The sequence below is a fragment of the Panthera pardus genome, unplaced genomic scaffold (assembly GCF_024362965.1).
Source record: "Panthera pardus isolate Hobbes unplaced genomic scaffold, ASM2436296v1 HiC_scaffold_13, whole genome shotgun sequence".
NCBI lineage: Eukaryota > Metazoa > Chordata > Mammalia > Carnivora > Felidae > Panthera > Panthera pardus.
The window spans coordinates 164,628,702-165,089,630 of NW_026526688.1; the positions used below are offsets into that span (position 1 = coordinate 164,628,702).

Below are 460,929 nucleotides of genomic sequence, written 5' to 3' on the forward strand. Positions count from 1 at the left end.
TAACACAGATCTCTGGAATTGATATAAAATTTCTATCTCTGCCTATAATAATATGGCTTGACATGACATCTTGTTAATTTGACATTTCAAATACTTATATGGACCTTGATCAGTGTATGTCTATGGTAGAGTTTATTCTGTTCTACCAAAAAGGATATTCATTGAACTATGCATGGTATTTGCAGTCTTATGTTGCCATTTTACATGTTATTTGTTCAATATCACCCAGCAAGTGTTTCTTCACTACAGAGGAAGTGGCTGGTTCTGGAGTGGGTGGGTTGTAATTAGAATGTAATATGGTTTCTGACTGAGACAAGTACTCTTTTTACTCTCTCTTTTTCCATATTTTTAATACTCCTTCTCCTTCACACACATTTTATTCTTTGTGCTCCTTGTTGCCTGTTATAAAAACCTCTAAGGCATTGCAAAGAGACTTGATTTAGTAAGATAAGATGGCTCAGGGCCGGGGCGCCTGGGAGGCTCAGTCGGTTAAGCATCCGACTTCAGCTCAGGTCATGATCTCACGGTTTGTGAGTTTGAGCCCCGCATCGGGCTCTGTGCTGACAGCTCAGAGCCTGGAGCCTGCTTTGGACTCTGTGTCTCCCTCTCTCTGTTCCCCCACCACTCGCACTCTGTCTCTCTCTCGCTCTCTCAAAAATAAAGATAAAAAAAAATAAAAAAAGATGGCTCAGGGTCTGGTTCCCAAGGAGAAGCAGCTCCAGTCACAGCATCCAGGAGGGTGGGTACATCGAGTCTGATCTGGGCTAGAGACACCCATTCTGATTTGATGACCTCGGACCCAAAGCTCTGTAAGTCTTTCTGATGCTTCTATTGGGCAGGTGGCAGATTCTTGGTACAAAGACTTGAGTCAGGAGGGCTAAGCCAATTCCTTTTCCATGACTCTTCCAGGTGGAGGCTCTGACAGGTAGTGGCGAAGTTCCACTTTAGACACCTGGAGTGCAATGCAGAGGTTCACAACTGGATTCTGGCTTCATAAAGAAATCTTTTAAAAAGACAGGAAATATGTGGCTTTGGGAGACTCATGGTAAGGATGCTGACCTGGGTACAGATAGATGTCAAAGCAGGCACTCACCTTTTGCTAATGCAAGAAACCACCCTTATTCTAGATTGATTCCAGACTCCACTTGCCTGTCTTAACATATTAAGACTAGGACAGGGTCTAGATAAGGACAAGGGAGAAGTGGTTGAAATTTGAAGTTGTTTAGCAACTAATCTGAGAGCAGATGAGAGAGAATTCTAGAACTCATAGATGGCAGGTCAAGGAGGGAGCAGAAGCCCAATCAGCTAGTCTTGCCAGTGTGTCTGATGAGTGTTTACTCTGCACTTCCTGCCCAACTCTAGTATAATGTAATGTTTCCATAGGAATAGATTACTTCAGAGTTTTGCATATATCTTTAAAAAACCCCAACTTTTCCAACTTGAAATATGATATGGTTAAACTTCTTACCATTAGGTGGCAATGTTGGTCTACAATCACAACCTCCAAAGCCTGAAACTACATTTTTCTTCACAGAAATTATAGGTAGTAAAATCAGAGCTCTTTGGCAATAATGGGCATTTTTTTTCCTAACATGAATATTTCCAGAAGATTTTAGCATAGCAAACTATATGCCAGTCTAAAATTAAAGCATGATCAAGTAAAATTTAATATGCAAATTTAATGGAGACAGCAACAAGATAAATTGAAGCATTTTAGTATTTCTTAATTTCGGAAAGCTCACCAATGCAATAATGACAATTACATTACAAGAAGCTTTTTACCAATCTGTGAGCTATGTATTAGAGGTAAGCACACACAAAAAAGGAGCAAGCAGCATTTATATTGAAATTCACTTTATATTTTTATTAAAAAATATCCATTGCTTTAAAAAGTTTGGAAACTGTTGATATGTTTTAACAGTGTTGGAAGTATGCCTGGCTAAAACACTGTCAATGTGGTTAATATTCTACCTTATGACTACAGAAATTGTATTATTGGATGCCTTTGTTTATAGACCGTTCAGAATATAAAATACCAAAAAACAGGCCTATAGACTCAAAAGAAAAGGTTGCTATTCCCTGGACTAGTTTATCTCTAGGTGAAGGAAGAAAGCAGGAAATTCATGGAAAGGAAATTGGAGCACATAGAAAATGCAAAAAGATTCCAGAGATGGTCTAATTCACCCCTCCTCGTTTTACAAGTACAGAAATGATGATGAGGCAACACTACAGTTGGTGAGGATGTAGAGTGTTAGGAACTTGGAGTAGCAGTGGGAATTTTTGCCGTATGTTGGAGAGCCATGTGCTAATATCTGCTAAAGCCAGGGTCAGGCTGATCTAAAAGCCAGCAATTTCATTGTTAGGTATAGTCACTACAGAAAATTGGCCACATATGCACCATAAGACATGTCAAAGAATGCTTATAATAGTTAAAGTTTGGAAACAACCTAAATGTCCATCAAAAGGAAGCCAGATACATGAATTGGAATATAGCCCCATAATGGAATACCATACAACATGCTTGAATAGTAACAGATACCATCATTTAACCTAGTGTTTAGTTTGTGCTGGCACTGTTCAAGTACTTTCTAGATTTCAGTGCATTTAATCTTCGTGATAGCTTGTAAGTTAGGTTCCACTATGTGTTCTGTTTAAAAGATGAGGAAAGGGAGGCACAGAGAGTGTAAGTAATTTGCCCAAGGCCCACAGGAAGGAAGTGGTATAACTGCTCTTTGAACCCGGACAGTGAGGGTTCAGGGCTCCTGCTCTTCACCCTTGCATTCATGAGCCGACTTTCATGTGCACAAAATATCACCTATACAAAATTTACAAACACACAACACAATACTCAGTAGTGTGTATGGATCTGCACCTCTGATGTCACAGTTTAATAACAGGCATGGGAATATTCGATAGCAGAAATCGGAACACCATTCACACTTGTGGGGCTGGAGAGAATGAGACGGGGGTGGGGGGAGAGTGAAAAATTCAGAGGACTTCAACAGTCCATGATGTTTTATATTTTTAAAAACAATCTGAAAGACATAAGTTCAAATGTTAAGATCTGATGAACCTAGGTACAAATACATGTATTCTGTCTATGATTTTTGGTATATGTGAGCTATTTCAAATGGAAGAGAAAAGAGGAGTAGAAGAGGTGAGTATGAATTCACACAGCTAGTTTAGTGACAAAGCCTGGACTTTTGACCCTTGGTTCCGTGTTTACTTCACTGTGAGGTTGCCCTTGAGTGCTCTCTACACGGACCAAGTTGAGTGCTTTATGGGGTTCTACTTGGTGATAACATGTCTGTTACCTGTATGTTTCCACTTTAAGCTAGTCAGACTGCATATTGAGTAAATTCGAGACAATACCTTCTAGAATTACATTTCATGTCTGGCTCTTGGTTTCCTGATGAGTTAGAGGTGAAAGAATGCATTTTTCACCAATGCATTCCTTTGGGGTTCTGAAAATAGCAGTTTACCACAAAATTACTCATCGGCCTGACAATGTTGGCCCTTAAAAAGAGTTGATATTGGATTTCTTGTCAGATTGCCAATTTCTCTTTTTAGTTAGATTCATTTTTGCTTTATCTGGGTTGAGCTTTAGCCAGTTGGATGTGGTCCAAAAAGCTACTTGAGTTAGTTCTTTAGAGATCGTGGAGCCTGTTTCCTGGGTTTGTCACAAAGATTGATGATGCCCAGGAGCACAGTACCGTTATGGCACCAAAATCCATGATGTTCCATGCTTTCCTTCAGTGGTCTCATTGCTTTCTCTCTGCAGAAAGGGGGACCAATGAGCCAGCCACTCAGGGCACAAGGGATGAACATTTGCCTACCATTATCAGGAGTCTCTAGAACACAGATGTAATTTTTTTCCATTCATTTTTGAATGTAATAAGTCACTGTCCCTAGTTCCTTCATTTGACAAAAATACTGATAATCAATAGATTTAAATTACAGATATTCCCATTGTTCCATTTAGATATAATTTCAAAATGCCCAAAGAGCACAAAATATATAAAATTACTATGGAAGCATACCACAATAACGTAATATGAAATTTACTTCAATTATATTTCTTTTATTTTTATATCTAAAATAATTGGGCATTCGAAACTTTTCGATTAAAGAGAGGCAAGACTCTTTGGTGACAGAAAACTGAGAGTTGTTTTTTACTGAACTGCAATAATGGCTATTTCCTCCCTTTTGAGAAACTCTTTTTTCACATTTTGGTACTAAATCTCTTAACATAGACCTCTTGGTTTAACACCGGTGACCTAGTTTCATTTCTATCTCTTACCTGGAGAGGGAGACTGCCCTTCTGGCCTCCATGCCAAACCAGAAAGACTTTGCTTCTTTGCAGCTCAGAAAGGATGGTCAAAAATAAATCACAAAGGATCTAAAAATACATAATATAGCTTAACCATATTTCAAACACTTATCTGCAATCAAATATAGTATGCCAAAGGTATTGACCATGTGGATTGAGAGTTTGCTCTCTCAGTCCGGTTAAGATCACGCTCTTCAAATTAAATGGTCCTTGAGAACAGGAAGCCATAACTAAATCACCTAGTTGAGCTGTAAATAGGTTTGTGGACAAAGGAAATAAGTAAATATCACTTATTTGAACTTTCAAAAATTTATCATAAGGATGCTTACTATTGTTTCAATTATATATGACATTTAGAGTAAGATCATACAAGTGGTAAGGTTAAATAGATTCTTGGCTTACTGATACTGATGGGACCAGTTACACCTCACATGTTTAATTAAATATGATCTTAAAATCAATGGATGAGCTTCAGTATAGATAAGTTCCACTGGAGTACCCCAAGTAAAATAATTCAAATTACAATTTTTAAGTAATTGGCTTTAAGCAATCAAATACAGTAAAGAATACAGTAAAGGCCTAGATAAGGAGTTTTGTAGCCTGTAATGTTCCAGGGAGTACTTACAAAAAAAAAAATCACGAAAAGTTTGGGTTTCGTTAGGAAGTTTTAAGAAGAAATTTTCCTGCCTTTGTAGAAAATCATGAGCACCCAAACTTAGGAAATCGTGTGCTCTTCTGTTTAATGAACCCTGAATATATTTTATTAGAGCTGGGTGGGGTCTGGAGAATGAGTGGAAAGGTGACACATGGGTTAATGGTGGTGCGCGAGAGAACACAGGACTCCAGTGCAGAAAGACAAAGGCTGGGAGAAAGAAATGCACTTAAACAGCAACAGCAACAGTAAAGATACCTAGATGATTATTAAGAGAATGGAAAGACTTAACATTGACTAATTCATCTATAAAGTTCCTTCAGAAGCTGATTATTCCCATACTTGTCTCTGAGGACTAAGAGAAAAGGAATATCTAGTCTTACTGTGGAAAGAGGCCTCAAAGCTCATCATCTACTCCTAAAGCCAAATGTAAGAAAAACAGAGAGATCCAGCAGCTTCGGATTTTGCTTCACTGATTGGACTTTTCCTGAGTGCTGCACTTGTAAGACACATAACAACATGGTACCAAAGGAAGGCTATTCTCATTGGGGAACAAATGATTCTTAGAAGTGTAATTTAAGCAGAATGTTGAGGCAAAGAAAAAATATTTCTGAGCTGAGAAAGGTCAGGTGCGATAATGAGGGCAACTGTTTCCAGGGCAGTCTGTTCAAACTTCCTTGATTATGACCCATAATAAATAACCCATATAACATGCATTTTGATTGCGATCTAGAAACCACATAGCTGTAACAAACCTTTCAGAAAAGAATACTTCCCCTTCTAACGTGCAATGTACTCAAGGACTTTCTCTTTTATCTATTCTATTTTAGTTCTTTTGAAAAAATGCTTGTTGCAAATTACTCAATTGATATCGTGATTAATTAATGGACCACCACTGGCAATTTGGAAAACAATAAGCTCTCTTTCAGAGAATCAGTAGGATTGCTTGGAAGAGGAACGAACTCACTTTAAACTGGGCAGAGATGAGGAAAATCACGTAATGGGGAAGGGGAGGGAAAAATGTGTAACGGTGGAGGTTCTGGAAGTCTCTTCATACAAAACATTAAGAGTATAACTCCTCACAGTACTGTCACTAGGAATGAAAAATAGCTTATTTGGAGTGGTTGCCTGTTATTTCTTGAGAGCAAACTGTGATAACGAATTACCTTGTTGCCAGATGGTTCCATCGTTTTTAAAGAGTGATATATGAATGTCAACCTCATTTGCAGGAGTTTCTTCTAGTTTTTAGAAGATTTTCTTTCAGCACATTCAGAGAAACAGTGAGTATTTTTCTAGATCACCTATAGGTGGCAAGAATGTTTGTAATGTTTTGTAAGGTGCCTTGAATCTCCTCAGAACTAGGGTTTCTCAGATTTTACTTTTCTCTTCAAGAGAAGGCAGTAATTGTGGAAATGAAGGCTCCTACTAACTTTAGAAGCATTAGGCACTGTTTGGCACACTGTCACGCCATATTAGGAACTAACATGTTTCTAGTATCATGTTGTTGTTTTTTTTAATGTTTTATTTATTTTAGAGAGAGACAGACAGACAGATGAGAGCAGGGGAGGGACAGAGACACAGAATCTGAAACGGGCTCCAGGCTCCGAGCTGTCAGCACAGAGCCCGACGCGGGGCTCGAACTCACGAGTGGTGAGATCGTGACCTGAGTCGAAGTCGGACGCTTCACCGACTGCGCCACTGAGGTGCCCCTTTAGTATCATAGTCTTGATGCCAACCCTGGAAAAATAAACACAACAGAATATTCCAATAACAAGCCTGGAAAGGATCTTCAGATGTCAAGTTAACTATTGCTGAGTTCATCTGAGTAATATCTAACAGAATAATATCTAAGCACTTTCAAAAGCCTCAAGGAATTAAAAATTTATCACCTCTTTTAAGCTGATGATTGTATTCTCTGACAGCCATCTCATTTCTGTTGGAATGTTTTCCAAATTCTTGTAATGACTTTTGATTAAAGGTCTGTAGAAAATTTATTGAAATCGAATTATCAGCTTTCCCTCACAAAACCGGGTTATTTGTGTATTGTGGGTTCAGATGCAAGCAGAGTATAGTAATGGCTTAGAAGAATTCAGGAACTGTTGTTTAAACATGATTGATCTATATTTACTTCTCATGCTGAAGTCCAGAGAGAAGCAGGACAGGCCTGCCATGACATTTCTCAGAGAAGTTCTCCGGGATACTAGCTCCTATCTGGATGTTTCAACAGATCTGCCTTTCATCCCGTAGGTCTCCTCTCCCAAGATCGCCTCATGGTCTGAGATGGCTAATTCAGCTTCTGCCATTCTATTTACACATTAGGCATCTGGAATGAGAAAGGGGGAGGGCATTTCTTTCCTTTAGGACACTTTCATTTCCACTCACATCTCACTGGCAAAAACTTAGTTGTGCGGTTACACCTAAAAGCAAGAGAGGCCGACACAGCATAGTCTTTATATTAATATATAATATTACATACATGATATATTCCGTATAAAATATATATAAAATAATAATATAACATATCATATACAATACATAATAATATAAATATAAATAACATATAATAGTGTGTAATATACGTTATATATAATATTAAAGTCGAGCAGAAATATCTGTCTTCTTCTTTTAGCAATGGAACCCCTGAATTTATATATATCTCATATTTGGAATATCTGCCCAAATAAATCTGTTGTTTCTTGAGACCATTATGTACTCATGAGTTATCCTGCTCCCAGCCTATCTTTTTTTTTTTTTTTTTTTTTTTTTAAGGTGATATCTGAATGTCAACCCTACTTCCAGGGCTTTCTCTTCTAGTTTTAGAGAATTTCCTTTCAACATATTCAGAGAAATAGTGAATCTTTTACTAGATCACAGATGAACGGCATGAACATTTTACAAAGTGTGTTGCGTTTACTCAGAAGTAGGATTTCTGCTAGACTTTAACTCTGAGCTGGGAGAAGGAAAAAAAAAGCTGTTGGTTCCTTGAGTGCTCCCCAAGGCTATAGTAGGCCCTCGAAGGAAACAACCAAGTTGAACATGGGGAAGGCTGGATCCTAGACCTGGAGTCCCTAGCCTCTAAAAGAGTCTCACGCCCCAAGTAGTGCACTGAGACCGCACACGTTAGGGTCTTGCCACCACAGCATCGGGCATGGGAGCAAGCCTGAAGAATGTCTGAGACAAGTCTCTTACAATGGACAAGCACCCCAAGTTCCTGTCTGAGAAACTGTATCTTCTACTTGTGCACAGGTTTCTAGACCCTCTCTTGTACTCAAGGACTTTGTTGTTACAATCATCTCCCCCTTGTCTTGCCCCCCCCCATCATGTTTTACCATCCCCTCACCCCCTGTGGATTGTCCCCTTCAATGTGCAATGGCTCAAATCTTAAAAGAACATCTACCTGCTGCTTGGCCCTGTATCTGCTTCCAGCCAACACCGCATTCTGCTCTCCTTGACTGTAAAACTTCTGTAGAATTTGTCTTTGCCAACGGAGAGAGTTCCTCTCTCTCTGTTCTTCCTTGAACCTGACACGATGAAGTTTTGCTGCTATCACTCCACTGAAATCTCTTGTCAAGGTGACCAATATCAATGACCCCTGCTTTGCCAAATCTCGTGGTCAGTCCTGAGTCCAAAACTCACCAGATCTCTCAGTGGTGTTAGATAGAGATGATCACTTCCTTTCTGGAAATGCTTTTCTTCACTTGCCTTTCGAGATACTTGGCTTTCAGTCACTTCTCTGACTGGATTTCCATCTCCCTTGGTTCCCCTCCTCATTGAATCTTTAAAGGCCAAAGTGTCCCGTGGCCACCATAATCACTCCCTAAGTGAGCTCATATATCCCATAGCATTTTACAACATCTATGTGCTGAAAGCTCCCAAATTTGTATCTGCAGCCTCTCCTCCTCCTCTGAACTCCAGACTTGTATATTGAACTGGGCACATGGTATTTTCTTTGGTAAATGTACTTTAATAAGAAATATAAATTTTGGTCTTTGTTTCTGGTTCCTGGCCCAAGCTCCTAAAACCGTTGTAGTTCCCTAAGTGATAAGAGCTATAGGAATATCTTTTTTAAGATTTGGTTTTTGTCACTGACTCCTGAAGCCAGCTCCAGAGTGAAAAAATTTTAAAAAGCATTTTTTTTTGTTTTTCATAACATGCCTCTTTCAACCACATCTGAGTTTCTGTTGATGAAGTAACTTTTGGAAAGCCCCTAAGGATGGGGGCTGGTTGCCAGGGGAATAAACCATGGGATTAGATAATTGGAACTTTCAGCCCTACCCCCCGACCTTGGGAAGGGGAGAGGGACTGCAGGTTGAGTCAATCACTAACACCCAATGATCTAATCCATTAGGCTTATGTAATGAGGCTCCAATAAAAAATCCTTAACCCAAGGGGTTTGGAGGGCTTCTGGCTTGCTAAACACATTGAGGTACTGGGAGGGTAGTGCCCTCAGAGTTATGGAAGCTCCTTACCCCTTCCCACATTCCTTGTCCTATGAATATCTTCCATGTGCCTGGTCCTGAGTTGTATCATTTATGATAAATCAGTAAGAAAAAGTAAACTCTGTCTCTGAGCCATTCTAGAAAATTATAGAACACGAGGAGGGGACATGATTTATAACTAGTTGGCTAGTAGCACATGTGACAACAAGAGACTTGTGACTGGGCATATGAAATGTGTGTGAGGGCAGTTTCGGGGGACTGAGCCCTTAACCTATGGGGTCTGTACTCTCCAGGCAGTTAGTGTCAGAACTGAGTTAAGTGTCAGAACTGAGTGAAATGTCAGAACTGAGTTAAATGTCAATTCTGCAAATTGAATTGTTTTGTTTGGAAGAAGCTATACATCTAGTGCCAGAAGCATTGTTGTGCAAGCTGGTGATCTTGTTTGTTTGTTTGTTTGTTTGTTTGTTTATAGTGAGAATTTGATGTGTCCTAGGCAGAACTCATGACTTTTTTCTCAAGCCTGTTTCTTTCCCTGTCCTCCCTATGTCAGAAAATGACACTATCATTGACCCAGTTCCTCTGGTGAAAAACTTTGAGTCTTATTTTCTTGACTCTTAATCTCATACCTGTTATTTAAGCCATCAGTGAATGTTGTGAGCTCAACCTTCAAGATATACCCCGAGTGTGAGGGTAATCTGTCACATCCATTGCTCATCTAAACTACCGTCTTTCACCTAGATTCCTACAGTAGTCTGTTACCCAGTATCTAATTCCACTTTTACTCTTCTTACGTCAACAGTCCATTTCCACGGAGTTGCCACTGTGATCTTTCAGAAGCAAAATCAGATAAAAAAAAAAACAAAAAAAAACCTAAGCCTTCCTTTTATGATATTGTTTCCCCTTTCTTGAACCTCATAGTGATTACTTAGTGCCATCATTGAGAACGAATTTTTCTACTTCTGTTTTCAAGATGCTCTCCAACTTTCTTTATGACCTTTGCCTTGGGATTCAACGGAATTTTCTCTTGTCTGGTTCAAACACGTGCCATGTTTATTTTCTCTTCTAAACCTTGGCTTACCACTCAGATTGCATCTTTCCATTCTATCCAAATCTAACCCTGCCCCTGGCGTCTTCATGAGTCTCTTCATCCTAATCCTGGTACTTTACCTATCGTGAATCTCTCTCATCTCTGAGTACGTTACATCCAGTGCCTGATAGTATTAGATATCTGCTAGACTCAATTATTGATTGATGGGTGGATTGTTAAGCTGAATATTTGAAAACAGTTTACATTAAATATGAATAAACTTTTGTTTGATTTTGTTTCTCTTGTGGTTTTCCTAGACAAAGTAAAATGATAAAGTCAAAAAAAATTTTAGTTTCATTTTCATAAAATTTACATTATACAGTGCTATTTTTATTATTCAATTCTGAATATTACTAACTAAAGGAAAAAATGAATAAGTCCCCTAAAGTTATATTTTGAATGTGAATAATATTTTAATGTGACTATGGAAACAACCTGATTGTTAATATTCTAGTTTTCCTCTGCCCTATGTATGGCAGAAAATCTTTTTTACTTATTTTGGCTGGTATATTTTGCACTTTATGTCGTATCCTTAATTTCCTTAAAAACATTTTTTTTTTAATTTAAGAGAGAGTGAGCAGGGGGCCCTGGGCCAGTTTCCATGTTGAGTCTGTTTTGAAGGTGAACTGCAGGCCAGGCAGAGACTGCAAGGTTGCTGACCCAACGTGCGGTAGCAGGAAACACCGGAAAAGTTCTTTCCCACGGTGTCTCTCCAGCGCCCTCTGCTGAGAAAACTTAAGGTGGTGCTCTCAGACGAGGTGCTTAAAAGAGTGCTGTCCATTAGTATAGAGCATACATTGAAGGGTGAATTGGAGTTGAGAGGCAATAAACTGATAACTGGCATAGTGTTTACGTAAATATATATGTATCTGCCAAGGATAAATGTATTTGGGGGGTTCTGTATGGGTACTCTGGCAAAAAGAATCCACATCAGGATAATGTATCAGTAATGGACAAATAAATATAATTAAATCACATTTTTCAAGGGGCTGGACAATAGACGTATTCAGGTATCTTATTTTTTCTATATTTTATAATTCTTTTCAGAATTGAGGGGTATCACACATATCATAAGTTGCACAGATCATAAATGTATATATTTTTTGTTTTTATATGTATACACACACATGAAACTACCACCCAGATCAAGATAGAAGTTTTCCACCACTTAGGTGGCTACCTCACTCCTCTTCTCAGTTAAAATCCTTCTACCCCCATCAGAGGTAATCACTAATTTGGCTTCTATTTCTAGTTCAGAAACTTTATGAAATTGGAACCACATGTAAGTACTCTCCTGTGTCTGGCTTCTTTTGCTTAATATGATATCTTTGAGATCACCCATCATGTTTTATATTCATATATATATGTGTGTGTGTGTGTGTGTGTGTGTGTATTCATATATATTCATGTTATATTCATATATATATGTGTGTGTATATATTCATATATATTCATGTTATATTCATATATGTGTGTGTATGTGTATATATGTACACACACACACACATATATATGTATATACACATACACACACACACATTTGTGTGTGTGTCCATTATATGACTACACCACATTTATTTTTCTATTCTGGACATTAGGGTTGTTTCTAGCTTTTGGTTGCTATGAATAAAGCTGCTCTAAATGTGAGTTTTCTGGACATATGCACTCATATCTTTTAGGGGTATATACAGAAGTGGAATTGCTTGGTTATGGTGTTATAGTACTAAGTCATATTTTAGTAGATATTGCCAAACATTTTTTGAAAGGGTTTCAACCAATTTCAACTTCCACCAGTAAGTATGAGAGTTCCAGTTACTCCACATTGTTGCCAACACTTTGTATTGTCAGCCTCTTTTTAGCTATTCTTCTGGGTACTATTTCCAATAATTAAAATTAATTGGACCTGCACAATTATAGTTATCGATATTTATAATTTTAATTATATTTTATATTTTTAATTGTGTTTAATTATATCTAATTATATTTATTATATAATAATTAAAAAATTTTTAACGTTTATTCATTTTTGAGAGACAGAGAGAGACAGAGTATGAGCAGGGAAGGGGCAGAGAGAGAGGGAGACACAGAATCTGAAGCAGGCTCCAGGCTCTGAGCTGTCAGCAGAGAGCCCCACGTGGGGCTCGAACTCACAAACTGTGAGATCATGACCTGAGCCGAAGTCGGACGCTCAACTGACTGAGCCACCCAAGCGCCCCTATTATATAATAATTTAATATGTACTATATAATAACATAATATGATAATAAATTAATAATTTAATACATAGGATATATACTAAATAATATAATTTTAATTATATTTATAATTTTTAATTATATTTCCCATAAACACACAAAAAAAATCTTGTTTCTCCCAAATATTATCTGAAATTCCAAAGTAAAAATAACAGCAATGGTCACTTTGTAAACAGGTTCTCAACTGACATATGCTTCCACATGGTATACAATTCTTCACTGCAAAACTTTACTATCATTCTGTAATAGTTTCCTAACACAGGTAACACGTATGATTCTGATTCCAAAATAATTATGATTATAAATTTTTATTTTGTCATATGGCAGGGGAATAATTCTCATAATGTGAGGATTTTTTCACTTGATTAGGCCCTCTAAAAGTAACTGGAATTTCTATGTAAACATTAAATACATTTATACAGTAATCATATGGCATGGTGTTTAAGAATATAGGTCAGGAATCACGCTACTCTGTTGCGATTTTGATTCTGCTAGGATTTTGAATAAGAAAATTTTGTGTTTGTTTCCTAATTTAAAAAATGGTATCCATGATAACAATACCTAGTTCTATCAGCAAAGGCAGATTACTTAACCTCTCTGTGCCTCAGTGTTTTCAGCTGTAAACTGGGAATAAATAGGGTTATTGTGAAGAATTAATTAATACATATATATTAAGACACTTTGAATAGTGTCTGGCACTTAACAAATGCCATTTAAACATTAGGTATTTATTATTAATGTAGAGAATTGAGGTTGAAGAGTTGTATAAAGACAGTAGTTCCAAACAGCAATCAACATATTCCTCAATCCCAGTCAGACCCCCAATTTTTTGATGTTTATCTTTTTTTAATGTTTATTTATTTTGAGAGTGGGGAGAGGGGCAGAGAAAGAGGGAAAGAGAATCCCAAGCAGGCTCCCTGTTCAGCGCTCAGCGCAGTATATCTTACTGGAAAAGTCAGCAAAGTCAGGTCATGGCTTTCAATTACTTTCCTTAATAAAATCTACTTTAGGGAGCTGTCATGAAGGTAAAAAATCAGCCTCCTTCAGGACCTTACTGTAAACTATAGACTATAAAAAACTATGAGACTTATCCTTTACATCGCTATAGCAATTCAGAAGGGCGCTTGTCTGTATTCCATCCACTTTCTCTCAATACTCCCAGCTTTCCTTCCCTCTTCCTCTACGCCCAAGTGTTTTCTTTGTTTATTTCCGTCAGTGAGAATTCTGCCACCTGAAAGCCTGGAGTCAAGGCTAAGGCTGGAGAATAGCCAATTACAGTCACTCTGACAGAACCCTGATACCCAACTGGGTTTAAGGTACCGTTGGGGAAGCCTTAGTATCCTCTGGAGTTGAGAACACTTAGGGCCCGCCCACCTCCCAATCTTCCGCCCTCTCTGGGCGACGATCCCACCCAAACCCCAGAGCACGCCGGGAATTGTAGTTTCCGAAGGCTCGGTGCAAGTCAGCGCACGCGCTTTGAGCAACTCTCCCTCCCAGAAACGCTCCCGGATAAGGAAGTGGCCAGTGATGCCACGCGTTCTGCGGGCAGTCGATCTGGGCTTCTGGGAGTTGTAGTCGCCCGGGGCGGGCGCCGTCGGTAAGGAGACGTAGCTTTCCTTTGGGTCCGCTACTACAGTTGGTCTCCCGCGGGAGCCGAGGGGTCAGTCTGTTTTTTTATCCGCACTACGCTCCCTCTGAGGCCGAGGAGGCGCTTCCCTTCTCCCGGGCTCTCCCTCTGCGGTACTGGATGCTCCTTGCCCTGAGGTCCATTTCTGTCTAGTCCTCTCTCTCCCTGGTCCATCTCCTAAACCTGGGCTTAGCGGGGACTGGCCCTCCTAGTGACAGGGCCGCGACCTTCTCACACCAGGTCCTCGCCCCGCGGGGACTCTACTCATTCTGCTCCTCGCACTGGCTTCCCCCACTGCCCCTTTCCCCGCCTCGGCACCCGCTGCGCTCAGTCTCCTTCCACTTATTTTTTTTTCCCCCTTCCTCTGCAGGGATGGAAGCTTCCTGGCGCCAGGTGGCCGGTGGCCGAGGCCGAGCCCGAGGACGGGCCACTGCGGCCCCCTCTTCGGGAAATGGACTCCATCTTCGCGGCGCCGGAGGGGGGCGAGAGAAGGGGTCAGTGGGCGCTGTGGGTCCTGGCCCCAGCCCCAGAGGAGCCGCGACCCCTGCGGCTGCAGGTAGTTCGGTCGGGCGCAGCCCCGCGGGATCTGAGGCACTGCAGACCTCCGTAGCCTGTGGTGAGAAAGACTCCGTCCTCGGTTTCACCTGGATGCCTATTAAGGCACTTACTGCCCAGAACTGCCTCCCTGCCCTTGCTCTCGTTCACTGATTTTCTTCTCCTTCGAGTTTATTATTGCCCCTACATCTCAAACTCTGCAAGGAAGCTACTCATTTCGGCATTCTAGGCAGATTCCCAGCATACCTTTAATTTTAATTGACATTAATCAGCGTCTCCTCTTTGTCCGGTGTTCTTTTCTTTATTCGTTTTTGCCTACTGAATCCCTAGACCAAAATTTGCAAACTGTGGTCCGGGGTTCTGATTTAGCCTATAGTTTGGTTTGGTTAACACAGTCCTTTAAATCTGAATTGGTTGCCAGCAGGTTTTTTTGTTTTTCTTTTTAAAAATCTCATAAAAATCTGGTTAATAAGTTTTCTTGTAAAATAGGGTCGTGTGGCTTCATTACCTTTGTTCATGGTAACAGTCAACTTGCAGAAATTCCGTTTAGGCACTCCATTTCACGTGGTCTCTCCTACCTTGGGGGCAGTTGTCATTTTCCACCTTTGCAAGATTGCCTTAGTTTAGTAACTTAAATGGTCTATGCCCCGTAAGCACTTGAGCTTGAGGTGTTTTCCTCAACTTTGGTTGCTATTCACAAATTTCATGTCCTTTTCCGGATGTCTGATGTGGCCGCACCTGGAATGTCAGTATCCTTCATCCAAGGCTGTTTGAGTGGAGCCTGAGAACACACAGGCAACTGAATTGTCCATGCTAATGGAGGATTGCATGAAGCTAAAGAAATAATCCCCCAAATCATTTCACTTTTATGTTTGGAATTTGTTTTTCAGAATATATTTTTTGAGGGGAGGAGCAAGTTAAGCTTGAGTGCTTTTTTTCCTAAGCTACTTTTTTAAAAAATTAAAAAAAATATTTTTGAGAGAGAGAGAGAGAGCGCGCATGCACGCCCGTGCGAGCAGGGGACGGGCAGAGAGAGAGGGAGACACAGAATCCCAAGCAGGCTCCAGGTTCTGAGCTGTCTGCACAGACCCTGACGCCTGGCTCGAACTTGTGAACGGTGAGATCATGACCTGAGCTGAAGTCAGTTGCTTAACTGACTGAGCCACCCAGGTGCCCCTTTCCTGAGCTACTTTTAAAGTTATTCTCATAGCTTGCAGTTACTGAGTTTATTTTAATTCCAGTATAGTTAATAGTTAACATACAATGTTATGTTAGTTTCAGGTGTACAATATAGTGATTCAGTTCCATACAGCACCCGGTGCTCATCACAAGTGCCTTCCTTAATCCCTGTTATCTCTTTCACCCATTTCCCCTATCCCCTCCCCTCTGGTAGTCCTTAGGAGTTTATGATAGTGGTGGTGGTGAAATGTGTAAGTTGGAGACCAAGAACAGTTTTGGTAATGTTTCTTGGACTTTGTGGAGAGTAGAAAAGCAAGCATTCTTCACCTGTATATATGAGATTTGACTCTAAGAAATAATATATATAGGAAGTTTCTTTTGTCACCTTTCCTTGAGAGGATCTTATGTGGATACCTTGATCGGGTTATGGACGTTTTTATTATATCTTCTAATTCAGCCTTAAAAAATGTATCCTTGGGGTGCCTGGGTGGCTCAGTCGGTTAAGCGACTGACTCTTGGTTTCAGCTCAGGTCATGATCTTGTGGTTTCATGAGTTCGAGCCCCGCACTGGGCTCCGAACAGGCAGCCTGCTTGGGATTCTCTCTCTCCCTCCCGCTCTCTGCCCCTTCCCTATGTGTGCTATCTCTGTCTCTCTCAAAATAAACAAATAAACTTATTAAAAAAATAAATAAAAAAAGGATCCTTAAGTGGTCTTTTCCCACAATTAATGACATTTATCATCTCTCTTATTGCACATCAAGTTTTGGGTCATATAGCTCATAGCCATTACTTTTTTCCTAATACACAAAGATTCTTATAAAGGCACTGTATACATTTCTTTCAGTTTTATTTGAAATACTGAAATAATCCCCACCTAAACTGGCTTTAAAATGTAAATTTTGATTTCACGAGGGAACAAAAGATAAAACACCATTAAGTACACATATACAACCCAGATTAAGAAAGTTTATCCTGGTAGGGGCTCATCAGTTTCAAGCATAAAGTTTAACTTTAAATTAATGATTTATAATTTTAAATAAGTAAAATTAAAATCCTCTCAATATGGGCATTAATAAGTTCATATCAAGTCAGTATGTTTGGGACTTATTTCCTAAAACTGTGGTTGTTGTCCATAAGACTTTTTTTTTTATTTTTATTTTTTTATTTATTTTTTAAATTTTTTTTAACGTTTATTTATTTTTGAGACAGGGAGAGACAGCATGAACGGGGGAGGTTCAGAGAGAGAGGGAGACACAGAATCCGAGCCCGACGCGGGGCTCGAACTCACGCACCGCGAGATCATGACCTGAGCCGAAGTCGGATGCCCAACCGACTGAGCCACCCAGGGGCCCCCATAAGACTTTATTAATAGTTACTTAGTGCTTAAAGAAATTCCCCCTGGTCCTTGCCCTTAAGTAGTTGGGAATACACTATGAAGTAATCTAATTCTTTTTGTGTTATTATTTAACCAAGTAACAAAATGAGAAGTATAGTCAGTGATAGAATAGTGGAAGAACTGATCAATTTATTTAACATTTCTTTTTGGAATGAAGCTGTTGTAAGAACCACATTTTCTGTATTGGCAACATCCGGGTGGATTAATGTTAAATATATATATTTTGTGACCACATTTTAATAAAGGGAAAATGTCCTTGAGCTTTCTAAGAACAGATGATAAAATAACAGGTATGCAGTGAATATTGTTTGTGCAAAATCTTCGGTGGCTAGGTAAGGCTGGGCTGTAGTGTGGAAGAGGATTGTTTGAGAAAGCATCCATTTTAACTGATTCTGATGTGTTCCCAGTTGGCATGATTCCCACCTCTTAAAAATTACTGTGTATGATTTGTTTTTAAACATCCCATTTTTAATTTTTTAATGTCCTTATTTTGGGATTGATTACAGGTTTTTGATGCTTTTATCATATCTTTATAATTTTTTAATTGATTTGTTAGTCACTCTGTTTCTAGAACAATTTGCTGCATTTAGGATATTTAACAAAAGTGAAAGTTTTCATTTTAGTAGTCTCTTTTTTTTAATATTTTATTTTTTATTTGAGAGAGAGAGTACACGAGCGTGAATTGGAGGGAGAGGGGCAGAGGGAGAGAGAATCTTAAGCAGGGTCCATGCTCAGCGAGGAGCCTGATGCAGGGCTAGATCCCATGACTCTGGGATCATGACCTAAGCCGAAATCAAGAGTGGCTTGCTCAACTGACTCAGCCACCCAAATGCCCCAATGGTGGTATTCTCTTTAGTTATATGACAAGAAACTTGAAAATACTTTTTTTGTGCATAAAGCAAAACAGAATGCTCCAAGGGTGACTTTTAAATCTGTGCTTTTAGAGATTGTTTTGAAGAAATGAAACTAATTTTTTTTCTTTTAAACAGAGCTAATGTCTCAAAGGAAATTTGAGGAAATCAAGAAGGCCAATCAAGCTGCAGCCAAAAAACTTGTTGAAGAACACTTTAGCTCTTCCTCTGAAGAAGAAGGAGATGAAGATTTTGAAGGAAAACAGGGAAAAATAGTTGCTAATACATTTACAACTTACACTACTCAGACAGGTGCTGTATCGTCCTTTAAATTTTGTTTTTTTATAGTTTTTATTTAAATTCCAGTTAACATACAGTGTAATACTAGTTTTATGTGTATAATTTAGTGACTCAGCACTTATACATAAAACCCAGGACTCATCACAGCACGTGCACTCCCGTCACCTATTTAGCCTGTCCCCGCCATCCATCTCCTAGTGACCGTCAACTTGTTCTCTGTAGTTAAGAGTCTGTTTCTTGGTTTGCCTCTCACTTTTATTCCCCTATGATCATTTGTTTTGTTTAGAAAATTCCACATATGAGTGAAATCATACAGTATTTGTCTTCCTCTGACTGACTTACTTCGCTTAGCATAATACTCTCTGGCTCTATTCATGTCATTGCAAATGGCAAGGTTTCATTCATTTTTATGGCCCAGTAATATCCCGTTGTATATATAAACCACAACTTCTTTATCCATTCATCAGTCATGGACATTTGGGCTCTTTCAGTAATTAGGCTATTGTAGATGGTGCTGCTGCAAATACTGGGGTGGATCCATGTATGTCTTCGAGTTAGTATTTTTGTGTTTTTTGGGAAAATGCCTAGTAGTGCAGTTGTTGGATCGTAGGGTAGTTCTATTTTTAACTTTTTGTGGAACCTCCATACTATTTTCCAGAGTGGCTGCACCAGTTTGTATCCCCACCAACAGTGTAAGAGGGGTTCCCTTTCTCCACATCCTCGCCAACACCTGTTTCTTGTGTTGTTGATTTTAGCCATTCTGACAGGCGTGAGGTAATATCTCATTGTAGTTTTGATTTGTGTTTCTCTGATGGTAAGTGATGCTGAACATCTTTTTATGTGTCTGTTGGCCATCTGAATGTCTTTGGAGAAATGTCTGTTCATGTCTTCTGCCTGTTTTTTATTTATTTATTTTTATTTATTTATTTTTAATGTTTATTTTTGAGAATGAGAGAGAGCACAAGCGGGGGAGGGGCAGAGAGAAGGAAACACAGAATCTCAAGCGGGCTCCAGGCTCTGCGCTGTCAGTACAGAGTTCAACGTGGGACTCGAGCTCATGGACTGCGAGATCATGACCTGAGCTGAAGTCGGACACTCAACCGACTGAGCTACCCAGGCGCCCCGTCTTCTGCCTGTTTTTTAATTGGATTTTTTTTTTTCTGGGTGTTGAGTTTTATAAGATCTTTTTATTTTAGATACTAGGCCTTTATCAGATATGTCATTTGCAGATATCTTCTCCTATTCTCTACATTGCCTTTTAGTTTTTTCGATTGTTTCCTTTGCTGTGCTGAAGCTTTTTATTTTGATGAAGTCCCAATGGTTCATTTTTTGCTTTTGTTTCCCTGGCCTCTGGAGACATACCTAGTAGGAAGTTACTATGGCTGATGTTAAAGAAGTTACTGCCTGCTTTATCCTCTAGGATTTTTATGGTTTCCTGTCTCACATTTAGGTCTTTAATCCATTTTGAATTCATTTTTGTGTATAGTGTGAGAAAGTGGTCCAGTTTCATTCTTTTGGGTGTTGCTGTCCAATTTTCCCAACACTATTTGGTGAAGAGACTGTCTTTTTCCCATTGGATATTCTTTCCTGCTTTGTTGAAGATTAATTGACCATATAGTTGTGGGTTCATTTCTGGATTTTCTATTCTGTTCTGTTGATCTATGTGTCTATTTTTGTGCCAGGACCATACTGTTTTGATCACTACAGCTTTGTAATATAACTTGAAGTCCAGAATTGTGATGCCTCCATCTTTGCTTTGCTTTTTCAAGGTTGCTTCAGCTATTGGGGTTCTTCTGTGGTTCCATACAAATTTTAGGATTGTTTGTGAAAACAGAAATGTCTGCAAAAAATGCTGGTGGTATTTTGATAGGGATTGCTTTAAATGCACAGATTGCTTTGGGTAATATAGGCATTTTAACAATTTTTGTTCTTCCAATCCATGAGCATGGAATGTCTTTCCACTCTTTGTGTCATCTTCAACTTCTTTCCTCGACATTTTATAGTTGTCAGAGTACAGATCTTTCACCTCTTTGGTTAGGTTTATTCCTAGTTATATTATGGTTTTTGGTGCAATTGTAAATGAGATTGATTCCTTGATTTCTTTTTGATGCTTCATTATTGGTTATAAAAATGCAACAGATTTCTGTATGTTGGTTTTGTATCCTGTTACTTTAATGAATTCATGTATCAGTTCTAGCAGTTTTTTGGTGGAGTCTTTCAGGTTTTTATATATAGTATCATTTTATATGTGAAGAGTGAAAGTTTTACTTCTTCCTTGCCAGTTTGGATGCCTTTTATTTCTTTTTGTTGTCTGGTTGCTGTGGCTAGGACTTCCATTACTATGTTAAATAACATGGTGATGGTGAGATTGTTTCGTTCCTGACCATAGAGGAAAAGCTGTCAGTTTTTCCCCATGGAGGATGATCTTAGCTGTGAGTTTTTCATATATGGCCTTTATGCTGAGGTATATTCCCTCTAAACCTACTTTGTTGAGGATTTTTATCGTATTTTGTGTTGTGTGTTGTATTTTGTCAGATGCTTTTTCTGCATCTATTGAAAGGATCATATGGTTCATATCCTTTCTTTTATTAATGTGGTGTATCATATAGATTGATATGCAATATGGAACCACCTTTGCAGCCTAGGAATACATTCTTCTTGGTCATGGTGAATGATTCTAATGTAATGCTGGGTTTGGTTTGCTAGTATTTTATTGAGAGTTTTTGCATCCATATTTATCAGGGATAACTGGCCTGTAGTTTTTTTTTTTTAGTGGAGTCTTTATCTGGTTTTGGTATCAGAGTAATGCTGATCTCAGAGTATGAATTTGGAAGTTTTCCTTCCTTTTCTATTTTTGAAATAGTTTGAGAAGAATAGGTATTAACTCTTCATTAGATACTGGTAAAATTTGCCTGTGAAGCCATCTGGCCCTGGACTTTTGTTTGTTGGGAGATTTTTTATTACCGTTGAATTTCTTTGCTGGTTATCTGTCTGTTCAAGTTTTCTATTCCTGTTTCAGTTTTGGTAGTTTATATGTTTCTAGGAATTTATCCATTTCTTCCAGATTGTCCAATTTGTCGGCATATAGTTTTTCATAATATTCTGCTGTAATTTTTGCATTTCTGTGGTTTTGGCTGAGATCTCTCCTCCTCATTTATGATTTTATTTATTTGGGTCCTTTCTCTTTTTGATATGTCTGGCTTGAGGTTTATCAATTTTATTTATTTATTTTTTTCAAGGAACCAGCTCCTTCTTTCATTGATCTGTTATATTACTTTTTTAGTTTTTATCACTTATTTCTGCTCCAGCCTCTCTTATTTCCTGTCTTTTGCTGGCTTTTGGCTTTGTTTGTTCTTTTTCTAGCTCCTTTAGATGTAAAGTTAGGTTGTTTATTTGAGATTTTCCTTATGGTGGGCTTGTATTGCTATATACTTCCCTCTTAGCACTACTTTTGCTTCTTCCCAAAGGTTTTGGACCAATGTGTTTTCATTTTCCTTTGTTTCCACATATATTCTTTATTTCTTCTTTAATTTCCTGGTTGACTCATTCATTCTTTAGTAGGATGTTCTTTAACCTCCATATATCTGTGGTCTTTCCAGATTTTTTTTCTTGTGGTTGATTTCAAGTTTCTTATCGTTGTGGTCAGAAAATATGCATGGCATGATCTCAGCCTTTTTGTGCTTGTTGAGGCTTGATTTGTGACCTAGCATATGATCTGTTCTGGAGAATGTCCGAAGTGCACTTGAAAAGAATGTGTATTCTGCTGCTTTAGGGTAGAATGTTCTGAATATATCTGTTAAGTCCATTTGGTCTGTGTGTCATTCAAAGCCTTTGTTTTATTGTTGATTTTCTGTTAGATGATCTGTTCATTGATGTATGTGGGATGTTAAAGTCCCCTAATATTACTGTATTATTATCAATGGGTTCCTTTATATTTGCTACCATTTTATATATTTGGGTGCTTCCACATGTTGGGTGCATAAATATTTACAATTGGTAGATCTTCTTGTTGAATTGTCTTTTTTATTATGAAACAGTGCCATTTTCATGTCTTGTTATAGTCTTTGGTTTAAAGTGTAGTTTTTCCAATGTAAGTATTGCTATTGTGACTTTCTTTTGATTTCTATTTGCATGATAGATGTTTCTCCACCCCTTGCTTTCAATCTGCAGGTGTCTTTAGGTCTAAAATGAGTCTCTTGTAGGCAGCATATAGATGGGTCTTGTTTTTTTAATCCATTTTGATACTCTGTATCTTTTGATTGGCACATTTAGTCCATTTATATTCAGAGTAATTATTGATATGTATTTAGTCCCATTTTATTATTTGTTTTGTCATTGTTTCTGGAGATTTTCTCTGATCCTTTCTTGTCTTTGTCACTTTTGGTCTTTCCTTTTCACTCAAAGAGTCCTCTTTAATATTTCTTGCAGGGCTGGTTTTATGGTCAAGAACTCCTTTAGTTTTTGTTTGGGAAACTCTTTATCTTTTCCTTCTATTCTGATAGCCTTGCTGGATAGAGTATTCATGGCTGCAGATTTTTGCCATTCAGCACTTTGAGTATATCATGTGACTCCCTTCTGGCTTGCCAAGTTTCAGTTGAGAAATCTGCAGCTAGCCATATAGGTCTTCCCTTGTAAGTTAAGGACTTCTTTTCCTGCTTTTAAGATTTTTTCTTTATCACTGTATTTTGCAAATTTGGCCTGCTTTTGATGATTTTGATGGGAGTTCTTTCTGCCTCCGGGATCTGGATGGGTGTTTTTTTCTCCAGATTAGGAAAGGTTTCAGCTATGATTTCCTCAAATAAATTTTCTGCCCCCTGTTCTCTCTCTTCTTCGTCTGGGACTCCTTTAATATTAATGTTACTACATCTGATGGAGTCACTGAGTTCCCTTAGTCTTATCTCGTGATCCATAATTCTTCTTTTTCTCTTTGTTCAGCTTCATTATTTCCATTATATTGTCTTCTATGTCATTTATTCATTGCTCTGCTTCTTCCAGCCTTGTGTTCATTGTATTAAGCCTGTTACCAATCTCAGTTATTATATTTTTAATTTCTGACTGATTCTCTTTTTAACTCTTTCATCCCTGCAGTAAGGGTCTCCCTGATGTCTCCCATTCTTTTCTCAAGCCCAGTGATTATCCTTACGATTGTTGCTTTAAATTCTCCATCAGGCATGTTACACATATCTGTTTTGCTTAGATCTCTGGCTGTGACTTTACCTTGTTCTTTCATTTGGGATGAATTCCAACATCTTGGCATTCTAAGTCTCTGCCTTCTTCTTTGTGTTAGAAAAGGCTGTGTATTTCCTGCTTCTGAGAGTAATGGCTTTATGAAGAAGAGGTCATGTAAGTGTCCAGGGCCTGGTACCTCAGGGAGTGTCTCTGGTGTGTGCCGCCTGCACCCTGCTATTGTGTTTTGGTTGCTCTATTCTTCAGGCCAGTCATCTACAGAGGCTGTCCTTGCCTGCAGTGGACAGTGTTTGGATCTTAGCCAGAATGTGACAAGTTTTAACTAGGTGTGCTCTGGTCTGCTTGTTAAGTGAGATCTGATACTACTTGCACTAGACTGATGCTCTGAGAACTCTGGTTAGGAGATGTGGTATGGGCGGGGTTTCTTCTGGTCTTCTGGGGAAGGAGCCTGCTGTGCTAGGACTGAAGCAAGCTTGCCTGCAGTCCTGCCAGAGCACAAGGGTGTGGGACTTTGTATAAGCAGGTTAGGCAGTCAGTGTTGGTGCTGCGCTGCTTTACCACAGGTGGCTCTGTGTTTATAGTAGGGGGTGGGGGAGGGAAATGGCACGAGCTGGCTCCTTTGTCCCTAGGGAGACACCTCTGAACACTGCCTCTCAGGAATATACTCCAGGAGGAGTGAATAATCTCCTCCTTGTGTGCCCCAGGTGTTTTTCAGATCACTGTTTCCATGCTGCCTGACCCCAAGCCGTTTGCCTGCCTTCTCTCCGAGAACAGTGCAGTGCTGTCAGGGCTCTGTGCCAGCCAAGCCCTATGACCTTTAAAACTCTAGTGTTTAATCCCTACTGGTTACAAGAACTCATGAAGATCAGCCCTTCTCGTTTTCCCAGCCAGTAGTTTTGGGGACAGTTCTAGTGCATTCTGCTATGTGCTCCTCTCTCTTGACTCTCTCTTGACTTTCTCTGGGACCAGGGCTCCATCCCCTCCTTAGTACTTGTGATCCGTTTCTCCCCTAAACCATGTCTCCGCACTGCCTGTTCTTTAGTGTGGCTTCTTCTTTCCCTTTAATTATGGAATTTGTTTTGTCAGTCTCAGGTTGATTTCTGAGGTATTTAGAAGATTTGATAGTTTCTAGTCACGTTTGAGGGAAGAGACGAGCCTAGGGTACTCTGTCGCTGTCTTAGTTCACCCTAAATTGACTTTTTTGGCATCAATGAAAATATATTTCTGATGTTTATACGTTAAAAAAATGTTTTTAATTTTTATTTTAGAGAGAGAGAGACACACAGAGTATGAGTTCGGGAGGGGCAGGCAGAGGGAGAGACGCAGAATCCAAAGCAGGCTCTAGGCTATGAGCTGTCAGCACAGAGCCCCATGCAGGGCTCGAATTCAGGCGCTGTGAGATCATGACCTGAGCCGAAGTCAGAGGCTCAACACTGAGCCATCCAAGCACTCTATATTTCTGACTTTCAAAAAACTAGTCTATATGGAATAGTTGTTGCATTTTAAATTTTTTTTTTTTTTAACGTTTTCTTTATTTTTGAGACAGGGAGAGACAGAGCAATGAACAGGGGAGGGTCAGAGAGAGGGAGACACAGAATCTGAAACAGGCTCCAGACTCAGCTGTCAGCACAGAGCCCGACGCGGGGCTCGAACCCACAGACTGAGCGATCATGACCTGAGCCGAAGTCGGCCGCTCAACCGACTGAGCCACCCAGGCACCCCAGTTGTTGCATTTTAAGAATGAGCATTTTGTATCATTTTGTGCATTTTATTATTTGAGTTACATGTTCTAGAACACTAATCTTTCCATAGAGCAAATAGAATGGCAGTGTCCCTTATAGGCTTAGAAGTTCTCCTGTATGTGTAATTGGCAGTTCATTAGATTCTGGAGGGGGATGTCAAAGTTCTCTGAAATGCATGGGATCAAGTTGTCCCCAGTTATGATTTGGTTGGGCTGGAGTACTTTATTCCCTTAAATCTGTTCTTCATTTTTCTGTTTTTCATTGTGTTGAATGTGTTTCGAAGTCAATTTCATTTCTTCACTTTATTCCTTTATATCTTAAAAAATTGATTTTATACTTTTTTTAGAGCTAAGTCTTCTTATATTTGATGTGTACAGTCACATTAAATGTTGTATGTATCTGGTTTACCCTCTTTAAAAAAAAAAAATGTTTGTTTAGTTTGAGAGGGACCACAAATGGAGGAGGGACAGAGAGAGAGAGAGAGAGATTGAGAATCCCCAGCAGACTCTGTGCTGTCAGTGCCGAGCCCGTCTTAGGGCTCAGTCCCATGAATTGTGAGATGACCTGAGCCAAAATCAAGATTTGGAAGCTTAAGTTCAAGTCCTGCATCGGGCTCTCTGCTGTCAGCACAGAGCCCGTTTCGATCCTCTGTTTCCCTCTCTCTCTGCCCTTCCCCTGCTCACGTGCTCTCTCGCTCTCTCTGTCTCTCAAAAATAAATAAAAACATTTTTAAAAAAAGAAAAAAAGAGTCAGAAGTTTAACCAACTGAGCTGCCCAGGCACCCCCTGGGTTACTCTTAATACCACATTTGTTTATGAGAGAAGAGGGCCTGTGTGTGCTGTGTGTGCTGCTGTGAAGGATTTGGTACTAAGCATAAAAACAGATTCTTTTAAATTTAAGTGTTTTAACATTTTATACTTAAAGACATTATTGGAAAGATGCTTGCATGTGTTATCAACATTAGTTAGTCGCCTGAATGTTCTGATGGCATCATGAGGGCACATATTGTCAGGTAGATTTTACCCTATCTGCTAAAGAATTGAGATCAGGAAGCTTCTTTAAAGTCTGGCTCAGCCACTGTAGGTTGATAAAGTGTGACCTTTATCAACTGGCTCAGCCAGGTTAGTTGATGAAGAGGTAATTTGAGTTTAGTAAGTTTCTTTCTTCTGGAGGACATTATAGGAAGCAACCTTAAGAAGTTTCCTGCCTTAAGAAGACCTTACTTAAAATAGTCTAGATAGAGAGAAGTTTTATTTTAAATAGAAAATTCAGTACTTTAACTCAGTATTTCTTTGTAGTGTTGAAAAAACATTTTTTATGTATAAGTTACTAATTTTTGGTCTGGCTTTCGTCTTAAAGTGTTAAGGCAATTTTTCTTACATTGTTTTTTTGTCAAATCCATAAATATTTTGATTCTTGTTCCTTTGTGTTCTCTACCTATATCAAAGGAGGGAAATCTTACTATTTGATTTAAGAACAATAAATGTTAGAGTAATGAGGTGTTTCCCATCTCACTTTAGTGAATTAAATGGCAGAACTTTGCCAAAGAAGTTCATTCTTTTTATCTGAGTCCCACTTTTGTATTTTCATGATGCTTCTCTCAAATTTCAGAGTTGCATGGTCACCTTCCCGATGGATGTATCTATCTTGTTGACCCATGGACATACTGAACATCTGTTGAAAGATAACTTATTTCTTCTCTTGTTTTGTTTACTTCAGCACCAGAATTTTTTCACCCAAGCCAGAAATCTGGGCACAGTGATGGCATAGACATAACATGAGTGTGTTTCATCCAGTACCATTCCTCCCCTCTGCCCATGTTAGACATCTAATCAAACACAGCACCCTTTCCTTTGAATGTTGACATGAATGTTGGCGTTTAAAAGCAGCACGATCTAATTGTCACCAAGCCCTGCTGAGTTTTACTTCCTATATTTCTCAACTCCACCCTTTTTCTCCCCACGTGCCGTAATTGCCTAATTCAGTCCCCTACAGCTGTTTAATATGGATTAAATCTGTATAACTCTATGAGATAGATTCTATTGCTATCATTACTGTTTTAAAGATGAGAAAACAGACAGAAACAGGTAAGTTGTTGAAAGTCATTTTTTGCCTTATCTGCTTCAACTGCCTCTTAACTGGTACTTGAGGCTTCTGGTCTTGGCCTCCTTAAACTCCTCTTTCTTCTGTTGCCAGAGTGATCTTTTTAAAATGCATGACTTCAAATGCCAGGCTATCCATTATGACATCTTGGACAGTATACCTAATCCCACAGCCAAACTTCAATACACTTTTCAAAGAAATCTTAAATAAATTTTATAAATATAAGGTTGGACTTTATTTTGTTAAAACCTGTTCCATCATGTTCTCAAATTCTGTTTTATATGTGAGCTGTGAAATTTAAAATGTTTTACAGTTGGGGCGCCTGGGTGGCTCAGTCGGTTGAGCGTCTGACTTCAGCTCAGGTCATGATCTCGCGGTTTGTGGGTTCAAGCCCCGCATCGGGCTCTGCGCTGACAGCTCAGAGCCTGAAGTCTGCTTTGGATTCTGTGTCTCCCTCTCTCTGCCCTTCTCCACTTGTGGGCGCGTGCTTGCTTACTCTCTCAAAAATAAACAAACATTAAAAAAAATAATAAAATGTTTTACAGTTGACCCTTGAACAACATGGGCTTGAGCTGTGGGTCCACTTATTTGTGTTGTTTTTAAAAATAAATTTATGTACAGTATTATAAATGCATTTTCTCTTATGATTTTGTTAATAACATTTCCTATTTTCTAACTTGAGAATACAGCATGTAATACATACACAACATATGAAATATGTGTTAATTGATTATGTTATCAGTAAGGCTTCTGGTCAGCAGTTGGCTACTAGCAGTTAAGTTCTAGGGAGTCACAAGCTATATACCCAGATTTTTGACTGCATGGTTGTTCAGGGGTCAGCTGTCCATTTGTTAAAGCCAACTATGTTGAAAAGCAAAGGAAGCTCACAGAATATGATCATTAAAGTCTGCCTTTAAGGATACTCTTTAAACTTCAATGTTTATTTAAAATAAAGCAATTGTCTTTAATAATTTTATAATATAGTTATGGGAGTGAATTTATGTATATTTTGTTTAATATTCTAAATTATATTTGTTTATAGAGCAAGTTAGCAAGGTAGAGCAAGTTTTTGTAAAGTGCTGTGTTTACTTGGGTGATTTCAGAAAGTAAAGAATTAGCCACATGTCCTTTTTATTTGACTTTTCTCTTTGGTGACTTAAGTTTTGGTTTGAACCATTGTATTGCCGTGATAGTTTATGCTATTTGTCTGCTTTTCTTCGAGATTCAGTCAACCTCTATTGAGGAATCTATTGTACCAAGGGCATGTAGTTTTATTTCTCTTACACTAAAGGGACTCAGATTATTAAAGATCGTATGCTTTGAGGTAGTTTTTCAGCCTGTTACTTCTTGGATCTCTTGTAGTAACCTTTTGAGGCAGCATAGCATAGTGGTCAAGTAAGGCTCACTTTTAGTCAGACTGAAGTTACTTAATTGTTCTCACATCAGTTTTCTCATCTGTAAAATGAAGATAAAAATAGCTCATTTAATCCCACTAAAATACAAATAGTATAGTGCCTATCAAATAAATGCTCAATAATTGCTTACAGAAAATACAGTTTGGTAGTATTTTCTAAGAAGTTCATGTTCCCCTTTTAAGTAAAGTTGTGAACATAATTTAATGAAATGAGGTTATCATAGTGTAACGACCTTTGGATCACTTCATTTAACACGTTTTATTAAGAATATATTGTGTGTCAGCACACACACTTATATTTAGGCTAAATGGCTCTGCTGAGCTTTGGCTTTCCAGCTTCTTTCACTTTGCTTTTAGGTATGCTTTTCCTTAGTTACTTGACATCTTGGAGCTCTTGCCTATGGCTCTGCCCCCACCAAATTTGCTAAGGACGGTAATAGCAGTAAAAGCAAGTATGTTCTGAGAGGGCGGATGTACTGTTTTTAAATCAAGTACGTAAGATTTAATGCATGCACTTTGTGACCTTTTGGCAGCTCATTGGTTGCTTTTTTTTTTTTTTTTTAACTTCTCACTTTTCAACTGTATTTCAAGCAATTGATATGGCTTCAGTCCTCAGTGTGATGCTATTAGTGAGTTTGTGTTATTTTCAGATGTTGCTTAACATGAAGTTTTCAATTTTTAAATTTCAAGATGGAGATATGCGTGAATTAGAGAGAACCAAACAGTACGTACATGAAGCTTTCCAAGCAGGGGCCATGACTTGCTTAATTTGTATTGCTTCAGTGAAGAGAAACCAAGCAGTAAGTTTTTCTCTTTACCTATATTAATGTATCTTCCCAAAATATCTTATTTTGCATTTATAGTTATTTCTTATTTTATTTTATTTATTATTATTCTTTTGCTTATTTTTGTTAAAAAACGCTTCATTTGTGATTTTTGTTTATGAATTGATTTTCATTTTGTGAATCTGAATTTGAAAAAATTACCTCTAAATGAGCATCCCGTATTTTTAGCACTCTTAATAAGTGAAGCAAGTATCTTCAGTTTTAATGTACATCTCCGTTTGATAAAGCATAGCATCTGTACTTTAGAGATTCCCACGAGTACTAAAATGTTAAAATGCACTATGTTTCACTACTTTCAGCAGGGTTAAAAAAAAAAGGTAGATATGGTCCCTGCCTTCAAGGAAGTAGAGCCTGGAGTGAGCTTCTCTTGTGTTGAAGACACTGTAGAAAATGGCTAGGGTCATTGGGGAGAGATGGATTCAGATAAAACTCATGGACATAGAGGTGTTGCTATGGTCTAATGGTGAAGTTATCCGTAAATAAATAAGGGCATAAATTAAAAGGGCATTAAAGAAGCAGTTAAGAGGAAGTAATGACTGAATATGGTAGACTCTGTTTAAATTCAGATTAATCTGCTGTTACAGCAGCATTGCCTAGACACAGAAAATCAGGCCAGATCAATTGAGTTGGTTGTGTAGAGTGAATCAGAAATTTAACATGCATTGGATAGGATAGATATAGATGGCATGTGCCTTTGGTGTCACATCTGGTGACTTACTCTGATCTTAAGTGTGGTGGGTGAATAGTTTTTCCGCATGTGGTTATAGTCCTACCTTAAACACTTGCTGTGTATGTAGATTTATTTTTTTTAACCTTAGTCCTTTCTTCTTGGGAACTGACTCAGGTAGTACACAGGCATTGTGCACAAGCACAGGGGAGTTAATGCCCCTAGGGGCAACATTCTTCCACATGGAATTAATTGGTGGATGAATGTCCCAACATCCTCTCTGCTAGGGGTTGGGGCCTGGGAATTGAGATGTGTTTTACATGGTTCTCCACAGGGTCCCTAACAGGAATGAACTTTGGCCCTTAGTGCTAATCAGCTCAACAATTTACTATTTATTAGCATTTCCTCTTCCCCACCTTGTCCCCTCATTGCTGCATACCAGTTCTTTATTCAGGCACTGCTTTAGGGCTAACTCAAACTAAGAAATTGCCTTATTTTTTTAATTCTATTGCAGTTTATGCATTATGCTACTTGTCTGATTGTATTGAATAATTGCCAAATGTTAAAATGAAAGCAGAATTGATTTTTGTCACTGAAATGTTGGCAGGTTTTAAAAATTAAACTACTTTACTATTATTCTTCAAGTTTTAGTATGTGTATGTGTGTGTGTGTATATATATATATATACACACACACACATACACTTAAGTTTTTTGCTCACTTAATTTTTGGAATTTAACATTAAATGCTAGGTTACGAGATTTTACATAACAAAGGGGCTATGGAGAATATATGTACATATTATATTTCAGGATTCCTTGGTGGCATTATTTGTGATTGGAAATACCTAAATGTCTAAAAAGAAATTGGTTAAATAAATGGCAATATATAAATCTACATGATACACTGTATAGCTGTAAATATCATGTATGAACATATTTAATAACAGTAAATGCTTATACATATCAATACAGCATAACCTTATTTTTTGAAAAGTTTGTAATGTATACCAAAAGCATTGGAGATCATTCAGAATGTTAGTAGTAGTTATTTCTAGCTAAATGAATCAGGGTAATGAATCGGGGTAAAAACACTTTTTATTCAAAGTGTTTTATGCTTAAATAAATAGTTATGAAGAACATTTCTTCTATTAGAATGGAAGGAAAAATTTTTTTCCTTTATACTTCGGTAGCCCTTCAAAATAATTTAATGGGATGCTCATTTTAAAGTATTGTGGAATTATCAAAGAAAATCATGGCATGCGTGTTAATTTCTGATACCTTTTTCTTAGGTTTGGAGCTGTTCAGGATGTTTCTGTATATTTCACATGCCCTGTATCCAGAAGTGGGCTAAAGATAGCCAGTTTCTAGTATCTTCTCCTTTGACAGATGACGATTTTGGAAAAAGAGATTATCCTTGGCCATGGTAACTTTTTGCTAATTTAGTTGGAACAGTAAGTTGTAAAATAAATGAAAATTGTAGCTCAAAAGTTGCTTTATTGGCAGTTTCAGGATCCATGTTGGGTTTTCAATTAGTCATTTGGTTTGTGAAGTTAAGGAACTTTGGTAATGGCTCTTTCTTTCTTTCTTTCTTTCTTTCTTTCTTTCTTTTTTTTTTAATTTGTGTAACTACTTGTTCCTTTCAAAAACTAATAAAGCGTTCAGACTTTTTCTTCTGCAAAACGACTCCTTAATTATCCTTTTTAAAGAACTTTCATTTCTTTAAAATTCTATAGGACTAGAATCCTTCATAATTCTGGTACTTCTTTTCTGGAGTTACTGTTAGTATACATTAATTAGTATCACATTGTAGAAGACTGTCATCTAATGTATTTTGATCATAGCCTTCCCGGGTTTATCTCTGCAGGTGTATGTTATCCAGCCTTACCAGTTTCTCCACATTTATTTATTTATTAGTATGCTTATTGTTGATGAGTATTTGCGAACTTCTGTTACATTTCCAGAAAGAATTGGGGTGTGGAGAATTTATATCTCTGCTAAATAAAGATAATAAAAAATTAATCCATACTGGCAGCTCAGAGGGTAGATTTACTGTCAGGGTAATGAAGCATAAACTTTAGGGATTCTGTGTTCATATAAATATTCACTTTTGTAACTTATATTTGTAATTTTATGTTCTTTTTCTTAACAGAGGCGCCCAAATTGTGTAAGATTCAGACCTCAGAAAATCTGGATCCATATTGGACCTCCCCTTTTTACTACAAATACTGATACATTTGTAAAATTGTGGTAGTGTAGTTTTTAAAAAACATTTAGACACGCTAGTTACTTTAAAAATAATTCTCAGCATTCTGTGAGGGTTTATATTACCATGTTAATAATGGGGATATTGAAGTTGATAAAGCAAATTGGTATGTTCAGCCTTCTCTTACTCTTAAATGGTGTAGCCAGCATTTGAAACCTAGGATTTCTGATTTCTAAATTCAGTGCTTTCTCTATTCTACTGAGGTCTCTCTTGTAGTACTACTTTTAGAGATATTATTTGTTTTCTCTTCAATCAATATTAGCTTCTCTGAAACATTTTAAAATTTCAGTCTATATTTGTTTTGCTACTCCATCTTATTTGTGGGAGAATTTTAGTGTTCAATAGGTACAGAATTGAACTAGATACTCTGGCTTAGTTTTAGAGATCTAAACTTTGTGTATACTTTTTATCACTCTTGCTCTTCTCACTCCTTTTTTAAGAGGTCATTTTGCCACAGTGCTGGGAAGTAACCAGTTAAGAGATGAATGAACTGCTACTCTTCACTTAAATCTAAAAGGAACAAAAAATTGAATCAACCGTGTAGTAGTAATCTTTGCATTCTGTACTTTACCTTTCTTAAGAAGGAAAATCAATGACTAGTCTGGATTTTGTTTAATCCTCATCAAGATGGAGCTAGAACTTGATAAAAATATTAATGGTTTTAAATTGGTTGTTTTTGTGGAATTCAAACATTTAAAATATATGTTTCTACTAAGATATTGCTTGTTTATAAATAAGATATGGCCTAATTACATTTGGCCATATCATTATTGCATGCCATTATTTTAAATAACACATACATTTGCACATAATGTCCTTATCTCTCCCAGTCTCTTGGAGCAATTCAGCCTCACTGTTGGGCAGGCAGTATTAGGGTTTTGTGAGTTGCGTTTTAGTCATCCATATCTAGCCTTATTTAAAGTACACATCCCCCTCCACACTAGCTTAGAGGAATGTAGCCATTTGTCCTTTAGTAAAGGAAAATTATAACTCTTCCAGCAAAATTCTAGAGGAGCGTCTAAATGAATGTTTAGATGAGACATGGTATTTTGTTTTTGATTTTTGATTACAAGAACAAATATCTGTTATTATTCTGAATATTTTTGTGAAAAAATATTATTTTGGAAACAGAACATGTTCTCAGGGCAACGAGAATATATATGATACAAGAGAAAGTGATGACGTGACTTTTTCCAGTATAGTGTACTAACTGTACTCATTTGTCTGCAGGATAGTAAGGGTTAGAGCATCTTTTTAGCATGAAGTGATCTATGATCTACAAGTGAATTTGATAGAGCTTAAGGTTAACAGTGCTTTTTAAAAATCTTACTAGCTAAGAATCTGCTTTGACAGAGGATATGAGACAATATTTGAACTTTCTTTGAGGCACATTTGGAATATATCTATTTTGTATTAGATGTAGAAACATTCATTCTTTAAAGGATATTCCCCTTTAATTGTGGATTTTAGGCAAGTTTCTTGCTGCTGCATTGCCTGCCTATAATCTGGTTTCTCTCTTCTGTTCACAGTTGCCAGTATATTTTACTTATTTGCACATCACCCAACCAAACTTTTAAAACATTGAGCTTTATAAAAATTGGAGTGAATACCTCAGGAATAAAGTTCATCTGCTTAGTAGAAAGCTAATGTGCCTTCTTTTTGTAGCTTCATTCTAACTATGTTTCATATAGCACCAACTAGTCACATGTGGTTATTTAAATTTTGAAAAATTATGAAAATTTCTGTTTCTTCCTTAGTTGTATGTATCAGCCACATTTTAAGTGTTCATTGGTCATATGTGGCTAATGTCTACTGTCCTGGACATGGCAGGTAGTAGAACAGTTCCATCATGTCAAGAAATCATATTGGACAGAGCTGTCCTAGATTGTTGAAAACGGCTTTTGTAAAATCTTATTTCATACTAACATAAAGATGGAGTGGGTGGTACATTAACATAAAATTGAGTATATTGTACTCAGTATACTTATATTCCTTTCCCTCGTGTCACTTTTAAAAAATGAAATTCATTTCGTAATTTTATTATTATTATTTTTTTGTAGTCCAAAGTGTAGATTTGAATACAAGCGATCTGACACACCTAGTAGGTACTACTGCTACTGTGGAAAAGTAGAAGATCCACCTTTGGATCCATGGCTTGTGCCTCATTCATGTGGCCAAGTATGTGAGAGAGAATTTAAACCTCCTTGTGGCCATAAGTGTTTGCTCCTCTGTCATCCAGGTGAGCTATATATCACATTTCTGATTATTCGTGGGTGGTTATTTCTTATGTTGAGGCCAAAAAAAAAATTGTGAAGGTTTAATTCCGAGCTTACGTGTACGTAAGAAGGGATCAGAAGGGAGTGGTTTTTAAGGTATCACTAAAGACAGCTTTACAAATTACTGGTAGGTGTAGGAATTGAAAGTTTTAAATTTTGACTTACGATTTTGATTTTCCTTTCATTGGATTCTAGGTCCCTGCCCTCCTTGTCCAAAGATGGTCACAACTACTTGTTACTGTAAGAAAGCAAAACCGATCCCTCGTAGGTGCAGTGCCAGAGAATGGTCCTGTCAGCTTCCGTGTGGGCGCAAGTTGCTTTGTGGACAACATAAATGTGAAAGTTCTTGTCATGCAGGTAAAAGGTCATACCTCTAAGGTGTTTTGACTTTTTAGGTAAAAATCAAAGCAGCGTTGGGGCATCTGGGTGGCTCAGTTGATTAATGTGTCCGACTTCGGCTCAGGTCATGAGCTCGCGGTCTGTGAGTCGAGCCCTGCATCAGGCGCCGTGCTGACAGCTCAGAGCCCGGAGTCTGCTTCAGATTCTGTGTCTCCCTCTCTCTCTGCCCCTCCCCTGCTTGTGCTCTCTGTCTCTCTCTCTCTTTCAAAAATAAATAAACATTAAAAAATTTTTTTAAATCAAAGCAGTGTTTATTGTTTTTATAACGTTTCTATGCTAATTTATCATTGTGACTTTAGGAAATTGTCCTCCCTGTCCACGAGTCAGTAGACAAAAGTGTGTCTGTGGGAAACAAGCTGCTGAAAGAAGCTGCGCCAGTCCACTGTGGCACTGTGATCAAGTAAGTGCATGTGCATTTGGAGGGCTGGGAAGGAAAGACTGCAGAGAGCATAAGCAGTTAGAGGTGCTAATTAGGTTTAGTTGGATAAAAGGAGAAGAATGGTGACTCACATGAACTACTTTCATGTTTCAGGAAACTGTTTTCCAATTTAATACAATTTTAATTACTGGGAGAAATTTTCTTTTTCAAGTTAATAGCTATTTGTTGAATTTTGGATTTAGTACATATGTGCTCTGCTTCTTGCTGTCTCTCCCACCTTCCTTGTCTTTCCCTTCTCTTGAACTGACACCACTCTCTTCTTAACTTCATCCAGTTGAGGAAGTAGGATTGATTTTGTAGATTGTCCAAGAATTGACATGGTTTTCGTACCATTTGGAATTCTTTGGTAGATGGCCATGTGAAGCTATATGTACTTTTTTCCTTTTATTTTTAGAATATACCCTTTGGTACATAGGAAACGTGTGTGTATGTATGTGTGTGTGTATATGTATGTATGTGTATATGTTTACATGTATATGACACGTGTAAGATACAAAGCATAATAGGAAGTTATGTTGTGCACAAAGGCTTTGTAACTTTTAAGTCCTTCACTATTGCTTGTTGCATTTTATTTTAGGTGTGCGGAAAAACACTGCCATGTGGTCATCATACATGTGAGCAAGTTTGCCATATTGGTGCTTGTGGAGAATGTCCTCGATCTGGGAAAAGGTTCTGTCCATGTCAGAAGTCAAGTAAGGCTTTTTTTTAAACCTTTAACGGAATATGATTATCATGTTCATTAGAGTACTTTCCTAATTAAATTAGACTTCTCTGGGAGTTCATAATGTAGTTTTGGTAATAATACAAATATGATACTAGATTTCTTTACGTTTGGTGAAAGGACAATATAACTTGGTGGGTTAAGAACTCAGACTTTGGAGTCAGGCATGTCCTGGCTCAAAACCCACGTTCATGAAATAATAGTTTTCTAAAGTTAAATGGGGACAGTAATAGTACCTTCCTTATAAAATAAAGAGAATGAAATGATAAAATGCACATTCGATGTAGTGCCTGGCAATAAAGAAACCTCATGATCAGAGACTTGTCATTATTATGTATTAGGTTACAGGTGAATTTGACTTTTGGCTGCTTTGAGATAAGACACAGAAGGTTGTAGTTTGAGTCTTTGACTCTGTACCAGCTGTACCAGCACACGTGTTTATAAGATTATTGGCAATATTTGTCTTACTATGTTTATGTTAAAGATTAGTTTCATAATGTTTTCAAGTCTACATCTTTCCTTTTTTTTCTAATCCTGTGAGGTTAAGAGCAAATTTTCCTTTTATAATTCTATAGATTGTCTAATTCTTCATAGAGGTGTACATGGTCTTACTCTTTTATTGAGATAAGTATTTCTGAAATAGTTAGCTCATAAACACGTGCTTTTTGAGGATGGTAACTTGTCATGTGTCACATTCTTTTTAAAAAACAAACTTTTTTACTAGGGATTATTTTTATTAAATGTAACTGTTGCTGGGCACCTGTGTGGCTCAGTTCGTTAAGCCTCCAGCTTTGGCTCAGGTCATGATCTCACGGTCTGTGGGTTCAAGCCCCATTGTCGGGCTCTGTGCTGACAGCTCGGAGCCTGGGGCCTGCTTCAGAGTCTGTGTCTCCCTCTCTCTCTTCCCCTCCTCTGCTCACTCTTTCTGTCTCTCTTTCTCTCTCAAAAAAGAAATAAAAATTTTTTAACTGTTTCTAAAAATTATGTACATACAAAAATTCATAGTCTGAAAGGGTTGCCATTCTTTAGGAAGTCAAAAGAATATGGCATGTTATTAGTGCTTTATAGTAATGTATCTTATTAACTTTGACTTTTTGTCTGCTCTTAGAGTTTTCTTTGCCTTGTACAGAAGATGTGCCAACTTGTGGAGACAGTTGTGACAAAGTACTTGAATGTGGAATCCATAGATGTTCACAGCGTTGTCACCGAGGTCCTTGTGAAACATGTAGACAAGTTAGTCATCTCCTGTAGTAATTAATTTTAAGAACCGCCTAGCATAATATGTCAAGTGAGATTATTCTGTAATTGTTTTCCATTATTTATATAAATATCTATGTCATGATCTGTATGAGTTTAGTGACCTAATATTTATGGTGGAGAAGCAAGAGAGTATGCCAACAATCAAATCTAAAAATTACCTTTTGTTTGATTGTGTTTGGTAAAAGTTTGTATGTTATTTTCATAATCCAGCTCGGGGTTGGTTGTTTTCAGAAGACACTCAAGGCACTGATAAAGTTGACCTAGTGATAATGAAAGAAACACATGCCTAGAAGTGAGATGTTAAAGTTATATGTGTCATTTTGGTTTTGACCATATTACTAGATAATCTAATTTCTTTTATTATACTGAGACAAGATGTGCAGATGGTATGGTGTAACTAGATGTGATTTTAATGTGTGGTATTGTTTTACTATTTAATATCCAATTTTTACTATAATGAAATTCTATGAAGTCTTTGTTGGAGCAAAGTAAGATACAAACAATATTTTAAGGAAATTTAGCTTTATTTTTGGTAAAGCCTTTGTATGAAATTTTTATAAAACTTTTCTTCATTTTTTACTGATTATAGAGATTGCAATGTGGAAAAAAAGTCAACAAAAGTTGGTTTTAATAGCGTTTATTCGATATTTCCAGGAAGTGGAAAAGCAGTGTCGCTGTGGAAAGCATACAAAACGAATGCCATGTCATAAACCTTATCTGTGTGAAACTAAGTGTGTTAAGATGCGGGACTGTCAGAAGCATCAGTGTAGGAGAAAGGTATGTGTAGGAAGCTTGGGAAACTGTTTGAAAAACCATCTTGAATTTGTCCTTTTTGTGCCTGTGATAAGTGTTATCATGATTTGTTCTTCAGATGTTCAAGCATATCCTTTGCTTTCCATATGAAATACTAATAAATGTTCTAGATTAATTTTTTTTATTTGAGAGAGAGCAGGGGGGAGAGAGGCAGAGGGGGAGAGAGAAAGAATCTTAAGCTCACTCCACGCTCAGTGTGGAGCCTGACTGCAGGGCTTGATCCCACAACCCTGGGATTATGACCTGAGCCAAAATCAGGAGTTGGATGCTCAGCCAACTGAGCCACTCAGGCGGCTCTGTCTTAGATTAATCTTAATTGTTTATATCAGTGGGAAATCTTATCAAGTTGTTTAAATGATGGGTCTTTTTGGTCCTGGACATAAGCCTTTCAACTTGGTTCCTGGGCTGTTTCTGTTCCCTGGATTTTAAATCATCATAGCAGTGTTAGCGTGATAGTTCATTTGGTGGTAGAGGCTTAACTTTTAGTGTTCAAATCTTATTTATAAACACTTGGTTCTATGTAAGGTTGACCGGAGTATTTTATTGAGTCTGTAGATTTGTGGTTTTTTTTGAGTCCTGTTTATCATTGTGAATTATCCCTTACCCTTCTGGTAAGGTTTTCTTGTGCCTAAATCCATTTAGATATAGTGATACCAACTTTGTTTTGTTTAACGTTAACATGGGTATCTTTTCCCATTCTTTTACTTTGAACTTATTCATATCTTATCTTTAAAGTAGATTTCCTGGGGTGCCTGGGTGGCTCAGTCATTTAAGCAACCAACTCTTGATTTCACCTCAGGTCAGGATCTCAGGGTCATGAGATCAAGCCCTGAATAGGGCTCTGCGCTGTGTGTGGAGCCTGCTTAAGATTCTCTCACTCCCCCTCTTTTTCTCCCCCCTCCCCTGCTCACATGCACATGTACTCTCTCTCTCTCAAAATAAAGTGGATTTCTTATAGATCACATATAGATTTTATTTTATAATATCTTCCACTTTAAACATTGACAGTCTTTGTCATTTAATTTGGCTGTAAATCATTGACATTTAATATGATCTTTGGGGCACGTGGGTAGGTCAATTGGTTAAGTGTCTGACTCTTGATTTCAGCTCACGTCATGATCTCACGGTTCATGAGATTGAGCCCCACCCCCGAGCTGACAGCGCAGAGCCTGCTTGGGATTCTCTCCCTCTCTTTCTGTCCCTCTGTCACTCGTGCTCACACTCTGTCTCTTCCTCGCTCTCAAAAACAAACTTCAAAAAAAGGTTTTTTAAGTTTATTTATTTTTGCTGACAGCAGCAAGCCCAATGTGGGTCTCGAACTCATGAACTGCAAGATCATGACCTGAGGTGAAGTCGGATGCTCATCGGACTGAGCCACCCAGATGTCCCTCCCCCTGCCCAAAATACACTTTTAATGTGATCTTTAGTATGGTAGTATTTAAATCTGTCATTTGCTATTTATTTTCTATTTGTCCATCTGTTGTTTTTTCTTTTCCCATCTTTTTGTTTTCTGTTTAATTGAGTATTGTTTTTCCATGATTACATTTTAACTCTTTTATTGGATTTTCACACATTTTATATACGTGTATTTTATAAACTCCAAATACATTAATTTTACTTTTGCTTTAAATAGATATCTTTTAAAGGGTTTGAAAAAATAAGAAAAGTAGTCTTTTATATTTATCATCAAACTCACTACTTCTGGTGCTTTTCATCCTTTTACATAGATTGGGGTTTCTGTTTTCATTTTTTTTCTGTCAGCGGACTTCTAACGGTTTTTATAATGTTGGTCATGATGTCTTTCAACTTTTATAAACTACCTTTAGCCTTTGTGAAACATAGTTCTGTGGTAAAATTCTAGTTTGATAACTTTTCTCCCATACTTTAAAGATGTTGCTCCATTATCATTTAGCTTGCATTTTTTTTCCCCCGACAAGGAGTGTGCTGTGATTGTTATCTTTCTTCCTCTGCATGTAATGCCTCTTCTTTCCTTTGGGTATTTTTAGATATTTTTCTCTATACTGTTGGTTTTCAGCAGTTTATTTGTGGTGTTCCTTTGTATGGCTTTCTTTGTGTTTCTTTAGCTTAGTTTTTGTTGAGCTTCTTTGGATCTGTTTATAGTTTTTATCAAATTGTGAAATTTTCAGTCTTTGTTTCTTCAAATATTTTTCCCACGTGCACTGCCTTCTGAGACTCCAAAGACATGTATGTTATGCAGCTTGAAGTCCTACAGCTCACTGATGCTCCATTTTTTAGTCCTTGTAATTTATGTGTTTTAGTTTATGTAACTTTGTCTTCAAGTTCACTTATTTTCTTCTACATTGTCTAATTTGATGTTTATATCTGCCTGTGTTTTTTCATCTCAGATATAGTATTTTTTCATCTCTGAGAGTTGGAGTTGGGTCTTTTTTATATCTCCCATGTCTTTCCTTACCAGGCTCATGCTTTCCTCTATCTTCTTGAATATATGGATGGGCTATACTTACAATGCCCATTTTAATGTCTTTGCCTTCTAATTCTGTCATCTATCATGTTTGGGCCTATTTCTATTGATTGACTTTTCTTCTTTCGGATTATATTTTTCTGATTGGTAATTTTTGATTAGTTTTCAGACATTGTGAACTTTACATTTTTGGATGCTGGGGGTTTGTTTTGTATGTCTTTAAATATTTTTAAGCTTTATTCTGTTTTGAAGTCAAGTTATTTAGAAATCATTTGGTTCTTTTGAGGTTTCATTTTATTAGGTGTTTTGAGGCTGCCCTTTTAGTTAGGACTAATTTGGTGTCGCTACTGAGGCAATAATTCTTGTAAGTACTCTAGGTGATGCCTGTGTGTTAGGAAGTTCTTCCATTCTGGCCATAGGGAGCACAACCTATTTCTAGTCTTGAATAATCTCTGGAAACAGTTGTACCTTCTTCCACTGGTTCTTTCTCAGATTTTGAATAGTTTCTGCTTCACACGTGTAAAGACCAGTACTTGGCCAAAGACTTGAGAGGTCCTTTTGTAAGTTCTCCAGAGCTTTCTCTGTACTGCTACCACTTCTCCACAAATTCAAGCCACACTGACTTCTCTGAACTATGAATTTTGTCTTCTCAGCTTGGTGAGACCACCAGACTCTGCTTGTGATCTTCTTCCTTGTCCTATAGCCTCCAGGTCTGAGCAAGTGCTATCATAGGACTCACATTGTTTGTTTCTCTTCTTTTAGGGTTGCTGTCTTATGCTGCCTAATTGTCTAATGTCCAAAATCTGTTGTTTCATATGTTTTGTATGATATTCTAGTTGTTTAAGATAGAGTAAATCTGATTGTTATTCCTCCATGGTCAAAAACACAAATGTCAAAAGTCTTATTAAGTCATGGACCACATAACTTTCTTTCTCCCACTGTTAACTGGCAGGATGATAGGCACATAGTTTTACTTGGTAAATATTTGTCTAATTGAATGAACTATTTTGACTTTTAATTGTTTTTCAGTACTGTGTGTTCTGAGTTATTTTTATATACTGAAACTTGTTCTTAAGTAGGTTACAACCCTAAGTTTCTTTAAGACAGTTGTAGTATTTTTTTCCTCCAAAGTTTGGATATATGAGAGGCCAAGGAAGGAGTTAGCATGGCAAGATGGGCTTTAAGTAGTTAGTTGCTTTGTGTTCATGAATGAAAATTGGGAGAAGTTTGCACGAATGGATTGGAAAACAGGTGACAAAACAAAGTTAGAAACAATTAGCCTTTCTCTTTTTCTCTCCTTTAGTCTTTGATTCCATGGTTTGAAAATAACTGCTGGGGTGCCTGGGTGGCTCAGTTGGTTAAGCGTCCAACTCAGGTCATGGTCTTGTGGTTCGTCAGTTTGAGCCCCACATCAGGCTCTGTGCTGCCGGTGAGCAGCCTGCTTGGGATTCTCTCTCTCCCTCTCTGCCCTTCCCCTACTCTCTCTCTCTCTCTCTAAAGATAAATAAATAAACTTTAAGAAAATAACTGCCAAACTAATCTATACATTGAACTATACATTGATTTATTTTCATTAAATTTAAAAAATAGACTAATTGCCTAAATTGACTATAGGAGTTGACCAGATCCGTTCCTTTGGTTAATGCTGGCAATCTCTGCATAGATAAGTAGAAATGAAATTATCTAATGGGACTGTTGTTAGTCACAGAATAATTAACTGAAGGGCAAGAAACCTTAGCTTAATTTCATTAAGTTAGGTCATTGTCTATTTACATTTATAAGTTCTTAATACAGTCTGTCTACTTAGAAGAATGTGGATACTCTTGAATACTTTTATTCTTATGGTGAAAAGTTCTTTGGCTTTTCATAAGTTCTGAGAATAATGACACTCATATTATGTGTGGTTTTCAAGTGACCTGTTCTCTGTATATTGCTTTCCCTTCAGTGTTGTCCTGGAAACTGTCCACCTTGTGATCAAAACTGTGGACGGACTTTAGGATGTAGGAACCATAAATGTCCATCTATCTGCCATAGAGGTAAAATTTAATAATAGCTGTAATTTTTTGTTTGTATTTATACAGTGCTTTATAGTTGATAGAGTTTTATATTCATTATCTTACTCTGAACAACCTTGAGAACGTAGGGCAGTCACCAGTGTCCCTATTTTATGGACAAGGAGATTGAAGCCAAAGATACTTCAGTGACTTACTCAGGGAAATACCTAGTAAAGAAGTATGGCTAAGATTTGAACACAGGCTTTCTACATATAAAAGTTCTTTCCATAATACCATGTTGTTTCCTTACTTCTTCCCAGCATCTCCCCCACAGTTTTTAAATTAGTTATTATGTTCTTAGGTTTTTCAGCATTCTTTTGAATATTAGACATTTATATGGAATAGACATCTAGTAAGGGATTGGATGTATCCTAAGCCAGTGTTCTCAGCCTTTTTGGTCCCAAGATCCTTTTACATTCTTTTTGTACCCAAAGACCTTTTGTTAATGTTAGTTTCATCTATTGATATTTATTGTATTTGAAGTTAAAATACAATGTAATAATATTTATTATTTTATTTAAAAATAGCAGTAATAAACCCATCACATCTTAATACAGTAACTTTTTTTGGTGAAAAATGACGTTTTCTGAGACAAATGTAGTGAGAAGAATGGTATTTTACATTTCTGTAAATGTCTTTACTGTTCAGCTTGATAGAAGATAGGCTACATTCACATGTGTGCTTCTGCATTCAGTCTGTTGTTATACTGCTTGACCCATAGCACCTGGAAGACTACTCTAAGCACACGAGACCTTGCAGACCTCCTGAACAGGTCTTAGGGTTGCTAAAGTTATTAGACAATGAAAACTGCCTGGGTGGCTCAGTCAGTTAAGCATCTGACTCTTGGTTTCAGTTCTGGTCAGGATCTCACGGTTTTGTGAGTTCGAGCCCCAAGTCGGGCTCTGTGCTGTCAGGGCAGAGCTTGCTTGGGATTCTCTCTCCCTTTCTCTGCCCCTCCCCCACTCATGCTGTCTTTGTCTCTCTCAAACAAATAAACTTAAAAAAGAAAAACTGAGTTAACTTTACCCATTTGGAGTAGGATGATATAAAAAAGGAACACTGATTGTATAGGGTAGTAAGAAGGGATGGACTTTAGGGTAAGAGGTCCTGGTTCAAGTCTGGACTTTGCCACTTAGTAATGTTATGACCTGGGACAAACTATACTGTGGGATAAGGTGGATGCTTGATGCCTTCCTTAATCTCTTAGTCCTCAAAAACCTCAAAAAAATATGTTGTGCTGCTGTTATTTTGTACAGTAAGGAAATAGGCAAAAAGACTATTGGCCCAAGGTCATAGAACTAGTTGCAGGCAGGTCAGATGGGAACTCAAACTTTAATGATCTTTACATTATATCCCATTGCCTCCCTGTTAGGAAAAGTGGCAGATTCTATTAATCCCATAGATACTTTCCTATGAGTGTTCTCTCATGGGACTACTCATAGTGTTAGTGTCTTCAAATTGTGAAGTTTAGTTTTTCAGTTTTCCCCATTACTGAAAGAATTTTATTTTTGTATAGTCATATGATATCATTGATTCATTAGATTTCATTAACTTTAATAAAAATTTTTTTAATGTTTATTATTTTGAGAGAGAGACAGAGGATGAGCAGGGGAGGGGCAGAGAGAGAGGGAGACACAGAATACAAAGCGGGTTCCAGGTTCTGAGCTGTTAGGTTAGAGCTTGACATGGGGCTCAAACTCATGGACTGCAAGATCATGACTTGAGCTGAATGAAGTTGGATGCTTAACCAACTGAGCCACTCAGGTGCCCCGGATTTCATTAACTTTTCTAATGTTACTCATTAATTAAAAAAGTGTTTTTGAGTGTCTACTAAGTACCAGGCACTGGGAATATATAATTGAACGATATTGACAAAGTGCCTCCTGCTCTTATGGAACGTATTTTTTTTTTTTTTTTACTTCCCCTCAGTTAGAATATAAAGAAAGAAAGAAAGAAAGAAAGAAAGAAAGAAAGAAAGAAAGAAAGAAAGAAAGAATATCAGGTAGTGACAAGTATAGAAAGAAAATATAGTGTGATCGGGGAGGACTCTAGAAAGGTGACATTTGAGAGGAATCCTAAAAGAAGTAAGGGATATAAGCCATGTGCAAAAGAGGGTGGAATAGTGTTTTGGGCAAGAAAGCAGTAATTGCAAAGGCCTTGAGACAGGAGCCTTTGAAGGAATTGCAAAGAGGACTGTAGTAAGTGCTCAAGGGACAAAGGGTAGGAGATGAGGTCAAAGAGATGGTGGGATGAAGGGTGCTGGAGAAAGAATATGTATAGGACCTTGTTGACCATTACTAAAATGCTGGCCTTTACTACAATTAGAAAACCTATCTAGTTATATTACCATTAAAGAAATTGGATCAGTAGTTTAGAATTGCCAAGAAAATACGGCTTAGTTGATTTTTACACATTAACAAAATTTAAGATATATATATTCAGTCTCTTTATAAACTGTTCGAGAGTATATGTAAAAAAGGAAGATGTCCCATTATATCATCTGACAAGGAAACTAAGAGAAAATTATCAGCCAATCTAACTCATAAACTCTGTAACTCGTAAATATTTGTAAAATATTAAAGTTTCAGCTAGTCAAATCCAGCTATCCAGTATTACAGTATTAGCTGTCTAAAACCTTAATCTTTCATAACCAAGTTGGGTTTATTCCAATAATGTATATGATTGGTTAAACTTTAGAAAATCTAATAATGTGATTTACCACATTAGTAGTTTAAAGGAAAAATGAAACTAAGTAAATGTCTAAAAAACAGTTGATGAAATTCAATATCCATATTTGATGGAAACTTAACTGGAAATAGAAGGGAACATCCTTAGCTTGATACAGAGTATCTGTAAAAAAAAAAAAAAAAAGGTAGAGCAAGCATCGTGTTTAGTAGAGGAGTGTTGAAAACATATCCCACTCTTGTTTATTTTGACGCAAACCCCATAAATCCTTCAGTATTCATTTCTAAAATGTGGATTCTTAACCTGAAAATAGTTAATATATGTAACATCAGCAAATATCAGCTGTTTAGATATATTGTCTCATAAATGTCTTCATTTTTTACTTTAGTTTGTAAGAATCAACAACCTGATAAGATTGACATATTGCAATTGGTTGATGTCTCTAAAGTCTATGAATCTATACTTTCCCTCCTCCATCTTTTTTTTTTTTTTTTTTTTTTTTTTTTTTTTTTAACCCCTTGTCACTTATTTAAGAAACTAGGTTGCTTTATTTAGTCACAAAGTCTACATATTACAGATTGCATCTCTGTGGTATTATTTGACATTTTCTTCTGTATTTCCTATAAATTATTACATTATTAGTGGGATGTAGAGGTTTGATCAGATCCAGGTTCTTCTTCTTCTTCTTCTTCTTTTTTTTTTTTTTGGCAGAGCATTTATTTTTATTTAAAAAAGAAGCTTATTAGACCCTAACAAAAATTACTTTAATGGAAAGTATGTGGAAGCTACTATTTTGTAACTTTCACCATCCACAGTTACAGAAGACATATAGAACCATTATTCCATACCCTTTTTCATCATTCTAGATACCTTCATAATCAAGGTTATACTGTAACTCTTAGGAAGAGGATGCTAACTGGATGTTTGCACTGTGAACATAGGAAAATTTGACTTCTTTAAGTTCAAGGTTATCTGTGTTTATGGTTCCAGAACATTCTGCATGAGTACCCATTTTGGCCGTTGACCCACTGGTCACTGTAGTTACCTTCTGTATGCTGCTTTTTCATTTTAAAAATCTCTCTGAAGCTATTTTAATTTGTCATGTTGTACAGGTATCTGTAACAAATTCTGTTGATCAGTAGGAAGACCGTTCACAGAAATTATTGCTTATTTTTCTCAAGATTTAATTTTCATAAAAGGAAAAGTGATGCTGTAGGTTAACGTGGCAAAAAAGGTGTTATGTTTGATAAGTTTTCTCTTTGAATTGCTGAAAGTGATTGAAAATTATCATTGTTAGGGAGAAAATGATATAATATGCTGAATGAGAAGAGTTAAAGGTCATTATTAACTTTTAGAACATTTGACATCTAGTCATTCTTTTGGAAAGATTAAAATTGATCATGTGGATCAGGATAACTTGGCTTGTGTTACCATCAGGGAAATACTTCATGGATTACACTTATCAAAACACTGAAATATAAATTTGGTAATTTGTATAATCCATATATATTTATATTTTTCCCTATTGTACTTTTTACTCTCATTTCCTTATTCTGTGTTCATTATTTCAACCAGAATTCTTAACTTCTGTTCCTTTTAAGAGCTGTTTTAAGAGGCTTTATCCAGGATGCTTGTCATCATTTATCTGTTATCAGGTTAACTGCTATTCAGTATTTTGCTTGGTCTTGACACAAAGGTGGCAGTCTCTTATGATCCTCACTCCTTAGTTGAAGACTTTTATTCCCTTCTTGCTATTTCAGTTCTAGTGAGGAGCCTTAGTTACTGAGAACACTCCAGTGGGAAGAAGATGATGTTGGAACCGTGGGGAGAATGTTATAGCCTGTTTAAAAGAGTTTCTTTGATTTTGTTTTTATGTATCCTCACCAACATACAACAAAAGAAGGTAGAAAGCTGAAACCCAAATAACCGTTCTTTTTGAAATGTTTAGAAAAGAAGTATTTGGAATTAGAAGGGTTATAAGGGTGTAACCTAAAATAAGGGTTGAGAATGAGTCCTTCACAAAGCACGAGTAATAGAAAATTGACTATTCTTGTTAATAACCTGAAGAGAGATGTTATTCTTATTGGGGAATTTATCTAAAAATAATATACTTGAATAAATTTAAGTAAGTTTATCTAAATTTATCTCTTGCTGGGGAATTTATCTAAAAATAATACACTTGAATAAGCAGTATGTGTGAAAATAAGCCAGAAAGAGTATTGGCAACGTTAGATTTTCCAAGACTTAGATCCATTTTGCTTGTGCAGCGGCAATTAAATTAGTAGAGTGTTAAATTTGTTATTTAGAGTAGAACCTTTAGGAATTTTTAAAGAAAATCCTAAAACTTTTTAATGGAATTACCAGTGTAGCTATAAAAAGTATACAAATCTTAAGTGTATAGCTTGATGAACCTTTACAAACTGATCATAACCAGGTAACCAGAACTCAAGATGATTACACAGAACATTACCAATATTTCCAAAACCCTCCTTGTATCCTTTGTAACCATCATCCTGATTGCAAACAGTATAGATTAGTTTTTTGTGTTTGTTTTGTGTAAATGGAATCATATACTACATACTCTGTGTCTGACTCTTTTGCTCAATGTTATGTGTGTGAGGTTCATTCATGTAGTTCCTTTATTCTCATTGTAGAACATCCAGTTGTGTGAATGCTAACCTCATTGATTCTACTGTTGAGGGGCATTTGAGTAGTCATAGTCCTTTTTAAGTTTCAGACTTTTTTTTCAGGTAGTTGTTATCCCTGCCCAGAAACGGTAGATGTGAAGTGCAATTGTGGTAGTACAAAGGTGACAGTGCCCTGTGGCCGGGAACGTACCACAAGACCACCCAAGTGCAAAGAGCAGTGCAGGTTAGTATGAAGTTCTGCACAAACTTACATCTGGTATCTTACGGATTTAAATTCATACTGACTTTTAGTATTGTTAGTATCTTTAATTTTACTTTAATGTTCTAAAATACTGATATTCACAATATTCTTGTTCTGTATGGAGTCAGAAGATAAATAGATAATTGCACTTTAGATGTAATTGTTTAATGATCAAAAGTAATTTAAAAAATTGTACTTTATGATTTAGTCGACCACCAACTTGCCATCATACAAGTCAAGAAAAACATCGCTGTCACTTTGGCTCTTGTCCTCCATGTCATCAACCTTGCCAAAAAGTTTTGGAGAAATGTGGTCACTTGTGTCCTGCTCCATGTCATGATCAAGCATTAATAAAGCAAACTGGCAGGGTAAGGGAATATATTATTAAGAGGTAGTGCATTGCTGTGGGTCATATTTTCTTAATTTTACTTAGTCATTCAACAAGCAATGATTAAGTACCTACTGGGTGTTAAGCACTGTGATAGGAGTTGGGGTACAAGGTAAATAAGACTTGATCTTTTGTCTTAAGCTCACAGTATAGAAAAAGCGAGAAACCAGTAAACAAATGTTTGCTAATACTGTGTGATAGTCATGTTGTAATCATGATACACAAGAGTTTGGCAGTCTTCCTTCATATATTGTGGTTCAGGGTTAAAGATATCTTTTGGTTTCCTCAAAGATTCATTCACTTACTCAGTGAGTATTTGTTAAGTCCGTACTGTGTGATAAGCATTCTTCGAGGTGCTGGGGAGACAACAGTGAACAAAATAATGGAGATTACATTCTACTGGTGGAAGTTGGATTTTACAGTTCTGTTTGTCATTCTTCTTTTGGCTAACGAGAAGTGAAGGAGGCTACATTGCCTTTGTTCTGCCATTTAAAAACTGGGGTCTGCCTCAATTTTTATTGTCAAATGTGTGTAGAGGGGAACAATCTGATAATGACAATCTGATGGAATAAAATATTTCACTAAGCACAATTTGTTGATGACTTGGAAAAATTTCAATCTGCTTGAGCAGAGGATATGTGGAACTATTCGAGTCTTACAATGGCCCTATGATTTAATTCCTCTGCCTTAAAATTGTTAATGTATTTTACTTGTAGCACCAGCCTACAGGCCCTTGGGAACAGCCTTCTGAACCAGCATTTATTCAGACTGCATTACCTTGTCCTCCATGTCAAGTTCCTATTCCTACGTAAGTATTTTACAGTTTTAAAATGTTTATTTATTTATTTTTGAGAGAGAGAGAGAGAGAGAGAACATGGAGGGGAGAGGCAGAGAGAGAGAGGGAGACACAGAATCCAAAGCAGGCTTCAGGCTCTGAGCTGTTAGCATAGCATCTGACGCAGGGCTTGAACCCACGAACCATGAGATCATGACATGAGATCAAGACATGAGTCAGACACTTAACTGACTGAGCCACCCAGGCACTCCGATATTTTAGAATTTTAACTTAAAAAAAAAAAAAAATCTTTCTGGGGCACCTGGGTGGCTCAATTGGTCAAGCGTCCGACTTCGGCTCAGGTTATGATCTCATGGTCCGTGAGTTCGAACCCTGTGTTGGGCTCTGCACTGACAGCTCAGAGCTTGGAGCCTGCTTCGGATTCTATGTCTCCCTCTCTCTCTGCTCTTCTTCTGCTCATAGTCTCTCAAAAATAAACAAACATAAAGAAAAAATTTTTTTAAATAAAAAAATCTTTTGACACTTTAATTTGAAGTGTGTCTTAGGCCACCTACTCCCCTTTTTCTTTGTTGAGTTTATCATTCTTTCAGGCCTAGTCCATAAACCAGTCTCTCTTTTTCAGCCTTATTCCTTTCTAAATATATTTTACATACTGCTTGAAAACCTCTCCTATGTGTATATTTTTTCAGCCTTTCCCCCAGCTGGAGTTTAATATCCTTATTAGTTTCCATAGCAACTCTTCTTATCATTACAATAATTCATCCAAGAGATCATCCTCTGTTAGTTTTTCTGACTGATTCCCATGCTAGTCTTTGAGTTCCTTTAGGATGGAGGAAAGCCAGGTTTTAGGTAAGGTGTAATTGAAGGAAACATTGAAAATGAAAGTAGGTAGTTTTCTGGAGGGACCAGAAAATGACCTGGACTGAGTTGTAAGGAGCCAAACCTAAGGTAATAATAGAATCTTGGAATGGTTCATACTTTCAGTAGAGGTTATGGAATATAGAAGAAGAGGGAAGCATAGAATTCTGGGAAGCAACATAAAATCACCATTAAGGTTCCAAATTGAATATTGGTACGTCTTATATATCAACCTTTTCCAGAGGGCCTTCTTGTTTATTTTTAAAAGCTCTCACTCTCATTTTGTCCCTCCACATCTTTCTTTTCTGTTTAAGTAGCATGTATATTTTTGTATATTGGTTATGGAGTCAGGTTCGGAGGCAAAGTGTTGCTGGGAGCTATATCTACAGAGTGATTTTAGTCTGGATATTAGTGAAAGATTCATAAACACTAAAATTGTATAATTGTAATCAGTTATCTTTGAATTCCTTAGTTTATCTTACAGGAGGATTATTTAACAGATATGTCTATCTTCATTCATTCAATTAATTTGCTTGAAATCTTAGGTTGGATTAAATATTTTATGACAATAGAAAAACTGCCTGGAATTACTAAGTCATGTTTACTAGAGGTTTAAAAAATTAATTTAAAAGTCTTTCCTTTGCACTTGAATGTGCTGCTGGAAGTTTTTTTGGATATGTATATTAAAATTGTGTTTTAGAGTAAGAACTTTTGAGCCCAGTGTTGTGCTTCCCGCTAACTACTACTATGAATAAGTCATATCCCTTCTCTGTAAAATAAGGAAATTTAAGATATCTACAAAAATGTCAGTGTCAAAGAGAAAATTTTTGGAGGTCCTTCTCAAAATCTATTCATTGTGTCTAATAACAATTTTTTTCTAAAGTCTATTTTTTCTGATATTAGTATAGCTACTTATACCCTCCTTTGGTTACAGTTTACATGGAGGGATAGACAGATTCTTAGAAACACAAAAGCAACTGAAGCTGACTCAGAAGTAGAAAATCTGAATAAAACTATACCTAGTAAAGAGATTAAAGTAGTAACCAAAAGCTTACCATAAGGAGAAGCTGAGGATGGGTGACTTTACTGGTAAATTCTACCAAACATTTAAAGAATTAACACCAATATTTCATTGTGGGGAGACATTTCCTGATTCATTCAATGAAGCTGGTATTTCCCTGATACTAAAAGCAGAGAAGGACCTCATAAGAAAACTATAGACCAATATCCCTTTTGTATAATAGATAACAAAAATTCTCAACAAAATAGTAACAAACTGAATCCAGCAACATGTAAAAAGGATTATGCATATGACCAAGTGGATGTATCCCAGAAATATGAGGTTGATTCAACATATGAAAATCAAAATATCAAAGTAATATTTTATCACTAGAATAAAGGACAATTGATAGATTCAGAAGAACATTTGACAAAATTGTACACACTTTCTTGATAAAAAAAACTCAACAAACTTGGAATAAACAACCTCCCTCAACCTGATAAAGGGCATGTATGAAAAGCCCTTAATCATACTTAGTAGTGAAAGACTGAAAGCTTTCCTGTTAAGAACAGGAACAAGACTAGGATGTCTGCTCTTGCTCCTATTTATGTTTACATTGTATTAGAGGTGCTAGCCAGACCTATTAGACTAGAAAAAGAAATAAAAGATGTATTCATACTATTTGTATTGTTAGATGATGTGATCTTGTATATGAAAAATCCTAAGGAATCTTTACATAAGTTATTAGAGATATTGAATGAGTTTAGTAACGCTATATAAGCAACACTGATATACAAAAGTCGATTCTATACACTAGCAATGAACCATCTGAAATGAAATTAAGAAAACATTTCTACCTCCAATAGCCCTAAAAAAGCAACTTGGGCGGTTCAGTCGGTTGAATGTCCGACTCTTGATTTCAGTTCAGGTCATGATCCCAGGGTCGTGGGATTGAGCCTCACATCAGACTTCATGCTGAGTATGGAGCCTGTTTAAGATTATCTGCCTCTCTCCCTCTGCCCCTCTCCCCATTCTCTATCTAAAAAATTAAAAAATTAGAAAACCAACTTGTTTATTCAACAAATTTAATGAAAGAAATCTAAGGTTTTATGCACTGAAAATGCAAAACATTGTTGAAAGAAATTAAAGAAGACCAAAGGCTCTAGTACTGGCATACATACATATAGATCAAGGGAATAGAATTGAGAGTCTAGAAATAAATTCATACACTTAATGGCCAGTTTTTGACAAGGGTACTAAGATAATTATTTAGTAAGTGGCAAGATATCCCACTTTTATGGATGGGAAGACAATATTGTTAAAGACATTACTACCCAAAGTAATCTACAAATTTAACATACTCCTTGTCAAAATCACAGCTGGCTTTTTTCCAAAATTCATATGGAAATGTAAGGACACAGAATAGCCAGAACAGTCTTGAAAGTGAAGAACAGATTTAGAGAACTCATACTTCCTTATTTTAAATTACAAAACTTTAGGGGCACCTGGGTGGCTCAGTCGGTTGGGCATCCGACTTCGGCTCAGGTCATGATCTCGCGGTCCGTGAGTTCGAGCCCCGCGTCGGGCTATGTGCTGACAGCTCAGAGCCTGCAGCCTGTTTCAGATTCTGTGTCTCCCTCTCTCTATGACCTTCCCCCATTCATGCTCTGTCTCTCTCTGTCTCAAAAATGAATAAACGTTAAAAAAAATTAAAAAAAAATAAATTACAAAACTTTAACAATCAAGAATCAATCTGTGGTATTGTAGCGACGGACATATTGATCAATGGAATAGAATTGAGAGTCCAGAAAGAAACCCATATGTTTATGGTCAGTTGATTTTTCACAAGAATGTCAAAAAAATATAGTGGGTGCTGAGAGAACTAGATATTCACACGGAAAAAAAATGAAATTGGACCTCTGCTGCACAACATATGTAAATCTTAAAATGGGTCAAAGATCTAAAAGAGAGGTTTTAAACTCTTAGAAGAAAACAGGTGTAACTCCTTGTGTCCTTGGGTTAGGCAGTGGCTTGTTACATATTGCTGCCACCTAAAGCATAAGCAACAAAAGAAAAAATAAAGTGAGGACATTATTAAGAAATTGTGCTTCAAGGACACAATAAAAAAAATGAAAAACGTCACCCACAGAATGGGGAAGATGTTCGTAGATCATATATTCTATAAGAGTATTATCCAGAATATATAAAGATTTCTTTTTTTTTTTTTTTCAAGTTTATTTACTTATTCTGAGAAAGAGAGCACAAGCAGGGGAGGGGGCAGAGAGAAAGAATCCCAAGCAGGCTCTGTGCAGAGCCTTCAAGCAGGGCTTGAACTCACGAACCATGAGATCATGACCTGAGCTGAAACCAAGAGTCAGATGCTTAAGCAACTGAGCCACCCAGGTGTCCCAGAATATGTAAAGAATTCTTAAACTGAGAAGCAAAAAGGCAATCTGTTTTTAAAAATCGGCAAAATCTTCGAATAGACATTTCTCTAGAGAAGATCTACACATGGCCAGTAAACGTGAAAAGATGCTCAAGTAATTATTAGGGAAATTCAAGTCAAAACCACATTAAGATGTCAATTTATACCCACTAGAATGACTAAAATAAAGAAGACATAAGTGTTGGTGAAGCTATGGAATAGTTGGAATCATCTTACATTGCTGATGGGAACGTAAAGTGGTGCCACTACTTTGCAAAGCAGTTTGGTAGTTTCTCAGGAAACTAAACTTGGCGTTACCAATTTTAGGTATATACCTAAGAGAACTGAAAATATGTGTTCATAAAAAACTTGTACATGAGTGTTACAATAATAACATTATTATTAATAGCCAAAAAGTGGAAACAACTCAAACATCTGTCAACTGATGAGTGGATAAAATGTGGTATAACTATGCAGTGGAATATCATTCAGCTATAAAAATGCATGAATTAACTGATACGTGCTGTAACATGGACGAACCTTGAAAACAGTATGCTAAGTGGAAGAGGCCAGACATAAAAGGCCACATAATGTTTGATTCCATTGATGTGAAATGTCCAGAATAGGCATATGCATAGCACCAGGAAGTAGATTAGTGGTTGCCAGGGGCTGTGGAGTGATTTCTAAGAGTTACAGGGTTTCTCTGTTGGTAGTGAAAATATGCTTGATACTGGTGATGGTTACACAACCTCGTGAATATACTAAAAACCATTGAATTGTGCTTTAAAAATTTTTTTTTAATGTTTATTTTTGAGAGAGAGAGAGAGAGAGAGCATGAGCGGGGGAAGGGCAGAGAGAGAGACGGAGATGCAGAATATGAAGCAGGCCCCAGGCTCTGAGCTGTAAACACAGAGCCAGATGCGGGACTCGATTCCACGAGCTGTGAGATCATGACCTGAGCCCAAGTCAGAGGCTTAACCGACTGAGCCACCCAGGAGCCCCTTAATTGTACTTTTTTAAAAGTATAAATCTTATCTCAGTTTTAAAGAGGAGACAAACATGTAAAGGTCTTTGTAATTCTGATATAATGATCTTTCAGTGGCAGGTGTAATAAAATTAGTATAAAGTATATATATGTTAAAAATATTACTTGTCACATGAACGCCGAGGTAGTATAATTTTTTCTTAGAGTAGAATGTTCATGTCTTCTTGTCCCTTGCCTACCATTTTTAAACATAACCTGACTTTTAATAATTTGGCTGTGTGGTAAAAGAATTCTGAACATAAAATAACGTGCTGTATCATTATGGTGCCTTTGGCTTCAAGTTATAAAGAACCTACATAAAAAAGTGACATAATAACAACAGTTTTGCCTTGTGCAGTTAGACTGGAGGTAGAGCAGCTCTGTGGTTGGTTAAGCTGATTAATGTAGTTCTGCATCATCAGGGGTCCAGATTCTGTCTTTCTGTTTTATCCTCAGTGTGGCATCTTTGCTCTCAGGCTACTTGGCTTTCTGTTAAACTTCCCATCCAGACAGGAAGCTTTCCAAAGAGAGAAACAAACTGTTTATGTCTTCTACCATCATCTTCTATTTTTAAAGAGTGAGAAGCCTTTTCCAGAAGCCCCATAGCAAAACTCCTTTCACATTTCATTGGCCAGAGTAGGATCACAAGACAGTTTAGAAACTGTCCCTGGAAAGGGAAATGAAATGTTTATTTTTTAGTTTTTTTTAAATAGACTTTATCTTTTTTTAGATGATTTTCAGGTTTACAGAAAAATTACACAGAAAGTAAAGAATTCCCATATGGCCCTGCGACAACAGTTTCTCTTGTTAACATTTAGTGTGGCATATATATATTTTTTTTACATTTGAGGAACTGATATTGAATAATGATAATATTATAAACTAAAGTTCATAGTTTATACTAGGGTTTATATTTTGTGTTGGATGGTTTTATGAGTTTTGATAAATGCCTGATCTCGTGTATCTGCTAATTACAATATCATATACTATAGCCACTGCCCTAAAAACATCGTGTACTATTCTTGTTTATTCCTCACCTTCTTCCTCAAGTCCCTGGTGACCACTGATCTTTTTAATGTCTCTATCATTTTGCCTATCAGAATGTTATATAGTTGGAATCAGATGGCTTACAGTCTTCTCTATGCATTTAAGTTTTCTCTATGTCTTTTTATGTCTTGGTAGTTCATTTCTTTTTATTGCTGAATAATATTCCATTGTATGAATGTACCACAGTTTGTTTATCCATTCACCTATTGAAGGACATTTTGATTGCTTCCAAATTTTGGCAGTTACGAAGAAAGCTGCTTCAACATTCACGTGTAGGTTTTGCTGGATCATATGGTAAGGCTAGCTTAGCTTTGTAAGACACTGCCGAACTCTCTGACAAAGTGACTGTACCAATTTTGCATTCTTATCAGCAACAAGAGTTCCTGGTGCCCTGTATTCTTGCCGGCATCTGCTTGTCAGTGTTTTGGGTTTTAGTCATTCTAACAGGTATGCAGTGGCATCTCATTTTAATTGGCATTTTTGTAATGACATGATGTTCAGCATCTTTTCATAGTTTTGTTTGCCACCTGTATGTTTTCTTTGGAGGGTGAGGTGTCTGTTCTCTGTTCACATCTTGACCATTTTTCTTAATTGGATTGTTTGCTTTATTATTATTAAGTTTTAAGAATTTGTCTTACACTTTGGAGACAAACCCTTTGCCAGATACGTTTTTTCTCAAAGTCTGTGGCTTTTCTTTTAAGTGTTTTTCACAGGGCAGATGTTTTAGTTTAATAAAGTATAGCTTAACTATTTTTCTTTCGGAGATCACGCCTTTGGTGTCGTACCTAAAAAGTCATCCCCACACACAAGGTCACTTAGATTTTCTCCTATGTTGATAATTTCACATTTCACATTTAGGTCTGTGATCCTTTTTGAGTTGTCTGTTGTGAAAGGTATAATGCCTGTTTGGATTTTTTTTTCCCCATGTAGATGTCTTTATTCCAGTACCAACCATTTGTTGAAAAGACTATCCCTTCTCTATTCAGTTGCATTTTTCCTTCATCAGAAATCAACTGAGTATATATTTGTGTAGGTCTGTTTCTGGGCTCAGTATTCTGTTCCATTGATCTATTTGTCTGTTTACTGTTACCAGTACCATCCTGTCTTGATCACAGTAGCTTTATAGGATGTCTTTAAGTTGGGTAGTGTTAGTACTGTGTTGTTCTTCAATACTGTGTTGCCTATCCTGGGGTTTTTTGTTTTTCTATATAGACCTTAAAATCAGTTTGTTGGTGTCCACTATTAATAACTTGCTGGGATTTTGATGGGAATTACATTGAATCTAGATCAAGTTGGGAAAGAATCAACATTTTAACAATATTGTGCCCTTCTATCAATGAACATGAAATATCTTTATATTGTCTTTGATTTCTTTCATTAGTGTTTTGTAGTTTTGCTCATATAGATCACGTATATATTTTGTTAGATTTGTATCTATTTCATTTTTTGGTGCTAATGTAAATGGTGGTGTGTTTTTAGTTTCAAATTCAAATTGTTTATTTCTGGTATATGGGGGAGCAGTTGGCTTTTGTATGTTAATTTTGTATCCTGCAATCTTTTTATAATCACTTATTCCATATGTGCTTTTTTTATGTAGTAAAACTAGTGGCGTTAGCACCTTTGCTTTAGGTAATCTTTTTGAAGAATTTATAATGTTTTCATTTTATTTTTTTTCTTGCAGAGAATGTCTTGGGAAGCATGAGGTGAGTTATAGGTACAAGTTTTAAGTAAAGCTTATAATCTATGCTACTGTATAGGGATTGTTAGAAATGACAAAGTCAAAGTATTGTTTTTTGTGTTTTTTTTTAGTGCTCTAAAAAGTACAAGAGTTTATTTGCTGATTTTTAAAATATACAGTGCTTTTGAGAATTAGCCTATGTCTATGTGGTCACTATAGCATCATTATATTGAATTTCCCTTTTAGGAATAGAATGTTTTGCTTCTTGGCATTCGTTTTTTGGATTTTTTGATAGTTACTTTGATTTTGATAATAATTATTATTAATGAAAATGTGTTAGACCTTTATGAAACTTGTTCTTAAATGATAACAGAGTCATTTCAGACATATGGGACAGAAGGTTTTGTGTGTGTGTTGCTAATATTTTCTTTTCTTTTCTTTTCCTTTTTGTTAAGGTGAGTCCACTACCATGCCATACTGTAGGACCCTACTCTTGTAAGAGAGTCTGTGGACGAACCTTAGATTGTCAGAATCATACATGTATGAAAGAATGCCACAAAGTAACTGAAATTGATGCCTTCATTGGCAAAAACAAGGTAATATCCTTAGGTTGAATATATATGTGCTTATAGTATGCTTGAAACATTCTTTTGGATAATTATGCCATAAATATTTTTCCATTTTGTTATAACTATTTTCCTTTTTCTTGCCCTCATCTCTTCTCCTTCCTTGCCTTTCTTAATACAAGCAGCTTTAACAGCTTGGTGTACATTTCTCTGTATCTTTGTGCCAACTCATGATATGCCTTTTAATGTACTCTTCACATACTGTACCTGTGTTAATACATAGGCTTTCGTTTTATGATAAAAGTACAGAAATTATGTATCTATTTAGATAGTAGATAGAAATATTACTTCCACTTCTGTCCGTTTATATCTCTGAGTTTAATTCTGGAACATTTTTTCTTAGCTGTTTTTTAAACCTAACATGTATGATAGACAATGTCCACAATTTTAATAAATTTCTAATCTTTTGTTGGGAATAAAGTAAATAGCATCACAGATGTAGGGTATGTGTGTGTGAAATTCACTAAAAGCATTTTATAAATCATATAAGTCAACCATTGAAAGTTCTCTAAAAATTAACATTTTACAAGGAAAAATATAGCCAATAAAATTTTAAATGATACTAAATTTTTTGTATATAATATATAAATAACATAAAACATATATATATATATATAAGTATATATATTTAGAGTGGGAGAGTATGAGCCAGGGAGAAGGACAGAGGGAGAGAGAGAGAATCTTAAGCAGGCTCCATGCTCAGCATGAAGCCTGGTGCAGGCCTTCATCCCACGACCCTGGGATCATGATCTAAGCTAAAATCAAGAGTCGGACTCTCCACTGATTGAGCCACTCAGACGCCCCTTATTAAATTTTATTTTTAAACGTTTAAATTCATCAACAAATAAAACTAACAAAACCCAGCAAAATCATTTACAATAGCAATAAAATATACCAGATTCCTGTTGAAACACAATACAGATAGTCAGTCTCCTGCTCTGAATTTCCTAGGCCATTTGCAAGGTTCTGGCCAATAAAACATAGGCAGAAATGTTATTCAACTTCAGGAATAGTTAGAGAAATCTTAATTTATCATTAACCATTCTTTCTCTGTTTCCATGATGGAGGAGGTTGTATGTCTCTTGTGATACAGTTAAAAGCTAGCAAACTCCCCATCATCTTGTATCCCAGAATCATTGATTTCCCGGAGTCCCCTGCCAGCCTACATTTGACATGATGTGTGAATAAAAAATAAACTTTGTTATATAAAAAATTATATATTTTTTAAATATTTAATGTTTTTTCAAAGACTTCCATTCTATAGGGAATCATAATATTATTAGCAAGTGTGTGTAATGAGAAGTAAGCCAAAGATTTTAAGATTCATTTTATTAAATAACATTAAATTTTCAAATGTTTAAATTATTAATATGAATTGTATGCTATTGAAAAATTCACTTGCATTGTTACTTTTTTTTTTTTTTGTCTTTGATTCAGTGGTTGTAAAGCCTGATAATATAAATGTCCATAGTATCATTCTTGCTCATGTGCAGACATATATGTAAATATATTGCCTATAATTTCTTCATTGATCTGTGCTTTCATCCTTAATAAAAATGTTCTCATGATAAAATGAAAGAGAGAGTGGAATTATAAAATCATACTAACATAAATATAATAATTCAAAATCACTTTAGTCAGAGTACAGCTGCTATATCTTCTCTAGATTTCCAGAACATCAAATGAGTTGGAAAAACTCATTTTAAGAGCTGATAAGAGGGGCGCCTGGGTGGCTCAGTCGGTTAAGTGGCCGACTTCGGCTCAGGTCATGATCTCGCGGTCTGTGAGTTCGAGCCCCGCATCGGGCTCTGTGCTGACAGCTCAGAGCCTGGACCCTGTTTCGGATTCTGTGTCTCCCTCTCTCTGACCCTCCCCCGTTCATGCTCTGTCTCTCTCTGTCTCAAAAATAAATAAACGTTAAAAAAAAAATTAAAAAAAAAAAAAAAGAGCTGATAAGACACCAATTGGGGAATTATCTTGGATTATCCCAGCATTGCTCCATGGGCAATGGCTGTGGTAAAGTTTGGGTTATAACTTACATGCAATTCATCTCAATTTAGCTACAAGTCCACCTTTGTCTCCCACTCAAGGAAGGCTACTACAGTGCAAGTGAATGAAAATTACATTATTTAGGGGATAACTTTGCAATCATTCTAATTTATATATTAAACATGAAATATATCATGAACTCTTTAAAATTCCTTACTGTAACATCTCAGTTGAGACCCACTGGAGATGATCTCCTTGTATGTCTGTCTTGACCCAAATGGCTCAGGAATTGTTAATTCAGCTTCTACCTTGAGTTGTAGCACAGAGCTTACAACATACAAAAAATATTAAATTAATAAATATTAAATATCGGGTATTTAAAAAGCGTTTATTGACTGGAATCAAAAGTCTTTTGTTTCTTATCTCTGTAGATCTCTCAGTCCAGTCAAAGCTGTTCTTATACGCTATGGCTCTGATTGCTACAATTAGCAACAGATATATCTCTATTGTCTAATTCACTGGCTGCAGTGAGTGGAACTGTGGTTAATTGGGGAAAGGTGTGAGATTGATGGCAATTGAAGTGAGTGTATTTCCCAAGCAAACCTGGGCACAAATAATTTTTAGAGTGACTGAAAGAAGAAATAATAAGTATTTCCGTTTCTTCTACTTGAAGAGAACATACTCTCTAAGAATACTTTCCATAGTGATTTTGATGTATTAACATAAAAAATAAAACCTCAAAAATACAAAAAAAAAAAGAAAAGAAAAGAAGAAGTGGAAGAAATAATGAGGATAATCTTTGGGGAAAATCTGTACCAAAAATAAATGAAAAAGAAAAAATATATCGGTACATAATCACACATAGACACATACATTTCGTGTATGCTTATGTATATGGTAGACCCTTGCCACGCAGCATTGGCATCACCTGTAATCTTGTTGGAAACCCAGAATCTCAGATCGTACCTCAGCATTTAACGATTGCCAAGTGATTGATCATGCACAAAAGTGTTTGAAAATCACTGCTACAAGCAAGTGTGTATGATGTGTCATGTTTCATTGATTTAAAAAAAAGAATTTTGTTATAATCATCAGACTTTGTAAGAGATTGGAACTTAATTATTTCAGCCATTAAAAACAAAGGATAATTCTGTAATGTGATAGAGGTTCTAATTTTTGCTACGATGATAATCATAGTATATAAATGTGGAACACCTTAAATTTATGAAATGTCAAATATAATAAAACAGGAAAGAAAAATTTTACTTATCAAGATTCATTTTCCAATTTGTAATAATAACGCACATGTTTATTCTGCCTTCTCATCATCTCCTTGCTTATAATTGGGATTGCTATCCTTCTGGGATTTCTAGACATCAGATGAATCAGGAAAAACTCATTTAAAAAAGATGGTATGACTAATTGGGGAATTATTGTAGATTATCCCAATATTGCTCCCTTGGTTAAAATTCCTGTCTCCCTTTAAAAAAAAATTTTTTTTTAATGTTTATTTTTGAGACAGAGACAGAGTGTGAGCAGGAGAGGGGCAGAGAGAGAGGGAGACACAGAATCGGAAGCAGGCTCCAGGCTCTGAGCTGTCAATACAGAGCCTGACGCGGTGCATGAACCTGTGAACCATGAGATCATGACCTGAGCCAAACTCGGATGCTTAACCGACTGAACCACCCAGGCTTCCAGTGTCTCCCCTTTTTAAAATAAGAACTGTGTGGGGCGCCTGGGTGGCTCAGTCGGTTAAGCGTCCGACTTCAGCTCAGGTCACGATCTCGCAGTCTGTGAGTTCGAGCCCCGCGTCGGGCTCTGGGCTGATGGCTCAGAGCCTGGAGCCTGCTTCCGATTCTGTGTCTCCCTCTCTCTCTGCCCCTCCCCCGTTCATGCTGTGTCTCTCTCTGTCTCAAAAATAAATAAACGTTAAAAAAAAAATTAAAATAAGAACTGTGTAAGATATTTGACAGCCAGTCTTGCTGTATTTCTGAATTAAGGTAGATTCTTCTGGAAGATAGAACCTGATATTTGAAGTGATCCAGGAAGATAGCTTAGCAAGTATAGATTCAGTGATTTTTTTTTTTTTTTCCATAACTGGAACAAAGGAGCCCCATACCATCAGTATAATTCTTCTTTTGCAGATAGGGAAACTGAAGGTTTTCAAGTGACTTGTTCATGATAATATAACCAAGAGAGTAGTAATAAGAAGGTAGTATCCCTGATACTACCTGATATTAACTTCCAGCCCAGTATGATCTTCTATTTATTTAAATGAAAGATTATTACAGATGTACCACATAGCCAGGAAGAAACAAATGAGATAGACTATGTGTGTCATCTTTGGTTATGTTTGCACATTTTGAGATTCACTGCTTCTCTTTTTCCAGTCTTTCCCATTTCAGAAAGTTGTTTTATCAGTTTTACACCATTCTGCAGATCAAAGACAGGAACATTGCTTAATTTCTTTCTTATCTTCCTTTCCTTGTCTCACAACAAATCTTGTTAGGTTTATTATCTTCAAAGTAGATCCCTGAATCTATTTCTTATAACCTCTGACACTAACCTTCTCATTCAAGCCACCATCACCTCTTCCCTAGATTTCTGCAGTATTTTCCTAGCCAGGCTGTCCACTCCCTCGTTTGTCTTACTGCATTAGCCAAATTCATCTTTTAAAAATGTAAGAAAACAAAATAAGTCATGTGTCATCTCCCTTTTCAAAACCCATCAGTAGCTTTCAGTTACTCCCAGGATAAAATGCAGATGGCCTTATGATAGCCCAATAAGGCTTTATACTGATCTAACTTCTGATGACATTTCCTACCTTTTCATTCATTGCTCACTTGTTCCCTTCTACTTTTGTTCTTGCTATTCTTTGAATATTCCACATTTGTTCTTCTGTCAGAGCTTTTGCACTTAGTTTTTTTTCCCCTCTGGAACTCTATATTCTTGTGGCTTTCTCCCTTATTTAACTTAATTCCTGTTCAAATATGAACAGGAATTTCTTCATGTTGCTCCTATTACCCTCTCTTATCCTGCTTTATCTTTTTTCAGAATATTTATGAAGACATTCTGTTATGTTCTTTATCTCCCCCATTTAAATTTAAGTTTCTTAGGTCAGGGATCTCTCCCATTTTGCATATTCCCAGTGTGTGAATGATTCCTGGCACATAACGCTGAATAAGTGTGAATAAATTAATATACTTTTTAAATTAAAAAATAGAAATTATTTATAGAAGAATGTTTCATAATTGAGACACTTTTTCTTTTCTTTTTCTTTTTTTTTAATTTACATCCAAGTTAGTTAGCATATAGTGCAACAATGATTTAAGGGGTAGATTCCTTAATGCCCCTTACCCACTTAGCCCCTCCCCCCTCCCACGAGATACTTTTTCTTTTTAATCGTGTATGTTAAAAGTAGCTTGGGTTTTTATTGACATAATAACTCGTTTGTAATCATAGCTTTACTTAGGAATGATAAAAAAAAAACATTTTTAAACTTTAAGACACTATCCATGTCTATAGCTCTCTTATTTCGCGTATGACATATGAAAATACTGTCTTGTAATAACAATTTTTAACCTTTTGTAGATATAGTTAAATTATTAAATACTAGAGGAGAGAGGTGCCTTCTTGAGTTACATTCAAGTACATTTATTTTTTTCATTTTTTTTTTTCAAGTTTATTTATTTTGAGAGAGAGGGAGATCTCACGTGTGTGTATGTGTGAATTGGGGAGGGGCAGAGAGAGAGGGAGAGAGAGAACACCAAGCACGCTTCATGCCCTCAGCACAGAGCCTGATGGATGGCTTTTCTCAGAACTGTAAGATCATTACCTGAGGAGAAACCAAGAATTCTACCCTTAAGCTTAAGCAACTGAGCCACCCAGATGCTCTGAAGTACATTTACTTGTAAATGTAATGTAATCTTGGTTCACTGAAGTGCATTAAAACATAAACTTCTGGTCATTCTTTTTCCCCTCTATGCATGTTTCTCTTTGGCTAGATGAGATCAGTATCTTCAGAACACTGAATGCTTTGGGAATTGTTATTTATGTATTAACAGGGTGTTGATTTCTTTAGTTTGATGGTGATCGTGCTTGTTGGGCGGAAATGAATTGATAATGTTTTACTCTTTATTTTTTTTCTGCTACGAACCATTCTTTAGGAAGTAATTTAAATTTTTAGTAGGAATACCTCATGTAATCCAGTACAATTTCAGATGACGCAGTTTGATTTAATGAAGTTTGTAGACATAACAGTCTTTGTGAATAGTGGTGATATTGATAATTTTGCTATTCTTCATTTTTAATATATATTTTTTCACTTTGAATAATTTTAAAGAGTGAAAGCATGCACCATTTTATTAACTATATTCTCAAGAGCTGCAAAAGTGCTTTTTTTTTTTAATGGGATATGTGAATTTTGTAGTTTTAATATATAGAAATGTTCAACTTCTGTACTTAGATGATTTATTTCCTTACTACCCATCAGGCTGGCCCAGAATGCCTTCACTGTGAAGAAGGGTGCTCTAAATCACGGCCTCTGGGTTGTCCCCATCCATGTGTTTTGCCATGTCACCCTGGAGAATGTCCTCCTTGTGTTCAGATGCTTAGAATAAAATGTCACTGCAAGATCACAAGCCTTTATGTGGAATGTAGGTAAGTGGACTGAAGAAGTATTTACTATAATTATTTTAACCAGTATTTCTTTGTAATTCAGAACCCTATACAGTATTCTTTAGGAAACATTATTCACTGTTGCCCATAGACACTAGAAGCCTAGACTTTCCAGTAGAGACCTGAAGAAAGACATGTAGAATCCCTCACCTTCTAGATACTTAGTCCTGGTTTCAAGGGCAATTCTGCTTTTTCCATTTGGGAATTCTGTGTAAGGGAAAAAGTTTCATCAATCATTGCTTAAAAAAAAATAGAAATATTCCTATAGCGGATTGTCAAGCAACTGTGTCAAACTAGAATTTTGTTGGATCAAAACTTGATGTGCACATAGTTACTAAGGCATAATTTTTAAATTCTATGGGGCGCCTGGGTGGCTCAGTCAGTTGAGCGTCCGACTTCAGCCCAGGTCATGATCTCGCGGTCCGTGGGTTCGAGCCCCGCATCGGGCTCTGTGCTGACAGCTCGGAGCCCGGAGTCTGTTTCAGATTCTGTGTCTCCCTTTCTCTCTGACCCTCCCCTGTTCATGCTTTGTCTCTCTCTGTCTCAAAAATAAATAAACATTAAAAAAAAAAAATCTAAATTCTAGACTTTTGTTTATTACAAGTGTAGCTGTTATGGCATATGCCATACTAGGCTATGACTTCTATATTTCCTTTACTTAAAAAAATGCACACTTAATAATATGTATATTTTTGCTTATCAATTATGTGGAGGGGAAAAAATTACCATTTTTTCCCTATTTAATCACAATCTAACATAATTTATCTAACTTGTTCAGCTCCGTTTCACCCAAGTTTGTAAAGTGGGCTGTGTGTAAGTGTATTTGACTCAAGTTAAAGTTGGGGATATGACTTTGTTTCTCATTTTTTTAACATAAATACTTTTTGAAAAATGCCTGTTAATAGTATCTTAAATTTTCTTTTGTCATTTATACTATAGACTACTGTTTTTTTAAATTGGAAAAGTTAAATTTTATTCTTTTTATATATTAAAATTATTTTGTTGAACTTTTAAGAATGAACTATTCTAATTTTTAGCTTTAGAGTTTTGTTTGAAGAGGGCAATTTTGCTTTAGTAATTAGTGATACTAAAGAAAGGAGATTTTCTTTGGTCTTATAGGGTGTAAATTTCCTTTTCTTGCTTCTTTTTCCCTTTGTTATGAAGTCTCCAAAGTGTGACTTTGCCTTTTTACCTTCTTGTCCAGAGTGGTTGCCTTTCCAAGATTGACTCCTTGATTCTTGTGTACTTTTTAAAGTTTCTTCCTTTTAGTTAGTGTTCGTATCTACCAGTACTTTTTCACATTTAGGGTGGACTTTCTCTTTCTGGTGTGATGTTAGCTCAGTTGCCCTCTTCTCTTTTCTGCTCAGTTTTTCCAGAACCCTACTAGTTCTCTGAAATGATTTGCTGTGGGAGCTTGAGAAATAGCTTCGCTATGAATTGGTATTTATTTTTCTACTTGCCTGTAATTTGAAATTTGTAGAAATTTGTATCTTCTGGTTATATGCAGGTCATGGGATTTGAGTGATTTTATTATTAATGAGCTGAATGATTTTGTGGGGAGGATATGTAGATAGATATATTTGGATTGAGTTGGCTTCCATTACTACAGTTATCTGGATCCTTTTCCCTTTCCTTGAATGTATATTTAAAGTGTATGATTTTCAGCAGAATATACATTCTTTTCAAGTGTACATGGAACATTCTCCAGAATAGATCACACAGTAGTTCGCAAAAGAGGCCTCAACAAATGCCAAAAGATTAAAGCCTCACCATGTACCTTTTCTGACTACAACACTATGAAACTAGAAGTCCAACTACAAGACAAAAATTGGAAGGACCACAAATATATGGAGGTTAAACAACATGCTACTAAACATTGAACAGCTCAACCAGGAAATCAGAGAAGAAATAAAAAATTACATGGAAATAAATGAAAATGAAAACACAGTGGTCCAAAACCTTTGGGATGCAGCAAAAGCGGTCATAAAAAGTATATAGCAACATAGGCCTACCTTAGGAAGCAAGAAAAATATCAAACAACCTAATCTTATACTAAAGGAGCTAGAAAATGAATATCAAACAAAACCCAAAGCCAGCAGAAGGAAGGAAGTAATAAACATCAGAGCAGAAATAAATGTTATAGAAGCTAGAAAAATAGAACAGATCAGTGAAACCAGGAACTGATCCTTTGAAAAAAAAAATTAATAAAATGTGATAAACCTCAAGCCAGACTTATCAAAAAGAAAAGACAAAGGACTCCAATAAATAAAATCACAAATGAGAAGATAAATAGCAACCAACACCACAGGAATACAAAAAATTATAAGAGAAAGTTATGAAAAATTGTATGCCAACAAATTTTTTAAAGTTTATTTATTTTGAAGTGGTGGGTGGGGGGGGGGGGAAGGGACAGAGAGAGATGGAGAGAGAACTCCAAGCAGGCTCCACACTGTCAGTGTGAAGCCCAGTGCAGGGCTCAAACTCATAAACTGTGAGATCATGACCTGAGCTAAAACCAAGAGCCAGATGCTTAACCAACTGAGCCATCCAGGTGTCCCTGTATGCCAACAAATTTGACAACCTAGAAGAAATGGGTAAATTCCTAGAAACATGTAAATGACCAAAACTGAAACAGGAAGAAATAAAAAACTTGAACACACTGGTAACCAGCAAAGAAATTGAATCAGTAGTCCAACTCCCAACAAACAAAAGTCCATGACCAGATTCTACCAAACATTTAGAGAAGAGTTAATAACTGTTCTCAAATAATTCAAAAAAATAGAAAAGGAAGGAAAACTTCCAAATTCATTCTATGGGGCCAGCATTACCCAAGCTACCACTAAAAAAGAACTACAGACCAATATCCCTGATGAACATAGATGCAGAAATTCTCAATAAAATACTAGCAAATGAAATCCAACAATGTATTAAAAAAGTTATTCACCACCATCAAGTGGGATTTATTCCTGAGTTGCAGGTGTGTTTCAGTATTCACAAATCAATCAACGTGATACACCACATTAATAAAAGAAAGGATATGAACCATATGATCCTTTCAATAGATAAAATAGAAATAGAATGCTTTTTCAATAGAAAAAGCATTTTACAAAGTATAATATCTGTTTATGATAAAAACCCCAACAAAGCAGATTTAGAGGGAACACACCTCAAAATGACAAAGGCTATATATAACAACCCCATAGCTAATATCATCCTCAAGGGGGAAAAACAGAGCTTTTCCTTTATGGTCAGGAACAAGACAGGGATGTCCACTCTCACCACTGTTATTTAACATAGTAATGGAAGTCCTAGCCACACAATCAGACAAGAAAAAGAAATAAGAGTCATTCAAACCGGCAAGGAAGAATTAAAACTTTCACTATGACATGATAACTATATATAGAAAACCTGAAAGAGTCCACCAAAAAAAAAACTGCTAGAACTGATACACAAATTCAGTAAAGTTATAGGATACAAAATCAATGTACAGAAATCTGTTGCATTTCCTTACACCAATTGGAATTTAAATAAAAACTTAAAATCACAATGAGATACAACTACATACCTGTTAGAATTCAAAAGATAAAAGATTGACAGGTGTTGAAAAATTAGTTTATTACTAATTATAAATTTTTTTAATGTTTGTTTATTTTTGAGAGAGAGAGAGAGAGAGACAGTGCGAGTGGGGGAGGGATGGAGAGAGGGAGACACAGAATCCGAAGCAGCCTCCAGGCTCTGAGCTGTCAACACGGAGCCCTATGCAGGGTTTGAACCCAAGAGATGTGAGATCATGACCTGAGCCAAAGTCGGCCGCTTAACCAACTGAGCCACCCAGGCACCTCCCTCTTTTTTTTTTTAATGTTTATTTATTTTTGAGAGAGAGAGAGATAGTTCAAGTGGGGGAGGGACACAGAGAGGGAGACACAGAATCTGAAGCAGCTTTAAAAAAAATTTTTTTTTAATGTGTATTTATTTTTGAGAGAGAGATGAAAAATTAGTTTATTACTAATTATAAAATGACAGGAATTGGGGCGCCTGGGTGGCTCAGTCGGTTAAGTGGCCGACTTTGGCTCAGGTCATGATCTTGCGGTCCGTGAGTTCGAGCCCCGCGTCGGGCTCTGTGCTCACAGCTCAGAGCCTGGAGCCTGTTTCAGATTCTGTGTCTCCCTCTCTCTGACCCTCCCCCGTTCATGCTCTGTCTCTCTGTCTCAAAAATAAATAAACGTTAAAAAAAAAAAATTAAAAAAAAAAAATTAAAAAAAATAAATAAAATGACAGGAACAAAATGATATTAATTCTTAAGTTCAGATGTGAGCACCATACTTACAAGGATGAAAACGTACAACTTCTGGGAGAGCCAGAAATTATTAAGTGAATTTTTGCTAAGAAAATTGCATATGTTACCTTAGAGTACATTTATACTAATTTGATAACACATATTTAAGATAATAGTTTTGACATTAGGCTAAATTTATGATATATTTTTGCAATTATGTATACTAAAAGGAAATAGGAAAAGCAGGAAAAGAAAGAAAGAATAAAAAGGAGAAGAAAGGTAATGGAAAGAGAAAATAAGATTCATATGGTAGGGATTTTAAGAGTGTCACTAGTTAACTGACTCATGCGATGTCTGTTGTGGTTGTATTCAACTAGATTAGAAAGTAGTTTTATTCCCTGGTGCTTATGACTTTTCCTGAATTACCCACCAAGTCAAATATAAAAGCACACAGACTGCTCTAAAATGATTGAATCTAAAATGAATCAATTTCTAATATTAATAAATAGCTTACCGAAACAACTTAAAAAGATTTCCTAAAACAAGCTCACTAAATTCTTCAATTTGAAGTAGGTTTTTTTTTTTTCCTCTTTAAGAAAAAGCAAGCAAAGGGGGGTGGAAAGAGAGAGAAAGGGAGGCAAATCAAGAAACAGACTCAACTATAGAGAACAAACTGATGGTTGTTAGAGGGGACGTGGATGGGGGAATGGGTTAAATAGGTGATGGGGGTTAAGAGGTGCACTTGTTGTGATGAGAGCTCTGGGTATTGTATGGAAGTATTGAATTACTGTATTGTACACTTGAAACTAAATTACAATTTATGTTAACTAATTGGAATTTAAATACAAACTTTAAAAAAAAGAAATCTGGGTGAGCATTTTCTCAGGATCAATTTTAAAGTAATATATTGAGCCATCAGTTTTTAACTGTTCATAGAAGTGTTAGGAAAATGATAATTATATGATAATATAATGATTGATCTATCAACAGGGAAAGATAATAGCAGGAACTATTAAAGAGATCATGTTTTATATGTGTTTTATACTCCCTTTTTGCATTGATTGACTTTTTGGCATTTGATTTATTGGTAATAGATAAAGCGCTGGAAGGTTTCAGTTATCAGACCAGGTAAGTAATTTGAGATAATTATTACAGATGGTACACAAAATAGTTTTCAAGAAAAAAATGAACTAGGGTAATTTTGTGGATATGTTTGAAATGATGAATTACTTTTAGAGAAATTATGTTATAAAATGGACTTTGGTTTGAATGGCATCAAAATTTCCTCTTTTATTTTTAGAAAAATAACCACTGCTGATATAGATGAAAAGAATCTCCTTAGTTGTTGCAAAAATCAGTGTCCTAAAGAGGTAAGCTTTAATAGAAACTTTTAAGTTGTATTTCTATGGCCTTGTTTCTCTTGGATTTTCTCTTTTCTCGTTTGGTCTTATTTCAGGTCTTTTCTGAACCTGCTAGACATGTGGGTCCAGAAGAGAAGATGTGATTGAGGTCTGTAAAAATGTAATACATACTAACTGTGGATGCACATCTCTTTATGAAATTTTGGGGGTATTAGGACTAAGACTGACCCTTCGAAGATTTTTTTCTAAGAGCAGTTTTGAAGAGAGCTTATATACTTTATATGATAGAGTATTGACCTAATGCTTTGCCCCTCCTTAAAATATTAAATACGTGAAGAACTGTGTGAGTCATAGGCTGTGAGACAGTAAATCCATAGTAGGTTATTTAAGAAGCAGATTTGTGTGTGTGTGTGTGTGTGTGTGTGTGTGTGTGTGTGCGCGCGCGCGCGTGTGCACGCGCGTATGTATGAACTTTAAAGTTCATTATTATTTTGAATTAATTAATACAAAGTACTTATGTTAAAGTCTTATTTTTAAATATTCTGATTCTTGTATGTGCATTGTATCCAAACTGAAAGTATTAAAAATAGTTCAGAAAAATTATTCAGAGTGTAAAGGTTAAAAGTCACCAGTGATTTTTCTTGGTGATAATTTGAGAAACCAAAGTGGTCCGTCTATAGTTGGTTAACTTAAAAGTCAGAGTATTCCCTTTTTTGTTGTTGGAGGTAGGGCAGTAATAGTTACTTGATTTGGTTGGACATTTATAAAGGAATCCCTTTGACTTACAGATATACTTATTGTACCACTTTTATTTTAATTCTGTCTTTATGTATTTATGTTTCTCATCCTCTTTATAGTCAGGGAGAGATGACAACAAAGCCTTAATGACAAGTATAGAAGTCATTCTCTTTAATTAAATAAAAAGAAATTAACGCATGATATGCCTTTTTGTTAGCAATATTTCCTTTTAACTAAAACTGGATGCTTTTTATGGATTTCTGTTTAAGAACTATTGGAAGTTGAACCTGTGTATTTTAAAAGTTATGTGAGATTATAAACAGACATTTCAAGCAATAAATGATTATTTTAATAACCTGTCTTTGTCATACAAGCAAAACTAAGGGGGACATTGGGATATTTCAAATTTAATTTTCTGAATTCTTCAAATCCTGAGTTTTTCCTTTTTAAAATAAATTTTCTTCTGTCCAGATTCAGATTCCGGGTAATAAGTGGTTGAGAATGTTTTATTTTTAATCTGACTCAGTAACTTGGTATGAGATTGTAGTTAGAAATAACAAAATTAAATTTAGGGATTGCTGATTTGCAGTTTAACATTTCCTTGGCTGTGATTCATTTGTGATACTGTTATGACATTTGGTGGGACTAGATGGATGGTCACTGTTTAAAAATTTGTTTTCCATGCTCATGATTATTTGGATTCTAGATCATTCTGGAGCCCCGAGTATTTCCAGAGTCTCCTTGGGCTCCCTTGAAAAATATAGCCTTAGTTTGGGAACAATCCAGGTGGCTGTTATAGTTTGAAACAGTCTAGGAGCAGACAGATGTCTAATAGAACTTACTCTAGTTTATGGCCTCTCAACATTGGTGAGGCTACAGCAATACTTCTCAAACAGTCAGTTTAAGAGCTTCTTGAAATGGATTAATGGGCCCTGCCCCAGAGTTTCTGGTTTTGGGGGCCCAAGAATTTGCATTTCTAATAAGCTTATATATAATAGTGATATTGTTGGTCTGGCACCACAGTTTTGAGACTCACTAAGCCATAGAATCAAGTCATACTTGGGATCAACCAAGAACTGTGTCACTTTGCATCTGCAGCAGATATCCTGTACTCAGAGTTAAGGTATAGGATGATGGTAAATTCTGATGTGCTGATAGATTCCTGTTCACTTTCTCTTCCCCTCCCCATACTATGGATTTCTTGAGGGCAGGGACTATGTCATATTTGTCCTTGCATCCAGTCCTTTGTTCCCTGTTTGTATGTATTAGGCAGTTGGTAAATGTTTGTTGAATGTGAATTAAACCGAACCGTGGGAGTGATATAAGCATATCCTTCTAGATATACACACTCTATGTCTTCTGGACTGGTTTGAATTTAACTAAAAGAAAATATAAAGATACCATGAAGAACTAACTACACCTTTAAACTGCCCCACATACACAATTCTGCTTTTAAAAAATATTTCTGAATTTAGTTTTATCATCCCCATACAAGCTTTTTTACTTTTTGCTTGGGAAAATTATTTAATGTCTCTGTAACTCAAATTGTTCATGTATACAATGGGAGAAATAATACTCACTTCTGAGCGCTGAGTATTAATGAGTTAATAACATGTAAATGTCTTAGTATATGGTAAGTGCCTTATATGTGCTTGCTGTAGTGATGATGATATATGTGGGTATTTATCCACAAACATTGTTTTGCAAGCTTTCCTTAATTATTTTTAAAGAGCTTTTTTAATTGTTGTGATTAAAATGGAACATTTTGAAGTAGACAGTATTGGTTATTGATGAGGTGTTGGATATGACATATGCAAATGTTAGCAGAATGATGTTAGGGGCTGAGTAGAAGAAAACCATTCCACATTGAGTAGAGTAGGCTATCTCTGCTTTAAATGAATGTGAAGGTTAGATGTTTTAGAAAAACCTCAGTATTTTGGTGTGAAGTCTGTAATGAAGATACAGTCTTTATATATTATGCATTTTAATCAGCTTCCTTTGAAACTGCTTTTCAGCTCTTTTAGAATATAAGCTGGCTTTTAAGATAACACATACTTGTACATCTGATTTTTTTAAACAATGAAATTATTACCTAGTCAGAAATACGTAATACATATGGACAGTTTAACAAATGGTTAAAAAGTCAAGACCGTATAGCTCCACCCAGGTTAAAAATTACAGTGTGACTGCATCTCAGAAGTCTACCAAAGTCCCTGTCTGACTGTGGTTTCCTCTTTCTAGCCTATATGTTATCTCCATCTCCCTTTTATAGTAATTTACTTGCTTTTGTTTATAGTTTTCATCTGGAAACAATATTGCTTGCCTAATTTTATATTAAAAGTTCAAAAGTATGAACTTATGTGACCTACTTACTGTGCTTTATGTTATGTTTGTCACGTTTATTACATGTTGCCACAGTCTTTATTCCATTATATGAGTATACTATAGTTCACTGTGTTTTCTTTACTGTGGGTAGATATTTGAGTTGCTAAAAATACTGTTATGAACATTCTTGTTTGTACATTCTAATATATGTGCATATAAGTTTCTGTATGTGCCATTGCTTATTCATAGGGGATGTATAATTTCAACTTAAAGTCATATTGATTTCCAAAATAGTTGTACAATTTACTATCAGTAAATTTTCCTGTTTACTACCAGTATTTTAAAGTTCCAGTATTTTAACTTCCAGTTACCACCACACTTGGTATTGTCATAATTTTTAAGTTTTGCCAATTCTATGGCATCTGGTGATTTTAAATTACATTTTCCTGATTACTAGTGGTTTTTAATACTTTTTCAGGATTAATGACATTACTTTTGTCTGTGGGGCATATGTTGGATACCAGCACAGCAGACTTCTGGATGAGTTTCAGTTCTCCTTGCAAGCTACAGAAATCAGTTTGGTTAACTTATCACACACAAAAAAAGACATATTTGGAGGATATTGGAGGCCAGTTCATAGATTTTGAAGGAAATGCTGTTACAGCAAACTTTGGGAAGGGCAGGACCTGGGCAGCCCCAGGGCCTTGCCAGCAGGGGCTTGAGGGCTCTGTAGTGAGATGACTATTCAAACCACCATCTCTTTCTTTTTAGTTTTCAGTTATCAGGAGAGAAAATCTGATTGGTCCCCTTAGGTACGGGGGCTCCCTTGGCACAGACAGCAACAGACAGCGAACTGGAGTGGGTGGTACAGTCATGGCCATAGCTCCTGGGAGAACTGTGGTAAACCAGGCAGCCATCCCAATTTATGTCTTCTGTTTCTTCTACCAGCAGAGAAGGTGAAAGGCCGGGAGATTCATGGAAGAATTGTGAGATGGGGGTAACATGATCAATACAGTATTTAGAGAAAAGAGGTAGATTTTAAAGGTAGAAGACCCAGCCAGAGAAAAGAGACTTTTAAGATGGTAGTGAAATTGTGGAGAGTGACCGTGGGGTCTTTTAGGACTAAGGCAGAAAGATAGGACATCCAGAAAGATATGACATCCGGTTTTTAGCTTTTCATCAAACCCCAACATGTTGAAAATATAGAATACTATAGTCACAATTCTGAGTAACTTCAGAAAGTCTATATTGATTCTGAAAAGCTTCCCTATTCACTTTCCCCATTAGAGTTATTGATTTAAAGTTGAAGTAGAGTGGTTAGTTACTTTTAGAGAGGATGACCGATGTCATTACCTCGATGAAGGAAAGAGCAAGAGGCTACAGAGACCTGTTTTGAGAAGAAGAGAGGATGGGTGGTAAGTTAATGCCAAATGTTTGTCTTCTTCATGAAGTCAGGCAAGAGGCACTGGCAGGAATGGAAGTGAGGAAGAAGTTGAGGAGGACAAAGACTTTAAACCACCCTGTGAGGCAGATATTTGATAGTTCAAAAGTATGAACTTTTGAGCTTATTAAGCAGTGTTCAAGGCCTGTAGTTAGGTAGAGAGAAAAACAAAACCGAAGTGGTCCAGGAATGCTAGTGTGGAACTCATTCCAGCAGTGCAGCCCTATGGTGGGACTGATGAAAATGTAGTCTGAGTGATCCATATTTAGTTTTGGTGCGAACGTCTCAGCTAAAAATGAAAAAACAAGAAATTTAGTTGCACACCAGAGAGAGACTAAAGGCAATGGAAAAGACTTCTGAATGTTTTAAAGTCAGTAGAGTTAATAGTTTGAAGAATCAATCTGGTGAAATATAAAGATCAGAAGTTGGAGAATTCAATGTTTATTAAGGTGTCTTTGTTAATGAATATAAGAGACACAAAGAAATAGAAGACCATTGCCCTCATTATAATACCTTTTATTATAATAGCTAAATATATCGAGAACATTTAATCCTCACGACAGCCTTACAAAGTTCTGTTTCCCTTCCCAGTTTTATACGTGAGGCACAGAAAAGTCAGGAGGTTTGCCCAAGATTTCACAGTTGGTCAACAGGGAAGCTGAAATTCAGTTCCAGGCAGCTTGACTTTGGAATTCAACCACTAACCAATGGTGTCTTTTATTCACAGTCTGGTTGGAGAGACAGGAATCTATGAAGTGTCTACATTTTTTAAAATTTTTAATGTTTTTATTCATTTTTGAGAGAGACCGAGCACAAGCGGGGGAGGGGCAGATAGAGAGGGAGACACAGACTCTGAAGCAGGCTCTAGGCTCTGAGCTGTCAGCACAGAGCCCATCGTGGGACTTGAACCCACAAACCATGAGATCATGACCTGAGCTGAAGTCAGGCGCTCAACAGACTGAGCTACCCAGGCGCCCATAATTTTTTTTAAGACCACACAGTGTCACAATAGTTTAAAAGTAGATTTCTTACATAATTACTATTATTTGTTCAAATATAGGCAAATTTCTATCATGTTACTATGGTGATCTAAGCCATTTATTGAAGTCTGGATAAGATTTGAATACAAAGAAGATCACAGTGTTTCATCTGAAAGCTTGACTGTGATAAGAAGATAGTAAATAACTAAAGACAAGGAGCCACGTAGGCATCATGGCAATTCCTTAGTTGGTTTGGCTACCTATATAATATGTTTTAATACATAGCGGCAAAGAGAAATGATTTAGAGTAAAAGGCTAAGCACTTGTATTCACAACACAGTGCCTTAAGGACAAGAAAGTTTTCTTTCTTTCTTATATAACCATATAGGGAAGGTAGATGTGTTATCACTGTGCTCCATGTACTCATCCAGGAACCCAAATAAGTCAGGCAGCTCTGCTTCATCTTGACACATGGTTTCCATTCGTGCTCTAAATGTCATCAGTTACAGCACATTGGGAAGGGAAGAACATGGGTGTATGCTCTTGAAAAGCTTGAAGGCACAAAAGCACTTTTGCTTACATTTCATTGGCCAGAACATAGTCACGTGGCTATAACTAGCCGCAACCCTGATGTAAGATACACTCTTGGAGTGGAACTGGGGAGAATATTTAACATTTATGTGTAAAGTAATTTATATCCAAAAGAAAAAGTTGGAAAATTAGATCATTATCCAGGATTGATTGACCGACCCTACTGTGATAGACTCTCTTAAAATAGCTGTTGGAGGAAGGGGAGTTTGTAGAGTATGACTAGAATATAAATATGCAATTGCTTTATTTTCGTTTTATTTTAGCTTCCTTGTGGTCACAGATGCAAAGAAATGTGTCATCCTGGTGAATGTCCCTTTAATTGCAACCAGAAGGTAAAACTTAGATGCCCTTGTAAAAGAATAAAAAAGGTAAGTATTTTAAGTTGTTGAATATACTTTTCTGTGTAAAAAAAATTTTTTTTGTCTCTGTTTTGGTAGTTTTTGGCTTTACTTTTTGCCTTTTAATTTTAAGGTCTTACCTTTTAGAATCTTTATTGTTAGCCTATTTCTGTAGGTACTTATTTTAAAAATCAGCTTTGTTTGGCAATTTAGTTTTCTGTAATTTACTCATAAAAGAACTTTGTTTTATGTTGGAACTAAGTTCAGTGCCCTTTTTTTGGGTAGAATCAATATGCTCTAGATTTGAGGGGTGCCTGGGTGGCTCAGTCGGTTAAGCGTCCGACTTCAGCTCAGGTCATGATCTCGCAGTTTGTGAGTTCAAGCCCTGCGTTGGGCTCTGTGCTGACAGCTCAGAGCCTGGAGCCTGTTTCAGATTCTGCGTCTCCCTCTCTCTGACCCTCCCGTGTTCATGCTCTGTGTCTGTCTCTGTCTCTCTCTCTCTCAAAAATAAAGATTAAAAAAAAATTAATATGCTCTAGATTTGAGATCTTTGTACAAGGAACATGGAATGAGTAATAGAGTGAGTTTCATGGTTTAAGAAATGGTCTGGAATTTAACCTTTGTTGCTCTTATTTATGAAATCGTTTTTGCCATCAGTATCATGTTGTGAAAACACAGCCTTAAAAAGACTTCACATGCACAGCCTTATGACAAACTGGGAGAGAATTCATTTTAAGATAAAATAGTGGTAATGGAGGAGTAAAAGGGCAAAACTTTTTTTTTTTTTTTTTTTTTTTTTGTAATGTTTGTTTATTTTTGAGAGAGAGCGAGAGACACAGAGTCTGAGCGGGGAGGGGCAGAGAGAGAGGGAGACACAGAATCCAAAGCGGGCTCCAGGCTCTGAGCTATCAGCACAGAGCCCAATGTGGGGCTCAGATTCACAGACCACGAGATCATAATCTGAGCTGAAGTCGGACGCTTAACCCACTGAGCCACCCAGGAGCCCCTGAAAGGGCAAAACTAAGAACTGAAAAGCTCAGTGGAAGCAAACTATACACCATTCAGCTAAACTAAGCTTACACAGAAGAGTCTCACTTTTCTCCAGTGTCAGCAGCTGGGTGGTCTTGTTTTCAGCCTCCTTTTCCTTGACTTGCCTGTTCACGCTGTTGACCTCTGATTTTTGCTCTCTCGGTTACAGTTGTAACTCCTTTTTTCCTTCATATTCTTATGGTCATCCCCTAAGGTTAGTCTTTTTCTTTTCTTTAAATTCATTCAACAAATATTTATTGAGAATCTTCTGCTTTTATTGAGGATATTTGCTTTTTACTTTTTTTCACAGTTCCTACCATCACTTCCTGGGATAGGTAGCTTCTGAATTTAAATTTAGAAGCCTGACCTCTTCTGAAGTTGAATCCCTAAGTTTTAGATATTTAAATTGGACTGCTTTATGTGAAAATCAATGCTTAGTCAAGTCACTTTTCATCTGCGATGTCTCTCTCATGTCCTGTTACTGTCCAAATACAGTTCGCCACCCACTAGAAGAACTTTGGCAACAGCTCATTCTTGGACTCTGATAACAGCTTCATAGCAGATTTCCCTGCCTCCAAGTCTAGTACTTCCTTAATCTAAGTTCTTCAGTGGTTCTTCATCACTATGGGAAAAGAATATACATTTAGAAGAAACATCTATGTACATACTGACTTGGCATTCAAGTGAATCTGTGATGGTGAATGTTTGCCTGCTTATCTCCAGTCTCATCCTCTAGCAGCCATCTCTGTGAATCTGTTACTTAGGTGTCCTAACATACATGCTACCTTACGCTTTAATCTGTGGCGATGTATACATTCTTCCTTTTGTGTAAAATGCAAAGTTTTTCCCCTTTACCATTCCGTCCACTAGAATCCTGCTTCTAGTATTCAGTGCACGCATTTCCTTGTTTGGGAAGCTCTTCCTTGTCCTGATTCCCTTAGGAAGACTTAGATGCTGTTTTCCCTTGGTTTCCTTTATCCTGGGTTCATGACTAAGAGCTTGATGATCCTAGGGACGTCTGCAACCTTGTTTTCTCATCCATAAAAGAGAATTTATACTTAGATTTATTGAAAAGAATAAAAGAGGTAATGCTTATGTAGCATTTAGTACAGTGATTGCTATGTTTAATAGATAGCTGCTGTTATTATTAGTTAACCACTTGTCATATTATTCCATTCTTTTCCTTATTGTGTCCCTGTCCCTCATACAGTGCTTGGCATGTAATAGGTACTCTGTAAGTACCTTTTTTGTTCTTTTAAATTTTATTTATTTTGAGAGAGAGAGAGAGAGAGGGAGAGAGAACATGAGAGAGCACACACAGGGGAGGGGCAGAGAGAGGGAAAGAGAGAATCCCAAGCAGGCTCTGTGCTGCCAGTGCAGAGCCAGACATGGGGCTTGAACTCACAAAACTGTGAGCTCATGACCTGAGCCAAAACCAAGAGTCGGACACTTAACCAAGTGAGCCACCCAAGCGCCTCACCAAAATTTTAAAACTTTTTTAAAAAAGATTAAGTGGTTGAGAGGGAAATTTGTAGCTCTCCAGAAAATTCTCTAGAGCTGAATGAGTTGGTAGCCATTGGCCACATATGGCTGTTTATTTATTTGAATATTTTTAGCTTTATTGATGCACAGTTGACAAAAATTATACGTATTTAAAGTGCACACATGATGATTGTCCATACATATACACTGGAAATGATTACAGCAATCAAGCTAATTAACATTTACCTCACAGTTACTGTTTCTTTGTGGCGAGAATATTTACATAGCATATTTAAAATATATAATACAGTATTAGTAACTATAGCCAGCATGTGGTGTATTAGGTTCCTTAGAACTTATTCATCTTATCACTGAAAATTTGTAGCCAGTGACCAATTTCTTCATATTCTACCTAGTCCGTAGTTCCTAGAAATTTCCATTCTCTTCTCAGCTTTTCTAAGTTCTTCTCAGCTTTAATTTTTTAGATTCCACATATAAGTAAGATCATACAATATTTGTCTGTATCTGACTTATTTTACTTAGCATGATTGTCTCCATGTTCATCCATGTTCTCTAAATAACAGGATTTCCTTCTTTTTTATGGCTGAATAATACTGCATTATAGGTAGGTAGGCAGATCACATTTTTTTTCATTCACTTATCCATTGATGGACACATGCCTTGTTACCATATCTTGGCTATTGTGAATAATGATGCAGTGAATATTGGAGCACAGATATCTCTTAGATACTATTTTCATTCCCTGTATAGCCAGAAGTAAGACTGCTAAAACCTATACTACATCTCTTTTAAGTTTTTAAAGAAGCTTCCACACTGTTTTGCATACTGGCTATACCAATTTACATTCCTGCCAACACAGCGCAAGGTTTCTTTCTTTTTTTTTTTCTGTAGTCTTGCCATGACTTGTTATTTATTGGCATATCTATAGTTATTCTAACAGTTGTGAGTTGATTATATCATTGTGGTTTACATTTGCATTTTCCTGGTGATTAATGATATTGAGCCCATTTGTGTATACCTGTTGGCACATATGGGTATTTAAAATTTGAATTTTTTTTTTTTTTTTTTTTTTAATTTTTTTTTTCAACGTTTTTTATTTATTTTTGGGACAGAGAGAGACAGAGCATGAACGGGGGAGGGGCAGTGAGAGAGGGAGACAAAGAATCGGAAACAGGCTCCAGGCTCCGAGCCATCAGCCCAGAGCCCGACGCGGGGCTCGAACTCACGGACCGCGAGATCGTGACCTGGCTGAAGTCGGACGCTCAACCGACTGCGCCACCCAGGCGCCCCTAAAATTTGAATTTTAACGAATTAACATTAAATAATAGTAAACCTTCAGTTCTTCAGTTTCACTAGACACATTTTGAGTTTCAGTAGCCATATGTAGTTAGTGTTACTCTGTTGGGTAGTGCAGATTTAGAACGTTTTCATGATCTCAGAAAGCTGTGTTGGATGGCACTACTCTAGAACATTTTATCCCCTGGAAACCTTAGAAATATAACAAGCAATAAAAATAAAGAATAAAAATGAAATTAAAGCTAAGTTCATAGTGGCTCTAGTAAGTAATTATTAAATGGATACTTTGAATTTTATGTTATTTACTTTTTTTCAATTATGAGGCAATAAAAGAATGATCCCTCTTTGAATTAAGACATTTAATACTTGTAACCATATCATCATTAAATATTCATGAAGTGACTGTTAATATGCATAACCTTAAGCTGTTAGAGAAATTTTGCTTTTTTGTGGCATACAGTTAGGACTTTGAGGGAAAAAGCTTTTAAAGTCAAATTTTTAAAAATATTATTTGTAGGAACTACAGTGTAACAAAGTACGTGAAAATCAGATTTCAATAGAATGCGACACAACATGCAAGGAAATGAAACGGAAAGCATCTGAGGTAATGTTGCATTAAATGTCAATTCTAATTTGCTAATTGATAGCCTTTTCATATTTTGTGGATTACTTTATGTGCTTATTACAAACAAATCTCATCTCTTTTTGCTTTTGTAATAAAAGCCTAGTTTTGTAGGCCTATTTTCAATCCCCAGGTGTATTCTTTAGTGTGTACTAGATTTTTCCATACCAGTTAGTGTATAATGCTCTGGAATGGGACATAGTTTTTCATTTTAATGTTAGTCTAAGCCTCTTGAAAGCTAGGTTAAAATAATACAAAATAAGGTTTTGGAATTCTTTGCTGTTTGGGTTACCTCTAGTGTCATCATTTGCCTCCATTAATGCATTCAATGAGTAAACTCTTGATTTTGTTTGATACTAAGGATTCCCTTCCAGATAGAACATTTGCAGAAAATGGTCAATTTCAACTCTAGAAAAAGAGTGGTATTGAATAATTTATTATAGACTTAGTATGATAACTCAAGAGAAAAAAATCAGCTTTAAAAATATTTCGTTTTGCAGTTTTGTGACTCTTTGAATTGTGTTCTAATATCTATTACAATTGTTAAACTGAAATGTTTATATACCGGGTAACACTATCCGTCCCCTCCCCTTCCAGTCGGTTAGACAGAACCTTGGTAACACTTCTCAGTATAACCTTTACATGTCATTAAGTAACTTCCAATATAAAGTTCCTAGAAGTCATTCTGGGTTAGTGGATCCTGGGTGGGAAGATGTTAAAATTCTGAATAAAATTTGATGGTTGTGATGGTAATGTACTTTTAAATGTCTATAAAACAGATAAAAGAAGCAGAAGCCAAAGCTGCTCTTGAAGAGGAAAAACGAAGACAACAGGTAACTAAACAAAATACCTAGATTTATGTCTCTTTGTATCGTTGTTAGTTTTTATAGAAACACAAGGTATATTCCACATACAAACTAGGGGCTGGTCTACTGTTTTCTGGACTGAAAATAATACATTTCCTACAAAACAGAAATTAGCCATTCCCTCACTTCAGTCCAGCTATCCTGAACCTCTCAAGAAGCATGAAATCTTGTATATTCCCAGATATTTTGTATATTCCCAAATTTACTTCCTTGCCAGGCTCATCCATTCTCTAGTGATAAGAATTTTAACTCCTCTTTAGGTTGGTGGGTGTTGGTGGGGTGTGGCAGCATCCATTTTTTTTTATTAAAAATTTTTTTATGGGCACCTGGATGGCTCAGTGAGTTAACTGTCCAAATTTGGCTCAGGTCATAATCTCACAGTTCATGAGCCCCATGTCAGGCTCTGTGCTGACAGCTTGGAGCTGGAGCCTGCTCCGGATTTTGTGTCTTTCTCTCTCTGCCCCTCCCCTGCTCACACTCTGTCTCCCTTCTCTCTCTCAAAAATAAAAATTTTTTTAAATGTTTTTTTTTTTTCCTTGAGAGAGCGAGAACGAGAGAGAACATGCTTGAGCCAGGTAGAAGCAATGAGAGAAGGGGACAAAGAATCCTAAGCAGGCTCTGCGCTGACAGCAGCAAGCCCGATGCAGGGCTTGAACTCATGAACTGCGGGGCTCTAACCCACAAATCATGAGATCATAACCTGAGCCAAAGTCAGACACTTAAATGACTGAGCCACCCAGGCCCCTGGCAGCATCCATTTTAAAGTACCTCTTGGAGCACTTGTCTTCACTTACCTAAAATTATTTGAGTTCTATTTTACTGGGTTGTAAATTGTCTGTAAAAGTCAGTGTTGTTTACTAACCAATGCACTTATTTTAATAATACATTCCCTTATTTCTCCTTTATTTTCATAAATGCAGGATTATTATCTGCTCTTTGTTCTATAGCAGATGACAACTACATTTCTGTACATTTGCTCAAATACTATCTTGATTGTATACTCCAAAGAGTGGCTTAAGTTTCTAATAGTGACATGATTGTTTATCAGTTTGCATTTTGAGATGCTCCATACTTAGCAAAAAGGGTATATTATATGCAAACTGCTGCCTTTTGAATGAGGAAATTGAAATTTATATGACTTGAGGGGAGGGCATTGGAAACAATTCAGGTAGCAAATAAATGTGGGCTAAAATGACCTCTGATGTTAAATGGTTCTATAAAGTTGGTTTGCCTAATATTCCGAAATAAGTTATCAAAGCTCTTACAGTAAAACGTGGATTGACTAGAATCCTGGGAGGTTAATTTATTAGGAATAGTTGAGGGTGAATCTTCTTTCCCTTTTTATAAACCATTGTGGACGGAAATTTTTAATATATTCACTATTTACTGACCTTTTCAACAGAGTGTATAGAACATTATTTAAATTCTGCATGATGAATGTGGGTCATCATTAAAGCATCAATTATTTTACTGTATCAGTTCCCAAGTTTGGCTCCTTTTCATGTATATTGATCTTGTTCTCTATTTCAACCACCACGAAAAATATTCTGACATTTTGATTCCTTGAAGAATGCTGCTTTGTGTTAAATTAAGTCCAGGAGTAGCTCATCTTCACATGTGGTTTACGGGTGAAGTAATGGATGTGTTAACTGAAGTTTGTACAGTTGACTCTCGAACAACACAGGTTTAAGCTGCAGGGGTCCACTTAAATGAGGCTTCTTTTTGATAGCTACAGCACAGTACTGTAAATGTATTTTCTCTTACTTATGATTTTCTTAGTAACATTTTCTTTTCTCTAGCTTATTTTATTGTAAGAATACAGTATATAATACAACATACAAAATATGTGTTCATCAACTGTTCGGTAAGGGTTCCAGTCAACAGAAGGCTGTTTATTAGCAGTTAAGTTTTGGGGGAGTCAAAAGTTGCATGTGGATTTTTGACTGTGGGGTCAGCACCCCTGACTTCTGCATTGTTTAAGGGTTAACTTGTATTTCCTTTAGATAAATAAACAATTACAGAATCTTGCAGGACGATTACATACATATTTTAGTTAATGACTATCGTGGTTTAGTTACAATGCACTGTAGTGTATCATGTTACGTTATCATGTATAAAGTTAAGTTCTTAACAGTAGAATAAAAATCCGCATTTCATGAGTATCATCCAGTTACCCATTTTTTAGAACCAGTTTTTATATTCTACTTTCTAAAATAGTCATTTTGACTTAAAGCATGAAGCATTTTTCCCCTGAAGAGTTTCTACTCTGTTTTTAAATGTATTTGATAAAGAGAAGACTCAATTTCTGGCAGTTTTTTTTCTCTACTCACTTGAATTTCCTTCATAAAGCCATTAATGTTTATTACTAGCATTGTAAAAAGCTAGAATTACAGGTATTTTTATTCTCACTGGGCATCTCATCGCTTGCCAGAAATTGTTGTCAAAACCCAGTAGGTTAATGGTGTTGAAGTATAAAACTAATGTCTATATTTAGGGCACCCTTTTTTAATCAGATATTTCTGTATTTTGTGTCAAAGTCAGGCCCATGGTCTGAAATAATCTGTGACTCCCCGTTTCCCTTTCTGCTTACCTAAACTCTGAATGTGTTGAATGCAATCTGTAGTGGAGAGAGTTTTTTTTGAAAAATCAAATCAATATATTTATTATATACCATTACTATTAAAACATTTCACTAATTGATTTTCATCCAAGTGGAGAATTTCAAATCAGCGTACGTATCGAATCTAATAAAAATGATACTGTTTTGTTTTTGACTTAGGCTGAACTGGAGGCTTTTGAAAACAGGCTGAAAGGTCGTCGGAAGAAGAGCAGGAAAAGAGATGAAGTGGCAGTGGAGCTGACGCTATGGCAGAAATACAAATATTTTCTCCTTCCCGCATGTGCGCTGGTGGTTTTAGTGTTTGCCTGGTACATAGCCCGTGACGTGGCCTAGAAGTTGTGATCTGTTCACATACCTCAGACTGGATTTAGAGAAGTCAAGTCTGGAACGTTAGGAAGTGTATACTGTAGAACATATATATTCACATTCGTCTCTGTGTTCTCTTCCGGCTGTTGTTAGAAGGACGGAATGCTAAGCTTTCTCCTGATGAGCATACCAGAAGTGGTAGGGTAACATTGTTCACTAGTAAAAGCATGACCGAAATTGTGAAATCTTTCATAAGTCATAGCCAGTGGCAGGGTAGCACATCAGTTGTTCAGTGCGCTTCCTTGTGTTAACACAGTTGTTTCATTGACTATTTCAAACCAACTTTCTTTTCTTTTCTCTCTCTTTTCTTTTTCCTTCCTTTCTTTCTTTCTTTCTTTCTTTCTTTCTTTCTTTCCAAAGTTAAGATGAAACTGAGCCATATGTGCAGTAAAAGGAATATTTCACAATGTTTTGGTTACTTATTAAAAGGTACTTTTCTTGATCATGTAACTTTGTACTTTAAAAAAAAAAACTATTCTCTAAAAGACCTCTTAAATTGTAACATGAAGCTATAATTAGATGTAATTAGATTCCAGAAATTGGCTTATTAGTGAGGAATTTTTATCAGTTATTGAAATAAGTTTTTATGTGGTGGCTTTCTCAGAGGAAAATATAATTGTTTTTAAAAAATGTCAGGCTAGATTTCTCACATGTGGCTATTTCTTGTGTAAGAAGCACTTAACTGAAGTTTGGCATGTTTTGTAAAACTTGTACGTGTCTTTTCAAAGTAACAATAAAAGAAAAACTGATATTTATGAGCAATAAATGCTTGAGCACAGGGCTTATGAGCTTTCTATACTTACTCTCATTTCTTTTTATCATGATCCTGTAAGTAGATTTCAGCTGGAAATCATCAGTTCTTATGAAAAAAACACTCTGATAGAGAACTATCAGTAAGCCAAATCTGTTTGAATTGTCATTTTAAATGGTTTTGCTATTTAATTTTTGTATGATTAATGTTTTCATTAAACTTTTTCATACCAAATTTGTAACCTAGAATATTTACTATTATCTAGAAGATTCAGGAGCCAGTAATTTTAGGTTAGGTATTAGTATCAATGTATAAAAGCCCTAATACTTGATGCAAAACATAGTTAATTGGTAGATACTGAAAAATGCAGAAGTATGTTTTAAACAGAAATACAAAGAAGGATTTTTACACTTTGCTGACCTGAATTCAAAAATTTTTAATGTTACATGCATTCGTCTAGTATTAGCTAGTGTCTAAAATGAAAGGGCAGTCATTCTTTTCATTATGGTATTTGTGTTTTGATTTTAGACTTTTTTTTCTTTTTTACCTTTCTACATGTTAGAGTAACTGGGTTAGTGTTTCAGGAGCTCTAAGTTAGAGCTGCTACACTTATGTCATTTCCTGACTCTAAAAGGTGAATATTAAAGACTGTGAGCACCTAGGTGTCTACCTGAGGAGCTATTTTTCATGTATCTCAGAATCTTGGCCTAATAAATGAGCCTAAAGCCTATTTCCTATCTGTTTGTTGGGCTTCTGTTCTTGCTAGTTTTCTTTCGCATTTGTGGGGAAGAATTTAGTGAGCTGAGGAATGAGACTGATTAGAATAATAATAATTAAGCTGTTTATTATTTTGTAATTGCTTGGCTAGTAGTTCAGAGCTTTGTTAATTTGCCCAAAGTCACACAATTATTTATTTATTCAATCAACAGATGTGTTTCCTGTGTTACAGGTACTTGGTAGGTACTGGAGATTAGAGTGATCCTTCCTCTTAGGGAGTGACTAAGGAGTGGAAGGGGACAGGAAGGAAATAGATACACAATAAAATGGACATCCTTTCATGTGTGATAGGTGGTATTAAAAAATGAAAAGTCATGAAAATGGGGGTAAGTGGGGACTAGCTGTTCTATTCTGGGAAAGTCCCTCTGAGATGGGGACAACTGAGCTGTGCCCTGAATGACCTTCACTTGAAGACATGAGGGAAAAATCCATGAGGGAGGAAAAGTAGCAAGTACTAAGTCTCTGAGCCCCATAGACCATGGTGAGGAATTGGGGTTTAGTCCATTCGCAAAGGGCAGTGTTGGAAGGCTTTAAGCAGGGAATAGTTACTGTTAAGATGACTGGCTGGCTGCTGGCTGCTGGCTGCTGGTGGAGAAAAGACTAGAAGGGAGCAAGGGAGGGGGATGGGCTGGGAGGCAGCCTAGGCTGGAGGTGCTGGTGATGCCTCGCCCCAGTTCCCCATTGCCCTTGAAAGAGTGGCGAGCACGAGGAAGTTGCCAAAACCGCTGCATGATGAGTGGAAGGGGAATGAATGAGATAGGATAGTTCTTTAAGGTCAACGTGAAGTTCAGTTTGGCCTAACTACTGGTTTGGAGGGAAATAAAGCAGTACATATGGGCCTTTTTTTGCTTCAGTCTGAACCAGAGAAGGAATGGAAGAGTTATCAAATAGCCACTAGAAAGGACACAGATAAAATTGTGAATGTCATGGCCTTACTTTCCTATTCACTCTGTGTCATTGTAAAAGTTTAGTAGCTTACTATTTGAAATTTGTGGAAATTTTAGTTTTTCGGCTTAAACTTTTAGGGAGTCTTCAGAACCTAGTGTTTGTATTTCAATTACTTTAGTCAAGTCCAAATTAAATTCAAATTTGAAATAAATTGGTATAATCTTTGCTGAAATTGCCAGAGGAACTTGGTTGAAGCAAAACATTGAAAACATTTGCTTTTTGCAAAGAAGTCTGATGCTTGAACTTCATGGCTATTAATGTTAAAGATTTTATTTATTTACTTATTAATTAAGTGTTTATTTTTGAGAGAGAGAGTGAGTGGGAGAGGGACAGAGAGAGAGGAGAAGCAGGCTCCATACTGCCAGTGCAGAGCCCGATGCCGGGCTCAAACTCACGTCAAGATCATGACCTGACCTGAGACAAAACCAAGATAGGGGACGTTTAACCAACACCCAGGTGCCCCTACTTACTTATTTTTTAAATGTTTATTTATTTACTTTGAGAAAGAATGAAAGCCCATGAGCAGGAAAGGGGCAGAGAGAGACAGACAGACAGACAGACAGAATCCCAAGCGCTGTCAGCACAGAGCCCAATATGGGGCCCGACCCAGAGTCGATCTCACGAACTGAGCTGACATCAAGAGACGGAGGCCTAACTGACTGAACCCCCCAGGTGCCACGATTTTTGTTAAAAATTTTAAGCGCAGGTAAGTATCTGTGGTAGTGTTTCAAGATGACCTAAAGCTTTTTTGGCTCTTCATGTTATTTCAAATGACCCAGGTGACTCCTCCAGGTGTTACCTTTGCCCATCCTTGGGTGTTAGTGAGGCAGATGTTTAAGCTCTGGAGTCAGAATTGATGTAGGGCAGCTATGTCTCCTCTCTGGTCTTTGGAAGTTGTCCTCTGTATTGAGTGGCAGTGATTAGACCACCCTAATCCTTGGGGCTTAGAGTCTACTTATAAGTCGGTGAGCTTCGTAGAGGGAAGAAGCACCCCCTAGAAGAGATGCAAATTTGGGAGGGGGAGCTTCGAACGCCTCCGCGGACAAGAGAGACCAGGCATCCACCTGGAAAACCATTTTCAGGTATTGCAGAATCTTGGTCTGTTGGGGTAAGCTTAGGGCTCTTATTTGCTGCGCTTCTCTCATTTCTAAGCTTCGATTTCAGTTAATGTGGGACATGTATTTATGTAGAACTGTGAAGAGTTACCCACATACAGCCTGCAATTCCACAGTCCAGATTCATTTGAGTTAAAACACTTTCAGAGAGACATTCCCTTTTCACCATCATCTGGCCATCCTCTACCTTACAATATTTTTTCCTCCTAGCACCAAACAGTACCTGTCATTGTATCATGGATTTGTTTGTTGTCTCACCTGCTTCACTAGAACATAAGCTCCATGAGGGCAGGAGTGCAGTTTTGTTTGCCGCTGTAACCTCAGAGGGCACGCCTCGCCACAGAGTAGATGCTGGCATTAGTTTTCTGGGCCTGCCATAGCAAATGGCCACAAACGGAGTAGCTTGAAATGACAGAAATTTATTCTCTCACAGTTCAGGAGTCCAGAAGTCCAAAATCAAAGTGACAGTGGGATTGATTGGCTGGTTCTGGAGACCGAAAACTATTCCATGCCCCTCTCTCAGCTTCTGGTTGTGGGCGTCAGTCCTTGGCTTGTGGACTTAATCACTCCAGTCTCATCTGCGTCTTCGCATGACCTTCTTCTCTGGGTCTGTGTCCTTTTCTGTCTCCTCTGTATATTTAAGGTCCACTCAGCCGGTATAATCTCATTTTAATTAATTACATCTCAAAGGACCCTATTTCCAAATGTGGAAGGTGACATTCTCAGGCTCCAAATGGACATTGGTTTTGGGAGGGATGCTATTCACACCGCAACACTTATTATTTAACTTCTGTAAGCCTCAATTTCCTTTTGTAAAATAGTGACAATAAGCATTAGCTATTATTGTATGTCTGCAACTATTTTAAAGCAGTTTACGTTTTAAAAATTGCCATGACAGCCTATGCATTCTCCTTTTACAGCAAAGGAAAGTAGGTTTGTTTCAAGGATCAAAAACAAAATAAATATGTCACTTTGTGAAGTACTTGGTCACATAGTGCTTAGAAAATCTTAGCCACTCACCTGGGTGGCTCAGTCGGTTAAGTGTCCAACTTCAGCTCAGGTCATGATCTCACAGCTCATGGGTTCGAGCCCTGCATTGGGCTCTGTGCTCACAGCTCAGAGCCTGGAGCCTGCTTTGGGTTCTGTGTCTCCCTCTGTCTCTGTTCTTCTCCGGCTCACGCTCTCTCTCAAAAATAAGTAAACATTAAAAAAAAAAAAAAACTTTAAAAAAAATCTAAGCTATAATAATATAGGTAAGTGTGACTTAATCTCATAACTTCAAGACCTCTGTTACAAATGGATTCACAAATCAGAGGGGGAAAAATCTGTCGTGAACTGAGGCACCTCAGCTTTTGCTCATGTGGTCACTGTCAATGAGGTGGGCACTATCCCTCTGAAGACCAGGCAGAATGCTGGCCAAAGGTAGGGGCGTTTGGACAAATTGCAGGAAGGGGCCCTGTTGGTGAGGAAACAGCACTAGGTGGGCAAGGGCGCTAAAAATAAAAATTCCTTTGGAAATTTTTCTGGACCATTTCTTATTCCTTTTCCCCGAATGACTGCTCTGATACAGTAGAGGAGGGGACTGATACACTAGTAATAATATGTACAACAAAGCAGGTCTACCCATGCTACTCTTAACATATGCACAATATTTCAGTGTGCTAATAAGGGTATGTTGACTTTGTCTTTTTAATTAAACTCTCCCCTGCAACAGGTAAATTTCCAGTCCACCTATTTCTTGCTCTTTAACATTGTAAAAAAATCTTTGCATCTTTAGATCTCAGCTAAAACTGCCACGTTCTAAACCCCCTAAAGCCAGCCTCACATTATTTTCAAGTATTTTTACATAGCATATCTTTGTGTGTGTTTAATGCATCTCTTCTACTAGACTGACAGTTCTCTGAGGGCAGGAGCCCTTATTTTGTTCACCTGGTGGCTAGCAAATCCTAAATGAGTATTAGTTGAATGAATAGCTAAACAGATAGGTCGTGGGGGTAGCGTATCTGTCTTAGCCACTGCTTGCCTATTACCATCCTCGGAGGCTGGCTGCAGCTTTAAAATATCTTTTTCTTGTTCTCAAATTGCCTTCATTTGTAGTACTAAGCACTAAGGAGGTCTGTCATATATGTGACCAAAGTTTCATCTGTAAAATTATCCTTTGCAGAGATACATTCAGTATGTTTAAGAAGTTGATTTTTCCCATCAACCTCTTTAAGGTTTGTCTTATTTCTTTTAAATGATCTAACTAGTTGAACATACACTGGAAGTGCTAGACAATAAAAATTTCGAAAGGCTAGAAATGTTTCTCTTGTAAAATTAAAGCATTTTAAGAGACTAGCCGGCGCTTGTTATTTTAAGTTGAAAAGCAAATGTGGCAAATTTGTAAAAACGAATAACTCAGGTCATTGAAGATTACTGTGGGCCCTCTGCATATTCGAAGTACTTCAGATGTTATGAGGCTTCTCACATTTTTGTGATTTCTTACATTATAAACCCTTCGTACAAAGTATATAAAAATAGATGTTTCCTGTCATGCCACCAGTACCTCAAGTATTCACTCTGGTACCATTGGTAACCAGAACTGGTTGGATTTTGGTTTTTTTTTTTTTTCTGGAAAGAAGTTTAAGGAATTCTTATCTGACACCAGCAATGCAAGCAGTGTTAGTTCTCAGAACACAGCTGGTGTGGAAGAGAGAGGGACACCCGTCCACACCAGCTATCTCCAATCCACTGATTTATCTACTTTGCTTTCACGGTTCCTGCAGCACCTCCACCAGAGGGCAGAAAGTGGAAGAGAAAGGAGGGGACACAAATCCATACCAGCCTTCGGAATGCCTGTAGAACCCTTGAGGACTGAATCCAACCCTCCTTTTGCAAACGGAGTTAACTGTGGCTCGGGAAGGCCACGTGATTTGCTCAAGGTAGAGGCGGCTGAAGAATCCCCTAGGCTCTTCGTTTTCAGACTGGTGTCCCTGCAGTAATAACTTCTGATGAGGCAGTATTTCAATAAGAACACAGTCCTGAAGTTACAAGGCTTCCGGGGCATCCCAGCTCAGCACTTGTCTAGCCGTGTAACCTCAGACCGGCCACTTCAGCTCCCGAAATCTTCCTCATCTCTAAAATAAACAGTAAGAGTACCTACTTCATAAAGGGGTTGATAGACCCAAAAGAGAGAATCCGTGTACAGTGCTTAGCACAAAGCTTGCCTCAGATACTAAGAGCTTAATTTTTTGAATGATGATAAACTTGTCAGATACTGGATTTCAAATCTGATGTTTGGAACACTGATGAAATCAGCGTTTCAACTATTTTACTATATATTTTTTTACTGTTTCATTTCATTTCAGAAACAAAATACAGATTTCCCCCCAGTTGTACAAAGGTAGACAGTTTCCCTCAGCAATATTATTCAAGGAACAGGTGCCTGGTGCATACTTTGTTGACTATGCACGGCCTCCACCAGAAAAATGGAGATGGGTGTATTCCATGACCTCATGAATCATTTTTGAAATTTCCATTAAGATCTTGACCGAAGTCGGATAAAAACTCATTTTTCAGAAAAAAATGCAATGTAGTCTCCCTGCCCCCCACACCCCGGACAGATGACAACTGTCTTGGCCTTCAAATGAGAAAGGAATCTTTACCCTTGTAAATACCGGCAGCGCCCCCCTTGTTGTCTGCAGGAGAGCGGATGATAGCGAATTACAGAAAAGCAGGGTTGCCGGACCCGGACCCCTCGGGGGCAGCCTGTGGATCCCACCCTAGGAAATTGCCACCTGGGCTTATTAGGGAAGCAGCCTGAGGTTCCCCCACATGCCTGCAAAGCTCAGCAAAGTCTCAGGCAGTTTTGCAAAAGCAGTTTCTTCACCAAATATGTAACAGAAGGCAAGTTTCTATTTGTCAAATGCAAATAATGCTCGCCTTCAAAACGTCAAATCTTTTTTTGAGAAAACAAAGTTGGCCTTTTATTGCCAGTGCTCGCAGTTATTTCGATTTTTACTTGGCTAAGCTCTGGCTAAAAGAAAATGGTGTAGGATGTGATAAGGAGATTTTGGGGCGCCGAGAAGTAACTCTTGCTCCCAACTGTTCTGTCTCCCAGGGCCCAAAATTTCAGGTCTTCTTTTCTTGCCGTCCTCGCGGGGTGTAAGTCCGGGGGGTGGGGAGCCAGCAGTCTGCTTGGCTTCCCCCTCTGCCCCTGAAGAGTAACTTCTTTGAACGCAAAAGAGGTGGGGTTGCGGAGGATCTGTCCTTAAGGGCTCGTATGGGTGGGACCCAGAGACGGCAGTGAAGGGAGGGAGTGGTCCGCGGGTGGGATCTGTGGAGCAGACAAAATGTGGGGCCCCTGTCCCCTGAAGTTCAACTTGTCTCTTCCTGAGTGAGGAGCAAGTCGTCCGTAGTACGCTCCCCCCCACCCCCAAAGGGGCACGACGGGGAAAGAAAAGCGACCAGGTTAAGAGTGGGCAGAGGAAAAAGCGAGTCATGTGCTCCAGGAAACAGTCCCCAGCCCTGGCTCGGGAAGAGCGCTACCGCCCAGCCGGAGCCCCGGAGCAGGTAAGATCCACGAATTGCGCTTGCCCGCAAACAGGTCGGATGACCTCTCAGTGCAGATGAATTCGGGGTCGACCCCTCCTTTCCCTGCGTCCTCCTCCCCTCGGTGCCACCTTCCTCCCCCGCCGTCGGTGAGCTCCGGCTTGCCCGGCGGCGTTGAGCTCCCAGCAACCAGTCCTCGGGGCGCACGCTCCTCCACGGGTCGCTCAGCGTCCGCGACCCTCGCAAAGTCATGAGCAGACTTTCCTTCAACGTCCGAGTCGGGTCGGTCCGGAGACCCCGCTCTCCTCGGCAGGGGCGTCGGCACGTCTCCCGCAGAGTCCCTCCTCGGCCGGGCGCCCTGCACGCGGCAAGTGGACTGGGCGGCGCGCGGCCGCCGGGGGAGGCGGCAGCAGGAGCCGTCCGCACGAGCCCCTCGGGGATCCCCGGCTTCCCCTCAGCGCCAGCGCCGCGGACGCCCGGGACGCGGCGGAAGCCCGGGACGCCCCGGCCCCGGGAGCACTGCGCAGCAGCCCGGCCGGCCCCAGACGTAAGCCTGCTTTCCGACTGCGCGCCCCTCGGTCTCCGTCCTTCGCAGAGCCGGGGCTCGCGCTCGCTCCCCCCGCGGACAGCCGGCCCATTCTGAGCGTTGCCCCGCTCGCAGCGTGCCGCGACCTCCCGCGTCCCCTGCGCGCCGACTGTCTCTGGCGCAAGTCCGCCTGGACACACCCGGCGCCGGCCTCCGGGGGGCGCAGGCTCGGAGCTGCTCTGGGTTTGGCGGGCTCCGATCCTGTCTTGGGAAGGGACCGCGCTGCCCCTACTTCGGGAGACGGAAGGGAGGGAAGGGCGTCACAGACGGCTCGCAGTGGCCTGAGCCCCCAGGAACAGGGTCTGATTTGCGACCGCCCTTCTTTTTCGGGGTCAGGAGGGTCTCAGAATCCGCTCACTGCCACGCGGTGCCGGCTGCACGGAGTCGGGGACCAGTGACCGCTCTGTGCGAGCGGGGACCGAGGGCTAGGCGGGCGGGAGGAGGGTGGTGTCGTGTCGGATCCTGTGGGGACTCTGCCCCAGCTCCCGTGGCGGGCGCCCCACCCCCGGTGCCACCAGCTTGGGGCTGGTGGATAGGGGTGTAGGCGTTTTTAGCACTGCTGGTCAATCCCAGACCGAGCCCCTGGCGCTCGGAGCTGCGAGCCCGACAGGAATGCAGCCGGGCTGGGCATTCACCGGGAAGCTGTCCTCGCAGTTCAGAAAGTGGAGCTTTCCTCCCGTGGGGAACCTCTGAGAACAATGCGCGGCAAAGACCAATTCTTGGCTAAGCCTCCGACGGCTTCTGGGTACACATTTGTAGTTTTTAGGTTTTTGTCTTTGTAGAGTGGTTTGCTGGTGGAAACAGAACTCTGCGAAGGAATGCCCGACTGCTACCAGAAAGGGAGCCAAGTTCAGGATGTACTGACGAAGGCGGGATCATTATCCAAGAACACACACTTTAGCTGGCGGTGTTGAAACTAAAGATGCTGCAAAACGTTAATTTTTTGGCATAACCCGGAGAACATGAGGAGAATTGCACCCATGCATCCCGTTTGCCCCATCACTGTCTTAGGCATTCCACTTTGCCTGGCCAAGCGGAAAATGGGGCTGCTTGGCTAAAGGAATACTGACCAGTACAGAACACTCGATCCGCAGGAAGCGCTCAAGCAACCTCCAGACTTAACCTGTTCCACAAAATCTACCCGGACATGCAAAGTGCACACACATACATGCTTTTGTGTTTGAGACTGTTCATTGAGGGTAGGGATGGAAAAAAAATTCCAAGAGTGAAAGGCGCTGTTAGCTGGGGTGCCTCGGAGAGTAGCGTATGGGTTTTGGTGTCTAAGCTAAGTTCAAGTCTCTGGCTTTACCCCTTGAAAGCTACAAAGCCCTGGGCAAGTCAGATACTCCTGTTGAACCTTGGTGTTCGACCTGGATCCAGCAAATGGAGATGATACTGTTGGCGATTTATAAGAACGCTGTGAGGATTAAGGAAATAAACATGTCCCGGAAAGACTATCCATGATAGTTGTACATTCTATGAAGTCTCCCTAACCTGTTTTTACTTACAGAGCTGGTCCCATCTCAGATCCAATGAGTCTGCCAGGCTTTTCTGCACAGCCAGGCTTCTGTGATTCTAAAGCCGTGCTCTCCAATAGAGTAGCTGCTGGTCACACATTGTTATTTAATTAGTGTCATTATTTAAATTCATCAAAATTAAATCAAATGAAAAATTCCATTCTTCAGTCTCACCAGACATTTTTCAAGTGTTCACTAATCCCACGTGACTAGTGGCTACCGTATTATGTTGATAGAACATCTTCAATGTGGAATGTTCTCTTGAGCTTTCTTTTACTTGAGTGATAATTTAATGAGGCTCTTGGATGATACAGTTTTTCTGTTCAGTTGCCTCCTTTTGCTTCTTTTCTTCCCAAAGAGTGGTTTTGTATAGCTAAATCACTTCTGTTTTGTTGAGGTCTTTGACACGGGGCACTTGTTGAATGGTAAATGGCTAGACTCCTTTATAAATCAACCAACAAGTGTGAATTAGCCACAAAGTCCTTGGGCATCCCCTCTCAGCCTTGATGGTTTTTGCTAATGTATTCTTTTTCCTTCACAATGAGCCTTATGGCTGATGGTTTTCCTAGTTTTAGAGCAGAAACTCTGACATAATAGAGCAACGCTCTTCTCTCTCCCTTATGCCCTCCCATGTTGTACCATTTTTTTTACACGAATGACAGTTCTAGAATACTAGGTTCAATGTTTGCATCGAAATTTACTGGGAGTGTTCGATTTATTTAGATTTGAAACTAATACCTCCGCCTTATTCTGTAGGACCCCTTCCTGAACTCACTACCCTTTGACAGACCATATTTTACTTCTTTATTCTGATTATTTTCTGTGTCCTCCTACACTGAGAAGCTCCTACGCTGAGAAGGCAGAGATTTTTCTGTGTTTGCATTCATTGCTAGAAGAGCGCCTGGTACATAGTGGGTACTTATTAATTATTTGTGAATGAACGACTGTACAGAGGTGTATTTGGAACTAGCTAGGACAGATAGATGCTGAGTTGGTTTCCAAGGGCTCTGTAACAAATAACCACAAACTGGGTGGCTTAACACAATAGAAATGTATTCGCTCACTGTTCCAAAATCAAGATGTCAGCAGGGCCATGTCCCTTGAAGGTTCTAGGGAAGAATCCTTCCTCCCCTCATCCTAGCTTCTGGTGGCTGTTGGCAATCCTTGGCTCATAGCTGTATCACCCCAGGCTCTGCCTCCACAGTCCTTCTTCCCTGTGTCTCCATGTTCTTTCCTCTTTTTTTTTTTTTTTAATTTACATACAAATTAGTTAGCATATAGTGCAACAATGATTTCAGGAGTAGATTCCTTAATGCCCCTTACCCATTTAGCCCATCCCCCCTCCCACAACCCCTCTAGTAACCCTCTGTTTGTTCTCCATATTTAAGAGTCTCTTATGTTTTGGCCCCCTCCCTGTTTTTATATTATTTTTGTTTCCCTTCCCTTATGTTCATCTGTTTTGTCTCTTAAAGTCCTCATATGAGAGAAGTCATATGCTTTTTGTCTTTCTCTGACTAATGTTGCTTAGCATAATACCCTCCAGTTCCATCCACGTAGTCGCAAATGGCAAGATTTCATTCTTTTTGATTGCCGAGTAATACTCCATTGTGTGTATATATGTGTAGGTAGATAGATAGATAGATAGATAGATAGATACCACATCTTCTTTATCCATTCATCCATCAATGGACATTTGCGCTCTTTCCATACTTTGGCTATTGTCGATAGTGCTGCTATAAACATGGGGGTGCATGTGCCCCTTCGAAACAGCACACCTGTATCCCTTGGATAAATGCCTAGTAGTGCAATTGCTGGGTCATAGGGTAGTTCTATTTTTAGTTTTTTGAGGAACCTCCATACGGTTTTCCAGAGTGGCTGCACCAGCTTGCATTCCCACCAACAATGCAAAAGAGATCCTCTTTATCTGCATCCTTGCCAACATCTGTTTTTGCCTGAGTTGTTAATGTGAGCCATTCTGACAGGTGTAAGGTGGTATCTCATTGTGGTTTTGATTTGCATTTCCCTGATGATGAGTGATGTTGACCACTTTTTCATGTGTCGGTTGGCCATCTGGATGTCTTCTCTGGAGAAGTGTCTATTCATGTCTTTTGTCCATTTCTTCACTGGATTATTTGGTTTTTGGGTGTTGAGTTTGATAAGTTCTTTATAGATTTTGGACACTAACCCTTCATCTAATATGTCATTTGCAAATATCTTCTCCAATTCTTTCAGTTGCCTTTTAGTTTTGCTGATTGTTTCCTTTGTTGTGCAGAAGATTTTTATTATGATGAAGTCCTAATAGTTCATTTTTGCTTTTGTTTCCCTTGCCTCCGGAGACGTGTTGAGTAAGAAGTTGCTGCAGCCAAGATCAAAGAGGTTTGTGCCTGCTGTATCCTCGAGGATTTTGATGGCTTCCTGTCTTACTTTGAGGTCTTTCATCCATTTTGAGTTTGTTATTGTGTATGGTGTAAGAAAGTGGTCTGGGTTCATTCTTCTGCATGTCGCTGTCCAGTTTTCCCGGCACCACTTGCTGAAGAGACTGTCTTTATTCCATTGGATATTCTTTCCTGCTTTGTCAAAGATTAGTTGGCCATATGTTGTGGGTCAATTTCTGGGTTCTTTATTCTGTTCCATTGATCTGAGAGTCTGTTCTTGTGCCATCTTTTCTCTTATTATAAAAATACTGGTTATATTTGATTAAGGGCTAACCCTAATCCAGTATGACCTCACCCTAACTAATTGCAAAGATGGACCTTGTTTCTTTCTTTCTTTTTCTTTCTTTCTTTCTTTCTTTCTTTCTTTCTTTCTTTCTTTCTTTCTTTTCTCATATTCTTTTTAATTATTTAAATCCAAATTAGCTAACCTATGGTGTAAAGACCCTATTTCTAAGTAAGGTCACATTCTGAGTTTCCAGTGGACGTGAGTTTTGGGGGACACTATTCTAGCCAGCACAGAAGCATAGATAGACAGTCTTTTCCCTGCCTGGCTTCCCAACTCCTTAGAGGTTGATTTTGTTTCTGGACTTTGCTGGATCTGCTTTGTTCCAAACACAGTCCACAGCGTTTGTTATTCTTACAAAGAATCACCACACGGGTTGGGAGGTTATGTGTGCTGTCCACAGCCTCTTCCTGAGCCTGTCACTCTTCCCAGCCCTGTCCCTAGCCTCTATTATCTCTTGGCTCAGGTGGAGCCACTGTGGTCCGAGAGCACCAGCTTGTCTGCCCGCCTCATCCTTGAGCCTTTCTGCAGGGGTGTTTGCTCAGCTCTGAGCTCTGCTAAATTATGTTTTCCTCTCAGCCTGCTGGCAGTTGCCTCCATTAGCTCACCTTACAGCAGCTGTTTGAATATTCTCCTGCAGTACGTTTCTACACATCCAAGCCATCAGAGCTGGTGGTGACAGGCGACGTTTCAGTGCTCAATGGGCTGGCTGGGGATCCAGGGTGGTCCTGTAGGTGATCCGTCTTGCCATTCAATATCGGTGTTGAAACTCTGTCAGCAGCTCGGGAGGACATCTGTGGAGAAAGGCCAGGCAGCCAAAGGTCTGGCTTAAGAGTGGGCAGAAAATATTGGGGTGGGTGGTGAAGAACGTTTTGGTGCCACTAGCTGTGCTTAGCCTGGCACCGCTGGGAGCCTTTTGGCTGAAGGGCACCTTTTATTTCCAGCAGTTGGGAGACTTTTAAAGAAAGGTCTTTGTGCAGCTATGAAAGTGCATCTCCCAAGCCACGAAGGTCATTCTGCCAAAGTGTCACAGTAGCACCAGGAAATCTTGAGTGGGGGGTCCCTGACCCCCACGGGTGGTGAAAAATCTCTGTGAACAGTTCCACATGAATTTTTCTGGCTATAATACCCTGAGAGGTTAAGAGTCTTGTGCTAGACCCAAATTGCTTCAGCTTATGAGAATCCAGCCACACAGCCTGGACAGAAGGCTGTCCAGTAGATCCATCCATTTGCTCGACAAACACTTGTATGCCAGGCACAGTACTAGGCATTGGGATACACCAGTGAACAGAACACAAAGACTCATGTGCCTCGGGAGCTTTAGTTTTCACCTAAGCAATGGCCACTTTATCAAGAGTGCAGGGAAGAGAGCTAGCTGTTTAAGTAGTATGGATCGCATTGCTGGTCATTCTACCTGGTGCCCCGGAATGAGAACCCGAGATACGAGAAGGGGGTCTACTGTTAGCGTCAGGACACTGGTGCCTTTCTATGTGTTCATGTTGCAGGTCTACATGTGATTCTGTGCCTTCTTGTCCTCTGACCTCAAGCCAGTTCATTAATCTGGTGCTAAACTGACGAGCTTGTTCCATCTCTGGAAAAACTGACCACGTGGAATTTGTTTACGGAAGTTATATTGGTCTCCAGTGTGGCACTTCTCCTAAGGACTTTCAAGGATTATTTTGACTGCACACGATTTTCACCTTTGTGTGCCCATTTCAGAGCCTCATCCTGAAAGCAGGATGCTCCCTGAGTTTACTTCATGTATTTCTCTGTGATCATTCAGAACGATTTTGGTCCAAGTTGAACAAAAACAGGAAATTGCAAATGGGCGTTCTAGTCTTCATCTGATACTAAGTTGCTCTGAGACTTTACAGAAGTCACTTAATCTGATCCTGGTGTCCTCATGTGTAAAATGAGGTAGTTGGACTAGACGCTCTCCAAGCTTTCTCGGTCTAAAAGCTCAAGTGTTAATGTGGCAGAGAAAACGAGCAGCACATTGTACCATTTTTTTTTTTTTCTTTCCTTCCTCTCTTTCCAACCTTTGAGAAGTGCTGTCTGGGGAAGAAGCATCCTAGCAGACCTTAACGTCTGCTTCCCTCTTTGTGGCTCTTTTTGCTGATTCTTCTTATGGTGACCATCTGCCAAAGTGCAGAATTGCCTGTTCAACCCCAAGGAAGACTGATCAGGGGAAATCTGATCACCAGAGTTCCAATCTGTCTGGGATATCTTTTCTGGCCAGAAGTCAGAGCTGAGCATTTCACCAATGCATGTGGCTTGCGGGTGGTGGAAAGTGGGGCGAGACAGTCATGGGTGTTGGGGTCTTCCAGCAGATGACCCGGGATCCAGTTGGGAGCCAGGTATGCCTCTGGGTGTAGCTGAGGAGCAGTTTGACACAGGAGAAAAATCATCTTCCTTAAATAGCTAGGTAGGACATGCACCCTTCTGTATTCAGTTAAGAAATAATAATAATAATAATAATAAAGTGTTCAGAGTAGCAAAAAGGAATAAATTTTTTTATTTTGGAAAAAGGAAGAATTGTTGGATCTCTGAAAGTTAGGAAGCTTGCTTGTAAAATAACTCAGGAAGTAGAGTGAACCTGATTAAACTGTTCAACCCCAGCCCGGAAATAGGCTCAGGGCAGCCCTGGGTGCTCATGCTTGTAGACCTGGGTCAGACTCTTGCTCGTCACTTAGGAGCTGGTTGTGCCTCCAGCAAGTACATTTTCCTTAGGCTCAGTTTCTTTCTCTGAAAAATGGGAACAAGGTCCCTCTTACAGGATTATGATGGAGGATTCAGTGAAATAATGCTTTGTGGAGGTGCTTTGTAAGAACACAAGTTGCTAGAGATATATATATATTTCAGTTACTGTTTTTTAGTTACTGTTGTGCATGTCCCTAGATGATATCCGTCTTGATTTGAAATCTCAATTCAGTGTTCAGTTGCTCTTCCTAGAGAAGGTTGAAAGAAGAAATGTTGCTCTCTACATCTGGGCTCCCTTCTAAGTATGAGTGTGACAAAAATAAAGCAATTGCAATTTACCACTACCTTGCTTCCTTTGTGGTCTATAGCAGCACTATCCCTTAGAAATACAATGTCGGCCACATGTGTAATTTAAAACCGTCTAGTAGCTACATTTGAAAAAGCAAAAAGAAACAGATTAATTTTAATAGTGTATTTTATTTAACTCACTGTATCTGGAATTTTATAATTTTAACATGGAATCAATATAAAAATTATTAATGAAATCTATTCCTTTTTTTTTTTTTTTTGAGCGGGGCAGGGGAAGAGAGAGAGAGAGAATCTTAAGCATGCTCCAAGTTCTGTCCAGAGCCTGATGCCAGGCTTGATCCCACACCTCTGGGATCATGACCGGAGCCAACACCGAGAGTCAGATGCTCAACCGACTGGGCCAACCAGGCGCCCCTATATTACTTTTTGTTTATAACAAGCCTTCAAATTTCAATACTCTTACAGCACATCCCAATTCAGATGGGTCACATTTCAAATGCTCAATAACCACATGTGGCTAGGGGCTAGTGTTTGGATAGTATAGAACCATATGGAGTATGATAGGTTGAATAGTGCCCCCCCCATCCACGTCTTAATCCCTGGGATCTGTGAATACCACCTTATATGGCAACAGGGACTTTGCAGATGTGATTCGTTAAGATTCTGAGATGGGGAGATTATCCTGGATTATTTGGGAGGACCTGCTGTAATCAACAAGTTCTTGGACAGGAGGGTCCATCAGAAGAGGAAGCAATGAGATGGTGGATGTGGAGATTGGAGACAGGTGCTTTAAAGATGCAGGAAGGCCTACCAGCCATGCCCTCCAGACAGGGAGCCGCTAAAAGCTGAAAAAGGCAAGGAAACAGATTCTCCCCCGAGAGCCTTCCATAGGAAGTGGCTCTGATAACACCTTGACTTTGGTCCAGTGAAACTGATTGCAGACATCTGACCTCCAGATTCATAGGGAAATAAGTTTGTGTTGTAAGCCACTGTGGTAGTTTGTTACAGCAGCCATAGGAAACGAATTCCTTACTAGTAGTCTAACGGTAACATCCTTTCTAAGACCGCTTTGAGAACAGCTACATCACCTTACACAATTAGAATGCTTGGCTTCGTCGCGGCCCAGTCTAGGGTACCTATGCACAGTCATTCATTCTTAGGGTTGGCATGCGTCATGGCCATTCTCCCCGAGCAGTGGGGTCTGTTTCTGACTCTGACTCGGTTGCAGCCCTTGATGGCAAAACTCAGTTGATGTCTTGTCATTGTCCTTGAGAATGAACAGCGGAGAGAGGTTTTTCACATTAGGGTATACAGTACACAGGAGGAAAAAAGGTGTTCAAAAAAAGTTACTAGCTCTCTCTACCATTCGCTCAATGTTTTCCTACATCTAAAAATGTACAAAGAATTAATGTCTCTTAGTTTGCAAAAATGTACTGCCATGTGGATTTGGTATGGGTAAAGGTTTACTCTTTATTTTTTTATTTTTATTTTTTTAACGTTTATTTATTTTTGAGACAGAGAGAGAGCATGAATGGGGGAGGGTCAGAGAGAGGGAGACACAGAATCTGAAACAGGCTCCAGGCTCCGAGCTGTCAGCACAGAGCCTGATGCGGGGCTCAAACTCATGGACTGAGAGATGATGACCTGAGCGGAAGGTGGCGCTTAACCGACCCTGGCACCCAGGCGCCCCTAAAGGTTTACTCTTATGATCTTTTATCTCTGAATGTTAATGAATGTGATTGGACCACTGCTTCTCAACAGCATGGGAATCACCCAGAGGGCCTGATATAACCTAGGTCGCTGGGTCCCACTGCCACAATTTCCAATGTAGTAGGTCTGGGGTGGGGCCCCGGGATTTGCATTGCTAACAAGCTCCAGGTGATGCAGATATGGCAGGTGGGCTGCAGAGGTGAGTAGGTGGGCACTGGGAGAGCCCCTGGGAATACTCTGCCTGCAGGAGGACTTCCCAGGCCTGGCTTCCGTGGGGAGGGTGCAGCACTATTGCTGGGAAGGCCCCCAGGCCGGCCTGCCCAACCCCCACCAGAGTAGACACGGAATCTTCTTCCAACAATAAGCTCCGTGGTGGCTGTTGCTAAGGAACCTCAGAGTCGGAATCCCTCCTCTTGCGTGGCTCTTTTGTGTCTCCTTCCCTGAGGTCAAAAGTAGATGACAATCCTGACTTCCCCAAGTCTCAGCTAAAAATACCTCCTTTGCCACACAGGCCTGAGCTGACTTCTCAGATTTCCCAGCTGGAGTGAATCGCCCAGCCCTGGGGCTGCCCCAGTGGAAAGGCTATAAGCAGAAAATACCAGGTTAAAAATAGCCCTGCGGAGGCCCCACAAAGCTCTCACACCCAGCTGCTCTCTCCAGGTGACCAGTTCAGGGCAAGGGGGCAGGTAGAAGAAGTAAGCCAAGAATGACTGAAGCCCAGTGTCATTGTGTAGAAGAGTTAGGGCAAATTTTAGAGACTAGCTCCCTCTCTTCTGATGTGTGTGTGTGTGTGTGTGTGTGTGTGTGTGTGTGTGTGTTAATGTAAATTCTAGACTTGGTAACTATGGTCCTCAACCTGGCTTGTGGTGATTTTTATTCTGCCTTCTTCTGCATAAGAATAAAGCTGAGGGGCACCTGGGTGGCTCAGTTGGTTAAGAGCCACCTTCCACTCAGGTCATGATCTCACGGTTCATGAGTTTGAGCCCCACATCAGGCTCTGTGCTGACAGCTCAGAGCCTGGAGCCTGCTTCAAATTCTGTGTCTCCCTCTCTCTCTGCCCCTCCCCCCGCTGACACTTTGTCTCTCTCAAAATAAATAATCATTAAAAAAAAAAAAAAGAATAAAGATGAGCTTCCCACTCTGAAATTAAAATAGAGGTGAGCCTTTCCGAAGGTGTCCTTGGTGAGAAAGTCAAGTGGACCCTTGGAAGGACCTGTGAGAGCTGATTTATGTGCCAAGGTCAGCAGACTGCATCATCCTGTGACCACCTCAGCTTGCCTGCTCGACTCCCTCCTGATTGCACTGACCCTTTCGTCTGGATTGTTTTGACTTTACCTCTATCAGCTCAATATCAGTAAGAGAAAGAAAAATGCTCCCTAGATAAGGGATAAATATTCCTAACTAATAATATTCTCCAATCATTTGGAGGCAGGCAACTCTCTCCCTTTCTTCCCTGAAGAGAGTTTTCCCAACAGTTGAAAAATATCTTCGTTCCAGAAAAATTATTTATTCCCCCTAATGGAAGTAAGCAAAACTCATGGGATAACTACTGTAATTTTTATTAGAACAAATTTGTAATTAAAACAAAATTTCTTTAAATTGCTTATTGCTTTTTTAATTTTTAAAAGCAGGCTTTTCTTTTTAAAAAGTTTGTTGTTTCTCCACTCACATTTCTCAAAGACAAAGGAAAAATGTAATAAATTACCCAATTTGGCCTTTCCCCCCTTCATGGAGTGCTGAATGTTCTGCCCTGTGGCCGGGAAATTGGTCAGGTCGGGTAGGAAGCAGTGAACACAGAGGTTCGGTGGTGGTCTGGCTGCTGGAGCATAAAACGGACACACACAATGCATACACTCACAACCTCCTGACTGACAGGTAGGGGAGAAGGTTGGAGGATCTAGATCTTGTCCTTTTATTCCTCTTTTGTGTATGTTTCAGTGAGAAGCCAGTGAACAGAGGAAGAACCTGATTGCCCCCTGTAGATTTCAGACCTTTGTTTGGACCTCCCTTTTCTTGCCCCTTAGTGATCAAGTCCTGAATCTGTTTTATGGGTAGAGAAAAGCAAGCTCTCTGGTCCCAGGAGGGGCAGTGCAGTGCCCAAGACCTAGCTGTGGAGGGGTGCCCTGTGGGGTGTAGGGGAAAGGAGGGCATGTGTGGGGTTGGTGTGGGTTGAGGGTCAGAGCTCGAGTAGGATGAAGGTCCAAGCGTGGGGCAGCCGAGGCAGGGCATCAGAGCTTGCACAATGTGAGCATGGCATCCATACGACATGGGGCCGGGACACTCCTTGTAGACTGCAGGACTGATCAAATAATTACACATATTAAGAATAAGCCACATTCTTGCTATTGGAAAAAGGAGTTAAAGACAGAGAGAGGCAGAAAGCTAAATCTAGAACCCTGTGATATGGGATTGGAATTGGAGATACTTGTGTAAATGTATGTTTCAACATATAAAGTTAGATAAATATAGAAGTAATGTGTGTGGACATGTGGATACACGAGTGCACATGCCATATAAATACATTTTCCCCTCTAGCTCTGTCTGCTGAAAGAGACTGGGCACAGCAACAACCTAAGAGCAATGAGCACACCCTGTGAGTTCTAAGGGACAGCCAGAGCTAGGTTTAAAATACCATTTGTTACCAAAAGGAACCAAGGTTCTTGGAGAAATGATTGATTCCAAGGATGAAGCAAGAAAAGAGACTAAAACATCTTGTTCCAGAAAGCAAGGAAGGGCTCAAAGAATGATGGGTGCATGTTAGAAAGACACTGAAACCAGACTGACTTGGCTCCCACTGACCAAATGGGGGGCAATTTAGCATGAAATAAAAAATGGTGGTAACAGATTATAAACCATTCAATAAAATAGGAAACCAAGAGTTCATGCACATGTCAATAAAAGAATAAACTGAAAATTTGAAGGGATGAGATAGTTTCATAATTTCAATACCTCACCACAAAAAGCTTCTTGATTACACAAATGAGATGGGGAGGAGGGGGGTAATATTCTAGCAGGGAGGCGTGGCAGACACCATGTGATTGATGTAATTGTACCAGTAGAGAAATACATTGATAGGATTCCCATGAGAAGAATATAGTATCACTTTTGTGATATTTCTTTTTTTTTTTTAAGTTTATTTTTATTTATTTTGAGAGAGAGAGAAAGGGAGGGAGCAGGAGAGGAGCAGAGCGAGAGGGAGAGAGAGAATCCCAAGCAGGCTCCATGCTGTCAGCACAGAGCCTGACACAGGCTCCATCCTGCAAACTGTGAGATCTTGACCTGAGCGGAAATCAAGAGTCTGATGCTTAACCGACTGAGCCACCCAGGCACCCCACTTGTGATATTTCTGCTACAGATATCTAAATTTAATCCTAAACCACAGCTAAACATCCCACAGAATAACTGGTCTGTAATTCCCCAAAGCGTCAAAGTCATGGAAGTCAAAGGAAGACTGAAGGAGACCGAAGAAACATGAAAAAACTGGGGCACCTGGGTGGTTCAGTCAGATTTTCTCTCTGTTTGTCCCTCTCCTGATTGTTCTCTCTCAAAACAAAACAAAACAAAACAAAAGCTAAGTGTAATATCTGATTCTAAATTAGACTTTTTGGGTGTAAGGGGTATTATTGAGACTATTGGCAAAACTTGAGCGAATTCTGAGAATTAGATGGTAGCTATGTTCTAGTTTTGATGGTTGTACTGTGGTTATGTAGGAGAATGTCCTTGTTTGTAAGAAATACCCACTAACATGTTCCAGAGTGATAGGGCATCTGGTTAGCAACCTATGAAATGGTTCAGAAAAATCGTTGTTTTGTACTTCTACCTTTTCTATAAATAGGTGGTTGTTTTGAATTTTTAAAAAAGGAGAAAGAGGTAAATGAGTTTCATTTGATAATTTTAAGAGATTTTAAAACTTTTTATGTTTGTCTCTACACTAAGTTTATTTATAATCATGGCAACCTATTTATTTATTTTTTTTTTGGAAAGCAGTAAACAAAAAGTATACTGTTAATACGCAATTTAATCTTATATTTCCAAAAGGAGAATTTCTTCTAACTTCTTCATATGAAAACAGGATTATTTATAATCACTTAGTTCACAATCATATTTTTAATTTTTTTTGTAGAAGATAAGAGTCAATGCACTAAGTTTATGCAATTATTAAACATTGAAAGATATCTTTTTTGTATGAGTTTAGTCTCTTAATTTGGATTCAGGGGTTTGGCTTCTCATAAGCAAATTAGATACATACTATGCATTTTAAAACATTTATCATTTATACGTTTGGTTTTGTCTCAAGGTGTAGAAAACTTTGGCACTGGCAAAAAAAAAAAAAACTCACGAGAGTTAACAGATGTTATTCTTTGCAAAATACTATATTATCATTTTTAAAAATTTCCCTTTCACCTATTTGCCCATCCACCCCCATCCACCTCCCTTCTGGTAACCACCAGTTTGTCCTCTGTATTTAAGTCCGTTTGTTTGTTCATTTGTTTTGTTTTTTAGATTCCACATATAAGTGAAATCATATGGCATTGGTCTTGTCTGTCTGACTTATTTCACTTAGCATAATTGCCTCTAGATCCATCCATGTTGTCACAAATAACAAGATCTTTATTCTTTTTTATGGCTGAGTTTTCCACTGTACATATGCACCACATCTTTTTTATCCACTCATCTGTTGACAGACACTTGAGTTGCTTCCATATTTTGGCTATTATAAATAATGCTGCAATAAACATAGAGGTTCATTTTTCTTTTCAAATTAGTGTTTTCATTTTCTTTAGGAAATTGCCCAAAAGTGGAATTACTGGATAATATGGTATTTCTATTTTTAATTTTTGAGGAATCTCCATACTGCTTTCTACTGGGGTTGCATGAATTTATATTCCCACCAAGAGTGCACAAAGATTCCTTTTTCTCCACATCCTCACCAACACTTGTTATTTCTTGTCATTTTATACTAGCCATTCTCACAGGTATAAGATGATATCTTATTGCAGTTTTGATTTGCATTTCCCTAATGATTAGTGATGTCAATCATCTTTTCATGTGTCTGTTGGATATCTGTATGTCTTCTTTGGAAAAATGTGTATTCAGGTCCTCTGCCCATGCTTTAATTGAATTATTGCGGGGGGGGGGGGGTGGCATTCAGTTGTATAACTTCTTTATATATTTTGGATATTAGTCCCTTATTGGATATATCATTTACAAATATCTTCTCTCTTCTGTAGGCTGTCTCTTTGGTTTGTTGATAGTTTCCTTTGCTATGCAAAACATTTTTATTTTGGTGTAGTCCCAACAGTTTAATTTTGCTTTTGCTTTTGAGACATATTTTTAAAAATGTTGTTAAAGCTGATGTCAAAGAGATTATTGCCTATGTTTTCTTTTAGGAGTTTTATGGTTTAAGGTCTCACATTTAGGTCTTTCATTCATTTTTAGTTCACTTTTATGTATGGTATAAGAAGGTGGTTTAAGAATGTGGTTTTCATTCTTTTGCATGTAGCTATCTGATTTTCCCAACACCATTTATTGAGAAGACTTTTTCTTAATGTATATTCTTGCCTGTTTTGTCATAGATTAATTGATGATATCAATGTGGGCTTATTTCTGGGCTCTCCAATTTGTTCCATTGATCTATGTGTCTGTTTTTGTGCCAGAACCATACTGTTTTGATTACTATAGGTTTGTAGTATATCTTGAAATCTGGGATTTCAAGATACCTCCAGCCTAGTTCTTCTTTCTCAAGATTGCTGTGGCTATTCCAGGTCTTTTGTGGTCCCCTACAAATTTTAGGATTATTTTAGCTCTGTGAAAATGCACTTGGTTTTTTGATAGGGATTGCACTGAATCTGTAGATTGCTTTGGGTAGTACGGACATGTTAGCAATACTAATTCTTCCAATCCATGAGAATGGTATATCTTTACATTTGTTTGTGTCATCTTTAATTTATTTCATCAATGTGTTACTGTTTTCAGAATATATGTCTTTTACTTACTTGGCTAAATTTATTCCTAGGTATTTTATTTATTTATTTTTGGTATAATCATAAACTGATTTTTATTTATTTATTTATTTATTAAAAAAATTTTTTAACGTTTATTTATTTTTGAGAAGAGAGAGACAGAGCATGAGCGGGGCAGGAGAGAGAAAGAGGGAGACATAGAATCTGAACAGGCTCCAGACTCTGAGCTGTCAACATAGAGCCCGACACGGGGCTTGAACTCATGGAACCTGAGATCATGACCTGAGCTGAAGTCAGACGCTTAACCGACTAAGCCACCCAGGTGCCCCTAAACTGATTTTTTAAATGTTCTATTCCTTGGGAATACTAACTGTAAAGATATAAAAACAGTATTTAAAAATATGATGGATGGGGGGATGCCTGGGTGGCTCAGTCGGTTAAGCATCTAACTTCAGCTCAGGTCATGATCTCGCGGTTGGTGAGTTTGAGCCCTGCATCGGGCTCTGTGCTGATAGCTCAGAGCTGGAGCCTGCTTCAGATTCTGTGTCCCCCTCTCTCTCTGCCCCTCCCCTGCTCATGCCTTGTCTCTCTCTGTCTCAAAAATGAATAAAAACATTTTAAAAAAATTAAAAAAAAAAAATGACGGATGGCCTGATGAGGCTTATAGTCTGAAAAGTCTTCTTTTAATCATCAGCCTCTTATAATTTTAGGAAATGTTATACAATTCTTAATACTTTGGACTCTGATCATAAATATTAAACAGCACAGTTTATGTTGTAAATATGATTAACATAGGGGCTATTCGGTGGCTCAGTCAGTTGGGCATCAAACTTCAGCTCAGGTCATGATCTCATAGTTCATGGGTTCAAGCCCTGTGTTGGGCTCTGGACTGACAGCTTAGAGCCTTGAGCCTCTTCAGATTCTGTGTCTCCCTCTCTCTCTGCCCCTCCCTGCTTGTGCTCTGTCTCTCTCTGTCTCTCAGAGATAAATAAACATCAAAAAAAAATTTTTAAATAAATGTGATTAACATATTAAAAACATTTTAAACCCTCATTGGAAAGAAATTGGGAAGCTAAATTATTTAATTATGGATGAAATAATTCTAGTAATTCAGTTTTGAGTGCTAATAAGCAAGTATTCATTAGAAGTCCTTGTCACTGAAGTATTTTCAATATTAGACTGTTCCCTGTTGTAGTTAAAACAACATGTTAAGTTTTAATGAAAAAGTGGTAATTAGTTTTGTATGTTCCTTTTTCACATTACCACATATTATTTACCCAGTAGTTACTCTGTATAGCACTTAATGCAATTATAATTAAATGAATATTTGAATAACTATATACTCTCTTTCTCCTCTGACAGATTGTGTGTTTCATGAATATCGTTTTCAGTAGCCACTTGACATAGATGTACAATCTTGAAAGCATGGTTTCCAAATTGTTCTTGCAGTGAACTGTCTACTGGCAGCTTTAAGAAGCCAGTTTTCAGTAATTTCTCCAATTCTTTCCTCCTTGGGGGCAATCAATTTATTTGCTCTTTGAGATTTTGCCTTGCCCCTCCTTCTCTGTTTGACTTCTTTGGGTTCCAGCCATGTATTATTGTCTATAACTGCCCAAACTATCTTCCCTCTTCTAATATCCTCCCTAAGAGTAGTAAACCTGGGTGAAACTTTGCCATTCTCTATCCAGACCTTCAGAGTCATGTTTTCTTCTTCCTATCTGCTCAGCCTGTTGGCTCAAGGCTCAGCCTTTCTCTTAAGGAAATCTCTTTCTTCCTCTAGCTTCATTAGTTTGTTGTTAGGGAAACTAACTGAAGTGTGTTTTTTAAACCATTCCACATCTCCTTTGACTCTCTGAGTTAAGTTGATTTTGTCAAGACAGATTGTTCAATGCACAGGCCTTTTAAAATGTCTTTTTAGGATTGCATTTACAAAAATTGTATTGAGTTGTGCTCCTAGCTCACCTCGGGAAGATGAAATACAAAATGATAAAGCTGTCTATTCCTCTTTCTTTTGAAACAAAATCTGCCACCTTTCCCTGACAGAATCCATGAATTAGTCTCTAAAATCTAAAGCCAGGGCTAGAGGTTATTTAATTAACAAATCCAGAGTGAATTAGGACCATGTGGGGGAGGATGGCTAAAACTTGTGAACAAGCCCCATGCATTTGGGTACCTCCACTTGTTGGTTTATTTCCATGGATCTGACTATAATTTAAAACAACATCATGATAAATGGAATCTGGGGAAGCCTTCCTTCAATATCTGTTCTAAGACTGACACAAACAGTCAAAACTAGAAGTTCACATCTACTCCTGGAAAGCCAAAGGATCTCAGTTGCTTTGTAGTTTCTCAGAAGAACATTTGGTTCTGTTCACCTCTAGGACTACAAAGGCTTGGTCCTACCTCTTCCTCATTTGAAACACTGGACCAAGCTACACCTGGGTAGCCTGGGGGCAGAGCCTGCAAAGATGGTCCAAAGTCTAAAATCCTTCATGGCCCATACTTGGTATGGATCCACCAGAGATTAAAACCTCATGCTCTGTCTACCCAAGAAATAATCACTCCATGTATATTTTCCCCCCAGTACTACTCACTCTTACTCAGTATTCCTAGTTTAATGTAGTAGATGTTAGGTTTCGAAGGACCTAATAAATTATGCCTCTCTTCTTTAATTAATTAATGTTGACATTAAGAGTCTGTGTGTGTGTGTGTGTGTGTGTGTGTGTGTGTGTGTGTGTGTTTTATATGCCAAGTATGGTGATGGTCCCAATGAAATGATAAAATGTTTGATCTTGAAAAGTGTACTATCTCTCTGTGGACAAAAAGGTATAAACGCTCATCATTTACCTGAAGGCATTAGCTCTCAGTGCTAGTTAATGCCTATAGAATGTGGGAGAAATTTGCTAATCTAGGACTTTGCCTTGCATCCAGAGCATAGAGCTTACCGTGCAATATGTGTTCAATAGATGCCGGCTGAACAGCCCAAATGTTTCTTAACCAGAAAACATAGTACCCTGGGGGACACTTAGAAATAATGGAGGATGTGCTGTTGGTCACAATGCCTGGGCAGGGTGAGGAGAATTACTGCTGGCATTTATTAGGTGGTGGCCAGGGATGCCAAATGTCCTGAAATATGTGTGAGAGTCCCATCAGTGAAAAATTGCCCTGCAAAAATATCAATTATGTTGATTTCCCTTGGCTTCCCTCCTCCCTCAACCAACACACACATGCTCCTAGCCCCATCAAAATGAAGGCTGGAGAAATACTGTTGTTTAATCTTGGGGCAAAAGTGAAAACTTACATATTTTTAAAAACATAGCAGTGTGGACTGACTGTGCCCTCGTTCACTTCGCCTTTATGGTTGACTTACTGTCCTTTCTGCATAGTTTTACTGCCGGATCATGGACTATTGAAGTTACTCATTAAGGTGTGCATCTCCTGGGAGGTAGACTGTCAACTCCCGGAGGGCAGGGGCTATGTCTTTCTCACCTTTGTATCCTTAGAGCTCAGCTGCACAGAGAATAGGTGCTAAATAAGCATGAGTGGAACAAGCCAAATTAATATTTTAGCATGTAGCATAGACATGTTTTGTAATGGAACACAAGACAGGACTTCTGAATTTTCCAACTAGAATATTCATGAAATATAGCAAAACAAATGATGACTGTTAAGTTTGGAATACACCCCTTTGCTACAGGTATTCAGAAAGAAATTGCTGCTTCATCTAACACATAAAATCCTAACTTGTACTTTTTTTTTTTTTTTTTTTGCTGCAAGATCCCTTTCAGGTAGGTTCAGTAGGTTAACTGTTTTCGACATCTGTTTATGTTTTACTTTGCATTGAAATGCCTGAAATGGATTGTTGTAGAGCATAAAATCCATTTTGTCTTGTATGCATTCCCTGATTATTTTCAGCTGTAGGGAGTCAATATTTTAGTTCTGTACTCACTTTCCCAATCTGTTTGAATTTTTTAAAGTCACAACATTTCCATTGTTATAGGATCAGCGAGTCAATTAGGTCTCAAATTTGCACGAAGTCAACAACTTCCTTAGTGCTCCATGAAAAATAGGTTTGGCTTCATTTGACAATATGTTAGGCTCCTCTGGATTTTGCTGTAGCATCCTTAGAAATATAGTAACTTATAGTCAGGATGTGAAATTTAAAACATTTTAATGAATGGATGTCAAATATTTAATTTCCTGAGGGACAGATAACCCAACCCTCTTCCCCCTTTCCTGCTCCCCCCCTCCCCAGCCTCCATTGTTTCCAAAGAAACATACTGAAAAGGCTTTAAGACTCTGTAATACATGCAGAAAGACTTCTGATATTGTATCTACTTTAAAAGGAATCTTTTATTACTTTACGATTTGTGGCTGTCATAAAATGGTAACATCAACATGTTTGAGATTGGGGGCAAAGTCATCTCACAACAAGGACGCAGGGCCCCATTTATCTATCTTGTCTAGATGGGGAGTTGCCTGCTGTTTTGTTCTGAGATCATCTTCTGTAACTGTAACAGAAATTTGACCCTCCCACCTTGCTCTGAAGAAAATGAGGTTTACCTTAAAAGATTTGCCTGTTGCCCCTGAAGACATTGCCTCACTTGAATAAAGATTATTATAACTTTCCCCCAGAGACTGAATTGAACAAACTCAACACAATGTGTTGGAGAGAAATCAAGGCTCTTAGAGCTTTTTGAACTTGAAAGAGACATTGTTATTCTTCTTTTCTTTTGCTTTACCAATTTCATTTTATTTTTGGAATATTTGTGGTTGGCACCAGACATTTATTTTTCAACCCTTACTTACACATATGGAAATATGGTTAGGACACGGTGATGGCTTTATAAGGTCACCTAGATTGTCAGTGGTGGAGACAATATTGTACAAGTTGTCTCTGAAACATTCCAATCTTCCCTCTCATATTTCAGACTTCGGCTAAACAATGCTACCCTCAAAACAGAAACAATGAAGTGATATGCTGCCTGGGTACTGGATTATTATTATTAGTCTCTTCGGCAGGAAAAATATTTGTCGGTATTTAGTGTCTGTATTGAGCATCCCTTCTGGGATGTGGGGATATGGAACTTGGGTTGGGGGTACTATCTGGTGCTGCTGTTAAGTTAATTTTCAAAGGAGAAAATGTGAGCCTGGTTGCCTTGCAGAACCATGTGTTCTGGTGTGAACTGAGTAATTTCATTTTGAGAGAGCTCATGAGTTCTTTGAACTTTTTATGCTTCAATTAAATACCAGAAAATGGGATGAAAAGACTTACTGAAAACCAGATGCTTGTTTTTCATGCCTCTTGGAATATTAAAAACAAACATCACAACAAAAGACATTTGGGTTTGACATAATTCACTGATGGATGATTTTGGAGGCATTTTGCTTAGTGGTAGAGTGGGAGCTAATATTTGAAGAATTAACAGATGTCTGGTCTGAGTGTATCTAAATCACTAATCTCTTATTCAATAAATCTACTTTTAATTCATATAGGGAACGCTTCCACAGCTCATTGAGACCAGAGCGGAGAAAGCATCTAGCGCTGGCAGGTTTTCTTTTCAAATATGGGGTAACAGTTGGCTTGTTTTTTGTCAGTGGATAGACAGTGGAAGGAGATTGGAGAAGCTCTTTCTTGGGTACTGAAAGCACGTTTCAAATCACATTTTGGAATGATGGTCGTACAGGACCATGTTCCATGCTGAATATCGAGCAGCAAGTGGAGTCTTGGGTGTCTGCATGTTTTCGGGACTGTAATTACATTAACACGTGATGGCATAATATTCCCACAGAGTTTAAGGGAGCTTCTACGTCCTGTTCAGGCCACAGCAGGCAGAGTGACCTTGTCCTTCTTGCAGGCTGCTCCCTGCATCACGGAAGCAGCAGAGTACAGAATATATTGACAGTTTATCAGCTTTCTGCCCAGCAGACTAAGGTGCTAGGTTGGTCTCGAGCCAACACATAGTTTGGCGGTGGGATGAAATTGTTCTTGTGAATTGTTTCTAACATTGTAAGCAAATCTTGTTTGGTAGGACAGATGGGTATTGAATTCTGCCATAGTTTTGCATAAAATCCCATCCACCAAAATGTGTGCTGTCATTTGGCTTAGGAATGTTTTTGATATTTGACTTGCTCGTATCATAAACCGCAAAGCGATACATAGAATTTTACTAGATCTATGAGTTAGGATAACTTGTGGGTAGTAGGTAGTAATATTTGTACATGGCTAAAATTAACAGGCTATTGACTAACCAGCCCATCTTAACTAAGTCTACATAATTTCATAATTGTATTTAAGAATATAATCATTTTGGGGCACCTGGGTGGCTCAGTTGGTTAAGCACTCGACTTTGGCTCAGGTTGTGATCTCATGGTTTGTGGGTTCGAGCCCCATGTCCAGCTCTGTGCTGACAGTTCAGAGCCTGAAGCCTGCTTCCGATTCTGTGTCTCTGTCTCTGTCCTTCCCCTGCTCATGCTCTGTCTCTCTCTCAAAAATAAAAAATACACTTTAAAAAATATATAGTCATTTTGATTTTTAAGAAAATCTATAGTATAGTATCATGTTATAAAGGTAGAATTAACCTCCACATTTCAAAATACTCTGTTAATCTGGAACAGTTTATATACTACCTCAAGTTTGTCTAATCTTTGGTTGTAATTTAAGCAAATCCTATTTGAAATAAAAATAATCAACATATCTCTACATATGATATTGTACCTTAAGAAGTAGCAAGCTGATACTAGTCTTTTATAAACAGTGTCTTTGGGTGTGCATACCACTTTTGGAGCTATTGTAGGCCAAGGATAGCATATGTTTGGCAAAACCTTGGAATGGTCAGGAAATAGGGTTTTTGTTGTTGTTAATTAGGTTTTTCACGTATTACATATGAACCTGAACCTCCTTTCTATTCTGACTTTTTACTGTTGAAATGATGTTACTTACACTGTGCTAGGCAGAACAATATCCCTATCTTTGGAAACTGATCATTAGGGCCAATGCCCTGCATTCTCAGGGCAAAATATTCTACACTATAGAAACTGTAGAAGATTCCATATTTTCCAGAATTTCAAGTCATTCTCTGGCAATATTTTATAAATTAATTCTTGACAGTTTACTTATTTTCTTATGATTTTTTCATCTCTCACATCTAAAAGATAGAGAATAGAAAACTTATGCACTTAAAGATTCCAGGTAATTAAGGTTTTATTAGATAATTAGATCAAGGTTATAAAGGTAATTTTGAAATGTGGGCTCTAGAAAGAAATTGAAAAATACCACAGACAGGCCACTTCTAAAATGTATCTCTTAATGGCTGGCTGTGGTAACCTCCATTATGCCATACCTGACCTGGGAGGAGGGGCAGAAACATGGAGACTCAGGAAAAGCTCTATTTCCTACCTCCAAAGGATGAGCTGTTCTCAGGAATGGGTGGTTTTGAGTCTTTTAGGATGAGGGCCATGAGATCTGGTCCTTCATAGGACATCTGGATCCAGCTCTGCATGACTCAGGGTAAAAGCTTAGTCTATCTTCGCAGGGACAGAGCTGGAGTGTGGACAGTGTGTTCTAAAAAGTTCCGAAAACCATAGAATTCGATCAAATTAAAAAATCATGAGATCTCTGGTCTTTCTACTGAGCTTTAGAAAAAGGAACTGAATGACTGAATATTGCTTTGGATTCTGCCTTTTTGTCAGTTGCTTTGAATTATTTTTATAAGTTATTCACAAAGAGCCTCACACTCATCTATAAATGGGTATGGTAATAGCAACCACCTAGTAGAGTTTTTTGAGGATTAAGAGCATTTTTATATGCAAAACACTGAGAGCAGTGCCGGGCTCACAGGAAATGCCCAATTGATTTTTTGCTGTATTGTTATTATTTCTGTTATTATTATGATGGTAGTAATTATTCCAACATGGAACAGCATTTTACTCCTTGTGTTTCCAGGACTCTTCTGACAGTGGAAGGGCAGATTTAGATGAATTTATTGATTCATCATTTTAATACTTTTATGAAGTGCCTACTACAGTCAAGGCCCTTTTCACGTATAGGGCTACACTGGCGAGCAAAAGCCAACATGGTCCCTGACTTTATGGTGCCTACAGTGTGGCAGGAATAACCAACAGAATCTAATGAGCACACACACATATGTAAATTGCAACTGGGATAAAGAGCAGAAAGATGAGAACTAATCATGGTCATGAGTGGATGTAGGAAGGGTGAGTCTTGAGGGACACAGGCTCGTTGGGAGATGGAGGGAGGCCGTTCTAGGCAGAGAGTTCTTCTGAGCATCCGGAAGAGCCAGGTGGCAGAAGGTAGAGAGGGAGGCCATGAGAGGTGTCCAAAGAGGCTAGCATTGGCGGTGCAGACCCAGAAGGGTCCCTAGATCCTGCTACTGCAAAGTGTGGTTCTCAGACCACTAGCATCAGCGTTACCTGGGAGCTGGGGAGGAATGCACAGTCTCAGGCTCCACCCCAGACCTGCTGGCTCAGACTCCTCCCACATGTTTCACATGTACATCGAAGTCTGACAAACACTGTCTCCTATGCCACGTGAAAGAAGTTTGCCTTTGTTTCTGGAGGGTTTTAAGCAGGGCTACAATGTGAGGTTGGAAGGGGACAGGTGAGGATAGGGGGAAACCAGGTAGGAGATTGCTGAAGTTGGGAGAGAATGTGGGGTTTCCAATGGGATTGCGAGATGACCTAGTCCACTAATTGCCTGCATTTTAACCAACCTCACGTTTTATTGCTTGCTCCCTATTAACTCCTGATGAAACATTTTGGCTACTACACTGTATTTAGAAATTTTAAAAAAAAGTGTATATTTATTTTTGGGAGAGTGTAAGTGGGGGAGAGGTGGAGAGAGGGGGACAGGGGATCTGAAGTGGGCTCTGTACTGATAGGATGACAGCAGCGAGCCTGATGTGGGGCTCAAACTCATGAACCTTGAGATCATGACCCGAGCTGAAGTTGGACGCTCAACTGTCTGAGCCATCCACGTGCCCCTCTAGAGATTTTTTAGAAGTTTATTTATTTATTTTGAGAGAGAGAGAGAGAGAGAGTGCAAACAGGGGAGTGCAGAGAGAGAGGAAGAGGGAATCCCAAGCAGGCTTCTCACTGTCAGCACACAGCCCTACTTGGGGCTTGATCTCAGGAATTATGAGATCATGACCTGAGCCAAAATCAAGAGTTGGACGCGTAACTGACTGAACTACCTAGGTGCCCTAGAAATTTTTAATTGAAAATTGATAAGCTGTATTTTACTATGTTGTAAATTTTTTCTTCTGAATTTATCCTTGTTGAAGACATATAAAAGGCACCTAGCTCCTGAGTAGCAGGAGATAATCTACTGTGGCCACACCGAGTTTCTGTTATTCTGGTCAAAGGTAAACACACTTGACACTTCTATTATTTATCAAAAAGTCTCTTATGATTTTTATCTCCCTCCCATACACAGTAAGTAAATTAAAAACCCCAAATATTTCTTGGGACATGTTTTGAACTTTAATTGTGAGTCATCTATTCAACTGAGAAAACGTATATTTAATTGATCCTACTATGTACTATGTACTCTTACCTAGTACTGAGATTGTAGATTGATAATTTTAGTTTGTACATACATGACCATGATCCAAAGTAGAAAATGATAAGTACATAGGTCAGTTAAAATTGCTTCAACTGCAAGTGATGGAATATTCAGACTGACAGTGATTTATCAAGAATTTATTCTTTTCTCATGTGAATGTAGTCTGGAAAATAAGCAGTTCAGGACTGATAGATTAGCTTCACAAATCTATCAGGGATTCAATTTCCTTCTTTCTTGCTACTCGGCTGCCTTCTGCATATAGTTTTTACTTCAGAGTCTAAAATGGTTGCTTGAGCTCCAGCTATTACATCCATATTCCCACCAGCAGGAGAGAGGAAAGACAATACCCCTATCTTTGAGGACCCTTCCTGTAAGTCACATTTACTACTTCTAGTTTCATTTCATGAGCAAGAACTCAGCCACATGGCCTTCCATAGCTGCAAGCAAGGCTGGGAAATGTTCTCTATTCTTAGTGGCCATTAAATATGGACCCAAACAAAATTTAGGATTCTGTTTCTAAGATTAAAGGAAAGAATAGATGCTAGCTAGCAGTCAATTAGTCTCTGCCACCTACCAGAAATTCAGATAAGGCAGAGGGAGATGATTTATAGCTAGGGTATCAAGGGAAACTTTCTGAATGAGGTTAAATATGAATTACTTCTCCGAGGATTCGGACTTAGGCAGGTAAATGTTGGAGAAATAGTGTGGAACCATGATTTCCAAACTGTGGGCTGAGGTCCCCCAAACACTGCAGTGACTCACAGAGGCTCTGCTAGTTATTTTCAGTTTTTGAAGGGAATCCAGTGACACTCAACATTTGTTGGTTATCAAAAGAAATACTAGCTTGAGATAGTTTACAGTTTCAACATTGTACTATATTCCTCTTGATATCATCCTGTCTTCATAAGGCTGGGTTCTTGATGGTTACTGTGTAAAAAGTTGTACCACGGAAAAAATCACACACGATGAATGGTGGTGATTTCCAATCTGATTCCAAGGTTTGAGGTGTGTGTAAGTATTTGTCATTACTTAAGAATCACATGAAAATTTTGCTTATTTCAATTTATGTGTTGTATTTTTTCAAATGGCTACTAAGTGCTTAGGATGCAAAAACTTAAAAAATGAGACTTAAAAAAATGGAATTGTTAGGCATTGCTTTTGGTTTAGGCCACTGAAAAAATATTACCTGGACGCCGATAATTCCCTGAGCCAAGAATGTCTGGGAATCTCTGATTTAGCGGGTTAATAGTGTTACAAAATCACTTCTTTTCATGTCCTTAACAAAGATAGTATTTAAAAAATTTTGCCTAGAAAAAACCCCACTAAAATTTACTCCTTGAATCACAAAAGTTTCTAACTGACTTCAAAGCTCCTAATAGGAAATGTGAGTATGGAATTGTACCAATACTCCTAGTAAAAGCCAATTTTATTAATTTTAGTATATTTTCCCTAAATATTTTCCCGGGAAATATTTTTACTTTTCTTTACCAAACACATTTTCTACTCCATGATTTTGGAATAGACTTTGTAAGGCGTATATAATTTAAAAAAAGAAGTAGTAATTTCCATTAATGATGCACAGAGCAATTTCTGTTTAGGTGATTTAATTCATTTATTTATTCAGTTGGTATTGGTCCACTCCTGATTGTGTTCAGGTTCTACTGTAGATGCTGGTACACTGATGAGAAAAGGGAATGATTTTCATATAAAGAGAGAGTCACAACTGAGTTAGTACTATTTATGCTATGATTACAGAAGCAGGTATCTCCTTGTTCTAAAGCAGCTTCTGCCATTTGCAGCTGTGGAAGTATTCCCAAGACTGTACTATGTGCTAATGAAGTCAGATGCTCCAGGAAGGCAGAACAAGATAAAGGCTAATGTACCTGAAATGTCAACTATGGTCTCTTTGACCTTTGAAATCTTTTTTTAAGTTTATGTATTTATTTTGAGAGAGAGAGAGAACACGAGTGAGAGATCATGTGTGAGCAGGAGAGGGGCAGAGAGAGAAGGAGAGAGAGAATCCCAAGCAGGTTCCATGATGCCAGCATAGAGCCTGACGTGGGCTTGAACTCAAGAACCATGAGATCATGACCTGAGCCAAAATCAAGAGTCGGATGCTTAACTGGGCCACCCAGATGTCCCTGACCTTTGAAATCTTAACAAAATGGACTTGAAATCCCACACACACCTGTGGAAGTCCAAAGCCCTCTCCAAATCTCTACCAACACACTGGGTACATGCTTCTCATGATCGTATCTTGGTTCTAGGCTCTGAATTTTCTGAATTAGTTAAGTTTGGGAATCGTTTTTCATGTTGCCTTTTCTCGTATCCAGTGATATACATCCTCTTCATCATTCTGGCTAGAATGTAGAGAACAAATTAGGGAGAGAAATAATGGATATAGGTAAACATGATGGTAAATTTTTTCTAGAATATAAGATCTATGAAGCTGGAGATTTTTGCCTGCATAATGATATATCCCAAGTGCCCAAACATCACCTGACACACAACAGGTGCTCAATTACTTTTTCCTGAGATAGGAAACTCTAGAAAAATACCAGATAGGAGGATAAAGATTATTTGTTTTGTTTCAGACATGTTAAGTTTGAGGTATTTTTGTAACATCCATTGAGAAGATGTCAAATGGCCAGTTGGATGCAAAAGTCTGGAGCTCAGGGGAAAGATTTATGCTCAGTATTTAAAGATGTAAGTCACATGTACAGGGTTGGCAATTGATGCTATTTGTGTAGGTGACATTGCCTGGAGAGTGTGAATGTGAGAAAAGAGCCTACAGAAAGAGAGGGAATGACCATAGAGGCAGGAGAAAGAGAAGTCAAGGGAAGAAAGTGCTTGAAGCAGATGGGAGTGGCTGAGAATTTGATCATTCAAATGATATTGAGATGTCATTACAATGATGAATGAAAAATGTCATTTGGATATGGCAATATGGACATTGTTGGTGACCATACCAAAAAGTCTTTTGGTGTGGTGACAGAAGTGGGTCCCAAATTGTAGTGGCCACAAGAGTGAACAGTAAGTGAAGACATTTGGACAATAAATATTAACAACCCTTAGGGTGTTTGGGATGCAAAAGAAGGAGAGAAATAGGACAGTGGCTGTTGTAATTAGGCTTGAGGACAGTTAAAAAAAATAACTGGAGAAATCTAAACATGATAAAAAGCTGATGGCAGTGAGAGAGGGGTGGGGAATGAGGGAGAGAAGGAGAGAGAGAGAGAAAGAATTTGGATTTGGATGTATGATTTAATGGAGAATTAAGATGTAAGATTCCTGAGCAGGGAAAAGGAGATGGAGTGTGGGAGGATTAGCCTTTAAAAAAAATTTTTTTTAAAGTTTATTTATTTTGAGAGAGAGAGAGAGAGAGCACGTGGGGTAGGGACAGAGAGAGAGAGAGCAAGAGAGACTTCCAAGCAGGCTCTGTGCTGACACAGTGCAGAGCCTGAAAGGGGGTTTGAACTCATGAATTGTGAGATCATGACCTGAGCCAAAATCAAGAGTCAGATGTTTAACTGATTGAACCGCCCAGGCACCCCAGGATTAGTCTTAAATACGAGGGGCCTTAAATAGCTTCTCTGTTTGAATAGGAAGGAAGGGTCTATAAATGATCAGGCGTGTAGGTTTAGATTTAAGTAAGTGAGGCAATTCTCATTTGACAGTTTTTGTTCTCTGTGTAAGACGGGAATTGAGATGGGTCATTTTTTAGGGTGAGGGCAGAATGGGAGAAGGTAGTTTGAGGAGAATGGAGGAGGCTTTAAGTCAGCAATTGAGTAGTCCTGTTGAGTGACTTTTTACAGCTACACTCAACTGTCCAGGTGTAGATACAGAGAGATAAGATTGTTGGATTCATCTGGTATTGACTTTTACATGATGGGTGAGAAGAAAATTTAGAGGGGTGAGCAGGTTCAGGGCACTAGCAAGAGTATTGTTGCATTAATGGCACAAAGATTTTAAAGAAGGTATGTAGGGAAATGAAAAAAGGAGAGAGCTGATAGACTGGAACAAGATAGAGGAATCCATGGACAGCCGGTCTCCAAAGAGTCAGAGGATGGCTGTCATGGAAATGGTTGAGTCAGCAAGTTCAGAGGTGAGCATGAGGGAGTTAAAAATATGAAAGGAGAGGGATTAGAAGGTCTCCCACATGGAATCAAGTTGACTCAAGAAAATATCCTAGTTAGATAGATTGTATCCGTACATGTGGTATAAACCAACATGGCAGCTTTTAAAAGAAATGTAGCTCTTAAGATATAAGAAATGAGTTTTTACCAGCAGGATTAACAAAACACAAGAAGGACATATTTGAAGTATGTGCAGGTCAATCAGATGCAGTCTTGCCCGCCTGTCCCATGGAATGCTGTGCTTGTGCTTGTCTTACAGTTTCAAGCCCGTGGAGGTAGTTTCTGGAAGAGGGTGCCCTCTGGAGAGAGGGTTGTGGTCCACTGAAACAAAGCTCAGGAATTTCCCCAGCAGGTTATCTCATCTGGTGTTATTAACTCAACAAGAGAGTCTAAGAGTTATGCTATGCCCAGGGGAAACTCCTCTGGCCTCTGAGTAATGCAGCACTTATAGCTATAGTCCTAAGTGGTCATGAGTACAGGAGGACAGTTATGAAATTGACAATAGTGCTGGCTTTCTTCTAAGTATTTCTTTCTCTTCTCCCCTTGATAAGAGCAAACAATTTCCTAGACACGGGAGAACATATTTGCACAAATCGTGAATATGGTTTCTGGAGGTCAAGTACTTGTTGACTTGTTGACTTGACTCCTATATCCATAGGAGATATCAGAATGAGCTTCTAGCACTTTCTCCGCTGACTCTTCATGGATCAATACTAAATAGGATGTGCTTGGCTACAAGATTCCAGACAGTGCTGAGGCCATTGTGAATTTGCTACCTAAGAAGATGATCTCTGTAACCTCCCATGGCCATCTTAACAAAGAAACCTTTTGTACTGTTATAGAAGCCAAAGAAAGTTCATAACTTCTTTACCTCTCTGATTGTATCTTACCACTCTTTAAAACTATAGTAGGACTTTTCAGGGGTACTTTTCTCAGAATTATGTTTGCCTCAAGTGCTGGTTCTCTGTAATGCTTTACCTGATCCTGCAGCAAGAAATTGTATTCTTATCTTTTGAATTCTTACGGCACTTCAGCTGTAAGTGTCATGGTGCTTAACATTTGCTACCTTGACATGTAGATATATTGTTTATGGACTTATCTCTCCTATAAGACTGTGAGCTTTTGAGGGACAGTTAGTCTGAAATCATAGTTACATCCATCACCATGCTGATGATAATCTTAGGTTTTCAATAACTACTTGCTGAGTAAATGAAGCTAGTCAGTAGATTCTCCTACTGTCTCTGTTGGGCTGTAGTCCCACACTTGCTTATTTCCATGCCTGAAAGGACACCACCCGTCCAACGCTGGTGTTGTAGTTATTGTGCTATTGCAGATCTTATATTAAATTGTGTCAGTGTGTTGGTTTGCAAACTTAGGAGCTTCCTGGGTAAAATTTGAAACTGGCTTTTACACACAAAGTGCAAGGAGATACTGAAGAAAAAGACAGACCACTTCAGATTGGTAGATGGTAGGTTTAAGAAGCAAGGTAACTTACTATGAGGCTTGTCTTAGGCAGACAAGATGAGTGAATTTCCACACCTGCCTGCCTGAATCATAAAAGTTTATATAGAGGCCTTAACTAGGTTTAGTCATGTGTATTGTCCAGATGGTCTCAACAACACATTGCTCTCTCAAGGCTGCATTCTTGAAAATGGCTCTGGCTGTGGGAACAGTGGTACATTTCAAGGACGGGGGAGGGGGTGAGGAGCCTCTGATTGCCTGGGTCCCGCTCACGGGTCGATGGGTGGTCACATTCTTTTTATGGTCTCCTCTAACACAGTGCCATGTCTTCGTGCAGATCAAATTGTAAATTAACTCAGATCTCACTTTGGCTGGTGGATTAAGCCAGGTGCAGAGGGAATGGGTCAGTAAAGACATTAACCTAGCAGATCAAGCCATTCTCAAGCTAACATCATAGGTTCTTTCAAATAATATGTCTCATGGGGTATGCTTAAAATTACAGAGGGTGCCATTACATCATAGTACATGTAGTGAACACTGCCTGCAATATGTGTTAGCGAATAAGAATTGATTCTGATTTAGGGGGAATAAAGCAGAAATGGAATATCACATATGCCTTGCAATCCAGAAGAACGTATCCAAGTTGCCTTTTTATCCATGAGAAATTATCAAGTACTTGTTATATGCTGTAAACGATCAAGTACAGGACCATTCTATTAGGACAACTTCTTGATTAGGATAAAGGTCTATCTCAAAGGCCATTCATTTTTCAAAATTAGACATTCGTTATAAGGGAAGAACCAACAAAACCTGATAATGCGTGGCATGGGGGGATGATGGAGAAGTGAGGAGTCTTAGGGTACTGGAGTAGTGGAATGTCTGTTAGCAAAAATATGGAAATCAAGAGAAGAACTAGTTTGAAGGTAGAGACAGAGAAAGAGATTAATTTGGTTTTGGACTTGTTGAGAAGAGATGCCGCTGAGCACCGGGCATTGGAAATACATGATACAACTTGGAAGGAAGTTGGAGACTCGAGAAAGGTTCAGGAGTCATTCATGCAGAGGTTATCATTCAAGCTCTGAAACTGTCACAGAAGAAAATGCTAGGAGAGTCAAAAGTCTAAGAGGAAGCCGTGAGAAACACCTTCACATGGAACTGGAAGAGTTGCTCATAGTGAGGGACTCAAATCACTTTTAATTTCATCTCAGACTTCTGTTGAAAATGTCAGTGCCCTAAACTAGCCATTTGCAAGAAATGAACTTCCAGACATCATTTCTGGCAAGAGACCGAACTAAAAATTAAGGTATTTAATTTTAGTTTAAGTTAGCAAAATTTCAAGTACTTTAAGATAAGAACGTTGTCGGAACCATCTCATAATGCTTTCACAAATAGATAGACTGCAGGGGCAACCTGGACAGTGGAAGGTATCCTCAGGGGTTGTCTGTGTTTAACTGGTCAACAGGACAGGCTCTCTTTTTCATTGTTCAGCTTGTCACTAAATACATGGTCAGTAATATTTAATCTTGTTGAATTATAAATGGCTGAAAATTAATTTTATCCAGATTCATGCAGATTGGGCTTAGGACTGAGGGGACAAACAACAATGAAATCTGGATAATGTCCTGTCTACACCTACTCACCAATATTTTATCACTGTACTAGGTAGTGTTTGCTTGTAGCTCTGGGCCAAGATAAGTCCTTGCCATGGAAACTCAGAGCCCTTTGAAATAATACCAAATTGGCAAATATGTTAAAAAATTCAAGATGGGATATCGTTAAAAGTTCATGTACTCCTGAAAAACACTTCAGAAACAGATGATTTTATCTGCCTTGAATGTGGTTGTATAGTTATTTGTTCACTTAATAGTGTGATTTAATGCCTAAGTCCATTTTCATGCCCTAAAGTACACGCACTAGAATCTCTCAGGAATGCTGCTTCTCTGAATGGACAGCTGTACTCTATAATTTCATACCGTGTATTGCGTTGCTTTGTAATATTAAAACCATGTTTCATATTCCTCTTTTACGTTAGGTCTTGGGAGCTGTTGACAATAACATGGGTGATGGCTGCTCTCAGAAGCTGGCAACTGCGAATATTCTCCGCTTCCTGTTGCTGGTCTTGATTCCGTGTATCTGTGCCCTCATTGTCCTGCTCGTGATCCTGCTCTCCTTTGTTGGTGAGTGATGCCACTATTAAAGAAAAATGAAGTCAAAATGAAAATGAGCATAACCGTCATTTCTACTTAGTACTTATTTAACCCGAAGTGTCAACTTGATGAAAGGTTTACCTGTTGACTATCTAATGCAAATCTGAAGTTTCTGCCAGTGTAATCACTCTGCTAGTGATTATTATCAATATAAATTAATGAAGTAATTAATTAAAAGCACTTAAGGTGTGATTACCAGGTACCAGGGACTTTGAAAGTCCCTGAGAACTTAGGGATGGTTAACTTTAAGTCCTTCTTTCTCATGGGGAACTCATGGGGGAGAGGAAGAGATGATTACTACACAAGGCAACACAAGTTGATGATGGAGGCTTACCCTAGGTACTTTGGGGGAAATCGAAGAAGGGTTCATGAGGCATTAACATTTTAACTTTTGGAGAGTTCATAGCAATTCAGGTAAGAAGGCCATAGTACAAGTACAGGGTTTGGCAGAGAAAATAGCAAGTGTAAAAGTATAACCTTGTGCTAGATGGAGGTAGACTTAGGAGATTGGGTAGAATTTTGGCAGTGGGAGTAAATGCAGTTAGATTGATAGATAAAAGTCCAAATGACACAGGCCCTTGCATGTTGTCCTAAGGGAATTGGGCTTAAGATCCTAGGTAATTGGTTTTCAAATTCTATTCCATGAAACCAAGGTTCTGAGGAAGAATTCCAAGGATTACACAAATGTTTTCTTTTTTCTTTCTTTTTAAAAAAATTGTTTTAAGTTTATTATTTATTTTTGTGTGTGAGAGAGAGAGAGCACACACAAGCAGGGGAGGGGCAGAGAGGAGAGACAGAATCCCATGCAGGCTCCATGCGGTTAGCACAGAACCCAGTGTGGGCCCAAACTCACAAACCTTGAGATCATAACCTGAGCCAAGCTCAAGAGGAATATGCTTAACCAATTATGTCACCCAGGTGCCCCCTTTTTTTTTTTTTTTTAATTTTAGAGAGAGAGGGGGGAGAGCTGGAAAGAGGGGCAAAGGGAGAAAGAGAGAATTTTTAAAACATGTTTATTTATTTTTGAGGCAGGGGGAAGGGCCAGAGAGAGGGAGAGAGGCAGAGAAGGGGACAGAGGATCTGAAGCAGGCTCAAAGCCCAATTTGGGGCTCGAACTCATGAACCATGAGATCATGACCTGAGCTGAAGTCGAATGCTTAACCCCTGAGCCACCCAGATGCCCCAGGAGAGAGAGAGAGAGAGAGAGAGAGAGAGAGAGAGAAAGAAAGAGAAAGAGAATCTTAAGTTGTCTTCACACTGAGTGTGGAGCTTGACATGGGGCTCAATCCCACTAGCCTGGGATCATGACCTGAGCTGAAATCAAGAGTCAGAACCTCAACCAACTGAGCCACCCAGCCTCCCTGCAAATGTTTGTTTTGGCTTTCAATTTATAAAAGAAATCTTAAACACATACTCAAACTAGATATTACACACCAATTTTTAACCGAGTGGAGACCAACAACCAAGTAATTTGTGCTGACAGATTAATTCATTTGTATTTGGATCTTGCTATCTCTGTAAATGAATCAAATGCTAAACTTAAAAGGTGAACTGTTAGTGGGGAGAAACCCCAAAATACTGCTTTTGGTAGTTACCTATTGCTATGAATCAGGAGTTTTTTGATCATGTGCATTCAAATGAAATAGAGAAATAAATAGCAAGATGATTTTGATCAAATTGCTTACCAACAATTTTGAATTTTTGTATTTCATCAAAACTACCTATTATTTTCTAATTGGTTTTTAATAAGTTATACACTTATAACTTATACAGTAAATTAATCCTAATAAAATACAGCTTCTATTTGTAGATATTAGGAACTTATATAGTATTAATTTGAAAATAGTATTTATTTTCTAGAAAAATGCTTGAGAACTGCTGCTATGAGTGGTAGTTTACCATTAGAGGATCTTTCCAAGCAGGGATAAATCTGATCATATTTGCATCTGCAAAAGACAGTAGGTCTAGATAAACCACAGAGGATTGGAGGCAGAAAGTCAGGAGGCCTTTTTGAGGCTCTGGCTATGGTCTAAGTAAGAAAATGATAAGGGCTTGAATTAAGGCATTTGGTGCATTAAAATCAGAAATCAGGACTGATTGGATTTTGCTGTGAAGGAAAAGAGGGATCAATGCTGACCTCTGAATTTTTGGCTTAGGCAACCAGGGTGATTTTGGTACCATTTGTTCAAGGAGGAAATAAAAGTGGAAGAGTGTGATGTAGGTAGATGGAAGGCAGGTTGGAAGTTTAGTTTGGACATGTTAACTTAGAGATACTTGTGGGAAAACAAAATATATTGGCATCATAGTTTAAGTGCATTTATCTTGATCAAATTCAACAGTGTAGGCAAGACTAAGAAATGAATGTAGGTATAGGGGCGCCTGGGTGGCTCAGTCGGCTAGGCGCCTGACTTCCGCTCAGGTCATGATCTCACAGTTTGTGAGTTCAAGCCCCGCGTCGGGCTCTGTGCTGACAGCTCAGAGCCTGGAGCCTGCTTCAGATTCTGTGTCTCCCTCTCTCTCTAACCCCTCCCCTGCTCATGCTGTGTCTTTCTCTCTCTGTTTCTCTCTGTCTCTCTCAAAAATAAATAAACATTAAAAAAAATTAAAAAAAAAAAGAAATGAATGTAGGTATAGAAGAACATGTTGCTTTCCTAAGGAAATTTCAAAGGAAATTGTGACTACACATGATTTTTGGCTTTCGTGTTCACTTTAGAACTTAGGGTGCCTGAGTGTCTCAGTTGGTTGAGTGCTGACTCTTAATTTCAGTTCAACTCATGATCCCATGGTCATGAGATCAAGCCCCAAGTTGGGCTCTGTGCTAGGCTTGGAGGCTGCTTGGGATTCTCTCTCTCCCTCTCTCTCAGCACCGTGCCCCACCCCCCCAATAAATAAATAAACATTAAAAAAAAAAAGAACTTAACTCTCACCCCACTGTTACTGGTTTGAAGCTAGAAGGATCCAGAAGGGAAGCCGAGTCTGACCAGTTATGAAGGTATGAATCTCACTGACAGTTGAAGGAATAGAAATAGATGAACCATAAACAGGAAGTGTACTGATCAAAAGCTGAGGGCAAAAGCCCTGGAGTATTTAAGGGGAAGATAAAGAAAAAGAAGGAATCAAGAGATACAGGAAGAATGGTCAGAGAAGAAGGAAAAGAACCCGAAGTGCTAGGTTTCATACCCAAGAGAGGAGAGACACTGCAGAGGTTACAAAGTGGCAAGTAAGAAGAGGAAACAGGAAGTGGCTCAGCCCAGGAAGACTTCAGATTATCTACTGGAGTTTTAGTCGCCCTGCCCCCACATGGTACCAACTGTGGTCTGCTCTCAGGCCAGAGACAGGACAAAACTCTGAAACTCTTCTCTGCCACTCTTTTCTTCCAAGACTCAACTCCCCTCCAGAATTGGCCAGCTTCTGTTTCCTTTCCTGGGCCTTCGGGTCCTTTTTTGGTGTGTTTTGTCCAGATTTATAGTTGTTATCTTTGCGAGGGTCTGTCTGATAGGAGCTCCCTCAGTCAGACCACTGTCATTTTTAAAGGTCTAATTCCTTTAAGAGGTTCAGAGGCTCACACACACTGAAGAGTATTTCCTTTCATTCTCAGGGTAGAATGCTAAATGTAAGTTTTAAACACATTTTTAAGTACCTCAGGGGTTGATGGGGGGGTGGAAGGGGGGGGGGAGGGTGGGTGATGGGCATTGAGGAGGGCACCTTTTGGGATGAGCACTGGGTGTTGTATGGAAACCAATTTGACAATAAACTTCATATATTGAAAAAAAAAAAAAAGTACCTCAGGGCTTAGAGGCCTCTGCACGGAGGTGAGATGCTATTAAAGCAGTGCTTTAATCGGGTTAAATTTGTTTGTTTGCTTCTTTATTTATTAGATTCTAATTTTTGTACAGCTTTATTGAAATATAATTCACATACCTATTTAAAGTATATATTGAACAATTTTTAGTGTATTCACAGATAAGTGTCACTCTCCCTACAATCAATTGTGGAACATTTTTATCACTTTAAGAAGACACTCTATACTTTTTACTGTGAGTCCCCTATATTTCCATCCTCCTCTTGCAGCCACTAATCTATGTTCTGTCTGTAGATGTCCCTAGTCTGGACATTTTGTATGAGCATATGTGGTTTTTGTAACTGGCATTTTTTACTTGGCATAATATTTTCAAGATTCATCCATGTTGTATTATGTATCAGTACCCCACTCTTTCTTATGGCCAAATAATGTTCTATTGTATTGATTTACCACATTTTTAAAATCCATTTGCCAGTTGATGGACATTTTAGTTGTTTCCATCTTTTGGTTATTACGAATAATGTTTCTCTGAATATTCACGTACAAGTTTTTGTGCAAACCTATGTTTCCATTACTCTTGGGTTATACCTAAGAGTACAATTTTTTTTATCACTATATATGGGATTAGGAAATATACCATTTATAACCACTTTTGAGTACCATTTTGGCTTATATTTAAGTAACCTTTAGAAAGTGAGAGTTTCCTGGACAGTTTCTTCAAAAGCATTCTTTTCATAGATTCTGCCCCAGATGATTTGATATGGCTATGTTAGGTAGTATCTGCTCAAATAAACATTTTCTATTTTATAACTGACATGTTTGTTTTTGTAATAAAACTGTTTTATATTTTTGTTTTTAAAAATAACCTCATTAAATTATTCTGCTTACTTTAAAAAATGTTCTGTTTGGTTTGAGTTTTTAACTACATGCTCTTTCAAAGTTTTTTATTTATTTGTGGGTCTATAAGTGTTGCTGTGGGATGCTGGGATGCCAATTTTGTATAAGTAACACGAGTTGTAGCTTCAAAAGACAACAATAATAGTGAGAGGATTATGAATTAGGAAAAGATAATAAAAGCAATAAAAGCCTTATGCTAATACAGATGTACTCTGTGTAGTAGCGTTTTGTCCCTTTGGGCTTCTCTCATGCAAAAAGTCAAGTTGGTAAAGAGATTCTGGAAGATAAGGGAGTTGGACTTTCTAAATAATTATTTCAGGAGCAGGATATAGAGGAGAGCAGTAGCAAATTGTTTCCCTCCTCAACCCCCAAACCTGAAGCTGGAGCTACAAAGGTTTAGTTTAGTTTAGTATTTCTTTTTTTCTTTCTTTCTTCTTTTTTTTTTTTTTTTGAAAGTTTATTTTGAGAGAGACAGAGAAAGAGTATGAGTTGGGAAGGGGAAGAAAGATGGAGAGAGGAAGAATCCCAGTTGGGCTGTGTGTGATCAGTGCACAGAGCCTAAAGCAGGGCTTGAACTCATGAAACTGTGAGATCATGAGCTGAAATCAAGAGTTGGATGCTTAACTGACTAAGCCACTCAGGTGCCCCAGTTTAGTATTTCTAAAATTATTGGATAGTCTGAGCTGTCTATATGGTTCCAAAAATTTGGACTCTAAAATAAAGATTTAGGTTTTTAAAAAGTGAAAGTCCAGGATCAGATGGATTTCAAGGTGGATTTTACCAAACATTTAAAGAAGAACTGGGGCACTTTGGTGGCTCAGTCAGTTAAGCTTCCGACTTTGGCTCAGGTCATGATCTCACAGTCCGTGAGTTTGAGCCCCGCGTTGGCCTCTGTGCTGACAGCTCAGAGCCTGGAGCCTGTTTCTGTGTCTCCCTCTCTCTTTGCCCCTTCCCTGCTCACACTTTCTCTCTCTCTCTCTCTCTAATAATAAATAAACATTAAAAAATAATAAAATAAAGAAGAGTTAATATGTATTCTCCTCAAACTATTCCAAACAACAGAAGAGGAAGGAGAGCTTACAAAGACATTCTATGAGGCCAGCATTTCTCTGATACCAAAACCAGACAAAGACACCACACAAAAAAAGAAAAAGATAAGCCAGTATCCCTGATGAGCACAGATGCAAAAACTCTTAACAGAATAGCAAACTATTCAATAATACATTAAAAGGATCATTCACCAGTTTGCAAGGATGGTTCAATATTTGCAAATCAATCAATATGATCAACCACATCAACAAAATGAAGAATAAAAATCATGTGATCATCTTAATAGATGCAAAAAACCATTTGACAAAATTCAACATCTGTTCATGATAAACACTCCCAACAAAGTGGGTTTAGAGGGAACATACCTCGACATAATAAATGCCACATGTAAAAAAGTCACAGCTAACATCATACTCAATGGTGAAAAACTGAGAGCCTTTCCTATAAGATTAGGAACTCTCACTACCTTTATTCAGCATTGTACTGGAAGTCCTATTCGTGGTAATCAGAAAAGAAAAGAAATAAAAGGAACCCGTATTGGTAAGGAAGAAGTTAAGCTGTCACTATTTGCTGATGGCATGATACTATACATAGAAAATCTTAAATCCTCCACCAAAAAGCTATTAGAGGAAATAAGTAACTGGTAAATCTGCAGGATACAAAATTAACCCCCAGAAATCAATAGTATTTCTATACACTAATGAAGTAGCATCAATAGGAGAAATTAACAAAACAATCCATTTAGAATTGCACCGAAAAGAATACAATACCTAGGAATAAACTTAACCAAGGCAGTGGAAGACCTTTACTCTGAAAACTGGAAAACACTGATGAAAGAATTGAAGATGACACAAACAAATGGAAAGATATTCCATACTCATGAATGGGAAGAATTAGTATTGTTAAAATGTCCATATTATCCAAAGCAATCTACAGATTCAATGCAATTACTATGAGAATACTAAGAGCATTTCACCTAGAACTAGAAGAAATAATACTAAAATTTGTATAGAACCCATAAGACCCCAAGTAGCCATAGCCAACTTGAGAAATCAGAACAAAGCTGGAGGTACCACAATCCCAGATTTCAAGATATACAACAAAGCTATAGTAATAAAAACAGTATAGTGCTAGCACAAAAATTTACACATAGATCAATGAAACAGAATGGAGTTCAGAAATAAACCCATACTTATATAGTCAATTTATCTATGACAAAGAAGTCCAGAATATAAAATGGGAAAAAGTCTCTTCGACAACTGGTGCTGGGAAAATGACAGCTGCATGCAAAAGCGTGAAAGTGGACCACTTACTTACAGGATATGCAAAAATAAACTCGAAATGGATTAAAGATCTAAATGTGGCACTGATACCATAAAATTCCTAGAAGAAAACATAGGTAGTGATTTCTTGGAGATCAGCCATAGAAATATTTTCCTTGTGTGTCTCCTGAAGCAAGGGAAACACAAAATTAAACTGTTGGGACTACACCAAAATAAAAAGCTTCTGCACAGTGAAGGAAACCATTAACAAAACAAAAAGATAACTTACTGAATGGGAGAGGCTATACACAACTGATATACCTGATAAGGGGTTAATATCCAATATACATAAAGAATTTATACAACTTAACACCAAAACCCCACAGAAATCCAATTAAAAAATGGGCAGAATGGGAAAGCAAGCTGGGACAGCCACTCTGGAAAACCGTATGGAGGTTCCTCAAAAAAATTAAAAATGGAACTACCCTATGACACAGCAATTGCACTACTAGGCATTTATCCAAGGGATACAGGTGTGCTGTTTCGAAGGGACACACGCACCCCCATGTTTATAGCAGTACTATCAACAATAGCCAAAGTATGGAAAGGACCCCAATGTCCATCGATGGATGAATGGGTAAAGAAGATGTGGCATATATATTCAATGGAGTATTGCTCGGCAATCAAAAAGAATGAAATCTTGCCATTTGCAACTACGTGAATGGAACTGGAGGGTATTATGCTAAGTGAAATTAGTCAGTCAGAGAAAGACAAATATCATATGGCTTCACTCATATGAGGACTTTAAAAGACAAAACAGATGAACATTGGGGAAGGGAAGCAAAAATAATATAAAAACAGGGAGGGGGACAAAACATAAAAGACTCTTAAATATGGAGAACAAACAGAGGGTTACTGGAGGGGTTGTGGGAGGGGGGATGGGCTAAATGGGTAAGGGGCATTAAGGAATCTACTCCTGAAATCATTGTTGCACTATATACTAACTAATTTGGATGTAAATTAAAAAAAATAAAATAAAACAAGTTTAAAAAAAAAACTGTAAGCAAAAACAAAACAAAACAAACAAAAAAAAGGGCAGAGGACCTGAATTATATTTTTCCAAAGAAGACATACAGACACATGAAAAGATGCTCAACATCACCAATCATCAAGGAAATGCAAATTATAACACAATGATACATCACTTTACAGCTGTCAGAATGGCTAAAATCAAGAACACAAGAAACAGTAAGTGTTGGTGAAGATGTGGAGAAAAAGGAACCTTCATACACTGTTGGTAGGAATGCAAACTGGTGCAGCCCCTGTGGAAAGCAATGTGGATGTTCCTCAAAAAATGAAAAAAAAATAGAATTACCATATCATCCAGCAGTTTCACTATGGGTATTTACTCAAAGAAAATGAAAACACTAATTTAAAAAGGTGTACGTACCCCCATGTTTATTGCAGCATCATTTGCAATAGTCCAGATATGGAAGCAACCCAATTGTCCACCAATAGACAATTGGATATGATGGTGTGATATATATACACAGCAGGATATTATGCAGCCGTAAAAAAGGATGAGATCTTGCCATTTGTGATGGCATGGATAGACCTAGAGTCTGTTATGCTAAGTGAGATAAGTCAGACTAGGAAAGATAAATACCATATGATTTTACTTGTAAGTGGAATCTAAAAACACACAAAAAAGTGAATAAACAAACAAGCAAACTAAAAGTGGAATGAGACTCTAAATACAGAGGACAGACTGATGGTTGCCAGAGGGGAAGTGGGTGGGAGGATGGGCAAAATGGGTGAATGGGATTGGGAGGCTTCCTGTTACCGAGTAAGTCACAGGAATAAAAGGCACAGCATAGGGAATATAGTCAATGATATTGTAGTAGCATTTTATGGTGATAGATGGTAGCTACATTGGGGTGAGCACAGCATAACAGAGAGAAGTTGCACTATGTTGCACAGCTGAAACTAATGTGACACTGTATGTCAATTACACTAAACATTTTTTTTTTAAAGATTTAGGTTTTTGAAAGACATTGAAGGGAAAATTGAAGAGTTGGAAAGTTACAATATTCTCCCTAGATTTTTATTTCTTTAGTTATAACCTAATAATGAAGGGCCATGTGACATAGAAATGTAATTTATAATGTCACTGGGAAGCTGGGGTTTAATGTCTTCCTCTTCCATTTACTAGATGTGTGAGTTTTGGTCAGATGCTTTAACTTCTCTGTAAGTGGAGGAATATAATTTTTATTCATTTCGCAGCATTGTTACGAAAGTCAAATGAAAAAATTTGTGAAAGTGTTTTTATAAATGACAAAATTCATTATTAAAGGAAAGAATTAGTTTTTACTATAGTCAAAAATTGACTAAAAATGGGGTTATCTGTTTTAAACTCTATCCATAAGACCTAGAATCTTTGTGCAATGATCCAGTGTCATAGTAATCCCATAATCCATAACCCCATAACCCTATTACCCAGCCATTGCTACAGTGTATTTCAGTTGCCAGTATAGTTGCTGAGAAGGAATAAAATTGACTCACTGTTGGATTTGCAATGTGATGGCAGGTTTCACATGACTTTTATGCTTAGACCGAGTGTTAATTTCAGAGGCTTTCCATTTCTTATCAGAACTAAACTGGGGGCAGGTTATATTTCCATCACATCCTTAGAAGAGTCGGTTTATGCCCTGGAGTACTTTATTAGAGATTGAGCTGATATCTGCTTGAAATTATATGTAAATGTATAAATAATATCTAAACATATATATGCAATATTTATTTTGCTATGTTGGGAAACATTTGAAAGAGAATTGTGGCTATATTTGATACTGAATTATTCAGTCCTTTAACAAACATTTATTGAGTGCAAGGCAATCTTCCTTGAATAAACTTGGCATTGAATAAACTTGGCATTGAATAAACTTACCCTCCTGGACCCCACAGTTCAACGAGAGAGGAAGGCATTAAAAAATGATCACGCACTTAATGCCAACAGAGGTAACCGATGTGGGAAGAAACAGTTGCTAGGAGAGTTTATGACAGGGGCCCAAAGCTAGTTTGAGTTGAGAGCAGACTTTTCTGATGGAGTGGCACTTTAATCTTGAACTCCACAATGGGGACAATAAGGGTGTTGGAGTAAGGGAGTGACATGTTTGATCTGGTAGAGCTTTTCAAAGGTGCCTTTGGCAGGTATAGGGAGAGAAGGTTGAAGTGGGTAGAGTATGTGTCAGGGAGAAAAAATGAGGGGGGGTATTGCAACATTCCTACAAGTGTGGTGCTTTGGGTTTTGGTTTGCGCTGAGCTTTGCAAACCATTGTTCATCCTAATTTAATTGCATCAAAGTTATGGTCCAAAAAAATCTCATTAGGATGCTCCCTATCTTCTTTCCCAGGCTGTTGAAGCCTTGGTTTCAAAGGCTGTTCCAACATCCACATCAAAAATACATTTTGTTTGTTTTAGGCATAAGCTTATTATGAGTGGTATGAGGTAACATTCCTAATTTTCCTAATACTATGAAAGGACTATGTGGTTTGTTTGTTTGTTTGTTTTTTGTCATGCGATGAAGAAGAAAGAAAAATGATAGTGGTGAAGATTGTCGCAAGTATGGTAAATAGGCCATTTTTCTTGAACTCAAGAGAAATATTCCTTACAAAAATGCTAGATCAGCTAAAGATCATTGATTAAACTTAGAGTTTTTCTCTTAGCAAATATCTTTACAGCTTGTGGCTTTTACGAGAATTTGGAATTATAAGAATTTTAACTTCCTAATTTATAATGTTGTATTTTGACTATCACTTTAACCTGGAAAAACCTCCCAGATCCTTATTTCCTTACACCAAAAAATTTAAGATCCTCTATGATCCTTTATGACCTGACTCCGCATTTTACTTAGTTGAGCCCCCAAATGCATTTAATAACCCTGGTCTTCTGGTACAGATTCAGGGACATAAAGCTTCCAAACTTGAGAATAGTTTTCTTTAACCGCTCAGGTCTGAGGTTATATGTAACATCTAAAGCTTTTTGAAATGGGAGTCTAAAGCCTTACACTCGAAGTGTGGTCCATGGGCTGGCAACATCAACATCACTTGAGAGTTTGTGTGAAATGCAGATTCCACGCTCACCTCCTGCCTTTGCCTTCCAGCAAGATCCCCAGGTGATTTCTGTGCTTGATCCAGTCCTCAACCCACTGCAATCTGATCTTCCCCTCTTTCTCTTCTTGTCCTACTACTAAATATTCTTACTGAGGCACTGAGTGCATTGTATGGTGGCCTCACTGAGGCGGTGACTTTTTTTCCAATGCACAGCATTTGAAACTGATGTGTGTTTGAACAAGACTCTGAAATGAAGAACGCGTGCTTTCTCTCTGTGTTTGTTTACACCAGCTCACAAAGAGCATGTTCATTGTTAGTTGGTGCCAGCAACACTGTCTTTCATTCAAGTAGGGTCACGTGGCCAGATATACTCTTGCCCAGTTTTGACTCTCTTCCCAAAATGCTCTTCTGTTTGGCCTGCATATTATCATTTCTGATTTTTCTTCTATTTCTGACTATTCTTTCTCTGTCTCCTGGAGCTTATCTTTCTTTAGCCATTAAATGGTTGGGGTTTCTGTCCTAGGCTCTCTCTCTTCTCACTTTACACCCATGACTCTCTTGGAAGTGTCATCCACGCCCATCCATGAGTTGCTTCATCATTCACACATGCAACAAATATTCTTTAAGGCCTACACTGGTGCCAAGCATTCTCCTGGGCACTTGAGATACAGACATGCATAGAACACCTTCCTACCTTCAAGAAGGCAGACAAGAAAACAGACAATTGCTCTTGAGTATATGTGTGATACAGTGTGTGCACTGGGACCACAAAGATCAGATTTGTGGGGGTCTGACAAGGCATTCTGGAGGAAATGCTTAGATTGCTCTAGATTTTATACTCAGTGAATTATAACAATAACAATAACGAAAGCCAGCTCCTACAAATTCTATTTTTCATTCTCTGTATTAGTCAGGATAGGCTATGCAATACTGTGTAACAAAAATAACCCTAAAATAATAGTGGCTTAAAAACAGCAAAGGTCAATTTCTCACTCATGCTGCATGTCCTTTGCGAATGACATGGGGGCTATGCTCATTCAGGGACTAAACTGATCACCCAGCCATCATCTTGCACCTGTGTAGTTATTGTGCCAACGAGAAAGAAAAAGAGCACTGGAGATTCTTTTCTTTTCCTCAAAGGGGTATGATATGGTATTATTAACTATAATTGCCATGCTGTACATTAGATCCTTAGAGCTTATTCAACTTATAACTGGAAGCTTGTGCCCTTTGAGCACAACATCAGAAATGTCCAGAGACAGAGAATGAGGCCAGAGAATGTGACCCAAGCATATGTCTTAGTGAATGCGAGAGACTTGAAAATATTTGATGAACAGCCTTAATGACTGTCACCCTTATCTCAGTGGAAGGTCCCTTCATAGACACAGTAATTCAAACCAGAAACCTTGAAGTGACCTCTGACTCTTTCCCTGATGAGCCCATAATTTTTGCCTCTTCCAAATGTTACCTGAGTCCTCACTGCTTTTGTCTTGGATCAGACCTTCCTCTTTTCTCACTTGGACTTGACCCCTTTCCATCACCATGCTGCTGCCACAGTGATCATTCTAATGTGCCACCCTTTTTAAGATCCTTCAAAAGTTCTTCATCACAAGAACAACTCCAAGCCTTTAACAGGAACTCCTCTTCATAGTCTGGCTTCTTCTCTCTCCTTAGCCTTTCCTCTTGCCAGGCCCCCATGTGCTAGCCATGTTTAGTTACTTGCCGCTAGGTTTTCAGTATCTTTCTCCCTTTGCTCCAACTAGAAAGTTCTCCATTCCCTATTACTATAGGGAATCCTTCTTCTTCCCCACAGATGCTTTGCTCAAACCTCGACAATCCTTAATTATCCTTTAAGATTTATATTGAGTATGATCTCTTCCTAGGAAACCTTTCCTGGCTTTCTCAAATGGAATGACAGCTACCTCTCTGCTTTCTGTCATCAGATTGTCTTATGCTTACCATTCTCAAAGCACTTGTATCATGGTTTGTATTTTTAGACTACATGCCTATTTCAACTATAGATTTCAACTAATCTATAAACGTCTTGATGATAAGGAGCTTTTACAAAATGTCGTGTTTTCAGCAGAGAGTAAATACAGCATTCCTGGCACATAGAAAATGCCCAGTGAATGTATTACCGCATGGCTAGAGATGTAAAGATGAGGAATTACTTTTAAACTCCCATCATAGGAAGATAATTTTTTTACATGTGTATGATGGTTGATTTTTTAAAACCTGCAGACTTTGTCCAAAGTGAGAAGTGTATATGGGTGTATATGTGTGTGTGTGTGTCATGTCCTGACTCCATTCTTGGGTGCATTAAATAACTCTTGAAAGCTTCAGTTTCCTCCTCCCTGAAACTCTGTAAATGAGAGTTAATTATAGCATCTGTTTCAAAAGATTGTTGGAAGACTAACTCAGTAGATGCTTATAGTGAAGATCCTTAGCAAGGTGCTTGTGCTGGTTTCCTATTGCCGCTGTAACAAATTGATTACTCGGTACAATGCAAATACCTTACCGTGGAGTTGTAGAGGGCAGAAGTCGAAATAGGTCTCAATGAGCTAAATTAAGGTGTTGGCAGTGCTGTATTCCTTCTGGAGACTCTAGGGGACGGTCTGTTTCCTGTCTTTCCCAGCTTTTGGAGGCTTCATGTGTTCCTTGGCTTGTGGCCTCTTTCCATCTTTAAAATGAGCAATGGTCCATTAAGACCTTCTCACACTGCATGGCTCTGATACACAAAACCTCTCACCTCCCTCTTCTGCTTGTAAAAACCCTGTGACCATCTTGGGCTCACATGAATAATCCAGGGTAATTTCCCCCTCTCAAATTCCTTAACTAATTCACATTGGCAACATCTCTTTTGCCATTTAAGGTATGTAGGGTAGCATATTCACAGGTTCTGGGACTTAGGAGGTGGATGTCTCTGGAGGAACGTTAATTTTGCCTACCACAGTGCTCGATACGTTCATTATAAGTGACCAGTGAAGTTCAGATATTATCATTGGAATTATAGACTTTTCCTTAAACATTTTTTTTTATTTTTAATGTTTTATTTATTTTTGAGAGACAGAGGCGGGGGGCGGGGGGGGGGCGCGGGAAGGGGCAGAGAGAGAGAGGGTGACACAGAATCCGAAGCAGGCTCCAGGCTCCGAGCTGTCAGCACAGAGCCTGACGTGGGGCTCGAACCCACGAACCATGAGATCATGACCTGAGCCGAAGTAGGATGCTTAACCAACTGAGCCACCCAGGTGCCCCTCCTTAAACATTGTTAATTAAACAGAGCTGTGTTCCAGGGCTGATACACTTTTGAGCCAAACAACCTTGATTGGTGGGGCCTTATATTATTAACTGGGCGTGAAAGAGCCACACTTCTTTTACTCCAAAAGTAGGTTAGGTGATTCACTTTTGAAATTTTCCTTAGCCATTTTGTTATGTGGGATGCACTTAGAGTAAATGGAAATTGATAGTTATTTAAAAGTACCTAAATAGCCCTAAGGAAGACAGTTTTACTTTCGTTACTATCATTATGTACTAATGACTAACAGTTACTGAGAACTTACTATGTGCCAGGAACTGTTCCACATGTTTATATATATATTGACTAATTTGATCTTAACAGCCAGTCCCATGAGGGGAGGGACTTTTATTTTCCTTAGTTAATGGCAGTTGAGACTTTGCCCAGTTTCGGGGCTAGTGAGCACCAGAGATGGGATTTAAACCCACGTGGTCAGGCTATAGAACCTGTACTTTTAACCACAGCACTGTAAAAATAAGAGTGTAGAAAATTCTGGGGCGAAACTGGAAGAGTGAACTCTCGATTGTGGGCTAATCACTCTCAGCATTTTTATAGCTCACCGTGGTGTAGCTTGAGGGTATTTAGTCTTATCGAATTCTAATGTTTGTACGTTTTAAAAAATGACCAACTGTGAGGTGAGAGTTGGTCGGTTTCCAGAGCTGCTTGAAAAGAAATTGTCCTAGTGAGTTCAGGCTTTTAAAGACAGGTCCTTAGGTTTATTCTCTCTCCTTCTTTGTCGGTTGGTCCATCTGCCTGTCTCTTAAAAATGTACTTTAGGGACGTTAACTACAGCAACTACCATGTATCATATATTACCTGTCTCTTTCTATCTATTCTGCCAGCTTGTTTTCATATGTAGAATTTAAGAGCAAGGAAGCTGAATTTTTTAGAAAGTTATTATCTCAGTGTTTCCAGTCAGTGTTTCAGAAGATGACCCCCTTCTTCTTCCTCTTCTTCTTCTTCTTCTGGTAATTCATTTAGCTAATTTTTTTAATATAATTTATCGTCAAACTGGCTAACATGCAGTATGTAAAGTATGCTTTTGGTTTTGGGGGTAGATTCCTGTGGTTCATCGCTTACATACAACACCCAGCGCTCATCCCAACAAGTGTCCTCCTCAATGCCCCTCACCCATTTTCCCCTCTCCCCGTCCCACCATCAACCCTCAGTTTGTTCTCTGTATTTAAGCGTCTCTTCCGGTTTGCCTCCCTAAGCAGATGTCATTAACACTTTCACCACTGTGGTTTGATGAAAAAGATAAAGGAAAGATTATTAATATGGTTAATTATTACAAGCAAAATGTTGAGAACAACTGTTGAAATATTTCATATGGAAAGCAACTCCTTTTGAATTGGATTACTCAGGGATGTAACTGTGAGGAGTTTGCATTTGCTAAATGTGTGTTGACAGAGCTGGATGCTGACTCAGAGGGTTAGCCTGCTAAGTAAGTCAACTTTATGGACTTTAAAAGTTCATCATGGTGCTGGCTTCGGCAGCACATATACTAAAATTTCATCATGGCCACATTAATGGAATTAACATGTTATTGTGAAAAGTCTATTTATGCCAAAATAAGGAATGGTGAGAGCAACTAATAAATGGATGAAAATAAAATTATATCTAATTGATTGGTAAATTTTCCTGTATGAATGAAATCTGTATTACATAGTCATCAAGTCTATCAAATACATTTATTTTGATCTCAATCATTTTGAAAATAAAAAACAATTACATGAAGTCTTTCATTTTGCTTACTGCATTTAGTACTTACTCATAATCATACAGACAGTTTGGAGAGTATGTTACCTGCACCACATGGTCACGATTGAGTTTTTATGCTCCAACGTTTTATTTAGAATCCTTTGGCAGATGAAACTGTTGACCTTAGTTAGCTAGAAAACAGCTGCTTTTCTATTTTGATTTGTAGTTAATGTTTTCCAAGTGTCAAGCACATGTAGGGAAATTTTTTCCATAGACTGATATTAAACATTTTATTTATATTTCTTTTATTTTTAATGGTCCGTGGACTGTTTGGAAAAGTGAGAGCCAATTAGAGCATTCGCTGTAAATTCTTTTAGAAAAAAAATCTCCCTTGGGTATTTCTATAATGAATCAATATCACATTTGTTTATTTTAGTGACATACTCAATTGCAGTGCTATATTCTGGAAACAACCTGTTGTCTATTTTTACTAAGTTAAAAATACATGATCTCTTTCAAGGTTTTCAGGAGTTTCGGCCTAAAGCCAAAGTGAGGTGATTTCCAGTAATCTTAGGTTTGACTATTTTGTCGATGAATGAATACCCTGAGAAAGTGACCAGTTGATAATCTTAGTTTTAATGCCTGTATCTTATAGTCATATTTATGGTTCTGGTCAAAGATGAAGGTAATTTAGTTCCTTCTCTTAGTTTTTCTAGAATTAGAGTTTACTTTTTGGCGGGTTTTCCGAGCTAGGCTTGGTAAATATATGAGCCCTATTATTTTTATTTATTTGTTATGCACAGGTCACTGAAACTTAGTGGAAAATGTGGAGAAATAAAGGCCTGAACCTAAGCAGGCACTGTTGTCCTTTGGCGGCAGATATAGAGATATGAAGAGCTTGTGTCCTGGGTACTAAGTAGCATAAAATGGTGGATGAAATTGAGAAACTGAGAAAGCCAGAAGGAAACACCAAGATTCACCACATTTCATTTATTTGTTGTGAGTCTCAGGTGAAATGGAATTGCCCTGAATTCTTTGGGCACCGGGAACCCTAGATGGGAGGCTCAGTTTCTATGCCTGAAGCTTTTGAGAAAGCAGTGGTTTCTTCACAGGATTAGGTTATTTGTGGTAGAAAAGAAACTCTCTTGGTTGTTCCAATGAAGTGGGCAGTTTCGTGAGCCATCATCTTCCTCTTTGGGTTAGCCAGGATAGAATGAGACTTGGGAAAGTAGTTCAAGAATTTTCTCAATATGTTTTTAAAAATAAACACTTCTAATTATGTATCAGAATTTTTTTTTTTTTTTTTGTCTTTCAGGAACATTAAAAAAAGCCTATTTTAAATCAAATGGGACTGAACCTTTGGTCACCGATGGTGAAGTCCCAGTGTCTGATATTGTTCTTACAAATACGATTTGTAACAAGAGCACTGTGCCGTCTGCCACGCATCCCAACCAGCACGTTCCAGCCTGGACCACGGATGCTTCTCTCCCAGGGAACCAGAATCACAGGAACACAAGTAAGTCTGAAGGTACTGAATACCCATGCCCTTTAATATTTGTAGAACCTACAGGTGGATTTTAAGCGTGGCAACCAAGTGTGACCACGAACTGGCCACAGAGGTCACGTAGCACTCACTTACCCAGCAACCCTAACTGAGGGTTCTGTTCCTAAACATGAAATGCCATCAGCTCGGCCATCCAGATAGGGAGGGATAAGGGTGGAAAAGGAAAACGTATGAATGTCATTCAACATTTCTGAGGCACACTGCTTGCCCCGATAGAATGGTAGTGATTTTTATGGTGGTTCATCTCTGAAAGTTTGTGCTTCTGTTTTGAAGTTTTGAAGTTACTTGTTTTGAGATAGATAAATGAATATGTAGGTGAAGTTACTTATTTTGTTATTGGTGCCTTGTGGGAAGGATCTCGGTTCTATAATAGAATGTCAATGATTGAATGGGAACTATCCCCCCCCCCCCATTTACTTTTGAGGTGCTCACGCGTTCTTCTTTCCTTACTTCCCTCTTCTCCCCCCTTTATTGGCTGTGCAATTTATTTTATGTGATGACTGACAATCACACCTTAAGGAAAATGGTGTGTATGAAACCCTGCTTGAGGACCAATGCCAGGTATTCCAGAACAAGAGCTGGGAGAGAGAGAGGACAGAAAGTGTGGAGATGCGACCAGGTAGATAGTGGCAGACGGTATGCTGTGGAACATGATTTTATTCCTCAATATCCCTCAAATTTTTAGTAAGGGCACTAAGCTTCCAGATTGCTGGTGGGATTAGAGTTGGGGGCAAGCGCCTGAGAGCCTCAGCTCTGATCCAGTCAGCTCTGGCAAACATAATCAGAGCGCAGTCACTGTAAGAACTTTCTCTGTAGTTGTCTTCATTCTTATTTTCTGCTTCCCCAAACAAGGTCATGTGATCGAAAATTATACAAAACTCATCCATCTGGGGTCATTTCCTTGTTTGTTCCTCCCTCTTTCATGAAAACCCACAAAGGGAATCACATCCTAGGTCTAGGACAGAGTATTGATTTTCATCCTGAGCCAGGAAGGGAAGGAGGAAGCTAAATTTTAGTGATCATGGTATATATTCGACAGTGTCTGAAGAAAAGCAGGGTTATTCTATTGCTCTAGACCTAAAGAGACAGACTGTTTGGATTCCATTGTTTCACACAGCACCTACATATTAACTGTTTCTGATGCTTGGTGTTTACCAGTGATTAATACGGATTTGTGTTTATTACCTGACGGTAATAACTGCAAACCCAAAGTATGACAAGTAAAATTTGCTTTCCTCATGAGTTTTACTTTGAAGTTTTTAATGTTTTCGTCATGTTTTAAGCCCTTCATTTTTCTTAAGGACAGTGTTTTTCATCAGAAGTGCAGAGGTAATTTAAGCAAAAGCTCAGTCCCATTAATGTGTTTGCAATTATAGCGGTTGTTATTTTCTTTTGCTAAGTGGATTTTTCTCTCTTTTGAAAGTTTTGTCATTTGTTAAGATTCAAGTAGAAGTGGCAAACACATACTGTGAAGAGTAAAGAAACATATGGTATTTGTTACTCAGTTTGGAAGCTTGATGGAGGTCTGTTCGACTCGTTTTCTCTTCCTATGACTGGAACATTGCGTGAGACGAGGAATGTAATTTGACATGTAAAGGAAATCCAGGTGAAATTAGCACGGTTAAATGGAGAAAGGTCAACACCTTTGAATATATGTCATTCCGTGTTGTTCATGTACTTGACAGCATTGAGCTTTACTGCTAACCACATAGACCTTCAATACACTATCTTAACTAAAATTGTTCATTGCAAGGGATTCGATAGTTTTTCATACATTTCAGTAATATTGCTAGCCTGTGATTGTAGAGCTTTTGGTCATTTTTAGGGCATAGTTAAATTCTTTTCTCCTTATATATAATTAACTGATGACGTATGCAGGACAGGCGACACATACCATTTCAAGTTATGGAACTGAGGCTTAGCTGACATATCCCAAATTGCTTGTCTAGTACGTGATAGGCATGAAATTGGAATTCAGATCCTGGGACTTGTAGACCAGTGCTCTTTCAAGTTTTGCATGCTTCTTCATTTAGTTTTATTGCTTTCATTGCAGGAGCAGAGCAAATTTTAAGCTCCAGGAGAGTCGTCTGTTTTGTTTGCTGCTGTATAGCCAGTGCACAAGAAAATATTTATTGAATGAATAAGTAAACAAACTGCAGACATTTCCAATTTTTAATATCTGCTTTATCACTTCTCATTAATAATGTCTGATCACACTTCTGCACTTAGTAGTTACTTAACCAGTTTTATTTAAAGCATCATGTAGTGCCTTGTATCACTACTAACACCTAGGAGAGAATTTGCTTTTGTCTCTCTGAAAAAATTGCTCTCTAATTAAAATGTCATTTTAAATTCCTGGCATATGTAAAAGCTATTTAAGTCCACTTCAGTCCAAAAATACAGTGGCCAGACATTCTGTTCCATCCAAATATCCTGGGTAGGAAACCGAGGACTAACCTTCTGGCAAAAGGTACCAGGAAGTAGCCTCTCCTTAACACATTTGCCCCTGGGCATCCTTAATATCAAGCCAAAGCATAGAATACCTTAGTTTGTAAAGTCTTAATCACAATCCTCCCTGTATTACACTGTGTGACAGAGCTTTGTAAATGTATAAAGTAGGTTTTATGTGACATCTGTTACTGCTGGACTTCCATGAGCTGCATTTTGAAACCCAGCTGTGATACGGAAAGGGAAAAGGTTGATAGCTCGCCTGTTATATTTTAGCAAGGCATTTTTCTAGGTTGCCTTTTGTATTTTCACCTTTTCTCCTTGTATATGTATTGAAGCATAAACTGAATTTTAAGGAAAGAAAAAAAAAAACTCTTTGACCAACCAAAAGCATTTGGGTTAAAAATAATATGGTGGCCAATGGAATAACCTGGAAACTGATCAGGAATTGAAGTGACAAAGAGTGGGGTAATGTGCAAAAAGCTTAAGATGTTCCTTTTTCTCATCACGTTGTTTGATAACCAGATCCGTAATCTCTGCATCAGATGAGAATGCATCATATCTATCATTCACTTTAATCAAAAGAACACTTTTTGAGTTATTATCCACCTACTATAAAATTCACCCTCTAATACGTAAAATACAAGATTTTAAGAATGTATTCACAGAGTTGTGCAACCACCACAACTATCTAATTTTAGAACATTTTCCTCCATGCAAAAAAGTGTTGGGGGCACCTGGGTGGCTCACTTGGTTTTGGCCATCTGACTTCGGCTCAGATCTCACAGTCTGTGAGTTCGAGCCCTGCCCCAGGCTCTGTGCTGACAGTTCAGAGCCTGGAGCCTGCTTCAGACTGTGTCTCTCTTTCTGCCCCTCCCCCACTCATGTGCATGTGCGCGCGCTCTCTCTCAAAAATGGATGAACATTAAAAAAAAAAAAAAGAAAAAAGAAATGTTGTATCCATTATTCCTCATTTCCCTATTCTCCCATCCTGTGTCCAAAACTCCTACACTTTCCGTCTTTATGGATTTGCCTATTCTGAACACTTAATATAAACAGCATTATATAATAATTATGTGGCTTTGGGACTGGCTCCTCATAGCTTTCTTGAATATGTGCACAATCTGGCCGCCTAGGTCCCAGAGAATATATCAGAGCCATTCTAAGGCCCCTTTGGCTATCTTATTCTCCAGTTTTTCCTTTTTAGGTGTTTTGGGTCAGCCTCTTATTTCCAAGGACATCTTTGCCTTAGGTAGCTGTGAAGTTTAGCAATCCCCACACATTGTTTTTGACAAGTGCCCTGGGGATAGGGCTGTTTCCATATAGACAGTTCTGAGTCAGAAACAACAACAAAAAGTTCTGAGTCAGGTCAAGTAAGGAGAAGCTCTGAGAATGGATTCTTTCCAGGGATCTTCCAGACAGGTTGAATAATGACAGTTTTCTGGGGACTGCTTTTTGGATAGCTTCAAACCCATTCTTTCTTCTCCATTGCCTCCCCCCTCAGTTTCAGGTTTTTGCAATAAATGCAAAGCCATTGGTTTTCAAGGTTACCGCAGAACTGAGGAGATGGTGATGGAAATAGGGCAAGATGAAATGCTACAAAGCTCAGAGTTCTCACTATGGTTCAGTCATTTTTCTTGAATAAATGTTCCTCTAATTGATGCAAGCCTTTGGTTAAATTCCAAAGTTTTGAGAAATTTGATTTTGATAATTTTTTTTCCCAGTGTTTTCACTGCTTTTACATAGGAGCATATTTCTGGAGGATCTTACTGTGCTGTTCAGGAATTGCTTCCTACCCCTCAATCATTTTTATCTTCCTTATCTACTCTAGTGCTTGTTTTTCATCTCCTCCTACATTGGGAGCTTATTTTCTTCTTTTTTATAATGCACAACTATGTTCATATTATACATATTATGCTTAAATGGAAGTATTTTTCTTTTTTTTTTTTTTTTTTTTGCATAAATCTCTTCATTCCCTCTCCTTCCTTTTGCATTATATTACCCCCAATCTGCCCATGGTTAACCCATGTTGACTACTTAGTGTATATGATTTTATAGTTTTCCCCATGCTCCTATAATCATACACAAACATATATGCACATACCTGTATATAGAATAACATACGTACAGGTTTTCTTGTCATTGTTTTTCAAAAAATGGGATCACATTTATTACATAAAATGTTTTCTTCATTCAAGAATACTTTGACTAAATGTCTCCAAGACAACAATTTAGCTTTAATTCATTATTACAATGACTGAATAGCAGTCCATATTGTCATTAGGCCATGCTTTATTTCAACGATTCTCCTAACAGTGGACATTCACCTTATGTTTACTTTTTTTTTTTTTCTTTAGGAAATATTATAGAGTCTTTCTTCTGAATATAAAATGACTTGGATCAGAACAGCGAAGCTGTCTAAAAAGCAGAGATTTATTAGCACTGATAACTTTGTACCAAAGGTGCCCTAACCACATGCTCAAAATTTGCTGAGTGTAGAAAGCTTATATACCAATCAAAAACCCTAAGGTTATTCTTTCTTCCTGGTTTTCTGTTTGTTACATAGATTTCTATTAGCTTGAAAATGAGTTCTGCAAGAATATGAGGCTAAAAGGATCAGAGAGCATCTTTTGAAGTTTTGCCACGAGTACTATTCATCAGGCAACTATCCAAGGGAGTACTTGGGAGAAGGAGTCTAATTAGACATCAGAAATCTTTCTTTTATCCTGACGTTTTCTAATACTATTAACAATAGAACCCTAGATGTCTTTATTATATTTTTCAAAACTCAGTTCTGCTGTCCTCAGAGTAAGATACACACCTCTGTAGATTGCTGACTGTGGATTATTGTGCCTTTGGAGTAGGAATCTGTGCTTATCTGTTCTTACATGTGTAAATGTAGATGAGTGAATGGATTAAATGCATCTGAGAATTGTATCCTTAGCATTCCTCTGTTGTTGTTGGATAGTACTTCTCCATCTGGGGTCTGAGAGACCTCAGATGTATTCTGGGGATCCAAGAATTCTCTGTAACAATTTCTTAAGTATATGCTTTCATTTCAACGACAATATAAAATAGCTGATGTAAGCCTGATCTCGATAACCTGGATAACCATCTTATAACAAGTACGTACATGGACTTTTCATGCCTGTATTTGAGCTTCTATTTATGATTTATGTTGCTGCTAAGCTGCATTGCTTAGACATTTGCCACGCATCAAGAAAGGAACAGAGGCAGACTTGATATTCTTGTCAATTGCAGATCTAAAGTACATACCAGCTTCTTGTGCAAAGGGCACCTTCAGGGCAACTCAGGTGGAGAAAAATGGTGACCCACTTACTCAGCTGGAATACATTGTAGTATAAGTGTCCTAAAGACAGAAGAAACTTGTGCCTCAGCACCATGCTTTTCAGAGAATAATGTTAATATTATTCATTAATGTAATTAACTTAAATTTCATTACTTTTGTAGTTTTGTTTCAATTTAATTTATACATACTAATTTTGTAGTTGTGTTAGATCTATAGGCATAAAGTGGTTTATATCTAATTGTATATATACTTGCATAACTTTCTTCCCGTAAAAATGCCTATACAATTTTCAGCTTGCAAAATACTGCTTTAGGGTGACAGAATGCTAGCTGTTTGTGTCACATCCCCAGAAAAAGCAGCGATGCTCTAGGGCAAAGCTTCTTCTTCTTCTTCTTCTTCTTCTTTTTTGACCGCACCCCCACCCTAACCCTATGGCAGAGCTTCTTAAGTTTTTTGTGCCCAGGGCTCCTTCTGAAATCTGATGAGGCCTCTGGGTACCTTCTCAGAGTATTGTTTTGGTGCTTAAAAAAAATTACACAGAATCACAAAGGAAGGCAATTTTATTACAATTCAGTTACCAAAATATTAGAAATACAAATTCATGATACAGTAATTCACATGTCTATTAACGCATTAAACAATGGTATCTAGCTATAGGCCAATAACTATAATTTTATAACAGGGATGCATATAAATAATAATTTGAAATGTCTATAATACTTCCAGGTTGATATGAAAATACCAGATATAATTTTTAATTTGTTCTTCTACATTTGTTGCCTGCATTGATAATTTAAGTATGCTCAATTTCAGTAGGAGATTAATGGAAATAGAAATGCTATTTTTCTCCAAATCAGATTCTTCATAGACAGTAAAAATTCTATGTATAGGCACTTGGGGGGTCTTTGAATTATGAGTAAGGACATATATTCCAGATGAAAAAAGTAGTTTTTGGTAGCTAAGAGAGTTGAAGGCCTGTTTAAGCTGCTTCATTAGGAATTTGCTACTACAAAATTTACTGTAGTTGATAGGGAAAAATCTGTTATAAAATGGCCAACAGGACTGATAGGGGAATTTCAGTCCCTGCCTAAAGACTTCCGTTTCCGGGTTGTTCTTCCCACCCTGCTTGCCGTGAGCACCAAATTACTACTAATGAGGAATGCGGAAGTAACAGACTATAAATTGTCCCCTCTGTTGATGCCCTGCACTCAGACCTCTGGAGAACGATCTCTGCCCTGGGCTCAGTCCTCTGGAGAACGATCTCCTCTGAGCCCCCCGGTGTAAAATAAACCTCCTGCCTTCCAAGATCTCTGAGTGCCACTTGGTTCTTCTGCTGGGTGATCCAGACCAGTTTCCGTAACACAGTCATGATCCTGGACACCCTCGCTTATGTACTCTGCTAACCCCCAGTGTTCGACACCAATGTTCACACCCAGTTGGTTGCCCTCCACTGTATATTAATCATATTCTTCAGGCTTAAAGAATACTTATGAGATTCAGACATGGGCTTCTGGCTAGCATCAACATCTAAGCAAGAGCCAGCAAAGCATTTGAATAATTGCTTCATGTTCTTCCAGTTCGCATGGTAGCATTCTAGTGAAGACCGACACACTTCTTGGGAGAGAGAGAAAGGAAATTTGAATGTAACACTGGACTCTCTTTTTTTCCCCCACTCTTCCTTTTTTCTCCTCATTTCATCTTTGGATGACTGGGAAGTATTGGGTCTCTCCCAGAGAGAACAAACTTGCAGAGGTAGGCTTTTGAAAGGGGTAATGGATTGGTGACTGGCTCACTCTCCTTTGACTACAGTCCCAGTCTTCCCTTCTCAAAGATCTCTGGGTAAGACTTTCTGACCTTCTTTCCAAAATGAGTCCTGCCACATTCCACAGGTGACATATTCCCCCCAAAGCATGTTCCTGTAACACATTACAAGTCAGAGTTTAGGTAGTTATGTCAAAAGCCTGTGGCTCAAAATTTTCCTCTCCAGATTTATTATCAATTTCCTTTTCTGAAAGAACAGCCCAATATCTTTGATCTGTATAAAGAAAAAAAAATAACAACAAGGTAATACTGCATTACAATCACAGTCCCAATAATAATTCAAGGTTACAAATCATCTTTTAAAAGACAAATTCTCAGATAAAACTAAACAAACAAACAAACAAACAAAAACAACTGTGTAAGTTATTCTACTCTGGTTCTGAAAGAAAATTGGCATTGTGTATATTCTTTTGCCCGAATCATTCAATTTGCTGACTGTCTTAGGTTTTTGGTCTTTGTACAATTCTGTGTTGAAAGCAAAAAAAAACCATCAGTGGGAATCTGTTTGCTGTTATTTATGCCTTTGGAGAATATGTCTTTTCACTTACTTGTAGTTGAAATGAATATGATAATGAGTTTTGTAAGCCAAAAGCTTTGTACCAATTTACATTTGATATAAACCACTCCTTGTCTTTTTTTGTTAACATATTTTATGCTTATATTTTTCTCCACTGCATCATTAATCTAATATTTGTATGTGGTGTTTGAATTGATAAAACTTACAGTACTTGTTTACAATTATGTTAATTGGTGTGAATTCACTCTGATGTGTACGTACTCTTCCAGGCTTTATGAGGCATCTCAATTTCTGAGAGTTTAGGATATTCTGGGAAGCACCATTTATTCATCAGCAACTGTTTATTGGGTGCCATGCTCTGGGGTTTGGCTGTGCAGACTATAAGGGTGAGTCAGATAGAAATCCTGTCCCCAAGTCGTAGCTGCTGTCTGGTCACTGCCTTAAGATAATGAACATATTTACAACCTGAGAAATTCTATAGGAGTTTCAATGACAGAGGAAAACATGGTCTATTTCAATTCTTCTTATTTCTTTAAAAGATAAGGTTTCTAATTCATACCATTTATATGCTGTAAGAAATACAACATTTTCCCAAACAATAAAGTTTTATTTATAATTATAGAGGTAAATTTTAGTTTAAAGGTTTGACCTGGAATTTTAATTTTTGGTGAGATTATACTGTTTCATTATTAAATTTAAAAACTTATTTATCATATAATTATCTTAGGTAAATTGAACAATAGTTTTCAATTTTATGGGAAGGCCAACCTTGCTTTTATAGGTACTACTGAGAATTTGATCACCTCAGGAAGTGGGAGGTCTAGAATTATACAATTCCCTTCTTGAAATTTCTTTTCAAATTTCATTGTTTATTAAGTAATCAGCTCAGAGAGTTTGTTTCTGCTTTGGTTGTATGTTTAGAAATGTGTTCTGACAATGGATATACATTAAGAAACTGATTTATGTTAACTCGATGGCTATTAAGCCACAGTATGTTACCATATTATGTATCCTTTAAAGTCAACAGAAAAGTTTAAACATAAATAATACAAGAGTGCTGCCATGAAAAAGAAATGGACACTTTAAATCAAAAGTCTCTGCTAGTTTTAGAGTTCGGGGATTGGCCAAGTGGCCATGTTATAGCCAATCATGAGATGCAGTGAAGCAAGTAATGTGTGGGGACACATCAAGTTCTGTCAGTGTTCAGGTGAGGACCGGCCACCCCTTCCTTATTTCCTATTTCTCCCTTTGGGAATGGAGATGTCTATCTTATGCCTGTCCCACCATAGCATTTTGGAAGCACATAACAAGTCCGTTTTCAGTTTCACAGCTGGAGAGGAATTTTGCCTCAGGATGAACTGTACCTTGAGTCCCACCCATATCTGATGTGGATAGTATTTAGATAAGACTTTGGACTTTAGACTTTGGAGTTGATGCTGATTGACTTAAGACTTTTAGGGCTTTGGGGATAGAATAAATATATTTTGCGTTAAGAAGGACATGAATTTGGGAGGGGCAAGGGTGGAATGTTATGGACTGAATATTTGTATCCCTCTAAAATTCGTATGTTGAAGCTCTGACACCCAGTGTGATGGCACTTGGAGATGGGGACTTTGGGAGGTAATTAGGGCTAAAGCAGGTCATGAGTGGGGACCATCATGATGGGATTACTGCCCTTATAAGAAGAGACAGAGGAAAACTTGCTCTCCTTCTCTCCGTTTTCACCCCAAAAAGAGGTCATGTGAACACACATGACGTGGGGCTCGAACTCACGGACTGTGAGATCATGACCTGAGCCGAAGCCGGCCGCTTAACTGACTGAACAACCCAAGCGCCCCTAAACTGGAATTTAAATAAAACTTGGGGAAAGAAGAAATAAATGAAATAAAAAATGAAAGAGCATCTACCAAACCCAAGGGGAGAGGTTTCATTGGAAACACACCATGCTGTCACCTTGATCTTAGACTTCCAGTTCCAGAACTGTGAGAAAAATAAATTTCTGTTCTTTAAGCCACCCAGTCTATAGTATTCTGTTATAACAGCCTGGGTAGACTAATGCAAATCTCACTTATAAAATGCGAAGCTATTAAATAGAATATCAGCAACCAAATCTATTAATACCAAAAAATATATTGCATCTTAACAAAATAGGCTTTATAAAAATGCAAGGATGGCTTAGTATTAGACACTTTATTCGTATGTCTCCTCATTTAATTACTACAGTAGATTTCTTTTATTGATCATCTCAATTGCTGAAGCAAACACATTTGTTAAAATTTGACAGTAAAAAAGAAAGAAAATTTCTTTAATTCTAAAAAGAATATCCCTCAAAAACCTGGATGCTTTGACATTATTTGCAATTACAAAAGAATGGAAATACTCTAAATGTCCATTAGGAGGGAACTGTTAAAAACAAAACAAAACATGGTTTAGCCAAGTAATAGTGTAAGATACATCTGGGAAGATAATGAGGTAGATTGCTACACACTGATATATGTATATTATGTATATATAATGTATAATATATTATATACATAATGATATGGACTAAATAGTGAATCAGTTAGTCAAGGTGCAAAACAGTGTATAAAATGTCACCTTTTGTGTGATAAATGGAAAGGGGAAATTATTTATTTACATTAAAAAATAAACAGAGGATACACCAGAAACTAATAAAAATGTTTCTTATTGGTGAAGAGAGGCAGGAAGGAAGTGACAGAGATGCAAATAAGACGTGTTCAAATGTACCATTCATGTAGCTTTGATTTAGAATCAGGTAAACGACTTACTTAATGAACAATTATACCAAAGGAAGAAATTCATCAAAAATTGAAAACAAGGCAACAAGTTATCTAACTGTATATCAAGTTAGTGACTTGACCATCTAAAATAAACGAATTATCTCCACTGAACTTAGAATATTTTGATTGTTCATCCCTAGTGGATGTACTCTAAGCACCTGAAGAATTGCAAAGAAAGCTTAAACTTCAACAAGTAGTATTGTTTTCCTCCCAACTTTACTGAGGAAAAATTGACCAATATAATCGCATATGTTTTCAGTGTAAAATGTGACGATTTGATATACAGATACATTTTGACATGTTTGCCGAGATCAAGGTAATTGATGCATCCATGATTTCATGTAGTTAACTCTTTGTGTGTGTGTGCTGAGAACACTTCTTCTCTCAGCAAATTCAAGTCTATCACACAGTGTCATTAACTATAGTCACCCTGTTGTACATTAGATCCTCAGAGCTTATTGATCTTGTAACTGAAAATTTGTACCATTTGATCTACATCGGTCTATTTCCTCTCAGCCCCTAGCAATCACAAGTGTTCTCTGTTTCAGTGAAATCCTTTTTTTTTTTTTTTAAGATTCCGCATATAAATGATACCATGCAGTATTTGTCTTTCTCTGGGTTTATCCATGTTGTTGCAATTAACAGGATTTCTTCTTGTGACCAAATGATATTCCATTACATTTTCTTTATCCATTCATCCATCAATGGGCATTGATGTTGTTCATGTCTTGGCTGTTGTAAATCATGCTGCAGTGAACACGGGGTGCATGTATCTTTGTGAATTGGTGTTTTCATTTTTTTTGCAGATAAAAAAGAAATTGTGCTTTCCCGGAAGTGGCATTTCTGGGTCATATGGTAGTTCTATTTTTATTTTTGTGCGGAATCTCCACACTGTTTTTCATAGTGGCTACACCAATTTACATTCCCATCAACACTATTCAAGGGTTCTCCTTTCTCTACATCCTCATCAACACTTGTTATCTCTTGTCTTTTTGATAATAGCTATCCTAACAGGTGTGAAGTGATATTTCATTGTGGTTTTGATTGGCATTTCTTGATGATTAGAGATGTTGAGCATCTTTTCATATTATTTTTGGCAGTTTGTATGTCTTTTTTGGGAAACTATTCAGGTCCTTTGCCCATTTTAAAATTAGGATTATTTGGTTTTTTTGCTACCGAGTTGTGTGAGTTCCTTATATATTTTGACTATTAACCACTGATTGGATATATGATTTACAAATGATTTTTCATTTCAGAGGTTGCGTTTTCAAGTTTTTTAGTTTTATGCGGTTCCACTTATTTACTTAGCTTTTGTTGCCTGTACTTTTGGTATCTTATCAAAAAAACCATTGCCAAGATCAATGTTAGGAAGCTCCCCCCTCTCCTGTTTTCTTTTAGGAATTTTATGGTTTTAGGTGTTATATTTAAATCTTTAATTCATTTCAAGTTTCCATTAGGCAGTCTTATTGTTATATTGGGGTTGTTATTTTGAAAGCATTGTTTGCACATTACAGGAGAAAGCAAATAAGTATTTACATTCATGTTCTCAGGAACCAACATTTTCAACATAAAAGAGGTACAGATACAAAAATAAGTAAAACACTGTAATCTTAATTTTGAATTGAAAAGGAAAATATTTTTTCCTTCTTTTAAAATACATAATAATTGGGGCACCTGGGTGGCTCAGTCAGTTGAGCGTATGACTTCGACTCAGGTCATGATCTCACGATTTGTGAGTTCGAGCCCCGCGTCGGGGTCTGTGCTGACAGCTCAGAGACTGGAGTCTGCTTCAGATTCTGTGTCTCCCTCTCTCTCTATCCCTCCCCAACTAGTGCTCTGTCTCTCTCTGTCTTTCAAAAATAAGTAAATGTAAAAAAAAAATTTTTTTTAAATACGTAATAGTTGTCTCTGTTCAACATAAAGCGAAAGAAGTGACAACTCAAGGACAATGAACAAATTTGGTCCTTACTTCCTGACAAAGTTCTTGAAGAATTCTTCTATTAAGCTTATTAACTTAAACTGTTTGTATCTTGATGTCCATCATTCTGATGTCATAACGAAATATGGCTGCCTTTTTCATATGCAGATTCATTTATTCCTTCATTTCAGGAAAATTTTTTCTTTTATTTGTTATATTTTTAAAAGATGTTTATTTTTGAGAGAAAGAGATACAGAGCACAAGAAGGGGCAGGGCAGAGAGAGAAGGAGACAGAGAATCCAAAGCAGGCTCCAGACTCTGATCTGTCAGCACGGAGCCTGACACGGGCCGAACTCATAAACTGTGAGATCATGACCTGAGCCAAGGTCAGATGCTTGACTGACTGAGCCATCCAGGGGCCTCAGGAAAAATTTTTCTTACTAACATTTTCAGGACTTTTCTCTTCTACTTCTGGGTTCTTGGATTTAGAAGGATATTTTTTGTTGACTTGCTATTTTCCTTATATGTGCATCTTCTTAAATGTGCTTATAGTGATTATCCTAAGACTCGTCAATTTTGATTTATTACTTGTAAACATTTTCAGTCTTAAATTACTATTATTAGTCTTATAGCCGCAATTTTCTTAATTTTCTTTTATTACAATTTTTTCTTTTGTCTTTGAGCTGTATTTTTTTTTGGTAAACATATATTTTATGCATATATATACATATATATTTATTTTAATTCCAGTTAGTTTACATATTGTGTTATGTTAGTTTCCAGCATACAATATAGTAATGCAACAATTCCATACATCACTCTGTGATCATCATGACAAGTGCCCTCCTTAATCCCCATCACCTAATTAACCTAGCACACCCCTCTGGTAACCATCAGTTTGTACTCATAATTAAGAGCCTTTTTTTGTTTGTTTTGTTTTGGTTTTGGTTTGTCTCTCTATCTCTCTCTTTTTTCCCTTTGCTCATTTGTTTTGTTTCTTAAATTCCACATATAAGTGAAATCATATGGTATTTGTCTTTCACTGATGTTTTTTGTTTAGCCTTATACTCAGTAGCTCCATCCATGTCCTTGCAAATGGCGAGACTTTATTCTTTTTAATGCATGAGTGGTATTCAAGTGTGTGTGTGTGTGTGTGTGTGTGTGTGTGTGTGTATCCCATCTTCTTTATCCATTCATCAGTTGATAGACACTTGGGCTAGTTCCATATGTTGGCTACTATAAATAATGCTGCTATAAAACATAACGGTGTATGTGTGCTTTTGAATTAGTGTTTTTGTATTCTTTGGGTAAATACCCAGTAACATTATTGCTGGATCATAGGGTGGTTCTATTTTTAACTTTTTGAGGAGGCTCCATACTGTTTTCCACAGTGGCCACACCAGTTTGTCTTCCCCAACAACAGTGAACAAGGGTTCCTTTTTCTCCACATCTTCACCAGCACCTGTTGTGTCTTGTGTTGTTGATTTTAGCCATTCTGCACGTGTGAGGTGATATCTCACTGTAGTTTTGATTAGCATTTCCCTGATGGTAAGTGATGATGAGCATCTTTTCATGTATCTGTTGGTCATCTGCATGTCTTTTTTTTTGGCGGGGGGGAGAAATGTCTGTTCACATCTTCTGCCTATTTTTTAATTGGATCATTTGAGCTGTTGTTTTATTAAACTCTTTCCTTAGTGTTTTCTTATAATACATAGCATTTATAAAGATTTTGGGTTTGTTTGTTTGTTTCTGGGTTATATTTTTTAATGGGTTTTTAATCAGTCTTTTGTTCTTCTCCCCATCCCTTCCTTTTGATTCATTGTATGAATAAATGTACAACGATTAAAAACAATGTTGTGGAAGAATACATACTGATATGTGGAAATGTTCAAGATAGGTTAATGAGCGAATAAGTAGACTAAATAATATACTTTGCATATATACAGAGCATTGTGATGCATTGCAACATTATATATATTCATATTATGTTAAGTAATATACAATATATCTTTTGAAAGAAAAAAAGACTAGCAAAATAATGTCAAATTTATTGTGTGCTCAGTATTATGCTATATACTTGATTACATGAAAGCTCTATTACATAGGCATTATTAATATTTATTGACTATATCAGCAAATACAATAATAATTGAAAATAGATTTCTACTTATGCTTGCCTCATTTCATTGCTAGTTACATAGGTTGTTTTCCACATCTTCTAATAGTAGGGATTGAATTAAAGTTTACATAGGATATGGAAATATAGGCAACAGATATATAGTGTAACGTTCCAAAATCAAAATAATTCAATAATCTGATTTAACTTAAAATACATCATTTTCTTTCTTAGTTCCTTTCTGCATCCAAGGTACAGACTTTCATTTTTTTTTCAAACTTTAAAATATGAGGAATACTCTTATTTTCCTCTATGTTTGTGAGCAAGCAAAGCAATAAGCCCCCGATTTCTGATTTTTATGGTAATAAATAAGTACCATAGCCAGTGCTACTCAACCTTGCAAATTTTTAGGCAATTTAAAGAAGTCTTTACAAAGAAGCCTCTTGCACTCTTTTTCAATGTGATGAAGGATTTCAAGTATACATAATTTAATAATCACCATTGCTTCTTGCTTCCTGCTTCTTCCTTCTGTGTTAAATTCTCTTCTTAATTGAAAATACTCCTTGGAGGTTTGACCAGTGGGAACTATTTCAGTTTTGGTTTATCTTCAAATGTCTTTATTTCCCCCTCAAAATGGCATGACTGTTTAGCTAGGTTGGCAATTTTTTTTCCTCTCATCAATCTAAGAATTTTATTTCACATTTATCTGGATTCTTCAATGCTATCAGAAATTTTAGTGCCAACTTAAATTTTGTTTCCTTGTAGGCAATTGGAATATTGTCTTTGGATGTTTGAAGTTTTGTGTGTGTGTTTTTTTTTGTTTTTTTTTTTTCAACGTTTATTTATTTTTGGGACAGAGAGAGACAGAGCATGAATGGGGGAGGGACAGAGAGAGAGGGAGACACAGAATCGGAAACAGGCTCCAGGCTCCGAGCCATCAGCCCAGAGCCTGACGCGGGGCTCGAACTCACGGACCGTGAGATCGTGACCTGGCTGAAGTCGGACGCTTAACCGACTGCGCCACCCAGGCGCCCCAAGTGTGTGTGTTTTTAAAATAAACTGGTTATATTAAAATGGATAGAATGTGGGTATCTTTCTTTCTATTCATCTATCTATCTATCTATCTATCATCTATCTATCTATCTATCTATTTTAGAGAGAGAGAATGTGCACAGGGGAGAGGGGCAAAAGGAAAGAGAGAGAGAGAGAGAGAGAGAGAGAGAGAGAGAGAGAGAGAGAGAATCTTAAGCAGGCTCCACACTTAGCACGGAGCCTGATGCGGGGCTTGATCCCATGACCCTAGGATCATGACTTGAGCTGAAATCAAGAGTGATATGCTCAATCATTTGAGCCACCCAGGTGCCCCTGTATTTCTTTTTATATATCTTGTCTGGAAGATGCACTTCTTGAATTTGGGGATTCAGATATTTCTTCAGTTTGGGAGAGTTCTCAGCTTTTAATGCTATGAATATAACCTCCCTCCTGATGTTTCTATTCTGTCTTTCTGGAACTCTAATTACACTTAGGTTGGACATTCTCATCCATCCTTTATTAATCTTTGTGCTAAATTCTGGTATATTTCTCAGGTTTGTCTTCTAGTTCTTTAGTTCTCTCTTCAGCAGTATCTAATCTTCTATTTTACTCTATTCACTGACTTTTAAATTTTATTGTTTATATGTATTTTTCATTTCTAGAGGTTCTGTTTGATTCCTTTTCAGATTGTCCAGTTTTTTTAAATTTATAGTGTGTCATTCAAATGACTACATTTTGTTGTTTCATTCATACTTGTTTGTTTGTTTTTTTTAACGTTTATTTATTTTTGAGAGAGAGAGAGAGACACAGCCTGAGTGGGGGAGGGGCATAGAAAGAGGGAGACACAGAATCTGAAGTAGGCCCCAGGCTCCATGCTGTCAGCACTGAGCCTGACTTGGGGCTCGAACTCATGAACTGTGAGATCATGACCTGAGCTGCAGTCAGATGCTTAACCAACTGAGCCACCCAGGTGCCCCCATTCACACTTGTTTAATAGCCTCCATTGATTGTTCAAATGTCTGAAGTTCTCAGACTTTTAATACTGCTGCTGGTTATGGCTAATGATTTATTATTCTTTCTCTTAATGTATTGGGTTTATGGGTTTATGGGTTTATGACTTTAGGTTATAAACTTCCTTGGATTCAGGTCATGGCACTCTAGGACAATTTTGTGTTCAGTTTGACCAGGCACCCCAAGGTAATACTGTCCGGGGGCCAATTTTTATGTTAATATTTCATTTTTGTGGTTCTTGGATCACATGCATAGTTGTAATTTCAAACCCTTGGGAAGGCTAGAACTGTGGGAAAAAGTGCCCAAAGAAATGTTTTGTTTCCAACCAGAATCTAGGCAGAGTCAGACAGGCATCCTCATAATATGCCTGAGCTAACTGAGTCCTTGTTTTTTGTTGGGGGGATCTTTGTTCCTCTTTGTGCTTCTTATGGATATAAGACTTCATTTCTTTTTTTTTTTTTAATTTTTTAAATTAAGTTTATTTATTTATTTTGAGAGAGACAGAGACAGTGTGAACAGAGCAGGGACAGAGAAAGAGGAAGAGAGAGAATCCCAAGCAGGCTCCGTATCATCAATGCAGAGCCCAACGTGAGACTCAAACTCATGAAACTGTGAGATCATGACCTGAGGTGAAACGAAGAGTCGGATGCTTAACCAACTGAACCACCCACGCACCCCTGAAAGGTTTCATTTCTTTATTGAAAATGATAGCTTCCTTCAAGACAAGGCCATTGTAATATTGGCTCATGTGATATTCATTCATGTGATGTCATCTCATGTACTCACTGCTTTTGTTGTCAGTTTGCTACTGTCTTTCTGGAATCCTGAGATTTCCTTTTCTTGATGGAGAGTTCAACTGTTCACATGAAACAAATTTGTTTTAGTTTACAAAATATTTCTCAATGTTTATCATGGGTGGGCTTTTAGATTATTTTCTAATATTTCAGAATTCATTCTTTAAAAAAATCAATTTACACAAAAATTTTTAGTCACACACAAAAGTGGAGAGAATAGTAAAATGAATCTCAATATGCTGTCTCCCAGCTTACCAATATTGTATCAATTTTGTCAGGAACTTTCTTTTTTTTTTAACGTTTATTTATTTTTGAGACAGAGAGAGACAGAGCATGAACAGGGGAGGGGCAGAGAGAGAGGGAGACACAGAATCCGAAACAGGCTCCAGGCTCTGAGCTGTCAGCACACAGCCTGACACGGGGCTTGAACTCACAGACTGTGAGATCATGACCTGAGCCGAAGTCGGAAGCTCAACCGACTGAGCCACCCAGGCGCCCTTGTCAGGATCTTTCTTAAAGCATTTTTTCCTAGTGACTTTTGTAGCAGAGTTAAACTTTCTCCTGTAATTACACAGAGGAATTTTGACATTAAGTAGTTTTTAATTACAATACTATGTTTCATAGTTTTAAGAAATCACCTAGAGAAAGCAAAGGCTTTATATAGCAGTATGTTAAACCTAATATTAAATACTTAATTCATCGTTATTAGAATTCACATTCCAACATTTTCCAATTATAGGAAAATTACAATGTCCCTACACAGACACAAAATTGAATTGATATTCCCCCTTGGAGTTTTTGTGTTGGGTACTCCAGGGCTTTCACTGCACCATTCAGATCTCTGCCTCTCTTTGTTTGTATTCTACCCCATTTGAATTTGGGCCAATCTCACTAATTAAAAAAAAATTTTTTTTTCATTTATTTATTTTTGAGAGACAGAGAGAGCACAAGTGGGGAGGGTCAGAGAGAGAAGGAGACAGAATCCAAAACAGGCTCCAGGCTCTGAGCTGTCAGCATGGAGCCTGACATGGGGCTCAAACTCGCAAACTGTGAGATCATGACCTGAGCTGAAAAGTCAGACGTTTAACCGACTGAGCCACCCAGGTGCCCCCAATCTCACTGATTTTTGACTCTGCTTCTTTGCTATTTCAACTTCATTCATTCGTGTACATGTTTAAGCTTCCTGTGTTTCTCTTTTTTGGCTTTATTATCCCAGGGCCCTCTACTCCAGTTACTTCCATCTTCACCCTAACGTGAAAAGGCAGAGAGTAGAGAAGTTTCAGAATTTACATTTTTCTAAAGTCACGTTTTACAGAGTCCTGTTTTTTGTCATCTGACAAGTGAATTGACATTACCTACTATTGTTGGTGACAAGTAGGAGAAAAGTACTCCCAGTTTCCTGTTGATATCTTCTTGATAAAGAAGAAACACTTTTCTTAATGTTCTACAAATCTCTTCAGTTACAGTTTGGCCAAATTCATCTAATGTGTCCATAGTAGGGATACAGTATAGCCATTAATATTTTCTTGAGAAATTCCCTGTGAGTCAAGGGCTCAAAATGACTGATTCATGATGGGTGGGCTTTACTATGTGCACTATAATTTAGAAGCAGGTATAAAGCCACAAATATTTCAGCACAACGTTTGGAACATTGGATCAGCAGAATTAGACCACGTTTTCTCTCCTGGCTAAACGTGAGAGAAAAGAGGCCACTTAACAATGGCAGGGAATGGGCTCCTCACCAGTCCTGTGTAGGCAGCTTCCCTGGAGAGATGTATGACTCTCTCAAGCTGGAGTTGAAATGTAGTCTGCACATACATCCAGTTTCCCAAGAGGAGACACTACTTTCATGCGATGTTTGAATGGGTGGACAAAGTCAGGGATGCTGTGTGTTTGGATATCTCTGCCTCTGACACCTTAAAATCTTAGAAAAAGATAGAAGTCCTCTGACTAAGCTGGAGGCCCCTACAGCTCTTAAACTGATCACCTTTAGTTCTTACCTAATGTCATAGAGAAATCCTGGGACTGCTGCTCAAATATCACTACGTGGAGAGTGATGGAGTTTTGTGGAGGGAGGACTCCTTTTCTAATCATTGACCAGCTTCATAAACACGCTGACCTGTATGGTTGCACAGAACTCTGAGCACAGGGCTCCACCCATTGTTTAATGCTCTGCTGTCGCTTTGTTGAAATTATTAACGATAATATAAATATTACAAATAATATAATATAAATAATATAAAATAATTTTTGAACAAGGGGCCCTATATTTGCGATTTACCCTGAGTGCCCTAAATTAGGTAGCCCATTCTGTCCCTGGGTTTTACTGTGATTGGACCAACTTCAGTCTCTTATTTGCCCTTGAATTAAGGACAGTGCCAAGCAATGTCATGAGTTAACAGTCATTGGCCAGTCAGGACCCCTGCCTGGAGCCAGGGATAGGGAGAGGTCTCCTGAACTTCATGGCTGATATTCCAATTAGAGATGAGGAAGTTGATACTGAGGATACAACCAATAAGAACTAGTCCATTCTTCCTCCTTGTTGTTGAGTGGTTGCTTATGTTTTACTTTTACTTTCTAATCTTACATTGCCTTGTAATAAGATAAAAGGTATATTTGTTAAAAGCAAAAAGTGTATCATATGCATCCCCAAAACTAAAATTTTAAATATTCCCTTTTGAGATTCCCTTTACAATCTTACTCCCTTTACAATTGTATTCTCTGTAAAGTCTTCCTTTGTAAATTCAGAGAGTAAAAAGGTAAATATCAGCTCAGCTTGAGGCTGACTTGTTACTGATTTTAAAGTTAGAGAATTCTGGGGGCGCCTGGGTGGATCAGTCGGTTAAGCCTCCGACTTCAGCTCGGGTCGTGATCTCGCGGTCCTTGAGTTTGAGCCCCGCGTCGGGCTCTGTGCTGACAGCTCAGAGCCTGGAGCCTGTTTCAGATTCTGTGTCTCCCTCTCTCTGCCCCTCCCCCGTTCATACTCTGTCTCTCTCTGTCTCAAAAATAAATAAAGGTTAAAAAAAAATTTAAAGTTGGAGAATTCTGAGTGAGAGATGGTTATCTGAATGGGTGTTGTACAAATACATTAAGAACCACAGTACTTAGCTGGTATAATGCAGACCTTGGTATTACAGATCTGCCCTCTACATATTCTTCCAGTATTTCAATGTTGACTGTGAAATGGGGTTCCCAATAAAACTACACATGTTGGAAAGTCCGCTTAGATCTCATTGCCTTCGTGAACAGTGAAGTTTAAAACTAACCTCAAGTGAGGCACTGATTTTATATTAAACCCTACCCTCCATGAACATGATGTGTCACTAAGTAGTTTCTTATACTCTCGTCATTTTAGAACTTATTTTTGTCATTAGTGGCATTAAAAACCAAACAATTTTCATGTGTGTTAAAGTACATATTGGGTAAATAAATAAAATGTGGTCTAATTTCAAATTCTTATTTTAAATTCTTTAGCACCAAGACTAATGCCTATATTTAATAGAGAATACATATTTTCTCAATGAATAACTAATGTTTTTTAAATATAACACCCAACATTTGTTTCTTTTTCAAGTAAGCAAACTAATTAATGAAACTTTGAATTTTGACCGTGCGTGTGTGTGTGTGTGTGTGTAATGGAATATAATCACGGAATTTAGAAGAAAACGGCCGATGAAAGCTTAATGTTTCAGCCTCGGTTTTTCTACCCATACACCATGGATACAAGTATTTCTCCTTTCTAGTCTACAGAGTTTTTGTGAGTCACAAATGAGTTAATCATAATAGTGAAAAGTTTTATAACTTACCGTATGTGCTAATGACAGGCATTATGTAACATCACTTAATCCTTATAATAGCCCCAAATATAGTAATTTGCAGATGAAGAAACATAAATAGAAAAGTTCAGTAACTTGTGAAAAGCCACATAAATATGGAATAATAAAAGCAGGATTTGAATCAGACCAATAGATATAATTATATAGAAAATGTTAAATCCCAATCCTCATGCTTCTCCTGGCAAAATTTGGTAGCTCATACGTAACTCTGATAATTAGTGTTGTACTAGCCAGGCACTTACATTTTTTGCATGTGCAAAAATTGGCAAGACATTGAGTTACCAATGCCCTTGACTATGTCTGTAAAGACTTTTTACAAATGCCACAGTTGACTCATGTGTTTTACTTTGTCTCACTGATTTTCTTTTATGAGAAATAAAATAGTTACCATATTTGGATTCAAAGATGTTTACAGAGTTGGTTAGGAGGCCAGGATCTTCACAGAAGGACCTGTCTTTAACTCTCTGTTCCTTCTTATCTTACTGCAACCCTTTTACGGATCTTCCTAAGTACACGAAGTCCTTTCATATTGGTTTGTGCCAGAAATTATTCTGACAAGATGTAACTGTCCCCATAAGTTATCTAGAATAGAGAATGGCTTTCATTATTCCACCCTGCTGATGTAGTCCTGACCTGTGTTGACTTTGTAGTACAGCCAGGAATAGATACTAAGCGTTCCCAATCCAAATGGACTCTTAGTAAGGACAGGTGAACTACTTTTAATAGCAAATTCACTGTTTCCTCTGAGAACGTTTAATTTTTGCCAATCTTAGAGAAGCAGCTCTATTGCTAAATCCAAGGAGAGTCATCAAAATATTCTACAATGAATGGAGTGAATTTACCATGTTTAAAATGGAATAGTATCTCTGGCAGAATTGTATAGAGGAAAAGAATAGGTTATGGGATCAGAAAAACCTGGTTTTGACTCTACAAGTTAACATCTGGGTAATTTTGAGCACTTTCTTACCCTCACTGAATCTATCTCATCATATATAAAATAGGAATAAAAAAATCTTTCTCATAGGATTGTAACGTACCTAGAATATATATAACGTATATATTGTATATAACGTATATAATGTATATAACGTACCTAGAATCATAAATCCAGCCTAGAAGGTACTCAAGGATCTTTTGTCTATTTTCTTACCTTTAAGTTGTTTTATTTAATACAAAAAAATAAGTGGAAGGGAAATTTTAAGTATATTTAATAACAAGAGACAACTTGAATAGATACTAATAATTTATTTAGGCTTTTACTGTAAACTTATCTCAGCCTATCCTCTCTGAATTGTATGTTTTTCTTGCTGAAGGTACCAACACTGTTGAAATGATAGTTGAACATCAGCAGTATGATGATTTCTGTTTTCTCTGCTATGGTGAGGTCTCATGCTACAAGCAATTGAGCATGCTTAAGGGTAACAGAAGGTATACCTTTTACAGGAAAGGGAGGGCAGCCCCTTCTCTCTTACTTCCCACTGCTGCACTATATAGTCCAGAGGGGAGTCCAAGATAAGAATTAATCCAGTGAAAGAAACAGTATGGGATGACACCCTAGGTCATGGTAAGTTCTAGGGAACAGATAATTAAAAACAATAGTTGCAGTATTAGCCATCAACATTGGTGCCTTTCGGTCTGAGATATACTGGCTCATTCACATCTACTATCTTTTTCAGGAAGAAATCTTTTAGAGGGGACAATCTGTTCCATTGAATCTTTGCATTCATGCAGTGAATAACTATTGTCTACTCTTTGGTATCCCAGTGGTTTCTATCATTGTGGAAGAACGCTGGGAGTAAATAGATAGATAGACAGACAAGATTGTATGAGGTAGTCCTAATACTATAATGAAAATAAAATAGGATGATGTTATTGAGGGATATAGGAGCACTTTGGATGATATGCTTACGGGAGCTCTTGCTGTCCTCTGAGAAGGAAATAACCTTTTGTGCGTGTGTGTGTGTGCAGCTCACAATGCCATAACACAGTAGCACATCAAATGTGAGTTACCTTACTATTTTGTACTTTTCAAATGATTTCTTAAAATTCATTTCGCAGTATTCTCAATATTGATTCTCAATATTCTTTGGCTAGGTGAGGATGAATTAGCCTTTTGATCATCTCCTCACTTCAAATTTAGTTTATCAAGTGTATAAACCCCAAAGCTGTGAGCCCTACAGAAAATAATGTAATATAAAATGAATGATACTGGTCAGTATACATGGGTGTATTATCTCTGAATATAAATTCAGAATGATAACATGCCATTACATGCTTTTTAGTCTTTTCCTTTCATGGGCCATTAGGAATTATATTCTTTGAGATCTGTTTTTTTTTTTTAATTTTGTTTTTTAACGTTTATTTATTTTTGAGACAGAGAGAGACAGAGCATGAATGGGGGAGGGGCACAGAGAGAGGGAGACACAGAATTGGAAGCAGGCTCCAGGCTCTGAGCTGTCAGCCCAGAGCCCGATGCGAGGCTCGAACTCACGGACCACGAGATCGTGACCTGAGCTGAAGTCGGATGCTTAACCGACTGAGCCACCCAGGCGCCCCTCTTTGAGATATGTTTTTAACATAATAACCCCTTTGGTGTTAGCCTAGGGTGGTTCCAAACAGAAGTTATTCAGAAGACCTAAGTTTGAAGATCTGGAATTTTCACAGAATGGCTCTGCATAGCCAGGCAGATGTCTTAGCCTTTCTGCAATTGAGTTTTCTCATGTATACTATAGATGTGATACCACGTTAGCAGGTTGTGAAAATGAGATCGTTGTGAACGAGGGCCTCTGAGTACCTGGTTTAGTGCTTGGCACCTGCTGGTTTTCAATACATGTCTTCCTGAGACTGAATTTTCCACCGATTTTTTCACCTTTTTTGGTGGAGTCAAACTCTTACTCTCAGCTCTTTTAAGTAAGCATCTCTGCCTATAGCACAATACATACAGTTGTGTCATTTTGAAGTTTACTGTCCGTATGATCACTCTGCCTGTGCTTATCTCCCACACTGAAATGTGTTTTAACCTCCCTCACCAAATGACATAACTGTCATATTCGTGCAATGTGCCCGAAACCCCCGACCTTAGCACTCACGTGAGGCTGAATTTGTGTGTTTATGTGTCTATTTGTGTTCTGTCTGAGTATTATTTTGACTTGGATTTTCTTCTTCTCTGACTCCTGTCTTTCCCATTTTGTATTTTGAGTTTGAGGAGGTCCAAAAAAGTGTTGTGCCCTTAAGTTTTTGGCCGTGTCTCTCCTATGTTCTAGGATGAGAGAAATTCCACATGTCATTGATTGGCTTTGAAAAGGAAAATCATGTTTTGATCCTGCCCCACTGAGCTCAGCGCATTTTGGGTTAGATAATAAAAACAGTGGTGAAGTGTGTGTTTTCATGAAGAATGAGACTCTGAGCTAATGGCTACAATCTGGTCTTTTGGGGGAAAGACTTCTTACACGGTTTGGGCAGTTTTCAGAGAGGTTTGAAAGAGACGTGACATTAGGCAGTGTACTTAGGAGACTAGGAAGGGCAGTGAGACGATAAGAAGTGAAGTCTCTGAGGTGACCTATGTGAAGGAAAGAAGCAGAAGAGGAGGTCTGGAATTCTTCTGTGATAGGCTGTATTTGCTCTGTATTACAGATCAAAGGGTTTGTTTGGCCATTTTGTCAGAGATGCAGTCTTATTTTTTAACATTGTTTTTATTAAAATGAAATTGGCCTTAGGTTTGGAGAGGTTTTCCCTTTATCTCTTTGACGGGGAGTTATATATCAGGAGAGATCTTTCCTTTCTTGTTGAGCTCTATTCCCTTCTTGCCTTTATCCCTCCTCAACATAATTAGAATTAATTCTTCCACTGTGTTTCCCAAACCTGAAGACTCTGGGTTCAAGTAGTAGCTTGCTTCAATAATAACCAAAATTTTAATTATCCCCTTCTTAAATGAAAAGTAATAAATCTTTATATAAACCAGTAAGAGAATACAGAATTCAAAGAGCAAAATAGAATAGTCTCCTAAAATCCCATCACCTGGATTCATATTAATATTTTTATTTATATGACACCAACCATGCAAATTTAGGGAATGAAGGAGAAAGAGAGGCTATGGAGGTGGTAGTGAGCCAATTATGGAGGAAAATGAAATCGGAGGCTCTGAGCTGACCCTGAACTGTTAGCATGGACAAGATTGGAAACCTTTGGGTAACCATGTATTTTTAAAAATAGGATCATGGTATGCAAACTGTTTTGTGACTTGCTATTTTTATTTAATACAAGCACCATTCTATATGATTAAATAGTCTTCTAAAGCATCTTTCATATAGTTAAGTATTCTGTTGTTTGTTTCATAGTATTTTAAAGCAATTCCCATTGGTGAACGTTTAGGTGATTGCTATCTTTTTATTATAGGGGGCACTTGTGGGGCTCAGTCAATTAAGCGTCTGCCTCTGGCTCAGGTCATGATCTCGCAGTTCATGGGTTTGAGCCCGATGTGCTGACAGTGGAGAGCCTGCTTGGGATCCTTTCTTTCCTCTCTCTCTCTCTGCCTCTATCCAGCTTGTCCTCTCTCTCACAAAATAAATAAACTTTAAAAATGTTAAAAAAAATTATAAACTATGCAGAGATGAAGATCCATGTAGATAAATCCATGTTCACAACCATGATTATTTCCTTAGGATAAAAGTATTAGAAATATTACAGTGCCAAAGGGTATGCATTTAAAACTTTTTTTTTTTTTGGATACATATTGTCCTGCCTAGCTGTAATCCACAACAATATTTGCCAACTTATATGCCCATCAGCTGGCTGTGAGAGTGTATTTTTCTATACATTTGCCCAGGACACAGATGCTACCCCTTTGTGAATATTAGTAGCTTGATTTCATTATCATATGCATGCAGGCGCGTGCACACGCACACACGCACACACACACATTTATTTGTATGTATGTGGGTGTCTAGAATCTAGAATCTAGAATCATTCTTACTTGCAGAATGTATTTTATCTTATGAACATTGTCAGTCTATCACGTCAAATGAGTTTGCAAACATATGATTCTGTCGTGCCTGCTCCTAAATATAAATATCTTGACTTCCCAGGTGCCTGTATGAACATCACCCACAGCCAGTGTCAGATGCTGCCCTACCACACCACGCTAACACCTGTCTTCTCATTTGTCAAAAACATGGAAATGGAGAAGTTCCTCAAGTTCTTCATGTACCTCCATCGCCTCAGTTGCTATCAACATATCATGCTTTTTGGCTGTAGCCTTGCCTTCCCTGAGTGCGTCGGTGATGGCGATGACAGGTATTTTGGAACCAAAATCATTCAGTGATAAGAGTCAGTTGTAGCAGAAGTGACTGAGGGGGAATGAGATCATCCCAAGCTACCACCGTATATTTTTGTTAAAGGAGAAAATATCTCATGCCAGTCATAGCCAGTTGTAATTCTTTTAAACTAGATTTTTTTTTTGGAAAACCTAGAGTAGTTTTATTTCTGGGAAGAAATTAGTCAGGATGTTAGGTTGAGGCGATCAGCTGGGATACTGAGTAGCTGTTTCAGTGAGGGTCTGGCAGAAGACAGCACACTCAAAGGGGTGACTGAAAAGAGTTTATTGAAGAGAAGATTTATGGAGGTGTGGACAGGTTAAGAGAACAAATAAATGATGAGAGGCACCAGGGTCTCATGATAGGGGGATGCAGTTCCACCACCCAGGACTTGGAAGGGGAGAAGGGCAGACAGCACCTGGAGAGAATTATAGCTGTGGGTAAGAGGTCTTCCAACAAGCCGTGCTGTGACCCGAGACAGAGGAGCACAGCCACTGCCAGCCCTTCAGCCTTGCAGGACAGAGAAGAAGAGATAAATACCCCAACCTCACTCTCCTGCCCTCTCCCCTGCCAGGAGCTCCCACCAGATCAACTCACCCACAGCTATTGGGCAAGGGTGTGTTACTGATGTGAGCACAACGGATGAGATCCCAAATCTCGTCTAAATATCATCAGGTCCTAAGTGCCAAATCTCATCCTCTAAATCAGGTAAAGGTGAGACACTAGGTGGTTCTTATGGTCAACACTGGAACCCACAGCAGGTGAGGAGGGTGTGGGGTAGATGCAGAAGGACAAACAGAGACTGTCTAGTGCTCTATCAAATAAGATTGGAAAGAATTTTCTTATTTTGGGTGTGGGGAAGCATTTGTGAGTGAGCATGCTTGTGTATGTGTCTTGTAAGCTCATTTCTTTTTTTTTTTTTGAGATATAAAATTGATACAAACATTATATTGTTTCAGGCATACCACATAATGGTTCAACATTTGCATATATTGCCAAATGACCACCTCAGTAAGTCTAGTTAACACTCACCACCATACAGTGGCAAATTTTCTTTTTCTTAGAATGAGAAGTTTATTTTACTTCTTTTTTTAAGGTTTATTCATTTTTCAGAGACAGAGAGACAGAGAGACAAAGTGTGAATAGGGGAGGGGCAGAGAGAGAGGGAGACATAGAATCTGAAGCAGGTTCCAGGATCTGACCTGTCAGCACAGACCCCGATGTGGGGCTCGAACTCACAGACCACAAGATCATGACCTGAGCTGAAGTTGGACGTTTAACTGACGGAGCCACCCAGGTGCCCCTAGAATGAGAAATTTTAAAATCAACTCTCTTAGCAACTTTTAAATGTACAATAGAGTATTATTAACTATAGTCACTATGCTGTATATTACATCTCCATAAATTATTTAGTTTATAACTGGAAATTTGTACATTAATTTGACCACCTTCACCTTACTGAAATAGCATAACTTCAATATTACATTATTATATTGAAATAATTTTCAATAAGTGTAAATCAATTAAAAGTATGTTATGGAATATTTTAAATTTACTAAGTATACATCTTTAAAAATTTTTCAAAGCATGTACTAAATACAAAATTACATGGAACATCAGTTGTTTTCTGAATTAAAATGTTAAGGTATCTTTGGAGTAGTAATGTTAGAATGAGATGCATTTTCAAGTGTAAATAGATTCCATGTTATTTGCAGTACTTTTTTTTAATGTTTATTTTTGAGGGTGGGGGGAGGCGGAGGGGAGGGGCAGAGAGAGAGGGAGACACAGAATCTGAGGCAGGCTGCAGGCTCTGGGCTGTCAGCACAGAGCCCCATGCAGGGCTTGAGCTCACAGACCGCGAGATCATGACCTGAACTGACGTCAGATGCTTAAGACTGAGCCACCCAGGCGCCCCTATTTGTACTAATTTAATTAGTGTATAAAATGTGTTTGGAACAGGACACAGGCGTTTATTGTTTTAACTGGAAAATGCCTGAATGGCCACAGAATAAAATCTGGGTAAAACAGAAACAGTAGATTATTGTAGAAATAAGTAAAGAGCTATGATCAGATACTGTGTTCAGGAAAACATTTCACTCAAAAGAACCCTATGCAGAGCAGGCTTTCATGGTGACAAGAGTGAAGCAGTGGGAGTGTGATATGATGGTTGGATTAGTCTTCTAGAGCTGCCATAATAAATTACTACAAGCTGAATGGCTTACACATTTGTTCTCTCACAGTTCTAGAAACGAGAAGTCTAAAATCTGACAGGGCCATGCTCCCTCTGGAGATTCTGAGGGAGGCAGGGGACATTGTCTCCCTTTGTCAGCTTCTGGTAGTTTCAGGCTTTCCTTGACCTGTGGCCACATCACTCTACTCTCTGCCTCCATTTTCACATAGCCTTCTCTGTGTGTCCCTCTTCTCTTATGAGGACACTTGTCATTGGTTTAGGTAGCCCAAGAGGGTCTCATCATCTCAAGGTTCTAATTACACCCACAAAGACCTTTTATCCAAATAAGGCAACGTTCACAGGTTCCAGAAGTTAGGACGTGGACACATCATTTTGGGACCACCCATTCAACACACTGCAGCCGGTGAGGAAGCAGGGCACAAAGCCACACGTCTCAGCCTTGTCTTGTACGTAGATAAAACAATGAAAGAGAGTGCATTCAGCTTCCTGGAGACTCTGAATTCCCTTTGGTCATCCTTATTGTAACTCAGCCTCCACTCTCACTTCAATCAACTGTAAAATTTTAGTGATGCTACTCATAGCCTTCCGGGCACTTTTAGGTAAAATTTGTTTCTCTTCTGACCTGGTTCATCCTGAGAAATGCTCTAATATAAGTGTTTTCCATTTTCTGTTATAATGGATAATTATTTATAGTCACTTTTCAGGTATACTTTGGAGACTTATCCTATTTTTTATTATTACATTTATTATTATACTTAACTTTATAATTACACTTTCAGACCAGTGCTTCCTGCTGTCATTTGGTGTGTGCATAGACCCAGTGAGCTAGATTTAATAAGCAAAACAAGTTAATAAAGGTAAAATGTATTTTAGAAAATAGTTCAAACATTTTTCTTCTTTTTCACATAATATCATCCATTATACTAATTTTTTCTACTGTTCAAATAATGGAGCATTGCTTATATTCTATTATAGACAAAATAGCTATTTGGTAATATTTAAAATTTAGTTTAAAAAGATCTAGTGGGATATATAAATAGTATAGTTTTTAACCTGCCCCCTCAGATGCTCGTTAACTACATATATAACAATATATATATTATTAATATAACTTTAATAATTTCTATTTACACCAGGATTGCTATGAATAAACATGTGTATCATATACTATAACACAGGCTAATTGAAGTTGTGTATAATTTCTATGGATTCAGTGACATATATCTCAAACTATAGAGATTTCGCTGATAAGCCATTTGGGTAGTCATAAAAATACGAGTTAGAAGGACTAGCTTAAAAATATCAGCAAGTAACTAGAGAGAAATTCACAATTTCTGGGCCAGGAGAATAACAGTTGTTTCTGTGTGGCTTTTTGATACACAGGATACAATTAAGGTGTCTGGAAGAGAAACCATCCACATGCTTCCTATGTGTAACTATCTCTCATTCCAACCTTGTTTAAATAATCGGCCTATAACATTATCAAAGCTGTAGGGAAGTCAGTTTGCCTTGGAAGGTCCAGCTTTGCTTGTAGAAGACACCCAGGAGACCTGCTGATGTGGGATGATGGTCACTCCACTCACATCTTCTAATACTTTGTAGAGAAACTCTGTGCTCATGGAATGAGTCCTTAACATTAAAAACTGGGCATGCTTGCTATTGATTCTTTTCCCCCTCTGGAGTATTAATTTGTCACTAGGTCCTTTGCAGAAATTCTCAATATCTGTGGAGATGAAATAATCTTTATCTAGCTGGATTAGTTGAGATTAAAGATTATATCTCAAACCTAGGACTACAGGACAGTTTTCTGTAGTGTACTCAGTCCCTGTAGGATTGTGGTAAGGATCAAATGAATTTCCTTGAATGAGCTTCCTCAAAAGAACTATTATGCTTTTTCCCAAATAACTATGTTTGCTGGAAGTTAGAAAATTTACTCTGGTAACTACAGAGAAAGCACTTAAAGTTTGGGGGCAGATTGTAGCTCTGTCAATTGCCAGTTAAAGGGCCTTGGACATATTAGTTAGTCTTGTGAACCCATGGTTTACTCATTTCTATGATGAGGGTGATTATACCCCCTTTATAGGCTGTGTTTGTGTGTATTCGACAGAATGATTTATGCAAAGTGCCCATACATGGTTTCCCCTACCTGGTGCACAGTAACTTCTCCATAAATAATAACTTAGTATTATTGATATGGTAGTCCAAGATGATATGTGACTTTCTGGGAGTTTATAAACTTCATCACCTCCTTTAGAGATGCAAGATTTGCAATTTTTTTCCTCATTCTTCTCACCTTCTAAACCTGATTAGTGATATTAAGCATCATTTCATGTGTCTGTTGGACATCTATATGTCTTCTTTGGGAAAATATCCATCAGGTCCTCTGCCCATTTTTTAATTGGATTTTTTTTTTTTTTTTTTGGTGTTCAGTTGTGTAAGTTCTTTATGTATTTTGGATATTAACCCCTTATCTGATGTATTATTCGCAAATATCTTCTCCCATTCAGTAAGTTTCCTTTTTGTTTTGTTGATGGTTTCTGTCACTGTGCAAAAGCTTTTTATTTTGGTGTGGTCCCAATAGTTTAATTTTGCATTCATTTCCCTTGCCTCAGGAGACATATCAAGGAAAATGTTTATATGGCTGATATTGGAGAAATTACTATGTTTCCTTCTAGGAATTTTATGGTTTCAGATCTCACATTTAGGTCTTTAATCCATTTTGGGTTTATTTTTGTGTATAGTGTAAGAAAGTGGTCTAGTTTCATTCTTTTGCATTTATCTGTCCTGTATTCCCAACAGTATTTGTTGAAGAGACTTTTCTCCATTATATATTCTTGCCTCCTTTGTCGTAAATCAATTGACCATAAAATTGTGGGTTTATTTCTAGACTCTCTGCGTCTATTCTTTGTGCTGGTGCTGTACTGTTTTGGTTACTGAAGCTTTGTAATAATTCGTGAGGTCTGGGATTGTGATACCTCTGCTTTGTTCTCATTTCTCAAGATTTCTTTGGCTATTTGAGGTCTTCTGTGGGTCCACGTAAATTTTAGTATCATTTGTTCTGACTCTGTGAAAAATGTCTTGGTATTTTGATAGAGACTGTATTGAATCTATAGGCCGCTTTGAGGGGTATGGACATTTTAACAATATTAATTCTTCCACCTATCGGTGTGAAACATTGTTCCATTTGCTGGTGTTGTCTTCAGTTCTTTCATCAATGTTTTATAGTTTTCAGAGTACAAGTCTTTCACCTCCTTGGTTAAATTTATTCCTAAGTATTTTATTGTTTTCGGTGCAATTATAAATGGAATTGTTTTCTTAATTTCTCTTTCTGCTATTTTGTTATTAATGTATAGCAATATGGCTGATTTCTGAGGGCTAATTTTGTATCCTTCAACTTTTCTGACTTGACTTATTACTTGTAATAGTTTTTTGGTGAACTGTTTAGGATTTTCTGTATATAGTACCAGGTCATCTGCAGATAGCAACAGTTTAACTTCTACCTTGCCAATATGGATGCTTCTTATTTCTTTTTCTTTTCTGATTGCTGTGGCTAGGATTTCCAGTATTACGTTCAATAATAGTAGTGAGGGTGGATATCTTTGTCTTGTTCCTGATCTTGTAGGAAAAACTCTCAGTTTTTTTTTAATCACTGAATATGTTGTTGGCTGTGGGTTTTTTATATATGCCTTTATTATGTTGAAGTATGTTGATTACTGGAATGATTAAAAAAATATTTGCTATACTAGAATTATAAAGCCTCTCCCTCATCACCAAATTTATACTCACAATTCCTACTACTGCACATCATTATATTGCTACACCATTTCTGAGTTAAATTTTACTGATAATGTTTTAATATGAATTAAAATTTGTCTGCTTCTAATGTAATTTTGGAGAGCTTACTGTATTCTTAAATGTGTTATTTTATAAGACAGCATGGGCCAATCTCTTACATAAATGCAACCCTGAAGTCATCTTGAAAGCTATTAGAAAATGTAATTTGCTTTAAAACCATTTTTGGGGGGTTCCTGGGTGGCTCAGTCAGTTGAGCATCTGACTCTTGGTTTTGGCTCAAGTCATAGACCTAGGGTTGTGAGATCAAGCTCCAGATCAGGTTCTGTGCTGACAATGCGGAGCCTGCTTGGGATTATCTCTCCCCCCTCCTCTCTCTGCCACTTCCCCACTCTCTCTCTCTGTCTCTCAAAACAAATAAGTAGACTTAACATTTTTTTGAAGTATTCATAAATTATATAAAGTCAGCATAAGCTTATTGCATTAATTTTTTCTAAGTGGAAAGTAATTGCATACTGCTAATTTATTTTATTAAAGATTTTTTCTATGTCCCAAGAACTCTATTATGTCACATTTGGGAATAAATGGAAATATTACAGATTAACATTTTTTAATAATTATAATTTTAAAATTTTATATAGGTCAGTAGTCAAATAAATAAAGATAAACTTTGTTGCTATTACCAAGTAAATATTCTGAAAGCCATTTGCCACTTGCTTCCCTGATTGTATCAACTAACTTGGAAGCAGCAGTCTTTTCAGCCATACATGGCTGTTCAGATGGTCAATTGTGTCTGTTTGCTTTCCAACTTCAGGCAACACAGTTGATGTTGTCTGCTTTTCAGCATTAGACATAAAAGATTAAATGGTAAGTAAGGTTCCATTTTATGAGCCAAAATGGCCCCGAATGTGGGTGAGATATAGTCAAATAACTCATATTATTTTTATTTTACAAAGACATAAAGCTAGACAATCCGGCCATGATAGCTCGGCTCTTTGTGATTGTGTCCTGTCACATCACTGATGGTGTCTCAAGCACACATATTTTATGAAGCTCAGTGGAATCATTTGTTTACTTTTCTCCTCAAAAGCTCATTGGTATTACGTGGCTGTGACTAGAATTTAGATCTAATCTTTTTGATTCAATTCATTTGAAGATCCATATGTAAGGCGTCATTTCATGAGGTACAAAAATCAAAACAGCTGCAAAAATAATTTAACAATTGCAAGTTTCTTGTGTGATTCGTTAATCCTCTATTCCATGGGCCCTGGTAAATATGCCAAGTATTAATGAGAATCAGGATCGTGTCAGTTAGAAGTTGAGTGGAATTTTATATTCCTTTTCAGGGGTGGTTGTGTGGTTTTACATTATTCACACTCATCTTAATTCAAGCTGTGTTTATCTGTTAGTATTTCCTTGTTCTTCTATTTTAAGGGCGACCCCCTACTGCTGGCATATTAACAAGACACTTAATCTGTAGAGTTTTCATCCTTAGCAATTTTATTAACATTTTAAGAGCATTTTCCTCTTACATGAGAATTATTTCGAGATTGAACAGCACGTGTAAAATTTGCTGACCTAATGGGGAGGAAATCATATGAGCAAGACCGGCATGAGTTCTTGTATAATCTGTAGTTGGGAGTTAGGTAGTTATGGTTTGCTCCCAACTTTGGTACTGACAGCTTTATTCCAAGCAGGACACTGAATTATCCCCTGCATGTGACTCATTTGTTTTTTCAAAAAATATTTGCTGACTGTACATACTGGGTATATAGCCGCAAACAAAATAGATCCTTGACCTCACGGGACTTTTATTACAGTGAAGGGAAATAAGCAATAAGCAAATAAATAGATAATAAAAAAAATTAAAATAAATAAATAAATAGATAGTAGTATATCACATAGTGAAAAGTGCGATGGAAAAAAATTCCAGCAAGGAATTGGAGAGCTTTGGGAGAATGGGCTTTGGTGGCAAGATGTGTAATTTTAAGCAGAGCCTTGTTTAGGAGAACTTCACTGAGATCTGTGAAGATATGAGAATCTAGGAGATGAGGGAGACCTGGACATCTGTTGGTGTTTCCAATTTATTTATGCCTTTAGCAAGCATTTGTTGGCACCTACAATGTGCCAGGTGCATAGTTTGATGTTGGGGATGTGGAAATGAATAAAATACAGTTCTGCCTTCAAGGAACTCAGCATAATAGGGGACCAGACATGAAAACAATCAAATTGTACAATGCGATCAGTTCACAAAGTGTGGGGGTTACAGACAGACAAAGGAAGCCCTCTTTCCATCCTGCATTGTTAGAGAAGGCTTCTCCCAGGGAGGAAGCAACGGCTGAATTGGTTTTGCAGGATAAATAGAAGTTTGCCATGTGGACAAGGTAGAAAAAGAAGACGTTTCAGGTAGAGCAACTGTCTAGATCTAGGATATATTAGGGGAACTACAACTAGTTCAATTTTGCTAGGATATAAAGTGGGGAGGGGCGCCTGGGTGGCTCAGTCGGTTAAGCGTCGGACTTCAGCTCAGGTCACGATCTCGCGGTCCGTGAGTTCGAGCCCCGCGTCGGGCTCTGGGCTGATGGCTCAGAGCCTGGAGTCTGCTTCCGGTTCTGTGTCTCCCTCTCTCTCTGCCCCTCCCCTGTTCATGCTCTGTCTCTCTCTGTCTCAAAAATAAATAAACGTTTAAAAAAAAAAAAAAAAGGATATAAAGTGGGGAGAGAACAAACATATTTTAGGGAATTTTAAGAAGTAGAATTAATAGCACGTAGTGATTAGTTGCATATGAATGGTGAGGTTGAGGGTGAGGCAAAGGCTTTTGGGCTTGCAGACTTAGGTGGACAGTATTACCACCAAGAAAACCATGTATATCAAGGGAGAAGTCGTGGCTGTGGTGGGGGGGGCGTGGGGGTTAGTGGATAGTGAGTTAATATTGGCGTAATGTCTTTACCTGGTTCGAGAAGTGCATGATAGTACTTTTCCTTTCAGAGGAGATAAGAGCATTTTCTCTTCTGTAAGAGATGACATGATTGATATTTTCATCTAGTGGTTTGCTGGTAAACTGGCTCCCTGAACCAAAAAACGAAACAAAACAATCATTCGTGGCACTGGCTGATTTTTGTGGTATAGATACTCCCAGATTTCAAGCTAACAATAGTTTAACAATCTAATCACACACCCCATTGTGTTTTATCCCTTGACAAGTGTTTGCTGAGCTCCCACTAGATACAGGGCACACAGCAGCATGCTGGCTATTTCTCATTTACCACTTCTTTTTTTTTTTTTTTTTTTTTTTTTTTAAGTTTACTTATTTATTTGCAGAGAGAGCACGTGTAGGAGAGAAAGTCCCAAGCAGGCTCCATGCTGTCAGCACAGAGCCTGAAGCAGGACTCAATCTCATGAACTTTGAGATTATGACCTGAGCCAAAATCAAGAGTTGGACACTTAACAGACTGAGCCACCCTGGCTCTCCCCTCTCATTTGCTTCTCGATGTCCACTTGCCACCATCCTCCACTTCACTCTTGTCCCCAGGGGGCTTTCAATCATGCTGCTTTCTCCCTTGCTGTGGGGCTCAGCCAGCGGGAGCCACCAACAGGACATCAGCATATGGGAAGAGTCAGGGTGTGTAGTAATCCCGTACTTCTTTCTTTGCCAGATTGCATGGTTGGCTTGCATTCCACCACGAGAATCTGTGGCTGGTACAGGAAGCCTTCTCCATATGGCTTTCTCTAAGTTCCAATGACTGCTCCTTCCCTTGTTCCTTAAGACTGGGATGCTAACAGTAACCTGTCCCAGCATACTGTACTACCCCTTGTTGATTTTTCTAAACCCTGCCAGCACCTTTGTTAAGTGGCTCTTTCACTAAACGCTCTGCAGTGATCCTACTTGCTTTCCCTCTGGAACCGTGGCTATTTCAAAGGAAAAATAAGACAGACATAGTCTTTTGTTTTTAAAGAGCTTCAGACCAATTTGACCAAAAAACATCCTGACATTTCCCATTATTTCTCCTCTGATGTGGGACAATGACATAAAACATTCTCTTGTGCACTTTTCCATCTGCATAGCTAGTGAAGCTGGGAACCAAGAAAACCTCTTTCCTACCTCTGTCATACCCCGTCTAAGCCATACCTCTTATGAGGTCTCTTGAGGCCAACAGAATGTGCTGGCATAGGAAGCTGATGTGGTTGGTTCATCAAAGAGAAAACAAGCCATCTGTTGTTTTTGTGTTTTCCAGCGGTGGTGATGAAATCATGCTCCTGTGTCATTTGTAGGTTTACTCCTATGTTACTTACCTGTGGCTCACGTCTGTGAGAAGAGACCCGCTAGGTGATGCATTTTGGAGCCCTGGCTGGAGTCATACTATCTGACTATGAGAACTCTTTTGTTTTTAGTTTTCATGTTCCTCACAATGTAAAAGGAGGAAATAGGAGCCAATTATCTTGTAAGACATTTCCAGCATTAACATTCTTTTCATGCTAAGGTCTGCAGCTCTGAGAGCTGCCTGTGACGAGGACTATGTGAGCATTGTTGACGGAATAGCTCACCCTAACAGAAAATTTAGGAATATGGTTTTCAAAAATGACTGTATGAGTCTCATCAATGAGTGGCACATCTAACTCAGTAGCAGTTTCTGACCAAGCGATATATCAAAGAAAAGTATATTATTTACATACTACTGCATAACAAATTACCACAAATCTAGCAGCTTAAAACAACGCACACTGAACTCTTTTCATGCCTAGCACAGCCATGGCTCATGGTCCCAAGAAGCATTGAAAGCGTGTAGCAGCTCCAAAGCTTTGGATGCTGGATAAACTGACCGGTATGTTTGCCCCTCGCCCATCTACTGGTCCCCATAAACTGAGGGAATGTCTCCCTCTTATTATTTTCCTAAGGAACAGACTTAAGTATGCCCTAACAGGAGATGAAGTAAAGAAGATCTGTACGTAGTGTTTTATGAAGATTGATGGCAAGGTCTGAACTGATATAACCTTCCCTGATGTTTTTATTGATGTCATCAGCATTGACAAGGCTGGGGAGAATTTCTGTCTAAATTCTCCTTGGTTTTAAAGAGCTTCAGACCAATGTGACCAAAAAATACCCTGACATATCCCATTATTTCTCTTCTGATGTGGGACAAGGGTGACACAAAGGGTCACTTTGCTGTTCATTGGATTATACCTGAGGAAGCAACATGTAGGTTATGCAAAGTGAGAAGCATGTTTTGTGGGGACAAAAGGAATCCCTCATCCAATGACCCATGATGCTTGCATCATCTGTTATCCTAATCCCCTCCTCAAGGTGAATGACCATTCAGAAACTGGAGACTGGAAAGGTGACTGCTTTCATCAAGTTTGACACTGGTAATCTATGTATGGTGACCAGAGGGTGCTAACCTGGGAAGAGTTGGTGTGATCACCAACAGAGAGAAACATCCTGATTTGCCAATGGCAACAGCTTTGCCACACGGCTGTGTCCAACAATTTTGTCATTAGCAAAGGCAATGAACCATGGATTTCTCTTCCCTGTGGAAAGTACATCCACCTCACCATTGTTGAAGAGAGAGACAAGAGACTGGCAGCCAAACAGAGCACTGGATAAAATTGTCTCTAGGTGATGTAATTAGAAATCTTTATACTTTATGGCACAAAAATAGACACTCGGATCAATGGAACAGAATAGAGAACCCAGAAATGGACCCACAAACATATGGCCAACTAATGTTTGACAAGCAGGAAAGAATATCCAATGGAATAAAGACAGTCTCTTCAGCAAGTGGTGCTGGGAAAACTGGACAGTGACATGCAGAAGAATGAACCTGGACCACTTTCTTACACCATACACAATAGCAAACTCAAAATGGATGAAAGACCTCAATGTAAGACAGGAAGCCATCAAAATCCTTGAGGATACAGCAGGCACAAATCTCTTTGATCTTGGCCGCAGCAACTTCTTACTCAACACGTCTCCGGAGGCAAGGGAAACAAAAGCAAAAAATGAACTATTAGGACCTCATCATAATAAAAAGCTTCTGCACGGCAAAGGAAACAATCAGTAAAACTAAAAGGCAACTGACAGAATGGGAGAAGATATTTGCAAATGACGTATCAGATGAAGGGTTAGTATCCAAAATCTATAAAGAACTTATCAAACTCAACACCCAAAAAACAAATAATCCAGTGAAGAAATGGACAAAAGACATGAATAGACACTTCTCCAGAGAAGACATCCAGATGGCCAACCGACACATGAAAAAGTGGTCAACATCACTCATCATCAGGGAAATGCAAATCAAAACCACAATGAGATACCACCTTACACCTGTCAGAATGGCTCACATTAACAACTCAGGCAACAATAGATGTTGGCGAGGATGCAGAGAAAGAGGATCTCTTTTGCACTGCTGGTGGGAATGCAAGCTGGTGCAACCACTCTGGAAAACAGTATGGAGGTTCCTCAAAAAATTAAAAATAGAACTACCCTATGACCCAGCAATTGCACTACTATGTATTTATCCAAGGGATACAGGTGTGCTGTTTTGAAGGACACATGCACCCCCATGTTTATAGCAGCACTATCAACAATAACCAAAGAATGGAAAGAGCCCAAATGTCCATTGATGGATGAATGGATAAAGAAGATGTGGTATGTATATATATATATATATATATATATATATATATATATATATATATGTGTGTGTGTGTGTGTGTGTATATGTGTATATATATGCGTATATGCGTATATATATACACGTGTATATATATACGCGTATATATATATATATACAATGGAGTATTACTCAGCAATCAAAAATAATGAAATCTTGCCATTTGCAACTATGTGGATGGAACTAGAGGGTATTATGCTAAGTGAAATTAGTCAGAGAAAGACAAATATCATAGGACTTCAACCATATGAAGACTCTAAGACAGAACTGATGAACATAAGGGAAGGGAAGCAAAAATAATATAAAAACAAGGAAGGGGACAAACATAAGAGACTCTTAAATATGGAGAACAAACAGAGGGTTACTGAAGGGGTTGTGGGAGGGGGGATGGGCTAAATGGGTAAGGGGCATTAAGGAATCTACTCCTGAAATCATTGTTGCACTATATGCTAACTAACTGGGATATAAATTAAAAAAATAAAATAAAATCTACTGGAAAAAAGAAATCTTTATACTTTATTAATAATACAGCATAAATAAATAAATAAATAAATAAATAAATAAAACATTACACATCTATTATCTCACAGTTTCTGGTGTCTGTAACCTGGGAATGACTTACCTGGATCCTCTGCTTTAGGGTCTGTCATATGGGTACAATCAAGGTATTGGCCAGGGCTGGGGTCTTACTTGAATCATACAATTGGAAGAATTTCAGTTCCTCAACAGTTATTGGACTGATGACCTATTTCTAGCTGGCTGTTGACCAGAGGTCACTCTTAATTTTTTTTTTAATGTTTATTTATTTTTGAGAGAGAGACAGAGCATGAGTGGGGGAGGAGCAGAGAGAGAGGGAGACAGAATCAGAAGCAGGCTCCAGGTCCTGAGCTGTCAGCACAGGGTCCAACGTGGGGCTCGAACCCACGAACCATGAGATCACAACCTGAGCCGAAGTCGGATGCTCAACCGACTAAGCCACCCAGGCACCCCCAGAGGTCACTCTTAAGTTCTTGTCATATGAGCCCCCCAATATGGCAACTTGCTTCACCAAATCCAATAAGGCAGAGTGTGCTAGCAATAGAGAAGTCATAATCTTATGTACCGTAATGATGGAATGACATCCCATTACCTTGTATTGGTTGCAAGAAGAGTCTCAAGGGGAGGGAGGGGCTTACACAGGCATGAATAACAGGAGGTGAGGATCATTAGGGACCATCTTAGAGTCTGCCTGTCACAGAGACTCTTTTTTTTTTTTAAATGGTAAAAGAGTTTTAAATCCTAAGCTCTTCTAATATATTGAAAGGTTGGTTTCTTTGCCAAAAATAAAAAGTGGCAACAAAATGCAATGTGAGATCCCGAATGGAGGTCTTGGGAAGATTTGAATAGAGTTCTTCGTTAAAGGTATTGTACCAATATTAATTTTCTGGTTCTGATGATTATACTGTAGTTATATAAGATGTTTGCCTTGGGGGAGCCTGGATGAAGGATATATGGAAACTTTTTGTAATATTCCTATAACTTGTCTGTAAGTCAAAAAGTAGGTCAAAGTAAAAAAATTGAAAAAATAAATGATTTGTCAAATTTAAAACCCATAGCTATATAAGCTTACTTTGTGACCTTGTTCAGGAACTTTAAAATTTATCTCTTTATCAGAACTTTTTTTTTTTTTTTGTAAATAACATGTATAGATTTGGGGAGACATGAGATGTTGGTTAAAGGGCACAATAAAAAAAAATTTAAAAAACTGTTAATAAAGCTAACAATTTTGGTAGATAAATTCACTAAAAATTATATTGGTAAAATCTCCCATTTTTTAGGTAAATTATTTTAGAATGTCCCTGCTCATGAAAATAAAAGCTTCACTATCATTATATAGTGGAATTATTTATGTATTTCTTTATATGTCTTTGTTTCAACAAATAGTTACAGAGGTGATGCAACAGGTTTTCTGCTTGAACTTTAGTTGAAATGTGTTAGGGACTTGGGCACAACACCAAATGTGCTTCCCACATCAATTTAAAATAATCGCCCGTGCTAAAATAGTATTCCGATAGCCAAATCTGACTCTTCGCCTGTGCGGTGCGCTGTTTTCAGATGTCAGTCTGCTTACTGCTTGGGTATAGACACTCCTAATCCAAAATAGTGTGGCCTGTCTCACCACACTGTTCCATGTGATGAAAAGCCAAATACTTCAAGCCCTCGTAGGCAGTTGGATTTCGTGCAAAGCAAGAACAAATGGCTCCTCATTTTGCTCCCTGTTTAAAAGGGCTGCTTGTTATAAATACCCATCACCATTTCACATGTCCTGCTCTAACAGGTCTCTGTCGGTTACCCCTCTTAAGAGAGCTATTTGGAAACACTCTAGACATTTTTCTTAAATCCTATTTTTAGAATGGAAGGCCTAATGGTATTTTAATGTCTCTATATATTCCCAGAACAAATCTTAAGGAAAAAAAAATCTCTGTTACCTTTCGAAATTTAGCAAAGCTGGTAGGCTTAGCACTGCTCCTCTGAGAAGTATTGTGTTAAAGAATGAATTTTGATTTATAGAATGTTAGTAGGAAAAGGACCATGAGAAACCAGCCCTTCCAAACCCCTCGCTTTTCGAATGAGGAAAGTGTGAGTCTTCGTGTGAGTGAATTGTTGGCCCAGGATCAGACAGTGAGGAGTGGCTGTGTGGAAGTTTTAGAGTGGTAGACGTATGCTTTCCTACAGAAAATGATCTTGATCAAAGTCTGTAATAGTCTTATCTGAGGTAAGACTCAGCTTTAGAACATGAAAACAATCTGCTAGGTGCTTGCGTGAAATTTTAATGCTCTTCTACAAGATTCTGAGAATAGATGTTGAGTCATCCAAAAATACGTGGGCTCAGAAGTGAGGAAAAGTCCGTGAACCTCTCGAGAGAATTGGGCCCTGCGTGTTTGACAGCTTTGCATGGATCTCCCCCACCCCACTCTATTGGATGAATGTTTCCCTGGTAAATGGCACCTGGCATTCCATCAACTAGCGATTCCTTTGCTCCAACCATCTTCTAATGATGCAAAAACCTTGGGAAGGTTAAGTGTCCCTCAGTTATTATGAATTACTCTGTGCTATTTTCATCTCTTTTCTTCTTTGGCAGCCTAATTGGGATCTGATCATTTGAGGAATGTAGTTTTGATTGTAGGAAGGGAAGGACATGTTTAAGAGTGAGTAATGGTCTGGGGTTGGGGGGCGGTTATCTAAGTGGGACGCTGGAGGGAGGGTGGCCAGGATCATGTCAGAAACTGGGAAGGTCAGGAACTAGAAGGCAAAGAAAGAATGCTGAAGACAAGCCTGGCTTGCTTGTACCATGACTGTGGGCTGTCTCACACCTGGAAAAGAAAGAGGAATCACTTTACCCTTCCTTTGTGTTCCTGAGCCCCTTGGGCAAATACCGATTCATTGCAGGTTAACTAGGAGTTTGTGGAGTGAAGGGAGAGCCCAACCCCGTGTATACGGCTGGTCTACTCAGAAAGTGTATACAAGCATACCTTGTTTAATTGCACTTTCCATTATTGTGCTTCACAGATGTTTCATGTTTTGCAAATTGGAGATTTGTGGCAACTCTGTGTTGAGCAAGTCTATCAGCGCCATTTTTTCCAACAGCATTTGCTCACTTCATGTCTCTATGTCACATTTGGTAATTCTTGAAGTATTTCACATTTTTTTATTGTTACTATATTTGTTATGATGATATGTGATCAGTGATCTTTGATGTACTATTGTATTTGTTTTCGAGGGTCATGAGCCACACCCATATAAGAGAACGAACTTAGTAAGTGTTGTGTGGGTTCTGACTGCTCCACAAGCTGGCCATTCCCCTGTCTTTCTCCCTCTCCTCAGTTCTCCCTTTTCCATGAGATGCAACAATATTAAAATCAGGCCCATGAATAACCCTACAATGACCTGTAAGTGTTCAAGTGAAAGGAAGAGCCACGTGTCTCATGTGAAATCAAAAGCTACAAATGATTAAGCTCAGTGAGGAAGGTGTAGCAGAAGCTAAGAGAGGCCGAAAGCTAGGCCTCTTGTGCGAAACACCCAAATTGTGAATGCAAAGGAAAATTGCTAAGGAAATTAAAAGTGCTACTCCCGTGAACACATGAATGATAAGAAAGCTAAACAGCCTTGTTGCTGATAGGGAGAAAGTTTGAGTGGTCTGGATAGAAGATCAAACCAGCCACAACATTCCCTTGAGCCAAAGCCTCATCCAGAGCAAGGCCCTAACTCTCTTCAATTCTGTGAAGGCTGAGAGAAGTGGAAAAGCTGCAAAAGAAAAGGGCGAGGCTAGCAGAAGTTGGTTCATGAGGTTTAAGAAAAGAAGCCATCTCTAGAACATAAAGGTGCAAGAGGAGGCAGCAAGTGCTGACGTAGAAACTGCAGCAAGTTACCCAGAGATCTAGGTTAGGTACTTAATGAAGGTGGCTGCACTAAACAACAGATTTTCAGCATAAATGAAACAGCCTTCTATTGGAAGAAAATGCCACCTAGGACTTTCATAGTTAGAGAGGAGAAGTCAAGGCCTGGCTTCAAAACTTTAAAGGACAGGCTGACTCTATTAGGGGCTAAGGCAGTGGTTGACTTGAAATGGAAGCCAGTGTTTCTACACTCTTCCAAAATCTCTAGAGCCCTTATGAATTATGCCAAATCTACTCTACTTGTGCTCTGTAAATGGAACGCAAAGCCTGGATAATAGCACATCTGTTTACAACCATGATTTACTGCTCAGAAAAAAAAAAATCTTTCAAAATATTGCTGCTCATTGACAATGCACCTGGTCACCCAAGAGCTCTGATGGAGGTGAACAATGAGGTTAATGTTGTTTTCATGCCTGTTAACACAGCATCCATTCTGTAGCCCATGGGTCAAGGAATAATTTTAATTTTCAAGTCTTTACTATTTAAGATATGTGTTTTGTAAGGCTATAGCTGCCATAGATAGTGATTCCTTTGATGGATCCGGGAAGAGTAAATCAAAACCTTCTGGATCGGATTAACCATTCAAATGCCTCAAAGACATTTGTGATTCATGGGAAGTGGCCAAAATATTAACATTAAGAGGAGCTTGGAAGAAGTTGATTCCGAGCCTCATGGATAACTGGGAGGGGTTCAGGACTTCAGTGGAGGAAGTCACTGCAAATGTGGTGGAAATAGTAAGAGAACTAGAACGACAAGTGGGGCCTGAGGATGTGACCAAATTGCTGCAATCTCAGGACAAAACATGAACAGACGACGGGCTGCTTCTTATGGATGAGCAAAGAAAGTGGTATCTGGAGTTGGAATCTACTCCTGGGAAGATGCTGCGAAAATTATTGAAATGACAACAAGAATTTAGAATACTACATAAGCTTAGTTTATAAAGCAGCAGCAAGGTTTGAGAAGATTGATTCCAATTTTGAAAGTTCTACTGTGGGTAAGATGCTATCACACAGCATCATGTGCTCCAGAGAAATTGTTCATGAAAGGAAGAATCCGTGGATGAGGCAAACTTCATTGTTGTCTTATATTAAGAAATTGCTACAGCCACCCCGACCTTCAGCAACCATCACCTGCACCCCAGCAGCAGGACCCTGCACCCCAGGGCCCTGATGAGTCAGCAGCAAGACCCTGCACCCCAGCAGAAAGATTATAACTCGCTGAAAGCTCAGATGATGAGTAGCATTTTTTAGCAATAAAGTATTTTTTAAATTAAGGTATGTACACCACTTTTTTAGACATGATGCTATTGCACACTGAATAGACTATAGTGTAGTGTTAACATAACTTTTATAAATGCAATGGGAAACCAAAAAATGCATTTGATTTGCTTTGTTGTGACTTCACTTTATTGTGGTGGTCTGGAGCCTGTATCAAGTTTTGAACTAACCTTGAGTGGTGCTTTTGGAACATGCGTTCTTGAAGTATAGACTCACATAAATAGAGTTTAACTGAGCGTGTCCTGGGATCAATCTACCTGGTTCTGAATCTTGGCTCTGATACTCACTACCTCAGTGATCTTGGGCAAGTCTCTTCTTATTTTTCCTGTGTTTCAACTTTTTTATTTGTATATTTGGGGCCATAATGAGAAATGAATGAGTTAATGCACATGAAGCACTTAGAACAGAACCTAGCAAAGTGTTGCAAAGGAATTGCGTAAGAATTCTGCGTTTTCCAGATTTCCTCAACCATGTCCTTCGGTCTTATTTGAGAAAATACAGTCTCTAACTTCTCTGGAATATGATTTTAAAATGCTATTTAAGTGATGCTTTCTCAAGTCCTATAAACATCTAATGTATTTCACAATGGCAGTCAAGTGTCTTCTTTATACCAAGAAACTTGCCTGAACCGATTCATAATTTTATGTCCCAAACCTAATCTTTCAAATGCAAAGCCTCTCTTTCTGCATCTTCATTAATAAATTTAGTTACATTTTAATGTAGGTAGATAATTATATGGAGATCAGGATTCTAAAAGATACTCAGTATTTTTTTTTAATTTTTTTTAAATTTTTTTTTAATGTTTATTTATTTTTGAGACAGAGAGAGAGCATGAACGGGGGAGGGGCAGAGAAAGAGGGAGACACAGAATAGGAAGCAGGCTCTAGGCTCTGAGCCATCAGCCCAGAGCCCGACGCGGGGCTCGAACTCATGGACCGTGAGATCGTGACCTGAGCTGAAGTCCGACGCTTAACCGACTGAGCCACCCAGGCGCCCCTAAAAGATACTCAGTTTTAAGGCAAATTCCTGAGAGGAAGGCCAAAAGCATTTGCATCTGAGTGTAATTGTTGAGGACCCCGTTTCCATACTTTTATTGTTCTTTTTAAAGTTTATTTATTTGGGGGGAGACAGAGAGAGTTTGAGCAAGGGAGGGTCAGAGAGAGAGGGAGAATCCCAAGTAGGCTCCGTGCTGTTAGCACAGAATCCAAAATGGGTCTTGAACTCAACGAACCAACCGTGATGTCATGACCTGAGCCAAAAATCAAGAGTCGGACACTCAACTGACTGAGCCACCCAGGCGCCCCCATATTTTTATATATAATAAGATCTCTCTCCCGAGATTCTTTTATAGATTCTATCAGACTCTATCACTCTATCAGTGGCTGGTACATCCCATTATGTTTCTGCAATCCATAGAAGTATCAACGGGGAATTTTAATGTTCTTGTTTCATCAAAGGATTTTTAAAGCTGAATTATTCCATCCTTATGTGAGAATAGACAATTTGGAAGAGTAGATGGAGCATGAACTGAAATTCCAAACACCTGGATTCTCTTCCTGCTTCTGCCATTAAGAAGATTGTACTCTTGAGCGTGTCCCAGAATCTTCTTAGGCCTATCTCCAATAAGGGTTTGAACCAGATATTGTTTAAGGTTGCCACAGTGTGTGCTTTGCCTTGACTGACATGTGTATTTTTTTCCCCAGTTTCCTTAAAACCACTTGAAATGGCTTAGCCCGATCACCAGCCAGGGTGAGAGATAGATACATTTTATTGCTGCAAAGTAGGAAATGCCACCTGTACCTGGAAGGGAACAAGTCCCTGGCCTTCGTGTTGTAGCATTCTGATCCAGAAGTGTTCGATTGCCTGGCGGTTGAGTAGAGACAGGCTCCCAGAGCATCATTACCCTTACCAACAGCAGACAGTTGTTTGCATTTTTCTGTTTTGCCAAAGATAAAAGAGAAATCTGAGAAGATAAATAACTTTAAAAACCGAAGATAAATAGTTTCTTACTGTAGATAAATAACTGAGTTTCCACTTGTCTCTGCTTTTTTTCTGGGGAGGCTGTGGAGGTTAAGGCACAGCTTTCTGTCTGCCTCTCAAAGATACTTTTAATTTCTCAAAGGGAAGATGAAGAAATGAGATTAACCCATTTTGTGACCTATTTCTGCTTTTCCAATTTGGGGCCTTCATTTCTATGTTAATTTACTCCATTTGAGATTAACTAGAGCTCCTTTTTTCTTTTTCTTTTTTTTTTTCTTTTTTTTTAAATTTTTTTTTTTCAACGTTTTTTATTTATTTTTGGGACAGAGAGACAGAGCATGAACGGGGGAGGGGCAGAGAGAGAGGGAGAGACAGAATCGGAAACAGGCTCCAGGCTCTGAGCCATCAGCCCAGAGCCTGACGCGGGGCTCGAACTCACGGACCGCGAGATCGTGACCTGGCTGAAGTCGGACGTCTTTTTTTTTTTTTTTTTTTTTGACAGTTTTACCTCAGCACACGAAATTGAGGGAAAAAAATCATTTGGGATAAATACTTCTACAAGAGATAGTGACCTGATATGTTATGGAACTAGCTTCTTGTCCCTAGAATCATGATAATAGGGTGGCTGAAATCCTTGTTTTAGGACTTAATGTGGAAAATTAAATTGTTGACTACACTAAATATAGATTAAGATGGTATCTCAGCACTGGCAGCCAGCTTTTCTTTAATTTCATTGTTATTTCAGGAAGTAGTCTATAAAAACATTAATTTTCATCTTTTCTTTCCTTCTAGTCATGGACTCCTGCCCTGTAGGTCCTTCTGTGAGGCTGCAAAAGAGGGCTGTGAATCAGTCCTAGGGATGGTGAATGCCTCCTGGCCGGATTTCCTCACATGCTCCCAGTTTAGAGTCCAAAACGAAAGCAGCAACGTCAGCAGGATTTGCTTCTCACCACAACAGGAAAAAGGAAAGCAATGTAGGTGTCTGTGTTTCATTTCATTAAAAAAAATTTTATTGAAAAATGCTATTCATACAAGCACGTATACAAATAATATATACTTCAATACATTTTATGAAAGTGATCAGATCCTTATAAGCAGCACCCAGATTAAGAAATAGATCACACCAAACTTATACATAAATGTTCATAAGTGGCATTGCTTATAGTAACCCAAAAGTGGAAACAACCCAAATGTTTTTCAACTAATGTATGGATTTAAAAAAAAAATAGTATATTCATACAGTGGAATAGTAATTGACAGTAAAAATGCACGAAGTACTGATACATGCTACAACACGGATTAACCTTGAAAATATTAGGTAAGTGGAAGAAGCAAATCACAACAGGTCCAGCATCCCAGAAAATCTCTCAAGCCCCCTTTCAGTCGTCTGCAAGAAACCCAAAAGAAACCTCTCTTCTGAGAGAAGCAATCTAAGGTGACTTCTGCCATCTTACATAGGCTTGCCTACTTTTGAGATTCATGTCATTGGAATTGAGCAGGATGGACTCCTTTTGTATCTAGCTTCATTTGCTCAACATTATGTTTGAGAGATTCATTATGTTTTCACCTTTGTGGTTCCTTCATTCTCATTGTTGTCTAGTATTCTAATATATGGTTATATCCCAATATATTTTTTCTATTCAGTTGTTGATAAATGTTTGAGTTGTTTCTAGCTATTATGAATAGTGACGCCATGACTATTCTTGTACATGCCTTTGAACATGCTCATAGGTTTATTCAGCAGAGTTTTTTAAAGTGGTTGTACCAATTCATCCTCCTACCAGCTATGTTTGAAAGTTGCAGTTGCCCCAAATCCTCCCCAGGACTTGTTGCTGTCTTTTTCATTTTAGAAATTCTCATGGTGCTGTGATCTTTTGTGGTTTTAAGTTGCATTTTCCTGATGAGTTAGATTGATTTTTCTGAAACTTTTAGTTATGTGAATATTCCTTTTTGTGAAGTGTCTGTCCAAGTGTTTTGTCCAATCTTTGATTGGGAAGTCTCCCTTTTTGTTCTTGATTTGCATTTCGTTATGCATTCTGGATATGTCAACTCTTGGGAATATGTATTGTGACTATCTCCCACTTGGTTGGCTTGCTTTTCTTATTAGTGTCTATTGTGGAATAGAAGGTTGTAATTTTAATGGGTTCATATTATCAACCCTTTCTTTTGTGATTCATTTTTGATATCTTATATAAGACATCTTTGCCTACATCAAAACATAGAAGCTTTCCCCCACCCCACCCCCCATGTTTTCTTCTTGGAGCTTTATTGTTTCAGTGTTAATGTTTATACCTAAAATATTCTGGAACTAATTTTTGTATATGGTGTGAGCTATGGATTAACTTTTTTTTTTTTCCTGCACATATATTTAATTGACCCCACTGCCCTTTATTTATTTGGAGTACTGTCTTTCCCCTCTGCACTGTAATGTCACCTTTGTTATCAGTCAAGTGATTGATTATATGTACATATATATCTAGACCCTCCATTTGACATAGAATTAAGCCAATACCACTCTGTCTGGACTACTGTCATTTTATAATAAGTCTTTAAATTTAATAGTGTAAGTCTTTCAGCCTTTTTCTTCTTAAAGACGGTTTGCCTATTCTTGGCCCTTCCATTTTATGTAAATTTTCAAATCACCTTGCAGTTGCCACAAATGCCTTTTGTTTTCTTTTGTTTTGTTTTGAATTGGGATTGTATTAAATCCATAAATCAAACTGGGGAGAATTGCTTTACAACATTGAGGCCTCCAAACCATCAAAATGATATACTATGGTAATCTTTAATTAAGTATTTTAACGACTTACTCCTTAAATTTTCTCAAAAATGTTTGGTAATTTCAACCAGAAAGATATTACACATCTTCCCTTAGATTTATTCATGGGTATTTGATATTTTTGATGTCATTGTAAATAGAAACTCAAAAAAATTTTTTTTCTGTTTGTGTACAAATAAATCACATATTGATTTTTATAACTCTCATTTGGATTTTCTAAGTACACATTATGTCATCTACAAATGGCAGTTTATTTTCTCCTTTCTAATCATTATGCTTTCTGTTTTTCCTCTGTCAGAGAAAGGTTTCAATATTTCACCTTTAATTATAATGTTCGCAGAAAGACTTTATGGATATCTGTGTCAGATTAAGGAAGTCCTTTCTATTTCTGGTTTGCTAAGGTGTTTTTTTTTTTTTTTTAAATCATGAATAGTTGGGGCACCTGGGTAGCTCAGTCGGTTAAGCGTCCAACTTCGGCCCAGGTCATGATCTCACAGTTCGTGGGTTCAAGCCCCGCGTCGGGCTCTGTGCTGACAGCTTAGAGCCTGGAGCCTGCTTTGGATTCTGTGTCTCCCTCTCCCTCTGCCCCTCCCCAGCTCATGCTCGCACTCTGTCTCTGTCAAAAATAAATAAACTTAAAAAAAAAATCATGAGTAGTTTTTGAATTTTATCAAATGCATTTTCTACACTTGTGAGATGATACAATTTTCTGTATATTATGTTAAAAACATAATATTTAGTGATATATAATGCATATGCCATAACATTCACTCTCTAACATGTATAATTAACTGTTTTTTTGTATACTTGGAGAGTTGTGCAACCATCACAGCCATCTAATTCCAAAATATTTTTATCACCCCAAAAAGAAACCCCATACGCATTATCAGTAGTGCCATTTTCTCCTTTCCTACTCCCTGGAAACCACTAATCTACTTTCTGATTCTATGGATTTGCCTATTTTGACCATTTTGCATAAATGGAATCAGACGATATGGGACCTCTGGTGATTTGCTGCCTTCATTTAGCAGTTTTCAAGGTTTATCCATGTTGCAGTATGTATCAGTACTTCATGCATTTTTATTGTCAATTACTATTACTTTGTATGAACATACTATTTAAACATTTTTTTTTAGTTTTTATTTATTTTTGAGAGAGAGAGACAGAGGGCAAGTGGGGGAGGGGCAGAGAGAGGGAGACACAGAAACCGAAGCAGGTTCCAGGCTCTGAGCTGTCAGCACGGAGCCTGACGCGGGGCTTGAACCCACAATCTGTGAGATCATGACCTGAACCGAAGTCCGGTGCTTAACCATCTGAGCCACCCAGGCACCCGATTATACTATTTTTTTTTAAATCCATACATCAATTGAGGAACATTTAGGTTGTTTCTACTTTTTGTTTATTATGAATGATGATGCTACAGTGGACTTTCATGTGGAAGTTTTATGTGAATATGTTTTCAATTCCCTTGGGTATGTATCTTGGAGTAGAATTGCTGTGACTAGTAATAACCGTTTAACATTTTGAGGAAATGCCAGTCTCACCAGCAGTGTAGAAGGATTCCAGTTTCTCCACATCCTCACCAACACTTTTTATCCTTTTTGATTGTAACCATCCTGGTGGGTAGGAAGTGATATCTCATTGTGGTTTTGTTTTACATGTTGCTAATGACTAATTATGGAGTTAATTCAACATTTCATGAGCTTGTTAGCCATTTATATGTCTTTTTAGAAATATATTTTCAAATATGAGGTCCATTTTAAAATTAGGTAATTTGTCTTTAAATTGTTGAATTAGGGGTGCCTGGGTGGCTCAGTCGGTTGAGCACCCGACTTCGGCTCAGGTCATGATCTCCTGGTTTGTGAGTTCGAGCCCCGTGTCAGGCTTTGTGCTGACAGCTCGGAGCCTGGAGCCTGCTTCGGATTCTGTGTCTGCTTCTCTCTCTGCCCCTTCCCCACTCATGCTCTGTCTCTCTCTCTCTGTCTCTCAAAAATGAATAAACATTAGGGGCACCTGGGTGGCTCAGTGGGTTAAGCGGCCGACTTCAGCTCAGGTCATGATCTCGCGGTCCGTGGGTTCGAGCCCCGCGTCAGGCTCTGTGCTGACAGCTCAGAGCCTGGAGCCTGTTTCAGATTCTGTGTCTCTCTCTCTCTGACCCTCCCCTGTTCACGCTCTGTCTCTCTCTGTCTCAAAGATAAATAAACGTTAAAAAAAAAATTTAAAAAAAATGAATAAACATTAAAAAAATAATACAAAAATAAAATAAATTGTTGAATTGTAAGAATTCTTCATCCACTCTGGATACAAGCCCATTATCAGATATATTATTTGCAAATATTTTCGTATGTTCTGTGGAGTGTCTTTTCAAATGATTTTCCTGTTTCTTTTTTTTTTTCTCCAAGTGATTTTCAAGTGACTTTTCTTTTTTTTTTTAATGATTATTTATTTATTTTGAGAAAGAGCTAGAGAGAGCACAAGCATGAGAGGGGCAGAGAGAGAGGGAGAGAGAGAATCCTAAGCAGGCTCCATGCTGTCAACATGGAGCCTGATGCAGGGCTGGATTTCACAACCATGAGATCATGACCTGAGTCAAAGTCAAGAGTTGGATGCTTAACTGAGCCACCCAGGCACCCCTCAAGTGACTTTTCTTGGTTGTGTCCTTTGAAGCACATAAGTTTTTTTTTTTTTTTTTTAACTTTGAAGGAAGTTCAACTTATCTATCTTTTGTCACTTCTGCTTTTAATGTCATGTCTAGAAAGTTGTAGTCTAACCCAAGGTTGCTAATATTTACTCCTGTTTCTTTCTAAGAGTTTTAAGATTTTAGCTCTCATATGTAGGTCATCAATTCATTTTGAATTAATGTTCATATATGGTATGAGGTAGGGGTCTAACCTCATCCAGTTATCTCAGGACCAACTATTGAAGAGACAATTCTTTCACCATTGAATGGACTTGGTATCCTTGTCAAAAATCAATTGGCCACAGATGTATGGGTTTATGTATGAAATCTCAATTCTATTCCATTTATTGATATGTCTATTCTTATGTGAGTATCCACTGTATTGATTATTATAGCTTTGCAGTAAGATTATTACTGGAAGCAAAGAAGGACATTTAAAAATGATACAAGAATCAATGCATCAAGAAGCCATAACCTAATGAAATATACCTCACCTCAGAAATATATGAAGCAAAAACTTATAGAAATATACCTAACCTCAGAAATATATGAAGCAAAAACTTATAGAATTAAAGGGAAAAATAGATAATAGTTAATACTCCCCTTTCAATAGTGGATAGAAAAACTAGGTGGAAGATCTATAAGGAAGAAGAATTGAAAAACAATATAAGCCAACTTGATTTACTAGCCATCTGTAGAACATTACATCTAACAACAGCAAAATATATGTAAGCATGTATGCATCTCAAATTTTTCTTTTTTTTAATATTTTTATTTATTAATTTTTGAGAGAAAGACTGAGCCTGAGTGGGAGGGAGTCAGAGAGAGAGAGAGAGAGAGAGAGAGAGAATCCCAGGCAGGCTGGCAGGCTCTGCACTATCAGTGCAGAGCCCAATGCAGGACTCAAACTTATGAACCGTGAGATCATGACCTGAGCAAATCAAGAGTCAGAGGCTTAACTGACTGAGCCATCTAGTCTCCCCTCAAATTTTTAATTTTTTAACTTTCAACCTATTTGTGTCTCTGAATATGAGTTGAACATATAGTTGAATAGTGTTTTTTATGCACTAGGCAAATCCTTGCCTTTTGACTATAGTGTTCAATTCATTTACATTTAATGTAATTACTGATAAGAGAGGATCTACATCTTCTGTTGTGCTATTTGTTTTTTTTTCTTTTTTCTTTTTTTTTTTTTTTTTTTTTTTTTTTTTTTTTTTTTTTTTAGAGAGAGAGAAAGAGAGTGAGCTGGAGAGAAGGGTAGAGAGAAAGAATCTTAAGCAGGTTTCATGTCCAGTGCAAAGCCCAACATGGGGCTCGATCCCACAACCCTGCTTGTTAAGCATCTCTGGTGAAATTTTCATTTTATTGTTGTACTTTTCAACTACTGAATTTCTATTTGGTTCATTTTTTTTAAGAAAAAACTAATTTATATCTCTTTGTTAATGCTCTATTTGTTGAAACATTGTTATTATACTTTAGTTCTTTTGAAATGGGTTTCTCTAATTCTTTGAATATATTTAACATAGCTGATATAAATTATTTGTCTAGTAAGTCCAATATCTGAGCCTCCTCGGTGACAGTTTCTATTGACTGTTTTTTTTCCTTACATATCAGTCACACTTTCCTGTCTCTTTGTCATATTTTGTTGCTGTTGTTGAAAACTGGATATTTTAAATAATATAATGTACAACTCTTCAAATCAAAATTTCCCTCTCCCCAGGATTTGTTGTTGTTACTAGTTGGTGTTGTTACTAGTTACTTGTTTAGTGATTTCCCTAAACTAACTTTGTATTGTAACATTTGTATTCTTTGTCATGTCTGGCCATTGAAAGTTTTACCCACATAGCAGCTCAGTGGTGAGTTGTTGATTGGAGAGATATTTTTTTAAATGCCTTGAACCAATAAGTCTCCCACCCTTTTCCAATGGGTTCTGTGTGTATATTGTGGTAGGACTTAAACACACTGGCGATTTACAACTCTGCCTTAGCCTTCAATTCCTGCTTATGTAGAGCCTCAATGTCAGCTAGAGGTAAGACATCAGAGGGATATTCCCAGCTGTTCTTATTCCAAGTGTCAGCATTCATTTTCTTTCTTTCTTTCTTTCTTTCTTTCTTTCTTTCTTTCTTTCTTTCTTAACTCCCTAATTCAGGCTTTACATGGCCAAAAAGATCTGCTTTCATTAGCTGCTTATCCTTCAGTAGAGCTTGAACATTCTGACTATTAATTCTTGGGCTTAGTCCTCAGTTTTCTAGACTCTCCAGCTACGGTGTTGTAAGAGCCTCTTTCTAAGCTACTGCAGAAGCTTTTTGGCTTTCACACATGAGTTACAATTATCTGTAGCTTTGAGTTATTGTTTTCTAGGTCATTGATGCTTAGCAGTAAGACATCCAGTTCACTGTCCTTATAGTTACTTTTTTTTTTTCACTTCTCAAACCCCATTCAGTGCATTCCTTTGCATAGGTACATTATTCCAATTCACCTCTGATGAGGGTTTTAACAATTGGACTGCCTGATTGTGTCGGGGAATGTCTGCCCTAACTACCAGGAATGACAACACTTTCACAGCAGTGAGTAATCCAGATCAATAACCCTATGTTACAACATGCTCTCTTGGATCACTCCTGAGACTGTCACAAACAAGTTGAGTTTTTCAGAAGCAGTCATTGAGATGGAGTTTGTTGTACAGGATATTCATTAGGCATCAGCACTTGTGTAAAGGAGGGAGAGTAAACAGGATTGACCAGAAGAAGAAATTGAAATTTGATCCAGGACCATCAAAGTCTCTTACTAAATCCATGCGAAGCTCTGGAGTATATATGATCTGAGAAAGGTGTTCCATATTAGGCCCAAATAGCTGGTTCTTTACATCCCCATCTCAGTCATTGCTGTGGTCCTTTCTGGGTAGGGTGTACCTTTGGGTGAGGCAGCTCTCTGTGGTTGGAGCAAAATCTGAAGGAGATAAAGACTGTTGGCTGACAGTTGGGGCAACAAGACCTTTCTTGAGGGCTAGACACATAGTGGAACAGATCACCTGGATCCAACAGAGACTGACTGACTTTGCTGTTTTAATAAGGCTCCATCTACCTACCTCTGGTTTGTCCTAAGTCTGAGGGTGCACTTCGCCTGTGGTCCCAAATGAGAAACTGGGTTTTTACTGTGTTCTGTTCCTCCTTGGGCAATCCCAAATTCTATTTTTCCCTTCCCAGAACAATAAGATTGCTGGAATTTCCATTTTATGTTGCAGAGGTCTTTAGCCTCTTGCTCTTTGTGGAAAATGAAAGGGGAAAATCCTTCCAAGTGATAGGCCTACTTGTCTCTGTCTCCTTTCTCACCACATACATGGCCCCTTAATACCTCATCCCTTTGGCAGTATCCAAACTCTAACTTTTGTCTCTCTATACCTGTGGGAATGCCAAGATCTCTACTGGTTTCTCTGCCTCTTTGCAGAGGTGCTGTGTCCAGATTCTCAGTTTATAGCACCATGCCAATAACTGGAAAGTTCCATAAGGGGAAAATATATCCACAGAATGTACACTCTTTGTTCTACAGTTATTTTCTCTCCAGGATCTTGGCCACTCACGTCCTAACAGTCTCGAGAGCTATAAGATGCCTTGACACAGATGTTTCTTCTGTTTTATCTGGCTTTTCCAGCTTTACTTGATGAGGGCATAGACCTGCTGGAAGTTACTACACTGAAGCCAGGAGTAGAAGTTTGTTTTATTTTATTTTTTTTAACACAACATTTAGTAGAGGTCTGATGTTAAGCTGGGTTTCCATCCAAAAGACGGTATATAGCAATAAACCACAAGAATGATAAGTGAGTGTATCTGAAAGAGAAGTCCCTCACATCTTATCTTGTTTAGCTACATTTGCCCCTGTTTTGATAAGAACACTTTATTAGTTGTCTTTATTAGAAGTCATTTGGAAAATGTAGCCCATTGGTACAGGATTTAAGAATCCATAGAGAAAATTTAAGAATCAAAACATCATCAGTATTCCTTAACGCTGATGGTTAAAGCGTTTCTTGAAAATCAAAGTAAGATTATCAGTATTATTTAATAGCTCAGACTGAAATGCCACTGAATATAGATAGGCTCTCCAGATATCAGAAAATATAAGTTTTCTAATCTCAAAAAGTACCTTAGAAGTTTGATGAAGCATTTATATCCAAAAACATATGTTTAAAGAGACAGAAATTTCCTACGAGGATCTGAGATCCTCTGCTTGTCATAGTCTTTTTAGAATTCTTGTTGTAATATTTTCTCTGCATAGAATTAATTCTCTGAAAATAAACCTGATAAAAAAGTGTTTGATGCAATATTTTCCTAGAATTTAAAATAGTTGTTCTGTCTCATGCTTAATGGATAAATAGGATGTAGCAATCCTAGATATGTTCATGATACATGTCCTAGGGAGAGAGCTACTGCTAGCTATGATCTTTGTGTGTGCCTGAGAACATAATTTCTAGCATACACACACATGGCTACTAAATATGTGTTCATGTACTAAGAATATGAATGCCAACTAGAAAAGTCTTTGTTATATAATATAGTCTTAATCATATAAGGGTTTATGCTATAGGGCCACTTGTAAATACAACTAATGAAGTCCTTTTCTCATTTTTTCATTTATTTGACAAATACCAGTTGAGTACCTGCTCTGTTTCAGCATCATCCAGGGAATCTGAAAAAATAAAAGTAGGGGCGCCAGGGTGGCTTGGTCGGTTAAGCGTCCAACTTCGGCTCAGGTCACCATCTCACGGTCGGTGGGTTCGTGCACCGCGTCGGGCTCTGAGCTGACAGCTCAGAGCCTGGAGCCTGTTTCAGATTCTGTGTCTCCCTCTCTCTGTGACCCTCCCCCGTTCATGCTCTGTCTCTCTCTGTCTCAAATAAATAAACGTTAAAAAAAAAAATTTAAAAAAAAAAGTAATCACAATAATCATAATATTAGTTTATACCCATTTAGTGCAGGAGTTCTCAACCAAGAGTCACTTTGTAGCCCCACTGAGGAACATTTGGCAATTTCTGTAGACATTTTGGTTGTTACAGCTCTACATACAGAAAGGAGTTGGTACCAGCATCTAGTGAGTAGCGACCAGGTATGCTGTGTAACCTCCTACGATGCACAAACAGCTCATCACAACAAAAGAACCATGTGGCCCCAAATACCAAAAGGGCTGCTTTTGAGAAGCCTTGGTTTAATGTTTTATGTTTTGCAAAGTATTTAATAATATCAATGATAATAATTTCCATGCTTCCTACTTTTAAGGAGTATTAAGCCTAATCTGGTCCACCCTTATGTGAGAACCAATGTAAGAAGAGTATGAGTGACTACATTTATACATGCTGTCACACAGAAACTACAAAGGGACACAGGTTAAATGTCAGTGGAGTAGAGGGGAGCCAACTGCATAAAGGAATTCTGAGTATCCGAAAAAGAGAAGGATCCCACCTGCAAAGATGAAGAGAAAAGCTATTCTGTAGGCATTCAGCCCTGTGAATTTGTGTTGGGCATCAGGCTCCTATTCAACCCATGAAATGAAGGGTCATTAAAAGTTAATTACCATTTTAGTCTTCTCTTTCCCACTTGTGAATAATTTGCCCCAAGAAAATAGTAATTTCCCCCCCTTACGTTATGGTCCCCGTTCTCCTTTCCAGAATGCTTCATAGCTGTTAGCTCACTTGCTTCCAGAGTAGATCTCTGAGGTATTATCATCTTCATTTAATTAATTAGGAAACAAAGGGTCAGGGAAATCATTTCAAGGTTATTTTAAATCTAGCCCCCCCCCCCGCCCCCGGCCCTATTATCTGCCCAGTAGTCCACCATCGTGGGACTATCCCGAGAGTCAATTATTAATCCTTGAGCACTACCCTCTGTTACAGCCCCCTACTCACAGGAGCTTTCTGAATGTCTTTTCAGACTGAATTGAACCTAAACCGATGACTTGTAACAGCTGCTTTTCCCAAGGCACAGCTCTGTGAATTTCATTCTTATTTTAGCATCCTTCAGTCAACACTCTGAAGATATTTTGTTGTCATATAGAAGGATACACGGTTGTCTCGTCCTTTCTGTCTTTTAGCGATGCTACATCCTGTAAAGTAAGTCATGTGCTAAATGACAACGCTGTGGGAAGTGTTCTTCGGAGGTTTCAAAATAAACACTTGTGTGTGTTTCCGTAGTGGAGTTGTGAGAACTCAGGGGCTAAAGGTCAAGGCCCATCAATCATTCTGAGCTTTCTGACTAATCCTTTACTCTACCTTCTCTGTGATCACATATGAAAAGGCTTTTTTAAATGGTATTTCTGTAGGTCTAGAGAAATCTTCCCGGCCGTGAAAGAACTTCAGCTATTTATTTTTTTCCTTGCGCTTTTCCTTTTCCTCATATCTTATTTGCCTTTTTTAGCTCTGGTCCCTGAGAGCAACCATTTCAGCCCAGTAGCAGCAAAAGGGTAGTTTTGGGATCTTGGTAAAACTTACACTCTGAATTTCTCCTGTTGACTTGTGGATTCATCTGGGATAAATAATGCAATACTATTTCTCTGAGGTAATTAGTGTCAGTGTTTTGCCAGAGACACTGGCAAAAGTTTGATTATAGATAGCATCATGAAGTTACTAAGAGCTAGCCAGGAACTTTTCATTACAATGAATAGTCAAATAAAATGGGGTTTTCTTAGAACTTCAAATTTTCCTACATTTACAGTTTTAAATTATTCAAATTTAAACTAAGGAAACATTTTCTTTCCTTCATATGTAGATGTTTCATTTATTTATTTATTTATTTATTTATTTTGTAAATAATAGGATTTTTTTAATGTTTATTTATTTATTTATTTATTTATTTAAATATATGAAGTTTATTGTCACATTGGTTTCCATACAACACCCAGTGCTCATCCCAAAAGGTGCCCTCCTCAATACCCATCACCCACCCTCCCCTCCCTCCCACCCCCCATCAACCCTCAGTTTGTTCTCAGTTTTTAACAGTCTCTTATGCTTTGGCTCTCTTCCACTCTAACCTCTTTTTTTTTTTTCCTTCCCCTCCCCCATGGGTTTCTGTTACGTTTCTCAGGATCCACATAAGAGTGAAACCATATGGTATCTGTCTTTCTCTGTATGGCTTATTTCACTTAGCATCACACTCTCCAGTTCCATCCACGTTGCTACAAAGGGCCATATTTCATTCTTTCTCATTGCCACATAGTACTCCATTGTGTATATAAACCACAATTTCTTTATCCATTCATCAGTTGATGGACATTTAGGCTCTTTCCATAATTTGGCTATTGTTGAGAGTGATGCTATAAACATTGGGGTACAAATGCCCCTATGCATCAGTACTCCTGTATCCCTTGGATAAATTCCTAGCAGTGCTATTGCTGGGTCATAGGGTAGGTCTATTTTTAATTTTTTGAGGAACCTCCACACTGTTTTCCAGAGTGGCTGTACCAATTTGCATTCCCACCAACAGTGCAAGAGGGTTCCCGTTTCTCCACATCCTTTCCAGCATCTATAGTCTCCTGATTTGTTCATTTTGGCCACTGTGACTGGCATGAGGTGATATCTGAGTGTGGTTTTGATTTGTATTTCCCTGATGAGGAGCGACGTTGAGCATCTTTTCATGTGCCTTTTGGCCATCCGGATGTCTTCTTTAGAGAAGTGTCTATTCATGTTTTCTGCCCATTTCTTCACTGGGTTATTTGTTTTTTGGGTGTGGAGTTTGGTGAGCTCTTTATAGATTTTGGATACTAGCCCTTTGTCCGATATGTCATTTGCAAATATTTTTTCCCATTCCGTTGGTTGCCTTTTAGTTTTGTTGGTTGTTTCCTTTGCTGTGCAGAAGCTTTTTATCTTCAAAAAATATGGAACGCTTCACGAATTTGCATGTCATTCTTGTACAGGGGCCATGCTAATCTTCTCTGTATCGTTCCAATTTTAGTATATGTGCTGCCGAAGCAAGCACTAGATGTTTCTTTTAAAGGCACCAAACTTAGGTCTGAAGAATGATGTTCAAGCCCTGACTATTCTACTTACGAATTGTGTGGGCTTGAGAAAGTTTCTTAAACTCTTTTATCCCCTCTTTTCTCACCATTGATTTTTAAGTTTATTTACTTATTTTGAGAGAGAGAGAAAGAGCATAGAAAGAGCAGAGAGAGAGAGAGAGAGAGAGAGAGAATCCCAAGCAGGCTGTGCACCGTCAGCACAGAGCCCGACATGGAGCTTGAACTCACAAATGGTGAGACCATGACCTGAGCTGAAACCAGGAGTTGGATGCTCAACTGACTGAGCCACCCAGGTGCCCCTCCTCCCTTTTTAATAGGAATACTTATTATTGTACACCTGGGTGGTATAACTGTTTTATGGGCAAAAGGAGAGAATGTATCTGAAAGAATTCTGCCAACCATAACACACTATGCAAATATGAATGCTTCAATTAAACAGATATTTAGAAGTATATTCTGTATGCCAGGCAGTTTACCAGGAACTGGAAAAGGAAAGATGACCTGCACACTTTTAAAAAAGCTTATAGACCAGTGGGGAAATAGAATCTAAGCACAGAAGCAGAGCCTGAGACAAGAGTTGGAGCATAAATGGTGTATTTGAGAGAGGCATGGGACAGTGAGGGAGGGTAGATGTGATTTAGGGAAGGGAAGATGGCCAACAAAAGTAAATTATTAAACCAGCTACCATAGTGGGCAACTGGAGAGCTTAATCTCTTGGGAAAATCTGGGCAATAGTGTACAACATATGGCTCAGAATTATCCCACTAGAGGAGTGAGGTGGCTGGAGTGTGCACTTACTTGCTTTAGCTTTGGAAACGGATAGTATCTACTATAAGTATTATGTCTGGTAATGGCAGAGACAAGGTATAGTGGGGGAGGATGTATACAATTTTCCTGTGCCCTGCAAAAAGCCTGGGAAGGCTTTTGTCCCATTGACTTCTCTATTTGTAGCACTCTCTTTGCCTTTGATTTCTAGACCAATGCTCTGTTTGATCTGCTTCCCACCACACAGGCCACTCTCTGAACTCTTTCCTTTTCTTCTACAGACTCCTTACGTTTTGGCATTTAACAGATTCTACTCTCAACCTTCTTTCCTTAACATTCTGTATGTTTCCTCTAGGAAATATCTTGCTTGTGGCCATGTAAGTACTGAGGACTCTTAAATCTATATTTCACCCCAAATTTTATTCTACTTCCCCAAGCTTCATACTCATATTCCAATGTCCTCGCTTCCATTTCTCAAACAAAGCTACTTTTCTCCAGGTCTCCAGGGATTTTCATCCATGTTGCTAAATCCCATGGAAAGTTCTCACTTCTCTTCTGACTTGACCTCCTGCAGCATTTGCCACATTTAATTGCTCCCTCCTCCCTGATAATCTCTCTTCCCTTGGATTCCAGGGAGAAGCCACTCATTTTCAGCCTCCTCTGATGTGTCTCCTCATTTCTATCACCTCTAAACATTGGAGTGCCCTACAGCTTAGTCTTTGGATCTTTCCTGTTTTAGTGATCTGATTCAGGCTGTGGCTTCATGCACAAACTACCAATGTGAGTCTCAAGCCTGAATCTTCCCTGAACTTTGGGACTGCATGCATATTTAGGACTCTCTCTCATTCTCTCTCTTTCTCGTACACATACACACACACATACACACACACTGCCTTCTATTTATTTCCACTTGAGTGTCTGAAAGGCATGTTAAACATAACACGTACATAACTGATCTGATGTTGCCCCCACACCTGCTTCTCTCCTAGCTTCCCCCATCTTAATAAATAACAATTTTTCTATTTCAGTTGCTCCAGCCAAAAATTTTAGGTCATCCTTGACCCTATTCTCTCTCTCTCATACCATAGCTGATCTATCAGCAAATTCCATTGGCTCTGTTGTCAAAATATATACATAATCCAACCAGTGCTCACCACCTCCATAACCACCACTTGACCCAAGCCACTTCAACTTGTCCCTGGACTATCCTTCCAACTCCTTATTAGTTCTTTGCTTGCTTCCTTTGCTCCTGTTTGCTATTTTCCACACAGAAACGAAATGTTCTTTTTTGCTACTTAAATGTTCACCTCTCTACTCTCCAAGGTTTCTAAAGGTTTCCCATCTCATTCAATTTAAGAGCCACCATCCTTACAACCTTCAGGGCCACCCATCAGTATTGCATTGCACAACTCCAGGGGAGCACCAGTCACACAGAATTCAATACAACTAGTGCTTCTCAGAGCAACATACATCTGGCCCTACATTATCTTCCTGTCTTACCCCCCCCGACGCCTCCCTTAATACTTTCCTTTTTGCTTCTTAGGTTCTAGCTATTCTGTTCTATCTGCCTGCCATGCTGTTCCCCCAGATATCTCCTCTCCGTTCTTTTAAACACTTGTCTGTAAGACCGTTAGGGTGAGTAGCCAAAGACAAGGTACGAAAGAGAAGCTATACCAGTAACAGCTATTATTATCCTTGTTATTGGGGTAGTGAGAGACTCAAGGACATGGAAGAATTCTTTTTTTTTTTTTTTTAACGTTTATTTATTTTTGAGACAGAGAGAGACACAGCATGAACGGGGGAGGGGCAGAGAGAGAGGGAGACACAGAATCGGAAGCAGGCTCCAGGCTCTGAGCCATCAGCCCAGAGCCTGACGCGGGGCTCGAACTCGCGGACCGCGAGATCGTGACCTGAGCTGAAGTCGGACGCTCAATCGACTGAGCCACCCAGGCGCCCCAAGAATTCTTAATAAAATTCATGATCAACTTGAATTTCATTCTGCTATGAATTGAACCTTGAAGGTTTTTGTTTTTGTTTTTGTTTTTTTAATTATTTAAAGTCCCTAACAACTTCTTTCTATCTATTGAACTGTAAGAAATGCTCATCTGGTGGGTTCCCACTGTTTTTCTGTGAGAACCACAGTCTTGTTTTGATTTCTCTATGCCACATACCCAGCCAGAAGAAGCAGTGCCAAACAAAATAGATTTCTCACTGAGCCTAAATACTACCTGTTCTCTTTGGGCTCAGTAATTTTTGTTTATAGATCATTTGAGATTAGGTTTCTATTCTCTGCCAAACACTGCTTTGCTTGAGGCAGCACAGTGGTTCCTCAAACAGAAATAAGGAGGTGCCTGCCCTCACTTGCATTTCGTTCTTCTTCCTCTCTTTACAAGTTGGTCGCACAGCTTAGAGGGTGATGACTCAGAAGCCCAAGAGCACAGACTGAGCCCTGTATTATTTTGTTCAGTGGCTCAAGACCAAGGATATCCACATTTTGTTCAGTATCGTGCCTCACAATCAGAAATCTGTGGACTTACAGATTATGATCAAATACAGAAATGTTTAGCTACAAAGGAAAGGTCTGATGTTTTCAACATATATAAGTACATACCTCTAAGCGTTTCTGGTCAGTAATCACTTTGATCACTGCAACAAGAATGCCCCTCTGTCACACCCTGAACCATTCAAAACATCCTTTCTTTTAATTCTAAATTCAGCTTTATATCCCCCAAGGGTGGTCAATTTAATCATAACAGAACCAGGTAGCTGAAAGAAATTGCTGGGATTTTTTTTTTTCCCTTCACATGATTGAAATATTAGCTTAGTTCTAAGTTTTGTATTTGTCTTCAAAAGTTCCCAAGAAGGGATACCTGTTTATGTCTTTTTGGTGGATATAGTTTCTTAAGCTCAATCAGTTCTCCTTGAAATTGAACTAGAATGATGTAGTAATTGCCTAGTAACTCAGCCATCCAAGTGTCTGAACTCTAGGCCACCCGCTGAAACTAATGTGTGGTTTGGGATTGGCACATCAAAATCTGTGAATCTCTTTTGAAATTGCAATTTCATTATGCCAAATAGCACTGCCATCTTCATAACCTCAATTCCATTGAGCTCAGCAGTTGGGAAGTAATTGCAGTCTCCCTTTTCATCTGTTCAATCTGTATGTTTATTTTGTGTCTGAAGCCCTGCACCCATTGAAACAAAATGAGCTAAATTCTTTTTTGTTTAATGTTTATTTATTTTTGAGGGAGAGACAGAGACAGAGTGTGAATGGGGGAGGGGCAGAGAATGAGGGGAGACACAGAATCCCAAGCAGGCTCCAGGCTCTGAGCTGTCAGCACAGAGCCCGACATGGGGCTCGAACCCACAAACCCTGATATCTGACCTGAGCCGAAGTTGGACATTTAAACCGACTGAGCCAACCAGGCACCCCATGAGCTAAATTTTAATTGAGGAGGTAGTGTAAGACAGTGTTTTAAAGCTGTGGTCTTCTAAATATTTTTGCCTGTGGAACCCTGAAAGGATTTTGAAAAATGATACACGATTGAATGAAAACATTCAAATTGCACAATTTGAAGTTACTGTCTAAAAATTTTAAATCATGAATGTAGTTGGCAAAGAGTGTAATTTAAAAGATATCACAATAATTGACATTTTACAATGAAACCATTATATTACTTTTTTAAATGTGTCCAAAGGAATTTAAATACCTTAGTGAGGGGGGTTTCACCAACCATTCAAAAATTACAAGCTCTTCTTTTCACAGTCAATGGACATTACATTGATTCTCTTTCTCCCTGAACTCTTATTTCTATTTTCCTTCTACAGAATTTCATTCTAGTGTAATCTCTTTGAATGCTGTGAATTATTTTCTATCACACGACCATACATCTCTAGAACTAAACCCTGTATTACTTCGAAACATTTTCCCTCAGTCATGAGATTCCGAGTGTCAACAACTTCTTTTTTGATTAATTTATCATAAAAATTATGATTTAAATCTATTACAAGCTTTTGTAATTACTAAATGTGACATTTGCTGGAGGTTCATCTCTTTTTAAAAAAATGTTTATTTATTTATGTATTTTGAGAGAGAGAAAGCACGAGTGGGGTCAAGGCAGAGAGAGAGAGGGAGAGAGAGTCTCAGCAGTCTCCACACTTAGTGTGGAGTCTGACATGGGACTTGATCCCATGACTGTGAGATCCCATGACCGGATCCCACGACCATGACCAAAATCAAGAGTCTGATGCTCAATTGACTGAGCCACACAGGTGCCCCTGGAGATTCCTCTCTTGATGTGTTAGAGGAATGGTTGGCTTTCTTTTAAAACTGGTTTGTGTACAGTGTAACAGAGTTTGTGATATATTACGTTCCTGTATTTTTTCTTCTAGATGATTGTGCTTTAGAACTTATTCACATAATTAAGTACAGGGAATAGAAAGAATTTTATTAGAGTAATGGCATTCAGTTATTTGAACAACTTCCCAGTTTAATGTCAAAATCCACATTATAATAACCTATCATTAAAAATTATTTCTAATGATTAGATGACAACTTTATTAGATTCTCCTTCCATTTTTGAAAGCACAGAGTTGGAAAGAACTGTACTTGCATCTGAATTTGTTATTCCATCAGTAAAGTCTTCATGATCTTAATTTCTCAGACCTTTACCAGGTTTTATCAAAGGTCAACGTATGGCTTTTTCACTTAGAGGCACTTTATTTAATCCTGTATACTCAGAAAGAATTTGGAAAACAGATGTATTGTTAATTTCAATTAATTATTATTTTGTTAAGTTTATTTATTTGGGGGGAGGGGAGGGGCAGAGAGAGGGGGTGGGAAAGAGAGAATCCCAGGCAGGCTTCACACTGTCAGTGCAAAGCCCCATGTGGGGCTTCAACTCAGAAACCACGAGATCATGACCTGAGCTGAAGTCAGACGCTTAACCCACTAAGCCACCTAGGCATCCCAATGACACAATATTTTTGATATGATGGGAGGTGGGTGGGGGATGGGCTAAATGGTGATGGGCATTAAGGAGGGCACTTGTTGGGATGAGCACTGGGTGTTAGGTGTAAGTAATGAATCAATGGGTTGTACCCCTGAAACCAATACTACACTGTATGTTAACAAAATTGAATTTAAATCAATCAATCAATCAATCAATAACTTATCATATTATTGTGTGCTTTAAATATATGTTTTAAAACTTTGGAACCATTGATTTGATTCCTTCAGTTTATAGAGAATTTACCTTACTGGTAAAGTCACTTTCCAATGTTAAGTTAATTGGCCAAATTAGAGTTACTTTTTGACAGAAAGAGGCTGACTTTATTTTTCAGTTTATATTAGTGTGTTGATATGTGCTCCCATAATAAGAATCTTTCTGTTATTTATTTCTTTTACTTATTAAGTTATACAATATTCACTTTTCCCCCTTGTGTATAGTTCTATGAGTTTTAACACAGGCATAGATTTGTATAACCACCAACACAATCAGGATAAAACAGTTCCATCCCCCCAAATATATCCTCATATTATTCTTTGTAGTCAAATCTACATTCCCACCTCAAACCTCTGGAAACCGATGATCTGCTCTCCAAACCTACAGTCATGCTTTTCCCACAATAGAATACTATGCTTCATTACCTTTTGAGACTGACTTCTTTCACTTAGCATAATACCTTTAAGATTCATCCATGTTGTTACATGTATCAATTTTTTTCATTTTACTTTTTAATAGTATTTCATTTTATGGATGTACCCCAATCTGCTTATTCATTCATTTGTTGAAAGTCATTTTTTATTTCCAGTTTTTGGTAGTTATGAAAATTATTGCTAAACATTTGATTATAGGATTTGTAAGCAAATTTCTCTCGAATAAATACCTAGATTGGAAAATGTATGTGTTGCTTTTTCAGAAACTGCCAAACTGTTTTCCAGAATGGCTATGTTATTTGGCTTTTCCTTCAACAATATATATGAGTTCAAGTTGCTTCACAAGCTCATCAGTATTTGGTATTGCCAGGTTGAATTGTGTTGTTGTTTTGTGTTAGTCATTCCAATAAGGGTGTAGCGGTATCTCATTGCAGTTTTAATTTGCATTTGCCTAATGACTAATGATAAGCATCTTTTAACATGTTTGCGGTCAGTATATCTACTTTGGTGAAGTGTCTGTTCATATCTTTTGCCCATTTTTTCCCTTACATTGTGTGATTTCTTATTTGAGACTCCTTTATGTATTCTGGTGCAAGTCCTTTGTGAAATATGTGATTTGGAAGTAGTTTCTCCCAGTCCGTAACTTGTCTTATTATTTTCTTCACATTGGCTTTCACAGAGCAAATGTTTTTAATTTTGATGACGTCTAATTTATTAATTTTGCCTTGCATGGAACATACTTTGGTGTCCTATAAGAACTCTTTGCCTTATTCACACACACAGATCTTCTCCATAATGTCTCCCAAGACTTTTTTAGTTTTATTATGATTTATAGTGAGTTAATTTTTGCATAATGTGTGAAGTATAAGTCAAGTAGTATTTTTTTCTTTTTGCACATGGATGTCCAATTTTCTAGGACTATTTGCTGAAAAGATTGAATTGCTTTTGCAACCTTGTTAAAAAGTAACTGACCATATTCATGTAAGTCTATTTCTGGACTCTATTTTGTTCCATTGATCTTTGTGTCTATCCCCAAACCAAAAACACTCTGCTTGATTATGACATCTTTATGTTGTCTTAACATATGGTAGTATGAGTTTTTCAACTGTGTTCTTGCTCCAAATTTATTTTTCTGTTCTAGTACTTTGCCTTTCTATATAAGTTTTAAAATCAGCTTGTCAAAACTCCTTCAAAGACTTTGACTGGAATTATGTTAAAGCTCTAGATCAATTTAGGGAGATACCAGTATGATATCTTAAACATAATGAATCTTTCAAACAATGAACTCTGTTTATCTCTCCATTTATTAGGTCTGCCATGGTTCTTTTATCAGCATTTTATAATTTTCATTTATATACCTTGCACATATTTTGTTAGATGTTTTTAGAGCTATTGTACAAGGTACTGTTTTCAGAATATTGGCTTCATACTGTTCATTGCTTATTATGGTAAACAGAATTCTGAGATGGTCTCCGAGATTCTAGTCTTCTGGTATATAATCTCCTTATTTTTGAATGTGGGTATGAAATCTGAGTATAATGAGATGGTCACTCCTGTGATTAGTTATGTTATGTGCCACAGTTGACTTCAAGAAAGGTAGGATATTTTTGGCAGGGCTGACATAATCATATAATTCCTTAAACTGAATCTCTCCTCCTGGTTTCCTGAAGAGTTGTCATGAAAGATGTAGAATTCTATCAAATGTTTTCCCACATATGCTGGCATGATTATGTGGGTTTTTTTTTTTAGTTTGTTAATGTGGAGTTTACATTTATTACTTTTTCAATGTACAACTAGTCTTGCATTACCAGAATAAACCCTATTTGTTTGAGTATTTTGTGTACATATATGATTTTCCTTGAGTTAGTCCTGTTTGGGTTGTGCTGAGCTCAAGTCTAAATTTATAGTCTTCACTGGATTTCAGAAGTTGAGTCATTAATTTTTAAATAATTTTTTGTACAAATCTCATTCTTCTTTCTTTCTTGGATTTTAATGACATCAGCATTAGACCTTTTTATAGTATCTAATAGGTCCCTGAAGTTATGTCCATTCTTTTCAATCGTTTTTCTCTCTATTGTTCAAGTCGGGCAATGCCTATTAATCTATATTCAAGCTCACTGATTCTTTTCATTGTCATCGTCATTCTTCCATTCAGTAGCCTTTTAAAAAAATTATCATATGTTTTAATTCTAAAATTTCCATTTGATTCTTATAACTGCTGTTTCTCTACTGAGAACTTCTACCCTTCCATTCATTTCAAATTTGTTGACCCTTACTTCATGGAGCATGGGTGTAATAGCTGCTGCAACGGCCTGTCAAATAATTCCAGTATCTAGGTCTTCTCACAAATTGTGTCTACTGATTATCTTTTCACCTGGGGGTTGCTGAAAGTGTCCTGCTTCTTGGTATGTCAACTAATTTTGGATTCCATCCTGGGTGTTTTGAATATATTATGAAATTCTGGGTCCTGTTAAAAATCTCTGGATAATGTTAATTTTTGTGCATTTGTTTTTCTTCATAGTCAACTGAGCCAGTTGGGTTTAGGTCACAAGTCCCAATATACTTTCTGTGGTCTTTAGTTCCAATGTGTCAGCTTACTTTTCAAAGATTTTGTGGTGTTATTTGGATCCTCCACACATATTCGCCTCCCAGTGACTATTGGGCCATGGAATACATTGTAGTTCATTCTCAAAGACTTGGTATTCTGTTTCAAGTCATTTTCATGTATGTATCTCTGGGGGGCTAAGTCCAGGACTCAATACACAATTCTATGGGATTTTCTCCTCAAGCTCTCTTCTCTCTGTGATCTCTCCAAACTCTCTGACTCCCAGGGACTCTTCTTCCTGGTCCTTTGTGTCCACAAAGCTGTAGGTTCAGCATCTTTCACTGTCATATCCTCCTCCAGGGCAAACAGGCAGCCCAGCCCATAGCTGCTCCCATTGTTGTGTGAGTACAGCTCCAGAACTAAGACCTCCCTCTAGAGGAGAGTCAAGAGAGAAAACAGCTTGGAGGATTGCCTCCTCACTCTTTGTTTTGCAGGATTCCTCCCTCCCATCCCTCTGACCAGGGAGAGAGTTTCTCCTGGCCATGCCTGTAGCTCAGTTCTATGATTTTGCTGCCCAGACTCTATGTTGGGAAATATGGGTGAAAAAGGAAAACGCCAGAAAACTCACTTCCTAATTAGTCTTTTTCTTTTTTTCAATGAATGAGGTACAATTGACATAACATTGTGTTAGTTTCAGGTGTACAACATAATGATTTGATATTTGTATTACTCTTTTTTAAGTCTTGATATCCCTTCCCAAGCTGCCTGCTATTCTTAACTTTTCAGATCCCATAGATAGTTGCTTTATGCATTTTGTTTGTGATTTTTAGTTATAACCAAAGGAGGAGATAAGATGAAATATTCTTATGCCATCTTAACTGGAACTGGTAGCTTCTAACCTCATTTGCACTTTTAATTTTAGTGCATATATTTAGGAGGACAGTCCGTCAGACAAAACCCAATGGCTGGACTCAAGTTTGTTGCTGTAATGACATGAGTTCCCTGTCCTTCTGTGTTTCTTGTCAGTGCTCTTTTGACTTTGCCCTTCAAGGGGTTTCCCTGGGAACAATATATTATCTGACATTTGGGGAATGAGGATGCACGATAGCTAAACTGAAGGTATTTTGAAATGTCTACAGGTTTGGAATTTCAGATATTTTGCACCTCACGATGAGGCATTGGAGCAGGTTTGGAATGGATAAGAGACATGTCTTTATTTTGTCAATTAAAAAAAAAGAGACTTCATGAGATGGGGAAGGGAAAACTGACAACTCCAGCCTTGGACAGGTAGGGCAATTAAGTAGGGCAGTTATAAAAAAGAGGGCATTGAAGAATGTGGACACTGAGTCCTTTAAAACTATTTCTACCTGTGTGTAGCCTTGGAAGATCTTTGCTTATGCCCAGAGCTACTGTGGAATCCTTCAGACTTGGCTTTGATCCCGGTTCTATTTCTTTAGTGATACAGTTGAAAACGGGCACATACAGTGTCAAAATGAATCACACGTGACAGAAACTCATAGGCACGTACACAAGTGATTACATTAATACATGGAATAAATATTAAGAACAAAAAAATGCTGACTAGCTGTGAGGACGGATAGCTACATGTTAGAGGCTGGTGGCACTAGTCCGTGCAAGCGGTACTTTGGCTAGAGATTTGTACAAGGGAAGATCAATGACTTTTAGTTTAAGTTCCTCTCTGGTGAATGTGGGTAAGGCAATTACAGAACTGAAAAAAAAAATGCAGAAGAAACAGTAGAGGAACTTTTTAATCCAAATAATAGTTTCAACAATAGTATAATAATAATAATATATAACACTTGCTGAACATTTGTTATATACTAAATGCCATGCCAGGCGTTTAGAGATACTATCTTATTTACTGCTCACAGATGCACTGTGAGTATCATAGCAATTCTTCCCATTTGGGGCTATATATTGTGTCTCCCCAAAAATTCGTATGTTGGAACCTGAACTCCCAAAGGAATGGTATTAGGATATAGAGCCTTTGGGAGGTAATTAGGTTTCCATGAGGGTAGAGTCCCATGATGGGATAAGAAAAGAGACTGGAGCTTGCTCTCTGTGGTATATATCAAGGAAGGCCATGTGAGGACATAACCAGGAAGAGAGGCCTCACCAAGAACTAGACCATGCTAGCACCCCGACTTTAGACTTCCAGCCTCCAGAACTGTGAGAAATGAATGTTTTGTGTTACCACCCAGTCTATGGTATTGTTGCTACAGCCAACACTGACTGAGACACTTCTCCTTTTGTAGATGAGAGGACAGATACTTAGATTCTCTCATTTGCTCAAGGTTATCGAGGTAGGACGACGCAAGCTGTGATTTGAACCCATTTGAACCTGGGCCGGGTAGAGCTCACAGATTTAGTATATCACTGTTGTAACCGAAACACACACATTTTAAAAGGAGGAAAGAAGATTTCTGTGCATATTTAACTTAATGACCTTCAAAATTAGCTCCAAATGGTGATTTCTGTGTACAAAGACTACTTATTTAAAAATCATTCACTGGAAGCACTTAATTAGAATGGATTAAAGATTAGAACTATGGCATTAGGCCCACAAAGGAAGGGAGGGGTTTATTCCATACAAAAAGTTCATGTTGCATAAGGAAATTTCTATGTATATGTATATAGCACATGATTTTATATATATACAGCAAGTACTGTTCATTCGCCTTATATTTTGTGATTAGATAAGCAAGCAGTGGTCGCCTGCACATACTCCAGTTGGCTTCTTTTCTTCTTCATGAGAATGTTCCTATTTTTTTTTTTCATGGTTTGTAGTTCAAATAAATCTCAACATGGGACAAAAAAAGTGGCCATTTAGCTTAGAACTGTTGATGTTGACTGGGTAAGAAGTTTGGAGTTTTGCTTTCAGTCTCTTCGGACAAGATGTCAGAAATGTGTGGCTTAATTTAGGCTAAGGCTTTGCACTGAAAATAAGTCTGCCTGCTGGCAGTCTTATAATTGAAGAAAACATGTAATGTTCAGATCTGCCCGGTATAGAATAGTAGTGATAAAAATAAGAGTCTTGACATATTTTTATCTCATGAAGTCTCCTTATTTTGCAAGTCAAATGCAGATGCAGACATAAATGTACTGACCTTTTATTTATTTCTGTTATTTGTAGCACATTTTTGCTATTTTTATGAAGCAGGCAATGCAAATTGATCTGGCTGGACACTTGACAGAAAGTAAAATGCAAGGCCACATACTTCTAGCAATAAAGCAACATGTATCGTTCAGAACCTTGTCCTACTAAAATCAGTTCAAATGGATATGATGTTTTAGATGAAATATGAAAAGATCTTCACTCAAAAATCTTGGGGAACATTTGACAAGTTACTTCTGTCCACTAAGTAGCATCTAGAGGGCTCGAAAGAGTTAATGCTTTCTGAGATTGCCCAATACATACAGCCAGTGGCCCCACAGGATCTGGCTTTTTACTCCATAGGATTTTATGAAATATTATTCTTTGGGGTTGCTAAGCTGTTTCCAATTTTCTCAGTTTGGATTTCAGAAGACTCCCTGCTAAGTATAACTTTTGAATAGAGGATTTTTACAGATTTTTATAGGATAAAATCTGAAGACTAGAAAATGTCTTGCTTATCTGGGAAACTCAACAGCCAGAGGATTAACATTTGAACATTATAACAAAACAAATAGTATCTTGTTCTGATAGAAAACAAAATTGTTTCATATGATTTAACAGCCGTGTTTAAATGAACAAATTATTAGAAAGATTTAAGTAAAAGGGAATTATTTTTATGTTCTTGTTTTTTGAGAACCCAGCTTAAAGAAACGCATTCACCCCTTCCTTCAGCAGGTATGGAAAAGCAGCTACGGGCCATTCATGCATACAGCAAATGTGTATGGAGTGCCTATTGTCACTGGGGTTGTTTCGGCCACTGGGGATTCAGGAGCATACAAAACAAAGTCCCTGTTCCGAAGGACTCACACATTGGAGAATTTGATGATTCTCGTGGGAGAGGAAAAGACGGAAGGTGTTTGGTTGGGAGAAGATGGAGGGTGGTGGTTGTACCACTGGCCACAGTAGAAACCACAGGGAAGAGAACAGTTTAGGAGGAAGAACCATTTGGGTTGTGACTTTCCAGATCGTATCAGTTGGGTGTAGGTACCTGAAGCTCAGGAGACAGGTTTGAACAGGGCAACAAGAGCTTGGGAGTTGTTTGTATAGATACCGGGCTGAAAGCAAAGTGGATGAGCTCATAGAGGGTGAAGGTGAAGTGCAAAGGAGACAAAGAGGAATGAGCTCGAAAGTTCAGGACACGTAAAGGGCAGCTTGCAAAAGCAATTTTGATATCTGTCCCCCTCTGAGACCCACCGGAGTTGTGGGAAATGGCTCACCGACTCATCTCTTGACTGTATCACAGACTAAGGAATACTAAATCTTCTATTCCGGTATTTGTCCTTCCTTTCTCGTGTGTTTCCCCCAGTTGATTATGAAACAGGTTGGTGCCCTGCTGGACCCAGGAGGATTGGGATGGAGGCACTGGAACTCGGGAAAATTGGAAAAAGATGTGACTCATTGTATTCTGTGAGAAGATAAAAAATGTATATAAATAAACATTGTTTTGCTTAAAAATGAGTTTTTATTGGTTTTTAGCTCAAGTTAGGCGACAGCTAAAAACAAGGTCCTTAGAGCAATAACAATAACAGCAACAACGGTAATGATAAGTTACTTTGATTGCATGCGTGCTGGGTGCCACTCGTGTTAAGTGCTTTTTACATTCTGTTTCATTTAATTTTCTATACAGTGTACTGGGTACGTAATATCATCCTTATTTTACAAGTGAGGAAACGGAAGCTTAGCATTTTAGGATATTTCCTGACAGAATAACCTTGATACTCAGTGCATTTTTGAATGAGAGAGCGAATGAAGGGGCTTTCAGCAATGAAAAAAAGAATACTAATTTAAGGGGTACTAAATTAATCCAACCGTTTGCATTGCAACTAGAGAATCTCATTGGGGTGAGTATCAGGAGCAACAAAAGAAGCAAGCTCGTAGTGTTTATTGCAGAAAAGGGAACGAACTTTCAGAAACTAAGGCTAAGGAGACAGTGATTCAGGTCACTAATGTGTGTCCCTGTTGGCATTTGGCCCGATCAGATGCCCAAAGGCAGTTCTGCCTGGCAGGCTGGATTGCGGTCTATTTTCATTCCTACTTGGGATGCTGTGCTCTTCTGCTGCCTAGTTCCCCCTTCAGTATCCTGTCTCTGTTCCTCCTTCTCAGCTTGTCACTTTCGTGGTGCGATATGAGGCTACCCATGCCTTTGTTCCTCTCTCAGCTAGTGGCTAACCTTCCCAGTTTCTTCCAGGCCTGGCGGGGTCCCCGAAGCTGTATCAGCTGAAGTTCCTATATCCAGCAGTCATGTAATAGAGTGTCTCTTTTTTCCCTATATTTAAATGTAATGCAGCTGCTTTATTTTTTATTCTGTGTCATGCCTCTGACAGATTGAACGTGAATAACTAAAACACCAGAAATTTGTTACTGGTGTCCCGGTCCCATTTAAGAATCTCTTGTGTACAGGGCCAATGCCGTTAGATTTTAAAAAGAAAAACGAGCAGACAAAAGCTTAGGTCATTTAACCTATCAAGTTTAGGCTTAATCACATTTTGGGGGAGAGGCAGGTTGTTGAAAGTGGTGTGAGTTGAGGGTGCAGAGTGTGGACATGTGAGAGGACGGGGGAAGGATTGGGGTCAGTGAATGAAAGAGCTGAATGAAGGATTTCTTGGCTGGAAGAATACAGACTGGTTAGAGAGGAAATGAAGGCTGGGAAAACTGGAGGGGGCCTTTGAAGCTAAGAATGAGGAGTCTGCATTTGATAAGGAGAACAATAGCGAGGCCACTGGCTGGGAGGGGTGACCTGGTCAAAGCTGTGGGTGAGAAAAAACATTTTTTGCCAACTGGTAAAATTGAGTATATACTGGTTTTGCATGCCTGAGTGGTCTGTTAGATCCATTGTTGTTGTGAAAAACTCTGAAGGACATTACGATGGAAAATAAATGCGGAGAATCCACAGTTCTGAGATGTCCGAGTTGCTACACAAAACATTACTTTTCCGTTAAGCAAATCAAACGCAACTTTTCTTGTTCCAGGGGGCAGGCATCTTTTTGGTCTTGACAGTTTCTTAAAAATACCCTTTAGTTCTGATTTTCAGAGTATTATTTCTGTAGGAATTTTGTATACAATGTCAGCTACAACTAATGAGCATCTCCATACCTTACACCATAATGAATATATTCCTTCTGCATTTTCCCCAACATAGTATTCTTTCAGTTCGCATTATTTTTTTAACAAGTGTGAAAGGGGCTTAATTTTCATTCACTTTTTAGTAATATTTGTAAAGCGTCAACATTTGTGTTAGTTGAAGCCGTCTTAATTTTTTTAGTTGATGCACAAAAATAAAATGCCTATCATCTATATTGAAAAACTGAGGTTTTTGGCTATAAATTATAATTGCATTGCAAGTGAACACATATGAGTAGAGAGTATTTTATGTATTTTATGTATATATATGAAAACTACTATTTGTTCTGTGGGATTTCACATTGTGATGGAGTGTGATCCTTCATCTATGAAGTTAACATTTTTCTTTGCTATCTAAAGAAAAAGGTATAGGAAATGACAGTGAACTACAGTACTCGAGTAACAGCTCTGATCGTGTTTCGGACAGAGAGCAAAGGTGTCTAAATGCTTTTTGGCTATAACATCATCATGTTGACTCATAGCCCTTTGAGTTGCAGAAGTTGTATCCATACAACTTTCATAGTTATAATCATTTATAACCCGATCTCTCGTTCATTGATAGAGCTTCATTTTGTGCCTTTCTGCTTCCAAAGCCATGCAGTGAAACCAAAGTTGAGGTGTGTGAAAGCCCAAGGGTAAATCAAATATTGGAAGATGATGGTTGTTTGCACTAAGCCCTGAATACGCTGAATGAGTCATTGTATAAACTGAACAGATGTTGGGAGCAAGTTGGCACAAAGTAATGAACCTCATTCTCATCATGTATCATTGGGTTACTTTTTAGTGCCTCCAAGGGTAGGTGTGCTTTTTAAACAACCAATTTACTACTAGGGAGCAACATAAACATTAGGGAAAATAGAGTACTACATTTAGTTCAATTGAGTATGTCAAATGACAATTTGTATAGTTCTCTTAAAATTCAGATGTTGAAAAGTCTTGTACTTCTTTCCTTTCTCTTCAGGGAGGGTACCTCATGCCAAACAGATGCAAAGTTTCAAATTCTCTCAAAAGCTCCCTAGAGGAAATTTGAAGTGTTCCTTGGCAAACTCATCCCAATCTGTCATATTTGTTAGGAAGAGGAACTTTGTCCCTGCCTCAGATTGCAGCATTCGGCTTTTTCCTCTTTTCCTCCTCCTTCCCCTCCCCCTTCCCCTCCTTTTCCTCCTCTTCCTCCCCTTCCTCCTCTTCCTCCCCCTCCTCCTCTTCTTCCTCCTCCTCCTCCTCCTCTTCCTCCTTTTTTCTGCATTAATCCTTCATGGAGAAGAAAAGGCATTTGGGCACTTTCTTCCATGAAATCTCTCTTTGTGTGTCTGGAGAATATCATGAAGATTATGATCATTGCACCAGTATCATCAAGGGCTCCTGACACAGGCCAAATGCACTTTGGGCATGTTTTTGTTGCGGGGAGATTATTCATGGTTCCGTGATCAGACTCATTGATTCTGATATGAAGGATGCTCCCTTGGTGAGAAGGTGATGTGTTTTCAGTTTGTGGTAACTAGTAGATTTTGATGGCACTCTTTACTTATTTCTTTAGGTGAGAATACTTTGCTTACACAAAACCCCTGATGCCTTGCATTTTAGTTATTTTAATTAAGTAAGTTGTATCATTTAATGCGTACTAATATTTTAGTTCTCTTCGCCATTCTTATTTAGCCAAGATAATTTAGAATTCCAATTCTCTTAAGAATCCTCTGCTTTCTCAGAGTTGTTTTCTTGCATTTTCTCAATATTACCAAAGAATATAATGGTCTTGAGGCTAGGATTAATCCTTACCAAACATCATTTAAAAATGTCACACTGGCAACATTTAAAATATATATAATCACTCTCCTGAGTTCTGTTACTGTTATTCAGTTTTTTACTGTATTGACAATAGGTTTGTTGATTTGAAATTACACTGATCATTTTCATTTAGGTAGAATCTGCCATCTTGTTCAAGATCAGGGTCAGCAAACGACAGCCCATGAAGCCAACGAGAGCCTGTAGCCTGTTTTGTAAATAAACTTTTACTGAAACACAGCCATGCCCATTCATTTATGCATTCCCTATGACTGCTTTTGCTGCACAATGGCATAGTTGAATATAGTTTACAACAGAGACTATATCGCTGCAAAGGTAAAGAATTTACTATCTGGAGGCGCCTGGGTAGCTTGGTTGGTTAAGTGTCTGACTTCAGCTCAGGTCATGATCTCACAGTCTATAAGTTCGAGCCCCACATGGGGCTCTGTGCTGATAGCTCAGAACCTGGATCCTGTTTCAGATTCTGTGTCTCCCTCTCTCTGACCCTCCCCAACTCGCACCTCCCTCCTTCCCTCTCTCTCTCAAAAGTAAATAAACATTAAAAAAATTTTTTTTTAAATTTGCTATCTGCCCCTTTGTAGAAAAAGTTTGCCAACCTCTATTCTAGATTAATTCGTATGTGCTTAAGAGCGTTGGAAAGGACATGAGAAAACCTGGATTCCAGTCCTGTCTCTACATTCTCATTAGCCCACTGACATTGATTCTCCGGCCTATGTTTCCTCATTCATAGATTGGGCAGGCAGAACTGTATGATCGCCAGTGTCTTTCAGCTTGAAATTTTCAGAAATCTGATTAACACTATTTTACTTAAAGTAACTTGAAGTTGATTTTTTTCTTACAGATTTTTGGGTTTGTTACAATCCCTCTTGAGCATATTAGACACACATCCAAATTTCCACACATATTCAATGATTTAAAAATAATAATATAGCTTGCCTATATGAGCTCTATATGTGCCAAGTATGGAGGCGGGCATTTTATTTTATCTCTTTTAATCTTTAAAATGCCTGTCTAGAGTGGATGTGAATGTTCCCACAGCTGTAAGAGGCAGAGCCAGGACTTGAACTCAGTTCTCATGGTGAAGCTCCCTGCCCTTTCCACGGTCTCTTTTCATATGCCTCCTCTACTGTTATTGTCATTTGCATAAATGGTAGTATCTCATTTATCCAGGGGTTGCCACTTAAATTATTCAGAACACAATCAATAATTAAAAAGTAAAAAAAACAAAAAGATTAGATTAACCGAAAAGATGGTCTCTTTTAACCACTAAAAGTATTTCCCAAGGTCCTCTTTTATAGCCTGTTCACTTTTACTTTAAAAAAAAATAATGTTTATTTTGAGGGAGAGAGAGAGAGAGAGAGAGAGAGAGAGAGAGAGACAGCATGAGTGGGGGAGGGGCAAGAGTGAGAGGGAGACAGAGAATCCAAAGCAGGCTCCAGGCTCTGAGCTGTCAGCAAAGAGCCCAATGTAGGGCTTGAAGTCATGAACCATGAGATCATGACCTGAGCCGAAGTCGGACGCTTAACTGAGCCACCCAGGTGCCCTTATTCACTTTTACTTTTGAACAAATATAAAAACTTGCTTTTTGTTTGTTTGTTTCCCAACCCTCTATAATTAATGGCAAACCAATTGGAATCAGAGATGGGTAAAACCACAGGTGCAGGTTATCTTTAGTAGAGATGGTGATGGTGGAGAATATGGATAATGTAAGAAGGATTAATTCTAAATGGCAAGAGCCTAAAGCAGGTGGCAATCCTTGGCAGCTTAGTCTAGGGACAAATTTACCGCAGGAAACTCCCAGGGGCACTGAAAAATTTTTGCTTCTCATCGCAAAGACCCTGGAGCAGCAGGGAAATGTTTAAAATTAGCACACTCAATTTAAGAAGGGGAAGAAAGAGTGCTCTATTTCATGAAACTTTAATACAATTTTGAAGGATATTAGGAATCTCAAATAGATAACGCTTCAGTTATTTGAATTTCTCACTATGTGGAATATTTCCTTCCTTCAAAGTGCTCAGCAAACAAAATACTGCCGAGTCCCAAGTATTTGAGAAATCTTTCTCCAGATTTTCACCGATTTCATCTCACTTTTCTGCTCTTTGTTATTGCCTTAGTCAGTGTTCACACTCTGAAAACAGGGCTCTAGAGAGAAGTAATTAAAAGTCTGACTTTTCAGTTTCGTGTATTACCAGATTTTCTCCACACCTCATTCAGTCTTACATGTTCCCACTACCTCTTTTTATTCCCTATGGCTCTAAAGAAGGTCTTATTGTTTTCCTTTTATTGTTTTCATTTTTTCCAGAGTAGAGACTTTGGTTTCTAAAAACCATCTTGCTTTGATCCATTGAGTATTATTGATTGTAAAGTGAATTTGCAGAAGGTAAACATTTCTTCTACTGGCAGACTCTTGCAGAGGTGGGGGGAGTGGATAGTGGCCCTTCCTTTTATGTTTCTCTCTTGTATTCAGTTCTTGGTTTCTTCTTCCTGACGTGTAGGCATTTCCTGCCATGTTGATTTTCTAACCCATCATTTCTAATTGTCTACTTTGGGAAATGCTTTAAAACTTCAAACATTTTTTGAGGTAATATTTTATGCTATTTAGTTTGGGGAAAATGCGGTAGAATTGTGGAAGTTAAGAGATCTGGAAATATTTAAATCATTCATCCCTCATACCTCTGACTGTGAGGGTCATACCAAAAGCCTGAGGCACTATACTTCCTTAGAGTAAATTCCTCCTCTCCTTGCTGCCTATATTATATTGATTTAATAATGTCAGTAATAGTCCGCTAAATATGTTAAAAGCTCATTTGAAGGCAGATACTATGCATAATGGTTTGCATGTAATATGTCCATTAATCTTCACTATAAGGCAGATACAGAATTACTGGCAGTCTTCAGCTAATAAATGGGCTATATTTCAAAGATATACTTGCAGATTAGTTGTTTCAAACATGAAAGATATTTTCTCATAGAAGCTCTGTTGTGGGTACATCTCTAGCTTGAACTGGATCACGAAGTCTATTGGACTCATAGCCAACATGTGTAAATGAATGTCTGTGTGGGAAGGTACGTCCTGAGTCCTCATTGGGATGCAGTGGGCCCACCTTCTTCCTTGGATCCTATATTTATTACAAGTGACTTGGCTTTATTCTCAGATCTTCCTTATGGACAGTGGGAACAAACCCCCCCCAGATTCAAACCGTTCATATCAGTTATAGAAAAACTAACCTGCCGTAACAAAAGAGATCTTGAAATACAGTGGCTTAAAGGAAACAACACTTTGTTTCTCTGTTAAGCAGTAGAACCAAGATGAATTTTCCAGTTTGTAAGCTCAAACTTCCTCTATGAACTCATCCAAAGACTTGAGTTCCATCCAATTTTTTTTCTTTTTTTTTTCTTTTTTTTTTTTTTGCTTCTCCAGTTCCTAGATTATGGTCCTTATCTGAGTGATTGAAGCTGGCTGAGCCATGTAGCTGTGCTCCATCTTATGGGAAGGCAAAGAGAGGAAGCACATGGCAGCCAGTCATGTTTAAGCCTGCAAAATAGAAGAGTCATCTGCTTATAATATATTGCTGAGAACTTAGTAACATGACCACACTGAGCCACAAATGAGCTAAGATATGTAGTCTTTAGCTGGTCAGCCATAGGGGCACCTCAAACTCCATTACTACAACAAAGGTGGAGGTGTTTTAGGATGAACAACCAGCAGTCTTTGCCATATCCCGGTGGTGGTACCCACGTCTAGACAGGAACTCTGGCGGGATTGAATTTGGTGCCTGTGGCAGAAGAGATGTGGGTAGAGGTTGGATACAGCGAGTAACACAGGGTAGGTTTTGGGGTGAGTGGGACGCTGGGCCCCTTGCCATTGTAACTTCTTGGAAGAACTCGTTGCAGATTTTCATTTCCATTTCCATTTCACCTCCTGCCTTTCTTTTTCCTTTGGAAGGCTGAAGGCAGGGCTGGTTTCATGGCTGGTGATCTGTGCAGTGAGTGGCACAGGACCCTAAGGTCAGAAGGGTTCCAGGCTTGGTTTTAGGCTATGCTGTCACCGTCTTGAAATTGCTAATAACTTTATATTTATACTTGTGCTTTGTGATGAGGTTGGATGGGACAACGGAGCAGGTGTGTGAGTGGCAGAGATATGCTAGGTAGTAGTGTGTGCACATGTGGGCATATGCCAACGGGCATGGCGAGTGAACGGTGTGGGTGCTGAGCAATTGGCCTGGTGCCTCAAAGCACATGCATATGCCTGAGGATCATCTGGAGGTGGCCGGGTCAGGACCCGGGTCCCCATTGGTGGCCATGATGCAGCCACAACAACAGAAACACAACAAAGCAGGTTTTGAGGGTGTAGTGGTAGCCTTGGCCCTGGGCTAGAAGAGGGGCTCCACCCAAGAACCTGTGGGAGGTCAGCCTGGCTGACTGTCCCTGGAGCCTGTCCCTGGGGCATCTGCACAAGTATTAACTCTACAGCCTGAACCTTGAGACGGAAACTTCTGGTGCTTGGGCAGCCGGCTTTGTAAGTAAATTATCACACAATAAAAGCGTACACATGAACATTGCAATAAAGCATTAATCAGAGTTATTAGGATTCTTCAAGGATTTAAAAATCCTTGGTTTTGAATGCTGAAACATTGCAAAATGCATATCCACAGGCTTAGAAATAGAAATCACACTTAACTATTGTCATTGGAAAAGAACACTATTTTCATATGAACTTTGGATGAACCATTTGTTAACAAGGAAGATAACTGAAAATGCAAATTTTACATAAAATTGGCAATACGGCTATAGAATGTATAAACAGGCATTTTGAATTGTATATACATTTTAAAGCCCTTTTTGATTTCTTTTATGATCTCCACAATTTACAGGGAATATCAGAAGAATCATCAAAATATCATTGTATAAATTTACATTTAAAATAAAATTCAGACTTCCATGAAACTGATTCATATGAAGAGTTAAATCTTTTTGTTAAAATTGCTCCTAGAGAATCATCAGCTCTAGATATGCTAAAATTTGTATTTCCGAATGGTTTATCAGACATCTATCCCAATGTTGTCACAGCCTATAAATACTGCAAACAGAAAGTGTAAAATTTGCACCAAAGATTCTTGTCAAAATTAAGAACGAACAAAAATCATTTGCAATCTTGCTTTTTTGTTGAGCTACTTACTGAATCTATTTTCATTTATGTAGACTAAAAATAATGTTGCTAAACATTAAATTCATACATGAATTTGCAGAAAAGTGAGCCAGAAAAATCACATTAATAGTGTATTGCTATTTAAAAAAAAATTTTTTTAATGTTTGTTTATTTTTTTTTGAGAGAGAGAGAGAGACAGAGTGCGAGGGGGGGAGGGGCAGAGAGTGAGGGAGACCCAGAATCCAAAGCAGGCTCCAGGCTCTGAGCTGTCAGTACAGAGTCCGATGCAGGGCTCGAACCCACAAACCATGAGATCATGACCTGAACTGAAGTCGGATGCTTAACCGACTAAGCCACCCAGGTGCCCCAATAGTGTATTGTTATTTATTGTATCATATTAAATTATGACACAAAAATATGTTTTGTGCTATTTGTAAGTTTATGTTGTTCCTCATATATCACTATTATTGATATTATGTTTTATAAGTAATAAAGTATTTTTAAAGGAAAATATGTTTGTATTTTAGTGTCCTTGAAGCACTTTTTTTTTCCCTGCAAGGGCCTCTGTGTCTTCAGTTTCCATTGGGCCCTGCACATTATGTAGTTTGTACAGGTTGGGGACTAGTTTATCTGCTCAGCTTTCTTTTCTGCCTTTTCTATGCCTGCTACGTATAGTCCTTTTGCAGGTTTTAAAGGATTTTGGTTACTAATGATGAATGAAACAGTGAGAAGAGTCAAGGCCAAGCTCCTCCTCAGGCCTTTTCTGTCTCTTTGCTTGGCGCTTGGCTACTCAGAAAGTAAGAAACACATGTAACTGATGGCTACAAAAGCACAGATATAGCTCTTGGTTGCACCAAAGCCCGATAGAAGACTCATTTACATTTTAGAGTATCATCCCTGAGTCTTTTGAACACTCTTATTACAGGAATAGAATCAAACAGCAATTATCCACCTAGTGATTTTGTGCAGCCAAGATGCCTGCTACCCTGGGCTCCTCTTGCACTAGAATTGACTGAATCAGGCTGGAGTCAAGGACTGAGACTAGAGATTCCAGACCATGGCATCTCTGACACAGGGAATGGGAAGGAGGAAGAGGAGGGCAGTCAGCAGGTGGGACACAAGGCACATCTGTTTGAGCCAGTCATTTGCAGGTGGCTGTTCATACGTACGGGGCACACAAATAGAGTAAGATGTTAAGGCATCTGTGGTAGGCCGAATAATGGCTCCCCAAAGGGGTCCATATCCTAATCCCTGGAACCTGTGAAGATGTTAGGTTACGTGGCGACGGGGAATTAAAGTTGAAGAATGGAAATAAGGGTTCTACCCATCTGACCTTAAAACAGGGAGATTCTTCTGGATTATGTGGGTGGCCCCATTGTAATCACAGGAGTCCTTAACAGTTGAAGAGAGAGGCAGAAGAGAAGAGTCAGACAAAGAGATGTGAAGCACACACAAGAGCAAAGAGATGCTATGTGGCTGGCTTTCCTTATGGAAGAAGGGGCCACAAGCCAAGGAATGGGGGAAGCCACCAGAAGGTGGAAAAGAAAGGCATCATTCTCCCCTAAGAACCTCCCAAAAGAAAGACAGCCTGCTGGCACTTTGATCTTAGCCCAATGAGACCTATGTCAGACTTCGACCTGCAAACCAGTGGGAGAATACATTTCCATTGTTTTAAGCCACCCAGTTTGTGATCATTGTTGGTGACTGTAATAGGAAACTAACACAGCACCCTTGAGTGTTTATATTAAGGGTGCAGGCTCCTGAGTCAGACTGCATGGGTTTTAGTGAGGAGCTGTGCTACTCATTAGCTGTGTTACGGGGGAAATTTCCTAACCTTCCCAAGCCTTGGTTTCATCCTCTGATAAATGAGGTTATCACCATCATGGCTGTGTTCTAAGGAAAAATGAAGGTAAATCCTTTGAGACCTTGCCTGGTAAACAGAAAGTTCTTGGTAAGTGTTAGTTTAAACAAAGTCATGGGGGTCTGATCCTGGACGGAGTTTTCAGTAAGGCAAAAGACTTTCTTCCTCATCTATTCCATGTCATTCACTGCTACTCCCCTCCCTGACATCTTTGGCTCCTGAAGATCCCATTTGACTCTTGGTCCTCTAGGGCTCTTACCCAGGTATGTCCTTGATGGAGTCACAATCTTTAGATTCCACCCTTTCCTATATTTCATGCTAAGTTTCCAATATCTCTTAAAGAAAAATAAATACACAAGATAAATATATAAAGTACTATCTCCAGAGGTACTTAGTCACTGATATTGCCTTTATCTTTTATGGTCTCTGCAAGGCCTTATGATTTCTGCCATGTCCTGCACTATGCCTTCTGCAGACAGCCTCGTGGAATTCTTGGTGGTTGAATAAATGAGGAGTCCCAAGGAACTGCCTTTTAATTGAGGACTTTTGGCTTATGTTAAATGAGCGAAATCCAAACTGAAGAATTTCAGTTGGGAAATATTTTAGGGAGAGAGACCTCCCAGGAGCCCTTCGAATCAAGCCAACTTTCATAAACATTTGGCCTCGTTTTCTGTCTACTTGTAAACAGCTCTGGAATGGCTGTCACAAAAGTTTCTTAGGAGGGTATTTGCTGAGTAAAATTGGCAGTTTTTCTTCAGAGTTCTTAGAGCAGAGGGGTTGGAGCTGATGATGCTAACATTTCCGAAGAACTTTTCTCCAGCTGCGAAGTTTCATTTCGATCTGGATGCTGTGGTGAGACGTTCTAACAGGCATTTGTAATGAGATTGATTATCTTGTAATGAGATCGCCTGCTAAAAACTCCGTTTCAGTTCCATAAAAATCGTATTATGGATAGATTACAATCCGAAAAATGTATACAAAGCTATTTGAAAGAAAACCGTCGGAGTCAAAACCGGATCTCTAAAGTTCTTGGTTGTTATGAGAATGGAAAATGTCAATTCCAAAACAAATGCACAAAGTACGTGTTAGTGTTCCATATGCACAGGTCTACGAGGCTTCGTATTTTTGGAATCTGTAGTTAAAATGCAAAATTACACTGTGATTTGATGTTTAATAGAAATGCTGAGAACCCATAAAAGACTGTTGTTTTCAAATACTTTCACACACCTGGCCACTTCCCGCAAGTATAGGGCAGGCTCTGTAGTTTGCTTGGTGGTGGGGTCTCCCTCTGGTGGTTGGTGTTAAGGAAGGTGCCGGCTTGAAAGCAGTCACCGGATTTATTCCCCTTGGCGTTTGGCTGACAAATCTGGAAAGTGTCTCAAGAGTTCCTTTCTCCTATTCTGTTAAATAAAGACCAGGCTACATATTTTGTATTTTGACCATTTCAACAATATGGGAAGCTTTCTTATTTGAACAGAAGTTAGTCAGTCAGCCTGTAGCCTACCCCCTATGACCGTGTCAAAATCAGTTTTGACTATTAGGAAAGCTAACCTGGATTTTCTATCTCTATGGCCTATTTTTGGCATATTTTGACCCCAAAACGTCTCTTGATTTGGCCGGGATGTTTTCCATTTGCTTTAGAAAAGGCTCTGAGTTGAATACCACATTTATTCAGCCCACCCGTGTGTCCATCACTTTTCCATGACCCATGGCATAGCAAGAATCAGACAAAAATTACTGCCCTCCTAGAGTTTCCGTTCTGTGATGCATATAGATATGGTTTACAAATACATACATTTTATAAAGATTTTTGGCTTCACCTGTGAAACATTTGTATAGCTAAAGGGACTATGAATTTAAAAGGCAAATAGGGGCTCCTGGGTGGTTCAGTCAGTTAAGTGTCCATTTCTTGATTTCGGCTCAGGTCATGATCTTACAGTTGTGAGTTCGAGCCCCACGTCAGGCTCTGGAGCCTACTTAGGATTCTTTTTCTCTCCCTCCCTTTTTCTGCCCCTCCCCTGCTCACGCTCTCTCTCTCAAAATAAACGAACATTTAAAAGCTTTTTAAAAACAAAGAAAAAATGGAACAAAAAGGGCTCCAATAAATCAACAAGGAAGAAAACCAACAGAAAAAATAATTGGCAGAAGTGGGATTTCATGATATCACATTTACCTGGTTAAAGACACAAGCAAGGGTGCCCATTGGAAAAGAGCCATCTCCCAGCTAGAATTCCCTGTGCACCTTTACAACCTCTCGCATTCTGGGGGTCTCGGGCAGACTTCCCTGTAGCACTGCCCAGGGCCTGTGTGCTGAGTATGCCTGCTTGGAAACCGCACGTTCCCTACCCTTTTGGCAAGTGGCAGCAAATGGACCTTTTTCCAACGGTATTCACCCCCTTGCTCAGCTCGGTCCCCCAACCCATCTACCATTAGCTGATCCCTGTGGCATAAAGTTTCCCAGGATTAATTTAAGCACATTAGATTGATCAGTTGAATATTTCCAGATGAGACTACATTACTGCTCAGACTGCGGTGTCGAGAGTTTATAGTGATAGACACGTAGTTTGTGACTTTCCATTATCTGCTCTAAGGTCTTTCCTCCTCTCAGGGATAACGTAGAGCTTTTCCTATTTGACTCAGGGCCGATCTTAATGACAAATTATTTGCCATCCATTTCTAATCCCTGTATGGCTTTCCTGAAACTGCAGCCTCATTCCAACCTCTCACCTCTTCCTTTCCTTGGCTCATTCCGATTGGATCACTATATCTTGTTCACAGAGACATTCTTCCTGTTTACCTGTACAAAGAAACATGTGAATCCTATGAAAATGTTGGAAAAAAAAAGTTAGCAGGTTTTATTTTTCCCCCATCCCTCTGAGCCCTTGGGTGCTGTGTACCCAATCTTCTAGTCTCAGCACACTAGCAGCTACGACTCTGGAATGCAAGTTAATTAAATGGTGCTTATATTTAGTTTTAGGCAAGGTTGATTTTTTTTCTGTGTTAGGTTTAGTCTGTGTGGCTTTGTGATATACAATCCTGGTAACTAGGGATACTAGGAGAAATTTTATGTGGCTGTGCTGTGAAAGGCATGCAGTGGGAGAGAGAACTCAGGGACCTCTGTGTTCCACCAGTATGTAAATCATCTAGCAGAACACAAATGCTTTAACAGTCAAAGTCAACTTTCCTGGAGCAATTGACTTCCTTTTCTGTCTCTGAGCCAAAGAAAAGTTAGGAATTCTATCCCTAGATGCTGTTATATTGGTTCCTGTGTGTGTCGATCTCTTCAGAAGCAGGCTCTTTTCCAGTTATCTTGGTTGTTACAAAGAATCCAGTGCCCCCACCTCCCAGCTCCAAGGAGGCAGTGCTATATCCCTTTAAAGTTGGGAAAGGGGACCCTCTACTCACTCACAGGTTAACCCTTGAAGCGCAAGGCATTTTTCGACACTCGGTGATGACCATCTTTCGGAAGTGAGTTACGCATTTCGCAACCTTAGTAAACAGAGCATGCTGGGATTCAGATAAGGAAGCTGAAGCTCAGAAAGGTTACATAAGTCACCCAAACTAGCATGAATCGCTTAATTTAAATCCAAGTTCATATTTTTTCTCCACGATTACTTTTATTTTCATATCTCAGGTTCATTATCATGAATAGTTACTTTTCTGGCCTCTAGATCCAGTCACTATCAGTATGGTTATTAGAGTGAGTGTTTTAAACTAATCTCCTCACCATTAATTTATTTTCTTCTAATCACGATACCATTTAGGATTGAAGTTTCCTGATCATTGTGGGGTGGTTTAAGCTTGAAGGGTCAGATAACTGGAAGTGTCTAGGCTTTCCCACCCCTGCCTTGACCCAAGCAATGGAATGTGTGCTGTCTCCACGGGCTACTGTGTGAGGGCAAGTGAGTGGGGTTTGTTGCCATCTGTTAAGAGGAAGGAGATTGGACAAGGTCTGGGGCAGAGCTCTAATTGAGGGCTTGAGAATCTCAGCACCCAGTACTGGCTATCTGATGTGGAAGATAAGTGAGATCCTACAGTATCCTGAAGATTAGTGACTTTTTAAAGATGAGAGTATTTTGGGATACTATAAATTATAATAATTAACAATAGGGAGTAGGTGGGAAAGTGATACAAAGCCATCTTCATGGGATTTGAGGTGAATTTTTAGACAATAAGATAGAACTGTTATCTCTTCTTGAAAGACGTTTTCTCTAAGTTCTTAGAGTAAATTCTAAATATATATGTCTATTCTATGTCTGGGTCTCAGGCCACAATAGTATTGCATCATAAGCAATTTATTCCAGCTTTTAGATTGTCATTATATAAAACACATAAAATGAGCTGAAGTAAAAGAAACCAGGATTAAAAATAAGTTTGGGTGAGTTGAAAATTAAATCCATGAACTATTAACTTATAAAATGAAATCAGTCCAATTTGTATAGCTTAACAAGTAAGAAAAATAACACGAATAGCTCTTCAAGCTTATTATTATTTTTTGTCTGTTTATCTTTCTCTTAAGTCTTTCCATAGGTGTTGTGACTGACTTTCACATGTAATAAAGGTCAGGAAAAATGCTAGTATGTATAATTTTTCAGATACTACCCTGTGAATGCAAGAGACTGTTACTTTCTTTCCAAATAATATGTATCTCTTTTAGTTCTCCTAGATTTATATGCAGACATCTAATTCTTTTCTAAAAAACACCCTACATTTGTTTGAAATTTGTCAATGTAATGTATATATTGTTCCATCATTTTCATTTCATGATTCATAATCAATAATTGCAAAATGTCATATGAGACAGACTTACGTTTGGAGAAAATCTCAAAAATATTCTAAAGCACCATGAAATGATCATTCTTGTTTGGAAAATAAACTGTTTATTTCTTAAAGCAAACTCAGAAAGTAGCACCCATCCCCCCTCCGTAAAACTTAAATGTTTGAGTAGGAATCTCTACCTGCCTTGTCAAGAGGGTAGACTGGTTTAGGCATATAGTTTCTAAATTGTCCGCGTTCTCTAGAAAGCTGAAGTTACGTTATTGCACTTACATGCAGGGAATGATAAATAACACAATCATTGTAGGCATCTTATTTTCCAGTGGTTTTTGATAAAATTGTTTTAGGGTTCTATTTGGGACTTTTAGACACTAAAGCTTGGGGTAGTAGATTAGTACATCCTTTTAACTGGACAATTCCTGTTTGGAAGTTTTCCCTTCTTTCCTCCCTCCCTTCCTTCCTTCTGCAATGTTAAATGAATACATTTTTTTTTTTAAGTTTTGTTTAGACGTCAGTCTCTGATCGTAAAGCTAACGTCCTCCGTTTTCTTCTGCTCTGTCTCTACTTTCTCCTCTGTCTAATTAGATTTAAAATCTGAGCAGGATTTTGTCTAGCTCTATTTTATACTGTGATTTTACTTGAGACATTGAATGCTGACATGGAATTGCTCTCCAAACTCTATATTCTCTCTTCTATCAGAGTGCCACCAGTCACAGAACTATTTTTGTTTCCTGCTAATGATTTTTAGATAATTTCACAATGACTGATTTTTCTATAGAATGATAGATCCTCCCTCCATCATGCTGTCAAGCGATACATATACTTAGTTCTTATTTTCAGGATTTTAAGCTGAAGGCCAGATGGCAAAGTTTCCATCGAATCAAAGCATAGCTTTATTTCAGAGAGAGAGAGAGAGAGAGAGAAATGAGTCAAGAAGTAACTTAATCTTGAGGACATTTAATTGGGAGTTGGTTTGGATTTTCTTTGGCCATTTATTTGACAATGATAGTTTCTCACTAATTGAAACATGTTATATACCAGTCACTGAGGGACTTGCAACTAAAGAGTTGCACTGTGTAAGGGACCTCGTTTGACCTGGTCTCGGCAGCAGGTGTATGAGCACCACAGAAAATAAAAGAGAAAGTCACCATGGTACTTCGGCTGTTAGACTATCTAAGTTAAGAAGTCCCCAAGTGCATTTATTCAATGGCATTTACTGACCACGTACCATATTCTGCTTTGGAACAAAGATCTGTATGTTAAAAGGTGGTAACAGAGTCCTTTGCTCCCTTGGTCATGAATAAAATATCTGTGTAATAGAGCAATCTACTAAGAAAACAAACAGGGGGCGCCTGGGTGGCTCAGTAAGTTGAGCATCTGTCTTAGGCTCAGGTCATGATCCCACGGTCCGTGGGTTCGAGCCCCGCGTCGGGCTCTGTGCTCAAGAGCCTGGAGCCTGTTTCAGATTCTGTGTCCTCCTCTCTCTCTGCCCCTCCCCAACTCATGCTCTGTCTCTCTCTCTCTCTCTCTCTCTCTCAAAAATAAACATTAAAAAAAATTAAAAAAAAAAAAAAAGAAAAGAAACAGGATCTGTGTTACCATCTCTGCATTTTCAGAAGAGAGAGACCAGCTCTGGGGAGGGAAGGACTGAGCAGAGATCATGTGGCATCACCCAGAGTGGGGTGGCACAGGGCAGGGGGAATGTTTGGAGGTGTAAAAGTGGAGCAGGGGATGTAGGAGACATTACCCAAGGCTCAGAAGGGGGCTGAGTTTTGCCATGTCCCTCACATAGCAGGGAAAGAGGCAGGATCTCAGACAGGAGTGGCTGTGTGGGGCAGCCTAGAAAGCTTGACTCTGGGGACCATGACACTGCACCCTGGGATGGATCAGACATAGTGGAGTGGTCTATTCAGTACAAACCCTAAGGGTGTAGAACCACGAGTCCCTCAGCAATTCTCTGAGGAATTGAAAACCAGAGTCCCTTCCTCGGTTCTTCCAGGTACCATGTAAGCCCCTTGGATCCTCACAGCGCCCTAGGAAGGCTGAAATCCCTGAAACACATGTCTGAATAAGATTTCTTATCACCTTTTTGAGTGGGGAAGGATGTGTTCATTTAGAAAAATAAAGCGATGTGGCGTTTCTCATACTGTAGTGTGACAGAGTTAGGGCCACACCCACTTCTGAGCTCATTGCGCTTCCTTCCGTGTCGACTTCTCATTGTCACTTCTCAAGTCATGTAACTTCCCTGAACTCTCCTACTCCCACCTCGAAAGCTACTCGTCCAATAGCTCATTCTTTCAAGTCTAGATATAAGGAGAAGCACAACAGACTGTAGTTAAATTCAGAACTAAGTATTCATAGCCAAAAAAAAAGTGTAATTAAAGTGTAATCTCTCTGAGACTTTAAGTAAACACTTAAAATCTTCAGGGTGAAGGGTCGTCAAACTTGTTTGGGCAGCAAAACCCCATTTTCAAAGGAAATTTTCCACGGACCAAAATTTGTAAAGCGGACAAGGGTGGAGTTCCCTGGCTAAAGTGGAGAGGGGACTGGAGACACCCCTCCAACCCACGATGTGGCCCCAGAGCCCCTTCCCTTGGTCTCCTAGAGTTCATCGGAAAACCACCATTCATTTTAACCTAAGGAATGAGTAGTGTGGGTGTAGGTTTGGGGGGAGTGGTAGACACATCTCCACAGGCCAGCGGGGAAGATTATTTTAGGTAGAAGTGTCCTTTATACTCATTGTCCTACCACACAAGCAAATGCTCCTCAGAAGGCCCGCTTGCCAGCAGGTTTGAGTGAGTATCCCACACTAACACAGAGGGATTTTTAACATTTCATCAGCACCTTATTTCCCTGCCAATTAGAAGAAGAAAGTTGTAAGATATGTATTGCCTTTGAACATCTCCCCCCAAAGGAATGATCATTTAGTTCTGCTAGGCACCTTACGCTCTGTCTTTACTTAATTATTTAACAACTATTTAATTCTATCCTAGACTCAGGAGTGAGAGAGACTGATACAGTGCTTTCTCTCACGGAGCTTACATTCTAGAAGGGAGAGAGAGGGAGACAATAAACAAACAAATACCTTCTGCTAATATAAATTATGGGAATCATAAAACAGTCTTTTTTTTAAAGCAGGCTGTAGTTCTGATGGTTTTGAGCATCAGCACTGTTAGAAATGATTAGCATGGTGCACCATGTTTAATAGAGGCCTAGTAGATGTGCAAGAAGGTAAAGAAGAGAATGAGAGCATTTCTCACCTTGGGAGACGGATACTTTTCCTGAGGAAGCCGCATTTTAGTGATGGGATTAGAGAGAGAGACAGAATAAGACTGGCTTCATGTTTGGATGGTAAATATATTCCTGATGTTGGTGACTCTTCATCCCCAGCCCCCTCTATCTTCAAGACTGATCATTGTTTATTTGATTCATGCCAACCGGTAGGCAAAACTGAGTACCACTCTGCTCCCCACAAAGAACATACTCATACAAAATCACTTAAAAATGCCTTAAAAAAAACACCCCACTTCCTTTGATATCTACCACCCATTTATTCGCTTCTGCAGCAGCAAAGTTGTCCTGCCTTTCTGAGCTACTTCCTCTCCTTTTATTCTCTCTTAAACATAGACTTTTGTCCTTCGAACTCCATTGAAACTGCTCTTATTAGAGTCCCCACTGACCTCACATTGCCAAAATCTCATCTGGGCACATGGTGTCAAATCGATATGCTGACAACTCACACATTAATATTAATATTGTTCCTATTTGGATTTTACTCCTATCCTCTTTCCCAGACGTTGAACTTACATATCCAGTTGTCTACTTAATATCTCTACTTGGGTGCCCACTGTATATGTCAGATGCAACAAGTTTCCAAAATGCAACTCTTGATGTTTTTTCCCACAGTCTTGCTCCTCCAGTAGGCTTCTCCACCTCAGGAGATGGCAATTCCAGTCTTCTGGCTGGCGGGAAACTTTGTCCTCATTGGCTCTTGTCTTTCCCTCACAATTCTCATTGTGTGGGCCAGAAAACCCTCCTGGCTCTACTTTGAAAACACATCCAGCATCCAGTCAGGTCTCGGCACCCTCGCTGCTGCCCCCACGAAGCCGCCATCACTCTTTCTGGACAGCTCCGATAGGCTCCTAACACTTGTTCCCACTGGTTTCTTTGCCCCTCTAGAGTATTTCCAACACCACAGGCAGAGATCCTTGTAAACATAGGTCAGATCATACCACATTTTACTGAAACCTTGTAATGACTTTACTTTTATTTTAAGTCTTTGCAAAGCCCTAGGTGGTTGACCCCTCCCCTCTACTCTCCTTCATGTCTTGCTACATTCTCCACCACTTGCTCTACTGGGGCCACACGGGTTTCTTTGCTTTCCCCATACCCCACACCCCCACCAGACATGCTCCTGCCTGAGAGTCTTTGCACTGAGACCTCCTTCTGCTGAAATCTTCCCCTGAAAGTTGGTTAATTCCTTCACCTCTTTGAAGTTGTTACTTAAATGTCAACTTTTAGTGAGGCATAGCACTGGCTCCTCTCTTTCCCCATGGGGATGCTTTACTCGTTCATACACAGAGCTCTCTGATACCCATGCATACCTACCCATGTTAATGTTCAACAAAAAGAAGGGTGTGCTAGTGAGTATGGTGTGGAAAGCTGGGTAAGACCGAGTTGACTCACTTGAGCATATCGTTAGATTTTCTTTCTCCTTTCTCATCTTTTATCTTTCACCTCAATCCTTTTATCAACCCAAAGATACAGTGCTCTCCACAAGAGGAATTCTTGTATCAGCTGCTGAAAGATTAGACATGTTCTTTTTCTAGTCAAATACTCTCGTAAAAGTAAGAGCGATAGAGGTTGACAGTAACTTAATTTCAAGCAGCATGTAGTATTGAAGGGCTAACAGGCTCTCAGTACAGGCTCAGGTGATAAGAGTCTCTGCCAGGTCAGCTTTCTTTTCAGACGTTGAGTTGAACCTGAGCTTCAGACTTTATACAAAGGCTCAAAGACTGAGTGAATGAGGACATTATACAGTCAGTGATTGGTAGGTAGTTTCTGAAAAGGACTCCAAAAATTAACAATCAAAGTATTGAGAGCATTTGCCAATATAAATGCCTCCCATAATACACCAGCAGAGCAAACTGAGAGACCTGGAAGCGGCTGTAGAAAATCTAAAAGGTCATTTCAGGATATGGATATTATTTCAGCAGGCTATTATCAGAGACCAAAATACTGAAGAGTTGATCATCTTCATGGGTATATACTCTTCAGAATCCAGAGAATTCTGAAGTCAGGTGGTTCATAATTATCCCCATCATCTGGACATGTACACTAGTGTCTTAGGCAATATTCCTTTGTATGCTGCTATTACTGCATTAATATTAATCAGTTGCCAGGTGTCTAAATGGAAATCAACTTTGGTGGTGAAGTACCTTTACTTGGTAAAATTATCTTTATCAGATGACCATCAGTAGAATATATGCTACCAAAGGTAGGGGATTATTTTTGTTTTCTTCACTGCTGTGTCCCTAGATGCTAGAATAATGCTTAGCACATAGTAAACATCCAGTAACTGATTAACAAACGAATCTTCTGTTGATCAATTTGCCATTGACTTAAAGTCCAACATGCACCTCTTAGAATCATAGATGATTGTATAGCATGTCAAGATTGTATAGCATGACTTCTCCTCATGGGATCTTTCTTTTTCACCTTAAGGGCTAAGTCAAAAGGTTATTTGAATGAAGATAATTGGTATAAGAAAGTGAAATTTATGGTTGAAAAATTTCGACAGAGATTTGTTATGAGCTCTCTTAGGGTGTTCTCTAAAAAACCCAGAGCTGAGATGGAATGTCATCTCACCTGGTCCCAATCACCTGAAGGGCAGACATTTATCTTTTGTTTAGATAGAAAAATAAAGACAAACTTGAACTTTTACTTGGAACTGATGTCTTTGAACTGACCACAAATAAGGTGACCACACAACTGCTCTGGAAAAGAAACCGGGCATGGGTGTGTGGTATGGGGGACTGAACCTGAAGCTCAGACCTCATGATTCTGTGTCTACCTGGCTATATGACTTTGGGCAATTGTTGTCTTAACCACATGACACTCCAATTTCTGTATTTGTAAATCACCGTTTCCCCTAAGGAAGGTGAATAGAATGCCTGCCTGTCCACTTTATGCGGCTGCTTGGAAATTCCAAAGAAGATGTGTTTGAAGTACTTTGCTAGTTGAACAGTTTTACACACCAGAAGTAGAAGTGCTGAATACAAGTTAAGGAGAAATCAAACAGAAAATAAACAAAAGTTATTCTGAGTTTACAAAAATAGTATTGATTAATGAAACTATGAACTTCTAAAGAAAGAATAAGAATAAACAAACAACTTACAGTGTAAAACCAAGGGCAATCACACCTCCCACTGTGGAACCACACAAAAGAAGTCAGTGTCTGCTGAATCAGCCAAGACAGGGGGATATCAATAATCAAAACAATGCAAGCAATGCTATGTTTTAAATTTGATCCAGATTTGATATAACCATACACAAGAGATGGCTTTACTGGAGTAAAATATTTAGGGTCTTAACGATGAAATCTAGATGTTAGGAGCTATTTACGGGTGAACTTTCAGCTACATTTCTGGAGGAATCATCGGAGCCCTAAGGTGGGGAATGCAATAATTCTTCTGAAACATTGCAGCTGCTGAAATGCAGACAGATGGAATTTCTGCAGTCTCTAATATAACACAGAAACAATCCCAACAATAGGATAAACACTTATGCCTTGAAAATGTTCTCTTAACCCTAGAGAGAGGATATTGTATAGACCGGCCAGTAAAATCTTAGTGTTTTGGATTCTCCTTTTATATCTGGTTTCCTGTGTACCTTTTAGAAGTCTGTATTTGTAGGTATAGGAATGCAGCCCCGTGCTGAGTCCTCTAAGACTATTCAAAATATAAACATGCTTCATATTTTAGTAGTTGAGGTCCATAGATGTAATTTGTATTGATACTGAAATGGTAGCATGTAAAGGAAAACCAGACATTTGTTGCTGATCTTTTGACGATTACACATGAAGTAACATCATAAGAAACTTTAATCAATCAGCTGGGAATTAATGTTCAGCAAATCAAAATTCAGATTTCCTTGATACCATTGGAAAATAATTAAGTAATTGCATTTTTCTTTGCTTTTTTGGTAATATATTGTGCTTCATTGAGATTGAGGTGACTTTTTCTCATCATATATTAACTAAGAACCTTCTGAGTGCCAGCCACTCTCTTAAGAGATACTTCTCTGTATTTCTAATTCTGAGTTAAAATATTCTGTTATTTCCTAGTTCTCTTTAGTTAGTCAACAAAGCTCATCTCATCAAGGAATATACCGTTCTGGGAGCAGTGACAGCAAGCAGGCAACTGACCACACGAATGATCACACTATCTTTTGTGGAGGGACAGAGACAAAGAGAGACAGAAGTTTTCAAGGGTTGCGTTTACTTAGTTACTCTGAATTGAAAACTCGTGAAAAACTTAGCTTTTTTCTTTTCTGATTAAAAAAGTCAGACATCATGAAAGCCAATGGTATGCCCCAGCCCAAAGTTCTTAGTCCCGTGAAAGGAAGTGGGCACGATCCCATCCTGCACTTTCCCACTGCGTTGCTAAAGCCAGCAGGTGCACATAGTCCACATAGGGGATGCTCCTTAATCACCCGGCTCTGGTGGCGGGGGTGGTGGTGGGGGGGACGGTATTTCTGGGCACCACGGGATTGTAACTATTGGAGAGACAGTTCTTGGCAGGCTAGATATATGCACCCTTATGTTTACTGCAGCATTATTTGTAAAAACCAAGATATGGAAGCAACCGAAGTGTCCATCAGCAGATGAATGGATACAAAAGATGAAGTATATACGCACACAATTGAATATTACTCAGCCATAATAAAGAATGAAATCTTGCCGTTTGCAACAACATGGATGGATCTGCAGAGTATAATGCTAAGTGAAATAAGTCAGACAAAGACAGGTACCATATGAGTTCATTTATATGTGGAAATTAAGAAACGAAACAAATGAACAAAGAAAAAAAGAGACAAACAAAAAACCAGACTCTGAAATATGGGGACTAAATTGGTGGTTGCCAGAGAGGAGGCGGGTGGGAGGACGGGTGAAATAGGCAATGGGGATTAAGAGTACACTTATCATGACGAGCACTGAGTAATGTACAGAATTGTTGAATCATTATATTATATCTGAAAGTAATATAATTAATTAATATAATTAATACATATAAAATAATTAACCGCATGTAAACTATACTGGAATTAAAATAGTAATTAATTAAATAATTAATTAAAATGGATAGAAGATCTGAATAGACATTTTTCCAAAGACATGCAGATGGCCAAAAGGTAACTGAAACGATGCCCAACATCACTGACAATCAGGGAAATGCAAATCAAAAGCACAATGAGATATCACCTCACCTCTGTTAGAATGGCTATTATCAAAAAGACAAGAAATAAAAAAGAAAGACAACAACTGTTGGTGAGGGTGTGGCAAAAAGAGAACCTTGTACACTGTGGGTAGAAGTGGAATTGGTGCCTCAACCCCTATGGAAAACAGAATGGAGTTTCCTCAAAAAATTAAAAGTAGAACTACCATGTGGTCTAGTAATTCCAGTTCTGGGACTTTATCTGAAGAAAAGGGAAACACTAATTCAAAATTGTATATGCATTCCCACATTCATTGAAGCATTATTTTTAATAGTCAAGATATGGAAACAACCAAAGTGTCCATCAATGGATGAATGGTATATACATACGTGTGTGTGTGTGTGTGTGTGTGTGTGTGTGTGTATGTAATGGAATATTACTGAACCATTAAAAAAGAACCATAAAAAAAGGAAATTTTACCATTTGTGACAACATATATGGACCTTGAAGGCATTATGCCAAGGGAAAAGTCAAAGAAAGACAAATACCACATGATCCCTCTTATAGGTGGAATCTTACAAACAAACAAAAGCAAAACAAAACACCAAACTCATGGACACAGAGAACAGATTGGTGTTTGCAAGAGGCAGAGTCTAGGGGGAGGTGGAAGAAATGGGTAAATATTAGTTTTTGTCTGTATTCGTTTAAATAAATTGAATAAAAGATTTTTAAAAAACAAATAAAAGACCTTATTTCCAAAAAAAAAAGTCCATATCTAAAAAAAAAACCCAAAAAAACAAACTCATCAAACCATAAGGGAAGAGAGCAAGACAAGAAGGAACAAAGAACTAGAAAGCAGCCAGGAGGCAATGAACCGAATGGCAGTAAGTACCTACCTAATAATTACTTTAAATGTAAATGGACTAGGACGCACGTTGTGGTGGCTGTGGGAGGTGCTGCTGCGAAAGGAGGCAGACGAGGAGATGGGGCAGAAAACTGGTTTGTCCCACAAGAGCATAGGGCATGAGTAGGGCAGGGGTCCTGACTCAGGAGCTTCTGGCCATGCCTGGTCTCTTCATTGTCCTGGAAAAGGTCTGACGTGGGACTGAAATGAGAGGTACTCAGTGTTCCCTGATTTCTGTACGTTATCATCTCGTGTACACCTCATTCCCACAATAGTCTGGCTTGTCCATTCCCTGATCTGCAAATCCCCATTCCTTCATGGATTTGAAGGCTCTGCTTTCCTCCTTGAATAACTTTGCATCCCTCTCACTTGCTGAAAGTTGGGACAATGTTGGATTATGGTGGAACCAATCCCGCAACACACTGTGAACACACTCTTCCTTACCAATAACTTGACTGCGGAAGTGATGCAGGAGGCGCTGCAAAAGAAGGCAGGTCTCACTCTCTCCTACCATCCGCCTATTTTCTGACCCTTGAAGCACATAACCTGGAAAACCTGGAAGGAGTGCCTGGTGCTCCTGGCTCTGGGAAACCGTCCGTATTTATTCTTCTCACACAGCCCAGGATGCCACGCCTCAAGAAGTCAGCAGCCAGTTGGTTTAAGGGCTTGGAGTTTGCACCTCCAGGCCCATACATCCTTCCAAAGCTCCCAACTACCCCACAAGGGAAATGTACAGGGTAGAATTCGGTGTTAACTGCACCCACGGACCGGCCAAAGTCATTTCTGCAGTGAAAGGAATTGTGCGTGTTTCTGTCACTTCTTCTACCAGGACTGATGATGAAGAACAAACGTGGATTAGTCTGAATTGTAGTCAGGGGGATTTGATGCAGGTGGTGGCTGTTCTTTCTAAGAGCAGACATTTTATCAGAAGACTGAAGTTCTGTCACTGGGGAAGCCTCGGCTCCCACATGCTGGAATGGGACAGTTGTGCACAGTGGATGTGTCTGTTTCCTTGGCAGCCATGATTGTGTGAATCAAAAGTCACTTTAAACTATCTCATGGTCGCGTTGCTCTTGAGGTAAGAAGGACCTTGGTGTCTCCAGTCAAAGCTGTGACCCTGTGCACTGGTTCTAGGAGCACTGTGCTGCAGGTTGGCAGTGGCCGACCTTTCCCTCACAAGTGAGATGTCCCGTCGTGATGCTCTGTATGCTGCACCCCAAGGAATAAATGTCTTCCTGTGTCAACACAGCAACATCGAGTGAAGCTTTCTTTCTGATCTTCAAGATATGCTAGGTGCTCCCTTAGGAAAATAAGGTTAATATTATCCTGTCAGAAACAGACAGGGACCCTCTTCATGTGGTGCACAGCATACAGGAACAACAGGATGACAAAATCGACAAACTGATTGGTTCCCAATGTGAATGCATAACGAGAATCAACAGAGTTGGTATCCTTGTGGAAGAATGTCTTAGAATGTACTTATTTCTGGCTTCTAAATCTGCTTCACCAAATGTCCTGTAGCTCATATGGTGAAAACCATGACGTAACTACCATTAAAGAACAAATATTCATCATAAAAGATGAACTAAGAATATACAATGTAAAGTATATATTCATTATAAACTCCAGGAAAGAGCAACTAAAATCTGTTTACTTAACATTCTTGGTAAGTAGCTCAAGTAATTGTCTCTTTAGCTTAATTAAAGGTGGAATGTGTCATTCTAGATCTTTCTGCCCTTAACCAGTTTAAAAACATACTTTTAGGGGCCCCTGGGTGGCTTAGTTGGTTGAGCGTCTGACTCAACCAACTCATGTCATGATCTCCTGGTTTGTGGGATTGAGCCCTTTATGGGGCTCTGGGCTGACAGCACAGAGCCTGCTTGGGGTTCTCTCTCCCCCTCTCTCTGTGTCTCCCCCACTAGTGCTCTCTCTTTCTCAAAAATAAATATTAAAAAAATAAAAGTGAAAACATACTTTTAAAAAACTTCAGATTGGAACACTGATTTCTAGGTAGTAGCCTCTAGAGGGTGATAAGGTCTGTCTGTATGTTCCTGTTTCTAGATTACTAATCTCTCACCTAAATTTCAAAATCAGAGGGAGGTTTTTTTTCTTAATATACATGAGAATTATTCATAACTATTATTTTATTGCTTTTAGGTAACTCACCTGTAATTTTATTAGTAATATATAAAAATGGTTAGCTTTCAAAATAATACCAGAAATTATATAATATTAATTTTGTGCCAGGCACTCTCTTAAGTATGTTATAAATATTTTCAATTCTTTATAAACAAGAATATAGTTATTATTATCCCCATTTTACAGATGAAGAAACTGAAACAGAGGTTAAAGAGTTTGCCCAAGGCCACATAGTTAGGAAGTGATGGAGTTAGGACACAAACTCAAGCAGTCTGGCTCCAGAGTCTGGGTTCTTAACTACGTCTTAATCAGCATGGATGATAAGACTGATATAGGAGGTATGTAAGAAATCCTGAAGGAAAAGTAATCCATTGTAACTGGGATTTTCTCTGGGTGGTATGATGGAAGGTTTTTCTTTTGAATGCTTGTATACATGTATATTTCTAATTTATGCTGAGCATGTTACTTTGATAATGAGAAAAGAAAATCTTTTAAAAATGCTGTCTAACATGGGGCTCCTGGGTGGCTCGGTCGGTTAAGCGTCCAACTTCGGCTCAGGTCATGATCTCTCAGCTCGTGGGTTCGAGCCCCACGTCAGGCTCTGTGCTGACAGCTCAGAGCCTGGAGCCTGCTTTGGATTCTGTGTCTCCTTCTCTCTCTGTTCCTCCACTGTTCACGCTCTCTCTCTCTCTCTCTCAAAAATAAATAAAGATTAGACCAATTTTACATTTCTTTTGTAGGACCCCTTTCCTACCAATCTTATCTCCTGGAGGATTTGGGATCCTAACTTACAAATTATTCTTGGTGATTCACCTGTAATATTAATTCACTACAGAAATAACCAATTGGACTGAGCCTTAAGAAATGCACCCAGTTAGAGAATTGGAGGAGGAGCCAAGAGAGGAGGTGGGAGAAGATCAGCAGTGTCAGAAGCCAAGTAGAGAGCTTTGATGAGAGACCATCAACAATGTCCAAGTGAGAGAATGAGACAGCAGACAGCTTTGAGATACTATCTGAATGGTATTTGCTTCAGTTATTGTTTGTGTTTTATGTGGGGAGAATAGGACAGAAATTGGATAATACTTAAGAGTTTAATACTTCAACTTAATTGGATAATACTTAAGAGTTATTGTGATTGTGCCAAAAATATGCAGAGGGCCTACAAGGAAGGTTTTCTGGGGGAAGTGGGTAGAATTCAGTCAAAAGGTACAGCTTGAACAAACACAGTAAGTGTAAAGAAACAGCACAACGCATTGAAAAAGCCCAAGTAACCAATTCATTATTGTGAGGGCAGAAAGCAGGAGGCAGGGAAGGTATGGTCAGAGATGATGCTTAAGAAATAGCCTGGGGCCAGTCATTATCAAACCATTTTAAATTTATGGCACACTTAAGGTATAGCATGATTTTACCTTTAACAGTTAATCAAGTTGAAGGTTGTGGATTCTTTTGGATAGAGTTCCAGAAGGGGTTAATTGATCATATAATTTCTTTATGATTGGTCAAACTTATTGCCAAATAGTTTTTTTCTCAAAGAATGACATTACTACTGTAACTTTTTGTTTTTTATTTTTTAAATTTACATCCAAATTAGTCAGCATATAGTGCAACAATGATTTCAGGAGTAGATTCCTTAATGTCCCTTACCCATTTAGCCCATCCCCCCTCTCACAACCCTTCCAGTACCCCTCAGTTTGTTCTCCAGTTTATGAGTCTCTTCTGTTTTGTCCCCCTCCGTTTTTATATTATTTTTGTTTCCCTTCCTTTATGTTCATCTGCTTTGTCTCTTAAAGTCCTCATATGAGTGAGGTCATATGACATTTGTCTTTCTCTGACTAATTTCACTTAGCATAACACCCTCCAGTTCCATTCATGTAGTTGCAAATGGCAAGATTTCATTCTTTTTGACTGCCGAGTAATACTCCATTGTGTGTGTGTGTGTGCGTGTGTGTGTGTATAATGTGTATATATATATATATATATATATATATATATATATATATATATCTCACATCTTCTTTATCCATTCATCCATCGATGGACATTGAGGTTGAGGTCCTTTCCATACTTTGGCTATTGTTGATAGTGCTGCTATAAACATGGGGGTGCATGTGTCCCTTTGAAACAGCACATCTGTATCCCGTGGATAACTGCCTAGGAGTGCAATTGCTGGGTTGTAGGGTAGTTCTATTTTTAGTTTTTTGAGGAACCTCCATACTGTTTTCCAGAGTGGCTGCACCAGCTTGCATTCCCACCAATGATGCAAAAGAGATCCTGTTTCTCCGCGTCCTCGCCAACATGTGTTGTTGCCTGAGTTGTTAATGTGAGCCATTCTGACAGGTGTAAGGTGGTATCTCATTGTGGTTTTGATTTGTATTTCCCTGATGATGAGTGATGTTGAGCATTTTTTCATGTGTCAGTTGGCCATCTGGATGTCTTCTCTGGAGAAGTGTCTATTCATGTCTTTTGCCCATTTCTTCACTGGATTATTTGTTTTTTGGGTGTTGAGTTTGATAAGTTCTTTATAGATTTTGGATACTAACCCTTTATCTGATACGTCGTTTGCAAATATCTTCTCCCATTCTGTCGGTTGCCTTTTAGTTTTGCTACTACTCTAACTTTTCTTTACTGGCATGCTAACATTTATAAATAACTAAAAATACCCCCAAATATATCATTTATAGTTTAAAAAAAATAAAGTATCACTGAAGATTTAAAAAAAAATAAATAAATGTAAATTGACTAAATTCTCCCACCAAAAAACATGGAGTGGCTGGATAAAAAAAAAAATTCTAATAAAAATCCATTTTTTTGTACCTACAAGAGACTCACTTCAGATGTAATGGCACTCAAAGACTGCAGGTGAAGAGATGGAAAAAGATGTTCCATGCAAACAGAACCCGAAAGAAAGCTGGGGTAGCTATGTTTATATGAAACAAAATAGACTTTAAAACAAACACTGTAATAAAAGGCAAAGAAGGGCATTATATAATGATAAAGGGGTCAATCCAATGAGAGGATCATAATTTTGATCCTCTTGTTACAAATTACAAAGTAATTTGTAAATATTATGCATGTAACATAGGAGTACCTAAATATATAAAGCAAATATTAACAGACCTAAAGGGAAAAACTGACAGGAATACAAAATAGTAGAGGCCTTTAATACCTCATTAACATCAATGGATAGATTATCTAGACAAAAAAATCAATAAAAAAAATTGGTCTTAAATGATATATTAGACCAGATGGACTTAATAGATATTTACAGAACATTTTATCCAAAAGCAAAAAAATACACATTCTTCTCAAATGCACATGGAACATTCTCCAAGATAGATTATATGTTAGGCCCCAAAACAGGTCTTCATAAATTAAATAAGACTGAAATCATATCAAGCATCTTTTCTGACCACAACAGTATGAAACTAGGAATCAAAGAAGAAAACTGGAAAGGTCACAAATATGTGGAGGTTAAATAACTCCACATCAATATATACATAAATATATAATGAGTCAATGACAAGATCAAAGGAGAAATAAAAAAATACCTTGAGACAATAAAAATGGAAATACAAATCTTTGAGATGCAATAAAAGTAGTTTCTAAGAGGGAGGTTCATAGCAATGTGGGCCTACCACAAGCAACAAGAAAAGTCCCAAATAGCAATCTAACTTTATACCTAAAGAACTAGAAAAAGACAAAGAAGCAAAGCTCAAAGTTAGTAGAATTAAGGAAATAACAAAGATCAAAGCAGAAGTAAATGAAATAGAGACTGAAAAGATAATAGTAACTAAGTAACTTGAGCTTGTAACCAAGAGCTTGATCTTTAAAAAGATAAGCAACATTTAAAAATCTTTACGCTCACCAAGAAAAAAAAAGAGAGAGGGCTCAAATAAATAAAATAAGAAATGGAAGAAGAGAAGTTACAACTGATACCACAGAAATATAAAACATCTTGAGAAACTATGAACAATTCTGTGCCAGAAAATTGGATAACCTAGAAGAAATGGATAAATTCCTAGAAACATATAATCTTCCAAGACTGAATAATGAAGAAATAAAAAGTCTGAATAGACCAATTACTGGTAAGGAGATTAATCAGTACTCAAAAGCCTACCAACAACAAACAGAAGTCCAGGATCAGATGGTTCACTGGTGAATTCTACCCCATATTTGAAGATTTTATATATATCCTTTTCAGACTCTTCCAAAAAATTGAAGAGGAAAGGACACTTCCAAGCTCATTTTACAAGGCCAGCATTACCCTGAAACCAAAACCAGACTAGGACATCATAAGAAAGGAAGAAAAAGAAAAAGAAAAGAAAAGAAAAGAAAAGAAAAGAAAAGAAAAGAAAAGGAGAAGAAACCAAAGGAAAGCAATAGGCCAATATCTCTAATGAACATAGATGCAAAAATCCATGACATTTTTCACAGAAATAAAACAATCCTAAAATTTGTATAAATCACAAAAGATCCTGAATAGCAAAAGCAATCTTGAAGAAAGAGAATGAAACTGGAGGTATAATGCTCCCTGGTTTCAAACTATATTATAAAGTTATAGTAATCAAAACAGTATGGTATAGGCATAAAAAACAGACACATGGATCCATGGAAAGGAATAGAGAGTCCAGACATAAACCCGTGCATATATGGTCAATTAATTTACAACAAAGGAGACAAGAATATACAACAGGGAAAGGACACACTCTTTAAAAAATGGTGTTGGGAAAACTGGACAGCCATATGCTCAAGAATGAAACTGGACTACTCTCTTACACCACACATAAAAATAAACTCAAATGGATTAAAGACTTGAATGTGAGACCTGAAACCATAAAATTTATAGGAGAAAACATAGGTGGCAAGCTCCTTGACATCAGTCTTAGTGATGAATGTTTGAATCAAATTCCAAAAACAAAAGCAAAAATAAACAATTGGGACTACTTGGAACTAAAAACCTTCTGCACAGCAAAGGAAACCATCAACAAAATGAAAGGCAAGCTACTAATGGGAGAAGATATTTGCAAATGATGTAACTGATAAGGGATCAATATCCAAAATATATGAAGAACTCATACAACTCTATAGCAAAACAACAACAAAACACAACCTGATTTAAAAATTGGGCAGAGGATCTGAACAGACATTTTTCCAAAGAAGACATACAGTTGGCCAACAAGCACATGAAAAGATGCTCAACACCACTGATCATCAAGGAAATGCAAATCAAAAGCACTATGAGATATCACTTCCCAACTGTTAGAATGGTTATTATCAAAAAGACAAGGAATAGCAAATGCTGACAAGGATATGGAGAAAAGAGAACCTTCATGCACTGTTGGTGCAAATGTAAATCGGTGCAGCCACTATGGAAAATAATATGGAGGTTCCTCAAAAAATTAAAATAGAGCTACCACACTGATGTAGTAATTCCACTTCTGGATATTTATCTGAAGAAAAGGAAAACATTAAATTGAAAAGATATACGCATCCCTGTATTCATTGAGCATTATTTACACAAGCCAAGATATGTAAACAGCCTAAGTTTCTATTGATAGATGAAAGGATAAAGAAAATGTGGTATACACATACACAAAGGAATACTACTCAGCCAAAAGAAAAAAGAATGACATTTTGCCATTTGTAACAAGATGGGTGGACCTTGAAGGTATTATGCCAACTGAAATAAGTCGGACAGAGAAAGACAAATACCATATGATCTCAATTATGTGTGGAATCTAAAAAACAAAACAAAGGAACAAAGAAGACAAAACAAAACATGGAGATACAGAAACAGAATGATGGTTTCTAGAGGGGAGGGAGGTTGGGTGTGAATGAAATGGGAGCAAATGGGGGTCAAGAGGTACAAACTTAGTTACAAAATAAATAAGTCATGGGGATGAAATATACAGTAGTCAATAACATTATAGTGCATATTTGCAAGTTGCCAAGAGAGTAAATCTTAAAAGTTCCCATCACAAGAAAAAAAATCTGTAACTTTCACTGGTGATGGATGGTAACTAGAAAGACTGAAGTGATCATTTGGCTGTGTATACAAACATTGAATTATTATGCTGTGCACCTGAAACTAATATAACGTTATGTGTCAATTACACTTGAATAAAAACAGACACCATCATTATAAGAACATTTGTAAAATACAGAGGAAAATAAGATGAAGAAAATAAAAATTGCTTTTAATCCCAATACTGGGGATAATCACAGTAACCATTGATTTACTTCTTTCTAGGCCAAATTATATTATGCTTTTTTTCCGTACCAGTGTTTTTCCACTTAAATTATCTTGAACTTTGTCCTAAGACATCAAGTATTTTCTGCAGTATACTTTTCAATGGCTCTAACAGTATTTCTTATTATGAAGGTAACAAAATTTATTTAACCAGCCTCCTACTATTGCATAGTTCTTTTCTATCATTTCCTCATTATAAATCATGATTGTACAAATAGCCTTAAAAATAAAAACTTGCACTTATTTATAATGATTTCCTTTGTATGAAGTCCAAGAAATAAGGCGCTTGGTGAAAGGTCATGCACATTTGAAAGGCATTTGATGCACATTACCAAATATTTAAGTCTATTTTAACACCCATTTTATTTTGAAAAGGAACTGATTTTGCCTTTTGTTAATGATTTTCCTTAAAAAAAATCTCTCTAGCTTTTTGTCTTACATTTGTCTACTGTAATTTTGGAGCAATTGAATATTGATTAAAAAAAGAGTACCATAATACTAAAAGCAAAAAATATTAAAATGTAACTATGTTGAAAAAAAAGAATGAACAAATCATTAGGTCATGTTTCACATTCCTTATGCCAAAATAGACTGATATAGTCAACTGACATCCTTTTAAGGCAAGTAAATATATTTCACTACAGATCAGGGTGTCTCTAGGCCTGGTTCAAGCACACAGCGATGGACTCTTTTTACTGTAACTTTACTGTGCAGCATTGTGTAGCATTTTAATTTTTTTAATGTTTATTTATTTTTGAGAGAGGGAGAGAGAGAGGAAGGTGGAGCGTGAGTGGAAGAGGGGCAGAGAGAGAGGGAGACACAGAATCCCAAGCAGCCTCCAGGCTCTGAGCTGTCAGCACAGAGCCGCATGGGGGCCTTCAACTCACCAACGTTGCGGTCATGACCTGAGCCGAAGTCAGACAATCCGCTGAGCCATCCAGGCAGCAATTTAGAAGGAGAGGCTTGGGGTTTTTTGTGTGTTTGTTTGTTTCTTGTTTTTAATGTTTGTTCAACTAACAGCACTTCATTTTTAAATAATTTGCAGGTATTAAGAAAAATATTCACATCTGGTATTTTCCCCACATAAATCGTGCAATTGATAAGGCTACCTACCCTCTTGTGCTCTGAACACGGAGACCTCTCACCCCGCATGAGTTTTCTTTTGCGTTTCTCAGGCAAACACTGTTTGTATTATTCCCAGGCAATTTCACCATTCATGTTCTAGAGGGCCGAAGGAAACTCGGTGAGGGCATGTGGACACAAATCCGTTGGAGAGCAAGGGAAGGTTTTCCCTCTGTGCTTTATTTCTCCCACTTTTAATGGGAAAACCCTTCTGACGCTGTGTTCCCACCCTTGTATTTCAGCGCTGTGCGGAGGGGGCGAGAGCTTTCTGTGCGCCAGCGGGCTCTGCGTGCCCCGGAAGCTGCAGTGCAACGGCCACAACGACTGTAACGACTGGAGCGATGAGGCGCATTGCAGTAGGCGCGGGGCCCTGGGGGTTGTGCGGGCGGCCGGGTCCTAGTCAGGCGCCTACAGACCACAGCCATTGCATGGTCAGAGCCTGCCGACCACCGGCCTTTGCGTAGACCACTGCTAGTTTGCCTTTCTAAAGTGAGCCAACGGGTACGGGTTTGCGCACCTTTCAAAGGCCTGATGCCCTTAGCAGGGCAGGAGCTGGAGGCTGCAATGGAGCTGCTCAAGGACTGGGGCGTTGTGTTGCCTCAAGTGCTCAAAATTGCAAGAAGGCTTTTTTGTTTATTTTGTTTGGGGGAGGATTTTGTTTTTGTTTTTACAGTTTAATGAGTTATAAAGGTCAGCTTTTTGGAAAAGGACGTTTTCAATAGGGAAAATTTTCACCCTTGTGATGCTTAACATTCCAGGTCCAGCAGATGCAAAACCTCTTGTTTAGGTTTTCTCAAAACCTGGCGAGAGACCATGGTGTTAACTGTTTTGAATCCATGCATTGATAGATTCAGCCATAAACATCGTCAGTTTGTTGGCTATTGATTTGATTGCTTGTTTTGACTCGATTGCTGGGTGGCTTGTCTAATATTGTAGTAGTCTGCTTGGGCTGCCGTTCAAAACACTGCAGACTTCATGGTTTCAATAGGAGAAATTTATTCTCTCCCAGTTCTGGAGGCTAGAGAGTCTAAGATCAAGGCCAACCAAGTTCAGTTTCTGGTGACAGTTCTCTTGGCTTACAGGCAGCTTCCAGCTTCCTGTGTGCTCACGTGACCTCTTTGGAGGCAGAGAGGGAGGGGGAGAAGGTGGGAGAGGGTGAGAGAGAGAGGGAGAGGGTGAGAGAGAGAGAGAGAGGGCTCTGGTGCCTCATCCTCTTATAAGGGTACTTAGATTAGGGCCCCACTTTTATAGCCACATCTAAGCTTTATCACCTTCTTACAGGTTCTGTCTCCAAATACAGTTATTTGGGGGTTAAGGCTTTAACATACTCATTTTGAGAGGACATAAGCATTCTGGTCCTACATATATATATATATATATATATATATATATATATACACACACACACACACACACACACATTCCAACTTTCAAGTTGTTTTGCACTTATGCAACAGATGAAAAAGAAAAATTCATCTCAATAATACATTGCAGGATTTGCATCCAAAGCAGAACCATATGTAGTGTTCTAATTGCTTTTTAATGGTTATACGACCAGCAAAAGTTACCACGGGAAAAGCTGTGTTTTACTCCCTGTAGGAGTTGCCAAGGCTGTGTGAGAGCTCATCACTGTTGACCTTAATTGAGAGGTTCTTGTGGTCTCTTTGCCAGGTGGACCACCTTTTGTTTCTCTGAAGGATTAGGATGCTTATTTATCATAAGTGTTGAAGGCAGTATATTATGATAATATTTCAGGTCAGTGTTTCCCTAACTCATGTTCCATAGTTCCTCAGTCTTGAAAACTGCTTGAGAAAAAAAATAAATTTGAGACATTCTGCCAAATCTACTTTTTAGAGAGTTGCAACACATACACATTGCAAGCTCTGAGAAATGCAGTTAAAAAAAAGACTTATTGGGGTGCCTGGGTGGCTCAGTTAGTTGAGCGCCCGACTTCAGCTCAAGTCATGATCTCACAGTTCGTGGTTTTGAGCCCTGCGTCGGGCTCTGTGCTGACAGCTCAGATCGTGCTCCTGTCTCTCTTTCTCTCAAAAATAATAAACATTAAATAAATAAATAAATAAATAAAGACTTATTTTTGCTTAGCTTTGCTTAATTTTGCCTAGCTTTGTATTTTCTCAAAATTATTTGTTCCTTTATACCCCCACTTTTATTTATTTTTCATGCATTCTTTTATTTATTTTGTGTAATATCTAGCATCCTATGGAACTTCAGATATGCCACCCATATTTTGGAAATATTTTCACTATGACATTTGTTTTTATATTTTGGAATTACCTGTTCAGAAAAACCTGTGGCACGTGATTTTACATGAAAAACATTCTCACGGGATGTATACTTACATTAGGGAGTACTGCTGTAGAATTAAGAGGAAATATTTTATAGAGCACCCCCATTAGAGAATTTAAAATGATTCAATAGAATTATGGAAATTATGGAAATCGTGGTGGAATCTTTTCCTTATCTCCCAATACGGCCCATGTGGGCATTATTAAAATTCTGCATGTGCCTCTACTCCCGGTGTGGGCTCACACTGGCCCATCATTCTGTTCCTCCACTGCAGTGAGCATTGCACTTAAAACAGTAAGAGCTTTCTGCTGCATTGGTTGAAATTGATTTTGAAAGAGCGAATTTTCCACTCAGTGACTGAACAAGGAAGGTATTACTATTCTATAAGGTATATAGCAATGTCCTAGGAACTGAAAGTTTATGAAGGAAGATACGGGCTTTCCTCATGAGCATACTTCAAAACCCATGTGGCTTGGTCAGTTGAGGAAATAAAATACATCCCTTCAGAATATTTGTCTATGAAAATGCTTAGTTAGACATTGAAAGCTTTGAGTGTAATTGTTTCCGGACTCACGAGGACATTTGATTCTGAGTTTTAACCTTCAGTGCTTGTGGCATTTCAGTGCGTTCACTGAGGGTGCCACCCTCCCGCTGTCCACCACCCTGTGGTGAAGGAGGAGTGCTAAGTCTGAAATAGGGCATGGATGCAAATCAGAGCGTGAATGCAGCCTGCATACTCCTGAAGGGAGAAGACGGTTTTGCTGGGCATTCCTAATGAGTGAGTAGAAAGATATGCCGGTTCCCAGGGCGCTGGCAGGTATAGGAGGAGGAGGACTCCTCCTCTATGCTAATCAACTATGCTGGTGGCATTTATTTACATGATGTGATTGAATTTTTAGCAGAGGAGGTATTATCCCTTTTTGTCCAGATGCAGTGCTGAGGTTGACAGTGATGAACAAATTTGCCACTTGTTCAAAGTGCTAGATTTGAGCCTGGTTCTCTACTATTTGTTTTTATTGAAGTGTAGTTGATACACAAATGTCATATTAGTTTTAGGTGTACAACATAGTAATTCAACAATTCTGTACGGTACTCAGTGCTTATCACAAGTGTAGTCACCATGTGTCACCTTACAATATTATTGACCACATTTCCTATGTTGTACTTTTCATCCCCATGACTGCTTTATTTTATAACTGGAAGTTTGTATCTCTTAATCCCCACCCCTTATTTCACCCACCCCCCCAGTCCCCTCCCCTCTGGCAATCATCAGGTTTTACTTCGTATTTACGAGTCTGTTTCTGTTTTTGTTTGTTTTCTAGATTCCATGTATACATGAAACCATAATGACATTTGTCCTTCTCTGACTTATTTCACTTAGCATAATACCCTCAAGGTCTACCCATGTTGTCACAAATGGCAAGATAGCATTCTTTTTTATGGCCCCAAATATTCCATTATACACACACACACACACACACACACACACACACACCCACACCCCACATCTTTTTTATCCATTCATCTATCAATGGACGCTTAGGTTGCCTCCACATCTTGGCTATTGTAAATAATACTGCAGAAAGCATAGGGGTGCACATATCTTTTTGAATTAGTGTTTTCATTTTGGGGCGAGTAAATACCCAGTAGTAGAATTACTGGATCATACGATATTCCTATTTTTAATTTTTTTGAGGAACCTCCATACTGTTTTCCACAGTAGTTGAACCAATTTACATTCCCACCAACAGGGCACAAGGTTTCCTTTTTCTCCACGTCTTCGCTAACACTTGTTGTTTCTTGTCTTTTAGGAACTAGCTATTCTGACAGGTGTGAGGTGATATCTCAGTGTGGTTTTGATTTGCATTTCCCTGATAATGAGTGATGTGGGGCATCTTATGTGTCTGTTGGCCATCTGTATGTCTTCTTTGGAAAAATGTCTGTTCAGGTCCTTTACCCAATTTTTATTCAGATTATTTGGGGTTTTTGGTATGGAGTTGTATGAGTTCTTTATATATTTTATATACTAACTCTTTATTGGCTGTGTCATTTGCAAATATCTTCTCCCATTCCATAGGTTGCCTTTTTGTTTTGTTGATGGTTTCCTTCACTGTGCAAAAGCTTTTTATTTGGTGAAGTCCCAACAGTTTATTTTTGCTTTTGTTTCTTTTGCCTGGGGAGACCTATCCATAAATGTGTTGCTAAGGCTGATGTCCAAGGCATAACTGCGGGTATTTTCTTTTAGGAGTTTTGCGGTTTCGGGTCTCACATTTAGGTCTTTCATCCATTTTGAGTTCATTTTTGCGTATGGTGTAAGAAAGTGGTCCTGTTTCATTCTTTTGCATGTGGCTGTCCAGTGTTCTCAATACCATTTATTGAAGAGACTGTCTCTCCATTATAAATGCTTCCCTCCTTTGTTGTAGATTAATTGGCCGTATTAAGCGTGGGTTTATTTCTGGGCTGTCTATCCTGCTCCATTGATCTATGTGTCTGAATCCAGCCTTGAATGGGTCCAAATCTAATTGTTGTTTTTCCCAAACTGTGCTGCCTTTCACTTGCTCTTGTCCGTGTAAGTTCAGACTTGGTGAACAATTATATTCTGATCACTTATATGACAGGAAAATGTTTATTTTGGATGCTTTATTATACTTTGGGCAGTGATTGTCTATTACACCGGCATGCCAGGTATCTGGGACTGCTTACGGACTTTCTCCACTAACTAATTTTGTCATGTCCTTCAGTGTCTTCCTAAGTATTTGTAGAATGAATGGATTTCCAACCACCTGGAATAATTTTAGTGGGGTAGTGAAAATATTTTCAAAAATTAAGGAAAGTTTTCTTTTAGAAATTTCTAACTCTGTGACTTTAGGCAGGCTACCTACCTCTCTGTTCCTGGGTTTCTTTGTCACTGAGGCGGGCTGCACTTTAGCCCTGCAGGAAGCCCCACCTGCAGGGATCCTAATCCAGTGGGTCTGGAGGTGGAGCGCAGTAGCTAGCACCTTTGCAAAACTTCCAGGGTAACTCTAATATACAGCCAGATATGAAACCACTGGACTAGAGGGTGTCTGGTGTCTCTTTTGCTGCTCACATTCTATAATCTTTTGATTGTATAACCAGCTCTAGAACAGCGTCTGGTAGATAACTAGTGCTTAGCAAATGAATAAGAAAGCTTCAAGAAAAAACGGTTGTCACAAGGAAAATAGCGGCCACAAAGTCCACACACTTTATGCCACCTACAATCACTGCCAAATACCTTTGGAAATCATTTGCTAGGAATTTAGAGTAAAATTGGTTGACTTATATTTTAGTATAATTATACTCTAAGCTATACTAATTATACTATACGCTAATTATGCTGTGTTAACTACTTATTCTAAGTATAATTAATTACACTAATGATCACAACGTGTAGTGATTACTTGTGGTGGACGTTCTGGAGTCAGGCTGCCTGGGTTCCTATCTCTGCTTTGCCATTTCCTGCTTCTGTGAACTTGGGGAAGTCACTCAATCCCTCTCGACCTCAGTGCCCTCATCAGTGAGATGGAAACATTAACAGTAACTATCTCTAGAACTATTGTGCAGAATGCCGAATCCTTGGCTAGAAAGCACGTAGCCCATTGTCTGTCTGGCATGCTATAACCCTTTCAAGAGTGATAGGACTTCTGGTTGCTATTGTGGTTATTGCGTTTTTATTCACCACATCTTTGCTCCCCACGCCAGCTCACCTCCACCTCTGCCCACCACTTCTCACCTCCAAGGTGTAAAGGATGGTCACCGGAAGCCATGAAGGCAGCTCATAAAGGTCAGGGGGGTAATTGAAGAGGAAACAGAAACATGAAAACATCCACCCCAACTTTAAAACCAGCACCACGTGAAACTATTTTAGAAAAGAAGCACAAAAGAAAAATTGGTGTTCCATATGATGTTTCTGAATCACCAAAAATGACCACATTGACCATATTCTGTTTCCTAAAAGGCAGGGATGCAAGTAAATACTAGAACTGTTTCCATCAAAATAATAAAAAGGAAAATATTACTCTGTACACTGAAGGAGAAAGCTTCAGATGTCTGGAAAATTCACTTCGGTTTAGTAGCAATCTGATTATACAAATCAGTAAGAGTATTGAATACTCTTGAATTCCTGCCATGTGCAAAGCATGTTGTAGACACCCAGGAAGTATAAAGACTGTTAAGACATGGTTTCTTTCTTCAGGAGTCTTTGAGTCTAATCAGAGGAATAACATGAATACGGAGATCATTGAATATGGTACTTTAGAGCAATACAGTAGAAGAGACGTCACAAAGGGAAAGAAGACTGGTACAAACAAAAAGGCAGGGGCCGTAGGTTCTATGACTATATGACAAGGGCAAGATCATTAGGAGTTAGATTAGTGTGGAGAAAGCTGATGAAAAGATGGGATTGAAACCAGGCCTTGGACACAGGTGATGTTTGGAAAATCTAGTTCAGTGATTCTCAAGAGAAGGCAGTTTTGCCCCACCTCTCCCCCCCCCCCCCCCCGAGGGGACATTTTGCAATATTTGGAGACAAATTTGACTGTCACGAGTATGGAGTTTGGAGGAGGTGCTACTGGCATTTAGTGGGTAGAGGCCAGAGATGCTGGTCAGCATCCTACAATGCACAGGATCGTCCCCACAAAGAATTACCCACTCCCAATTTGTCAATAGTACTGCTGTTGAGAAGTCCTCCTTTAGAGCTAAAAACCAATAGTCAGAAACCCCAGGAATCAAGAAACCTGGGTAACCGTAATGAGCTGGGCAACTGCGGCAAACTATTTAACCTCTCGGGTCGTCTCAAAATGAGGGCGCCTCTGGGTGGAAATTGAGCATCCATACTTGAATCTTGAATTGAGGCAACACAATTATGTTCATAGACTTGTAGAGATTAAGAAAAGTGAATGAAGCTCTTGATAAAAACTTTTCTGTTCCTTAGTTTTCTCCTTTAATTTAATGATAATTTTGAGGGATGAAAGTTAATAGAGTAAGATGCCAAATTGAAATAAATATCAACATGCAAGAACTGCAGAAGTAACATTTTGTATCAGGTACTCATTAAAGAAAAAAAATCTGTATCTAGAAAAACATCTACCTTAGGTTATGTAAAGTTATGCTTGTATTGAGCAAGAAAATCATAGCAAGAAGCTTTTGAAAATTTTGATTTGTTGGCCCTAAATGGTGCTGGCATCTCTTTTCAGTCCAAATAAACATTTATTCCAATAAAAGGAGGCACTGTGATCTTTGCTGTTTGCTATGCATTTCTGGCTGCGCAGCGCCTCTGGTTAAGGTTCTGTGTGTTTACTAATCACGCAGACCTCAGGGAGGTAACAAGTTGTTTTCCAAATGCAGCTCATTTTGTATCTATCCTCGGAAAATGGCTTCTAACCAAGGAAGTGGTAACAGTGGAAAGTTCAATCTGCACCTGTGTGAATAATGAAGAATTAAAAAAAAAAATGCTTGAGTCATCTCCATTTATGAAATAAATGTTTATTTTTATGAAATAATTTAATAGATGACAGCATTAATTTAAAAAATATCTACAGCAAGGTGTTTTATTATGCAACGTTTTTAGAATGGGCCTCACAGAAGGGATGCATGAATCATTGGAAATTTTTGGCATGTTCCAAGGTTAATCAGATTCTAAAAGAAGTATTTGATTCCCCAGTCTTACCATCAAAAAAAAAAAAAAAAAAAAAGTGAAATGTACTGCTTAAAAAAAAAGAAAATTAACTCCTATCGTTTAAAATATGTCACCCCGTCCACCCCACTCCCTCCTCTGGGGAATGCAAAATGACCATTTTGCGTGATGGTCAAATTGAGGCCCCTGGTTATTGCTGATTCTAGCATACTGATTCAAAACCTGCTACAAGAGTAATTTAGATTAAAAACTAAATAATAAGAAGGATTTTTTTTCAAATTTCCCAAGGAAATGTATATATTTTGATGCACAAATTCCCTAACTTTGCAGAGTGGGCAGGAGAATCAAAGTCTGTAACCTTTCTTGACTCAGCATGTGTGCAGCGTGGGGTGCAGGGTGGGGATTTAGCGCCCTCTGCTGAATGGGAGGAAATAGTCCTGTCAGGTGAAAACTGGGACCTCTTTTTAATTATTTTCCTTTATGATGGTCATCCGTGTTATTAAACTTATTCAGCCTGGGCGAAATAAATAAAAGCACTTACAGAGTTCTGTGTGTGTAGAAGTGGGAGCATGTATGTAGACACATGTGTGTGTGTTGTCCACATATGCACCCTCTTAATGTAGGCACTGAACAGATAGATGGTCCCTAAGGAACATTACATTTTTTAAACGATATGACCCTACAAGTATGTAAATAGCTTCTTCAAAGAACGCTTCGTGAAATAGAAACTTATAATTCATGTAACAAGTATAATATTTTGATGTATGTGGCCAACAGTTTAACTGATCCATGCCCAAGAATTTTGGTAAGGAATTATTATAGAGTCTGGGATGTTTACAGTGAAGAGGTACCCATCGCCAGTCATGGGAGATGCAGACTTATGCTTGAGGAGAAGAAATCAGGTAGAATTTAGGAGACAATTAGATTCTTGGTCTTCATCAGCCAAGTAGACTTGTCCTCAAACGTGTCCCCTTTGTTCTTGCTATTCCTTCTGCTTGAATCATGCTGAAACTTTCATCCCATCCACTCTACTGAGATCCTGTCTTCCATGATCCCTCTACAGCCTTAAGAATCTGTATTTTGGGGGCACCTGGGTGGCTCAGTGGGTTAAGCGTCCGACTTCAGTTCAGGTCATGGTGTCATGGTCCGTGAGTTTGAGCCCGGCGCGGGGCTCTGTGCTGACAGCTCAGAGCCTGGAGCCTGCTTCAAAATCTGTGTCTCCCTCTCTCTCTGCCCCTCTCCCACTCACACTCTGTCTCTCCCTCTCTCTCTCTCTCAAAAATAAATAAACATTTAAACAAATTAAAAAAAAGAATCTGTATTTTGAACGTAATTCACTTTAAATAAGAGAAAATACTTTTAAGAAATCTCATTTCTATTAAATGCAGGCTTCCTAACACATATTGATTTAAAACATTTTTATAACTTTATTGAGGTACAATTTCCATACCATATGTTATCCCATTGATTTTTAGTAAATTTATGGTGTTGTGTGACCACCACCACAATCCACTTCTAGAACTTCTTCATCTCCCCTCAGATTTCCCTCCCACCTATTTGTAGTCAGTCCCCATTCCCACCCCTTCAGCCACAGGTAACCACTGCTCTGATCTCTGTCTCTATAAGTTTTCTTTTTCTGGGAATTTCATAAATGGGTCATACAATATGTAGTCTTTGTATCTGAATTCTTTTATTTAGCATAATGGTTTTGAGATTCATCTGTACTGTCACATGTATCAATGGTATGATATTTCTAATTGCTGGATAGTATTTCATCATTTGAGTATTCTATATTTTGATTATTCATTCACCAGCTGGTGAGCGTTTGGTTTCTAGTCTTTGGCTATTATAAATAACGCTGCCACAGACATTTGCATACAAGTCTTTGTATGGATGTTTGTTTCATTTTTCTTGGGTAGATTTCTAAGGATGGAAATCATGAATCATATGATAAGGTTTATAGTTAACTTTATGAAAAGCTGCCATACTGCTTTCTAATGTAGCATTATTATTTTGCATCCCCAGCAAGTATATATGAGAGCTTCAGTTTCTCAAAATCCTTGCCAATACTTGGTATTTTCTGTTTATTGTTATTGTTATTATTATTAATTACCATCTTAGGGGATATGTAATGGTATCTTATTGTGGTTTTAATTTGCCTTTCCCTAATGACTAATTATATTGAGCACTTTTTTATGTCTCCTTCGTATGTCTTTTGTGAAGATTTTCTATTCAATTCTTTCACGTATTTGAAATTGGGTTGTCTTATTATTGAATCTAGAAGTTCTATATATATTCTGGATGTAAGTCCTTTATCTGATACATGACTTGCAACTACTTATTCCAGTATGTGGTTTGTCTTTTCATTTTCTTAGTAGTATCTTTTGAAGCACAAGCCTTTAATGAAGTCCATTTGCTATTATTATTTTTGTAATGGCTTGTGCTTTTGTTGTTATACCTAAGAATTCTTCCAAGGTCAAAAAGATTGTTTCCTGTTTTTTTTTTTTTTCTAGAAACGTCATAATTTTAGCTCTTACATTGAAGTCTGTGATCCACTTTGAGACAGTTTTTGTATACAGTTTGAGGGAAAAGCTAGACTTAATTTTGCAATTGGCCCAACACCATTTGTTGAAGAGTGTTATTTTTGCATTGAATTGTACTGGCATCTTACACATACTAATTTACATTACACATATTTATTAATCTCTTCCCCAAACCCTATTAAGTAATTGATATTATCCTAGTTTCATAAATCAGTTTACAGATTCATAGACTGTAACCACTCCAGTTATTCAAGTTCTCACAGCTAGTAGTAGATGGCAGAACCAGGGTGCCCAAGTATCTGGTTCACCCAAGTACAAGATCTAGTACAAGGACCAAGTCCAAGTCCTTCCATATTACTTATTTCAACATTAAACTTTAAGCTTCTGGAGGTTACATAGCACTTAATCTTATCTTGTCACCATAATCTAGCCCAGTACTGATTATTTGAGGGTCATGTTATGAAACACTGAGTTAACTTAAATGATATTGTGTGTGTGAAAATAACAACCTTATAATCTAAATAACTTTTTCTCTCCATTCTGTTCATGCTTATCACGGACAAAACTAGACTTTCATTTTATTTTCTTTTTTAAAGTTTAGTTATTTTGAGAGAGAGAGAGAGAGAGAGAGAGAGTGCAAGTGGGGGAGAGACAGAGAGAGAGAGAGAGAGAGAATCCCAAACAGGCTCTGTGCTGTCAGTGCAGAGCCCGACATGGAATTTGATCCGACAAACCATGAGATCATGACCTGAGCTGAATCTAGAGTTGGACACTCCACCAACTGTGCCACCCAGGTGCCCCTAGACTTTCATTTTAAAGGAAATGTTTTAAGGAACTAACTACTCAGCCTGTATTAAAAGTCATTCATTCTGCACGAACATGAATTTCATTAGGAACTTTGTTGAGTTGAGAGTGTCTGTGCTCGTATTTGACTATAAAAGAGCTTTCAGGTAACATAAAGTGGATCTCAGATAAAGACTTTCAGAAAGTGTTAGAAGCATTGGTTTGGGAGCCAGAAGGTTCTAGTCCTCGCTCTGCAGGAACTTGGTAAGTGATCTTGAACAAGACCTTGGATGTCTCTGCATCACAGTCTCCTCACTGGTAAAACAGTAGATGTGGACCTGGTTACCATTATGATTTCCCTCCCGTGATATGCTTTTGTTAAATGAATATCCTATAACATCCTGTTCTGCTCTGATGACATATCAGCGGCTTCTCTTATATACAGATTGCAGTGAGGATTTGTTTCACTGTCACACGGGCAAGTGCCTTAATTATAGCCTTGTGTGTGACGGATATGATGACTGTGGGGACCTGAGTGAGGAGCAGAACTGTGGTAAGTAGTATTGTTTCCCTGAAGGTTTTCATTTAAAATGACAGACGTGCATAGTCCAGAATTCGTAGCTCATTGTTTGTTCACGTGATTAGCAGGTTAACTTGCAAAATGGCTGGTTTCCTTATTTTTAGAAAGAGGAGGTTTTTTCCAATTACTCGTCTCAGTCATGTCTTATGTGTCAATGTAGTATTTCTTAAAGTCACAATAATGCAGTGCTTAAGAAGTAGAGTGGAAAGATGGGTAACGATTGTTAATATGTTAAAATTTTCTCCTTGAAAGTGTTGTATTTCTTTTCTGGTTAGGGCCAGTGGCCCATATTTAGATTTTGAGCTCTTGAGCAAAACTTCACAGACAGATGTATTGTTGTGTGTACATCATAGAGTTTATAGTTGGGAAAGGTCTTATAGATGACCTAATCCAAACCCCCCTTTTACAGTGAGATAACTGGAGAAAAGCAGGGGGGGGAAAGGTGGGGGATGGGGTGGAGGGCTTGAGTAGTTGGACAGGTCAATGGAGAGGACCAAGGAATATAGTTACTGTGTAAAAAAGAATGGTCTTAACCACTCAATATAATTCCTCTGAAGATAGTAGGATATCATGAAGTTTGTGCTCTTAGGGTGACTTTGCGCCTCTGTAACGGCAATAATTACAACTTTCCCTTAGACCAGTCTTTGCCCCACTTGCCCATCATTATTAGCAAGCTGAGCACGTGGTGCTTCTTCTGGTTTCTGCACATGTGTCCCATCTATTGTGTCTTTCTTCTTTTCTCAGCACTTCATCTTCCATATACTATACCTTACTTTATTGCTGCAATATGACCTTTCAGATCCATGGTTGCTCCATGAGTCTGTCAACGACAGTGGTACTCTCTCAGTGGATACTCACAATTGTTCCTCATTATTGAATCTGTTATCCACGAATCTACACACATCTGTTAAGTGGTCACTTATATTAAGGCTTTTCCACATCTCATGGTAAGGAATCCCATAGAGTCTGCTCTCTGTGAGAAGAAACTTGACTTAATTCCCTCTCTTTTTTTCTCCAGGAATGTATAGTTTAGGGAAGAGGTTAAATCTAGGCTAAAAAGGATCATGAAAAAAATATAAATATTCTGCATTTCTTACCCAGGAGTTTTTTTTTTCCAATATGAATTATATATTAAGATAGTTTAATAAAAAGCCTAAGCTTAGCATCAGGAAAGATGACAGGAGATATTTGTCTTCCCAATTTATCAGAGAGAGGTAGGTCACAATTCTTAGACACATGGTAGAGTCCTCACAAATCAAATCAGCTATCTACATTGTGAAACCCACATCAGAGGTCTGTTTATGTTAGCCAATGTAAAAATAAAAATTTTTCGTAACGAAAGAAAACAACAACAAAACAAAAACAGGAACAACCCATGGGTCCTGAGAAAGCTGCCCGGTTGTTACTCATTTGAAAAACAGACAGATCTTACCCCACAGTGATGGTGGCCAGTGGGTCACATGCTGGGGTAGGAGGTGGCATTTTAATTGTGCCGGAGCCACCACAGAGAAAGCATTGAAGGTATCTGAACAATCGGAACAGACTCTCTTCAGCTGGAATCATGAGTCATTCAGCTCTCAGTCTTTGTCGTGCTGGTTCTCTACATCCCCCTGAGTTTTTGTTTCCTCCAGATTGTAATCCCACAAAGGAGCATCGCTGTGGAGATGGGCGCTGCATTGCAATAGAGTGGGTTTGTGACGGTGACCATGACTGTGTGGATAAGTCCGACGAGGTCAATTGCTGTAAGTGCCCTGCGGATTTCCATTTGCTTATTTTTTCCTTTCTGCCTGTTTAGACAAATATAGTGCCCAGCACTCAAAGGGAAGATCGCTGTACTTTGCTTCTAATCTATGAAGATAATAATTGAGCGGTGTGATGGCAATTACAGTGTCATGTATCTGGCTTCCACATGTGTCTCCCCAGAACTCCAAGCTTAATTTGGCTGCCCTGGCCAGGCCGGTGTCTGTTTTCTGTCTCACTGGCCACGCATCTCCTTTCTGCATCTGTAACTTTGTCAAAGAGGATGTTCTTCCCAAAGATTGGGGGACTCTTTTTCTGCAAGCTATGTATGAGTAACTAAGCTTCCCTGAAGGAACCTCCAAACATGCTCTCAGTCACTATTTGTGGGAGAACATGGAGAGGATTGCCAGAGACATGAAAGCCTTCAGTGTTCCTAGGGTTACATAGAGCACATGATAATAATTACAACTTTACGGGCTGTTCTGTTTCTGGGTGAGTAGACAGTCTGGAATAGTAGAAGCTAGATGTTAAACGAGAATAGTATTGACCTGAAGGAGTTAATATGATGCATTTGGTGCATGTTCAAACCAATTAAAGTTTTTATTCCATCTTTTGCTGTCTAATAAAAATAGGCAAATTGATACATATGAGATTGAATATTTAATTTGCCTATAATTTGAGGCAAAAATAGAAATATGGGTCATATGGGTTTTATTTTGACAGAAGAAAAGCCATCTACATTAATTAACAAATGCAACACCCAGCTTTCCCTTTCCCTGAATTGAATTGGAACTGAGTCCTTGCTGGTGGACAGAGTCAAACAGAGTGGACAATATCTCGATGGATCTTGGGAAAGCAAGGACATGGTACTCAGGTCTACCGATTCTGGTGTTCAGCCTCAGTTCAAGCATATGGAGCTTTAATATTAGACAGTAACTCAGTGAAGGCTGAGGTTACATGAATGGGTTTCTGATGCTCGAAAAGACAATAGGGATAGAATTTAGACAACCTTCAGGAACTGGAAGGTTAGTAGCCACTAGACCATCCCTATCAAACGTAAGATGTCATAAGCAGTTTTGAAATAAAGCGTTTATTATGTGCGGGGTACTATGCAAATTCTTTCACATACGTCATTTCGTTGGCCCATTAGGTCAGGTTGGAATAAAATGAAATGTTTGGGCTTTGAGTCAGAGAACCTTGCCTTCACATTCCGGCACCAGCTTTTAACAGCCTTGTGGCTTTGAGACGGACGCTAACCTCTCTAGACTTTAGTTTCCTTATTCTATACAAGGTTGATAATATCTACTTCGCAAGTCTGTTATGAGGATCTGAGATTAGATACATAATACTGCTAGCACAGTTATTGCCGTATGCTAAGCCTTTAATAAATTATAGCTTTTATATTTGTAATAAAGCTACTATGATCCTTAAGACAATTTTCTCACCCTGCCCTTATCAAGAAAACGTTAGTTTTTAGTAAGTGCTATTTCACATGGCAAGAGAGAGCCTCAAAAGAAAACTTCCCATTCCCAAAACACGTGGAATGAAACAAATTAATGACACATTCGTTCATTTATGTGGAACATGCAGATAGAACGTTTCATTTCTTGGTAATGCCAGATAAGCGGGAATCCTATCTACGATCCGCAGACAGAAGTACAAATCAGTGCAGCGAATATTATTCTGGCCTCTGCAGCTTGTCACAGCCAGGGTCTGATGGAGTGCAGGAGCGGACAGTGTATCCCTAGCTCTTTCCAGTGTGACGGAGACGAGGACTGCAGGGACGGCTCTGATGAGGAGAACTGTGGCGACAGTAAGTGTGGGAGCATTCCTCACCCGCAGACTTTTCCCTGGGAATGGAGCAAAGAGTTGGGAGTTACCTAATGCTTACGTAGGATTTCCATATAAACAATTCCAGATTGCCCGGCTCAGCATGGCTCACAGCACTGGCTGGCCGTAAAACCCTTCCTTGTGGTCAGTATAATTCCCCAGCATCTTGCACTGAACAGTCCTCCCTCAGGATAGACGGTGGAGGTTGAACATTTAACAGCATGGGAGATTCAGTGATCTGTCTTATGGGGAAAGTCAACACGATGATCAAAGAAAAGTTGAGTCTGTAGTATTCTGTTAAATTACATTAGGTTACAATTAGGAGGAGCTGGCTTCTGAAATCAAACATGACAGCCTCCCCGGGTGCCTCGGTGGCTCAGTTGGTTAAGCGCCCAACTCTTGATTTCCGCTGAGATTTACGATCTCGTGGTTCACAAGATTGAGCCCCATGTTGAGTTCCGTGCTGACAGTTCCGAGCCTGCTTGAGATTTTCTCTTTCCCTATCTCAAAAATAAATAAGTAAAAATAAACAAACAAATAAAAAATGTGATTGCCTTCTAAAATAACTATGTGCAGAGAAACAGTTTCTCTCTCTTTTTGTGTGTGCCCTGCCGTGTCATTTTATTTTCATTTATTTTTTTATTTCGAGTCGTTATTTAAATTCTAGTTAATTAACATATAGTGTAATATTGTTTTCAGGAGTAGAATTCAGTGATCGATCACAGAGAAGCAGTTTCATGCCTCACATTAACAAGTAACATACTCAACTACACTTGAAAAGGGTCACCGATGTCTTCTGTGAAACTCGAAAAGAATCAAATAAGTTGGTTTTTAAACTGTGTCTATTTCTGTCAGAAAAGAAGAGCCCTTGACTTAAAAATCACTACATTTGTTTGTAAGTGACCTTGCCACTCACCGGCATAGCCTAGTCATTAACAATGTGGCTGCTGGATGGGATGCTTGGGTGGCTCAGTCAGTTGAGCATCCGACTCTTGATCTCAGCTCTGGGGGACTCAGGTCTTGTTCTGAGGGTTGTGAGTTCAAGCCCTGCATTGGGCTCCATTCTGGGTGTGAAGCTTACTTAAAAAAAAAAAAAGAATGTGGCTGTAGGTGACTTTGGGCTGGTAACTGAACTCTGTTGTGTCTCAGGCTCTGTGCCTGTAAACTCAGAGTAATACCTACTCAGAGGGCTGGCACATTGTGAACACTCAATAAACATGAGCTATTATTATCACACGACTGTTGTGTTAAAACATGTCTTGGGGTGCGTATATCACAAATTGGCCAATGAGGTTGGTCACCTGTAGCTAAATTAATTTTGTCATAATGAATATTGATCCTTAGAATAACTTCAATGAAAAAGCATACCAGGCCTAAAAAGAGGTACTTTTAATCACAGATGTAGTACCTAAGAAATCAGGTAATGAGTACTTCATTTTACCAATTTTAGCATTCAGAAGCAGATTCTTTTCTAGCCATGAGTTATGATGTGCATATCAGCCAAGCACCTCCCTTTGGATCAAACTGTTCTTTCTTTCGACGTAATTCATCTGTGTTTGAGACAATTTTGGATTCTTTACTATGCAATGGCAAGATTTATAAACTATTTCCTAGCATATGTGAGATGTAAGAAAGTCATGCAATAAAGTGGATCAAAAGTAAAATTTTTACCATCTTCATATTACTTAATCTAATGAATCTGACTTAATAAATGTATATTGTGGTGCTAATATGTGGTCAACCACTGGGAATCTGGTGGCAGGCGAAATAGGTCATGGAGTCTGCAGGCCCCTGGGGAAGCCTGGCGTGACACAAATAATTGTGCAAGTCAGTGTCTACCATGGAGTGACATGGGCCAGGAGGGAAAGTTCAGGGAGCTTTGTGCTGTATATGGGATGCATGCGCTGGGACAGGGCCTTAGGGAAGTTTCCCTGAGGAAGAGACGTTGGAGCTAAGATGTGAGGAATGAGTGGAGCTGACTTAATGAAGTAAGGTGGGACTCGAGAAAGCACTTTGGACACGGGGATCCGCTTGTCCGAAGGTCCCAGGGAGGAGAGGAACAAGGCATATATGTAGATACCAGGAGAAGGCCACTATGATTAGAGCCAGGAGTGAAGGGGGAAGGTGCCACTCCAGAATGTTGTCACCAGTATCCCAGGCCGGCTCTGCTAGGAAGACCGGGGAGGGAAGTAGAAGCCGCCCAGGCCTTTGGGCCCCATTCAAGATTCAGGCCTCTACAGCCCTCAGGCTCCCCTCTCAGCCCTGTTGTCTAGTCTCCCCGAAGCTCCAGTGATGCCAACCTGTGCCCTCCCCACTCCAGCCTTTGTGTATTCTGCTTTCTGCTTGGGAAACCATTCTACCTTCTTTCTTTTATTTATTTTTTATTTTTAAATTTTTATTTATTTTTGAGAGAGAGAGAGAGAGAGAGAGAGAGCGTGCGCGCAAGTGGGGGAGGGGCAGAGAGAGACGGAGACACAGAATCCAAAGCAGGCTCCAGGCTCCGAGCTGTCAGCACAGAGCCCGATATAGAGCTCAAACTCGCGAATTGAACTGTGAGATCATGACCTGAGCTGAAGTCGGACGCTTAACCGACTGAGCCACCCAGGCGCCCCACCCCATCCTACCTTCTTATGCCAACTTAACCCACCTGCCTTAAAAACTCCTTTGAGAAGCTCTCCCCTTATTGTCCTAGTTTGCTTCTACTGCCTTACATATACCTTACATACGCAGTGATCACACGGCTTAGCTGTGTGTGTAAGGTTCTGTTCATGGCCACGTGCCTAGGTGGAGTATAAGCCATTTCACTTCTTTTATCTTTTAATGCCTCATGCCTAGCCTGTCACCTAAGCTTGTCACATAGCAGACGCTCAATACCAGCTGAAATAATGAATGCAGGTTGTCTTATTGAAATTCTTTAAGAGACTGGATGCATTGATATTAGCCTGGCTTACCTTGCAAAAGTGGTTTGACCCTGATGATATTAAAAAAAAAAACAAACAGGAGTGGTATCTGTTTTCTTTCAAGGCTGTGATATATACTGTTGCACATTAATGGGAAGGAAAGAGTCCAATATAATAAACATTATCTGAGAATTATAGATAAGAATGATTTTATGTACACATATACTGTTATTTATACTTAAAAATGCCTTGCAAGATTTTCTAGATTCTAGATGACATATATGAAAGTAACTGACTATAATGAACAAGAGGTAGAGAGAGAATGGGTAGTAATTTATTACCCTATCCATTTAACCTACAAATGACCAGGAAATCAATGGGAAAAGCAGTTTCCTTTCTACAAACCTTAAGGAAAAGCCATTAGGCTGATGTTACTGCTTTCATTCATTTGGAAACAAGAAACCCAATTCTCAGGTCATCATAGCTAGGCCAGTGATACTTTCCAAGGACATACAGAAAATATGGATAGCAGCTGCATAAGATTTGCACCATGATAAAGTATCCTTACTGTCTTGGTGTTGATGCCCTATTTATTTTTAGGGAAAGCATTTTCCTTACAGGGAAGAATAGAGTTGGGTGCAAATGAGTCCTTAAAATAATATCATTTGACACTCAAAATTCCAAGATCATTACTTTGGCCTTTCTCTCCAACCACCTACATTTTATTCTGTAATCAAGTTTATTCACCCATGTAAACATAAAACACCTTTTTCCCCCCGTTAAAAGTAACACCCACCTGTTTTGTAGGCTAGGTTGCCTCTTATTTCTTCATTCCTACAGAATCCTTTTTGGAATAACAGTGTTGTATTTAGTTGCCAGGACAATTAATCCAGAAAGTTACATATTTAACATGTGTTCAATATTTTTGGAGAAATTGGAAGGGAATTAAAGTTGTGTCATTCCTCCGCTCCACCAGACGTTCTTGATACTTTCTATCCCAGTGTCAGGACTTTACAGATGATGAAAGCAAATGTGCCTTTCCCCCCCCCTCTGTAGGTCAGACTCCATGTCAAGAAGGCGACCAAAGATGCCTCTACAATTCCTGCCTTGATTCATGTGGCGGTAGCTCCCTTTGTGACCCGAACAACAGTCTAAATAACTGTAGTAAGTACAGCAGCTGACAAATGCGATCATCATGTCAGGATGTGCATTTGGCTGTTTTCTTTTGAATTGACATTAAAATGTTGAAATCCGGAATCCCTCCAAGTGTGTGTGTGTGTGTGTGTGTGTGTGTACATTTATATACATATTTCTTTTTTAAAGGTTGCATGTGGTAGTGGAAAAGAAACAAAATGGTCTTAGTTAACTTAAATCAGAAACAAATGTGTCATTGTGAACGGCCTATAAATCCACCTTGCTTAATATCATTACCATTATTTTCAATTCAACATCAGCTCCTATATATTACGTTCTTGGCTCCATCTATGGGCAGATGCTATCTTTCTTCCGTTTGAAAGCACAGCTTCAAAAATAGAAACTTTATCCAAGAAGGGAATATGAAGTTCATCTAAACAGCCACCTAAAACCGTGGCGGGTCTGTTCTCCTAATAAGATGTATTCTCACCTTTCTGGGAACTTTGCTGGCCTGTAATGATCTTGAGGCTGTTATGTAAATTTGTTTTGGTGACAAATGGTGGAAACAGGTGGCTTTCTCAAAAGAAGCTTTCAGGAGAGGGAATTCCTAGGGAAGAGAGAATGGGCAGGGATTGCAGACGGCTGTATAGACTCTCGTGGGAAATTGAAAATGAATCAGAAAACCCCAAAAGACTCTGATTTCTAGTAATGAACTCTTATTTGTGGGCTCCGCTTTCATATTCTGCTCACTTTTTTCACTTTTTATAATCAACTTGTGGCCTCATCTTCAGCTTGGGGTTTGAGGTTTAGAAGCAGGTCTGTCAGCTGTTCGTTTACAAGAAAGTATAAAGGTTATCTCCCAGATGAAAGGCCGAAAGGTTCAGGTTCTAGTTTTACCCAGTGACCTTTCTGCGTCACTGTAGAGCTTATAGGGGCTGCTCCTGTACCCACAGGGATGTGAGGGAGGCAGCCAGTGAAAAACCCAGACTGAGGAGTTTTTGTTTATTTTCATGAGCACTTAATAACTGGGGAAAAGCACAATCCCCAAGCCTTTTCCATTTCCATTTCCATATGAGAGAACGGTTGAGATAGATATTAATGTAACCATTAAGACATACTGCCATTTTCCTCACTCTAAACTGATGTAAATAAGTGTGTGTTCATATACATGTATGTATCTGTATCTGTATCTGTATCTGTATATGTATATGTATATGTATATGTATATGTATATGTATATGTATATGTATGTGCTGGGTCCATTTCACGTTGCTTTATCTCCCAATCTGCTCTGGAACTTTTTCAGGATTGTTTCTTTACTACACCTTTACCTTGGCGTAAGTAATTTTCAACAATGACAGTGTCATCTCAAAGATATGTGTTTATTATTGGTTTTAGGGGTTGTCCGACATGGAATGGCACTTCATGTTAGATTCAAAAAAAGTTGAAAGGGCACTGTTAGCCTGTGTCAAATTTGGGTGGGGAGGAATTGAGCGTATGTTGTCCTATTTTCTCCATTTTTGAAATATGCCAAAATATAAAATTTAAAAATATGTTACACCTGTCAAAAAGAGAAGTGGAAAGAAGGGCACTAGATAACTCTGGCTCATAGCCAACTGGTATTTATAGCGTGCAGACAATGTTCCAGGCTCTGGGATGGGCACCAGGCACTTTAATGGTGAAGAAGGGCGGCATGATTTCTGCCTTCCTGGAGACAACTTTTCAGTATGGGAGAACATAGTGCCATCTTTCCACTCAGGTATACTGTGTGAGTTTTATCTTTATGTTCTTTTTTGAATGCTTATTTATTATTTTTTTTTGAGAGAGAGAGAGAGCAAGTGCGGGGGAGGAGCAGAGAGAAAAAGGGAGAGAGCGAATCCCAAGCAGGCTCTGTGCTGTTAGTGTGGAGCCCGAGGTGGGGCTTGATCCCATGAACTGTGAGATCATGACCAGAATTAAAATCAAGGGACGCTCAACTCAGGGACGCCTGAGTCACCCAGGCACCCTTCTCTTTATGTTCCTTAAATACACTCAAACAATGTCCTTAGCACTTCACTGTCTCATCAGCTTCTTCACTCACCACAAATATTCTTGCCAGCTTCTTCCATATATATTCAGCAGACATTTGATCATCCCCTCTTCTGAGTTCCAGGTACTGGGCTGGTCATTGGTCCCTCACTCCTTCTCTGTTATTAAAAATAGTTTATATCCCTAACTTCCAATTGGAAGTAAAGATGTTTTTTTTCTCATTTTTCAAAGAGCTTCATGGTGGTATGTCTGTAAAGTTGGTCAAGGAGCATCTTCTCTCAGAAAACGTCATGCATTTGAATATGTGATTAATTATTTGAAGATCCTTACCGCTAGAGAGACTATCATTACCTAGATTCTGAGGCACAACTACACAGCACTGTCTTTCTCTAGCTCCATACTAATGGAAGTATGAATTTGAAGAATGTGGATATTCTGTCTGATGGAGTCAGCCTGTTACTGGAGTTGCTGGGATTCTGGTTCTTGAAGACACTTGTTCTTGCTATCCCATAATATATAACTTACTAATGGTCTCTGAAGATATACTAACTGGGACCTGGGCATCAGTATTTTTTTAAATTTCCTGGTGACTTCAATAGGCAGCCAAGGTTGAGAATTATTAGCTTAGTGGTTTGTCCATGGCTAGGCTGCAAGGGTATGGGGCATCCCTGAAACTGAATATAAAAAAGTCTTCATAGTTTTCAAAGTTTTCAGTGGAGAAGTCCATGGCTTATCTCAGACTCCCAGAAATACCTTTTATTTTTTTTAAATTTTTTTTTTTAACGTTTATTTATTTTTGAGACAGAGAGAGACAGAGCATGAACAGGGGAGGGGCAGAAAGAGAGGGAGACACAGAATCTGAAACAGGCTCCAGGCTCTGAGCTGTCAGCACAGAGCCTGACGCGGGGCTCGAACTCACAGACCGCGAGATCATGACCTGAGCCGAAGTCGGACGCTTAACCAACCAAGCCACCCAGGCGCCCCCCAGAAATACGTACAGTTAAAAAAAACCCTAAAACCCACATCTCTGATGATATTGTTTACTGAGAGGCTTGAAGTATCACAGTATTCCCACATCCAGTCACAATCCCAAATCTTTAGTACCTCCTTGAGGCAAAATACAGACACATCCTTGCCGTAGGGGGTAGGAGCAGGGTGTGGGATACTAATCCTCACTTCCACGTGGCGGTGTGCAATCCAGACAGCCGGGGAACCCTGTGGGAAGAGCAGCTCCTGGGCATGTGTCCTTCCTCCCACTCTCTGTGCCCATGAGCACCATGGCTGTATGAAGCCAGGTATGACTGTCATACCCCAGGGACTCTCAGGTTCCCCATAGTGTTCCATCAACTGTTACTTCTACATGTTTACTCATGCCTTTTTTCCCCTCCAATGCTGAAGAAGCAATGGGCCGCTTTGTTCTTTACATAGCTTCCTACTGACCTCCCAATTTACTGTCCTCTCCTTGCAATCTCCAGTTGGAAGGAACAGATAGTATAGGGATGTGGTAAAGGAACCAAACACCATAAGGGTTAAGGACTTTAGTCCTTGGGAGCAAATAGTAGATGAGAGGAATGGTCTCTTTCTAAAAGTATTCTCAACTAATGAGTGAAAACTAAATGATTAAGTTAGAATATTACCATATAGTGACACTGATTGGTTACCATTTGGTAACATTAATCAGTGAATTAATGGGTCAAGGCATTGAGCATCTACAGCTGCTGACATCACAAAAGGAGAGAAATCAGTTACACTTTGCCTTCTGATGAAAAAACACCATAGCACCTATAGCTTTACCTAAGGGATGAAGCCTAATCGGCCCTCTGCATTCAGCTGCCCATGTTCTGGAAATAAGAGTAGGAGAGGAATATATTTAACTTCACCAGGACTGAGTAGTCGGCAAAGTCAAACTCTGGGACGCTCTACAGTTCAAATCTCTGGGTTCTTCCATAGTTAAACTTTAATTAAAAATAAAGGATGGGCGTCCAGATGGGTCAGTCGATTAAGCATCTGACTCTTGATTTCAGCTCAGGTTGTGATCTCACAGTTGTGATCTCATCCTGTGCTGAGCATGGAGCCTGCTTGGGATTCTCTCTCTCTCTCTCTCTCTCTCTCTCTCTCTCTCTCCCTCTCCTTCCTCTCTCCTTCCTCTGTCCCTTCCCTGCTCACCAGTGCACAAAATAAAAAATAAACCACTCTCAAAATAAAAAAAAATATTTAAAAAATTTGAACAAAATTAAAGGAAGGAGGGGAAAACAAAACAAGTTTTAAAAAATGGGCAAGGCTTAACTCTAGTATTTAGGGTGAAGTGCACACTTAGGTAATAAAACTGTAAGAAGGCTAAGGTGACAACTATGAACTCAGTTGCTATTCTGCGGAGAAAGGAGAAGCTTGATAGAAGATAGGGTATATGGAGGGTCATCTGGGATGTCTGGCAAAGTTCAATTTCTTGATTTGGGTGGTAGGTACAGGGATGTTCACCTTATAAAACTCATCAAACCATTAAAAATAATGATAAAAATAAATATAGAGTTTGAGGCAAAGATGAATCTTAGAATCTTGTATATGCCAGTAGATGTTGAAAGTGCCGTTTTTCTCATGTAAATGACCATCATTTAATACATGATTTCCATGGGCGCCTCGGTGGCTCAGTCAGTTACGTGTTTTCACTTCACTCAAGTCACGATCTCAGTTCGTGAGTTTGAGCCCTGCATCAGGCTCTGTGCTGACAGCTCAGAGCCTGGAGACTGCTTCAGATTGTGTGTCTGCCCCTCCCCGCCCCCACTCTGTCTCTCTCTCTCTCTCTCAAAAATAAACATTAAAAAAATACACGATTTCCAATGGCTTCATCGTGGCAAGGATGTAACATCATTTAGTTAACAATCCCCTCTTTAGGTTGAATTTAACAAACATGTTTTCAGACTTTGAAAAGTTGGATATCATTAAGACTCAATTAGGATCAATTTTTTTTTTCAGCAGATATTTATTAAATCTCATCTATGTTCAGGAAAATGTGCTAATGAGTACGGCATCAAACTCGCATTGAAACAGTCCTGCAGGATTAAACGTCTTCACGTTTGTGACACGACTGCCCTCTAGTGGCTGTCATAAATCAAACTAGTGAGTGAGTGAATAATCCTTAAGATAAAAAAGCTTATTGATGCTGTAAATCATAGAATGTGAGGTTGATAGATATTTTGAGAGTTTATATTGCTTAGCACTCTATGGAGAATTCCTTAACAAGATTCGGTCGCCCTTACCACGTTCAGTAGAGATCTCCAGAATAATGTATGATCACAACTTCACCCTTTCATCTTCCTTGGCTCGGAAACACTGAAAGCTTCTATCTTCATCTCAAATCATTAGCGATATAGTTTCTACATATAGAAAAGAAAAAAATATCCATGTGATAGGTCTGCTAGTCATATAATAAAATATACCAATAAAAAGTTAAAACTTGATAGGGCGGTAGAGGAAAAGCTAGAAAGGTTTACACAAGAAAAAGAAAAGACTGCATCAAAAATTCATGTGAGTCATCCCATTTTTGTAAAATTACACTAAAGAAATCAGGAAAAATATGGTTAGAGTTGCATCTACTGACTTATATGATGGTCATGATTAATAATTAAGCAACAAAAGTGAATTGAGGAATCATAGGAATGGCATAATTCCACTCTGGCAGAAGCAAGCAAGCAACCTCTTTCTATGTATGTAAATGCTTCTATGTAAATGCTTGTATGTAAATGCATGTATGTAAATGCTGTATGTAAATGCCTGTATGTAAATGCTTGTATGTAACTGCTTGTACAAGCCAGTGAAAGGCATGGAAGGCTCAAACCCAGTCTGTTGGCTTTGAGGGTCAGTGAGAGGAAGGAGGGCAGGGAGATCATGAACTTTTTGTTTACACATCTTGCGTTGTTTTTATTGTTAGGACGAATATTCGTTTTTTGTAATATGAAATCCAAATATTTAATGTTACCCCTCTTTATAAATCAATGGACATGATAAACTGAACCAGCCCCACACCTCCTCTGTGTCTTTCTCTTCTCTCCACCCTGTATTCATTCTCATGCCAACTTTACAGCGTTACACTTTGGTGCTGGGTGGCTCAGTTGGTGAAGCGTCCAACGCTTGATCTCAGCTCAAGTCTTGATCTTACAGATCTCAGTTCAGGTTTGGAATCTCAGGGTCATGAGTTCAAGCCCCATGTAGGGCTCTGCACTGGTCATGAAATCTACTTAAAGACAAAACAAAAAAGGAAGTAATAAATCAGAAGACAAAATGGGTAAAAGGAAACCTAAAAGAACGTCACCTTGGAGCGCCTGGGTGGCTCAGTCGGTTAAGCGGCCGACTTCGGCTCAGGTCATGATCTCGCGGTCCGTGAGTTCGAGCCCCGCGTTGGGCTCTGTGCTGACAGCTCAGAGCCTGGAGCCTGTTTCGGATTCTGTGTCTCCCTCTCTCTGACCCTCCCCCGTTCATGCTCTGTTTCTCTCTGTCTCAAAAATAAACGTTAAAAAAAAAAAAATTAAAAAAAAAAAAAGAGCGTCACCTTCAGATAGATTGAGCCAAGGGAAAAATGAAAAAAGACTTTCTATGACATCCATACTGGGCACTGTGCTAGCAGCTGCCTATACAGAAATGATTCCTGGTTTGGAAGTTCTTCAACCAAATGATTTACCTTTTGATGCAAGTTATATACTGTTTGTGTTCCAGTCTTAGTTATTTTTTTTTAAAGAAGATAAGATATATTTCAATTTTGTAAGTTTTTAAGAAATTGTTTTACATATGAAATTTACTATAGGTATAGATGTAGACATAGATATATAGATACATGCCTATATGTGTGTTTTGTTTTCTTGTTAGGTCAATGTGAACCAATTACGTTGGAACTCTGCATGAATTTGCCCTACAACCATACAAATTATCCAAATTACCTTGGCCACAGGACTCAAAAAGAAGCCTCCATCAGCTGGGAGTCCTCCCTTTTCCCTGCACTTGTTCAAACCAACTGTTACAAATACCTCATGTTCTTTGCTTGCACCATCTTGGTACCAAAGTGTGATGTGAACACAAGCCAGCGTATTCCACCTTGCAGGTAACACAGTGGGGTCTCCCCCAAGCACCCTCACTTCCCCTCAGGGAGAACCAAGGGAGCAGAGACTAAGTTTGAGTTTAGACAAAGTCCATGTTGCTAAGGAGCTCTGTATTTAACAAATTATACATTGAAATGGTAAAGAAGTAGGAATTCTAAAATGAATATTTGAGTAAGAAGTAACTGCTGAAGTACCACACAGCGGAGGCATGAACTACCTTTGATAGTAGTTCACAGACTTTAATCCAATAAGATCATCCACGTTTCATTTTGGTGGATCAAGAAGTGTTCTAAAATGTGAGTTAACGGAAGATGGAGTGTATCTGCCTCTTTCTCTGGCAACGTGGGTGTATTTAAAATGCTGCCTCCTAGGGTGCCTGGGTGGCTCAGTCGGTTAAGCGTCCAACTTTGGCTCAGGTCATGATCTCGCGGTCAGTGGGTTTGAGGCCCGCGTCGGGCTCTGTGCTGGCAGCTCGGAGCCTGGAGCCTGCTTCGGATTCTGTGTCTCCCTCTCTCTCTGCCCCTCCCCCGCTCGTGCTCTGTGTCTCTCTCAAAAATAAATAAACATTTAAGAAAATAAAATAAAATAAAATGCTGCCTCCTCAAATGTACCCCAATGTTTATAGCAGCGTTTGTAGCAATAGCCAAATCATGGAAAGAGCCCAAGTGTTCATCAACTGATGAATGGATAAAGTAGATGTGGTTTATGTATACAATGGAATACTATTTGGCAATGAGAAAGAATGAAATCCGGCCATTTGCAACAATGTGGGTGGAACTGGAGAGTATTATGCTAAGTGAAATAAGTCAGTTGGAGAAAGACAGATATCAAAAGTTTTCACTCATATGTGGAACTTGAGAAACTGAAAAGAAGACCATGGGGGAGGGAAAGGGGGAAAAATAGTTACAAACAGAGTGTGAGGGAGGCAAACCATTAGAGACTCTTAAATACAGAGAACAAACTTGAGGGTTGATTGGGGGGAGGTGCTAAGGGAGTGGGGAGAATGGGTGATGGGCATTGAGGAGGGTACTTGTTGGGATGAGCACTGGGTGTTGTATATAAGCGATGAATCATGGGAATCTACCCCCGAAACCAAGAGCACAGTGTGTGCACTGTATGTTAGCTAACTTGACAATAAGTTATATTAAAAGTAAATAAGCAAAATGCGGCCTCCTGATAGCACTCAAAAGTTGGAGACATAGGGGCACCTGGGTGGCACAGTCAGTGGAACATGATGATCTCTCGATTTGTGAGTTCAAGCCTCACGTCGGGCTCACTGCTATCAGCGCAGAGCCTGCTTCGGATCCTCCGTTCCTCTCTCTGCCCCTCCCCTGCTTGCACTCTCTCAAAAATAAATAAAAATTAAAAAAAAAAAGTTAGGGACATTACATAAGGAGTGGCCTGAAGGTTGGACAAGGCACGCACGTTGCTGACGTTTTCCTGCTTGCTGGGATGAAATAAGGGGCAGAATTTCAAGCTTGCGGCTTGGAATTAGAACGAGCGATACCCCACTTCGGGGTAAGAGCACTACTCCGGAGTCCACTGTCTGGGCCACGTCCTGGCTCTCCTTCGCTGCCCCGTGGCCGGGGACAGATTCCTCCGTCTCTCTCAGCGTTGGCTCTTCTACTCCTGTCTGTGAAATCAAGAGAGGAGGTTGTTGGGTAGGGTCATTGGGAGAGTACATGAACGTGCATCAGGGTGACGCCTTCTGACTGGCAGATCTGATGAACACCAGCTCTGATGGCAGGAGAGGAACACTACTGTCTGGTGGCAGGTGGTTCCTGTCCTGTGCCGTGGGTTGTGACGTAGTCAGAGATGGCGTCTTTCCAAGAGGTGGTCACACAGGCGGGCCACTGCACTCCTCGCACTGTTTTCCATCAGGGGTGAATATACAGATGCGCTTGTCCAAATGTGAGCGGTAACTACGGAAGCTCTATGCTGGGATCAGAAGTCGCTTAGAGCTTTAAGAAAAAGCAGTGATATCAATATAGTGGACAGATGGGAAAACAATAAGTTAAATACCCAATATCAAGCGGATGACAAGGAGGGGGGCATCTATAGAGGACAAGAAGCAATAAAATTTCAAAATGAGTTGGGGAACTGGATAACCAGAGTAAAAGTTGATGTTGCCTTGTGCAGACATAATTCTGGAAACTTCTGGAAAATGCCTTTTAAAGTATCACTAATAAAACGTCTACCCATTTTATGTGAAAAATTTATTTCTCAATTTTATTCCACTTTTGCTAAGCAAGGTCAAGGATAGTGAATAATCACTTCTGATGATACGTTAAAAATGTTTGCCTTGATTTTCTTTTCATATGTATAAAAAATGTCCGTAATGCAGTATTCTCTGGAACACATTAACATGCACATATGATTTATAATTTCAGGGTTTATGTTTCATATTAAAACGCCCAAGATGAGACTGAAATGTTATTCAATCAACATTTTAGTGAACTTTCTTCAGACACTTTCGTTCTGTTTCTCGTATCTACAAGTACATCTGTCATTTTCAGTGGCTTTCAAAATGACTTTTGCATTTTGGTTATTTGTTCGTAAGATTTTTTTATATTCGTTCAAGATTAATATACTGATATGTTCATGAAGCAATGTTGCTTTTGCCAATCTTGTTTATTGATCTTAAAATTTCATGAAAAATTTTTTTAACGTTTATTTATTTCTGAGAGAGAGAGAGAGAGCGAGTAGGGGAGGGGCAGAGAGAGGGAGACATAGAGTCGGAAGCAGGCTCCAGGCTCTGCACTGACTGACAGCAGTCAGCCTGATGCGGGGCTTGAACCCATGAACTATGAGATCATGACCTGAGCCAAGGTCAGACGCTTAACTGACTGAGCCACCCAGGCGCCCCCTGACTCATAACTTAAAAATAAAATTTTAAGGGGCGCCTGGGCGGGTCAGTCAGTTAAGCGTCTGACCTCGGCTCAGATCATGATCTCACCATTCGTGGGTTACAGTCCCTCATCAGGCTCTTTGCTGTCAGTGTGGAGCCTGTTTGGGATCCTCTGTCCCCCTCTCTCTCTACCCCTCCCCTTCTACGCAGGCATGCACTCCTTCTCTCTCTCTCTTTCCAAAGCAAACATTAAAAAAAGTCTTTAAAGGGGACCTGGGTGGCTCATCGGTGAAGTGTCGGGACTTCCGCTCAGGTCATGATCTTAGGATTTGTAGATTTGAGCCCCACCCTCACCCCGTCAGGCTCTGTGCTGACAGCTCAGAGCCTGGAGCCTGCTTCAGATTCCGTGTCTCCCTCTCTCTCTGCCCCACCTCCACGCACCCTCTGTCTCCCTCTCTCTCTCAAAAATGAATAAATATTAAAAATACTAAATATTAAAAATTAAAATTTTAATTCTTAAAAAAATCTTTCGAGCCTGAAAAACAACATTTTCGAGCCCTTACAACGTGTTAAATGTGTTAGGGTACTGCTGCTGTCTCCTTCTCAAAATGTCCTTCTGAGAGAGGCCCCTACCATCAAGGCTGCTGCCTGTGGCTGCATTGTCTTATTTTGATTGTATTGTCTTATTGCACTACTATTGTTTTATTTTAATGTATTCTTGTGTTATTTCCATTTTATGGAAAAAATAGGAAGTGGTAGAGTCAGGCACTAGACAATGTTCCATGTAATTTGGTATCCTATGGCTAATTTAAAATCGCAGCAATTAAGTCATATACATTTTTTATAAATCTACAATAACACTCTTCAGTCTAACAGAGGGTTATTGAACACTATTGAATTTCCCATTTTTGCAAAACTAATGTGGAAATGCCATGGATCTGTTGTTGCCCCAAATTCTGAGGCTAAACCAGCATTAAATTATGCTCTGCCTTGTGCAAGAGTAAATGTAGACAGAGTTTTATCTGAAATTTTCCCTCATTCTATTGTCAACCTTTCCCTACCAGTTTCTGGCCAGACTGGAGCTGACCTTTCTAGAAGGCCTGCCCCATTTTATCGAGGGAGAGACCGAGACCTTTGTTGAAATTAATAGTTTAAAGTTGAAAACTTCTGAAAATAAATAATACATTTGAAAGGAAATAAAAAATTTGCCTGAAACTTACTTGGTTATGTTTCTTTTTCTTTTTTAATTATGTAACTCATTTCTTGGTAATGTGCTGAGGCAAGACCATTCTTCCCCCACGGGAAGTAAAGAAATCTCCTGTGAGACAGGCTGATACCTGACTTTGTACAGGGGCGCCTGGGTGGCTCAGTAGGTTGGGCATCGGACTCTTGATTTTGGCTCAGGTCATGATCATGGTTGTGAGACTGAGTCCTGAGAAGGGTTCGGCACTGGGCGTGGAGCCTGCTTAGGATTCTCTTCCTCTCCCTCTGCCCCTCCCCCATTGGCACGCACGTGCTCTCTCTCTCTCTCTCCCCCTCTCAAAAGAAGAAAATATATATATGTATATATACACATATATATATGCTTTGTACTAATGTGATAACACAAATGAAAGCACCTAGCACAATGCTTAGTGTAGATTTTCTTTCAAAAAGAAACAAACACATTTTATTTTAGCCAACTTGAGCTCAGTGTAGAGGGGTTTGGGGGGAGGTGCCAAACTTGTCAACACTACTGATCCAAGTTGAAGTGATGATGGCAGTGCCTTGGGTAAGCCAAGCTGGCACATGGAATGGCTCCCATGGCTGTTCGCCAGAGGAAGAGAACTCTGCGGCAGAGGGTATGGTATAGATGCCATGACCCTTGGTGGCCGACTCTCCAAACCGATGCTGGGAACTTCCTGACTTGGAATAAAAGCATTGGAGAATGTGTCTGCTTGGAAGACAGAAGAGAGAACAGAAGGGTATCTGTGTTCTGGATGCTGTTCAAGCGCGTAAACTTGCGACTAGTTGATATATAGATTCTGGAGATCTTATGCACAATATAGTGAATATAGACAAAGGTATTGTATTATAATCATCAAGCTTCCTAAGAATCTGGATCTTAATTTTTCAACCACAAAAGAGAAATGGTAATTATGTGATGTGATAGAGGTTCTATCATCACATTATAATATATAAATGTTATCAATCAACATGTTTTCCGCCTTAAATATACATCATGTTATATGTGAAATACATTTCAATAAAAACACACACAGCAAACTTTTATTTCTATTTCTGCAATGAAGTTTCTTTTGGTGAAATTATGTTGCTGGCATGCATTTCCCTTGTGGAGGTATTACTCTTTTTGTTTTCCCAAATATCTGTTACATATCTGTGCATTTATACTGGTATATACACACACCAGATACACACATAGACCCACACTCGTGCAGAATTAGAACCCTACGTATATTCCTGACATACCATTTCAGACGTAGCTATTTCTGTTACTCATGTTTACTCTTTCTTTCTCTTTCAGAGCACTGTGTGAGCACTCCAAAGAACACTGTGAGTCTGTTCTTGGGATCGTGGGCCTGCAGTGGCCTGAAGACACAGATTGCAATCAGTTTCCAGAGGAAAATTCAGACAACCAAACTTGCCTAATGCCTGATGAAGATGTGGAAGGTTAATTTTTAAATCAATTACCGCCGGTTATCTAACATGGATGAATAGATCAGCTCCCTTCTTGAGTTTCCCGGTTGTTATTGTTCTTGCTGTGTTCTATTTAGTTGTCAATCAGGCGGCATGGGTGAGTGAGTCTATGAACTTGATTCATTGAAGAATGTGGTGCTGATCTGTTAAACGTTGTCTTCATTTTAAAAATAAATTGCAGAGATGTATGTAATATTCCAGGTATTTATCTTAACCATACTCAACTCACAGAGCCCATTATAGGCGGCTTTTATCCTAGGGTTCCTGTAGGTAATGGTGAACATCGAGCCTTGGTTACTTTAAAGTTTTTAGAGACCTTGGCAACATAGGTTCATCAGGTAGAGAAAGGGAATCCGGGACCTGCCCACCTGGTGGAAGGATTAGAACTGGAAACAGTTGGACACATCAAGGTGTCATTAGAAGCATTGTCTCCATGGGCTATTTCAGGCTCTGACAATCTGTGGAATGGACAAGCTTATCCATTCAGGAAGGTAGTTAATTGCTGGAAAGCATAAAGACACTAAACAACTGACGGGAGAGACGATATCAAGGGTGAAGGAAAAAGATCCCCATCAGCAAGCAGAGAAAGCCAAGCTACCTTTGGTTGGCTCAGCTTTGTGGAAGACCATCTTCTCTTCAGGAATAGCTCCTTGGCAATAGCCCACCCGTAAATGGATAGATCAGTTGATGCTTCCAGGTTTTCTGTCCAGCGACAATAAAGTGGCTTATTGTTTTTAACAGAATGCTCACCTAGTCACTTCAAGTGTGGCTCTGGACGGTGTGTTCTGGCTTCTAGAAGGTGTGATGGCCAGGCTGACTGTGACGATGACAGTGATGAAGAAAACTGCGGTATGCGTGTGAGATGACACTTTTCTGGAATATACGTTAATGCCTGGCTAGGATAAAGGCCTGTATTTAAAAATGTGAGCTGTTCTGATAGTCATGGGCAGGGATGAGGATCGAATGCTAATGCATTTACTTTTAATATTACCAAACGGCAAGGTATGACTCAGTAGGTATTTTTCCTGTTAACTCTATTGATTTTCCCTAAATTATACTTCAGTTTATGACCTTGCTGATATATGTCCCTAGTAAAAGGAGAAGCACTTCACAAATGCAAGGGATTATTTTTATGATTAGAAACGTTAAAGCAGTTGTTGTCTGTTTAAAAGTCAGAATAATAGTGTCTTTGCATATGATTTCCATGTTGCTAAATAGGCATCTAAGATACACAGACAGAGTTCAGGCTCCAACGTTCAAATTTAATTGGAATTCGTTTCCATGCCCTCTCTGATTTTGTCTCTGTCGGCAAAGGATAAAACTCTTTCTGACGTTTCTTCGTGGAGTTCCAAAATCACCAGTGGAAAGGCCAGAAATGCCAATGGTAATTTGAGTGAAGCTAATTCCCATTTTATTTCCCTGCAAACCTCTGTACTTGTAACCTCAGAATGTGTCAGGCAATAGAAAGCGGGCAATGCTCTTTACTAAGCAATATTCTAGAATAAAGCAAAATGATTGAAAGGCTATCCAAAGAATAGTTTGGTTATGATTATTTACCTTGTTCTGCTTAAGAATGAATTGACACTTTCTGTCACTAAACCACACGAGGCAATACATCTTTTGAATTCATTTTATTCTTTTGGCCTTTGAAATACGAACTATTGCCTGGCTTCCCAAAATGAATTTTCTGTAGTAGACGTTGTCCTTCTGGTCTAGACAAATGTCACAAGCAATAAACTGAAATCCTGTCAGTTGTTATAAATATGGACAAGTGCATCTTCTAGACAATTAGGGCTGTCAGGATGATGATCCAATGACCAGGGGTAATTCTCTTAGAGAAGAACATACAGTGTTTGGAGAAGCTACTGTTGTTTGCTTGTTTGTGGTCTTTATGTGGAGAAATAAATCCAAACTCATTGAATATCCCTCATATAAGTCATTTGTTGAGAATCTATTGGATTTGTTTGCTAAACTATGACTTCAGTGTGTTATGGTATTACAAGATGCAATTTAAAATAGATTAGCTTTGATGACTTAAAGAGGTTACATGGCACTCTACTGGGGTGGCTCGACCTAAATCTAAGTAGGGGACTAAATCTATCAGTAGGGGGCTAAATATTTGAGAAATGTAAAAACTTAGTTTTAAATGGTCTGAGTCCTAGAATATATTTTGCAAAAAGAAAGTCAAAGCTCTGTAGGGTTTAAATGACCCTAAAATGTCAGGTTTCTAGTTTAGCAAGGAGTTTTTATCAAAACTGTATTCACTCAATTAAAGGCAGTCAATTCACACCAGAATGATAGAATCTGTTGTCGAATCTCTATCAGCACTCAATATATTGATGGCACTACTGAGAGCTCTAGGTAAGGAAAGTTAAAAATGGGAGAGAAATTAATACATTCGGATTTACATTAATTGCTCCAACAGTAGTCAGTTATGAGAAAGCTCTTATTAAGTTTTTCAAAGTGACCAATGATAGAAATTTTCCATATATTTATTTCCCTTTGGGATGTATGTACACATTTGAATGGGCATGTCCGTTACTCTGAGAGAATAAGACACTTAAAATGAAATAAAGAAGTCCTGTGGAGGAGGGCCCGATGAGGACTACCACCCAGCTTCCATTTCTCATCTTCTCAGTCTGGCCCTCTGGTTCCATGGCCATGCATGTCACCATCCAGCAATGCAAACACCAGCCCCAGTGAAGCCGGTTTCACCTCAAGCTTCAGACGGTTTTGATTTATTCTGTCCATTGTGAAGCTTAACGCACTTAATGGCTTGAGCTTTACTGAATAATGTGACAATTAACCATTCACTGGCACACACTGCGGATCCTCCAGAACTTCTAAAAACACTGTAGGGTTTTCCTCTCAAAACAGGATTTATTTATTTACAAAATAATTGACGCGTTGGAAATTTATTTTGTGTTTCTTTGGCAAATCTGCAGGAGGAAAACATGGTGGCCGAAGCACACCATTTATAACTATGCTTTCAAAATACAGACTTCCCCTGCGATCCGGAAGTACAGCATTCCTATAAAAACTTTCCTAAGCCAAAATTGTGTGAAGTGAAGAAGCCATTGCCATTAATTTGTGTAGAAAAAAATTTTGAGTATTCCCAGAGCCTAAAAATATCCTCCCTTAGGCTTTCTAATACCCACCACACATCTTGCTAGTGGGTATACAAAATAAATCAAGACAAAGCAGAGAGAGAAACATCAAAGCTTCCGTGGCTTGACGCTGAGAGGCTGAGTGTAGTTCCCGGGGAAGGAGCTGGGGGGCGCTACTCGCTGCTCAGCGTGCACCCTGCCTGCGTAAAGCCTGGCGGCAAAACCAATGCTGAAGCTCTTTTCCTTTTTCACTCGCTGAAACTATTTTCCTGTTTTCCTTTCCGCTGTTTCTCGTGAAAGGGACAATCCTCTTCAGATTGCTCGTGGTCAGTAAAAACAGTTGCTAATGTAGATCTTTTCCTAAAAGCGAAGTGGTGCGATGTGAACTTTCGAAAAAGGGGGGGGATACCTGTACATGCGTTAGAATTTAGCAACCACCAGTGTTGCTCTGAAGTGTCATCTGCTCCGGTGGTAAATTTTTGTTATAGTTTTTTTTTTTTTTTTCAAAAAAAAAATTTTAATGTTTGTTTATTTTTTGACAGAGAGAGACAGAGCATGAGTGGGGGAGGGGCAGAGAGACAGGGAGACACAGAATCCGAAGCAGGCTCCAGGCCCTGAGCTGTCAGACCAGAGCCCGACGCGGGGCTCGAACTCACAGACCAGGAGATCATGGCCTGAGCCCAAGTCTCACGCTCAATCGACTGAGCCACCCAGAGGCCCCGTTAAAGTTTGTTTTGGTTTTGTAATTGCTAATGTAAACAACCGTTGAAAACACTGTGAAACACTGTGAAAACACTGTCCGCCATGTGGACGGAACTGTCTGTTAAACTAGCAACTTGATGAAATAAGTTGATTTTCAGCATAACCTTTCCCAAGCACTGATATCTAAGCCATGAAGAAAAAGGTGACGATCTGGGCAAAGAAATGAACAGGAATGGCATAAAAGAGAGCTGAGGGAAATAACATGGATTGCATTTCTGGGTTTTGCCTTCATGCATAGATTTGAGTTCGTGAGACTGAGGTTAGAGTTTGCTAAGCCTATGTCCATGCTTTGGCTGGGCTACCAACCAGCAGGAGCCAGGTGGTACCTGGTCTGTGAGGTGAGCAGCATGTCTTCTCAATGGGGCAGTTAAATGGGAATACAGCTAAGACAGTAGACATAAAACCCTTTATGACATAAACACAGCATCACGATTACTAATTGATCGCTGTTCTGTGTATAAGGATATACACCATATGCAGAAAGATTGTCGACAATACAAATACTCAGGTGTCATTAAGTGCCTTCCTGTTTATCTTCAAGTGATTGAAATTCACTGGGCTCAGTGGGGTGCCTGGGTGGCTCCTCGGTTAGGCATGTGACTTTAGCTCAGTTCATGATCTCACGGTCTGTGGGTTCAAGCCCTGTGTCGGGCCGTGCTGACAGTTCAGAGCCTGGAGCCTGTTTCAGATTCTGTGTCTCCCTCTCTCTCTGCCCCTCCCCACCTCATGTTCTGGCTCTGAAAAATGAATAAAGCTTTAAAGAAATCTTAAAAAAAAATCACTGGGCTCAAATAAAATAAAATCTTCAAATATAATCTTTTCTTGGGATCAAAACCCCTTTGTGCTGCAATCAAAGCCTCTGACTCTGATATTTGTGGGGTGTACAGCTTAATTTTTAAAGTTTTCCAAAAGACCTATTTTCCTATTCATTTGGATCCTTTAATAGTATTTCTATGACTTCTCAAAGAGAATGGCTTACGTGGCATTTTTAGCAAATAGTAGTCTCCAGGCCTCTCTTTCTCTTTGCTTGTGGAAGACCCCGACTCTGCTCTGTAACTGGCCGAAACAGAGTTCGAGTCACTATGTCCGTATCATGTTGGATACTCACAAATGGCTTTCTCTTTTGATATTTTGCTACTTGGTTCACTGTTTAGCTATTTCATTTGGCATCTTGGACAGGCAGCCTGGAATGTCAGGGGGTGCTCTGTGTAGACCTAGACTTGGATTTTTTTTATTAATATGAAATTTATGTTGTTCCCATACAACACCCAGTGCTCATCCCAACAGGTGCCCTCCTCAATACGCATCACCCACCCTCCCCTCCCTCCCACCCCCCATCAACCCTCAGTTTATTCCCAGTTTTTAAGAGTCTCTTATGCTTTGGTTCCCTCCCTCTCTAACCTCTTTTTTTTTTTTTCTTCCCCTCCCCCATGGTCTTCTGTTAAATTTCTCAGGCTCCACATAAGAGTGACATTTAAATCCCAGCTCAGCACCTAGAGACTGTGTGACTTTTGGCCAGTCACTTAATTTCTCTGGGCCTCGGTTTCCTCACCTGCAAAACGTAGAGAAAGCCCACTTTATCCTCCAGAGCTTGGAATGTTTATTCTGTGCCTTTATTCATTCCTCAGAAGGCAATAACCAAGCACCCATCTGCCATGGTGCCAGCATATCCAGGGGGCAACTCAAAGGTCACCTTGGGGATCTCCCTGGAGGGGAGGAGTCCTGTCTTGCTTGGTCTTGTTTCAGACAGACCAAAGTCTTGTTTATGGCAGAGGAGATAAGGCTGGCATGTCATGTCCGAAGTGCGAGCTGGGCAGAGCCGCTGGTTCGCATCATAAACACCAGCAGCAGGGTGCTGTCTCATCCTGGAGGTAGACTTACCTGGAGGCAGATGTCCCCATCTCCCTCCAGGATGAGTCATGGAAGGGGGCCCCCAGCCTGCAGTTTAAAGCCTTTCCATTCCCCCATCCTGCCTCCTCAGAGGGTCCTAAGCCAGCATATGTTGAAGAAGGTGACATGGGGATGTCACCCCTAAATGGGGGAGGAGTTGGAAGGAGCTGCTGAGGAACCGCGAGCCCTGTGGTTTGTGCTGGTGTTGCTGTTCTACAGGTGCTGCCGCTGGTCCTTGAGATTGGAGTTCCATCTCCCAGGGTTCCATCTCCCAGGGTTGCATCTCCCAGGGTTGCATCTCCCAGGGTTGCATCTCCCAGGGTTCCATCTCCCAAGGTTGCATCTCCCAGGCTTGCATGCTCTGCAGGGACCTTGAGCCTCCCTGCTGCAGCTTTCTGGTGCCAGCCCAACATGGCTGCATCCAGACTGTCCCAGCCCCAGCAGCTCCAGGACCCAGATTCACCTTGCCTCTTCTTTATAAAAAGAAAAAAAAATTAATGTTTGTTTATTTTTGAGAGAGAGAGAGAGAGTGTGCAAACCGGGAGGGAGATTCACACAGAATCCGAAGCAAGCTCAAGGCTCTGAGATGTCAACCCAGAGCCCGATGTGGGGTCCAGACCCACGAACTTTGAGATTATGACCTGAGCCCAAATGGGATGCTTAACCACCTGAGCCACCCAGGTGCCCCTCCCTGATGTTACGTTTTAGTTCTTACAGCTCAACTCTGCAGACCTAATGAGCCCGCCTACTCACCTTATATTTGCCTGGGAGATCCTTCCAATACAAGAAGCATCCACTTAAAGTGGTTTGCTGCCTTTACCTATGATGACAACATTTTCGGTAGAGAGAAAAAAAGATCAACGGTGCCCCAGTTCAGGTTGGACCTGCCTCTGGCAGGGAAGCCTGCTGCTTCACAGAGTCTTTGTGAAAACGAAAGCTAGAGGAAGCGAACGACACGGTGCAAACTTAGCACACGTAGGGCAAAGAAGCCTCTGGTTTGCCTGGGACCAGGGGAGGTTTTTGGACCGAGGGACAGTTAGTGCTCAGAACAGGAGGTCTTGGGTAAGCTGGGATGGCTTGGTTACTTTAGCCACACACCATGGCCTCCAGGAGTGGGTGTTGTCATGATCTCTGTGGTGGTGGTGATCATTCTGACATAAACAATTATTTGGTTTTATGACCTGAAACTCCATTAAACATCCCACTCCATCCATATCTGTCCTTATTTTTTTTAAATTTTTTAAATGCTCATTTGTTTTTGAGAGAGAAAGAGAGACAGAGCATGAGCAGGGGAGGGGCAGAGAGAGACGGGGACACAGAATCTGAAGCAGGCTCCAGGCTCTGAGCTATCAGCACAGAGCCCAGCACAGGACTCGAACCCACGAACCATGAGATCATGACCTGAGCTGAAGTCCGATGCTTAACCGACTGAGCCACCCAGGCACCCCCATAATGTCTTTAATTTTTAGTGGAAGCACACTCTTTTCATTTTAAAGCATACATTTAAAACATAATTACACCAAAAACATCACTTTAAAATGAGTGGTTTCTTTGCAAAATAATAATACTATCTTCCATGTGACTAATGTCTTGACCTGTTCATCCTACTTCATTTATGCTCATCATAACTCCACAAAAGAGGTATTAGGCCACACAAACTTCTATGAGAAAAGAGACGATACAGAGGATAATGCTCATACTCATTTAATCTGTATAGCAACCCTGTGTAGCAGGCCTTATTATTACTATTTTATAGATATTGAAACTGAGGTTCAGAGAGTTTAAGTAACCTATCCAAAGTCACACAGCTAGTGAAATTAGAGGTAGGACTCAAATTGCTTTCTACCCCTTATGTGTATGGTACATTCTCATTTTACAGAGGACTGCAGCTAAAGACTTGCACCTAGATCCCTACTGGATCTTTCTCTGTAAGGCTGTGATTTGGAACAGTTGATTTATTTTCTCTAAATGTCATTTTTCTCACTTATAAAACAATGATCATCACCTGACATACTGATATTGTGGTGTTATTATAAGAAATAAAACTGGGGAGCCTGGGTCGCTTGATTGGTTCAGCATCCGACTCTTGATTTCAGCTCAGGTCATGATCCCAGAGTCATGGGATTGAGCCCCGTGTCGGGTTCCCTGCTGACCATGGAGCCTGCTTGAGATTTGCTCTCTCTTTCTCTCTATTTCTCTGCCCTTCTTGAGCTCTCTCTCTCTCTAAAAAAAAAAAAAAAAAAAAAAAGGAAAGAAAGAAAGAAATTTGAGCGTTGAATATTTTTTCAAAAATGAATATTTATAATGTGTATATGTAGTGGATAATGAATTCTATCATTATTATTATTATTACTGTTAAGAATGCAGGCCTTGTGGATGTCCCAGAAAATCTACTCCTGTGGTCGTTCATGGCCCATTCCAAAAGTCCACATTCTCCGGACTTTTAGGAAGGGTACCTTGTGAATAATCAGAAAGGCTCACACTGTTTTCTCTCATCCTCTGCTGGCAAGTGGTGACGTTTGTAATGAGACTGATGAGACTGTTATTGTCAGAACACTCCAGATGATGTCTGTATCCTCTGCTAGCTGAAACTCCATAATATACCCATGAGTTCCTAGAATAGACATCTCTGGGCCTAAGACTGTTCCAGATGTACCGCTAGTGAAACACCCTCACTGTTCATTTCCTAGAGTTTTGAATGGTGAAACACTTTAAATCTAATTGTAGCTCATAATAAAAATTTCTCTTCTAGTGACTTATTTTGGTAACTGTTTTCAATGAAAATTTTGATAAGAGCAGATTTTTTTTTCTTATAACGGATTCCAAGAAAGCTGAGTCAATCACCCACAAAATTTCTCTGAATTATTTGTAGTAGGTCAAACAGGAAATAGCCTCTTCTAAGAAAGTCCTTATTTGATCACTGCTTTGCATTTCACTCACCTTAAACTAAATGATCTTTTCCTGGGAAGTGAAGAGACTTTCTGTTCCCTACATTTGTTTGTTTGTTTGTTTATTTTAATATGAAATTTATTGTCAAATTGGTTTCCATACAACACCCAGTGCTCATCCCAACAGGTGCCCTCCTCAGTGCCCATCACCCATCCTCTCCTCCCTCCCACCCCCCATCATTTAAAATGCACATGTGTTGAAGGCCTGGCAAGGGCTATTGTGACATGGGGGGGGGGGCGGGAAGCCAAAGATGAACAGCATGTGGACTCCTCCTTCGTGCACCTAGCAGCCTAGTAAGGACCATGGATCCCACTGGAGTGACAAGAATGCATTAGACTCTTGGCATGTTTCAGCAGATGTATGAAACGCACTGCCTTTGATGCAAATGACATTTTTTAAGTTCATTGCAAGTTCTTGCTATTAAATAGGCAAATTACAGTTCAAGCTTATGGTCCTGATCTTGTGCAAATTACGTTCATTTCTTCTATTAATTGATGAAGTTGACATCCTTAGATCTCTTAGACTATGTTACTGAAGTAACAGCTTTTGTACCTGGCTTTTAAATGAATTTTGTTGGACTGATGAATGGATAAAGAAATTGTGGTTTATATACACAATGGAGTACTACATGGCAATGAGAAAGAATGAAATATGGCCCTTTGTAGCAACGTGGACGGAAACGGAGAGTGTGATGCTAAGTGAAATAAGCCATACAGAGAAAGACAGATACCATATGGTTTCACTCTTATGTGGATCCTGAGAAACTTAACAGGAACCCATGGGGAAGGGAAAGGAAAAAAAAAAAAAAGAGAGGTTAGAGTGGGAGAGAGCCAAAGCATAAGAGACTCTTAAAAAAATGAGAACAAAATGAGGGCTGATGGGGGGTGGGAGGGAGGGGAGGGTGGGTGATGGGTATTGAAGAGGGCATCTTTTGAGATGAGCACTGGGTGTTGTATGGAAACCAATTTGACAATAAATTTCATATATTTAAAATAAATAAATAAATAAACATTGAAAATTAAAAAAAAATAAAAATAAATTAATTTTGTTGCTATTTGGCATAGGAGGCGCCTCTTACTAAACACACAGATGGCCTTTCTATTTGTTGGCTGAAATTACATTTTTAAGATAATATGCATCTAAATCACTAGGTTTTAGCATATTTACTTAAAGCATAAGTTATCATTTCATAGTTGAGTCTAATGCGTTGGCAAATGGACTCCGAGGGCAAAAAGAACAGCTAAAGATGAGCATCAGTGTATAGCTGTTTTTCCATTTTTTCCCCCTTTTCCCATATGTCACTTTCGATCTTCTCTTACGAAAGCTGTCCTATTGCAGCATGGAGATTATCGAATATTTCTGCTCTAAAAATTACAGTTTTCATGGTATACAGAAGTCAAGCCAAGCCTTTTTTAAAAATGTTTATTTATTTATTTTGAGAGAGAGAGAGAGGAGAGAGAGAATGAGCATGTGAGTGGGGGAGGGGCAGAGAGAGAGGGAGAGAGAGAATCCCAAGCAGGCTCCGTGCTGCCAGTGCAGAGCCTGACGTGGGGCTCCATCTCATGAACCGTGAGATCATGACCTGAGCAAAATCAAGAGTCGGACACTTAACTGACTGAGCCACCCAGGCACCCCCAGAAGTCAAGACTTTTTAAGAAGAAAGAAATCATGACTTTGCGCTATAATTTTTCTACGTTGCTTCATCAAATCCATCATTATTTTTATCTCCACATCTATTGCAAATAACCTTTTCTTCTGTCTTCAGGCTGTAAAGAGAGAGATCTTTGGGAATGTCCATCCAATAAACAATGTTTGAAGCACACAGTTATCTGTGATGGGTTCCCAGACTGCCCTGATGCCATGGATGAGAAAAACTGTTGTAAGTGCTTACCTTGAATGGACCAACACAACTTTTTATATGTTAAACACTGATTACCTCTAATTTTGAATGTAATCTAGAAATTTGGAAATATGTATCAAAAGCTTTTAGTATGTTCAGATCTTACGAACAAATCTCCACTTATAAAAATATATGCAAGAACATAAACATGTGCAAATTATATGCACAGTGATATTATTCTAGTATTATTTATCACATGGAAAAATTATAATTTTATCCAACTATATAAAAAAAGGGGACAGAAAATACAGCCCTAAAATGCAATAATATGCAAACATTAAAAATCAAATGGAAAGAATAATTTCTCCTGGGTTCATTACATGTCATTAGGCAAATAAAACAAAATATAAAGTATTATGTGCACTATTGTCGTGAATTTTTAAAGTGCTGATACCCACATATAGGAAAAGATCAGAAAGTCACAGAAACAGTTTACAGTTCTTATCTCTAGGTGGTGGGATTATTAAGTGTTTTTGCTTTTCTGTCTTTTCTACATTTTCTAAATGAATGGCCACTACTTTGAGAACCAGAAAAAAATTATCTCCCAAGATATTTTATCTACTAGTAACAGAAAGCCCAGCTCAGGCTGACTTAAACAGTGAAGACTTTTTTATTTTATTTTATTTTATTTTATTTTATTTTATTTTATTTTATTATTTTATTTTATTTTATTTTATTTTATTTTATATCATATGTATCACTATGTCTTGTATTATCATTTTAAAAGTCAAGTACAGGAAGGATTCTTGAGGCTAGATGTTGGAGTTCAGCACCTCTTCTTAGATTCTTTAAGTTCAGCTTGACTTCAGACTAGGTCTGCGAGAGTCAAAAGATGGCTGCCAAGAGTAACTGAGATGCCATGCTTTCTTGATCATATCCAGTGAGAAGGAGTGATGATGACCTTGCCCTCATCTCTGGAATATCACTTAAGGGTTCACTCAGATTGGCCAACTTTGAACAAGGTTCCAGCTAGCATTCAGGGGTCTTTGTGTGAATTAGAAAAGATACCATCTAAATAGCTGGATTGCAAAAAGAAGCACCCCTTAGTGAAAACCAATTAGAAAAAATGCTGTTTCCTTCAGGCTGCCCCTGTCCCAGGTTGGGATGCATGATCTGGCCAGCAGGGTTTGGGTAGGAACTATCTTGGAAAGCACAACCCCAGAAATGGTAGGCCAGAACTCTGATCTTGGGTCCCATCTTTTCCGTTGGGCTAGTAACTGTACTCAGAAGAAAAATAGTTGTAGCTAGAAAATGCAATGTCCCACTTACACTAGTCAAGATCTTCTGGAGCTGTAGGAAGCTGAACAGAATCAGGTTCCCTTAAAAAAGGAGAAAGAAAGGAAATGGATGTTAGGCAGGTGAGCAATCAAGGAGTGTCACTATGATTTTAAAAACCCAGCAGAATTAGTATGTGATTCAGGGAGTCATTTAATAGTAGAGATTTTTAAAGAATAAACATTATCCATGTATGTGGACAGAGCTGGTTTCCATCTTGTGGTCACTTCATTCTGCTCATCCCCAGTGCTTGCCTCATGCCACATCAGATTTTAACGCTGTTCTCTCAATCTTTGGAAGTTCTGCTGCTCTGGGTACCACTTTTTCAATCCTGGTGTCAGAACTAGATAATTTAGTGACTTGTAATTTAAATTTACTAGTGTCAGAACTAGATAATTTAGTGACTAGTAATTTAAATGCTCGCTATTTGTATGGATTGGCATCTGTGATAGGAGTTTTTACCAATTCAGTTATTCTGTCCTGAAACCTGTTTGGAGGCCTCAGAGACCCGCGGCTTTTCTTCCTTCCCTGCTCCTGCTGACAGATGATAATGTGCATGTGAATGATGATCATACTTGTTTAATGTTTCCATCGTCTCGCTTCTTGTTCCCCATGCCAGCATTTTGCCAAGACGATGAACTCGAATGCGCAAACCATGAGTGTATGTCCCGTGAGCGCTGGTGCGATGGTGAAGCCGACTGCTTGGACAGTTCTGATGAGTGGGACTGTGGTGAGCTGTGTGTTTCTGCCATTGGCCACCCACTGGAACACCTATCAGCTATTTGAGTTTAATAAGTCTTAAGTGACTTCACAGGATTTACTGACCAATTTCATCTGTTTTGTTTTACTATGATAACAGCTGGCAGTAGTGATTCATAGATGTTATTTCCAACGCATAGAACATTTCCCCCTAAGTTATTTTGTTATTTGAAATGTCCATAATATATGTAAAAACATCTGGGTTTAAATTGTTATGACCATATAGCTGCTAGAATACAATTTTTAGACTCTTTATTATCACCCAGCTTCAACAATTATTAATATTCTGTCATTCTGATATCATTGACACCTCCTGGAATAGGGTATTAGAGTGGGTCTTCCACATGAATAGACATTTCTCCAAAGAATACATACAAATGGCTAAGGCACATGAAAAAATGCTCAACATCACTCATCATCCGGGAAATACAAATCAAAACTACGAGATACTACCTCACACCTGTCAGAATGGCTAAAATTAACAACACAGGAAACAACAGATGTTGACGAGAATGCGGAGAAAGGGGAACCCTCTTAACACTGGTTGGTAGGAATGCAGACTGGTACAGCCACTCTGGAAAACAATATGGAGGTTCTTCAAAAAGTTAAAAATAGAACTACCCTACAATGCAGCGATTGCACTACTAGGTATTTACCCAAAGGATACAAAAGTACTGATTCAAAGGGGCACAGGCACCCCAATGTTTATAGCAGTTTTATCAATAATAGCCAAATTATAGAAAAAGCCCACATGTCCATTGACCGATGAATGGATAAAGAAGAGGTGGTATGTATATACAATGGAGTATTACTTGGCAATCAGAAAGAATGAAATCTTGCCGTTTGCAACAAAGTGGATGGAGCTAGAATGTGTTACGCTAAGTGAAGTAAGTCATTTAGGAAAAGACAAATATCGTATGATTTCACTCATGTGGAGTTGAAGGAACAAAACAGATGAACACAGGGGAAGGGAAGGAAAATTAAAATACTATAAAACAGAGAGGGAGACAAACCATAAGAGACTTAATGATAGAGAACACACTGAGGGTTGATGGAGGGGAGGTGGTGGGGGGATGGGCTAAGTGGGTGATGGGCATTAAGGAGGGTGCTTCTTGTGATGAGCACGGAGTGTTGCATGTAAGTGATGAATCACTAGATTCTACTCCTAAAACTAATACCACACTGTATGTTAACTAAGTTGAATTTAAATAAGATCTTGGAGGGAAAACCAAGAGAAAAAAATGTAAAATGCTAATGGAAAGTCCAACAAACTATATTCAAAGTTTTGAATAAATTATTATTGATTATTTTTAAAAAAGCGGGTCTTCCGCCTTCCCTGTGCTCTTGCTCTAGATCCAAAGGAAATAGATATCTACCTAGTTCCTTACATGGAGATGACCTAAAGGCATCTCCCACCAGTATCCAGTGTTGCAGTTTGTAATCTTGGGTTTGATTAATTCTGTTGTTCCATACTCATCATCCTTCCATTCACTGACCTCTTATGTCAGTCCTTTGCATCATCTGGCCACACCATGATCATCATTTGTGCTGTGATTAATTGCACAGTGTTTCACAAGTAATCTATGGCGTAGGAAGTAGAGAGGATGCTCTATTGTAAAATAGGAATTAGAGCATATACCAAATTAGTCCTAACTTAACATCGTTTGGCTACCCTTGCCTTCTCACATACTCTCTTGAAAGGAAATGAAATGAACAAAGTGACAACTAACCCCTGATAGCTGTGCAAATCACTGGATAAACTCAAGGGATTTGAGTGCTGCCTCTGGTCGTCTTGTAAGTCGTAAAGAAAAGTTAAGAACTGCCATGTCTTTCACTAGAGCCTGTGGTTCCTGGAGGGCAGAGAACATTTCTAATTCACTTTTTGCAGTCTTCCACAACACTGAGAGCAGTGCTAAGCACAGGGCAAGCACTCATCAAGTGGTTCTTAATTAAAACAATGAAACACAAATGCAAGCAAAGCGAAAGCATAAGTTAGCCTTTGGTTTCCTGAGCAGAAATGTTTCTAATTAGGGTTTTCCCTTTCTTTTTTTTCTCCGCAGTGACCCTCTCTAAAAATGTGAGCTCCTCCTCATTCCTGACGGCTCACAGATCTGCCAAAGAACACCACGTGTGTGCGGATGGCTGGCAGGAGACGTTGAGTCAGCTAGCCTGCAAGCAGATGGGTTTAGGGTAAGGTCAGTAGTTTGTAGCACTGATGAGTTTCTCAGAAGGCTTCGTGGAATTGGCAATAACATCTTCCTTATGAATGCAGAGTGAGTTAGTGCTCTCACATAGAGCCCTCCAGAGCATGGGAAATGAATCAGGTGAGAGAACCATATTTAATGACAGGCACCTGCTCTGAAGAGGCTGCAGTGAAAAGCCACTTTGATGAAGCCTCTCGCTACATGTAAATGCAGTAATTGTATTTTAACAACTTCTGAAAGGAAACACGTTGAGTATTTGCAAAAGCATTAAGATGGTTCCCTCCAAGCAACCTGGATGGGGAAATACTGAGGTTTTTCTCCCAAGAGGTTACTGAAAATTTCTTTTTAAGCAACACACATTTTTTAATAACTTGAGAAATAGAACTTAAAGTTAACGGTATTTCAGTTTACCCTCAGTAGTAATTAGGAAACGTAAATCAGGAAATAGTTCGCCATTTTGGATCCTTAGTAGAATGAAAAGACACTAACTCTGGCTTTGATACAAATAGACTGAAACCTATACTTTGAAAGTTGGATACTTGCTATTTTGTGGGGTTTTCTTTTTCAGTTCTGTTGGGGATGGAAAGCAATAACTGAGGGTCTTAGATGTATATGTGAGGGTATGTATTCACATATATTTTTTTTTACCCCTGCTGTATGTGAGATTTGGGGGGAAATGTGGAAATGATGGAAATAAAAGACAAACAAGTTTTAAAATTCTAGAATAAAAAATTGAGTAAATGTCATTTCCCAGGATTCCACTGAACAAACTTGAAACAATTTTTCAATAACGAGCTATGAATTATGGGATAGAAACTAGCAGCGCATTTTTGTTATCTCAGTTTGAAGAGTGACATAAATCCCAGTATCTTCAGCCTATTTTCCCCATGTAAAGTCTTACATCTTTGGAAAGTTGAGTAACTGATGCTACTATGTAAGAAAGAACTTTCAACTTTGCCAGAGCAGAAAAATTATATCCATCAAGATCCATTAAATTATACTTCATTTTCACAACATCCTTACGGATATCTAAATGAAATGGTATGTGACTGTGATCAGAGATAAATGAAAAGCCTTTTGAATGAGCTTTATTTTCCACTCACCAAAACATAGGTTATTTCTTAATATGAAAACTGGATTAACATAACGATCGATAACTCTGTTGAGAGTTATCTGAGGAAACGTCGCAACCGCAAAGATTCTGCCAGCCGAAAAATTCTTCTGACAGGCCACCCTGCTCTATTATAAACAGAAGGGATCTTGTTTTAAATATTCTCTTTGATATCGCTTCTAATTTTTTTGTATATTGGATTTTCGTTTTTTATTTTGATGAGATACATATAACTCACCATCTTAACCATTTTAAAGGGTAAATTCAGTGGCATTTAGTGTATTCACAATGCTATGCAACCATCTCCATTATCTGGCTTCTTTCACTTAGCATAGTGTTTTTATACAACTATGGACCAGCATTTCATTGCTGTTTATGGCTGAAAAATATTCCATTGCATGGATACACCACATTTTTAAATCTGTTCATCCAACGAGGCACATTTTGGTGGTTGCCATCTTTGGCCATTGTATGCATATTGGATTTTTTTTTTTTAATTTCTTACGCTACTTTCTTCATTTCCTTAAAATAGTGGGAAAATGTTATTTCAATATATTAGATATTTAAAATGGAAATAGACATTTAGATTTTTTTTAAACATACCTTTATTTCACAGAAAGGCTAGGAAAGTCTGAGAGAGCAGTGTGGCTGGAAAACCGTAAGCATTATTTGAGTGAGTTAATGGGTAAGTAGTGGTAAGTCTTTGAAGGAAATGAGTAGGAAGGGTAACCTTAGTATTTTTGTACTTTCTGATTGCCGTCAAGAGAACTCTTCAGTTTTCTTGGGTAGATCGTGAATGGACAGAAATCTGGAGAGCCAGGCTGGGGCAGGAATGAAGATAATGGGCAAGAAGAGGCCATTGATTCCTACAGTAGGAATGGGCTACTTAGGAATCTGCTCTGTTCCCACTGTCTCTGGAGAGCCGCAGCTGTACTGTGAATTCACAGTTCTGCCACTGATGCCTCAAACTCTAAGTAACCCTGCATCTGAGTCATTTCCTCTAGATTCAAAGTCCCTACAGAAAGGTCTGTCTGGCCATGATTAGTCATTGATCTACACTCCAGCTGCTAAAGGAAGGGAAAACATTATAGCTGTCCTCTTTAAGCTTCTGGAGTAGAGTAGGTCTGTCTTTATACCTTCAAACATGCTTTACACCCAGAAACTTGAAGCTTAAAGCACAACCCCAATTAGTTCTATTCACTATGCCTTTCCTATTGGGTTGTTTTTTTTTTTTTTTTTTTTTGGTTTTTGTTGTTGTTGTTGTTGCTGTTGTTTTGAGAATCTGCTTATGGGCCTTGAACTAGAGTAGGCATTATGTGGAGGATGCAGGGGTGAAAATATCATCAAAGAGCTTACCATGTAGTGGGGAAGACACATAAGGAAACAACCTAGAACATAAAGTTGTTGGAAAACACTTCCAGACTCTTTGTCATCTGAGAATGGTTCATGTACAGCATAGCACCTGGCATACCTATTAGAAGTATATAAGAAAAATATTCAACTCTATCATTGTCTTGATATTATAATATACATTTATTTAGTCATTCATTTAGTCATTCAGTAAACATTTATAGAGAATAACATTGTAGTGTAGTGTCCCAAACTAATACACTTTAACTCCAAATGCAGGGAGGGTACAGGTTGGAGTTAGTTTATCAAAATGTAAGTCTAGACCGAATTACATGTTTTGCGGGGCTTCTATTGAAATACTTTCATGATAGAGGCAGTTGATTAAAAAACCTACACTTGGAGTTTTTCAGATGCAAATTACACCTTCCATGTCTAACAGCACAAATGCTCAGCTCTCAACTAAGTGGTTGCCCAAATAAGAAGATTGAGAGTTCTTTGCTGAATCTGTACAACTTTTTACGCCCATCTGCAGATATCATGAGTTCACCCCAGCCTGGAAGTATGATGACTATTTGATTAGACAAGGATATAAATCAGCCCCTAATTCTCATGACAGTATATTGACTTTGCTACCTACATGCCCAGTATTAGAAACATATGGACATTTATTTAATCAACAATACAAATCAGAATTTAGACTGCCCTCTAATACTTGCCAAATGTTCAGTTCAGACATCTGGTATTTGAGAAAGTTGGTCTAAGAGAATGTGATTCTCGGTGTCTCTTGGCTTCATAAACTTTATCTCTATATAAAACCAGATCATCTGGAAATAGGCTATTCTACTTTGACAAAAATTCCTATATGGGATTGGTTGAAGTTTGATTTTGTGTCCTAATGTTTTAGAGTTGGTCAATAGAAGCACCAGTCTTCCAAAGAATATTTCTTTATTTTGGGCTAAACCACAAAGATAGCCTCAATTGTATTACCTGAGAGTCTCTGATATAAGGATTTATATCGAAATTTTTCCCGGAAGTGTACTTCTAGGGAAAATCTTCTAACTTCAGATTCCATTTGTCACATAAGGATAGTTTCCTTATTGATTGACTTCCATGAAACTCGTGAAGCTCAAAGACAAGACTAAATCCTGTGTGGTAATAGATTCAGCCCAGGGTGCTGGTCCTGTACAAGGAAACCATGGAAAAGAAGCTTGAATCCTTATGGTCTTTTTTTAAAATATACAATATAATTCATATACCACAAAATTCACTCTTTAAAAGTGTACAATTCAGTCATTTTTAATATGTTCACAATATTGTGCAGTCATCACCACTGATTCCTAAACATTTCATCACTTGGAAAAGAAACCCCATGCCTCTAACAGTCACTCCCCGTTTCTCCTCCCTAAACCCCTGACAAACACGACTTTCTGCTTCTAGAGACTTGCCCATTGTGCACGTTTCATAAAAACAGAATCATCTAATATATACCTTTTTTTGTCTGGTCTCTTTCACTTAGCATAATGTTTTCAAGGTTTATCTATGTTTTATAATATGTATCAGTGCTTCATTCCTATCTATGGCTGAATAATATTCCATTGTGTAGATATATCCACACTTTGATTATCCATTCATCAATTGATGGATATTTGGGTTGTTTCCATTTTTTTGGCTCTTATGAAAATGTTGCTAAGAACATTGATGTACAAGTTTTGTGTGAATGTATGTTTTTAGTTTCTCCTGGGTGTAGACTCAGGACTAAAATTGCTAGGTCAGATTTTTAATTTTTTGAAGAACTGCCAAACTGTCTTCCAAAAGGGCTGCACCACATTATACTTTTACCAGCACTGCATGAGGGTCCCAATTTCTCCATATCCGTGTCAATACTTGTTATTATTTACTTTTTATTGTAGCCATTTTCTGACTAAAAGGTATCACTCTGGTTGTTATTGAGAATATGCCGTAGGAAGGCAAGAGTAGAAGCAGGAAGACTAGTTAGGAGGCCACTGAAGTCATCCAAGTAAGACATTTGGGTGGCTCAGATCAGAATGGTAGCAGAGAACATGGCCATAAATGATTTAATCCTGAATATATTTTAAAAAGTGGAGCCAACAGGACTCCCTGACAGATTGGATATTGATTGGAGATTGAGAAGAGTCAAGAATGACTGAAAGGTTTTTTTTTTTGACTCAAGCAACTGTAAAGATAGTATTGTAGTAAACTGAGATGGGGAAGACTGTAGCTGGAGCAGGTCTGGGGAGAAAGATCAGTTCTGTGATCTTGTGAAATTTGGGATGTCTATTAGACATCCAAATGGACTCTAGTCTGGAGTTTAAAGTTGCTTTTTTAAAATTTTTTAAAAATTTGCATCCAAATGAGTTAGCATATAGTGCAACAATGATTTCAAGAGTAGATTCCTTAGTGCCCCTTACCCATTTAGCCCATCCCCCCTCCCACAACTCCTCCAGTAACCCTCAGTTTGTTCTCCATATTTAAGAGTTTCTTATGTTTTGTCCCCCTCCTTGTTTTTATACTATTTTTGTTGCCCTTCCCTCATGTTCATCTGTTTTGTCTCTTAAAGTCCTCATATGAGTGAAGTCATAGGATATTTGTCTTTCTCTGACTAATTTCGCTTAACATAATACCCTCCAGTTCCATCCACGTGGTTGCAAATGGCAAGATTTCATTCTTTTTGATTGCTGAGTAATACTCCATTGTGTATATATATATATATATATATATATACCACATCTTCTTTACCCATTTATCCATCGATGGACATTGGGGTTCTTTCCATACTTTGGCTATTGTTGATAGTGCTGCTATAAACATTGGGGTGCATATGTCCCTTCGAAACCCCACACCTGTATCCCTTGGATAAATACCTAGTAGTGCAATTGCTGGGTTGTAGGGTAGTTCCATTTTATGTTTTTGAGAAACCATCATACTATTTTCCAGAGTGGCTGCACCAGCTTGCATTCCCACCAACAATGCAAAAGAGATCCTCTTTCTCCACATCCTTGCCAACATCTGTTGTTGCCTGAATTGTTAATGTTAGCCATTCTGACAGGTGTAAGGTGGTATCTCATTGTGGTTTTGATTTATATTTCCCTGATGATGAGTGATGTTGAGCATTTTTTCATGTGTCGGTTGGCCATCTGGATGCCTTCTCTGGAGAAGTGTCTATTCATTCTTTTGCCCATTTCTTCACTGGATTATTTGTATTTTGGGGGTTGAATTTGATAAGTTCTTTATAGATTTTGGACACTAACCCGTTATCTGATATGTCGTTTGCAAATATCTTCTCCCATTCTGTCAGTTGCCTTTTAGTTTTGCTGATTGTTTTCTTCGCTGTGCAGAAGATTTTTATTTTGATGAGGTCCCAGTAGTTCATTTTTGCTTTTGTTTCCCTTGCCCCCGGAGACATGTTGAGTAAGAAGTTGCTGTGGCCAAGATCAAAGAGGTTTTGCCTGCTTTCTCCTCTAGGATTTTGATGGCTTCCTGTCTTATATTCAGGTCTTTCATCCGTTTTGAGTTTATTTTTGTGCATGGTGTAAGAAAGTGGTCCAGGTTAATTTTTCTGCATGTCACTGTCCAGTTTTCCCAGCACCACTTGCTGAAGAGACTGTCTTTATTCCATTGGATATTCTTCCCTGCTTTGTCAAAGATTAGTTGGCCATAGGTTTGTGGGTCCATTTCTGGGTTCTCTATTCTGTTCCATTGATCTGAGTGTTCTTGTGCCAGTACCATACTGTCTTGATGATTACAGCTTTCTAGTATAGCTTGAAGTCCGGGATTGTGATGCCTCCTGCTTTGGTTTTCTTTTTCAAGATTGCTTTGACTATTCAGGGTCTTTTCTGGGTCCATACAAATTTTAGGATTATTTGTTCTAACTCTGTGCAGAATGCTGGTGTTACTTTGATAGGGATTGCATTGAATATGTAGATTGTTTTGGGTAGTATCGACATTTTAACAATATTTAAGTTTTACTTAGAATATTCTTCCTATTCAGGAGCATGGAATCTTTTTTTTCCTTTTTTTGTGTGTGTCTTCTTCAATTTCTTTCATATGCTTTCTATAGTTTTCAGTGTATAGAGTTTTCACCTCTTTGGTTAGATTTATTCCTGGGTATTTTATGGTTTTTGGTGCAATTGTAAATGGGATCGATTCCTTGATTTATCTTTCTGTTGCTTCATTGTTGGTGAATAGGAATGCAACGGATTTCTGTGCATTGATTTTATATCCTATAACTGTGATGAATTCATGAACCAGTTCTAGCAGTTTTTTGGTGGAATCTTTTGGGTTTTCCATGTAGAATATCATGTCATCTGCGAAGAGTGACAGTTTGACCTCCTCCTGGCCGATTTGAATGCCTTTTATTTCTTTGTGTTGTCTGATTGCAGAGGCTAAGATTTCTAATAGTATGTTGAATAACAGTGGCGAGAATGGACATCCCTGTCTTGTTCCTGACCTTAGGGGGAAAGCTCTCAGTTTTTCCCCATTGAGGATGATATTAATGTTGGGTCGTTCATATATGGCTTTTATGATCTTGAGGTATGCTCCTTCTATCCCCACTTTCTTGAGGGTTTTTATCAAGAAACGATGCTGTATTTTGTCAAATGCTTTCTCTGCATCTATTGGAGGATCATATGGTTCTTGTACTTTCTTTTATTGATGTGATAAACCATGTTAATTGTTTTGAGGATATTGAACCAGCCCTGCATCCCAGGTATAAATCCCACTTGGGGTCTCTGTCTGGTTTTGGAATCAAGGTAATGCTGGCTTCATGGAAAGAGTTTAGAAGTTTTCCTTCCATTTCTATCTTTTGGAACAGAATAGGTGTTAACTCTTCCTTAAATGTTTGGTAGAATTCACCTGGAAAGCCATCTGAAGTTTTTGTTTGTTTGTTTGTTTCTTTGTTTTTAAGTTTTACTTACTTTTGAGAGTGAGAGAGAGAATGCAGACTGGGGAGGGGCAGAGAGAGAGAGAGAGGGAGACAGAGGATCCAAAGCAGGTTCTGTGCTGACAGCACAGAGTCCAATGTGGAGCTCTAACTCACGAACCATGAGATCATGATCTCATCTCAGCTGAAGTTTAATGCTTACCTGACTGAGCCACCCAGGTGCCCCTCAAGTCTGGAGTTTATTAGAGATGTTTGAACTAGAGCTATATATTTGAAAGTCACCTGGATACAGACAGTATAAATTTATGGGACTGGTGACATAACCAAGAGAGTGAATTTATGTATTTATTTTTTAATTTTTCTGAATGCATATTTATTTTTGATATAGAGAGAGATAGAGTGTGAGTGGGGGAGGGGCAGAGAGAGAGAAGGAGACACAGAATCCAAAGCAGGTTCCAGGCTCTGAGCTGTCAGCACAGAGCCTGATGCGGGCCTCAAAGTCACAAATAGTGAGATCATGACCTGACCTGAAGTCTGATGCTTACCTGACTGAGCCACCCTGCTGCCCTAAGAGCGAGTTTAGATAGAGAAGATAAGACCAAGAGCTGAGCCCTAACATTAAGAGGGTGGGAGAAGAGAAGTAGTAAAGCCAAAGGAGATGAGAGAGGACAACCCAGGGGTAGGAGGATGTGATATCCTGGAAACCAAGGGAAGAAAGTGTATCAAGGCAGAAGCAACGGTCAGTTGTGTTAAAAGTTGCTGAGAAGTCAAGTAAAATGAGGGCTGAAAACTGACTTTTGGTTTCAGCAATGTGCATGTCATTGGCATGAGTAGTTTTAGTGGAGTGAGTGGGGCAAAAACATAAGATAGTAAAAGGAGAGAAATAAAAGATAGTATAGAACTTTTTGGAGGGGGGCACCTGGGTGTCTCAGCCGGTTGAGCGTCCGGCTTCGGCTCAGGTCATGATCTCATGGTTTGTGAGTTCGAGCCCCGCGTTGGGCTCTGTGCTGATAGCTCAGAGCCTGGAGCCTCCTTCAGATTCTGTGTCCCCCCCTCTCTCTGCCCCTCTCCCACTCATGCTCTGTCTCTCTCCGTCTCAGAAATAAATAAACATTAAAAAATTTTTTTTTAAAAAAAGAACTGTTTGGAGGGATTTTGTTGTAAAGAGGAGCATAGAAATGTGAGTAGTGGTTGGTGGGGGAAGTAGGATTAGGAAATGTTTGGTGCCTCCATTTCCTGGGAAGCACTCAGTATCCCATGGATAAATTATTAATAGGGACCTACCTGCCATAGTAGGAACATCATGTTCAATTGCTATTGAATGTTTGTGTTCCTCCAAATTCATATGTTAATTCCTAATGTCAAGTGTAATGGTATTAGGAGGTGGGGCCTTTGGGAAGTGTTTGGGTCATGAGAGTGGAGCCCACATGAATGGAATTAGTGTCCTTGTAAAAGAAACCCCAGAGAGCTCTTTCACCCCTTCCACCATGTGATGACCCAGCAAGAAGATGGCCATCTTATTATAAACAAGGAAGCGGGTATTTACCAGACACCAAATCTGCCAAGACCTTGGTCTTGGATTTCTCAACTTCCAGAACTGTGGGAAATAAATTTCTGTTGTTTACAAGCCACCCAGGCTATGGTAATTTGTTATAGAAGACTGAATAGATTAAGGTAGAAATAAATAATTTCTCTGGAAAAATCTTTCATTTCACATATATTTTTTTTAACCAAAAAAGTTTGGACTATTTTCCCCAATTAGTGGACTCACCATAAACTATTTCATCTTTCTTTAACTTTGTATCCCTTTATACGCTCCTTCTCTTTCAAGACTGACTTGTCCTTTATCCGTGTTCCACGGGCACATTCTTTCCTGCTTCTGTGTCTTTGTCCATAAATGTCCATACATTTCCTCTCCAAATTCTCAGGGCCTCACTCAAGCCCCATGACTTCTGTGAAGACTTTCTCATCTGCATGTCTTTTTTTCTCTCTATACTTTCTGTGGTACATAAGAATTGGTATTACACAATTTCCCTCTTAATTCTACAATGCCATACCATTTTACTTTTATTTTTTTATTCTTTATCTTATTTCCCAGAAAGGTTATACAAAATAGTAATGGCTAATTTTCATTGTGTGCCAGGCTGCTCTGAGTCCTTGATATGTATTAACCCAATTTATCCACACTATAATCTTGCAATAGACGTAGCATTATTATTTCTACTTTATGTATGAGGAAACTGAGGCTTAGATCAAGGAACTTTGCTAGGTCACAGAAAAATATGGTGCCGGGATGCCAGTCCAAGCAAAAGCAAAGGGCCTCGTGGGGAGTAGAGTACAGTAGAGTCCCTATACATCCAGTTAATCAATAAACATGACCCGATTGATGTGGCCAACCAGGTTCTTAAACATAAATCCCTTTTAGTATTGCTCCCATCAAGATTTTTGGGGTAAGTCTTAGTACCATACCACCTAATGATCTTATCATTGTGGCATTTTTTTAAAAGTCTATTTATTTATTTTGAGAGAGAGAGCGAGCAAGTGTGAGCAGGGGAGGAGCAGAGAGAGAGGGAGAGAGAGAATCCCAAGCAGACGCTATGCTGTCAGCGTGGAGCCTGACACAGGGCTGGATCTCACAAACCTGAGCCAAAATCAAGAATCGGCCACTTAACTGATTGAGCCACCTAGATGCCCCCAATGTGGGATTTTTAAGTAGATAGTAGTGAGGAGGTACAGCAGTGGAGAAAATTCATCATGCATGCAGGACAACAATATAAGTGTTTTTCAGTTTTCAAAAAGCCACTTATAGTAATAAGTAGATGGTAGGCATATTCTGAGTAGAAGTTAGCTGAAGCACATCCATAAAAAGTTGTTTTCTTTCACACAGCAGCTTCACGGTTTTTCTGGCAGGCACGTAGCTTGGGCACAGGGAATTTAATCCTACACATTTCCAAGAAGCTGGTTAAGTGACTGCCTGGGTGAGAAGAAAATCAGATAGTCCAGAGTGTGAGTGTATCGTTCCCTGGAACGTGTTATTCTGGAGTGAGGATGAAGAATAATTTCCCGAAGAAGTGCTGTATCCTAAAGGAAGTAAAAGTGTTTTTTTAAGTTCTTCCATGAGACTACTGGGTATGAGGCTTTAATAAACAAAGCAAGGTAAGTCTATCAGTTGTCCTGAAAGCATTGCTGTATGATCGCCAACAGCAGGCTCTACCAAGAATTTAGATATTTGTTAGAAAACTGAGTCTCGGGGTGCCTGGGTGGCTCAGTCAGTTGAGCGGCAGACTTCGGCTCAGGTCATGATCTCGCGGTCCGTGAGTTCGAGCCCTGTGTCGGGCTCTGGGCTGACAGCTCAGAGCCTGGAGCCTGTTTCAGATTCTGTGTCTCCCTCTCTCTCTCTCTGACCCTCCCCCGTTCATGCTCTGTCTCTCTCTTTCTCAAAAATAAATAAACATTAAAAAAAAAATTTAGAAAACTGAATCTCAAACTGTGTTGGTGGAGTTAATGAATATTTTATGAACTTAAAAGGAAACTTCTCAGTGGTATAGAGAAATTCGCCATTATTAATTAGAATGGAACTACGTGGGATTCTGAACTAATCAGATTGTTTTTTACTCTCTTACATTCCATTTTGTGGTGAAAAGTTTATCAGTGGAAAATGGACTCATATCCTGATTTTTAAAACCAACAGATGGTTCTCCAGAATTAAGTACTGTCAAGACTCAGCTTTTAGCCAAAAATACCAGGGCTGATGTGAGCCAGAAGATTCTAGAATGGAAAAAATGCATCTCCATAATGTCTCTGGGGGACTTGGATTCCCCAGTCATCATAATGAATATAGCATTGCCATTGGACATAAATATGAGTGAGTTCTGGGAAGTTAAGAACATGATTTAAGATAATCCATCAGTAATTGACCAAAGAGGCCTGTATTCTTTCTGTTAGAAGTCCTTATCTGGCACCTTACTCATTTTGGAACTTTTACCAGAAGACTCCTGGTGATGACTAACTTTAGATCTGTTATCTTTTTCATAGTGTCTTTCAAACTTACTGCATTTTGACTGGCTTTTACCTCCAAGACAAGACTGACAGTCAGCAATGACATTATCTGCATGGCAAACCCACTAGTCTTTTCTTATTATTTATATAGTTTGGGCTCAAAATCCAATTCTTACTCTGGCCTGTAAGACACTGGCCCCTCCCTCCTTCTTTTCTAGCATTCTCCGCGTGTCCATGAACTTTAGACATGATGACCTTATTACTGATGTTCAAACTGCAAACTCATTTCCACCTCAGGGGCTTTTGCCCTCATTGTTCTTCCTGCTTGGAATGCTGATCTGTAGACCTTTATGTGATCACCTCCCTCTCATCATTCATGTCGTCTTAGCTCGTACATCAAACACTTAGAAAGGCCTTCCTTAGCAACCCTAGTTGAAGCAGCTTTCACCCACACCAAGTCACTCTCTGCTTATTTTGCTTTCTTCAAAGCACAGTATTAGAAATTATTTTTAACATGTTTGTTATTTGTTTCTCTAACTAAAATAATAGCCCCTCGAGGAAGGGACTGCGTCTAAATACAACACCCTTGTGTTGTCTCCATTCGCATTACACCTTATTAACCCCATAGTCATCAGGTTTAGCCTTTGTCCATCTGACTGCGTCATTTGTTTAATTCTGCCAGGATAATGTTCCTCCTGAGATCCAATTCACCTTACAACATTATCAACTTGAACACTTACGGAGTAACCCAGTATTTCATTTATGAACATAAGTCAAATCTAATTTCTACCCAAGTTTTTATCCTTCCTACCTCTTCTAAACAGTAACAAAGGAACATGTAGAATCTTGACTCTGAGGCATAATCACCTTTTACGTAAAAAATTTCAATTAAAATCACTTGTAGCAGACATTTATTAAGTTGCTTCCCTGTATCCCTTCCTTTTGGGGACTTGCTTCACTCCTCATTCTATCCTTGGGATCCAAATGGGAGCTGCCATTTTGTACATGAACCACTCTTCTTGGCCTCAGTGACTGGTTAAGGGGGAGGGACCTAACCCAAGCTGAACCAATCAAAGGACTTCACTTCTAGGTCACAGTGATTGGATCTGGGATACTTAAAGTTCTTCAACGAGATTTGTTTTTGGTTGAGCTAGAAGAAGAGACTTCTTTCCTTTTTGTTCATGAAGATGAATGAATTTGAGTTTAGAAGAGCAGGCAGCCTGTCCTCTGGTTTGTGGAAAGTCACATGGAGACAATAAAGCCACCCTCACATCACCTCCTGCTTCTTCTCACAGAAGAGGGTAGATGAGAGGTAGAGGGTCCTGAGGGCTCTTGGTTCTCTGGCACCCACTTTTCTGAAGACCGTCCACATCTCCTTAGAAATTGATTACATTTCTAGTTTTTCATACTCAGATATTCCAGTGGTATTTTAGGGGCTAAAATCCTGAGGTTTTTTTGTTTGTTTGTGTAAAACTAGTAACTGAATATATACATGAAAAAAAATGTACATATATATACTTAATATATATGTGTATATATATACATATACATATATATAAGTGTACACTTATACAAATGTATATATGTATATATATAATAAATATGTATATATAATATACATATAAAATCCTCAGTGTATGTGTGTGTGTATATATATGTGTATATATATATATATATATATATATACTTAAATCCCTAAAGTTTGTATTATTTTATCTTATATCCAGAGACGTAGTCTGTCTTAATTGAATAAAGGGGTATTTTCTATACTTCTATAGTTTTCAAGAGGAGGAAGAAAACAGGCACTTGACAAAGCAAGACTTCTGTTAGAAAAATTAATTCTACTCTGGCTCACAGTCTTTCTGAATTAGTGGAACAAAAAAATGGCGTATTGTAGTTGAAATTGGTAATCCCTGCTTTTATATTGATCAACTGAAAAGTGAAGACAAAGAGGAAACACTTTCTTTGAAACTAAACTCAAGCCACTCTCAATAAAATGTTGAATCTGTTTCTTAAAAAGAGTTTAAAAATTCTTCCAAAGGTTTTCTACAAGTTATCAAAAAAGCCATGGAATTTTCTGCACATAAAATAGACCAAAGGACCGAAGGAAAGAGTTGGATAGTGTAGATTCTTTCTTTTTAAATAATTTATTTTTTTAATGTTTATTTATATTTGAGAGAGAAAGAGAGAGAGTGCATCAGCCAGAGAGAGGCAGAGAGAGATGGGCACAAAATCTGAAGGAGGCTCCAGGCTGTCAGTACAGAGCCTGACACAGAACTCAAACTCACAAGCTGTGAGATCATGACCTGAGCCAAAGTTGGATGCTTAACCAACTGAGCCATGCAAGTGCCCTGGGCTAGTGTGCATTCTGAAAGAGGCAGACACTTTTGCTCAAAAATATACTTACCACTTGACCCCATTGTACTCCATTTGCTTCATAAGATTGAATTGTAAAAACGATCAAATGACATTTTAATTAAAAATTTTTATGATTGGTTAATTGTTTCACTTTTAATGACATGTTTATTTTCAACAATACTTTTTAAAATTAATTTAATTTAACTTAATTTTTTTTAACTTAGAGAGTGCACACACATGCAAGAGCAAGGAAGGGGCAGAGAGAGAGAGAGAATCTGAGCCACCCAGGCATTCGATATTAATTTTATTTTCTAACTTATGTTAGAATAATGTATAGTTAATAGTTATAATTTTATAAACTTATATTTTACTTCATGTTATAATTTTAGATAAATATGGATTAAATACCTAGTTTTATTGATGTTTAAATTTTATGAAATATCAATACTGTGATTTAATTTAAATTCATAACATTGTCCTCTCTGCTTTGGGATAGTTTTTGTCACTTGGACCTATAGCTCATTGCCTCATACAGTTCTTACACTCTACCTCTGAGACAGACCAATGAATAAAATTATATGTCTTCAGTTAGGATTTCAACAAAAATATTTTTAGAAATGCTAAGTTTACTGGAAAAATTAACTCAGACTTTATGCTGTCCTTTAAACATTACTACCAGGGGGAAGTTTTCCTGTATAAAGCATAAGCTGAGCTAACTCACCAGACAAATGACTCTATAGTGATACTCATTCCTGCTTTGTTTTAAACCTATTATGCCTTCTTGTCAGAATTTCCAGGTCATCTTTCTATTTGACAAAATAATTTAACTAATTTTTTAATAACATGTCTAGTCTATAGAAACCAAACAGAGATAATAATGTGACAGTGTTCACGAAGATATTTCTGAATTCAGAGAGCTAAATGTTTAGTGGAGATGTTCCAAGTTCTGAACAGGATATTTAGAAGAGCAAATAACATATTTTGTCTACTACACTAGGCATTTATATTTCAAGACCAACTGTTAGTATTGAAGATGAAAACTTAGATTATTTTTCCCCAGCAGTAGCCACAAGAGAACAGACTTTGCCCTGCTACTGAAATGTGTAACATTTCTAGGTAATTCCTCCCCTGTTCTCTTGCTGCCAAAAGTGAAGAAGCCCTTGGTTTCTGGGAATTTTGCTGACCTTCATTGTTTAAGTGAGCAACCCCAACATAAGGATAACACAAGCATTGAATGCCTTATTACTGAACACTGGGTGTCTTCAGCGTGTGAGGACAGGTCCGACTATCTAGAGATCTGGTTGCTCACCTAAGCCTTGAAATGCATCCATGCGTCATTCCTTGCAGAATGTCAAGATGTTTTAGAATTCTGGAGAAGTTCTATCTTCTCATTTTGGGGGCAGAGGAAGAATTATACATTTTTAAATATATATATGTCTTATGGCCACACAATTCAAGAAGCAAATTTGGAAATCCTTTTGCTTTTCTGTGCAGTACTGCCCCTCGACCCAGAGCAGAGGGCCCTGGCCCTGGGCTCCATGATTTAGAGAAGTGGTTCTCCACCAGGCTTAACTTTGCCCCTCAAGGGGCATTTGGAAACGTCTGTAAGACCCTTTTAATTGTCAGTCCAGGGGTGGCTACTAGCATCTCGTGGGTAGAAGCCAGGGATGACACTAATCCTAAAGAGCACCAGACGACTCCACACAGTGAGTAATTATCTGGTATAAAATGTCAACAGTGCCGAGGATAAGAAACCCTGATATAGAGTGAACACTCTGGCCTTCCTCCCCAGCCATGCCTCACCCCATGGGGCAAGGAATCTGTCTTGCCCACCTGGAGCCTGGTCTGCTATCTGAACCAATGTCTTCAAAGTGTGGTCCCAGACCAGCGGCGGCCGCATCACCTGGGATCTTGTTAGAAGGGTAGCCTTTGCGGCCCCATCTCAGACTTACTGAATCAGGGAATCTGGGAGTGGGGCCAGCAAGCTTTGTTGTAACGGGTCCTCCAGGTGATGATGAATGCCAAGGTTTGAAACCACTGTTCCAAAGAGGCCCAAATCCTATATTCCGAGCCTAAAAGATACGTTGGTCAAGATGGCAAGATAGAAACAGGTGAACATAGGGGAAGGGAAGGAAAAGTAAAATAAGGTAAAAAACAGAGAGGGAGGCAAACCATAAGAAACTCTTAAATATAGAGAACAAACCCAGGGTTGCTGGAGGGGAGGAGAGTGAGGCTAAATTGGGGATGAGCATTATGGAGGGCACTTGTGATGAGCGCTGGGTGTTATATGTAAACGACGAATCATTAAATTCTATTCCTGAAACTAATACTACACTATATGTTCACTAACTTGAATTTAAATAAAATCTTGGGGGGGAAAAAGGAAGATAGAAGACATGTTCTTTAACAACTTGTGAATTTGATTTATAACATCTAAATATGTAGACATATCTTATGTGAGCCTCCATTTGTACCTTACTCACAAATGTTTGGCCCCCACGAATGTTTGGGATGGGTCTGTATCTGTGTCTCAGTTCTCTCAGACTGTCAGGCTGTCAAATGAGGGCACTGGATTAGATTGTCCCTTATTTTCTTTCTCTGTATATGATTTCATGGCTGCTATAGAAACATTCAGGGTTGATTATATTCCCTGCACACACTTTCTTAGGATACAGTGACTTTGATGCCTAATTACTAGTAAAATGGGTTTTGCTCTTTTGCTGTCTACCCAACAGACTTTCTTTAATTTGGTAAAATATGGAAAAAGGTAAGTCAAAATCACTACCGACTGTCAAACCAAATTTGAGCAGCTAAGTTCCAGATACCTTTTAATAGCATGATTTACACTATGTGCATAGTTATAAAAGTTAAAAAGTCCTTACACATATATTCTTGATGAGTATGTAAATCGTCATTAGTGTTTGAAGGGAAAATCCATACTATGAATCAAAGATTTCCATTTTGATTTGATACTTTTATATCTAGGAAATTATTTTTATTTTGGGAAACTGTGCATGTAGGCAAAGGTGAACAGTTAAAAGGGTTAACTGCTGTTTTTTGTTGTAACAAAAATTGGAAACAGCCTACCTGTGGGTTAATAGTGGGCTGGGTAAGTAAATGTATGTACATCCATATAATGGTAAAACTCTGCAGCTGTAAAAAGAACACAGCATGTGTTGTTAATGAAGAGGGACCACGTGGTGTTCGAAGTGTTAGGAGGGGTCCTCTGGCATCAGACCACCGGGATTCAAATCCCAGTTCTGCCATCTAGTTACTGTGTGACCTTGGGCAAGGTACCTACTCTCTTTTTACCTGAATTTTTTCATCTCCAAAAAAGGGAATAATGATGCCTACTTTCCAACATTGTTCAGAGGATTAAAGAAGATAAAATAGTGCAGTTGACAAATGTTAACTATTTTTACGGAAAGCCTTCCAAGATAAATCACTAAATAAAAATATCATCAGTACAACACAGAACAAGGTGTGTAGATTAAAAAAAAAATACAACAGAAAACAAGATGTATGGACTAAAAAAATCTATGTATATATACATGAATTACAGCTAAAGCTTGGCAAGGATACTCTCAGATGCTATTTATGGAGGTTGTTTCTATACATCTGGAATGGGAAGAATTTTTTTTCACTGTATAACTTGTATTATTTTTTCCAGGTGTAAGTATTTTTTAATTTTAAAAATTATCTAAAGGGGCGCCTGGGTGGCGCAGTCGGTTAAGCGTCCGACTTCAGCCAGGTCACGATCTCGCGGTCCGTGAGTTCGAGCCCCGCGTCAGGCTCTGGGCTGATGGCTCGGAGCCTGGAGCCTGTTTCCGATTCTGTGTCTCCCTCTCTCTCTGACCCTCCCCCGTTCATGCTCTGTCTCTCTCTGTCCCAAAAATAAATAAAAAACGTTGAAAAAAAATTAAAAAAAAAATTATCTAAAGAAAAAATTTTAAAAATTGAAATCATACAGATGCTCGCTCAGATTCTGTATGATGGCAGAAATACAACCATATGAATTTCCTGATTTTTTTTAATGAGCCATAGAATGGCATTTCTGGGGCTGAAAGATTTGTTTTTTGTGTATGAAAAGCATTCTAGTATATAAGAATTTCATGGGAAACTAATTTTTGTAATGACATTCCCCTCTTCTTGATGATGAATTTCTTATATTTTCCACTTGATGTAAGTGAGAGATTCAGACTAAATCGCCTTTCTTGTTGGAGATTAATGAATGAAATGCAGAAACATCCCATGTGCCTTGCTCTGTGGAGACCTTTTTTCAGGGTAACTGAAGTTGCCTTGCAGATTGAAAGACTGAAGTTTCCTTTGCAATGATTTTTCTATCCACCATCAGTGCAAATCCTATGCTGAATAGACCTCCCTGTGCAAATCCCTTTTGCCTTATAAATACCTGCCTAAAGAATGACTTAAACAACAAATTTAATCTGATGCTTATCTTCCTTTGTCTTTTGGCCAGTAAAATGCCTGGATTTAGGAGGCTCCCAAGTTGTTCTACCACAGAACATAATTCTCAGGATGCAGGTATCAGGAGAAATACTGTCAGTGGTATTTGTGACCTCTGTCTGACATTGAAAGTTTCCCTCTCACTATGCCTCCACATACGCAACTTCTGAGATTAACAGAAAGCCATACTCTCATTTTGGTCAAGGACAAGGAAAACCCTCGTTTTGCAGTAGGTTTTGTGAACTCTTCAACGACCTCACAGTTCATTCAAGTTTCTAACTAAATTTAAATCTGGTGGAACTCTTCTTAAAGTTTGGTCAGGGTGCATGCTCTTTGCTTTAACATCCAGTGATTAGAATCCATTCATTATTAAGGGCTCTGTTTTGTTTTTTTCTTTGGCTCTTATTCTGTCATCAGTTCTCTTTAGAGGGTTTCCCTCTTTTTAAAAGTAACAGGATTTGGGGAAGGTTTTGTTCCTTTTGTTTTCTATGATGAGATTAGTTAAATCTCATAAAGTGAAAATTTTAGAAATAATTTTTAAATAATAATCAGCTGCAATGTTCATTTCCCTTTCAATGCCACTGAACCGAACTTTGCTTCCCTTCCTGTGCCCTCTACACCACCCCCTCTTTTTTTTCAAAAAGTGTCATCCATCCGTTGTTGGAAAAGAAAGTCACTAAGCATGAAGACTTGATGCTGGTACAATTTCAGGATTTCCAGGTTCATTTGAACCGTCAGTGCTGTTGCCATTGTTCTCAGTTATCTTTGATGTGTTTCTTCAAACACTTCCACCAGGGAACGAATCCATATACCTGTCACTTTCCTCGTCATCATGAGCCCCTGACATCCCCAACTTTCATCTGAGGAGCTCACCTTTTACTTGGAAAGAAAGAAAGAGGCTATCCGATTTGAAGTCTCTACTCTCCTCCAACTTCAACAAAGTATCATCTTCCTTCCAGGTTTAGGAGCAGCCCTCCTTCCTCCTGTCTAAATTCATTCCTCCACCTCATCTACCCTGGGGCTTCAGGTGATGGAACTGCAAAAGGTTTTCGGCAAATACAGATCGCCTAAAAGAGCCAATTATTTCATGAAGAATAGAATATTTTACATAAAACCTGCATACTTTTGAACCCCAATTTTCAATCTTTGGATTGAAAACCCAAGGTTTTCAATCTTGGATATGGTGTAACCATATGTACTTGAATGATCGAATAAGATATTCACAGAAAAGGATTCATAGAAGTTGATTAAGAAGACAGGTAAAGAGGAAAATAATAGTGTTTAACTCCCATTTCTATTTTCCAGAGTTTTTCCTGACTTTTGGTGCATAAAGATTTTATAGTATGTTGAGAAAAATCATTACAGTTTTGTGCTGTCCAAATAGATATTACATAGCAATCAATTTACTTATTTACTTCTTTAGTTTTTACTTTATTTACTTCATTTTAAGGTATCGCTGCATTGCAGGATTACATTGGGCAAGAAGAGAAGAGAAAAAAATCCCAGGCAGATAAATTTTATCTTGCTTTTTTTGATCCCTGCCCGAAGTTGCTCTTGTTTTTGAGATATTGGAACTTTTATGTCATATATGTTAGAATTCAAACACCTCACAAAGTTCAAGTACATGTCAGTGGAGAGCATGATTAAAATAGCTATAACAGTTGAGATTTTTATTGCTTTAGTATATACTTTTAGTAGCTTCCTCTTCTATTGATCACATTCCATGCCAAATTTCTAATACAACCCCCCCCCCCCACTCTTGAAATACTGACTTGTAATGTTTCTTTTTGGGTTTTTTTGTTTGTTTTTTTTAAATTTTTTTTAATGTTTATTTATTTCTGAGACAGAGAGAGACAGAGCATGAGTGAGAGAGGGGCAGAGAGAGAGGGAGACACAGAATCAGAAGCAGGCTCCAGGCTCTGAGCTGTCAGCACAGAGCCCGACGCGGGGCTCAAACTCACAAACCATGAGATCATGACCTGAGCCGAAGTCAGTCTCTCAACCAACTGAGCCACCCAGGCGCCCCTGTAATGTTTCTTTTTGAAAGAGAATGAGTGTTAAATAATGATATGGCCTGTCAAAGATCACTGTGCTTTGAATATTTCATTGTTATTTGTCCTTCTATTAGAGAACCATCTGTGACTAAATTGGTACAGGGACAGGAGCAAGACCAGGAGTGGCTGACATTACACTCCAACTGGGAGAGCCTCAATGGGACCACTTTGCATGAACTGCTGGTAAAAGGGTAAGACACTCTTCACAAGAGCTGTGTAGAGTGGATTATGGAGCAGGAATCTATCATCAGGGGCTTTCTCCTGTTTCTAATTTAGCATAATCCAAATGTATCACATCAATAAAGAACTTCCATAGAATGGTGATTGGCCTTTATATTTCAACATTGTTTGGCTTTATCTCTTCTTTCTAGACACAGATTCTTTTCTCTTGCTAATTACATTTTTCTTTAATGAAGATTACAGAAACTATTATGGTGAAGGAAGAGGAACTTAGATTCTAATTTTGGAGTTTTTTCAAATCCTATCCAAAGTAAATTCTCATGTCTAATATCCTACAGATGCTACATGGAACTAGTTAGGAGGGAATTGAAGTGATGAGAACTGATCAAACTTGGAGAGTCTGAGGGAAAAATTGACACAAAATGAAATTATAATCGAGTAGCCTTGAAAGTCCACTTGCTCTGGTCTTAAAAAACCTACCTTGTATAGGTAGACAGAGAAACTATAAGCTAGTAAACAAAATAAATTTCAGATATTTGGAAATACTACAAAGAAATTAAGGATAACAAGATAGAGAGTAAGTAGGAGACAGGACTTCAGGTTGTGGGAAGGCAAAAAGCAAACATGTGTTTTCTGAATTATATAACTTATTGATACAAATAATTACACATATCCCCATGCAAATTTACCAAGAAATGAAAATATAGCAGATCCTCAAAAGGGAATGTGGACATGGCATATTTAGGGATACTTCTTTTTTTCTGAGAGGTCTAGGATTCTAAGCACGTCACGGTATTTTTTTTTTTTAATTTTTTAAAGTTTATTTAGTTTTGAGAGAGACAGAGACATAGCGGGGGAGGGGCAGAGAGAGAGCGAGAGAGAGAGAATGCCAAACAGTCTCCATGCCCCCAGTACAGAGCTCGATGCGGGGCTTAAACTTATGAAACCGTGAGATCATATATACTAAAGCAAAAACCGTCGAAACTGAGTCAGTAGCCTAACCGCTTAACTGACTGAGCCACCCAGGCGCCCCATTGACCGTCTCAAAGTATCTTTTGTTTTTTTAAATGTATACTGTGAATAAATGCTTCATGGTTGAAAGAAAACTCTGTGATTGAAACTTAATATTCCCTACATTGAATTCTCTTGTGCAGTCACATTGATAGATGCTTAAACATGGCCCATGTTCTTACCTTTAAAGGTTAACCCTGGTTTTTAGAAAAGTCTTTCTTTACTGAACCCATTATTCCTGTAATTCTACTGACTGGTTCTGATCCTGCCATCTAGAGTTACATGGAATAAATTTAACCCCCTTCTTCTTGTCAGCCAATCATAGAAAATTTTATTTTAAGTTCACTTATTAAAATTTTATTTTAAGTTTACTTATTTTGAAAGAAAGAGAGAGAGAGAGTCAGACAGAGAGAGGGAAAGAGAGAATCCCAAGCAGGCTTCTCACTGCCAGCACAGAGCCTGATGTGGGGTTCGAACCCACGAAACTGTGAGATCATGACCTGAGCCAAAACCGAGTTGGATGTTCAACCAACTGAGTCACCCAGGCAGGTGCCCTAGATCCACATTTTATTATTACAAGTATCTTCATGATTCTTTTCCAGTCTAAATATTCAATTCCTTTATCTGTTCTCTAACTTTCTGAAGTAATATTTTATCTCTCTAAACTATTTGCAACTTGTTTTGAACATCCACACCCTCTCCCTAAGCATAAAAATCTGACATGCTCCTTTCTCACTAGAGATTCTAAGAAATCACCCAATTCCCTTGCCTTCCTCTCCTACTTTGAAAATTATGGTTTGACATAAGACTCTTAAAAACTGAGAATAAGCTGAGGGCTGAAGGGGGGTGGCAGGGAGGGGAAATTGGGTGATGGGCATTGAGGAGGGCACCTGTTGGGATGAGCACTGAGTGTTTTATGGAAACCAATTTGACAATAAATTTCATATTAAAAAAAAAGAAAATTATGGTCTGAGTCAATATTCTGGGCGGTGCCACCAGCCAAGATGATGTGGGAGACTTTGCTAAAAGTAGTTTCTTTTCCCACACATGTGAAAATATATTATGATGATATTAAATAAACTAAAAAAAAAAAAAGTAAACATCCTCCATATGCCATCATTTCCAAGGTGGTATTTGACAATAGCCCTGCCTCAAGAATTCCTGCACCAGTACAGATAATCATTACTCAAAGAATACAACCTCTGGGAACAGTGGAACCTATGTCTTGCTTTTCGGTGGTAAAGTGTTTGAAGTGAGTGATAAATATGTGACTTAACACTATGCCATTTTATGTTTCCAAATCTAGGCAGCCTTGTCAGAGCAGAAGTAAGATTTCTCTTCTGTGTACTAAACAAGGTGAGAGAATTAGTGGTGTAGCAATGGAATACGAACTTAACTGGGTTGGCTCAGGGCAAAAACAATAACTTGCACTTAACAGCAAAGATCCAAGCATGGAGCTGGGTTTGTTGGTGAATCACCCGCTGTCTTTCCTGCTCCCTGGTAGACTGTGGGCGCCGCCCTGCTGCCCGAATGAACAAGAGGATCCTTGGGGGTCGAACGAGTCGTCCCGGAAGATGGCCATGGCAGTGTTCCCTGCAGAGTGAACCCAGTGGACACATTTGTGGCTGTGTCCTCATTGCCAAGAAGTGGGTCCTGACGGTTGCCCACTGCTTTGAGGGGTAAGCTCCATCCTTCGGCTTTGCCTCAACCTGATCATTCTGTCACTTGGGCATTCTTAGTGTCTTATATAATTCTGCGAAGCCACTTCAGTGCAGAAGCCACAGTTGATTTACTTCCTTTATCTGCTTAGATTTTCCTACCCTTGATGTTGTCATCCTATGTATGTGCTGATCACTTATTGGCAATCATATTGTTTATGATTTTTCCCTAAAGAGGGGGGAAGTGGAAGAAAGAGGTTCAGAAGGTTGGCTCTCCAGCTAGCATTAGTCTCTTTCCCAGCCCCCTTAAATACGTCAACTACATCTGAAGTTCAACAGAGGGGATTTATGTTTCCTATAGTGAGGTTAGCTGGAAGGATTTGTGAGGAGTTTGAGAAGCAGAGTTAAAGGCACCCCAATATGTGTATTAGGGTTCTCAGAGAATGAGAGAGGAGGGGTGAAATTATTTTAAGAAATTGTCTCACATGATTGTGCGGGTGCTGGTGGGTCCAAAACCTAATGGTGTAGATTGGCAGCCTAGAGTCTCAGGGAGAGGTTCAGTTTGAATGCAAAGGCAGACTGCTGGCTGAATTTCTTCTTGCTCAGGGGAGACCCGTCTTTGTTCTCTTAAAGTCTCCAGTTTATGGGATGAGGATAATCATATTATGGAGGGTAGTCTGCTTTATTCAAAGTCCACCAATTTAAATGTTAATCTTGCCCAAGATACCTTCACGAAAGCATCCAGAACAATGTTTCACCAAATATTTGGGCACCATGGCCTAACTTCATTGGCATGTAAAATTCATCATCACAATATGCCTGAAGGGACTAGAAAAATAAGATAAAGGGGAACCCTACCCTAAATTGACAAATATCACTGCACTTGTTCTGACTATCGACTGTGTATTTTAGGAGCCAAAAAAACAAAAAACAAAAACAAACAAACAAAAAAAAACAAAAACAAAAAAAAGCAAAAAAGCACAAAAAAAACCCCAAATCAAACAATAACAACAACAAACAAACAAAAAATCCAATTCTGGGGGTCAGACGTTTGGACCTGACGTAGCCAGCGCAGTTTGTCTCTGATCATCAATGTCTGGGGCCTTGGTTGAAAGATTCTAAGGCTGAGGGCTAGAACCATCGGAAGGCAGGCAGTCGATGCTGCCTGTTGGCTGGGGCCTTAGTACATCTATCTCCATGTGGGACTCAACACCATGGTGGCTGGTCCCCCAGAACCAGCTGCTCAGAAAGGGAGCTGGGAGGAAGGTGTGTTCCCTTTTTTGACCTAGCCTCCAAAGACACACAAAGAGGCACGTAACTCACCTCTGTGGTTGGTCGGAGCCCCCACAAGCCCCGCTCAGCTCCAAAGGGAAGAAGCAAGGAACTCTCCTCTCAGTAGGAGGAAGATTTGACAGCATGTTTTAAAATTACCACACCTTTTTTTCTATTTATTTTTAATAATTTTACTTTATTCCAAAGTAAAATTAAATATTAAATAATAGCAAATATTCAAGACAAAATAACTCATAGTTCTATCACCTGACCAAATTGATTCTTTTCATTTGATCAGCTTAATTTCTAGAAAAAAAATGCAATTTCTTCTCTCTCTCTCTCTTTTTTTTTTTTTTTTTTTTTTGCCTATTCATATTTTTTCTTAGCGTTGCCACTTGCTGTGTCATCACGGGTCAATTCATTAACCTCTCTGGGCCACAGTTGCTTCACTTATGACATGAGGGAAATAATAGTCCCTACCTCACAGGGCTGGTGCGGGCAGTAAGTGAAATAGTCTTATGCAAAGCCTTGAGAACCATGCCTGACATTGATCAGTAAGCTCTCGATAAAGGGCAACTGTTCTTTTAAAAAATTACTGCTGAAAACATGCATTCTACCTTTTCCCTTTGCAGTATCGCATGAGTATCTTTACATTTTGTGTATTTTTGTGTATTTTACAGATTTGCTGTATTTTTGTCTTCTCCCTTCTCATCATCTTCCACAGTAACCCCTGTGATAGCCGAGAGAGTGTTCCTTCACAGCTGTGAACACATAGACTTTTCGCAGGGTGCCACTGTTTACTTTTACGATTTGGAATCATACTCTGTGCTTTTGTTTGTTAAGTTGTTTTTCTCATTTGATAATATATCATGGACCTCCCTCTAGGTTAAGAGATGTGGCTCTCCCTCACTCTTTTTCTAGGTTAATAGACGTGGCTCTCCCTCACTCTTTTTCAAGCCTAAATGATATTCCATTATATAGATTTACCATAACTTTTTCCATTATCCCCTAGTCGATGGACATTCAGGTTAGTCCCACTTTGCTACCATTTTCGCAATACTGCAATACATCTTCTCAAGCACAGCTACTCACCTACTGGTCCTTGTTGCTACGGGCTACAGTCCCAGCCTATATATTCAGCTCTACATGGGGGTTACAGAGATGAATACATGTTTCCTTCCTTGAAGTGCTAACCTAGTAAGGAGACAGACATTTAAACGAGTAATTAGAGTACAGTTGTAAGATGGAAACGTGTATTTCCAGCTGATTGCTCATTTGGGGAAAAGAAAATATAAAAAAATCAAACCAGTACCTCCTCTTGAGAACTTTTAGTGTGTAAGACCCCAAGCAATTGGAAAAGTCTGTGTAGTGTGTCAGGAAATACACTACAATGTTATTGCTTTGGAAGGGGCCAGACGTTTCCAGATGCCTTTCCCAGTTTTGATGTAGAGCTCCGTGATAAGCAGAAGATGATACTAGCAAGATTACATTCATCAAAAGATGATCACCTAAATAAATCCAACAGTACTCTTTACGTGCTAGCTAAACCAGGTTCATAAACCACTTTTGTCATTTCCATATGTGGTATCCAAGCTTCCTCTGTCATTGACAGCTCTGTAAAGTTAAGAAGAAACCTTGCATTAGAAAAGAAATATGTGTTTACAATTAAGGAAATGGATATAATATCTAAGGTCTTGGTGAAATTGCATGGAACACTAGACTTAACAGAGCTGTCAAGAGGGATCTGGTCTGTCCATAAAAAGCGAGAAATCGCCCAACTTCAAATAAGCCTTCTCCTGAATATGTGCTAATAACTGATTCAATTGTACAATCTCTCCAGTGGCCGGCAAGCTTTGAGAACGTCTCATTGTAAGCCCCATTCCCTGCTGGAGTCATCAACTGCTGCAATTAACGGGCTTTACTTCACACTGTGATCCCATACTTTGGCAAGGCCCAGCATGACCCATCTGTAGGTCTTATCAAGCCTGTCTTTTTAAATTATATTGGTAGAAAGAAAAAAAAACCAGAGAGACAGGTTTGTTTTTCTCTTTTATGAAAAAGTATTTAAAAATCCCAAATGAAAATTAAAAACATGAGTTACGAAGCTGATCAGACCAAGGCCCGTATGCCCTAATAACAACTCAACGTCAACAGTGCTGAACAAGAAAGACTTTGACTTTCAGGAGTAATTTCACATGCATTGTTCTTGCTTTCTCTTGCCTCTGAAAGACTTAAGCCTGGACTTCCTAGGCTGGCACACAAGTGGTAACTGTCAGAAGCATCTAATTCCTCACCAGGAAATGCACATAAAAAAATGATCACCTCACTAGATGACCACAACCCTTAACCCCACCACGTTACCCATGCTGTGATTTCACCCAACCAACTCTTCTGTCCAACAGGACTGTGGCTGCTAGTCTGCACGTGTCCCCCAGTGATTTCAGTCCCCTAGTCTTCTCATGCCCTCCTCTTCACAGTTAACCTTGTGTGCCAGGCTAATCACTTCAGTCCTCTCACCCAGACTTTCAATGTCTTTGTCCCTGGATTTGCCTGCCATTCAGACCAGGCAGATGTCCAAAACTGAGTCAATGCAAATACCTCATTTTCTGATCCTAATATTCTTGCTTTTCGGAATTCAGGGAGGACATTACCCAAGAGTGGAGATCAGCACCATCCCTGACATTCAACATCAGCTAGACTTTTAATATTACTCTGTTATCTTTCTACATCCTTCTGGAGAGCTCCCTCTCTCATTCTCCATAGAACAAAGTCACTGTGCTCACCCAGCTCTCCTAATCTAACAGTCTGTTACTGCACTCAGAAAAGGAAGTGAGAGGTTTGGTCTGACTTTTTATTAAAAGTTAAATCATGTTGTGTCCTCATAATTCCCTCTTTTTCTCTAGGTGCCTATGAACTGTGCCAGTAATTCACAATTTGTTTTTCTGTTCTATTCCCTTGAGGAATTTTATCCACTCCCATCAGTAATAGTGCCCAGTAAAGCAGAAATTCTCCATTTTGGATCCATATGTCCCCTGGGGTGCTGTTTTCCAGCGTCACTGAAGAATAAGCAAGTGTAGTTTTGAAAAGTCCTTGGTGACAAGGACCTGACTCCATTCTTGCCACTGTGCTGCCTCCTGTGGAGATATTCTCTCCCCTCCTCTCTCCAGTGGAAAATATCTGGGTCTAGGATGTAGTCAGAAGTGGGCTTAAAATATGGGCCAAACCTCATAGTTTCTGGGGCTCACTGAAAATGGGAGCTCCTCCTCTCTTAAGCTTTGTAGTTACTTACTTGTTTCTTCTAGTCGTGCCACCTACTATGTACTCTGCATCTGCACCTGAACAGCTAACCACATTGCTGAAGAATATCACACGCCCAACTGCTGAGTTCACATAAAATGTGTGATCATGAGTCTCAAATGAGCATCTAACAATGTGGAACACTTCTAATCTACTTCCATAGTAAGATCACTTTTCTACCCTCAGAGACAACTATCTGACATTTTCTCTTCTCTCCCCAAATCCTCTTCACCCTCCATTGGTCTCACCTCATGCTTCATGGAGAGAACAGACACTACCATATATTCCACCTTGCCTCATCCTTAATCCCAACAAATTGCCTGTAAATATGGCCATAACCCCTACTTTCCCCTGAGTTATGGTGGAAGATATGTCTATTTCTGTTTAAGACAATCATGTCCTCCTTCATCTTTTTCAAGACTTTATTTTTAAAATCATCATTTCTGTTTTGTATCAACAGTTTCTCCCTTTTTTGCTGGGTCATTCTCTTCGACAAACATGCCTTGATATCACTAAGTTGAGCCCCCTTCTCTTGACTTTCCATCTCTCTTCAACTACTGGCCATTTTGGCTACTATTCACAGTAAAACTCCTAAAAGACTTCGGCACAGTCACTGTCTCCCCTTTTCCACTTTTCATTTTCTCCTCAACCCACACTGGTCGAGCTCTCATCAGGGTCACCACAAAAATGGCACTTATCAAAGTCTTTGATGACTTCCATTTTGCCATATTCAATGGTGACTTTTCAGTTTCCAACTTATTGGAACCCTCCCTAGTATTTCATCACTACATCTTTCTTGAAATACTTTCTTCACTTTTATTTTAGAATAACAAGAATGTTCTTGTTTTCCTCTTATTTCACCGACCTACTTATTTCTTTCTCTTTTTCCATCTCTTCCTTTTTTAGGCCACTTAGTGCTTTAGTGCTCCTGAGCTATTATGGACCTCAGGCTTTGTTTCCCCTCCAAATTCATATGTTGAAACTAATTAGATGAAGTTAGGAGGTGGGGCTGTTGGGAGATAATTAAATCATGAAAGTAGAAGCCCCATAATGGGAATAATGTCCTTACAGGAAAAGAAAGTGAGCTTGCCACCTTTTTCTGCCATATGAGGGTACAAGAAGACTGCTGTCTATAAAGTAGGAAGAGGGTCTTCACCAGGACCTAACCATGCTATCCCCTTGATCTCAGACTTCTGGCTTTTAGAATTATGAGAAGTAAATGTGTATTATTTAAGTCAGTCAGTCTACAGTAATTATTATACCATCCCAAGCTAAGACAAGGGCCCAATTTTTGGCTTTCTTATCCATCTATGCTCATCTAATAATATGGTTTAAATATGTGTTCATATGTGAGCAAATATGAAGATCAAGTATTGACATGAATATCATTTTGAATATCACATTTTAATATAAAATATGAATATCACATATTTTTTCATGACTTCCAAACATATATCTCCATCCTAGCCCAGATTCTTCCCACCCCTCACTACTACCCATTGACTTTAAACATGTATAACTAACTGCTTAGATGAGATGTCCATTTGAATATGTAATAAACATCCTGCTTTACGAGGCCAAAACAAAACTTGATTTCTTGCCTCTCCCACTGATCAAATAATTGTGTGCTTCACAAACTTTCCCCACCTCAGTAAAAATCATCATGATCCATTGGTTCACCAAACCTAGGAATTATCCTTAATTCCTCTCACATTTAATAATAATTTCTGTAGGATCTTCTTCCAAAATATCTCTAACCCAACCATTTCTCACCATCTTCACCCTATATTCCTAGTCCAAGTCATTATCATAGCAGGTCTTCACTATTGTATTAGTTTTCTAGGGCTGCCATAACCAAATACCATAAACTTGGTGGCTTGAGCTACAGATCTTTATTGTCTTACAGTTCTGAAGGCTAGAAGTCCAAGATCAAGATATGGGAAGGGTTGGTCCTTTCTGAAGGCTGGGAGAGAATGCCTCTCACCTAGATTCTGGTGGTTGCTGTCAATCTCTGGTATCCCTTGGTTTGTGGAAGCATCACACAAATCTCTGCCTTTGTCTTCACATAGTGTTCCCTTGGTGTGCATCCCTATCTACAGTTTCCCCTTTTTATAAGGGCAGCAGTCATTGGATTAGGGCCCATCCTAATGACCTCATTTTAACTTGATTATCTCTGTAAAGACCTTATCTCCAAAAAGGTCATATACTGATGGACCCATGGTTAGGACTTCAACATATGGATTTGAGAGAGAAACACAATCAATCCACAACAACAATTAAAACAGTTTCCTGTCTGGTCTTTTGGACTGCTCTCTTGTTCCCTTATTGTCTACTATCCACACGGTGAGATAGTGATCTTTCTAAAATGTAAATCAGACCATGTTGCTCCCCCTACTTAAAATTTCACAATGGCTTCCCATTGTAGCAAGAGTAAAATCTTCTCATCATAGCCTTTCAAGATCTAGTCCTACTTCTTGGACTACATCTTCCCCTATACTCCCATGGTTCACTGGGCTGCAGACATCTAGCCTTCTTCATGTCCCTGAAATCCTCCAAGCTCATATCCACCTTAGGACACTTGAACTTGCTGTTTTCACAGTTAGAGCCACAAAGCTACCTCCTTCTGGTTATTAAAGTCTCTATTTAAGTATGGCTTTGTCAAAGGCCTTCCCTAACCATCTTGGATACAGTGAACCCCCACCCCCTTCAGTCATCTATCAAGTTCTCCTATTTTGTCACTTTTAAGTGCCTGAGATAATCTTACTTCTTTATATATTCTTTAAGTAGAATAAAAGCTCCATGCGGGCATGAACTGTCTTCCTCATCCTTGTGTTTTCATTTCTTTCAGCCACTCATCTTCTAGATGTTTCAAAGATGCAATTGTTTGAGTAGTTAGGACTATAACTTGTGGGGAACTAGAAATGTTAATATATCTCACAGAAGATCAATGACGTCTCACTGAGTCCTCCCAAATCTTAGACCACACATTTGTTCAACATTGTAATGTATTAAGCCCCTGTATGTTTTATCAAATGGAAAGATGAATCTTCTGCATATTGTCTGAAGAAGATTCTCTTTGAATGGAGAAACTGGAAGCAAAGGAAACTTCCAATAGTTCTGTTTTGTCTTAGTTCTTTAGTAATATTATTTGCCACAGACAGAAATTTTCCCCTTTCCTTGTTCTTGCACATTATTTTGCAGAGAAGCCATTTTTATTTTTCCTACTTTTTTCCTACTTAAACAAACCACTGCTCAACCTATGACAAAGACTTTCCAATAGTTACTATGCTTTCATGCCAGTCTTTTGTGATAGTTTCCAGTTGCAAAGCTCTGGGATCCTTGTGCAGTCACATTTGCTTTTTAGATGACTCTTCATTTTCTTACTGCAGTCACTTGTGACAGTAGCATCAGAATTTGGCACTTTAATTCTCTCATGTCTCCTGAGTTATACTTGCTTTAAGAGTCCCAGGGCACACTATCAAGTCTGCCTTTTTTTTCTAAAACATTCTGAAATCTGATTCTTGAATGTCTATGATATGTATCTGACTACCCCCTTCTCTTGCTTTTTCGGACCCTGGGATAACAGGATTTTTCACCTTCTGTAATTTTACCGCTGGTGGCTAGCTCCCCATCATGGCGGGATGATGTGTTCAAGAAAAAGAAGATATCTTCCTGCTATCTCACCAATGAGTCTCCACCATGTTACATGCTTTCCTGTGGCCAGTACCTGATTCCTATGTAGATGCCTGTAGATCTTTCTCTTTGTTTCAGAGAAGTTTGGTAGAAAGGGTGTGCTCTAGGGGTTTAAAGGACCAGCATTCTGGTCTATCACCATCATTTACTGTCTCTGTGACTTTAGATGAGTCACTCATCTGCTGTGAGTCACTGCTTTCTCTTCTCTAAAATGGAATTCGAATTCCTATTTACATCTCGCAGTTGGTAAGAAGATAACTTGAAACGTTGTGTATAGAAATACTTGGAAAGCTATAAAGTAGAACTCTTACACTAATAAAATCCAGGCTGTTGGGGTTTTTTTGCCCATTGTATTGCTGTTGTTTGGCCAGCATTTAAAACTGTGGATTCCATAAAAGGAATCCAGAACTCTGGCTTCCCTTGAACATTCAAAAAAATAAAAGGTCAGGTTACACCAAGCATTCCAACATGACAGCAATAAGCAGGAGCTGAGATGTGGACGGTAGACAGAGCCTATGATTGACACACTGTACTTATGACCTGTATCCAGTCCCTTCACACATTCACTCTGCGATCACCCTAGTCTAAAGTCTGTTTACCAGGTGTGTTGCAGAGAATTCTTTAGAAATACCAAGGACAGAGTACAATATTAAAAGAGGTTTGTAAGATATGTAGAACAACAATGATGCCATCGTGTGATATTTCTTTACTTAGTGCAAATTTGGTCCCCTTCAAACTACCTCCAAAATCACCACTTAGCTGTGCTATTTCTGTAGTAAGACTTGTAAAAACTAGGGTGATTTCTATCACAGGTGTTGATTATAAATATTAGTTTTCTTTTCTTAAAATGATAAATATTAAATATAAGATATTAAAGCAAAATCAGAAAGGGTGAAAGAAAGGGAAATTTTGTGCTCTTAAGAGAAGAAGTTAGAAAATCTCTAAAGCTGGCTAGCTGAATTAAGTAAAAATGTGGCATTTTTGTGTCTAAACTAGAATTCAGGGTGGCAAATTATAAACCAAAGTGACCAGTTCTGACGACCAGAGACATTGTGCCTGCAATTTCGTGTAAATTTTCCTGAATGTCATCTGAGATGTGTATGAAGCTGGGCTTTCTCTCTAGAGCTGATGTTTGAAGAATTCTAGGTTAAAATCATATCATCTCAATGTTCTCTGTAGAGTGTATCCATTATTAAAGCAGTCATATAGGCACGAAGCAAATTAGACCTTAAATATGAATTTCAGACAAGGAAATAACATCTGGGGCAAGAATGAAAGGAGAAAAGGGGTCTCTTAATGTCTTCCTCAGCCATTTTTTTAAGAGAGAGTGAGAGTGCACACATGCATGGGTTGGGGGAGGGGCAATGAGAGGGGGGGAGAGAGAGAGAGAGAGAGAGAGAGAGAGAGAGAGAGAGAGAGAGATTCTTAAGCAGGCTCCATGCCCAGCACGGAGCCCAGTGTGGGGCTCATCATGGGGCTAGGTCTCAAGACCCTGAGATCCCGACCTGAGCCTAAATCAAGAGTTGGAGCTTAACCGACTGAGCCACCCAGGTGCTCCATCTGCCATTTTCATTTGATTGGTGGATTTTCACTGGGCTTCCTCTCTGCCTGCTTCATCCCTCCCAGAACATGACGGGTCTCTGCAGAAACTTCTTTAAGGATGCACCAGCTCTCTGTACTGATGCTTTGATGTCTGACAGCTCAGTTTGAAAAAAAATCCTCCTTTTGCTGAAGATTTTCAGCTTCTATAATTGCCTTTTTTTCTTTTGTCATTCAAACGCTTCACTAAACCGCCCAGGTGAACCTCCTTGTTCTTATGTGTTTCTCCACAGGGTAATTTTGAACTGAAACTAGACTCCCGTGGCATTCATGAAACTCTAAATTTTCTTTCCTCTTTTTGCTTCCACCAACACGGGGTTGTCTCTGCTATTATTCCTGACTCATTCTTTCCAGCATGTGTTTAATATGCCCATTTACCATTTATACACAATTCCCTCACTTCACATGTCCATTTCAAACAACAGCTTGTGGTTTTCCTGGTTTCTGCCAGCCTTGGGAAAAAAAAAAAACATTAAAAGAGACTTTATTTTTTTCCATCACACTCATAACAAAAAGTAAAAAGAACAATATCTCACAGATTACAAAAATTATGTGAATTTCCTATGTTACTCTGTTCGTTTTTGGTGGATGTTAATTCCAAAAAGACCGTAACTTATGTAGCAAGAAACTACTAGATACGGGTTAATAAAATTTAGCAGTTTTACTTTTCACTGTTAGAATTATATTAAGCACAATACAGTAATTAAGTCTGAAATTGATGCTATTTCATCTTGTTACAAATAATTTGCAGTGTTCAATTATTTGAAATACTGCTTATGATTTAAGCAAATGGATGAGTATTTGTTATAAACAAAATTTAGTAGCTCTGAATCAAGGGCAAGGAGCTATTAAATAAGCATAAATTTGAAATAAATTGTTGCTTGATTTCAGATGCCTTAAATGATAGAATCTCAAAGGAATATTGAATTTCTCAAATGGTCATGCACTTACTTCTGTAGGATGGAAAAATGGAAGGAACAAGGGAAGGAGGGAAGGAAGGGAGGAAGTGAAAGAGGGACAGAAGGGAGGAAAGGAGGGGGAAGGAGGAGAGAGAAAGAGAAAGAAGGAAAGGAGGGAGAGAGAAAAGTGGGGAGAGGGAAGGAAGGAAGGAAGGAAGGAAAGAAGGGAGGGAGAGAGGGAAAGGAAAGGAGAGAGGGAAGAAGAAAAGGAGGGAGGAAAGAAAGAAGAAAAGAGGGTAAGGAGGGAGGGAGAGGGAAGGGAGGAAAGGAGGGAGGGTGGAGAGGAGGAAGGGAGGGAGGGAGGAAGAGAAAGAAAGACATGTTCTTTGAGTGATAGCCTTCTTTAATGAAAAATAATTCTTCTGTAATATCATCTTGAAATGCTCATGAGGTATCACTTCCTACATTTTACTATGATTGTTTCTTTAATTGTTCATCTTCACTCAGTTCTGAAGTTTGTTGAGCAGGAATCATATCTTGCTTATTGTAATCCCTAGCACCATGTTTGGCATGGAGGAGATGCTATATAACTATCTATATATCTATACCTATCTACATGTTGATAGCTAATATCTATATCTATATCTGCATTCAAAGAATGACATCAATTCCTGTTCATATAGCCTAAAATTATTTTTCTTTACAATGGTAAAAGGATAGAACTCATGGACTATGTTTTTTAGAAGAGTCATTTAGTAGAGTGTACTCCAAGAATCCAACAAAGCTGTAAACAGTTTGAATGCTGACCTTGGCCACTTCTTTCCTAACCCTCCTGAAATACCAACTTTTTGAATCTTTGCCATGCATGAAAACACAGTAAAGAAAAGCATGCAAAGGAAAGAAGGAATGTGGGTGAGTTTTTGTCAGAGAGTCCATTGAGAGCTCTTAAAAATATTGATTCCCAGGCCCCACCTAGCCTAAAGCTTTCAACTGATGTGGGGTGATGCCCAGAAAATCAGTATTTAAGAGTTCCCCACATGATTCAGCATTCAGCCTGGATTGAAAAACAACTGTCTAGTGGGTCAAATCAACCTGCTTTAGTTGAGGAAGCTCCCAAGTGGGGACAGTTGACATGGCTGACTTATGCTAACACCATGTAAGGGGGTGTCCACTAGGAAAGCTCTGGTAGCACTGTGGTCCTCTCCACTCCTCTGCTCCTGGCCTATTCTGGAGGAGGAGGAACTGGGAAAGGTAGAGGGGGTGGGGAAGGGTTGACGAACAATAGACTTTGCCTAGGTGGCCATTAGTAAAAGTTTTTACTAGTGTTTACGTGCATTGAGCCACCATTAAGCAAATACTTGTTGAGAACCTGCTCCATACTAGTTCCTGGGGCCTGTGAATACAGCACTGAATAAGACCAACCAAGTCCCTGGCCTCATGGAACTTCTATGCTGGGTGCAAGGCAGAGGATAGACAAACAGCTGTGTTGATGTCATTGATACCAATGAGATAAAAATTAAAGCAGGGTCAAGAGTAGAGAGTGATGGAGACAGAATAGAGCTTAGACTGGGTGGCCAAGGAGGACAGCTATGAGAAGGTGGTGTTTGAGCTGAGACCTCAAAGAAGAGGAGTTAAGGTGGGAACCATATGGGAGCTGAGAGAACAGAAAGGGAAGAGCCTCTGGGTTGAGGATATCCTCAGCATGTCTGAAACTAGAAAGTTCTTGGGGTTGGAATGGAGCAAGTCAGCTCAGGGGCCATGGGGAGAAGTCTACAATGTCTCCAGTGTGATTCAATTTCCCTGGAGAATTATGAGCATGAGATGGACTCAATATAATTTTTTAAAATATTTATTTATTTATTTATTTATTTATTTATTTATTTATTTATTTTTAGAGAGAGAGAGTGAGAGAGAGTGAGAGAGAGCAGGGGAGGAGCAGAGAGAGACAACCCCAAGTGATCCCTGCACTGGCTTGAACTCATGAACTGTGAGATCATGACCAGAACCCAAATCAAGAGTGAGACACTTAACCGAGTAAGCCACCCAGGTGCCCCTCTAATGTTGTTTTTAAAAAGATCACTCTGCTGCCATGAGGAAAATGAGCTCAGGGGGCTAAGGGTAGAAGGGCCTTCTTTTGGGAGGCCATTGCAGTGGTCCAAGCACTTGGCAGTGGTTACATTAAGATAGATTGTGGAAGAGGGAGAAACATCAAGATTCAGGGTATATTTGAAAGTGGAGTGGTGAAGATTTGCTGATGCAGAGGATGTTGAGATAAGAGAAAGACGTTTCAACTGTGTCACATGGTTATAAGTACTAAATACCTGTAAAATGCATTCTGAATGCTTAGAACACTGTCAAAAATGTGGTAAGCACTACAAAATCTTAGCTATTGTTGAATATACAAGCAAATGTGTTGAGTAGATGATTCTCTATTCAAATTTGTAGCTCATGGGGGAGGGGGGAGCTAGAGATACATGTTTGGGAGTTACCAGGATTTGGTGGCATTTAAAACCATTGGACTAGATGAAATCTTCAAGGGGATGAGTATGGAATAAGAAGACTGACAGTAGAGCCCTGGGGCACTTTGACATAGACTTGAGAGCAGAGAAGAAGAGGAGACAAGAGGAAAAATGAAAAGGGAGGAGAATAAAAAGCCAAGACTAAGAAATTCCTCCAAGAAGCAGCAAGTGCCTCCAAGGAATGGCAAGTTTTTGGAAGAACCTTTTGAAAATTTCAAGCCAAAGGCTTAAAAAGGTTACCATAACTTCCGGTGGTCAGGCTCACAAGACTGCATTGTTTTTGAGCACTTGCTGGGATTATTCTAGTCAACTCCCACCTTAAAACACTTTATTCACTTACCTTTCAGGACTCTCCATGCCCCAGAATTTCCTCTTTCTTCTTCATGTCTTTTTATTATTTCTCCCACTCATTGAAGCAAGAAACCACCCTGCCTGCCTTCCAAACTGAACAAATTTTGCTTTCCAAAATAGCCCCATTCTAGAAACACGAGCTTGTCTTTCTACAAGAATACCTATTTACAAATTAACTCAGGCCATTATAGAGGTGCAGGGAAAGAGCCATTATTTACATAAACAAAATATTTTTAAAAATCACATGTACATTTTAGCGGTATCTGGGTGGCTCAGTCCGTTAAGCATCCGGCTCTTGGTTTCGGCTCAGGTCATGATCTCAAGGTTCATGAGTTCAAGCTCCATGTCGGGCTCTGTGCTGACAGCACGGAGCCTGCTTGGGATTCTATCTTTCTCCTTCTCTCTCTGCCCCTCCTCACTCTCTCTCTCTCTTTCTCTCTCAAAATAAATAAATAATTTTTAAAAAAAAATTTGCATGTACATTTTAAAATGTAAATTTGAGTTTAAGCTAATAGCTCTTGAATTCATCATTTTAGGAGAGAGAGCGCTGCCGTCTGGAAAGTGGTCTTTGGCATCAACAACCTAGACCACCCCTCGACGTTTATGCAGACGCGCCTGGTGAGGACCATCATCCTCCACCCTCGCTACAGTCGAGCTGTGGTCGACTATGACATCAGCATAGTGGAGCTAAGCGAAGACATCAATGAAACCATCTACGTGCGGCCGGTCTGCTTACCCAGCACAGAGCAGTCCTTGGAACCGGATACGTACTGCTACATCACAGGCTGGGGGCATATGGGCAACAAAAGTAAGCCACCGTCCTCAGGAGCACTTGCCTTTCAGTTTGTCCCTGGAAAACACTGTGTTACCGCCCAGCCATTGGCGCCAGTTTCCCATTTTCACTTCTAAAAGTGTAGCCACAAATAGCAAAGACGAGGTGCACGTGTCACACCCACCTGCCACGCACATGGAGGTGTCAGCACCTCATGGTACTTGAACCTGCCAGGCTCACATACAGCCTCAAAAATCCTTCTCTGCACCCCAGATTCTTTCTCCAGGGAGCCGCTGCCGATGCCCTGGGGCTGCCCTGTGAGATAAGGCTTATCTTCCTGGCTTCAGACCGTCTCTACCAGTGATTTGCACTCTGCAGGCCAAGTCACTCTCACTGGGAGCCCCCTCTCTGGAGATCAGGCAGTTTCAGTCCTGCGGTCAGGCTGCATGGTCACGTTTCCAATTCTCTGTTATGATTTGGTCTTGTCAACATCCATAACAAGCTGTAAGTCCTTCCAGAAGGAAACCTGATTTGCCATTTGCCTGTTTAGATTGATTGAAATAGTTGGGCTCTCTAGATGCTTGAAACCTACAAAACACAAAAATTAAGCAATTGGTACTGCCTACTCCCAGCCCCCATAATGGATTCTCTCATTTTGTTGGACCTGTTAAAAGTTTAGAATAAGAATGTAATCAGTGAGGCATTTGCTTTACAGTAAGCGCTGGCCACCCCAACTGTATCAAGAACACCAGCACAGCTCTCGGGAATGCCGATGTATATTGATATCCTGTTATCTATGTTAGCAACTGCCGATTTGAATGACAGTTTTTTTCTTCTTCTCAAAATTTAGTCAGAAAAGTTATGGGCTAAGTTGAGTTTCTTTTCTATGTGATCACTTGAGGACAGAAAGAAAAAGTTAAACGATAGAAATGAGTCAATGCCATCTGAAGAGCCCCCATGGAAGACCTTTGAAGGCGGTGTCAGATATATGATGTCACGATCCCTGTGGCTCTTGGTTTTTCAAAGCTATAATTAGTACCGTGATGTGATATAGCAGCAGAATATGCTTTATATTGTGTCTACTTGTGTTTCCACAATATCCACATCAAACTCACAGCAATCATGTAGCATCACACAGACCACATATATGGCATGGCATGAAGACCAGGGGTCCGAATTCAGTTAGAAAGGTTTGATTGACCCTGACTTTCTAGCTTACTCTAAAATGGAAAAAAATAATAGCAACTGTCTATTTCACAGGATAATTGCAAAGATTAAAGACAAGAGGCCCAGAAAATGCTGAGATCAGGTCCTGGCCTGTACCCAGTAAATGTTGGTGATGGTTCTTATCACTATTCTTTGCACAATTCATTGAAACTGTTCCCGTCACACTGATTTTCCCATACATGACTCTTTCTTCCTATAAGCTGTCCTGTACATAGGCACTGCTTTATCATCACTATCTAAAAGGAGAACAATGTGTATAATTTGGTAGAAGGTCTAAACAACAAAAGATTATGCTCCAAGAAATCCGTTAGTATTCTGTGACAATGTAGAAACAAGATGGAATTCACATGTTCCCTCTGCTGACAGTAGGGATGGCTTTGTCCCTTTCAACATCTCCCTGTCATCTCCTCTAGGATTAAAGGTTCTTACCTCCAGTAATGGCTATGGCAGTACATGATGAGACGTATTCTGTAAACCTAAGATAGAGCAATCATTCCCGTTAGACCAGATGGTGTTCTGTACCTTAGCAGAGGGGGGCTGGCATGCCCCGCTGACACTGATCCAGCAGCCTCGCATCTGGGGGCAGTGCTTTGGCTTGATTGTTTCCCTTTTCATTTTAGTAGTTGTTCTTGTTGCAGGATATATTAAGGGGGGGGGGGGGCGGAAGCATGAGGCAAGTTACCTAAGCAAGTTACTTGACCAGCCTGTACCTCAGTTTTCCCATTGGTAAAATAAAGGGGTTTGATGAGATGATTGCTGTCAACACTTCTAATTGGAAGATTCTGACGCCAAACAAGACTTGTCTTTGAGACGACACTTTAAGTAAAGATTATGGTTCTCTTGGCATACAGATGTAATCATTTCATATATAGCTAGCATCATCTTTGAGTCATTTTGCCCTCTTATATATTGTGTTTCTTCTTTTTTAAAAAATCTAGTGCCTTTTAAGCTGCAAGAGGGAGAAGTCCGCATCATCTCTCTGGAGCAATGCCAGTCCTACTTTGACATGAAGACCATCACCACCCGGATGATATGTGCCGGCTATGAGTCCGGCACGGTCGACTCGTGCATGGTAAATTGCTTTCTGGTTACCGAAGAGATTCAGTTCAGCAGTAACGTCGATGGGTCCATATAAACTGGTTATGATTCATTTGTGGCCCTTTGGGAATGCTTTTTGAAGATTGCTTATTACCAAATGTTTAATTATTCACAGTGTGTACTTTATCCAGTACCCGAGTGATCCCCCTAACTACCTCCATGCCCTTCACTCAGGTTGCCCTCAGCTTTCTCATCTACTGCATGGGGAACAGCACCCTGGGTCGGCAAAACGAAGAAAAGCAGTTGTCTGGCCCATCTTAGCAGCTAGCACAAACAAGGTTCTGTGAGGAGCTAGTGGTAATCATGGTTCCAACCAGGCTGCCCCTCCCCACCTCCCCTCCCTGCCCACAGCAGAGGAGCACCAAAGGATGTTTTCAGCCATCAGGGTGACAGCGTTAAAGCACACACCACATCCCACCTTCCAGGCTGTGTGAGAGAACTACCTTTGTCTCAAGAGTTGATTGCTCCTGAGTTGATTGCTTTAGACACCCAGGATTCCTGGTCGCAGTAGTTTCCTGAGCACGCTAACTTAGCAATACAGGGAGGCGTTTTTATTTCTATATAATAAACATTCATTGAATATTATGTTGAACTAGAAACCAGGGAAGGACAAAAGAGTTATTTTTTTCTTTCCATTTTAAAATTTTAATTCCAGCATAGTTAACATACAATGTTTTACTAGTTTCAAGTGTACAATAGTGATTTAACAATTCCATACATCACCCGGGGCTCATCACATGTGCACTCCTTAATCTCCATCACTGATTTCACCCATCCCCCTCCCCACCTCCCCTCATCAGTTTATTCTTTATAATTAAGAGTCTCTTTCTTGACTTGTCTTTTTTTCCCCTGTTTGTGTTGTTTCTTATATTTCTCATATGAGTGAACTCATATGGTATCTGTCTTTCTCTGACTGAGTTACCTTGCTTAGCATTATACTCTCTTGCTCCATCCGGGTCATTGCAAATGGCAAGATTTCATGCTTTTTATGGCTGAATAATATTCCATATTCCAAGATATCCATATTCCAAGATAAATACCGTATCTTCTCTATCCATTCATCAACCAGTGAACACTTGGACTGCTTCCACAACTTGGCTATTGCAAATAATGCTGTTATAAACATCAGGGTGAATGCATCCCTTTGAATTAGTGTTTTTGTACTCTTTGGATAAATACTCAGTAGTGCTATTACTGGAACTTAGGATAGTTCTATTTTTACCATTTTGAGGAACCCCCATATTGCTTTCCACAATGGTTGCATCGGTTTGCATTCCCACCAACAGTGCAAGAGTGTCCCTTTTTCTCCACATCCTCACTAACTCTTGTTTCTTGTGTTTTTGATTTTAGCCATTCTGACAGGTATAAGGTGATACCTCATTGTAGTTTTCAAAATTTTTTTTAATGCTTATTCATTTCTTGAGAGGCAGAGACTGAGTGTGAGTGGGGGAGGGCCAGAGAGAGAGAGGGAGACACAGAATCCAAAGCAGGCTCCAGGCTCCGAACTGACAGCACAGAGCCCAACGCAGGGCTCAAACTCACAAACCGTGAGATCATGACCTGAGGCAAAGTCAGACGCTTAACCGACTGAGCCACCCAGGCACCCCTGTAGTTTTAAAAAAATTAATTAATTAATTAATTAATTTAAAATTTTACATCCAAATTAGTTAGCATATAGTGCAACAGTGATTTCAAGAGTAGATTCCTTAATGCTTCTTACACATTTAGCCCATCCCCCCCCACAACCCCTCCAGCCACCCTCTATTTGTTCTCCATATTTAATGTTTTGTCTTATGTTTTGTCCCTCTCCCTATTTTTATATTATTTTTGCTTCCCTTCCCTTATGTTCATCTGTTTTGTATCTTAAATTCCTCATATGATTGAAGTCATATGATATTTGTCTTTCTCTAATTTCGCTCACATTGAGACCTTCTAGTTCCATCCACGTAGTTGCAAATGGCAAGATTTCATTCTTTTTTATTGCCGAGTAATACTCCATTGTGTGTGTGTGTGTGTGTGTGTGTGTGTGTGTGTGTGTATACTACATCTTCTTTATCCATTCATCAATGGATATTTGGGCTCTTTCCATACTTTGGCTATGGTCGATAGTGCTGCTATAAACATGGGGGTGCACGTGCCTCTTCAAAACAGCACACCTGTATCCGTTGGATATGTATCTAGTAATGCAATTGCTGGGTCGTAGGGCAGTTCTGTTTTAAGTTTTTGAGGAACCACCATACTGTTTTCCAGAGTGGCTGCACCAGCTTGCATTCCCACCAACAATGCAAAAGAGATCCTCTTTCTCCACATCCTCGCCAACACCTGTTGTTGCCTGAGTTGTTAATGTTTTCCATTCTGACTGGTGTGAGGTGGTATCACTTTGTGGTTTTGATTTGTATTCTCCTGATGATGAGTGATGTTGAGCATTTTTTTACGTGTCGGTTGGCCATCTGGATGTCTTTGGAGAAGTGTCTATTCATGTCTTTTGTCCATTTCTTCACTGAATTATTTGTTTTTTGGGGGTTGAGTTTAATAAGTTCTTTATAGATTTTGGATACTAACCCTTTATCTGATATGTCATCTCCCATTCCATCAGTTGCCTTTTAGTTTTGGTGATTGTTTCCTTTGCTGTGTAGAAGCTTTTTATTTTGATGAGGTCCCAATAATTCATTTTTGCTTTTGTTTCCCTTGCCTCTGGAGACGTATTGAGTAAGAAGTTGCTGTGGGCAAGTCAAAGAAGTTTTTGCCTGCTTTCTCCTCTAGGATTTTGATGGCTTCCTGTCTTACGTTTAGGTCTTTCATCCATTTTGAGTTTATTTTTGTGTATGGTGTAAGAAAGTGGTTCAGGTTAATTTTTCTGCATGTCGCTGTCCAGTTTTCCCAGCACCACTTGCTGAAGAGACTGTCTTTATTCCATTGGATATTCTTCCCTGCTTTGTCAAAGATTAGTTGACCGTAGGTTTTTGGGTAAATTTCCGGGTTCTCTATTCTGTTCCATTGATCTGAGTGTCTGTTCTTGTGCCAGTATCATACTGTCTTGATGATTACAGCTTTCTAGTATAGCTTAAAGTCTGGGATTGTGATGCCTCCTGCTTTGGTTTTCTTTTTCAAGATTGCTTTGGCTATTCAGGATCTTTTCTGAGTCCATACAAATTTTAGGATTGTTTGTTCTAGCTCTGTGCAGAATGCTGGTGTCATTTTGATAGGGATTGCATTGAATATGTAGATTGCTTTGGGTAGTATCGACATCTTAACAATATTTGTTCTTCCAGTCAGGAGCATGGAATCTTTTTCCATTTTTGTGTGTCTTCTTCAATTTCTTTCATAAGCTTTCTATAATTTTCAGTGTACAGGTTTTTCGCCTCTTTGCTTATGTTTATTCCTAGGTATTTTATGGTTTTTGGTGCAATTGTAAATGGAATCGATTCATTGATTTCTCTTTCTGTTGCTTCATTTTTGGTGTATAGGAATGGTACTGATTTCTGTGCACTGATTTCATATCCTGTGACTTTGCTGAACTCATGGATCAGTTCTAGCAGTTTTTTGGTGGAATCTTTTGGGTTTTCTATATAGAGTATCATGTCATCTGTGAAGAGTGAAAGTTTGACTTCCTCCTGGCTGACTTGGATGCCTTTTATTCCTTTGTGTTGTCTTATTTCTGAGGCTAAGGCTCCGATACTATATTGAATAACAGTGGTGATAGTGGACATTCTTGTCGTATTCCTGACCATAAGGGGAAAGCTCTCAGTGTTTCCCCATTGATGATGATATTAGCAGTGGGTCTTTCATATATGGCTTTTATGATCTTGAAGTTTGATCCTACTATCTCTACTTTCTTGAGGGTTTTTATCAAGAAAGGATGCTGTATTTTGTCAAATTCTTTCTCTGCATCTATTGAGAGGATCATGTGGTTCTTGTCCTTTCTTTTATTGACATAAGAAAAGTTAACACCTATTCTTTTGAGGCTATTCCAAAAAAACAGAAATGGAAGGACAACTTCCAAACTATTCTGTGAAGCGAGCATTACCTTGATTCCAAAACCAGACAAAAACCCCACTAAAAAAAAAGGAAAACTACAGACCAATTTCCCTGGTGAACATGGATGCAAAAATCCTCAACAAGATACTAGCCAACCAGATCCAACAATACATTAAAAGAATTATTCACCACAACCAAGTGGGATTTATACCTGGGATGCAGGGCTGGTTCAATATCCTCATTGTAGTTTTGATTTGTGTTTTCCTGATGATGAGTGATGTTGAACATCTTTTCATGTGTCTGTTGGCCATCTGGATGTGTTCTTTGGAAAAATGTCTGTTCATGTCTTCTGCCTATTTTTTAATTGGGTTATTTGTGTTGTGGGTGTTGAGTTGTATCAGTTCTTTATATATTTTGGATACTAACCCTTTATTAGATTTTTCGTTTGCAAATATCTTCTCCCATTCCATAGGCGGTTTTTTAGTTTTGTTGATTGTTTCCTTCGCTGTGCAGAAGCTTTTTATTTTGATGTGGCTCTAATAGTTCATTTTTATTTTTGCTTTTATTTCCTTTCCCTCAAGAGACATATCTAGAAAAATGTTGCTGTGGCCAATGTCAGAAACATTACTGCCTGGGCATGTACATGCTGACTAGTTTTCCCAGCACCATTTGTTGAAGAGACTTTTTCCCATTGGGTATTCTTTCCTGTTTTGTTGAAGATTTATTGACCATATAATTGTGGGTTTATTTCTGGGTTTTCTATTCTGTTCTATTGATAAATGTGTCTGTTTTTGTGCCAGGACCATACTGTTTTGATCACTACAGCTTTGAAATATAACTTGAAGTCCAAAATTGTGAAACTTCCAGGTTTTTTCTTTTTCAAAATTGCATTGGTTATTCAAGGTCTTTTGTGGTTCCATATAAATTTTAGGATTGTTTGTTCTGGTTTTGTGAAAAATGCTGTTGGTATTTTGATAGAGATTGCATTAAATCTGTAGACTGCCGTAGGTGGTATGGACATTTTAAGAATATTTGTTCTTTCAATCCAAGATCATGGAACATTTTTCCATTTCTTTGCGTCATCTTCAATTTCGTTCATCAATGTTTTATAGTTTTCAGAGTATAGGTCTTTCACCTCTCTGGTTAAGTTTATTCCTGGTATCTTACAATTTTCGGTGCAGTTGTAAATTGGATTGTGAATTTCTCTTTCTGCTTCAAAGAAGTTTACAACAGAGTGCAACTGCTATGGAAGACCTTTGTTATTTCACTGCTGTTCAGTAAATCAGATTGCCCCTCACATTTTAGAATTGAGGAAGAGATCAACAATGTCATTACCACTCACACAACATAACAAAAGAACATCTCAGTGGCCTATTTCAAAATGGGCAAATCAGAGAGGCAGGCGCCTCCTCTGGAATTTCACCAAGGCCACAGTCTCTTCTGCTTCCTGACCACGAATTGTCCAAATGAGGTGGGCAGCGGTGGCAGAATTCCTACCTTCATATGAGAGGCCCAGGTTTGATTTCCCAAGCCAAAAAAAAAAAAAGTGTTTGGGAAGGCAGCTTGGTATGGGTCTTGGGACACAGAATGTGCAGCCTGAAAGTTTTGGGTTGGGTCCTATCTCTGCCTGTAAGAACAAAGTGACCTGGAGAAGTTTCTCTAGAAAGTTTTCTCATAAGATGGGGCTGATTCTAATATTCGGGGTGTTTGATGATTACCCACGTCCATGTATGGGAAAGCCCTATCTTTCACCTATCTGTGTGTGATGTCCGACTCACTCACTCAATGAATTGTACCTTTAGCATCAGTATCTATCGGTTGGTGCTTGTTGTGTTCCAGTATCTCTTCCAAGTGCTTTTTAATAACTCATTTAATCCTCACAATCAACGCTTGTGGCAGTATCATTGTTTTTGCTATTTTACAAATCAAGACAACAAGGGAGCAGAGAGGTTAAGTAATTAACCCCGTATCACCCAGCATGAAGGTGGCAGAGTGAGGATATGAACTCAGGAAGTCCAGCTTCAGGGTCCAACCGCTACACTCTCCTGGTAACAGTGATGAGCGTGTATACATTTCTCCCTGTTCCCAACACCATTCAGAGACCCACCCCAAATTAGTGCCTCTTCATCCCTTGGTAATTGCTAAAGGAGAAGAAGGGAGGTGTTCTTTGAAAGAGAATTGAAGCCCAAGCACAGGCACAGGCATGTTCATATCATGGCGCCTGGTAGGAACTAGGTCCTAGGAGTTCAACACTGTGGGTGTCTTAAATGCATACCAGATACTCTATAATACATCCCCAGGGAGAATACAGAACAAAACAAATAATCAAAAGCTACTTTTTCCCCAGGTCTGGAGCAAGATTATTTACCAGAACCTCTCGTTATCTTCCTCAATTACATCCACAGCATACATTGGAAGCTGTTAGACCCTTCTGTTAAGGTCTAGAAATAAATCATGGGGATCAGTACTGAAGCCAAACATAAACTTTGGCCGAACACCCAATATTATGAAAAGGAAGAGGACCAAAAAAGAGCAAATTATGCCTTTTTGCTGTATAATCCCTTGTATTTGAATTGCTTCTTTCTCCTCTCTTGCTTTCCACCTGACACTTGTTTATTTGCCTCACGACACTTCACTCAAAATCCACATCTTGGGAAGGCAAGATGGCTTTCAAGTAGAGTTATGCTTGGTACCCAAGCAGACTTGTGACCTCTCTGGGACAGAAAAAATGGTGCCTTCTTCGTCTGCACAGACCCTAGCACAGAATCTTGCAGAGTAGATGCTGAATAGTTATTTGGCTAAATTCCTGATCTGAAAGTACAGAGATGCTGACCTGTACCCGTCTCATTTTTTTTAGAAATGCTAGTTACATTTGATTTTATTGGCAGCATCTTTCAGTATACCGAATTCCCAAGTTACCGTGTACCCCTTTCCATTCTCTTCTCTGAAGAGGCTTCTTTTTTAGAGGCAACGTAGGCACATCCAACTTTAATAACACTCTGGCATAATGAACAGCTTATCCTAAATAAGTCAGCATTTTACTCTTGCCTTTACCTAAGGGGAGATAAAACAATTGTGGAATTTGATAACATTTTTCTAGTAAATTTTGCCTTAAAAAACTCCATGAGGCTTCCGGGCAGAACAGTTTATTCAGCCTCTTGCAAGGTCTATCCTTACTATTCAGGCTTACGGCATTGCTAAGTTAGGAACGTAAGGATCGCCATTGCCACAAAAGCCCACAGCACAGTCAAAAACTCTATTTCTCTCTAATAGCAGTGGTAGTTGCTGACACTTGTGAGTAGTTATGGAGCTGGAGTCATGGTGTCAGGACGCCTGCGTCTAACGCTAACTCTGCCAATGAACACGTGACACACCTGTGCTTCAGGCTCATTGCCTCCAACATGCATATTATAATTATTGTCAACTCATAGGGGTTTCATGAGGATTAAATGAGCTAATCTGAGGGCAAGTGTTTAGAGGAGGCATCGATAAACATAATTACTGTTTTTCTCCAACATGACCAGAGCGGGAAGACCATCTAGCTAATTCTAAGTCTGAAATTCTTACAGGGCAAGGATTATTGGTAAACTCCCACTATGAATTTCCACACTTACTTCCTTATTTTACAAGGTATCCATCCCTCTCTTTTGAGGCAGTGTGGAATGCACTTAATCTCTGATCTTTTCAGATGTAACAAATAGTAACATTTATAAAGTCATAGTGTCTTAATTACATGTGGGCAAAAGAACGGCAACACCTGAAGTTAGATGTCAAGAATGAAAATCCCCAGCGTGTGAAAGAGAATACAAGCTATCCACAAAATACCTTGCCGGAAATAATTCTTATGTGGTGTTTTCCATTCAAGCATACTAATTGGAACGGTCCTAAAAACTATTAAGAAATCAAGCAAGTTGTCAGTGTCTTTTACTGAATGCACACATTAATGGAGCATGAATCTTGAAAATAGGGTTATTCTGGAGTATTTTTCTAGTAATGCTTTGTGGAGAAAATCAAATCTTTGAATGTCCCATTTGGGTACTTACGACATTTATAAAATGACTCAAAGTTAAAGAACGAGATCAAACTAGCAGAGTATTAGTTCTGATACACCCACTTAAAAAGAAATTATGACCTATTTGAATTTAGCACAGGAAATGAGAAATCTTCTGATTTCTTGGGGGAAAAAAAAGAATGTAGTCCTTTCCCAAGGCACCTCCATTTTTTTCAAGATCAGAGTGTAAGTGCAAGTTCCACTTGCGTAGGTCGAAAGCACGCTCCCTCCACCAGTTGGCAATGAAAGCTTTGTTAGAACTTTCCAAGAAGTTGGTTAAGCTGGGTTTGGCTTTATTGCACCCTCAGGATAACACAGACGCCATGAGGGTTCCGAAATACCAGTGACTAATGTGCACTGCTATTCATTACAGGGTGACAGCGGCGGGCCACTTGTTTGTGAGCGGCCTGGAGGACAGTGGACATTGTTTGGTTTAACCTCATGGGGCTCCGTGTGCTTTTCCAAAGTCCTGGGGCCTGGGGTTTATAGCAATGTGTCATACTTCGTCGAGTGGATTGAAAGACAAATATATATCCATACCTTCCTCCTAAACTAATCCCAAAGATGATCAGAGACTTTTGCCAGCTACATTCAAAGAAAATGGCCTTTTTGACTGTGGAGTGCTTCCCGCAGAGAGCTGAACAGAAGCACTTTCCGTGGACCGGGATGCTCGGCAGTGCACTGCAAATTTTCATGTTTGTTTTGGTCTAATTTTATTCAGTTTTTTTTTTCAACTTTAGTTTTCTCTTATTTCAAGTTTAATGAAGTCTTTAAAAAAAAAACCCAAAACAAAGAAAAGCAGATTTTGTTCTCTTGCCAGGCCTAACCTTGACCTTAGCACAAAATTTATCAGCCCTGGAATATGACAGGTGCTAGGGGAACAGGTTATGGAAAATTCTCTTTCAGTCACAAAGAGGACCTTGAGATCCAGGATGACTAATCTTTGCCGGTTTTTGTTTCTTGAGCACAGTGGCAAATTGCAATATTAATGCTGGAGACTTGCTTTTGATTTATTAAAAAGCCAGGATAATTTACAAGCTTAAATGATTTACTGTTACTCTTCTCAAGTTTGCATAATTCTGAGAACCTATGACGGACAGATATAAAAGACAAGTAGCATCCACTGCGGTAGCTGAAATGGAAGGACATTTTGAACACAAAGTTCTTCAGACATCAACATTAGCACTCCCATAGAGGACTGCACGCTCTGAACTCAAATCAAGGATGTTGCTTTATAGAAAAGCCTCCACAAAAGCTTCTCCAGAGCTGGGGTTTGTTCATTGTGTATCGGCTGACTGAGATTTTAACAACTAGAAGCATATTCGTGGAAAACATTTTGTTTTGCCTGTGTGACAATGAATGGAGATTAAAGCTTGCCAAAGGAGAACTCGCTTTAGACTGGAGAGATTCAATTTTGGAAGAGGAAAATTAAATTGCACCCGACCTCCAATTCCGTATTTTCCAATTGTCCTGTGTTCACCCATAACAATAGAGTCGCAGAACCGCATCTCAAAGCACGGTGAAAGTTTGCCTGGAGTACCACATTTTGTCCTTGAAACATGTTTCATATCTGGTGTTGTTGCCATTTCCTCCTGTTGATGATTAAAACAAAATTTTTTTACTGCTTTTAAGCACTAGGCCACTTTATGCACGTCAATCTCTCCCCACTAAAAAGCTCCAAAATATAGATTTTCACGTGTAAGTAATTTAGTTAGGCATTCATTTTGCAACATCCAAATGCCTTTTGAGCAAGTAGGGTTCCCTACTAACCTTCACCAGCAAGCAACCCGGACTGCCTCAGCAGACACTACGCGCTATTTTATACATGTATTTTTCTACTCTTTTCTATGTGCCCACATATTTCAGTTTCAAAAAGTTGTCTTGACACGTTCCATGTTATTCCTCTCCTATTCTCTAGTTTGTGTGAACCTACTCAGAATGTGAAATCCAGCACCGGAATTGCAGTCACAATTGTATGAAAGTTTAAGAACATTATGTCAGTTTTGTTATAGTTGTAGGTACATACTTAATGTAATAACTTTTAGCCTCGCTCAACTTCTGTTCAGTCAAGTGTACCTGTTGTACTTATTTCAAATAACCTGCAATACAAATAAAGTGGTACAATCCTTTTTTTTTTTTTTTTTTTTTTTTTTAATGGACATGGAACATGGATGGAAAGTCCCAGGACACTGTGTCTCCCACCATAATTGTTGGCCCCAGCCGCCTACCAACCCGAATTTACCTGTCTTGGACTCCCTCTCACAGGAACGTGCTCTTTTATTTTAGGTAACGGATGGCTTTTGGAAGTGAAAGGTTGCTAATAGTCTCAGGTTACTTAAGTGTCCAAAGAAAACTTTAATCCTGGTAAGAGTGCAAGGATCTTTCATATCTACAGAGTACATTTTGGGAGCCTGGAATAATTCTTTCATAAATCTTTTGGGATAAAATTATACCTCAAAATATACATTATTAACCATTTTTTTCTGGCTATAAAGAACAATGATCCCTCAAATTTGGGAAAACATATTGAACACCAAAATGCAATAACTTTGTGTAAAGGTTACTCACTTGTAAATGAGGCCCGTTAAGGGCTTGATATGGATCCCAAATCTTTTTTGCCTGAGGGCTAGCTGTGTGACAGAATCCTGAATTTTTCAGAATCTAAAAGATACAATACAGTTTAGCACCCAGTAATACATTTTTATAGTAAAACATCTGAATAATTATATTAAATAGTTTTACATCTGTCTGGTACATTTAATTTGTGCCTAACTTATGAAAAAACCCTCAAGTTCCAGACCTCTTGGGATTTTAGAATTGTGGATAAGAGATTGCGGACACATAACATGAACACTCGAGTTTCTTCTACTCTTATGTACGGATACTTGATATCTGGAAACTTAACTTTTTTTCTTAGTCTTCTTGGCTTATTCTTTTTCTCTTTAGATTCTAACCCTTTATTCATATTCAGAGAATGAATGCCAGCTGCTATGACATTACTGATTTTTCCATATAAGAAAAGGTCACTACAATACTCTGGTAAAAGGTGTGCTTTAAGAGCTTCCTTCTAAGCTCAGGTAACAATTGCTATTAGGTTCAGTGGTATCTACAGGAATGATGACAGTTTTTTGTACAAATTATTTATTAAACAATTTAAAAAAAATCATTAAGAAAGCAGAAAGCAACCTCTAATATCATGTGGGATTTTGAAAGTTCTAGAAATCAGTCTGTATAAAAGACTATTTGTAGTAGCATCAGACAGTTATAAAAAAAAAATGTCAGACCAGGAAAGTGGGTATCAGGAAAAGATCAAGCCCTGAGAATAACAGATTAATAGTCATAAGACCTTGATACAGACAGAGAACATTAGCATGGAGATTTCAGGAAGGAGATTCTGGGTGACTAGTGGCTGACAATGTTCAGATGAATAGATACTGAATTTTAAAAAGAACTCAACAAGAATAGATGATCTTATAATACCTGGGTTTACTTGGTAAACTAGACTTTGTTCCAACTAAAGCCAGCATACATGATTTGCAACAGCAAGTAACTTGCTATGGACATTCCTGTCCTAAAATGTATTAAAAAAATGAAGTTTTCTAAGAACCTCATGAAATCCTTCTGAGAACCACCTGTATCAGTCCCAATTCATAATAAATCACTTTTAAAAGTTGTAACACCAGAGAAGTTGTAGGATTCTGTAAGGACCATGAACCCTCAAATGGTCTCTTAAAGACTGTTTTGAAATTGATTGTCTCATTTTGATCAGGCTTTTGATTGTAAGTTTTAGAATACAAGAAATTGCCAAATAGGCTAGAGACTCAGCTGATTCTGTCTGCCCTTACCTATGGTCTGTGTCCCAGCTGACAGCAGCTGCATAGAGGCAGACCTCATAAAAGGTCGTCTTTTGACTGAAAGCTGAGAGAGAAACACATTCCTATGGAACCCTGGCATCCCTCTGCCCTTTCCCAATGAAGACTCCCCCTCAAGAGAACACTGACATGAGCAGAAGGATATGCCTAACATCTGCAGACGACCAAAGGCATCTTCCTGCATGAAATAAGCTACTAATAATCACTAACTCCATTTCAAATAGTAGAGCTATTACCCTATTTTAGGTACTCTGTCATTAGAAGGTTCTTTGAATTTTTTTTCTGGAAGTGAACCATTTATATGTAACATTTTTTCTCTTTGGAGTTCTAACTGATCTGAAAACTACGTTTTCTTCATTTAAAACAATTCAGATTGGAGTCTGCTCATTGAAAACACTTCCCTGGAATCGGAGATCTCCCAATTAAATAAATACATCTCAAAGGAATCCTTTAAGAATGTCTGCACTTGTAAGACAATAAAAGAGCTTTTACAAAGTCCAAAAAGTTTCATAAAAGCATTTGATTCTGAATTAAGTATTTCACTTCCCTAAACACTGTTCAGGTCACCCTCCAAGTCCTTTTACAAATGTATCTACAAACATACGATAAAGGTCATCACATTGGCTTTTCCAAGCACAGTAGAATGAATGTTCATGTCCCTTAGGGAAAAATCCATTTCATTCTTGATAGAGGTAGCCTCTTCAAGGTCCCTCTTCCAAATCTGAGGGAATACTTGCAACTCCAAGGAGGCTACAATGCTTTTTCTTTTTTAACCCTTTGGGGGCCCAGCCATCCCTGAGGCCTTGGCTTCACAGTAGTCTGAGTCCAAAGCAGTTTCATGTACAGAGAAGTCTCCCTGGTCAACAGGACGAGAAGGTGCTGACATCATTGCAAAGATGTCAGCAGGGTCAGACTTAGCTCTTTTCTCTGACTTGGAGTCTGAGTGGTCAGCATTCTTGGGTGTCACTTGGCCCATCTTTCCAGCCTCTGCCCACTTCTTGAGAGCTTTAGTCCTCTCCTCTGGAGTCAGTCTGTCAAAGTGCTTCGCCCTTAGAACTGGAGATGGAAATAGGGATCCCTGAAGAACTCGGTATACAAACCTAGGTTACAAAAAGCACCACAGAGTTACATTCACCTCAAATGTAGCACAGGGACACAAAAAATACTCACCAATTAGAAAAAGTAAAAGGGTCTGGTGGCCATTTGTCTTCCTGAGGTAAAAGGAAAAGATAAGCAAACTATAAAATGGAGGCAGTAACAATATTAAATAAGTTGATATTTGTAAAGCACGTGGAAAACAGTGAGTGCCCTAAAAGTGCTTGTCAAATCAATAAAAAAAATAAAATATTAGCAGGAGAGGTGCCGACACTGCTAGATCATAGGCTGTTAGATAAGTTAATACATGGAAAGCAGACAGAGTGTTGGCACATAGTAAGCATTCAAAAAATGCTAGCTCTTAGTTTCCTGTGAGTACTATGACACATTGCTACAAACCTGTCCCTTTCAGTCCAAGCTGGCAGTGTTTATGCTGGTACAGGATTCTCATAAACCTTGTGGGTCTCCAATATATATGTCATGCAGAGTTATGCCATTAATTGAGGGTCCTCCACAGATCTTTCCTATATAACCCCATCTCCTTTCCTGGTGGCTGTCAAGATGGCTGAAGGGATCCAGAGGTCACAGACCTGATCTCTTCAGCACCAGCAAAAGGTTGTCCAGCCACACTGTTCCCCTTTTCTCTAGAGCATATTCCCCAAAGCCAATCTCTTAATTGTAACAACTTTTAAAATCTGGATAGGCTGAGAATTTTCTAAATCTAACTTCTCTGGGTTTAACAGGCCTTCCCTCAGTCTATTTTCTCTCACATTTTACTCTAAGCAGCATGCAGAAACCAGGCCAAATCTTCAACACTAAATATCCAAGTTCATAGTTCATCAATTCTGTTTTCCACATAACAGAACACACTTTGGGTACGTTTTCTGCCACTACATTGCAAAGATCCCCTTCCCTCAAATTTCCAATACCCTGTTCCTCATTTCTTTCTAACTCCTCACCAGTGCCTTTAACACCCACATTTCTAGGAACATTCTGTTTAAGACCGTCTATGTATTTTCTAAGATGATATGGTTTTTTCAACCCATGCTTCTCACTTGCTTCTGAATCCCCACCAGCAGGAACTTTAATGTCCCTGATTATCTACAGTCTGTTTAAAGAAGTCTAGCATTTTTCTATCAGGTACCTCTAAATTCTTCCAGTCTCTGCCCATTCTCCAGTTTCCAAGCCACCTTCACATGTTTAGGTATTTGTGATAGCAACACCCATCTTCCCCATATCAAAGTCTGTTAGTTTCCTAGGGTCGTTGTAACAAATTACCATAAACTTGATGGCTTAGAATGACCAAACTTTATTCCCACGGTTCTGAAGGCCAAGAGTTTTTGTTTTTTTTTAAGTTTATTTATTTTGAAAGAGAGAGCACAACTGGGGAGGGCAGAGAGACAGGGAGAGAGAATCCCAAGTAGGCTTCGTGCTGTCAGCACTGAGCCTGACTCAGGACTCAAACTCATGAACCATGAGATCCTGACCTGAGCCAAAATCAAAAGTTGGATGCTTAACCTACTGAGCCACCCATGTACCCGCTGGAGGCCAAAAATTCTGGCATTGGTTCACTGAACCAAAATCTAGGTGGAGCAAAGGCCATGCAACTTATAAAGGTTCTAGAGGGGAATCCAGTCCTTGTCTCTTCCAGCTTCTGATAAGTGCTGGCATTCCTTAGCCTGTAACCAAGGAATCTCTGCCACTCTGGTTGGAGTGCTTTCTCTGCAACTGCTTGTGTCAAATTGTCCTCTGCCTCTCTCTCATAAGGATACTTACGATTGCATTTAGGGCCCACCCAGATAATACGGGATAATCTCGCCATCTCAGTATCCTTAATCACATCTGCATAAGCAAAAAACTCAACATTCACAGGTTCCAGGGATTAGGGCATGGGTATATTTTAGGGGGTCACTTTTTTCAGCCTAGCACAACAATGTCAGATAGAATTGTACTCTTAGTGGTACAATTGGGAGGATTTTTCTTTTCGGGCTATAACTTTTTAGGAATTGTGTCTTCATAAATTCTACAAGCTCATCTTGTTAGTTTTTATTCTATTTATTTATTTTTTCATTTTAGTTTTGTTTTGTTTCTTCTTTTATTTATTTTTTATATGAAATTTATTGTCAAATTGGTTTCCATACAACACCCAGTGCTCATCCCAACAGGTGCCTTCCTCAATGGCCATCACCCACTTTCCCCTCCCCCGCACCCCCCATCGACCCTCAGTTTATTCTCAGCATTTAAGAGTCTCTTATGGTTTGCCTCCTTCCCTCTTTGTAACTTTTTCCCCCCTTCCCCTCCCCATAGTTCTCTGTTAAGTCTCTCAGGATCCACATATGAGTGAAAACATATGGTATCTTTCTCTGCCTGACTTATTTCACTTAGCATAACACTCTCCAGTTCCATCCACGTTGCTACAAAAGGCCAGATTTCATTCTTTCTCATTGCCAAGTAGTATTCCACTGTATACATAAACCACATCTTCTTTATGGACAGTTGATGGACATTTAGGCTCTTTCCATAATTTGGCTATTGTTGAAAGTGCTGCTATAAACATTGGGGTACAACTGCCTCTCTGCATCAGCACTCCTGTATCCCTTGGGTAAATTCCTAGCAGTGCTATTGCTGGGTTATAGGGTAGATCTATTTATAATTTTTTGAGGAACCTCCACACTGTTTTCCAGAGTGGCTGTACCAGTTTGTGTTCCCACCAACAGTACACCTCGCACCGGTCAGAGTGGCTAAAATGAACAAATCAGGAGACTATAGATGCTGGAGAGGATGTGAAGAAACGGGAACCCTCTTGCACTGTTGGTGGGAATCACCTTGTTAGTTTTTGATCTGAAAGCTGGTAATCACAGTGAGTAGCATAGAAGCATCTCAGTTGAGCAGTAATACTGTCAAGTATACAATCGTAAACACCATAGAAGGACTCAAGAGGGCTTTTCTTACACATTTCTAGAAGGAACGCCCATCAGTAACAGAGTTTGTGCTCATGCTGTCTCACATTGGTGTTACAAACTGGGGGGTGGCAAACTTTCTTCCGGCGGGCCAGACAGTAATATTTCAGGCTTTGCAAGCCAGACGGTCTCTGTTGGAACTACTGGACTCTGCTACTGTAGTGCGAAATCAGCCATAGATAACTCATAAATAAGTATGTCTATGTTCCAACGAAACTTTATTTACTTTTAAAAACAGGCAGCGGGTCAGATTTGGCCTGGGAGTCAGTTTGTCAGCTCTCTTATCTGAAATCACCATTTGACTCTCACACCATGTTTACAAAGGTAGAACAACTATTTGGCAAAGTGTTTCCAGCTAAACAGATAAATTTTATAAAAATATAAAGAGAAAGAGCTATAGATTAAAAATCCATGTATACTTCTTAGCCAGTTCCATCCCGTACAATATTAGAAATTCCATTTAAACTAAAATGGGAAAGGTAACTGAACTCAGATTAAGTTTTCAGCAGTTATAGGCTGTAGAAAGACCAATGCTGTCCCTCAGTATGCATTCTCCCCTTTTTCCTTTTAGAAACACTCAGATTTTAGCCACTCAGAGTCCAGATACTTAAGTTCTAGTTAAGGGGATATGAGCAACTTCTGGGTCACTTCTGCATCAAAAAAAAAAAAAAAAAAAAAAGGAAGAAGAAGAAAGCTGCTCGCACTCCATTTTCTCTCTTTCTCCCTCCTGCAGGCAGGGAGGTGGATGGGCTGAGGGTGAGTCACCTTCAATCATGCAGATAAGGGCAACACCCGTGGGGATTGGCAGAACAAAAGGACAGAGGAAAGGATCCTCATATAACCTTGTGGGTGAAGCTGCCCCATCTTTGGGGACTGCCAACCAGTCAGAATTTTCCACGAGAGAGACCTATCCCTTCCAGTTCACTTAAACCATATCTGTTCTCTGGTAAAGGAGCTAACACACCAATGTTTTAACTAGTACACAGGCTGACCTCTCCACTAGTAAACAGGACGGTCTGCCATCCATTCTCAGCAGCTGCCTGAAGAATTCTCAGCCTGTGATCTCACTTCCTCTCTTGATGATAAGACACCATACCTGGGCAGAAGGGCGACGCAGGCTGCGAGGACACAGACCAAGTAGAACACTGGATCCAGCATGTGCTCCTGCATAATCCAGTGGGGGTTGGATGGCGGGTTGCAAGTCACACACATGGCTCCAAACACCAAGGCAAAGAGAAAATAAGACAAGACACTACCAACGATGACCAGCATGTGGATCCAGGTCTGCAAGACATGAAAAGCGGGGGAAATGAACACTCTCTCACTGACAGGGATTTGCGCCCCGGTGCACTCTGCTCTGTTGAAGAGACAACATGTCTGAGCAATGAATAAGCGTCACAAACCTTAGGGAACAAAACACAAAATACCAAAGAGATGAGAGCATCTTTCGTGAACAGTTCATATCACTGTTGAAATTCTGTAAAGCTAAGTCAAATGCCAACAGGTTGATTCTGATGACTATTTTATATTGTCCACGCACCATAAGGTGTCGCATTCTCGCTTTCTCTCTAATACAGTCACTAATTGGTCTGTTTCTTCATTAAGTTATACTTCAGTCCTCAAACTTTACCCATTCACAGGGCTGGCAGACATTACTGTTCCTCACCAATATTCGAATTTCTTCCCATCGTAAGCACTTGGAAGCATTGCATTTCCTCATCCCCTTGAAATTAAGTATAGCCATATATCCTGCTTTGACCAATGAAATGTGAATGGAAGAGAGATGCAAAATGTCCAGGTTAGAGGCATGGAAGAGCTGGTGTGCAATTTCCCATGCTGTCTCCTTTCCTTCCATGTTGACCAAGAAGATCCCCCTTTTGGGAGGGACAATTCCAGATGGTAAAGCTACAAGACACAGCCAGGGCACTCAGCCCCCCACTCAGAGAACAAGTACTCTAGAGCTATCTGGAACCTCAGCTGACTTTATATGAACAAGAAACAAATCTTTTTCTTCACACTGTAGCCTAGCCACCTTTGTATCTGTGGATAGCTTGGAATTTTTCTTAATACATATATACTTTAAGTTTATTTATTTTGAGAGAGAGAGTGAGAGTGGGGTAGAGGCAGAGAGAGAGGGAGACAGAGAATCCCAAGCAGGCTCCGCCTCGTCAGCACAGAGCCGACGCAGGGCTCAAACTCATGAACTGAGCCGAAGTCGGAGGCTTAACCCACTGAACCATCCAGGTGCCCCTCTTAGTATTTCCCTTAAACTGGCTTACTATTTAAGTAACTTCATTTCGAAAAACAAGGAGGTGACTTCCTTAAATGCAGTGTCGCCATTACCTAGTATCGTAAGTGCCAGGTCTACAGTCTGACCTTCGTTACAAAGGGAAATTGGCACAGTGGGGTATTCAGTGTTATTTAGTGCAGTGGACACTAACACCTAAGATCGTGGTGTATACCATGGTGGAAAAGGTTATGCTTTTGGGGGGAAGCACTGCCTTCAGTAATATTTTCTAAGGCTATAATTTTCTCCTTTTCTCTCTTAATTCTGCAAAGTATTTCCCCAAGGTAGACATCTTCACACGCATCACAAAGACTGCTCATTTTGTGTAAAATGTACAAACTGCTCAGAAAGTGTTGGCTACATCCTGATGGTCATCATGCCTCTAAGGCAATGATTTGTTATCTTTTGTCTTTCTTTCTCAGATGTCTTTCCTTCCCACTGAACGCTACTGCCTGAATTTTTTCCCTAAGGATGTGCATTTGGCAAGTGAGACAGCAACTTGATGGTTGGCACATTTACAGAAGTTGATATAGTTAGAGTCAAGAGACACTGGGTGAAAACAGGGAGGTGGGGGGTGACAATGAGATGAGGGTGCTTCACACCCTCCCAATGGCTGACTCTTACTGACAAGGGACTCTCCGAGGCTGTGAGCTCTAGCCTCCCCTGGCATGAGAAAAAAGTTTAATGATGCGTCCTATAAAGGACACTATTTGCTATATAAATAGCAAACACTGTTTTTCTTGGTGCCTGGCTTTCACTTTCTTCCTTCTCAGTGCGGGTACCCGACATTGTGCACAGTCTTGGCACGATATCCCTCCTCTATCCAAAGTCTAGGACTGAAGCTAAGGAAACAGAATTCTGTCACCAGGGACTAAACTTGGAGCACAGTGAGGCAAGAGCAGAAAGAAAATGACTATAGCCAATTCAGCACAGAGCAATCTTGTCTGTTAGTTTGTTTCCTGGATGTCTGGAGCCACTCTCGTTTCTCAGGATGGTTTGGTTTGATCATCGTTCTTCAGTATATTTTTAATAACTTTTCTATTTGCTCAGGTTGCTGTTCATAACCAGTGAACCCAAACGGACACACTTGATCCATTAGATCCTTTGAAACGCTAATAAATGCTAGAACCTATGACAATTCCTTGGGTAGTAACTAAGAGTGCCTACAAAATTGTTTAAAAATGAAATCAAATAGATACTAAAACAATGCCAAATATTTTAGTTCTAGAATTCCCTTTAGTCTCCCTACCTGGTATTTTCAGATATTAACCTTTTACTACACTCTGGGCTTGTACAGTTTGATTACAGAAGGTTGTAAGCAAAGGAAGTGATGCCAGAAATATTCAGCTCTACTTTAGAATTTATTATAAATAATTTTACAATATAACTGCACATATTTCAACTATAACCTCATTCAGCTATTCCTGTGTAAAATGCATTCACTTACCAGGGTGGTAAAAACACTCTAAATACTGGTTAGTCATTTAATTATTTGTTTATCCATTCAAATATTTTTAAGCACCTACGATGTGCCAGTCTTGTCCTAGATTCTGGTATACAGTGGTCAACAAAATAAATATGAACTTTGTCCTCACAGAGATTATAGTTTAAGGCAGAAGGTAAACACGAATCAGACAATCACGTAACTGCTGAATAATAAGAAATTATTATTAGGGTGATGGATAAAAGCAAACAGATGGCATGAGACAATGGATGGTTAGGGAAGGGGCCCTGGGGAAAGCAGCATTTTTGCTGAGACCCAAAATAATATTTGAGCTGGGAAAAGTGTGGGGAACCAAGGGAATAAGAATACTCCCCTCAGGAGGTATGGTGAATGCTAAGGACCCGATAAGGTAAGGAGCTCACTGTATCGGAGCCACTGAAAAGGGACAGTGTGTTTCCAGTGGAAATGTGATTGGAGAGAAAAGGAGAGGTATCACTGCATGAAGTCTTGTAGGCCATCTTAGGGCTTTTCAATTTTATTCCAAGTACAGTAGGAAATCACTGAAGGGTTTTACCCAAAGGACAGCAACAAGACATGGTTTGTGTTTCAAAAGGATGATTCTGGTTGTTTTGCAGAGGACGGCTAGAGGAGTCAAGAGTAGAGGTTGGTGGGAAGACTAAGGAGGCTGTACAATAGTCCAGGAAGAGATGATAGTGGCTTAGACTATAGCAAAGATGATGCCAACAGAAATGAGGAACTGGCATCAATAATCACAGAGGCAGTTTATTCTTCAGAGCTGGGTAGAATGTTCACCTGCAAAGGAAGGTTTATAACCAAGTTCCCATGATCTGAATCCTACACATTAGCTTTGCTGTAGAGAGCTACAGTGCAATCATTTTGATGAAGAGACCTAACTTTATCATTAAGTCAGCAAATAAGATAAAAAAGACCTAGATTTAAATGAATAGTACAAATTCTGGAGGGAAGATAATATGTTCCTGTATCATGAGAAATTTTGTTGTGATAAAATCATCATTTACTAAAGTCAGTATACCAGGATTATGGCACAACCCCTCTTTTTAGTTGAGTTGCAAGACATCAGCACAATCTAATAATGTTGGCCATCTTGAAGAGTATTGGCCATCAATTATTTCTCCAGCCGGATTCACGCCTCCATGAACCATCCATCATGGCTACCACCAAGGGGACCAGGTAGGTATCTTCCACTTTCCCTGGCTATACATCGAGCTCAACATAATGGCACTCAACAGTCAACAAGAGTAGCCATGAATCACCCCTCTTATTGGGAATCATTACTCTTGTTAACATGTGTCTTCTAGGCATGAAGGGTTTAAGCAGGGTCACTGCTAACAGAAGACACTTCCCCAAGCACAGTTTCAGCCCAATTCAGAGGCAGGAAAACCACTCACCAAACTGTTGCTTTCAATCACCAGGTGGAGGATAATGATGAACAGAGCAGCTGTGTTCAGGGGGTTTCCAAATGCAAAGATGTCAATGTCTGAGCCCTGGTAGGTCTACAAAAAGGACAACAGGCGGTGATGCAGGAGAGTTGTCACACTCAGTGGTGTGAATACCATTCCTTTATTGTACAGCTCAACTGTGGATGGGTCCCTTCTTCAACAACGGGTCATTTAGGATAAACTCAAACATTTCCAGAAGAGAGAGACTGACTCTTAGCTAGGCCGTCTAATCTCTGAACTTTTCAGTTGGAATGCCTCTTTATCCTGAGTCATAATTCATCCTCCCAGAACCTTGTACTTACTCTCCCAGCTCTTTGAAGTATAGAAAAATAGGAAATATGTCCCATTGAACAGAGCTGCAAGCCTCTGAGGCAGCTATTAAGGCTATCTTGAGTATATATCTCTGCTAAGTAAATATCCCCTCCTCTCCTACGTATATGTCCTCAAGTCCTTAAAGTATTCTTTGAATGACACTATTTTCTGACATTTCACAATTTCTGGCATTTCATAATTGTTCTCCTCTGCTTTACAGTTCAGATTGCCTTATCTGTATTCCCTTGAAATGCCGTAAACCTGGAATATTCTAGCTGGGCAAATTCAAGTCATTTTATTTAAATAAATAACTAAAGAATAGAAGTTGTTAACTTAGAGACTATGACCTTTCTCATTCTTAACACTGTGTTTTTTGTTAACACCAATCTATGATCAAACTAGTGTTTTCTTCTGGGTAGGGCTGTGTATGGGTGGGCAGTTACATCATGTTTTGTGCTTGGTGCTGGCACAAATTTTAAAGTTCATTTTTACACATTCTTTCCTTAGTCACATTTCTTCTATTCCTCACCTGTGAAACAGGTTTTTTAGTTTTGAAGAGACTATGAATAAGAACTTAAATTTAATACTATGAATATCATCCTGGTAGAATCAGCCCAGCACTAATAATAAATCTCATATTCTGACTTTGCCTTTCTGATTTTGACTCATCTCATTATATGCCTGGACTCTCAATTTTATTCAGGTCATTTGCAAAACTGATCAAGCAGTACAGGGCTAAAAAGGAGACACAAGAGGAGTCAACTAGGTACTTACCTCCAAACTTAATCCATTATCTAACATTTTGGGGGGGACATTATAATTTAGTCAGCTAATAATCAACTTGATTATATGAGCAATCTACCCTAATATATCCATCCTGTGTGTTTATACTGGCAACAAAGAAGCCTCGTTGATTCATTAATAGCATATTCTTTGAGTGAACGGGGACTCACATAATAAGGCACAAAGAAGCAGACCAGGCTTTGATAAAAGGCATCCAACAAGGTGATCCAGAAGGTAAGGGGTAAGTATGCCTGAAAATGAAACAAATATTGCAGAGGGATCAAGATTAAAATGGGTCAAAGCAAAGTCAAGGAACAACACAAGCCAATACTTACTTTTGCTTCTCTAAGAAGACTATATTCCTTCATGGGAATTTGTAAACAGTGGTGGGATTTGTAAACAGTGGTGAACAAATAAGGTGTGACAGCTGAATAAATTCCTAGGTGAAAAAAATCCATAAAGGAACTCTGTTCCGCTCATGTCGCTTATATCTTTTGATCGACCTTGGGCAAGCCCCACACTGGGCTCCGTGCTTAGCATCGAGTCTGCTTAAGATTCTCTCTCTCCCTCTCCCGCTTGGGTGTGTGCACGCACTCTTTTTCTCCAACAAGAAACATCTCTCATCACCACTGGAAATAACTGTATTTGTGTACCTAATGGGTCTCTCAACAAAATGCAAATTACATACAGTGGGGCTTTGATTTTTTTTTATTCAAGTGATTAAAACAGTACCTGGTACCTATCAAGTACTCAGTAAATATTTGCTGGATTAATAAACTATTCCTATATAGTTTTGCATGTGTTAATCTGCTTCTTGCCAAAAGCTTATAACAAAAAAGTTCAAGCAGAGACACTAATCTCTACTTGAAAACACATTTTCAAATGAGAGCCACCTCTGACTGAATGTTGATGTGTGTGCAGAACGATTCTGAGGCTGCATTCAGACCCAGGAGGAACAATAGAGTGCTATGGTCTATCAGTGATGTCTGCCATGGACAAAAATGGCAACACATGTATTATATCCCTGCCCTAGTCTTCTCTTTTCTTAACATGTTCTCACTCTCATTTCCTTCCAAATACGAAAAGGCTGAAATTTCCTTGAAAATAACCAATGTCTTCTAAATAACAAAGTTTTAGAAATACACAAATTCTCCATATACACTCTTTTATTCTTCAATAGACTACACTTAGAGTTTTAAAATCTATCCTTTTTTAAAAGGATCTCTTTGTCCTCTGGAAAATCAAAACAATGAGGATTTATTGTTTCTGATCTTATTACTATTATTGTTCCTTTTATTACACTGTCCTGTTCCTTTTCCTTGTGTGTCTTTTACTATTTCCTCCTTAAAAATGATAGGATATTCTACCGGCCTTTCATCATCCAAATGTCCGTAAAATCTAAGGAGAAGCACAATCAAATGATAGAAGAGAATGCAGCAGAACCAAAGGGGCAACCAAAATGTCACTAGACAAGAGAGAACAATTTGGGGATAAGCTAAAATGTAACTTCATGCTTCTGGATGAATGGAAGTTGCTCAAAAATCCTAGCGCAAATAAGGTAAAAGCACAATTACTCCACAGCAGTCACGTGAGTAAGGGGACTTGGGAAGTAGAGAAGGGTAAAAGATGAATGAGAGGCTAAAGAGATGAACTCATCGGATCTCTTGGAAACCGAAAGGGAAAATGTGGACATGAAGTCCAAGCCAGAAAAGATGACTGTGTGGGTGATGAGAGATGGTTAACAGATGACTGTTTCTTGGAAGGGAAGCCTCTGCTACAGCCCTCCACATCATCTCCTTCAGGGGAAGATTCTGAAACCTTGGAGAGTATATTTCATGATGCTGAAGGCAGGAACTGGCTCAAGCATAAAACAGAATTCATTTGAAGACCAAGTTCAAAGAAAGGACAACTCCTCTGGAAGGTAAACTCAATGAAATCAATGACCTTCTATCAATAGCCACATGCTGGGAATCCTCCTGCTATTACCATGTATTATAAAACTGGCCAACTCAATAGAACAATGTGTGCAAAGGATTGATAACAGGGTTTAACAATAGGAAACAATGACCTCAACTCTTCCAAGGGCAAGAACCAACCAAAGTCTGTACAAATGGGCTTTTAAAATGTCAGCTACAAAAATTTTGAACGTTCCCCCCTCACCTCTCTTTCCCCAATGGACTTGGAATTTAATTTAGGTAGGGGGTACAGGACAAGCTTCATTAATATCAACCATACATTCCTGCATCCTGGCCTTGAACTTTAAGTCAGACTGGATTCCTTTAAGAAAACCCTATTTAGCAACTTGATCCAAATGGATTGGATGGTATTAAAGGATTATGAGGATTTCTTCTGCCCTGAAAGATGAACGTGTGACTTCTCTGTGTTGCCTACTGCAGGTAGCCTGTGGACATTAACTTACTCCCCAGCCTGGAAAGGAAGTTCAAGTCAGGATAAAGTTAGACTGAGGAAAATAAACATATTTTACATTTGAGATTTCCTCAAATTTCTGGTTAATTCTGGAGAGTAAAAATAACAATACTGAGAGCTTCATGTGGATGGAACTTTTTATCTTCCTCAATCCTCATACCATCTCTATAAAGAAACAGAAATGCAAGCAAGTTAAATAATTTACCACGGTCACACAGCACAGAACCAGAATTTCAACACTCAGAATTTAAACATAAACTCAGCATTATTTCTAACTGATCTGGGTCAGTGTCTTTAGAACAGTGAGTGAAGCACAACACAGAGATTTCTTATGGTGGGTCTGATTTTTGTCTGTCCAGTACTTCTATAGGACACCCTTCTTTCCAATCCTGTCCATGTGATTCAGCTCTGTCCTCACAAATGATAACTGTCCCAGCCTTGGTCAAGGAGAAAACGAAAAGGCATGAGACTCAAGCTAGGCCAGTGAGTCCTAACCTGGACATTTAGAGTTGCTTTAAGAGTAACAGTGTTCTGTCATCATTACCTGTGGATTTTGCAGCTATGCAAAAGTTTATTAAGCCAATAAACTTCCCTTTTTTATTAAGCCAGTTCGAGTTGGTTTCTGTCATTTGCAACTGAAAGAGTTTTGAGTAACAGAGTCTTCCTTTCAAGACAGACTATCTGACTACACGGACCCCTCAGCTTTGCCCACTTACAGGTGTCTACAGGCTCCTGGCCCGCCTCAGTCCCTGTGATCCTGACAATGCACCTGTGAAAGCACTTTGGATTCTTGGCATTAAATAGCATGTGGAGGCAGGGGGTGACCCAAGGACTGAAGACAGCATCAGTGTTCTTTCTGCCACATAGCATAATGGTGGACAGGACGGGCTAGAGATCCAGAGTTCACCTGTACCACCCATGAACACTGTGACATGGCAGATTACTGAAGGGACCTTCTTGTGCCTGACCTTCCTCACCTACAGTGTGGATAAAGACAGCACTTACTTATAGGGTCATTTTGAGGTTAGATTTATATATATTAAGGACTTAGTGCCTGGCATACAGGAGGCATTACAAAAATGTTCATAAGTGCTACATTAATTACTATTAATTTTGTAGAAGAGAAATTAGAAAGAAAAGAGTTTTGGAGGGCCTGGGGGGCTTGGTCGGTTGAGCACCCGACTCTTGATCTAAGCTCAGGTCATGATCCCAGGGTAGTGGGATCGAGCCCCACCACTGAGCTCCATGCTGACAGTGTGGAGCCTGCTTGGGATTCTCTCCCTCTCTCTCTGCCCCTCCCCAGTTTGTGTTCTCTCAAAATAAATAAATACACTTTAAAAAAAAAAAAGATTCTCTCTCTCCCTCTGCCCCTCTTCCCTGCTCATGCACTCTCTCTCTCTAAAATAAAAAAGAAAAAAGAAAGAAAAGAGTTCTGAGACAGCTAGCCCAGTTAATCAGCAACCACAATATTCTGGGTGGGAGGCAATGAGGGCAGTGAGAGAAGATTGGAAAGTGGGGACATACATAAATGATCCATCAGTAGACTGACAGCACGAAGATCAATTAAGTAGAGGCGGGGCATGGTTTTAAGTAGAGGGAGCCATTCAGAACAAGCCACTATTTTGCATGACAGTAGAACATGAAGAATTTGATTTTGGCTTTGGAACCAGACTAAGAAGGAGTCACATCCTGGCTCTGCCATTTGTTCAGCTGCAAGATTTTTGAGGTTCTCCATCAACATGTTTTGTGGAGATAAATGAGATGGAATGTTCAGCAGTTTGCACAAGAGACGGCACAGTGAGGTTTAGCAAATACTAGACATTATTTAAAAAAAAAATTTTTTTAACATTTATTTATTTTTGAGAGACAGAGAGAGATAGAGCACAAGCAGGGGAGGAGCAGAGAGAGAGGGAGACACAGAATCCAAAGCAGGCTGCAGGCTGGCAGCACAGAGCCCGATGTGGGGCTCGAACTCATGGACCACAAGATCATGACCTGAGCCGACGTCGGCCACTCAACCAACCGAGCCACCCAGTCGCCCCACAAATACTAGACATTATTAGCTATGAGGTCTAAACACCAGATTTCTTCATATAAGTACCTAAGACTTTTCATAGTTTTACCTCTGTTCATCTCAGAAGCAAGTAACTTAATATCTTCCTGTTATCTCTGTTAGCAGAGATCTTCTGAAACAACCATATAATCCAAATAGGTTTTTTTTTAATGTTTATTTAAACATTAAATAACGTTTAAGAGAGAGAGAGAGAGAGAGAGAAAGCACACGGGCATGTGCACAATCGGGGGAGGGCAGAGAGAGAGGGAGAGAGAATCCTAAGCAGGCTCCATGCTGTCAGCACAGAACTTTATGTGGGCCTGGATCCCATAAACCGTGAGATCACGACATGAGCCGAAATCAACAGTTGGATGCCCAACCGGCTGAGCCACCCAGGCGCCCCCTAATTCAAATTGTTTTAAGTAGTCCTGAATGTACCACAATATTTGAGCTGCGCTGACTGGAAAATGCCCTGGCTTTGACAACGGATGTGCACTGGTCCAAGCATTTTTGCTTTAGCACCTACCTCTGATTTCTGACCACTCTTGTAAAGTTCGGGCAGTTGCATGAGGGTCTCTGCAGACACATCTTTCTCCAAAACACCATAAATGACAGGAGGAGCGGAAGTGAAAAGGAGGTTGAACAAGATCAAAACCCAGTAGTCAGTCATGGATGTTCCTGAAAATCCACAAAAGAACTGGTACCAGAAAAGGAGGTTCACATAGGCCTACGGACACAAAGAGCGACATTTGCATCTTAGAAACAGCAAGGTGTGCTGTCACCACACCAGCCACATGCTGCCATTTTCAGCTGTGTAATCTCCGCCTCTCCCTCGGTGTAGTTCCCTCACTTACAGAATGGAAGACCACAACTTACCTTGGCGTCCCTTTTAGGTAAATGTTTTATTTAAGTGAAACACATACACATGCACACGTACTTACATACACACGTAAACACACACATGCCACTTATTGTGTGGTCCTAGCACTGTTCTAAGAGCTTTACAAATAATTTGCTCAACCTTCCTAACAACTTGGGAATTATTAGTGTCCTATTTTACAGACAAGGAAACTGAGGCAGAGAGAGGCTGAGGAATTTGCACAGAGTTACCTGGCTGGTAAGCAGCAGAGCCAGTTTTCAAACTGAAGAATCTCTTCTACATGAAGAGACCCTAGCCCAGTGCCTGGTATGAAGCATGCACACAACAAATATTCATTCTCTTGCTTTCATGGTTTAAAATTATGTGTTTAGTGGTGCCAGCAGGGTAGCCAACCATCCCACTTAGTTTTGGACTGAGGAGTTTCCCAGGACAGGGACTCTCACTGCTAAAACTGAGATAGCCCCCAGCAAATCAGGACAGGTCATCACCCTAGAGGCTAGACACATACATCCTACGATGTTTCCTCCAATATTTTTCTCAGACGAACTAAGTCCACTATGGCAAAAGTTCTGTGCCCTCAAGCAAGAAGGGCCACAGGAAAGGGCACTGGACCGAGATTTAGGGGTCCTCTTCAAGGCCTGAGGACATTTCATATTGCTCTTTTCACTTTAAGCCATTTTCCCAACGCCTCTGAATTTTTGGTTTCCTCATCTGAAAAATGAGAATTACACCACCTCAGAGCTTGATATCAAGATCAACTCAGAAAGTACCCATGACCTGTAGAGTGCCTTAAACATATTGAGATGTTATTGTTGGCATTCTAGACACACTAGAATACTTTAGGGTAGGGGCCACAATCCTTAGAATAATCCTTAAGTCTAGGGTCTATGGACACACACCACACCCTGCTCCTGAAAATGTATTAATTTGGTACATGTGTTTTGGGGAGTGAATTCATAGTCTTCATCAGTATCTCAAAAGTTTCCTCAGATCCAAGAACCACAGTCTCAGAAACATACGTTACTTGAATGGCTTCTGGTACTGGGCCTTTTTCTCCGTAGTTTACAAAGCATTCAGTGTTTTGCTAGATACAAAAGAGGTAGAGATAAATTGTGAGGTTATCAGTGGGAATGGCCATCAAGGGTTCCACAGCAGAAAGACGCCTTTCCGTCTCTGTTCCGTCTTTGTTCCCTGGTGACAGTCTCTACTAATAAACACTGCCCCACTCTCTGAAAATATATGTCACCTCTCTTTCTGACAGTAGTGTTTCTTAACCCTTGGGTTTAATCTGGGCTTTATGGGGAAAGAGGAGCTGCACCACAAGAGGAGAAGGTAGGAAAATGCAAAACTATTTACCTTTTTTTTTTTTTTACATTTATTTATTTTTGAGACACAGAGTGAGAGCACAAGCAGGGGAGGGGCAGAGAGCGAAGGAGACACAGAACCCGAAGCAGGCTCCAAGCTCCGAGCAAAAAAAAATGCAAAAGTATTTAAAAAAAAACTTGGGAAGGCAGTTCCTCCCTAGAAGTCAGTGAGCATTAAGTCCCAGAATTTTAAAAAAGCTAATTGTGCTACAGGACAAAAGAAAAAAAAAAATGTTCTGCTGACCAACAGACAGACACACACACACAGATACATGGATCTAAATTACACATCTGGAGTATCTGAAAAATGACCTACTGAAGTTATTTTTTTCCTAACGGTGGTATTTCAATAGAGTGATGTAAATTTATGTTTACTATTAATGCACTGCCTATGGACTTTTTGAAGGCTAGGAATAAATTTAGTCTAAAAATCATGACAAATTTACATAATCACTCTGCCTGGAAGGAACTTAAGTGAAGCGAAGCAATCTGAGGTCACCACGATCTTATAAAGGAGGAGACTGAAATTTAAATGGTATGTCAAAGATCAGAAGCTCGGATTCTCATCAAATTCTGCCCCTTTAGGAGCTATATAATCAAAATTAAGTTCCTTGGCCATCAAATAACTCTCAACCACAAATACATTTTACAGGTTTGCCAGAGAATTCTTCATTTCTGAGTGTTAGCCAGCTACAGGCTAAGGCATGATAACTGGGTTGTCCCTGGCATCTGTGTCTTCCACATACAACATGGGACATCGGTTTGAGGACCCCAGGTATTTTTTGGTATCTTCTGTAAAATGGAAGCAAACATTTTCATTCTCTACTGACAGACGGCATTAAACATTTCATAATTCTGCTTGTCACTACCTTTTCATGGAAGGTCAAAAATTAGGTCTTAAATGAACCAGACAGGACTTAATTGAATTTAGAAGCATAGGGAATAGAAAACGCCAGCAGACGGACAAGGCTAGCGATTTGCTGTCAGCAGCTGAAACGGAGCACATTCGCAGATTATTTCTGGTAAGGCAGCAGGAGTGCTCCTGGCGGCTCCCCAAACATCAGCAAGCAGAGCCGCTTAACGTGGGGGCATTTCCTCCTCATCCCTTATGCTAGCAGAATAAGAAAGTGTAAAGGGGGAAGGGACAGATTGTCTGGAGCTACGTACCACGTTCTTGTAGAAAAAATACAGAATCATGTTGGAAAGCCGTGTATAGCACCAGTGCCCGTGGACAAGGAGGAGCTTGCTGAGATGCTTGAACTGAGAAATGGCAAAATCACTGGCCATCACAGCCTGCAGAGACAAGGGGGAGAGAATGCCACCCTGAGCAATCAAATGTGTTAAGACAGACACAGCATGGCAGCCTGACCATCATCAGGCTCCAACTGGTCCGATCTGTTGTTTAAACGTTACATGCAGACCAGATGAAGCCAAACCAAACTGAAACAAACAAAACTCATGAACACAGAGACTTGATGGTCTGCCTGGAGTTACTATTCAGCTTTCCAGTCTGGTCACATGAAACAAGACTTCTCTTTGGTTACCACTCGACCCAATTTCAGCAAATGTACTTTTCTGGAAAGCAGCTCCCGTAGCAAGAATGCCATGCATCACAATATGCATCTGCTTCTCCCTCACTGGGAAGAATATTAAAAGTAATGTAGTCTTGACACTATGTAACAATGTATAATGTGCCAGGCAAAGAGATCAGTGAATTTCTCAACTGTTGGAGAGAATGTCATAATTTACAATTCTCTGGAAACCCTAAGCCTCTATCCTATCTTTCTCTAACAGCATTTGCTCCATACATGAAAAGCAGTCTTTGGACAAGATTTTATCTGAATTTTGTGCCTAAAACACTATCTAATATTCACACGTGTACACACACACACACACACAAAGAGCACCCCCCTCCCTCATTCTCAAATATTATCTCCCTCCCTTCCTCTTTAGGTCTGTAGGTCTTTTATTCAAATCCTTAGTAGCTCTCACCAGTGTCAAAAGTCACACAGCTAGAATAAACTGAGGGCTGCTGGAGGGGAGGTGAGTGGGGGGATAAGCTAATGGGGTGATGGGCATTAAGGAGGGCAATTTTTGGGATACACACTGGATCCCACTGGATATGCCACTGGATATATAAGAGACGAATCACTGGGTTCTACTCTTGAGGCCAAGACTACAGTGCATGCTGATTAACTTGAATTTAAATTAAAAAAATAAAATAAAACCATAAGAAAATATCTTTAAAATTAAAAAAAAGTCGCACAGCTATTGCAGGGCTAAATATATATATTTTTATGTTCTAGATGAACTATATTTAAAAAATTTTTTTTTAACATTTATTTATTATTGAAAGACAGAGCATGAGCATGGGAGGGGCAGAGAGAGGGGGAGACACAGAATCTGAAGCAGGCTCCAGGCTCCAAGATGTCAGCACAGAGCTCGATGACGGGCTCAAACTCACAGACCACAAGATCATGACCTGAGCCAAAGTCGGACGTTTAACCCACTGAGCCACCCAGGGGCCCCAATGAGCTATATGTTTTAAACTGAACAAGGGAACCACATGGTTAAAATTACCCAGGAAAATACCCTAACACCCACACAGTAGATAACGAATGAATGCAGAGACCAACTCCCTGTCTCCCTGCCTCCCACTCCTGATCGAGCCACAGCCAGCCTCACTCTACAACAGAGATTTTACTGTGAAAGTACGTTGCCCTGGAGTGGGCAGGTGAAGTCTGTGGCACATGGGTGGACGGTATCCACTCACCTGCATGCCTTCTTGACCGGAGATCCCCATCCCAATGTCTGCCACCTGTATCATGCTGACATCGTTGGCACCATCACCTTCAGGGGACAGAAGAAAAGCTGATAAACGTATGAAGGGTAAAGAAAAGATACAGACTTTTTGCAAAGCAACAGCGACCACCCAAGCAAACAAATCCTTCAACATTGATCCTATGTCCGCAAATGACCGGGAAGCCAGTTAAAGAGAAATGAAGTGCAGCATCCCACTGCCATGAGGAAGGATTCCAAATTCGACACTTAAAATCCTTAAAAATCCTTCACGCTAAGGCAACCTTTCTGGACTTATCTCCCCTTTTTCCATGCCACTCACTTTACTTTCAATTTTCCAGATATCCCTGCTCCTTCCAGCCACCGCTCATGCAGTTTCCGTATCCTGTAACACTGCCCTCACCACCCCCACCTCACGTGGCTGGATTTCAATTGCTCTTGCCCTCAGCTTAGAGGTCAGTTCCTCTGGGAAATCCTTCTCATCCTCCCTTTAGGTCAGATGCCTCTTCCTTAGACTCCGGCACCACCCTGCGTTTCTCTATCATATGATATTACGACTGCTACATATTTCTTGGTCTCCCCAACACACTGGCAGCTTCTTTTTTTTTTTTTTTTTATTTTTTTTAACGTTTATTTATTTTTGAGACAGGGAGAGACAGCATGAACGGGGGGAGGGTCAGAGAGAGAGGGAAACACAGAATCTGAAACAGGCTCCAGGCTCTGAGCTGTAGGCACAGAGCCTGACGCGGGGCTCGAACTCACGGACCGTGAGATCATGACCTGAGCCGAAGTCGGACGCTCAACCGACTGAGCCACCCAGGTGCCCCACACACTGGCAGCTTCTTAGGGGAAGTATTACATTCCTGTTGGTAATGACCATTTGTTGTCCCCAAATGCCCACTGATCATTCACTGTTTTCTGGTAACAGTATCCTGATTTTGCTTGGGAACTTTGAGTCCATGTGGTTTATTAGGGATGAACCGAAAACCCCAGATGTAGGACGGCAACTCACCCAGATCTAGACAATTAGCATCATCTGTTTCCTGGCTCAGAGATGATGATTGGTGATTGGCTCAGAGATGGGCACCTGACTCCAATGATGTAATTGACATATCCAGAAGTTCTAGACTCAGGAACATCTGGATCCAGGGGCTTGAACAATTCACTCATTTATATGTTCATTCAATAAGACAGCTGAACAAAATTCCACTCTCATCCTGATTCTTTACTCCAGCAACTTGAAAAGAGTTGCTATCTTTTCACTCAGGTTGCTAACACGATAGGATGTAAACCTAGGAATTTTTGGCAGCCGTATCAGCAAGCACGCTGAGGGGAGAAGCTACCTGAGACTGAAAGCAATCCAGGTAAAAACAGAGGCTACAAGAGATGGCTGAGTCCTCATCTTGCCATTTCTGAACACTGCGGTATCTCAGAGCTTAATCTCACACAGCTTCTCTCTTCCATTTATACTCATATTTTGGTGGTCGCATCTACTAGCCAGACCTTCAGTATCATCTAGACTTATAATTCCCCAATTTGTATCTCCAGCCAATCCCTCACTGCTAAATTCCAGACTTCCTATCGAGCTGCCCACCTGACACATCCCTGCTCAGGTCTCTATGGACCTGTTCAAATTTCAGATGCATGTGTCCCAGTTCCTGATTCCCCTGCCCTCCTGGTTCCATCCCCTCTGCTCTCAGAGACAAAAATCTTGTTTCCTTTAACGCCTTCTATCATACAACACATGAAATTCATCAGCATGTGTCACCAGCTCTTTTTCCAAACCATGTCTATTAGCTGACCGTGTTTCATGTCTCATCTGGGCTCAAGCCACCACCACCTTTTGCCTGAATTATTCCAGTAGCCTCCCAACTCTCCATTCCAGTAGCCTCTTTACCTATGTCCTTGCATCCAACAGTTACTCTCAACACAGTAGCCATGTGATCCTCTTAAATTTAAAGCAGATCATTTTCCTTCTCTGTTCAAAGTTCTCCCAAGACTCCCTACCTCCTCAGATAAAAGCCAAAAACGTCCTCCAGGACCCTACGTGATTTGGCCACCTGCCACCTCTCTGCCCATCACTCACCTAGAAAACTCTTCCCTTTGCTCAACCTGCTTGGGTCTTGAGGCACCCCAAATTTAGCCCACAGTCTTCACTTTCACTGCCCTCACCAGGAATGTTCTCCCCTCAGATCTCTGTGGCTCCCTGATCATTCTCTTCAAGTCTCTGCCCACCTGCAAACTTCAGAGATTATCTCTGAAAAACATTTAAGCTAGCAGCCCCCCTCCCTCCCCTAGTGCTCTACGTCTCCCGGCTCTGCTTTATTTTTTTTAATAGTTTGTCACTATCTGATATATATGTATGGCTTTTTTGTTTTGTTTCATTTTTTACTATATGCCTTCTAGTGGATATAAGCTCCTTAGGAAAAAGTACTTTGTCAATTTATATACTCCTTTATCTCCAGTGCCTAGAAAAATGTCTGGTATACAGAAGGCACTCGATAAATATTTGTTGAATGAATAAATAAATGATTTGTTCATGTCCCTAAATTTTACTTTTCTGAAGGTAGAACCCCTAGATTTTTCAGTTTTATAATTCAGTACATTTACCCTTCTTAACTTAGTTGATTTGGGGATCTCACATGTAACCCAAAGTCCTACTATGTTGTTTTCCGCATCACATCCCTACCATGTGGTTCGAAGCAAGTGGTCAAAAAGGTGATGAAGGCAAGAAGGGAAGGAGTGGAGGATAAGGAGGAAGCAGGGAGGAAAGGGAGAAGGAAAGTGGGGGAGGGAAAGGACAGACAGACAGAAGGGTAGACAGAAGTACAGAAGGAAGGACGGAACAGAAGGATCAGCCCCTAGCGTGGCATGAAAGTGAGGAGCACGCGGCCGGTTCCATCCCCACTCACCGATGGCCAGCGTCATCACCTGGAGATGGTTGCGCACCAACTTCACTACCTCGCTTTTCTGCAGGGGGGTGGCTCGGCAGCAGACCACAGCTTGACAGCAGGCAGTCAGCTCCAGGAACTGCTTCTGCAGACTCTCCTGCAGGGCGAACTCCAGGGTCTTCCCATTGATGATGAGTCCAGCCCGCAGCCCTGAGTCCTGTGTGGCTGGGGACTGGTGTAAGCCCTCACTTAACAATGCTTGCTCTGGACAGGCTGGATTCTTCTTCTGAAGTTCCTTCAAAATTGTGCTCATCAGCACCTCACAGGCATCCTTGAAACAAGAGGCAAAGACAGTTGGCCTTGGGGCTCCCTTGGTGGCCATACCCAGCTAAATTTATCATTGTCATTCTTTAGCAACTGCTGTATAAAGGCAGTTCCTCAAGCCGTTACTTTTGAAGACCTCCCAGCTTTCCACAGAGATCGGGGTGGGGGGGGGGAGGAGGGAGGAGGGAGGAGGGAGGAGATCAGTTAATAGGATGGAAGAGACCTCTCATCCCCAATTCTGCAACTAAAAATAGCTGAAAATTTATTTATTTGTACAATTTACCTTCTCAAACAGTGACTCCCGAGAGTTCTTTGGTCTTTTTCTACCATTTACTATCTGCTTGACATTAGGAAAATTATGTAACCTCTCTGAACCTCAGCTTTCTCATCAGAAAATGCAAATGTCTACACATTATAACATCATTGTCAAGAAGAAGTGAAATAATGTGTGCAAAGTTCCTAGTGTAAGGCATGACACAGAATTTAAAAAATAATAGTTACTATTTTTATCTTCTTTTGGACTCAAAATTCATTCATTCACAGTGGTTTATTGAGAAACCACTTTATACTAGGAAACATCCTAGGCACTGGGGATTGGCCAACGAGCACAAGAAGACCCCTGCCCTCATCGAGCTTATGTTCTGGTTGGGATGTTTTCAGTGGTGCTTGTCACGTTTGGTCTGTGCACATCCCTCCACTCTCTTCACCCCACATAGTTAAGAAGTACCATGAAGACAGATATCATTTTTAATTTACTTTTGAAGCCTTCACAATGCCTGAGAGAGGGTCACATCAGACACTCAATAAATACTCATTGGATGGATTCTACTCAAGAAGACTGACAATAAAATTACCCAGAAATTATTGTGTCAAGTGACCACTAAGGACAGAGCCTAACAAAATCCATGAGCACTGCATTTAAGTTTAGACATTAAGACTGAAAGAAAAAGAAAAAAAAGACTGAAAGAGTTCATTCGTAAGAGATCCCCTCACTCACAGGTCCCATATATGTCGCTCTGATCCCATACATGTCAAAAACTTCTGAGGAAAAGTATACAAAGGTGAATCAAATATGCCCTTTATAGGCTCAACACATAATAGTAAAAAGTTATTTTAAAAAACCTTCTAGAGCTTGGTTATATTAAAACGATATATTCAGAAGGTAACATACCCTTGAGTCATTGAAAATCAGCATGTCTATTAACATGAGATGATACTTAAGGCATTTGTTAAGTGAAAAAACACAATTACAATACTATACAATACATAATGACAGCCTTTGTATGCTCAGGGTGCACAGAATACAGGCTTGAGTAGAAGCCCTCTAAAATATGAACATAAATTATCTGTAGTTTTATGTTTATAGAATGATTATAGACATTTTTATCCTCTTATTTGAGCATGCATTTAGCTCTATAAATTACATTTTCATTACAGAAATATATATATACACTCAATTTTCATTATTTGCAGATTCCATATCTGTGAATTCACTTACTTGCTAAAATTTATCTGTAATCCCACAATCAATACTTGTAGTGCTTTCATGGTCATTGGTAAACATGCACAGATAGAAATTTTTTGAGTCACGTGATACGACTCCAGCCGAAACTGAACAAGGTGATGCTGTATCTTATGTCAGCTCCTGTACTATAAATAAGTGTCCTTTTCACTGTTTGGTGACACATTTTCTGTATGTTTGTGCTTCTTGTTAATTTCACTGTTTAAAATGGCCTCCAAGCATAGCGCTGCTGAAGTGCACAGTGCTGTCTAGGGGTCCTATGTACTAGAAGGTTGTGATTGGCCATAAATTCAATGTTATAATACATACAATAAATTGTTTTTAAACAGAAACACGCACGGAACGAGGTTCTATATTGATTGGTTGACACAATGTTGTGACCAGAGGCTTATGGCAACCTAATTCTACGTTTGGTTCAGTATTCACTAATACAGCATTTGCAGCAACTGTATAGAACTTAACTCCACGAATAATGAGAAAAACTACAGATGGATATAGATTATATAATATGTAATTCAATACAAAATGTATGCTTGACAAGTAATCAGCTGTGAGTAGACAAACCACAACCTTTTGGAGTTTCAGGCTATAAAAATGAGGATAATTTTACCTGATCTGTGGCCTTGTTGTAACTGTCAAGAAAGATCACGAATAAGAAAGCCTTCTATGGATTCTAACCAGCATGAAAATAAAGTTACTATCTCAGGAAAAAATTATAAGTGAAATAATAAAAACAAAACTTAAAAATTAAATGATGAATCCTAAAAGGCCTTTATATATCAAAAGGCAATAAAGAATCCAATATATAATTATATTAACCTTTCCCCCCCCAAAAAACAGACCCAGGACTTTTATGAGAATGGAAACCATGTAAAGTTTATAAGTGGCGACATTTACTGTAATCTAACTTGCAGATTTAGGAACAAGAGTTGACAGAAATTTGTAAAGCTGAAATACTACACTACAGAAATGACCAGATATTCTACTGGTTTCCAGGTGGCTCACTTAGAATGTCACAGAAGCAATTTCTTCACTAACTGGCCAACCAGGTTCCGTGATCTTTCTTTTTTAATTCTTAGCATCTCCTGATGGATGGAGGAGAATGGGGGAAAAAAATGAAAATAATATAGTGACTTAGCCCCTACTATGTGCCTGGCATTTTATATGGATGGACCTGAGTCACCATAAAACTAAATTGTGTTCACTGTGCTCTGTTAGTTACCTGGAAAATTCACATAGGTGGAACAGCTTTTGATAATTAAAAAAAAAAATGTATTTTTTGTATTTAGAACAGTCCACAGTGGATACTCTATAAAGACTTCTTGAATTGGTAACTTTAAATATCTTCAACTATAATTGTGTATTTACAAATAAGCTCTATGATCCTATGGATTTTACTGCTCATAAAAATGTCAAAGTTGAAATCAAATAAAAAGAACTGACTTCCTTTTCAATGGTAATTGAACCCTTTCTGACAGGTACTACATGTTTAATTTATAGTTTATATTTTCTCATTTAATGCCTACAATGACCCTATGAAATAGATGTTACTCTCACATCACAGGTTAGGGAAAAGGTCCAGAAGAAAACTCTCCAAGGTCACATACCTGATCACTGGCAGACCAAGTAAATGAACCAGGGTCTTACCAGCCTTAGGGCACATCCATTTTAGTGACCAAAATGACTAATGACAATTTTCTTGTGCTCAGACCTGGCTGGTACTAGGAGCTGGCTGGAGGTTGTGGTTATGGGTCTCTGGATCACAGCCAACTGCCAAGGAGAACCCACCCTGTGTTGAAAAGGAAAGTTCTCTTTCCTTAAAATATATGATCTGGTTAGGTATTGACTGAGGCCCGACCATAATAACATGGCTAACCAAACATGGCAGCCTATGACAGCCCCAAGATGTGATCCAGATGAGAAGCTCCAGAGGATTTCTGAGAGGCGGGTTGCTGGCAGAGTATGGATGCCACTGATGAAGTCTGACTTTGAGGAAGGAGGGAGAAAGGTTTTCCAAGCTAATTAAGCGGCATGCACAAATCTCAGAGGTTATTACTATACTGGAAAATTAAAAAAAAAAACAAACAACCTATTCAACGCATTAGAAATTTGTGTTAGAATTTAATGGGAGGTGGGGCAGGGACAATTATAAAAAAAAAATAAGCTGTATCCAAACCTCTTAAACTCCTTAAGGAAAAAAAAAATTTTCCCTTTCCTTAAAACAGTTCTACAAACTTGACATTCTCAACAGTACTATCTAAGAATTACCACTAGAGGGCATAATTATCCCGAGAGTCTATTTTTGGAATTAACCATAAAAATACCAATTTACTCACCTAATTCTGATAGAAATCATCACTTCCCCTCAACTTGAAACAGAGGTATATTCCTGTCCAAGAATTTGACATATTTTTTCATTATGGGCTAAATCTTATCAAATCCCTGGAAATCCAATGGGGGGTAAGTGAAAGCAGAAAATAAAAAGGGAACTTTCTATAGCAACAATTTCTTTGAATCATGTTAAACCATGAAGCCTTTAGAAGAACTATGGTATCTTCCCAAGCACAAGCTAGGTTGCTGGATAGAAGAAGTAATTATCAAGGAGCTAATGGTTATTGGTTTTTTTTCCTCCTTCCATTCATCAAATCACAAATGCTCCCTTGGCTATGAAAAAAAAAAAAAAAGACTCAATCTCATTACACATACTTTACTCTGGGTATTGAGGATAAAGAGCTTGTCATCTGGCTCCAGTAGTTTGCATGCATAAGCTATGTTGACAGCTGTCTCCTGCTTGTCCCCTGTCAGCATCCAGATCTTGATGCCAGCTTTTTGAAGGGCTTCTATAGACTCGGGGACTCCCTCCTGCAGACGGTCTTCAATGCCAGTAGCACCTAAAAGATAGCCAAAGTGCAACAGAGCCTGTGAGAAACTGAAGCCCGTAGGAGCTCACCTAGGCTATAACTGAACTGTATCTGTTTGTCAACCCAATCCTGAACTACCCAAACTGTGCCAGCAGCTTCCAGAGATTCAAAGAAGTGTGGACCCAGACCAAAATCATATACAAAGTAATATTCTGGGAGGGAAGCCTTAGGAATCAATGAGCTTATTAAACTTACTTGTTTTCCTTGTAGCTAGCTTTCCTCTCCGTAAATTGAGGGGGACTCGTTTCAGTTACTTATGCAACCTTTCTCTATGATTTTGTAATTCTGTGACACTCCCAAGGGTAAGGACAGGCTTTCAAAGAATGTTCTTGCCAATAAGTGGCTTATATTATGAAACAGCATTAAAAATAGATATTATAAGTCCATAATTCCTTTTGCTAAAACAACCAGGGCCAGGTAAGTTTTAGAATTCAAAATTTTTCATATTTTATGAAGGTAACATAGTGCATCTATCATATTTTGAAGTATCTGATAACCAAACATATTAATATTTCTGTGGAAAACTTTCAAATGTTCACACTAGTTAGGAAAATAAAGACTTACAAAAGTTTATCAGACCAGGCCTGATTTTTATAGCCAAATGAGTTCTGGCACTAAACCCACGGAGCGTTTTTGAGTTTGGAATTTCAGACAAGGAGAGGTAGACGCATACAACTGATGCTGTCACAAAGAAATGACGTAGGACAGCACTATTACTCTAGTGGCTCGACACAAAGTGGGATCACTGTTTTTCTCTGAACCAGAGGAATGGAGCTCCGATACTGGTCTCTTGCTATGTTAGCACTTAGATTAGAATCTAGATGTCCAGACTCGGAGACAGTGGTTCTCAACCTTGGCTGGCTCAGCATTCCTTGGGGATCTTTTGAAAATTCCAATGTCCCAGTCACACATCAGGCGAACTGAATCAGAATCCCTGAGAATAGGATGCAGGTTTTTTTATTAAAAAATTTTTCTTAATGTTTATATATTTTTGAGAGAGAGAGAGAGAGAGGGACAGAGTGCTAGTGGGGAGGGGCAGAGAGAGGGAGACACAGAATCTGAGGCAGGTTCCAGGTTCTGGGCTGTCAGCATAGAGCCCAATGCGGGGCTCATACCTATGAACCGTGAGATCATGACCTGAGCCAAACTCGGACACTTAACCGACTGAGCCACCCAGGTGCCCTTTTTAAACTTTTTTTTAATGTTTATTTATTTTTGATAGAGAGAGAGAGAGAGAGAGTGCATGAGTGCGGGTGAGGGGCAGAGAGAGAGGAGAGGGAGGCTCTGAAGCAGGTACTGTGCTGTCAGCAGAGAGCCTGACACGGGGCTCAAACTCACAAACTGAGATCATGACCTGAGCCAAGGTGGGATGCTTAACCGATTGCACCACCCAGGTGCCCTGCACTAGTATCTTAAAGTGCCCCAGATGATTTCAAGGCACAGCTCAGTCTGAGACAAGAGGTGTCATTTGTGCTACTTTTACCAGCAATCAGGAAGTAAGAGAAGAGAGAAAATTTCATTGGTCCAGTTGCAGGTACATACAAAGCACACAGGCCCTGTTGCTAGGTAGACCCGAGTTTCTCTGCAGCTCTATCAGCTGTTAGTGTGACTTTGAACAAGTCAATGAGCTTCTCTGTGCCCCAAGTTTCCTCCAAATAATTTAGAGATTTGTTGTGAAGGTTCAAAGAGACAACACATATTAAGTACCTTATCCAAGGCCTGGCAAGAAACTTAAGCTGGAAATCCTCTTGAACCAGGGGGAACCAGGATATTTATTTGACTTGGTATTCTAAGTTAAAGTGATAAGGTTTTAAATGATCTTCTTAAGGATGACCACCCTGATCCCACCATAAATGGAGTCTAGTTCACTGCAGCGGAAAACAGAATGAAAAGAATTGGAAACCGGGTAGAGATCAGACTGGACACGGTAGACAGAACCATGTGCTCTATTAGATCAAAGTAGGGGGGAAAAAACCACTGGTGAATAACTTACTTAGAGAGAGCCAGTGTTTTTCAAAATTGTCCATTCAGACAACACAAGAGTCTACCTACCAAGTAAAGTTAGCTTGTTCTCCAACCTCATGGCAGATTCAAGGAGTAACTCTTCCCTGTGGTCAATGCTGGTTTCTGCTAAAAAGTGGTTCCTCAGCCACTCTGCGTATTCAGTGTCACTCATGACCTAGGAGGGTAAAAAGAGCTATAAGACAGGCCAGATCATCTTGTGGGATCCCACCAGGACTGACCACTAGCTGAATACCAAGCCATCAACCTGTTTTCGGTATTCCTCTCTCTAGACATACTTATGCCAGGTTCTCACACCACCTGGTCACAACCTTCCCAAGCTCTATGGTCAGACTTCTTTAACACTGATAATGGATGGACACGATAGCTCAGTAGTTCTTGGAAATTCTAGGCATCATACATGATGAAAGTGGGTTAATTTCTTTAACCCAGGGTGTATGCAGTTGGAAGAGGTCTCCACGTGGCAGTTAAATCTAGAAAGATTCTAATGGTGCAGTTGAGAAAGTGGCATCAGGACTGCTCAGTTTGAGGTATTACATAGCCAACAGCACCGCTAATATCTTTTGACGGTTAGTTTGTGGAGTTAGTTATTTGTAAAGGTGAAAAGAGCGAGGGAGCTGTATGAGTGGAGCAAGGAAGTACTCTTCCTAAAATATTAAATGAAATTCCTGGAGAAGGAACCAATGATACATTTTCCTCTTTCTTCAGGTTGCCATAGAGGGAGAAATCCACATTTTGGTTCTCAAAAAGCAACGTGAGGTGGAGGGGGTGAGGCAACTTCTCTATCTACTTATTCTCACTCACAAGGTAATCTGACTTAGGAAAAATCTGACATCTATTGGGCTGCATTTTTATCAGGGACAGGATCATTCCACTTGAAAAGGCAGCATTCTCTCCTTTTGCTTTCATCTTGAAACTCTCCATTTTTCTTACAACTTTGTGTGGGGCAGGCTTTTGATTCTATATGCAGCTGGGTGACTAAATATTGACTAACAGTCTGCAATGGATCCCAGCTTCCCTAATGCAGCTCATCAGAACTAGAATTTGGGTGAGAAATGAGCGATCCCTACATTTGTCTTAGGTGCTCGCTACAGTCTCCAATTCAGGCTTCCTGGAGAGCCTCGTATTTAAAAATTATAATGGATGGCAATTAATGCACTGATACTTTGATCTACCTGTACACCCCTGTCTTTCATATTCGCTAGAGCCCAGAATGACACACGGAAATTGATACTCTGGTTTCTAACACAGCACATGAGAACTCAGAGAACAGAACTTTTAGGTACCCTTGTGGCTTGTTCTCCAAGCAAAACACTGCTTTGGAGAACAAACTCCAAGCAGCCAATACATATGGAAGGGAGAAGCTGTGAACAGAAAGCCCATGATCCAGGGGCTTTGCCAATTATCCGGACCAGGGTTTGACACATGCTCGTCATTAAACGATGGCTACACGGTGGAAGAATAAAGACGATGCGCCTGAGAGCCTCACCTTCTTCGCTATACATAACGTGCGTAGGCCTCGTTTGGCATAGTCGTCCAAGTGTTTCTGGGTTTTCTCTCTTATTATCATCTGTTGTTTTTCCAGACTTCCTCCATCTGAAATAATTAACAAAACACAAGTATTCCCACCAGTCTGCCCAATTAAAGACAAAGTTTTACAAACAATGGTGGCTTACCCCACAACAAACAAAAGACCTTGTAGTTTTGAGTCCCAACTGTGCATTAATTAAAGGGACCCTCAGAATAAAGCTTTCCCTTGTTCCTTCCTCCCTGGGGAAAAGCACCATGAACTTAATACAAACACCATTCCCACACCATCAATAACAACAGTAACAGTAACTATAATAATGCTATCTGCCATTCACTGAACACCTGCCATTTGGTAGGCACTGGACAGAGGCTCTCCATATACTGGATATGGCGTGTCATTAAACCTCTGAGGAACCTACAAAAAAGGTACTATAATCCCCATTTATTGAACACTTAGGCACAGAGTAGTAGGTAACTTTACCAAGACACAGGTCAGATCTGCACCCAGGTCTGTATAGCCCCCAGACTTACATGCTTTCTCACCAAATCCTAGGCAGCTTCCCCTACTTTGCCAAGTGCAGCTGATCCCCCAAATATCCACTTGCTTGTCTTTATAAAACCATCTGGAGTGGCCTTTGAATTTCTGAGCCCTTGATACCCCCGCTTTCAGTTCTGTATGAACTCACCTGGGGAAGCCACAGAGAGCAACTCCATGATTACAGAATCCGCACCCTTTGTGTATACCACGACTTGGTTGGAAAGGGGGTGTCGAACAACAACAGACATTCTTTTTCTTACTGAGTCGAAAGGCAGGATGTGCAGGAGTTGAAACGTTAATGGCCCCAAAGCAGCGAAGTCCACCATGACCTGCTCTGGTGTCCGGGACCGTAAAGTGCATTGGTAAGCCCGGGCGGCATACACCAAGGCCGCTTCGTCTGGGCTCTCAGCCTCATAACACAGGCTGGAGGCCCACGGCTGTCCAGGGGAGCATTCCACCTTGCCATCGGTGAGGGCTGCATCACAGTTCTGTTTCTCAGTCTCCGTAGGGTGAGCAGAATCACTAGAGTCCCGAGGGCTCCCGCTAGTTTGGGAGACCTCTTCCTCCACAGGTGAAGCCAGTTTCATTCGACTAAAGAGAGAGAGTCTGCTTGCAAAGGCACTTGGGATCCCAGAAGATGGCTCTTTCCCACTGGCAAGTGACGGCGAACTTGATCTTCGCACAGACAATCTCTGGAAGAGGTTTTTAATCTCTTCCAAGGACTTGATAGGCATTCCACTCAGTGATGAGAGTCCAATCTAGGGAAGACAATTTGGGAGGGTCTCCATCATATAGTCAAAAGCAGTTCATAACCATGTTGAAGTCAAACCAGGAAAAAAGAAGGTAAGAATTACCCCTCCTTAAATAACTAGCAGCCTGCTTCTTCATACTTAAAACTGCCCCAGAAAAGGGGTGCCTGGGTGGTGCAGTTGGTTAAGTGTCTGACTCTTGATTTCAGCCCAGGTCATGATCTCAAGGTTTGTGAGTTTGAGCCCTGCATCAGGCTTCGTGCTGCCAGCACAGAGCCTGCTTGGGATTCTCTCTCTCCCTTTGTCTGCCCCTTCCCTCCTCATGTTCTCTCTCTCTCTCTCAAAATAAATAAACATTAAAAAAAAAAAAACTGTCCCAGAAAACATTAACAAAAATTAAAATGGCCATAATGAAAAAGATGTGCTAACGTTGATGGCACTATAAATTTCTACAACCATTTAGAAAGAAATTTGGCAAATAATAGCAAAAGAGATAAAATGCCAATATTGCCAGCAGTGGGCATATTAAAGCAACTTTTCCTAACGAATAACTTAAAATATAGGTGATCCATAATCTTTATTATGTACATCCTAGCAATAGCAATTTAAAAATTATAAGCAAATTAAGTATTCAAAAATAGCAAAGCAGAAAAATCTTCCTGAAATGTTATACAGTCCTTACAAAATAAAGTTTATAAAGCCTATGGGGTAAAATTGGTAAAGCTTTCAAATATAAAATTCATGTGAACAACATAAAAATAAAAATTGTATGAACATAAGAACAAATGAGCGATAATATGCATTTAAAACACTGAAAGAAAGCTAAAAGATTAACAAAATGGGTTGTTTTCCTCTTTTATTTTTCAGATTCTATAAGATTGTTACCATGACTTTTTCTGTTGTTTTAAAAAGGCCAGTGAACAAAGTCACTTAAAGTGTTATCAGCAGAAATTATTAGCTTATTAGCAGAAATTCACAGTGAGTGTGAATTTCTATTACATATTTTTTTCTAATTTGTAGCCTTATTTTCTTTTCTAGCTCTCAACTTTTATCAGTGATTAAACTTAGAGTTTAATATTAATTATGAAGGCCAATTAAATCCTAAAATTTTCTCATTCTGAAAAGCCCAAAATATGGAAGTGTTTTCCTAAACATTATTAATCTTTGGATAGTTGGAGACACCTATGCTGGTCAATTTTCAGACTTATCAGCAACTCAGAAATGAAGAGAAACAACCACAGATGAGGTTTTCATATTCCTGACAGATTCTGATTAACTTATTAGTCATGGTCTATCATTACCTCAAAATATCATAAAGCTTAGGCTTTTATAGCTCTAGAGATTTTCTTTCAGACAACAGCATATTCTATTCTTTGGGGATAAGGCAACATTTTCAAACAAAAAAAACACCAGAAGATGCCTACTTTGGATACAGATGCACGAGAAAAACTGTTACACGAGGAGGAAAAAATATCCAGTAATTTATTCTCTAAGTACATAATCACTTTCCAAAGAGCAACTCTCTAATTGAAAACCTTATAAAAACAGTTTTCTGATAAAAGCTTAATTGGAAATAAGTTATTTTTATGGTAAAGTTGACCACCTCTGAATTTGCCAAAAAAAGATGATCTGATGGGAAATTAAAATGTAACTGGGTTGTGCTGCAAACTGAATTTAAGTGGGTGTGTGCAAAAGGGAAGAGAGTTCTTCGCACAAGGAACACAGCACAGCATGTGGTGAATCACCAGTCTTTAAAACAAGTTTTTCTTTTTAATTGAAAGTGAATTTTTACATAAATTCTAAGCTACAAATAGGCTTTTTAAATCTAGCTTTTGTGGGAACTGCAGAATCTTGGTACACTATAAATGTGCTGGATTTTAAACTGAGTTAGAACTAACCCAACTGGTACATGAAAAAAGGTACCCTATCGTGAAACATGATAATGAATCTAATACTTTAAATTTTGCCTGATGTAGTGCATATGACGTTGGAGGTCTCAGAAGCCTCAAAGAAGCTTTGATTGGGTAAGGAAACTGCAAAATGAGCACAGCCACATTCCACAAGAACTGTTCTCATCAGCTATCCTTCAAGAGGCAAAATAGTAGAGCAGCACTGAGTCCTACTTCATGGGTTCAAATCCTGCTTCCCCCACATACTGGCTCTGTGACCCCAGGATAGTTACTTAACCTCAATGGCAAAATGGAATGGTGGAGTAATATTACCCAACTTAGGAAGTTGTTCGGAGGATTGCACATGTTAATACCAGTAAATCACTTAGAACATATGTCCAGAACACAGATTAAGTGGTGTGTGTCAACTGCTATTATTATTATCATTAGTAATAGTGTTAATTATTATCTACATAACAAGGCCAGTACAAGTACATTTAAACCCAAAGTTCTCTTCTAGAAGGTGATCCTTGTTTGCATTAGAGACTTTACCTTTTGTCGTGGTTGGTTAGGAGCAGAAACCACTACAGTGTTGCAAATTGCCAATGCAATAAAGAAGTCAATGATATACAAAGTCTCCAGTGGTGGATTTGGGACAGTCTCATCTAGTGGTGTAAAAAGCTGAGGTGTAATCTGATTAAATTTGTCCAAAAGTCTGGTGTCTGGTACCACATCTGTTTCCTGAAAACCCAATTAGAAAAAGTGTTGTTATGTTAAGTATCTAAAAATGAGAGCTTTAAATTTACATGAGAAGTAGCTTTTATAACCACACTCTATGCACAATGAGATAGTAAACTTTACTCTTCTAAAAAACATTTAACATGGCATCATGGGAAGTGAGAATAGGAAAATAACAGACCAAAAAAAAAAAAAAAAGGAAAATCCAGAATGCACAATACTGATGGAGAACACCTTGACTATTAACTTAAATTCAACAGGAGATAGGAACAATGCCTTCCACCAAAATCTAGTTGACTGTTTTTCTATTTTGAAATACATAGTTGACAAAAGTGAACTATTGGGCGTTCATCAAGATAAAAAGCTTCTGCACAGAGAAGGAAAAAAAAATCAACAAAACTAAAAGACAACCGACGGAATGGGAGAAGATATTTGCAAATGACATATCAGATAAAGGATTAGTATCCACAATCTATAAAGAACTTATCAAACTCAACATCCAAAAAAAAAAAATAATAATCCAGTGAAGAAAGGAGCAAAAGACATGAATAGACACTTTTCCAAAGAAGACATCCAGATGGCTAACAGACACATGAAAAGATGCTCAACATCACTCACCATCAAGGAAATACAAATCAAAACTACAATGAGACACCCCCTCACGCCTGTCAGAATGACTAAAATTAACACAATAAACAACAGGTGTTGGCAAGGATGTGGAGAAAGGGGAATTCTATTGCACTGTTGGTGGGAATGCAAACTGGTGCAGCCGCTCTGCAAAACAGTATCGAGGTTCCTCAAAAAGTTAAAAATAGAACTACCCTATGACATAGCAATTGCACTACCAGGTATTTATCCAAAGGATACAAAAATACAGATTTGGAGGAATATATGCACCCCAATACTTATAGCAGTACTATCAACAATAGCCAAACTATGGAGAGAGCCCAAATGTCCACTGACTGATGAATGGATAAAGAAAAGGTGGTATATATAAACAATGGGATATTATTCAGCCATCAAAAAGAATGAAATCTTGCCATTTGCAACAAGATGGATGAAGGTGGAGTATATAATGCTAAGCAAAATAAGTCAGTCAGGAAAAGACAAATACTGTATGACTTCAGTCATATGTGGAATTTAAGAAACAAAACAGATAAACATATGGGAAGGGGGGAAGGAAGAGAGGGAAATAAACCATAAGAGATTTTTACTGATAGAGAACAAACTGAGAGTTGATGGAAGGGGGTTGGTGGGGGATGAGCTAGATGGGTGGTGGGCATTAAGAAGGGCACTTAGTTATGATGAACACTGGATGTTGTATGTAAGTAATGAATCACTGAATTCTACTCCTGAAACCAATATTGCATTGTATATCAACTAATTAGAATTTAAATAAAAATTTGAAAAGAAAAAAAAAATACACAGTTTCCAGAGCATCCAACAGCAGCTGATGATTCATCTAACAACTGATGAGTACCACCTCTTTTAAAAGTGAGGACATTATTCATACCATGTTATTTTATGGTTCATACAAAAAAATTTATGGTTCAAATCATTACTATAATAAAAACAAAAACAGAAACAAACAAAAGAACCTCTCCAAATAAACATCAGTATGAGCAGGCAAACATATATAAAGAATATTACCTAGTAATATACATGACATTAATGAGGGTTCCTCCAAGAGATTTTTCTTTTTTTTTAACATTTTCATTTTATTTTTTGAGAAAGAAAGAGAGCATGAGCACGGGAGGGGCAGAGAGAGAGGAAGACACAGAATCCCAAAGCAGGCGCCAGGTTCTGAGCTGTTAGCACAGAGCCCGATGCAGGGGCTTGAACCCACGAATGTGAGATTGTGACCTGAGCCAAAGTTGGATGCTCAACTGACTGAGCCACCCAGGCGCCCCTCCAAGAGATTTCTGATCATCAAATATATTGTCAATATATGCCCTGTGCCCTCCTCTTAAAGATTCTTAGCATAGGGTGGTTTAGTCGGTTAAGCGTCCAACTCTTGACTTCAGCTCAGGTCGTGATCTCACAGTTCTTGAGTCTGAGCTCCACATCTGGCTCTCTGCTGACAGCATGGAGCCTATTTCAGATCCTCTGTCCCCCTCTCTCTGCCCTTCCCCTACTTGTGCTCGCTCGCTCTCTTTCTCCCCAAAATAAATATTAAAAAAGTAAAAAAAAAGGGGCGCCTGGGTGGCTCAGTCGGTTAAGCGTCCAACTTCGGCTTAGGTCATGATCTCACAGTCCGTGAGCTGTCAGCACAGCTCAGAGCCTGGAGCCTGTTTCAGATGCTGTGTCTCCCTCTCTTTCTGACCCTCCCCCATTCATGCTCTGTCTCTCTCTGTCTCAAAAATAAAAACGTTAAAAAAAATTTTTTTTTAATTAAAAAAAATTAAAAAAAAAGATTCTTAGTACAAATTAGCTCTAAGAAGTTCTGCTATTGAAAAAACTACATATCCATTTTAACACAGTGCTTCTCACATTTACTGAAGAGTACTAGTTTTAACAAAAGAATGTTGTGCTAGAAAATGGTTTATAAAACAGTCACATGTAGACAACTGCTTTAGAAATTTTTCAGATGATGGGGCGCCTGGGTGGCGCAGTCGGTTAAGCGTCCGACTTCAGCCAGGTCACGATCTCGCGGTCCGTGAGTTCGAGCCCCGCGTCGGGCTCTGGGCCGATGGCTCGGAGCCTGGAGCCTGTTTCCGATTCTGTGTCTCCCTCTCTCTCTGACCCTCCCCCGTTCATGCTCTGTCTCTCTCTGTCCCAAAAATAAATAAAATAAAAAAAAAACGTTGAAAAAAAAAAAAAAAAAAAGAAATTTTTCAGATGAATCAAAAGAGGGATCATCAACTACAAATCAAATTTCACTAAAATGCCATTGTATTCTAGAGAAGTCGTGCATGTAGTCGGTTGGCATACTGACTGCAGGAAGCCAGGAGAGGTGATTTAGAGATAGGAGAAAACCGTGGAGATGTGAGATGTGTGATATTAGGCTCAAAAGACCATGGCTTGTATTTTATGCTTAGTTTGGGGAGAACTAGCGTAGGCTTAATAAGAAAACAGCACAGGCTGAAAAATCGCATGAGTTTGAGTTTAGATCCTGGACTCACTGCATAGTCGCTGCTATCCTCAGGTAGCGTGCTTCACTCCCCGAGCTTCATTTTCTTCTTCTAAGTAATGGTAAAAATAACACCTACCTCACAGGGTGGTTGTATAAAGTCAATGAGATAATGAGTGAGGTGATACCCATACAACAGGAACCTATAGGCAGATCACCAGGCTCACAATGGGTCCAAACTATATGCTGTCACAAAGCATTCTCAAATTTCTATTTAAATACATCAACATCTACTATCCTGTGATATGAGACATAGTTTGGTGGAGTTCATAGGTACTAATATCCTGATGGCTGTTCACTAATGAGTCAGCCATATTTCCTCACACATCTCACGTACACAGTAACACTGAGCCAGCGTCTGGGCCCTCAGTTACTCAGAGAATAATCCTTTCCTCAGGACCTCCTTGCCAAAGTCAATAGAAGACAGTGGTAATGTTTGAGAGACTTCTTTCTTACTCAATGCTTAGTCAGCAAGGGATGCTTGGGAAACTCGTCACATGATATTTGGCAAATATACTGTCATCTATTGCTTGTGAGATCCCATGAGTTAGAAAATATTTCCAGAGGCATCTCAGAATGCTAATGTGCACTAAGTCAAAAACAAAAACAAAACAAAACAAAAAACAAAAAAACGTTTCAGAGTGGAACTCTTCTTAAGAAATGTTTAAAATTTTTTTTCTAATATGTATTTATTTTTGAGAAAGAGAGAGAGAGAGGGAGGGAGACAGACAGAAAGACACAGAATCTGAAGCAGGCTCTAGGCTCTGAGCTGTCAGCACAGAGCTGATGCAGGGCTCGAACTCAAGAACCACGAGATCATGACCTGAGCCAAAGTCAGAGGCTTAACCAACTGAGCCACCCAGGCGCCCCTCTCTAAGACATGTTTAAATATCAATTTAAACTTAGTGGCTTTCCTTCGAATCATGCTTCCTTTTTAGTAATTCTCGGCCACCTTTCCCACCTTTTCTGGCTTTATTTCCCACCTATGTTTATCAATTACTGACCCTCTCTCTTCAGGTCCATTTCTCTTACCCCAATTTTCATTTTTATTGCTGCAAAGTCTAGGTCTTTTGGGCTTGAGGTTACTTTCTTTTCTGCTCTGTTAATCCCTCCTTATTAGTTTAATCCTAACTCAAGTTTTACCTCTTTTCTGCAGCCCTTCTTGATCCCTCCTCCTCCCTTGAGAGTTGAACACTCCATTCTTTGTGCCCTCACTATACTTTGGGTTCACCCACTATTACTGCATCTTTAATATAGGATTGTTTTTATTTATTTTTATGTCTGCCTCCTCTGCCTAGAAACAAAACTGAAGGATAAGGACATGTCTTACTCATTTTACATCCCTGTGTCTAGTATTTTGCCATTGTTTTTCATTAATTTATTCATTCATCCATTCATTCATTCATCCCATAAATATTCATTGTTGCATCTATGGCATCAGGCACTCCTCAAGGACAGAGGGATGCATAGGACAGATACGATCCTGGCTTGCGCGCAGCTCACATTCTAGTTAGGGGAGATAGCAGATACAAAAACTAACCTATAAACAATAAGATGCTTCTAGATTGAGACAGAGAGAGACAGGAGGGGTGGAAAGAACTCTGGATTAGGTGGTAGGGAAGGTTTACTGAAGAGGTGACACTAAAGCTGAGATCTCAGTGACAGAAAGGAAAGCCACATAGAGATCTAAGAGAATAGTCACCTGGGTACAACAAACAGCACTCCTGTTGAACAAAAACATAAAGAGGAGGAAAGAAGCATAAACAACCTTGGCTTACAAAGAAAAGGTTTCTATTTCTAAATAGGTAGTATGAACCCAGGAGCCTGGGGCTTCAATGACATGTTAATTCCCAAAGCTTGGAATATTTTTGCCAGCAGCCCGCCTAGGATCCTTACTCCCTGGCTCTTAACCTGCATCTCCATGCAAGGTGCTAGCTTACAATTTTCCATTTCTAGACATCACAGCTCTCAGTGTGCTCTCAAGCTGGTGCTCTTAACCTGGGCTCCACTGACAGGCTTCTGGAACTGGATGCAAAAATTTAACAGATGCTAATTTTTCAGGTCTAAGAATCTATAGCTTTCTCAAAATAATCTTTAGTCTCAAAAGGATAAAATCAACTTGTCTAGAGCAAGAGTGAGATGATCTCATATTTCAAGGAAGACCTCTTTATCCTATATATAATGGTGTGGTTTTGAAAACACAAAACACCCCCAGTGCATCTTTACAATCAAAATGGCACATGGCATTGAAATAAAGGGCAAGTGAAAACAAAATGCACTGAGTGGGAAGGCTGAGCCTGTTACACAGCTTCACTTAACAACCTTCAAAACTACTTTATTGAGAATGGACACATGAGTCCCTGAGACAGATCTTGAGAATTCAAGATGTTAAGTTCTTGCTTTTAAGGAGCTATTGGCATATTTCAGGGGGCATAAATAAGGCCTGCATAATGAGAACTAAGGAAGGGAGGGAATGGGTAGACAGAACTCAGAAGCTGAGAAAAGAGAGTCTGGAAAGTCTTCAGAAGAGAGTATTTAACGTAGTCTTATAAGAAATAAGTGTTTCATCAGATTTGGTAGACAGAGGTAGGTTGCCAATGGGAAGAAAAAATGTTAGATGGAGAAAATGGTACAGATAAAAGAACAGACTTTAAGAAACATCACTTTTTTTCCAAGGAGATGAGGCTAAATCAGGAAACTGAGAGGGTGGGTAGGGCACAACCCCAGTGGGTCACCAATGTCCTATTTCCAAGTAAACATGGGTCAACATGTGGTTAACTTTGTGTGGGTGGAAAATGTAAAAGATCAGTACAGGAATAGGTAAAAAGGGAAAAAAATATATATCTATTTCTGATACAGCTTTATAGTGAATGCACAGAAGAGGCTGTATGCATTCTTTTCCTATTTTCCTTTCAGAAGTTGGAGAAAAAAAATTAAGCCTAGATGTTTGGAATAGTCTGACATGTGGCCAAGATACAATATGACAGGTGCTATATCTTCAGTGCCACAGGAATGCACTAAATGAGTTGCATGGAAATGATTACCCTCACTCCTGAAATTTTTACTGGCAACTTTGAAAAGAGCCAGGAGATTCCCTTCAAGGCCTTTCCAGAACAAAAGAGACCACTGGCATCTACTCAGATCACATCTCTGCTACGAAAACCATACAATAAATTCAATGCAGACACACAAAGTTTCCCCAAAGTGGATTTGTTCTTGTTACGCCACCTACTTTAGACCAGTTGCCAGTCTCAAGCCTGGGGAATCCTCATCTTGGTAAACCACAAGAGTTAATGAGATGTGGAAGGCAGAAAGGGCAGCTGAAGGTTTACAGAAACAATTCTAAGTACAGCAAAACTTTTTAACTCTGATTCTTTCATGTAGGTATCATTCCTCTTTCCCATCTTCCACATGGCCCTCTAGATTTTTCTTCAGCAAAATGGGTTTGTCAATGGGTATAACTAAATAGCTTCCAAAACTTCCCTCAGGAACTCAAGTGATACCCAGATGAGCTCTAAAATAGAAATATCAGAAAATGTCATTCTGAGGACTCAGAATGGGGAAGAGGACACAGGTTTGGTGGGACTGGGGGGAAAAATGCAGAAAAAAAGGCCTTGGAGGGTACTGACAGTACGTATGTCATTCAGACATACTTAGCTGTCTATGAGATAACTCTGGAAAGCTTTGCTGGTTCTGAGAGTGAGTCATGGTCTGTAACCCAAGGCAGCTGTTTTTGTTTTTGTTTTTCCAGAGAGACAGAGAGACAGACAGAGAGACAGAGAGAGAGAGAGAGAGAGAGAGAGAATGAGAGCATGAGCATGGGGGAAAAGAGTCGGGGGGGAGAGAATGGTAACCAGGTTCCAGGCTCAGTGCAGAGCCCAATGCGGGGCTTGATTTCACAACCCTGAGATCATGACCTGAGCCGAAATCAAGAGTTGGACACTTAGCCAACTGAGCCGCCCCAAGGCAGCCTTCTTTAGGCTTAGGCACCATTGGCCCTGATCAGAAATACTATGCTATTTCAGAAATGATACACTATCTCTCAACACTGAAGTATCCCACAAATTAGGAAGCTATGATACTGTTTGCTTATATTTCTAATTTTGTGCGGGCAATTACACTGAACCACAATTATGTAGTCTCTTCTCAGGTAGAAAAGACAACAGTGTTTGGCTCTGTCATAATTAGGGGGATGTTCTTTCATTATTCATTATAGATATACAAGATTCAAGTCACATATTCACACTTACAATGGGGCTACTGAAAGCAGCCTGTCTGGAGTGAGGCCCTTCACTGGCTCCTTCTCCACTTCCCACAGCTAAACAGCTCCCAGCAAGATGATTCAAGGATTTACTTCCCAAGGGCCCATTATGAACTGTCCTGCAGCTGGGGGTCCTCGGTTTTGTCATATTGGTGAGGGAGCCGCTGGGAGTGTCCATGGAATCTTCATCTTCAGAGGCAGCTTCCTGGTAGGACTCTAACCTCTTGGCTGAGCGATAAAAAATCATACTGGGTCATTACCTGAGAAGAACCATTTGCAAACTGAATATGCCAGACATTTACTTAAACAGCTATTCCACACCATCTCCTCCCTTTTCAAAAACTGCCCTCCAAACTCCCCTCTCCAGATTCCCTTCATGAACTTACCTCGTTGGGAAAAGTAAAAGCAATCAGACAGCAACTCCCTTCTTATCCTATCGTCAAATCTACCAACCTATCCACATCTGTATCTGAACCCTCCTACTACTATGGATAAAGCTTCAAATGCCAAGCTCTCCACTCATGATCTGCCTCCCGCTCCTCTGGCCTTCTCAAGGACTTCACGTTTACAACTTTCCCCTCCTTCGCTTACACCAAGCTCCCCTCAACCAATCTCATGGCTTTCTGTCCCTGTCTGTCCACTGACACTACTTTTGGCAAGGTTGCCCATGAGTTCCATGTTATCAAATCCCATTACTGCATCTGTCCATATCTTATATGCATCCTTAGCAACATGCAACAGAGGTGACCGTTCTCTGCTTGAAATGGCTCTTTTGGTTTCTCTGACATGATGTGTACCTGTTTTTCCTCCTACTTCAGTGGCTATTCCTTCTTATTTTCTCCTGCTATCTTCTCTTCAATCAAATACTGGGTTGCTGCAGGAGCTCCTTCCCTTCTCCACCTATACACTCTTCCTTGGTGATATCACCTGGTCCACATTTGAAATGCCAACTCTGTGCACATGATTTTTAACTTCTAACTGGAATCCAGACTCCTATATATATCCAACTCTCCACCTGATACTTCTAGTTAGATGTCTATTCGGTTCTTCAAGCAGATTATCTGCATGGCTAACTCCTTTACCTTTCTCAAGTCTCTTAGCATGTCCCTTGTCAGCAGACTTTCCAGATATAACCACTTCAGAGCTTACCACCATCTACACACTATAGATCTTATTTATTTTTTGAATCATCGAGTAGAATATAAACTCCAAAAATGCAGAGAGTTTTGTCAGTTTTGGTTTGTCTGTTTTGTTTTGCTGTAAAGCATCACCAATAGCTGTCCATTATTTACCCAAAATATCTCTAATATCTCGAATTCTCTCCATCTTCATTTCCTTAACCCAAGCCACCATTATCTCTCAACTGGACCAGTGCTAACAGCCTCATAACTGGTCTCCTTACCCCTCGGCATTCCATTCCTTAACCAGTAGCTACAGTGATCTTCCTAAAATATAAAAGCTGATCGCATAACTCCTGCACAAAATTTTCCATATGTTGGCTTACATAGCTCAAAATGATCTGACCTTTGCTGATCTTCTTGAAGTTTCTTGCCCCTTCCTCTTCCACATGTCCACTAAAATCCAGCCTCCCTGGCCTTCTTTTCTTACTTTGAAAATTGCCAAGCTCATTTCAGCCTGAGAGCCTCTATACTAGCTGCTGCCTGTAACTGGTAGGTTTTCGCATCTGAACTTCAAGATTATGTTATTCAGATCTAAGCTGTAACCCTTAGAAAGGCCTTGCTCCCCTACCCAATCCAAAATGCCTTCCAATCATTCTATCATATCATCTCATTTTAATTCTCTGAAAAGCACTTTTCATTATTTAATTATTTTTCTTGATTTAAGAATTAATTTATTTGTGACTATTCAACAGAAGCTCTGTGAGAGGGCCCCTATCTGCCTTGTTAATCATTATGTCCAGGAGTACAGAGTAAACAATCAGTCAATGTGTACTTGCTGAATTGCTAGCTGCATTCAAGCCAAGTCTAGCTACTTAGAGTATGGCTTTTGGCAAGTTAATTTCAAAATAAAAAATATTTTCATATTCTGTTCAATAGTTTTTATCTGTATTTTTCAAGGACAAAGAGAAGCTAAGAGGCAATGTTGTGATCCTGAGTTCTAGAACGAACTCTTCCAAAGACTCAGTGTTTTCTAGGAAATCACTTAACTTTTCCCGGGCCTCTGTTTTCTTGCTGGCCGAATGAACAATTTGGATTTAATGACTTTAAGATCCTTTCCAGTTCTGCAAGTTTCATTATATTCTCTGACTAAATAATACAGAATGCTTCCCTGTATGGCCTTTCAGCTTCAAAAACCCATCCACTTACTGAATCCCAAACATACTGAAGTTCTCCATTTTCACCTGTGCCCTTGTCCAGAATATCCATTCTCTTTTTCTATACTTACATAAATCCTCAACATCTTTGAAGGCTTAGTTCAAAGGCCAGTTCCTCAATGGTGACCTCTGTAACTATACTGGCCCTCACTCCCTGGGTCTTTAAAGCTTCTATCTACTGAATGTACTGAATGTTACTATGCACCAGGCATCTGTCTCATTTAATAACTAGGACAACCCTCTGTGGCAGATACTATTAATACCTCAATTTTAGTAATAAAGAAATCAAACGAATTTTCCCCATTTCACAAAAGTAATAATCATTGGTCTTACATCCAGTTCTATAAAGTTCACAGCCAGTGCTCAGAATGTTATGTTCTGAACGTATGTTAACATGATATTCTTTATAATTTTACACCAATATTCCCTGCTTGATTTCAATGAGTCCATGTATTGTAGTTTAAACATTTATCAAACGAGTAATGAATGCATGTTTGAATAGACACATAAATGGAATATCCGTAGAATCAAGGGAATGTTGTGGAGTAGGGACTTGACATTTATTGAGTACTTCCTGGGGCGCCTGGGTGGCTCAGTCAGTTGAGCGACCGACTTCGGCTCAGGTCACGATCTCATGGTTTGTGAGTTCGAGCCCCGCGTCAGGCTCTGTGCTGACAGCTCAAAGCCTGAAGCCTGCTTCTGATTCTCTCTCTCTCTCTCTCTCTCTCTCTCTCTCTCTCTCTTCCCCTACCCCACTCATGCTCTGTCTCTGTCTCAGAAATAAATAAACATTAAAAAAAAATTTATTGAGTACTTCCTGTTCATCAATCATCTGTTTAGGTCTTTATGTAAATATCTGTATCTAGGTCTTCCCTTTACATCTTAAAAATAATGCTACCAGTTAGGAACTATCACTGTTTCACTTTGCAGGTAAGAGAGGCTAAGAGCCAGAGAGATTAAGTACTTTGACCATGGTTAAACAGCTAGTTGGGGGTAGAGTTGGGATTTAAATGTAGGTCTTCCTGACCCTGAAGCCAGTACATGTATCCACTATGTTATATCTCCTTGGCAGTTACCACCTGTATAGGTTAGTTCAGTCATTCTCAACAAGGGGTGAATTTGTCCCCCTGCGAACATTTGGCAATGCCTGTACACAGTCTGGTTGTTATAACTGGGGGAGGAGTGTAATTGGCATTCAGTGGTCAGAGCCCATGGAGGCATCTAAACATCTTAGAATGCACAGAACCGCACCCATCTCAAAGAATAATGCAGCCCCAAATGGCAATAGTGCTGAGGTTGATAAATCCTTGAATAGCTAAAGAAACTTACTGGTGATGTGATACCATTGTAAAAATAAATAATTACAATATTACAAAACCTATAGAAACATAAAGGCTTATACTTCAGGAATTTCTCCTGTACATCATTAGGGAAATCAGTCCTCATGCAACTGTGTAATTACTATAATGCCAGACAGCTCAGCCCTTAGGACAGGACAAACTTGCTCAATAAATAACGCTGGAAGAGTGGACTCAAGAACACATGGAGCAACCTTTAATCATTTTGTAAAAAGCTATGGGAAGGAAACAGAACAGTAAAGCTATAATTTGATTCAGAAAACAAAACTATAGGTGTAATACTTGTAGACTCAGTGAAGATTTTTCAAAAATTGGGTATGAGATGGCTCAGTCGGTTAACCGTCCAACTCTTGGTTTCGGCTCAGGTCATGACCACACAGTTTTGTAAGTTTGAGCCCTGTATCAGACTCTGTGTTGACAATATGGAGCCTGCTTGGGATTCTCTCTCTTTCCCTCTCTCTCACTGGCCTTCCCCTGCTTGCATGCTGTCTCTCTCTCGAAATAAATAAACTTTAAAAAAAAATCAAAAATTGGGTATGAGAAAGAAAAGCTTATTACCATACTGATAAACAAAAATCTATCCAGGGCACCTGGGTGGCTCAGTCAGTTGAGCCTTTGACTTCAGCTTAGGTCATGATCTTGCGGTTGGTGAGTTCAAGCCCTGTGTCGAGCTCTGTGCTGACAGCTTGGAGCCTGGAGACTGTTTCAGATTGTATCTTCTTCGCTCCCTGCCCCTCCCCCACTCAGGCTCGCTCTCTCTCTCTCTCTCTCTCTCTCTTTCAAAAATAAGTAAACATTAAAATTTTTTTTTTAATCTATCCAGCTGATCATGCAGACTTTTCATATGTCTCTTAAAGCAGGTTTTAATTAGTTCCATAAATGCCTCAGAGTGGGGCAGGAATTCTTGCTTTCCAACTCACAGGAGAAAACGCAAAGTATGTAGTCTTTCTATCAAGGTAGGTACTGGGTTAGATGCTAGGTTAACTACTTCAATTCTCTTTCTTATTTAACCCCTAATCTTCTCTTTTGAATCCTCCTTCAAATATCTAGTAACCTGTTCAGGGCCTATTACTTACATTTATTTGATATTTGGAAGAAGTGAGCAAAAATCTGTGGAACAAAAAGTTGATCATACTTTTCAATGTGCTCCTCAAAGGGCCCAAAACAAGGGTGAACAGCACAACGTGCACATGGATTTCTCCCAAATGTATCATCCCCATATCCTCCAAGCATTTTGCTATGAACTAATCCCCCAAACATTTCCAGCATCCCGACTTTCACCTGCTCATAAACAGCACGCTCAGCTAAGCTTCGGCCAACTGTATCATCCATGTATCCTTGATACACACAAATCTTTTATTCTAAACTGACTCCCTGCACATTTCCAGCATTCCAAAAATTTCTTGCCCAATATCCTTCTAGGTCCCAAACCTTGATCAATGCTAAAATCACCTCCAAAACACCAGATTTTCATCCTATGAGACGAACTAAGATATTTTTACGTTTCCATGCCTGTTTTCCATATTGGACCATGAACTCCTCAAAAGATAAATCTATTTCTTACTTTGACAACTGTAATGACAAAAACAATGGCAGCTCATACTTACAAAGAATTTATTCTGTGTCATGCTTTGAGTGGCTTTTCATGAATTATCTTCACGAATACTATTATGGATCTTTTTTAGTGAGGCCCAGAGAAATTATGTAACTGGCCCAGAGTCATACAGCCCATAGGCAGTAAAGATGGGAATCAGATTCAGGAGGCCTGATTCCAAAATCTTTGTTCTTAGAAACTACTAAATGCTCTCACCATGTAGATCAGATTCACAAACTGCATCATAAAGGCACTCTCTAGACAAACCCAAATTGAGAAACATTCTACAAAATCCCTGAATAGTGCCCTTCAGAACTAGGATCATCGAGAAACAGAAAGCCTTAGAAGCTTTCAAATCTAGAGCAGTCTAAATGAGGACTGTCACATGGTCTTCTGGATGGGATCCTCAGACAGAAAAAGGTATAAACTAAAGAAATCTGAATAAAGTATGGATTTCAGTTAATAATGATATCAATATTAGTTCATTACTTATGATAAATGTATTATACGACTAATGTAAGATGTTAATGACAGAGGAAACTAGATAGGGGTGCATAACGGAACCCTCAAAAGCATCTTTGTAACTTTTCTATAAATCTAATGCTATTCTGAACTAAAAAGATTACTATTAAAAAAGACATTCTCTTTCAGTAATTTTTTAAAGGATTGCTTTAAAATTTTAATATGCACATAAATCACCTGGGAATATTGTTAAATGAAGATTTTAATTGAAGTTTTAAAGAGAGCCTGAGATTCTGTGTTTTTAATACACACTGAGGCGTTGATGATGCTACTTAGTTCATTAACCAAATTTCTAAGTTGCAGGGTTTTATTTTTTTTTAAGTTTATTTATTTAAGTAACCTCTACACTCAATGTGGGGCTTGAACTCACAACCTCAAGATCAAGAGTCATAAACTCTTCCAACTGAGCCAACCAGGTGCTCCTAAGTTGCAAGGTTTTAAAACATAAAATGGTGTCGTCAGATGTGTTTATTTCAAATGCATATGTGCACGGGGCTATTTCCGAGCAGTGATGTTTTTTATGGACAGATCTCCTAGGCGGTGATTTTGCCCCCAAATCCTGAAGGGTTAACTAGCTTTAATTTCAGTAAAAATAATATATCTTAGGGTTAAATCCTGGAGAGAAGTAGCCCCCACTACTCCCTCCTTCATCAATCAGAGTGTGTATACATGTCCTTATTTTTAAACTATTACAGAAAAGAGACCAGGATCTCCGTATGTATGTGCAGTAGAGAAGTGTTTACAGGCAAAGTCGGTACCTACAGAAGCAGTGCAACACTCCATGGTCCACAGACAGTTCAGTCATGATAGCATGTGATTCTCAGTCTCTTGGTACCTTCTCTGCATAAAGGGCTATCTATAGAAGAGAAGCACTCACTGGGCCCAAGTGTGTGCTCAGGAACTGTGGCGGGAAAGGGCTGATATCAGCCCTTTTAAATGCTACAAACACAAAATTTGAAATGCTACGAATACAAAAAAAAAAAAAAAAAAAAAAAAAAAAAAGCGATGCTCCTCATCACATATTTTGTGAAACACTACTATAAGTTACTTGAAAATAGGGATCTACATAGTCAACTATTTTGGAAGACACTCCTCTCACAAACAGGTGTGAAAGTTTAGCTAGTGAGGTTCACTGCAGCATTGCTTACCACAGTAAATGTTGACAACCGAAATTAATGGTGGATTATTTACATAAAATTTGGCAATTATTACAGTGCAATATAGCATAGCCTCTAGAAGAGTAAGGAGAGAGCAGAAAGGTAGTCACAATGAAGCCTTAAGAAAAATGGTTGAAGTCTTAAGAAAAAAAGCAAAAGCACACTGTAATTTCATTTTTGTTTAAAAAGCATAAAGTGTACAAGAAAAAGAATCAAAAGAAATGTACGAAAATGTTAACCGTGGTCTACTCTGGTGGGGGTTACTTATGGCTTTTATATTTTTCCTCATTTAGCTTATCTGAGATTTTCTAAAATATTGTTTTTGTAACAAAAATGCAATAAAGAAGATAAAACAAGGCAGAGTATCATCATATCCAGTATGACTAGCTATTTTTTTTACATTTGTGTAGTGATTATGTGATAAACATTCAACATTTTATCCCTTGCATTTACAGGTAACAACAAAACCTGGCTTAAAAATGTATGTGCCTAAGAGAAAATACAGTGTATTTTTAAAAAAATTTTTTTAAAGTTGATTTATTTTGAGAGACACAGACAGCAGAGGAGGGGCAGAGAGAGGGAATCTCAGGCAGACCTTGCACTGTCTGCACAGAGCCCGATACGGGGCTTGAACTCGCAAGCAGTGGGATCACGACCTGAGCTGAAGTCGGATGCTTAACCGACTGAGCCACCCAGGTGTCCCTAGAATTATCAAACTTTTAAGTGGGGGCCAAAAAGCCCAATCTTCAGGTTGGTTTTCACAGAAACCCACACTTACCATTTTCTTCATGGCAGTAATCGAAACCTGCCACACTACATCTTCGAAAAACCATCTTATTCTCAGTGAGAGTTCCTGTCTTATCAGAAAAGAGGTACTGAATCTGCCCAAGGTCCTCGGTGATGTTCAGAGACCGGCACTGAATAGTAGAATCCATTTTCTCATTGTAGAAATCCACATCACTTTGAATAAAATATATCTGTCCAAGCTTCACAATTTCAATGGAAACATAGAGAGAAATGGGAATCAAGACCTAAGAGGAACCAAGCAATTTAAAAAAATATTAGAGAGGGAAAATAACGGGTGAGAAACCAAATGTAGTTGGATTAAGTAACAAAGTCCTCAAAATTCTATGATGAACTCAACATAAATTACCTGTAACAAAATGATCATGGTCCAAAACATATAGAATCCTGCCAACACTGGTGATATGACATGTCCATCAGGCTCCGGGATATTAAAAAATATTATGTTTTCATATCTACTCAACCAGATTCCATGACCTTTCAAAAAACACACAGACATCAAAAGAATGCTACATATACACTATGTAAATATAGAACTTCATTCCTAAAGAGGAATAAAAGTATTTATTTTGGTTGAAGACCCATTGTTTATTTTTTTAAAACAAATTAAAATTCAAAAGGCTCCAAATTCTCCTGTCTCGGTCTCTCTTTAAATGTCTTGCCAGGTCCCTTTACTACTGTGGCCCCATGTAACTGGATATAATCAACATTAATGTTTTTCAGATCAGAGATTGAGAAAGATAAAGATGTGAGGAAAAAAATGAATGGCGAATGAAACCTCCTTTACAGAAGTCAAATATTCATCAATATTTTGAAAATAAAATACTTTTAAATAAATACCTTGCTGAAAAGACGTCAGCAAAAAAATCAAATTTACCTACCCAATGCACCAGTTAAACACATCACAAGCAAAAGTAGGACACACCAGAGGACATCTGTATTTGCTCTTCTTTCTAATTTGCTGCGCTTATACCTTGGACCACTGTTGTTCAGCATTGCTTTGGTTTCATGGCCTACGTAGGTAACATGTCAGAAAATTTGCAAATTAAAGCCAGATAGCAAATAGCATATTTTTAAATCTCTGCGGCAGATAATTTAATAAAGAGTAATTGCACAATAGATTTTGCTAATTTAGTTTGCTTTTGTGATCCATTTAGAAAAAGAGACCGAGGATTAAGTTTACGAAGACAAAATTTCCTTTCTGCTTTTGTAGATTGCATTTTGAATAAACGAAAAATGTTAACTTGAAGAAAAACACAGAGGAGACAACAGTGAAAATCAGAAGTGTAACTAACCTGCATAAACCACGATGCCCACAACAGCCTCTGTGTTCCTAATGGTGCATCCTCTAAGTAATAAATTTTCTTTACTGAGACCCACGCGTTCTCTGTTGGAATGTTCTCTATAAGAAAGATAGCATAGAGATTCATTTTTAAATAGCAAAAGTAGGGATGTAAAAATAAAAATCATGCATTCTGAGTTTTCTTGACTGGAGTATTAAGTCAAGCAGGTCACAAGAAAGGTTTCAAATCTCTGGGCCCTTTGTTTTTCTTATCTTGCTTTGGCTTGGTAAAAGATGCAACAAGTCTCAACTACCATCATTTTCTATCATTCCTGTTTGTCAACTTCTCATACTACAAAACCTCAAAAAAAAAATATTCCAAATAAGGAACCTGCTGCTAGTACAAACTGTGTTTCAGGTAACTTAGTAACTGACAAGGGAAAAGTTCTTGATAGAATTAGAAAAATTCCATTTTCAACCTGGATAGAATCAAGGACTGTTCTAGGGAATGGTAATTTGTGGCTGCTAAACCCAGTAGGTGACAGCCTGATGAGGATTTTATAATGAAAGAATATGGCTGACAACACCAATCTTAATAGAACCACCAATGGGACAGGGGACATCACAGGCCTCCAGATGATACACAATAGCAAGTACCTATTTCCACAGGTACCTAATCAAGCGTCTCTAACAGCAAATCCACCTGGGGTGGAGATCAAGAGATCCATGAAGGCTTTGAAATTGTATGCGATATTTCCTGCATGTACGTGTGTGTGTGTGTGTGTGTGTGTGTGTGTGTGTGTGTCATTTTGTAGAAAAAGAAACTATGTCCTTCATCAGATTTGAAAGTGTCCCTGGACAGTTTACAGGAAATCAGATGGCCAGAAAACAATGTTCACTACCACCACAAGGATGCAGCCTGGTAAATGTGGTAAACTGTGATGGGGGCGGGGGGGGGGGGGGGGGGGGGCGGGCAAAGCTGGCAAAATTATGAAATAGTTAAATCTGGGTGAGAGCCCATGAGTGTTCATTATATTTTTCTTTCTGCTTTTGCCTGTTGGAAAGTTTCTGTAATAAATGGTTTAAAAATTATCAAAGCAATTACTTGATCAAGTTACAACAGTGGCAAAAATAAAGAGCAAAATAATTGGACTTTTTTTTTAATTTTTTTTTTACGTTTTTTATTTTTGAGACAGAGAGAGACAGAGCATGAACGAGGGAGGGGCAGAGAGAGAGAGGGAGACACAGAATTGGAAGCAGGCTGCAGGCTCTGAGCCATCAGCCCAGAGCCCAACGTGGGGCTCGAACTCACGGACCGCGAGATCGTGACCTGAGCCGAAGTCGGCTGCTTAACCGACGGAGCCACCCAGGCGCCCCTGGACTTTTTTTTAAATAAACAAAAGTAATGTATTTCACCTATTTTGAAAATGCCCTCTTAATTTCAGCATTAAAATTAGGTTGCTTTCTAAGCAATATACTTCAGTTGATAAGTTGTTTCTTCTTTCTTAAATTTAGGAGAACTATAATTGTTATCTGGTATCCTTGCTACCTGCAATTACTAAGGAAAACTCTTCAAAGAAGGATACACAAAGGAGAAAGAAACAGATGTGTCATTTCACTCCTATAATTTGCAAACACCTTATTCTAGGAGATCTATGTTTATATGCTTTCACATATGTGGTTTTAGGTACAAAGAGACAACTATAGTGTAGTGTCCTTGGGTTTAATTTAATTCTGCTTCCTAGTTTTGCAGATGAAAAATTTTTTATATAAAAAAATTTTTTTAACGTTTATTTTATTATTGAGAGACAGAGAGAGACAGAGCATGAGCATGGGAGGGACAGAGACAGGAGGAGACACAGAATCCAAAGCAGTTTCCAGGCTCTGAGCGGTTAGCACAGAGCCCAATGTGGGGCTCGAACTCACAAATGGCGAGATCATGACCTGAACCGAAGTCGGATGCTTAACCAACTGAGCCACCCAAGCACCCCTGCAGATGAAGAATTTAAGTTCAACAGTGACGTTTCTATGTGGTGTTCCCAGGCAAGCCCCACACAATCCTCATCAATATAACATTCATTATCCCTAGAGCCTTTATAGGAACAGATTCAACATAGAAACCATTTCCAAAGTTCCTCAGTAAGATTTAAAATTCCTACCCCCTCCCCCCACCAGATCCTTATTTTTCACCATTACATCACTCTAGGTTACTATCATTAGATCAAAGCCTAACTTCTATCATAATAGCATCTGCCCAAACATTAAACAGGTCCTGCACTTGACAGGTATATGTTATTTGGCACTTATGATGTGAGATCTCTGGACTCTATATGAAGCACTGACTGTCCATATAGAGCTCTCATCCCCTGAAATCACTAGGCAACATCTATTATAGGCCCAGCATTCCCACTCAGATGCTGGGAATAGAAAAACACACATAGTCTTGGCTCCTGTGGTCTAAGGGGAAGTGACTGATACAGAAATATGTAAGTGTAATAATTATAGATATTATAATAGAAACTTGATATTCAACATGCACTGTGGACACAAATAGGGAGAAAGCTCTACCTGAGAGTAAGATCAGAGAAGGCACCATATAGAAAGTGAGCCTGAGCATCTCAGTTTTTGTTGATTTTAGAAAACAGACCACAAAGCAGGTAAAGGATAAGGAGTTAGCTTAGTGGATAAAAATAATTCCACAGAAAAATCACTCTATCTACCTGGGCTGACTCTATCATTCAGTGCTTCCTTGCAAGTTGCTGAAGCCAGCTTAATAGAAGCTTCAACAGAGCAGACCCAGGAAAATCTAATTACTGAGGAAGACAGAATCTGAGGGAGGGAAAAGAAGCAGAGAGCAGCTTTAGTTGTGGATTCCAAGAGAAAGGCAATTCCAGTGGTCAGATCAGACTAATCAGAAAGTAAGGCAGCACAGTTGAAGCAGACAGACTTCAGAGGAGCCCATCATGAATGGAAAAACCAAAGAGCAGGTGAACGTGGCATCAGAGAATCCAGAGGCAAGTGATAATTAGGACAGCCAAGAGGCTAGTGGGGCCTTAGAAGTAGGTAAGGGTTCTAGGGCAAGACTGAGTACTCACAACAGCAAACGATGCTCCAATGTGTCTATTAAGAAAAAGAAAAAATATGTCCAAGGGGGATGAAGAGAGAGGCTGACAAGGTAGACTAGGAGTCCAGTTCCAGAAATTTAGTTAAGGCACTCATCTGCTTTCTTTTGCTTTAAATTAGGTTTATTTTCAAGAAATTATATAAATCAAACCATAGAGTATATATTCTTTCCTGCCTGGCTTGTTTCACTGAACATGACATTCAGAGATGCATCCAAATTTTAGCATGTAGCACCAGTGAATTCCTTTTGCTGAATTCCCCCTGCAATGAATTCCATACACTGTATGGATATACAATTTGTTCATCCATGCTCTTGTTGATGGTATTTGGCTTGTTTCCAGTTTTGGACAATTACAAACAAAGCTGCTATGAATATTTGTGTACAGACTACTCTACCAAGAAATGTTTTATTTTCTCATGGATAACTACCTAGGAGTGGAACACCCAGATCATACAGTGGGCACATGTTTAACATTTTAAGAAACTTCCAAGTTGTTTTTTAAAGTGGCTGAATTGCTTTATATTCCCACAAGCAGTAAGTGGGCACTCCAGTTCTCCTACTTACTCACCAGCATTGGGTATAGTTGGGTCTTTTGAACTGTTAGTAGTTGTAGCTCTGTGGTTTTAACTTGTATCTTTCTACACAGTTATTTGTCACCTATATACGTTTTTTTGGTGAAGTGTCTGTTCAAATTTCTTGGACTATTTTAAAACTTATTGTTTGTTTTCTTATTACTGAGGGTTTTTTTTTAATGTTTATTTATTTTTGAGGGAGAGAGAGAGCATGCACACATGCTCGCAAGAGGGTAGGGGCAGAGAGAAAGGGAAATAGAGGATCCAAAGCGGGCTCTACACTGACACCAGACAGAGGATGTAAGGCTTGAACTTAGCAACCATGAGATCATGACCTGAGCTGAAGGTGGACACTTAACCAACTGAGCCACCCAGGTGCCCCTTATTACCAGGTTTTAAGATGTCTTTGTATAATCTGAACACATCAGTTACACGCATTGAGAATATTTTCTTCCAATCTGTTACTTATCTTTTTCATTCACTTAATAGTGTCATTGAAGAGAAAAAGGTTTTCATTTTGATTCTGAAGTTCTTTTATGTATTTGTTTTTGTCCTTTTATTGTGCTTTGGGTGTTCTGAGAAGTCTTTGCCTAACTGAAGATAGCAAAGATTTCTGTTATGTTTCCTCCATGTTTAAGGAGTTTCAAATCTTAGGTTTACATTAAACTATAGAAGCCATTTTTAGTTCAGTTTTTTAAACAGTGAGAGGTATGGCTTGAAGTTTATTTTCTACAATATGGATATCCAATCGTTTTAGTATCATTTGTTGAAAAGAAAAACCTTGCTTCACTAAATTGCTTGTGTGTACCTTTGTCAAAGGCACATTTATGGACAACAAAAACCAATCATCCATAAATTTGTGGGTCAATTTCTGGATTCTATAATCTTTTAATCTTTTCTGATCTGCTGGTCTATCTTTATGCCAAAATGATGCTAATTTGATTACTGTACTTTACTAGAAGTCTTGAAATCAGGCGGTGTTGGCTCTCCCACTCTGTTCTGTTTCAGTGCTGTTTTAAGGTAATATAGGTTCTTCGCAATCCCATATAAATTTTAGAATAAACTTGTCAATTTCTTTAAAAAAAAATAACAAAACCATGCTGGGATTTTGATTAGGATTACATTGAATCTACAGATCGATTTGGAAAAAAAATTAAAATAAACGTGCCAATTTCTTTAAAAAAAAACATGCTGGGATTTTGATTAGGATTACATTGAATCTACAGATCGATTTGGAAAAAAACTGAATCGTAACAATACTGAGTCTTTCAACCCATGAACAGCATACATTGCTCCATTTATTTAGGTCTTTCATTTCTTTCTGCAGTGTTCAATGGTTTTGAGTGTGCAGGTGTTTCACAACTTTTGTCAGGATTAGCCTCAGGTATTTCATTTTTTCTGATGCTATCATAAGTTGTATTTTGAAAAATTTCAATATCTGATTGCTCATTGCTAGTATATAGAAATACAATGGATTTCTGTATATTGATCTGTTTCCTACAACATTGTTAAGCCCAATTGTTAAATTCTTATAGATTTTATCAGGTTTTCCACAAACAGCATCAAGCCATCTATGAATAATAAACAGTTTTACTTCTTTTTTAGTTGAAATCTTTTATTTCCTTTTCTTGCCTGACTACACTAACCTAGAATCTCTAGTGAAATATTGAATAAAAGTGGTGAGAGTAAATATCCTTGTCTTGTTCCTGATCTTAGGGAAAAAACATTTAAAAGCATTTAGTCTTGCACCATTAAGTATGATTCTAACTGTAGGTTCTTCATATATGCCAGTACCGGGTTGAGAGAGTTCCTTTCTAGTTCCAGTTTGCAAGAACAGAAGTTAGATTTTGTCAAATGCTTTGTCTACATTCATGAGATGATCACTTGGGTTTTTCTTTTTTAATTTGTTAATTGGGGCTTGTTAATATGGTGGATTACATCATTTGACTTTCTAATATTAAGTTTTTTGTTTTTTGTTTTTTTTTTGAGAGAGAGAGAGAGAGCAAGCGAGCATGCGAATAAGGGACCAGGGAAGAGGGGAAGAGAGGGAAAATCTTACGCAGGCTTCACACTCAGGGTGAAGCCTGACACAGGGCTCAATCCCACAACCCTGGGATCATGACCTGAGCTGAAATCAAGAGTTGGACACTCAACCGACTGAGCCACTCAAGCACTCTGCTTTTCTAATATTAAACCAACCTGCATTTTTGGGATAGGTCCCACTGGGTCATGATATATTATCCTTCTTATATATCGTTGGATTTGATTTGCCATAATTTTGCATCTGTGTTCATGCAGGACACTGATCTTTCCATAAGTGTCTTTGTATGTTTATGGTATCAGGATAATCCTGGTCTCCAAAATGAGTTGGAAATTTTCTTTACCATTCTCTCACAAGATCACTACTATGAAGTAGATCTGATTGTCTCCTCTCCTCTTAAAAATCAGGGAACTGAGGATCAAAAAGAGTAAATAACTTGGTTCAAGGCATAAAGCACTTAAGTGGCTGAAATTAGGTAAGACACCAAATTCTAGCTGCCCTTGCAAAAGGGATATAGATGCCTCAAGGGCTCCAGAATGAACACTGTTGTGACTTCCCATACTTTTTCTTACACATTTCAATTCCTTGGCTAACTTTTGCCAACCAGAAATACCCACTTGATACTCTAATTCTGCAGGAGGACACTATCCTATCATGTCACCTAGGTTGCCAGTTCTGTGAAGGCCCCTCCTTCCAAACAACATGTCTTAAGCTTAATACAGAGCTCATGTAAAACATTCTTACACCACTGACCGAGATTTTGTGATTATTTTAAGAACAAGCTTTTGTTATGGTTTTTATTTTTTTATTATTTTTTAAATATAATTTATTGTCAAATTGGCTTTCATACAACACCCAGTTAATAATATTTACCAGATTATTAAAATAAAGACAAATTAATAGGTGACTAAACACATGGCCTTTGGTGATTTAACTTGGATATACATACACAAAAATATTATTGCGTTAAATATAATTGCAACACATAATTCTACTCATACCAATGAAGGTTAAGTCATGTATCACTCACAGGTAGCCTCGGAATCTGTTGAGGTCATTGTTTGGACTTTCACACTCTATCTTACTGGAGAATTTCTCTGGATCAACTTCAGAGTCCTAAAAACAAAAAAATATATATATATATATATACATATATATACACACACACACACATATCTACATACTTTAAAATCATGACACAAGAAAAATTCAAAGTTAAACCCTTGATATTTAAGTGTTTATCCTTTCACCAACTCTTAAGATAAAACTAATGCATTCTTGCTACAAAATTTAGGTCACAAATTGCCCAAATAAAGAAAATGAAGAACAGTACAGGCATAATCATAAATGAATATGTGGAGTGGGGACGGTCCTGGAGCATTAACAAACATCTATAGGTCTTATTCATACACTAGAATCCATGCAGGACTCTCTGCAGAGAAGACCTTCTATTCATACAGCAAACACTCCTTTATGCAGAAATCACTGAAAAGCTGAAAATACTTTGTTGTTATTCTTTTATCATGTAGGGATTTTCGGAGATTAAATGTGTATGCGAACACTCTGAGCACATTATGCATTTATCCCAGCAAATTTTCTTTAAAAATTTAAAAATAAGCTGGACGTCAGCATCTTACAAAATTCTCTAATGGATTAAATGGTAATTTTAGTATGCTTTATGAAACCCGTGAGCAAATAAACAAAATGTTTTTATAGAACACAGGCATGGATTCACTAAGAATAAGCCAGGGGAACCTTATCTCATTTCCTTGTTTTCATATGAATGTTTGCCTAGTAAAAAAAACTATTATTGATATATCTCATCAAGTATTAACGTATCACAGCAAAACATATGGAAAATGAGTTATATAATTAGATGATTTGATTTGCTAATCATTAATTTTTTAGTTCTTTTGATGTAGTAGAATCTCTATTATGTACTTTAAACATATTAATTTCTTAATATGAGGTAGGTGCTATAATTAGGTCTAATTAACAGATAAAGAAAGAGACACAGAGAGAAGATCAGTAATTTGCTCTAGGTCTCCACACAAGGAGGTGTTTAGAAACAGGATTATAATCTAGGTCGTGGGATTCCAGAGCACTCACCCTTAATTGATCCCAAAGTGTACTGATTAATCAACTGGTGTTACCTTCAGAATAGGTACTTAGTAGTATATAATGGAATCTCAAGTTGTACAAGATTTTTACAAACGTCTTAGTAATATAAATGTTCACAAAAGTGACAATGCGAAGCTGAGAGGCTTATCAATCACAGGATCTAAATTAAATCCATAGATAGAAAGACGGCCCAATGTTACACCATATCATGAAACTTATTAAAGATCAGGGCATTTATTTGGCTAAAACACTTTTTAGTTTACGAACTTAATGGTTCAGTTTAAGTCAGTTACCTGACTTAATGGTTCAGTTTTAAAAAGACTATTAAATTTTTAAAAACTTCATCTCAAGTGCTTCCAGAGACAGGGAAGGGAAACTAATATTTAAGCAATGTACATGATATTTTTACATACATTACTTCATTTACATCTCACAGCAATGCTATGAGACAGGCATCATCATTTCTATTTTAAGATAAACTGAGGCACAAAATAAGTGACTTGCCCAAGGCCACACAATAATGTAATAGCAGAGCTAGAATTCATTCAAACTCATGTTCACAGAACTTCACAGTTCTTGTTTCCCTCGCCACAGTGTGGTGAAGAGTCTAGAAGCCCTGTGGCATGAGAAACTACACAAGTCTCAAAAGGTCTGGGTATGTATGCAATTATACATTGTAGGAACAGAAGGTGATCGTTTCCATTGCAAAATAATTTTCCAAATTGCAAAATAATTCTGTTAGTTTCCTTTAATTCAGTTCCAAAAAATATAGGATCGCCAGACTAAAATGTGTGAACTTCAAAGTCTTAACAGCCTATTATCTATAAAACACTTCCAGGGATATCTGGAAATGGATTAAGCCCTCTGGGCTTCTATTTTGTAATGGTAAAAATAAATTTAAAAATCTCATTTTCTGTCTCTGTGAAAAATGAGCTCGGTCATCTTCTGAAAGGAAAAATGTTAATAAGTCACCAAGTGAGAACACAGTATTTACCTGCTCTGCATATCCCCGAACCACCTGCCTCTGTTTTAAATTGCTCTCTCCATCGAGACCCGAAGTCTCAATGTGACAGATTCCATCTGGATCGGTGGAAAAGAGTAAGACCATGTCTGCAGGAATAACCTCATTACAGGAAAGGCGAATGAAATCCCCAACAGCAACGTCTTTCCAGCATTGGTCGACATATTTTTTCTCTTTCCTAACATTGGGGGAGGAAGGAAGTTTAAAGAGAATATTAAGACAGATACGCAGATAATCTTATTTTTTAGGTTTTGTGTATGATTTGAGGCATGTTTTAAGCATTTGGGGTGAATTTTAATCCATTAAATGCTAAAACGGAAGCCAGAGAAAACCTAAATTCCAGAATTTGCTTCACCTGAAAATTTAGTTATTTAGTTACTAAAACACATTTTTCAGCTCTTTAGTCCTTGAGATTTTTGAACTATTAAGCTGCTTGAGAGTAATTCTGGAATAAAACTAACGTTTGATAAGTTTATTCACGCATAAGGCAATTACTGTGTGCTGCCCTGTGGTCAGGTATCAAGAACTCACAAGTGCACAAGACATACCATCTACTTTCAAGGAGCTTCCCATCCTTTGGACAGGATGAATAATGAAAGAAAACATCAAGGAAATGAAATAAAAAATAAAATGAAATAAATAAAATACTCAGCGTTTTAAAAACCATTATACTGCTATTAACGCCTCTATCACTTAATAGAAATACTGATAAACAGTCATGAGTCTGCTGTAGCTGATCATTAGAAAGAAGAATGGCAAATTTTAAGTCTTTTCAAAAGTGTAGTTTTCCCATTTATATATTCATTTTAAAGGAAAGATACATCATTTGAGATTGTCTGCCTTAAATACCCTGCTTTATGTTAAAGTTTTTCTCATGCCTTTTCATACTAACCAGCATGAATGGCGCTTCACAAAGCATTTTCCTTAGAGTAGAATGAGGAAATCTGTATCAAAGAACATCATATCGACTAGTTCAGCAGCATTTCATATACAATGCTATCAACAAATATTAGGAAGGTCTGTCTCATTCGCAACTGGTAATTGTCACAAAAATACACTTATTTCCAAAGTAAAGATTTCTCTTCAATTACATTCATAGAGCTAAATATTCGAATTCATTGTCAAAGGAGGCTGAGCGATAGCTATATTCTAAATTATGCATCAGATCAAATAGAAATGCTACCTTAGGACAATGCTTGTACACTTTCTGCTATAGGGAATTATATCCGTTATCTCAAGAAATATTTAGCTTAAAAGGATACCTAAGAAGTACGTTTTCAGGATGCTTTTTCCCCAAATACCTAATGCACCAGGTTGAATCCAACTAAAGGAAATCCTCAATTACCTAAAGAGTTGGTTAGTGTAAGGAGAAAGGCAAATCAATGGTTTGTACCATCCTTTTTTCCTACTGTTTGTATACACCAGTTCACTCTTCATGGAAGGAAGGAAGAGAGAAGATCAAAAACACAGGCATGGGTCATATTTCAAAGGTTCAGTCCTACAACTCTAAGAGTAGTGATTTCATTCCATAGAAAATGGGGAGTCACAAGGTTCACCAGAAGAAGGATTTGATACTATCTCTACTTGCTAACTCCTGTGACAGAGTAATGGATGGATTTTGGGTGTCAGGCTAATTTGGAGTAGGAATGGCCAAAAAAAACAAAACAAGAATGTAAAGTTATTGAAATAATTCAGGAGAAGAATGAAGATGATCAAAATTAAGGCAATAGCAACAGAGATAAATACAAGCTTAAATCAAGACATGTTTGGGTTTTTCTACTTAGTACATGTTTTACGACTTAGTACACCATATTTCATGACTTACTACATGTAAAGAAGTTATAGAAGATGACATTATGGTTTCTAACTTGCCTGATGGGATGAGGAATGGTGCCTTTCGCCATGTGTCAAATTTTAGAAGCAACTGGTCACATGAGAGGGCAGATAATAAAAACTCAGACTGGAAAGGTTTTATCTGAAGTGGGATATAAATTGAAGACGTGCAGCAATTTGAAGGTTCTGATCTGAATTTCCAGATGTGAGTTTGGAAGTCCTAGGTACACAGACACCTATGTCAGACACCAGGTAAGGACATGAGATTCCTCAGGAAAAGAGACGTCAAGGTGATAGAGAAGTGGAAGGAGACCCAAGAGAAAACGGTATCACAGAAATCTAGGGAGAAGGAAAGTTCAAAAAGGGAGTCATCATAGTAAAAGAAGCTGCAAAGGGGCCATTCCTACAGCATTTATTTATTACGATGTCTGTTGACTATGGAAAAGGCTGATGGTGTAAAATTGTTGCTGGGGAGTGTGAATTAGAAAGTAAGACCTCCGTGAACCTAAGAATGCCTGAAGGTTGAAGAAGGAGGGCATGTCACGTTTAGCCTCTGAAAGGAATAAGGGGTAAAAGTAGCCACTGCAATGAAAGGTAAGTCAAAGGACAAAGGATGAGAGAATTGGACATGAACATGGGCTGTTGGGAAGGAGTCTATGGCAAAGGCAAGGTAGAAGATAGAACACAAAGTAGGAAAGGTGGTTGAGGTTTTGAAGAAACAGAAGTGCCTGGGTGGCTCAGTCAGTTAAATGCTTGACTCTTGATTTCGGCTCAGGTCAGGATCTCATGGTTGTGAGATCAAGGCCCCGTTGGGCTCCACGCTGGAGCCTGCTTAAGATTCTCTCTCTCTCCTGCCCTACCCCTATGGCACACGCATGCATGCTTTTTCTCGAAAGAAAGAAAGAAAGAAAGAAAGAAAGAAAGAAAGAAAGAAAGAAAGAAAAAAACAACAAGGAATGGGATTAAGAACACAAATGAAAGGGGGCACCTGGGTGGCTCAGTCAGTTAAACAACTTCGGCTCACGTCAGGTTACAGTCCGTGGGTTCAAGCCCCAGACTGGACTCTTCTGACAGCTCAGAGCCCAGAGCCCTCTTTGGATTCTGTGTCTCCCTCTCTCTGCCCCTCCCACGCTTGCATGCATGCATGCTCTCTCTCTCTCTCTCAAAAATAAATAAAACATTTTAAAAAACTGAAAAAAAAAAAGGAAAAAAGAACACAGATGAAGGGTTACTATTATAATAAAAGGAGTTAGTTCTTCATCTCAGGTCAGAACAAAGTACGTATAAATGTGAATGATGCACAAAGGAATCTGCGATACATACGTTCATGCTTAATGACCTCTACTTTTTCTATGAGGAAAGCTATGAGGAAAATTTGCTAAGAATTTGTGAAGTGTGAAGATAGGAAGAGAAGACAGACTTAAATCTTAGGGTTAAGAATTTTATTTTTCTTTCAAACATAAAAAGTAGGATTCCTCTAAAGGACAAGTTTATTTATTCTACATTGGAATGAAATTCAAATGAAGCCAATTTCATAACTGAATTAACTTCACTGTCCCCTATTTGGAGTAAACACCAGGATTTCAAAAAAAAAAAAAAAGCTAATTTGCCCAACAGCTAGCTCATTCAGATCAATAAACATATACTGATGTTCATTTATGCCAGTTACCATGTTAGGTGCTAAGAATACACAAATGGTTAACATATGTTCACCACCCTATTGAAGTTATGGTTGAAATTTGAAAAAGAGACACAAACAGTACTTTCTGAAGAGAGAGGTCTGTAGGTACAGGTTACTACTAATACTATGGAAGCCAACCGTTGGGGTGTTTAGTCCTGGAGGAGGTGATCTTGTAGGATGATCAAGACTGACTGAGGTGAAGACAGTGGAACAGTGTATCGGTCAGGGTACTTAGGCAGAGTACAAAGACATAGGGCAAGAGAACACAGTGTGAGAAACCAACTGCAAGCTGGTGACGATGCTCACCGCCACATTTAACTAGCTCTGAAGATTTATCATCATGGGAGACTCAAAACGAGGCTGTATTTCCTCACCCAATCAAGAATTAAAACTAGTAAAAGGACCTTCTTCTTCTCCCACAGCCTGAATACACAAGTAGAATTTGTTGCATCTAGTTATTTGCTTGTGCTCCTGAACCACTGTCACTGGAAAGGACATAGCCTTCACAATCCCTCCTTCAGGCAAACTCCTAGACCCAATTCTGCTTCTTTAAGAGTTCAAGATCAAACAGCTCTGCTACATAAGCATGGGAAACATGGGGAAGAACACACTGGACTATTAGCAGTGATTACACTGGAGTGGGGGTTGGGAGGAAGGGGAGACATAAGAAGAAAGAGTAGAGGATGTAAACTTCTATTTCTTACTTTAACAAATTTAAACAGAGGATTCTGAGTATTTCTCTTTGATGAAGCATTTTTCCCATAAAATACTAAAAAATTTACAATAATCAAATAATAATCGCTGTATAAACAGCAGCTAAAATTTATCAGATGCTTTATACACACCAATTGATTTAATTTTTGTATCAATGTTATGTGGTTAGTACTATGAAGGAATTACGATCCCTGCCCCCTACCCTACCTTTTACAAATTAGAAAAAACTGGTTTTGGTAAGTTAAGTAACCTTCTCAAGGTCCCCCAGCTCCTAAACTCGTCCTGGGACTTAAAACAAGGTCCATAGTTCCAGGGCCCACCTCTCAAGAAGGAGACTTCACTCCAAATATATAGTCACTTACTGAGGACTGCCAAATAAAAAATGGTTTAGAAAGTGAATTTCAAGAACCATCACTTCAGAAAATATCACACAAAAGATTAATTACTTTAGAAGGTCACTGATATTTAGTCTCATTTTAAGAATGCTGCAATCCTATGAATTTATGAGATAATCCTAAAATGTTAACATTACTATTTTGAAACTCCTAAAATCAACACAGTGATTCTTATTTTTTTTAATGCTTATTTATTTTTGAGGGAGAGAGAGAGGATGCAGGGGAGGGGCAGAGAGAGAGGGAGACAGAGGATCCAAAGCAGGCTCTGTGCTGACACCAGAGAGCCGGATGTGGGGCTTAAACTCGCAAACCATGGGACCATGATCTGAGCCGAAGTCGGATGCTTAACTGACTGAGCCACCCATTTGCCCCAACACAGTGATTTTTCAAAATCAGAAAATAATGTGGGTTCCTGCAAGAAAGGTATTGTATTTACCTTTTTTTCCATTTTTTGTTTAAATCTCTAAATGTCTCAGTGCTTACAATGAGTAGGAACTCAAAATTTGTTGAGTGATTAGGTTTTTTTCATATCATTTTTATTTTTTTTTCTATGAAATTTATTGTCAAATTGGTTTCCATACAACACCCAGTGCTCATCCCAACAGGTGCCCTCCTCAATCAATGCCCATCACCCACCCTCCCCTCCCTCCCACCTCCCACCAACCCTCAGATTATTCTCAGCTTTTAAGAGTCTCTTATGGTTTGGCTCCCTCCCTAACTTTTTTTTTCCTTCCCCTCCCCCATGGCCTTCTGTTAAGTTTCTCAGGATCCACATAAGAGTGAAAACATATGGTATCTGTCTTTCTTTGTATGACTTATTTCACTTAGCATGACACTCTCCAATTCCATCCATGTTGCTACAAAAGGGCATATTTCATTCTTTCTCATTGCCATGTAGTATTCCATTCTGTATATAAACCACAATTTCTTTATCCATTCATCAGTTGATGGACACTAAGGCTCTTTCCATAATTTGGCTATTGTTGAAAGTGATGCTATAAACATTGGGGTACAAGTGTCCCTATGCATCAGCACTCCTGTATCCCTAGGGTAAATTCCTAGCAGTGCTATTGCTGGGTCATAGGGTAGATCTATTTTTTGAGGAACCTCCACACTGTTTTCCAGAGTGGCTGCACCAGTTTGCATTCCCACCAACAGTGCAAGAGGGTTCCCGTTTATCCACATCCTCTCCAGCATCTATAGTCTCCTGATTTGTTCATTTTAGCCACTCTGACTGGCATGAGGTGGTATCTGAGTGTGGTTTTGATTTGTATTTCCCTGATGAGGAGCGACGTTGAGCATCTTTTCATGTGCCTCTTGGCCATCTGGATGTCTTCGTTAGAGAAGTGTCTATTCATGTTTTCTGCACATTTCTTCACTGGATTATTTGCTTTTTGGGTGTGGAGTTTGGTGAGTTCTTCACAGATTTTGGACACTAGCCCTTTGTCTGATATGTCATTTGCAAATATCTTTTCTCATTCCGTTGGTTGCCTTTTAGTTTTGTTGATTGTTTCCTTTGCAGTGCAGAAGCTTCTATCTTTATGAGGTCCCAATAGTTCATTTTTGCTTTTAATTCCCTTGCCTTTGGAGATGTGTCAAGTAAGAAATTGCTGCGGCTGAGGTCAGAGAGGTTTTTTCCTGCTTTCTCCTCTAGGGTTTTGATGGTTTCCTGTCTCACATTCAGGTCCTTTATCCATTTTGAGTTTATTTTTGGGAATGGTGTGAGAAAGTGGTCTAGTTTCAACCTTCTGCATGTTGCTGTCCAGTTCTCACAGCACCATTTGTTAAACAGACTGTCTTTTTTCCATTGGATATTCTTTCCTGCTTTGTCAAAGATTAGTTGGCCATACGTTTGTGGGTCCAATTCTGGAGTCTCTATTCTATTCCACTGGTCTATGTGTCTGTTTTTGTGCCAATACCATGCTGTCTTGATGATAACAGCTTTGTAGTAGAGGCTAAAGTCTGGGATTATGATGCCTCCTGCTTTGGTCTTCTTCTTCAAAATTACTTTGGCTATTCGGGGCCTTTTGTGGTTCCATATGAATTTTAGGATTGCTTGTTCTAGTTTCGAGAAGAATGCTGGTGCAATTTTCATTGGGATTGCATTGAATCTGCAGATAGCTTTGGGTAGTATTGACATTTTAACAATATTTATTCTTCCAACCCATGAGCATGGAATGTTTTCCCATTTCTTCAGATCTTCTTCAATTTCCTTCATAAGCTTTCTATAGTTTTCAGCATACAGATCTTTTACATCTTTGGTTAGGTTTATTCCTAGGTATTTTAGGATTCTTGGTGCAATTGCGAATGGGATCAGTTTCCTTATTTGTCTTTCTGTTGCTTCATTATTAGTGTATAAGAATGCAACTGTTTTCTGTACATTGATTTTGTATCCTGCGACTTTGCTGAATTCATGTATCAGTTCTAGCAGACTTTTGGTGGAGTCTATCAGGTTTTCCACATATAATATCATGTCACCTGCAAAAAGTGAAAGCTTGACTTCATCCTTGCCAATTTTGATGCCTTTGATTTCCTTTTGTTGTCTGATTGCTGATGCTAGAACTTCCAACACTATGTTAAACAACAGCGGTGAGAGTGGACATCCATGTCATGTTCCTGATCTCAGGGGGAAAGCTCTCAGTTTTTCCCCATTGAGGATGATATTAGCTGTGGGCCTTTCATAAATGGCTTTTATGATGTTTAAGTAGATTCCTTCTATCCCGACTTTCTTGAGGGTTTGTATTAAGAAAGGATGCTAAATTTTGTCAAATGCTTTTTCTGCATCGATTGACAGGATCATATGGTTCTTATCTTCTCTTTTATTAATGTGATGTATCACATTGATTGATTTGTCAATGTTGAACCAGCACTGCATCCCAGGAATGAATCCCACTTGATCATGGTGAATAATTCTTTTTACATGCTGTTGAATTCGATTTGCTAGTATCTTATTGAGAATTTTTGCATCCATATTCATCAGGGATATTGGCCTGTAGTTCTCTTTTTTTGCTGGGTCTCTGTCTGGTTTAGGAATCAAAGTAATGCTGGCTTCATAGAATGAGTCTGGAAGTTTTCCTTCCCTTTCTATTTTTTGGAACAGCTTGAGAAGGATAGGTATTATCTCTGCTTTAAACGTCTGGTAGAACTCCCCTGGGAAGCCATCTGGTCCTGGACTCTTATTTGTTGGGAGATTTTTGATGACCGGTTCAATTTCTTCGCTGGTTATGGGTCTGTTCAAGCTTTCTATTTCCTCCTGATTGAGTTTTGGAAGTGTGTGGGTGTTTAGGAATTTGTCCATTTCTTCCAGGTTGTCCAGTTTGTTGGCATATAATTTTTCATAGTATTCCCTGATAATTGCTTGTATTTCTAAGGGATTGGTTGTAATAATTCCATTTTCATTCATGATTTTATCTATTTGGGGCATCTCCCTTTTCTTTTTGAGAAGCCTGGCTAGAGGTTTATCAATTTTGTTTATTTTTTCAAAAAACCAACTCTTGGTTTCATTGATCTGTTCTATAGTTTTTTTAGATTCTATATTGTTTATTTCTGCTCTGATCTTTATTATTTCTCTTCTTCTGCTGGATTTAGGCTGTCTTTGCTGTTCTGCTTCTATTTCCTTTAGGTGTGCTGTTAGATTTTGTATTTGGGATTTTTCTTGTTTCTTGAGATAGGCCTGGATTGCAATGTATTTTCCTCTCAGGACTGCCTTCACTGCATCCCAAAGCGTTTGGATTGTTGTATTTTCATTTTCATTTGTTTCTATATATTTTTTAATTTCTTCTCTAATTGCCTGGTTGACCCATTCATTCTTTAGTAGGGTGTTCTTTAACCTCCATGCTTTTGGAGGTTTTCCAGACTTTTTCCTGTGGTTGATTTCAAGTTTCATAGCATTGTGGTCTGAAAGTGTGCATGGTACGATCTCAATTCTTTTATACTTATAAAGAGCTCTTTTGACCCAGTATATGACCTATCTTTGAGAATGTTCCATGTGCACTTGAGAAGAAAGTATATTCTGTTGCTTTGGGATGCAGAGTTCTAAATATATCTGTCAAGTCCATCTGATCCAATGTATCATTCAGGGCCCTTGTTTTTTTATTGATCCTGTGTCTAGATGATCTATCCATTGTTGTAAGTGGGGTATTAGGGTACCCTGCAATTACCACATTCTTATCAATACGGTTGCTTACGTTTGTGATTGTTTTATATATTTGGGGGCTCACGTATTCGGCACATAGACATTTATAATTGTTAGCTCTTCCTGATGAGTAGTCCCTGTAATTATTATATAATGCTCTTCTCTATCTCTTGTTACAGGCTTTAATTTAAAGTCTAGTTTGTCTGATATAAGTATGGCTACTCCAGCTTTCTTTTGACTTCCAGTAGCATGATAGATAGTTCTCCATCCCCTCACTTTCAATCTGAAGGTGTCCTCAGGTCTAAAATGAGTCTCTTGTAGATGGCAAACAGATGGGTATTGTTTTTTTTATCCATTCTGATACCCTATGTCTTTTGGTTGGAGCATTTAGTCCATTTACATTCAGTGTTATTATTGAAAGATATGAGTTTAGAGTCATTGTGATGTCTGTAGGTTTCATGCTTGTAGTGATGTCTCTGGTACTCTGTCTCACAGGATCCCCCTTAGGATCTCTTGTAGGGCTGGTTTAGTGGTGATAAATTCCTTCAGTTTTTGTTTGTTTGGGAAGACCTTTATCTCTCCTTCTATTCTGAGTGACAAACTTGCTGGATAAAGGATTCTTGGCTGCATATTTTTTTCTGTTCATCACACTGAAGATTTCCTGCCATTCCTTTCTGGCCTGCCAAGTTTCAGTAGATAGGTCTGCCACTAGTCTTATGGGTCTCCCTTTGTACGTTAGAGTCTGTTTAACCTTAGCTGCTTTCAGGATTTTCTCTTTATCCTTGTATTTTGCCAGTTTCACTATGATATATTGTGCAGAAGATCGATTCAAGTTACGTCTGAAAGGAGTTCTCTGTGCCTCTTGGATTTCAATGCCTTTTTCCTTCCCCAGATCAGGGAAGTTCTCAACTATGACTTGTTCAAGTACACCTTCAGCCCCTTTCTCTCTCTCTTCCTCTTCTGGAATTCCTATTATATGGATATTGTTCCATTTGATTGCATCACTTTGTTCTCTAATTCTCCCCTCATACTCCTGGATTTTTTTAATCTCTTTTTCTCAGCTTCCTCTTTTTCCATAATTTTATCTTCTAATTCACCTATTCTCTCCTCTGCCTCTTCAATCAGAACTGTGGTCGCCTCCATTTTATTTTGCACCTCATTTATAGCATTTTTAGCTCCTCCTGACTATTCCTTAGTCCCTTGATCTCTGTAGCAATAGATTCTCTGCTGTCCTCTATACTTTTTTCAAGCCCAGCGATTAATTTTATGACTATTAGTCTAAATTCTGGTTCCGTTATATTGCTTGAATTGTTTTTGGTCAATTTGTTAGCTGTCGTACTTTCTGGAGTTTCTTTTGAGGAGAGTTCTTTCATTTCATCATTTTGGGTAGTCCCTCAGGTGGCTCCAAACTGCAGGGCACTTCCCCTGTACTGTCCAGAGTAACTTGTGTTGGCGGGCAGGGCCGCAGTCAGACTCGATGTCTGCCCCCAGCCCACCGCTGGGGCCATCATCAGACTGGTGTGTACCTTACCTTCTCCTCTCCCAGGGGCAGGACTCACTGTGGAGTGGTGTGGCCCCTGCCTGGGCTACTTGCACACTGCCAGGCTTGTGGTGCTGGGGATCTGGCATATTAGCTGGGGTGGATCTGCAAGGTGCACAGGGGCGGGAGGGGCAGGCTTAGCTTGCTTTGCTGTCGGTGATCCCTTGCGGGAGGGGCCCTGTAGCACCGGGAGGGAGGCAGACCCACCTCCGTGGGCCTCTTGTCTACGCTTGGCTCCGGAGAGTCCATTCTGCTAGTCTTCTGGCAGTTTTCTGGGTAATTTAGGCAGATGTGGGTGGAATCTAAGCAATCAGCAGGACAGGTGAGGCCAGCATCCTCCTTTGCTGCCATCTTCATGATAGCATTTTTAATTGTGATGTAAGAAGCAGTCAGGCAGCTCCTCAGATTGCAGTCTTCCACAGGATCACGACAGATTTTACCACCAACAGCTCCGTGGCCCTGCAATTTGTGATGGTCACTGTTGGGTGGTTCCCAGAGACCAAGCTGAGATAATCTGGTGGCAGATTTCTCAAACCACACCATAGGCTCAAGTCAGAAGAAATCACTAGAGAGCGGGTCCTCAGGACTGGTGCTGACTAGCTGAAACGGGGGAGACTCCGGGGCAATTTCCAGGGGTCTAGCTTGGGCACCTGAACACTTGGGTTTCAGTAGTTTTGTTTTTGACACACTTCTATTCTCTTGAAACAAATCTTAATACCTTATACACGGCTGCTATTTTAAAGGCAATCTTAAGAAAGTTAGGTTTTCCATAATAGCTAATTCCAACTTAATTGAGGTATAATAAAGTTTAAATGTTTAATTTCTATATTAGTGTTTGTTATTTCCCAAGATACTTGCCCAAAGACAAGCACCATGTGAAAGACCACATATTACAAACAAGAATCAAATTATCTGCACAGAAATGTTAATATGCTTCTTCCAGAAGCTTGTACAATTTAATGGCTCCCACCTTCACCTTAATTTTGCTGAGGAATAATTTGTTCTCTAAAGTGATGCCTTTGTATTTCATGGGAATTTAAGTTGTTAGCATGTTTAAATCAACAAGGCATGATCTTGGAGCCTACTTTTATTTCTTTATATCCTTATAATTTGTTCTAAGAACAATGTGAGGGGAGGGGGGAAAGGTAAGCAGTAATTCTTCTGCAACACCAAACAAAATAAAATTACATAAAATAATAGACAAAAAGAAAATTACCTAATTCTACTTTGAAATGCAATCACAAAATGGCATCTTGGGATAGACTATAAACAATTAAATAGAATACTGCATCTTATCTTTAAATTTATATGCAAATTATCTAAAATAGATGTGGACTATGTCCAAAAGGACACCTTAGAAAAAAATCATACCAGGTCTCCCACTAGGCAATTTTAATATTTACAAAACAGTGTCCTAAGGAGTTCTCAGATGTTGATTAAATGACTTAATAATGTGACAACTGTAGCTAGTAGTTATCACTAGCCTACAAAAATGATCATAATGGCGAACCTTTACTTAGGACTTAGAAAGGGCTGAGTTTATTGCTTACTGTTTTATTACTATTAGATTCCTAATGAAGGGAACTGGGGTTCCACTAGCTTATGGAGTGTGCCTAAGGTAATCCAGCTACTAACTGAGAAAATCAGAATTAGAGTTTATTTAGAACAAGTTAGAAAAGCAAACAGGGGTGCCTGGTGGCTCAGTCAGTTGAGCATCCAACTTCAGCCCAGGTCATGGTCTCATAGTTCATGAGTTCGAGTCCCACGTCAGGCTCTGTGCTGACAGCTCAGAGCCTGGAGCCTACTTTGAATTCTGTGTCTCCCTCTCTCTCTGCCCTTTCCTTGCTTGCTCTCTGTCTCCCTCTCTCAAAAATAAACAAACATTAAAAAAAAATTTTTTTAAAGAAAAGCAAACAAACACATGTTATCAACTTTAAACTACCACTAGAAGTCAGTAATTATTTATATACAATAACTTGTATTTAAAAAATACTTATAAGAAGCATTCTTCCTGTTTGCTAAACTTGGTACTCTGGGTAATCTTAAAATTGATCAAAATCTCGATTCTTTGCTCATCATATAATCATTCTAAAATACTGTTTCTTGCAGTTAGTTTTTAAGGGTAAGGTTGTATCAACACCACCTGTCTATCCTTGGCATATGATAAAGACTCAAATACCATCAAATGATTCATACCAATGTTACAGTAAAACGCTCATGACTTTAAAATAAAAACCATGAGCTTTTACTGTTATTCTCAGTTTTCTACACAATACAACAGTTTTTTTCTGGTCGCTTTAAATAGACAAGAGTATAAGAAAAAAAAAAAAAAAAACACAGACCAAATTTTCCCTTATCTAAGTACAAGTCACATCATCTTACAAAGGAGAAAAAAAAGTTATTTGTTTTGTTTTGTTTCTAGATCTTTAAAACAAATATCGAGAAAGTCACTGGAGAATTCTAATAACGAACGCAATTCAGAATCCCACAGGTTTTAGCTTAAGTATCACTTTATCAGAGCAGCCTAACTATTTCCTCTGTGGCTCACATAAAATTAAAGACAATTCCATGAGGACAAGTCTGAGTTCTTTTTCTCCCGAAACTAAACAACAAAAATTATGTCATCTGGTTGAACTTTTGGTCAGCCAAAAGAGCCTAAAATTTGTTCAAAATGTACTGCTTTTTATTATAAAACTAGACTTTTGAACCTACATGTCTTTTATTCAGACTTGGTAACTAGAACAGAATCTCTAGTCTGACAAATTTAGAATTACAATCTAAAAACTTAGAGTCTACATAAGAACACTACGTCAATCCAAGAAATGTACCAAATGCTCTGAGATGTCAGAAGAAGGAGTGGCAACATCTGCCCAAAGGAACCTGGAAAGTCTGCTCAAGGGGCTGAGAAGTGCTTGCCTACCTCTGGGCTCAAAACTCAGCCTTTCAGTTCTTTATCTGTTTTCTCTTAGGGCTTTAAGTCCAACTCCTCACTTCAAAATCATCTCTACACAGACTGATGACTTTGTCATTTCTTATCATAGCTTTTCCTTCCTTCCAGAACTTCTGCACTATGTTCCTGTCTGCCTGGGGGGCATTTCCACTTGGATGCCTGTCTTGCTCTCATTTCCAGCTCATCCTACCCCTAAGGTGAATGTAATGCTCCCTACTTCTATCAGTGGTACTTCTACTCAAAAATCACAAAAGTTCACCAAATTCAACTGGGTTCTTCTTCACAGTACCTCTGTATGCACCCCTTCCTGTACTTTGCATCTACTCCCAGCAGTGCTCTGGAATGATTTGCAGAGGAAGATCTACTCTATTAGGAGAGGCTATTCCCAGGACTTGAGTAGACCAATATTCCTAAAGCATAGCTTTCACCCATTCCTTCTCTGCTCAAAAGGGGGTGGGGAGAAGAGAGAAGCAGGCAAGCCAAGAAACAGACTCTTAACTATAGAGAAATGATGGTTATCCCTGAGGGAAGGTAGGCAGGGGGATGGGTTAAATAGGTGATGGGGGTTAAGGAGGGTACGTGTTGTGCTGAGCACCAGGTGATCTATGGAATTATTGAATCATTATATTGTATACCTAAAACTAATATTACACTGTATGTTAACTGGAATTTAAATAAAAACTTAAAAAAAAGACAGAGAGATGAATTCTCTACCACTAAAGGAAAACATCTCTGATGGTTAATTTTACATGTCAACTTCACTAGGGATGCCCAGAAACTGGTTAACACTACTTCTGGGTGTGTCTGTGAGAGTGTTTCTGGGAGAAAATAGCATTTGAATTGGTGAACTGAGTAAAGCAGATGGCCCTCACCCAATCCCTTGAGAACAAAAAGGCAGAGAAAGGTTGAATTTACTATCTGCCTTTCTGATGCTTGAACTGGGACACTGATAGTCTGACCTCAGCATTCCTGGTTCTCAAGCCTTCAGACTTGCACTATAATCTACACCATCAATTCTCTGGCTCTCAGGCCTTCATAGTGCGCTGCTGGCCTTCCAGAAACTCCAGCTTGTGGATGCTGGCGTTTCTTGGCCTCTTTTATCACAGGAGCCAATTCCTTATAATAAATCTCATTCCTATTTGTTCTATTTCTCCAGACAACCCTGGCTAGTGCAATAGCCAAGCAGTGGCCTGGTGGTAAAGTCCCTTCACAGTAGGCCTAACACTCCCTCTCTTCATTTCTCATCACGGCTCCTTTAGTGGGTTACCTCAGGCCAAGTTAATATACTCCGTTTCCGGGGCACCTGGGTGACTCAGTCGGTTAAGCATCCAACTTCTGCTCAGGTCACGATCTCACTGTCTGTGAGTTCGAGCCCCACGTCGGGCTCTGTGCTGACTGCTCAGAGCCTGGAGCCTGTTTCAGATTCTGTGTCTCCCTCTCTCTCTGACCCTCCCCCGTTCATGCTCTGTCTCTCTCTGTCTCAAAAATAAATAGATGTTAAAAAAAAATTTTTTTTTAATAAAATAAAAAAAAATATACTCCGTTTCCTCAGAACACTCCTACCTGAGAATGAATGAATGAATGAATGAATAAATAAATAACATTATAAACTTGTTTGTAAAGCTATTAACATATTAGATTCAGAATTCCACAAATCTGTTCTAGTGATGACTTTTTAAAGTTTATTTATTTTATTTTCAAGAGAGAGAGTGAGCATGTACACATGAGAGAGAGAGAGAGGCAAACAAAGAGGGAGAGAGAGAATCCCAAGCAGGTTCTGCACTGTCAGTGCAGAGCCTGACATGGGGCTCGATCTTATGAACCAGGAAATCATGGCCAGAGCCAAAATCAAGAGTCAGACACTTAACCAACTCAGCCACCCAGGCACCCCTAAAGATGACTTTTTAAAAAGTAGATACAGGGGCACCTGGGTGGCTCAGTCAATTAAGTGTCTGGCTTTGGCTCAGGTCATGATCTCACAGTTCATGAGTTCAAGTCCCACATCGGGCTCTGTGCTGACAGTACAGAGCCTGCTTTGGATCCTCCGTCCCCTTCTCTCTGGCCCTCCCCCTGCTCATGCTCTCTCTCTCTCTCTCTCAAATAAACAAACATTAAAAAATTAAAACAAGAGCATTTTAAAATAAAAAGTAGATACATTTCTCATGAAACATAATGCCAGAGAATATTATAAACTTTGTAATTCATTTTCATAAAAGTATGAAATATGAAAATTTCATCTTCACAAAGACATGGGAAATGTTTGTGGTACAGTATTAGGCTAAAACAACTAGGGTAAAAATATATGCAACACAATCTTAATTTTGTAAAACACATGTACACAATGAGCACAGGACTTAAAGGAATATACAGCCGTGTTATAGTTATCTCTGGATACCAGTATCGTAGGTATAATTTGTAGATGTAGATTTACAACATACAGCACAGTTCAAAACTCATCTTTACAGACTTTATTCTTAGCTACACAGTCTTTCAGTTTAATAAATACTGGAGATACACGTCTCCAACAGAGCATATATGCTTCTGAAAAGACCTATTATGAATACCTTTTGCTGCTGCAGTGGGAAGACTTTTATAAGCCTCTAGTTTTGTGTACAAAAAAGAACACTCTTGGGGTGCCTGGCTAACTCATTCAGTACAGCACGCAACTCTTGATTTCAGGGTTGTGATTTTGAGCCCCACGTTGGCTATACAGATTACTTAAAAATAAAATCTTTAAAAAAAAAACAAAAAAAACCCCACTCTTCCCCATTTTTCAGTATTCCTTTCCTCAACAGGTACTTCTGGTCTTTTCTTCCATATCCCATCTTGTTTTTCATATCCGTTCATATTTTTCTTATTCCATCCTCTTCTTAATCCCAAATTGTAACATCCAGTATTAACAGCTATCTGCTTGCTTGCTTTCTTATGGTTTGAAGTTTAATGCTTTCAATTCCACTTATAATAAGTTATAGAAGCTTTTGCTTTATCAACTCCTGGGTTGACAATAACTTTTAGAGCTCTTCCTTGACTTATGAAAGGGTTACATCCCAAAAAACCTATTGCAAGTTGAAAATACTGTAGGTTGAAAATGCATGTAATACCCCTAGCCTACAGAACATCATAGTTTAACCTAGCTTACCTTAAACATGCTCAGAATGCTTACCTATGAGCCTATAGTTGGGCAAAATCATCTAACACAAAGCCTATTTTATAATGAAGTGTTAGTGCTCCCTTTGGCAGCACATATACTAAAATATAATGAAGTGTTGAATATCTCACATAATTTATTGACTACTGAAAGTGAAAAACAGAATGTTGTATGGGTACAAAATAATTATGTACCCCCCTGATCACAGGGCTGACTGGGAACTGAGGCTCCCTGCTACTATCCAGCATCATGAAAGTATCTTACCCCATCACTCACCCAGGGAAACTGTCTAAATTTGAAATCTGAATGCATACTGCCTTGTATCACAGTAAAGTCGAAGAATCCTAAATCAGACCATCCTAAATCAGGACCATCTTACACATTTTGGTTCTGCTATGACACCTGAACTAAACTCACTGAAGGTCTTCAACAAATATTAGCTGAAAACATCACCACCACCACCATCACCAAAAAGGGTCCCGATCACATCTAAGGGGGAAAAAAGTAACATTCTAAGGGGGAACACATCTAAGGGGGAAAAAAGTAACATTTCTAAGACATGGGTATTCCCTAGCACAGCTCCTGTTCCACTTACCTACTGTAAACTTTAGTTACTAAATTATTGATCTGTTTGTCAATCTTGTATTTTCGGTAATCTTCCAAACCATCTTTAATTGCAATAATCGTAAGGACTACCACCAAAGGCAGCATCGTAATTTCCTTTTGGAAGGCTTCGACCAAAGGCACCCAGTTCAAGACAGCTAGAAACAGGAAATATAAATTGGCAGCTCTGCAAATCCAAACACACACAAGCAGGTGTTAACAAATCACATGCAAGTTTAAAGCAAGAGGGGCAACAATACCACAGGGTGCCTTCCGACAAATTTCTACTGTTTCATTTTCGATGCTACGGAATAGATAACTAGCACAACCTGACGGATCTGAGCAATGTGTCACTCCTGGAGACATCCAGCTCAGGGCATTATTTCAATAAATAGGAGGTATTTTTTATTAAATACATAATAGTGAATATTGGAGCAGGATAGTCTTGGGTTGTGTAAAACATGATATAAAGCATAACAGAAGACACTATTTTCATTTTAAAGGCTCTAGAAATTTAGAGGAAATTCAGTGTTTAACGCATAGTAGAAATAAATTTTTAAAAACTCCAATTCTCTAGCCTTCAGAAGTTACTTTGCAAGTCCGAACATTAGATTCAAACAAGGCTCAAAATAAACAGAGAAGCCCGAGAGGGTTTTCTTTTCCCCTGGAGACCTACCCTTCTACCTCAGCTCTTGGGCAATTCACTTTTTCAGGAACTTCCTCCACTCCTTTATTTTACATATTCAAATACTTCTCCACTGGTCCCTAAGGTAAATTCAAGTGGCTCATTTCCTTAAAATCTCAATCCTGCATAGCCCCTTGAGTTTTTACCATGAATTTTCTCCATTAACCATTAAACTTCTCAAAATAATTTCCCCACATTTCTCCCTTCCTCGCCTCTAACTCCTTCTGCTCTGAAAATTTGTTTCTTAACCCTTTTTGCTACTTTTTTGGCTTCTATTGTTTCCATGTGGACTACATCCAAACTTACAACACTGGCCCTGGACTCTGTTCAAGTTCCAGATTCTAGCTCCATCAATGTCCAATGTCCAATGTCCAATCCATGTACTAGATTATGAACTTCATAAAAGATAGACTCACCCATAGCATTTAAAGCCATTAATTCAACAAATTCACATCTATACTGTAAACATACCCACCGTTCAATAAATGCATGTAGAACCAAAGTAGAGTGAATAATGAAAATGAATATGTGTGGAATGAATAATGAATGCTGAGAATCTCTCTATTCACACATTAGCATCTCAAACTCAACATTTATAAAAACAAAATAATCAAACCAACTTTCTTTTCATTCCTGTCTTCTGCTAATCCTTCTGGTTAACTCAGATCAAAATGTTCACACCATCTTTTTACTTAATTCTCCGTATCTAACCCATAATATCTGTAATAGATCATTCTTTTCATTCCCGCATTTTTCTAAGCTCAGGTCTTACCACTCACCAGAGTATATACAGAATCTTCCTAAATGTTCTCTCTGCCTTTATTTGCTTCTAAGGGTGTCAGGCAGAAGGGTCCACATTCCAGGCCTCAGTTAAATCTATGCTACTGCCTTTCTGCTTTTACTCCTATTCCTTCCTGCATCTGAAATGTGCTTTGCCGACACCTCTGCCTTGAAAATCTCACCCACTCTCCATAATTAAATTTCAACGCCATTTCATCTTCTATTGTTCTACTATTGCTCATTTTGAGGCTTCCATCCTACTTGGTAGGACTTTATAACACTCATCACAACCACTGTCTTTTCATTGTATACACCTCCTGTTTCCTCGGCTGAATGGCAAACTCCATTAGGAAAGGAGCACCATTTAGACATTTCCTTCAAAGCCTAAACTCACAGGAGAGCTTCAATAAATACATATTAAACTGAACTATGTCGTTGCTTCACCTAGTAACATCTTATATCTGCATTTGCTTCAGAGCTCTATTTCCCCCTATAATCAAGTAAGAAAAAGTGAAAATAAAATGCAGCTTGATCTAATGGAAAGAACATGGAAGCAAGTGTGAAAAGACTCAGAGCTATGGCTCCTGGTCTGCTCCTTATCACTGGCATGACGTTGGGTAAACCCCAGCATCGAACTTTGTTTCCTAATCTAGAATATGAACACAACAGTATCTTCCCTGGTCAAGAGAAAGCATTTTACCAATTGTAAAGCGCTGTGTAAACGTGAGGGGTCATCTTTTCACAACAGACTCTACCAGAGTCATCAAAGGAAATGTCCCAAGTCGTAGGCTTAGGTAACCTACGTTATAGAAATGAAAAATCTTGTATCAACCAGAATGACAAAGAACGTAAGATCTTCTTTTTCAAAAAGAGAATAAAAGTACCTGTGAAATTGTTCAAATAAGTTTCTTGGCACAAAATTTAGAAGTGTGTACTTTGTTGTTCGTATTCGGTTATTGACGTAGGTACCAGAGAACTTTTCATACTCATCCTTGAAGGGCCGAAGGTGGGGGACAACAACGCGGTGCTTTGCTGCCAGTTTGGGAGCGTGAGAGGACACACTCCCACAGGCGAGCAGAGAGGAATAGTTGTACGGCCTCTCGTCGTCGTCCCTGTGTGTGCTGCCCATCAGCCGCTGCCAGCGATACCTGGCCCACTGAAGACACTCAGTCATGTCCAAAACGTGCTGAGATCCAGGAGGTGTAGGTGATCTGGCAAAACAAATAGACACCCACTGAAACACTCCTCATAAACTTCTGGAAAGTCTTAAAGAACAGGAAGGATAGTAAAATTTACAATTTTTTCCGTATCAAACAAACATATGACCCAACCGCTGAAGGTATAAATGGTATGAGGACACTTTCGTTAGGTGCTCTATCTACTCATGTATTGTCTTTCCCCTTCCCCCGTTCTCAATCCCAGGGAATTTTAGTGAGGACTGAACTGGGGCTGCCTATTGCCCTCCCCAGCATCCTCCTCAGCCATTGAATCTCTGTCCTTCTCTCCAAGGCCAGGTGACTCATCTTGTAATGCCTTCCCCTCAACACTGCCATTCTCTCCTGAAGAGTGAATAGTGGATCAAAGGACTGATCTACACAAGACAGAGACACTAATGGCGTCTTCGTGGGATTGCAAAAAGACCAGATGCAGAGGTAATTAAGATGTGGTTAATATCCTTTCAAATTTCCAGTTTAGAATTTAAACCACTTTATATCGAGCAAGAATGACAAAGGATCTACTTAGACATTCCAGCTCGAGCATTTTCAAAATTTGTCAACTGTCAGACTGGTGAGAAATACGTTCTGTGATGTAACCTAGAACCTCCACACACACAAATACAAACACAGCTGAAACAGAAGTTATAAAACAATTCTTATCCTTATTACTTGCAATGCATGTTCTATTCTACTCTATTTTCACTCTCGTTTGGTCTCTCTCCCATTTTAATACTGGTCAAGATGCACTGAATTGATCTTGAGATTAACTAATATGTTGCTATACACACTTTGGAAAGACAATGATTGAATGTGGCTCCACAATGGGTCGAAAGTATACACAGAAGTGAACAGACCTACTTTCTGCTATGGCAGAAAGGCAGGGGAAAACAGCAGCCAAACTAGAATGTTCAGGGATGGCAACACTTCCTATCATGGCCAGGAGAAGGTAGCCTTTTAATCTTTCTTTATCTATCCAAGCAAAGCTAAAAATACATTACTGCTTAAAGAAGGTTGTTATTAATAATAGTTCACATAAATCTACAGCAAAACTTAAGATATCAAAAGGAAAGCAAATCAGAGTAAGTCATACCTCATTAAGAATCAGCATAAATCATAGTATTTTAAAGCTTAGACTTTAGAGATTATTTAATCTAGAGGTCACAAACCAGTGGCCTTTAAGCAAAATTCTACCCAGTGATGTATCTTGTATCATGGTGTCGGTAAACACATTACTAGAATTTGTTTTCTGATACAGGACCAACCTTTGCAAATAGATATAAATTCACATAAAATACTGATATTTAGTTTCTCTTAAATAAAAAAAAACAACAAAATATTGGGCACATATTTTCACATGATAACAACTGTCAGAAGCCTTTTTACTATAACCCCTGACCCTAACCCTGCATTTTCTGGTTCATCTATTTTAATCGAGTGAATGAGCACAATGTTTACCACTTTTTGACAAATCAAATTCTTCCTGCTCTATAGACTCCAGCTCATATATCAGTTGTATAACTTATTAGGTATGTGACCTATGTAATTAACCTTTGCACCTCAGCTTGCCAATGAAAAAAATGAGACACGATGAAGAATCATGGGGCATACTGTTGACAAACATTGTTCATTCTATTCCCCACTCTCACTCTCCACTTTGGCTATTTCTCAGGTTATACAGAATCAAGGTTGTAAACCCTGTAAATTGGGCTGAGATCCAACCTTTCAATATATTGCTTTTCAAATTAAATAAAGTTGTCCAACTCTAAGTAAATGCTCAGTCCAATACACCTGTAGATACGTGACAAGTAACCAGCACTAAGTAGGATACATATAGAAGAACAAACATTAACAAAATACAGGCATGACATAAAATGACCCCCACACCACCCGATCTCATCCTCAACCATTCTATCCAAAATTCAAACTATGTTCACGAACAAACTGTATTCCACTTGTTTGGTGTTTCCCAAGCTTCTGTCGTAACAGTTCCCTAGGCCCCTTCCCTGGATATCCTGATTAAAAGAATCTAGAATGGAGCCCTGAATGTGGAATCTAGTACCCAAACGACTTATCAGGGAGGTTGCAAAGCACAGGTTATACCTCATATCTCTGCAAATGCTGCTTTCTGGAGGGCTGGTCAATCATTTCATCCACTCACTGCACCAGCCCCTATTCATCCTTTTGACTGTTTTAGTTTGACCGTGGAGTGGGGGAAACTGAGGAGGGTCCACACAGGAGATACAGTAAGGCATTCCCTGCTCTGCTCCCATTACAATGCTGAGCCTGGCTCATTCACCCCACTTGTTTCAGGGTGCAGCAGGTAGCTTCTTTCTTCAAAGTCAGGCAAGGCATCTAATTGTTTCCAGACTCCACAACAGAGTCTAATGCTTGGCCAAAGTTAGATGATCAACAAATGACTGTTGATCATTGAATTTTATAGAAACGAGGAAGTATGGGGAAAGGAGACAAAACACCCCATTTCCTCTTTCATGGTTCAGCCTGGCTTTCCTTCCATTAGAAGGAGTAATAAGATTTAAGTTTGAGAAAACAGAAGCAGTCAGTTTGTGACTGCATTCCTTCTACCTTTATTAATAGAAGGAATCTGCTTCTCCAAGCCTGAAAGACTCTTGCAGAAAATCATCGTTTTCTTTCCTACTGGCTTTATAAGACCAGTAAGCAGTATAGTAGTGATTAAGAGCATAGACTCCAAAGCCAGACGCTGACATCAATTCCTGGCACCTTCACTTGCCAGCTAACCTTGATCAAAGGGTTGTTGTGAGGATTAAGTGAGTTAATATACGTAAAGCCCTTACAATGGTGTGTGAACCATAATTAAGAGCTAAGTAAAGCAAAAAAATGTAGTGATTATCTGGAAAATGTTCTCTCAATTATAGCATTTATTCATAAATATTGAGAATTTATATGCACAGTGTTGACATTAACAACTATACCCAATTATTGATCTATATTTAATTTCTTAAACTGTATATAACTCACACTCAGCTTTAGCAACTTTGCATTTCATTTAATTGGAGAGTTTCCCAGGCAACCAACCATGTGAGGATAGCAATACCTTCTTCTCAGCTGTTCCCAGGGGTAAACAGAGCAACCTAGTAGACAAAACTCTAAAGAACAACGTGCTATGAAGCATTTTTACGATTTTTCAAAACATCATTCATCATTCCAAGATTTAGCCCACTCCAAAGAGAGTTGATTTGTCATGGTGTTCTGCTAATACATAAAATGGTCCCATGCTTTATTTGACCTAATACTCTGCCACTGATTGAAACACTGCCTTCAGAATTAACAGCAAAATTAAACACACACATACACACACACACACACAAAGAACCAAAGGCTAAAAGTTCAATTATCATCACTTAGAAACAGAAAGAATTTTCAGATCTAGATACTTGACTTGTGAGTGAGCTACTGTCCCTAAAGGTAGGGAGATTTAGTATTTCGTTTAAAAGGAAAAAAAAAACAACATTTACCTAGGTTTTATTAAAGTCTCCATGACTAACATCATTTTTACTTTAGGAGTAAACTACTACTTGTGAAAATTTGGGTTACAACAAACTTGCTGCTGGTTAGTGATGGAAAAATACCATTAAAGATTAACTATATGAAAAGGCCTGCATGTTCCCAGGCTAAGCATGGAAACTTGAAGTCCAACATTACCCAAATATGCAATGTCAAAAAACACCTGACTCTGGACACTTTGCTTTCACTAATGGACATTAGCAATTTATCTAGAATTTAAAAATTAATTAATATGATCATAGATCCTAAAGGTCAAGATGCTTTTTTTTTTTTAATGTTTACTTATTTTTTAGAGACAGAGAGGTAGAGTGTGAGTGGGGGAGGGAGAGGAGAGAGAGAGGGAGACACAGAATCTGAATCAGGCTCCAGGCTCCGAGCTGTCAGCACAGAGCCCCACAGGGGGCTCAAATCCACCAACCCAGAGATCATGACCTGAGCCTCAGCAGAAGTCGTCAGCCACTTAACCGACTGAGCCACCCAGGCACCCCCTAAAGGTCAAGATTCTTAACACACGTGAATACTGGGAGAGAAGGACCGGGTATGAGATTAACATGAACCACATGCTATATACACCCAACTTGCAACACTCCTTCACAGCAAGGCAATTATATGGTAAAAAAAATAAAAATAAAAATAAAAAAGTTTCACTGCGAATAACCATTTATCACCATAATATAAATATCTATACATATTAAAAACATGTGCAAGCTTTTTTATAATTGCCACAAAAAATTATAAACCACTTTTACTTAGGAATATTGATGGAAAAACTCCTAAAAATCTAGCAAATTAAATACAATGCAAAAGGATGGCTGCTGGTTGTCTCTAGGGGTTAAGAGCAGCCTTCCAGTGACGGCCAGCAAGAAAATGGAGACATAGGTCCTACTACTGCAAAGAACCAAGGTCTGCCAACAACCTGAGTAAAGTTGGAAGTAGATTCTTCCTGGGTTTTCAGTTAAGAACTCAGCTCGGATGACATCCTAATTTCAGCCTTTGAGAACCTGAGCAAAGAACCAAGTCTCACCATACCTGGACTTTTCATCAACAGAACTATACTCATAAACTAGCGTTTATGAGTGGCATGGACTAAGCCACTAAATTGTGGTTGTTATAATGGCAAGACAAAATTAGCGCAGAGGGCCCAAAAGTAGATCCTTGTATAAACAGAAAGATAATATATGGCAAACGTGGGATTTCAAATCAGTGGGAAAATGGTGACTTAACACACCTGAATCATAACACACCTGAATAAATGGTTATCCATCTTGAAAGCCAGAAAGCTAAAATCCTTTTTACCTCATTTAAAAATAAATTTTTATTTCAAAATATTTTAATAAATTTTTGATTTAAAAAATCTCTAGGTAGATTAAAACTTAAATGTAAAAATTATAGTAAATTTACTGGAAGAAAATTCAGAACACTTATTGTTAGCTGGGCAAAATTGTTAACTTCTCTCTTGCTTAGGAAAGTTCTCTTGTAGTCAGTGCTGGTGAGGATACGGGGAAACAAATCCTCTGGCAATGGGAAATGAATTGCTTAAAATCTCCCCTCCACCAAAAAAAAAAATTTAACAATATCTAGTAAAATTGAAAATACATGTAACTATTGACACAGCAATTCCATTTTGGGGAGTCTTACCTATAGGTATGGGTATACGTACAAGAATGTATACTGTAGTTTTGGGGGTTTTGTTTGTTTTTTGTAGTAACGGTTTTGGAAATATCATGAGAGTCCTTCAATTATGGAAGAGCCGATACATACACTAGGACACATCCACATTACAGAATATTACACATTTATTTAAAATTATATATATCCAGGGGCGCCTGGGTGGCTTGGTCGGTTAAGCGTCCGACTTCGGCTCAGGTCATGATCTCACGGTCCATGAGTTCGAGCCCCGCGTCGGGCTCTGTGCTGACAGCTCAGAGCCTGCAGCCTGTTTCAGATTCTGTGTCTCCCTCTCTCTCTGCTCCTCCCCTGTTCATGCTCTGTCTCTCTCTGTCTCAAAAATAAATAAACGTTAAAAAAAAAAATTTTTTTTTAAAATAAAATAAAATTATATATATCCATCCATTGACCTGAACAAATGACTATTGTGTATAGTTAGAAAAAAAAAGGAAATAACAGAGACCTGCAAATATAAATGATCAAAACCAAAAATTAATAAACATGAATGAAGTACAGACCAAAATGACTGATCTGGATTCAAAGAATGGCAAGAATAACAACGTGGGCACAGTTGAAGTTTCACTTTAGTTACCACCTACCAAAATAGGCAAAGGTATACATAGATCTAGGATGCACATAAGCCGGTGCAGCTCTTGTCACCTCCTTAGTTCCTCAGGAAGACAAGACCGTTTAGCAGTGCTGTCGGCTGTGAGGAATGTGGAGCCTGCCAGTTCACAAGATACTGGAACAGAAGTCCACTGCCTTTTCAAATTCTTAGGCTGGAAGAAGGGCCACATCAGCACACGAGGGTCTACAGATTAGATTATCAAGCCTTGATTAGAGAATCAAGGGCTATCTTAGCATACCGCAGCTCCACAGACCTAGCTTGTATTTCTTAATGCACTGTTGACTCCACAATTGGCCTGGCCTTGGTTTGCTTCACTTAATAACACAAACTGTGTGTATGTTCACATACATTTGCAAGAACATGGATAAAAGTATAGAATTATTTACACAGGGCTATGACTATCGGTTATCGATAGTGAGAATACAAAGGGAATAGAAGATGAACTCTTCTTTCTTATCTTTGGCACAATGAAGATGTATTGATTTATAATTTTTTAAATAAAGTTTTTGAAGGGAGAATTTATAATTAATAGCTACAAATGTCTAATGTTGCCCTAAGCATTAGGTCTGCGTGATGCTACATGATCCAATATTCCATTCAGCCACAGAAGCTGAAAAAACCAATAAAGTTCTAAAATCTACAAGAGATCATTATGCACAAAACCAATTAAGATTAGAAATAAATAAATATAGGGATGCCTGGGTGGCTCAGTCGGTTGAGCATCCGACTCTTGATTTCAGCTCAGGTCGTGATCCCAGGGTCTTGGGATCGAGCCCCACATCGGGCTCCGTGCTAAGCATGGAGTCTGTTTAAGATTCTCTCTCTCTCTCTCTCTCTCTCTCTCTCTCTCTCTCTCTCTCTCTCTCTCTCTCCCTCTGCCCCTCTCCCCTGCTCACAGTCACTCATGCTGTCCCAGAAAGGAAGGAAGGAAGGAAGGAAGGAAGGAAGGAAGGAAGGAAGGAAGGAAGAAAGAAAGGTAAACCAAGCATTGCTTATAAAATAAGTACTAACATTTCTATCATGGCTACTCTTTATGAAATACATTTCCGGGGCGCCTGGGTGGCTCAGTCGGTTGAGCGGCCGACTTCGGCTCAGGTCATGATCTCGCGGTCTGTGGGTTCGGGCCCCGCGTCGGGCTCTGTGCTGACAGCTCGGAGCCTGGAGCCTGTTTCAGATTCTGTGTCCCCCTCTCTCTGACCCTCCCCCGTTCATGCTCTGTCTCTCTCTGTCTCAAAAATAAATAAATGTTAAAAAAAAAAAAAGAAATACATTTCCCAGTGTCATTTATGACTTCTATTTTTCAAAGTAAGAAACAAAAAGTCAAAGAAGGGTTTATAATAACTCAAGGCATGCAATTTTAACTCCAAAGTCATGCCTTTCCAACTATACAATACTACTTCTATAGAAAATTTAAAGTCAAATATTACCATTTAAAACTATATTATTTCTAATTATAAAATTTTTTCTAGAAGATATTAAAAACAAAAATCCTTCATAACAGAGTGTACCTAAAATAACATATCGCACTATGCTCCTTCTTGAATACAAATGTACTTGAAAGCAAACAGTTCTCAAAAACCCTGTTTCCCTTAATGAATGCTAATGAAAAGTTTGTAGCAAGGCAGATTACCAAAGGTAAATATGCAGTAATGAATTCCCTTGGGCCCAGTTAGCATTTAAAACTTTCTGAGGTCATCACCACCCAACAAACAACTTGAATTACACACATAAGCTCACCTGCCTGAAAGAGAAAAACATTCCTATGTATAGTCATGTCAAGATGCTCTGTTTGTGGCTGTCAAACTCCAGCATGCATCAGAGTGTCCTGAACCACATCCCTGACTTTCTGATTCCACAGGTCTGGGGTGGGGGTTCAAGTATTTGCATGTCTAACACATTTCCAGGTGGTGTTGATGCTGCTGGTCCTGAACCATACTTTGGGAACCACTACTCTATGCTAAATCAGTTTATTTCAAAATGTGAAGTTGAAATTAAGAGTGAACAGTTTATTAGGTACCACTCCTGTTACCAGCAAGCCCATTGCCTCTGACTGTATAGACCAAGGCTATGACCAGCGACTTGACAACCTGCACAAACAGAAGTTGGTGGTGAGGCCTGCAGGATCAATTCTTTCTACAGATTTAATATAGTTACAGTCAGTTTCAACCAACATTTCCAAGAGCTCAGCAAGGGAGAACAGTAAGTCCCCGCCTTGACAGACTTCTAATCTTCTTCTCAACTAAGAGGAGAAAACCCTAACAAAATATCAAAGTTGTTACATGTTCAAGATCTTGGAAGAAAGTCAAGTTATCTAGTAGGGTCAATAAAAAATACAGAGTAATTTTATAGCTATCAGTTTCTGAGAATAAGATAGGAACTGTTCACAGTAGAAACTTACAAGCTATGAAAGTCTCCTTGACCTCGATGTGTCAGGTAGCCCTCTCTGAAGCACGATGAGCCCTGATAAAACTTGGGCTTGTTCCAATCTGGGTCATCCCTGACTAACTTACTCAATTCTCTCTGTAAGAGCCCTATTGCCCTCAAGGAGATCAATTCTCTCTGACAGGTAATAACAATGGCAGTAAGATCATTTGATATCTTTGCTGGTTTCTTTGTCGTATCAGGGGCCAAAGTGACAGGTTGGCAGGGCTCCTTTAGTAACTACTATCCTGTGATCTACAAAAGGAGAAAGTATTTTCATCACCCCACATAATCACTGGAAAAAAATATGAACAGTCATAGATGGATCTAATACAAGTTTGGTGATGACAAGGGTCAATTTATTTAGTGGGAAAACTGGATCTTGAATAATGAAGTCCCATAATCCTCTGTGCTCTCCAGGTGAGAGGAATCAGATTTGCCAAATAAAGTCATTTTGGAGTTCCGTGTGCTCTTTAATATTCTCTATGAATTTAACTCCTTGAACTAAATCCCCAGTCGAAGTATATATTCTTTTAGATGTATGCAAGAGGCCAGGCAAGGAGAATATGTCACCAAAAACAATGAACTGAAGTAATTACTTTCGATAACTGCTGATTATTATCATGGGAGGAAGTGCTACATAGGAGTATAAAAAACTAACTTAATAGTATCTTTCACTTCTACCACTAACGAAGAAATCTTTGTGAGAGCTTTGTCATTTTTTAGGACCCTAAATAGGAAAAGGTCAACTCTACTCAAGCACATAGCCCTTAGGCATCTTTAGAAAAGAGTGCTTAAAGGGGCACCTGGGTAGCTCAGTCAATTAAGCATGCAACTTCGGGTCAGGTCATGATCTTGTGGTCTGTGGTTTCAAGCCCCATGTCGGGCTCTGTGCTGACAGCTCAGAGTCTGGAGCCTGCTTAAGATTCTGTCTCTCCCTCTCTCTCTGCCCCTCTCCAGCTTGCTTGCTCTCTCTCTCTCTCTCTCTCTCTCTCACACACACACATACAAATAAACATTTTTTAAAAATTTTTTAAGAAAAACAAGGAGTGCTTAAGCCACGTTTACTCAGTCCGTGACCTGAAAACCAGACACTGGCTGATGCAGGGGGAGAGAAACAAAAAATACTGTTCTACATCACAGAAGCAGCCTCTAAATCAGACTGAGGGAAGGAACCCTCCACAGCAATGGAGGGTCCTCATGTTTAATATCATTGCAGTTGAATTTTCAAAGACAACATGTTTATTTTAAAAGAAGACAGATATAAAATATGACTGTGGCACCCAGATGCATAGTTTTATACTGAGAAGAGTTATTCATTCTTAATGTTTCCAAATACATTAAGTATAAGACATTCTTTAATTCTCTTATGTGAGTGTGCATGTGTAAATATATATATATATATATATATATATATATATATATATATATATATATATATATAAATAAATATATCTTCATCCATTCAGACGCTGAAAGCTTTACCATCTCTCATCTTCAATGTATCTCAACTTTCTCTTGAAAGGACCACACATCCAAATGAGTTACATTTGCTGATGCTTGGGCTTCAAAACTGGTTTAAGCTAGCAAAAGGGCAGGGAAAATGCTGCAGTTGTATGAATGTCTCTCTGGTACTAGGAACCAAAAAAAAGCTCACCCATACTCATGGTTAGTTCCCAATATGCCTTTGTCTATTCTTAAAGCTGAAAAAACATATATTAAAAGTTAATAACAATTTTTAATACTATGTTTTGACACTGGTAATTCTAGATAGTACTCCTAAATATTGAGATGACAGAAAAGCATGTTTTTGAGATTTGGCTATTCAACTCTAATAAAATATTAATTCAGTAAACCTAAGATCATAACAATATCTGCCACTTAGAAAGACATGCCGAGTTCTGTGCTGGGGATAAATATACAGTAACTTTAATCCTTACAACAAAGGACATACAATTATCCCCATGTTAGGATGAGAAAACTGAGGCTCAGAGCGATTGAGAAACTTACCCAAGGGACATAGCTTGGTGAGTGGTTGGTTACCCAAGCGTAATCCAAAGAACATGAGGGTTGGAAGAAAGAAGACGATGACTATAAAAAATCTGAATTTATGTCATTTAGAGAAAAAAAAGAACTAAAGACACACTTCATTTGAAAAACTAAAGTTAACAAGTTCAAATATTTGTATTTAATTTTAAAACATTCTATTGGTGCATTCAATAGAACAATCTTTACATATGTTTGAAACGTGATTCAGTACACACAAATAAAATTTGCTTTTAAATGATTCATTTTTAACCTGACTTCAGTATCATCTGCCCCCACAGGGACCTGTAAGCAGCTAAACTGCGGTCTTTCACTGTTGCTCCTTCATGCATGGCCTCACTTCCCTGCTCATCCAAATTCAATTTCGTGGTCAACCCTGTTATCATTTCCTTCTGTAGTCTCTCTACCCCTTAGCTCTTCTTTCCTCTCTTGACAAAACTCTTATCCTAGTTCTATTCAAATCAGTTATATCCACATCCCTGTTATACTCTGTTCTAGTTAGTACCTCCAAGTTGAAAGTGTCAGAAACGTGTAACATCCCTCACTGGTGTCACTTTAAATTACTGACCGTGGACCACCAGCCAGCCACACCTGCTGATGGTAATCACACAGCATTTGCAAACTCTTCACTTTCCCACTTTCATAGACAACTGTTTCATACCTTCTCCTCTAACTTTCCACATCTCCCTCCTAACATTCTTCCTGCTGATGACCTTGTTTCTACTGTACTGAGAAACCAGGGCCATCAAACCAGAACTTCTACAGGTTCCCCCCATGTAACTGCCCTCCAGCTCAGACCTCTTCCCCCAAACTCCAGACTCCTATATCTGCCTGCCAACGAGGCAGCCCCTCTCTAGATGGTAACATGTACAGAACTGTGCTCTTCTGCTTCCTCTGCAGATTAGCCCTATCAGTTGATGGCAGCTCCATCCTTCCGGATCCTCAGCCTGGGGTCCTGTCCTTTCCTCAAAACCCACATACAGTCAGTCAGCAAATTCAGCTGAATCCAGAATCTCACCACATGGCATCACCTCTACCACTGCCATCTAGTCCCGTTAAACCCTAAGTTACATCCTGAATTTTCCACAATTTAAAACTCTCCAGAGGCTCTCATCTTAATTATGACAAGAGCTGGCAGCGTCACGTGTACCTGCCTCCCAAACTCCTCTCCAATCTTTTTTTTTAGTGTTTATTTGAGAGACAGAGCACAGATGAGCAGGGGAGGGGCAGAGAGAGAGAGAGAGAGAGAGAGAGAGAGAAGGAGGGAGGGAGGGAGAGAGAGACAGAATCCCAAGTGGACTCCATGCTGCCAGCACAGAGCCCGACGCGGGGCTAAAACTCCCCAATGGAAGATCCTAACCGGAGCGAATATCAAAAACCAGATGTTTACCCGACTGAGCCACCCAGGTGCCACAGTCCTCTCCAATCTATTGCTCCTCCCCTCCTTCATGCCACCTGCCACAGGCTCACCTCAGCCATCCCTGTTCTCCTTCCCAGTTTTATTTTTCATAGAACTTTTGCATCACTTTCCAACGTCATAAAATTATTTTTGTATTTTAGCTCTTGTCTCTCCTCTCCATTAGAGGAGGGATTTCTATCTTTTTTGTTCACTCATACAGACTAGTCCTGCAAAGTACCAGGCACAGAGTAGATTTCAATGCATATCTGTGGAACGAACATAAGAATCAGGTACCACCTCTCTTATACTTAGCAAAAAGAGGAATATCTGTGACAATCTTGTATACACCAGCTCCATAAGGTATATAAGCTTAGTTATTCCATGATCTCATTGTATCTTTTATTGTGCATGCTAAAGTTATTAGAGTTTCAGATTTAGGTTTATAGCATGTAACCCTAAAATGACCACTAAAAAGACTCTGCAACAGGTAGACATAAAAAGGGAAATAAAACAAGGAGACTGTATTTTTAAAAATTACTCAGGTATTTGAATTTCTTTGTTGTGAAACTCTCAGGGAGGAAGTTTTCTGAATACCTATTTTTTTTCACATAGCTTAAGGTTTATCCCTTTAAGTACCAAAACAATTTTATCTGGGATGAAACAGCAACATGTAAAAGAATGAAACTGGACTGCTCTCTTACACCATACACAAATAAACTCAAAACGGATGAAAGGCCTAAATGTAAGACAGGAAACCATCAAAGCCCTAGAGGACAAAACAGGCAGCAACCTCTTTGACCTCAGCTACAGCAACTTTGTACTCAACATGTCTCCAGAGGCAAGGGAAACAAAAACAAAAATCAACTATTGGGACCTCATCAAGATAAAAAGCTTCTGCACAGCAAAAGGAACAATCAGCATAACTAAAAAGCAACCAAAGGAATGGGAGAAGACATATGCAAATGACCTATTGGGTAAAGGGTTAGTATCCAAAATCTATAAAGAACTTATCAAAATCAACACCCAAAAAAATAAATAATCCAGTGAAGAAATGGGCAAAAGACATGAATAGACACTTTTCCAAAGAAGACATCCAGATGGCCGACAGACACTTGAAAAGATGCTCACCACTGCTCCTCATCAAGGAAATACAAATCAAAATGACACTCAGATACCACCTCACACCAGTCAGAGTGGCTGAAATCAACAACTCCGAAACAACAGACGTTGGCAAGGATGTGGAGAAACAGGAACCCAGTTGCACTGTTGGTGGGAATGCAAACTGGTTACAGCCTCTCTGGAAAACAGTGTGGAGGTTCCTCAAAAAATTAAAAATAGAACTAACCTATGACCTAGCAATAGCACTACTAGGAATTTATCCCAATGATATAGGAGTGCTGATGTACCCACAATGTTTACAGCAGCACTATCAACAATAGCCAAATTATGGAAAGAGCTCAAGTGTCCATCAACTGATGAATGGATAAAGAAGAGTGGTTTATATATACAATGGAATACTACTTGGCAATGAGAAAGAATGAAATCATACCATTTGCAGCAACGTGGATGGAACCGGAAGGTATTATGCTAAGTGAAATAAGTCAGTCAGAGAAACACAGATATCATATGTTTCACTCATATGTGGTATTTGAGAAACTTAACAGAAGACCATGGGGGAAGGGAAGGGGGAAAAAATAGTTTCAAACAGAGAGGGAGGCAAACCATAAGAGACTCTTAAATACAGAGAGAAAACTGAGGGTTGATGGGGGCTGGGGGTAGGGGGAATGGGTTATAGGCATTGAGAACAGCACTTGTTGGCATGAGCGCTGAGTGTTGTATGTAGGCGATAAATCATGGGAATCTATTCCCAAAGCCAGGAGCACACACTGTATACACTGTATGTTAGCTAACTTGACAATAAATTATATTTAAAAAAAATAACTAAATGGGGCGCCTGGGTGGCTCAGTCGGTTAAGCGGCCGACTTCGGCTCAGGTCATGATCTCGCGGTCCGTGAGTTTGAGCCCCGCGTCGGGCTCTGTGCTGACAGCTCAGAACCTGGAGCCTGTTTCAGATTCTGTGTCTCCCTCTCTCTCTGACCCTCCTCCGTTCATGCTCTGTCTCTCTCTGTCTCAAAAATAAATAAACGTTAAAAAAAAAAATTAAATTAAAAAAAATAACTAAATAAAAAATTAAAAAAATAAAATTAGAAAAAACACAAAGTGGGAAAAAAAAAAACCAGGATGAAGTGTGAAGAGTGTTAAAACCAGGGGAGTATAAGTGTGTGTGTGTGTGTGTGTGTGTGTGTGTGTGTGTGTAGTCCCTGTGTGTGACTGCCTTTTAAAATTAAATATAAATTGTTTTTTGATTACTATTTTGGAATTTATGTGCATTCTTATATACCACTACTTTGGATAATCAAGGTTTGATCCTACACAGACTTATGGTTTTTCCCTCTGTTCTGTAACATCTGGTATTCAGAAACTGTATCCCCTTCCAGATCGTCTTTATTTTTTTCCTTGTTCATGTTAGTGCTTCCCAGGATTTATACTGAACAATTCAACTTTGTCAAAGAAGAATCATGCTTTCACAACATTGTACTTAAAAAAAAAATAAAATAGGGGTGCCTGGTTGGCTCAGTCAGTTAAGCATCCGACTTTGGCTCAGGTCATGATCTCATGGTTCGTGGGTTAAAGCCCCGCATCGGGCTCTGTGCTGACAGCTCAGAGCCTGGAGCCTGCTTTGGATTCTGTCTCCCTCTCTCTGTCCCTCCCCTGTCTGTGCTCTCTCTTTCTCTCTCTCTCTCTCTCTCAAAAATAAACATTAAAAAAATGTTTTAATAAAACAAAAATAAATGAATTTTCCTATATTTTACACAGTTTAAATAAATTTTCTTCTGAGAATTCAGTTCCAATGTTCTAAGCACCATTACAGCAAAGTGTTCTATATAGTGATGCCTTCAGGATGTTTGGAAACACATCCATAGGTTCTCTTTCAGTAGTTGAAGGCCTCCTTGTTTTGAATGCTCATGTCTGACTTTATAGGTTTCTCCCTTGGATGCCCAAATATCTGACTTTATTAAAATTTAACTCACACTCCCAACTCTCTTAGAAAATCAATATGCTTAAATATTGAATTAATAATGACCTCAATGGTCTTCAGGAAGCAGAACACAGAAACTTATGGCTTATGTAGTGAAACCTATTTTCACTGTTCAGAGATCACTTTTCCTTCTATCTGTTTAATAAACAGGCACCAAGGGTTCCCTGTGCCAGTCTGGCACTTTTCCTGGACTGCAACCACAATAATGAAAAGTCCTATGTAAATTCCATGATTCCTGCCCTCAAGGAACAAAGAGCCCAGAAGAGGGATCAGGCATAAACTTCATGAGATTCCCTCATTCCCTGAAATACTTCAGAGATTAACCTCCATGAGACAAACCTTGACATGTTTATGGCCAGGTTTCAGAGTGGTAAATACAAAGAACATTAAAACACTAACCTAATCAATAAACAAGTAAGTTATGATATGAAGCTAGCACCCAGATAAGTGCCCATTTTGAAAACAAGAGCCAAAATACCTTCCTAAACAGCAGAACACAAATTTCATGGCGTGGTATCTTTATTCATCACACAAAGGACAACAAATTCTAGCTCTATGTGACAAGCTGTGTGTGTAAAACATAATAAACACACTGGATTGTGATTCTAAATACATGCGGTAAAAGACTGTTAGTAAGAAAGAGGGGAATGAACTGTAATTATTTAATAGCTGCTTCCCCATTAAGACCATCCTATTTACAGTTTGAACCAATAACCAGACAATGCCTACCACATGACAAGTACTCAATGAATATTAAAAAAAAATTTGTTAATGTTTATTTATTTTTGTGACAGAGAGAGACAGAGCATGAGCAGGGGAGGGGCAGAGAAAGAGGGAGACACAGAATCCGAAGCAGGCTCCAGGCTCCAAGCTGTCAGCACAGAGCCCGATGCGGGGCTCGAACCTATGGACCATGAGATCATGACTTGAGACAAAGTCAGACGCCCAGGCGCCCCATGAATATTTTTAAATAAATTAAATAAGTATTTTAAATAAATATTTTAAATAAATTAACTAATATCTAATAAGGTTCATGGTCATATACTATGCATCCCAGAAATGAGTGTTCTCCAAAGAAGAAAAATCTCAAGAAGATAAAGGTCAAGCAATCAATAAGTGTGCAATAAGTATTACTGAATGATGGGATCCTACTTGGTCTATTCTACCTTGTCTTCTGTAATCCAAGACGACCTAAAGCCACTTACCTCTGCTTGAGATAATTATATTTGTCCTATTGAAGACTTGGGTTGCATTAAACTAGGGGTTCTCAACTAGGAACAATTTTGCCTCCCCAGGGGACATTTGCAGTATGGGGAAGCATTTTCGGTTGTCACAACTGAGGGGGTGCTAATGGATAGGTGCCGTGGATGCCATTATAATCACAGGACAGCCCCTACCACAACAAAGAATTATTGGCCTAAAATGCCAATAATGCTACTGCTGAATACACGTCTAGAGCAAGCCATCACATTTGTTCAAGAGAGAGGAAAGTAGCAAAGTGGAAAAAAGAGCTTTTCAGGCAATCATGGGGTCAAATCCTGGCCCTAATCACTCAATCCTAGTAGGACTTTGTATAATCTTCAGTTTCCCCATCAGGAAATTAATAAGTACTCTTTAGGTCCTTAGGTTTATTGTGAGGAGTTAATGAGAATATATGCAAGGTATCTGGCATAGAATAGATCAGTAAGTGGCAGCTATTCTTACTATTATGGAGCACTTATTAATCATTTGATGGCAACATTTCACCAAGTAGGAAAAGCATTTAAAGGTGATAAGACTTAGCAACTTAAAAAATTCATAATTTAAAGCTAGAAAAGATCTTCAATATCCAACTAAATACTTCATACACAAGAAAACTGAGGTTCAGAGACACTGACTCACCCATTATTATACATCAAGTTAGTGGCAGTCACATAAAACAGTCCAGCCATCCTCTCCACTACCACTTAATTACTCATTCATATATAGGTAGGTTTTTATTAATTCCTAAATTGCACACTTATAAATATGTCGTAAGTTATTTAAGTCATAGTTTGACTACAAGATTTTATGCCTGCTAAAATTTTGTATGATAGTGTGCTTACCCTATGTTTAAAATTACTAAGATTTATTCACATTTGTATCTACCTTAAAATTTTCACAGCTAATTTGTGAGCTCTGCCTTATTTCATTTTTATCCTAATGAAAATGAAATTTTCCTATTAGCACTCACAATGGCCTACTTTTTACTTTGATATTTTATAAAAGCAATATAAAAAATTATTCACTTCTGGTTTAAATATTTGCTAGAAGGGCATGAACAAACACGTAGACACTGACAAACTGCAAATACATAGGAAAAAAGTATTTCCAACTTCACCAGTAACCTTAAAAAAGCAATTAAAACAGAGTATTTTTTGCACTGAATGTAGCAAAGAATTTCTTTATTCATAATGCTCAATGAAAGCAAGCTTTCATACAGTTCTGGGGTAATCTAGCCCGCTTTTTCACTTCTCTGGAGCCAAGAGGTAATACGCCTTAAAATGCTCATCGTCCTCAGCCCTGAGTAGAAAGATGATCAACTCAGCACTGGAAAGGGCACTAATTCAAATGCCGAGAAAAAGAGAAATTGTTAAATTGTGGTGTATCTAAATGGAAATATAATATTTAAAAAATATTCAAATGAATTTTTGAAGTTTATAAGGTTTTATAAGTTTATAAGGTTTTAATCCATTATTTATACCTGTATATCACTATGAACTCAAGTGGAATGAAAAAAAAAAAAAATATATATATATATATGTATATATATATACACACACACACACACACACACATACACTCTTTATACATACAGATTTGGAATAAAATATGTTTAAAACATAAACACTGGTTATTTTGAGGTAGTATATTAATAGATAACTTTTAAATATGTTTTGTAACTGTCCATATCCATGAAAATATATACTCACTTTATCATTAGAAAATATATCTTCATTTCAGTGAAAAACTATTCTAAAACTAATCCCACAAAACATGTCCCATCTTTAATCACAAAGCCAAATGCTTATGGTAGAGAAAAGCATACAAGTAAGTTAATGTTTTGCTTCTACATTTAAGATCAGGGATGGGGTGCCTGGTGGCTCAGTCGGTTGAGCGTCCAAGTCTTGGTTTTGGCTCAGGTCATAATCTCATGATTTGTGGGTTCAAGCCCCACATCGGGGTCTGTGCTGATGGCACAGAGCCTACTTGGGATTCTCTGCCTCTCTCTCTACCCCACCCCTCCCTAGGCTTGCTCTCTCTCTCAAAATATATAAGCGTAAAAAAAATAAAAAATAAAAGAATACAGCCTGTAAAGATGCACTATGAAAATACTTTTATGTGGAGACTCTATATATAATTAATTAATTACAACTTTAATGATCCAAGTAGGTACCTATATCATTCCTCACCTCCACAAAGACACTCAGGACCTCTGGTAAGAAATCTTGATTCCCTAGGCACAAACTCCCTACTGAGAGTCATAAGGATTCATATTTGTATCTTTAATTATCCTCCAAAAATATACCCAAGATCAAAGGATGAGAAAAATGTCCCCCTCTTTTTGTCTTATGAAACACAAAAATGTTTAATTATATCTTTTGAAGCTAGCTCACAAGTAGCACACAAGTATTTGAAACGGCACACAGGAGTCCATGGAATTGTCTTTTTCAGAGACCTTTTAAACTAGACCAGGTACCTGTCCACCAAAACCCAGTGACTATGGCCTGCTCATTAAGGATCTTACCCTAAGCCTGTATTCTCAAACTATCACAGATCAGAATCACCTGAAATTTGTGAAAACATGGCTTCTTCCCCTGTGCACGCACGTGCACACGCATGCATGCCCACACACACACACACACACACACACACACACACTCTCTCTCTCTCTCTCTCTCTCTCTCTCTCTCCAGTTTCAGATTCAAAAGGTTTGCAGTGGGGCCTGAGAATTTGTATTTCTAACAAGTTTAAGTGATGCCAATTCTGGGTACCAGAATCTGAAAATCATTGACCTAGGCAGCTCAAATCTGCTCTGGAAAAACTTATTTATAATTTATAAATATATTTTCTCCATAGATTCATTATGACTAAATATTTTTATGCAACTAATCATTTCTAGCCCAATAGTGTATATGTTACTGTCATTCAAATAATTAGTGAAACTACTCTTTTATACACAAGAAATGGAATATTTTCTGGATGTGTAACCACAGAAACTTTTATCAAGGCAAAGAAAATAAAAGAATGAGGAATAAGAGAAAAAATTAATGGATATGGAAGGGAGTTATTTGTAGCTAAAATGGAAAGAATTTAACTCTGAAAGATGGTATATACTTATAAAACTAAAGGTTAAGTTAATTGACTACATTAAATTGTTTTCCAAAGGTTTTTTGCAGATTATTAACTTGAGTTATAAATACAAACCAAATAAACACATCAAAGACTAAAATTTGGGGGTGTCTGGGTGGCTCCGTTCATTGGGCATCTGACTCTTGATTTTGACTCAGGTCATGATCTCACAGCTTGTAGGATCGAGCCCCACATGGGGCCCTATGCTGGCAGCATGAATCCTGCTTGGGATTCTCTCCTCTCCCTCTCTCCCCCTCCCGCTCCTCTCTCAAAATAAATAAACTTTTTTTAAAAAAAGACTAAAATTTTAAGTCACAGTTTCCTTTAAAAGTATATGGCATCACTGGATATATGAAGACAGGCATTTCTTTAGCTGAACTGTAGAAAGGAGATTTCAGTATAATGGATGAGATTTAATTAATTTCTAAAAACTATTTAAAGATTCACTTCTGGAAGTGCTGGGTGACTTAAAATATGTTACAAGTATTTCAGAGAAGTATTAGTTTACAATGGCTAAAAATGACTTCAGCACATGACTTAATGTAATGAACGCACAGATCACATACATCAACTACAGGTATACCTTGGAGATATTCCAGTTTGGTTCCACATCACCACAGTACAGTAAGCCAATGAATTTTTTGATTTCTCAGTGTATTCAAAAGTTATGTTTTTATTACACTGTAGTCCATTAAGTACAAAATAGCATTATGTCTCAAAGAGAATGTAAATACCTTAAATAAACAATGTACATACCTTAATGCCTGTCTTAATTAAAAACTGATTTATTGCTAAAATTATGCTAACCATTATCTGAGTTTCCAGCCAAGCTGTCATCTTTTTGCTGGTCGAGGGTCTTGCCTCAATGTTGATGGCTGCTGACTGATCAAGGCAGTAGTGGCTGAAGGTTAAAGTGACTGTGGCAATTTCTTAATATAACAATGACATTTGCTGTATCGACTGACTCTTCCTTTCACTAATGTTTCTCTGTAGCACGCAATGCTATTTGTCAACATTTTGCCCAAAGAAGGGCTTCTTTCAAAATTAGAATCAATCCTCTCAAACTCTGCCACTGCTTTATCAACTAAGTGTATGTAATATTCTAAATCCTTTGTTGTCATTTCAATTATCTTCACAGCATCTTCACCAGGAGTAGATTCCATCTCCAGAAACTACTGATCACTGATCGTCATAACAAATACAATAGTAATGAAATATTATAATAATGAAAAAGTTTTAAATATGGCAAGAATTACTAAAATGTGACACAGAGACATGACATGAACAAATGCTATTAGAAAAATGGCACTGACAGACTTGTTCGACACAGGACTGCCATAAACCTTCCATTTGTAAAAAATTCAGCATCTGAGAAGCATGATAAGTTCAAGTACAATAAAGTGAGGTATACCTGAATTTTAATTGTCTTGACATGTATATTTAAATTGTCTTTGGGGTACCTGGGTGGCTCAGTTGGCTGGGCATCCTGCTCTTGGTGTTGGCTGATCTCACGGTTCATGGGATCGAGCCCCACATAAGACTGTGCTGGCAGCGGGGAGCCTGCTTGGGATTCTGTCTCTCTCTTTCTCTCTCTCTCTCTCTGCCCCTCCCCTGCTCAGTTCTGTTTCTCTCAAAATAAACATTTCAGAAAAATAAAATTAATACAATAAATTGTCATTTATGCCTATATTACAAGGTATAGCACATAAACACCAATAAAGGACAGATGAAAGCTGTAAACGGTATTGAAAAGAAATTAATGATATTCAATGGGATTATAAAATGAATTCATAATAAATGGTCAACTCCAACAATCAACACAATGCTACTGACCCTTTAAAACACATTCATCTTGAACAAGAAGTGATGATATAATTAGCTGTTTTCAAACCAGCAATAAGTGCAGCAACAATCTGCAGCTAGTAGAAAAACACAAGCTCTAACAAGTTCAAGTGTCACTGATGCTCAGATTGACAGTCTGCCACTTAGCACAAGCTCTTAGCTCCTGAGTCTCAGCTTCCACATCTGTAAAGTAGAAATAATCATCACCTACCTCACAGAGTTTTGTAAAGAGGTTTATTAAATAATGCACTATGTCTAACATACTGAATAACTTCATTCTTTCAATTAATGTTTGCTGAGCTTCGAGTATATGCCAAACAACGTTACAGATAGCAGAAATAAATCAGGGAACAAAAGACAAAAATCTCTGCTTCCTAGGAGCTTACCTTCTAGTGTTCCTTTATTTTACCTTGTCTTAGGCACAGTGCTGGGTACTTTGAGAATGAATAAAAGTGCCCAGAGCAGGTCAACATACTCAATTCAACAACAACAACAAAAAGCTAACACTAGTGTAATCATACAGTATATAAATTTAGAAAACAGAAAGTCCTAGGAGAGGACATGACATGAGGTTGGAAGACAGAAAGGGAGTGGAGGGTAGACTTCTGGGAAGAGAGGGCATGTTAAATGAACTCTGGGAAATGACAGGAGAGATTTGTAGATTTTAGAAATATTATGAATGAAGGCTAGGAGACTGAAAAGCCCTGTGTTCATTTAAGTTAACAGTGAGTAGTTCAACATGGCTGGAGTTTCAAGTACACATTAAGGAGTGAGGGCAAATAAAGATGGAAATCTAGGTTAGGACCATGTAAGTCCTTACTTACTAAGATGAAAAATTTATACTTATTTTTTTTTTCTTCAACGTTTTTTTTTTTGTTTGTTTTGTTTTGTTTTTTTTATTTTTGGGACAGAGAGAGACAGAGCATGAACGGGGGAGGGGCAGAGAGAGAGGGAGACACAGAATCGGAAACAGGCTCCAGGCTCCGAGCCATCAGCCCAGAGCCTGACGCGGGGCTCGAACTCACGGACCGCAAGATCGTGACCTGGCTGAAGTCGGACGCTTAACCGACTGCGCCACCCAGGCGCCCCAAAATTTATACTTATTTTGAAGGAAATGGGAAATCATCGAAGATACGAAGAGGATATGCAATGGGAATGCAAGCTGGTGCAGCCACTCTGGAAAACAGTATGGAGGTTCCTCAAAAAACTAAAAATAGAACTACCCTATGACTCAGCAGTTGCACTACTAGGCATTTATCCTAGGGATACAGGTGTGCTGTTCCAAAGGGACACATGCACCCCCATGTTTATAGCAGCCCTATCAACAATAGCCAAAGTATGGAAAGAGCCCAAATGTCCATCGATGGATGAATGGATAAAGAAGATGTGGTATATATATATACAATGGAGTATTACTCGGCAATCAAAAAGAAGAAATCTTGCCATTTGCAACTACATGATGGAACTGGAGGGTATTATGCTAAGTGAAATTAGTCAGTCAGAGAAAGACAAAAACCATATGACTTCACTCATATGAGGACTTTAAGAGACAAAACAGATGAACATAAGGGAAGGGAAACAAAAATAATATAAAAACAGGGAGGGGGGCAAAACAGAAGAGACTCAAATATGGAGAACAAACTGAGGGTTACTGGAGGGGTTGTGGGAGGGGGGATGGGCTAAATCAGTAAGGGGCACTAAGGAATCTACTCCTGAAATCAGTGTTGCACTATATGCTAACTAATTTAGATGTAAATTTAAAAAAATTAAAACTAAAATTTAAAAAAAAAGATGATGTGATACGATATGGACATTTAAAGGATTTCTTTGCAAGAAGTTGAAAGCACATTGGAATGGGGGAGAAAAGGCAGGGAGGCTAGACTGAAAAAAGGAAAAAAATGTGCTTCCGAACACAGTTGACTAGTAACCTAACAAGGAGTGGGATTACTAGAGATTTCCAGAGGCATCTTGGAGTGCACATTTGTGACATCAGCAGCACCAATGGCTGGCGAGGACACCCCAACAACCTGGCAGGAACCACGCTCATATTCCACTGTACCTCCTGTCCTCTGCCTGTTACCAACACTGCTTCCTCAACAGGACATACTCTGTCCACACATTCCTACCATCACCCCATCCATCTGGACCATGACCCAAATCAAGCAGGCAAAAAATGTGACTAATTGGGCACTGGGGACCACAATACACCCTCTTTTGCATTACTTAGCTCAAATGAAATGTTACAGTTTGAGAGAAGGAAGACAGCTTAGGACTCTGAGTAAGAATTGTTTTTTAAAATACCACTGCCCTACTGAAAACATTTCACTTTTCACTTTTCACTAGGTCCTTGGTTTAGGAATCTTAAAAGTATAATAATAGTTCAGGGGCACCTGGGTGGCTCAGTTGGTTGAGCACCATCAGACTTCAGCTTAGGTCATGATTTCATGGTTCATGGGTTGAGCCCCACATCGGGCTCTGTGCTGACAGCTCAGAGGCTGGAGCCTGCTTTGGATTCTGTGTGTGTCTCCCTCCCGCACTCTGTCTCTCTCTCTCTGTCTCTCAAAAATAAACATTTAAAAAAATTTTTTAAGTATAATAATAGTTCAGAATCAGGCATTTTTCTAACCTGACAAGGTAGAAATGTTGATTTGTTAGCTGAAGGGCATCACAGGTAAGTAGAATACATGAGAACACTTGTCTTGGAAAGACTTTAGTGAAGAAAAGATATTATAAATTAAGATTTTTAACAATAACCTTCAGTGTATCATTATAGCCTGTAAGGGAAATGACAATGTTTTTAAATAGTGCTAGTTATGAAAACTATATCTTGAAGAAAAAGACTTCACCAAATTTTTGGATAATTTAAAACTGATTTTGACCTTCTTTCTCATAACTAAGCTATTATGATTTTTTTATTACCTTTCCTACATACAGAGTTGAAACTTTATAAATTTGTGTTGCTGACAGAAATATAGACATGTACTCCTCTTCCTCATTCAGACAGGCCTTGAATGAAATGAGTAGATTTTAGAAAAAGAAATTAAGAAGTGTTTAATTAAGGCCTAGTAGCTTGGGCCCCAAGAAGATGTGATCAACCGGACATGAATAGGAATAAAGCTTTCATCAGTCCAACACCGCTTATTATCTCAGAAAACAGCTGGGGGCACTAGAGTGAATGTGACTAGAATAAGTTTTATCTTGAGATTTCCCTTTAATTTCACATGTTCTCACCATCAAATATAATCCGGAAACAATGACACTTGACACGGAATTACACCCTGAGAGTATATAGGCTTTGTGAAAGAAAACAAAGAGAATATCGTCCATGTACTCTTCGTTCTAGAACAAACTGATTTATTAGGATAGCAATTTTTTCCCCTGATAACCAAAATATATTTACTGTAGAAATTTTAGAAATGACAGATGGAATACCATGAGAAAAACAGAAATCACCCATAATCCCATCACCCAAACATAAGTAACATCACCATTTGGTTTACTCTCCACCAATAAAGTAGTTTCTGTGCATTAAACTGGATTTTTTCAAAAGTAAGATTCTGTAACTTTTCATTCCTCCCATCCTAAACGTATTTCCATATCATTAAAAAGTCTTCCTTCCCAACAACTTCACACATTTTAATTTGCTTTCCAAATTTACTGATGTGATGTGTGAAAGTGTGCTTAGTAAACATCCCTCTCCTCCTGACCTTAAAAAAGTCCATTTTTTCCCTCTGAGAATTGCCCATTTATGTCTATTTTTCATTGGGCATAATTTTTCACATGGGTGTTCATTTATGTCTCACTGCAGTTTACAATATCCTTTGAAAAGGGTTTACTAGTATATAAAATATAGACCTCAGAGTTTTAATTTCGGTTTTGGTATCTCTTGGCAACATTTTTCAAAACAGTATTTTTGTGATTATTAAAATAATAGTAGCCATAGAAGATTTGGGAATGTGAAGAAGAATATTTTCAAAGAGCCACAACTCTACCACCTAGAAATCCAATTTTTTTTTCATATATGTCAGTGAATACATCCATTGATACAAACAGGAACTTGATACAAACAGGAAGTACAACAGTCTTGTTCAATGTTTAATTTAGAACAATGCCTAATATATAGTAAGAGCTGAATATGTGAGTAAATGATATTTTATCTTTTTAGAATACTTTCTAAGTAATGAAATTTTTTTCAAAACTATTTTCGAAACTGAATTGCATCAATATAGATATATAGTACAATAATTTAGGTATTTTGCTATTGCAGGGTTTATTCTTCTTTTTCGTATTACATTCATGTTCACTGTAATGAACATATTTACAAATCTTCATATAAAATTCAGAGGATTACCTTGGTATATATTTCTAGACCCAGTATTACTGAGTCAAAGCCTGAAAGGATTTACAGGTTTTAATACATACTCTCATTTTATCAGCTTATATCATTGCACGAACATACCCTTCATTTAGAAGCACAAAAGAAGATTCCATGAAGGTCACAACTCTTTAACAAAACTAGTGTCACTGTTACTTCTTACTCTAATGGTGGCACTAGCTCCATGAAAAGTGTCGTTTCTATGGCTAAGATGATTTCTGAAGTGAAAGAAATCCATCTAAGGTAATAGGAAGGGAATAATGACTTTAAGAGAGTACATTCATATCAAACCTCTTCTTAAGTGATAAGGAAAGCTGTTCAGCTGCTATAACTACGACCAGGAATAGAGACAGCACACACACTATTGTTCCAAGAGTTGATCCACAGATTCTCCTCCTCGCAAGCACAAACTATTCAATGTATCTTCACCATTGCATTGGGTTTGGGCTATTCCCAAGCGATTTTGCTTGTAGCATTTTCTTTGATTTTCCTTCATCAAAAAGGCTATGTCTAATTAGATCAGACAACAACTGAGACATGTACTGAAGCCTTCAGTATGTGAACATTCTTGACCTCTTAATTTAAAAATAGATTCTAACAAGTTTACTTGTCTAGCCAATAAGTCATTTCCTTTGTTTTACAGACATCAAAATAAACAATATCCTATTCAATTTCTATTTAATCATTAAGTAATTGTATTAAAAAAGTATTTGATTCTTGCCATCCTAAGGTCAAGCATTCCCGAAATCCGGTTTTAGACTGCGTAGATTATCCATTTATGTATACAATTTAACAAATGGTAAATTAGCAGCTAGTGCTGGGGCACCTTGGTGGCTCAGTCCGCTAAGCCTCCAACTTTGGCTCAGGTCATGATCTCATCGTGGTGAGTTCAAGCCCCGCTTTGGGCTCTGAACTGACAGTGGGGAGCTTGCTCCCAATTTCTCTGTCTCCCCCTCTCTTTGCCCCTCCCCCACTCGTGTTTTTTTTCCTCTCTCTCAAATAAATAACTATTTAAAAAATTAGCAGCTAGTGTTATTTTTTTTAACTCCCTAAAACTTTTTGCATGTTGCCAATTTGCTTTTCAATATATGTAGTATGACCACATTTTCATAAAAACAAATCATCCCAATATAAGTATGTAATATGTATTTGTAATGAGAACAGAAGAGAGTCCAGAAGGAGCAGACATTACCCCTTGGGGTAGAGTGGAGTGAGGACTCACACTGGGGCACTGAAGGAGTTTACAGTGTTACAACGATCATATGTCACGCACCTGTTCTTAAGCCAAAGATTTTTTTTTATGATGGCACTCTTCAGATATTTGACCTAGCCCAATATAAAAATTACTCTCTCCTCTATAGTTACTTTTCTAGTACAGCAATCAGTTGGTAGACAAAGAGCCCCCATTCTTGTGGATCAATCTTCTAGAGCTGATGGGACTCAGAAGCTTGCTCTCAGACTACAGAACTGTTTCTCCTTGCAAAGAACTAGCATGAAAAGAAGCAACAAGAAACTTTGTGGTCTTATTGAGATAACATTCTAAACACCTGAGTTACCATGCCCTTATGATTAAGAATAGTTTAAATATATCCTTTAAAAGCAGAAAGGCTTGACTCTCCAAACTGGAGGGTTTCACTAACCAAGTTGATGTCTCTCTGCTGTACATAGGAAAGTATGACTATGTTTTATAACGTAAGAGGAAGGATGCCTCAAACCATTAAGTTCTGCAAAGTTAATGTGTGCGGGGACGAACGCGGGCTTTTCTGCAGCGCTCCTTTAAAACCATTTCTGAGCAAACTCCAACACAAACACCTTCCTAAGGAATAAACCCGGCTTTTCTACTGGGTTACAACTTCAACCCCCACTGTCTTCCTTACCCTTGAGACAAAGCCAAAATTGCCTTTAGACTGCTGGATTTCACAATGAGATGACAAGTGTGTGCGCGCATAATTTACCTTTTCACAAAACCCAGCATTCAGAATAGATAAAATAATTCCTCTTTTGCAATCAAAATCAAGTAACTGAAAACGGGGTCTCTCCGTTTTGGTTTTGTTTTGTTTTTTAAGTTCAACAACAGACCTAAAGTCTAGTTTTGAGGCACTGCATCAAACCTGAAAGCAATTATTGGGGAAGCGGGAGAGGAAGAGGGGAGGGGAAGGGAAGGGGGAGCAGGGTGAGAAGTGAAACAGAAGTGAAGGAAACAGACCTAGGAGTTCGCACGTTCACCCTTACCAATTCCTCCATCCGCACACATCACAGCATGACGATCACGACTCTCAAGGTGCAAGAGAAAACCCAACACAAATCCGAAGAGTGGAGGCGGGTTATGCGCCTCTGCCAGCCATTTGCTTTTTGGGGAAACAAAAAACAAGAAAACAAACAAAAAAAACCCACTTCTCAGAAGACAGCCCGCAAACCGCTCGGCTGAAGCCTGAGCCAAAGCCGCGACCTCCTCCTCCTCCTCCTCCCCCTGCTTCTCCAGCCCTCCTGGCCTGACTCCGGAGCAGCAGAGCTTCCGCGAACAGCCAATCGCCGGCAGCCCCGCCTCCCGTGACGCAGGGGGGCGTGGCGCGGCGGAGGCTGGCTTCCCGGCCTCAGCTGTAGCACGGAGCTGCCAGCCCGCAGAGGGCCCGGGCCCGGGTGGTCCAGGGTTTTTACAGTCCCACCCCGGCCGTTTGTCCAGACTTGAAGCGCTTGGCAGTTATTTTTTTGGAGGGGTAAAAGGAACAAATCTAAACTTTTAATGTTATTGTTTTATAACTGGGAAAGGAATTGAGAAAAAGACTACAATTCTGATTTGGCCTCGCTCAGTGTGATGTACTTTGTCCGTATACCTGCCATGGTCTGTGGCTTTAAGCAAAAATATTTTTCTCCTAAATAAATTCCAGCAACCCATTTGGTCCCTCAAAACTTCTGACCAACTAACTGCTTTGAGAAAGGAAAAAAGGGATTTGGGAAAAGACAGCCATTAATGGCAATAATTCAGACTAAAAACTAATAATCACTGACCGCCAATTGTTTTATCCCACTGAAACAAAAATAAAAGGAGCCAAAACCTCCACAGCTCATTTGTACATCTATCTTACATTTTCTTAACTGTTTCTCAAATGCGCAGCAAAAGTGAAGAAAACTAACGATCCTTCAAATGTTTCACTAACAGGGAAGAGCTCTCCAGGGCAGACCCATGGAGCCACTTGGGAGGTTTGCAGACTCTCCCAGACCAGGCTGGAGAGGCCAAACAAGTTCCTACATTCACTGGGAACGTGCCTCTCCCGGAGGGGAGAAACAAGTTCTGGGTGTGGCTTCCTGTGACGGCAGAATTTGGAAAGCAACTTCTGCAGGCAAGGGCAAATCTCTATAGAGTGTAGTCAACCCTGGGAATAAATTCAGTTGATACAAGAAGACTGGCATTTCGCGGCCTCTGAAAATTCCTAGCCTTGGTAGCACTTTTTGCAGTCATGTGAGTGTCCCTAACAGGATTTAGGATTAAACTTAAAATTACATTTTCTATCTGATAGCCAACCTTCTCGAGGAGACTTGAAATTTAAGATGGGCCTCCCAGAGTTTCCCCAGTCAGCACCCATGCTATAATCTCCGTGAAGGGCCTTCCTGGGAGGATGCATACCAGGACAATTCAGGCAGGCCGCTGGTATTTGCCGCCTGTTTGGATTGCTTAAATCAGTGGTTCTAACCAGCTACACCTCAGAGTCAACAGGGGAGCTTGATGCCAAGGCTCAACCCAGCCCAATTAAACTGGAATCGATAGGGGTGGGGCTCCGGCAATTTCTTTCTTTCAAGTTCCCTGAGGGACTCTAATCTGCAACAAGGGTGAGAATCACTGGCTCAGATTTAAATGATTAGAGACAATTCGAGGTTAATATTTAAGTTAAAAATGTGATATTTTGTAAGTAAAAGTAAGTAAAAAATTAGGTAAATTTTTGCAGAATAATGTGAAACATTTGGTAATATAACTTGTCCTTAT

At 38.9% G+C, this 460,929-nt stretch overlaps 3 protein-coding genes, 1 non-coding gene and 2 pseudogenes across 19 annotated transcripts; 4 read left to right on the top strand and 2 right to left on the bottom strand.

Moving 5' to 3' along the window:
* Positions 1–14,267: 14,267 nt before the first annotated feature.
* On the top strand, positions 14,268–87,214 carry NFXL1 (nuclear transcription factor, X-box binding like 1). 5 transcript variants are annotated; one of them, XM_019412677.2, is made up of 23 exons: positions 14,268–14,360; positions 14,761–15,006; positions 18,510–18,683; positions 29,808–29,917; positions 31,921–32,054; positions 34,955–35,133; positions 35,366–35,527; positions 35,869–35,969; positions 36,586–36,700; positions 37,838–37,962; positions 38,644–38,766; positions 43,191–43,281; positions 48,735–48,855; positions 49,082–49,241; positions 49,978–50,069; positions 58,093–58,114; positions 58,545–58,685; positions 65,197–65,363; positions 70,958–71,027; positions 77,357–77,461; positions 81,777–81,863; positions 82,661–82,714; positions 85,527–87,214. In XM_019412677.2, the coding sequence occupies exons 2-23, from the start codon at positions 14,763–14,765 to the stop codon at positions 85,698–85,700; spliced, it is 2,751 nt and encodes a 916-aa protein (XP_019268222.2). In that variant the 5' UTR covers positions 14,268–14,360; positions 14,761–14,762; the 3' UTR covers positions 85,701–87,214. The 5 variants fall into 5 exon arrangements, with proteins under 5 accessions (XP_019268222.2, XP_019268215.2, XP_019268245.2 ...); XM_019412670.2 differs by having other exon boundaries at positions 14,345–14,423; XM_019412700.2 differs by having other exon boundaries at positions 14,345–14,423; positions 14,761–14,946.
* A 5,890-nt stretch (positions 87,215–93,104) lies between these two features.
* Positions 93,105–349,798, top strand: CORIN (corin, serine peptidase). 8 transcript variants are annotated; one of them, XM_019412753.2, is made up of 23 exons: positions 93,105–93,875; positions 126,567–126,711; positions 144,176–144,376; positions 171,113–171,320; positions 192,480–192,661; positions 253,092–253,205; positions 264,581–264,688; positions 266,347–266,457; positions 268,152–268,268; positions 272,242–272,349; positions 279,208–279,439; positions 284,810–284,955; positions 285,724–285,831; positions 286,295–286,366; positions 295,456–295,569; positions 297,485–297,595; positions 299,685–299,814; positions 320,139–320,255; positions 322,562–322,611; positions 322,760–322,934; positions 337,080–337,351; positions 339,481–339,614; positions 348,043–349,798. In XM_019412753.2, exons 1-23 carry the CDS (start codon positions 93,804–93,806, stop codon positions 348,223–348,225), a joined length of 3,210 nt encoding a protein of 1,069 aa, XP_019268298.2. In that variant the 5' UTR covers positions 93,105–93,803; the 3' UTR covers positions 348,226–349,798. The 8 variants fall into 8 exon arrangements, with proteins under 8 accessions (XP_019268298.2, XP_019268303.2, XP_053757581.1 ...); XM_053901606.1 differs by lacking the exons at positions 93,105–93,875; positions 348,043–349,798 and adding exons at positions 93,917–94,401; positions 344,200–344,625; XM_019412711.2 differs by lacking the exon at positions 93,105–93,875 and adding an exon at positions 93,919–94,401.
* Positions 180,653–183,972, top strand: LOC128776615 (40S ribosomal protein S4, X isoform-like; annotated as a pseudogene).
* Positions 204,999–205,105, bottom strand: LOC128776722 (U6 spliceosomal RNA). Its single transcript, XR_008421901.1, has one exon. It is a non-coding gene; the product is annotated as a U6 spliceosomal RNA (small nuclear RNA).
* LOC109245417 (NIF3-like protein 1) lies at positions 243,070–245,349 on the top strand (annotated as a pseudogene).
* Positions 349,799–350,704: 906 nt separating the features above from the next.
* On the bottom strand, positions 350,705–459,447 carry ATP10D (ATPase phospholipid transporting 10D (putative)). 5 transcript variants are annotated; one of them, XM_053901603.1, is made up of 23 exons: positions 459,154–459,445; positions 431,221–431,547; positions 428,864–429,058; positions 411,846–412,050; positions 409,761–409,846; positions 403,007–403,113; positions 402,593–402,724; positions 402,061–402,188; positions 401,686–401,938; positions 393,931–394,169; positions 386,365–386,553; positions 383,323–383,932; positions 382,596–382,702; positions 381,137–381,263; positions 378,870–379,054; positions 374,339–374,648; positions 371,401–371,477; positions 369,795–369,920; positions 366,910–367,110; positions 362,074–362,154; positions 360,758–360,862; positions 356,693–356,880; positions 350,705–352,641 (listed from the first exon to the last, which is right to left on the bottom strand). In XM_053901603.1, exons 1-23 carry the CDS (start codon positions 459,189–459,191, stop codon positions 352,311–352,313), a joined length of 4,347 nt encoding a protein of 1,448 aa, XP_053757578.1. In that variant the 5' UTR covers positions 459,192–459,445; the 3' UTR covers positions 350,705–352,310. The 5 variants fall into 5 exon arrangements, with proteins under 5 accessions (XP_053757578.1, XP_019268338.2, XP_053757579.1 ...); XM_019412793.2 differs by having other exon boundaries at positions 459,180–459,444; XM_053901604.1 differs by lacking the exon at positions 369,795–369,920 and having other exon boundaries at positions 459,154–459,447.
* Positions 459,448–460,929: the final 1,482 nt, after the last annotated feature.

Bases quoted from the DNA above. Each gene is read 5' to 3' on its own strand.
- NFXL1 (XM_019412677.2), top strand. From the start codon at position 14,763: ATGGAAGCTTCCTGGCGCCAGGTGGCCGGTGGCCGAGGCCGAGCCCGA. The intron at 35,134-35,365 runs GTGAGCTATATA...ATTGGATTCTAG, and splicing joins TTTGCTCCTCTGTCATCCAG to GTCCCTGCCCTCCTTGTCCA. The intron at 35,528-35,868 runs GTAAAAGGTCAT...TTGTGACTTTAG, and splicing joins TGAAAGTTCTTGTCATGCAG to GAAATTGTCCTCCCTGTCCA.
- CORIN (XM_019412711.2), top strand. From the start codon at position 94,105: ATGAGCAGACTTTCCTTCAACGTCCGAGTCGGGTCGGTCCGGAGACCC. The intron at 286,367-295,455 runs GTAATTTGAGTG...TTCTGTCTTCAG, and splicing joins AAAGGCCAGAAATGCCAATG to GCTGTAAAGAGAGAGATCTT. The intron at 295,570-297,484 runs GTAAGTGCTTAC...TCCCCATGCCAG, and splicing joins CATGGATGAGAAAAACTGTT to CATTTTGCCAAGACGATGAA.
- ATP10D (XM_053901603.1), bottom strand. From the start codon at position 459,191: ATGGAGGAATTGGTAAGGGTGAACGTGCGAACTCCTAG. The intron at 403,114-409,760 runs GTGAGTGATACA...TCTTTCTTATAG, and splicing joins AACAGATTCCGAGGCTACCT to AGAACATTCCAACAGAGAAC. The intron at 360,863-362,073 runs GTGAGTCCCCGT...TCCTTTTTGTAG, and splicing joins GCTTCTTTGTGCCTTATTAT to ACCTACCAGGGCTCAGACAT.